Source organism: Gavia stellata, chromosome 2 (genome assembly GCF_030936135.1).
Source record: "Gavia stellata isolate bGavSte3 chromosome 2, bGavSte3.hap2, whole genome shotgun sequence".
Classification (NCBI taxonomy): domain Eukaryota; kingdom Metazoa; phylum Chordata; class Aves; order Gaviiformes; family Gaviidae; genus Gavia; species Gavia stellata.
In genome coordinates this window covers 34,351,119-34,927,834 of record NC_082595.1, presented here as the reverse complement: position 1 = coordinate 34,927,834, position 576,716 = coordinate 34,351,119, and the positions used below count along the sequence as shown (strand labels likewise).

Genomic DNA, 576,716 nt, shown 5'->3' with positions numbered 1-576,716 from the left:
TATTTGTGAGGCAAATACGTGTTAGTGCACATGATTTTCCAAAAACTTCACTCCTCAGCTACATTTGTGCATATTTCAGAATGCTTCTAACTAGGCGGTTAATAAAAGTCTTCTCACAACTATAGCTAAGTTTGCCATTAAAAAAATTAACTGAAAAACAGTAATTTAGTCAAGAACAACACCAAACTTCAGGTCCAAATATATCAGAACACTGAGAAATTTGGAATCTAGGTAAAAAAATCTTAAAACTTAGGTCTATCGAACTTAAAATAAAAAGATTAAAAGCAGTGAATCTGCTCTCAGAATTGCACACTCACCAGGTTTGTAAACTCTACATGAAGTCAATGATGCACTGTTCACTATAAAGTATAATGTGGATGCTCTAAGCAAAGCAGTGCAGACGATTTGTCTATAATTTACTTCACATCTCCTTTTTCTCTTCCTTGAGGATTAAGCATTTAAAGTAATTGAGTAGCTAAAAAGTCTGTCTTACAGCAAAAGGTCTAGGTTTACATGGAAGGGGGGGTGACAGGCGTCCACGTGGATGCTAGCCTGGCATGTGCGGAGGCATCATACTGGCTGTCGGGCAGGTCCGTGGCAGCCCCACCATCGTACAGGGGGGAGGCAGAAGAGGCGGCAGTGACCGGGTGTGGAAGGGCAGCGTAGTGCGCTGGAGAGCCACGTAAAAACTGGGAGCTCAGGCCGTTGGACATCCCACTCGACTGAGACACCGGTGTGATGGTGCTGTTACTCACAGACCATAAGTTAGGATACTGACTGAAAGAGAGAAAGTGATGAATAAAACGGGTTATTAGGGACTCTACTGCCCGCTGGCAGTTGCTCAGGTCACCACACAGCTCCCAAGCTGGGTTCGTTTGCTGGAGGCAGTGAATTTCTTTAGGAAGCTCCTAGGCACTGCAGGGTAGGAAGGACCCCCAGGCAGCAGTCACATTCATGGCACCCCACCAATAAATCTAACCTCTCTGTTTTCCAACAGCAGGTTCCAGCACTGGGTACACTAGCAAACTTTAAGCCAAGCTGAGGGATGAACAGGCTGGCCTGAAAAAATGCAGAGGTTTGAGAGCTAACGCCTGAGCCATGCCATATCCTTTCCTCCAGGGAGGTGGCTGGACACAGCAACATGGACCCAGATAGCTTCGAATCCATTGCCATGAGTCTGTCAGAGCCCTAATTGCCTTTGGGTGTCTCTGTAGCCAGAGAGGGACAGATGCCTCCAGGCAGCAGTTCAGCCCTCCTAGGACCTTGTTCATCATCTCATGTTAGATGGGGAAGAGCTAGCTCGATGGCTGCAGATTGCACAGATGCTACTGAAAGGTCTGCTTAAAAAGAAAAAAGCCTTATCAGGACACTACAGCCTCCACACTCTCTCCTCTGGGTAGGTATATACACCACACATGTATGAACACACACATGAATTAAAAGACACAAGGTGTTTCAAGACAAACACTATGAGAAAAAGTTCAGCCCTGCTGTCTAATACTACACAACACTTTCTACCTATTGATCCCAAGCAGTTTAACAAAAAAGATAAATATTATTCTTACTTTACAGATAGGGGTTTAGACAAAAGGGGTGGCAGAGATGCCTTCCTTAAGGATCCAACAGTTCCAGTTCTACTGGTTTTATCTACTGGACAACTCAGCACAGCAACTAAAATCCAGTGGACTTTGCAACTTTCCAAATATGTATCCTGGGGGTCAGACACAGAAAGAAGTGCTAGGAGGACCTGTTTACTTGATTAACATATGTTCAGGTCCAAAACTTATGTTCAATAATACAGTTATCATATATTGGGTAGTAGTACACACTCTGATTAACAGCTAAGTGTCCATGTGCATGGTTCAAATAAAAACGCTTTCCACAAACAGAGTGGTAGGTCTGAAATGCTGAGAAGGATGCCCAACCCTCATCCCTCTCTGGTTAATAGCAAAGATTTTACCACCTTATCTGTATTTCTTTGAATTTCCAAGTTTAGCTCCAAGGGACTGACTGTAAGCTAAATCTCTGCTAAAGGATCCAAAAGTTTAATTAAGACAATAAGTACAAAGAAGAGAAAAGATAAATTTATATGATCACAAAATGGCAAAGGTTTTCACCAAGTGTATAATCCCACGCTATGCTGGCTTCTGTGGCAACACTCAAGTAAAGAATTACTGCCCCAACTGCTTGCTCCTTCTCCACACTGCAGTTCACTGCCCCTTGATTTGTAGCAGAACAAGGGTTTGTGGAGGTGGATGGGAAAGCGGTGACTGGCTAAAATGGAACAGATCAAAAATAAACTTGTAAAATACCATTTTGCTTAAAAGATATGAAACTTAAAAGAGCATCCTCAAATTCAACAGATGTTTGTCTAAGTGATTTGCAATCCTTAATCCGTCAAATATCACTGTCACAAATATCTACATTTCCAAAACCAAAACATAAGAAAATAATTTTTATGTTTCTTCAATCTGTTTTCCTTATGACTAGTCCTTCTCAGTGCCTCCCCAGATAGCTCATGATTCACACCTGGCCATAAGGATTTCTAATTTGCTGGTGACTCTTCACCTCCTTTTTCAGCCTTCTCTTCCTAGACAGTATCAATACACCCATCTGAGGGATGGACTCCTACCTGGAGCTGGTAGCTGTGCCAGTGCTGTGACTCATGGGCAGCATCGTCGTGTGTGGGGGAACTCCTAGAGAAGACCAGTTGTCATGGGACTGCAGCATGGAAAGGCAGGCAGAGGAGTTATCGGCATAGGCTGCTGAGAAAACAAGCAAGCACTTAAACATGCTAGAATCAGAACAAATAACAATCTTGCGTTCAAATACAACGTATAGCTTTAAACTACCCTCCCCCATTACTGCCTTGCCAAAAACCAAACAAAATGACACACACACAGAAAAACAAAGTCAGCTACCAGTTGTGTCAACCTTCCACTTTCACTGGCATTGCCCCTCCTGATGTGTTGTTTTGCTCAACTTGCAACTGCAAAGTCTTGTTTCTGTGAAGGATCTATGGCCAAAAAGCTGTCTTCAAACCACCTGCTAATTCAGCCCATGCTTCCTTCTTCGGTCAGTGGGAAGAGGCGGACTCCTTACTTACGCTATCCCAGTCACTCTTCCAGGGCACCTTCTTTACCTCCATCATCTACATTGGCAGTAACAGTCTGACAAGCCTGGCTAACAAGCCTATCACTGGACCGCACATCCCAGTTTTGAGCCAACCATGCCACCACAGGCTCCAAAATCTGCCTTAGGCACCATCAGGAGTGATTGGACTGTGGCTTCAGCTACTCGGCTTGTGACCAAAACTGGCTGGCCAACACGGCTGAGGCACTAGGAAGCTACAAGGGGAATCCTGTACAGCCATCTGTAGTGATAAAGAAGTTGCTGCGGCAGCTGGCTAAGAGGAGGAGTAGACGTTCCTTGCTGATGACAGTGGAACAAGAAGGAATGCCAGAGGTGTTTTGTTCTTTTATGCTGTTTCAAGTCACAAAACTTGCGTAAAATTTCCAAGATGCAAGAGAAGCCCACAGAAAGCTAGTTTTCTGTTTTAAAATTAACTGCAAAGCTCCGTATAAGATTGACCAGGATGCCTGTGTATTACTTTACAATTGAAAATATTATTTTTTTTTTTTTAAAATGGGAACCTTCAATATCCATACAGGCTGAAGGGCAAAAATTGTTAACAGGCCTTTACCAGAAGAAAGAAAAAATTTTTTAAAAATCACTGTTAAAAATGCCCTTAAGTATCCATTCAGCTATTTCTGAGCACAACTTTTTAATAGCTCTGCAGTTTACTCAGCTCCATATTGTTTCTGTGTATCCAGTTGTGACATATTCATTGAGAACAACGTTAATGCTCTGCTGTTAGCTACAGCAACAGGCACATAAAACTGACAGAATCAGGCCCTCAATTATTATGTGTTAATAACAAGTGACACTAACAGAACCAGACATGTACTGCTTCATTTCATTGTATTCCCTATAACTAGTGATTAAAAGCCCCACTTTCAAACTTAACTTAAAAAAGTCAAAGTAAGTTTAAGCTGAGTGGTTACAAGAATCAAGAGCACAAGAGAAAGCCAGCACAATATAATCTAATAAATCAGCAGGAGACAGTTCTACACACCCTCAGTTTTTCCATCATAAAGAGACTGGGGACACGTACTCATCGTCCCTGTTTCTTTGCAAAGCTGATCCCAAGCCCTCCGTGCAAACCGAGCTAGACAGCAACCTCAATTTCCATGGCATCGCTCAAGATGCCCACCGCTCAGAACTCGCATCCCTCGGCCCATTCCCCATCTTTTTACAGAGCTGCAACATCAGACTTACTTGGCGAGTTGTTTCTATGGGTGTAGGGGTTGGGGTAGGGGGCAGGACGGTGGTTCCTCAGCGATGAGTACCTTTCACAGCTGTGAGCAGGGGAGAGCGACAGGGGGGCTCCGAACTGAGGGTGAGGATTGGCAGGTGGGCACAGAGTCCCAGTCCCGGGAATAAGCCAACTGCCTACTGTGGGGAAGCGAGAGGTTTGTAAGATGGGTACGTAATGCAGCCAGGCAGGGGAAGAATGACAGAGCAGTGAGATAAAGAATTGATCCGTGAGGAAATGCACACTTCCAGAAAGGAAAGAGATTTTCAACATGGCTGAAAAAATCTGGATCTTTACGACTTTCTTAAACAATCTTATGAAGGAAAATTAGACAACAGCTTAGAAAAGCCCTGTGTCAAGCTAACAATTTTTTTAATTACCATTTAATTAGAACCACAGTAAGGAAACACTGAAATGGTTAAACCCTCCCTTTACGTAGGCAGTGTGTGATCAGTAATTGTTAGTGTAACATTCAGTTTTAAATTGCTCTTTGGGGGTCTCAATCTATAGCTAAGCTCTGAGGTTTCTCACACTGCTAAGAAGAACTCTTAAAAACTAAGTATTTTCACTGAAACAAAATAATTCCCACTGCAACTCAACTTCCCCCCTTTACAAGCTACAGGCATTTTTTGGTAGTAATCTGTTAAACCAGAAATCATTAACACACGAATGCTTTTTAGTTATCTGAAAAAACTTTTTAAGAAAATGCCCCTAATTTTCTTGAAGTACTTAAAACATAAGTAACATTTCAATAATTTTCTGCTGTATTTTGAAATAAACTTTTGTCTCCATATCCATATGAATATTGCTGTCCTTGTGTACAAAGGCGGCTGTCTTTCTGGACATGAAGGTAACTGCAAGATTCTATTACAGGATTTTGAATGCTATACAGAAGCCTTAATCACACAGACACAGATCATAATGTTTATACAATCATAAACCTGCATGAACCACAATCATAAGGATTGGTAATATTATTCTCCCTATGAACTAACAAGCCAGCCAACAAACACCACTCTCGAAGTTTTGCTTGACCTAACAGATGAGATGGGAGAAATCAAAAAGTTATGTTCATGATGCAAAATGAAAGAAAACGTACACTGCGAATACCCAGACTGCTGGTTGTCTCCCACTTCCTCCATCATGTCTTTGTGATCACTTCTATAAAAGAAACCATGTCGTATTAGTTAAAAATATGCTTTTACAAATCTATGTGAAAAAACCACACTTCAGAATTGAGTAAAGAGCTCTCACCTTTCTTTTGCATCAAGAAATGCCTTTGCAAACGGATTGTATTTAATTTTTAAAGCTGTGATCTAAAAACAACAACAAATACCTTTATTTGCAAATATCACAATTCATTATCATACAGCTACTAGGATTTGAATTAGGACTATCCACTGAAGTTAGTGAAATCACAGATTTTTGAAGAAATAAGATTAGGCCCATAATACCAACCTACAGACATCAATTAAACAGCCCCAAAGGTCTGAAGTATTAGCAGAAGGCTAGGAATTAGTCCCTCTAAGAGACTGAATTGCCTGGGTTTATTGATCAGCTAAAGAAACAGCTAAGAAAGGTAGTACACTAAAGAGTTATAAAAAGCTTCACATTTCAAGCCAGAGCAGAATGGGCATAAAAAAAATCTCAGAAAGACTGGTAATTCATAGATTCATTAAATACAGACGTGCATTTTGGCTATGAGAGAAAGGCCAGTTTTGAAAAAGGCATGCCCGGATATCTCACTGCGTAGCTGAAAGTGACAACTGTATTTCTTACCATACTTGTTTGCCTCACAGAACCTTTTAAGAATTAGTCTCCTGCAATGAACTTGCAGTACATATTGAGACAAACAGTGATCAGGACTTCGTGCTATTATACATTCGTAGGGTTTTTACGTATATTAATTTCAATTTTTGTATTTAGCTTCAGACAAAGCACAGAAGGAACTGAAAAGCACAGAACGAATCCATTGTTTTGCTCCGTAACATGCACTTTGCCACTTGAAGCCTCCTGGTACTTGCATCCTTTCCTCCCTGCTGTGCCTACCTCCTCGTTCTGGTAGGCCGTCACGGCTATAAACTGGGTCTCTGGGAAGGAATGGCTAGTGATCATCCGCTGCGGGCCACCCACTCGCACTATATGAATCCTTGGCTCATACTTGTGCAGAGAGTTCAACATGATCTGTGAGCAAACAGACAGAGCAGGTAAGCAGTGACAGAGCAGCGGCAGATGCTGGCAGGCACAGAAAGCACTCAGGTTTTAAAGTTTCTAATGATCCATCCATCCCGCAGAGGAGAAAGAGGCAGCAGGTACGAATAAACCCCAAAACTGAAGCTGTGAGAGAAGGAAAGGAACGCTGCAGTCAGACACCCCAACTTTTCGCCTAGTTATCCTCATCCCTGTTACTTGACAGGGCAGCTTGCCTAGTCACCAACGCGTTGGTGACAAGTAGCCAGAAAGACGCATCTACTAAATTGTTGGCATTGTCAGATATTCAGACCAGAAAGACATTTAAAAAAAAGAACGTCAAAACATCCTCGGCAGAAAGACCAGCTCTACTGAAAGAATGCAACTGGGGGGGGAAGAAAGGGGGGAAGGCGCGAGCCACCCCACTCCAGCACGTTTGATACCAGCAGCATAAAAGCGAGGGGTAAGGAGGGCGGGAGCGGTGGCCCGGCGGGACCTCGCCGCCCCGCAGGGACGGGGTGGGAGGCGACGGGTCGGTGCCGGTGCCGGTGGCGGCGCCGGCGCTTACCTGCCCGCCGCCGTTGAGCTTGTTGGTGAGTTTGACTTTGCTGAAGGAGACGGGCGCCTTCATCCAGTGCGCGCCGAAGTTGGGCGAGTCGGGGTGGATGTAGACGCAGCTGGGCGCCTGCGGCTCCGGCTTCCCGCCCGGCACCCACTCCCCGTTCACGTACTTCCAGCGGTGCCCGTCGGCCGCCACGAAGTCCAGCAGGAAGGAGTACATGGCGTTGGGGTCCAGCCCCGACACGCTCACCTTCAGCACCGGGAACATCCTCCTGCGGGGCGACAGGGAGGCGCGAGGCACGGCGGGGCGCGGCCCCCGGCCCCCCGGGCTCAGCCGGGCGGCCGCCCCTCGCCCCGCGGGAGGCGCGCGTGGGCCGGGGCGGAGGCGGCGGGAGGGCGCGGGGCCGCGGCAGCCCTACCTGCCGTTTTTGGTGACGATCATCTCGTTGGTGAGCTCCTTGAAGCGCAGCCACAGGTCGCTGTCCTCCAGCGCCACCCGCAGCTCCCGCTCCGTGGGGTCGCCCTTCTCGCTGCCCGCCTGCAGCTCGCTCTCCACGGCGCTCAGCAGGTGGTCCACGCGGTACTGCAGGGGCTTGCCCGCGCCCTCCGTGCCGGGGGAGCTCATCCTGGCCCCGCGCCCGCCTGGCGGGGCAGGCGCCCTGGCAGAGCCCCGAGCGGCGGCGCCGGGGCCGGGGCCGGGGCCGGGGCTGACTCCACTTGACCTCGGCGGCCCCAGCGAGCGGCAGCGGAGAAGGGGCCGCTGTTATACCCCGTCATAAACACCCCCCCGGTGACATCACAATGCCGGCGGGGGGGGGGCCGCTGATTGGCGGACGGCCGCTTTGATCTCGCCGGCCGGCCTTTCCGATTGGCTGCCCGCGGCCATATCACAACGGTGCCCGGGGACGCCTGTGATGTTAATTGCAGCCCGCGGGATTAAACGCGGCTATTTTATGTAAATCTGCCCCCAAATGTTTGCACCTCTATCAAAGCCGCCGGGGCCGGGGCCGGGGCTCCGGCAGCCGCGGAGGAAATGGCCCATCGCGGCGACAGCCTCATAACCGGCGCGCGGCACCCTCCCGCCTCCCCGCAGCAGTCATTAACGGGGCCACCGACGCCCGCCACAGACGGGAGACACCCGGGCCGCGGATTCGCACCGAGGGAGGAAAACGGGAAAGTCCTTCTCCCCAGGCCCCCGCAGGCGGCCCGCCGCCCCCCGCGCCCGCCCCGCCGCTTCCCACGCTCCCTCGTCACAAGTCGGGGCAGGTGGCAACGACAGCCCCAGCTGGAAAGTTCAACCAAAAAGCTGAAACCACGCTGCCAGAGCAGCTGACCAGAAACCTGGCACAGCAAGCGCGCCCCCCGCCACCGTCTCCCCCTCTGCTGGGGACCACAAGGGCCCACCCGCGAGGAAAGGCGCAGAGATTGCCTCCCGCCGCCAGTACAGGCAGCGCCTTCGCAGCCGAGGTGCTCGACCACCGTGGTTTCGAGCCATCCTGCCTAAATAAAAAAAAGAATCCTAAAAATCAGATCCATGCTAACGAGCCATCCCACCTAAATACAGAAAAGTACTTCTGAAAAGCAGGGCGATAGCTAAAGGCTTCGTTCGCGTAACAAGGAGAAACCCCCGCGAGTTTCTGCGGGCGAGAGTGGAGCCTGAGCCTCGCGGGTGAAACTTCGCAACGGGCTGAATTTCTTCTGAAGTCGTTTGGCGCAAAAGCCAGAGACGGGGCGAGGGAGAGGAGGGCTGGCTTGAGACCCGCCCGCCCGCCCGCCGGTGTTGTAATAGTTTGCATTCTCCGGGGCTGCGGCGGTCCGTGGTGTGAGGGAAACAGTTTATTACCTTTCCGTGAGAATCCCTGGATAGAGGGCGAGGGGGGGAGAGGTGACAATGAGCAGGAAATAGTTCAATGGGCTCTCTTTAAACAATAACAAGTTCTTTAAACGGGAGCAAAGGAGAGGGAAAAGGAGCGGCGCGGTGTAAAAAGAAGGGTTTCTTTTAAAATCGGCATCTCCCCAACCACCGCGCATCACGGCTGCCGGGGTGTCTGAGATTTCGGGAGACAGCGCGCGGGGGGCACGGGCAAGCTGTCGGGGAGCAGAAGGAGCTGGAAGTCAGGGCTACCGGGGAGGGCAGGCTGAAGGGGTCCCTCTGGCAGGGTGCAGACGGCGGTTCAGTCCGGGCACCGGCTCGTTCTGCGGGCAGGCACCCCCTGCCTGCACCCCTGCCTGCACCCCCTGCCTGCACCCCTGCCTGCACCCCCTGCCTGCACCCCCTGCCTGCACCCCTGCCTGCACCCCTGCCTGCACCCCCTGCCTCTCCACGCTCCGCACGCAGGGGAGCAGCAGCCCCAGCGTGTCCGCCTTCATCCAACTTCAAATAAACCCGATGCTTCCGCTATTATTTTCGGTTTCTTTTTGGTTTAGGAGTTACGACTTACGGCTCTGTTTTCATTACACAGCACCATCGGCTCATACATCCTTCACTTGCTCAACTCGGCAGAGCTTTTTTTTCCCTTCAACCTGACATGTTAAATTCCGCACGCCAGCTCTCTTCAACCACTGTCCCAGAAAGACGCGAAAAAATGTTCTCCCTCCAGATTAATTCCTGCGTTACAGGTTCTTAAAGCTCTTTCTGCCTGAGCATCTACCGCCCGCTTTTTGTCCTCTTCGGAAGGCGAAAGCAGCATTTGCAAGGAAATTATGGGCGAGGCTTGCTAAATTGATACGCAGTCGCTGCTATAGACAGTGTGAGATGGTCTTTTCACTATCAGGTATTTCTTTCACTTAAGGCGCTCCGCTCAAAACAACCAACCACGTCCTGGCAAAAGCCATGAGCATTCAAACCCCGAAAGACCACGGCACGCTGCCCCTCGCTTGGTTGGCAGCACCACCTTGCTTTGGGTTTGTACTTTGAAGGAGCCATTTCAATCGTCTTAACCCTGAAAAAGCTGAGCACCGGGAGAAGTTAACCCCGGAGAAGGACTCGCACGGACAGTCACTCACTCCGTGCAGGTGAAGGGGAGAGGAGGGACTTTTTCCCCCTTGCAGAAGTCGCGTCCCTTTTCGGGTACCGTCCCCGGGGGGGAGGGCGAGAGTGGTGGTGGTGGTGATGGTGGTGGTGGTGGTGGGACCCGTGTAGGGCAAACTCGCCTCAGTTCTTCCCCAACTCCACCTCACCTGACGACGAACGCGTTTAAGAGCCGAAAGCAGCAGAACCAGTCGGAATTGAAAGCGACGGGGCCGTTTCGGTGGAGAATGAACGGTTCCGAAAATGAATAAATAAAATAAATAGAGCCGATCTAAACGTGTATTTAGGCGATCCGAGTTTGAAAGACACTAGTTAATTCTTCCGAATGGATGCTTCAGGGAAGAGCTAATTCTTAATACATATACATATGCGCACACAAGGAATGGGAAGCAACCTCAACTTCTTGGGCAGCAGACACTTATCTATACGGTTACTACTTTCTGCATCGATCGCTCTCTTCAGGCAAAGGGAGGAGAGTCGAACTTGAATTTAATTTTATATATTTCACGTTTTGCTTAATACTTAGCAAATGACCGCGCCGCTCACCCCAGACAAATAATGTATAGCTGGTTTTTCAAAAAGAAGTCTATCAGCTTTAAATTTTTAAATGACCATAAAAAAAAGTTTCCAGAAGTTGTATATAATCTTTGGAACGGGGGAAAAAAAGCCCGAACAAACCCTAAAGTTTTTCCTCGGCTTGGATTCCTGCCGTCTTTATTTTATTTCCTTCTCCCTCTTTCTGATCTTAATTGCACTTTGGTTCTCAGGAGAGAGGACTCCCCACTTTCATAGCCTTTTCACCGAGAGCTGCAGTGCATGACAGTTTACAGCCAAAAAACTTCCTCCAGCCGAACAGCTGTAAAGATTCCCGATTTATAGCAATACTTTCCTTCTCGCATGGGGCGAGTAGTAGCCTCCAGCTGTTACTTCGGGTTCATAAGACCTGTCCGTCATTCCCTACCTTTTTCCCCCGGGACAGCGCAAATCCCCAGACACCTTCCTGATGGGAACTAGCCCGTGTCCGCTCCCGCAACTCTCGGGCACCAGCCGACCCACATGCAGCTTTAATCGCCCGGGGATGCCATGCGAAAATAAGAGTGTGGTTAGGTATTGGAGGTATTTGTTTAATTATCTTTCAACTTGCAGTCCGGGGGGGGACACACGCAGTTAACACCGCCCTTGGTGCTGGACCAGCGTCCCCGCAGCCCCCGCCTCCCGCCGCCGCCCCGGGGAGCAGCGCCGAGCCGGACCGGCAGCCTCCGTACCAGGGGGTGAAACCCACCTTTCAAAGGCCAAAACGTCCCACCCCTAAAGAATAAACACCTACTTTCCCATGACCTGCTTTCCACACCACCCCCCCCCCTTTTTTTTTCCCCTTAAGAAAAATGAATACATTTAATGGGATGTATATGTAATAGTGGTATATATCTCTGTCGCTACTTGTCAGCTGCTTTTTCCTGGACACGGGAGGAATGTCCTACTGATACTACTGTTGAGGCATTGATCGAGGATGTAAATGCCATTTTCATAAGAAGCTTCTGGATTTCGTTTTAATCTGGCATATCGTTTTCCTTAGATACAAGGCTTAATCAAGAAAAAGCCCAAAGATCGTTCTGGAAGAGCTCTCTATAAGAACTCACCATTTTGTAACCTCAGCGTACTAACATATACCTACAGAGGAAACAACAACTTGTGAAAACATACAGTGGTTTTACCCATTTCAAGTTCATACATTGTGAGTGTTAAGCCTCTGGAATAATTATGTTTCAGGTTTTCTATTTTTAGTATTTAAGAAATAGGACTGATTTTCCCCAAAGGTTTTAAATGCATACACATTTTAAAAAGCGTTTGCTTTTCAAGTAGTCTGAACAGAGCACAACATGTTGATTTTGATTTGTTTTGCTTCCCCCCTTTAGCATTTGGGAGGGCAAGGCAAAGGCAGAGTGCCATCCTGCATTTTTTGAAGGTGGCAAAACTCCCGTTGACTTAGTCAGATCTTTGCTTGAGTACTGCTAAGTACCCTCTCCATCTCAAATGCTCAGATCCTGAGGCTTCCCTCATGAAAGTCAATGATCAAACCTCCAGTGACTTCAGCGCCTGCTGCACTAGACAGCACCAACTGGGGAAAAACAACAAAATAAACTGCAGCTCCCATGAAAGCCCTTAAGGGAGAGTCTGGCTCGAAGGTGGACGAAATCAGCAAGCTTGAGAGCAGAGTACTTTTGATTCAAACTCAAAGTTTTGAGCTAGAATATCCTTTTCAATATCTTAATGATACTGCTTAGAAGACTAGAGCTATTTAAACTGAGTTGTCATGAGTGAGCTAGTGGGAACAAGTAGGTGACACAAAAAAGAGCCATCCACCACTCTTAACAGGCCGTTTCTTTAAAAACTGCAAAGAGGGACAGGCACAATGCACCACTGGGGCTGCAAAGAGAAGTAGTAGAATAATAGATACTGTTTACTGCTTTATCCTGGCCTAAAGGATAATCTTAAAAAAACCAACCAAACAAAAAACAAAACAACAACAAAACAAAAAAAAAACCACACCGAAGACACATTCTGCTTCAAACAGGGACCATAGGAGCCTGATGACAGAAAGTACTTGCCTCATCATAAACATCCTAGCAGGAGTCCTGTAGAGAGACCCTGCCATAAACAACACCTTTTCTTATACTTCAACCCACACAGTTCTCAAAGGGCACTAACGTAAGTGCGACTTTTCTTGCCGAGATATGTCAGGGTAAGTTAAAAAGCTAATGTTCAAGTCTCAAATACAGAAGTCCTCAGATTTTCTGACATTATCATTAATAATCAAAACAATATGCTTTTACTGGGAATATTCATCTTTGCCCTGAGCATTATCTCTCTTTATAAAAGTTTGCAGTGCTAAGAATCAAACAGGCCATATTCCTTTTGCAGTTCTTTTAATATCAATAAAAGATTTAAGGCAGTTGGAAATCCGTAGTTTCTCCTCTCCCTCTCCTTTGAACATTTCATGGAGATTACTGGAAGGCTTAAGACAAACTGGGTGCTTCACAGCTAGATAATATTAACACATCTAAAAAAAAAAAGATACAAGTCCTAATTTGTAATTGCAGAATTTTTAAAAACAAAACAACTACTTTTCCATTGTTTTTTTCCTCCTCCTTTACTGGTTTAACACTTTTCTTCCTCCTCCTCACTGCTCCACAGGAAAGGTAAATAAACAGTGTTAATGAGTACTATTTTATATTTTATAAATAAGGGCAACTTTTTTAGTACTCACCTGGCAACTTGTGCCTAAATCTAGATTATCTCGTGTTTTGGAATTAGCAATTGCCTTGAATGTGGCCTCAGAGCTTAGAGCCTCCTCTGAGCCCTCTACTGCCAAGATTATTTCCTGATTTCTTGCTCTGGGTAACTCCCTCATCCATAGGAAATAAAAGCACTTGGACAGCTTTAGCAACAAGGGGTTACTGAAAGCAGATATTCTGCCTCTCATCAGCAAGGAAGCTATCTGACAGAAAACTGTTTTCTTCTTTGCCTGATTTGAGTTAATTTCCACTGACTGATAATAACAGCTTTGCATAACTCTCATGCAGTTTTTTCAACATCTTGATGCAGCTGGCTCATGGGAAAGAAATGGAACTTAACTCAATCTAGATATTATTTGAACTCACAGGTAGCGTACTTTTAAATCAACTGAGCCACTTGCTAGCCCCCTCCACCATCTCCTCTCTTGCACTGCTCTGAACCCAATTAACTTCCTTCTTTCAAACTGTATGTGACCTACCTACCTACCTCTACTCTATATACCCAACCCTTCGTCTTACCCACACTTGCTTCACCAACAAGGAATTCTCCACATCTGATATATATATTTTCATATTACTAGTTTTAAGAAAGTGAAAAACTGCCGAACTGATCAAGTCACCACCATATTTTCCTGTAAATCTTTTTGCTGTTATGTACACAACATGTGTGTTGTGCACCACCCTGGACAAGTCTGCTCAGAGGAAAATATGTGGTAGAAGGACCATGCAGAGCAGAAGAACAGGACTGTGATGCCAACAACTTTAAAACTGGACAAGGAATAAATAAGCAAGACAACATTCACTGGAAAGTGGCAACTGTAGAGAAAAGAGAAACTACTGTCACAACAGCTCTTTAAAGAAGTTCCAGTTGGTCTTCTCAGGGAGACAGTGGGAAAACTAATGCCAGCTTCTTCCTGTCATACAGGGCTCAGACCTGAAAGAGCAGCTTCTGGGATGTACAGGCATGCTTGTGGTCCTCTATTTCATGGCCAGGAGTGTAAAATGTGTTGCAAACTTCAGTCTTTCTGCGTTAAACGTACTCATCAAGCTCTGACAAACACAAATGTTTCCTACACTTTCCTATTTTGAATTCAGCAAAGGTTAATTGGGTCTTGGATACTTTTTTTCTACCTTATGCCACCTAATGAGTTTAGCTGTGAGAAGATGGTTGATTTAATGGACAGCACAAGAGCCTGGAATCCAGGAGGGCTGATTCCAAGCTCCACTGACTCACTGTCTCACTTTGGGCAAGCCTTCAGGATCTCCATTTTGGTAAGCTGCTCTACTTCATAGTGAAAATATTACACAGAAATTTTAATCAGCAATATCCCATCCTTATTCTCTCTGGAACCATTTGTAATGAAAGTAAGTATCTGCTAAGCTAATAATTTATCATGAAAAGTAATTACATGTCAAAACAAAAATTCACAATCTTTGTTCTGTGGTAATGCAAATCTGGTCTGATTCTCTAACAAGGGTGCATTTTTCCTGCTGGATGCTTTTTGAAGACTTGCATTTTTACCAAACTGCTCGTTTTAGTCCCACTTAGTTCCAGCATGCTGCAGACATTTGTTCATTTTGCACTTGCATTTTGTTTAAAAAAAAAAGTCCATATAGTAAAAAGGGACTATTTAAGCCTTATCTTTTTGTCTAGCAGTCCATGCTGTCACTACCACATGCAGATACACCAGAGATGATGAATGAGCAGCAAATGAATGTGTGGGAACCACATCATGTAATAACCACCAGTGCATGTGCCACAGGAGGCAGTGCCAGGAATGCCTAGGAGGCACTACAGACACCTGAGCCTCTCTTTGAAATCTCTGCACGTTAGACGCATTCCCAGGGCCAGAAAATATTTCTTGCCCTTGCTAAGAAAATGCCAGCTGTGACCTAGGACTAGTGGTCCATGTAGTTTGATGTTCTGTCTAACAGGGGTTAGTTGTTACATAGGAAGACGTGATCCTTCAGCCCTCATTAGGCAGATTATTTTGTAATGTTTCCGGTCAGAGAGGCATTGCCTTTGTGGTTCTATTGACTCACTTATTCCCCAAAGCATGAAGACTTATAGCTGTATTTTTTATAAGCCAATTTAACTTTAAATGTTTGTCTTATCCACCTTGAGTCTGACCTTTATGCTGCTTAAAATTGCTCATTCCTATGAAAGTACTTTTTATGTCTAGCTCAGATCAGTAGATGTTCACTGCATTCCTGAGTTTCCATAAATATTCTTGCAGGTTGCTAGGAAAAATTATAGCTCCCTTGCCTAGAAAATCTGCTCTGTCTTTTCATGTTAAACACCGGTGGCCTCAATTAGTGGTTAACTAGTTCGAAACACTCTATAGAGGCACAATTTTGATAATGTGGTGCACTAAGTCTCTTACTTTCGACGCTGATTCCAACAGCCTAACATCAAATTCTCAGGTAAGACCAGCTAAACAGCGGTGGATCTAACTGGGACAGCTATTCCTTTTTACGCCCTTGGACCTGAGAAAACATCTTCCCCAAGCTTCCTTTCATCATCTCATAACAACTTGTACATTCCCCTGTATATATAATTGAAGAAGGTGAATAATTTATTCTAAAAGTTAATGATAGAACAACAGGCTAATTCACCCAGATCTCTAAAAGACAAAATATGAATACAGGGATATCCAACTTTATTATTGCTAGGAATTTAGTTGTACAAAATAGTTCAATGATAAAATCTTTGCCCCCCCCCCTCAGCAAGCACAAACAAACTTACAATTTGTGACAGCTGGCTAGTCAATTTTGTGCTACACACTTGCACCAAGATAACTGTCTAGTGTGCTCACATCAGTATCCTTGCTGTAGACAGTGCTGAACCTTCAAGCCTTGTCCTGACCTTTCCTTTACAAATCTGTGTGCCTAACTTCTGTGTGGAAACAGAGAAAGAGGTTGATCCCAATCATGTCTATCTGCATTAGTACTTTTGATTGATAGCTCCTAATTCAAGGAGTATTTTGTCATTTGTCTTTCATGTTGCTCCACACCATGCTATGGAAATTTTCTCCTGGTGAGCACTGGAAACTTTTGACCCGATTGCAGTGGTATTCCGGAGTATCACATTCAGTATCCCAGATACATGAGTGAAAAAACAATAGCCATCATATAAGAGGTACAAAGCATTTTAAATCTGAATTACATTTCTGTTATTTCAGAGGTAGTCTGATACCTGACAATACCTGACAACTTCTCAAACCTGAAATCTGCTGATACTGCCAAATGTGCTCATTCAAGCTGGCAGGTTACTTTCAGTCACGGACTTCCCACTTGCATGCTTGTTAATCTAATACATTAATAGTCTTGCAGGCACATTGCAAGCATTTATTTGCCACCTTCAGCTTTTTTAAAAAAGTTGTTAATCTTCAGTTGAATTAAAACAAATCTCAACCATGTTATATTTATTGCTGTTTTATACTAGTAAAAACCACACAAACACCACCAATTAAAGCCTTCTCCAATTCTGTCCCTTGGACAGCTTATTATTTGTGTTTAACACTGGCTTTGTGAAAATTTTCTTTAAGAAGCCAGAGGGAAAATTTCAGTATTGTCCAAATCTGTAATTTAAGGTGCGTTTCACTTTCAGAATCTTGTGGCAGATGCCATGTATCCCCAGGAATTCACTCCTGATTCTGTCTGTCCAGATGTCAAGGACAGGGACAATCTGAGCAGTAGAAAAGTAACTGCTTTACCTGCAAGGCACTTTCCTTTAGGGAAAAAAACCTTCACTTCAAGCCCCAATGCCTTGACAGCTTTGATAAAAACAGAATTTAATACAAGACTTCATCTTCAGCAGATGTCTTGTCTCACACATTAAGTTGTGTACACTTACAGTAAATATGTTTCTATACAAGTAACAACTGCTGTGATGGACTGAAAAGTTTTCTCCCCATTTTACATCTCGAAATACAAGATTACAGTGTGCAAAACTGAAAAAATATTGAGTTAATAAGTCAGGTATACATTTCAGATCAAGAAATTAGAAAACCCACAAACTCGTTTTATTCATGAACTCTTATGCTAACAAAGCTCTTAAATATCAGCTAGATTCTGTAGATTTTACCTGGGAAAAATTTCTGTTGAAAGCCTAGGAAGCTTTTCCATGAGTAATCCATACAAGAATAAAACTGAATGAAGTATTAATGCCTCCATAATTCTCACAATTTTTGTTCTCAGAGGAACAACTGGCAGCTCAAACTCTTGTATTTGCAAGACTGGGTAATGACTTGTGCCTTATTTTCTTTTTATTTATATTTTTTTTAGTTTTTCAGATTTGCATCCGAATAATAGTGAAGACGAGGTGTAATGTGATAGAGTGTACACATTACAAGTCTTCCTTCCAGAAAAGAAAGGATTGAAATGAACCCAGTCTCCAAAATTATTTCTTTGGTCCTGACTTTTATTTAAAAACCCTCGTTTTGCCACAGGGAGGTTTTGGCAAAGCACTTTTGGGAAGGGGGGAGAAGGAAAAGCAGGGGAAGGAACCTAAAAATCTCCACCTTTTGGCTGTCTCAAATACTTGTCTGCCTGGAAGCTCAATATGATGCAATTAATGAACGGCAATCGTCCACCTTCAGTGCTTCCTTCCCTTTCTCGAGACAGATGTGCTGACAGCATGGCACCTTCTTTAAAGGAACTCAGTTTTATGGAAGCTGATCTCAGCAAAGCACAAGTGGCTACAAGCTTTTGGCTGCCCCGTGTATTTTCAAGCAAAATCACCGTGTTTCATGCCAAAAATCCAGAGACAGTATCAAATGGAGATGAAAACCGTTTCTCTGCAGGGTCCAGGAAAGGCCTCCTTTTATCCAGATCCCTTTCAAATGTCCATGCATGTTAAAATTTCTTTTGCTTGTCTTGGAAAACACTCTTATAGGGAAATGTATCTCACTTGCAAGCTTTTTTTCTCACATGGTGCACACATTTTACTCTGCTTAGCTTTTATCCTATTCCTCCTAGACATACCTTCATATGCAACCTCAAACCAGTCCCCTCCCTCTGTGCTTTACATCTTACAAGATATACAACACCATGCTCTCCTCACTTATATCCAAATTCCAGAAGCAAACCAACTCAAAACTCAACATTTCTGGGTGCATGAAGTTAAACACCTAAGTAAGTTACCCATTAATCAGTGGTGCTAAATACCCACAATTCCTACCAAAGTCAAGAACTTTTGAAAATTAGGATAGTTCAGCCCCTGCAACCTCTATTTCCCACCTGCCCCCAGATGCAGAGCTATGCATATTCTCAGTTTTAGTCACCCAACTAATTGTATTAGGCTCAATCGCACTGTATAAAGCAATTGCAGAAATTAAGTTATCAAATTTCATATGCCTAAATTTAGCCACAGAAGTTTGATACATTTTTTTGCTTAAAAATTAAAGAAAAAGAGAAGAAAAAGAAAGCAGAGAACAACTAGATAGCTAAACAGTATCCTGGTCTGTCTTCCAGCAGGAAGAAAAGTCCAAGAAAGCCTTGTGACTATTTGTCCCTGGTATCAACCAGCTGTCATGAGAGCTAGAGGTATGGCACAACTGTCTTCTCCAGGCTTTATGGTTCACATCACCTTGCAAAAGCCACCTGAAGGATGGAAACAGAAAAAAATCTTTCCCTTGCCACAGTACGTGACATTAGAGATGAAAAAGGTTTTAACTTAACCTTCTAACTCCTATGAAAACAGAGTATTACCATCCCTGCTAGGACTTCACCTTGCTCGGCTCCAGTTAACAACAGATTTTCTCCCCCTCCCTCTTAACTATGGAAATTTCTTGAGTGTACCGGCGAGTGCAGAACTGAACATTGGCTAATACGGATGGCTTTATAATTTACAGGAGTATGTTTGGGTTGCTACAAGGTCCCAAGACACTTATCAATTATATATCAAAAATCAGTAAAATTCATGCAATACAACAGTTTGTTTCCCTACCTATAGTTTCAGTTTAATACCAAGAGACATTAGACAGCTTACTTTTAAGTATAATACACAAATAAACCAGCAAAATCCTACTAAGTTGCAATGCAAAATAAAGGGGAAAGCCAAGAGAGTTTGATCATACTATAACGATGCCATTTGCAAAGTTAAGCACCTTTGCTATTCTAATCTACATTTTTAAAAGATAAATTTAATTACTAAATTACTAAGAGAAAGGTGAAATGTTACACTAAAATGTTTTGGAAAATACATTTCTGTAAGCAGTCATAGCACTTGTTTGGAACAAAAGCAGAACAAACCAAGTTCTGTTTTCTTGAGGGGTAATACAATGTTTTGTTTTTCAAATTCAACCGCTGAACAAGATGAATTTTTTATACTCCCCTCCAACACCCCCATCAATTTCATATCCTACTGTGGGTCAGATACACCCTAAACTTTCAAATTATATTCAGCCTTCTTGATTGTGGACATCTACACAATCTTCTCCTTTTAGATTCCCTTCTGCTCCTTTCCTCTCTACCCTGTATGTGAAATGCACATCAGCAGACAAGGGCAAATCATCATGCGGGACAAAAGTTTACGCAGTTTCGCTAATCACAAAGACTTTAGCAAAACTTCAGTTTCTCAATATTGCCAATGTCTTGACTCGGAGAAAGATCAGAGGAAAACAGTGATTCCCAGAATATTTTAAGTATTCACGGAAAGAATTGTTTGTCCCATAAAAATTTGGGTTAAGCTTCAATCATCATTCAAAACAAGATCTTTTTTTTTTAAATATTTTTCAAAAAAGACAAAATTTTCTACAAACTGTCTCAGAGTTAACACAGCAATACGAACTTCTACAAAAAACAAATTAGTTAGTTATAGAGGATACACTTTTTCTCGAATTAGTATTGAACTATGGAAAGTGAAGTTTCAACAGCTTTAGACCAACTAATATATCATTTGAACAGAAACACTGAACAGTAACTGAACAGTAACAGTAAAGGGTAGGAGGGTGTTTTCAATGGCTATATTTGAGATGCCTTAATTGAGAAACTGTGACACTGAATCCCCAGTATTTTAGTTATTTTTACTTCAATGTTTTGTTAGTAGGCTTCAAAGTAGAAAGGGTCGCGTATTTTTATTTTCAGTAACACCTTGTACAGAGTCAAATTTGGAGTAACAAGGTTTGCTGCCTGGCAGGGCTTCTAGAGAATGAGGATGAAGATACGTAGAAGATGAATATATGGTTGCATGAGTTCAGAAGTTAGTCTTACATTTGTAAGGAGGGTAGAGTTTTGGCTTCAATAACATTATTAATGAAATGCAACAATTACTACCCTAACAGCAATTAGCAACCAGATTTAGAAATCCTTCTGCACAAAATCAAATCATATATACACCAGATAAGTATTGTGTGTGTATTAAAAAAAAATATATTAAAATGATATGTATAGATAATGATATCTCACATATAGTGAGATATCACTCATTGTTTAACACAGTTGCTCTGGTTTACGCTAGTTGCAGGACAGTAAATCAACCTGTCCTTTTGCAAGTAGACTGGTATTAACTATTTACTCAGATATTTCCAGTCCTTTAGCATGCAAGCACACAGCAGTATCTCACAAACTAGGTTATCAATCGACATGTTCAACACCTAAACAGTGTAACACACTATCATGAGTAGGTGAAACTACAAGTCCTCTCAGGGGAAGCTTCTCAACCTGTGGTCACGAATGTAAGTAAGCGGGCTGTTGTTATACTTGCCTCTTTAGGGAAGATCCATCAAAAAAGACAAAACGGTAGATATTGCCCAAAACTTTAGCTAACAGAGTGTACTGTTGACTTTCATTTTTAAAATGTTCTTTTTTAAAACTCTAGCAACAGGCATTAGTAAAGTCTCTTAAGCAGTTGTCTCTGGAAGCTCTGTATGAAATGGTTGCATCTAGTAATGAGGTAAATTGAAAGTATATATACATATATGTTCAGAAGTAGCAGGACTATAAGTGAACTGTTTGCTGCATGACTGCAGTAAGGATCCTTTCTGGTCAGCAGCACTGTGTTCAACAGTTAATACATAAAACAGTCTCACAGAATTTCCAGTTATTTAAGCATCTCAGAGGAAGGATGCTAAGATTCAAATATCCAAGGTTTGAAGATTGCAGTGGTAATGACAAAGCGGGGATTGATTTGAGAGAGAGTAGACACAACCTGTGAGAGTTGTAAGAATTACAGTATTTCAAAAATCATCCCCAATTATGTACTGCTTGTTTTCTTTGTGATGCTTAATGGAGGTTGGCAATTTCTGTGTGTTGTGTTTTGAAACAAAATCTGAAATAATGATTCGGGTTTGGCATTTACTGATATACCAGCAAATAATAAGTTGTTAGAAACATCACAATCTTCCGAAGACAAGATTGATCCTTGAGGTATTTTTTTGGCCTTTACACTACCTGCCTGCTGCCTACATTTTAAATCACCTTTAATTATATGCAGATAATAAAAATATGCCTTTATTTGACTCTATTTAACCTACTGTTGACAGTCCAACAAAATCTTTTTACATTTGAGCAACTGCTTAGCAGGAAATCAGCCCAACAATGACTTAAAGGAAAAATACCTAATCCTTTCTTTAGGTCTTCTCTGCTTTGGGAAGTTTTCTCCGAAGTCCCTCAGTTCTTTCTCAAGTCCCTAATTATGTACTCCTTTTTTAATTGATGAAAACAACTGCTAGACTTGGGGCAGCCTAGATCTGAGGGACTGAGTTCCAGCACCTCCCAGGGAAAAGGTGCCCAGCAATTTAATTTGTCTTATACACAGGAAGAAAGCCCCTTTTGGGGGAGCAGTCCAAAGTACAGTTCAGCTGGAGTGAGTAATTTTGGGTTGCCCCTATAATAAAAACTCTTAAGCTCCTATTGCAGCCTAATGGGGCTGCTGGTGTGCTTTCACACAGTCTTACTGAAATGCCCTCCTCATTAAGTGGGTTATTCAGAAACCAAAGTCTGAACTGACTTTGGTTTCTGAATAACTTCAGATACAATGTCAGGGTCGAAATGTAGCTCCCGAATGGCTTCAGGATGGCAAGGTAACTGGTGATCATTAGGATTTGCTTAATATTGCAAGGGCAGGGAAATCAGAAGATGAAGCTCCAGTTATCTAGTCAGGTTTCTTCACAAAGCAAGGTCTCCTCCTGTTACACTGGTGTACTGTAAATTGCTAGGGAATTGTCGGCAAGGATGACAGCGTTTTGTCACAGTTGTGATTAAAAGACTGAATCCTTAGGGCCCCTTTAAATTGCCTCTCCTGTTGTCCTAATTCAAGTAGAATTTCATTGTTTTCAATGTGTGGGAGGAGGATTCAGGTGGAAACACTGGCAAATTTCTCTTCTGTCCCAGAGGGGTATGCAAACAAAGAGCAGAAGTGAACTTCTAGAGAAATTATTTTACTACCTATTAGTGTCTGCTAGCTTTCATAGGTTCATCAGGATGCATGAGAATTCTTCTATAAAGTAATTTATGTGCTGTGCTGCAGAGCAACACTTGACTCTTTTGATCTTTGATATTAGAGATAATGAATTCGTAGGCACCTTCAGCTTCCTCAGCATTGCCACGGAACCTCAGTGGACTACTGGACTGGTCTGACTGCTGCTTGTTCCATTTACTCGGTGATAAGTAACACATTGTGATTATCTCAAGCATAAACTGGAAGCAGCCAGGATTTTTAAAACTGTTAGTAGAACTTGATTAGAAAGCAAATGTGCTTCATTTGCAATCATACCTTTCTTAAATAAGGCAAATAGATAAGAGAGACATATCACTTCATAAGCATTTTTTCTTGGTTGCTTAAACTTGTTTTGGCAGTTAGTCTCTTAATCATAATATGGTGGTGATGAAACTTGTTTTTTATTGTTTTAATGAAAAATTTGGGATACATCCTTCCAAAGCTGGGAAAATGATAGTTGTGCTTTCTCTCTCTCTCTTTAAAGAGACTTCTCTTATCCAGACCACCACCACACTAGCAGGTTAATACTATGCACCTGAGGCTTTTCTGTGCTCTAGTACAGAAAGCTCGTTCCTTGCTAAATATCCTTATACAGATTTGAAAATACACTTACTAATTCTATGTGTAAAAGCTTTCTGAAAACCTTATGAGGCAACTTCAGCCCAAGTTGACTGTTTAGCTTAATTTCTCTTCACTTTCCTTCACAGCTGTAAATGTGCTTCTAAAAAATGTTGTTAAACGTGTTATGAAGGGAAGTCCTTAATTCTGTACAAATGACTTCAACAGCAATCTGTCATAATTGCATGCAAGTTGCATGCAGTCTTTCTTGGTACATGTGTATCTCTTTCTGAAGGAAAACACAGCTGGTTTTTATGATAGTATTTTCTTGTGGCATATGACAGTTCCTTCTTTTCTCTGCTATCTTCTTGTCTGCTGTCAATGGGTCTTCAAATGCTGCAGGTTTCCCCCCTGAGAAAAAGAAAAATGAAAAAAAAAGAGAGAGCTTGGCTCCTGCTGCACATCTCCAGAGCCCTGTGGGAACAAAGAGCCAGAAGTGCTGGGAGGGAGGATGGAAAACCAGTGGGAGCGGGCAGGAGACCAAGCAAGGCGGTGGGGGAAGGGGCTGTGGGGGGAATGGCAGCAGAAAGAAACCAGATCTGGTAAGCTGAGGAGAAGCCCGGTAGGAGAAACTTCTTTGTTTGGAGGAGAGAACAAAGGGGAAGGAGAGATGATGGAAGAAGCATAGCTGTCAGGTTAGAAGAAATTCGTTATTCCTATCCACTCTCAGTCTGCACCCACAAAGGGGAAAACATAAACACACAGAGGGAACTGATTAGCATGTGCAAAGAAACATGCCTCTTTTGCTCTAGTTGTGACAATTAACTATCTCTTTTTCTTTTTTTTTTCTTTTCTCTCTTCTTTTGGCACTTAATTCACTTTCAACAAAAACAATTAGATATGAAAATGTAAAGCTGAAAATGTAATATGGCAAGGCTACAGGTATTGACTTCATTGATCTTGACACATTGATCTAAATGTTTGTATTTTTAGCAGCTCAGAAGTACTGGTTTCTCTTAGGCAGGCCTGACTGCTGCAAAGAAAACTAACCTGGCCCACAGCTATTTGAGTTTCCTCTAAATCTAAAACTTACATTTGTGATGTATCCTGCTCCACTTCTGCTGGGGTACGAGAGATTTAGCAGGAAGAAGCTGGCATTAATGTCAAAGCTTTTGTAGTGTTTGTATATGTAAGTGCTTTGTTTCAGGTTAAAAACTCCTGGTGGAAAACATTTATTTGTGGAAAGCAGAAATGCCAGATCTTCACAGGAAATTAATATATATCTTCAGTCATCAAGCAGACCATCTAAAATATCAAAAACAGAGCAATACTTAGCTTTTCTAAGTTAACTAATATCAATTCTCTACTGTAGGACTGAAGGTTTTCCTCCTAGCAATATTACAGCAGAGTAGTCAGCATTTCAATGTAATCTGCACTACAATGCCCTATGTTAATGCAGACAGATACTTCAAAAACAGAACAACATGTTAATGGTCCCTCCCATATAACTCTTGGGCCTAACAATTAGTAGCCACTTTTATTAGCAGTTAAGCACAGAAATATACCATTTAAAAATCTTACAACCTTTGTTCTGGATTTTAGGTGACTTCAACAAAATGAGTCTTTACTAATCCCTTTTGTAGGCTTGCAAGTCTGTTGTAAATAGCATTTTTATCCCCTGTCTTGTTGCCTGGAGTTTAAGGCAAAGAACTAGGACACCTTATTTTGCTAAAACTGCTGGTTTCTTTTTAAAATTTATTTTAAGATATGAGTAAAGGTTGGTAAACTTTCTTTACTGGTCATGGATTATTTTTTTTCCCAGTTCTTTATCTGCTGTACTTGGAACTCTGAAATTGGTAGTTGGAAATGAAGCTGTTTATCTTGGCATGAATGGGGTTAAACTCTGAATCTTCAGTTATAAAACTGGAATAAACATCAATTTATTTTCAACCCTGACAAAATGGCTCAAAGGAGAGCACCATCAATTTCAGGAATATTCTTCCTGTGAATGTGAATTGTTTATCAGAGTAGCCATGCTCTTGCAAAGCAGGCTGGCCAGTCCCATTTTTGGTGTTTTGCAAAGTGTCATCACTGGCTTCAGCTTTCACACGTTTACCATTTCAGTTGCTTCTGTTTTAAGACATGTTGGTTGTGTTCTGTGCAAGATACACAAAACCAGCAGCCATTTCTGGATTCCTTTTTCTGCAATGAAGTTACACTGCCCTTACATATGCATCCCTGGCCCTGCTAGTAACTAGGGTGTTCAAGCCTGCAACCCAATCTCTTCTGTGTGGTTGCAGTGTGATAAATATCCTCCAAAGGCTTGCTTGCTTAGCAGTGGCCGCTAATACATGGTCTTGTAATACCTGCTGCAGGGCTTTTCTTCCAACAGTTGCGGGGGGAGTTGCTGACACTTTGACTTCATCTGTGTTTAAACAAACTGAAAGTTGGCCAGTCAGTTCTCAGGGACCAGGAGGGCAGTTTACGTACCTGGCTAAATTTGCCCTGCAATTTCCAGCTGTGACAGAAAAAACTGATTTGACTGTCCATTTCATGTTCTAAAGAGTGAGGGAACCAATTTTTATGTATACAAAAATTTGGGGGTTTTATCTATATGCAACTTCCTGGGGTTGCATATTTCCTTCTCCATCATAAATGATTATTAACTTTTTGGTTTTCTTGAAACTCCCAGCTCTCAGTCAACATTTCTACTTTAAAACAGTTATTGAGATCCATCTGTAAAGAGGTTTTTTCTTCTACACTGACCTTTTTAGATTCTTTTAAGTGTTCTCAACTCTCCCATTCCAAGAGTTGTGTTCTCTCATACAGCTGAGTGTCTTGTCTCTGCTGCAGGAGTCTGTGGTCTGTTTACTTCTATAAGCAATTATTGAGAGAGTGTAAGACAGCCCACTCATATGTGAAGTACAAAGTCTTTCATAAAATGAAACTGAAAACAGTTATCTTCAACATACCAAGAATATGAACGGACTTCTGAATTAAAATATGCTTATTATTCTGTTTCCTAGGGAGCTTAATTTATTGATTCATATTCAGTTTTGCTGCTTGTATGTAGTGGTACATAGAATATCTTACACACATAGAATATCTTACATTTGCCTCCAACTTAGTTGCAGCACAACATCGAAAAAATCTCTGGTACTGTGATTTTCAGTACTGTAAGTATATTAGCTCAAACTGAGAAATTAACATTTCATGATACCAGTATAAGCTTTCAGTTGCAGTAATACCAATCATTCTGAAAAATTACTTTGCAGATTTGTTACAGAAGAAGAAGATAAGAGAGCAGCAAAAATTCTTGTCTTCACGCAGGGCCAGGATGATCGTTAATACCGAGACTTCCAAGTATTTATGTATAGTCTGTACCTGATGTAGCTTTTTGAGAAATTATAAAAAGACAATTTCTAGCTTCTACATTTTAGTCATTCTTTTCCAGTTTAGGAGATTTCTTCTTTATTTGCATGATTAGTCCAATGAGTAAGTCTTGATTTAACTTCCTAAAGTTAAAAAACAAACAAAAGTTCACTATTGTATTGAAGAACTAAGACATGTACATTAACACTATCAGTCCTGAACAAGAGATTTATCATCATTGTGGTTATATTAGCTTCTTAAAAAAATACATTAGTACTTTGCTACTTAGGGAGGAAGAAAAATGCAGTATTTGCAGAAGTAAGCATTTTCAGAGAATGTGTACATTTTGAACTGGAAAAAATGGATAAAAAAAAAAAATCTGGTTTTAAGTCAAACCTGAGTCCAGATACTACTGTTTGTTAAACTGGTCTAAATGTTTACAGCCAAGTACAACACCTGCCTGCCTTTGAGCCAGATTCCATGTAAGGTTGTGGCTTATTTCCACACAGGCTCCCTTGACTGGACTGCATATCCTACATTTACATCTGGTGCAAGGATGTCTCCCGTCTGGTAACGCTCTGGAGGTTTCATGTATGACTGTAGCACAGGAGGCTGGTTTGATGTGGGAGTCTGGCAGAGGTAGTCTGTGCTTCTCTCTTCATGTGAGTTACAGCCTCCGTGAGTCAGAAGGACACAGCAAGAATACAGGTTAACACTGAGCTGACCCAGAGCACTTGGTGTCACTGCAACAAACCAAAATAACACAATCTGAGCCAAGAATATCAGTGTTGCAGTTGAGGGAGTTGTTTGGGTTTTCAAGTCAAAATGCAGCTTTCCTATTGCCAGACTGAGTCTTGAGATTTCTTCTTTGGGGAGGGACCAAAATATTTTACTTTTTTTGTTCAGGAAGGAGAAAATGTTTCAGAATTAATCCATTCTCATTTTTCATCAGATCAAATTCTAACCAGATCCCTAAAACCTGTACTTCTAAAGTTCCTAATACTATCTTTTAGGGAAAAGGCATTAATACCAATATGCACATGCCTATACACAGACTGCAGAGTTGGAGTCTCTGTGGGTTGCTGCGTTCAGACTTGAGTGCAAAGTCAAACTCAAATCTCTTTTCAAATAATCAGAAATTGGACGAAGCCTCCAAATTTGGTAAAACAGACTTACGGAACTGAACATGATGATGTAGAATAAATGAGTACCAACATACCAGCACCGGATGCTTCAGAGCCACCTCTTGAAGAGTCAGAGGCACAGGGTTTGTTTCTTGTGGAGCTAAGGCACTGGCACTGGATTTCCAATGCTCTAGACTGCAAGATACATCAAAAACTCCTCTGAAAAGGCTTACTATAAACAATTAATTTAACAGACCTAATTTAAATGTCTACAGCATAGTGCTATGTTTAAAAAATAATTATATTAGATATAATTTTTCTATTATAAGAAATTAATTTCTGTCTCTTCATTTATTTAGAACATCTCTTCTTTGGTAGTACAATATCAAACCTTCTCCACCTGAACTGAAAATAAACTATTAGTAAAGCATTACTCCAGAACACCAAAACAAATTTATCTAAAAATGAGCTGTGAAAATCGTATTTGCATGCATTTTTGCATTCAAGGAAACTCAAAATCAGTTTCTTTTAAGGGTACCAAAGTTGGCACAAATGGCACAAATCCCTGGAAGGTAAACATGTGCCTTGCTCTGTTTGAAGAAATCTGGCTTCAAAATAACAAAGTTATAGACTTTTCAAAACATGCATCCTGGTTTGCACAGCAGGTTTTTCTCAACATCAGAAGCAAACACCAGGATGTGATGTTCTGAATATTCACTTTCAGTATATTTGAAAGCTCACACCTACTCGTATTTGAATGTGTGATTACTTTAAGAACTGCATTGTTCTGAATCACAGTTACAAAAGGAAAAAGGCGTTGGAGACCTTATTGTTTATTATAAATCAGGTTTTTGCTTTCAGTCAGAGAATGAGAGAATATAGGCATTTTACTCACAGGAACTACTATTATTCCTGTAGAAATAAACTTTAGATAGAGCTTCCTGCAAGAACAACTGTGATCTAGGAAATACTCTGATTCAAATCATTATGTGGAGAAAATATACTCACATTTCTGTGACTCCATTATCTTCATTTCTCAATTCATCGAAAACTTTGCATGCTTTGGAAGATCTCTTGCAGTGCTGTCCCTGCTGCTTCTTTCTGGCCAAAACTGGCAATGTGTTTTCTCCATCTCTTTCTCAGTGGCACTTGGTGATTTATGTTCTCTTGGAAATAAATAATTCATCTTGGGATAGGAGAAACACAAAATGGTTTTGAGTAAGGAAAAGTAACTCTGTACCCTCACAGCGGAACACTGCACACAGCTAAAAGGCATAAAATATGGTAACAATCAATAACACGCTCAGAACTGAATGCATCTTTACCTCAAGCTTTGGGTAACATCTGTTGGTTACTAAAACCACCTTCGAGCCTCGGTAGTAGTTTTAGACTGAATTTTGGAATGAATAAGAAAGTGTATTTCTGCCAGTTAGCGTGGTGGGTGAGATTCAAGGCTAGCCCAATTCTGAGTTAGCCAGCCCTGATTCCTCTTGAGTGACAGAGAGTGGGTAGGTGAGATAGGCAGAAGGTTAGGCGTTTAAAGTAGGTGCCTAAAAACAGGTAAGATAAATGCTGTCAAAATTAACTACTGTTCTATGCGGGTTTGCTCTACCAGAGTAACACTTAGAATTAATACCTCTACACACATTGCTTCTTAAGTACACAGTATAAAGAAATAATTGGAGGAATCATGCAAGAGAAGCCTGTGAAAGAACAGTGTTTAAAGCTTTTGTTTCTTAAGAAGAGCCATACATCCCTGAATTCAGTAAGAATGTCCCACAATCTGAGACTACCATAACCCATTCATGGGCTTTGCTGGTTTTGGTACTTTTCAGCAAAATATTAGCTAAATGAGGAAAACATCTATTTATTACTTTATTTTATTTTATTTCTTGAAATAATGGTTCTTATTTTAGTCAAGCATCTGTCATTCATATTTCAAAAAAATCAGAAATTAATTTAAAACAAAATGAGTCTTTACTCTCAGATTTTCCCTTTGGCTTTCACATATCTTATTTGTAGTAAATATCCAGCATTACCTTTTATGGTGTACTATAAAAATAAGAGTTTACTCCTGCTCTTACTACAGTTCTGGACTCATACAGGCAAACTGGTGTTCTGTTAGGAACCTAAGCCTTACTTTTAGTTTATTATTTTTCAAAGGCACACAGCACCCACAGATCATTTTCTGCTACCTAGGATCCCAATATCATTTGTTTGAAAGGCTTATCTGTAGATACTAGATATCAGTAGATATTAAACCCCAGTTTTAAAGCCTAGAAGATAAGAAAAAAATTAGTTTGATTTTTTTCCTAGTTAATACTTGAGAATACAACATTTCTAACCTGTAGGGTAACAAAAACATGAAATTTACATCCAAGAATTACTTAAAATGTATTACTTTATGCTTGCAGTCAATTTATTTTCATTTAATTTATTCTAATTAAAATTCATGCAGAACAGGGAGAGGTTGAAAACAGAAGATGCAAACTCCACCCCTCCAGTCTTCTGGGCAGATTTACCATTGACTCTAGAGAAGCACAATTTTTAAAAAAATCTTTAAAATAAACATTTTGGTGAGTTTTAGCTCTCATGAGAACAAGAAGTCACAAGTGCTAAAGGGCATTCAGCCTACAGTCCTTGTCTGCCCACAAACTACCACTCAGTACTACCAGATTTCTGCTACCTCAGTCCTGAACTCAGCCTTACACCAGTTATACCAAACTGCAGAGTGGCTTCAAAGGTTTCCATGTGCAACTCCCTGCCTCTGGTACCTACCATCCATCTGTCTGCTACAAGCTTTCACTATGAAGCAACTAGTTTTAGTTTAGACCCACAAACACCCCCTACAGCAATGCTCTAGAAAGGTGCCTTCATCCTTACTTTGCCTTGCAAGATCTTCATTAAAAAAAACGAAGCGGAGAAGAAAGCTGTGATCATTTGATTGCTGAACAATCTGTGGATGCTGTGAGCATCTTCAAAAGCTGCAGGCTGGCTGTTTTGCTCCAGCCTCCTGCTCCAAGTAGCACCAAATAGAGAAACGCATTTTGAGGAAAGCAATAAAGTTCATCAGTCTTTGAATATATAGCAGATCTTATCATCACTGACCCTTGTGCAATACAGCATGCCTGGGATCTAACTGTGGAGCTACCCTGAAAAACTGTGCCTCTGCATACCTTGTCTGTAATGGTTCTCCCTCAGTGTTCCAAATGGTCTGCTGCTTTTCTGGAGGACTGAAGGTCTTTTGTCATAACAGCAAGTGCTTCATCAGAGCTCAAGTACGGAAACAGGTTTTCTCGCACACAGAAGAATACACGGATCAGGTGTAAATTTTAAATAACTTAGCTTCCTATCTAAGATGGAGCCTCACTGTGACTTTGTCCTTGAGAAAAACATTAAGAAGCGTGAGAGACCATCAGAACACTAAGGCTGCTCACCGTCTTAAGGTGAGCACAATATTACAGTCAGCAAAGCCATTTGTATTCCTAAGCGTTTCTGAGAAGCTTGAGCAAGATATTTGCAAGGAGGTCCATCAGCTTCCTAAACAAGACTGGGGTTCCACGAGGGGAGGACTTTTTTTTAACAACAAATGTGGGTTGCCACTCTGATCCTTCAGTTCACGTTCCTAGATCAAGATGCATTACATTTCTATTTTATTGCTCTGGTAGTTGCAAAAGGACTTTGAAATGGGAATACAGTGATCTGGTCTTAATGCAACTGGGATTTTCTTTAAGTGTTGATCTGATCCTCTGTCTCTAAGGCCTTCTGGTCCAACAGAAATGTATTCATTCATGCAACCCAGAGCATGAAACATAGCAGATTTGTAACCTTGCTTTGCCAAAATTTGGTGTTATACGTGGGGAAATAAATCTGAAGTTTAATCAGCTTTTCAGGTACATGCTGGCTGGTCTCTTTCTTTTTTTTTGAGCACATGGTTAACATGGCAGCAGTGGAGTAATCATATTTTAATGATTTTTAATGTTTGTGACATTTTTTTGCTTCATCATTTTGGTACTCATTGATTAACAATTGCGAATAAAACCCTGCCAACATTTTTGCAAATGGGGAAACAAAAAGAAATACTTGTAAACCAAACTTCAGTATAATAACACCTTCTAAAATTCAACAGAAATCAGTTAAACAGTGGAGCTATTTGCTAAAATGTCTTCATATAAGTTAAAATGAAATGTCTTCATATATAATAATGATCTTCATCCTGGACGATGCCACATTAAGAAAGACAAGATGATACATATGATGCAAGTAAAAAGAGCGTCTTTCATTTAGAAATATTTCCTACTCCTTTTAGAGGTTCTGTACTGTACGTACAAAAAATTAGAAACTGTGATTGTTATAAACTGTTATTATTATAAACATTATTATAAACTGTGAGCTTACTTAAAGGAATGTTCATATTTGGATCAACTAGGAGATAAACATTGTCTTTATAATCCCGTATAACACTTGATGTTTAACGACCTCCTGAAATTCCCATTCACTTAATTAATTTGATAAGGCCTTGAATTAGCCTCAGAAATACTATAACAAAAAACCCCACCCAAGTAAAAAAACTATGGTTAAATTACAGTTTTCTACTCTATTGGGATACCTCTAGAGAGATCTAATATTCCTTATAAAAATATAGTTTTTATATTATGCATATGAAAATATATAGTGTTTAACTTCCTCTGTTTTGCTGACTGGTCCAGCAAGCAAACATACGTTGTCACTAACACTCTCTGCCTTTCATTATTTCAATGTGTGACTATGTCACTCGTACAGGTAATGTTCTGCTTGTCATTTGCAACGAACAGATAAATTGTCATTAATGACTTTGAGTAGCAATTTTTAATTGCAGCAATCTTTAATTTTTATATGTGTATGCTAGCAAATTCATCGAGTTCTTAATTTTGCTTTTCTGTATGAATTCAGCAGCTTTCTTGCCTCCTGAAAGAAGAAAATCTGGTAAAAAATCAACACGGTATTTTATTTCTAATGAGAGTTATTTGATCTTTAAAATTCTTGAGTGACTTGAGGACCAACTGTAAGCTAAGGCTCTGGTGTTAGGCTTCAGAAGACTTCAGGAATCATTCTTAATGCAGGATCCACTTTTAATATATAAATTCCTGGTGTGGGCGACTCATTACACAACACCTTCAGCATTCTGTCTTCCACTAGCGTGAGGCTATTGCAACTGGTAGGACTGTACAGAAACAAGAGCAGGGCCATATGCTTGGTGGGCCGCTCAGCTATGCACTAAAAGCAACTGGCTATAGTAGTGTGTGGGTTAGCTCTTCTGTCCCGTATGTAACACTAGGCAAGAAGTTATGCTGAATAAAACTCTTGAAATAGCAAATGAAATCAGACACAATAGCATAGCCTGATGTCATCTTTGGAAATAATCTGTGGAACCAATAAGCTGGTATATCTAAACATTTAAGAAGAACAGGCATGACACCCCATGGCCCTGACCCTGTAATATGCCTGCGCCTCCATGGAGTCTTTGGGGCTTCAGGGACTTGTTTATGCAGAACTCCTTGCAGAGCCTGGTAAAAATAAATCCCTGCTATGAAGGACAAAAGAGAGGGAAACTGCAGCTTAACTTTCATTTGGAACTTCTGTCCTCAGGACTTTTGAAGTTGAATTTGGTAAGTCACATGTCATAACCACTTGTAGCACCTACAAATTTAAATACATGCAGCACTAGTTCTGTGAGTAATTGTGCAGACTTGGGTAAGACTGCTTATGTGCACTGTGTCTTTGGATGACCGGGATTTGAAGAGCAAATGCTCCCGTATCTGCTTACTGGAATATTTGTCCCTTTACCTTTGAATCCAAATGAATATTTTTTTTAAAGGGTCACCAAAATCCTCCCACAGTTAGCTAAATTATTTTGCTTTCTGCAGATACAGAGTGTGTCGACTGTTACTAGAAGCTCCTCTGCTTTTTCATGATTTTGTCCTTCAAGCATCTGAAAAACCACCAAGGTGGGGAGGATCAGGGCTCCTGGGAAATGCAGAGTTAAGGTAACCTAGGCTTGTTGCCATGAATAGGAAATAGCTTACCCCTGCAGTCAATTTGCCTAATTGATTAGAAGCTTGATTGCATCCCTGAAGGGCTAGATGCCCTGAGGGGATGTGCATGCACAGAGGCAGGGAGCTTACGTGGCAGCTTCACAGAAAGGGGATCTTCTTTGCTGCTGGAGCCTGGGCTGAGCAATCATTTTCCGCTGACCGCTTCTGGATCAGAGCTCACGCCCGTCTCCAGCATGCTCCCAAGCACAAAATCAGCACGTAGACTTGGAGAGAGGGGGCCAGCAAGAGAAATCTGAGCTTGTCTAAGGTTGCTGTCGGGCCCAGCTGGCACCAAAACCAGCCAGTATGTGAGGACACTCAGCCCCCCGCGGCGAGGCTCTCCAGCAGCAGGAATGCTGTTTTGCCCACCCAAACGCTCCCCACCCGTAAAAGTAAGCCGTTTGCTTCTTTAGTCTTTCCTGCTCCTTCACTTCTCAGGAGTGAGAAGCAGAAATGCCCGAAGGACAGAAGTCCCAGGGCTTGGCAAGCTCCCCCAAGGGCCAGAAAGAAGCGAGTGGCTCCCTGGTTCCCTAATCAGCTCAGGGAAGTTGCCTTGTGAAGCCCGGTGGCAGGAAGCAGTTTATAGTACAGTAACTCAGCCCATTGTCTGGGCTTCTTCAGCTTGGCTTCATTACTATTACCATGATAAAGACCAGCATTTTTTTCTACTTCCCTTTTGCCCCTTCAAGTCTCTACTTGCTCTTGACTTTTCTGAATTTCACTTTGATACTTTGACACTTCGGTTGTTCTCCCAGACAGATATAATTACGAGAGTTCAAATAAACCTTGTTTTTGTCGGGGCGGGGGGTGAGGGAATGAGGAGAAAGCATGGCTAGCAGAGAGATGCTGTGAAGATTTGCTGGGAGGACTCACCTCCTCCCCAGTTTGGAGCAGCTCTTCAGGTGTTTTCTGCAATTCTGAGGGCCCAGAAAGCTGCAACTGTGGGACATAATCCACCGTTCAGGTTTCACATAAAACAGAAATAGCAAAAAGTGAGCCCAACAGGATAAATAGGGATTGCAGGCTGCTGACTGTGTTTCAGTGTGCGATACTCCACCTTCTTCCAATAAGACCTCACCATTCTTACCTTGAGAAAGAATTTGACAACAGTTAGAATTTTAAAAAGATGAAATGTGAAGGCTCATTCAAAGCATCACACTACAAAACAGCATGGTGGCTTGCAGTCTGCTACAGCACTCATTCAGTGCTGATGTGAAGGAATCCATTCCCCCCCCCCCCCCCCCCCCCCCATATCTCCACCACTCGCTGGAATTCCTGGACAGTCCCCAAACCCAATACAACCTGCTCTCCTTAAGCGGTAGGACTTAGTGACCTCCATGTTGCTAGGGCTGCAGGGCACCAAAAGAGTAATAAATGTATTTCAGGGGCCCCTTATGAAAAGTAATCTCTCTGATCCAGGCATCACAGAACTCAGTTCTACTTTTCCTGAGAGTAGAAAATGAGTCACAACTTCAGTTATGGTTCATCTGGAAGTGGCTTACAGAGATTCTCCTTTGTGTCAGTACAAAAAAAGGCAGTCAGCTGCTGAGGGCAACACTGCCATCATCCAATCTCGAATGCAGTGTGAAAAGGAGAACCATGGCAGAGGTTAGACTTTTACTCTGGTGACATTCATAAACCACCTGGAACAAAGACACATGGGGAAAATTGAGCCTAGCCTCAACAGAAAAATTATTTCTCTTATCTCCAATTCAACATCCAGTACTGTCACTAGACGTGCTGCTACACTATTAGGAAGTGGGGCTGTATTTCTACAGGAAGGCAGATCTTGTTGCTTTTTATCCCATTACTTCCCAGATCCTTTTTTTCTAGGCCATAAGTCCTTGTACATCCACACACTTCACCATCGCAGCTCCTGATTTAGTATTCTGAGGACCACTGTTAGAACCACTAGACACAGCTTTAATCCTTTTGACAAAATATATTTATATTTCTCCTGTATTAATCTTAGAGTCCATAACAAATCATGCAGTGACCTGGATGACAGAGTAGTGAATGCATTTATTAAATCTGTGGATGACACCAAGTGGGAAGAGACTACCAGGAAGCTGGGCTTAGAATACAGAATGATTTTGACAAATTGGAAGTGTGGTCTGAAGAAGTGCCAGGCTACCCACCACAGACAAATGCAAGACAGTGTACACCGGCAAGAATAACCCGCTACATTAAGACAGACTGCAGAACAGCTGGTTAGAGAGTGAGCTCTACAGAGATGAAAGCTGAGGGGCTACTGAGGATTGTAAATTTGGGATTGTAAGCTTAGGATTGTGTGTGAGGCGCTTCAAGAAGGACACAGAACAGTTGAAGAGAACAATGAAGATGAACAGAGGTCTAGAAAATGCAATTAATTAAAATCATGTTAGCTTAAAAAGAAAAGACTGGAGACACTATGGCATGAAAGCCTGTGGAAAGGAAATTATATTTTTTTTCTATTTATTTAGTTATTCCATTGGCAAAAATGCAAAAAGGAATGGGCTTAAGTTGCAGGAAGAAGGTTAAGGTTCCAAGTTGAGAAATAATGGTAAGGAGAGGGGGGCTCTGGACCAAGTTTGACAGGGAGAGCAGGTCCCTGAGAAAAAGTTAGTTAAATGCCTGTCAGTGATAAGTGGGTATTATCTGAGGCTGCCCTGGGCACAGGAGTGGATGAGATTCTCTTTTCTTTAGAAGAAAAGAACCTTCCAGTTCTACAGTTCCAATAACCTATTAAGCCTAAAATATTTGCAGTTAATATAATTTTCCAAGATCCTCATCCCTTCAAAAATGCACAGGTTTTGACAAGGGTTTCATTAAAAAAACTGCAAAAAACTTGTGAGTTAAGCTATCGATTCACCTATATCCTACCATCCTCTACAAAAAGCTGTTACGTGTCCATAATATTTTATTGTAATATGATATGGTGAAACAATTTTTGTCTTATGCTTAACTAAGTAAACAGCGCAACCCATGTACACAAGTAAACCCATGAACACTAGACAGGCTTTTTTAAGGCCATTAGTCTATAGAAATTACTTCTGAAAACACTGTGAAGTCTATCTACAGTACCTGATCTTAAAAAATAAAATCAACACCCCTATACTGGGAGATGTATCACCTAGAGGGAACCATCTGTCTGCATGCTCTCTTGTATGCTTTTCTGTTAATTCTTATGTCCAGAGACAGAAAAACAAATGCTAAGGAACGACAGGCAGATTTATTACAATGGGGTATATACTAGAGTATTAAAAATAGATTCTGTAAAAATAAATAAAAAAAAATCTTAAACTAACTTACATAAATGTTTTTCTTTACCTATGATGAATTAAATTATGTATTTCAACTACAGTTTTTAAACATGAGTTTAAATATTTTTTTAAATTTTCTGTTTAAAAACATAGTATGAAAAATATCACAAGAAAAGAATGACTCCAAATTATTTTTTAAATTATACAAACCAGCTGTGTATAACACAATACACAGTTTGGTGCCTGCTTTTGCCCTTTTTTGAAACTTTTAAAACAGACTGGCACACTGGACCAGATTCAACTCCTGTGTAAAGCTGAAACATTTCTACCTCTATTCAGTGGATTTATACTAATATCCAGTGTTACTTTTTCTTTCTTTTTTTCTTTTCAGCAGAGAACAGACTCAGACCTATTGCAGTTACAAATCACAATGAAGTTTTACACCATTGATACTGCACCCTTGGACTTTACTGTAAGATCACTCTGCACTTTACAGCAGGACAGTAGATAATTTTGTTGATTTTTTTTCCCTTCCAATTTGAAGGATTTTTTGCATCACCAATAAATTCTCAAATTAATTTTCCCAGGCTTGAGCAATACCCACTGAATGTATTCAGGATTTTACTGTATTGTCCTTTAATCGCCTCATAGAAATTCTCAGCCTGGTAGATAGCTCATTCAGTTCCAAATTATTAGAGTGTTATATTTATTATTAAAATTATGTTAGGGCATATTTTGCATCTGCTTTCTTAGAGGATCTGTAGCACTTCAAAATATGTTTGGTTTCCTTTTTTCTTTCCAGTTGCAGTTTTCCATTTGGAGAATGCCTTTGCCAAACATGAGAAATGGAACATGTTTTGAGCATTTAGGTCTCTTAACACCTACCGTGAAGTATCACTATCATTGCATAAGCAAGAATATGCAAACAATTTGAATACCCCCTACAAGAAATACTTGTTTTAATGTCAACAATTATACATGCCTCTGTGGGCACAAATAGATTTCCTTATGCATAAAGCATGCTTAAGTGTAAGCCTTTTCAGTCACAAAAGTACGTCTTAGAAAAAACACTCTCATGTGTAAGGAGCTGACCCTAACATAGACCATTAACATCAACATCCTTACTCTTGATTTACAGACTTGTAAATTAAATGCGGGTAGCTCCTACGTGGATGACAACTACAGTTTGTATTTTCTCCCTGAACACACTTTAACGTGCATAGAGAGTACAAAGAACATACTAGTCTAAAATGACATTTTGGCCTCTTGAAGACACAGGGAAGTTTGGTTACTGCAGCGACTGCAATTCGTCTACAGGATCCCTCCAATTCAGCTTTCAGCTATGGTAAAGCAAATCAAAAGCAACCTCCTGGTGCTAGCATGCATATTGACCAAAAGTTAACACGATACACATTTATAAAAAAAATTCTACCTGTGTACCCCGGAGGTGTGTCCTGGTTGCTATGGGAACGGTAATCATGAATTTCCTGGCTAGAGCGTGATCAAAATCCTAACTTTCAACACTGCATTAATGTCGGTTTTCACACTTGCAAAATACAGATTCCGCTGTAGTTCAGGCATTCCCAAACGGAATAAGCTCTTTTCCCTGACATTGTGCTAGTTTGTTAAACTTAAAAAAATAAACCCCAACAAAAAAACTCAAAAACAAAAGGCTAAAAAATATGAGTCACATAGAGATGAAACCGTTACAGTATTACCTTCAGCATTTCCAACAAACCCCCACCAGTTTCCATTCAAACTGGTGGCTCAATGTACCTGAGACAGCTAATTAAAAAAGGAAGTGGTCAAAGTCATGCTTTTTTTTGTAAACTTCAAAGGTGATCCCTCTCCTTCCTCCTCTTTACATTTTACTGTCTGGCTTTCTGCCCATCCTGCAGCTGTTAGCTGAGCCTGTGTTTCATGGCGTCAAACCTGCCTCCTCACGGTCCATAAAGTTACAGCAGGGATCGTGATACGCAGGTGTGGAAAAGCCAGAAGTGCAAGATGGGCCCGTTAATGATTTTTCTGGCACCCCATGCTGAGCTGCTGAAAAAAGAGAGCAGCTCAGCAGAAGGCAAGTGACTCTTTGTTTGCAAAGGTATTCGAGATCGTATGACTTCTCCCACAGCAAAGGTGTTGGGTTTTCACTTTAAGGGCTGTTTACAGAAATTATTCACCTTTTACACAGCTTTTAAAAAATGCTTTGAGGCTTTAATTGGACACGGGATTTGCATCGCACCAGTATGAAAACTCTTACTTTTCATTTAACTCCCCATTACATCATTCAATGATTTTACTCAATGATAAGCAGCCAGCTCCCATTATGTGGACTTAACAGAGGAAACCAAAAATCAAATCATTAGGGGTTCATTTACGTCATAAGCTTTAATCTGGAATTTCTGCACCCATTTACATTTGGGCAATGAAGGCAATGAAGGCAGGGGACCAACTGCTGAAAAAAAACAGGAAAAAGCAAAACAGTTTGCTGTTGTTCTTGAAATAACCAAACAATGTAATAACTAATATCTAAAACTCCTAGCTTATAAAAATCACTTAAAAGTCTGCTTTATTTTAAACATTGCTCAAGCCGTGGTTTGAACTGTGCCCAAAGAACATCTTTAAGCAACTCCAGCTCAAGATTTTTAGCAATGGGTGCCTGAAACTAATGGCCTACAGGAACCATTTTCTAGAACACACAAGTGACACATGATATTCTCTGCCACTCAGAATCAATGGGACTTAAATCTGTAGATCATCCAAACACTGAGGCCTGGCCTAAATTTCACAAAATATTTCGTGCCCCACTTCAACTAATGTCCCTACCTCCACTAGGAGATAGAGCCTGAACACTTGCATTTGGGCTTTAAACTCCGTCCCCAAGCCCCTGGTTAGTTGTGGGACAGTAGCACTTCTGCAACCCCTAGGTCCCAGATCCCCTAGCACCCCAATCTTTAGGCATCTATATTTTAATTCTGGTCCTCTGCATCAGTGTTTTAAAGCTGGGCGGTATTTTGGTGCTAAGAAAGGATGAGCAGGTAAGGACTGAGAGAAGCAGCTAGTAAGGAACAAATTGTGAGGGGATGGGAGGTTTAAGAGGAGCTACTGTGGCAGAAAAGTGCCGGCTGCACTGCCAACTCTGCTGTTCATCCATACATCACCTACTTATATCAAAAGTTTATCAAAGTAGGGATTTGCCTACACATAATTCTGTAAAAGAGTTACATTTTCTGTTGCTGCAACTCCTAAAGATACAGTGCTGCTGGGCACTGCCCAAACCTCAAAGATGCAAGTTCAGTTCTGGAACTGCATATCCGTCTGGACCTACATGATGGATATGCCCCCTCTGGCAAGCAGCGGTAGATGAATTTCAGGCTCCTGACCTGCTCACATATTTTCTCCTACTAATTTGTTTCCTTGAACAACCATTTCTGATGCAATAGTTCCTAGAAAGTCAAACCAGGATTGGAAGCAATCACAAACCTGAAGAAAAGCAGTGCCAACCATAAATGAGCTGGAACCAGGAGCATTATGCTTCTGATACTGCTTCAGCATTTGGTTGTGTTACTGAGCGGCATCTGAAGTTGTGAGATAGCGGGACATCTCTTTAAGAAAGGTCACTGGGAACCAGAATGGACCTTACTATCTGCAACAGTAAAGAATGCAGTGCGGTTTTCTCCAATGCTTGCAGTTACAACTTGCTCAGAACTGGCATGGCATAGCTTTGCTAACAAACAAATGGGTCAGGTGCCCTTTCTAAGGACATTAGGGAATGATGTGCGTGTGTTTCATGCTGCTCCTAAGTCCAGTTGTGACAACAGAATTTCAAGGGAACTTGGTACATATAAGACACTGTCCCTCCTCTCTTCTAGTAACTGCTGTGGAAACTGTGCCAGTACCTTCAGCATGGAAATAAACACAAACTGCTCATCCCAGGACTCCACAAAGATGATCTGTATCCAAAAAAAGCAACGAAAGCTCAAAAACCTAACTCAGGAACAGAACTGTCAGAATATCCATGAACAGCAGGGAAATAGAGAAAGAGATATACAGAAGGTAACAACTCTATATTTTTGCTAGAAACTTAGTCTTCCTTCTGACAGCTGGGAAATAAGTGAGCTCATGAATAATTGCTTTTGCTGGTTCTCTTGACCACCAGACTAGTCTTTAGCTATCCATCCCGCAGCAGCCTATAATAACCTCCCCGTTTGTGTCAGCATATATGTTTTAACAGCAAAGTGCAAGGAACAAAATCTTCTTTTAAATTCAACAAATCTCAATAGCCTTTGTGCTGCATTCACAAGCCACCTAAATTAGATGAACTAGCCTGTCTCATTATCTTTGTGATGCCCAAAAATGTCTTCCCAACCGTATATTATATAGTTTATGAAAAACTGCTCTGCCATCAGCAGAAAGAAGAAAGAACCTCTGACCTTGCAGCTCTGGAGGGTGATGAGTCAGTCACTATTCTGTGCTCTCACAAGAAAATAAATTTTTAAAAAAGCATGTTAGCAACTGAAAAGCTAAGGGAGACTGGGAGTGGTGGATGGGTGTTGCAGAACGCTATGGTAAATTATTGGCTCTGCCATGGGACTCTTCAACAGCCACATGCATGCTATACAGTCTTTTTGCACCACAACTCCTTTCACTGGTGGCGACAGCAGCGCAACTCTTATCTCACAATGAGGGGTTGCAATGAAACAAGCAAGCAAACAATCTTAATCTCAAATAGCAAAACGATTGAGGCAATAGATTTATCTCAGACTGATTTTTAGGTTCTGCCTTTCTCTAGACTTCTGTAGGAATCTTTATTCTGAGATTCACAGAATCACTAAGGTTGGAAAAGACCTGTAAGATCATCAAGTCCAACCGTCAACCCAACACCACCATGCCCACTAAACCATGTCCCACAATGCCTCATCCACATGTTCCTTGAACACCTCCAGGGATGGGGACTCCACCACTTCCCTGGGCAGCTTATTCCAGTGTCTCACCACTCTCTCAGCAAAGACATTTTTCCTAATATCCAGCCTGAACCTCCCCTGGTGCAACTTGAGGCCATTTCCTCTTGTCCTGTCGCTAGTCACTTGTGAGAAGAGACCAACACCCACCTCTCTGCAACCTCGTTTCAGGTAATTGTAGAGAGCGATAAGGTCTCCCAAGCTGCTTTTTTATGGATACTTCCAGCAACAGTGAGTGCCATGAGCAGCATCCTCATTTTTGCTGCATTACAGTCCCTTTGAAATGCCTCAGATACAGTTTGGTAAAGCCAGCTATAAGCCTCAGGGAGTAAGCATCTCACCTCCAGGCGTACTCACCTGTTCTCCATGGCAATTAAGGACTTTATCTGGGTTCAGCTGCTGAACATCCTACTGGGACTGCGCTATGGGGTTTTCTCTGCCAGCCTCAGCTCTGCCCTCCCAGCGCAGCTGGGGCAGTGGCAAGTGCAGCTCCCAGACACACGCTACACTGAGATGACTTGTATGCCGCAAGTGACACGTACCACAGCAGGGCATCCCCTGCTTTACTAAATCCTATAGGCTACTTAGAACACGTAATGGTTATCAGCCTTGCACACTGGCAAACTAGTTTTTGCAGACCACTGTTGCCATCTCTCCTCTGTATCAGTGAACTTGTGGGATATATTTTTATTTAAACAAGCACATCAAGCTCTGATTTCTACCAGCTTATTTGTCCAGCATTTAATCACTTATGTTATTATGACATGTTCGTTCTTAGTTTGAAATCAAAGGCTTTAACCCTAAGGCTGAATGAAGCACAGCACAATGCAGAGCAAGGTTAAATCTCCTTTCTGAACCTGGATGGAGCACCAGCCAAGCAGTGCTATCCTGCTTCTTACAACCCTGCTAGCTTACTCAGAGAATAAGAAGTTTCTAGTACACCTTCATTTTCCCGAACTTGTTTGCAAACTTTTTCAATTAAAAATATTTGGGGTTTGCAATTTTTCTTGAATTCTGATTAACAACTGAAACAAGTATAAGCTATAGCCAAGTCTATGTGCTTTTATTTTTAAATTTAAACACTGTTTTCAAACTGTAACAATTTCAAAATTACCAAAATGCTGAAAGTGTGTGAAATTTAAACCCAATAAAACACATTTTGAAAATCAGTGGAGTTCAAACATATAAATATTTCCTGTTTCTTCATTTCTCCCTTTTTCAGTCAGTTCTAATCAAAGAAATGCTGAAGAACATTAAAACTTGATAAATCCATGATAATATGACAAGGGCTAAAATTTGTCTGATCTGGCAAGCGAGAGGAAGGTGGGAGGAATTCTGAGGGAGCAGCTGGAGTGAGAAGTGAAGCTGCAAGACCGTGAGATGGTGATCAAAGGGAACAAGGACTCCCAGGCACAGTGAGAAAAAGCGTTACTGTCCTGGAGAGATGAATGAAGAAAATCTGTAAAAAACAGGGTCCTTTTTGTGCTGCAATTCCCCCAACGCTGTTCAGAAGAGTTGAGTTTTAGCTGCTACATTAGCCCAATTCAGATAATTTCATCAGCTTCTTTAAATTCACCTTGTTATCTCAAATAATGTCGCAAGCTCTAGAGTGCATTTCACTATGCACTGGGTGCAAATACAACACCAGCTATGACCACATTCAAGGACTATCCACCCAACTGGATATCCAAAGGCTTAATGAGCTGATGTTTGAAAAGTGTTTCATCTAAGAATCTTGAAAGGCAAATAGTGCAGCACCACGTTAGCAAGAAACAAATCAACCAGCTGAGTTTTTCTTTTTATTGCTGTCGTCAACAACAACAGCCTCTAGACATCCTGCAAACAACTTTCAGACTCAGAAGATTGTTGTGTTTTAAAGTAATAATTAATGCTGTTCATTTTGCTCTTAGATAAAAAATGAACATTTCTTTACTGTAATGGTAAGGGGGTTTTTGGGGGGTATTTTCTACTCTAAGTTGGAGCATAAAGGTCCTTCAGGTATGGTATAGACAGATAACAAAGCAATGGGAGGGAAACCATGTAAATTAAAACACATACAAAAAAAAAACCCAAATAGCAGAACAGCGTGCTCCTTAATTCTGAAGTGCTGATACTGACCATTTTTTCAAGCTGGCCCACCTCAGTGCTGCCCCATAGCTCTCATTCATATAATTTTTTTTCTGGTGCTGAATGGAGCAGAGACACAATTTCTGAGCACATACAATATTTCAGGTGATAGAACAAGATCGTGGGGAATGGGGGAAGCAGTGTTTTTTAGTAAAGAATTAGAAGGCGTTTTGGAAGACTTCATCACTTCCCATTAGAGCTGAAATTTAAAATACTGTCTTAAGATTCTTTTCTGCTCCTGACTAAAGTTAGCCACCTGTTTCTATGAGTAGCATCTATGGTTTGTTTATAGTAGTTTCTATGTAGCAATAATTGGTTTTAAATGTTCAAGAAGGGGCTGTACCTCTCAAGTTGGTCAAGAGATGGACACACAGAAAAAAATGAGTGAAGGGAAAGAAAGAACTTATACGGGGCTTTGGGACCCGCTCCAATCAGGGCAGTGGGGTAGGCTATGAGGATGACCGGGTCCTGGGCACTCTGGATGAGCTCAGAGACCTTGTGCAATGCTTAGGCAGCAACATACAGGCAGCAGTGGAGAAGAAGAAAATAGCTGAGGGTATCAGGAAAGCAAGGCAATATGAGGTACTGCAACAGAGAAGAAAAGTTTTAAGGACCTTTGAAGACACGAAAAGATGGGGATTCAGTGAGAGATCCTGCCATGGGAGTGGCACAACTCAAGCAATAGGCCAAGAAATTATTTTAGCTCTTACGCTCTGAAGAATGGAAGTATCTGTCCTGGAGGAGGACGAGGGCTAAACATTATTGTATTATCAAGGTGGGACTAAATGTATGCCTGAACAACGGCCCAGTGCAACAAAGAGATGACACTCAGACAAAGTACTTCCAGTATCTACTGCCTGGAGGGGAAAAACAACTTTAAAATGTACTGTTTCATCCTCAGCAGCAAGGAAGAAGGAGGACAGCCACGCTTATTTAAAACCAGTATATGCATAACATGCAGAACTAGTGATACATAATATATTTTTTATTGAGAGCATTAGAACAGGGAATTTCATTGGAAAGCCTGGAGGAGGGGGAACAGTATAGTCACTGCTTGAAATCTCTCCCTATGTGCAAAGCACAGGCAAGACCTTCACAGCTCAAGTGATATATTAGCCTCGTATTGTACAAGGCTGGACTACTCCTCTTGCACCTTATGGACATATGAATTAAGTATGATTAAAGCCAAAAAATATGCCTTGAATGACTTGCTAAGGTTTTTTTATTATTATTATTTTAAAAAGACAGAGCGGTATTAAAATTAGAATTAAAAAAAAGGATGGTTATAACATAACTGCCTCTTCAACAGGTGGGGATTGACAAGTTACAAATATTTTCCTTTTTAGTTCAGATAACTTTTTACAGCAATGAAATCAGCTCTCAAGTGCTTTGAAGCCAAGTGTAACCAAACCACCCACTGACTTATGAGTAACTGTAGAAATGGATACCAAGTGCAACTCTGGTAAGGCCACTGGAAAAAACTGCCAACAAACATGGCCTTTATTTCGTACACTCAGCTTCGTAATTATAGAGGGAAATTCAGCTGAAAGGACCCAGGGATGACTGGGATTTTCACACTTACCTTAGGAAATATTTGCTCAGTTTCTTTTTGGGGCTTTGTGTGTTTATGACGATGAGGCGGACGTTGGCAGCATGCTGATCCCCACACTCTGGCTGGGCGCTGTGGGCAGAAGAAAGAAAACAGTCAGAAGGATGCGTTTTCTAAAAAAATGGGGTATTCAACTCATGGTGGTGTATTTGCCCCTTGATGTACCATCCTATACTACATCATCACTTGGAAAAAAGTAACTAACACAACAAGCAGGACTGTTTCAGAGATTGTATTTTCCTTATTCAAGCCAACCTCTATTTCTTTGAAAGAAAAAAGACTTCTGAACAGGACCACATTCTGTTTTTTCCCCACTTCACTCTCTTTTTATCCTACATATTTTCTTTCTATTGGGCTGTATTCTGCTCTCATTTACCTTCAGTGGAAGTAGAGAGCAAATGCTCTAGTGTCAGTGAAACAGGTCCAGTTTTACATGGGCATAGCTGAAGTAGCACTTCCATGCTGTCTCTCAGCCAAAACAAGTGGAAGTTACCCGCTAGAGGAGGTCTTGTCCCCTCCTTCTAGTATTTGTTCAGCTACATAGTAAGCCATATCAGGAAACCAGCTCAAAACTAACCTGAAGAAAAACTAGGGAGCGGAGTGGGGAGATGATTTTCCTCCAGGTCAGCACCAAGATCTGCCTCCCGACACAGGTGGCGTGAGTTCCAGCTGGAGCACAAGCAGGGAGGAGCTGGAGGCAACACCTTCGCTTTACACAGCACACTGACATCAATCCAAAATTATTGTGAAACTACAGTCCTGGCCTAGTTCACAAGTAGGGGAGGCGAATCAGTAGAAAGAGCAAAGAAACAGTAAAAAAAAAAAAAAAAAGGAGTATTTTTTACTTTTTGTTTGAGCTCTGTGAACTGGCTCACTGTGGTGTCAGACAAGCACCAGCAGAAGACCAAGGACAGGAAGGGGAGGGGAACAGGACTTGGCAGCAACAGCTATTGTATCAGCCTAGCTGTAGCACCAACACATCACTTACAGCATTTGTGGTAAGCTGATTGTTAACAGCAGCGAAACCTCAAAATTCTCAAAATGATTTTTTTTTTTTTTTTTCTTACTAGCTAGGAAATTACAGTGGTTCTTTCTGAGATCTTTCATAAAAGGCAGGTATACATGAAGATACAAGATCTGGCTCAGAGACCAAGAATTGAAACACTAGGGCTTGGAAACAGAGATTTAAAGCCTTGTTCAGGCCACCTTACCCCTCTTTCAGTAGAAAAAGGGGGGGGATGGAGAGGACCCAATTAACCTTTGCGCAAAGGCTGTTCTGATGAAACCTTAAACACTGTGATTTTACTCCAAGTGGTTATCACACTTCCATGAGACCTACAGTAGTGCAATTGCATCGGTTCACTGTTTGTTCCCATAGCTTCCTCCATCTGTCTCAAATCACTGTTGATCAAGTGGCTGCTACCTGCAGCTCTCAGGGGTGGCATAGGTGCAGCACTGCACTGGTGTTCCAGAAATGCCTGGATCTGGCTCTGTGGAAGCAGCATAAGAGTAAGGTATTTGCACATTTTCACTTCTAGGCATGAGCCAGAGGTGCAAAGCTTCACAACTGAGGCAACAAAGGAAACCTCAGCCACAAGGTAGGTTTGATTTGGATCAGCTGATGGCGAGTTTCATGCGAAAGTTTGTGTCAATGCCTCAAACAATTCACAAACCCTTACATGAAAGAATTTATTACAATGATTTACTGAATAAAAACATAATGAATGCAGACAGCATTTTTTTCACTATTTGACAAGTTAGGTTGGCAATAACAACTGTGTGGATGCAATACACTTTTGTAACGGACCTGATTTAAAACTTCCCTGTGAAATTCTGATTGAAATTGAAATTCTGCACTTGGCAGCAGGGAGATTCAGAATCAGTATGTCTAGACAGGCCAAGTTCAACTAGAAAAGATCCTGAGCAACCTGATCTAGATTTGAAGCTAGAGCAGAAGTTGAATGAGTAACCCTCAGAGGTTCCTTGTAACCAGTATCTTTTCAATGCTTCTAAGTGCACATAGCAGTAGATTTGATCCAGTCACTCTAACAAAGGCACCCTGCTTCACCTGAGTTATCTACCAAGAGCGCTTACAAATAGTAATGGCTGAGGTCATTATCAAACCCGAATGTCTCTCTGAACTACCTGCTTTGGCCAAACAAGTCACTGGCCTGTCTGTGTGACAGCTGGGTGAAATACAATGGATCCTTGAACAGGAGACAGGGTCAATAATCAGTTAGGCCCTCCTGGCCTTAAAACATGATGAATAAAGACAGGGTTAGATGAAGACATGTCAGGGAGAAAACACCCTTTGAAGTTTGGTTAGCATTTTTCAAACTACAGGATTATTAGTCTTAGCTTGGAGAAGAGTTTGTGTGCCTCAGAGACCATCTACATTTTCCAGCTGGTCTAATTAAAGAAACCTACGAACAATCTTGTCTGTGTCTTTCTGACCATACAGTACAACCAAGCTGCTACTGAGAGGGAAAGTAACTGCAAACATCCCAGATACAGCAGGCAGATTAGGCAGGAGGCCAGCTGAGCAAAGAGAGGAGGCAGCGGACCTGCCTCCTGGACCCGGTGCCAGCGGTTAGCTGTATATTGTACTCTGTAAACAACAAAGTCATCGTAACTCTCTTCCTGCAGAAACCCCGCACAGCCTGCAAACGGGAGCTCGAGCAAGGAAGGGGAGTTATTTCCAGCAACCTCCAAAAGTGTGTGCATCCCATAGTTCTTTGTCAGATGCACACTTGGCCTTAACTCTGAGACAGTCATTGCTTTAACTGGGCGCGTCCGTTTTGACAAAACAAAAGGTAAGGAAGGGTCAGTCTCAGAGCAAAGATATTCATTATAACTCCTTTAGTCTTTGTTAATGTATTAAACATAGGAGCTCTGCTTTAATTTCAGTCCTGTGAAAAAATAAAAAGCAAAACCTTGCCACAATGCATAACTATTATGCTCTAAAACCCAAAAATTGCTAAGTGCTTGTAAGACAAGTAACATTTGCATTTCCTGCATGCAGGAAACAAGGGGAAAAAGATGACATCCAAAGAGGGAAAGGATCAGACATTCTGTCTAGTCTCCTGAGAAAAAGGAGTATGAGTGAGAATTGATTTTTATGCTGCTTGCTGCATGGTCCTGTAAGTCAATGCAGATCCCCACTTCTTGCTTCAGATCTGTTTCAGGAGAGATTTTGCACTCAGCAGGCAAAGTGTGCCAGCACTGGAGTGAGCAGTGTTATCGGGTGTTAGCTGCAGCACCCTGATACGTCCTTGAGAACTAGCACATCATTAGGGATACTTTCACAATGGAATGTGTGGGTCTTAGGTCCATATGTCAGGCAAAACTGAGGATCCTTTTAAGGAGGAATTAAAAAACTTAACAACAAATGACTTTTAATAACTGTTCCTTTAAGAGCTCCTTTTGCATTTGATTTCAGCACTATTACTGAGATTTCAAAAAACAATTTTGATAAAGTGACTCTGTAGGCTCTTCTGTTAAAAAAAAATGCAAACAAGCAATCAAAAAACCTCAAACAACCAAAAAAACCCCACCACAAGATGTAGCTATTTGTTTGAAAAGTGCTCTGGGAGAGAAATTAACAGGGAACATATTTTGCAGTGCAATACTGGGTATTACAGATAAAAAGTCTGATTCTCTGGTCTCTGCACCTTGGGCAGTCATTGCCACCTCCCTGAATTAGCAGCAGTTTACACCTACTTGCACTGATATAAATGACAACACAAGACTAAGGTGATAGAAAACAGGTCTGCAATGTATAGCCTCAGCCAAACACACCTGCAACCCTTTTACAGAGCAAACTATATATTGCTCTATGTCTAACTCTCTGTATATGACAATAATACTAATAAGCTATATGGAACTACATACAACATAAATGACATATTTTATACACTGGACTTATAAGAGATTTGGTAATGACCAATGTATACACAAACAGTAAAACTTCCCTGTTCACCTGTTACATTCTAAGCACATTTTACAATAAATTAGGATTTGTTCTCTGGCACAGCTGAAGCAGGACCTGCTCCCCCAGCAGCCACCTTGATGAAGAAAACAGTGAGAGTTCACACCGATCAAGGACTTGGCAGCACAAGGCATCACAGTTCCTGGAGAGCACTTCCAATTCCCACAGGCAAGTACCTGTCCCAGTGACACAGCTCCAAGACCACACCACAGATGACTACAAGATTAAATGTGAAACTCCCTGACCATGCTGGCGTGTGACCTCACAGCAGTTACTATTTGTAAACTACATGGCTAAATAACCGCAGATTTTCTAAGAAAGAAGTGACACTATGGTTTGCTTTTTCACTGTGAGGTTGCTGAAGGCATGAAGACCTGTGGTGCTCTCCAGCCTTCTTTACTTATGCTCCTAAAAATGAACTGGCACAGTTCTCCTGTTCTCCACACCTCTATACACATCACTTACCTCTGCTGGGATGTCAAGAGACCACCAATATCATATCCAAGACTCCTCCACTCATGGAAACATTTGTGGTTAACAACTCTAGACTTTTTTCCTGATTATCAAGTTTCACTCCAGAGATAACTGGAAATACTTCATTTGGAATAACTTCATAAGGGCCTGTTTTACAGAATATCTATTCAGATTATTTCCCTGTATTAGTCCTGTGTAAAGAAGCTTATTCCTTAACATTGCCAAGTGTGTAAAAGGAAGCCCACTGCCAGAAGGGTCACCTGTGTATTCACAATATACCAGCTACTTTGCACCAACTTCCATGTGGATTGTTTTCCATCCATAATCCATCTGCTTCATAACCAGCAAGCCAGTACAGTGGGGTCTCCCTTGAGTACCTTTGCCAAGAGCACATTAAGCTCTTAGTGAAGAATAAAAATTAATTTCAAACTAAGGCCCAACCCATGCCCTGCCTCTGATATAGGACAAAAAAAAAAAACGAGAGTCTTTGCTGAAACACCATTTTACTTTAGGATGAACCACCTTAAATGTTCTAAATGAACAATGATTTTTCATTCTCAAATAATCCCCAAACTCCATTCTTATAGATCTACCCTATTATGCATGCTTCTGTTTCCCAGAAATTATGCACCATACCTGATTTTTATCCAGATTCTCTGGCATCTGCTGCTGCACATCTAACTACATTTGCTGCTAAGGTTAATGGTAACCTTAGACTGAAGTGACTATCAATACATACAACTTCAGATAACAGAATTTCATGTTAATCTTGGCTGCTGTGTCTAGAGTTAAAACAGGAGCGGCTGGTGTTCAGGAGGCTCTGGTTTGGGAGTTATTATAGGTGTGTGTGGAAGGTGGACTGTAAAGGGAAGGAAGCTTGTTTATACAACTGATGACAATTTCTTGGCTGTCAGTGGCTGCTTTTTGAGATTTCTATACCAAAAAGTGAAAGAGTATTTGTGTGGGGATGATAAGGCTGGTCCTCAGAAAACATGGTTCCTCAAAAGCTATTCCACATCAAGAGGGGCCTCTCCTCCTGCCCCTGTACCGAGGGGCCAGACCCCACCGTCCACAAACTGCCTCCACCTCCTAAGGCAGGCGCGTTTCAGTGATGCTTGAGAGGAGGAAAAGCCAGAGGCTTTTTCAGGACAAGAGGCACTGGACACATGCAAAGTGGAAAAGGAAGGCTGCCTGAAGCATGAAGTGGAGAAGTTTGGGGTTTTATTTTGTTGCGATTAGAAACAGGAGTGGGAGGGAAGAGAGAGGAGCCATACTCTTCACCTATTAACATTCAAGCACACTATAGCAGCCACCAGACGTGGACACAAACCCCCCACCGCCAGGTCCCAGGCCTTCCTTGCTATTTAAACTTCTGCCTCATCCCTCTGAAGCCTAATATCCCTGCTGACAATCAACGCCTCTTCCTTGACTCATCCTGGCTTCTTCCTTTTCACCTCTGTGGATCAGCTGTGCTGAACACCACATGCATCTCACTTTTCAGCCCTGTCCCAGCCTGCACTGTATTTCTCCTTCCTGACACCCACCCTTCCTTGTCACCCTTTTTCTCCTTTAAAGCCCACTTTGGCTTTGGCCCCCAGGTTTGAAGTTACGTCTATACTGTAAGGTAGAGATACCCAATTTATTTTTAACAGGCATGCTCAAAACACCAGTAAGTCTGATCTAGGCTGCATGGAGCAAGCCATGGGCACTTCTAATGCCCCCCAGTTCTAACAAAGCTCTCTCTGTGTTACATTGCAGCCCAGCACGTATATGGATTTCTCATCCCCCTCTAATGGCTCCTCATTCTCCTCTGTCTCTTGCCTCCTGTCTGCGAGAGCTCTTCAAAGCTCTATCCTGGGTCTCATCTTCTGTATCTTATCCTCGGGGAGCCTCCTCTCTTCACACTGATATAACTATTACCTTTAGGTAAATGGCTTGCAAATCTACATCTCAATACCAAACTGGTCTCCCTCAGTTTAGCCCTATACATCTAATAACACTGCTGCCCTGGAAGGATGACTCTTCGTCTAATGCTAAACTTTGCAGTTATTACCGAACAGCTTGTATTTTTCCTTTTATGTTATTTCCTTTTCTCCATTGCTGTTAGCAGCAACATCCTTCCCATTTCTAAAACTTCAATTTTTACTATGTCTACCTACCAATGCTGGAGTATTTACTGCCTTTCAGGTCCTCCTCCACAATAAAACAAATAAATCCACACAACATGCTTGTCCACATCTTAGTCATCTTGATCTACTATAAATACTTCCCTCTTCAGTTCTTCACTGCTCCTGTCATTCTGGACCTGCAACGAACTGAATGATGAATATGCATCACAATCCCAGATGCACTTAGATATAGCAAGGTAATCAGTCTGCAGCAACTTTAATTACATTAAAAATAAAATGCAGCAGCAATAACAAAAATAGTTGTTCCATATCCTCTGTGATTTCCCTTCCTTTACTGTTGAATTTCCATTTCCTCCCTGTTATCCATGAATTCTACATCAAGAGCTGGGCAAAAGGTCTCACTCGCTGGTTCCTTGCAGTGCCCATGCCGAACATGCCCTCAAAGTGACATTAAAAAAAATATACAAGCCAACTTGAACTTGCACTGAAATCTCTCCTTCAAATCTGTGCCTGACTCACACTCCTGTTCCTAGATACCAACTTTCACAAACCTTTTCAAAACCTTGAGGTGAAACTGGCTGGTGTGCTCAAAAGTGGGGGCAGAAAGAGGGGCAGACAGCAGAATTACAAACAAACCTCATTCCCTTAGGATTAGAGTGAAGAAATTATTTACTTACACATTTACATAATTTACTTACACATTTAGTTGCTCCTGTTTATTTTCAGTTAAAATAATTCCAGTGAAAGAGGCAACAATTATTGCATTTAAACTGTCATCTTTATATTTCAGATCTAACTATCTTTCAAGACGCATGAAATGAAGGGAGGAATGAAACGAAGGCTAGTGATTCAGGAGACCCTGCTGTTTCAGAAAGCCGGTGCACGCTGGTTTGCTCTCAGTGTTTTCACTGCTTTCTCCACAAACCAGACTACAAACCATTTTGGGGGGCTGCTGATGCTCTGCCAACACTAGTAAATCAAGCGTGCCAAGGGAAGCTTTCTAGCACAGAAGCTAAGCGGCATGAAGCAACCGGTACTTATGCTAGGAAACTCCCTTAGCCTTCAAACCAACGTGACTGCGCGCAAAGCTGCCGATCCGCAGCCGTCCCTGGAGCGCCTCAACCACCACTCCCCGCAGCAGGGCTACCTGGTGCTGGCCAGAGTGCATTAACGTTACAGCCAGTTTAACAGCACATTCCAGCCTCCATGAATGTTTAGATTAATGTAGGTGTCTTTACCTAAACAAAGATTACAGACTGCACTTCTATGCCCGAGATGGATTTTGTTAAAACTCCACCTTTCAACTGTTAAATACACGCAGTTCTGCTTAGACATAAACAATGTTCTAAGTGTAAGTAACAACTGAAAATGGGATCTATTTTCTTGCTATTCAGCTAAATGTCATTCACTCCCAAAGTTTATTATGTGTAGTGACATCATCCAAGAAAAAAACCAAAACACCTCCTTGCCTACATTTTAATTATTTTAATAGCTACAATTTGGGACAATTTTGCAAGAATGACAGTTTATTTGTAAAATATTTTGCATGCTGATTTTTTTTTTTTTTTTTGCATACTGTTAAGCGGTTGGACTAGATGATCATTGTAGGACCCTTCCAACTGACCTATTCTATTCTATTTTCTCTTCTATTTTAACACTCAGGAGAAGTATTAAAATGTTATAACTAAATTTTAAAAATAAATGACATGATGCATTAAATACTCTGGATCTGGTCCTCCTCTATTCTAGGGTTGTTCCCTGCAGCAAGACAATAAAAATGTTCCTTTCTCAGAGTAACAAGAAGCTGGCCTTGCTGTAAACAAGTCAGAGCTGGAGAACAAGAACTGCAGAGGAAAGTTGTTTTAAAGATTTTTTGTTTTTTAACTTCATGAGGCTGAGGATCTTCATTTAACGTACAGCTGAAGTGCACAGTTGAATCAAATGAAAACTGAAAGACGACTTGTGTGTGCTTGCATGATAGGAGCAGGGAATTTAAGGAAAGTGAAATGGCACTAACGTTTATACATGTTTGCACTGTGAACATAAGCACCTAAGAACACAAGCAAATCTTAATATGGGGGTTGAATATATATCTCTAACCCTGGTGGGCAGGAATACAAACCCAGGAAATGCTCTAGGTGATGTCTATGCAAAAACCTACATCAATTGCCGGTATCAGCTGAAAAACGCAGATACATTTAAATTACTGCCAGTTTGTGAGCAGGCAAGGCCTGTGATCGAAAGCCATTTGCATTTCATGGAGAAAAACAAAAAGGGCCCTGATTTCTGGGCCCGATTCTCCACAGACTTGCACAGGTATACTGTTACCACTACAGAATTGCTCAGTATTATAACTACTTGCAACTCCTTGTGTGACTAGAAATATATTCCTAAAATGCGAAATAGTAGGGGGAAAGAAAGCAAGCATCCAGAAGCCAATCTGCATACGTGCCATTTTGCCCTCTTGCTTTTCTTTCCCCACCGCACCCTTGGGAACACTGTTAAGCTGCCCCAAGCTGGGCACGCCAAAACGAGCCAACTCATTTCAAACAGCCCCTCTAAACTCCTGGCCTCAACTTTCTATTTTCCGTAGAGTACAATTCTTCCAAGAATACCTTGACTGCACTTCATTTCCTTTTCTTATCATTCTGCCAATATAACAGCCTGAAAAGCTTGGGGTTTTTCAAGTAATTTTCAAGCGGCCTTTTCCCCTTTTCGTGCATAAAAGGCTGCCCCTTCATTTCTCCGCTTTATTTTTCTCTCGCCTATTTGTGAACAATCACTTCTGCTTCAGTCAAGCATATAGAAACAAGCACTGAGCCAAGACGTATTTGCCTTGGGTCAGGCAAACAGGGCCCGTGCGGCCCACCCTTAGCCTGGGGCAAGATGAAAGGCCAACCAGGCCTCCTCACGGTTTGGTGACATCTGAGCTAATCCTCCCTTGGTTTGGGAACAATTACAGAAAGTCACCTGAAAGGGTCTACAAATAAACCTCTTTCCAAAAGCTAAGATAGGGTGCTGCTTCACTTCCAGCACTCAGACCCATTTTCTGCTGTCACCCACACCGGTGGGAACCCCGGGTGCTTTCACAGAGGGAGATCATTTAGGACTTTCTCTGGGCGCACGACTTGGCTTCCTTGTGGCTAATCCAGTCTAGACAGTAGTTCATGCGTGGTTTTTTTCCTTAAATAAAGAATGAGACAAATGATAATTGTGTGTTTTCACTTTTGCTCTGTTTATAGGGGTAAAATTCACCTTTCTTTCGTGCTGTTTTTTGCCAGCTCTACACACTGCATAACAGTTGATCTAAATCCTCCTAAAGGCCTCAGCTGGTGGCTAAATCCTTCGGAAAAGTAATTTTAAGAATAGACAAAACTGCAGTTTATAGAGGCAACATCTACCCAGGCAGTAAAGATGGAAATGAACATGGCCTCAAAGCTACTTTTAATGGCAATGAAATAAATCGCTTTTAGTCATATATGGCTGTCCAAGCAAGCCTTCCTGCCAGCCTACACAAAAGCATGAAGCAGGCCCTATCCCCACTGTTCTGCATAGCAGGTCCGCGCATAGGAGCAGTTCACTGTGAACTACTCCTGGGTTCAGCTTGGAGACTGTAGCTGTCAGATGTAAAAAGAGAAAGCAGAGCGCAATTTGCTTACCCAAGCCCTTTTCCAGCCTACAGCCAAAAGATACCATTTGGTATCATCCAGCGTACAGTCGGCCAAAGACAAGAAGTCTACATTTGAGTCAAAGCAAAGCTCCCACAAGCCCTGTGCTCCAATGCTAAATCCTACCCAGAGCTCAATTAATTCTTCATTTATTTATGTTCATTTATATAAAGTTCATTTATTGTTATCCAGGGCATGTTGTTGACCTCATGGGGCAAAGCCTGCAACAACCAGCTATTTTCCCATCTTATAGTGAGTTACAGTGCTACCCAGGAAAGGCAGAGATGATACTAGGGGAAAAGACAGATGGTCAGAAGTAACCGGGTCATTGCACTTTCCCTCATCTGCTGACACCCACTTTCCAACAACAGAGGCAGTGCTTTGCTCTGAAGTGCCCCCTTACCTCTGTGGTAGTGGCCGTGCAGGCAGCCAGCGTGGCATTGGGATGGCTGGGGGATCCTCCACGCGAGGAGATGCTATAGAGGAGATCCTGCTACAGGGGACTACAGCTGGGAGGGGGTGTAAGCAGCATCTTCAGTTTAACAGAGGCGACCTGCACAATTTCAGGTCTATCGAGGCTTCACTTGTACAGTCCACACACCACATTTTTCTCTGGTCTAATTGGGAGGAGAGAGGCTGGGTCTTAAGCTGGGCAAGAGGCTGAAGCCCTCTTTTGATCAAATTAAGAGCATTCTTCATATGAAATGAGTCAGCTCTTCCTCTCACATTAGAGGCCACCTTCAAGGCCCCAGCCTTGTAGTTTAAATCCCTTAACTAAAATCTAGCTTGTAACCTGCATCCTAGCCACAGGAAGAACACGCTGCCTTGACAATGAGAGCAGCTGCGAGAGACCCAGCAGAAGCTGTGCAAGTAAATAACTGGGCATTGGTAGGCCCATTCTTCACCACTGGAGATGAGGACATCAGACCAGCGTCAGGGCTCTGCAGGTCTGCCACCGCCCTGGGATGGGAGCATAACTTTGCAGCTTCTCTCTTCAGTCAAAACAGAAAGCAACCAACACTGCATGGGTGAGAAGTAGGGAGGAGAAAAGTCCTCTATACGAACACTATTACAATTACTGATGTTGTAACCATCACCTAGGTAACAGCGATGAATACATGACAAGTCTGGAGGTAGCGAAAAAGTTGTTCTGATGATCAGTAACTACAGTGTTTGGTTTTAGCTGTTCTGAGAAGAGAAAAAAAGCTGTATTGCATGACAACATCAAATGGGGTATCACTTAAGAACATCTACCTCATGTTAAGGAGACCCAGAAAAGTATTTTTAAATTAAACCAAAAGATGGTTAAAGTTCCATCTCAAAATATTCCCTAGCCTTTTTTTTGTTTTTCCCAAGCCAAATAACCTTATTTGAAAGAAAATTCACTTCTGCTTCCTGTTCCATCACAGGAATCAGGGAAAAAAAAAAAAAGGGGGGGGACGGGGACGGACGGGGACAAAAGGAGAGAAATAAGATCAAAATCTCATCTTCTCTTACTGCAAAATGGCCTCAGCAGACCAGATATACCACCCCTCAGTTTCCTCATTTACACAACTACTTCTTTACCTTGTAGTAACATTGCCAGAATTTGCCAACAGTGATTCCTTCCAAGTTGTTCAAAGGTTAGAAGTCGTGCAATACACTTTTTGTATTTACAAATAAAACTTTAAGCCATGTAGTCAAATACACAGGCTAAAACTCCTAATTTTCTATTCTAGAATTCTCAAACCAAAAGCATACATCTTCTCTTGTCTTTCAAACTGTTTCATTGGCTAGGTTATCATTTGGTAAATAGGCTCTATATTTATAAAACACCTTAAATAATAGAAAATTCTAGTATGGAACTGTGTACCTAATTTATGTTGCAAACATAGCAATTCATACAGCAAATTACATGCCCAAAACAGGTAAATCCAGACACAAAATGACCACATGTATATCTGTATGCAAAAAAAAATAAATAAATCTGGATTTAAGATTAGAATATTTAATTTGGCAGGAAGAGACTGAGGCTCACCACATTTTTCATTCCTCTAGAAACAGATGTTATTTTTGTCCCTTGCAATATAAACGAGTTTAGTGTGCCCAACATGTGAAATACCTTTTGGACAGAACTGACTTTATTAATTTAAAAGATAGATGGACAGAACCATCGAGTTCATAACCATACAACTGCTTTTGACTTCTTTCCAGAGCATGCAGTACTTAGGAAAAGAATGCAAACTGCAAATTAAACCCTCAGTTATCCTCAGCAACCTGACAGTCTGGCCCAAGAAATACTGCTAAGTCTGGCAGATTGGGAGAGCGATGTGTGCATTGCACAGAGGTGTGAGGAACGCGGCCCACCCTAGCTCATCTCGCAGGGCACAGCTGGTGAACTGTACACAAAGAGGGGAAACAAGCGGGTTTGATGGGAGGAGGTGAGAAGGGGCCTGAAGTAAAAATGGGAGATATTTTCTGCTTTCCTTCATATCCAGCTGCTGTTTCAGCCAAGCAGTTTTCATTGCCAGCTTATTTGAAAAGTGTTTTCTACCCAAAGAGTTTTTGGACAGCAGAATCAATCTCCCCAATTAATATAATTGGAACTGGGAGTGCTATTGAGTCTCTTCAAGCATTCTTCATCACTGTCCTTTAAACATGCCCTTTTTGCATTTTCAGTTTACAGCGCCTTCGCATAGGACACCTGGCAATAATGAGCTCGAAGGGAACATGTTCTACCTAGAAGACAGGGGCAAACACCAATAAACCCTCTTCTAAGCATTTGTACCCTCCCTATCTCTGTGTCACTCCTCTTCCACTTCTCTACCCTCACTCTCCCTGCTTCCATGCCATTTAGTTTTTGCGTGGAGCATCGAAAACTTGGATACCTTCACCAAGGCTCTTTTCTTTAGCTCTCTCATTTCCCCCTAACAGCAGCAGCAGGTCCCTGAATGTGACACAGAACTTCCCTAGTCTGAAAACATTGCCTGAGTAATATTTTTCTCCTCTAACTTCCTATAGTCCCTTCCCACCATATGGCACAGTGTTATTCCTGTGGTATTCAGGTGGACATGAGTTCACTCTCAACTCTACAGTAAAATGAAAGGATCATCCCAAGCCCTCCAAGAAAAAGACAAGGGTGTCAATTCTCATTCTTCACAACTGCGAAGTTACAAAGAACTGAAAAGCCCAATGAGCATGTTCCTAAAGCTAGGTCCACATTTTAAACTTTGCCAGGCAGCTGTATGACTTAAGAATACCGTGGGGAAGGCAGGGAGAAATTCCACCACCACGGGACACAACTACTCTAGAAAAACCACAGTGAAGACACAGCTTGACAGGCAAAAAATGCTGTTCTACTGGAAGAGCTTATTCTTTTCAGGGAACATCTACCAGCAAAATAATTATTTTGCCTGTATAAACATTTGAAGGATGGAGGCAGGTCCTTGACAAGGACTGAGGCAGTGGCTCTCCTGCCAGAGCAGACCAGCTCACAGTAGTTGCTTCCGCTATTCTCCCATACCAAGTACGGCTTAGACACAAGGAGAAATTACTTTGGATGACATAATTCGAGTCTGAGTAGTACTGTTTGAAAGCACAAGTGTTTTGTTTAACTATAATATAAATTGCTTACTCTTTTCAGCTGCCCACATCTTTGGCTTAGAGAAACAACGGCTGGCCGCTCCGTACTTGTTCTTCCAAAGGCACAGGAAGGCAAACTTTTGGAAGCAAACACTGTAAAGTCAAAGCAAAATCATGATCAGAATTTTACTGCTGGCTTGTGAAAGGAATAAAATGGTTCAATTCTAACAGCTTTTCAACACTCAGGTACTCAGTCTCTAGACTAGCATTTATCTCTATTATTTTTTTAATTTCTTAATGTCATAGTACTCATAGATTTGTGTAATACAAGATACTTTATACTATAAGCAGAGCGTAAGTGCAGAGTAATCTATGCTCCATATCTACTGATGGAGATTGAGACATCTCTATACAAATCGAGGGATCAGTTTTAATCAAGTAATCCTCTTTTCCCTTAATTCATAGATCTGGCAGTCTTGATTCAACAGGCAAGTTTAGATTAATGGAATAGCTGCAATGAAGCAAATACATATTTGCAGGATTATGGCAAAAATTAGGGAACAAAGCAGCATAAGGGCGTAAAATAAATAAGGAAACGTTAAGAGAGAAGCAAGGTAACAAAGACTGAGAACACAATCTGCATATTACTATGACTTTTTAGAGAATCAAAATGAGCAAGTGATATATAAATTGTCACAATCAAAAGTCAAGGTATTTCTCATCCTAACCCAAAGATTACTGTATGTGAATAATCAGTTTAATACTGTATTACAGTCTATCATGAAAACCACTTGTTGAAAAAACATGTTGGGCAAACTAATCAGACTTTCTACATACTCTGGTGTACAGACTTCTTTTTTATTAAAATAACTGAAAGAAGATTACCTTGGATTTTGGTGTTTCATATCTCTATCTGAAATGTACTTCAGTTTTCCTTTTTCTAGAGCCTGGGACATTTTTTGTTTAGCAAGCTTAAAAAAAAAGTGATTAACAAGAATTAACCTAAAGGGATAACACCATATTGCTGGGCTTGGTTCTCAGGTGACACAAATGAGCACAGCTGCATTGATTTTAGTGAGTTACACACTCCTACAGCACTTAAAGATCTGGCTTCTTTTCTTGCTGCCATTTTTTACAATCAGTTTAGGTGTGGGGCTTTTTTTTTTTTTTAATCTTAACTGCTTAAATATTCAGATATGACCAAGTGAGTAAGAAACCCAACTTTTTGATTTTACATCCTCAGTTTTTTCTTTGAACTGTGACAGCTCTGTGGAATCAACATCCAAAAGTCTTCACAGTCCTCTTGGTTCTTTAAGACTCCACACTTAATTATTTTATTCTGTAGTCCTCTAACCTGAGAGAGAGAGAACATAAAAACACTAGAGTATTTAATAACAACAACAACAAAACAAATAATAAAAAAATACCTTGGCTAAATGCTAGGAGATGTGTTAGAAACATACTTAGGAATGAGAATACCCTAAAATATACTAAGCTTCTCTTCGAAGATGGGGCAAGTCTGTTTACTCCTCCCTCCATTTTTTTGATCACCATCCTCCTACTCAGAGGTAAACAGCTTAGATGCCTCTTTTTTTCTTACAGATCACAACCCTTCAGAAATTACAGAAAAAGGCTCCCATGTTAGTTAGATGTGCTTTCCCTGAGATCAACCTGCAAAGTGGCAATCTGCCTGGCTGCCTGTCAGGAACAATTTTAGACCCATCTTCCTTCCCTCTCTCCACTACTCAGTTACATACAGATTAGGTATCTGGAATTCAATATCTAAATCCCAGTCTCCTACACTGGGTGAAATTTCCTTCAGCTCTTAGTAGCTTCTAGACTTGGTGCCTGATAAAGGAGATCTCCACATGGTGTTAGCTGGAGTGGTAACACAAAACAGCATGAGATAATACTCTGCGGACAGTGCATCTGCAAGGTGTACAAGCCAAGTGCACATGGAAGTGATACATATGTCAAATGGAGCCGACATGATCGTCAATGGTAATCAAGGAATTAGATTTATGTCCCCAGACAAAACGCTCCATAGTTCATTGAAACCTTCTCCCACATTGTCTGGTTTGCTTCTGAGGGCATCTCAAACACCAACGGAAATCTAACTTATTACTGCTATAGAAGTGGCTCTCAAACATAAACTCATCACTAACAAACTGATTCAGTTCTTTACAATTATATTATGTTTCCATATATCAAGCTGTATAACCCTGTGAACAGAAGGCAAATATCTAAAAGTTCTTCAAACAGAGGTACGCAGGGTAAGAATTAATTGCTAAATTGAGATATAGGTATTTTTTCTCAGAAGTCTGCGGTCCTCTCTAGGCTTACTGAAACTAAATCTCCCTCTACACCACCTAAAAAAACCCCAACCCCACAACCCAGTGTAGAAGATGTAGATGACTCAAGATTATGGGATTAGGATGTTTTCACTAGTTCTAATTCTTTCTTGATCAGTAATGTGTGTACACGGTTGTTCACCACAACCTATTCAGTGGCCTAGTTAAAAATAGCAGTTTCACTCCTTTTTCCCAGCAGGGAGGTGTTCACACCGTAGCTGGCACTAACAGGCCATCTTGTTAGGGAGACCAAGGACAGAGCAAGCAAAGGGTCTGAAACATTGACCTGGATAGTTTTTTTTTAAGTCTCTTTGGATTTGAACAGAAAAAAATACCAGTAAACCAGAGAGCAGCTGCGTCACATGCAGGTACTCTTTTGCAGGTAAGTTCTGAGCATGCAAAGTTTCATTCTTCCTCATCTTTCACAGACCACAAGTATCCCACAAAAATTGAGATTTATGGGAGAAATGGACATTTTAGGAAAACAGATGCTTAAAAATAGACTGGTATTATCTGAGGTGTTTTTTAAATGTCTAACCATGCAAAGCCTTGCAGCAGGCAAAGCCTTGCAGCAGACAAAGCCCCAGACATTTATATTGCATATTTTTCTCAGTTATATAATTAATATACTGTAATAAAACAGATAATTTTCCAAATTCAAAAACAATAGCCAAAGCAAAAGTAACATTTGAAGCATACCAGATAATTACAGGACTGAGGAATAGACTCGAGGTACTTACTGTCACGAGACAATTTGCAGCACAGCACTTGATGTCCAGGGATGTCCACTTAAAAGCAAAATAAAGTTTTGGTGAGTATTTTTTTTTTCCTTCCAGTAGCTGGGAAACAAAGCACAAAACAAATGACAAGTAAACATTCAGCCACAGGAAGCCATTAACAACAGTGGGCACCAATTAGGACCCAGCAGGTATCCTTTACACCGCCTGGTGCTCTAGCTCCTCCTCAAATACTTTGGCATAACACTCACAAACTCGGGCTTAGGAAACAACAGGCTGTTTCATTTACTCAGCAATTTGTAGCCACATATTCCTGCTGATAGGCCCATAAACCTGTTTGTAGTCGTCTTCTGTTTCCCTTCAAGTTTGTGCCATTAGAAACTACAATTACTGTCTGTCCAAAGAGAAGACTTTTCAGGAAAGAAAATAAAATTGAGATACTGTGATCCCTTCCCTCTTTGTCTCTCTCTCTCTCCTTTTCAACTTCTCTTTTGGAAGAGAATGCACAACACAACAGCAGATGTCAGGAAAATCAGCTCACGGAGAAAATATTTGTGAATTCTCAGATTTTGCAACAAGGACGTTATTTTTTCAAAGCACAACTTTTTTGGTAGAACAGAGTGAAAAAGATATTGTTCTTAAAATTAAGCCAAAGCCTTAAATAATTAATAAAGAACCACAGAAAAATATATTCTACTTCAGCCAAAAACATTCCACAAAATATATGCAATTTTGAGATGCTTATATCAACTCTAAGATATTTTGCATCTGCAGTCCAAAGAACCTTAATAAATTATCCAAGCCTTTTAAAGTCAGTCACATATTGTGTCTCACATTATTAGGGTAAAAATACAGAATTTTATTAAAATGCGACACAAACGAGATTCTTGTTTTTGCATCTTAAGACTGTAAAATAAAATAAAAAGCAGTTTGGAATCTCCCAAACCAAGATTTTGCCACTTTGCCACTGTTTGGCCAAAATGAAGAAGTACTTTTGCAGCATTATACCACTGCAAAAATCAGAGGCAAGCCAGAATCCAGCCCAGAGAACCGAGAGGTCTTTCCAGCGTGTGTCACGGTACAATGTGATATGGGTGGAACAATCCACTCTGCTCCACTTTTCAACCGCCAACAGCTGAGGTGCTCTCACATGCCACTTCTGCTTCCATCATTCCTGCTAGAGGAAAGTTAACCAAAACATCATCAGTTGACATTTGATCATTTCTTGACACTTTTGGCATTACAAGAAAATAAGGAAAGCAGACCCTGACTGTACCAATTCAGAGCTCTCCATGTCAGGTAAGACTCCCTGCCTTCAAGACATGTTTCTCTCTCTTTAATTTTCTTTCATTTTTAATAATTTTGTAATTTTTTCCCCCCTGTCTCTGCCATTTCAAAAAAATCAAAGCGAACATCAGCAGATGAGTGAGTTCGTTTCCAATAGCACTTTATGTTAAATCCCCGCTGCCTGTTGGCAAAGGTGTGCCCAGCTAGCTATCCTCTGGCTCCCTACACTGCCTCTGCCAACAGTTCTTACCAAAGCTCCCAACTCCGGCTTCTCGGACAGCCTGCAGAGCCGTTCATGTGCAGTCTCTGCATGCAGCAACCCACACAACCCACAACAGCAGGATAAACTCTGCAACAGAATTCCCCGGACATCTGTCTGATGAGTTTCAAAGAATAACCAGCTACATGCCTTAAGTCTGTGACATGCATCTCGGCACTGCCGTACAGTGCGGTACAGAGGTGTCCTTATGGTTCCCAGATATTGGTAGCCTAGAATTCAGAAAGATAGTTCAGAAAAACCCCACAGTCCCTGTGTGTATCCACAGCTCACCTGGCCAGTGCTCATGTCATGGGAAGTGGCTAGCAACCACCAACTACTGCGATGGCACTGAGTTCTCACTGCTGCTGCTTTGCAGCTCAGCACTTCAAGACCACGTAGCCACCAAGGTACAGAAACTCAGTACCTGGCCTGTTCCTCTTGGCTCAGTGGGGAACCAGCTGCTGAAGGGTCTGCATCACTGTTGCCTGGCATGCTGGAGGACAGCAGCGCTGCATAACTGAGGTTCCTCGGCAAGACAGAAAAAAGCTACACGTGGGGAAACCTAGGTGCAGCCAGCTTGCCCATTGCCACAGATCTAGACCTATCACAGAACTGAATCGAGCTGGGCTCTGCTGGCGTGCATATCCATGAATGCATGTGAGCTCAGACATCCTCCTTCATAGCCAAAGGGATGCAGCTATGGTGGACACTTACTGAAACTTCATAATGAGGATTATTTATTCCACTTGAGATTAGCATAGATTGGCCTTTCCCGTGTACCAAACTGGTGGGAGTTTCACTCATTACAGCGAGAGCTGCCCTGTTCCTCTGCAGGAAGGGAACTACTGTGTCTGCGTAACTGTATCTGCATACACACATTTCAGTTTTGTCTTACTACTCCTCAGAAAGAAGTTTGGGACACAAAATTATACAGTTAAGTACTAGTCACTTAAGCGTACACAAATCCATACACAAAACACCAACTAATAAGAAAGGCGGTATTATTTGTACAACTATGTGCATATATATATAAGCAATCCTTTCAGCACTAAGAAAACATCTTTGAAAACCACAACTTTGACACTACAAATCAGGCGGCTCGTCGAAGCCAGTCATCTAGGCTCCTTCTGTAGTCAAGCAAGAGAGATAAGTGCCTCCAGATTGCCATTTATCCCACTCTAGGATAGGTGAGTAAAACAGGTGAGATGAATCACCCTGGCATTGCTATCGGCCATATGGGGGAGGGGGTGTCTTAGATGACTAGCTTAGGAGGGAAACTTCATTTTTAGCAGCTAATGTTAAGAGGAATCCCATGCTGCGAGATTAGGGAGAATTACACAGGCTCACACACTTGTGAAAAATTCACATTATATTTGGGCTCACGAAGAAAGACAAACTTTAAATTCCCCAGGAAAAAAAATCATCATACAGTCTTCATCATTCAAGCTGTAGGTCATTGAATGTATTATAGTCAGAGGGTCTGGAGTTTTTTGCATGTTTTCCTGAAGAAATAAGGTTGGAACTGTTCTGTTTTCCCAAGAAAATGAGGTTCACATTCTGGGTGTTAAGAAATTATTTGTTGCAAACTTGTTAGCTCATTTCATTTAAATATGACAGAGATATATAAAATATCTGACACATTTTGTGGGAGCACATTACCAAGTAAAGGACAGATCTGTCAGTGCTGGCCAAAGGGGAAAGGTGAGAACATGGCATCACCCCAGAGACCAGCGATGAAGCCGTAAGAGCTGTCTTGAGGCACAAACCCAGAGGAGGAACTTGTTTGGCTCACCACTTCCCCCATTCATCCAACACCATGGTGTCAATTAGAGACAACAGTTTTTCACATCAGTTGTTCTTCAGCATGCAAGGTTTCTGTTTAGATTTAGCATAATATTCACATAAACAGTAAGAACAGCTTTTGTTAGTAGTAACTCTCAACGGTAGGTCTTGCACTACTAAAGCAGATAGCATTGTTTCTTTTTCTCCATGCTAAGTATATGCTGGCATTTACTCCTTATAAATCTAGGTAAGTCCACACAAACAAAAACCTCAGAACAAAAAACTACTCAGATCAACTGGACACTGATTTTCTTCTGCTTCTTTTAGTTTGCAAGTTGCTTTAAACCACTAATATTTACTTTAAATGGGGAAAAATACTTAATACTTTGAAGAGATTCGCACCTGGCATTCCTGCAAGGCTAGCTGTCAAAGGAATTGAAAAATTCAGGTAACATACATAACCTTCAGTCACCAGGTGCCCAGTTTCTCCCTGCGTGGGAAAGACAAATGTGCTACTTCACAAGCCCCAAATAAACTAAACCCAAAAACAAGTTGAGAAAGGGGCAGAGAGTGTATTTACTGGTTTTTGCTGTTCATTTCCTACCATCTTCCCCTTTAGGATTTTCCCTTCTCATTGTCAATTATTTGCAAAATGGGGAGAAAGCATAAAAATGTGATTAAGTGAGCACCTGATTGAAAGTGGCTATAAATTCTAGAAGTCAAAGCCTGGTCTCACAAAGCAAGTAAAATGTAGACATGAGATTTGCCTTTCACTGCATTGCTGTGGCCAGTTGAAAAGATTCACAGATACCTACCAGCACCATATTGATATTTAGGTGTTAATAAGTAACTGTCACGGTCACAACTGAAACATCAGCCTACACACAGTATTTCACATTTCATGTTCCTTTAAATACAGCTATAACCCTGTCATGCTAATAATCCTACGGAAGTCCAAAATGGTTGAGGAGAGGAGCTTTAATTTCCTTGTTGGTTTACAACCATTTCACCTGCCTTATCCCAGAGCTTGGCGCTGCATTCCAGTAATTCAAGCACTGAGAAGGCTAGAGAGATGTAAAAGGACCGTAAAACAGAAACACCGGGAGACACCACGGAGATCAACAGGTCACACACGACGTTTTTACAGCCCCAGTTTCCAATGATGGTAGCTCAGAGACAGTCAAAGCCTGGGCATCTGCAGGCAACGGGCAGAGCAAAGCAGCATCTAGGCTGTATACGCCCACTTGCTTCCACTCTCCATAATCTATTGGATATATACATTCCTACAGAGAGCAACTGCAAGATTTGGATTCAGAAAAGCAGGGAACTTGAAGCATTAAAGCATATGTTTAAATGCCTTGCTTCACAGCGAACATACTTTGTGGAGGTTTTCTCGTAATACCCATTGCATCCAGCAGAGAAACAGATATTAGCGGGTCCTCTGCTAGAGCAGAAGCCTGCTCTCAGTTCCCCTGCAGTCGGCTTTTCCCCCTTCCTCCTCAGTATTTTCCAAGATGTATTCTGAAGAAAGCACCTGAGGAAAAATTCCCAAATTGCCATCTTTTGCTCCTACAGACGTTTATTTTTTAACACAGACTGGCACAACCAGGCCTGCAGTCTGTAGGTTATTTTATTTGTCAAAAATAAATAGCTGTCAAAATTAAAAATGAGTTGTTATTTGCTCACGTATCAATCACGTAGCCGAGCCAAAGATTTTAAGTCCTAATACAGTTTTACAGAGTCCATCAGTACAAATGACTCAACAGGATCAAGAATTTCACACCTCCTAAGATGCATTGCAGACACTTTAAAAGCAATGAAATGAGCAGATTCTGGGTGCACATTTCTGGCCACGTCTACATTAGCAACCAGCGCAGCGGAAGCTGAACCTGCAGAACAAAAGTCAGTGCAGAGGACCCAACATCCAGTCCGGGATTTTTACTTTGTGCTACCTCTGATGTGGATCTATGGACTGAAACAGCTGCCAGCAGCTGGCACACATGAGACAAAGCACATCCTCCATCCATCTGTCTGTCCTCAACCCTGCTCCGTGGCGTGAGCCACCAAGTGCCAAGGGGGGACAACTGGAGGCTCACTTCAAAGTACGTTGCAGGTCTGAACTAATGAGCTCTAAAGACTTTCGCCACATAAATATAAGGGGTTTAGTGTATCTCAAGTATTTCCAGTTAAAACTGGTAGGGATAAAGGTGATTTAAAGTTTGTCAGCAACCATGGTCACTTATTTGAATACACTTATTTTCATCACCACTACTGTTTTCCTGCTCTATATCCAAAACACTCCGGGGCCCCCCATTTCCATGCAGACATGCCTGCCAAGGAACATGAGTGCAATTAGACACGTACAGGCCTTTACAACAAAAGAGCTGAGCTGACCTATTCATTTCAACAAATGTGGTCTGCTCCATAGAGAGATCTTGGGCGGGAAAAAAAATTGTGGGTATTTTTCATTTAATTTCCATATTAATCTGATTGGCTTTGTATCCATGTATACAACTCCCTGAAGAGATTATTCCCTTTAAACAAGCCTAAGGTACTTGAAGAGGAGAAAACTTGAGCTGGTGTTTCTTTTTAGACTTCAAGGCCCCCATGACACAGTTGACAAGGCTACAGAAGTTCAACCATCTTGTGTGTGCAGGCCCAGGCAGAGGAAGCCTATATTTTCTGGTCACACACGTTTTTATTTGACATTAACATACAATGGGAAACAACGATGTGGAAGCCCTGAGCAACAATGTGCGAGGAACTCTTGTAAAAAGAATCATTAGCATACTCTTACAAATCTGAATGACAACTTATTTAGTAATTGGAGAGGGACTTTTCCACACAGGTTTGCAGACCCATTGGCACACGAGTGTGGGAAGAGCTTGCCTGGAGGCTGCTCATGTTGGTTCTGCCCTGGAGCAGTTACCAGGAGGCACCAGGCTGCAGGCAGTTCAGGGGACACTTTCACTGGCTGCTACAAGTCAGGAAAATGAAGGGGGAAAACGTTTCTTAAAACAACAAGTACTGAACGTACAAACAAAAGTAGATTCGTGGAGGTTTGAACAACATAAAGCTATTGGAAACTATTTTTGAAATAGTAAATGAAATTTATTTAAAGGACATAAATAGGTGTTCTGATTTTAAAAGCACACACTTCAGCTTCCATTGCCAAATGGAATGGCATTTCTCAACCCTCAAGCCTTAATAAAATTCCCTAATATTTTTAAACAATTTCTAACAGTGCATGAGGCAGACTCGAGATTTTGCTAGGCACCAGACAGAACAGCATATTCAAGGGTCTATCCTATCCCCTCCCCATCTGCAACTCTCAGTTTGCTTTGCATAAATGCACCCTGAATACGATTCCCATTCTGGCAACAGTTACACCTTGTGCTTTGCATCCTTCCCCTGTGCACAGAGTGCCACCATTCCTGACAACTCATTTAAATGATTCTGGAATCCAGGCCAGGCTCTCAGGCATAACTTTTCAAACCAGCTTGCACCAAGAACAGTTAGGAAGTGCACTTTTCCTTAGCGAGTTGCCATTGGATTCCCATAACATCACAGATTAAAAAATAGTGATAATCAAGTGGTAGTCCGACTACTAGTGCAGGGAAAAATATTATGAGAGATGTGTATAAGCTGACAAAAACCTACTTACCACATTTCCAAAAGGTAGCGTGAATATAAAAGAATAAGTACTGTACTTGGGAAGCATTTTTTTCTTCTCTGCCTGACAAAACTAACAGGGAAACATTATCTACCTTGGAAAAGGATGGTGCTTAACTAGCATCAGACTTCAGTCTACATGACTTTACAACTAGAACAGTCTCTGTCTGAGCACCAAGTTGTGCTAGGAAACACTTGAACACTGAATTTTAAACTTGTACAAACCTCTTATTTCAGTTTAATAGTGACATATTAATTCAGCCTAAATCGACCGCTTACTAACGTAAGCTAAACAGAAGTAATTTTAAATTGCAATGAGTGTTAAATTGAAGGTTTTTCCACTGCATTATCTAAGTCAGTATTAAACCAATCTGAGTTTTAGAGGTAATTTTGCAGTATATAAAAAGCACTAAAGTACTCAGAAACAAGTATGCTACTGTTGTTGATATAAATAAAACAAAACTTGTAACCCAGTGCATCTTTTGCAGTCCGTCCTTTCTAAACGTTTGGTAAAATACAAGTGAACATCCTCTCTACTCAACATTTCCCTAACCTTTACCTATAAAGAAAAAAAGCCCTAGATGGTTCAATACTTTTAAAAACTATTAATATTTTACACAAGTCAAAATTAAGATTCCTATATCATGATTAAAGCTATTCTTTCTCAACAGTGACTGTGTCACTCCAAAAATAATTCAATGCAGTATTCCCCTGTTAAGTATGGAGAAAAGTGTTTCCTTTAGAAGAGGAAATTCTCTTAAGGAAGTTGTTTTAAGATAAATAAAAGTTCAGGATGAAGCCAGCAAAAGGTGTGAAGGATTTCTCTTTGATTTCCCAGCTTGTGTATTTGGGCTCAGACACAGACTACATTTTATGCACATATTAATAGGATGCTAATAAGCCTACAACTCTACTTTAACAGGGACCTGTAGAGACAACCTGATATGTGGCACCAGATATACTAGCCATTTTAAGCAGAAGATTTATTTCCCTCTCGTGCAGGGAGAGAATCAGACTATGTATTTTTAATTACAAGTTCAGACAAAAATGTCTTGCAAAGTTAGACTGTTATTTTTGTTGGAGTGTTTCTCAGTTAAAGTAACCTTCAAAAGATAAAGATAGAAGCCAAGGCTTTTAGAGTAACTAGGAGCAGCTTTTGCTCCTCACTGGTAATCTTATATGCAAAATAAGGCCACTTAGTTGCAATCCTGCTTAAATTACTAGGTCATGAAAACAATCCTGGTATCAAAATCACAGAGCACATAAATTGGCAGCACATATTTAAATAGATTGCTGCATCTCATGGAAAACTTTGAGAGAGATCCTATCTAATTGTAAACTTCAGAGATATTTCAAAGTTAAATCTTTTAGTTTTTTTAAACAACACCTGCAAAATTTATAAAACCAATACAAAGAGAAATAAAAAGTAGTAGGTAAGACTAATCTCAACCATATGTATATCCTAGTTCATAGTTGTCCTTAAAAAAAAAAAAATCCAGAAATTACATCTAGTAGCATCTTAGAATAGTAGAATTAATTTAACCACACATTCAAACAAGTCTTCCATACATCATCTCCCCCAAAACAACTTTGTTTTTCACCATTTCAACTTTCTTTTGCATATTTCTTGAACAACCAAAGTAGATTAGAACAACTTTGCTTTCATCAACAACCACTAAAAAAAGGTCTTTTGCTTAAAAATTACCCACAAAATGGAATTAAAAAAACCAAACAAACCACGAGTGATTTTCATTTGAATTTGAAATAAAAAACCTGGAAGATCAGCCTGTTGACACAGAAACTTCTCCCTTGTATTAACTGTTGTTATAATGCAACTTAAAAAAACATCATAACAAGGATTTTTGTTGTTGTTTAAGAAAATTCTATATGACTTAAGCATTTCACAACATATTTTTTTTCAATATATATTCATATTCCCAGCCTGATCAATTGGCCAGCATGTATGTGCCCAGCCACTGGTAAAACTATGATGTCAAATACCTTCTCCTATCCTGGGAAGGTTCTCAGCTTTAAACTTATTTCTGTCAGCTCAAGGCTGTACTGACAGTATTTGGTCCATTTGATCTCAGTGGTCAACGAAAAACTGGACAATTGTCAATCATCAGTTACACTTATTGCTCAGCTTGAAGAAAGGCTGGCAGGCTTTCTATTTCTAATGCAAAAGCCAATAAATGAGTACAGTTCTGAAATTACAACGCAGTTTATTAATTTGAATGTTGGCTAATGTGGGATTTCCCTCCCCTTCCCCGCCATTTCTACACGGCGAGTTTCATCTGTTCACTTAACCTTCTTCTCAAGAGAATGAAAAGAGCAGAAGCAAAGTGCCACCCAAAGTTGTCTCATAACTGGGTTGCAAATGATTCAAAATGCCCTTGTGTCCACGCAATTGACTTCAAATGACCCTCATCATAAAAGTAATCAAGCACATTCTGAAATGAGGCACCTTGCACTACTCCAAAGGTGCTGTTCCTCATATACATGACTGCAGCCATCATGACACAATGGTTTACACAAAGCTGGTCTTTTTTAAATCTCACCTGTTCACACGACCACTGTGCTGGAAAGAAGTCTCTCACCCTCCTCTCGCTGGAAGTCCACCTTTGAGAAGACACGTTCATACAGGTCCAGAGCTTCAGGCATTGGATTCTCTTGCCTTCTCCCCGGAGGAGGACAACTCTAGGGGACGGTCACAGTATCTTGAGGGCTGTGCTGCGATGCTTCTGTGACTGGTTACAGTTGCGTAAAAGAATAGCAACAAGTCAAGTAACCACTGGTACCTCCTGCAAATTACTTTGATTTCCTAGTTCTATGACCCAAAAAAACAGGGTGCAGGCTCAAGGAAGGAACATTTAAATCTTCAGAAAACGGGCAAACCATAAACTAGAGCTCAATCAACAATACAGGTTGCATGTAGAGATATATACATGCTGATGTAACATAAAAAATACATATGAACGCACTACTGGTTGCATTCTGTACTGCAGGCAGTGAGATGTGAAGAGTATGTGTGCCTGCAGCACTTAGACAGGTGTCCTCCATCACTTTGGGTGTCATTCAGACAATGCTCCATCTTGCTGTCCTGGTTCAAGCACTATCTTTTGAAACCAGCACAGTCTTTATTACGCTCTGCCTAACAGCATCCTTAACCTCATGAAGCTAGCCTACATGTGCCAAGTCAAGCCAGGTTTCTCCCTGGCTTGCCAACCATTCATCTCAACCTTGATGGGCTCAGTTCAAATTCTGACACATGGCAGCTGTTGAAGAGCACGTGGGAGGAACTGAATCCACTTAAGCAATGGCTGAATGCTTTGTGGGGAAGGGTCCTAGATATTTGAACTATTAGGAAATGCACATTATCTGTAGGTGATGCCAACCTGCAACCAAAGCTGAAATTACAGCACTTCTGGTTAAACACTAAGTTTGGTCTCTGCTGTTGGGGACCCCAATTATCAGAGCAGCTGCAGCAATTCCACCATTAGGGAAATTTGAGAAAGCTCCTCTGGGCCACAGCATGTATCTTACCATCACTAGCCCCAGCCTGGGTCCTGCCTGCTGCCTCTGACCAGGCCTGACATCCGGGCCAGCAGACAATCACCTTCCTCCATCAGCCCGCTCAGGGCTTGTTTGCAGTGCAGGCGATCTCTCTCAGCATAAACAACATACCGAGCCCACCCCAAGGTAATAACAAAGCATTACCTTTGGGAAGATGAGATGCGGATTTACCCTGAGGTGAACCTGCTGAAGTCAGCAAGGAAGCTAACCTTGGCAAATTCACTTCACAGCACCTCAGGACAACTCAAGTTTGCTAACTGCCCTGACACAAAACCACACCTTTCTCACCAGTGAAGACAAACTTTAGCATCCCACAAGAAGAGCCTTAAGGGTCTGGGAGCAGTACTGGCAACTGTATTGTTCTTCCCAGGACAAGGAAGGAAGGGAGGAAGGGAGGGAGGGAGGGAGGGAAGGGAGGAAGGGAGGGAGGGAAGGGAGGGAGGGAGGGAGGGAGGGAGGGAGGGAGGAAGGAAGGAAGGAAGGAAGGAAGGAAGGAAGGAAGGAAGGAAGGAAGGAAGGGGAAAATCCAAGTTACAATGGCTCAGCTTATTTGATCTGGGGCTATTTAGGTTCAGAATAATAAGCTTGCTTTCACTTGCATCATGAAAGTTCATTTTTCTCTCATCAGACTAGTGGATAACTGAAAACCACAAATGTCATTTCTTCTGTGAAAACAGTCCATATTTTAGAAGATAGATATCATCAGGGTATAAAAAGGTATTTTACGCAATGTCTAGATTTTAAAACCTGGAGAATAGAAGAGGAAGTGCTCTTCATTATTTACAAATTAAAGCACCTTCTGTTTGGAGACCACCTTCTTTCTCTGATTTTTCTTCAATTTTATTTTTCAAAGAGGTTTCAATCTAACATTCAAACAGAAAACCAAATCCCAACTTTTCAATCTGTTCATTTGTCTTACAGTGTCCCATACACATTAACCAAGCTTTATTGACCACTGTAAGGTTTGTCTGTGAGAGCTGATGCACTTCGTCTATCTTGACCTACATTGACTGTCATTCCTTTGATTTTTCAATTCTCTGTCAGGACTAGGCTTGTCTGAAGATAGGAACAGCAACAGACATCTTGTGAGCTGGGGGGCAAGCCCAAAGCCTAAGATGAGAAGAGCTGCTGGTCTTCATAGTCTTGAAACGAAAGACATAAAATTATTAGAACAGGAAATTGAAAATGAACGTTCACAGCTTCAATACCAATAACCTCACTTTCTAGGTTTATTTTTCTGATATTATATATTTTATATAAACAAAATATATAGCATCATTAAGAATGCAGCAAAACCAAAAACAATAGCAAAAATAATTAGCAGAGCCTGAATTAGGAATGCGCTACATGAAGAGCTCTATTTTATGCTGCATTTGAAATGCATGCTTAACCTGAGGTCTGCAAGTACCAAAGACTGCCCAGAGCAGGGATACCGACCCTCCCTGAGCTGAAGCCAGAATGATTACTCAGTTCTAGAACGGATGCACAGACAAATACTTCCACTTCTGTCAGCAAACGCTCTGTTGACCTCTCCATTATTTTAAAGAGTAAGCAACACATATCTGTTTTGGTTTACTTTTAATTTTTCTTCTTCAGAGTCCCCAGGTTGATTAATTATATTTGATGTTACAACAATTCACCTAAAATTTCAAAACAAAAGAAATGCTTGTTTTTGAAAAAGGTATGTATGATGCATGTAGGCTTAAAAATAAAGTTCAGTTGACACCTATGAGAAAATTTTAAGTGTTTGAAAGAACCTATACTTCAAATTAATGTCATTTACTGCATTAATTGGTTTTTTTTTTTATTTGCCATAATAATCAAGGTAGATATTTTGAACTTAAGTCTTATTTTCCTAATAAACTAATGTAAGAATATTACAGAATCTAAAACTTTTGGAATTTAAAATGTTTGCATTTGCCTCCTTCCAGAAGGCATCTTAAACCATGTTCTACCATTTGTAATTACACTCAAAGAAACAAATGACAGAGGGAAAAAATAAAAAAAGGAGAATATTACTCCTGATCTTTTGGGAACCATGTAATCATCTGTTTAAAACACTCCTAATCAATGAAACATAGCATGAAAGAAACACTCAGGTTCACACATTTTCCACCATGCTATGTGTTGCATACAATGCTGCAAATAACTGTAAGATTATCAAAGAAGAAAACTGAAAAAAATCTAAAATAACCCTGAAGCCCACAGGCTACACCCCAGCTGCCTTCAGAGTAAGCATGAGATGTTCTCAAGTGGCCTGTAACATTGAGGGAAATACCCACTTACGCTCTGCTTTAGTTTTTGGAAGCAAGCCTCCAAATTCTTTGATGTGGGGTTTGACTAGACTGGTAGTGCCAGAAAAATACTTCAGGCACCACGGGTGGGCTTTGCTGGAGCATGAATGGAGAGACAGGATGGCTTAATCAAAGAGTCGTCTGTGGAAGCTGTGAGCAACAGATGAGCCACCTGCACAAAACCATGTTAACAAGGTTAGAAGGACAGTAAATGACAAAGTCCTGTGAAGTAAGTGGCAGGTAAAAAAGGAACAAGGAAGATATTTATTGCACGCCGGTGTTCCAGCATCTGCGGTAGGAATAGAATATGGAAATGGAGTTCAGGACATACACGCCATCATATACAGCACTGTTTTGACTAAGGTATAAAAGCAGAATCAGAAACTATGTAGGCTTTGCATCGGTGAAACAGCACCTTTGAGATGTGCCAATACCCTTTCGCAGGTATACCTGCTTTGTCTGCCAGGTTACAAGTGCACAAAGGCTGTGCTTTTCTGAGGATCAGGTTGGCAGAGCTTTTGCCAGTGAAGCCAGCCCAGGGTCATTTTCTAGGACACAAGTATCATCACCCTGGGGCCTCTGGACAGGAGAGCCACCACCCTGAGGGACCCACCACCACAAAACACAAAAAACTTCACTACCTAATGAAGGTCCACATCATATTGTTACAAGGGGGGAACTCAGATTGCTGATCTTTCCATTGCAACCTGCCAAGGACCCGACAGACAAATAATGGTGCAGATTTACAAGCAATAGCGAAGCACCATACTTCCCAGCAGCGGGAATACCCCTTTCCTCCTCTACTAGGGTAGTTCAACTCTTACATGTTTCTTTACAGTGCTTAGGTGCCTGTGGACCCCCCAAAGGTTCAGTGCAAGATTATTCAGACAGAATAGCCCCCGATACAAAATATGAGCACCTCCCCACAATATTTCAAAGTGCTGTGGATGAAGCGCAGCTGTGCCATCAAAACACACACCCCACGCTGTGCGGGCTGTTACTCCAACCAGCCAGACTGCTGAAGGCTGCCTGCGGGACGAGCCACTCTTAAAGAGCCGCCCAACAAAGGCTGAAGAGTTTACCCTGAGGTAAAACACCATGATATGATCCATTAATAGATGATAAGCCATGGTACTACCTTCATGTTTCTTCTCCTCCCTCCCTAACTGACTTGCAAGGATTTATCAGGAGTTGGTCCTTTTTTTCATCTATGTTTCAGTATATTGCTTATATAGTTTAGGTACTGGAAAAAACTGTACTAGTTCTCTTAAAAAAAAAAAGTCTGCAATTCAAGTAACAGCACACAGCATGATTGATTAACTCACTATTCATCTATGGAGACTGTGGAGATGAACTGAATTTTCAGTTTAAGACAAAAAATGAGGTAGAATAAGAATAATAATTTACTGCATACTTTCAGTTATGTTACACTCTGTAAAGAAACATGTTTTAGCAGCTATTTATAGCAATTGCTTAGAATACCATATCCCATAGCCAAGTGAGAGCACATCTTGAAAGGGGAAGATGGAAGGTATGGAAAGAAAAGCCCTGATAGAAGCAGGTTAAAAAGTAACGGGTTTTTTTCCCATAATGAAGTTGAAAACAAACAAAACCCCAACATCCCTCCCACCAAACCAAATCAACCAACAATAATAAATACAATAAACCTCAAAACCAAATGCTTGGCTTGGCACAGGAGTGCTGAGTTTGGATGCTATAGTATCCATAGGCTTTGTGTGAGGCTGTTCAGCAAAGCCGCTGCTCACACTGCTCAAACTTTTTGTTACCGTTTTCCTTAAATGCTGTGACCAAAGTTTAAAAAAAAAAAAAAAGAAAAAAAAAAGGGTGTAATGGCTTCAGACACCTAGTTAAGCGGCCTGTTTCCCAAAAGTGCTGATGACCCAGGAGCTCCTATTCACTTCAAAGCGTAGGATTTGGGGATGTTTGTTGCTTTAAGATTTATGGTCTCCCTACATCCTAACCGAGAGATTCAAGAAATTACAACTAGTAGCTCATCTCCATTAAAATTAGAAAGAAGTGCTAGACTGATTTGTGGCATCTATTCCAGAGGCCAACGCGTTCATGTCTTCACAGACCCTGCCAGAGAAATAACTAGTGTGAAGAAATGAGGATACCCCAGAGAAAGCTTTGCCACGGGGAAACAGGGCACTTCATCGCAAAATCCACGAACTGACGGAAGCAGCAACAGCACATGGGAGAGAGGAGAGGACGAGAGCTGTTTCTGCCTGCAGGCTAGTACTAAACGAACAAAATATTATCCAGCTCAGTGCTCTGACTACATTCCTGTCAGCGAGCTTAACAAGATTTTGTGAAAACAGAATCACAAGCTGGACAATAGCAGTCCAAGGCAGCATGTTGAAATTCATAGCTAAACAAAATAATACCATCAGAAGCAAAAACCTTGATGCATGCAGGAGGGAGAATTCTTACCACGTAACAAAGCTGTTGTACAGCCAAGCTGACAGACCAAACCTACAAAACCTGTAGAAAAATGCTAACATTCAGATATTGATGTCCACTGGAATTTTGGGGACAGGCAAACACCCAAAATAAATGTGTTATTTCACTCAAAACAGGATTGTTCCCCAGTGCTTCCTGAAAATATGGCATGCTTCACCGTGAAAATTTTGGAGGGCTTTCTCCTCTTCTGAGGAAAAAAAAGTAGCAACTGCGAAGGAGTAAGAGTCCATAAAAGGATGCCAGCGTTAGCAACCTGAGTGACAGACAGGAAGGAGATTTCCACAATTGGCATTTGGTGAATTGCAAGCTATAAAAACTGTTTGGAGATTGCTGGGTTGTCTGCAGTTTCTAGGCACAGCCATTTAATTCTGTCTGTTACTAAAGGATCTTAGTTTATTTAAAAGATTTGTTTCAGAATTTCTTTGTATACTGTAGTAAAGCAAGAAAATGGAACAAATCACACTTCTTACTCTTAGTAGGTTACATTTTCAGTGACCGCATAACTAGACAAGTGGTTTTAATATCTCACATATCTTTGCATCTATCATTGGAAAAAATACTTACTGATGTAGTTACTGTTACGAACTGCGTTCCTTCCATTTTGCTTGATTAATTTTGCTTTTATTGTGCTTGATGTACAGTCATGTTTTCTGCTTTTAGATCTGCTTAGTCTTTATTATTATGCATAAATTGCTTAAACATGTATGCATCTATGCTGAAGTCGCACCTTAATAATCCCGGCCCTCAGTGCCGATTTGTCCATCTTAGCTGAACTGGACATCATAGAAAATCCTTTCCTGCACCAAAAAAGCCTTTCAGCGGAAAACACAAGTAAAGTCTTTCTGAAAACGAATTTCTCCTCCTAATTCAAAGAATTTCATACATCCGTTGCAGTGGAGGTAGGGAAGAGGTTTGCCCTTTCTCTTCATTCAGCACAAAGTCATATTGTAAGAATAGATGGAAATCTTGAGATACAAATGAATTTTTAAGGCTTAACATTTAGGCATTAGAAAACGGAGGGGGGAAGGGGGATCTGCTTTCTTTGTTGTTCTTCTGGAGCTGTTAAGCGACACAGCTCCACCTCCACCCTGCTAGGCAATCCTTCCGCCAGGCAATGCCCAGCCGTCCGAGTCGGACAAAGACTGCCGTAGTACAAGCGCCACTGCTCCCTTCTGTCGAAGGAAGCACCCTGTTTGACCACACCAGCTCTGCTTAACTACTAATGACTCTACAAAGGCAGGTTTTTGACATCTGCTTTCAAACTGTCTCTCTGAATGGGATTTCTCAGTCTTCTTGGCTATTTTGTTTCTTGTAACGAACTGGCTTTCCAACAGAGTTCCCTAACTGGAAAAATATGTATTCATTTCCAGTAATAGAAAACATGTGGATCCTCCCATGAACACACCAGTCTTATTAAAAGTAATAAATATTGGCTACACCTTTCCTGCTATGTTACCCCCTCTGCCCAACATCCTCATGCCCCTCAACTTCACACCTTTTTCGGTTTGTTGCTGTTCAAGATTTTGTTTGACCCTAAAATGAGATATTGGGATCTGAATCCTCTGCTTTTGAACGTCCCTCTTCAGCAAGCCCTGGTAGCACGCATACATAGCATTTCTCTGCCTGTAGAGATCCTTGTACAATTTAAGGTGGCACAGGGGGAAGTCTCATTAACTAATTTAAGTTTGGCAGATTTTTTTTGTTAAATAAATGTATTTTTCTTCTTTTATCAACATATATATATCCTGGATAGATGGAAGATAAAAGGAAAAGCTGGAGGAGATTGAGCTGTTCAGCAAGTTGAAACTGTTTAAATTTAAAAAGCCCTTTGAAAAGTCATTTCACATACTTGTTTTATTGTGTCTTTAAAAGGGAAGAGACAGACTGGTCTTTGATATATACCTAAGAAATTAACCTGCATTATATTGTTAAAAGAAACTAGCTAATGCAACAAAGAAGATGAGGCATAACTTTCCTTTTTCCATAGAGTTATGGGGCTCTTAGGAGCAGATACATACTAACACTTCCATTTGATGTAACAACTGGTTGGCTAAACTGGAAATCCAGATACTCTGAATGCTCTGGGCACAGAGCTAGTGGATACAAGCAAAAAGGCCTCATGCAGAATACTTTACCAAGAAACATACAGAAGAGTTACAGACCAGTAGTAACTGCTTGAAGGTAATGTCCATAGGGGTGATGTTTTTTTCCCTGGGGAAAGGGGAAGGCACCAGCAGGTTTGGCCCATGAACTCTGTTCCTTCCCCAATTTCTGGAAGCCTCTTTTCTGTTAACTCAACCAGAAAGAACTTGGGCAGGAGGCTTTTCTTTTTTAGGCGGTGATATACTGCTAGCTTGTACACGCTATTATCTGCATACTTTCAAACTCCGGACTATAAATGCCAGAAAGTCCTATTTTCCAGCTACACACAACTGGCAACTCCTGCAATTCCCCAGTAGATGGCAACGTTGATCTGACTTTCATTTAGTAACACCCGCTGCCCACCCACTACCCACGAAGAATTTACCCACAACAGAACTTCCCTCCTTTGAGTTCCAGATACCTGCATGCCTTGGAGCCCACTTTCACTCCATACACGTGTCTTTTGAGTTTACAGCTTGTTTCTATATGCTGCCTGAGTCTCCATGAGTTCGGGTTATTAACTGCCTTAATATATGTGTTCCTGTATGTCACATATCCCCAAAGATGATGATGCATAGAGGATTTCAGCTATCTAATACGCTAAATAGCAATGTATACTCAGAGATACAGTAAAAGAAGGAAAAGAAAAGCCATAGGACTTAGCTTTCTGAAAGAAAAGTACATTCAAACTTTTAACAGAATAAAAGGTGTCTTTTCAACCGTGTAAAATTACAATCTCTGGCACTACAAAATTAGAGCTGCCATATTGCTACATGCCACTGTCGTGCAAATGACGTGATGGTTCTTGAAGTAAAGGCAAATAAATCTCTTTTAGTTATCAGCAATGCTTGCGTTGAGACACAGGCATGTCAGCTCCTGACTTCCCACTGTTGGAGGAAATGCTAGAGGTGAGCATTAAGTAGAAGAAGATATTGAGAGTAAACCACAACACTGACTACAAAAGGGTTCAAAAAAAGTCTTCTGATATACCACATATTTGCATATGACATTATGCAAATAAATACTGATGCATACTATCCCTCTAATGTCTAGGTTAATCAAGGTCAGCTATCGTTTGATCCACAGGTGAATACTCTATATTGAAAATGGCCAAATAACTCCCTACCAGCCTCCCTCTGCAGACTCTCATCTGCTAGCGGTTGAAAACAATGAGTGCAGCAGCACAGTAACAGCAAAACACCACACCTAAAAAAATCTCTTTTCCCTTAGTATGTAGCTACAACAGGAGTTTTTGTGAAGACTGTCTTCAGCATTAGGCTATATAGTCCAATTTTTCTCTTGCCCACACGGACATAAACAAAAAATAAAAATAAACAAATTATTTAAAGACGCAGGTAGAATAACCACAACTGATATCAGAATCCATTCCCTTACCAGGTAAACCAGGGAATTACCTTGATGCTTCACCAATACAGAAACTCTCTTGGCACCTGGGTACTAAACAGGGAGTTCCAGTCCCTGGGCAGCTCAGCCATTTCACTGCTACTTGATCAGAAATCCTTAAATCCAGTAGTGTCAGTTATCGGACAATCTGCTATCATAGTATTACCTGAGCCATCGGGGCTTGTTTCATCACACCTTCCTCGTCTTCCTCACTAAACGCTGATTTGCTGTTTCTCCTCTTCTTTTTGCCATCTTTGACAGTCCCCTTCTGCTTGTGGTTACTCCGTACAAAGATAAATCAGTGTCAAAAAAGAGGGGCTGTGCAATTGTGGCAACGGATACCTGCTGGGATGCTTGTCTTTGCCAATACATAATTCAGACCCTGATAAAACACGTGTAATGATGCACCTATTTGAGCTGTAAGTTTTAATTCATAAATACTTTTCATTTTGCTACTATCAAGCAATAACACAGGCTAACAAACTATTTCAAAGTATAAAGAACTAGTGTGAGTGCTGTGTTTCTAAAGGTTTCAGTAAATAGACTCAACAGGCATGCCTGGGTTGCCCCTCCTAGGTATGAAATGGCTAACTTCAGCAGACAACCAGAATGAAGCTAGAATATAGCTGGCCTTAACCCACTTTCCCACACTACACATACTTCAAAAACCAAGAACCTGCTTCTGGTTTTCAGACATCTCCAGTAAACTGGAGCTGAAGTTGTGCATACTTACTGACAAGTTAACATACTCAGCAGACACTCTTCCGCTGTCCAGAACTGAATTGGACAGCCAGAATCCTGCAGGCTGCACCAGCAAACCATGAAGATGTCCTCCTACACAACCTATAAGTCCTGCTGCAATGCAAGGCTTCTTGTGTCATGTGTGATGCAATTAGTATATCAAGGGACATCCATACCAAGTAAGCAGGTGTGACTCAGGACCTGCAGGACACAGGCAACAGCTAGAAGTCTGGAGAGATGTCCTGTGGCAGTACAACAGCTCTGGTGGCTCACATGTAGGCAAGGCTTGCCCAAAGTTTTGATACAAACAAGAAGTAAACTGTGCTAGTTGGTTGAGTGTCTGTTGCACATTTTGAAAACCAGAATTTTACTGGGATATCAAGGAACCAAAGCGTCTTTTAGAGTACAGACACAAAAAAAATGCAAGCTTTTAAAAATGTTTCATTAATGTCTCACTAAAACTAGACTACTCTGGAAGAGCTGTACTACATGACTGAACAAGGTATCTGTCAGACCTTCTCTAAGCTTTAGAAAATGGCAAGCATTCCAGGCAAGCACAACATAGAGGTTCAGAATAAGCCCCTGATGTGCTCTCATTTTTGAGGTCTGGGTTGGAATGAGTTGTTTAATGGCAGAAGCGCAAAACAGGTCACCTCTTTGTCCTGCACTGACCTGTGATCTCAGCACTGGCTTGAGGAACTAAAGTACTCACGTACCAGATACAGGAAAATCTGATTTTATTTAGTGAATTCTGTCTGCGACATGTTGTTTTTTCTTGGTTTATTCTAAACTATCAACTGTTCAGCATCCAGCGCTGGCTGAGCCTGATGCTTTCCAGGGCTCACCAAATTTCTAAGTGTCATTCCAAGAAACAGACCCTTCAGAAAGCAATCCCCACATCCCAAATCATACAAGCCATAGCTTTTGTGGCAATGCTTCTTAGGTGGTCACACCACCAGTGGTCAAGAGGCAACACAAACCAGTTAAGAACATGTACACTCACTTACCCCTAGCAAGTGCTATTTGAGGTGAAGTCTAAACACATCTTTCTTGTTTACAGGAGACTGACATCTGCAAAGAAAATAGTCACCATCTCACAGAAATACCTGGCATTACTGAAAATATTCCTGTGCAACTTTGCTTCTCTCTCTCACTGGCACAATTTGTTGCTATGAAATCTCAAGAATGCCGTGACTGATTTTGAAAGTCAGTGACTACCTAATGTGTATCTAAGAAGCAGCAAAATGAGGCAGATGTGAAAACAAGTAAAAAGACAGTAAAATAAATATGACTGACATATGAAAAGAAACTTTGATTTGTTAAAAAAAAAAAAACAAACCACAAGCAAAAAGCACCACTACTTCTTCCTCCTGCTTATTTTGCAAAATCCATTTCTGGCTAAACACCAAAGCACTGCTCAACAGGCGCACTGCTCGCAGTGGGAAGAATCCCGTTTGCATTGTAAGTAATCCTTTGCTACCAAGGACACGAGCAAACATGCATAATCCTGGCGGTTCCCACCATGCAGAAAGGCCTGCAGGCACCCACTGTGTTGAGAAGAGTTGAAGGCAGCCTTGGCACCCACCTCGCAGCCCTCACCCTCCAAGTATGAGGCAGCAACAGTGCCCAGAGCAAAGAAACACACCAATGATACCTTATGGCACTGACAGTGTTTTGTAAGGTAGAGGAGAGGGCTAAAGAGAGAAACTTAAAACCAGTAGTGATAATTCCACCCATGCCTGTTCTCACATCCAAATCCAGCATTTGAAGGATCCTGAGCAGTGAAGTGAAGCAAACCTTTACACTCCTGTCAAAAGCAGCGAAGGCAATAAGCACTGATTACACTATGGATTCAGATAAACATAATCCCACACTGAGTTAACGCTGAATGACACAGGGATCTCCTGTCTCAAAGAGGACGAGGCTGACAGATGGAACACGTGCTCATGTTCTCCAGAGGCAAGATGATGCTACTGAGACACATGTGGACAGTAGAAGATTTATGAGAGAGAAATGGAACCATGCCATGGACTGAGGTATTTTGTTGTTGTGCCATGTCCCTAAGCTCCTACCTACTCTTCTTCATGTCAAGCCTATTTTTCTATTTATTTCCTCCATCTTGCAGAAGCTCCCTGGTGACATTCCGTTTGCCTCTTCCCACACAGAAGTTCCCAACAGCATCATTGTGAGACAATTCAGTAAGCTTCCTGGAGCTCAGTTCACATCTTTAGTGTACAGTGGATACTGACATATAGAACAGACATACAGATTAGCCTAGACAAAGAGAGGACTGTTTTGAGTCTGTGGCTATTCACCTATTCCCTACCAACACAGTTCTGAAGTTTAGTCCTGATTCAGCATCAAAGGGGCATGAAGATAGTGCAGCAAAAGTACTGAAAGCTAAACAAAGAAGCAATCAAACCAACACAAGAAAACTTTCTGGAACAAGACAGTCTAAGACTCCTTTTAAGCTCACGCAACTCAACTCTCCACCTGCAATGCTTAAGATTGTATGCAGTATATCTTTTACTGTAAGTTTCCACACCTCCTGCAGCACTAGACAAGAGCAATTCAGCCTCGAGACAGGTCAGCCACAAGTCAATGTTGTTTCCAACAAGTGGTTGTTGGAAGAAAAAGAAGTAACATAAGCCATACAAGGCTGGCATCACACAAAAGTGAGTTATATTGTACAGCATCCTGGCATGTACACCAGGAAAAACAGAAAAAGTATTCAGCAGATGAATAATCAAACACATATGTTAGCGTACCTGTCCTTCCTTTATGTGATCCAAATTTGGGCCCAAGTAAACACAACTGCTGAGAAGTCACCGTAAATGTGCTGTTAAATGCAAGTACAAATCTGCCCGTGTGTGTGCTAATATTCTTATCTGGTTAGTCATGTGTTGGATTATTTGCCGGCTGTACGTAAGACACTGTGTTGAACCCACACAAACCAACACTGCCTTGTGTCAACATTGCTTCGTTCTTCTCTGTTAGGTGATGCATTGTCTACCTTTTCTAAAGAATTTAAACAAAGCCCCATAGAAAGTACACGTTATAGTCCTAGTCTCAGTACTTTATCATTTTCCCACATACAAAAAGATTTTCGTTGCGCAAAACCACCTGAATCACAACGCACATAAATGAAGACAAGGGCCTGAATCCACAGCAGTCAAAAGAGGCATACAGTTGCAGTGAAGCAACACTTGGCATTGCCCCATCCAGTTTTCAGGCATTCAGCTCATGGACTGGTATTCAAGTCCAAGTCAGACACCAAAATGCACATCAATAGTGCTTGACAGAGCCTGGAGCTTAAGTGCTGAAGACTTGCCCGCTCACAGGTGCACTGACATTTTTCATACCCTGGCTGCAGAGGGGGAAAAAAATAATAAAAAACTTCCAAAAGTAACAAAGAAATACCCAAGAAGAATATTTCTGAAATCTACACTCAGATGTTTCTCTAAAAGTTATTGTAGTGAATTGACTATTGATTTAGCCGTCTGTAGGAGCCTGGGTTCCCTCATAAGCAGAAGCATTTCACTGTCATCTGTCCGATGGTGAAAACTGTCCTATAAAATGGCAGACTTTCAGTAACAAGCTAGTAGTAATCACTGCACTCACTTCCTCTGCACAAAGGAGTTCAAACCCACATCCCCCCACCTTCCAGGAGAGCAATGTAACAACCAGACTGTCATCTACACTGAGGATATTTTACTTCTCTTCTGAGCCTACTAGATGAGGAAAAGAGGATGCACATGAGGCTATACCTCTCCCCAAAGGGCACAAACCAGGTAGAGAGGAATCCTGCTCTTCATTTGCTTCTAAAACTACATGCTTTCTGTTTCAATTACAGCAATCTGACAAGAAATAGTAATCCACAAATTCTCTCTCTTCCAAAGCCCAGTCTTCTATCTCCACATGAACAAGCAGTTTCCCACACACACGAAGCTGCCCCTGAAAACCTAAGATCTGTTTTGGAAGCTGGAGCTCCGCAAGTCAGATCGGCCAGAGTTTCACAGGAAAAAAAGTATTGTTTACTACTCACAAACAAGCAATAAAAATACCCTTCGGGCAACTGTTCAAACTGTGAAAAGAGACCGAGTCACACGATCTTTATTTGTTCCCTTCCCACACACAAACTCCCCGGCAGATGAAACACAAGAAAGCCCCCATTAGTATGCTCAGGAGGTGCAAGCTCGGATTTGCCAGCCTTTTACCAGGCAACATGGTCAACGTCAACCAGAACATCTCAACATGCAGCCCAAGAGGCTGCATAATTAGGCAGGTTCTGGCATTTTCTAGCCACCGGTCCAGGGAGCTGTTGTAAAAACCATCATGGCAAGGCATAACAAACTCCTAGAAACACAACTGGGCTGCACGAGGAAGAGCAAATCCTAAGCAGTAAGTGATGCTGAGATCACTTAGAAAAAGCCTGTATGAGTACCTAAATAAAGGAGGATGTATGAATTACTTCATACTTAACTTTTGTGTGCTTGACCCCAGAACAGTGGTGTTCATGTGTGTGTGACATCCTAGGGCACTCTTTTCAAAGAGGAAAAAGTGAGTGCCAACCTTTCTCCTACCTTCTCAAAGAAATGGCACCGTGTGTGTCGTCCTGCCTGCCCCACCAGCTGCCAGCACGGGTGGGACCGTCGGGGTGCCAGTGCAGAGCTGAGCCAAGGAAGCAGGGCCGTCTGTAGAGCCAGTTTGTCACCTGCGACCTGAGTCAGCCACGCGAGAAGCTGGGACAGACCACTGACTTTGGTGTTTCACAGGGGTTTGCTCTCAGCTCAGTCCCCACTTCTGCCAGCGGAGTCTCTGGCTATTGCTCCTCCTGGCTGAGTCTTTCCATCCCATCAGCCTGGCTCTGACCTGAATCTCTGTTGTTTTCCCAGGCACCTGAGGACAGACCACTTTCCTCAGACCTGTTGCCTCCAGCTCTGTCCTTCTTGTCTTTGAACCCCAACCAGAGGCATGAGGAGCTGGCAGAGAGCACTGGTGGTCTAGGAAAAGCTGTTCCTGTGGCTGCTTCCTACCTCCTTGTCCCAGCACGCAGCCATGGCTGGTAGCAAAGTTCTGCTCTATGCTTCAAGCCTTCATTTTAAACACACTTCAGGCAGAAAAAGCCTTCAGAAAAAAACTAACTTTAAAATTAATGAAGCCTTTGAGAGTGTGTGCAAAGTAACAGGTTTTCTGTTTAATCCATCATTTTATCAAATACAGAAAACAAAAAAAAAAAGCTGTTATTGGACACAGAAATGCAACAAGTTAAATGTCAAATTCTTGCTGCAAAGCACAGAGAAGTTACAGTGGTAACAGCAAGTTACACTACTAACAGTGCACTGAAATGGGTGCACTTTTTTATCCTTCTCAAATTTTACTCTTGAGAATAATCAAACTATTTATTTTTTCACTGAAATTTCAAAGATACATATTTTTACCTGATGTACACACCTGGAATAGAATTTCATCCCCTCTGGAGGTGGTTTAGTGATTAAAACCTGTATCAGGATCTAGGAGACATCATGCAGTCCTAAATACACAAAATATTTTACCCACTTGTACTTCAATCCAGATTAGAGCATAGCCAGGCAATGCTGCAGTACAAATACTTTCCAATAGCCACAGCCAACTGTCATGCCAAAAATATATTAGGCAGACAAAAAAGAGAGCCCTGTTCATCTCATGTAAATTTAATGTCAGAATATATTATCTGTGACTGCACTTCACAACTCAGCATGGCTTTGTGTGGAAGATAAAACACTCTGATTTACAGCATTATAAATGTTTGCTAAATGCCTTAATTGCCCTCTCTTCTTTCACAGTGGCACTTCATTATTAGCTTAGAGTGGGCTATGTAAGGCAGATCATTTTTTCCTAATTCTTACTGACACCTTAAAAATCTGTATTTTTACTAATATTCCTTTGACTAAGAGTGTCTGCTTTACCTCGGCATCCAGTGATGAACAGCCGCGTTCAGCTCCTTGTTACTATGGCAATATTATGTGGGAGGTACAGAAACAGACTGATGCTTTTATCTTCTCCTTTTGTACTTAGAATATACTCTCTTCCCCCCCCCCCCTTTATTTTTGAACCAAACAGACACAAAGGGGGATGTGAATAATTGAGAGAATCAAAACAAATGTTATTTTATTAACTTTGTTGTTATATTAACTGAGGATAAATTGCAGGGCTATGAATGAGATATAAACACCGAAGACCTTAAGATGTGATCTCACAAACAAAGTATTTTCTTTCTTTTCATGAATAAAAAATAAAATTAAGCACCAATGACCCACTCTGCTTGCTTCTCAAGCAAAACTGAACCCCTTTGCTGTTTAGCAGTACCCAGGCAACGGTGAGAGCAAGGATCACTCACACAGCTTGCTGTTTCCCCTGGAAACAACTAAAACTGCCAACATAGGCACATTTGTGAGTGTCAGGTGGGATAAAATCCCACTTTTTAGGAGATCACATCCGAGAGGCAATGGAAATAGGCTGTTGCATGACTACTAACAACACCTCTTCTGTATTTGTTTGCTTCTAAATAGTAATGCTTTAAGGCCACCCAAAAAAGTGGGACGCAGAGTAAACTCTTCAGATGGTCACTGCAATACAAATAAAGTATTCAGTCCTGCTGGGTCCAATCAAGATTTATAGCAAAACAGCTCATTTGCATCTGTTGACTCAGCGGCTTGCAGAAGCTCTCCCTGGTTGTATCGGTCAAAGCAAATGAGATGAGCAAAGGTCTCCAGCCCAGGCCAGCCGAGCTCACTGGGTACGATTGCTTAAGGAGCAGGCATGTTAAGCAGCTCAGCCAGCTGAGCCAAGGAGGGAGCTTTGCCACAGCTGGGGATCAGCCAGCTGGTGGCACAGCTGTCTGCAGACCAGGTTTCCTGTGCTCCTCCTCTTCTGTTTACATTCTGTATTTATCCACCAGAGGTTAGTGATACAGTTATTGCCTGCAAATTTCTTTCCAGATTAATCATTCTGAAGTTTGGGAAGAGAAAAGACAAATAACAGGATTACACACCGCACACACCCTCCCCCCAAAAATAAATCAACTCTTGAAACTCAAGCAAGGTATGGTTTAGGATTTCTAACTTGATATACTACAAAAGAGTACTAGCACAACATTTCTTCAGTTGCTTATTCCGAAAAAAAAGCCATTTGGCAGATGACTTTTTGTAGTCCATGATTCTACTTCCACTTCAGTACTGCCCTAGACAACCCATTTTTCTTTCTCCTTTGCCCCATGAAGTCTTTAGTTTTGACAGCTACGCATTCTTAATGTACGTTCCTGTAGCTTTCAGCATTTTTTAAATAACTTGCCAGTGGAGGCAGAGATTCCTGACTACCAGGTTTAAGCCTATGTGCCATTGGCTTACTCTTCTTTCAGAAATTTCATTAAACCCTGAGAAGTAACCTGCAGATTCCAAGTAATCCTCAAATTGCAGGATTTTTAACTCCTGCTAGTTAACCAGAGTTTATTTTGCCATTTGCTGTAAGTAAATGCAGGAAAAAAAAACAGAAGGTGGTTAATCTTAACTTTGCAGCAAGGCATTTCCCATGGGCAGAGAGAAGCGCTGTAGAGACATATATTTCATCAGGACACCAGAAAAAGAAAACAAAAGACACCCCTCAACAGTAAACCATCAGTATGACCCATAACAAGGTTAGCAATAGGGATGTGAATGCCATACCTTGCACAATCAGCTTTCCCAAACATGCCAGGAATGGAAGACCAGTCCAAAAGGTATTGTAAGCATCAACAGGAAATCAGTATTTACTATTTCACAGTAATTCCCTCCTGCAATATTGCCAGTTTTAAATTAAAGATACCATGGTGATTACTAACAGCATCTGGGTCAGACTATTTCCCATTTTGACAGAAGCTTATTGTAAGCTCAGTGGGAAAAATTAGGAAGCCATGAGATTGCAAGTGGTAGATTAATATTTTTCTTCTATTTGTAATTGAAAGGAATCACTTTTACTAATGGCATCTTGTGTATTAACCCTCCAGGTACCTCTGCCAAGCCAAACTATTTCTGCTCTGAGACGACTCTGCGTAAAGTCCACACACATTGTCCTCAAAGTTAAAAGCAGCTCAGTGACTACCTATAAATTGAAAAAAAATCATTCTCTATAGAACAAATAGTTGAATATAGTGACCAGTACAAAGTACTTAACACCAGAGCATCATAGTGTACCTTTTTAATGATGTTTGTACAGAGCGTTTGTGCCTGTCCTGAGAAGAGGTTTCAGTCACGGCAAACTGATGAGGAGAAGGCATGTTAACGTGCAAGGCAGCCCACTTGGCTAGAGTCATGAAATCCACTCTCAAGATCTGTTCAGCACTTCACATGGTGGTAAAAAAAAATCAATCCTAATGACATATAGTCCCACACCACAGTCTCCCAGAAACATCTGTTTACTCTTTTTCTCTTTGCTTTGAAACTTTGTACTGCAGGGGTTGGGGGGAGAAAGGGGAGATGGGTTTGGCTCACAACCAGGAACTGTACGAGAGGTTGCAATAGTGGTTGCCACAGTAAAAAAAGGAGGAGAAGTGCATCATATGAGCAGCTATTAAAATGTTTGGATCTCTGTTAAGACCTTCAGATACTAGGCAGTAAGCAAATAAAAATGCTTTCGAAGAACATAACCATAATTACTACATGGATTGTGTTTTAACAACAACAAAGCAAAGCCGCAGCTTGTTACTGGGCGCTGTTACCTGGTCCCTGCGACGGAACTGGGAACCACCCGGGGCTGGAGGGCACGCGGGGCGGCTGCCAAACCCGCTGCCTTCCCCCCCGGCCCGGCGAGGGAAGGAGCGAGGACAGGCAAGGGCGCGCAAACAGGGGGCACCACCGCCCCGCCTCCCGGGGAGCCAACAGCCCAGCCGCAGGCCCGACCTCAGGCACGCGTTGAGGGGTTCCCGTCACCCCGCACCACCACGGCGCTGCATCTGCGCTGGGCTCTCGCCCACCGCTCCGCCCGCCGGCCCCGAGCAGCGGCCCGGCTTCCAGCGCTGCCACCGCGCCACGCTCCCGGGACGGGCCGCCGCAGGGGGAGCGGCAGCCCCGGGAGGAGAGGCCGCCGCTCCCCCCGGCCGCCAGCCCCGGCGCCGTGCCCGCGGCACGCGTGCTTCTGCCGCCCGCCGCAGCGGCGCCCCGCCCGCTGTTGGGCCTCCCCCGCCGCGGGCCGTAACCCGGCCGCTCGGCAGCGCCTCACGACCTTTTTTCCTGTTAATCGCCGTCAGGTGCTTTGAGGCACCCAGCGTGAATCTTGCTTTCACCTGCTCCTACTTCTCTTCCAGTCCTAAATTGCCTCTGATAGTTTTTAATGGAAAGCGTTGAGAGTTTTGTCGCGTAGCGTTGTTCCCACACGGGGTTTGCTATGCAGAAATGCCCTGGCAAAGAAAATGCTGCGAATCGCTTCCCATCCCCTCACTACGTGACTTACCCGATGGGCTGTTGGCACTACACTGAGGGGTGAAACTCAGTCAGCCAAATGAACGCCAAAAAACAATTGGAATACCAGAAATTACTACAATTCGCTCTCTTCTGTGCTAATTGCTGAGAAGCTAATAGCTTCCGTGCTAATTTATTTCTATGCTTAATTAGGCACTTTTTCTTCTTTTCATTCAAAGCTCAGCTTCTACCAGCACTCAGAAGTGTGATGACGGCGGGAAAGATGATGAAACTATTACAGTCTTTTAGTCAAAGTGCTGAAAGCTGAACATAAGTTGACCCTCACTCAACAGTTCATTTAACCACAATGTAAAACTAATTTGGGTGGTGGAAATCATTCTTAAAGGTTTTATACACCTAGCGCTGCCACCAAGGATATAAGCCCCTCACGGTAAAAATGACCTAAGGTCATTATCTCAAGACACCTTACTGCGAAGCACAGATTGGAACCAGTGATAACTTCTTCCCCTGGAAGAAGCTCCTCACCCACACCACTCCGTTTGCTGGCTTGCTCCTGAAGCTGGGTGCAGATCCAGGCCAGGGCCCACCAGCTGAGCAGCCCTGCTACAGGCATTCATCCAGTTAGTGTCCCAATGTTTTCCCCATACCCTCAGAAGCAGCAAGAGCATCTATGAATAACAAATTACCAGCACTGTTTCGAGAGACCATTGCTTCAGGTATTCCTCCCTGGGAAGGGAAAAGAAACATTCACGTCTTTCTCGGAGGCCAGGTACTGAGCTGCAGTAACTTTGGTGCTGCCTGAGCTGAGCAGAAAGGGTAGGTAGTCGGCATGGCTTCAGGCTCGCCGCGTTACACAGATGCCGGCTGGGACCTCGCCTGTTGCTGTAACTGGTCGTTGCAAAACGGCGATTTCTCTTTCAGGAAGTATCAAAGCCAAACCTTCTCAAAAGCTCTTCCCCTCTTTGCAAAACCACCGCTTCTGAGTGGCTTTTCTTAAGAGAGAAAACAGAATGTGCCTTTAAGTGCCTCACAAAAACAACCCACAAAAGCAAAAAAACCACCCCCCAACTGGAAGGCCAGTCGATGCTGAAGACAGACACTACCCTGCTCCTCCTCCCAAAGGCTGGTGCTGCCCCCCCCAGCTGTGCGTGGCTCCATCAGGCATGGCGGATGGGGGGGGGGGGGGGGGGGGGGATGGTCAACAGCTCATAGGGAATACCGCTTATCCAGGCTTTACCAATGCTCTGGTGGGGAACAGCATGCAAGAACGTAAAAAGCGGGACAGCAACATGCTCTCCTCTCAACCCTGAGAAGAAAGAAAGTGCTAATTGCGTCAGTGGGGTGAAGTCGAGATTCGTGCTGGAACCTGAGAGCAAACTCAGCTATGCACAGGGCTGGGGCTGTTCAGTTAGAAAAACATGGGCTTCACCTGTGTCTGGCTTCTCCAGGCTTGCTCAAAAACAGCAGGAAGGCCAACACCATTTATTACCTATCTTAAAAAAAAAAGAGAGACCCAGAATATGTCGTTATTTTTTTTTCTTTTTTCCACTGTAAATCATACTGATGTGTTTGGAGGAAGAAGGGAAGCTATTTACCCTGAAGCAAGTATCGATTATTTTAAGCATCCGTGGCACCAGCTGCTCATAACCCTCTTCCAGCAGCTAAAAGGTCTATGAGTGGGAAGGTTGGGCTGAGGCTGCTCGAGGATGGCTAATATACTGTAAAAAGCAAATGTAGTGACTTTCAGGCTGCTTGTTGGTTCTTATGGCAACAGCAGATCTATGCCACCTGAAAAGTATTCCTAAACACATCTAATCCGTTCATCACTACAGAAAACAGTTCTTAACGTACGTCAATACTTACACCAGGTCACGCTGGCAGCTCCACAGTCCGAGAACTGGGGGGGAGTCAGCAGCAGCCCTACCCACCCAGGGGAAGCTCCACTCGCCTTGGCTGAGCCCAGGCGCGGCAGAGGGACAGGAGAGATGCTGTTTCACAGCATCCCGCTTGCATTTTCCAGTCGTGCTAACGGCACCCTGTCCTGAACCCATGGCTCAGGCGGGGCAGGCAAAGGAAGGCTCAGTCTGACCGGGGACTGGTGGGATGGGGATGCAGTGGTGAGTTGGGGGTGCTGCGGTGGGAATTTTCAGTTCTCAGCACTTCAGAGGACTCTCGCTCTTTCAGCAAGAAAAGGAACCATAATTAGTTCGTGATGTGATGCCCATTGGCATATAATTAAATAATGGCTTTTAAACAGCAGTAGCAATGCTGCACAAAGACAAATACAATCTTACTTGAGAGTTTTCACCTCTGCCAGAATCGCCACATGCATTTTTGTCTTTTGAAGCCTGCCGCTGGGCTCAAACATCTATTATACCACATACTAATGAAGTAAATAAGCAGGTTTATTATGTTTATTTTACCTACAATTTCTGGATACTAGGATCCATCCGTTTTCTTTTTAATGGAAAAAATTCCGAGAGGTAAGCCACCTGAAAAATTAGCAGAAGTTACTGTTAATATGTGGGAAGTAACTTCCTCTGTGTTTTCTAATATCACGTGTTAAGATACATGGGCATTTCAGATGAAAGTATTCAGAACACTATGGGCATCACTCCAGAGAGCCCAGTGGCTCTTAACATCCAGCCCAAAATCAGGATTGCATATCCCGATCTCAGGATGAGCCCATCTCAGGCCCACTTCCAATTACCAAGCGTGATGAATTACCTAACACAAAAGATCTTAGCTGCTTCATCTCTGGGTAGCTTTGTTCAAATTAATTCCTTAGAAAAAAAATCTACCCGGTCACTTCCTGAGTGTTCAAATTCTTCCTAGCGTACTTTGAGCAGGTTCCTTCTTTGTCAAACTTGGCGGTCCCCTTCGTCCCCCCCGCCAAGTCATGCTGTATTTGCTGCTGTTGTGCATTCAAATTTATTGAATTTTCTGCCGCACTTCAGACTCTGAACAAAGCAGCTTTCAGTTTCACAAGTAAGCTTTATGATACTTCAGCCTTTAATGAGAGAATCACTTTTTGTTGCAACTGGAGATACTGATCATAATCTATATGAAAGCATGGAGCACTTTTAAGGAACAAGATTTGTGAGGGTCCAGGATGCTCCTTTATAAACTTACATACCCAAAAGAGACAGGAGAGGAAAACTCAGCTACAGCTCAACTACTACTACCGTTTTCCTCATTGTTAGAAGAGATTAAAAAAAAAAGTGGGTCTGACATCAATCCAGCATAAATTAAATTTGGCAGGAAATTTGCAATTGTTAAGGCAGATCTGCCTGAAGATGTTACTGAACATTGATAAATACGACAGAACTACATGCAAACTCAGTTAAAATGACATGAACACGCATGCGTTTCATAGCTAGCGCTACAAATGACTCTCTACATTTGCTTAAATGAAATAGAATTACTGTCCGTGCTTTTCTCTCTGGCCTTTGTGCACAGCTATTTCACACCTGTATTATATTGGTTCATTATTTTTTCAATGGCTGTATCAATGCATTTAATAAATAAATATTTTCTCAAAGCATCTCCTGTCATTCCTGAAGTTTCAGGGGAAAAAAATGGGGAAAAAAATGGAAAAAAATGTTTGATCAAACCTGGAGCAAAAGGGAATATTGTACAAAATGTGGCACATCACTATGTTACGCAACTAATCTATAGAAAGGTTTATCTCCCATGATTTCATGGAACAGTCAACACAGACACCATTTGGTGTAAACAACTGACATCTACACGAAATGTGCAATTGCCAATTTGTGGCACTAAACTGTGTTTTACTCTGCTAAGTAAATTCAACTTAACATGTTCCTACATGCTCAAACATTCATTTGCAAAATGTTTACCGTACAATAGTAAATATTTAGGTCTTACTTTCGTTCTACTTGGATAACAACAATACGAAAGCAGCAGTAAGCGGCCGAGACAACTGCAAGCCTGGTAAGACTCACCTTTTCCTTTCCACCAGCGATTTTTGTACACTTAACCTCTCCCGCCCCCTCCTCGCCTCTCCCCAACAGAGAGAGCTCTGATGAGCATCAAGTATGGCCCCAGCCTGGAGCGGGGGGAGGCTGCAGCGGGTCCCGGGGGTGGGAGGCCGGGGACCGCCGACAAAGGATGCTGCCGCTGCCGCTGCCGCTGCGCTGCGCTGCCTGCCGCCCTCCCTCCTCCACCCCGTACATCGGCAGCCGCTCGCAAGGTCGGATGCGTCTGAATTACGGCCTGGGAGGGGGGTGGAAGCAGGCAGTCCACGCACAGACCCAGCCTCTCCTCTCTCGTTCACCGGCGCAGACGCGGCCCCGGGGGGCGCAGGGGAGCGGAGCAGCTTCTGCCCACACCGCGGCTGCCCCCATCCTCCTACCGCCTGGGGCACTCCCCGGGAGGGTGCCCCCCGCCAGCACGGGGCGGCGGCCGGCTCCGCCGCCGTCTCCCCCTCGGCAGGGACCCGCCCGGGAGGGGCTCGCCCCCGGCCGCCCGCTGCCCTGCCCGCCGCCGCGGCTCGTCCGCTTGGCGGAACCCCCGCCGCTGCGCTTGCTCAAAGGGGCACCCAACGGCTCAGCGCTTTGTTCGGAGCCGCGGCGCCGGTGGGTGTATCGACAGCCATTCCAAGCGAGCAAGTCTCTGCAGCGCACACGCTCTCCGCAGGGTTCTCAGCCCGCCATCCTCACCGTGCGGGCACCGAGCCCGCCAATACACGCGCTGTGGCAGTCACAGCCAGATCCGGAGCAGCCCAGGGCGAAGCTAGTGAGGCGCTAAGGCTGCGGCAACACAAAAGTTGAGTCGTTTATTCAAATAAATAGAAATGAACTTTTATGTACAAATATACAAAATCATTACGCACATCTTAGAAAGTAGTCGGAAGTCTTAAAAAAAACGGGGGGCAAGGGAGGACGCCCACAGCCGGCTCCTCTCGCTCCCCGCACCCGGGCACCGGCGGGCGGAGGCCGGCGCCGCTCCTTTGTCCCTCGCCCCCGCGGCGGGGCCGCCCCGCGGACCGGCTCCGGGCCCTTGGCCCCGCCGCCCCGCCCTTACCGTCACCCGCCAGGTCTCCCCCGGCGCGGACGACACCACAAACACCACAACGTCTACGGGCCGCGGATGGCGCCGCCGCCCCCTCCCCGGGCCCCGCCGCCCGCTTCGGCGGCGGCAGCGCCCGCCGGGCCGCTCCCCCGAGCCCGCGGCGGGGCTCAGAGGGTGCCCAGGTGCGGCAGCGTCTCCAGCCTCTCGGGGCGGTCGCGGCCGGCCGCGCTCTCCACGCCGCGCAGCCACTCGGTACACTTCCGCACCAGCCCCTCGTCCACCGCGGCCCCCGCCTCCTCCTCCTCGTACTCCTCGTCGTCGTAGCGGTGCCTGTCGTTGAGCAGCGAAATCTTCAGCAGGGCGCGCAAGTCGCCGCCGCCCGCCCGGGCGCCGCGCCGCCCCGGGGCCGGGGCCGGGGCCGCTCTGCTGCCGGGGGAGGGGGCGGGCTGCCCCCGCTGCCGCTCCAGGCTGCGGCGCTGCAGCAGCCGGATGGCCTCCGGGGGCAGGCTCAGCGAGAAGCGCAGCGCCGTCTCCCCGGGCGCCCCGCCAAGGCTCTCGCAGGAGCGGCTGCCCGCCCCCGGCGCCGCCGGGCGGCCCCGCGGCGGCGGCGGGGCGGGCTGGGGCCGCGCCCCCCGCTCGGCCGGCGGCCTCCGCGGCGGCTGCCGCTGCAGGGAGGAGCAGGGCCAGGAGCTGGAGAGGGGGCCCGCCCGCTCCGGGGGCGCCCCCCGCGCCTTCCTCGCCGCCTTCTCCTCCGCGGGCCGAGGCGCTGCCTTCTTAGGGGCCGCCGCCACCGCCGGCTTCTTGGGCTGCGCCCGGGCGGCGACGGGGGAAGCGGCGGCGGCGGGGACCGGCAGGATGGGCGGCAGGGACGCGGTGCGGCCGGGAGCGCCCTCCGGCTCCTCGCTGCGGGGCCAGGCAGCCGCGCCGCGCGCTCCGGGCAGAGCGGCGCATCTCCCCGCGGGCGGGCAGGGTCCCGCTGCGCGCCGGGGCTGCAGCCCCATGGCCAGAGGCGGACGAGGAGTCCCCGGCCGGCGGCGGCAGCGCGGGGTGTGGGCTCCGCCTGCGCCGACAGCCGCTGCTTTTCCCCCTCGACAACCCGCCCCCCTACCCGCCCTTCGCCCGCCCCGGGAACACCCTTTCCCGGCGCGGGGTGGGCGTGCGGGCTGCGGCGGGGGTCCTCCCGGCGCCAGTCGTCCTTCCCGGACAAGCCGCCCTGGTGGGGCCCGGCCCGGGCGCTGCGCCGCTGCCGCCGCCCTTCCCCGCGCGTCTCCTGCCCGGCCCCAGGAAAGGTGCGGAGGGGCTCAAGGCGCGAGGGCAGGCGGGCAGGCTCTGAATCCCTCCCGAAGGCCTCAAGCGTCTACGTGTGAAAGGGCAGTCTTTTCATGTCCCGTTAAACTGGCACCCTCCCTCACGGAACCTTCAAAACATTGACGATATGTGGAGCTCCTTGACTGCTTGAATTACCGTGAAGAAGGGCTGGGGGACTGGACAAGGGTGCTGCCCGCCACACTCAGACCTAGAGGAGACTGGGCACCTACAAGACACTCTGAGGAAATGAGTGGCCTAGCCTGGCTTGGTAATGAAGAGCCTAGTCCGGAGAGATCCTTCTGCCTAGCCTCAATTCCTTCGGTGACTGAGGCAAAGCACATTGCCCAATGCTCCTGTGTTGTGGTTTGGGTGTTTGGTTTTTTTTTTTGAGGAAGAGGAAGGCAGTCATTTCCTACCTTTTAAAGTACCCTAAACAGTAACAGAGGTTTGGAGAGGTTTCATGTGGTAGTAGTAAATAAGCACATATTTCCTATGAATCCAAGATTACTACCACTCAAAAATTTTGCCTACAAAGTCATGGCATGTGATTTCTACAGATTTTAATTCAAAGCACTATTCTAATTAGGGTACCAGAATTTTATCAAAAGATGGGTAGGATGTACTCCATCCCCAGGGATAGAGCTCTCCACATCTATGGTTCCACACTGTCACAACAGGGTATCATACAATGAGGATGCACCAACTGTGAACTTTTGGAATATTCATACACAGCAAACAAAGATAGGATGCGAATGAGCAAAAGATGCTGACGAAAGAACACAGTGTGTGTGCTCTGTATACAGATGAAGAAAGTGAATCCTTAGATGTTCAGGAGAGAAAAACACATGAGAAAGCACATGATGTAACAGACCTAAGAGCATATAAAAGCATAACAGTACATGGAACTTTTGGACTTCAGTTCTTGAACCCATTCTGTTCTGGTCATCTAATACTAAGTGTTAACTGATGAGTATTAACTTTGTTATTTACCACAGCACATTTACCACAATAAAAAAAAAATCTGAATGACTAATACCATTCTAATTAAAGATTACAGTGAAGGTGATTGTGCACCAGAACTGGTGGTTGATGGGCAAAACCAACTCCAGAGCAAACGACTGCCCAGTCCTGAAGCACCAACTAGCGGGATGGGATCTCCCCGGTGCCAGTTATGGTCAGTAGCAGCAACTGGGGCAGGGGCAGCGACAGTCATTTCCAGGATGACATCCATCCCTACCTACACACATACGAGTTCATCTTCAATGCAAACTGAAAACCAAAAGGAACTAAAAAGTCACTCAAGGGTCCACCAGCACCCAAGTGCTGCAGATGGGCAGAGCTGGAGAGGCTGTCACTGCACCATGCAGTACTAACAAGCCCAAGAGCCTGCTGCAGGGTCGGGACTACCTGGTTCCCTATCACCAGCAGGAAGCATGCCTCACTGGCAATTTATCATTACTAATCAGTTAAAAGGTGTGGCTTGACTGGCAGTTTAGCTGAAAAATCGTGCTGTCATCCTTTATACAGCTTCCCCAAAAGATGTTGCTATTTTGTGCAACATACACTGAGATTTAGCAGGAACGTACTGCAATTCATCTCTTCAGCCTGAACCCTGAATACTGAGAGACAGGGGTTTTTCCCCTTCCTGACACTGCAGTTCACATCTTTTCAAATCCATTCCTTCTTCTATTTGCGAATTAGAGGAAAAAAGTAATCCAAAACAAGGCGGGGTTAGACCACAGGTAATCAAGCACATCCAACCTGTGCTAAGAAGAACCTCCTGTAATATAGTATCAGCCATCTAACATTAAGGATTTAACTTCGCTCCTGAACAACTGAATAGCTCTTAGTTGCAAAAAACTAAAATGAGAACATCTGACTGAAGCTAGGCAAAGTATTAAGAGTATTTCACTCCAATCCGTTACCAGTTTAAGTCAGAAAGAACAGTTTGTCTAAATACTAACACAAAGCAGCGTTAAAGTCACTTCTGCCAATCTAATAACCGAATTTGGATATACTCATACACATATCTGACTACTTAATATATTTTCATATTTATTCAAGTGTAATGCTGAAATTTTCAGCCCTCAATAAATAAAAAATAGTTTAGGCACTTTTAAAACTAATTTATTTCACAAATCTCATTTATACATTAGCCATAAATTCTTTTACTTAAAAAGTATTTGAGCATGAAAGTAAAAAAAAAATCATTTAAAATATAGCTTTTTAATAAAATCAAACAAGCTTTAAACAGACCTTTCACATATTCTCATTAAGCTTCTTCCATAAGGCACATGTATAGACATTTCAAAGGAGCACATAACTTACCAAATCTTTACAATGTTTATAAAACTCTGTCTTTGGAAATGCATACAATGAATACTACGTAAACATAAATGGCACATTGCAAATTTTAGACAGAACTATAAATGAAATCTTTATGCATACTACCCAGATCTTAGTGGCCTGCCTCCACTGAGGAATAAATTGTGTTAGTGGATGCAAGGTAGTTTTAAGACTACTCTGCACAAGGTATTTAAATGTACTTTTTTGTTAAAAACAGCCTAAAAGTTCCAGGGTAAACACAAACAGTTCACCCCATTTATTTTTGAAACTGTTTCTAGTAAAAATTATCTAACCCCCCAAATGCAAAAGGCAAGGAAAACACTAAATTGTTACTGGGTGGAAAAGTATAGTTTTCCAAGCAAAATTCACAGAGGAATAAAAGTTGGCTTTTAAAGCATACAGTGGTTCCTGGTTTCAATTCACCCTAGACAGGACGAGAAACATTTAATCACAGCATCCCTTTAAAAAGAAAAGAAAAGTCAGTTAAGATATTTGTTATTTTCTTTACATACATACCAACCATTATGTATTTAAAATTAAAAACATTACATAAACTAAAGACAAAAAAAATCAGTATTTTATCAAATGCAGGATCTTACCAGCCATCATTAACACTGAGTACATCTACAGCACCAGCTAAAGCAAAGGCTCACGCCCATTCTGAAGCTCAGGTCTGCCCCTATTGTCTAAGTCTCCCACACTGTTTGCACTCAAGCAGATGCCAAAATGCAGACACAGTGTTAAAACCTGTTTCACAGCACACTTGGTGGCTTAACAAATGTCACAGCCTTATTCTGCAAAGGCTGGACAGCAAGGGCAGGGCTGAGGAGCGTGCCGACTCCAGACAACCAGCAAAGCACAGGTGCTTTGAGTCCAAGCCACACTGGAGTTGGACGATCATGTTGCAGGAAAAAAAAGCCCAGGCTGAAGGGTTTAAAGTGCGTGTACCAGCAGTGCAGGATGAAGAACTGGCTCAGCCTTAAGGTTTGAAAGATCTGAAGGGGTCTATTTCTTTAACCGAAAATAAACAAACTGTTTTCTGAGTATTCTACTTAGATCACTCACTTTACTGTCCTTTATTTTTCATTTTCTCAAAAATGTAACAACTTGCTAAGGAGTGGAATTTGTATTCTGTAGTTAGACAATTTGAAAAACCAAGAAAAATACTATCATGACTCCTTATAGTCATTGTGTGTATGGTTTTTTGTTGTTGCTGCTGGTTTGGTTTTTTGTTTAGGGGGTGTTTTTTTTGTCATGCCAGCAGGAAAGCCACCATTAATTGAAAAGAAAAAAACCCCAAACAAACCATGAACAAGTAAATTGCTGTTAAAAGTAAACATTAACAGAGTTAAATCAAGTAATGACAATTTTGTTGAAATAAAAATAAATGCATTCTTTAAACAAATTACATAATACCGTTCACTGGCACTTAACATGGTTTAGATGACTATTCCATAAGAAAGGCAGCCTATACAAGAAATTTATGACAGCATTCCACGTAAGCAAATAACTCAATAATCCCCAAAGAAATCGCTGCACTACTAAAAGCAGCCTATGCAAAATTCAGTTCTTTGATTCATAAAATCTAATAGACAAATAAAACCAAAGAAATTAAGTGATGCATATAACCTAGTATTTTTCTGACCAGAACTTAAAAGTACTGTTGGTAGGGAAGAAAAGGCCAGTGACCAGTAGCTCAACTTGTTTTCTGTGCAGAGCAGAACATTAAAAAAAAAAAAAAAAAAAAAGCCCCTACTGAGACTGTCACATGAACTGTAAGAATTCAGAATACCACTTTTGACTGGGTTAGCTTGAGATGTCAGAAATAGTAAGATGACAATTTGAAGTCTTAAAGTCTGAGTTCAGTTAATGTATTTAAATCCATTGTAATTATCAACTACCATCTTTAAAAAAGAAATATATATATATATACAGCTTAATCCTCCCTAGATCAAATCTGAAGCTTTAAAAAAAAATTAAAAATCCATAGTACAGAGTTTTTGGAAAAGTTACAGAAACACTATAGGAAGGTATCAGATGAAAGGAATAGACAATACTTTGTATTCTTTATTTCCCCATTTTCACTACAGAAAACCTCATTAAGTAATATACTGACATAGAAGCACTTTATTTTTTAAAAATCACACTGCTGAAAGACCAAACTGCATTTTATGTGAAACACTATAAAAAAAATAGATTCTTCAGTTTACTTGCATGTGGTTTCACTATGTGTTTGGCTAGCTTTCGTTCTCTTCTTGTACACACAAGAGTGAAATGAAAGAGAGAAGCTTGCCAAAATGAAAATTAACACGAAGCATTGCCTTTGCCTCTCCTAAAAATGATGGAGGAATTAAGAAGTAGGCTTAGCAACTGAAACTATGCTTGTTTATTTGCTTTTAACTAAGACCTCAGATCCAGAAGTTATCTTTAATGTAACTATTGGAAAAGTCACTATTGCATCAAGGCATTTTTAAATCACTGGAGAATTTAAACAATAACTCCATTTATTTTCATGGATGAAAACTAGAATGAAATTTAACAAAGAGAATTACTATGCACTTTACTTGCATATAAAGCTTATATTAAGCAGTACTCTGAGTTCAGCTACTTTGTTTTCTAAAAATTAAAAGGAAAGGGAGGAGGTTATGTTTTTTCACATACTGAATTTAAGGATTTTTTCTCTCTCTCTAGCATAAAGACAACTGACTTTTGTTAAGATGGGAGTAATTACGCAGACTCACCTTGCAAAAGGAATATATGACAGACTATACCTGAAAAAAAGAGGAAAAAAGTATATTTGACAGTGTTCACGTCTCTCCTGGAACCCAATTATTTCACTTTAGTCCAGCATTAATAAAAGCAATCTGTTGTAACAACTTTAAACAAGATTGCCTACTCAATTTAATGCTGGAGAAAAGAAGACACGCTTGGACAAAAACTAAATATACTGCCAAGGATTTCCTGGTTTACTTTTTCCTTGTTTTTTTTAAATACAGTTTGTAACTTCTATTGCACATAAACTTAAAAACTCAGATTTACTATCACCAGTTTCAAAAGGAATGGAGATTTCTCAGAAAACTGTATTCTTCAAGATGATAGAGACAACTTTTTCCAGTTTAAAAGACAACATACATTACTATGCAAATATACATCTAATCATATTATTTATGTAACTCTAAATACAGATATATGATGTAGTATGAATAATACACCACAACTGTGACACTCAAACAGCTGATAATTCTATTATCCTCTGAAACTTGCTTCTTGCAAGCCTCCAGGCTGTTTTCTTCTCGTGCCCAGCCTGATCAAGCTCTAGGACACTTAACAAATGTGAAACTGTCTGCTGTAAATGTATAGAACATAATCTGAGTTAGCAATGTTCCCTCTGTCTAATATCAAGCATTCACCTGGACCCAGCACAATGCCCAACAGTCCCTATCCTGAACAAATGGCTATTTGTCCTCAGATCCAAGTTCAGTATAGACACTGAGCATTCAGGGCAAGTTCAAACAAGAACTGTGGTCACCTTGGACCGCCTAAGAGTTAGTACCAAGTAACTCACCTGGGACAAGGAGACCAAGTATGTTCAGTTGTATCTCCATGGAGAAAGCAGTAACTTCCAAAGCTTCTGCCAGGCTTGCAAGCATTCACCTAACTGTGCTCACACATTCCCAAGCCTAGCCCTTGAGCACATCTGGATGGTCATCATAGTACCTGCTGCGCTCAATTTACCCTCTCACATCCACCCACTCTTTACCAAGTGTTGCTGAATATTCTTGGGGCAGGACATACCCTATGAAAATGTTATTTAGTTTCTTCCGCTTCAAAAATGAAAATTTAGTCAGAACTCAAAAAAGAGGGAGAAAATAAAAAGCAGGGCATATGAATATACAATTCCTTTCACCACAGAGAAAAGGCATGAGATTTTTTTCGCATATATATTCCTTTCATAATGCCTCAAGTAAGTTCACACATTGCAGAATATGCTAAAAATTACCATTTTTGCAAGATGCTGAAGTTACACAGCCGAGCTTAGAAAAACAGATTAAGGCTAGCATTTTGGCACACTTACATTATGTGAAGCATATATATACACGTTTATAATCATGCGGGTGTAGGGGCAGGGAGAAGAAATTAATTTTAAATTTTAAGACTCTTACCAGGTCATTGCCAAGAACTGCAATATGCAGAATAACATCGCCAAACCTTTTTTGTTCCACTAAGTAAAAATAAAGCAAATATTGCAAGTTAGTTCATTTTGCACCAGTCTATAATGTAAACAAATGCAACAGCCTTGTTCAACCAAAAATTTAGTTAACTGACGATGCCTAAATTTCCTTGTCTTAACTTAATTTGCTACTCCTTTCTACTCTAACAACTTCCCATTCATTTTATCTGTCACTTCATTAGCATCATGCTATGAAAACCTTCTCTAGCTTTGAAAACACTTAACAACATTAATGCTAACACTCTCACTTTTATTCACAATACTGTACTTCTGCAAATATGGAAGTTCACTTCAGCTACTTATTTACTTCTATGGAACATAACTACAGCCAGTTTTTCAATCAAGACACCTGAAGGTACTTGTTCAATGTCTCTTCCTTTGTCTTAGTCGGTTTAATATTCTGTACCCGTGGTTTCTAAAGACCACTACATATTCTCTGATATCCTCTGACGTAAGTACACATCACTAAGATGAAAGTATATTTTAACCTGCTTTTCGTAGTTCTTATTCCAGAGGTCTGCAGACTGAACCTGATGCTCTACATTTTGTATTCTCATCTATATCACATGCAGGTGGAAGGGTGCATTTGCTTTATAGCCAGGAGGCTCATCACTCTACCTAAACTCAACCACAGTTGAAAATACAAATACCACACACACAAGCTCATCTTTCCTCTATAGCTGAACTGTATGTTAAAGCTGTAATACAATTAATAAACTAACCAAGCTAGATTGCTCTTTAGAGGAACAAAGTATTCTCACTTACCCAGAATACAGCACACAGAGTCAATACTAAGAAAAGCTGGGGGGAGATGAAAAGAGAGATAAAAAGAGAAAAGAATGAATACCTAAGTACACAACAAAGCAAATACAGTAACTGTTTTCATGTTTTCAGTGAGTAATCAGCATTTTCAGAATTGACTCATGAAACAAGCAGAGCCAAAGGCTGTCACACAGTGACTATATGCTGAACTCCACGTAAAGTGGTGTTTTCCAGAGCACAGTGTGATGTGCTCCATGGCCAGAAGGGCTGGGACAAATCTTAGAGGAAAGAGGAAGCAAGAACAGACTTCAGGAATCAGGAAGATTATAACCAGATCGATTATAACCAGGTCTGTGTAGCCTTATGCGTTAGGTCTGCTAAGGGGAGGGCTTAGATGATAAAAGCTTGCTTGAAAGCAACCAAGTAGTCTGGGAACTCCTATCCTATTATTTCAGTACATAGTTATCATTTTGGATCCAGTATTCGTAACATCAACATCTGACAAGAAAGGGATGTGCATCACTATGAACAACCCATTATTAAAAACACTCATTCACAATTACGGTATTTGGCAAACACAGGCTCTGCTTCTTCTGCCAGTGTTTTTTCATTTTCTGACAGTAATGAGGAGCCCACTAGGGAGCAGCTGCTTTGTACACAGTGGAAAAGCTCACATGAAGCTTTATTCAAGCTACTTATGCACCTTTGGTGGAACATTACAATGATATGGTTTACTATGCCAAATTAATCACACCATCTGTGCAAGTGCCACTTTGAACTTTTCCACTAAATCTCACCTGGCTCCCTCCATTTGTCATTACATATAGTAGAAAACAGAACAAAACTCTAAATTAATTTTCACTGAAAAAAATTTGTTGGCGTTTTATTGAAATAAATAAAACTAACAGACTGTCTTGAAATTTTCCAAACATATTTGTCACTCCTGAGTTGCCTACAATTCTAGCTTTGTGTTAGGATGGGAAGAAAACAGTCAAATACATCAGAAGTTGTCTAAACTTCAAAGTTTACCAGTTATTCTTTGCATTACTGAAATTTTCCATCCTAACAGTCTTAGCTCTCATCCAATGTTCCTGTTCCCTATTAGATGAAACCTTTCATTCTGTCTTTTCCTAACCTTGTTGGTAGCTTCTCTGCACAGGTAGGTAGGTAGGCAGGTAGGTCTGTGATGTTTTCTCTGCTCTCTGTTCTCTTTCCATTTCCCTGACGTGTCTTGTTTCTACAGCCTTCAAAGCCAGTTATTTTCTTTGTCACATTGTGTGAGCTCAATGGATGATAGGATAACAGAGCAAATAATTTTTGTGCTGGCTGTTTTAGTGTCTGGCTTAAGTCCTCAGCTTGACCAGAAAAAGCCCACAGCTCTAAAGCGTTGGGAGAATTCATGCTCAGAAAACAGAGACTCTAGAGAATTGGGGATATTTTTACCGCAGACCTATGAAACGTAACTACTCTAGAACTTGTAACTTGGTATGATTTGGAAGAGATGGCAAAAAGTCACCTCTTTAACAAAGCTCGGAGTCCAAGCAAGGATCAGGTCCCTTTTCCAAAAGATGTGGGCAAACGTCAGTTTCTCAAATGAGATTATAACTTCTTTTTTTCATGTGGGTGCGTGAGAGAAAGAATACACAACCCATATGACAGCCATCCAGAAAGAATTAATGAAGGTTTCTTAAACACATCAGCTGTAATCAACTAGGAAAAAAAGCTATATGATAGGGAGAATAGGACAGCCAACCACATTTAAAAAATAGAAGTTGAAACAAATCAGGCAGAACAAGAGAGAAAATAAGTACAAAACAGAGAAGCAGCAAGGGCAGAAACTTGTTTTTAACTACCTAGAGTTTTGGGACAGAAATTCTGAGATTGGGGACAGGTCTGTTTTTTCCATCCTCCTGGAAGAAGGAATGATGGTCATGGAAGCAAAGGAGCCAAGGATCTCACAATGGAGAAGTGTGAAGCTGAACATGAGGCTTTCTAGACTTTGGGGAGAGAAATTAATTTTCACTATTGCTTTGAAAGTCCTGAACCACTAAGCTATACAAACAGAACTGCAGCAACAAACAACTGTCAAGCTAGACTTGGTGACCACTGACTTTTCACAGTAGCTGAAAATTCTCTCTGCAGCCTGGTTCTTGAAGAAATTGTTTTAGAAAACAAATGAAAAATAACATAATATTAGCATTCATTAAGAAATATTTAGTAAAGAACATTTTACTCCAAATGATTAATTAAAAAAAAATCATAAGCAACAAAAACGCAAGCTCATAGAAAGGAGTTAGATAATCTTTATGATATACAGAGCTAATCACAGCTTAACTATTATTACTCAATACAAAGATGAGTTGGACTGAGAAATTGCCTCTCTTTAGTAAAGCCTCAGATTCAGCTTTGAAGCTAAAAGAAAACTTTTTAGCAGAAAGAAGTAAAGACGGTATATTTACCAACATCACAATTGTAGCTATTAATCTTTTTGGCTCAAACATTGCTTTCAATTGCTTCAGTGGCCCCATCAGGAAACATGTACTAATAGGAGGGAAAAAACAAAACGAATGGTAAATCACTTCCAAATAAAGCTTTGCAAAAGACAGTAAGTAATTAACCGGTTTTCCAACAGTTATATGAGTACAAAAGGTTTAAAAAAGGCATTTCAATGTTTAGCAACAGAGACCCACTAGAATCAAAGGTGAAATACTCCATGAACTTAGTCCTGGAAACAGCTTATGTGCCAAGTCACTCTTGGTCATGAAATTCTTTCCAAAACATTACCACTTACAGCAGAGGGTTGTTAAGTTGAAGTCTAGTGAATGTCATGTTGAGGCTGTTCTAAGAACTGACTTGCCAAAGAATGCAGAGAGTACAAAGACCAAAATTCTGTAGAAAATTTCTATTTAACAATAAACTTCTTATGCAGGCAGTGCACAAATAGCTACAATCAGTATTACAGGGAAGCTCTAACTCTTTACCCAAACTCAGCAAGCAAAAAAAGAAGGAAAAACTTCAGTAGTTTGTATTAAATCCTCTTGCTTTCTTCTACTCTGTAGTTAACTTGAATGGAGAATGAAAAACATCAGCAATGCTATGCTGTACCTGTTCTTGCAAAGAAATGTAATGTGAACCAAGAATTCACAACTGTAGGAGTAATTATCTGGCTTCAAATATTCTGAGATGAGTCTGTCCCTTCCCTGTCATTGAAGCCATTCTGCTTTGTAGAAAATATTTAGTGAGAATGCCTGTAACCTTGTGGTGGTCTGAATGCTTTATTACAGAGTAGGAAACCTAGTTTAAGTCCCTTTCTAATTAATATTTATTTATATGAAATGAAACAATCAGCAGCAGGGAAGAGTTTGGTAGAGCTCCCTCCTGAAACCAGTCATAAGCCTGGTGAAGCACGAATCTTCTAAGACAGAAGAAATATGGGACTCCATGTCCCAAGCAGTAAACTGAACCCATGATGTCAACACCCAGATGTTCCCCTACCAGCAACTTTGTGTATATAATCCCTTCTCTTCACTTTATTTTCCTTCTTTAAGTTGTGTAGACAGACCTCAAAAGTCCATATTAAATGGAAAAAAAAAAAATGTTTTCTCAATTCAAAAGAAGAAAAATGTTTTAAATTCACTGCAATCCAAACTAACTTTTTCTCAGTATTTTTTAATGAAAAAATTAATGAAATTAAGACACAAAGAAGAGACCTGAAGAACTAGAATAAAAAATTAGTTAGCTAGTGGAAGGATAGGGATGGTGAAAATATGGTGGTAAAAATGAGGGAAGTTCAGTCCCCATGAAATAGGCAGAAAAAAAATATAGAAAGCAAAATGCATGGATGCTAGCCTGATTAGCATTGAAGGACAGACATCACAAGGGCTTCTCCAGAGATATGAGAGAATCCATAGGGAGCAGAAAGGCCAGAAAAAATCTGAAGGGCCTCCACTTACACAGGGTATTTCTTATATACAACATATTCTCTAGAAGATACACCCATCATCCCAGAAAAGAATCAAATAAGTACCATTGTGTTTGTGGCTAGAAAATCATAGTAAAAACAGGCTAGACAGGACTATTTAGTAAGAGTGGTAACTGCATTTGTTTTAAATACAGACTTGCAAACAAGCCTGAAAAAATTCAAATCTCCTTGTCAATTTGGGACTTTATTGTAATTTTCTACCGTTCTTAGAACACAGTTGCCTGTTGTTTATATCTAAAAGGACTACTGAAAGGGAAGGGGGCCTCTTTTTACTTCTAATTTTAGCTGGAGTCTAGACTAAAGTTTTTCAGCATTCTCCTAAAAGAAATACCAGTCTGTAAAAGCTTTCCTCTTAGTTCACTGACAATTAGACTTGATTAGTACCAAGTTTCTAAAATGTTAATTTAATTTGAAGCAGTGAAAACACACCCAAAATACTAGGCAAGAAAATAAACAACCAAAAAACCAACATCAAAAAATAAGCTAAGGGAGAGAAAGGGAATTACTCAGTTTTGCCTACCTTCAGTATTAACTTTTTGTCTTGTTTTAGTATGAGATGGAAGAGTTACACACGAGACTCAATTCCAGTATAACGGTTTTTGTCCCCTAACAAATTTGTTGAGGAAAAGCAGCACACCATCACATTTCTTAAATGTTAACGTCACATTGCGGGAGTTTTAACAGATTAACAATGCCTTGACTCAAGAGCTAAGTGACTTGACTAAAGTCACAGAGTCCATGAAAGTCAGGACCAGACTCCATGGGTTCCGAGTCCCATGACCATGCTTCAACTATGCTAAGATCATAAGAGAAAGAGGACAAACAGAAAATGAAAATACTTTACTGACATTAAGTTGTTTCTCACATGTCTTTCAAACAGTGAAAGAAGAATCTTAGATCCTAGGAGATCCCTTCTGCAAATCTTTTAAGACTAACTGCTATGGGGAACACTGGAAAGAACCAAGCACAGAGTTTAAAAATACACTGTGAACAATTTTTAGATTCTGCCTGGCCTTACAGTCAAAATGAAGATTTCCTTTTTCAAAGAGTTCTCCTAGAAAGAGGATGATCTCTCTGTTAAAAACAAAAAGCTCCTTCCAGTAACAAAGCATCCGCACAGTGGGCAGACTACCAGTTTGCCCCTGAAACTGAGGTACCGCTGTACCTGGCAGAAGGACTTAAAAAATACAGAACATTCAGCCAGCAAGTTGTTATTCATACTTCAGATAGCAATTGTGATGTGTCCACAAAACAATCATGTAAGATATCACAATGGGGCAATAACAAGTGAATAACTGAGATTCACTAATTATGATAATCTTAAAACTGTAAGGCAAACAAGATTTTATGTTATTAGCATTTCGATGTGAAAATAATGTTTATACACAACATAAACAGACACAATTTTAGAGTAAAAGCAAATGGAAATGTAGATGAAAAGAAGCATACTTTTCTAATAACAATAATTAAGAAATCATACCTGGCTAACGCAGCAATATTTCCCAGGGTGTAAAACACTGCAAAAAGTTTGATCCCCTTTGGGAGCCATAGCAATGCTGTTCCCTATAAAAGATGGGTTATTTGTATGCTTGTAATTAGTTAATTCAACTTATTTAGATTTTATTGTCTATAAATATATTTTCAGACTATGAAGAGTGTCATTCTAACATACACCAGCAGAGTATACTGTTTGCAGATTTGCAGTAGTCAATATTCAGCATACTTCTATTGCCACCTACTGGCAAAATAATGTATTAGTTTATTTCACAGTATTTTTAAAACTTGGCAATGTTTATTTATATTGTTTATAACATTTATTTGTACTGTTTATATTCTATTTATGACACTTTCAGTTTTGTTACAATGCCCCACTATACATCATACACCTCTGCACACAGAGGAAAAAATGTCAGTACAAATATTCATGGAAAGCTGCAAGAGAAGAGTGTAATCGTATTCTACAAGGAAAGCCTATGGATGCTTTTGCAAAGACTAGACTAAAGAAGAATCACCACCTGCAATTTTGGCCAGCCAAGAACATAATAAATATACCAGGTTGCGGACATATGAGATCCAAAGATCAGGTACATGCCTGTAAGGGACAACTTGAGCACTTCTTTGAGGGCCTCTCTAATGCTGCAGCAAAAGGTCCATAATCTGAAGCAGAAGAAGCTGGAGTTGCCAGCTCTCAGCTTCATGTGGCAAAGCTTAGCTATGCAGTTGCCTCCAAACTCTCCAAGATACGAGGTCCACAAACACATGAGCAGAGTTTTGACTTATCTAACAAGCTCAAAATAACTCAAGGAAACTTTAGGAAACCAAGATCCTAAAGCCTTTTATTTGTTGTTTCATAGTTTCACACCATATGATACAGAACAGGCACAAAGATTAAACACTAAAAACACACAGCAGCAAAAAGAGCGATGTTAACCTGTCCAGAAATAGATATTAAAGCACAAATGTGGTGTGTACTAAAACTTGTGACTATATTGGTGAAATACTACTTGTGAAAAAAAATGGGAGGCAGGGAGGAAATCAACCAATAATGCTAAAGCAACCCTAAAAAAGGGATATTCCAACCCAATCTTCAGCTCTCTTCCTAGAACTTGCCCCTTCTCTAACACTGAGAGAGTGTTAGAGAGTTTGTGTCACTATACCCGGCACAGATATCAATATGAAGAATACCACTCTACAGTTCCTTTATTGAACTGATCACCACTTAATAAGACCTCTCATAGGAGAGACCAGCAATTGTTCTGGCTTACTTCTGCATCTCAGGGAGTCTAACAAACCTTAAGTTTTGATAAAGAATCAGCAGCTTCCATCTGCAGGAGAATCCAGTGAGTGGCTATTTATAAGTGAGTGCCTCAAACAATCAACAGGTTGCTCCTCCACAGCTGCTTCTTCCTGTCATTACATGTCTCCTTGGTTTAAAAATTTTTCACAGTAAATGGAAGAGCAGCAGCAGTCATTTAAATAATGGCAACACCAGAAACTAATGCACATGGGACAAGTTTCTCCATCCTACTACCTCAATGTGTTACGAGTCAAGGCAATCTGCCCTACAGTCTCCACAAAAACTGCAAATGCCATCCACACACATTAGCCAAAGACAGCTAACTAGCTTACATCAAAAGTAACATTCTACTTCATAATGAAAAGAAAAAAAAAAAAAGAAAGAAAAACCAAAACCAGCAGTCTAGATACTTCCCCAATGTTATTTCACCTGCTTCTGGGACTTTTCATGCAGATGAAGAACTGCTTTGTACTGCAAGTTATCTGTGTCACATTTTGATAGACCAAATCAATTAACAGATCTCAACTTCTAACTGCAGGGTTGAGTCTCCTGCTAACATCTCAAGTTCAAGAATGAACAAATTATTTGCTGACCATAAGATCAATACAGCAGGTTTCTGAAGTGTCAACATGCTACCAGAGTCATCACCTATTGATTTGTGAGTGTGACAGGTTATGCTTGTGGTTTCTTCAGCCTTGAAAAACCTTTCAAGCTTCCCCCTCCTTTTCCCCTTTTACTGGAGAGAGTAAAAATAAGATAGGTACACACCAAACAACAGCAAAAGCTCTTTCCTAATACACCACTCACAAATCTAAATTAAAAATACAGCATATTTTGTCAGTGTTCAAACCTTTTAGTAAGAAGTTTTATTACACTATGATAAAAATGCTCTCTGCTCTGAATGGAAGAAAGATGGTCAAAATCATAATTTATAGAACAACAGCCCCTACATGCTAATTATACATTTAATGTCCAGTTAAATTTATGGATACAAAATTTAGGATGTAGGATAAAGCAAACACAGAATCACATATGAAGTATGAATATGAATGAGGTTCTACTGTAGAACATTAATAAAGTACAGGGGAAAAAAACCCAACTTTACTTACAAGAATAGAACACACAATGCCAGCAACAAAACATATGGCAAACCATCTGACCCGAGTACCAAAGCTGAGTGTTGAGGCATCGAGGACCTTAATAGGAGAAGAGGAAAAGAAAAAGGGTATTACAAACCCAGTTTTGAACAATCTAAAGAATATCTTTTTCTTTACTATTGAAGTCCTTAATTTCAAACAAAATAATTTTTTAGCCAGAAGCAATTATTTTACGTTGCTTAACAGTTGCTTGCATATTAATTATATTATACTAATATAGTTTAAGAAACTATATTAGTAATCTGGAAACATATTTCCAAAACAAACAAAAGAAACAAAACCTGTGAAGGTATATCCTGGCACTCAAGCAATACTGCTCCACTTTCAAACAGACTTTCTTTTCACCATACAATTACAATTGAAAATTATCACAATTGTACCAAAGCAGAAGAATGAATGGACCTTCTAGCAACCTGCAAATGAACATACCTATTTGTGCAGCACTGTGTGTTCCTATAAGCATTACTACCTCTTCCTGTTACTAGACAGAATCCATTGTACATATTAGTACACACATCCACCGCAAGCAGCACGATTCCACTTCAATTACTGTTCCTTACAGGGTGAAGGTGTAGACAGATTAACACAGCTTGTCTCATCAGATAGCTAACTTGCTGAAAGGGGTCATTTTACTTCCTGCTTCTCCAGTGTGACTCCAGAACCTGCAAGACCCTTCAATGAGCTAAGCTAGCTGGCACAGCTCACGAAGCGGGAAGAGAACTAGTGTTCCTTCTATTCTGATGACTTAGTCCTATGCTAGACTAATGCGCCAAACCAGCTCAGCAAGATAAGCGGCGGGGCCGATATAAGGAAAGAGGCAGGGCCACATAGCTGGCAGAACAACAGCCTCTTTCAGCAGAAGTGACTGGTTAGATATGCTCAGCTCATCTTCTCCACCCATGCTGTAAGAACAATGTGTTTCAGCTTACTCGAGGTCACTAAAATTAAATATACTTTCTAGTCTAAACTGGTCTATTAAGTGAAGTGTTGCCTCAGTTTATGCAAGATGACTATAAAAAGCTAACTGTCCTATTCGTTCAGATGACAAGCAGATTTGCCCTCTTACTATCTAGTCTACAGATATTTTTAATCAAGTATTATTAACCAAATATACAAGTTAGGGCTTCCCCAACCAATGAGTTTGATGTTTCTCCTACTCTTTCGAAAAATTTCTCTTTCAGTTAGTGGTAAGTGAATGAATGAAATCTGGTTACTGCTTGGAATGATTTCACATCTGTACAAACGAAGAATCCATACCTAGTTTAATAAAAAAAGGGCAATGTACAAGTACACATTTATGTGCTGTGGTGAATGAGCATCTGAACATATGTCAACAAGGAATAGCTTAGACTACTTTCTACTTACAAAAAAAATTACTAACCTTATTTAATCAAATTAAATACTTTGAATACTTACTAAAGAAGGGGGATTAGAATACTAAAAATAATCTTTTACGCTTGCATACTGTCTGAGCAGACACGGAGCTGGCATACAATATTGTTCTGAATTTTCTTTCCCCTTCTCTGTGTTCAGCAGTTAAGACAGAACTTCCAAAGGTCAGAAGATGCAGCTTACCTTGTTAAGTCCAACTCTTTATCCTTACGTATGCATTAAAGAAATACACAAAAACAGCAACTGAAAAATGGTTTAGTATTTGAAATCATATTTGATAGTCATATTCCTGAATGCCTATACAGGTAAGAAGTGTAGGAAGAGCTGGTAGGACATAATTGAAGATACCCATTTGAATCATGCTTTTAGTTACACCTATTCATGCAACTAATCACACATATAAAAAAAAAAAAAAAGAAGAGAGTAAAAATCCTTTCCATCCCTGAGGTGTAGATGGGTCAATACTTTTAGTACACCCAACACACACATTTCGGATTGCCTAGAAAACAGGGAAAGGATGAAGGTAAATAATTTCTTTAGGTGTATCAGGCACATTGCTGCCACTTACTGCTATTCTATTTCTAGAATTAATATTTGACGGTGTTCCTGAAAAAATCAGCAGGAAATTTCATTTTTCATATATATTTGAAAATAGCTTTATCTTCATTTAAATCCCTAACAGTTATTAGGTGGAAAAAGCACCAACACCATAAATAAGTGAACCACAAAAAGGCATGGAACAAAAAATGCCACAAGATATAAAATATTATTTTAAAACTAGTTTAATACATTTTATGGATTTAATTCTTAAAAACTTAGATTGACAATACATGCACATGAACTGCAGGAAGACAAGCTGTGGCATGAGGGCTGACAGAGCACCACAACATAGAATTCTCTGTAATAATAAAACTAAATAAAACTAAATTGGCATTAAAATGAAGGCTGATCCTCCAACCATTCTTCATGCCACCACTATTTATGTTATCACGCTGAACTGAGTTAATGCAATGTTTGAAATCCTGGAACTGGAGATCTGGTAATGCATTTTCTTAGTCCCCGATACATAATACTTTTTAGGTTTCGTGGAAGCAATGGAACTGGTTAACTTTCCGAGATGTCTGTTTCACCCCTGTAGTGAAGCACCTCGCTGCACAAGTTGAGTAACAGGTACATAGTTCAACTACTTAAACCACAGACTTCAGCTTGTGCTAAAATGCCAGGCTACAATCTGTAAAAGTTGAGGACCTGACACAGTTCCTGGCTAGTCTGCTGTATGTGCTACAGGAGCAGTAATTTCTGCAAGAGGGGCTGCGAGACACCCTAAAGTAACAGCTTAGTTTCTTACACCTACACTCAGAAACTATGAACCACAACCCTAAGAAAAAGTTAGTAAGTCTAAGCTGCCTATGCAACAAAAGCAGGAAACAACATAAGGGTGATTAGGACTTTTTTTATTGTCTGACATAAGCCATACAGCTAATCTTAGATTTCAGATAAAAAGAGTTGGCATTACACTCTACAATACTTGCATTAGCAGAAGTTTTTACTTAGAAGACTGAAAAAATTGCCATGCAAATTCCACATCTGGGGAAAAATTCATATGGAGAACTGAGTGGTGGTGGCAAGGGAGTTCCTGTAAAACATACCCTTCTTGCTATAGTGTTTGCTTCTAAGCAATAAAAAGAGAAAAGAAACCGAAATCAACAAATAGAAACCTTAGTTTTCTATAGCTAAGCTTTAATGCCAAACTCCTGGGCAAGAAAAGATTTTCATTCATAGGATATTCCAAGAAAATATTACATCAAAGAAATTACTGAGACATCCAGAAATCAAGAGGAAACCCTAAGTGGAAACTGGAATCCAGAAGGCAGACTCCTGAAACATAAGGAACGGTCTTGCAATAGTCTAATACACAAATTGCAAGTGACAGACAACAGTGTCTTTACTGAATAGCTTGCTGTGGATGCCCAATAAATCATATGAATGATAATCTGCAAGGTTGCCTTTGTGCAAAAACATTTTTTGTGGTTTTGAACATCTACCTAGGCTCCCACCATATATTAATTATCTTATTTTCTATGTGGGCAAGCAAAAAAATAGAAGCACTTTCTTTTACAGGTTTTAAGAAAGATTATAGAAGTTAACAATTACATTTTTTCTTGATGGTAAATTTAAGAATATGCAAGTAATGGAAAAAAATCAATTTCAAAGAAATGTTGAGTACATTTGCAGAATTGAGTTCCTCGGCAATATTTCAGAAAATATTTATAGAGATATATTTTCATTTTTCCCTAACAGGCTCTCTTATATGTATTTCTATCAACACTTTAGAGTAAAATATGAGAAATTTAAATATCTGGTATATCCCTCCTTGCTAAAATCTTGTTGCATGCTTTAAGCAGTTGTCAACTGACAACTATTCATTAAACTACAGCCAGAAAACAAGCCAATGTGTCAAATGGACTGATTTTATATTAGTTTTGGTGTTGATAAAACTAAACAGCATAATGCCACCCTGACAACATCATTACACCAGTATATTGATAAAACTAAACAGCATAATGCTGCCCTGACAACATCATTACACCAGTATATTGATAAAACTAAACAGCATAATGCTGCCCTGACAACATCATTACACCGGTATATTTATAATTTATCACTGATTTTTTTTTTTAATAAATTCATTTAATTCCTTTTTTTATATATTTAGAATAATTGATCTAATCACAGCAAGAAGCAACAGCTGGTCATCTGAAAGGTTTAGCAAGTACAGAAAGACTTGATTAAATCATCACACAATTGTCTCACTATATACTTTTCTTCTACTTTACTTAACAGGAATTACTGCTCACTGCATGGTAATGGTTCTGCAAAAATTGAGAAGGAACAGAATACAGAGACGTCTATAAACATAAACCATATGATGGCTATTACACAGCTATCAGCTATTCCAAAGAGAGGGCCATTGTTTTTAACCAAACACATGACTCAGTTCCAGAAAGGTCATCTAAAAGAGTTGAAGATTTTACATACAAAATGCATAGCCTTGTATTTTGTTTCACAACCTTACCTCTTAAAAAGTGTCCTTCTCTGCATGGGTGCACATACTTTTTTGCTCTATTACACACACATTAAAAATAGTCAACACCATTCCGCTGTGAATCTATAGCTTTAGTAAATGTCACATATGAATTTGGTCACCAAAAAGAGGCTTGATTTCCGGTGTTTTAGAAATACATTGCTACTTTGAGAGAAACCTACAATAGAGACATTGTCTAACCTCAACACTTGAGTTTTTCTTCAGTGGGTATTTATTTAAAGATCTTTCTAGTTCATCTTCTTAGCATGAAGCTCCTTTGCACTACACCAAAGGCATATTTATATGTTTTCTTCTGTCATGTACTGGATAAGCTTTAACTATGGGCAGATTTTTCCTATTTAAAGTCTTCTCCAGCTATAACAACATCATTACACGCAATAAGCAAATCATATGTAGCTTAGTTACTGACATTTAACAAATTACACGTTCTTAGCTCAGTTCTCTCCTTAGGATATACAACTCAAGTATAAAATTATTAAATACTTAGGCATTTATCTATTGATTGCTGCCTTAAAACAAACATCACAGCATCAAGTAAAGGAGAACTCTATGTCACTATCACGTGCCTCATGTGAAATGTGCCTAGCGATGGCAGGTTAATTAATTCTCTTGAAATTGAACTAAGAGTAACAGAAACGTAAGTATTTCTTTGATAATCTTGAGATAATATCAGAAGGTGAAGCATCCCTCCCAAATGCTCGCAGCCAGCTCTGATGTGAAAGGGCAGTGATACTACACTGCTTTCAGAATCAAGTCAGGTGTGGATACAATTTAGCTGCTTTAGTGTGGCAAAGAGGCCACGTTCATAAACCTTGAAGACCAGCAGCCACTCAGAGACAAGTGAAGCATGTCAGCAGCAAGCTGCTGGAACTAATATTATGCCATAGACACCAACTATACTGAGGCTGTTCTGGTTCAGCAAGGTTTATTGGCTGCAGCTCAGATCCAGGCTGCTCTATGTTCCACCTTCCTCCACTGTCCGGCAGCATACATTATCAAGATTCCGTGATGTGGGGCACTTTGACCTGCAGTTTCAACAACTGAAAGGGAGCTGATGGTATAAATGCTTCTTTATAAGTATGCTCAGCTTAGTTTCAACACAGAAGTGAAGCCTCAGAAATATCTGGTGTTCAAACCCAGCAAAAAAAATAACTAACAATGAAGAAGACACTGGGGAGGAAACAGAAAAATTAAATTGTACTTGCGTACGGGGCAAAAAAAGGAACTTCAGCACAATATACACAAAACGATCTCTGCCTAGAGAAAGTCTTTCATAGCTTTTGCAAGTTCAGGTGCATAAGGAAACAGAGAAGCAATTCAGAAAGAAAAGCTATTGTTTAACTGATCGTCAAGTACCAAGGCCGTGTAGAAGGAAAAGTACACACAAGACAAGGAGATCCTGTTATCTTGACGCAGGACGTGGAAAATAGAACCAAAGGACCCCAAACTAGCAACACAACAAAGAGCTTCCCCGCACACCGAAAATTCGCCAAAACTCTTACTCCCGGGCAGGGCCTGGTGCCCACAAACCTCGTCCTTCGGCGCACGCAGCGAACTTTTGTCTCTCCTTTGCCTCCCCGTCTCCCCCGCTTACCGACACGGGCAGACACCGAGGAGTGTGCGTGCGCGCACAGGCCGGGGACGGGGGAACTGCGGGAACACGGCGGCGCCTGAGGCCGCGGCCACCGGTGCGGGCCTGGGGCAGGGAGGCTTCATCGAGCCCGCGTCACGACGCCAGCAACGCTCAGCCCGCTGTGTCCCCGGCGTGGGAGGGGGGCGCCGGCCCGCGACCCGCAGCTCGGCGGCCGTTAGCAGCGGCCACCAGTGCGGGTAGGGGGAAGAAGAAGGGGTCCCCGCCGGGCGGTACCTGCGCCGTCAGTCCCTGCTCCTCGTCGTCCTGCCCAGTCAGCACCCGCCGCAGCTTCTCCATGCCGTCGCTCGGGCACGGCAGGACCACACCGGGCCGGGCCGCGCCGCACTGCACCGGAGGGGACGGGACAGGACCGCACTCCCCTGCCGGGCCGCTGGCCCAACCGGAAGTCACGCGCACCCGCAGGCTTCACCCCCTGGCGGCGGGCAGAGCGTCGGTTGCGCGCGAGGCGGCGACGAGATCCCGCGCTTGCGCACTGGGGCGGTGGTTGGGCGGAGCGGCGGCTGTGTTGCGGCCGTGACAGGCGGCGGCGGCGCCTCTGGGGGCGCGTCCCGGCCGCTTCTCCGGGCAGCCCCTGTGGGGTGTCGCCGCCGCGCCGTGTCACGCAGGTGGGGGCGAGGTGGACGCCTGTGCCGGCCTCGCTGGAGGCGCTGGGGAGGAAGAAGGGCTTTTTCGGTGGTCCCCGGCTTCAGCGCTCGCTGCGGAATTGGCTTAGTTCGATACGCGCAGAAACGGTGATTTGCATGAGCTCAGTAGTGCGAATTGGTGGTTAAATAAAGCTTTTTGTGTAGGTGCAGAATGGTAACGCCGTGATTACGCGCGGCCCTGCTGGAACGGCGGTTGGGGCGTGATGGCGCTGCGGAGGGAAGGGCTCGGGGCAGCGGCCCGCTCGCCCGCCCTGGGGGAGGCTGCCTCACCCCCAGAACGCGAGTCTCTGAGCGGCCGGGCCTGTGCCGGCTTTTACCTTGGTCACTCCACAGACACGGTGCAGGTGGGCCGAGCATGTGGTCATCCAGCTACCAGGCAGCAGGCACGCTGGAAACACCGGTGCAAACACCCTCGGTGCTCCTTGAATTAGGGGTGCCTGTTGTGCCCTGCACACCACCTGTGAGCAAGCCAGGTGCTTTTCCAGCTAAGAGCGGGTGGGACCGAGGGAAACGGGATTAGCTGCAAAGGCCTTCTTCCATGAGTAAATGTAACACATATATTAATGCAGAGATTTCCAGTGTGGCTCTGTGTTGTCTGTTAACCTCTGCCCCTGGGAGAGGGGGTATGATGGAGGCTACAAGATGCTACCTTGTGTCTTGGCTGCTTTGCCTGCTTGTTCCCAGCAGCGCTCCAGCCACCATCCCCTCTGGACAAGCGAGGTTGTGCCGCATGAGTCTTCCCGGTCCTGCTCTGTTCAGGCTCTGACCCTATATATGCCCTTGGGAGCTGTTCCTGACTTTTGGCACATGGCTCCACTGCGTGACAGGCCCTCAGATAAGCACCACAGCTCTGGCCTGGGTGGTCTGCAGGGGGAACGAGGCTGTCGGCTGGCAGAAAAGGAGCCAGCGATGGTGGGGTGTGCCCTGCCTGCTGCTTGGCTGCAAAGTGACAGCAGCCAGCAGTGTGGAGTGGGGTGGGGGAGGAAGATGAGTGATAAGGGCTGTGTAAACTGCTGCTGTGTGAGTGCAACTTGATAAGAGCCAGGGTGGCAGAACTCCCAGTGAGGCCCTTCTGGGCAGAAACCTTCCCCTCCCTCTCTCCCCTCTGTGAGAGGAGAACTCCCACTCTGTTCCCCATCCCACTCACACTTCCCTGAGGAAGAGTTTCCCATGTGCCTTGTACATCGGCTTTTGGGTGAAACACTTGGACACAGACCGTGGCTTTCCAGCCTGATGATAGGCCATCAGCATCTTAGCTTTAGGTCAAGGCCAAAATTCAGAATGGGAGAAACACCTGCAGACATGGCTGTGTGAAAGCAGTCAAACAGCAACAAAATGTCACCCCCTGAGCCAACCAGCATGGCCCATACCTTGCAAGGACCTGAGCAGGGAGGAGAGTGTGTATAAGGGAGCAGCATGACCATGACTCTCCAAACAAGGGAGGAGAAATGAGAAAAGCGATGGGGGATGGATGGGGCAGTGGGGAGAGCCACAAAATCATCCTCCTGGTACCTGACATGGCCAGTGGCTCCGTGCCCTGCCCTGAGTTCTGCCTCTGAGGAACCGGGGAAGTGAAGCTCTGAAGGGTTCGACCCACCAGGGCCTGGCAGGCTACATCCATGCAGCTCGAATCCCAGGAAGCTCTCTCTCCATTATGGCCTGTTGACTTCTGCAGTAGCAGAATAGCTAGAAGCAGAAAGCATTTTGATATGGGAGGTGGGGAGCAGAGCTGGCGTTAGCTGGGGGGAGCGGAAAGTAGCTTTATTGGTTTTGCACTGAATGGAGAGGGAGAGGGAACCTCCTGATGCTTCAGGTGCCCCTGGAGGTGGCTGGTGAGGCTTTTAAGTACAGCATCCAGTGTGCTGCATCACGGCTGCATGATGCAAAGAGGGTTTTTTTGCATCACTGCTATTCACTTGGGCAGAGGGATGGCAAAATTACCAACAATTTACTTTTACTCATTCCTCTGTTCCACAGAAATGTTGTGGGCTCATACTGCCACTGGAAATGGTGGCATGACAGCAAATGTGTCAAAGCATTGCAGTCTCCCCCCCACCTCCTCCCAAGCAGCACACAACCCGCAGCTGAAATCTTTGGGCTCCCCACTAAAACCAAACTTGTGCAAGCACTTCTGGACCTCCATAGCCTTCCCACACAGCCCTGACCCATGTGACTGCTCAAGATGCCGTATTTGACCTTCAGGGCAGTGGTGCATGGCCAGGGGAAGCCTCAGGGGCAGGACCACCTTCCCCTCCTGCTGACCAACGTGGCTGAGGGAGAGCTATCATCATGCGCCTTTTCACGTGTGGTGGCATGTGAAGATGAGACAGGGAGCAGGACTTACTGGTGGCTTCCAGAGTATTTTTATGTGCAATACCTTTGCCACGCCATCAGCCCTAACCCACTGCGTTTGGGAAGGGGAGAGGGCTGTGCAGCGGAAGCTCCATGCAGAGGCCGTGGGAGGCTGTGCATAAGATGTGCAGTTAAGAAGGTGCTGGAACCCTTGTCCCTCATATGAGGCAGGCTCTGGGTCTGTGCTGTCTGCCTATGCTAGCTGCTACACACCATGATTCCCCAGGGAACTGTTTTTTAAAGACCTAACAGTCTTTGAGGTAGTACCAGTGATGTATGTCACTTCTATAGCTCTGAGACCAATGCCACAAGCCTCACACACCTCTTCTTCCCCAGCTCGTCCCCCCATGCATCTATAGAAAGGCAGTACCTTTTTGTTCAAGTTGGACACTGAAGTGCTGATACCAGGAATTACTGAGGTAGGCTGTGGTGGGGAGCAGGACAGAGAGGTGTTGCTGGTTGTGCCTTCACAAAAGTCCTCTGCAGGGACCAGGCAGGGGGATCTGGCATGATGCCAGAGAGCAGGTTCTCCTCTAGACTTGTCCTCATGGCAATCCCAGGTCTCAAAGATGTCCAAGCAGGCATTAGATTCCCACCTGATGATCTGTTCAAGACCTTTGCAACAGGGCCACATCTCCTGTGCTACCTACAGCAAGCAGTTGTTGTCATGGGTTTTCAAAATCCCAGCCTCCTTCTTCAAGGCTTTAATTTTAATTTCCTTTGTTAAATTTAACTTGATGCAGCCAAAAAACTAAACCTAAAATTTAGAGCAATCTTCTGGATTGCTACAGTCCATAGAGAGAGGGTGGCACTTTCAAGGGGCAGTTCTTCTCATCTAACGCAGTTATTTTAGTAGGGGAGAGGTTGCCTTCTGCTCTCCGGTGACTGTAGAGGAAGCATGGATGACTAGGTCAGACCAGACACCTAAGTTTCGGTCTGATGAATTAGGGTGATGAACCTCACCATTACCTCTTCTAATTTAAATATAGGCAGGACCAGCCTTGATATGTAATTTCTATTCACTTTTACAAAAAAACCCTATATATAGTGAGTATGCTAGGACTGCTACTTTAAGCAATAGAAAGATAGGAGGTTAGGTCCAAAATGCCCAGAAGTAGCCCACAGAATTGATGGCATTGAAGTATTGCCAATGATTTGTTACAAACACATCTTAATTCCAAAGCATATCTGATAGCAAAATATAAAAAAAAAAAAAAACAAGGAAAAAAGTGCTCTTTGCTTTTTTTTCTTTCCTCCCATTTTATAGATGGATGCAGATAGATACAGACAATTTAAATCAGAGTCTACCCTTCCGGTCTGCATGACTTTATGCAGGAGTGTTTGGCTCTGCCTTGGATTACTGGTGGCTTTCTTTTTGTACAGGGAATCCAGGCACGTAAGCACCTGGCAGAGAGCAAGCTGAAGCTGTGCTTGTGTTTCTATGTGACCAAGCACACAGTCTCGCTGCTGTAAAGCAGAGAAGAGCAGTGCAAACCTGGGCTGCCTGAGCCCTGAGCGGTGTGGGGCACTGGCTTGCATCCTACTGCTGCCCCTCCTTCCAGCTGGCTGCTGCCTGGGCTGCACTGCCCGGCTGGCACCCACAGCTGTTTCACTCTGGAATGAGGCAAATGGTTTTGTTTGCTTCCCTGCTGTTTTCTTGAGCAGAAGGTTGGCATAGTCACCCCAAATTTATTTTTCCAAGTTTCTCTGCTTGACAGAAATTCTTAATTCTCTGCAGTATGATGAAATACTGTGAGACGGTCATTGCCTTGCCGTGAAAAACAGGCAAGTCAGAAAAGGCTTATATTGTTCAGTATTTCTGTGCTGATGAATTTTGGCTGATAAGGCAGTAGGATCAACAAATTGTTTTGCTTTTCTAGGAAGCTCAAATTCCTTTTCCGAACACAAGTCAAAATAGCTGGTACAAAATATCATTTTGCCTTTAGCTGACAAACATATCACATTTGGAGCTAATTTCTGGTTTCATGATGAGGGCATTATGGATTTGCAAGCCCCAGTTTATTTCTCTATTCCTAAGGTATGGTGTGGCCTGCTTAAAAATTTCATTGATTCTTCACCTGACTAGTTTGCATGTATCCACATCTAAATTTGAAGCTAGCTAGAAAATCTGCTAAGTAATGTCTTCCTGAAAAATGCATGAACTCAGCCAACTTGCTGAATTGATGCAGTCAGTGGCATAGTTTTAATGAACGTACATAGAGCAGTGTCTGTACCCTTCAGTCTTGTAGCTGTAAACAGCTGTAAAAAAAACAGCTGTAAACCTGTAAACCCTTATTCTGTAAAAATAAAGAGTTCCGTGATTGCTCTGGTCACATTTTAGGGCTCTAATGTCCCATATCCCTCATCACCTTTGTATTCTTCACCTTTGCAAGTGGGATGTTTGAATGAGTATCACTGAAAGGTGAAAGCCAGGGGTTACAAGGAATGCTAAGTAAAACAGAGTAAAGGATCTCTTACAAAGACCCATTGGGAGCATGGTAGAAAACAGAAAACATAGAGCTGCTTTGGGGACTTGCCCATTCTACTTGATAAGACCCCACCTCAATCCTGCTGTTTGGTGCAAACATCTCACATCAAAGAAAGCAGCAGCTTCTGAAGCCCACTGAAAGAAAAGGAGCTTACCAGTGGGGATGAATGCCCCCCGTGTCTTTTGAAAAGGTCCTGTGCTCCTGACAATGCAATTATGAACCTACTCCAACAAGCGTGCATCACTGACAGTGACAGGTAGTCATGATCTAAAAACAAGGAGCAAGGAAGCAAAAGCTGGCAAATGCATCTCCTTTCTTATGCCTCAGTTCAGGAAACCCATCACTTCTAATTTGTCTGATGCTTCCTGCACATCACCCAGAGTCATGGGCCTGTCCAGCAGAGCACACTGTGGCTCCAATACAGCTTCATGGTAATTGTTTCTGTTGTGACTCAAACCTTTCCAGATCCAGTCATCGCTTCTTTAGCGTCAAAACTGATCTCACTCATAGGTCTCTGATGTGGGGAGCTGAGGCATACAAAAAACAACTGCAGATACAAGAGCTGTTCCCCAGAGTGCTTGGCAGGCACCTAGTAGCTGGGTGTGTTTGTGGTTCACAGTTAACACTGTGAGCTACTGCAAAGCTTTGGAAGGAAAGGTAATAGCCTTTATCGGCTCATCATGGCTAACACAATAAATGCAAGGAAGTAACAAACAGCCTTGTGAGCTCACCTTTCTGTGGCATCATACACTCAGCTCAGGTATCACAGAGGCTTGGTTAACTGATACACTATTGAGCATCTTGCCAAATCTCTGAACCTTTGAATCCTTTCCTGTTCCTAACAATAATTTGGCTGAGAGCTGATGCTGACGCTTACCAATTTACAGCATAAGAAACACGGAGTATTAGAGAGGTTACCGATCACGCTGCTGGCTTTGTGCTTTGCTCCCAGGTGACCCATAACATCAAATGTGTACAAAAGTACCTTGTAACTGTTGCTTCACATGGCTTCCCCACGAACAAATACAGTAATTGTCTTCGTATTTTAAGAGATCCCAGAGGCAAGGAGACATCGTCTATCCAAACGTGTGAGAGAGGAATGTTTGAGACAGTCTCACTATTCCCTTGGCATTGCTACAAGTTAAAACCTGGAGCTCTTTCTCTGTTTAAGCCATGATCTCAGATCCAGGCAGACTGCAGAGTGACAGGTTAAAGGAGGTTAATATCTTGTCCTGCCAGGAGACAGCTTTAAGACTTCACAACACCACATGTCCTCTTCAAAGAATGAGAGAGGCTACTAGTCTCATTTACATCACTCAATACCACTCTGAGAAGGCATCCCTTCAGTTAATACATACCCTAGGACAACAAGCATGAGATGAGACTATTCCCACCATCCTATAAATCAACACCAATTAAAGCAAGTTACAGCATGGTTCTCCCCTGGGTAAGTTATGGGTTAAATGCTTTCAGAATTATTAAATACTTTCAAAATTATAAGTGGCTTGCTTTGTACCTTTACATATTTCTACATAGTGGACCAAATACAGCCATCACATAAGTACTTGCAAGTGCTGCTGTAATTGGCGCTGCCCCATACAATAGTTTCACTTAATGAGAAGGACATGACCCAGATTTCAGACTAAATGAATAAGCTGAGAATTCCCAGGCTTGTTGCTGTAGTTACTTGAAACCTACTGTTAAAAAAGGTGAGAAGGAAGAGAGGGAGGAGGAGAAAAAGTAGGAAAAGAAGAGAGCAATATCATGGTCAGGGTTAGGCCATGTGATAGAGAGGCGGTGATCTTGAAGGAGCAGGACCTCAGTGATAACACTCAGAGCAGGTTATCCAGGAAGCCAACATTTCTGCCTTCTGGTTGCTATTGGGTTGATTCTATGGACATTGGTTATTTACAAGTGGTTACCACAGTGACTAAATGCAATGCACTGGCAGCTATTAGATCAGCAAAAGCAGAAAGGGATTGGGTGGGGAGAGACAGACTTCTCCACAGTTTACTTAATAAAGAAATTGCCTCAGTTTAGAACACCAGACTGCTTGCTTTTCCACTTTACAAAGACAGTGAAACTTGCAGTAATGTCTTACTCAATCAGAATAAACTTTTTAGCCTCTGCATAAGATGGCAGCAGAAGTACTCCAGCTCTATAGAAGCAAAACTGCAGACGTATTACATTAGGTAGCTAGCACTGTTGTTCCCCAAATGCAGACAGGATCCAAGTATCCTGTGAGGCACGGGCTGAAAACCTAAGAGAGCTGGTAACTGTGCTTGTGAATCTTTCATATATTACCATTTTATATTGTTGGTAGGCTGTCACGTTAGCATGAAGAAACAGGTCTTATTCATAAATGGCTTTGTGCTAGGCCCACCAGTGAATATTATCACAGTAGTAGGTTTTTTAAATTATTATTCTCTATCTCATCTTTTTATTCCTGCTCTTCTTTACTTCCTTCCTTTTCTTGTAACTGGCATGTAAAGCAGTAACATGTGTCTGCACCTGTGCCAGTATAATACAGGTTCATGTATACTGGAAACACACACAGTTGAAGTAAATACATGTAAACGCTCTACGTATTAGATGTAGAGTGCAGTTAGTATCTGCATTCATGGAGAGAGCTTAGGGAAGGCACTGGAGTAGTTGGAAGACTGCTCTGTCCTAATCCAGGATTGCATTTTCTAAACACTTTACTTCTATGTCAAAACCTGTCTTGGCCCCAAGGAGCGAACTCTCCCTTTCTTGCTGCCTTCTCTCAGTCTGTAACCTTACTGAGACTTTTGTCCCTCCCCCCACTCCCCGCAAGTCCTCTACATTGCTGTTGTTGCTCAGATGGCACCATTGTGCTTTGTATGGAAAACAAAACATAACCCACAATGCTATGGAAAACTACGTTTTACTAGGAATGTGCTTTCTCTGAGAGCTGGCAGGCTGTATTTGCAGTACCGTGGCTAAAGGGAGTTTTCTGCTGGTTTTACAGTAGGGAGAACTCACACCTTCATACAGAAGTCAAAGCAAAATGAAAAAAAAGAATACACCATACACAGCAGCATTAGCTGATATGATTATATAGCATGAGACAGTTATGGGAGGTTGAACAAAATTCACTATAGGTAGTTGTTATTACCCTCGTTAAAGAAGCCTTGCAAGTGATTTCTTCCATTCTGACCCCACCATTATGGTTATTGCTTTTTTGCCATTTATTACTGTGCTATCAAATGACCTCCACATTTGAATCATAAATCACCAAGCTTCCAGATCAAGGACAATTAATCTTGCAACAGCAGAAGAGACTGTGAGCTATTTTAATGCCATAGTAAGTTACAGTCTAAGTCTCCCCTTGAAGAAGTGGGTCAAGAGCTCTCAAGCTCAAACTGGGGGAAGATGGGGAAAAACAGACGGACTGAGAGCTTAGCTGGTACTGTCTCCCACTTGAATTCCCGAGGGTGCCACATTCCTTACCAGCAGTCTAGCAACACTTGCTCAGAAAGGTGACAAATTCTTTTCTGTCTGAAAAGATGGAAGGAGGCAGCAGCAGCCACTGCAGCAGCAGCCACTGCAGCAAGACAGGAAAGGCCATGCGGTTCCCAGTCTTACTGTGGTGGAACAGGAGCAGTACAGGACAGTGCATGGGATCAGAGCAGCACAGGTTTCTAGTGGCAGGACATATCCTACAGTTGAAAAGTTATTAGGATTAAAGCAAGCTGTGAATGTAAAACCAAATAGCTATTCTAGAATAACAGCATGTAGAGACAAGCCCTATAATCTTATAAGTCAAATGCAAATACTGAGCTCTAACTTCAGATTACTATTAATCAGCTAAGCTGGCATAGTCCCATTCTTTTATCCAATGCTACCTGAGTTTAAAAAAAAAAAAAAAAGCTATTAGCTCCATTAAGGTATTCAGACTCAAGAATATAAAGATCTCCAGAGTCTCTTTAAAATGAGAAAACCTGAAAGGAGGTTGTAGAGAGGTGGGTGCTGGTCTCTTCTCCCAAGTGACAAGGAATAGGACAAGAAGAAATGGCCTCGAGTTGTGCCAGGGGAGATTTAGATTGGATATTAGGAGAAACTTCTTCACTGAAAGAGTTGTCAGACACTGGAACAGGCTGCCCAGGGAACTGGTTGAATCACCATCCCTGGAAGTATTTAAAAGATGTGTGGATGAGGCGCTTAGGGTCATGGTGTAGTGGTGGACTTAGCCAGGTTTGGTTTATGGTTGGACTTTATGATCTTAAAGGTCTTTTCCAACCTAAATGATTCTATGTTGCCCCAGACAGCACCATCCCAAAATGGCCATATGCCAAGGTATCTCAGTATTTTGTGCTAGAGGAACCAGGTGCAGACTAACTATACAATTATTTATTGCAGTAAATGCTCATTTCTCCTCTTTAAGGTTTGGGGGTTTTTTTCCCTTTTCATTTGTTTTTTTCCCCAAGCACCATTATTTGAACAGGGAAATGGTATGTAAATGGCTTGATAAATAATGCTCTGAAGGACACAGGTCACACAAGCCCCTTGGTGGCACTCTGCCAATATAATCTTTTTTGTCACTAGGGAGACTGACAGGCTGTGACATATCCAGCCTAGCCCCAAGTTCCCCATCCCAGACTGGGCCCTGTCCCTACGAATCCCATGAAAGATGCCTTCCCCTTTTTGTAGAAGCCCGTATAGACTGCAGGAAGCATCACTGGTTTCAAGTCTAATCAAAGCAAGTTAAAGTCCACTTTCCACCTGCAATTTGCCCTTGCACTACTCCAGTATGAAAGAACTTGAGCCTTGTCACAGTGAATGGATGGGGGGGAGAAAGCAAAGAGAAAGGTAGAAGGAAATACATGAGAAAATATGGTGCAGGCAGCTACCAGAAAAATGAGAGTAGATAAACTGGTGTAAATTGTATTCCCTAGGTAGGGAAGTTAAGACAACCAGCAGCTAATGAACAGTGATCAAAGCCTCAGCTAGAGTATTCCATCTATTGCAAGCTTTACCCAAGAGCAGTCCAAAACACTACATTTCACACCAATGAAGTTCAAACTCACCTGTAAGTTATTTTCTCTCCAGAAATAAGATAACAAACTGTAAGGTGCTAAGATAATGAGTTATCCTCACCTGCTTGTATCTCACTACTCATTTATACAAAAGTCTAATGCTTCTTCTAGTCCAGGAGATAGGGAGGGAGAGAGATGACTACTTTTGTGACAAGACAGCAGTACCGAAGGGACAGCTTTAAGCACTAACTTTTCTAAAGCAACAAGTAGCAGTCAGTACTAGTTTTACCCCTCCAGCAGGGTATGCCCTATAAGCCTCTTTCTTGTATGCCTGTTACATAATTTGGCCTTCATGCAATTAGAAATACAGTACCAACCTAGGATTAAAGCAAGTCTTTTCATTGACCATCTTATAATTGCTAGAAGACAATATGTAATATTTACTTAGCTGCATAGTGAGAGCCCTGACTTCAACCCTGCCTATCACGGCAGGAATGCTCAGTCAAGTACCCACACCCCTTTTTCCTTGGGGTGGGGGGCTGAGAAGTGGTAGGTATTAGGATCCAGAGGACGCCTGCCTAAAATCAGTACATACAAAGGATAATACCATTTACTTTTCCAGCTTGTTTTTTGCTTCATGCTGTTACAGTAATAAAATGACACTCCATACTAAAATTTCACCTCAGGAACCGGTATCACAATATGATAAACAAAACTTTTCAAAATGTTGAAGAGATTTATTGCCATTTGGAACATGTTTATTGTTCAAAACCACTGCACTGAGATAAAATCCATCACATACACTGATGTAAAGATATAGATAACAAAGAATGTAACTTTCAGGCAGGTCATGCAGGAAAACCACTCTCCCAATGAAGTCAAAAACACTACCAAAAGGCACCTTGTGTCCTTCAGATCTTAGACTCCAAACAAGTTAAGTTTTTGCCTGTATAAGAATTACATACATCTAGAACAACTCAAAACAGTCGGAAGAAAATAAAATCCATTTAGAACTTCTCGAAGAACAGTATCAGACTTTGTTGCTTTCCTTCATTCAGTGCGATGCTTTTGCTTTTCTGAGTCTTGTTTAAATAACGTGTGACTTAAAAATGTATGTTAATGAAGTCTCTTTACTGAGACAAGGCATGCAATAAGGGAAGAGGGAAAGCTGGTCACTTCCAGGCTGCCTATCTACACATTTGTTCTTGTAGATTAGCAAGCCACTGCTTAAGTTAAAAAAAAAAAAAAAGAGACAGAATAGGAATGAATGCACCCCAGTTAAATGGCTTTTAAGAATATGTTAATACATAGAATAATGATACCACCTACAGTTCTGTTCACTGACCTCTGTTCATGTTGATTTGAAAACAAGTTTTGTTGAACCATCATGGGCCACTTTTGTAGATTGTTAGATAAAAAAGTTGGTTTTCAAATATTGCTTGTTATTTGGATAACTAACTCTTTATTAAAAGGGTAGTTATTAAGGACCTGTAAGGCAGCAAGACTTTAAATGCAATGGTTTACATTGCAGAGTAGTACTTTTTAAAAGGCAAGATAAAAAATTAGTAGAAGCATTCTTAGTGGGGTCATATTCATAATAGGTGTTTCTGTTTTATCCCCATTGTAATTGTCACAGCAACTGTAGATGGCAAGTCTTCCTTGGTTGTAATTCCGGATGAACACATTCCCTGGCTTATTTCAAGTTAGATATTTAGTTCTTTTTCTCCATCCTGCCAAGAGAAGAACAGGTTTTGTAAGAGTGAGTATTGCACTGCAATTGCTATAAAAAATCTGGACTTACAGTAGAACTTTAGGAATGAAGGACATTTGGCCAGTTGTTTATGCAAAGGCAGGTCCACTTGGAGTTTTGCTCAGTCTCATTTTTTAATTTCTAGTTCAGGAGGCTTCATCCTCCCATTGCTCCACACAGATTTCTTAGAGCAGAGGAAAGAAGAGCCATAAACCTGACTCACCAGGATTGCTTGGGGCAGTGTCTGCACTACTTGCTACACAATGAGGGTGTGAGACTGCTTGCAGTCTGCTCCCCAGTCACAGTCAGTTGGATTTATCCCATATATAGAACAGTCAGCTTAGAGAGGTTTTGCTTGATTCCTCTTTCAGACGTACAACCCCTTTGCAGTTTTATGGATGTTTTCATCTCAGCAATTAGTTACCAAGATGGACACACATGGACTAATCAACACAATACATGAAACAAACCCCAAAATAGCCAGCAGCTGCTGAAAGCCCTGTCCACATCCATGACCGTAAGGGTTTTCAGCCTTTTCTGTGTGCACCCCTCAGAAGCTTCAAAGGAGGTGCAATGCAACAAGTCACAGTTCAGCCTACTGACAAGAAGCTTGTTAATAGGTTTGCAAAAGGGAATGAAGTTAAACAAGTTCAGAAACCATGCACGGGTTTCCACCACAGTTAAAAGCCACTAAAAGAGTATTCCAAGAGCCATCAGTTTATGACTTCCCTTTTTTAAAGTGTAACTTGCCTGTATTTGATCAGTCGTCCTCCTTGAATAAGTTGTGCAACTTCATTAGTCAAGTGGCATGCAAAAAGAAGCCAGTTCCTTGGCTGCACTTTGTAGGCAAATCTCATGAAAGTCAAGGAGTAACAACACAGTGCTGCAAAACATCATAGATATCATTAGTAGATTATTTTTAGTATCTGCATTTTGTTGAGGCATAATTTTCATATAGTGGAATGTAATGACAAATAGAATGCTTTTCACGGCTTTTGAGTTTTCCAATAGTCCTAAACTTGTCCACTTTGAGGATCCAATGCAGGAAAACACACAACAGCGCTCATTTTTGCTACACAAGAAAATCTACAGGGCTGCAGCTTTCCACAAAAACTCATTTTCCTCATACGCTTTCCTGTGATAAAACTGAAGCCTTTTTAGTTTATTACCTAAACTGTCTCAGCCAGAGAATAGCCAGAGTTAATCCCAATGAGACATGGCCTGTCCTGTACAATTATTCTGAGAATTTCTAGGCAGAGTATTTTTAAAAATACTAATTACTTAAATACAGTTCTTGCTGTGAACATTCTAAAATGGACTTTAAAAGAAGGCGGTTTCCATCCCTAGGAAACCATGAACATTCAGAAGCATAAAGCTTTGTTACCTGCTTTCCAGGAATATGAGAAACAATTTTAATCCACTGTCCTACCATAACTGCATTTAAATACAGGAAATTACAACCCAGGAAGTCTCTAGTTTTGCAAAGTCTGACAGGCTTGAAGAAAAAAAAAAGAATCAGGAAACTAATTGTTCAAGGAAAACTGTCTTCTTTTAAGTACAGAACTTAGAAGATGGAAGAAAAATATTCGTACACACACCACCCTATATATACTTGTAAAAATTAAAAAAGTGTCTCAGCTTTGCTGAGCTGGGTAGCTACTACCAAACACTATTTGCAAAACAGTTTCACTATACCAGAGACTATTTGAACTAGTCTTCCATCTTGAGGAAGCTGATCAAAAGACTGAGTTACTCTAAGCAGAACCTAGTGAACATGAAGCTATAAATTTCCTTAACCCAAAGGTATTTTGCTTCAGGGAGAAGAATTACTCAGAATTAAGTTATTAACTGAGTGAAAGAAGAGACATAATGCCAAAATTAAGCTAATAAATTAAAGCTATCAGATTTATGATCCTAGAGAAGTATTTGAAAAATAAAATACACAGAGACAGTCATCTAGGCAAAAGCAATACATGTTCCAAAAAAGGTGGAAAAAGTATTGCTTGTACAATTAAAAAGAAAATCTCACACTATTCTATTAAGAGTCATGCTAGCCTCTCGCAGGCAACTGCTTTGCAAGGAGTTAACCTCCCTCAGCTGCTTTTTGCATCCTGCAGGCCAAGCATTACCATTTCTTAATTTTGTCATTGTTGATATGCGAGTCTCACACTAACCACAAGGCATCGTTGTTCTTGATACAAAGAATAAAGTTGGGTGAAGAGATGCATTCTGAACCAGGGCATGCAGTAGTGTAAGATACCAAAAGAATTATACTTCAGGAGTAAGTCTCCTGCTAAGACTCAAGACCCGCCTTCCTCCCCCCAAATTACTGGAAAGCGCTCTGAAAGAGAGCTCTGCAACTTTTCAGTACCTCAATTTTTAAGTGGCCTCTGAAGTTATATAACAAGATACTTGATATCTGTATCTGCTTTGATCACAAGTTTGCAAGCAACTAATAATATATCACTGCTTGAAGGACAGAACCTGTGTCCTGTTGTCAGTTTACTGACAAGAAGTTTGTCTCAGGTCTTACCAAATGTCATTCGGCCACTAATAATTTCTGGAGATTTCTTCATGTCATTAATAGCAGCAACAGGAAGTCCCCAGTTGGCAACTGGCCCCCAAAAGTGCTGTAAAAAGGGAAAAGGAAAATAAAGTTACACAGAAACAGACCTCCTGCAGTATTCTTGTAGTTTTCCTTAGCCACACAAATCTTAATTCAGAGGACAGGGTTATGAGTAAAATTTCAAGTTTTGACAGGGACTACTTTTGATGTAAGGGAGAAAAACTAAACCCTTCTTTTAGCAGGATCTAATCTTCAGGAAGGAAGGAAGAGGAACCCACTCTGAACCTTCTTGCAGACTGGAGAAGAACTACTGTAAGGCCATTGAAATGCAGTTTTGTGCAATTATACCTCAGCCATCATTAAGCACTCTGATTGGTATAATCATGTGTGATGTAACAACCTCAGATTTACAGCTCACTTGTGTGCAGAGAATTAGCATTCATCTCTTTCAAATAAGGCTCCTCAAAAATGTAATGAAAACACAAGGACTTGCTGAAGTGAAGAACTGGAACTTTTTTCATGTTATGCTGAGAATGAAGAAATGCTCAGCAAGCATCTTCTAAGTGCTTACATCATCTCTGTGAAAGAGCAGGGCCATGCAACTAAACCAAATTGTTAACCTAGAGCTTCATCTGCAATTGCTGTAACAACTTAGTGACTACCTAAAGCTCAGTGATTAGACAGATGTAAGAGTAGAGCAGCTAGCTACAGGTGTGTACATAGATAGAGAAATAGAGACAAGAAGTGGAAAGAATCAAGTCAGAAAAACTGACGAGCTCAATTTGATGGGTGTTGTCTAAAAGACTCCAAATGAGAAAAATAGTGTCGTAAGTCCAATTTCCACTACTGTTACAAGTAACAAGGCTTCAGTAGAGTTCTTTCCACAGATGATGCATGCAGTACTTGCATCAGCTTCTCCTAATGAGAAACTAAGGATGCTTGAAAAGTAACTTGGCTAGATACAACAAAAGATACTCACCTTGCAAGAAAAAGGCTTTGCAGATACCAACTATACCCATTCTTTTGGCACTTCCCCTAAATGTGACACTGCAGATACTACAATGATTTGGAATTGTCAGGGGATATTTAAGTTTCTTGCAATTTTAATTCCAAGCTACTCTTCCCAGTAGCTGGTAACACTACAGTAAGATTAAAAGCCACACTTGCTTCCTGTAGATTTGGGTTGCAATACAAGAAGCTTAATAAAAAATTGAGTTTAAGTTGTACACACTGTTTTGATAGTTTAACCATAGTGCAATATGCAAAACACTGTAGTATTTCTGCATGTGTCTACAGAATGTGCATTTGGCCAAACTCAGATTTATAGTAAGAGTATTTTGAAGAGTGCAATAAATGCATTTGTTTACTGTATTCCTACTGATAGGGAAATTGACATTTGTAATGGCTGTCTCTCAAGCACATCAGAGATAACATGGTATAACTGAGAAGAGTTGCATGGCTACATGGTATTTACACTGTACAGCTATGGTTAGATAGTGTAAAGAAATGTACCTATAATACCACTTACAAGACATGTTGCAACAGAACAAGAATATTCACAGAAACTGAAGTCAGCAGCACACAGGATATTGTTTTAGAGGCTTTAATGTAGCTATTTAAATAGTTCTAAAGGACAGTAAGAGGACCAGATACAAACATCTAGTCACATAACGATGATTATGTGCACAGTAAGACAGCAAGACAACTTGTGTTAGCAAGACCACGCTAAAGCAGACTGCAAGAGGTAACTGGTGAGGCAGTGCATGTACTTGGTGAGGTTTTTTACAGTCATTTCAGAAGTCTGATTTAAACAATTGCAGTTTCAGAAAAATAAGTCTTTAAGGCTCTAAACTTGTTTATTTTTTGAATCTATGAAACAATTACAGTTTTGAGAGTCTTAGTGGTGTCTTCTGTTTTGAAAGGTAAGTCAAGTCAACTTGGCCTTTTTACCTCATTTAGCTGCCGTTAGATCATAAACAAATAATACACTATAGACTATGGACCACTTCAAGCTCAGGCTGCACAAGCGGAAGAATCATCAGTTCATACCCCAGCACTGCTGCAGCAGTAACTTTCCTCTGTCGACCAGGGAGGTAGATCTGGAACCTTCCCACTTGAGATGGTTATCCAGTTTTAAGTGCCTCCAGGCAGGCAGCCCTTTGAAGTTTCCGCACACAAGAATTAACTACACCTATACAGTTTGTCTTTGGTCTATGTTGAAGAGCAAGTCTTCCATAACATTATGATTCACAGTATAACAGGCATAAAATACCCACTCCCAGTTTCAGGAGTAAACAAAGGCTGAAGGAAAGAAAAGTCTGCAGTGAGAGTTATATGGTACCATTTATTGTCTGAAGTAAAGCTAGTTAAAAGTAAGGCAGGTAGTTCAGTTAGGTACCAGTATTGTTGCTAGGCAGAAAAATGGCTCCAGACTGATCTGACCTCCTTAGAAAAAAGTATGGGGGAAAAAAGTAAAGCCCCTTTCATTTTGTAGTGATTACTTTAGGAGACATTCTGAAGGAGCTAATGTTTGGTCACCTTAACCTCAGACTTTGAGTAAATATTACTAGTGCATCATTCCTGGAAGTTCACAGTATGCTTTTCAGATGCAGGCAAGGTCATTATCAGTCCTGAGGCAAAAAGACTGCAAGTTACTGAAGTTAGGGAGAAAGTGAAAACAGAAGTCCCCTCCTTTTTCTTACCGTACTGTTCAAGAGCGCCATCATTGTTTTCCATTCAAAAAGCACATGGAAAAAAAAAGAAAAAAGTTAATTTCTTTCATAATTGACAAAAAGAAGTGTACCACAAACAGAAGATAGGTAGAAGTCAGGAAATTGCCATGACATTAACCTTGATTAATTTAACAGTATTAAAAATCCTGTTTCCCTCAAGAGCTGTCATTGTGACAAGTGTTTGCTGCTCAAGTACCTTTTTCCTAGCAAGATAAAATCCTATTATGGTTTGTGGAAAACATTCATCCCCTGTAGACTTCAAAGCATCCAAGATCCCACCCCAGCTAGTTTAAAAGGATGCCAAAACAGGTGGACAACAGGATGACCATCAGCCAGCAATGTGCCCTTGTAGCCAAGAAGGCCAATGGCATCCTGGGGTGCATCAAGAAGAGTTTGGCAAGCAGGTTGAGGGAGGTTATCCTCCCCCTCTACTCTGCCCTGGTGAGGCCACATCTGGAGTACTGTGTCCAGTTCTGGGCTCCCCGGTTCAAGAAGGACAGGGAGCTGCTGGAGGGGGTACAGCAAAGGGCTGCAAAGATGATTAGGGGACTGGGACATCTTTCTTATGAGGAAAGGCTGAGGGACTTGGGTCTTTTTAGTCTGGAGAAGAGAAGGCTGAGGGGGGATCGTATCAATGCTTATAAATACTTCAGGGGTGGGTGCCAGGAGGACAGAGACAGTCTTTTTTTAGTGGTGCCCAGTGACAGGGCAAGAGGTAATGGGCACAAACTTGGTCATAGGAAGTTCCATCTAAACATGGGGAGGAACTTCTTTCCTTTGAGGGTGGCAGAGCACTGGAACAAGCTGCCCAGAGAGGTTGTGGAGTCTCCTTCTCTGGAGATATTCAAAACTCGCCTGGACACATTCCTGTGCAATCTGCTGTAGGTGAACCTGCTCTGTTGGGGGGGGTTGGGGGGGGTGGGTGTTGGACTAGATGATCTTCACAGGTCCCTTCCAACCCCTATCATTCTGTGAAGAGCAGTCACAGTTTGCCCATGACAAAGCTAAACAGCTACAGTTCCTCTGTGGAGGCTTTGAAGAAGTCACTTGGAATTCTTTGTACGCCCCCATAAGTAGGTCAAACCAAACGCTGCCAGAGATCTTGCTGTCACTAAGCTCAGGCCAACTGTGGCTGTACCAAACACGAGCTATCCCACGTTTTCAGTGATCTAACATGCAATTACACTCTAGTCATGTATGGGGTTCATTTAAGTGATCATATAGGTACCAATTTATTTATGTAGTAACTTAGTGATCTATGCATGAAAGCTAGACTACAGCATATATTTAAGATTGTTTGCTACTATACCTTTTAAAAGGCCTCAGAACTTTTAAACATTCTCTTTCTAGCAAAGATACTTATAGAACTCAGTTCTGAATTATAAGAAATCAGCTACTAATAGAAAGCCTACTGCTGACTGCTGCTTACCTACCACTGCCCCAAGCTGCAGAACAGTTCCCTGACGCTGATTTCCATCTTCTTAGAGCACTGTTTTCCAAAGAGCTATGGTTAGGGAACAGCCAGGTCTACTTAGGAAATCACACTGGACGTGCATTTCAGCGAGTCTTTGTTAGAAGCCACAGGCTGGTCCAAGGTACTTTGCTAGGGTGTCCTTGACTAGTCTAACCACTTGTTTTTTGTTTTCTTATTAACTGAATTGCAGCAATAATTAATTGAAGTTCACAAGACAAATGCACACTTCAATTTTTCCATAAAACCTTAACTAAACAAGTTCAAATGTGTCTCTTGGCACAATGTTTTTGTGCCAGCAGAAGTCAGCCTTCATTTTTAAAGTAGAAGGTTTTTTTTCAGGCAAGTGAAAGCCTAAAATAGAATCAAACTCCTGCTATTTTAACAGAGTAGGCAACTCTGCCTAAGGTCTTGCAAGGTTGTCCTCACATCCACGTGAGACTGGTACAGTTATTGTACTCCCAGAACAGGGCAGATCAAGGTCATATACTCTTCCAGAAGCAGGCATCCAGCCCCAAAGCTCTGCAGCCAATACAACTGCAACAAATGCACCATATCTAGTAACAAGGACACCGCAGCAAGTGCATGTGTCTATTCCTGAAGTGACACCATTCCAAATTAGTAGTTTCCAAGAACTACATTCAATATCTTGACAAAGGGAACACGTTGTAATAAAGTTTCCAGAACTGTGGACACTCACTCAATTTCTGTGTAAGTATCTAGATATCACAAGATCAATACCTTATGTTTTACTACAATCCACTGCAAAAAGGCTGTATTTAGGAAGATTCATTTTTCCAAAATTTTTACATGTATGTTCCTCATACTGGCAATGAGGATATTAATAGGCCAGAGACCATTCTGCAAGTATAGGTGAACTGCCACTACTTGTTTCCCCTACACTGCCATCCCCTAAGTGGAAAGAGTATTACCCTTCTGCAAGAGATGGATGGTTCAATTCTCAGAGCATGCAAGACAACAACAGCAGGGACTCTGTCCTTTAATTTCTCACACAGACCAGTAGAGGACTTTACATTCTTACGTCCTTGTGTTTAAAGATTTACTAATGAGGAGAACTGAAGATCAGCTAATTCTAGTTATACTACTGATGCTACCTCTTTTAAAGTTCATTTTGATTAAAAGAAAGGTCTTAGACAGCTTATATCAACATAAGTGCTCAAGCTTTACAAGGAATGAACTATCTATTTCAAAGCCATCTACATCAACAGAGTCAATACATTTGCATTACTGCCGAGTCATCAAGAGGAGATAGTTCAGAAGTGCCCCAAAAAGAAAAATAAGCATGGAGGCTGCAATCTATTACCAGAAGATTTGGGGTCTCCTTGGGAGTCATTATATGACTAAAGTAATTTAGGCTTCTACCACAAGAAGATGCCAGCTTGTCTAGAGTAGCCTGTAGGTTTTCTCTCTCAAGAAAAGAGGAAAGCTGTTCTACTGGATGTTTTTCAGAAAATACTGTTTTAAATCTTTAGGATAGTAAGTAAGAGGACTCAGTTGCCTACTGTTAGTGGCTTAGATAAGACAAGTTTCGTTGTAGATGACATTTTTAGGATCTACAGCAAAAATGCAACTTCAAGCTCACAATGTATAGAGATACTAAGCTTTCATATGCTAATCAGCTAGTTGTAAAATGCATCAGTAACGTTAATTTAAAAGAAGCAGGAAAAATCTACCTACAGCTTACATTCTTACTATGCTTACTTTAAAACATTAAGACATGGTTAGGGTAAATCTATACTTACATGATTTACAGTTATTCAGATCCCTGTTAATCACCACTTGAGAGGCCAGATGTGAAACTGGGAGAACATTTCATTATTAATGACAGTTTTAAAAGTAATTTACTTTGTTCCTTTATGCAAGATCCAAAAGCTAACCCATGATGCAATGCAATTCTAATGCCAGGTACATCCACCTGAGAAAAGCAGCATGCATTTGTCACACTTGCTTTCATGTTTTCAAGTTATGAAGCTGAAACCTAAGCTCCTTATTCCGGTAGATGTCTGCAAGTTCAATTGCCTCAAGCCATAATAGTGGAACACTCAATTCCACCGCTTTGGGTAACTTCAGTTGTTCTATTTAGGGTCAAGCAATTTAAAACACAACACTGATATCACAATCAATATCTCAATTCATTGTTTCCCACAAACAAGTTTCACATTTATAAAGCCTTGCTTCACTGCAGTGATTAGATGCTGATTTCTAGAACAGATATCATAGTCTCAGAGCTTTGAGGAAACTCTTGCTCTATGAGCAAGGCAAGAAAGGAATCTTCTTCAGCATAGACTCCTGCATTCTGGGGAGGCAAGAACCTTCAAGAAGGAATGTCAAGAGATATGGCTCTAAAGCATACACACTCCATTACTCCTATGGAGAAGACAGACTACAGTCTTTTGTTGACTGTTAATCTAATTTTTAAACTCAACACAAAGCCAACAACTTAGACACTTGTCTCCTAGTAAGCAAGAAACAACGCTGAAAGGCCAAACCAGATGGAGCAACTGACTTCAGCCCTTCATGACACACCCAGTAACACAAGTATAAATAAGCAGGTATCTTTGTACATAAGAAGGCACAACCCATCCCACAAAGGTAGAATCTGTGGAATGCTCTTTCTAGACGACTTATTTCAAGACTAGAATTAGGATGAAATACAGCTGAAAAGGCTTATTTCAGCTACCTTTTCAGTCTTTGGTAAGGAAAGAGATGCTTCCAGCAAGTAACTTGCAGTGTTAGGAAGCAGCTGTTATGTCTTTCGTATTTTTCTTTATTTTTCTAATTAAGAAGCAGACTGCTGTTTTACAGGCCATCTACATGCTTCACATGAATTCTAGTACAATTAACTAAACGTTAACATTAAAATGCATCTATCAAGCTTACATAATGCTTCAGAACTTTCAAAAGGAATCCACATAGAAGCCTGCTCTTCATTTTGCTTCAAGGATGTTCTCTTCCTTCTCATATTTTACTTATCTTTTTGTCCTACCATTTCTGTGGAACTTGATTTTGCAAATGCCAAACAAACCCTTCTGCTTACTGAGCCTTTATATTACAATCCCTCTTCCATGCAGGCTTACACCATCTCCTGCTACTTAAACTAAGTTTCTCAGATAAACAGATGTCCTCCTACATGCTTGCTCAACATCAAACATCAGTTGCAATAGATATAGGTAAAACAGCAAGCAACAGCTACAGCAAAAAGTTGCTCAACCATCTTTATTAGAAGAGCCCATTTTTATTTGTTTAGTTTTGTCAAACTGCTTGTCAGCCAAGAAAGCTTCAAACCTACTTGAGGCAGTTCCTATATAGCAGTCCAACCAGATTTAAGCAGGTGTGCTGCAATTGTATCTTTAAGGCATTCTTGTGATTTCAGTTCAAGGTGCCATACCCCTTACCACAGCACACAAACTGAAGCTTGACAAAAGCACTGAGCTGTCTGGGAGGTGACTTAAGCCACATGCCCATGCAAATGGGGCTTTCACAAGCCTCTGAAAAAAGGTACCTATGTAAATCTCTGAGGACGTGTAAGTAAGTGGTCTTGAGCCTGCATCTGTAACCAAGCTCGCTTCCGCCCACAACTGAGCAAAGCTCTTTCTGCCCTTGTTGCAGGCAGCGGTCAGAGCGTCCATGCTCTGTGCCGGCTCCTGTGCCTGCTGCCACCTCTGCCCCCTCGGCGAGCAGCTGCCTGCCGAGGGGCAGCACCCCGCGCTGGCAGAAGCCGCTGGGTTTCACAGCCGGGAGAAGAAAGGTCACAGAGATGCGCAGCTGCCGCGGCAGTTTCAAACCGCGTCGCTTCGCTTCAAGGTCAAGCCCGGTCTCCCCGGGGTGGGGCGGGCGGGAGGCTGACAGCCCTCGCCAGCCGAGGTGACGACAGACGCGCATCGGCGCCGCGACGGCACGGCGGGCCCCGTGCCCTCGCCACCCCCCGCGACCACCCCCGTGGCACCTCCGGGCTGGCTTCGCCCTCGCCCGACGGGCGCCCGCTCCTCCCGGGCCCCTCGCTCCCTCCTACTCCCACCCAACCGTCAGCGAGGGCGAGCCCGGCAGAGGTCAGACGCCGCCGCCCGGCCGCCGCCGCCCCAGGTGCCCCGAGGCTGAGGAGGACGGACGGGGAAGGGGCGCCGGTCCCTGCCGCCTCCCCGGCCGGCGCGGCGGGAGCGACCGCCCGAGGCAGAGGCGGCGGTCGGCGACGACTCCCGCCCTGCGCTCACCTCATCAGGTAGTCCCTGAACTCCTTGCTGCGCACATAGTCCACAGCCTTGCGGCCCAGCGCCCCCGCCATGGCGGCCCTCGGCGGCAGGGAGCGCCCAGCCCGCCCGCCTCGCGCACTGCCGCCACCGGCGCCGGTGACAACTCCCCCACACCGCCCCCCGGCGCCCGCTTTACGGCAGCACCCGCGCCACCGCCCCCTCCGTCACCATGGCGCTGTCGGCGCCTATTGGCCGCGGCGGCCCCGCCTCCCTCCGCCCGGGCTCCGAAACCGGGGAGGTGGTGATGGGGAGGGGGAAAGGCAGGGTGCCGTAAAGCAAGGCGTCGGGAGGAGGGGGAAATTGTCGCAAAGCGCGACGAGGAGGGTCGCCATCGGCTGAGCTGCCGGCATTCCTCTGCAGCCAGCGGGGAAGAGCCCTGCGGCGGCTTTCCGAGCCGCTATTGGCTGCAGGGCGGCGGCTGGTGGCTTCCCATTGGCTGTCGAGGGGCACGTCCCGCCCCCCGCGGTGTCTCGCTCCGCCCCCCTCGGTGGTGGGTGTCAGGGGCGCCGGTGGGGCTGGGCCGGCAACGGCAGCCGCTGCGCTGCGGGCGGGGGGTCTGAGGGGTGTGGGGGTGCGCGGGTGCGCGGCCGCGCAGCCGCAGCCCCGTGACACGCGGTGCCTGTGTGTGTTCGCTCAGGCGCCCATTGCCCCCCCGTCTTCGTCGGGCCGGCCCCGGGTAGGGCCCGCGCCCGCTCAGGGCCGGTGCCGGGCAGCGCCGACCTCGGCAGTTGCATCCGTGAGGGCGGGGCGAGAGGGGGTCGGCGGGGGGGAGGTGCCCGTGCCAGCTCCTGTCCCTCCGGCGGCGGGCTCGCCCTATATGCCGTGCGGTTTGCCTTCAGCCGGAGCCCTCAGGGGAATGGGCGAGTCTCTGCTTCCTCTCCAACAAACGGTGTTTTCCCTCTCACCACGGTGGCTGAGATGACCGAAGACGCAAAACTAATATATTGCAATGGCGCATAAAACAGGGTACAAAAAAGAGGACCTATAATTGCTTCAGTGATGTTTTTTAAAAGATAATCCTGTGGGGTTTTTAAGAGCCCAATTTATGGATTTGGAACTTGCGAAGCTGGGAGTGCAGGGCTATGACAGAGCACTGGAACAGTTCAGCCTTTTCCTCTGTACCTGGAATGGTCTAAGATCCCATCTCTCACCAGCACTTTCTATTTCATACCTGAGCAGAGGTTACTTATTTAGAAGGGAAGATAAACTCTAGCCCTGCTAATACCATCTCCATAAAATTTGGGCCATACAAACAAATACCTATATGTGAATTACTTCTTTTATCTTTGCTCAGTGCACTAGAGATAGTGAAAATGGATGTTTATCTCTTCTGCTTTCCAAAGACTTGCAGCCTCAGTTTTTACAGTCTAGAACCGGGCTGAGAGTGCAGCCTGGGACATAGTTAGGCTCTGCTAGAAGCCCTGGAGGCCATGACTGCTTTGTTTCCTCCTGCTTCCCCCCTCTTCCCTGCAGGATCTCAGGAAAAAAAAGAAAAAGAGGAAGAGTTCTGCACCCTTCTCCCCTGACTGCTTCCTCAGAGAGCAGCAGGTTTGAGGAAAAGCATCGTGTGTACACATCCTCTCCTTTTTCTATATCCGTAGCATATGATACGACACCCCTCAACCACCCCTGGCTTTGCAGTGTGGGAGAGTTTTAACCCCCTTGGTATACTGCGTTATGAAAAGCCAAACCATATTTCTGTGGACTATTTAGACTCCTCATTTAAAAGCAGCAATGTGAATCTGAACGAGGTCTTAATCATTTATTCTAGTTGATTCAACCTGGGCCCACAGAAGGAAGGTCTATGGAAATCAGTTCTATATGTTCAAACAAAAATCTTTTGTAGTGGGATTCCACATATCCTATATGACCAGGCTCAGTCATTAATATTACAGCTACAGTTTTACCTAAAAATGTAGCCTTATTCTCCTTTACTGAAAATTCATTAATTTTTTTCTTTATGTATCGAGAAAAAAACAACTTCTGTCTGCATTGGAAGGTGTTCTTCTTCAGTCTTTCTTCCTGGAGTAAACAAGTTCTTTCGGCCTTTTCTCACAGGCCGTGCCTTTTAAATCTTTTAATCTTTTGCTTACTCCATTTTTGTTTACAGCTTTCTTAAGGCATAGCCCCAACAAAGGTCATCATGTCTCAGTCAAAACCTTACCAGCAGTGCAGTACCCTTCTCTAATTTTGAGAGTACCCACTTTGTTTTCAAAGTAGTTAATGGAAAAATCATTAACTAGTAATGGGCCCAGAAGAAACCAGTCCCACATGACAGGCTCTACCAGTTACACAACAAAAGCAGCTAGCAAGGATTTGAAGTTTGCTTTTGCTGCAGTTCTGTATGTATTTATAGTGGTTTTATTTGCATACTATTTTTTAGGTTTCTTATAAGGATATCAAATGCCATACAAAAGACCCCCTTAATTTATCCCATTCGTGGCTTCCCTTTTACCCCCTTAGCCTGTTCACTAGAGAGATTGGATTTGACATGAGTTGCTTTTGATGAGTCCGTGTTAGGCATGCTTTTAAGCATGTTGTTCCCTGAGTGAACATTAACTGATTGTTTAATAAATTATTCTAGCAGGTTTTTTTGATATCAGAATTAGGCCATTTGACTTATAATTTGCTGGGTTGATGTTAATCCCTTCTCTTCAGACACATGCTCTTCTCCAGTGCTGCACTGTCCTGCCCTCTCCATGAGCTGGAGGATAATCACTGATCATAGAATACCAGGTTGGAAGGGACTTCAAGGATCACCTGGTCCAACCCTTCTTGGCAAAAGCACGGTCTAGACAAGATGGCCCAGTACCCTGTCCAGCCGAATCTTAAAAGTGTCCAAAGTTGGGGAATCCACCATTTCCCTGGGAAGATTATTCTAATGGCTGATTGTTGTCATTGTGAAAATTTTTCATCTTGTGTCCAATCGGAATCTCCCCAGAAGTAACTTGTACCCATTACCCCTCATCCTTTCCATGTGACTCCTTGTAAAAAAGGAGTCTCCATCTTCTTTGTAGCTACCCTTTAAATACTGGAACATGGTGATAAGGTCTTCCCTAAGCCTTCTTTTCTCAAGGCTGAACAAACCCAGTTCTCTCAGCCTTTCCTTATATGGCAGGCTTCTCAGTCCTTTGATCATCTTTGTGGCCCTTCTCTGGACCCTCTCCAGCCTGTCCACATCTTTTTTGCATAGGAGGGACCAAAACTGAACACAGTATTCCAGGTGTGGCCTGACAAGCGCTGAGTAGAGTGGGATAATGACTTCTTTATCTCTGCTGCTGATGCCCTTGTTGATGCAACCCAGCATCTGTTGGCTTTCTTTGCCGCAGCAACACACCGTTCACGCATATTGGGCTTGTTGTCCACCAGGACCTTCAGGTCCCTTTCCACAGAGCTGCCTCCCAGGCAGGTAGATCCCAGCTTGTGCTGCACTCCTGTATTATGTTTTCCCAGGTGCAAGACCTTACATTTGTCCTTGGTGAACTTCATAATGTTCTTGTTAGTCCACTCTTTCAGCCTATCCAGGTCTTCCTGCAGGGTGGCTCTCCCTTCTGAAGTGTCCACTTCCACTCAGTTTGGTATCATCAGCAAACTTCATCAGGGTGCACTTGATCCCATCATCCAGATCACTTATGAAGATATTAAACAGCATTGGGCCCAATATTGATCCCTGGGGGACTTCACTTGTGACAAGTTGCCAGTTTGAAAAGGAGCTATTTACCACTACCCTCTGGGTGCAGCTTGTCAGCCAGTTCCCCACCCACAGCACGGACCACTTGTCTAGACCATAACGCATCAGTTTCTCTAGGAGGAGGCTGTGGGAAACCGTGTTGAAAGCCTTGGAGAAATACAGGTAGACAATGTCCACTGCTTGCCCCTGCATCAACCGAGCAGGTTACTTTCTCACAGAAGGTGATCAGGTTTGCCAGATCAGCCCTTGGTGAATCCATGCTGGCTTTTCCCAGTCATGTGCTTCATTTAACTTGTGATAGCCACCGGAGGATTCATTCCATAACTTTCCCAGGGACTGAAGTAAGACTGATGGGCCTCTAATTTCCTGGATCCTCCTTTAAGCCCTTCCTATAGATAGGGGTGACATTATCCTTCTTCCAGTCTTCTGGGATGCCCCCCGATCTCCGTGACTTCTCAAAGATTATGAAGAGCGGCCTCACAACGACATCAGCCAGCTCTCTTAACACCCTTGGGTGGATAATGTCAGGGGCCATCGATTTGTAGGGGTCAAGCTCCTGTAATATCACATATCAACTCTTCCTTCACTGACAGCAGGTCTGTGTTTGCATCAATCTGGATTTTTGTTCCCCAGGCCTGGGGCCCAACAGTGCTGGTAAAGACAGAGGTGAAGAAAGTGTTGAGAACCTCTGCCTTTTCAGTGTTGTTGGTGACTAATTCACTTCTCCTGTTTAACAGTGGGCCACTATTTTCCTTCTGTCTCTGCTTGTTGTTTACGTACCTGAAGAACCCATTCTTGTAGTTTTTGACATCTCTGGCCACTTTCAATTCGAGCAGAGCATTTGCTTTTCTAACCGCATCTCTTAATGCCCTGACAATGCCCTTGTAGTTTTCAGTGGGTGTTTGTCCGCTTTGCCATCTCTGATATGCTTCTCTTTTGGTTTTGAGCAGACTCAGAAGCTCGCAGTTAAGCCAAGGGGGTCTCTTGCTCCACCTACTTCCCTTACCTTTAAAGGAGATGAACTTTTTTTGTGCTTCCAGGAGAGGGTTCTTGAAAAACTCCCAGCACTCACTGGCTCCTTTATCCTCCACGGAAGCTTCCCACGGAAGCCCTCCTAGCTGAGCTCTGAGTAAGCTGAAGTTTGCTCTTCTAAAACCTAAAACCTTTGTCTTATTACTATCCTTCAGTGTGCTCAGCAGGATCCCAAACTCCCCAACATTGTGATCACTGCAGCCAAGGCTATCACTAATCGAGATACTATAAAGCAGGTTTTCTTGGTTTGTGAGTAGCAAGTCCAGCAGTGCCTCATTCCTGGTTGGCACATCTAACATTTGTATGAGGAAGCAGTCCTCTACGCATTCCAGGAACTTGATGGTGACATGTGAGCTGCTGTATTCTTCTTCCAACAAATGTCTGGGTAGTTGAAGTCACCCATAAGAACCAGGTTCTGTTGACCTGAAGCTTGCTTAAGTGATCTAAATATTGCTTCATTGGCCTTGTCATCTTGGTCGGAGCAGATGCCTGCTCTAAGATTCCCCTTGGAGATGACCCCTCTGATCTTGACCCAGAGGCATTCAATAGGTCTTCCACAATTGCCGTAGTTGACTTCTATACATTCAAGGTTCTCCTTAACATAGAGCGTGACTCCTCCTCCTCTTCTTCCCTGCCTGTCTTTACAAAACAGCCTATAGCCATCCATTGTGATGCTCTAGTCATGTGAGTTGTCCCACCATGTTTCAGTTATTCCTGTGATATCATAACTTTCTGACTGGGTGTGGAGGTCCAGTTCCTCCTGTTTGTTCCCCAGGCTGCATGTGTTGGTATGCACACACTTGAGGTGGTTGGTCTTTTGGTTCTCATCTTGGGAGGCAGCTAAGGAACATTTGTCGCTGCTGTGGTTGGCCTGGCTTATTCGCCAGTTCGTTGCAATGCCGTGAGCGTTGCCACTTTAGACTCTGTCCCTTGAGTCCTTCAGTTTAAAGCCCACCTCACCAAGTTGGCCAGCCTGCTACCAAAGATTCCCTTCCCTCTTCTAGAGAGGTGGATCCCATCCCTCCCTATCAGGCTATAGTTATTGAAAAATGTCCCATTGTCATAAAAGCCAAAACCTTCATGATGATGCCAATCACGAAGCCAGAAGTTGATTTGCATTATGTATCTATTTCTGGTTGCACCCTTTCCTCTGACTGGAAAAATGGAAGAAAAGATAACTTGGGCACCAGTCCTTTTCACTTGGACCCCCTGGGCTGTGTATTCTTCCTTGATTCTGCCCAGGTTCCAGCTTGCGGTGTCATTCGTGCCCACATGAAAGAGTAGCGATGGATAGTAGTCTGTGCTCTTGACAAGTTGTGGCACTCTCTCAGCAACATCTCGGACCTTAGCTCCAGGAAGGCAGCGTACCTCTCATGACTTCCTGTCAGGCTGGCAGATGGGTCCCTCAGTGCACCTTAATTTGATGATCTCAGATTGCTTCTGCTAGGGCCTGGTGGACCTCAGAGCAAGTTTCATTAGGTCCCGCTACACATTTTTTCTAAAATATATTTCACCTGTTCTTTTCCTGGCCTGAACTATGCTTCTATCCATTTTTCACACTGAATTTAGACCTATTTTGAGTTATTATTACCGTACTTCTGCCTTTACCTGTCACGGGCTCTTTCTGCATTATTTAATGTCTGCAATTTCTTTTGTCTTATTTTAATTTCTAATGCTTTTATCAAACTTATTTAGTTGTCTTTTATGTCCCATGATAGTTGAAACTGATTTCATGCCTTAACCTTTCTGATTCTGTTATCTGCAGGCTAACACCATTTCTTTATTTTCATCTATTCATACGTCCTTTTGTCTATTTACTGTATGTTCCCTTTTGATTTTTAGGTCATTAGGTGCTTGTGAATAAGCCAAGCCACGTATGTCTGAGGATGTCTCCTATGTTTCTTCTAATCAGAACAGGTAATTGTAGCTGGTTTGGTTTTCAAACAGACAGATACCCTGCAGTCTTTTATCCCTTAGATTATCTTCACAAAATCCCTACCTGCCATTTCCTGGAATTTCTTGTTGGAATTCTCGTTGCTTTCATTTGTTTCTTGTTAGCCTTGTACTTCTGACCTCTCTGACGAGATACCTCTGAAGTTTATTAGGCTGACCAGTTATTCTCCTTGTTTTCCCTCAGCCTTGGCCAGGTCACTACTTTTTTAACTAACTCACTTACTGACTTTTGTTACCGGCTGTCTTTACTTTAAACTCTTGCTCACCAGATTAGCAAGCTTCTGCACTTCAATTCCCTTCCTTGTTCTTAGCAGGTAGACTCTTGGGTTGTCCAGCAGTTACTCTACGTGGGACACTCTCTAGTAATAGAGGCTTTCTGTAGATACCATTTCTGTTATCTACAGCATCCCTTGCTGCCAGCACACATCTGCACTCTCCTGAACTGCTGCCTGCAGCTGCGGGGATGGAAGGGAGCATCCCTGGCTCCTTCAGTGTTGGTTCCACAAATCTTCAGTGCTAGCACACCTAGTGCTGGTGTTTGTGCCCACAGGACACATACATAAAGTATCCAGGGCTGGGTGAGCCTTAGTAATTTTTCACAGTATCTTGGGTTTTGTCTCTGTGAGGAGGTGAGCTGTTGGATGATGGGTCTGTTTAGCAAATGACTACTGTGGCTCCCTGAGAAGAGAGTCTCCATATCCCACATTCCCCATTTCTGTGTCCAGCTGCAGGGGACGTATGGCCCTTCTAGTTCTCCTCATCCCAGAACTGCAGCTCAGGAACCAGCACTTCTTGACCTCAACAGATGCAGATCCAGCTGCTGAGTAAAGCAGGCTGCAATTTTTCTCCTTTTAGGGCATCTCTTTCTTCCTCTTGACATGCCTTTGCAGGCACATGCATGGTGGCATGTCCGTGTCAGGGAGAGAGGAAGGTACTACCTGTCTGGCAATAAAACCACTGAAGAAAAATGTGTTATGGACATTGCAGAACAATCTACTAGTGCTATGCAGTAGTTATGCTTATGGCATAAGACATGAAGTCAGTCCTAAAGGTTGTATCTGATATAACTGTTAACAAACATCTGCAGGGAAAAATGATGATGCCTTTTTCCAGCTGTGAAAGGAATCCCAGGAAAACATCATTTGGAGTGTTGCATGACAGACAAGGGAACAACAATTAAACAAGCTGTTCAAGAAACTGTGACTTCAAGACTGAAGTAGTTATCATTTCCCTGCTGTGGTAGCTCCAAAGTTGCAGAAAAATATAAAGAGAAGATGTATTGCTATGACAGTCGTCTTAGAACTTTTAATGAAATACCTGTTCATTAAAGTGGACACAAATCATCTGGTAGGAAGATGAGAAGATTGACTAAAGCCATTGACTATGACATTTAATCAGCCTGCAATATCAAATGGAGCCAAGCACGAGCACAGCTTGATGTGACACTTACATTTATCTTTCATTACAGATACATTATCCCTAGGTGCTGACATGATGTTTGAGGAGTTTTATTCCACGTGGAGCCTACAGCAGTAACTAAGTAGATTGAACACCTGAGAATACTAACTCGGGAGGCTGCCTTATATGAATAATGAACAATCTCTGTAAACTACATGGTCAGCCCTGACACGTTTGCAGAGACATCCTAGTAGAAATACAAATTTAGTATTAGTCTAAAGAAAACTGAAATAAATGCATCACAACTAAGTCACTCTGGAAGGAGCTATACCTCATTTTTGAAGACATTTTCCAAAATGCAGAAATACTTTTCTCAGTGCTGAAAAATATAGCAGCTAGTAGGTAAGAGTTCTCACACTGACCGTGGAGCTGGCACACTATCGCACAAGATCAGCATATATCATTTGCGAGATTAATAGTTTCTATGTAAAATCTGATCAATTAGGATAAATTATTACATTATGGAGCTAGAGGCATAGCAGCCTCATAGCACGTGCAGCTCTCAGTATGATCTGGAGTAGGATCAAGCATCAAAATAAAAACATGTATTTCCAGCTGAGGACCTGCAAATAAGACAATAACATTTATAAAACCACAAGAAGAAGACAGACTCTCCTCTATTAATAGCCAAAGGAACACTATGATGTAGGAATTATAATGGACAAAGTCAAGAAGGGAATTGTAAAATAGCTGTAAAATGGATCTGGAAAAAAAATTTGGATTGCTGAGACATAAATACTGGCAAATTAGCAACTACTGTGATTAACAATCATCGTTGGCAAGCCAAGAAACAGCTGGGCAGCAGGAACTGAAGCAAGAGGTGCTACTTATAACAAAGGAAAAAGAAGGTAGTATGTCAGCGTAGAAGACAAGCATTCCAGGCAGTTGTTGCAATTATCACTGCTTTTCTCTGCCTCACATGCAAAAGGACCTGTCTGTCATGTTTAGATTACGGTTGGGAAGGTCTGAACACTTGAAGCTTTTATTAGTGTAGTTATTCGTGTTATTCTAAACTATATCTGTAGGAATCGTGCAAGCTCTGTCTCTATCACAGTCTATATCGTATGTGTGTAGAAAACAGCTAGTCCTGTTGTATAGACAAGGGGAAACAGAGTAAAACACTCTGGCAGAGCGGCAGCTGGATTTGCGGTGAGGCTGCACAGGTGCTTTGTCTCCAGGCCCGGGAAGCAGCCTGGATGAGCTGAAGGCCACTGCTCAAGGGTGGGAGCAGCACCCTACTGCTGAGGTGACTGCCAGCTTCAGACCCTGTTTGAGCGATGAGAATAAACCAAAACCAACCCAAAGCAAAAATAAACCTTGCCTCAAAACAATATCTTCCCCTACTTAAGCTTACAGTACAACTATTCTTAAGGGCAAATTTTCTCCTGGGAATTTTTTTCCTAAAAGCCAAAGGGCTGTAGATGAAGGATTCACCCTGCACGATTAGCACCTCATGTGTGTGGTGCAGCAGAGCCTGGGGGCAGCGGGAGGATGTGGCTTTTCTGTGATGAGGCTGCTCTGAGTCCTCAGTTAGTCACACATGATAAAACAGACAGCCGAAACTGCAGCTGAAATTACTTAAGCCAACTTCATGCTGAAATACGTGTAGCGGTAATGGCTATATCCATCTGTGTTTTTACTGTCATGAAGACAGAATTGATTTTAAGTGTTTTAAGATCTTTTTCTGGGCTGAAGCTCACCTCTACAGTTTACTTATTTAATAATGCTTCAAATAAGATAATTTTAGATTCTATTTTTAAATATAAAACTATATTGCTAGGGCTGTTTAGAATAAATGAGTTTTTACATCATGGGGAAAAAAATCCGATTAATGGGTTTATTCACAGGTTACTTATACTTCCAGTTGGTAATATAGATACAGGTGCTGAGCTACAAGGGTATAGTGATTACTATTTAAAAATGGACCTTTATAACAGTATTTGGTTTTTAACTTACAAAACTCTCTTTTCCTAAGTAAACAAATTATGACAATAAATGGTCATTTTTTAAAGTAAAGAAATTATGACAATAAATGGTCATTTTCTTAAAATCATTCCCCCACATCCATATGAGAAGAAGAACCGAACTGCTGTTTCTAATATCGCACCACTGCATTTCTGGTATCCTTGAAGCAATTGTTGATGATTATCTTGTGCTTGGGAAGGAAGGGATGAGGGCTGCTTGTTCAGTCAGGTGCACTCTGTACTTTATATTGCTAAGTGGGGTCAGCTGGGGTAAGAGAGCCTCTTGTAACACCGCCTTGCAAAATTCTCCTCCTTCGCTCTGTTAGGGAAATCTTCTTTTACAGTTAAATGACATATAATCACTTCATCACTGTAATTGTCATCTCCAGAGGAGCAGAGCAGGAGGGCTGGTAGTGCTCACTTGGCAGGCTGCAACTCCTAGCAGGCATTGAACTGGGCTGCAAAGCAGAGTTGGTTTCCTCATTATGGAAAACCTGCCGTGGCAATGAATCCAACAGGATAAAAAAAACGTAGAAATAGTTTTCTATTCTATTTTTAACAAATACTTCCTTTTTCTGAGGAAGATCAATGATGTGTCATGAACATCTTAAGTAAGGTTGTGAGGAGGTTTACTTCTTTCATTACTGCCTTGCAGTGTCTGCTGAAACACTTGTATTTCATGAGGCGAACTAGTCATGGGTTTTCTCCCAAGCTTTCTGTGTCCTTCTTAAAGTGTTTTATCCAATAAAAATGTCCCACAGGTTGTAAGAAGGAGCCTAAAATGGGGGTTCTAACTGATGGAAGAAAGTGAAGGGGTTAAAGTTGAGACACTGTTAATTAATGACAGTCATTTTAGCTATGTAATCCTTTCCTCAGGTCTCATGGGTCTTTATTGACCTGAATGAATATAAATTTAGTAGAACATGATAAGAATATAGGCTCCTGGTATGTTTCACTACTAATAAATCCACTTACCATATTTAAATATGCTGTTTCCCGGTACCTTGGCTCTCCCCAGCCTCAATAACTCAGCTTAGGCTGGAGGATGGCCAGGAGGGGGAGATCATTCCTGGTAGAAAACTACAGTTCTGTGCTTCTCTCCTCTTCCACCCCTTCCCCTGTTAAAGAACAACTACCCAAACTACTGCCACTGGAAAAACTTGAACATAAATATTGGTAGGCTTGATTTAGGGAAAAAAGCAGATTAGCACGCTTGAGCCAGAAAGGCTTAATTACACTAGGGCTCACTTTGGTCTAATTACAGTATTCTCGGTGGTGTTAAATCCACTTAAGTTAGGGTCAATTTTTCACTTGATGGACTGAGATTCCTCCCACTCACTGGAGAACTGTGAACTGTGAGAGCAAGTCGGTATCTAGGATGCCCCTGACTTATTAGAGGAAGCCAAAGGTTGTCTTTGATCGAATTGGTGATGCATATCCAGATAGGGACCCTGAAACCACCTTTGGCCTATTTCTTTAACTAAAAGAAAGGGGGGAAATTTCAGTAGACTACAGTGGATAAACAAACCATGGGTATACAAGATGAGTAACTTGAAGGTAAACATGCCAAAGTCCTTTCCAAAGCTACTGGGATCAAAGTGAAATAAACAATAGGTCCTAGTGGACTTCTACAAGGCCATTCAGGACTCAACAGGGAGTCATTTAGGTTTATACAAGGTCTAAGAGAAAAAAAAAGTACTGATTCAAGTGCGTATACTTTTAAAAAAATAGATGCTTCTTACTAATGTCCTCAAATGTGCATGTGCAAAAGTGAGATAGGTGGCTATAGGCAACCTCCAAACTCTGTAGTGAGGGTCCTTTTCTTATCAGAAAGATTTGAAATACTGTGTTCCACAAACATCTGAGGCCATCTTTTATATGGGTATTGATCTTTCCAATAAACATTAATATTAGGTGGTGATGCTTCAGTTCACAAGGACCATCTTGTTTTTTACAAGAGGTATCTTGTTTTTCACAATGAGAGCCTTATAAATTAAATACAAGAGCCTACATCCAGAAGCCGTGCAATACCCAGCTACTGATCCTTGGCACCTGGAGCAGACTGCAGCATCTGCCCTGCACACCTAGCTTCACTGTGTGGGCGAGAAGGGGAGGGTTAACCCTGCCAGAGTGGAAGCCAAACCTTTCACACTGAGCAGGAAGCTCAATGAAACCTAACCAAGAGGAATTTTGGAATAGAGGCATGCCCTTAGCGTGACGCTACCCTGTGACTTTGGTGCTTTTCTGCTCAGGGTGTCCCTCCTGAAGGTTGTGCAGAAGTATGTTTTTACAATCTGCTGAGAGCAGCTCCTTCTTTTCTGTGGAAACCTCAGGAGGAGGCAGTGTGAGCATCGTCTCTGCATCACATGAAAACCCTGTGGTTCCAGTACTTGCCAAGGGTGCTACAGATCAGAGCAGGGAATCCCATCAGCTCCTTCCTCAGGCTGGTGTTGGCCAGACCCACCCTCCCTCCTGGGAGGGTGACGCAAGCTTCCAACTGTGTAGGCTTATTTAAGGCTCTTTGGGCTAAAAAGAGGGACCGTCACTTTGCAGCAGGGCACCCCGATGGGTGTAGCTATGCAGCGCTTCCATACTGAGTGGCTGCTCTGCACAAATCTCTGCCACATCATACACGAAGGAGGCTGCTCCAGCGTTTGTCACAGAGGTGGAACAACTCTCACCAAATGTGATATTTAGTGTTCAGGATTTACCAAAAATAGTTCTTATGGGAATTGCTAACATTGACAATCTTGAAGCTGAGGTGGGGAGTGGGGTAGTGTTTTCCCTGGAGAAGCACCTTCTTTCACTGTCACTATGCATTATTAGGAACAGCATTTGCATTTGTTATTGATAATTTACTTCCCTTCTTCCTTCTTTTTTTTTTTTTTTCAATACCCAGGATATTGTGATTAGGATCTTGCAGCCTCTCTATCTCTCTGTCTTGGGGTACATCTTATGGATGTGCAGAAGCTGCATAAAGTAATCACTCAGCTCCAGGCCTTCACGAGTCATCACTCAGTTCCAGGTCTTGGGAATGTAAGAATTCAAGGTTTTGTGGTCTTAACTTTCACTCTCTTTTAAACAGCTTAATTCTAATTGGAGAGCTTATTGAAGATTAAAGCCTTCTTTATCTCTTTGTACTGGAAGGTTTCACTCATATGTTTGACATCTATTTGTTTAAGGCCCTCCTATGATTCACAGGATTAGTGCACTACTAATGCAATTGTAACTTATTTTGGTTTTAAGGCAGTGTGTTTTTTACTTTTTCGGGGTAACACCATTTACCCAGTCGTGCTAGAGGTTTCAACCATATTGCACCAATGGTGTGAAACAGGGTGTTCTAAATTAACATTATAGATAGTTGTAAACATCACAAAATTTCAGAAAGATATTCTATATTGTCAAAGACAGCAAAGATTCTTCACATGTACCACAGTAAAGATACAGATCTAAACAGAGAAAGTTGATTATTCCAGTTATTTGTGGCCTAACAATCTTTGAATTAATCTTTGGAGTTCATCCATCAATCCTATGCAAACCTGATCTGTTCACTTGGTGCTGACTACTTGTTGTAGGGTGGTATGAACACATATCATATTTGAGGCCAAAAGAGACCATACACAGAATCACACAGAATCACTAAGGTTGGAAAAGACCTGTAAGATCATCAAGTCCAACCATAAAAAAAAAAAAAAAAACACAAAACCACAAAACACCCACAAACCACAAAACACACCACAACCCACACCAAAACAACCCACCCACACCACACAGCACCATGCCCATCAAGCCACATCCCACAATGCCACATCCACACGCTCCTTGAATACCTCCAGGGAGGGTGACTCTACCACCTCCCTGGGCAGCCTGTTCCAATGTTTCACCACTCTCTCAGTAAAGAACTTTTTCCTAATATCCAGCCTAAACCTCCCCTGGTGCAACTTGAGGCCATTTCCTCTGGTCCTGTCACTCGTCACTTGGGAGAAGAGACCAACACCCACCTCTCTGCAACCCCCTTTCAGGTAGTTGTAGAGAGCGATAAGGTCTCCCCTCAGCCTCCTCTTCTCCAGGCTAAACAACCCCAGCTCCCTCAGCCGCTCCTCATAAGACTTGTGCTCCAGACCCCTCACCAGCTTCGTCGCCCTTCTCTGGACACACTCCAGCACCTCAACGTCCTTCTTGTAGTGAGGGGCCCAAAACTGAACACAGTATTCGAGGTGCGGCCTCACCAGTGCCGAGTACAGGGGCACGATCACCTCCCTGCTCCTGCTGGCCACACTGTTTCTGATACAGGCCAGGATGCCGTTGGCCTTCTTGGCCACCTGGGCACACTGCCGGCTCATATTCAGCCGGCTGTCAATCAACACCCCCAGGTCCTTTTCTGCGGGGCAGCTTTCCAGCCACTCGTCCCCAAGCCTGTAGTGTTGTCTGGGGTTGTTGTGGCCAAAGTGTAGGACCCGGCACTTGGCCTTGTTGAACCACATACAGTTGGCCTCGGCCCATCCATCCAGCCTGTCCAGATCCCTCTGCAGAGCCTTCCGACCCTCAAGCAGATCGACACTCCCGCCCAACTTGGTGTCATCTGCGACATCACAGCATTTAAACTGATTTCCAGATTATGCAGACTGTTGAAGTCATCCATTTGCTTCCATACTAACCTTTTGTCTGCTAAGGCATAGCTACTGAATGCAATGTACTAATATATAACTTACCCTCGTTCAAATGCCAGCACTGTATTTTTCCTCAGAGTATCTGATGGTAGAAGAACATGGGGCCACTTGGAGACTTCCTGGAACTGGGGATTGTGCAAGTTGTGTGAATGTGCGTGTTGGATATCTGACATGCGCTTCGGAGAAGGTTGCTGTCATTCCTGGGCTTGGGAGAGTAATAACAAATTTGCACCTGAATTGCAGAATAAATAATCCTCACCTTTGCTCCACTGAACGTGCACTTTTTTTTTTGGCTGGGCCAAAAGCATGCCTACATCTCAGCTGTGTATTCCACTTTATTCCTGCCCATCTAAGCACACATCAAGGAGCAAGTTGCTTATTCCTGGACAGAGTCTTTACCTGCGTGTATTAGTCCACAGACCCAATAGGAAGACCGCAGCCCTGTAGTTGATGTGCAGCTCTACTCAGAGTGTAACAGATGGCAGCAGACTGGTGGTTGAAATGAGACCACAGGTCCAAATAGAAAAAGATCAGCAGTGTCAAGAGTGTTTAAAAGCTGACAGGTCACTCTTGTCACTTCTCTGAAGTGAAATGCAGGTTATTTCTGTTCTGTGTGTTTAAGGCTCCATTCTAACAGCTAATGTTCCTAAAGGCTAAATTGTTCTAGTACCAACAGGTGAAATAAATGTAGACCTCTAGGAAAAGTCTCATATGCTTAAATCCAATAATGTTCTTTTCTCAGTACACTGGCTCTGACTTCAAGGGGACATGGTTACTGACATTAGGGGATGACCTCCCCACTGTGTCCGACTCAGCTGAGGTCACTGTAGATAATAGCAGTTAGTGGAGATTCACATCTGAAATCCACCCACTTGTGCAAGTCAAATGCTAAGGTAAAACACACCTTCACACTTCACACTGACTACCCCGTTGGAGAGGCAGCTAGCCTGAATGGATAAGTAAAGCAAATAACTGATTATAACAGAGTTTACAATAGAGAGAAGAGCCTACACAATAATGCAACAATTGGAAAGTCTGGGTAAATGAAGTGGAAATCACTGACTCTTTGTTTGCATGCCTTAGCAAGGAGACTGTCATTAAAATGGAAGCCTGCTTTCTGCAGTAGGGAAAGCGTGAGGCTTTGTGACTGTGGCTATTTTTACCAGTGACTGCAGAACCTGAAGGATGGGAAGAATCAATTAGGCAGGAGCGTGCCAAGCCAAAAACCAACGTGCAGCCTCACCACAGACGGTGAGTCACCAGCCTTTTTATAAACTAATTTCCTCAACAAAGAATGGATTTGAGCTCAGGCCAGCTTTGGTTGTTTAGAAAACAGCCAGAGCACCACAAATAGCTCTCTAGTCCATCTAGATGAATGGACAGAGATCCCCTTCTTCCATCTTGCATCCAGACAGCGAGAGTAGGGTGCATCTTCACCAGCCAGTGCACCACGAAGTTATCTATAGTTAACCTGAATAGCTAGGCATAGCCTAAAATCCTTGTCTTCAGCTCTTCTTCATAGCCTTTAATGCAAAATCTCTGCTTCTTGTGATCTTTAGACATTAGCTGTTATTGTTACTGCCCATTATTTGCCTTGCTGTAGTGCCTGAGGTGCTCAGCCAGCAGTTACGCTGCCCTTGAACAAGATGGTATTCAGACATATAACAAGATTTTCTGAGCCTCGGGACAATTCTCATGGTACACAGAAAGTGGGACACAAAAAGGGGATGAAGCAGCCAAAGGTGACCTTTGGAAGTCCACAGACGTGAACGCCAGTGTAACGGTGTGCAGGCTCAAATGTGGTACCGCCAGGGAAGCAGAACCAATCCCTCAAAGTAGGAGAGATTGATTTTGCTTTTGTGGTTACTAGTAAGTTCAGCAAGCAGAAAAGGCTATGCAGGCTACTTGCCAGCGACCAGCAGTTTCCAGAAGAACCATACCTCAGAAGATCTCTAAAGGGCAAGGGAAATCCATGCCAGGCAGCTTGCGTGAAAGCAGTCATTTTTCTGGCAGTGAAATCCTAAATTTGTGTGGTGGGTGAACTGTCTGACTGATGAGGGGTTAAAGGCTTACCTGTTGCTTCCCAAAGTGGAGCTTTGAGTATTTAGGCTGCACAGAGGTAACAGCTCCAGGTATAATTTGAAAAGGTAACTGTGTGCTTTTACTGTGACCAACACATGGCATTCAAATATGGCCAGTGCTTGGGGACTGGAAAGGAATTATGCAAAACGAGCAGGATCCTTTTTTTTTTTTTTTTTTTTTTTTTATTTCTTTATAAAGAGAGGAAAGGATGGGCATGCCAAGCCAAAACGGCGTAGTATAGACAAAGGTGAGCACTGAGGCTTCTCCTCGGGGGCCACCACAGTAAACTCTTGCCCTGGCAGAGTAGAGCTCCCCATCCCTCCTGCCGGGAGGGACCCAGCATGCAGCCAGCCCTTCAGCACAATCACAGCTCTTTGAAGTCAGTTTGCACAGTTTCACAATACCGTCAGCCCACGTCGCAGCGGGGCAGCAGCAGCTGAGGCCAGCAACAGTAGCAGCAGCAACACCGGATACAGTGCACAGAAAAAAGGGAGCAAAGAGCTTATTTGCAAACGGTTGTATGTAACAATATAGAAAGTCCAAAGATCATCATTCTTCTATAAAAATATTACACTTCATAAAACAATGTACTATAAAAAAAACTATTCAGAAACGCTGGTAAGCATAATAAATATCTGTACACTGGCTGCCCTTTTCATACAGGAAACATAAAAAGCATGAGCCTCAGAAATCATCATTTGTAAACATGAATATGGAGCCTGTAAACAAAGTGCTAGATCATGTTTTGTCAAATTCATTGAATACTACCCAAGTTAATCCCTCACACACATCATCACCTAATTGCCAGACTCCACCACCACGACAGGAGAGAGGACCCTGCTCTGAGCTGTCCCCCTCGTTTCAGTGAAGGTGCATAAGGATCAAGGAACTAATACAACAAGAGTGAGGGAGGCAGGATTTGGCTCTGAGTAGCAAATCAGAAACAATCTTTTAGCAACTGTTTTTCATTTTCTGCACTTCAAAATGCTTATTTCCAGCCTCTCCTTTCAAAATTCTCCTTTATCAAAGAGGGCATGAATTTTCCTCATTTGCCTTTCAGGCTATGGCGTCTCTGAAAACTCTGACCATCATCACATCCATTTAGGAGACATGATGGAGCACAAATTGAATCGGTAACTATGTATACCTAAGCAAGAAGTAGTGGTTGTACAGTTCAACACCGAACATCATGGTTTACACAACACAGGCTGATGCAAAGGGCCAAATTCTTAATTTCAGACTCTAAACTTTGGGCTACAAAACACTTCCATGTGCAAGCCTGTACTGACATGCATGATCAGATGCCTGGTTAGCTGGCTGACTTGCATATGTTGTCACTCACTTGCACATGGAAATGCAAGGTCTAGGCTCACAAAACATGAATAGATTTTGGCTAAAATTTGGCTCTAAGAACTACTGTGACTTTATTTGATCTGAAACATTCTTCTTCTGCACAGGCTTCTACCTACCCTTCACCTAAATACCGAGAATTTTAGTTCTGTACACAGTGAGAACCTTACTTTTAACCTCGCTGTATCTTCTGAGTTTAAACACTCAAATTTTTGCCAACTTTCAGAATATGAGAGGATGCACAATTGTTGCTTGTGCCTGTTGTGAGCAGACATGGAGGGGGGAGTGTGAGTCTGTGTTCACACAGGAACTGAGCTACCAGAAGCAGCTTAGCTGCCGTGTTTCGGGGCAATGCAGAGTTGTAAGAGTGGAGTTGGCTAGGAACTATGACTACATACTTCTATAGGATTATGATGTATACTTCAAAAGAGAAAAAGAAAACAGGCTTGCACATTTTCCTTTTTTTATGAACTATATTAAAGCATCTTATTAACATTATTTTAGGCCTTTTTATTTTAATGTAAGGAATACCTGAGGTGGTTGGCCCAGTTGTGCTGCTTGTCTGTCCTTTAGGATTCAGATATGTGACCCTGGAGATCGCTTGGCTCTTGTTTAACAGGTGCCATCTGCAGATGTTCAACAAGAGAACTTTGCTACTAAATATTTGCTTTGGCGTTTTTGTTACACATACCTTAAGATACAGCTTCAAAACACATGAATGAAAATAACTTTCTGGTGAAAGCTAAGACACCTCCTTTTCTGCTATAGTAATCTGCTTTACCTTCCATGTTTGTCTTCCTTACTCCTACTAGGTAGGGACCTAGAAAGCTGTAGCACTCTTCAAAATCAGGAATTTCCTCTGTAAAAATAGGCAATTTAAAAACAAACCCCAGGATTTTTTCTATCCTCTTTACAAAGTCAATGGTGGCAAAAATACACACAGTCAACTTTATTTCCCCATGGCATGTCATCTGCAGCCCTACACCTCCTGGTTACTGGGAGTTTATATGAACTTGTGTTGAATTTTCAGAAGCCTGGACTTGTCCTTCCCCCTCTGTGCGCACAGCCTGGCACTGGTAACCTGCTGCTGTACAAACATCCCATCATTTATCGCCCTGGCTCTGAGCCACACCTGAGCTCAGCTCAGCATAACACAGAAACAGAGGGAAAGAGGCGACACCGAAGTTGTAGCCACACCAATGTGTTGACAGCACTGCTGGCAAAAAAGACGGTGTTGCCTTCCTGCTGTCCCCAGCCACTTGTTCCGACGCACAAACATTTGCTTTGCCCCATGCTGACCTGGATAAGGGAGGTGCAAAAGGACAGATGAGCAGCTGAGGTCAAGAGAAAGTGACTGCCTGCCTTTTTTAGCATCAGCACTCACATATGCTGGCATAAGCTCTATGGACCGGTGGCACAAGAAACCCTTGTGGCACTCATGGCTTAGGGGATGATCCAAGCCCTGGCATAATTCATATTATAGACACACAGCAATTGCCATACTTGACCAAAGTCCGAATGTATTCGGATGTACCAGAGCTGGGTACAAATTGTTAGAAAGAGCACTGCACTACGCAGGCAAAACCAGCCTGTCCCTTAAAGATTTGCATACTGATTTCTAATAGAGTCTGATCTGCCCTGTAAGCCAACAGATTTATTGTCCCTTTCAAATTCAGTCCAAAACCTATTCAACCATAGATCTGGCTGAGAAGAGTCCCAGTATTACGTCCAGGGTTAGGTGAAGCGCAGGGACACACAATCTGTGCTTTGTAAGAGCATGACATGCAACGTTGTGTCACAAAGTCATGTCACCCAACATGTCCTTCTCCCAGCCCCCTCTGCTTGGGTTATCCCCAGTATCCAGGGGCAGTCTCGGGGAGCTGCTCAAAATGATCTGAAATCTGTTGTCAGGTAGCCATTTTTTTCAGATGTAGAGATTGATTACAAAGTGTCTGTGAGGGTCACTTGTGGTTTGCTGAAGAAGTCAAGCTTTATAAATGCTATCTGCTGTTAAAACTGGCTTGAAAAAATTAAACACACTTTAAACAAGTAAAAATTAATGGGTGACAAGGGTCAGGAGTCAGCTCTTCTTGTGAGCAGCACTTCCCACAATTTTGCCATATACACAAGCTGTGGTGCTGTGCAGGAACTGGGGCAACTCTTCCCATTGCATCAGAACCATTTGGCTTCTTCAAAGTCCTGGAGCTGCAGAGGTCCAGCTCTGCAAAGCGTGGGGAGATACCTCCTCCTTGCTGGGCAGACTCCTCTCTAGTGAGCTGAACAACAGCTTTTGAAGTGGCTCTCCAGATGAGCTATGTCAGTGACAGATACACGTTAGCATCCCTTGGATGGTCATTGCTTTGCATACCTTGATGGTTCAGAAATGTAACTATACTATTTGTAACAGCCTAAGGCACTAGGTCACTTTGTGGACTAATAACCTTCAAGATGGTATGATCTAATTCAAACTGATTTTTAGACTTTCAGGAGTTAAACGTAACATTTAGTAGAAATATCAAGACAGAGAGAGAGAGAAAGAGAGACGCTAAGCCTTTTTCAGTTAAGGTTTCTCCTAGAAAGAATAAATGCTTATTGCTGAGCTATACTGTAGCAAGGAGTCTGGAAAGGAGATGCTGGTATAAAAGCAGCCGTAGCAGTAATTAGGCCATGTCCATGCGTCTTCGCCTGGATCCAGCTGGGCTAGGGGAAGCGACGGGTGCTATCAGTTGGAAATAATGAGCGCCAATGGTGTGTTCCTCCCCCTCTGCCAGGAGCGACCGTCCCTGGATTTGCTAATGGCGGCTCTTGTATTTCAGTCCAAGTGAGCTGGATCAGCAAGACTGACAGTGGAAATGGTTTAATTGGGTTCATCTTGACTGAAACAGGTCAGCAAACCCTCAGAAGAGCCATGGCAAGCCTAGGGAGGGGGCACTGATCTGCCTTGGGGGTGCGTGGGGATGCACAGCTGGGACAGAGGGGAGGCTGGATGGGACAGCTTCTTCCACTGATGGACACAGCCGCCTACCCACACCCAGAGTAACCACTACTGTTTTTAATGACAGATTTTCAAGAACACTGCAGACAAAACTCTTCTGAGTATCACCTCAAGCACTGACTACACTTCTATCCTCATTTGGACAAGCTGGGACAACGCGTTTTCTGTGTATCTATTTACATATACACACACATGTGCATACATCTGGATGCACTGGCAACAAAATCTTAATAAGCAAACCCTATTATATGTAATTTATAGGTTTATAAAGTAATTAAGGAGCATCAACATGTATCATTCTGTATGTGGCCCAAACCTTGTATGGTTAATAGGGTGATAGCTGGTGGCTTAGAAAGAGCTAAATCAGGAAAAGATTCAAACCATTAAACTTCGGGAAGAGCAACATCCTGTAAGCTTGGCCTACAATAATATTCAGATGAAAAAAATGCTCAAAGAATTAAGACCATGTATATCAAGAGGGAATTAGACTATTTCCAGTGGCTGTGAAGAGAAAGCAAACTGAAGCAATGAAAGATGACCAGGAAATCTCAGGGGGAGAAAAAAACTGTACATAATATTTACAAGACTCTTTCTGCCCATATACACTACAATTACACTGACCATTAAAAATATATTTTGTTGAAACAGCACAAATCAGCAGGGACCCCAGAAAATCCAGCCCTCCTTCCAGGCTGCCCTTAGCATCCTTGTGCCCACCTTGCCTTCTTCCAGGATAGAAGTCACTTGCAGGGAAACAAGGCCTGGCCAGAGCGTTTCTGTATCAGCCAGGATATCCCCTGCCTGTGGACTCGCCTCACAGCGTGCTGCTAGCAGAAATACACGAGACTTAACCTTTAACAAGAGCAAAAGTGTAAAGGCAGCAAAAAGCTGATACTGAGCACAGCTTAGCTGGAGGAGAGAATGAGGGCTGCTGCGTCCATAACCATAGACACACACCTGCGCATGTTTGCACACATCAGTCCAAGCCAATTCAGCCACTGTGTGAAGTTTCACAGCATTGTTTATTCTAGAAAAGAGAAGGGCTTCAAGGAGAGCTGCTTTGCAGCAGTCCTCTGTGCACAGCACATAAACCTGAACATTAAATACCGGTTTAAATTATTAAGAATAAATTTAAATTTAAAAATAGACTAATGCAAACAAACAAATTTCAGTCAACATTGGAACAGAGCTAGTTTTAGGAAGCATATTGCTCTGGCAAATGCAACTCCTTGTTCCCTTGCACACTCTGAGGCAATGATCTGGTAATTCCAGTTCAATACCGAAATGCTCATACTACCCAGCAAGGAAAAATTTCCATCTCTAGCATATGAAGCTCCATGTTCACATTTTTCTTCTTTTCCCATCACAACAGAAAAAAAGCCAACATAGCACATTAGTTTTTCCCACAAAGCATCGGAGGTGACAACATTTACTTGGAAAACAAAAATTAACAAAAGCAGTACAAAGAAGAATCCCGGTCAGCTTGTGACCACCATAAGCCAAGATGGGTAAGAAAGAGTAAAAAAATAGTTCACATCCGGCACCACAAACCTTGCTCATTTTCTTTGAAATCAGGGAATGAGAAAAAAGGTCCATCTTGCTGAGATGGTTTCAACAAAGTTTTCTTTCCCTGAACCTGGAAAATCCAGGTATTAGGGTACAGAACTTTTGTTTTATATGTATATAAATACACATGTACATATTTATATAAATATAAAAGCAGAGCATCCTCCCATTTCTCCTCATAATTTATTATTATTAAAGCTTGTAACAGTGTTAGCTGGACTCTTCAAAAGTGGGTACTCTCTGCGCACACACGGCACAGGGAGTTTAGCTCTGCTAGAGCAGAACAGCCAGGCAGGGACATGAAACGCTGGGTGACCGAGGCGGATTCGGGTGAGCAGCCAGGGAAGGGCAGGGAGCAATGCCTGGAAATGGCGTCGCTTGCTCCAGGGTGGCACTCTGGCCCGCCAGAGCCAGTCTCCGTGAGCAGACTTGGTAACGGAGTGGGAGGACGGCTGCACCGACCCACTCAGCCCCTCGGCAGCCCAGTTGCCCACCCACCCTCTTCTGTACCGGCTGCTGAAGAGGGACTGTCCCTCGCTTTTAAAGGGAGTCCCAGTTTGCCCCCTAAGCACGTGTATGCTAGGTCCCTTTGGCAGTACTCCCTATCACACTGCCATGGGTCTTTTGCCTGCTGTCCTCAAAGTCACCCGCACTGTTCCCTGCCTCTGCTTGGCTCCCCAGCCCCCTCACCGAGTCCTCCCAGACCTCCTGCTTGCTGGCCGAGACCAGACACCTTTTTCTCCCCTGGTCCACAGGCTCCTACTCACACTGTTTTACATGAATGCACAGTCTCATAAGAATCTCCTCAGAGGACCGAGTTTCTCAGAGGTTTTCTGCTCTTGGAGACCTTCGAGTAAGTCAGGGCTGGTGGCACATGCTCCTCGAGCAGTGCTGACTTCATTCTAGAGGGGGCAGGGGCAAAGTGCAAAAGATTTCTTGAAATCAGAAGGTATTTCTACCACTGACAGCTCTCTGTCCTTCATGTTATATAGCACTTGTTTCAAGTAAGGTATTATTCATGTGTCTCTGCAGCCTTCACTCTTCCTGGGGTGAGTGGAGATCAGTAGATGTCTACTGGTGATCAGCCGAGCCACTTCATCATAATGCATCCTGGAACAGCTGAAAACATTCAAACCCGACTGCGTTCTTCATACAAAAAGTGCTTTTCTTGAGAAACAAAATGAAAAGAGTGTTCCCATGGAACATCCTAAGGACTCAAAAATAGTATTTCCTAGGGTGAGAAGGATGGAGCACACCTACTTTGTTTGGCTTTATCTCAGTAAGGAAACAGAGCTACTGGCAAAATTGGCACATCTTTGTGAAGCTGTTAAACTCGGGACCCTGGCTGGAATGTAAAAGAAATGATGGAGCAAAGGAGAACTTTGCCTTACACTGGGCTTCTGCTAGTTCTGGTGATTTCATGTGCAGGTTATCCAAAAAAGTTCTGCTAGCCGAGTAAAGATGAATCTCTCAAATAATAAACTGTGGGTTTTCAAAGAGGCCTTTTGGGGGTACTGCTACAACCTGGTAGAGGTAAGTCTTTTCATGCCTCGCCGCTGAGCCAGACTGGAGGACAATACAGGCTCCAGCCTTGGTGCCTGAGGTGCTCGGTTTAAAGCAAAGTAAGTGGCTGCCATTGCACCCTGTAAAATAGAGAAAGAGAAAAGAGAATTTTTTTTCTCAGAAAGAGAAAATGCTGGGCTGAAATGCAGTTCTTTGATGCTTTTCCCCTCCCTTTCCCTGTTCAGTCCCCTGAAAAAATGGACGTGCATGGATGATTTCCATGAAATGTTTAGGCGGGCTGGCATATAGCTGGGGTGTCCCTGATTCAAACAAGTGGGTAGCACTATGCGCACAGAGTCCCACCGGGTCATTACAATGCAGATGGAAGTTAAAAATATTGAGCAGGTGGCAAATAATCTTCCCAATTCCTCTATCACTTTCCAGAATATTTACACAAATGACAGCTCATTCTGCAAGGGAGGAAGAGGCAGGGGGGTAGGATGTACCTTCACCAGGTGAACATCCTGTCTGCTGAGTTGGTTTTGAGACAGATACTCCCTGTTCACTATCCATGGATGTCTTAGGACTTGGACTGCCGTGAGGCGCTGATGAGGGTCTACGTGAAGCATCTTTGACACAATGTCCTGTGTTTAAAAGGAAGAAAAAAGTAAAAGGGAAAAAGTAATTAACAGCAGTGTAGGTTTTACTAAGATATTCCGGGTGGCAGTGTCATCACCAGCATGTCCAATTGAGAGAGGGAGGCACTTTAGATATGCTTTATATTTTTTAAGTGTAAAGTCTGATCTTCAAAATTTTCAAGTGTAATGTTCAACTCTCAGCTGATAATCCAGTCAAAAGATAATGTGGAAAGTATTCAGCTTATTGAGTGAGTGCTAATTACTGGTGACCTTGCCATCTGGAGGCATCTCCTCACTGAGTCCAAAGTATGCTTACAAGAGAAGCTTAGAACATTCAGGCGGCTAAAATTCAATGAGATCAGTTCTACCACATCTGAACATTTTAATTTCAAAACTGGACATCTGATAAAAAATTCATTGTGAGGCTCATAGGTGTTGGTAGCAAGATTGCTTGCAGTTTTGTGGTGGGATATATCAATGTTCTTCCATTGGATACTACCAGTTGCTAAAACTGAAATCTCTTGCAGCAATCTCTAAATCCTGCCAAAGTTTCTGATTAATGCCGGGCAACTGGAAGTTTGCAAGCTTTCCTGTCTACCTGTCTCATAGACCAGTGCACAGCTTCATGTCCAAAGTCGCAGCACCAGATGAATTTTATCTCCCAGGGTTTCCATGCTTTGTGACAGATGGGCAGCCTAAACTGTGAACTGTACAGGAATTAAAAACGCTAGTTTGTAAACTGCCTGCTCCTGGTTAACTTTGAGGACCAAAAAGGTGATTCACATATAGACCATGAATTTGTGGCACTGACTACCCTAAACTTCTTATGAAAGTTCAGTTGCACCAAAAGAGTTCTGCGCTATTTTAGTGCTAAGAAGATTCACAACTGATGGTGCTATATTATGCCTTAGTTTAATAAAATAAACTACCAAAATTCCTAACACGCGCACACACACTCCTGCAGAGTAGTGGAAACATAAAGAAGCAAGCTTTTATTTCATAAGTGACTGCGAAATAACCCTCTGACTATCTCCCTCTTAAGTTTGTTACAATTGCAGACTGCAAGCCCGTTTCAGAGAACAAGAAAAAAAATTGAGAAAGTGTTCGCTGACCTTTGCAGTATCAGATACTGAATCCCAGTTTCCTCCTGTGAGTGCATATTTGCCACTGCCAATCCTGGCCAGAATCTCCTCTGGTGTGTCATCTGGTCCATTTGCAAAAGGAGTGAACCTATTTAAAAAAGGAGAAAAAAATATAGTGTAATTTGCAAATATATTATTTCTAGGATCTAGTGCTAACTGCCACTGATTACAACAGAAATTTAATTCCAGAATGGACTACAGATATCGCTGCTTCACTTCTACTCAAACTATACAGTCTGGTGGCTCCTCGTACTAAGTTGTTCCACAGAGGAAAAGACTGATTCCTTAATTGTTGGGGTTTTTTTAATTTTTGTTCTGTTCTCATTTTTTAGAAAAGAAATATTATTTTTAAAAAGTAGACAGGTTTTTACCTCTTTAATTGTTTTAATTCTGCTTTATTGCCAACAGAAGTACCTTGATAATGGCAAGAAAGGATAAAAATAATAAAGGAGAAAAATGAGGATCTGAAACAGAAAAAAGGAAAAGAAAAAAGAACCCTTTAGAATCTATTTTGCAATGCTTTGTTAACTGTAATGTGCAAGTCTGTTGGGCAAAACAAAGGATCTGCAATAGGTTACTTCCTGATCCAGCCAGTCAGAAGTTACTAGTAACACGCGCCCAGCTTTACAAAGTTCGTGTCACATGCAGAGGGAACACTTTTTGTCTTCATAAAGTGACAAGCGATAAGATTTTTGCAGCTAACTAAAATCTACCAGGCCAAATTTTACTCTGCGATCTTGAACAGCTGTGTAGGTTTAGAAGAAGGGGGTATTTGGGATTTTTCTACTTTTCCTTCCATCTGTCTTTTCTCTTCTGAAAACTTGCCAGAGTGGTTTTTAGATCGTTAAACGGTTGGTTTGGCCACAGCTTCCTATCACACCTGGTTTCTAATAGCACATTCAATTCTGCACACTGTTATTTTCTAATTTTCAAAAACGTGTCAGATTTCACAGAAGTTCAGCTGAAGGAGATACATAATATTATTGCAATCTATAACTATCAAGAGGAGTGCACTAAGAGTTAAGGACTGGCTCAAACTCCAAAGTCTGTCACTACCTGCATTAACAGGATCCCAGGCTTGTGCTCTAGTCGTGGGTGTCTGAGCCCTCTCTGCTCATAGTGATGATGGGAGGAGAATAGAATCCTGGTTGCAAATAATAGTCAGTTCCTACTAACTCTCCTCTGGTGAGGAAGAACAAGACCATCCCTAAATGCAGTAGCGGCACCTAACAAGTCAGCAATTCTCAGCTGTTTACTCTTATTTTCTCTTGTAAGTGCAGAAAAAAGTGAGATACAAGTTAATAGCACCTGTCAGCAGATTTAATATCCACTAAATTGTGTAATCTGTATTTCAGATTCAAATATATTTGGATTTTTTTTTCACATTTAAAAAAGAAGCATTTTGAATATAATCAGCTAAACAAATGTGACTGTGGGTAATGCGTTGATTTTATTTTACTGATTTTGGTTGTGTATCACTGCAAATCTATGGCATTAGCCAAACAGAAACAGGTTTTTGGAGATCCCAGGAGACTGGGAGACTGCCCCAAAAAGTCATAATATATTTCAGCTAATGGTGAACACATTTGTCCTCAGGAACAAAATAGATGGGATGGAAACTCCTGGCACCTTTTCTATAATCCATGAGGCAAGAGACATGTATGACAGAAAGGCAGGGTCCAACTCTTTGTTTTCTGTATAAATCTAGGAATGAATCCAAGCTTCTTGCCACAGCTGAATAATCATGAAGCAGATTAAAGAGCTGTGAGAGGTCACTGAAAAGTTTCAAGCTGCACTTAGGTACAATAAGTGTGCACATACCATACCCTGAGAAATTAAATTCAGGGGCCTGATAATTCTGGATTGGGTTTGCACACTGTGTTTCCCATTCACCCCAGCACATCTTAGTCCTGTCCTTCACTGCTTATTTCATCTGTCGCTTTCTCTGGGTCTTCTTGTGTCAATATTTCACTTTAGCCAACACACTGGTAGGGGTATTTTTGCCAAATACCCTCCAAAAGTTCCTACTGCCTGTTACTGTTCTTGCTGGTCTGTTCATTCACTTTCTGTCCTTTCTGCAGCATATTTTTCAAATAGCATTTGAAAACTACATTTGGTTTTTTTTTTTTTAGCCTCTAACGGTGCTCAAATACATCGATAACAACAGTAGAAGAAGAATGAAGCTGAAAAGAATACATGTATTAATAGAAATGAATGAACATCCTCTTATGGATAAGGTGAACGTGATATGGCTCTTTATACTCCTGTGCTCCTTTCCTAGTGCAAAACTTCCATGCTGCTTAAGTGGTGAGTGAGCCTCTTAGGAGTCTAGGTCTCAGTGCATACTTATGGGCACAGGCTGTTAAAAACCTAAACAACTTGTAAAGTGCCAAAGATATTTATGCGTTCTGGAAAATCTTCTTCTAATTCTAGGTCTTGGCATCTATTTTCTTGCCTCATACAACTCAGCACATTTCTCAAAGAAGGCCAGACACTTTGCTGTCTCTATCTGTGACTCCTTTCTGGCTTAACCAGTGCTGAGCCCACTGGAGGCTGCTGCTCTAGGAAAACCTCTTCACTCACCCTGCCAACATGGTATACAGTAGGATCCCCAAGCTCCAGATGTCACAGGCTGCATCGTAACCCTGGCGTTTAAGGACCTATGTGAAGGAAAGAGTGAGACAAAAATAGGTTAATCTGCATTCCTGAATTTTTAGCTTCTGATATTCAAAAAGCACCAATTAGTGGTTGTATCTGCTGACATTTCCAGGGCTTAACTGCATATCTGGCTTGAACAGGTAGCTGCCTCAGGATCAAAATGTTCAGTAGTGCTGTGGAGCAAGGTGAAACCCAGGCTGGAATGAGCTGGTTAGTGTTCAAGCCCAGCACATCTGTCACCTCCACAGTGACAGAGATGAGTGCAGTTTTTTGGAGGCTCTGGGAGCCTCCCTGACCATCTAACACACAGCAAAGCAGAACAGCATTTCAGTGTTTTAAAATGTTTCGTAAAAAAAGCTCATTAAAACTTTGAAATGTAACCTCCTAACATAAAGGTTACCAAGAATACTGTGGATACAACAAGCGTAGGGCTGAGTGACAGTGATAAGCATGTCTGACCTCAGTTTGGATTTGATACAACAAATAGATGCACACTAACACATATCTAATGTCAGACTAGTAAAGATGCGTGACAACTGCAAAGAAAGCTAAAAGGCTAATTCTTATCTTACTTCTGTATTAAGAAAAGTGGCCACATTTAGACTGGACTTAACAGATAACAGGCTAAAACTTGATCCCTTTTTCCTATGGGGAAAACAAGACCAGTGGTACTCAGCAGAGATCTGACCAGTAGGTTCAATATTGGTACAGGATGATGAGTTATTGCAGTAAGGGTAAAATTTAGATTTCATTTATACAAGTGCATACTACGATAAATGCCTATTTGAGTCAGTGCAGATTCAAGTGAAAGTGAAGTCACCAACTGAGGCAGCATTGCTGAGATGAGGGGAAGAACTTTGTTTCTGTTTGGCCCAGAAAAGCTCAGGGACCACCTGCAGATCTTCCACTTGCTTGTAAAAGCAAACCACTTCTGTTTATTCAGTTCTGACACACAAGGAGAGTTTTGTCTCCTTCTGATAGATCAGTAGATACATTAATTTTTTGCAAAGCACATGAAAAAGGATTGTACAAATTCAGCAAGTCTTTCTCTGACCTGCAGCCTTATTACCCAGCAGTGATTTCAGCTATCTGAAGTCTATCACAGAAAAGACCAAGCACTGCTAGGAAAAAACAGTTTCAGAAAATGTTGCCTCAACAGATTTTACAAATGATGAGTGGTAAAGCAACCATCTGCCAGGTATGCTGCTGAGCGAATATTTGCTACCTGGGAAAAAAATGGAGAAAAAGCCGCATCTCCTCCTGTTGATAAAGCTGGTAAAATCCTGCTTCTGCCTCTCTCTCCTGCACATCATATATATGCTCTGTGGCCGTTTTATTTGTTTCTATTTCTTTAGTTCTTGCATTCATTCCCCCTCTATTAATGTTAGTTTTATGGGAAAAACTTCTTTGCTATTTGACAAATTCAGTTGCTTCTTGCTTCACCTGTGAGACTGAATACGCAACATTTATCTTTTGACGTGGCCATTCTCATTGGTTCTTGAACAGTTACATTTTCATTGCCATCACTGTCTCCCTCCAATAACCAAGGACAATAAAGTCTAAGGCAAATGACAGAAAAATGGGGCAGTGATGATATTTAGTGGAGCAGGGTAGTAAGCAAGTGGTTACACAGCCCCAAAATGATGGGCAGGTGTCGCTGTGTGCTTTCATTCAGTTTGTAAGAACACTGCTAGATAACAGGGACATTCACTCTGTGCCAGTGTCTAGGGAAAGCTTTGCTGGCAATTACTTTTTATTGACAGCAACTTCACCCCATGGATAACAACAGGATCTAGTGAGAGTTATCAGTTAGTGTCGCTGCTATTTGAAAATGTCTCCAGCAGGTCTGTGCAACTGTGGTTAAAGCGAGAACACTAGGCTGGCAGGAGCAAGTGTGGGAAACCTTGGCCAAAAAGGTCAGTGTTTGATCTAGGGGCAAACCAAACAGTATCAAACAGTAACAGACATGTGTCTTAGAAATAAATGAGTCAGGGAAAGAGCTTTACAAAAGATGCAGTGGTGTCCTGCTGTAATGGATGCTGAAGAATTTACTACCCATGAGGTCACCTCAAGAATTTGGTGGGATCTGAAATATGAGCATGGGCTGGTTCTTAGCGCCACACATGGCAGGGCATTGTGGTGATAAGGAACAAACTTCCCCTGGGTTCATCCAATTCCGAGAATGTCTCAGATACTTATCCAACCCCCTTTTATTTCTATCGGCTTTGATTTATTGGATGAACAATGTTAGGAATACAGGCTTTTCTTAGTTGTGACACAAGCAGGGATGCGTATGGGTGTGAAAGCTAATAAACAATCTCCTAGCTTCAAATGCCAAAACAGTAGTTCTTCACGGATTTTGGAGGGAAACTGCAGAATGAAGTATTTTTACTTTATCCAAAAGGCCCCTACTGCATCAGCAGGGAAACAGGCGGCTGCGTTCTCCCTCCTGACCCAACCTCGCTCTTCGCTCCCTGCACAGCATGGCCCGCACTAGGTGGCAGCGTGCGTCTTTCTCTCGGGTAGCCTTCATCTTCGCTCCTGTTCTCATCTAAACCCCAAATTAAATGTTTCCAAAATAAAGGGAGATCCAAGTGGGCAAACATGTCCTCCTTCCTCTGCCACTGTCCTCTTGTGTCATCAGCTCAGCTGACTTTCTGCCGCCTTGTTTAGTTTCATGGGCGTATGGCAGATGACGCAGTGGGGCTCAGACAGGGAATGTGAAAGTCAAGTCTAGGCTGGAGGGCAGCATTATATCACAGGTAAAATGTAAAAGCACTTAAGGCTTTACGTAAGCTCTCTGCCAGTTCTGGTAATGTTTCAATTAATCTCCACCGTTTCCTGCATTAGCAGGACCTGTCTTACTCATCACAAACCTCTGGGAGCATGATCTCTGCTTTCAGTTCGAATCAGAAGAGTCCGATCTGAAACTGCATTGGGCTGGCAATGTTTGTGATTACGGACACTATACAAAATAGCCCATCATGAAAAATAGCTACAGCTATTTTAAGCACATTGTATCTTGGAGAAAATCTGCGTACTTTACATCTTGCAAACATTATTATTTTTTGGTTTAGAAATTGAACTGCTGTGGTGCCACAGAACTTTTTTTACGTATTTTGATAAATTTTAAACAGCTCATTCCAGTTTCTAAAATGAAACCCAACAAACAGCAATAAAATAACAAACCAATCTGTCTTGGCAATGGAAGATTTTTTGCTGAAAAAAATCTGCTTTGAATTTACACTGCCCCGCGAATGGTCTCAATTTAAGAAATTCTCCTTCTCATGCTGGAAGGCTGTGATTCCTGTAACTTTTGGTATCATGAAAGGACCTTGTATAGAAAGATCATCCCATTTTTATCTTCCCAGTTACATGCCACGCAGATGAACATTGGATGGAGGAGAGTTATGGGGAAGAAAAGGTTGCTGAATGATACCAACTGAGAGACAGTGGTATTTGACAGTAGAGGACAGATGAAGTATTGAAAGGCAATAGTTTTGTATTTTTCTTATAAGGACCAAAACAAGCAGAGGAAGACACACATTTGAAGTTGTGTATTGCAAACACTAAAATTGCTGATAAGCATCACTCCAAGAAATGGACAATTACCCAGGAAATTAACCTCTTGCTCCTTCATTGAAAGGAAGCAGCTATGAATGTCTCAAGGGTCAAATAGAGCAAACAGCCCAAACCGTTCAAACAGCTGTGGGACCCAAACCCACTCCTGTGGGGCTGCGTGAAAGGAACAGCACTCGACAGCGATGCAGAGCCACCTCTCCCCATGCTTGGGGCAAGCTGTTTGGTCTTCCTCCATTTCCCCATCTGTAAAAATGGGGAAGCAGCCCTTTCCTACATCCCCCATAACAGAGGGGATCAGTACTATGAAAGCCCAAGAGGACAGATTTCTCTTTAGCTCAATGAAGTCAACAATAAAGCTTCCACTGACTTCAGCGTGGTAAGGATTTCATGCATGGATTTTTCTTTTGAGCGTTATTCCTGACATCAAGATTTCCCTCTTAAGCCTTATCCCATTCTGGCGCAGTGCACTAGAGGGGAAGCAGCTAGAGAAAAAAAGGTATTTATTCTAGTAATGAACCAAAGCATTGTGTACGTCAGTCCAAGACAGACACCAGCTTCTGTCAGGAGGAAAACAACTGCCCTGACAAGATGAGGAATAGGAAAGTTATGGTAATAGAGGCTGTGCAAGTGCCGGTAGCCTGGTTTCTGCCTTGCTCCTCTTGTAAGGCAGTGAGGAAAAGGGAGAGGGGGAGGAAGGACTGCTTCCTAGGACATGCTCATTACTCATGGCTTTGAAATGTGATCCTACCTCAGGGGCGACAAAGTTGGCCGTGTAGCAGGGAGTCATGAGCAGCCCGTTCTCCGCTCTCAGTTGCTTGGCAAACCCAAAGTCACAGATCCTGATGGAGTCTGGGTTTCCTGACTCATCCATGTAGAGGATATTACTTGGCTTGAGATCACGGTGCACCACCTTAACAAGAAAGCAGTGAGTAACAAGTGAGGAGAGGAGGTCAGGGAGCAGCCAGGCTTGGCTGCCATTTCTGGGCTGCTGGTTGAGGTAGGTCAAGATCTCATGCTGAAAATATTTAAGTTTTGGAGAAAAGTTGCTTAAAAGCCTTGGGCAAATGAAGGGAAAAAAAAGGTTAAAGTCTGTTAAAATCAGAAAGAACATGACAGCCTCTGCTGGTGTATTAAGATGGAGGCTGCTGCTCTAAGGGGGGACAGCTTTCCTGAGGGTGGTCAGAGGGGGCTCCTGTACAAACACCTCAGTGTCAGAGTCTGCTGGAACCTGATGGCCCTAAATATTCAGCTGAAAGGCAAAGAAATCCTGTCATAGGAGAAAAGTGTGTAAGGGTCTTCTTGCGACTGTCCATGTGAGTGGCTCACACCTGAAGGGAGGGATTATTTTTTTTCCTCATTTCAAAATGTATTCATAAAAAATCTTTCTGTAGGCACACAGCTTCAAGTGGCTGTATATTTTACCAGAGATGCTGCATTTCAGTGGTGGGAAAACAGCCTTTATTTGTTACAGCAAGACTGAAAAACTATAATGAAAACATAAAAGCCCAAGCACAAAATGCACTTGTTTTAACCATGAAAGCAGCAAATATTTGACTAGTCATCCAAACTGCTTGTCCCTGAAAAGTGGAAGAGGAGAGATTTTCAAACTGCCATGTATAGAGAGCTTAGGTTTTAAAAGCCAGCTCTTTAACAGCATGTCAGAAGCCTTGCCCATCAGCTGCTCAAACTGACACTTCATTTGGAAAGCTGAGCGTTTGATTTTCTACCTATCTGCTGATTCAGCTGTCCTGTTTGAAATTCTGTTAAAAGATCAGGTACTGCAATAATGACTGTGATAAAAAGTAAAAAAGTACTAGCTCAACAAGGTACATGAACTTGAAAATCAGTGTAGTTTGGAAATGAAAATACCACTTCAACATACTGCAGTTCAGTTGGGAAATGGCTAAAAAGCCTATGACCCTATTTCACAAACCAAATGTAATTATAAATATGGAGAAAGAGTTTTTTTGGGGAAAAAAGATATTTACATTTCAGAGAAGCAAAATCATAGCTATTTGCTTTTTCTAACAGGCAGATTTTAAGAAGGTTGATGTGGATAGCCAAAAAAGCAATGCTTACGCCCTGAGAGTGCAGGTAGTCCACAGTCCTGGTGATAGTGCACAGCACAGCGCTGGCCTCCCGCTCTGAGAAACACTTCTGCCGAAGAATGCGGTCCAGGAGCTCACCTCCCCGCATCAGCTCCATCACCAGGTACACGTATTTCCCATCATCATAGACCTGGAAGAGCAATAGATTAAATATGTGGTTTGGACCCATTAACTTGGTAAAGGTTGGTCCTTTAATCACAGTGTTGGCTTGCTTGTGTGAGATGTTGCAAGAAGAAAATGTCAGCTAACGTGTGGGAAATGTGCATATTATGCTTAACAACAGAAAAGGCAACTTTTAAAAATGACTTAATCATCACTTTTTTCTCATGTCTGTAGCAACTTGCTGATTTGTCCACACAGAAATGTAGCTTTCCTGATCTGCTATCGTGTCAGCAGAGTAGACCAAGCTGCTAAAAGCAGCACCACTTCACACAGCCTGAAATGTCTGCTGGCTCTCACCCAAGCCTCCTTCTCAGTAGTGTTCTCTCTTTCCACTTCTACAGGGTAACACTTGCCATTTCAAATATCAATATTTCCCTTTGACTCATGATCAGCTAAATGAACTGTATTATATTGTTGGCCAAGACCTACTTCCAATGATACATAGTTTGTATTTGCAATTCCGGTGAATACATTGACATCAGCTGCAAGATGTATTTACCTTCAATGTCAATTGCGAGGGGTAAAAGACATTTTTTGTTTAAATTGGAAGACAGCCATTTTCATGTCATAATCCTTTATCTGGACTGCAATAATAGGCGGTGTTATAGTCATCAGTGCTAAATGGTTTTGGAAAGGAACATGGAACCTTTTTTTGCACAGATTTTTAAGATACTCTTCAACACTTAGGAATTAGGTGAGACTTTCCTGAGGGCATGTGATTAGAAATTTTTTATATACTTCTCTAAGCTCTGAACTATAACATACTGGCCACTGACACCAGCAGGATTTTGTTCTGTAAACTCTGAATCTGACACAGTGTGGACAATCCTAGGTGAGGCTGCAGGCAGTGCAAGTAAAACATCTCTGACTAAATGTCATTACTGCGTGTAAGCATAGTGAAGGCTAGTCTTCCTATGAAATGCTGAAGAAAGATACCTTCAGGTCTTCTCAGGCTGCTTGAGTAGAAGGTAAATACTCCCTGGCATTAAAACACTATTGGGGGAAACCCTAGCGACTTTGTGAGCTCCCCTCTTCCCAACAAAGCAGACACCACCGGCTGCATGGGAATGGCTGCTGCTCATGAAAGAGCATCCCCTGCCCAGCAGCACCACTATGTGTGCTCAGCAACTTGCTCCAAAACACCCAACTAGGGAGATCTCACTTCTGAAAGGTGCTGCAAAACCAAACACATTTTGTTGTTCTGCAGCTCTGTGCTGCTTTGGTTTTACTTACAGATGGTTAGACAGTAACTGGAGAATGTATAACCTGACCAGTCTTTCCAACTGCTATCCAGTAATTTGTTAAGTCACCTTTTTTTCCCTTGATTTCAATGGGTCTGGTTTTAGCTTTGACCTTCAGATGAAGAATTTCCCAGACAGGGACCAGTAGGTGAGCCTGACCATAAGGTGAAAATTATTTAACGCTGAAGCGCTCAAAGACTACTCACATCTTTAAGAGTAATGATGTTTGGATGCTGTCCATATCTCAAGAGGATCTCAATTTCTTCAGAGGGGTCTCTCTTGCTCTTATCAATTATCTGGAATAAATGAAGCATAGTGTAGTAAGATACCGGCTAGCAGCACTAAGCACAAACCAAGCAATTTCTACAGTTTAAACAAATCAATATTTAAAATTCTTCCATTAATCATTATTCTAGGAGAGGACAGCTCAAACCCTGTGCAAATGAGAGCCATGCTGACTATATGCCAAAGCCAGATGGAGCAATAATTAGTTTAGATTCTGAAGGCGTAGGCCCTCTTTTTGATGCCTATAGTTTTGTTTGCCTGTACATAATGGCAGTTACAAGAAGCGTCATTTAGAAATCAAACAACCTGGAGAGTTTTAAAAGAATAGTTTTAAAATTACCTCTTTGACACAAAAAATGGATACATGCATAATATTGGCATATGCTTGTATATCTGCTGATAAATTAATAGAAATTACTTGTCAGGTGGGTTTGTCAGAAACAAAAATGTATCAACATTTATTGTCAGGGGAGATCTGAGTTGAAGCTATTGGTAATCACTTGGCTTTTTGGACCATGCTGTTGTAATGAACAAGAGAGTGGCCAGAGATTGCATTTGGCCATGTAACCAAACTCCGCCCATTCCTAAGCTAGAAAGAAATCTGCTCTATACATTACTTTTCTGTATTCTGCATCTTTTGCCCTATCAGAGAGTATGGTGAGACATGAAAACTTTTTAGTTTTATAGCAGCAGCTCTCAGAAAATGATGACACCAGCAGCTTAGAGAGCATCACTGCATGGAAAGCCTGCTGTTAGGATGGCAAAGACTTCTTGTCAACGCTCCTGTTACCTATATTTGGGATGTCAATCAAAGAGCTTCAATCACCTGCCCAGTTGAGAGCACTAATTAATGTTTCTCACTTTGCAGATTTAAATGATAAACGTGAAACAAAAAATAGCTATAAAATAATCCAAGGGAGATCTCTGTATTTTGGCATCTCAAATGCAACTGCACAGGGAATGGCGAAAGACTCATTCTACTAGAAACTCATTAGTAGTACAGTATTTTGGCACAATTTCTTATTGCTAGAAAACATAAGCAGTACTTTTGAATAACAGGTTTACTGAAGAGGAATGGGTGGCATTTTCAGAAAATCATAATTCCATTATTGGCTTGGATTTCAAGGCTTCCAACCTTAAACGTGGTTAGTTCTCTCTACGAACTAGGCACAGAGCACAGATTTAAAACAATGGTGTTTGCCAGGAAACAATTTTTTAAAAATCTCTTTTGTTAATGAGGATAAATGCCTGGCTGCTTGAGCTTGCATTTTTTATGACTTAATTATGGTGATACACATTTAAGTACATGTCTAGAATTTTATGCATCAGTTATAGTAATGCATACTTGAATATATATCAGAGGTTTCGTAGTCATCGTGACTGGCATGCATTTGAAGTGATAATGATGGTCAGCAGTTGTCCATGGTTGCGGTATGCATTTGAAACCGTATCAGTGATTTGATTCTGAATTAATAGCAGTGCGACAAGTGAAAGTGCAACAGGGAGCTGATGCAGGTAGATGGCTGTTGTCCACATTTGAATAAATTAAGGGAAAACTTCAAAAACAGGTGAGTGGAAAAAATTCTACTAGCAATTTCTCCTTAGAATAATGTTGTTCTCTCAGTTTAGTTGAGACATTCTCAAAAAGCCAATGAAATGCTGATCGAATGACTCCTCATAAACACAACCACAGTGACTGAATGTGTCCCACTCAACCAATAACTCTAACATATAAAAAGATCCTCAGGGCCACTTCCTTGGCTAAACTAATATAGCTCTTGTCAAGATAATGGAGTTACACACATGTTCACCTGTTAGGATGTGCCTGCCTTGTACAAACCAGCAGAATTTACTGCAGCAAGTATTACTACCACTGTGTGAAGCAGTACTATCACTATGGTACTGTGGCAAGTAATATATTCCAGATTCCTTTTCTGTTGTCTTTTCCTGTGAAAGGAAATATCCAGAGCTGTGGAAAATTTTAAGCAACTATTAATAATGCAGGACTATAAATGTATATATATGGCCTAAAAAACATCCAAACCAAAAATAGTCTCAGCTATTGACACAAAACTCAAAATAACATAACCTGAAACAGTCTGCTACTGATTTAGTAGCAACAGCAGCAGATGATCTGTAATATTTCTAATTCACAATATGCTATATAAATATAAATCACAAGACAGTCACGCTAAATACACATGCTTTTTGCTTTAATGTGTGCACAAGCTGCGATACAGTGATTAAAAGGACAAGCTGCCCCAAACCACACAACAAATCATTGTCAGAGCTGTGAAGGGACCTGCCAAATTCCCCTCAGCCCCTGGGCAGCCCGCTTGGACAGACCAGAACAATTTTTTTCCTCCACAGCAAGAGATTGTCCCTCTGACGGTGCCTCTCTTCAGCGTGCCTGTGACTTACACTTGGCCAGCAAAGGAGGTGGCTGCTGCAACTTTAGCAGAAATCTCTCTTCAGTCCAGACTGGCTGCAGTATGTGCAGTTTCTTTATTTACGTGCTGCAACAGCCGCAGCAGCTTCTTAAATATGCTCCATAGCTCCACTGTGAGACACGATTCCCCTGGTCTTCCTCTTCAGAAAATCTTTCGGTGTGTTGTTAAACCCACGCCAGACTTCCAAAGAGGGATGTTGCCATGTCAGGGTGGTTCGGCCAGTGTTTGCTGCCTCCTTTTGCACCCAGAGGTGTCTGCATCACAACATGAGGTGCTGCATCCCCAGAACATCTGCAAGTCTTGCCCCAGCTTAGTGCCAAAATGAGCTGTGGTAAAATGCAGGCCCAGTGCTCCTTATGGCCAGCCGGCCGCTGGGCTGTTTGGCCTCCCGGAAAAAGCACGTGGCTTCTGCTGTACTTGTGCAGTAACCACTTTCTTCTCCAGACAGCAACACGCAGGCTGCTGGGCACAGAGTCCAAAATCACCGTGAACACCTCATCCACAATCCTACATGCTTATCTACACACACATCCCCCTTCCTGGAGTGGGTCAGTGCCAAGATATATGAAGCAGCCTCGGCTGTAATTTGAAAAGTCTTCACTAAGGCAGACTTAGCGATTGCCAGAGGAGGTGAGGGAGGCATTACAAAGTCTAACCGTGGTTGTACTCTGCCTCCTGGAAACGAACCAAGGCACTCTTCTTGCTAGTCCTTTCCAGGGGGGACCTGGCGAGCATCTGCTGGCTCCTTGGGGCTGCGCTCCCACTGCGCTGAGCTCTGGTGCCCCCCGGGCTCTCCCATGGTGTGGACATGGACCTTCTTTCCAGTGGGCTTTGATCAGCAGTGAACCACTGCCAGAGCAGACACTCATACCAGGCACTGGGCTTTCCATTTCTGTGTTACGGTTTCTTCCTCCTGCTCCTGCTTTGGAGTTTAATTATCTCTAATTTTTAAAGATCAGCTCTACTGTCAGACCACCTCTGCGTATGGAGAGGTTTTAGCTTTGTCCACTGAATTCAGCCAGTGCAGATTGTGTAGACCAGGCAACAGCATATGTGGCACTTCACACCCAACCAATGTAGCAGTTACGTATGGTCCTCAAATTAATTTTAATATAACATCTCTCAGAGGTATGCTTTCAGGCTGCCCAGAGGCGCCCCACAAGGATAGCCTGTTGTTGGCTACCCTGCTCCAATGAGGACCAAAGGCTCTGGATTGTTTCCTACCTAGACAATGGAAGCTGCAATGCTAGAAGGAAAAAAAGCATTTAATGTTACAGATATGGCTACAGGAACTGCCATACTCTGATCAGACTTCCTACATGACACCTCACATGGCCACAGCATGTGACACAGCATCTGCTCTTGTTCAGAATTAATATTATTATTAATCAGTTAATTTTTTTGCTATCTAGTAGCTTTCAAGCTCTACTATTGGATGCTGGCGAGCTAAATATGCCTGTCTGAATCTTAGATAGGCAGTGACATTCTTAAACCCCAATTAAAAGCTGAGCAAAACTATGTAACTTCTAAATATTTCTTGTGGTAACAAAGAGCATTTGCCACCCTGACCACTCTGTTTCCTCTGAGACACTGTGTTTTGCATGAAGACAGACTCTTCTCTATTTCTCTCTGTGACAGCCCATGAACCTCCTGCAGCTCTTCCTGTGCAAGGAGTGATGTCTTTTCTTGAGGAAATTCATTCTGATTTGAACTCAACTAAAATGTATACATAAACACCCTCTGTTAGAGAATTAAGGGAAGATTTTCTTTGCTGCTAGTCCTGAGGTTTTGAGTAATATGTAATGGTGCTGCTTTTCTATTTCTCTCTGTAGATGTGTGGTGAAGAACACTAACTCAGAAAGCCATCATAATGTATAAATAACTTAACCAAAAATGTAACAAGAGCTCTGCTGTACTTTGGCAGAGAAGAGCTACAAAGCACAGGGGTCTTCTATCGTCCTTCAGAAAAATAAGAAACTGAGCCATACAACAAATAGACTTTTCTCTATGTATTGGACACCCATGGACTGCTTAGAAACTTATCTGTATTAAACAGTGGATGAAACAATTCCAGAGTAAAATGGGCTCAGTACATGCAATAGTGCCCTTTGCTTTAATAGGGGACTTGTTTGTTCTTCAACTATCACATCCTTTGTGTATTTCACTGACTAGCTGAAAGAAAAGGTTCATTTTCTTCATCGGAATTTAGGTAAGAACCTCATGACATTTTAAAATTAGTTGAGCTCCATCAAAGGACAATACTGAACTCTATCAAGGAAGAAAGGCTCAGGAGAGAATATTTTCAAAATCCTAATTAATGCATCTGGCCAGTTTTTACAAGTCCTTCTACAAGTCTTTTGCATGGAAAAAAATCACATGATTCTCCCTTACTAATGGGTTTTCAATGTCTTCAGCCTTGCCAGAGTGGACTGATGAGTATAAAAGAGAGTATTAATACAGTTCTGTGTGGGTAAAGCGTTGCTGAAATTGGTATAGCAACTATATAGACAGTATGTATTTATATTTGCTTGTTGCAGTTTTGTGAAGGTATTTGCATGCCTCCAACTGTGGCGTTCCTGCAATTTCTTCTTCTGGATCTAGTTATGCTATTAGCAGATGTTACAGTCCTCAGCTGTTAGATACCACCCACCAGGTGGGACTTACAGCCTTCACAGCCCTGCCAAAGAAACGGTATGTGTGAGCACTCCCTAATCCACTTTGGGCAGAATTAGCCCTGTTAATACAAATTGCCTTTTCAAACAGCTGTAATTAACCTGGGTGACCCTGCACAAGGAGTATGGCTGTGTTTCTCACATGGAGTTCTCCATCACTACAGTTGTGAGATTGGAAAAAAGCAAGAGGTAGGAGGTGACAATTTAACTGTCTCTGCTGTCTGGAAAATGAACAGCCTAAAAGAAAGGGTGAGAGAAAAGCAACAGAGTAAAAAAGAAGACAAAAAAGAAACATGAGATGCACTGATGTGAAGAGCGGTGATATGGGCCTGGGGAGAATGGATGGGGCTCTCCAGGCTAAGTTGCAGCTAGCAGCGAGGAAACTGCTGTCTGTTGTTGGGCCTTCCTGTGCCGGGGAGAAAGGACTTTGCGCATCTTTAATGAAAAAACAAGACTGCATTAAAATATTTGCTTGGCTCTGATTTGATTTTTCCCCTTAAGTGAAACAGGATGCAAAAGCTCTGTCTAATCACGTCAATTGAAATGGGCAACGGTAGCGATCTCCCTTCCTGGGAAAGCTAAATGTACCTAATACTGGCACTGTGGTTTGTGCCACTACCATGGACTGCAGCAAAAGTTCTCCATTTCATTTTAGTGGATTTATTCTACAACAAGAACCACATTGGGAAGCATTAAAGGTACACGCTGCAGCACAGGCATGGACAAAAAGTAGGTCGTGGGACTTTGAAGAGCTTTAGTGGGTCATGCTGCAGGGACATAAGGCATAGCTCTTTTTGCCCTCAGTCTCGAATGGGACCAGTGTCTGCCTTGTCTTCAACTGCCCCAAGTGACCTTTCCTGGCAGCTGAAACTGAGATACAAGAGTGTGAACTGGGGCAGCTGAGTCACTGGTACAGTCCTCATCTGCTGCTCTGGCTACAGCAAGGGGAAGTCCAACAGAAGGTCAGGGCAGACACCTGGGCACTGCAATACCTTAAACAGCCACAGCTGAGGCTGCCAGTGTGTTTCGGCAGCGGGACCACATAAAGCTCCTTTTCACCAGCACCAGGGAACTTATGATGGTTTTGAGGAAAAAGTACAGAGGAGGAAGAGAGCTTTATACACTTTTTAAAGCTGCTTTATTTCCCATTACATACTTTGAAGTTTTTTCTAAAGCCTGTCTGGAGTGTAAGCATGGGTTAATCCCATTTAAGAAGAGATTCATATAATACAGTGTGATGTGATACTCCCTGTAGAAATCCTTTCCTTTTCTGAGAGGGGAGAATTAATTTTGTGTCCGTTTGCACATTGTCTACACCATATCTATGATATATTCGAAAATTCCGGGCACCACTGGTGGATCTGAGTATAGGTGGGATTTGCATCTCTTCTGAAGAAAGGAGGTGCCAACAGCATGCAGAGATTTTAACCTGACAGTTTCATCTACAATATTAATTCCAATTAAAGTGTCACGGAGATAGAGTTCTGCAGTTCTGTGCTGCTGGAAAATGTACAGGTTTCCATTTCAGTAATATTTCCTTCTAAAAATAAGCCCTATTCATGCCAAGCATCTGTTTTAATTTGATTCTTTTTTTTGATGTCAAATTACTCAAGATGGATGAAAATCACTGCAGAAAGGCTAACATTATTTAAAAGGACATGGTATAATTTTACATTTAAGATGTCTCCAAGGAGAACTATTCCAAGCCTAATAGTTTCTGAGGGATGATTTGCTGTGCTATTAGTTTTGATTAGCTCCAGAAATTCATTCCCCCCATCCATGCTTAAATCTTTCAGAAAAATAGTGAAATGAATATTAAGAGAAACAGGCCTAATTAGCAATACTTTTCTGAAATAAGCACTGTCCATCAGATCAAGCTGTGCGGGTGAGACATTAAACCTTCTGCACACAGAGCATGCCCACTCCCTGCCACTGTTTGCTGACTTAGCACTCCTAAGTTGTTAACTGGAAGTGGAGTACTTATTAATTAGCATGTATACAGTAGCACACATTTTCTAAGCAACACAGAAACATTAACAAATTTGTTCCAATAGCAACTGTGAAACAGAAAAGCTCATTTTAGTGAGAACTGCAGTTTTGGAGGCAGAATAGCTTGGTGGGAAAGGCTCTGCACTGTGTTTTAGTCTGCTCTGCTCAGTTCTAGCACACATCCTTGGATCAGACTGATGAGTTTTCAGACTGTAAAATGACTGCAGTGCTACTCCCACCTTCTTTTACAAAAAGCTTCACGGATGGAAACCAGTATATCATATTCAGATCTTATAAAAGGGGAAAATTATTACATCAATATGGAAGACAAATACAAGAAACATGGTTTAAATGGCCCCAAAAGAGAAACAGAGCCACAAAGGACCAAATTCTGTCCAAAATACTTAGGTATTTGGCAAGCAAGCTAGAGAAGAGAAACATGATATTACTAAGCTGTAGGAAAACTGCTGCTTGATCCTTGGTCTCAGAAAAGATGGAGTTAGCAGTGAGAAATACCATCATCTCAAATTCTTCAGAGGCTCAGCCATGCCAAGGAGAGAGGCACTGTGATTTTTGTAACCAAACGGGAAGGAGGCTGCAGGAATCCTTACGCCAGCGGGGATGTACAACCACTGCACATCTAAGATATGCTCTGAAGCTGAGTTTAAGAGTGGTCTACACACATTTCTGTATTTCTGCTTCCTCCTCTGTTTATTTTGCTAAGACTTAAGCAACACCTTGATCCCATTTACCCAAAAAGTCACCAGCCAGCAATGGCTCTCGCTGCTACAAACAAGCTTGCTGCTTGTAGAAGTGCTCAAGGCACTCCTGGCTCTCTGCCCTGCCTTCTCCTCCCAAGTCCTTCAAGCAGAACCCAGCACTTTGTGCTGGCCCATCCTTTCTGAAGTTGTAGCTGCAGGGTCCTGCCTATTCAAGCAGTGCCTCCTTGGAGAACTGACTTATTTCTATGGGGAGAATATCTGGCAGAAATCTGAACACACTCAAACCAAAACAATGGAAAAGTGAGACTTATTGACGTTCTGCAGGTATTTGACTAAACCCAAGTCTTAAAAAGTGAGGACAGCATATAAAAGATGCTATGTATGCCACTTCCTGCTGTGGTGAGTGAAATTGTGCCCAGCAGCCCTGGTCCAGCATGGAAGTCAGGCTCTTTGATGAAGTTGTTTGAGATGGGAAAACCAAGAAAACCTTCAAAGATACTCTCACAGATCAGACATAAGATCCTCATAGACAACTTTCTCCACCACTCCTTTGCTACTTCACCCATTTTACTGCAAGTAATTTTCTCTTTCCATCATATCTAGAGAACACCCATCCATGCTGTTTGTCATCATTCTTACTGTATCCACCATGGATCCCAGTTGTAGTCTAGGGCTCTTCATGCTGGTTTCTTTGCAGCATGCTCTGTAAAACATCCCTCCCTATGCAAATTCAAAGAAGCACAGAGATTTGTGCCTAAATCTGCTCTGAAACCTGTATCTCCTACGTGGCACCCTATAGCCCACTGAATCTGGTGCCACACTACCAGCTTAAGTATCCTTCAGACAGTGAAAAACATGTTTTACTGAAGTATCTGGACAACAGGATTTCCTGAGTCCCAGCTTTATAAACCGAATTTCATGGGAGAACATGGTAAGTGTTCTCTGTAGTTTATCAAGGTAAGAAGGGGTCTTATACCTCTGACCCTGCATTTTGTAAGGCTACATTTCCACTAATATGACAGATTCAACTTCTTTGCGTGTGAGAGGGAGGACATCTTGGTCATCTCCTTGAACAGTCTGTTTTACCAACTGCTGTCACCATCAGACATTTTTTTCTGAAACTCCCTTTTTTAGCTTCAAGACATTCTGTCCTGTCTTGCTGTCTTTAGCAGCCAAATGGTTGTCATCCATCATTTATATCACCTTAGAGATATTTATAGATTTTGATCACAACCCACTGGACTCTTCTCTGTCTTACATCATATCTATTTGTAGCTCACTTGATAGAGCTTGCTTTGTAATTCTTGCATATTTTCTGCTACAGATTTTCTCTAATTTGTTTATATGCTATCTTAAACCATGGATACCAAAATAGCATGTGGTCCCACTGGGTTTAGTAGTCCTACCCAGGTACTACTGACAAAACTCACTTACTTCTATGCAAGTATGCTAGTAAGACAGAAATCTATAGATTTGTTTTTTCAGTTTTATTAATAAAACTTTAGCTGCACTAGCAACACATTTATGCAACACTTGTCTGATGCTGGTATTCAGATCTTTGTATTTCCATTGTATGAATTAGTCAAGTATATTGAGCAGATTCATTACATATCATTCAGGGAATGAAAGCAAATAGGAATGAAAATTTTTGTGGAGACTGCAGTCAGAGATATTTTCTCAATAAAATATTGGAAAGTATCTTTCAGAATCATCAGTATGATCTTGCAGAGGCAAGAGATATGCTCTTCATAGATAATTTGATAAGCAGTCTCGGGGAAGAGCAAGGACAGTTACAGGCTTATGGAAGCACAGTTATCACTCCCATTTCCCTTCAGTTAGGTAACAGATTTTTTAATGAAGTCTTTTTACATCACATTATATTCTTCCTGATGCCATTTTTGCCCCCGAATGTGAGATGTGATAGAGCCATACTCTCATCCATACCAACCTTGCTGTGACAGCCACCCAGCAAAGTCAAGAGGAGTTTGCATGACTAGGGATCAAATGAGAACTGAGACAGGACCTCAGCATCTGATCCATAGAATCATAGAATCATTTAGGTTGGAAAAGACCCTTAAGATCATTGAGTCCAACTGTTAACCTAACACTGCCCAGTCCACCACTAAACCACGTCCCTCAGCGCCTCATCCACACGTCTTTTAAATACCTCCAGGGCTGGTGACTCCACCACCTCCCTGGGCAGCCTGTTCCAATGCTTCACCACTCTCTCAGGAAAGACATTTTTCCTAATATCCAGTCTAAACCTCCCCTGGTGCAACTTGAGGCTGTTTCCTCTTGTCCTATCACTTGTCACTTGGGAGAAGAGACCAAGACCCACCTCCCCCATTGAGCCCATCCTCTCCCTTGCAGAGTCCTGTTACTGCTCTGCTCTGGCAGCAGGTAACTTCTGCTAAATTTCAAAGCTAAATTTAAAGGGGATGCATTTACCAGTGGCTCTGACCTGGAGATCTCTGCACATACCCGGGGGTCTGACACCTGCACCATGTTCTGGCACAGGCAGAGAAAGGAAAGGTCGGACGAGCAGTGGACGGGTACCCGCTGGTGTTGACAAGCTGGCTGGCTCAGGGCCAAGAAATCTGAGGTTATCCAGCAAACTTTCCACCGACTTGCCTATTAAAATACTCATATATTTATCCATGTTCCACCAGACACTAGGTATCTCCCAGACAGACGAAAATAGACACAAACCCTCCCCTGAAAATTTCACAGTCTGTTTCACTTTAGAGCAAAGTCACTTTAGTGAATTTCTATGGTTAAGGAAAAACAAATCTAAGCAAATCTCTCTAGATCTACAGACACCTTCACTGTCAAGGAGATTTGATGACCTTTGGACTGATTTTTTTCCTTCTTTTTTTTCCTTTTCCTGTTTCAATAAATAAAGCTACATGTGTTCAGGATTCCTATTTGCTTTAAAAGAATTGCAGAAGAGTGCACCACGCTGCAGTCAATCTTAGAAGACTACCTTTTTTTTTTGTTATTTACACTTTCTACATTTAGCAGTAAACTCCTGACATAACCATAATATAGGTTATGGAGAAAATGTAAAGCCAACTATATACCACTGTGTAACCTCCTGCCTTCAGATTAGCAGGCTATTGTATCTACTTACACCAACCACCTAAAAACAATCAAACCAAGACTATGAACATCAATGGAAGAGGAAAATGGAGTTCAAAAAAATTATGCAACAACTCTGGAATTCACACAGCTTTTGGTGACTGTGTCTCTCGCTGTTATTAGCAAATAAATAGAGGTATATAGCAAGTCTGATTACACAAGCCTGCTAAAAACAGCTCTCATGAGTTACTGACTTCTATTTATCGATAGCATGTTGACAGCACTTCTCCACTGGTATTGCATTTTTATGGCTAATTAAAATGCACCTTCTCCCTAGTCTGCACATACCAAAACGTGCCGAGATGGATGTACTTTCAGTGCTTCATAATTACCAGAATTATATATGAAGTGTAGGATTTACTAGGACTCTAGCATAAACTAACCTGTATCCCAGAGGCAGACATAGACTGCAAAATTTGGCTTTGCTCACAGCTGTGGAACATTTCGAGCCAAATAGTTGGTTAGTACATTACAGAGATAGGAAAAAGTCATGAAATGCGCATGTGTTTTGAGATCCAAATTCCACTGTAATATCGGCATCTGCAAAATTGGACTTGTCATTTGGGACTATTTGTACTGTGTATTTTTCTTCTTCAAGGGAGGGAGAAATGTATACCCTGTCCTTTTACCCAGTTCGCCCTGGCTCTAACAGCATGCAACGACTGAAAATCCATAAGACTTAACCAGTTAGATATTCTTTTGACCAGGAGAAGAAAACAGTTGGCATCAAGCTGTTGAAGCTGGCACCTATGCCACCTGCCTCTGCAAGGTTTGGGGCAGCTACCGTATTGGGGGCAGAATAGGCCATAGCAGCAGCTGTTTCTACTTGGCTACTATACACCAGTAATCTCTCCTGGGGCTAAGGACTCAATCTAAATAAAGAAATCTTTAGGTAAAGGGGGATGCAACCAGATCCTTTGCAAACTCACTTAATCTGACATCAGTAAGAAGCACACCTGAAAATCCAGCTTGAAAGCTTCACTACAAGTAGGGATCCAAACTTGAAAACAGTGCAATGGTTTTAAGTAATGAAAAACTTTTGGAATATGCTAATTGCATCAAATCTCTGGCAGGTTTTGAAAAATCTGATTCACCAAGAACTCTGGACTGTAGCATTTCCTTTGTTTTCCAAAAGAGAGCTCTTGATCTTTTTAGGCTTCCATTGTAGACTTTCTTCCATCCACAGAAACCCCTCCCATCTGCTATAGCATCATTCTTTTATGTAATTGACTTATTTTCTCTAGATACTGATGTGACTGAAATAGTTTGATCCGATTTTCCTTTGCTTCTGACCTCACTGTTACAGTTGTACCCATGTGAAGCTTCTAACTGTGATCAACAATGCCAGTTTCTTTTGCTATGAAAAATCATTATGCTGTAGTCAGGATGATCAATATTCTAGCAGAAGAATCTGAAACACCTTAGAGGTCTGTCAGAGGAGAAACACTTTTTTCCCCAGATCCCTTCTTTATACCAGAGTCTTATAAAGCATTCAGAAGAATGAACAATACACTTACTTGTATGTCATAACTTTATACCTTTTTTCACTTGGGCACGAGATGGAAAAAAGCCTAAGAGTAACATTTAAAAAGTACCTCAGATCACGTACATGCAGTAGAATATGGCATGAAGATTTGCTAAACCAACATCTACCTGCACTGACCCAGGTAGGTTGCTACTAGTTTCAGGGTAGACTCAAGTTTTTGGAAAATCTGGCTGTCTACAAAGTTTTCTGTTGCATGGTATTGAAATGCTCTCAGCAATGGAGACGTAAGTCTGAATTCTTAAATATTGCATTTAGGAGTCTGAGGACATGTCTAAAACAGATTTAGAGTTTATTATTAACATTTTAATTTTACAGATGACATGGAAGAAGAGGAAAAGGTTGCAAGAAAACTCTCTTCTTCTGCAGGTTCGGTGATTGGCTTTACAAAGGTATTTAAGTGCCTAAAGGTGCGGAGAGGAGTCTAAGGGGACTTCCAAGAGCATCTCAGTGAGTGACGTGCCTAGTCTCACTGAACTCTGAACCGAGTTTAATCCCAGATCTGTTCAAGTGCTTTTACAACACCAGCAAAGAACTTCTTTGCACTGCGAGACATATAATTATCTCTGTAAGATAGCACCCAATTAGTTGCAGATGGCCAGCAAAAGGAAAAGGGATGAAATGTTTTGCATTTTAACAAACATGTTCTGCTTTTTGGGCTAGGAAAGGTTTCGTTTTTCTGACTGGATTTTCAGGCTGGAGCTCTGACTCAGGTTACTCTGGCTCGGTACTCTGCTGTCTCAGTATGGCACTACACAGCGACAGTAAATAAGGCCCGGTGAGTGGCAGTCTCCATGGAGGGATTATTTACCCAGTGACATGATGTGTGTTTTCCCGTGGTGATGCCACCACGTCATTTCCTTACCTCCTTCACTATCACCAGCTTCCCCTGGGGAGATGGGATGATGCTCTCTGACGTGTCAGCAGTTCATCTTAAAGAGGCAGCTTTTAATGAGGTGGTGCCAGGCAAATGGGGCTGCTGCCTATCATACAAACTATCACTGCAGATATTTTTTCCTGAGAATGTTATGTATTAGGGAGCACTGAGAAAATTATACTTACTGGAAGAAATCAAGAGAGTCTAATTACAGTGATTTTTATAGAGAGAGTTAAAGGATGCATGTCAAAAGGGACTGATATATAATTATGATAATACCAGTTGCAACTCCTGTGCTATCTAATTACTTGAAATGGGTGGCATTTTGCAATCTTTATGAAAGCGAGCTACTTTGATAACAAAATGATATAATCTTAATACGAAATAAAAATAAAATTGAAAGGAAAGTAAAATGAATATATTGGTAGGAATAATAATCAAAGAGGCAGCACTCAATGTGCTGGAAAGACAGTACAAACAGAAACTCACCAGCCGTCTCCAACCCCAAATCTGTGCTACACATTTGACTCATACTGTGTCAGAAACTGAGATGCTGTTTGTAAACTGGCAGTCAAAATCAAGACATATCGGCATGACAAGAAAAGAGTTGTAATAAGAGGAGGAAGAAAGGAATAAAAAGAGGGAAGGTTAATAAAAACGGGAAAGAGCATAAACATAGCAATCAAAGTGTTAAACTCTTCTGGAGTTTTGAGTGTCTCCAGGTGTTGCATTTGCTCTGGATCCTCTGAGTTACTCCAGACCCCCAGCTGCTGAGTAGGTGCTGGACTGTCTTGGATTCAGGCACTCAGACATCTTTGGGGACCAAGGTCTTTCTATTTTGGTTTCATGCTGGCTGCATTACACTGATAAAACTGTCAGCAATACTTGATATAAATAAAATATTGAAGTTATTACTTTAATTTAATATACATTTTGTTCCATCACAGATGTCATTTAATTACACAGAACCCATACCTACTATAACATAATGCCATATGTTGACAAATGACCTGGACACTGGAAAAAGTTAATTTTTCCATTCAGTAGGAATGAAAATCCTAGCATGTTCATGTGCAAGCCCACGGACCTGCTGGTAGGTCCATGCTCCTAACTATGATGTAGCCTAGAAAAAGCAACTTTTATTTGACCAGTGACATCAACAGATTGTCAGTTATTAGTGGTTTCCAGATTTTTGTGGCCACCACAGGGAGACACCAAAACTTTCATGGACTTTCATGGATACTGCATTATCATCAGTCCTGTAACAGAAAATAAAACTGAATAAAAGGTTTAATATTATTCTATTAACTACCTGAAGCTTATTTATCTCACGGACTTCAGTTTGGATCACTTCTTTAAGCTCTCATCATCTCATTTAATAGCAAAGACACAATCTCATTTATAAGCTGAGTTCACATACCTTTTCTAAAATTTTAAATTAAGAAAAGTAGAGTGGCAATTGGCTAGAATCCCTCATTTACTGCAAGTTTGGTAAATACATTTCTCTATGTACTGATTTCAGGGAGCTACTTTTTGTCTTTTGCTCACTTAAGCAATCTGTTCCCATGAGATCATACAGACTGAAAGGATGTGACTTTACTGTCTGTGTCTTTTCAAATTCATTATACTAATTCCTCATTTAATTCAATCTTGTCTTTTTTTGGTACAAGAAAAAAACCATTAAATACTTTTCTAACATATGAGTGTTTTAATTGCTACACTGTTTTCTTAAAGAATGCTGAATGTTTGGAACTCTTCCTCTGAGCTGTAACCTCTCAACCACTTGCCACATACACTGGTCTGTTCTGCCCTCTGTAATAGCTGCATACTGTTTATTCAGTAGCGTTTAATAGAGATTGTGACTCAGTCCTCTGAGCACGACCTTCCAAAACAGTTCTACTGACGTTCTTCCCTATCAGAAAAGATTCCCTCATACCTACATCCTAGCAGCTTCCTGGTCACTGCGGCTACCGTGACTCTGTTTTATGTAGTGTTGCTTGACCAAGTCTGAAGTTCACTAACTTGTCTTTAATATCCAGCTAAATTCCACTGACCTACTATTTTACACCTCTGCTGAAGACTGCCTTTTGCTCCTTTGTGTAGCATGTTGCTGTTGAATGTCAAGGGGACAAAAGGAAATCTAAGTTTTTGAAGGTGATCATGGTTTTCACTGACAAATCTGTCGAATTACAATAATAAATGTCAGAACTAAAAAGCTTGAGAAAGAAGAACTTTGCAATCATTTTATATGTTATTTTGTTTACTTATGATGATTTCATGTAGGATCTGTTAAAAATTTTATCTAGTTTCCAAGGAGCACGGCTGAAATGATTAGCAGGATTTCCATGCATGATTGTAAAGGTTTTTTCTATCCAGGAATTTAACCTGATGAGATTAAGGTGTGAGAAATAATATAAGGCTTATCATGAAACCTGTCATCTTCCAAAAGAAGAAAAAAAATACAAGCAACACCTGCCAACAAGAAATAAGCCAACAAAATATCCACTGAGTGCACTGCTGCCCAGACTAGCAGAGCAGTCTCAACCACATTTCTGGCATCTACCAGAAGGCTTTCTTACCTTCACGGCAAACTCTGTTTCTGTAGCTTTATGAACACACCTCTTGCACACCGAGTAAGAGCCGATTCCTATGTCCTCCTTGATCTCGTATCCATCTGTGAAGTGAATGTTGTTCCCATGTAACTGCTACAGGGAAAGACAAAAGAAACAAGGTAATCAGGACATGGGTATGTAACAGCAAGGACTAGCCTCATCTTAATAAAGGAAGTGCTTGATCTCATCTCCTTCACAGAGCTTTCTTGTCCTTAGCAGTTTTCCAAGTCCAGTTAAAAAACTCTGAAGCTCTTTACTTAAACAAGTGCGTCCCCTCCCTTTTTACCTTTTTCCAGTCTGTAAGATGGAGTTGTCCATGTAGAAGTGATGGCAAAAAAGCAGTGATTTTCTAAACTATTTATGGAATGCAGTTACCTCCTATTAGAAATTCACAGCAAACTGTGGGCCCAAATCCCCTGACAAACCCACATATCTTGACAATATAAACTTATTTCTAATTACTGAGGGGCCAGATAACTTATAAACGACTAATAACTTCACAGGCTTCAAAACAGATACCCCACACATGGGGTGTGCCTCCAGACCACTGGAGGTCTTGTCCAGGATACGTTTAATTATGATTTCTGTGTGAGGGTAAAGTTACTATTTTAAGCCATCCTAATTTAAGAAAATACATTGCTAGTGAAAATAGTAGGAAAATACTTTAAAGTTTCTGATTTTATTTATTGAAGGGTATAGAATGAACTATGGCATCATTAGGTCATATGCCCTTTGGAAAATGTCTGGGCAGGTGGATTGGTTAGATGGTGAAACCCAAGTCTGAGGCCTTGCTGCAAATTCCATCCCAGGACTCAAGAAATGACAAGCAGCTCTAAAAATCCTCTAGGATCCTCTGTCTAAAAATGTAACCTCATTAGCAAAGTCCACACAGAACCTTCTAAATTATAAGACATGCATGTGTTAATATTCAATACATTTTTACAAAGCAAACCACAGGAATATATATAAAATTTCTGGAATGTAATTGCTTGGGCAACATTTCACTTACTGTTGCATAAGGGAAATCTTTAAGAATATGACATATTCCACTGTAAATTGTTAAAATGGGGATGAAAACAATGAAAACCTATGAAAACCACAGGCAGAGGCGCTCCTCTTGAGGCATGTATACCTCTGGCTGTGGGTAGGAGAGGAACTTTTTCCTTGTGGAAAAAGTTGCTGCATCTTTTAGCAGCCCAGTTCTTTCTCCCGATTCACTGTTCCTCTGATGTATTGAGCCATTTGTAGCAATTTATTTCTGGTTTAAATTACAATCACTGGAGAGCATGTTGTAGGGGAATGGCAGCAAAGAACCAAGTGTCTGGCAAGCGTCCTTCCCCCCGTCAAGCCGCTCTGGGTTATGTGAGTACACCACCCAGGCTCTCGTGGAATAGCAACAGGAACATGGTGGCCTCTTACACCCAGGAGCTTGGGCTCCGTGTCTGTGGGAGCCTTCAGCAGTAGTTCATTAAGCCCCTTTGCCAACACAGACTATATCATATAATCCAAGACCAAACTGTTGAGAATGACATGCATTCACTGAAAAAACAACACTTCATTACCTGCCCAGCATGGACAACTGGAATAGTGTTTCAGGCATTCAGAAGTACTTTCATTTCAGTTGTGATACAGTGCAATTCCTATTTCCTTTGTAAAGGCTGTGGAGAACATGAACTTATAGATGAAAGCCTTTGGGGAAAAAAAATCTCATTTTCTACCTCCTACATGCTGCATGTAAACACCTCCTACCTACACTGGGTAGCTGTGAAATACCAGTGAGGACACTGAGGCAGTTTAAATACACTACGCACATATGTATCTGCCCATCAAATGTGAAGTGTAATATCAGCATCAGTACCTGCACAATTGGATGGACGGTGATTTTGTGCACGTCTTGCTGTGCAGGCTCCTGCACCAAGTTAGAGGCAACAAAGCTGAACCCTCTGAAAAGGTGATGAGCATTGGCACTTGGAGGAACACCTGGGGAATCTGTAGGAGAAGGAAGAAAATGGCCTCATGAACTGCACAAAAGATCAGAAAGTAATAGCACAGCACCTGCAACAAAGTCACCCCTGCCAGTCAACAGCAGATCCTGCTAAACTGGCAGACACATGTGAATATGATTCACCTCCATATCAAGGCTGTGCTAGGAGTCCGCAGAGAGAAAGAAGGCACAGGATGACGAGGGTAGGAGAAAGACAGACAGCTCAACGCAGGGCACCCCTTTGGCTTAGCACAGGTTCGCCAGGGAGCAGAAAAAAGCTGCAAGCTGCTATATCTGTCCTTTGCAGCAAACCTCGACTACCGAAATTACAAAGGCTAAAGTGCTTTCTGGGTAATGCTGTATGTTGTGTGGGTCACAGAATCACAGAATCATTAAGGTTGGAAAAGACCTGTAAGATCATCAAGTCCAACCATCAACCCAACACCACCATGCCCACTAAAACATGTCCCGCAATGCCATGTCCATACGTTCCTTGAACACCTCCAGTGATGGTGACTCCACCACCTCCCTGGGCAGCCTGTTCCAATGCTTCACCACTCTCTCCATAAAGAAATTTTTCCTAATATCCAGCCTAAACCTCCCCTGACGCAACTCAAGGCCATTTCCTCTTGTCCTGTCGCTCGTCACTTCGGAGAAGAGACCAATACCCACCTCTCTGCAACCCCCTTTCAGGTAATTGTAGAGAGTGATGAGGTCTCCCCTCAGCAGAATGTAGGGAAGACAGGACCTGAAGCAAGCATAAAAGTGTGATGCTCCAGTAGTGGTGGTTTGTGGCCTCATAAGGATCTTTCTGGAGCAACTTTAGGAGCTGTGACTTACTCCAGGGAAGATGCTGGTTGACTTGTCCTCAGGTGAACAAAATGACTAGGAGTGTTTTAACTAACCTTCATGGACTTTTTCTCCCCACTCCTTCCCCTGACAGGGCAAATCCAGGGGAGCAGTGGCCGGAGATCAAAGATCCCTGAATTATTCTACCTTTGGAATGAAAAAACTAGAGAGCCACTGCTCAGTGAGAGAAACAGCCTGCCAAACTGAGAAGAGTTGCACTTCACTTAAAATTCTGAAAAGCTTTAGAGAGATCTTTCTCCCCAGCGTATGTTTTGTCCTAGGTATTTTCATAAGCAAGAAAGAGTCACATTGCAAACCATTCCTTGGTAGCTGGGTAGGCTGGCTGGGTATTATAAAACCTATAGTACTAAAATTTGCTCACCTTTTATTTGGTCTTTTTTTGGGGTTGTTTTTTTTCTCCCTCCCCCTTCACATTTCCTCCAGTTCAACATGTGTTTTACCACGGCAAAGCTACAGAGCTAAACTTCCTTCAGAAAGCAATCTCCTTGTAGGAAGCGTGTAAATACCCACTTTCACTGGACCTTGTATCTGACTCACCTGCCTACACCACCAGCACCACCTATTAGTGTCTGGGGCAGTGGCGTGGAAGACTGAGTATTACTTGAGGTCCTGAAAATATCTGAGAATGTATTTCCTTGTGTGGACATTCCCTGTATAAATCTACTGATCAAACGAACAAAGGATCTGAAGCCAGAATGCAGTAAAAACAAATGATCTGCTCGGAAATAAACAGAACCGAGACTGCAGCTAATTCTATGTCTCATTACAAAGCTACCTCAGCTTTGACAGGAGTCAGAAATAAGTACAGCAAGTCACACCTCACTGCAGAGTACATGGAGTAGCTTGCCTTTTGGTAAAATGACGTGGGCTATTTGTTTATCTCAGTGTATTGATGGGCGCTCTCCTTGCAAATACATGGATGAATCACACCAGACTTCTTGCATCCCTGGGTACTTCTTACAATGGCATATATACAACAGTGATTTTCCAAGAGACATTAATTAAGAGGAAAGGATGTTTGTTTTAAAAAAGGAATGACAATAATTCAAATCTGAACACTCCTGAACTTCAGAAAAGCTGTGATCCGGCTCTAAAATGTAAGTGCTAGGTCATCTCTATTTAAAAATAACTGTTCCTTCATTATTCACTGCCAATCTCTTTAACAAACACTATAGAAGAACTACTGATTATTTGGTGTTCAATATTGAATAATCATCACCACCAACTGATATACCCATCAAATGAATTGTTTAAACACCTGTGTTAAGTGCAAAATTATGTTTAAATCATGTTAATTAACTGATAGCTATGAAACCTAAATAATTTTCCTAGTCTTGATAAATCCAGAATCATTTAATATGCCTGAATTAGACCCACTTGCAAACACCAATCTTGTATAATGGTTATCTTTCTCCCTGTGAAAGTCATAATGCTTTGCCCCACTACAGCATCTAACTTTACAGGATTTTCAAAGGCTTCATAAATCTTAAGTAATTTACTTCAGTATGCTTCACTGGGGTTAGCAAACATTATTATCTTATTTGCAGAGGAGGAAATTTAGACATTTCAGGTGCAATTTTACATATTTTTTCTCAGCAGTAAAGCCAGCTGAAGACATCCCTGCCAGTTACAGCACACTGCCCCATCACTTACAACAGTACAAACATTTGTGGACTGAAATCTAAGTTGGATCACCATAATGATCTTGGTTTGATCTTTGTTCAAATCGCGATTTATAACCTGAATTGTTTCAGTCTCTGGTTCCCTGTGAGGAGCTGAGTAAGCACAAATAAGATGTGTGTCCACAGTGGTGGACTTAAGAAGCAAGCGGCCAGAAAAAGCGACTCCAACTCAGACGAATCCCTGAGAAAAAGTAATGTGAAACTATATCCATGGAGATGAATTGTCAATGTCAGAAACCACATCTTTAGTGCACTCAGAGCTGAGGTTAGGAATACACAGAAAGCTGTTTCAACCTCCAGGCTAAAGGAACTTTCTGAGATACAGGAAATCACGGGACTGGCAAGTTACTGATCCAAAACTTTGACATAAACCAATTTCCAGGCAGGAGAACTCATTCATAAAGACAGAGTGCAAAATGACTGTACGTATCTGTGCCCCCTCCTTGGTAATATCTTTCTGACAGCTTCATCAAAACACAATGACTGCATTATCATTGTGAAACGGGAATTATTACAGTGCTTTCTGTCTGGGTATGTTCTCAGTAACAGGGTAGGTTTGTATGGGGCCTATGTCATGACAGAAAAAAACCCCAAAACCAAAAAAGGTTCCTGTTTGATTCCACTGGCAATATGAGCCAGTATTAAACACTCTTGTTATGCTCTCCCCTTCTGGTTGACCCAACCAGTCAACAGCCAGGGGCTGCAAAAGATGCTGCCAGTCTGCAAGGGCTTTTCTATCCCTCTGGAAGTGTAAAGGGATTCACACTTCCAGTTACACCTATTTTGAAATGACAGGGTTTGATTCTCAGGCCACTTTCCATAATAGCATGAAGCAGAACTGAGGCAGGCCATCTCCCCACCCCAGCCACCACCCCAAAACAAACCTTCCAAGTCAGTGCCTTGCATGAGATATCAGATTGAATTAGGCAACAGTAGCAACATGTAGAGTGTAAAATATAACCCTGGGCATCAGCACATGCATGAAGTACACAGGTTTTCATGCCAGTACAACCAATGAAGTGTGAACTTCCAAAGCAATCCAAACTCTCAATGCTTCTCTCAGACTTTCCAGGGCAGCACCAGCCTGCACTTCTCTCAAGATCAGACTAATTTGCAGTCTCCAATATTTCAGAGAAATTAATTCCTCTGAAATCTGAATTCAAGCTAAAATCAAAGGCATGAAATGTCTGGTATCCAAAGATCAGCTGATTTCATGCAGTGGGCTAGGAATCAGAACATGACTAATATATACTGGAGGCAGGTGGATGTTCCAGTTGGACTCAGATAACCAGAATGTAGTATTTTTATAGCTTGTGAAAGTCATCACATCCTTGCCAAAAAAACCTAGGAACTAAGCCTGATAAAAGATTTTGAGTAGATACCACTATTTCATACCCCATGAAAGGAGGTTTGAGCCAGGCTTTGAGTAGAGGTTTGGGCTAGTTTTAAGAAAAAGGCTGAAGGTCATGATGAGCCTGAACGAAAACTACAGGAAATCTCAGCTCTGATTCATGTGCTATAATGCAGGGGTTTTTGTAATGAAAGCTCAGATCTTTTACTCTCACTGCAACAGTTCTGGGGCAATTTGACAGTTGAAGCTTGAGACCTTATACTTGGTTATTACAATGATACTATGGTATTTACAGCGTTTACATCTTCAAAGTGTTTTACAAACAACAGCTAATTTAATGTTTACATTTTAGAATGTATAAATAGGTACTACTTTACATAGGAATATCACAGGAAGAAACATAACGTAGCTTATCCATGTTTAGCAAGAGGCAACATTATAACTGGGCTTACCACTCTGAGGTTACTGATATTCTTGCTTTCAACTAAAAGAGTGGAAAGATGGTGTTTTGGGCAACAATCGCCTTCATGTATATAGTGCACAAAGTGTGATATTCCTGTCAGGAAATAGAAATTATAGGAACAACATTCTCATTACAAGGATTTTCTAAATATTGTGGGCCAGATTTCCTGTTGGCATAACCCCACTGATCTGAGAACTTGATGATTCTTCATTGCGGTTAACCATGTATTAACTTCCAACAGTCCACAGCCTATGGGATTTCATAATTAAAGAAAACATCTATGGAATATATAATTATATATTAACTTGCAGAGATGCAAAGTTCTTTGAAGGTGAGGTAATTTAAAATAGTTAAATTCAGCTAATATAAGCGATAATATAATAGCAATTATATAAATAAAATAGCAAATCAATAGTTAGTTTTCCTATTAAAAATGTGAAATCTGTCCTTCCTGAAGACAAATTAATGTGAAGTTGGTGAAATGCTTATGAGCTGCTTTTTTTTTGCAAATGCAAAACAGTCTGCTTCCTGCTGGATATTGCAAAACCCAGTAATCCCACAGGTGATCAGACTTTTAGACCCTGTTGGAAATGGGATGGGAAGGAAGAATGAATTTACTCACTGAAAAGATGCATTACCCATGTGCCACCTTACTAACCTGTGGGGGTCCGAGATGTGAACTCTGGATCAAAATGAAAGGTGTCTTCTGGCCGTCCCACTGCGGGCTTGAAAGGTGGCTTGATTTCTTTCCTGTATAGTTTCTACAAGGAGAAGAACAGATCACTATCAACAACAATCTGTACACCTTCAGCATCTGCAGATAGGTTTCCCTGCTTTGTTTAGGGTGTCCTCTCTCAGCTCTGTGCCATCCTTGCAGGACAGACAAAATCCGTAACTCTGGCTCCTGCTTGACTGGTGGGCTTAAAACCTGTGCCCTGGGTGGTCCCTGCACTTTTTAGTTACCAGAATCCGGAATATAAACACAGATGTTTCTGGTAAAAATTTAGCCTGTGGACTGGCACAATATGCCAGCTGAGGCACCTGGAAGTTCACTGGTCTGAATGGCAGGACCGGAACGTGCAATGGTAACACCAGGAAACTGTGCATGGGTGACTTCAGCAGTGCAGCAATGGCAACGAGCACGAGGAACCGCCAGGAAGCGGTGGCTGTTTTAGCATTCTTTCTTTCTTGAGAACTAGCAATGTGTTTGACACTCTGCCAGACTGAGCTGAGCAACAGGCCCGGCTGCCTGGTGCTCACAGCCTAAACATGAGACTTGTTCTTTTGGCATATCTGGTAAAAGGGAAGGGGCTCACAGCTGAGGATTAGATGAAATTCCCATCAGAGGACATTAGGAAGAAAGCACTGCGGATGGGTGGGGAACCATGTTGAAGGCCTAAATGTGGCTTGAGCAGAGGAGCAAAACCAAGGAAGAACATAACAAGCGAGGAAGGTATATAACAGGTAAGCACTGCTAGGTGTGTGAGTTTGTTCTGGAGCGTGAGGGGACACATAGGAGATCACATAAGTATCAGTCACCATAAATGCATACTAATACACTGCCTTTATTACCAGGGACTTGGCAGCCTCTTTACTCATGTTTAGCGATCTTTAAGAAATTGCTCCGCTGTGCTCCTTTGCAAGCATTCATACACACGCATGCACACACACTCTGGGAGATGAACAAACTGAGGTGCAGCATGGATGGCTCTGACCCAAAGCCTACAGAGGTTAATGTAAAGAGTCCTATTGATTTCGGCGACCTTTGCATCACCTCTGCTTGGACTGGCCAAAACCAAACACCATACCGATGGCGGCATGGAGAACAGAGCTCCAGTTTGACTCCCTGCCCCACGTTTCAGTCCCTAGACTGCACTCCCTTTCTAGCAATGCTTTTGTTCTCAGGTTTCAAAGGGTTGCATTAGTTGCCACAGAAAGCGCCCAATAATCAACATGGCTGAGCATAAATATAACATTTCATTCAAACTTTCAAGTCATGATAAGACCTGGAGAGTTCAATTTTACGACTGTTTTTACTGTAATATGTATTTTCAGGTTAGCTCCTAAAACAACTTCATAATGAGCTGATTTTTCAAAATATTTAATGGAGATTAATACATGCTTCTCCAGCTCTTTGAATGCAGGAAGATTCTTTTTAACTGTGGGTTTTGTGGTGAATTAACTTTTGTAATACAAAGCATGTGGTCAAACGTAAGATATATATACACATCATCATAATTTGAACTTGATTTTGCATAGATAAATAAAGGTTCTTGAAGCAGGACATCTTGTATCAGCATTAGCATAAAGCATATGTTTGTGGTTGAATTATGATTCCTTGGAAAAGTGGAATGGTGAGGCTGGAAATGACTCTGCAATAATTAACGTCCATTTCACCATAAAAAAGTTTCTGCTTGCATAAAACTGCTCCGTATCTTCTGAGAGAAAGAGAGATGAATAATTGCTGTGAGCCACAATGGAAAGCCAGTCTTCCAAATAATTAAAAGCCAGGAAGTGTCACTCATCAACTGAAAAGTATCAACCTAGTAATTAACATACATTTTTTTCTGTCTGCATAGAACTTTAAAAGAGAATTCAGCACCTACTGAAGGTGTTTCTGTAGCTAGGATTTCACCTTGAGAAAGCTATTTGCTTCCAGCTTCCCTTTATTTGTCTTAATTCACAACTGCAGTCTTTCTACTGCAGAAAGCAACATGGTCACACACATGCTTCCTCCTTGAATTAAATGCACCCCTCATCCTGTGAGGTCCAAAAATTGGAACACATTTTAGAGTTGTACATCATTTGGAAACTGCACTCTCTTGATTATCGTAACCATATTCTCCCTGGCCTCTTAATTTCTCCCCCCATCTGTAGTTTCTTAAGTGCTGTTGGAGCTACATTTGTATTTTGAATCCCTAACCCACATCCTCCACTGCTAGCGACGGATTTAAGATTCATCATGAGTCACACGCCACCTAAAGATGTGTAATCACAACTCCACTTGCTGGGAGGGGATGGAAACAAAGAAGTTGCTTGTGCGAGTGAAAGGCACCTCCTCTGAGCGCAACCCGGATGACTCCCTTTTCCATTTCATTTTCCGCTTGTGATAAAAATTATTTCTGGTGTTTCTGGCGAGACAACTAGCAATAGCAAAAGGTAAACTGCCTAAAACACTTTTTCTTCCCCAAGCTCTTGAATTGGGTAACTAAATGAAATCTTTGAGGAACAAGAACAAGCAGAGTAGTGTCATCTGTGAGCTTTCCCATCCCACACTGGCTCCAGTTCTCCGAGTGAGCCACTGCAACCAAAGCCAATTCACTGAAGCAAACTAAACCACAGGGCAGCCCAACACAGTTAAATATGAAGACTTGCTGCAGGCAGAATGCTTCTTCCTTAAAAAACCCGCATCCTGTAGACTGCAGAACACAACGTGACACAAGCTGATCTAATAAAACAGTAAGAATCACAGCCATTGTTTTCTATACACACAGAGAACAAATCTCTTCCTGGAGGATTTGAGATACTTCTGAATTTTCCAAGAATATTTCAAATTTTAGGTGAAATGTATTAACCTATTATCTCTTACCATGGTCCAAAAATTATTTGGGGCTGATGGATTGCCTTGATCTCTTCCAACAGAAATCAACCAGAGTGGCAAATGACATAGCAAGTTAAGTTTCAAATCTTGTCTTTGACCATTTCTATCAGGGTGTCACATAACTTCTGGTAAAGTTTAAACAGTTATCTACATCCCAAGTCATGGTAATCCTGGCTCTGTATGCAGAAGTCACTGGGAGTTCCACCACCTATTTTAATGGGAACAGGGTCCCAGTTGTCCCAGTTTAAATCCCAGTTTTCATATCCAAATTATTATTTTGGGGCATTTTATCAGGCATTCAAAAGAAACTTTGGATATGTTAGTGCTAACGAGTATTTAAATTTCAGGTTGGGTGCTTAAGATATGTGTGTTATTTTGCATGGGTATAAGAAGCTGAAGACTTTTTTTTGCTTCCATATTCCTTCCACATCCGTAAAGGAGACATGTATTCCTTAGCCCTTAACATTTCATTGAGAATGAAATTTCCCTCTCTTTCCCAGTAAAGAATAACCCCCCCACATCCCACCTCCATTTTTTTAAACTGGCCACAGCATTGAGAAAAATGTGACTGTCAGGTATCAGGAAGCCCTGTGCATTATGCATGGCTGTTGTATCCAGAGGCTGTGTGGAGGGAATGCATAATCCACAGAATGAGGGCAATGAACTCCAAGGTGTGAAAGTGTTGATTTAGATATTCGCACCTGGATACATATCCATGCTTCTGTCTACTTATCAATCCCTCAGTTCCTTCTGAGACTTTGCTAATCAGTACCTTCAGATTAATAAGTACCTATGAATTAACTAGAACACAGTTCAACAGCAGTTTGAGAAACTATGAGCTTCTATCAACTTCCTTTCTGATTTGGGACAACCCCCTTTTTTTTGAAATAACTGATTTTCTCCCAGGTCCCAATGACCTTTTCTTAATATTTGTTGCCAGATCCCTGATATGAGCTTCATCTGAACACCTCCTCAGCTGGGACTCAAGTAATATACCAGGGAGACTAGTAACAAAATGCTGTGACATGCAGCTGTCTCTTGTTATTTGTAAGAAGTTAGCTTTTAATCTTTAAAAAAATGTACATGTGCCTGGCAAATAACAAGAAAAAGAAAATGGTTTAATTTAATTAAAAAACATTTAGCAATTTCCTCAACTGAGTTTCTTTGATGAAGAATTGAATTATTTCTTAGACACCTTCTAGAAATAGAAAGATGCTACCCTCCACAGTGATGTACTTGTAGTGTGAGAATAAACTCCCTTGATACATATACCTGTCATGGAAAATTCAATAAGTAGACAAAAGGATGAACTACCTTCCAAAATGTTTGTCCTCTCCTAGATTAATGGCTGAACGTTATTGCCTGCAAATGATAAAAAAGCTAGCAGAATTCAGACCTTGGGATCAATTTTTGCTGTTGGTAAAATCTGCAATTAAATAATTCAGATGTTCAGTTTAGTTTGATCTCTGATTAATATTGAAGGAAATAGAACTTGAGCCCACTTTCTTCCCACTCCTTCCCTCAGCTGTATTTGACAGTTCATTTTCCAGCATGTCATTTGCTGTAGTTCCAATTTAGCCTGTCATCGAAACAAAAACTACTGTTTATAGCCCACTCCTCCGACTGCAGTCTGCAAAAAGGGATTTCATTTTTCATTTTCAATGAAAAGCCAGAAATTTTTTATGCATGACCTGGAAAGAAGAAACAGTAGTAAAAATATCAGGAACCAGACTGTGCTTTCTCAGAGCCACTGACTGAAATTATCTGAGGTCAACTCGGTTTAGGTCTGCTTGTCTTAGGGAGAAAAGGGGGTGCAAGGGTAGTAGGTAGGTAAAACTCAGAAGGAGCTCGACATCCAATCTCCTTCCTGTGAATCCCAACCTTGATCATGAAAGACAGTCCATTCATTTAACAAAGGATCTATTGAGTTTGTGTCACAGTGCCTATTAAATGCCTTAGAGCATTAAGACTGTTATTTGCAGAAACCGTCTATTTTTCACGCTGGGAAGTGGGAATTTAGGGTTTTGTTACTCGGTGACACTAGCTGTAAAGATGAGACTCATACAGAGATTAGCTCATGCCACAATTTAAGTTTGGGCATAAAAACTTTGTGTCAGATTGTCCACAGTTCATTTAGTGCTACTTACACACCAAAAGTTCAACTTAGGGTGGCTGGAGATTTGTACCGAAGAATGGCACCCTGGAACATGGGAATGACATAAAGCAGCAGTGGGAAAGGACGGGAGGAGGACTGTCATTCTCTAGCCACACTCATGTTTTCCAGGATTGCACCTATTGCAGTGGTCATATGCTATCAGCACTGCTGTGCTTGGCATCAGCATCTGCAGCATCATAACAAGGGGCTTTTTTACACTGCGTATGTTGTTTCCACTGTGTTCACCGCCTTCATCCAAACCAGACACTGTCTGATTGTGTCTGTTTGAAGACAGTGAAAGATGGGAAACAAGTGGGAAATGGCTGCTCCAACAGGTAAACACTTCAGTGATAGAAACAATAACCAAGCCCCAATCCAAACCCAAAGGGAACAGCTCTGACAGTACTCTGACGTGAGGATCCGCTTTATACATTCCTATCTGCAATTCTAATGATTTCATCACTGTGATATCTGGACTTGACACACAACTTGGAAGGAAGCAGCTAACTCTCATTTCTGCTTTGAATCTCTTTTAAACTGCGATGAAGCAACTTGGCGGTTTGTTCTTGGTTATCACGTCACTCTTGTAGGAAAAAACTTGCTTAAAAAAAGACCTGTTTCGCACTGGGTTTCTAGAAGACACTAACCCATTCTGACCCTTCGTGATAAGGGGGCTCTTGGTGGAGGAACATTTTCCTACAGTTGCTGAAAGTTTCTGTGCTGTCAGTTGCAGCAGTCCTGTCTATCATAGCTGCCAAGGTAGTTCAGAAGCTCTCCAAGAGAGCTTGCCTCTTGCTGTCCAAGGTCTTTATATTACCAAGGTATAAAATAAATCAACATTCATGTCCTGCCCCTACAATGTTTTTTGCTGACTGCCTGCAAATTGATATGAGAGATTCTATATATGTGATGGAAGAACAAAATGAGGGCATCAGGGACTCTTTTTCCTGCAGTACAGAGATCAGCACTAAACATCTGGGCCTGATCCATTTCTGTTCTCTGACCCTGCTCTGTTTCTGTCCATGGAGAACATGTTAACAGTTGGTTGGATGATCATTGTAAGGCAAGGTCCTGGCTTCAGTTCAGGGCCAGGCTGGCTCACACCACTCTGAAATGCATACAATACTGCTGCTGTAACTAGATAAGCCTCCCAAGATCTCCATAAGTGATAGTAAAATTAGGATTCAGTGAGAAAATATATTACAAAGATGATGGCTGATAAGTGTAATAATGATCCATCTGTCTCCAAGAGAGTACAATAAACACTAATTATGTTGTATTAAAACGGGTCTTTACAGCTACATTTTAAAGCAAAGTTAGAGGGCTAGATAAGACATCAAAGGGTAATTAAATCCACCTTCCTCTCTAGCTCCAAGTCATGTTCAAGCATACCTAGCCTCTTCGTGGTAGATATTTCCTTAACCCGTCCATAAGAACTTTTTCAAATGATGGAGAACTGTACAATTTCCTTAGGACAGGCATCAAATTGTTCCTGAAAGAACTGAGCTTGAAACAATCATCAAATATCATGAGAGAAGGTGGTCTTGAGGAGTCTCACACTCTGGAACTGACTTTGCTGAATACTTTTCCCAGATGCAGAGCCTTATTTCTCTGTGATGTTACTGAGCTGTTCCACTAGCAAACAGAAGAAGGAGAAACCCTCTTACTGCTCCAGTACGCCTTATCACGTTAATATGTATGTACCTGACCTGTATTTTGATTGCAAAGCTGAGGACTGTGGAAATATCAAAGGAAAATGGAAAATAATAATAATAAAGAACCCAACTCTTCAGGAGTCTCTATTTTTTCTTTTCACTTACAATGTTTCACTTCACAATGTCTTCATAAATGTAAAGTCTTTAGACAGAATCTCATGATTAGTAAGAAGCAGAAGAGGAAACAGAATCTAGACTCCAGAACATGTGTAATGGGACTAAAAGTCAGCTGGGCCATAAAGGAAAATCTCAAACTCCACTTTCATTGATCATCTCTTAACATGCTTATGAGTCATGCCAACCCTTCAACATGCAATTCAAGTTAGATTAATGAGTTTTTCCAAAATAAATGATTCTGTGGGCCTTTCAAAGGCCACCTGGTCACCACAAAATGTACTTTCACAGAGGAATTAGCTTTACTGTAAAGCCCTGGGCAGCGGTTTGAGAATGGCTGTGTCACACACATTCACGCTGTTTTACCAGAATTTATAGTGAGAACTACATCAATGTGACCTGTTACACTAGCATTCATGAGTGAATTCAGATCAAATATTAAAAAGACATAACAATACCACAACACAGGTCAGATAAAATTAAACTAGAAAATTCTAGAGGATGTGGCAAACAGGAGCTTTTATGCACTGGCAGATGTCCAGATCAAGAATGAAAAGTGTTTGCCTCCAGGTTTGTCTAAAAATAAGTCGATTTGAACAAATATGACGCTGAAAATGTGAGAAGGTTTAACCTGTTGCCAGTCTAAATGGAATACTTAGCTAATCTCTATCGCCAGCTTTATGAGCTGTAGCTGATAGCAATAAAATAAATCCTTGTTTACCATTCTGTTAATCATGTCCGACGTCTTATTTCAGCCGTGTTACATTTGATCAAATGTTTGCTGTTCCAATTTTGAGTGCTGATGTTAAATTAATGACTCACCTCACTAAAACATCAACCACTTGTAAGAGGAGTTGCTGTTTCCTGTTCTGGCTGGTTGACTTGTATACTCAGTGATGTAAAATCACTCTTCTGAAAATCTATCTATGTTGTGCTTTTCTGTAGCCCCCATCCCAATGTAATGGAAGGGCCAGATCCTGTCCTATGGTCACTTAGGCCAAAAGTGACAAGAAGGAGTTAAAAAAGCTATCCTGTTGGAAGAGTTATGATTCCCCCAGCATAAAGTCACAACCTGCTGTACAGCCTGCTGTACCAGCTCTACGGATACCCAGACAGTCCCAGTAGCACCACGCTGTGTTTGGGAAAAGGGTGCACCTGGAGGTCTTGGAGATGTCGGCAGATGTGTAAGAGCAGACCTGGGGCTGCTCTGAATAATTCCAAGGGAGAAAAGGATTCCTGAATGTCCCTGATATCAGAAAGAATAAAACTAGCATTTAGTCCAGCTTGCCTGACCCAAAAGAAGGGACAAGTGAGAAGGGACAAGTATTTCAATACGGAACATAAAAGCAGAAAGATGTAGGGACCTAGAGTATCAGACCACTTCCCTCTGGATTATCTATTTCAAGCTCAGTACTTTGGCTCTGTTTTCTTTTGCAATTGAAATATTACAGGAATTCTTTCGCTCATTTTCACTCCAGTCCAGCTCCCACAATCAATGCATCATGTTTATTAGAGCTGAATGTGGAAATTACTCTGCAGAACACTGCAAATAGCCTCAGGTAGTACTGTGATAAGCCAGACCATCCGACAAAACAGAGACAAGCAGTTAAAGAAAACTGGCAATGCTGAAAGCAGCTTTCTATTTCTTTCATTTGTAGGTATGTGAACAAATGTATATACATAATCCTAGAATCACAGAATCATTTAGGTTGGAAAAGACTTTTAAGATCATCGAGTCCAACCGTAAACCTAACACTGCCAAATATGTATGCAAAAGACATAGGCACCCACTTAAAAGGCTCTAGCTCCTGGGTTCTTTATGTTAGAGTTCACTTAATCTTTTTTCTAAGCATGGCAGTTTGTCTTCAAAAGTTTAGCTGAGAAAAATAACAAAAAAAAAAAAAAAAAAAAAAAAAAATGCTGCTCCACTTACGTTCCAGTCTATAGTAACAAAGAAAGGGTGACGTTTAATTTCTTCCACTCCATCGAATCCAGCACCTGACAAGAGAATGAAAGAATCAAAATGAAGTCCTGCTTATAAGAGTGCTGCATGACATCTCTTCTCCAGCCTTCCTCCCCATCCCCTCTTTTCTTCTGACAAAGTCAGAGTCACCATCTAGACATTTCTTCCAGTCAAGAACCCCTGAACACTACAACTGCCATAAAAGTATAAACTACCATAAATACAGACAAGGGCACTTCATTAATGAAAATCTGATGGCTGAGGGTTTTTTACTTTTCTGTAATTGAGGCTGTTGCCAAGACTGAATAGCTGTTCTCTTTGGGCTTCAGGCAAGATGTGGGATTTCAGCCGCAGCAGAGCGCACGCACCAGCGAGGCCAGGAGAGGCCCCAAGATGTCCTGATACTATGGCAAGGCTACTGCTGCTCCCTGCCACCAGCAGCAGCTATTCTATCCGCACCAACTTTCAACTCTTGTCTAATTACCCCTTCTCCATGGGCAGGGAAAGCTGCAGTACAAATAAGTTCTGACTCAAAATACCAAAAGGCTCCAAATGATTCGAGGTAAGCCAGGGTTTCAGGATCCCCCTTTTCAAATTTGCAATCTTCAAATTTGCATGAGTACCAAAATCATTACTCTCAGTGGTATGTTTCCTTCACTGTTAAATTTCTGTTACATTACTCTATAGGAAATTTAGGGAAACTCTTCTGAGATCTGTTAATGAATCTAATTCCTTCATTACTTTTGCCTTATGCCTTCACTGAAGACTGCCTTTTTTATTCCTTTAGTTGAATTTATTTGCTTCAGTGCCATTGCAAAAACCAACAGGTGCTCAGTAATAATTAAGCAACTGTCAGAGATGATTTATAGCATGCCATTTTTGGGGTTCATTTGACTTTATTAATAACACCTTTCATTTTCCAGTAAGAGAAATAACATCTGGAAGCAAAGGCTATGCATTGCAATTTTGGAATCAGTTCCTGAACGGTACCCAGCACTTCTTTACAAGGATGCTGAGCATCCTTAATTCCCAAAAGGACTTGGGATTCATCAGCACCTTGCAAAAGGCACTCAGCACCTCAGAGGACTCTGCTTTTTATATGCGGTATTTGTACTTTCTGAAGATCAACATTACAAACAGCTTTAGAAAGGTTTTGTAAAATGTGACATCTGCTCTCCTTATGTACAAGACATTATTGATGTTTGCCAAAACGCACTGATCAGGAACGGCTTCCTACAGCCTGCTTAACATTCACTGATGAATGGATACAAAAAGCAAACACTTTGTGAACATAACAGGCAGGATTGTCTGTCAGGCCTGCTGGATAGTAACACAAGAGGATTGTTCTTCTGATTACTTCCCCATCCTGGTAATCTTACAATATAGACAAATGTAAGTGACACACATGAGGATAAACAATCCTAGCCCGCCATACAAAATTATGTTCTTGGAGGTGATCATCCCCCCTCAGGAGTGAGGTCTTTGAGTCGTGACAGACAGTTCTAGGGAAACACAACATGAAACCAAATCTTAAAAAGAGAAAAGAGGACAAAAGGGAGAACATCATCATGCCCCTCTCTAAGTCTGCTGCATACCTACAACTTGTGTGTGGAATGTAGTTGACACCCTCACCTATAAAAGGGTATATTTATTGAATGTAGGAAAAATCAAAGAAGGGCAACAAGGAATGGTATGGAATTATTGACTTTTCAACCTGGAAACAGATGACTGAGGGAGTATATGATAGAGATCTAAAAAGTCATGATTATTTGGAATGAGGGGCTAGGGATTAACTCTTCCACATCCTTTCCAGAACAAGAATATAGGTCATTAAATGATGCTAGCAGGAATCAGATTCAGAAAAACCTGGAGATGTTTCCTCAGGCAAAAGATAGTTGTGTGACATGGAATTCCTTGGAAAAAATTATGTGGATGCAAAATATTTATATGGGTTCAGGGTGGACCAGAAAAGTATGTTGAAATTAAATCTATTGAAGATTACTTCATCAACAAACCACAAGAGGTTCAGGAAACCCCTTGCTTGAGCTTAAAGCAGGTGTAGACTGGAAGAGAATTTGGGTGAAGTGTCACATATGCTTACCCTGTTTTTACTCTTCCCTAGGCAGTTGTTTATGGCCCCTGGGTACTGAACAAGGAAATACTAAGACTTAGATAGTAATAAGACCTGTTCTATGTTTTCCTCAGCATTATTTTTCAATGCACAGTCTAAAGTCTGCACTAGATACCTTTGGCAGATTCATTCTGATTTTAGCAATGCCAACAGAAACATGAAACCAACACAGTTACTCTGAAGAGAATTACATTAAGCAACCCTTCAGAGAAGAAATATCTGTGAAAAATGTCTTGCATTCAGTGGTGGTGACTGGAAACTTTGTAATGTGCAGTAGTTGCTCTTTACTACATAAGGATGACACCCAAGTGCCAAACTGATTTCAAAGGACTAGTATAAATGCTACAGACATTGTAAGCTACTGGTAGCATTCCCTAGACTGGGGATAACTGCTGATGCATTCAATCTTCTCTGCTCTGTTCTTTCCCCACTGTTTCCTTTTTCCCTCTTTTGTAGGCTTATGGATACATCATTGTGTGATGGGAATGACCTGCCTTTTTCAGATGAGCCATTTGAAAGCCAAACTTTTTGCTACTGTTGTTGTTCTTTTTTACACAAAACCACAGAAATCGAAACCAAGGAAAAAGCCCACCCATAGCTACTTCTATCAGTGGAGCACTGCAGTGTGCAGTAAGGAATGCAGCATGCAGTTGACACAGGCATTTGTTTGAAAAACTACCATTTCCCACTTGGAGCCACTTCAGAGCTCTGGCACAAAGAGAATACGTTGTTAGGAGTGCCAGGGCTTGAATCCATCTCTGGTTAGTTTAACGTATTAAAAAGATTTAGGACAGTAATAGCCTAATTTTGCAAAGAGTGAAGGACTTCCAATTCCCAGCAGCTGATTTTACACCATGAAGAAAGTTCAGCGCTTCCCGCCGTTTTTATTCCCTGATCTTCCCTGCCATAAGTCCTGACGGTGTAGCCCACGGCTCCCTCTCAGGCTGTGTGCTGTGGCCGCAGGCAGCGGCATGTGGCCTGGTCCTCTCCTCAACTGGGGACAGCTCTGGGAGCCTGGAGGGGCAACCCTGACCCCTCTGCGGAAGTCCATGGGAGAGGTTAGGCACCGGTGCTTATGGTGGAGTCTTTCTGGATTTGCTCCGCACATTTCAGCCATTCATCTGCCATCTGCAAATCTATAGCGGTACTGGAAAGAGATGTGCTTTCATGAAGAAAAGAGAAGCACAGGAGTAACTGGAAAGTTCTGTTTCATGGGCATGGACATTTCTTGGCATAGAGATGGCTGTTTAGCAGACTGCTGAAGTGCAGCACATGATGGCACAGCACATGACTGCAAACTGTTCACCTTCCTCTAGGTTTCTGGATGTTTTTTTAACTTCATTTCAACTGCAATGTAGTAATCAAACCTATCTGTAAAGAATAATCAGCACAATCAAACATACTGCCTGCAAATATTCCTACACGCCATCCAGTCCCATGAGGGTCTGAGAAGATAAATAATGTTTTCAGATCGAATTGCCAGTTTAAACACATTATAGAGTGCAAGGTTTTATATAAAAGCAGCCTTATGTTAATAAGCGAGAACTTGATTATCTAAGATTGTTTTATGCTTGTAATAAAAGTGTCTGCAAGCAGTAAGAGTAGAGTGTTTTATCTGTAATTGGTTTTGATTGTTGAATTATGATGGATAATGTGAGCCTTGAAATATATTAAGGAGAAAAAGGGAGACCTATGAAATTTGAAAGTTGATTATTTGGATATTCAAAACGAGCAGAAAGAGTTTCCAGATTTTTAGTTTCAGATAGCAAAATTTTAGTGTCTCCACACCTTCAGAATCTTTTTAGTGGGTTAGATTTTTTGAAATGCATTCCTAAGTTTTACAAGAAAGATGTACAATCACTCTGACAAAGGTGAAACTTGTGTTTTAAAACTCATCATCTTATAAAACTGAAAACCAAAGTTTCCTATGTGCCAAAGCAGAATGTGTCTTCTCTGAGAACATGGGATTAAGGAAATAATAACAATTTCTTTGGCTTTGACTTTGAATCTACTGGTGTATGCTTTTGCTCTATACTTTCTTGGTCAAGCTTCTTAGTTATAAAGACTCTGGAACCTTTATACTGCTCAGCAATGTAGGGAATTCCTGAAATGCTCTTTACATTAATTTACCTACCTGAGTAGATCCAGGCCTTAGGGCGAGTAAGAATTAATCACTTGCCTAAATTCCTGGCAATGTAATGAACTAACACCTTTATCGTACAATTTCCTTTCCAAGGTGCTTACTACTTGTTTGCCTAGATATTCCAGTTAGTTTAAGAATTGAAAATTATACTCGTCCATAATCTGAAATTTGTTGTACTTAATCAGAGCAATACTACCAAAGCAGTGCTATGCAGACAATTTGTACAGCAGAGTGTATAGAGTCAGCAAAGGACAGTGCCCATAACAGGGGATGCCAAAGGAAGGAAGACTTTCCATTCCTTAAAAATTTCTTCTAAAGAATTAATGCGGGCACCAGACTTAAAAATAGAATCAGGTAAACTGGATTACTAAATTCCTTCTCTGCCTTGTCTGAGTATCTCCCCTCAACTCTAATATTTTTTCCATTAATAATCCAAAGCTTCAAAACAAAGCTTCAAAGCAAAATTTTAGAATACATCATTAATCTCTACTTCCATTTGTTAAGATATCAAAACCAAATGGCAAAACACAAGACAGTAGTCAGAATAAAATTATTTTCGAAGCTCACCATCTTTCATCTTGCCAACGTTAAAAACCAAATACAAACACTTTCCAGTTTTGCAAACTTCTGAAACAATGGCTGAAAACAAGTGTTTGATCCATAATACGGTTCATTTATTTTAGCACGTTTCATTAATTTTCCTAAGATTTTTCAAACCAGGATGTCTAAGCCTACTTTTCTTTTAACTTCAGACTATTATTCCTTTCCTAGAAAAAGCTAAAATCCACAAAGTTGAAGCAGTCCTTTTGTCTACTGACTTCTGTTCAATATTTAGGCCAACCATTTAAGTATTCTTCCTTTCATTACCAAGAAGTCTGTTTTCATCGTCTCTCATGCTGATTCTCAATCATTTAAAACAGAGAGAGCCTTCAGAAGCTTTCCACCGCTAGCCCTGAAATGTTAAGACCTATTTTTCTGTTACTCTTTTAGATTTTATTTCCATGGATGTTTGTGTTATAAATAATCTCTTCCTTTCTCCCAGCCTTCCCAGTATTTCAGTAAACCTCAGGTTTGAAACCTTGACCCTTAGATCAATTCCCCGTTATTAAAAGGGAGACGATATGGGGGCTAGAACTGTCATGGCTAAAACTAAGCAACTTTGCTTATTTTAGTGAGCAGCTTTTTATTTAAGGATCAGTATTCAGAAACTCCCACTGACTGCACTGAAGCCTCATTTTGGATGGATAGCAGCTTGTGGGAAGCCACAAAATGGGCAGAGCAGAACAAAACCAAGAGACGGAGACAGGGAGGAAACAGCAGAAAGGAACAGAGTGGTGGAGTGGGGAAAAGTTTATATTTGCTGCAGCATCTTATTTTTCTGAATGTAGATTAAACGTAGAAATCCCAAGACTCTAATTTTCTCTAATGTCAAACAAATTGCTTGAGAGCAGTTGAAACCTGCTGAGAAAATGTGTTTTTCCACTATCATCTCTCTGGTGTATCAGACTACAAGAGCTACCATTTAGGTCAAGAGGTAAAACTTATGGGAGGGCATTCCCTCCGCGGGTTGTGTGGGTGTCCTCCCAGGAGGAGAGGGGCCACAGCAGCGTGCTGCGGGACTGGCCCCCCATTCCCACCCAGCCCTGCAGGAGGTTGGGCTGTTGCCTGGTCCCTGTGTGGAGCAAGGGCTCTCGGTTCCTGCTCTTCCCAGCCGTCACAGCAAGAGGCAGCCTGCTCTATACTGTCCTTGTCCGCAGGAGCTAGGCTCTCTTGGAAAATAGCTGAGCCACTGTGTCTGACCTCTGCGTGAGGTGGGGGCTCCAGCTGAGTTGCTGCAGCCAGGCAGAAAGCATCCATTCACCTAAAATGTGATGGTCTGATGGTGCTCAGTATAAAGCAGAGGGCTGGAGTAGCCCACATGCTGCCCCACCTGAAGCAAGAGACAGAGCTACCAGAGCAAGAAAAGGTCAAGCAGAAGTTCAAGAGCACAGAGCAGAGCGTCCATCTTCCACACGTGTGCGTGCACACCCATGTGTGCCTATTAGAAACTGCAGGAGCCATCACTCAGGCAGATGGTGATGGAAGTATGCTGTCAAACGTTTTGCACTCTGCCGCCTGTCTGGCCGCTAATGCTGTGACCAAAAAGCACTGTGCAGCAGACCTTCAGCGGCACCACCTCCAGCATTTGAGAAGTGAGTGTGGGTACTGCAAGACGGAAAGGAAGAAACCTCTCTTGCACCTCTTGCTCTTTCCACATCTCAGAACAAGCCATTTCCTAATTTAGCTTTTTGTTTCTAACTTTACGTTTCCAATCTGAAATAATCTTCTAAGCGTAAACAGCTGCAAGACAGAACAGCAAATCGCTTTTCACAAGTCTCAGTGTTTAACCAGTCTATGCCATTCTGTAAAAGACACGTCATTTATTAGCTGCCAAACTCCCATGGATGGCAATGACAGTCAACCACATATTTAAATATGACCCATTACCTCTCTTCTTGTGATAGAGTTTACAGAATTGAAGCATTAAATTCCTGCTCCTAAGGTAAATTCCTGCTCCTAAGGTCAAAAAAACCCAACAGAGATATGAAGGAAAGGTTTGTCCCTTTCCTTTAGAAGAAAATTCTTCCATTGTTCACCCAAAATGCAGAATATGAGAGCTGTGGGGAAAAAAGAATTTTTAACAGAACTAGATATGAGTTTTAAATGAAAACCAATAGTGCTATTATCTTCATATCGCTTGATATGACTGTCCTTATTTTTCCACATGAAAACCAAAGACCAAATTTGCAATGAAAATCATGCACCAGGCATTGTCCATGACCTTGCCAAATGCAATGAATTTCGTAATAAAACTCCCAAACAAAGGTACAGATGGCGTAAGATACATGATGCAATACATCCTTCTAGTTTATCATAATTTAAATAGGATTATTAGCAAAGGGTGAAAACACATTAGTAAGAAAGGAGATAATACATTTAGGGTAATAAAGAAGAAACCCTACTGTGAAAATGTTTCCAGCAAACACAACGAGACAGCATCGAAACATACTTGAGAATGGGAGAGACAAAATCTACTCCCTTTTGCTCCCCACCTCAGATTTGCAGCTAAGTTATACAGAATTAAAGATACCTGTTTCTTGGTTCCCTATATTATGATATGCAGCAGTTATCTTAAATCCTTCATAAATGCTGGTGGTTTACTCTCCATCTTCACCAAAAAAAAAATAAAATACAAGCTAATATAATGTTTTAGATTCCAGTGGTTTGCCTGTGCTCTTTGCAAATTTCTCTAGTAACGCTCAAGGTTCACTATGCTCTGGGAAGGGATGCAAAATGCCGCATAATGAAGAGGATAACTATCAGGGAAAATGCACTGAGAGAAACGATCACCATCTGACAAGGCAGAGCGCACGTAACAAATGCCCCGATAAAATGCACGCACGTACCTAATCTGTTGGAGGGGTTCCTTTTGAAGAGGGCTCGCAGCAGGCTCTGGGCTTCTGTGCTCAAGAACTGTGGCATTCCCAGCTTGGCTCTGAAAGAACACAACACTTGAAAAGAAAATAGATTTTTCAAAAATTTTCTCCATCCCACTGTGGTTTAAAAAGTGAAATTGTAGTAGTCAGGATGGGCAGACACAGGAATTTGGTGACCAAAGGCTACCTAAGCATAATACAATACAGAGTGAGGACCTGATGTTGTTCTGTTGAAGTTAAAGAATGTTTTACCACTGGCTTTGCTAGAGGCCGAGTAGATCTAATGAATCTTATAACACCTTTTGCAACCTAAATAAGTCATTTTCCTACAGATTTTTTTTCACTTTTTTAGCTTGCTGGAATAAATTTGGGAATCAAGAGGAATTTAAACAAACGAACAAAACTTCATCAAAATAATTATACTAAACCACATATTGATTAAATAGAATAAAACTTCCCTTGGCAATTCACTGCTACAGAGAAAAAATTTTATATTGAGAAAAGATAAGCTTCAAATCCTTATGTCTGCACTTTACATTAAATGAATGGGAAATTTGCAAAGGAAAAGATTTGGAACTTGGCAACAACAAAACCTAAGCTGTGCTGCAGAAATTTGACTGTTCCTACTTTTGCGTAGATAATGATATTCTTTATTACAGAAAGTAAGGTACATTTCTTTCGCAAGGCCCTCTCAGTAATTCAATTCCTACTATTTATTCTGAAGGCAATTTTAGAGCCACATGCAGGCATCAGCTGTGCGCGCCTTACCAAATTCATGCCTCACATAGCTTTGAAAAATGCATTATGCACATTATAATTCTCTACCCTTCATATACTTAGGTCCTATAGGCTGCCCATAGGGTACAGTTAACTCATAGTTAGAGGAACGAAAGCAGTTTCGGTACTCACTTGAGAATGAGTGCCATTGTCTCCTTTCTGTCTTTTCCCTGGAAGGGTAATGATCCTGTCAGCATCTCAAACTGTGGAGTAGCAACAAAATGGTAAATCAAATGAGTGTCGAGACAGTCTGCACAGCCAACAGACACCACACCCACCTTCTATTTCCAAGACAGCTGAAAATGTGAGGAAACGAAATGGTCCAACAAGTTGTACTTCAGAAAAAAACGACACAGCAAGTCTGGATTATGCAGAACATGAAGGACCAACGTAACTGTTTTTGTTCGAGTCTTGTTACAAACTGTTTACACTGATACCTGGGGTCAAGTTTTAGTACGTTTGAGAAGAAGCTGTTTCCTCCAGCACCCGTTTTATGGCCAGTGCTGGAGATGAGATATTTGGCTGGAGGAACCCTTAGTCTGAATGACTATGGCTGTTCCTAGGTTTTGGCATGGGCTGTGGTACAAGGAAAATGGGCTCAACATGCCACTCCACGTTTTTTTAGCTTGAGTCGAACCACCTTTTTGACTTTATATTTGCACCACCGTAGAGATGCCACTGCAGGAGAAACATGCACAAACCCCACATTCTCAAGGCATTTGAGTGTGCTTTTTTCTCTCCTGCTTTTCTTCCCCTGGCTGTATTCAGTGATGAATTTTGCAAGTGTCACATTTAACTGAATCCAAATCTCAAAGAAACCTCAGCAATCAATTATTTGCCTAACTCACACATGAAAACATCAGTTATGGTTCCTTTGAAACAGATTAGTGTTTTCAGTAAATTTGAAGCTTGCCTAATACAGATTCAATACCAGATCTTTCACGCAGCTCTTGCCACAGTGTTTCATGGAGGTATGAGTGGCAGCTGGTTCCTCTGACTAAAGGATGATGAAGGTCATGCATCACCAAACACAAAGACACCAAGAACGTAATTCAGCCCGGGCACAAAGGAGGACAATGTCCATTGAGGTTAAGGAGAACTGTTACTTGCTTATGTCTGTGACTCAGGCTTTGGATCTCTTCTGCTATAGTAAGTACCTACTAATTAATAGTCATTGCTATCATTAAATACCTGTTAAGGCAGGACAGAGTCTGCAACCCTTAGGTAGTTTTTGTACCTTCTCAACCAAGTAGCTTCACTGCTCTTAGGAAGCACATTTGTGCAAAAAAGGATCCTTTCATTACTAAAACCTGTGTCAAGACTGCCCTGCAGCCTGACTCTTCCCATTTCCCAGATTAAATACAGCCATACCATAAGAAAAAATATAAGAAAACATAAGAAAACTGTAACCATGAAACTGTTATGCTAGTTTTGGGAGGAGGGCAGAGGAGAGGTTTAGAAGCCAGATAACTAATTGACTATAATTAATTGAAGGATTGATCTGCATTAGTAACAAATTACCTCAAGGCAGTAAAACACATAGCAGAAACAAGGAAAAAACAGTTTTAAAAAGTGTGTATGGCTGACAAATATAAACCAGATTTGGAAAACATGAATGTGTTAACTCCTGCTTGGTCTAGGAGAGTCAAGAGAAGAGCTGCCGGGTAACGCTGAAGGAAGGCAGCTCATCTTTAAGAGAGAAATATGATGGGGGAGAAGTTTTAAAACTGCCCAAATGACACTGGAGCTCAGGCATTTTCAAAGTAATTCTGACCTATTAGAGCCTTAGTCCTGATAAAAGTGTTCAGATATACCGGGGATGAAGGGCAGAGAACATTGCTTCCCAGGGCAGCAGTAGAAGTGGCACATACTGTACCAAACCCTCCTCACAATTTCTAAAGAGTTTAGGCGTTCAGGGTAAGTACCTAATGTTCACTTACACTTGCTCGTGTTACTCTGTTGTTATAATAAATCTAATTTAATAGCACTAACAATGACTGCTACAGCCCAGAAACGGGCTTGACACTGCTGATGCAGATGACACAGATATAAGCAACTGCTTGGTCAGTGACTACGTGGGAAGAAGACGACTGTAGCTACCACCCACCACGATACCACAGAAAGATCTGCAAATGCACCGTGGGTGCAAGGGGCCAAGAAACCTGGAGTCAAGAAATTCAGATGCAGTGTCCAAGAGGGGAGGAAGGAAGGAAAAAGAAATTTAAGTTGCAGTAGAGAGCAGGGGAAATGACTGTCCTGGAGGCTGCAGGGAATATTTACTGCTCTGCACTAATGGCTAGCACTTTGTTACCACATGCCTCCAATTACACAGGTCTAATGTTGAGGTTAATTCAGATTCAGAAGAAATGCACTTAACATCAATATTTAAAGTGAAAGGCAGCTACAATGAGTTAAATGTACCAGAGCTTTTTACTTCAATGAACTCAACTGAGCAGCAGCTGGAAGAAAGCACTGGATTCTCAACTGCAGTCCTGATTACATATATTGAAGGTTAAATATTAAATAACAAGAATGAAAAAAAGATAAAATGAAATAGTTCCTCTCATCAGTTAAAGCTACCGCTTTACTGCACAACAACCTGTTTTTCTGTTTATTTTTTCAAAAAATCAAGCATCTTGCTAAACCTAAAAATGCAAACAGAAGTGAGCACTTGCTGCTAACATCCTTCCACATAAATACAGAGTTGTATGGGTTACAACAGGTTGACAAGGAGCTGAGCTATGAAGAAACTCTGTAGCATTTTTGGCTATTAAAGCAGACCCTATAGTTTTCCCAGGAGACTCAGTTTTCACTCTCCCCACTTCCCCATCTGTATAAATCATCTCTTTGCTCCTTGCCTCCCAATGGTTTGCTTCTTGGGTATTCTGGAAGGCCACCTTCTGTTAGCCAGTACTTCAGAAGGCTTTGCCTCCCTCCAACCTTGACTTCCTTTCTGTACCAATATTCAGCAAGAAAGGCAAATATTCCCTGTTCCAGTTCCACTGCCTATTTAGAGAACCACAGAACTAAAGCTCGATGGGAAGGGGCCTCTGGAGTCACCTAATCCATCCCCTGCTTAGGTCTCGACGTACTCTGCAGTGCTTCCTTTCTCTAGTTTTCAGGGCAATCACCAACTTCAGTAGGCATAACACCAGCACTGGAGACCCCAGAAGATACACATGTGGGAAGACCTTGGGAAAGAGGGACGCATTTCCTGAGCGGATGGATTCAAGAAGCGACCCTGGTAGGTCATTGAGGAAGGTAATGAACGAGAAAAAATCCACAGCCTGGGGTAACTGCCAGATAAATCTTCCTAGCAGATGCAAGGAGAGCAGATTGTACAAATTACTTCAGCCAAAGTTTCCTGCTAAAGTACTGTGAGCCTAGGATAAAATTCAGGGTTACAGAGAAACTTGATACTACTCAGTTTGGGAGAGCAGAGAGAGATGCTCTTGTCAGGACAGCCACGTTCCCCTCTCAACATTTCCGGTCGTTTTCCAGGTAGCTGGAAGTCTGTCAGCCACTCAGATTTACCATCTGTAAAATGGTTAAGTATTTTTCATTATTAGTCAGGTGTGAAGCATAATGAGTTAATGCTTGCAAAGGGTTTGAATACCTTCACATAGCAGCTAGCATAAACATTCAAAATACTGTTCATGAAGACCATCCCTTGCATTGGGAATAAAACAAGTGTTATGATGGGATTTTGTAAAAGAAGATCGTATTGCTTTGATATCTCGTATTGATTATTCCAATGCCACAGTACAGTTACTACAAAATTACTGCAGAGCTGACTACTTTGTCTGGATACCAAAAGGATGTTTTCTTTTCTTGTGAAGAATTCACTACTTACCCAGTCACTACATTGCTGACAAATATAAACACATTTCTTTTTATTTGGGACTGCCTACTGAGTCATCACACCCCTTCTTTCTCTAATTATATTCCCCTCTCTGCTCACATGACTCTCAAAGATGTCAAGTGCTTTTTTCCTGAACTGAAACAGATACAACTTTCATGAAGTCTGTGGCCTTGTAAATCAGCTGGTATGGTGAACTACAAAACTACTGCTTTCAGAGGCCTTCCAAGAGACTTGTGCATGTTACAGCGTGCAGACCAGTTTATGCAGGCTTCAGAAATGGCAGTGTGGGCATCAAGGCTCTTGCAGCACAGCTGAAAGGGTATTAGTCATACACACATCTCTTTTAACAATTTAAGTCAATCACTTGTTAATGCAGATCTCTTGATGCAAAGCTTTTTGTAGAATATGTCCTATCCAAAACCTCCAATGCAATGAGTAAGATGCAGGAAGGCAGAAAATGAAATCTGTCCAGTCATGATAAACCACACAAATTCACCAGCACAAACTTTTAATTGAGTCCCAACAGTCATCATCACATACTAAATGAGAGGCAGGTACTGTCCTCTGGAATACCTGGAAAGGGTGAGTTTCAAGATTTGTATAACTATACCTGTTGACACATACTAAGCTACCATAAAACAATTCAAACAAACTGAGCAGCAAACGAACAGAGCAGATAACAGTTTTAGTTTTGTGGCCTGTGTGAAAGACTTAGCTGGTGGTAAATGAAGTTCTACTGTTGTTGATAGTAAAACTCCCATTAAGTAATAATTAATAACATAACTAATAACATAATTAATAATTAATTACTAAGACAAGACCAGAATTTAGTCTTTTTCAGATAAGTTTGTTTTGATATTAATAATCACAACATGCCACATTTAATGTCACCTTCAAGGATCATTCAGTTTGATTCTAGCCTGTGCCCTAGTCAATGCAGGTGGGCAAGGAGCTGCTAGCACAACCCGACTCTTCATACTGTAGCATTAATCCCTCTTCACAGAATAAAACAGGCAAGAGAGTGTTTGGTTGCTCTTCTGGCTAGGTTATAGGCCATTGTATCGCTGTCTGCCTCATATGTTCCCTTTGTTGATCAAAATTTTAGGTATGAAAATTACACTGTCACATTCACATCCTTTCAGAATGTGCATATGCCACCAACTGGTATATTTTCTTTGTATATTTTGTACCATACTGCAAATTACTTAGAGAGAAATGCTAATAAATCATTTGTCTACCATTTCATTCTCTTCAGTTTTGAGACTGGTAGAAAAACAGCTTTCCTAACAGAATATAAAAGTGACAGAGCAAGGAAAACCAGGAGAGATGAGCAGAGCAAAAGCACCAGAAAATCCTCCTGCACAAATTTTAGTGTCCGGAAATACCCTTTTTCTGCCCCAACCAGTTAGTCATTAAAAAGGAAAAAAGATTGAACTGATTAAAGCTATTTTTCTCTAAGATGTCTGGTAGCACCCAAAAGCTTAAAGCATTAGCTTACAGTTAAAATGATTTTACTCTCTTTAACTCATCTCCTTTTATATGGATTCTTATATTTTCTAATTCTAATACACTGAATCCCTGGGGGAGGGGATGAAAAGAGAGATGGAGGGGGGAAAAAAAAAAAAAGCCTAGCAAAAAACAGGTGGGAAGGAGCCAAGTTTATTAGCAGGTGAAAGAAAAACAATCTATGCACCAAATACACCATCATGTCTTTTTAACTGGAGACAGACAGTGAGAAGGCACAGCTATCCTCCAAAACTAAACATATAATAAAAAAATTTAAAGGGTTGGGATATGTTTATTATGTGAGCCATAACCTATTGGTTTTCCTGTATAAACATATGTGGTTCAGAAGTGCTGAGCATCCACAAATGGATTTGTAGCCATAGAAGATAAGGATGTTCCACTCCTTTTTAAATTCAGGTAATAAATTACATTATTTACTTACATTAACTGCTGTCAACCAGCTAGATCAGTGATGTAGGCCCTCCCCACACCAAATTTTCAATAGCTTTCACATTGCTTCCTATCCTTACTTCCTTTAGTGACACCAGTTGTCTACTTAGGGTAAACAACATTTTAACAAACTCTAAGGATTGTGGGCTATAATGTAACATATAGCTACCTAAAATAGCTTCTGTACCACAGGAAATGGAGCTGTATTAGCAAAGCAGGTTGCGACATTAATTGCTTCTGCCCTGGTTCTGCAGGGGAGCTGTGATAACCATGGTGAGGTGCAATGTGAGCCACAGCTGCAGTGCTGTTCTGCGTTGCATTGCCTGTTGGTGGCCATCCACTGAGCACTTGGGTAGACCTGCAGCCTGCATGCTTCAGGAAAGAGCAGCATCCCCTTTGTTATCTGAATGGATCCCTGTGAGAGTAATAAATGCTCAAGGGACAGCATTGTGCTTGATAAAGTGACGCTAGGAATAACAGCTTCAAAAAGACTATAGCGTTCATATAGCTTTTAAAAAATCACAGCATCACAAAACAACTTCTCCTTGATCTTCCCTTCATCCTCCTCAGCAGCAATAGCACCACAGACTGAAGAGGCTGGATGGGTGCAGGAGGGAGCAGGTTAGCACCTGAAGACCTAATTTTAGATGGCTGGCATGAGGAGGGTTCAATACCTCTCTGAAAAACTTTCCTGACATGGGATCCCAGTGTCAAATACTGCAGCACTCAGAAGGATGTTATTAGATCCTTCTCATAAGCCAAGCAGCTCCACTGGAGTTACTAGATATTCCTTGCAGAGCTCTTCTTGGAAAGTGTTTTCCAGGGCCTTCTTAAGCAGTGGGGAGCTTTCTTCTACTTTCCAGGCTAACTATATTTCACAATGAGTTTATTCCTATCTGCTCTTGGGGAAACATTACTCTTTAGCTTAAATAGCTCCTTTCTCTCTGTGGTGTTTTGCCCGGGGATATTTTCATAGATGGTATAGGTACTATACCATCTTTGGACCATTACTGGACTAATAAGCATCTACAATTAATGAATTTCCCCTGCAACACTGTATCAAATACTTTATTATAATGCAAGCACATGAGATCCAGTTCATTTACTTTGTTTAGAAAAAGATGGCTATCTCATCAAGTAAAATACCAGATTAATCTAGCACAACTGATTTTTGGTAAATTCATGTTGCGTTTTAACTAACTTTCCATTGATTTCCATGTATAAAATTAGATTAGCACAGTTTCAAATATTGATTCCATTTAAACTACCTCCAGAATAGCTTATAGGACTCTTAAAAGTTAAGCAACAGTGAGGAAAAATTGCTACTTTTGTACAGTGTTGGGGAATGGGCCTTCTTGCCCTCCATGACAGATATTTCTTGGTCACAAATTACTACTGCTGAGCAGTTACAATCAGAATTTCCCCTTCAATAGTTAATCCAATTGAAAGACATGTACAAAAAAGATGAATTCCTAACTATTCCTGTGTGCCAATTGATAGATTTGTGTCTGTTTCTGGTGATTTCCTCCCTGTGAAGAGAAGTAATTTTAAAACTGTTTCCTATATGTTTGAAACCAGCTTCAGCATGCACTCAGGACAAAGCAAACATCCCAAACTAGTCATAATCAAGACACAGCAAAATGGTACAGAAGAAGAAAGGAGGATGACATGGTGCCTGTATGTATTTGTTTTCTTTTCCCACCAGGAGAAAATAGAGGTTCTTGGGTGACAGTCTCCCACCAGCTAATAAGACTGGCTAGAAATCTACAGCCAGATTGTCCAAGAACTACCTGATTCTCATTAGTGGAACAAGAGTCAGCGATGTTGATGTGAAGACGACAGATGAATGGTAAAAGAACCACTGAGGTCCTCTGAAACATTCAGAGTGCCCTCTAAAATATGTCCTTTTTAATCTATATTTTGCAGAAAGAAAGAGTAAACTTCTGAGTTTCTCTAAGAGGATATCCCTAATCTCTAAAAATTGCTGCCTGGGGAATTGTTTCCTAACAAGAACCACGTTAGTAGCTAGGCAGATGTTTCTTCTGAAATGCTTGAGCTCTTCTGAGCTTGCCCTGCCCTGTTTCTGTGGAACGGAAATATTCATGGCTCACAGTAACAAAACGAGACAGCAAAGCACTGTGAGAAGTTAGAGAGAGAATATGGGGCCAAATGCTACCTCATATACTGCCAGGAGCAGCTGGTTCCCTATTGCTGATGCAATGAAAACGATCAAGCAATCATTAAACATCTACTTTCCTATCAACCCTTAACTGCAGAAAAAGGCACCTTTTATCTGAGGGGTGTGATCACTCCTACAGCCACCCCTCCAACAAACAAACACAACGTTTCCATTACCATGAGTACGCCAAAAGACCACCAGTCGGCACTCTGCGTGTGTCCCCGGCGGTTGACCACCTCTGGGGCCATATACTCTATTGTCCCACAGAACGAATACGCTCTCTTGTCATGGTCGATGGCTTCTTTACTCAGACCAAAATCTAAATAAATTGAAACAAAAAAGACTTGTCAGATCTTATTTACATTTTTGGTCACTTAAACTGTTCAAACAAAACACACCCACCAGCCGATGAAGCACCCTTCTGTCTGTGTGCAGGAAGGCCGCAGGCACGTGTGCACTGAAGCCCTGCCTACGTGGAGTGCCTGGTCGGCATTTGTTAATATGTCCTGAAAGCAGGTGTATAATTTTCTCTGTTCAGAATGAGGTTCTGGCCCAAAGCAGAAAAGAGAGTTTAAATAGACAGAAATACATAGTTCAGATTTGGTGAAGACAATGCTGGAAAGGCTTCTTGCTCAGATAACCAAAGCATTAGGAATAATAATCCCAGATGGACAACAGTGAAAAGGATGGCCAGGACAGCTCCTCCGGAGTGGCAAAGGGAAGTCTTTCCAGGTGTCCTCTGCACAGCCATAATTCAGAGAATTTAATCTAGAGTGAGCAGTCATACTGGAAGCACCCTTCCATCCATAGTGGTAAGCAGACAAGCCTGCATGCCTCACATCAGTCAGGAGTACAATTTTACCAAGAAAATGCTATGTTCTCTGTCTGCTGTGCAGCACGGGTGCTTGACGAATTGCCAGAGAAGAGGACCCCAACACTCAGACTCTTCTGGCTTCTGAGTTTTTGTAAGTGAACTCTTTCCATGCAAAGATCAAGATGCATGGAATGTACTGCAGAAAAAACATCAAGTTTTCCATTCCTCACATACCTGTTATCTTAATGTGGCCCTCTTCATCAAGAAGAATGCTGTAAAGCAAAAAAGCAAACATTCATTCATTAGGCAGGCACAGAGTGCAGTTAACAAACATGAATAAAACATGTTTAAGACAGGTAAGGAGATATGCAAGACTCAAATACATGTGCAAACAAACCCCCAGTGGATTATATGCCTCCAGAAAGAAAAATGATCCTCAAAGGTCTGTCTAATCTCATGTCTGAAGCACGCACAGCCTGTGGCAGTTGCCCAGGGAGCCTTCTCCCTACTCCATAGCATGCTCAGGGTGGACATGCAAACTGAGCTCAGAAAGAACGGGGTGTTCAAAGCCAACAACCGCAGAGTATCTGCTTCCAGCAGGAGAAGGAGCTACAGGTTTTCTGCTCTTCTTATAATAAGAAAGGCAAGCACACAAATAATCAGAGCTTGGACTCACTGGACCTAAAATTAACTCCAAAGGTAGATACGTTCATGCTGAAATAATAAAAGTGACTGTAGAGCATAATGACTAGCCACAGCCTAACTGCATGGATTTCCGCCCCTGATAATTTATTCTGTCCGGAAGCATAAATGAAAATTCAGCCTGGAAGCCAAGTTCAAGTGTTCTCATGTTTGCCACCTGCCAACATATTTTATTCTCACAAAGGCACTCCAACATTTCTGTGAGAAAAATGACTGTAGTTCACATTGCTAGTTTTTATGGAAGCAAGAAGGAACACTGAGACTGAAAAACAATTATTTTTGGTAACTTTTCTGCCTATAAATACTGAAACAGTAATGAGGGTGGTGTTTCTTCAGTTCTAGTTAGATTTAGTATATTTCTCTTTTCAAGATGGTCTAGTGAGGTGTCAGCTATTTTTATATTCCCCTTCTCTTAGAGAGTCACTTTAACCCAATTTTTCAGGAAGAAAATAAGACAGAAGTGAAACAAATACATTGGGCTATACTTTTGTGAAAGGTTGTCTCTGTACTGAAACATAATTGAAAGGAGATGATCTTCTGCCATTCATTTGTGTGTTTAGAACAGACTGTTGTGGTGTAATTCATCAAACAAAGGCCAGCAGCTGAGTCACTACTATGTGTTCAATAATTAAAGCTTTTTCTTCTCGATAAAAGCATCTTCACCTCTTTTCTGTCTTCCCAGATTTCTTGAAGAGGCATAATTTTTAAGTACTAGCCTTTAACAGGCATTTTTAAATGTATTTTTGTGACTCCAATCCCTAAACGAGAGGCTTGTGCTTCAGAAGAGAACCTGCCAGTGTGGAAGTGAATGTGAGTGTATGAACTCCACGGACCTGGCTCTGGAAAAACGGCAAGGGGGAGTACAGCTCACAGAAGTCACCCAAAATTTTGCCCCACATTCAGGAAGCCCCTGTGAACAACAATGCAATTCAAAGGTTGTGGGATTTTCCCCAGAAACATCGATTTTATGTTTCATGTATTTCCTATTGAAAATCCACGCTGCTTTTCCATGTATACAATATATCTTTTTCATACCGCTGCCCTCATTAGAGGGTTCATACCTTACCCTCACTAAAGGGATGGAGGCAATACCAACGCAGCTATCAGACTGATAATACTTAGGTTAAGTGAGCCAGAAGCATACAACAGACTTTTTCACATTGAATGCTTGCATGAGCAGCAAAATGAACGGATCCTGGTTTCCTAGGGATGTGTATCCTATATGCCCTAAAATTTGACCTACAGTTCCCTCCTCTGTCTCATGTTCCCTCATCACCCTTATAACAGTGCCCTCAGCTGCCTGCAGCTTCCCCTGTGGCCCCTGGCAGCACCCTTTGGACAGCTGGGTGTTTCCATATTTGCCATCTGCCAACACATGCAATGCTGTGGTTATGAGCTGAAAATTACATTTGATGTAAAAAGAAAATAATATGCCAACAGTGAGAAAAAGATAACTCTTGCACTGAATTAGCTCAGAGTGACATTAAGAAGCAGAGAACAATCTACCTGCTTCTAAGCATCTGAATTACAACAAATGGTTTTCCTTTGACTGTAGAAGCAAACTTACTCTCTGATCATACTTTCTGTCTTCTCTTTTTACCTTTATCACTTTACAGTTCTTTTTTATCCCACATTGTCAGTAGTAGAAAATCTGTTGTGACAATCACAATTACTTTAGCTATGGTTTGCAGGATCAGCTAATCTGAAATAAGCTAGTATCATTTTGCAGAAGAGAAAAAAGAATCAGAAATTGTTAATATTATCCAGACTAGAGAAAAATCTTTCTTCTAAATCAATGTGTTGAAATGATGAAGAAACAAAAGTAGACTACTTTAAAATGTTTAACTAGACTACAATCCCATTGACTGATAACCTTTCACTAGGAGATTTTTCCTTTTTATTTGTTCAGTTTAAGGTTTGAGTGTGTTTACAGGATACTGTCATTGTCAACCTCTTCTTTATTTCAAAACAATAACAACATTTTAGCCTCAGGATGGTCTCACAAACATTCAAACTGCTTTCACCGACCTCAGTTTAAAAGTACGCCTTGAGAAAATAAAGGCTGAAAACCTCTATGTTAGAGGCTGGGCAGCTAAGCTAGTAGCAGGGGAATGACGTACTCCAAGTTACAGACGAAGCTCATAGTAGAGCTAGGACTGCAACCTCCTTAGTAGGTTCTTTTCTGCAACTTTACCACAGGGATAAAGAGTCTTTGTTACTAGTTGTTGAGATTACTTTACAGTGACCCTTAAATGAAGGCCCTAGCAATTCTTTCCTGTTTCTGTCTCTCTTTCTCTTTATTTTTAATTTCAGTCATGTCTTTTAGGCTTCACTTTGAACTCCAATATACCCAAATCATCGTGAAGTTCTGCCAAATCTATTAAAGCTGGAACTCTGGGGTTTTTTTTTTTTATGATTTAAGTTTCTTTCCAAGTCAGCTCAGTTGTGCAGAAAATTCAACCCACGCTTTATGTTTTACAGGAATTGTAGCCAAAATTTCAGGTTGGAAAGAAAACCTGAAACTTCATAAAGGGTATTTAATTTGATTGCAGGCTTTGTTATGAAAGTACCAGATAGAGTGAAGTATTCAAATATCTCCCAACGAGATGAAGATTCTCACAAACTGTCCACCTTTTGTGACATTTCAGTGTTTGCATGACCCTGTAATATCTCACCATGCTGAACAGTCTTATGCCAAACTCATCTCTGCTGTAGCTTCATTGACATCATCAAGTCCCAAAAAGGGACAGCTTACTTCGATGGAAGATGCTGATTATTTTCCACCAAGTCTTTGTCCTTTACTGATTCTCAGATCTTCCCTCTCTAGAGAGGGCAGCTACATTCATGAATGAATTGCCATGGTTTACAACATGGTGCATTAAGTGGTTTGGGGTTTTTTGATATAGTTCAACAATTCGGGAGTTGTTATATGAGCAGTTGTATGACCTGTCCCTTGTACGGACAGCTGAAGGCACTACAGTCTAAACCACTCCTTGTTAAAGCCTCTACAACAGAACTGTATCAAGGTGCATCTGGGCACCTGGAGTTAGCAAAGGCAAAAATAAATGTAAAAATCTGTACATTCTCAAAAGGTAGAGTTACTTTTAAGTCACTCATACCCTTAAACCACAACATAAGAAATAACATATGCATCATATACTACTTGATAATAAGTTCCCATTTTTCTAGTTCCATATAGCCATTATTTAATAGCTTGATCCTGCAGTTTTTAAACAGAAACATGCCGCACCATGTAAGTAACACCACCGGTTTCAGTGTGACTGAACAGTACCTTGTTCCACAAGGGATGCCACTGAAACCATCAATACAACTCAAGGAGAAGAATTTGGCTGCAACATTTTAAGGGAAAAAGCATCTGCTTGTTCTAAACAAGACTTTAACCAGAAAACTCAATTGCTTGCCTTTTTGAAATAAGTACAGCTAACTTTATAACAACTCCCAGAGTATATATTCTGCTTGCACTTAAAATTAATTCATAGCTTTGAACAGTTAATATGGATTTTTGCTAGGGAATCTTAAAAAAATGCCGAACCTTGAATTTTAACGTACTGAGGGTTCTTTCAAGTGGTCTGAACAGTGCTATTTTCTAACTAGTCTTCTCTGACATAAACGATTCTGATGAACTTCCTTTTAGGATACTTAACAGAACTGACTGATGCAATCTGAAACCTATTAGCAGTTACTTTTGGGAGCTTCTGGAGGACAGCAAAAGCACTGAACAATGAAAGAAGGTCAAATGCAGTGACTATCTTTTAACAAAGGGGAAGAGAGAGAATTGCAAAATTACAAACTAATTAATTTATCTCCGGTTCTGCAAATCTGACAGAGTAAACCTTGTGCTCTAATCAGACTGGTAATGCTTCTCCCGAAGACGAGGGTGTAATTCTGTACACTCAAAGGAGATATGGATCAAGAGAAACCAAAGGGGAGGAATGAGAATGACTGAACACCCAGAAAGACTGACTGGTGAAGAAGAGTTTGGTAGCTGGACTGTTTAGGGTACAGAAGAGAGGTATGAGGACACGGACATGCTTGCAATCCCCTGAGGCTGATGCTGAGAGCAGAACGAGCTGGCTGGGGAGTCTAGGAGGACAGGCCAAGGAGCAAAGGCCTGCAACTGCAGCAAAGAAATTTCAAATTAGGTATTGGGAGCAACATTCTAGATGTACAACTGGTGGAGCACTGCCAAGAGGCCTCCTCTGGAGACCGTGGAGTCTCCACCAGCTATTTTAAGAATAAGTTAGCAACACATCTGTAATGACCTTGATGTATTTGACCCTTCTCAGAGGCAAGGGGAGGATGAGACTATCCTGGGACGGTCCTAAATTTCTTTTATCGTCTTATTTAGAGAGCTATCCTTTCCCAGATGTAACTTAAAAATATAGCACTTTTTACCTTCAGAATGAATTTTTTTTTCTGCTGTACCTGTTTTTTTACTCTAAACCTAAAGTTCCAGTGAAATCATAGGCTGTCTTGCTCTGCTGTCCTAGGCATGTCTACACATAGGCTTTGCACTTACAAAGTTGTTTTTAAAGGATATGGTTTTCAATCAAACCGACACCTTGATTTATCCCCAGGTATGAACTTCAGTTATACCAGTCTGGGTCATTCCCTTTCCTGTACAACAGTAGTTATATTCATGTAAAGTAATTTTATACTATGACAGTTGTATCCAGATTCAACAGTACCACTGGTATCTATTTAACTATACATCAAAGAACATAAACCATACATTCAAAAGTTAGGAAATACCAGAATGAGGGCTGCCACCTTAACTTTACACAGTGATCTCACTGTATAAAGGTCTTTAATTACATGATGATGCTTTTTGTTTTCATCCAGAGAACTCTTGCCTCAGTTGGCAGAACAGATAATATACTCAGGGATTTTAGCAGAGTGGTACAGTGAAGGGGACAGCTGGCTGGTCTCAGCTCAGATGAAAATGCACAGGGAACTGGGCTCCATCTTTGCCTTTTTGACATGTTTCTGTGTGACAATGGCAAATCAGTGACACCTTCCTTTCTTTGGTGAGCTCTGGTTTCTCAATTCACTGATCCCTGATTTAAGACACTGCAGTTTGGTCTGCAGAAATTTTAAGTGCTCTCACTTGCAACTGAAGCCAGTGAGGGATGTGCTTTGAAACGCAAAGTGACACATAATGCTGAGAACTCTGAAAAATCAGGCTCTCAGTATCTCAAATACAGTGAATAGTTTTGACATGCACTTAATTTTCCTCTTGGTTTCTAACTTCTCCTAAAGCAAAAAATTACGGCTTGTGCCTATAAATGTAACAGCACCATGACTTGCATTTGAATATACAGGGTCGTATTTGGATACCTTCTAATAGCAGCTTCATATATCATGTGTTAGCTTGAAAAACGGCTTCATCTAACACCAGAAAGAAAAGTAGTGCGTGATTCATACTAATGCTCACTAGAAACAAAGTTTAAAACTGAAAACCTGTAATTGGAGTTATTCTATTAAGTATACGTTTGTTGATGCTGAATGAATAAAATAGCAATTGAGAACGAAGTTGAAACTGAAGAGCTACCGGCAGACGATGCAACAGCACGTGGCAGTGGCAGCTATGGTGTGACCACTGCCTACCTGTATATCATACCGTGTAACAAACTGGTACCTTTACCCCTCCAGTGGTTTAATTTGGAGGATGACTTCCTGTATTTGCCAAAGACTCTGTTTTTCAGTTTTGATTGCATAAGCAGGCAAGACTGGAAATTTTGGTCACCTGCAAAAGGGTCTCTAGCCCAAAGGACTGAGAGCGCTGGTTACGTAGATCTGTATGAATTCATACAGTACCACTGCTATTACTGCTGTAACCAAAACATAAAATTGAATTTAAAGTTTAAATCACGTAGTACTGTGTTGTAGATAAACAGTCTCCTCCCCTTCAACTTCTCACCTACAAAATTCACCTTCCATTACTCTTGATTGGTTTCTTATTTTGGTTTCTTATTTTGGTTTCTTATTTTGTCCATGAGCATGAAAGCAATAGCACTCCATTTTCAAGAAAGAGCTGCATGTTTTTGAACTTCATGTCACAGAGCTGCTCTGCTGTTATACTTTGGGACTGTAAACAACAGCCAAACAGACTGCTGTCAGTGGTCATCTTTTTTAAATGACAGTGACCATTACATTAAAAAGGCTGGTAACTTTGAAATGTTGCAGCCTGTTTTATTGGAGCCGGCACAGAAGATGCAGGCAAAGCACCAGGCAAGTGGCACGGAATAAAAACAATATCACATCACTCCCAGTGATGGCACTGAGGGTGTAATTTAGTCTATTGACGTACTGCAAAGAAAAAAGAGAAAGGAAAAACCTCCATAGCAGCACATAACAATAGAAAATAGCTGCAAATGTAAGTGGGAATAATTCTTGGGAAAATATTTTGGATCATAAATAAAAGTATTTGTAAAATCCTGATTATCATGTCTCTCGTGAGCTAATATCCACGCTAGTTTTCAGAGATGCTAATTTTAATTTAAACAATGGCTACAATAAAACTGAACGGTGCCACAACATATTTTGTATGAGCTGGAAGTGGAGTTGCTTTGAGCAGTTTATACCACACCAAGGGGAAGGCCAGATTAAATGCTGCAAATGGACAACAGTACTACTGAAGTCAAACGCACAGACAACTGAATCCCATGCTGAGAGCATTCACTAAATTGAAGGCCAGGCACACAGGGGCCACATCATACTGGAACAGAGTCAAAGTATTTGGCCTCGTGCTAAAATCATACAATAGGAAGACCCTACTCCTGATGGTGAGGGTCTCATGTATGGAGTCTCACATACAAGAAGGAAGGCAGAGCCTCTGGCACTTTTTGATTTACTAGCATGACAAGGAGCAGAAACAATCTAAAAGCTCATATATTTATGTTTTGGTTCACTCTTTCTCATTAACTTACTTTTCTGGTTTTAGATCCCTGTAAATAATTCCAAGACCGTGGAGGTGGTCTAACGCCAAGGCCAGCTCAGCTAAGTAGAACTTGACATCCTCTTCTGTAAACATCACCTAGAGAGAAAAACACATCTATTTACTGGACAGTGGTGGGCTGGTTTGCGTTAAACAGACATGGGGAAGGAATTGCCTAACCCGGGAATGCTGGAAGGACCATCATATCAGGTTAAATTTTCCATAATTTGTCTGAGCTGACATTAACGATCCTTACCAGATTCTCCTCATAAAAGAAAACTTGATCTCTCCAGTACTTCTGTTCCTTAAGACATGCTGCTTTCATTTGTCTGTTTGATCTGTTTAGATGACATCATGTCACAATAACATGAATAAGGTTCTAATTCGTTAGCCTTTGGAAATGAATGGCAAAATTCAATGTGTTCAGTGCAGCCCTTATTGCTTTCATATCTCTTAATTTGCTAGAATCTTGGCATTTCGTTACCAAATTCCCACAAAATAATAACGGGTAACCTCTTTGGGGAAGTGAAATGCTTCTTATTTTAGAAACCAAAACACATTTAGTTGTCAAACATGAGCAGAATACACAGCATGAAGAGACTCAGAGATGGCTTTAAACCCCTGTGCATCGAGAGTTCAAGGAATCTCAGTACAAATGCCCTAAGTAATGATGTGCTGTCTAACATCCAGGGCCTGATGAGGTCTAAACTGAGGGCAGTTGTTTCCTTTCTATAGGTGATATGGCTACTCCTCACACTGAAAGCTCTGTTTTAGGTGGCAAGAAACTCCTTCAACTGAAAAAACATTAAACTCAGAAAAATTGAGCTAAGATGATAAGAAACCTCTTTGGTTCAACTTTCATTGTATCCCAGATGATATTAACTTCTCTTTAATTAAATTTCAATATGTACAGCAATAATAATGCAGAAAGAGAGGCTGATATATTGCATAGGCAATTGTGAATACTATGTATGACAGAAGTAAAATGAGTCAGCTCAATAAAAATTTACATGTGATATGTAAATGTAAATATCTACGGTAAAAGTTGCCGAGCTTATTTTTAAAATTAAGTCTCTGCTCTTGGAAAGGGGCAGCCACAATACTTGAGCACTCTGAGAAGCTGTGGAAGGCTGAGAGCAAAAAGAGGATTCACAGAACAGATGTCACATAATCTAATTAAGAGTATCACTGAAAAGGCTAGAAAGAAAAAGGATACATAAATAAAAACTCTGACTAAAAATTTAATTGGTCTGAACATAAAAATTGCATTAATTATCAAAATAAATTTAAATTATTTATAAGGTTTAAAATAAATAATGTAGGCAAGCGATGAAATCAATAGAATCAGAGAAAATCTAATCTACACAGATACACCCAGCTAAAGTCAGACATCTCAGAAAGACAGAGCAAGAGAGAGACAAGCTTTGCATGCACACATGCTATAGTATACAGGATCTGACTGAAAGTCCACTGAAATTAGTACCCTTGGACCAAGCCCGTAATTAACAAATTGCACGCAAGTTCTCCCATAGGTCTTCCTTTGCCATACCTTGCTACTACTAAACAGCTGCAAAGTGTAAGTAGACAAGATGAGCTGCAAACACTGAAAAAAGCAGTATGTATAAAAGGACTCTCACGTTAAGAGGACTCATTCTTGATGGTATAGAGCAGAGAAATCAGCAGATTGCATTGGAAAAGCTTTGGGGAAAATGTGGCGTTTTAAAGGAGTACAAAATCTGAGCTGTTCTCCTTCACTTTTGAGTTCCCTAACTGTGCAGAACGTATAGCTGCCCTCTGTAGGCAAGAATCGCTTTTTCTCTGTTCTCCCATGAAACTGGAGAGGCCCTTGCTAAGACAGCACACTGCGTCACTAACAAAGCCTGATTTCACGACAAACAGCAGAAGGATATTTTTATTTTCTTTAATCTTTTTCCTTATATTAAAAACAACTGCTGCCATGTACTAAGTACTTATACGAGTATCAGTACTCGGCAGTGTAACCTGTTGGCTCATGTCTTCTCGCATTAGCAAACAAGCCTTGAAAGCAAATACTTGGGCTCATGCGCATGCTTGGGCAGCATGCAGCATGTCACTGAACCAGGAATCAGGTGGGAACAAAAAAAGCTAGAGAACGTTTGAATGAAAGTACTGTTTTCACAGCTTTTTTTAGTCCGTCAGTAACTCCCCAAATCAAGAAGAGCAAACAGGGCTTCCTCTCAAGGTGCCATTTCAAAGGTCCCTATTTCATCTTTAGAGATTGTGTGGTAGGTGGTTTCTGGCACCCCTGTCCCCACAGCCTGGAAAGAGACCAAGGGCTGGGGTCATCATGCTGGTGACAGAGAATGCCAGGGCGCAGACAAGCCCCCGGGGGTGGCAGGGCTGCCTCGCCGGAGCCTCCCGTACCGCCTGCAGGACTCTCTGAGGCTAAATGCAGGAGGATGCGCTGCTTCAAGCGGGCTTGAAGAGGCACTTGGAGACGCAGGGAAGCGCTAAATGAACCTAGAAAACCTGCCGCTGCCGCTCTCTAAGGGCATTAGCGAGACTCGAGTTTGGACCGTTTCCTGGCTGCCTTTTTCTCCAACAGTGGGGCAGGAGCTGCGGAGGGCAGGGAAGGGATGGGAGCCCAGGGAGGTGATGGAAGCAGCAGCTGCCCCCAGGCAGGCAGGAGGAGAGCTGGTGAGGGGTCTGACAGCCAACCTCCAAGCCCTGGGGCAGCGTGCGGCCTCTGACCTGCTCCCAGCAGCTGCTGCAGGAGAGGCTCTTTGCCCGCTCCCCGGCTGACGCCCCGCTGCCTGCACGCTTGCTGCAGGGCTCGGCCCCTGACCTACGGCCATCTCTTCTGTCTGCTGGCAGCGGTTGTGATTTTCCAGCAGTTCTCTGCCCATGTCCTGGGCAAAACGTATTGAGGATTGATTTCTCAGACTGTTTCTCATCACGTCCAAGATATATTTTGTGAGCAATGAGTCTGGGGCTGTTTTGCTATGGGAATGGCTTAGTAGTGGTGCAGTTTTCTCCAACAGTGATGCTTACATGCTATCTGCTGCAATACCTATATGGCATAATTCAAATACAATTATTAAGAACACACTTAAAGATGCAAGATGATACAGCTCTTTTACATATATATAGCAGGACTATTCCCAAGGCCATTTTTCATTCCCACTAATTTAATCCAAGTTCCAGAAATCAGGACAGTCTTCCATTTCTAAAGTTAAAATCTGTCAGCTTACCTCTTTGGAGAGTCTTGTGAAAAGGTCCCCTCCCCGCAGGAAATCTAGTATTAGATACAACTTTCCCTCTGTTTGAAATGCTGCATTAGAAAAGGATGGAGATGTTGGAAGTTTGATCAAGATAAAGTCTCCAAAGAATTAATCGTGTTGACTAGCAGTGTATCATTCATGCTATTAGCCTCCCCGTCTTTCAGCACTTTGAGAAGAGAATAATTTAATTTCTTTATAGAACTAAGCAATTGAGCTTAGACTATGGGAAAAAATGGCATCAGCTGAGAGACAATGATGTATTACTAATACATTCTTTTCTATGCTAAGCACCTATGAATTAATATTGCTTTCCATTGCACAAGATACCAGGAGTCACTGAGGGCTGGGCATAGAGAGAAGATCCCCAGTTTGTGTGAGGGGAGAGCCCACACTATCGAAAATGTCCTCAGAAGACCCTTTATGGTAATAACAGGGCTTCTCACGGAGCTGGTGAGGCAGAGGAAGGCAACTCCAGCAAGATACCACATTCATATACACACATATACAAATTTGGACTGGTGCTGATTATTAAAAATAGTTTTTATTTAGATTCTTTGGTTTTCTAAATGATACCTGATAGCAGGTAAGGGGTTTGGCAGATATACACTCACCAGCTACCCCACCACCACAATCTATCACGTTAGACTTTATGATGGAGGAATGGCTAAAACCGACTTATACTGAAATCCTCCTTTGGCATAAATGAAGAATTTCACACAGGTAGCCTCTATGATTTTGTTAGAGACAGAGTCGTAAGTAGGCAGGGGGTATCTGTATGAAATTATAACACGTCTAGCTACAATTCCCCAACCAATTTAAGAACAAACATGAATTATATTTTATTATAGTTACCATAATGAAGCTTGACTATGAAAGGATGATTCACTTCTGCCAAAATATCTCTCTCCATTTTTGATCGTACCCGATCCCGAACTATAAAGAAAGAACAATAAGATCAGCCACATGTTAAGAGGCAGCATGGTCACTGGATACAGCACTGGAATGAGGTTCAGGTGATTTGGATTCTGCTTCTCACTCTTCTGATGGCTTGTGGTGTGACCTTTGGCATATCACACCACTCTGGTGTCCCCTTTTTCTGCCTGTCTTGTCTATGCAAAGAGTAAGATCTTCAGGAAGGCACCCTGTCTTCCTCTGTAGAGAACTGCCCTAACTGAAAGGACTACAGTATTACAAACAACAGGAATGTGATTATGCTTTGCAAAAGAGAATGTTAATGTGAAAATTAAAACTATAGAAAATTAGTAACTCTGACTCATTTAAGATTAAACAGAATGTACCAGTCCCAGAGCTTGTTGGGTTAACCTTGTGCAAATTAACTTCTTGTATTGTGTTGATGCTAGCAGTGTTTATGAGATATCACTGAATAGCACTCTCTGGAAGTAAGTTATATAAAGTATTTTTAGGTTCCAATAAACCACCCAAACAATCTGTAATAAAGAAAAAGGGCTGATCAAAAATAGTAAAAAACTATTTTTATGTGTAGAGGTAAATGATTGTGTGACAGCAGTGAGAAAAACACTTCTTGCGGTTGAGACAAATAGAGTAAGAGAAAAAATAGTTATAGAGGTGAGCGGGGTTCAAACTAATCAAAACTGACACTGAAGATTTCATAGCAAAAACATTTAGCAGAATGTTCAGACACTGAGGAGTATTCAAGTCCCCACGTTATCAGCTCTTGACCTTACAGATTAATTTTTCAGTCAATCAAAATTTTACTAATTCCATAATGAAAGCATTGAAATTTTCTTCTTTCTCTGCGTTACACAATGCCAATATGCTTTTCAGCTGAAATCATCTACAAGGAATGTTATGAGGCTATTTTAGGTGGTAAAGCCTAAGATCTCAGTGAGATTCTGTCATCACCTGCATGTGTCGTAGATCTGCTGAGAAGCTGAGTACTCTCAACACCCAAGTAATGAACATGCCATAATGAAACCACATATTCTGTTGCTGTACTTCAAAAATTGGTGAACAGAACTAGGTCCAAAATAGCTGATCTGAAAACCTTAAATAAGAGTGGAAGGACACTTGGATTTCTTGCTATTTTGATGCTTTACTTAGGTCAATAGTGATGTAAGCTTTACTAGCTCACTCAACCTTATGGCTAAAAATCAAAACAAAGGGAATCTCAGAATCTTAATCTTATGAGTAAAAATCACACATCATACACTCACAAAATGCTTAGCCTATATGAAGGCAGAGTATTTCTCATGCTGTATATCAGCGATGCTCCCTGGCAGGAATTCTTGTTGGACAGGTGGGCATTGCTGAACACTCTACGTGGGATATTTCCCTTTAATTTCCCATTAAGCTTGGTTAGATAGCCTAATAAAGTGCTTCTCTGCACTCACACTGCACAGGCGTGAGAACAGGCTGGCAGAACGGCAGTGCACCCTCCTGTCCCCATCGTTTCAACTCCTGAACGGGTGAAGGCAGAGCTGTGCAGCCAGGCACTTTGCCGAAGCCCCCTGCGCTGCGCCCTGCTCACTGCTGTGGAGGCACTGCTCTGGTGGTTACAGGCTGTGGACCTGTCAGGCTGCCACCCTGTCACCCTCCTCCCCGCATGTATACAGCATGCCTAGAGGCACACAGACATTAAAGAAAAGGCTACGCCACCACAGAGAACACCTCAATCTCTGGAGCCGTGGCCCTGTAACCGCTCTGAACCTAGTCTCCTCCACAGCTGCTCTAATCACCACCTTCACAGTGGCTGCCAAAAAAGAAAACTGGAACCTGTAATCAGGATTACAGCCTGGCACATGAGTTGGTGACCGGCCCTGCCCATCTTTCAGCATCAAATACGGCCTGATTTAAATGCTCTGAAGGCAGGAGGTACATAGGCCCAGATTTTTATGCAGCCCTACCACCAAAGAACCTATTAATCATGTTCTCTAGAAAGGCAAATCCACTTGGTTTCTCCCACTTTTATTTTTCTTACCCTATTACTTCCATATGCCTGGGCTGTGCCTGATTTTAATAGGTATGTGCATAGGTAGTGCCCCTAGAGGTATCTACCTGCTTGCACCAGCTTATGTACCACAGGGCACTGTCAGTTAGTTATTGTACCGTATGCTGCACATCCGTTGTCATGATATTTAATAAATATGCAAGGTTAAATTCCTTCTCCTTTGTGGTGTATTATTCATTCTGTCATAGCAGGAGGGAAGATTTATTTTCTTTTATTCCAGATACACCTAGAAATTCCCCTGCTCTTCTGTGCTCTTGTATTTTTGGGACTGGGGCAACGTGGGTCTGATATGCCTAAGGAAGGGTTTTAAGAAGAGATGGCACTTTGACATAACATTTCAACAGCATGAGGCTCTGGGTCTGTCTGACTCCTCCGTCATCTTCCAGGTATGGTGAGTGGGAAATTGCTTCTCTTCTGCTCTTTGGAGATTTTTTCCAGTATTCAGTGGTCCCAGTCTGCTCTCCTGAGGGAGTCTCCCTTCTAGTTCTTACATCCTGGCAGTCAGATAATTAGATTAATTTGCTCAAGCATGATCTGAATTAGTCCTGGCTGCTTATTCAGCCTGCTAGAGCCTGGCTATGGATGGACTCCTCCAGCAGCATGGGAAGAGATGGACACGGTCTGAATAGCTGCTGCAGTGCCAGGGATGATGAGGCCTGAACATTACAGATATTTTATTATACGCAGATGACCAAGCAAACACGTGTGTCTTTGCTTAGTCTCATTTGGGGATCAGTGAACGTGTACCACCATGAATTCCTCCACTCATTTCCAAAATAACGGGATCTCTGACAAGGACCTATTTCTATGGATTCCTTTCTGACTGAATCGCTTTTCTCTGATGGTCTTACCAAAGAGCTGCAAAACCAGCACTGGAGCTCAGTAGCCTCAGGGAAGACGACTGAGCGGCTCAGCTCAGCACCGCTCAGCACAGGGCTGGGCTTTCCCGGCACAGGTACCTGCCTGGTGCTGTGGAACAGCCTCTCCTTCTGCCCACCCCTTGGTAATGCCAAGGGGCATACATCAAAGGCACAGAGGAAAGTGCAAATAACTCAGCTCCCCCATCCTCGTTTTGACCACTTGCAGGGGTCTCAGTGCAGCACAGAGTGGGGAGCACAGGCAGCTTGGGCAAGTAACACTTACGCCAGATGTCTACCTCTATCATTAAAATGCTCAATGGAAACAGTGCTCATCTGCTAAACTCTTGCCCTTTCTACCCAGTACTGAATTCTGTTTGAAAGATGGGGTTTGCCATTTATCTTTAAATTATACCTCAGACAGAGGCAGAGGATGTGACCTGGAGCAATGAGCACAAAGTCATGAAGATTGTTTGCATAATCTTGGACAAATTAGCTATGCCTGAAATAACGCCTGGTGTCATGAGACAGAAGAGAACAGACTGGTGGAGTCTGTAACAGCGGAGGAAGCATCTGCTACCCTGAAATAAAAACAGTTCCCATTTCCAGGTATTAATGTGGTATGAAAGAGAAGTGGACGCAACTGAGGATACATGCAAATAAATAGAGCTTATCCACTTCTGTCTGTCTAGCTCTGAACATCAAAGAGGAGGATGTTACTGCTTACTTTATTTAACACTGAATGCTTAAGGAGAGGGTTTTATTTAAGTTATGAATTTTTACTTCTTGGGCTGTTTTAATTTTAATAAGCATGAAGTACAGAAGGGAAAGGGCAAAAGGGAAAAGTATATTCAGAGCATCTTCCAAGGAGAGAAAAAAAGTTCCTTCTCAATAATAGACTAGCTGAATAAGAAAATAAAACTGTAATCTTGCTTCCCTCTCTGAAGCTCTCATGATATCAACTTTGGTTGAGATTTAAATATGGAAATACAAATTAAATTTCAGCTAATGAACTTTCTTTTCCATATGTCTCACTTAAAAACTAAGAGTCAGTGCATCTCCGAGCTATGTACATTGTCAAGTAATGATGATCTAGGGACATCCCTTGATGTACATGCAATGACATCGTATCAGTTCAGCAGGATGTCAAGCCAACCCAATTCACTGTAATACTAATTAAAATTTATAGCTAATTCACCATAAGGGGAAAGTAACTTGTCATATATCTAGTGACTGGATAGCTGAGCTGAAGTCACAGCTCTGTGAAGGTAAACACCGTTCAGCCACTGGTTTCAGTGGAGCCAGAGTATTGCTTCTGGGATCTCTTTAGCCAAAGAATAGCTTCCAAACACTTTTATTTAATAGTATCCTTCTCACTGCTGCCCAAAGTAATTCTTATTTCTACAAGAAGAAAATTATCCTGAAGTTATCTTCTAAATTTGTGTGTAATACGTTGCTCGTCTTTTCTCTGTCTTTACCTGGAGTAAAAGTTGATGTTTCTACTTCAAGAGAAACAATTTTCAATTTAACTTGCAGTGCAGTTTTGTTTTTTGCATACAGATTTGGTGTTACAAGGCATGTGGATTTTACCTACAGCCTTGTTCAAGCTAACACAGGCATCAAATTTAAATTTCTATTAATTAAATTTTCAACTACCAAATAAAAATGAAATAGCTTTTCCTTCTGCCCTCCTCCCTGGGCTGAAACCCCCCTGGTGCCCTGCATGTGTCCCACAACACGCTTCCCTTGGTGCCAGCTGGATCCTGTCAGGGCACAGACACTTCAACTTAGCACTCCCGTGACTGATACCATTTTCCACTTACGGCTTTCCTCTTTAAAAGGCTTTTGTAGAGAAAGATGCAGCAAGGGAGCGTGTATTACAGACATCTTAATGGACTGCCTTAGCTAAGGGCACCGAGCTGCAAATCAGACCTGATAAAGAGCAAAATCCTCAATGCAGTGAAACCCATCTCAGGCTCACCCACGGGAGGAACCATGGGGTGGTGCCTCAGGGTTAAGAGACAGGAGCCAAGATGTACGTCTACGAGGAAGACCAGTGTGGAGCACAGGAATACGTCTGCTTCCATCCTGCCTGTTCTGGGGATCAGCAACAGCGCAGGGAGCTGGGCTGTGGCTGCCCCTGCAGATGGCATGCAGACCTATGCAATATATTCCAACTTCCTCCATAGGTGCCGAACTTGGGTGTTGCTCTCACCTCTGTCGGTCAGCAACACAGGGAGTCAGAGTCTCATGGGTGAATGTCCTGGTTTTGGCTGGAATGGAGTTAATTTTCTTCCTAGTAGCTGGTACAGTACTGTGTTTCGGATTTAGGAGGAGAATAATGTTGATAACACACTAATGTTTTAGTTGTTGCTGAGCAGTGCTTACACTAAGTCAAGGACTCTTCAGCTTCTCACACTGCCCTACCAGGTGCACAAGAAGCTGGGAGGGGACACAGCCAGGACAGCTGACCCACACTGGCCAGAGGGATATTCTATCCCATATGACGTCATGCTGAACAAAAATGGGGGGCATGGCCACTGCTCGGGAATGGGCTGGGCATCAGTCAGCAGGTGGGGAGCAACTGCACTGTGCATCACTTGTCCTGTATATTCTTTTAGCATTATTATTATTATTTTCTTCCTTTTCTGTCCTATTAAACTGTTTTTATCTCAACACATAAGTTTTACTTTTTCTCCAATTCTCTCCCACATCCCACTGCCGGCAGGGGAGAGTGAGCGAGGAGGGGAGAGAGAGTGAGCACCTGTGTGGTGCTTAATTGCTGTCTGGGGTTAAACCATTACAGTGAAATATTTTCTGTACACATTAGCTGAGGTCCAGCACAATTCTGCTTTGCTTGTGACCACAGTCGTTTGCCTGTTTACGTGCTGTGAACGTCTCTGATTTACTGATGCAACCTCGCAAATGCAAGCAAAGCACTTGGATGCTCCAATACACTTCTAGAAATAATCAAATGACTTCCAGTCTAAATCCTGTTTTAAAAAGGGGATGGAGACAGATTTTGTGAGCTCTGCAAGGCATCTAAAGCTGAAGATGCTTCTATCACTCTTCAATAGCACCTGGTGCTCTGGTTGCCTCTCTGAGTGGGCCAGTCTCTCTTCCCTGATTTTGGAGGCAACCTTCTTGGTGTCCCCAGGCTGAAATTGGCATTTGAAAGCTTAATATTTTTTTTGGAACTAGGAACGGGTTGTCAGACGATGGGTTTGGTGCCTCTGTGACTTGTCCTTATGGCCTTTTGTCCTTTTTGACAACTTTACCTGAAGTGCTGCTTAATCCCCCAGACCTGCAACACCACGGAAAGAAACCCTGCTGCGTGTCTGACACCAGCAACTACCCCTTACAGAAAGCTGTTCCTGGAGGAAGATACACACAGAAAATACATGAATAATGTCAAAGGTTTCACAATCTGCTCAGAGATGTTTGGCAAAAAGCATTATTGATTATAAATGATCTGCCTGTCCCTACCTTTCAAAATGACCTTTCGGTAAGAAAAGTCCCTACTCAGCCAGGAGTGGAGCACTCATTAATTAACAAAGCAAGAACAGAGGGAATTAGGAACTATGTTAACTTAATTAAATCACCATCGAAAAATATTGGTAGCAGGAGAAATAAATCAGTGAATAAAAGGATGGATTTAAATTTCATCCATTACCCTCCTCACTTCCCTAAAACTCGGCACCATGCCTCGAGTGGAACAAAAGCAAAATATAACTCAGACTCAGGAACACACAACTCAATTTCAAATTCTTCACATAGCACTGGAACATACAACTGATATAGAAAGTGGAATATATACATAAAACTATGTGTAATATCCTTTTCAACTCTATTTCTGTTATTTTCATCTGTTTTTAATGCGGACTATTGTAGACAAAAGCAGAGAGCTAGATTCTAATTTCAAATCCACACTGTGTACATCTGGAAGACAAAGTACTTGTGTGGTGACTAATTACCCGAGATATGGAGAAATACAGGCTCTCCAAAAAAGATCATAATCTAGCTTCAGTGGCTCTGCTTGGAAATACTATTTGAATTACTGTGTTTCTGCTCCACAAAGTATTATACTCAAATCTTCTAAAGAGCAGCCTTTCATGTGGTACCTTATCAGCAGAGCATTATTACAACACAAAGAAAAACAGAAAAGTGTCCTGTTGACACCTGAATGTAGAAGTATACCAATAATGTCATGTAGGGATTTTATGCGCATTTGCTTTGAAATGCATATAATTTCATGAAGGTTACTTTTCTGGAAGAAAGATCCTCTGTGCCCCCAAATATGGAAACTTTTAGAGATGGAGAAAGAGCCATTAAAAACAGAGCTTTACCACTCAGCCCTAGCGCTGCTGTGGCAACGGAAAAGACCAGATTTACAGAGCAGGATACACTCCTTTGTAGAAAGGCACTCTGAAAAATCAATATGACCGCAGACTGCTTTTTAGGACCCAGGATCTGGAGGAGGTCATTTTATCTCCCCCTCCCCTCCTTTTTTTTCCCCTTTTACATGAAACAACACATTTGGCTTTCCTTTGGTTTGTTGGTTTTTTTTTTTTTAAAGTAGCTTGGATGCTTCAGTGTTGAGATTTGGAATGACAGTTGTCTCTAAATTAATCCTAAACTTTTAATATTGAGCTTCCATTATATTATTTATCACCTATTCACTATTCTCTCAAAATGTTTGGAAAAGTTAATTAAATCTCACAATATGGCTCTGAAGTACCTCTGTTCAATTTTCCAGGAAGGAGAATGAAAGGACATATTGATGAAGTCTAATGCTACAAAAAAAAAAAAAAATCATATGGGAGTTGTCAGGAGCAAACACAGGTTTCTAGGACTTACTAAGTCTGCTGAAAACAAATCCTCAGAGTGGTAACCTGAGGTCTCCCCACGTTTTCCTGACACCCGTGCCCAGCAAGGAGCAGCCTGCAGAGGCTGCATGGGTCTGAGCTCTGTGGGTGCTGCTCAGTGGGCTCCCTCCTGCCCGGTAGAGCCTTGGGCAGCTGTGACCTCCCACTTTTTCCCCACGGGGACACCAACTTGGATCTCTCACCCCGGCCAAAATATCCCACAGATGCTGCAGGAGCTTAACTGCATTTTAGATTTTTGGCTGAAATTAGCCAGTGGGTTCAACCCCATCATTAGAGAAGTATTGACTGACAGACCAGTGGGATGATCATATAAACCTCATGTCCTTACGCAGAGGTGAAACTTCAATTTTTGTGTATTTTTAAACAGAACTGGACCAACTGAATATAAACAGATGCACTTGTGCACAGCTCCCAGGTGAAGCCATTCCCCCCACCAAGGTCTGTGAGCTGCAGATGTGCAATGACATCCAATAAGCCAAATCCTGTGGTGATGTACAACACCAAGAAAGTCAGAATTACACCCCTTACAATGGCATAGAACAGTTCTAACTAACATTGTTAAAAACAAACTGGATAAACGGCTTGATGAAGTGCAGAGAAAGCTGCCATTTGCTAGCATGGACCTTCCTCCAAAAAGCCAAAACCTGCAGCTGGAAATACAGCTGTCCATGACTTGTGCAAAACTGAAAGCCTTCAACATCTCTGCATAGCTGCACCTGGGTCATCTTTTTTTTTTTTGATGTAAAGCAGATGTTTTATTTAAATTTATTTACCTTAGTGGATGTGGTATCCTGTCAAATGATCCATGAAGTGATATATTTATTTCTTGAATTCTACTGTAACATACTCCTATTTTTTATTACTTTTGCTTCAGCTGAACAGATGTATAATTATTATTACTATTGCAGGCAATAGCAACAATTTCAATATTAACTCTTACTGACAGGCAATAATTAACTATGCTCTAGGAATAGGCATAATTTCATAAACACCATTCATCAGTAGCTCTGGAAATTACAGTGACCTGAAGGGAGAAACTGGTAGCTGTTTCATACAGTTTTGCAATAAAGAAAAGTTGCTTAAAACAGTTATGAGACAGCGGGCGTTTTTTCCCCTCAGTTCCAACCTACAAGAATCCAAGAGAGAAAAGATATACAGGTACATATAGTCCCCGGTCCCACTCCTAAATACAGTTCACAGAGAGTTGAATTTTCTCCACCAAACTTCTCTGGTATCTGCTGTCAGACTAATTCCCTTGTAGCTACTGCCCTGCTGCAGCGCTGGCTAACTCGCGTGCAGCTGCACAGGAGAGGCGGCACCAAGCCTAATGTTTCCTACCCGTGGGGCACTTCAGTATTAAATGAGCGTTCGCCTTGTGTTTGCTATTGCGATGTTGCTAAGTCAACAGGCGCAACGAAGAAATTGTTTTTCTCTTGTCCTCCTTGAGATGGAGAAGGTCCAGACGTCCAGGAACTGCTGGGTCTCTCAGGGTAAGGAGTTTCACCACTTGCCTTTTAAGCTTGAAGACCAGCGTGGTTTAATCAACTGTTGCTGCTCTTTGCTCTTAAAACACACCTGTTTTGTGGGTTTTACAGGCAGGGCTGAATAAAGTTTGCGGATTGCTTTACTCTGGAAGTGTGAAAACTGTCTGTGCTTTGGTATTCACCACAAATATGTTCTGCAGCATACCATCAAAGGCAAAAACACAGCTTTTATGATTGAAAAGTATTGGGAGTGACCACTGGCTCAGCGGTGAAAATGCAAAGACATTCCCTCTTATGCCAGTCTCGTACAGAAAAAATATCGCTCCCTTTATTTAATCTCTCAGGGCCTAAAAAGCCAGTTGTACTAAAAGGGAAGTTTCTTCTGCTTCAGGATCTTTGAGCAACTACTAATTCACTTGCAAAGCCTTGCAGAGCTGGAAGGGGGTGAGGGTGGTGCTGCAGCTCCCCCGGGAGCTCCTTGGGACGCTAACTCAGGGCAAAGTGCCCCTGCGTGAGAGTGATTTAAAGCCTGCCCGAGTCTCTTCTATTTTGTTATATGAGCCCCTACTGTTTTGTTTAATGGCACGGTATGGAACCTTCTGCCTGGTCCAGCTGGGGTGTTTATGGACAAGACTGACAATCTTTTATATAATATTAAGTGAGAATTCCTGGAAGGAGCGGAAATGTGGTGTTATCTCTCTATGGAGAATCTATGTACTGGGATGGTGTCATTTGCCACCAGGGCAGTTTTGTTCATAGGCTGAACAAATCCTGGTAAATGTTTTCTGTAAAGCTGCTTGAAACTTGTAATTTTGGACATTTTCAAAGATGTTTTTGCTGTGGCTTTTGTTCCGAATTGGAACAAAAAGCCTAACTTCAGCAAGTTTTGCCAAAACTAAATTGTGAAAAATGGTTTTGGGTGCATCAAAGTATGGTTTTGTTACAGGTTTTAATTTATTTTTGATCTACTATTTCTTAAACACTAATTAAAACGTACAACTATACAATAATTTTTAAAAAGATATACTATCAATGTTTCTTCAAGTGAAATTTCACTCAGCAGTCCTGCTCCTGTGGATAGACACTCTACCAGAAAAGGTACGCTGAATCTTTTCTTTATCAATTGTAATGCACATTCAGAAGAAGATGGAATAATAAAAAAGAGGATTTATGGGTGCTTCAGGAAAAATATGTTCACCCAGCCCACCAGGAATTTTGAAACAAAAAAACCCAACCCCATGTCTTTCAAATGTAGGGGTAATCATACAAAATTATGAACTAATGTTTTTGTGATTGGCCTAATTGGAGAGCAGTTTGACAGCTTAGTTCTCATACAGTTAATGCAAGACTGTGGCTAGACAGTGAGATGAGCATCTCTCAGAAGGGAGGGTTTGGATGGATCAGTCATGGAGCATGAGGCAAATGTTAACATTCATCCCAAGCTACGCAGCAGCCCTGGCCACGACTACACTAGACTGACTTCTCACTCTAAACACTTCTTCCATTAGGCTGCTTGAACATGGTAAACACGGAGCCAATCCAATCTGACTTGGTCTAACAAAATGTTTTGGATGAGCATTTTAGTTACTAAATTCCAAATATTTTGGTTTGTATAATGAGTAAGAAGTATATTTAAGGCATCACTGAGGAAGCTGGGATAGTAGCTTATCATCCAAAACTGAGGACACCCAGTTGATTTAGGAGATATGAAGCCCTGAGACAACTTCTATTTGTAAACCTCATCCTGCATGGTTTATCAGGTTGCCTGCAACCCAGCCCTCTGAGCTACTTGCACATAAAATAGACGGGAATTTAGAACTCATACATTTCACGAAAATTGTGGTGTTTAATGTCAATATTCAGGCAGACGAAACCTTTGCTTTGCCCAGGCCCTGACATGCTACACAGACGTGCTTAATACAGCTCCGTTGATATGTTTGCTTCATAGAAATAAATGAGCATCTGCGAAACGGCTGTCTGTCACTGAAGAAGCCTCCAGTCCCATCAGCAAGTAGGGTGTGAAGTCAAGGCAAGGTTATTTCCTAAATCAGAGCATAAGGAAAAGCCTGGTCTCGTGTTGTTACGGACACACTGACTAAAGCTTTGCAACCAGCAAGCCTTGGCCACACAAACACCAAGAAAAAAAGGCTGATCTAGTGTTTTCTCCTGTGATGAGAGAAACACAGTGCTCAAACAATTGCAAATTATTTTTCAGCCTGGACTCCACTACCATATAGGGAGCCTCATGGAAGATATGACTAAGTTCAGAGAGTCTCTGGGTGAAATCATGGCCCTAAAACAGTCAGTAGAGTAAAACTGCTGTTGGCATTAATAGAATCTCACCATCTAAATCTCAGTCCCTGTATACAATTCTGAAAATATACGTAGCTGCTTGAACTCTAAAAGAATACCTAAATGAAGAGGAAATCTTCCTTTTTCCTATGTCACTGAGTAACTGCCAAGAGCTAAACATAAACTGTACTAAGCAATGACTAAAGGGAGACTGGAGGAGAGCAGATAAATATTTAAAGGATATAAACATGAAGGACAGAGAAGAATTATTTATCAAAGTAAAAGGAAAGAAAGGAATATAAATAGGAGGAGGTAAGTGAAACAGAAAGAGAGAAAATGTAGGCTGTCGGGCAAACTGTAACTGGATTAACCCCTATGGAGTAGAGTGAAGGGTTGGGATTAGAGCCTCATCACTTAACACGTTTTAAAAAAAAACTGAACAGAAGAAGTTAAATAATGGTTTAGTAAGAAACCAGCCTGCCCTTGCTGCAGGGGAATGAGACCGCATCTTTCACTATGTGCTACTGTGCTGCAGTGACTCCACCTCAATAAAGCACACTTTTTAAAAAAAACTTCTAGATTTCACTACTGTGCACAAGTGTTTGGAAGACTGACTTAAACAAAGCAGTCATTTGTACCAGGATTAATGTCTATAACATTATGTTAGAATATTCCAGCAATGTGAAAAAAAAATCAGAAACTAAAAATTTGTGTTGGGAAGGGATTTGAAAACCCTGTGAAGAGTAACAGAATCACAGAATCATTAAGGTTGGAAAAGACCTGTAAGGTCATCAAGTCCAACCATCAACCCAACACCACCATGCCCATTAAAACATGTCCCACAATGCCTCGTCCACACGTTCCTTGAACACCTCCAGGGATGGTGACTCCACCACCTCCCTGGGCAGCCTGTCCCAATGCTTCACCACTCTCTCCATAAAGAAATTTTTCCTAATATCCAGCCTAAACCTCCCCTGGCGCAACTTGAGGCCATTTCCTCTTGTCCTGTCACTAGTCACTTGGGAGAAGAGACCAACACCCACCTCTCTGCAGCACCCTTTCAGGTAGGTAATTGTAGAGAGCGATAAGGTCTCCCCTCAGCCTCCTCTTCTCCAGACTGAACAACCCCAGTTCCCTCAGCCGCTCCTCATAAGCCTTGTGCTCCAGACCCCTCACCAGCTTCCTTGCCCTTCTCTGGACACGCTCCAGCACCTGAACGTCCTTCTTGTAGTGAGCAGTTTAGCTTCCACACAGTGCTTTTAATTCTGAGATCTCAAATAGCCTTTCCAAGAGCCTTTCCACTACGGCTGTTACCCTGTAGGTGATAGCTGGAGGTCAGAGGGGTAATGCAGCTTCTTCAGGGCCACCCAGCACTGTGGCCACCAGCCCTGTGGCAGCCCTTCCAGTGACTGCTCAGCAAATCATACTCCTCCTACGCAGAGTGCAAACTTTCAGGCTTCCTCAAAGCTTTGCTTGGAAGTTGCTTGCTTTGTTCTGCTTGTGAAAAAGTGCTCTCAAACCCTCTCATGTGATAAACTTTCCATAGCAAACTAAAAAACCCAGCGTGTCATAACAGCACGGCAGGATTACTGCATATTTCTAATGAAGATGGATGTAAGGAGTCCTCTAACACTGGCCAATCTCATGCAGCGAAGTCAGGTCTTACACCTCATGAATGCCTCCTTTTTGCTCCGTCAGTCTCACATACGGCTACCCTTCAAAACCCTTCCATCCCCACCCCGGCAGCAGGGCTGAACAGCCTTGCTCCTGCTGTTACCCGTTTCTTCCAAGGGAAGCCACTGAGCACCCACTCTGCCAGCGCTGGAGCTGAGCAGCCCTCTTCCCTCGCAGCCCCCTCTCGGGTCCAAAGCAGAAAGGGGTGGGAGGAGGGGGGATGCTCTGGAGAAGCTGGCAGTCAGCTATTGCCTCCTTCCCAAAGTTGCAGAGAAGACTAACTCTGGCTCTGTCTCACTCCTGCCGCAAATCTCAGTCTTCCCCTTGAAATGATACCTAGAGCAAGTGCTGCCCATGGTCCATGACCCTCTCTCTTCCTGGCCCTCCACTTCTCCACTTACAGTTTTGGCCTTCCTATTGCTTTTCTCTCAGCTCTGCACACCAGATCACATTTCCAAGCCCACCACTACCCCCGATGCTTGGCTCAGGGCATCGTAGCTTCCCGCTGCCCCCAAAAGCTGCCCTCGGCAATCTGGAGGGCACCAGCTCCCCTGGGGACAGCTGAGGGGCTTCTGGAAAATGGGGGTGTCAGGATTTCAGTAGGTTGGAAAGTCAGCTAAATGAAGGCTGTGCATTTAGTGTGACGGTCTAGGAAGAGCCTCTTGGCTTTCTTGGTATTGAGGTCCAAGTGTGCTTTTTAAGAAGCCATCTTCTGTGTAAAAGTCTGCCCCTGGGGGCTTGCTGGAGCTGCAGAGCAAAGCCGCTGGCTGTTTTCCTAACAAAGCAAGAGAGAAGGGGCACAAGCTATAGAGGTCCATCCTTTCCCCTTTACAGGGAAGTATTCTAGGAGACAGAGGTAGGTGGTAAAGGTGACCCAAATGTGGGGAACACCATGTAAAATCAAATACAAAACAGTCTTTCTAAACATACATTTGAAAATATTTCTTTTTTATGATAACAGGCAAGGATCAAGTTAGTACCTGCATCTATTTACATCCTACCTAGATGTATGACATTAATATTTTACATTGTATAGCTCATTGTAGCCATAATGAAAACAAAATTGAATTGATCAACATTGACAAAAGCTATATGGCAGTACAATCCCATAAACATGAAGCTCCCTCTGAACAGGAAAGGCAACTCTGACTTAACAGTGTTGATGATGACAATTGCCCACTAAATGGCAACCATGTCATAGCACAAACGAAGTCTGAAAGATGGCCAGAGACACAGCGCAAATATCTGAGCAATTCAGGCTTTGCCCAAATTTACAAAAATAATCTACCGCTGCTGAGAAAATGCCAGTTAAATTACTGCACCATGGAAACCTCTCGAGTGTGTCAACCACAGTCGCATTCAGATGGAAAATGCTGTGGACAAAATAGAAAGGAGAGGCTGTTGTTGACGCTGATTGCTGGTCTCTCTTTGCACATCGTCAAAACCTTCAACTTGGAGCAAATGCCACAGCCATGAGGAAGCCGTAACTGACACGTGTAACCCACATGAAGAGTATAAAAACACGGAATAATTTTGTTTCCGTTGAAACAGATCCCAGATGGTAGTCTCCCACACTGTGCCATCTAACTTTTATGGACAGCCAGCTGAGTGCTAGCACACCTCCAACAGCAGTTGTGAACAGAACGCCTGGCCAGCTGTTTGGTGAAGGTTTACAAGCAATCCAACTGCAATGCTGTGAGGCAAACCGTTGCCAGTGCAACTGACCCCCTAGCCTCTGCCGTCACTCTGACTTAAAATGGCATCAAGTGGCACTGTTGACCTCTCTGTTAATCTGTCCTCGTGCTTGAAAGGAAATAACATTTTTCAGTTGTATTATGGGATCCAGTAAAAGCAGTGGGATGCAACTCCCAGAGGATGCTTACGAATTTCGTTTCCAACCAACTATAAATGCACTGCAGTTGCAGGCAGCTGAAATTGGTTAAATGGCAATTATGTTGGATGTTCCAACTGGTGCAACTTATTCAGTGAATATAACAAACAAATGCTTTTCATATAGATAATGGATTTGTACCACAGCCAAAGACTTGCAGAGTCCATCAGGGAGGTTAAAAATCCCAGGCACATTTAGCTATTGTACTTCCAGTTTAGCTTTCCACTACAGCTACAAATTTATGCAAAAGTACAGTTGATTCATAGCTCTGATTATTTCAAATAGTCAATGCTTTATACAGAAGAGACATTTCTGAACAATTTCTCAGTTTGGATTCTTTAGCCATTAAATTCCATAATGCAGCAGATGGCACTTAAGTGGGGAGGAGTGTTAATAACATCTCCATTAATATCAGACTATTACTTTTCATAAGGACATTGAGCACTGTGAAGAGAATGCTGGCAAAATTAGGTTAACATTACAGATGTGGAGATTGAGAAGAGGAGCAGCAGTAATAGTAGCTGGTTTATGTTCATGCAGCAGGCTGGCAGCAGAGATGTGAGCAGAGCCGAAGTCTTCTAACTCCTAAACTGAGGTACCAGCTCCTATACCAAACACAGCCTGCCATGAAGGAACAGACTACATGACATAAATTCAGAGCTGAAAACAAAAAGCATTTGAGCCTGTATTTGCCAAAAGAGTAGTTTTTCTCTTCCTGTAATTCATGCAGCCTCGTGGTACCAACAGCAAGCTCTTGGACGTTGGGCAGGATTAAAAGGCTCCCAGTGGTTTGTTCCCGTGCTGTGCAGCTGACTCAGTGGGTCGCCAGCAATAGCTTCTCTTTTTCAGCAGTGGGTTTCTTAAAATTAGAAGCATTACAAGCAAACGAAAAGCTTAAAAAGCTCCTTAAAGACAGTGCAAGATAAACAAGACACAAAAGAAATCCAAGCCCCAAGACCAAGCCAAAAGAAAACATGAAATGCAGACTTTGACTTGAAGATTCCCATTTGGCCTACAGGACACCAGCTAGAAAGGCAAAAGAAGGGCAGCAGGCAAAATAAAACAGTGACCAGTGTTATTGTTAACACTGGTAAAGCCACACTGGGCTGGGTACGTCCTGCCCACTGACGTTCTGCTTAATTCTGAAGCTAAACACGTGAGAGAAGGGGAATGGAGGTTGACAGCTGCGGGCAACCATGAGAAACTGAAAACTCCCTCCAGAAACGCTGCTGTCTCAAGCAGCAATGCAAAGAAGAGCCATATTACAGATCCTTCTACCCGAGGGCTGGCTTTTCCTAGGAACTTTCTCTGAATGGGAGTCCCCAAAGGAACAAACATTCAATATCTTAAAAATATGACCACTCCGCTGTCTTTGTGGCAGGACATTTTTATCTGTTCAATTAAAAAAACCTGAATTTTCAAGAACCTACTTGGTAAAGCAGGGCCATTGCTACTACTTAATAATAAAGCATTCACAGAGGACCTGAGCTCTGGAGCGTACAGCCAGAGCAGATCACGCTTTGTTTAACAGTCACCTCCGACTTACCTAGTGCTAGCAAAACTAAATCTTCTTTTAACCCAGACATCTAGAAGAAATGAACCCTGAAGAAGGAAGGGAAGATGAAAGATTCTCAGCCTACAGAAGATGGAGGCTAAACATGATAACAGTCCTCAGGATGTGGAAGAAAACTGCAGAGAAGAAACTGTTCTCAGTGGAGAGGATGTGAACTAATGGCCTCAGCTGGCAAGGCAGATACCAGACAGATGTTAGGAAGCATTTTGTAATAGCAGGGATAGAGACAGTCTAAGAATAAGTCAGGCAAACATTTGTCAGGAAGGACAAAAGCATAGCTGTGCCACCCTCCATCAGAGATGGGCTGCAGGACTTCTCCAGGTGCCTTCCAGCTGATGCTTTAGTAGCAGTGCAAGGCAGGGAATGCCCTCCAAGAGTCCCACGCCGGTGGGTTTACCTGGCTTAGACCTGGGCAGGAACATGAGTTAGGCTCCCAGAGCAAAACCACTGAGCCCCTGCAGTTGTCCCAGGGATCGGCAAGTCCTCGCTCCCAGGTACTTGGCCCAGGCAGAGCAATGTACACAGCCAGCAGTGCCTGTCTCACTCCGGACTCGTTCATTCAGCTGGAGCTTCTCATCACTCTTCATAGACCTGTTCCAATTAAACTAAGCTGTGCTTTTCTCAACTCTCTGTGCTTTCCAGCTATTGCTGGTGAGGGGTATGAGGGCTGACAAAGGCCATTGCACCTCCCAGTCCTCTCCTGGTAAAAGTGGGTTTTCTACAGATAAAATGAAATTGCACCACATTTGTCAAACAGGATGAACATTTCACCCGTGGCTTCAGGACAACTGTCTGGGTAGTCTCTCAATTCCTGAAACTACACCAAAAGCAACTAACAGCAATCTGCTTCTTGACAATAAGAAATATCAAAAGTGGTCTTTTCCTTAAAGCGACAACCAATTTGGGAATAACTGCAAACAGCTGTCATTAGATACACAGTGCGATGAATTCGACAAAAAGAATAATCCAGGTGAAAACAAGCAGTAGTGAAAGCCCTTGATGAAGTCTACTGCGCGGACTCTGAAGAATGAGTTTGGGTCTGAAAGCCTTTTACTGATGGCCCCTACAGCAGCTGCAGTTTCAAGTGTCTCCGTTGCTACTTATTCACTGTGTCAAGCACAGCAGGATCAACTGAAACTTAAAGAGGTAGATGGCAAATTGACTGAAAATTACGAGTTGATTTGGAAAATTGCTTTTTACTATCAAAAATGAAATGGGTATGACGGACTACGCATTCCTGAAAAAAAACAGCCACCATTCCTTGACTGGCTGGAGTATCTGGGGGACACATTCAAATGCAACCTGCAAGAGATGCTGCTTTTTTAGAAACTTTAAATAAGTCATTCTTTCCATATTTCATTGACAGAAGAGTGTGACTCAACAAATGTTTAGAACAAACTTGTATAATTTGATCACATACCCTTTCTGCCAAAGAAATCAGCAGATTTTTCAGTACTTTCTTCCCCTGACTTCAGATTTGAATCTCCTTTGTGCTCTCTAGGGAATCATCATATGAATACCTGAATAACTCAACACTTTCAGCTGCTGCTAATGGGGCCCATGGAACTGCCTAAGGATTAGAAGCTAAGGGCGTGGGCATGTTAACTTAGCAAAGAGATGGAAAAAATTAAGACAGTTCTGTGCTGTACCTAGTGAAAAATGCAAACACAGGTGTATTCAATGTCTTCATAGCAACAGCTATAGCAACATATATAGCAACATCTCCATAGCAACATCTGGAACCCCAGCCAGCACGGGTTCATGAAAGGCAGGTCCTGCTTGACCAACCTGATCTCCTTCTATGACCAGGTGACCCGCCCAGTGGATGAGGGAAAGGCTATTGATGTTGTCTACCTGGACTTTAGTAAAGCCTTGGACACTGTCTCCCACAGTATTCTCCTGGAGAAGCTGGTGACTCGTGGCTTAGACAGGTGCACTCTTCGCTGGGTAAAAAACTGGCTGGACGGCCGAGCCCAGAGAGTTGCAGTGAATGGGGTCTTATGAGGAGGGGCTGAGGGAACTGGGGTTGTTGAGTCTGGAGAAGAGGAGGCTGAGGGGAGACCTTATCGCTCTCTACAATTACCTGAAAGGGGGTTGCAGAGAGGTGGGTGTTGGTCTCTTCTCCCAAGTGACTAGTGACAGGACAAGAGGAAATAGCCTCAAGTTGCGCCAGGGAAGGTTTAGGCTGGATATTAGGAAAAATTTCTTTATGGAGAGAGTGGTGAAGCATTGGAACAGGCTGCCCAGGGAGGTGGTGGAGTCACCCTCACTGGAGGTGTTCAAGGAACGTGTGGACGAGGCATTGTGGGACATGGTTTAATGGGCATGGTGGTGTTGGGTTGATGGTTGGACTTGATGACCTTACAGGTCTTTTCCAACCTTAGTGATTCTGTGATCTGAAACTTTGGCTTAAACCTATGACTACACTAGCAAGCAGTGTGGTGCAGCCAGCAATCTATGGAAAGTAACAGTAGGTGCTGGGACCTGAGGTCTCCCTGCACTATACGCATTCTGTTGGGTTGATGTCACCCTTTGGTCCCATGGCCTGAATGCCCACAAGAGGCTGGAGGGCACTGGATGTGCTCCTGGTTTACTGTCATCAGGAGGGAACCCAGCTTGTGTGCTCTGAAACTGCTGTGCCCGGCAAACCAAGGCACAGCGAATCGGGATGACTGGAAGAATTTCTTCAAAAGCCTGGTCCGAGCCAAAGCACCAATGCTGTTGGATGCTAGGACTCCCATCACAGTTTCTGCTACAGCACTGAACTTCTCATGGAGAAAGCTGGGGTTTGCTTGTGAGTCCTGTCCTCTCTTTGGGGAGAATAAAATGAAGCTATTTCAGTAAGCAACATACTACTGAAGCTGCGTTCCAAATGAACATACAACAATGCAGTGAGATATATTTTGCTATTACTATAATAGCAGAGTTGTACTGGAACAAATGTGTGGACAGGAAAGGACTGGGCAATATCGCTGCATTTACCTACAGCGTGTATGACAAGTGCAGAAGTGTATGCTCGTGTGCAATCAGTCTGGCTGAATGACAGGCAGAAAGATAGGGAGATTGATTATAATTTGTACCTGTATTTAGGCAAAGATTTAATAATTCTGTCCTCAGGAAAACAGGAAATACTTGCTATCTAGCAACCTGAGCAGCACCTTCAACAAGGTGACCCTATAAAGAACTCAACAGTCAAAATTTTCATGAAGAGAAAGCTGAATTTTCTTTGGTACTTAGGAAAAGCTCCATGAGGAGCAACAGGTTTTTGTGTAAAAACAAACTAGCCAAAGTACTCCCTAGCTACAAAGCAGAGAGCATTTTTAATGTCCAGAGTTCATTTCTTAAATGTCTTAATGGTGGGAAATTTTACCTGATAACAGGATCTTCATGATGCACTTGGCATTGTGAAGAGGCTACAATTTAATCAGGACTTCATACAATGACAAGTCCCACATGGCTTGAATAGAAACAGATAATAAAATCTTTAAGTGATACATGCTCAGTCTATATCTATAGGCGGAAGTTTTCCCCTCTCATCCAAACCTGAATCCAAATGCTGGACAGAATCACTAAAGAATATTAAGTATCTAACCCAGAAGCTACAATCTCAATGAGCACAAGTCAATGCTCTTTAGCAAACGTTACAAAAATAAACTTCCAGCAATGCTCTTTGTCATTTTTGACCTGCCCAGTCTGATGTATATTCAGGCTGGAATGCTCTATAATATTTGCTGACACACAATGAGCTAGTTTCCTAACCACAGTTCCTTTTCCTTATAATATACGAACACATTATTCTCCACAGTCCATTAGAAACAACCTAAATGAGCTCTCTCAAATGTACTGTACCCTTTCCTCCTTCAGAAAGCAAACCCTAGATAAGGTGACTTTTTAGTGGAGGAAGAAAGAGGCGGTCTGATGCAAGAAGCCTTTCAAAGGCACAGTAAAGCCACAGCCCGATGGTGACCCCTAACCACTGAGAGCTGAAGATCTTCCAGGTTTCATTTTCAAAACTCCCACGGGATGAAAGAAACTTCTGCTTCCTTGGATGACAGCTATTAATTCCAGCTTGCTCCTAAGTTGTGATGGGCAAGGTTGGCACATTCTACAGCTCAGCACAAAGCTGGAGATCTTCTCCTTGAGTCCTGGCCCTCAAAGCTTGCATGTGAATGGGCAAGGTCCAGATGGTGACTTAAGAGCATTGCTGTGTGGCTGAGCACGTACCAACTAGGCTGATCTTTACATTTTAGAGCTGCTTGTGAAATATAGAGGAATCAAATGTCATTGTGTTTGTGCACACCGAAGTTGTTATTTCCTTCACAGATTTTCCTCTCCCCATTGAAAATTTAGTGTATGGCTATTTGTGGAGAGGGGTAAGTCTCTGTCTCAGCTGGATCTTTAAAAGCACTTCCAGGTCCAGAAATGGTTTTTTTGAGCTCAGAGCCCTAACATTTGGACAGTTACAATTCTCAGAGTAAAGAAGCCATATGAAGGCAGCAGTTCCTGAGGTTGCAGAGTATGTAGCCTTTCCTCTGAACAGGAGGGCAAGGGAACTTCTGCTGCGGGGTCTGAGACTTGGAGGAAACTGGCTGTGTGGTCAGGACTTTCCTGGTGAATTGTTTAGAAGAGGGTAATAAGAGGCCCAGGAGGATATTAAAAAGGTTGAAGAACACTTTAAGAAAAGGTAACAAACCAAAAACTAAGGGGTGAACCTGGGTGAATAACAGGGCCTCTCACCAAACACAGGGGCTGAAAGAAATAGGACAAGACACCTTGAAAACCTGGGCACCAAAGACCTAAGTTTACCTGACGTGAAGGCTCTTTCTAAGTCCTGCCTTATAAAGTTAAATTGTCCTTAGATTTTTGTTTTGTTTCTGTTCTGTTCCCTTCAGACTGGAGGGAAACCAGTGGAGTTCAACATCTTATATCTAAGTACCACAGTCATCGCAGGGAAACCGAGTCACATACAGGGGAAAACTGAAGAAGCCGCCTCAGTTGGTGTTCAAACCAGGAAGCCACTATTACAATTTTATCAATGGTTAATCTAAGTTAGGTGTTCAGTTTATAATTAATTATAATGAATATCATCAATCTAACATTCCCAAGAACACCACAAGCTCTCTGTGAGTCAGTAAAGCTGCTCTCACTGCTTACTGCATCTATAACCATCACACATACTCAGCACAACTGTAAACCCATAAGCCTAGTGGCTTAGACTGAGGGGATCATAAACTGCAAAGCACTTCAGAGCTTTTGACAAAACAGATTATCATTTCTAAACCCCATAAGCAGAAACAGGTAGACTCTCTCTGTTTTCAGGGTCAAATAGCTGCCAGTGCCGAGATTTACACAGCCCATTACCAACACGATGGGTAGATGCAAACTACTTCGTCGTGACCCATCACATAACCGTTGCTAGACCATCACTGTAGTATTTACAAAGTTCATAAGCATTATATCAGTGAATTATGGCTTCATGCCACTTTCCCTAAGATTGCATGTCTCCTGGAGGGACGGGTCTTTGATTTTCAAGCTCCAGAGGTAGCGCTTACACACCAGCACAGCAACCTGTTGGGGATTTATGGGCACTTCATGGGTGTTTAATGAGGCTTACATGGTAAGCTATCTAAACAGCTCTTGTTCACGGAATCCTGAAGCACATCCAGTAAAGCCGATGGAGCCTGAGACACCTTGAGAGAAATACTGAGTGAATCAAAATAATCAGCCTGCCCTCTCCCTCTGTTCCAGCTTTGCTGGTGAATACAAGGCATACATATACATAGAATAAACAGTCCTTGTTTTCTTCCTGTTTTCTCAGTCTCACAGTGCATTCAGGCCAGGCAGTCAGGAGTCACTGATATGTATCTGTAAGTTTTTAAACATATAGGTGAACTTTATTATCTTCCAATTTTTTATCTAAAAAACTGATTTTCAAGGAAAAAAAAAAAAGTAGAGTGTAATGAAGACATGAAAGCAACATTTAAAGATGCTATTTAACAGTATTATCTAATGACATTCTGAAAGGCAGAAGTATCACTCTTGGGAGGTATTTAAATGCCTAAATGTCTTTGAGCACCTGGACCCACAAAAAGGGTTTATATTTGCAAAGGTAGCTATTAGGGTATTGTAATTTAATAACTAGTGTTTCAAAGTCAGATGAGTTGGAGTTATACATACATACAGCCTTGAATCTGATGTATTTGACATCTGGCACCTAACAGACATAATAGTCTCAAAAGTTTTGGACAAGGTTTTCCTAAAATTAATAGTTAGAATTAAATGGTTATGTAGTTTCTTCAGGAAGTTCTCTGCTTTAAAAGCCAGATACCCACAAGCTCCTGCAAAAAGAAATGAGGCATGAAGGAAAGAAACTTGTGTGTGATGCTCTCATTTACAACTGAGAGGAGCAGTGGCTTTCTCACTTTCAAGGATCCATGCTGTAATAGGTGCTTATTCAGATATACTCTACATTTAATATATATCTTAATGAGGTAAAGATTAATTTCATTTTCAAAAATGTTTGTGTGTACAGCATGTGCCTCTGCAAACTTTTACAATCTAAACCAGAGTATTTTGGAGTCTAATCCTCCCTTCACAGCAGAAGTGGTTCTGCTGTTCAGCAGATCTTTTTTCAAGCTTAAATCTACAAATGCAATTGATCTACAAAGCGTCTTTTGTATCAAACAACTTTCCTAAGCTGTAAATGCTTGAAGACTGCTGCTGCTGATTGCTGTACCCTTCTCATATTGCCCTTTGCTGTTGGTGAAGTTGGGATCATGCTAGCAAGGGACAACTACCCAGGAAACATGCAGGAGGCAGCAGACTCACCGGAGAAAGCACCGTTTTGTACTTCTGCTTCTTCCTAAACATTACGAGCCAGCCACGGCCAGAGTCAGGCTCCTAGGATAGGAAACCCTTCGGCAGGATCCACTATGCTTGTTCTTTAGAGCAAGGTACAAAGCTAGTTTTAGGTCACCATCCCTGAAGGCATTTAACTTCCTCACCTTCTTATTTATCCGGGTTTTAATTCTTCAGACTAATCCAGAAAAGAAAAAACAGTTTTGCTACCCCCTCCTCTTTTCTTTTCTTTCTTATTTCTCCATTTTATGTGTTTTGCAAATTTGTTTTGCTAGAGAAAATAACTACTATGATATTTAGGACTGTGTGGTCATGTCAATGGCACTAGCACCAAGAGCTTTGACTTTCCTGCTCCATGCTGTACTGTGCAGTACAGGTTAGGAAGCAAAATCATTCAGAAATTTGTCTCGTAGCATGCCTTTTGTCAGTAAATACGGAACGCAGTGCTAACAAGTACTTATGGCTTCGATCCCATTACTTGACGTGGTTATAAATACTTCACATTGGAGTGACTTCCAGCCTTTTTGAGCGTAGGTAGGCAGCAACAATTCAGCACTCTCACTTAGAGGATGAAATTAAGCTGTCAGAAATATTATCTCTGTGCCAAAAGTTACATGGAAGCTCGCTGACAGAAATCCTCATTGTGTCTCTTCTCACTTGCCCTGTGCCAAGGGGGTTTTGCCTTCATTTTTGTACTTCGAGGTAAATAGCTGTCAAGTTTAACTTATTTGTAGAAACTAATGTGGACAAATTAGTTCCTAGCTATGTGCTACTTACGTTGAGATTAATGGGAAATCCAGAGCTACCAGTCAGAGGGGTAAGTAGTCTGAATGGGAGAGAAATGCAATCCAGGAAAATCACAAAGCAGCCTCAACTTTTGGATCTTGTGACCCATGCTTGAGAAAACAATAAATAGCCTGCTGCAATGGCCAAGACAGGAGAGAAGCAGTGGTTCTGTGGTATAATGAACCGAGGAACAGTAAACACAAAGGTGCTGGTTCTTGATAGAATAGAGATGGTGATTAAAATCACCATCTAAATTCTGAGATTTCCTATAATACTGCCACAATACAGATTTTTTTTCTCCCAGTGGAATCTAACATTACAGATTTAGCTATCAAATATCAAATAGTAAGTAACAATCATGTTTGGGCATGCAGAAGAAACTGTCCCCCTCTCCAAAGCTCTTTCTGCTCAGCACACCTCAGAGTTATACAGAAAAATAGGGAATACCCAAATTTCACCTTGGGTGAAAAGTTCTGGGTTGTCAAAAGAAACAGAAATAAGTCTCTGGTACGTGTTGGCATCAGAGGGGTCACACAGTCCTTCCTCAGATGTTGTGCCCAGCAGGAGACAGCTTCCCCCAGTGGGAAAGGCTCTGAGAGTTGGGGTCAGCTCAGTTTGGGCACTTCACGGTCCTGCTCTTGGTTGAGAAGTCGAGAATCACTCTATTATATGCGTTGTGTACACAGGCCTGACCTTTTACTTTTTATGTGTTACGCCCAGTACTATTTAAGTGATTATTTACACCATGCTGTCCTGCCAGAACAAACTTTCCCATCTACATTCCAAACAAAAAGATCAGCACGCCAGCATCGCTTCAAACCAACGTTTCTTTGAAAAGGCTTTCTTAGGGGAAAGGGCTGTGTAAATACCTGGTTTGCGCCTTCCCCATTTTGACTAGTACTCAGAAGAGGTGCTGTGTCTGCCTGCCACCACCTGCCATAACACTACCTTGCAACTACCAGTAGCTTCATTCTTCTTCTGGTTCCCCAAATTGAAGCATGCTAAAGCAGTTTGGATTTTTAAGTCACCAGAACTATCTCAAAATGATCTCTCTTCACATTAGGATAGAAATTTAGGCACTATACTGCATTGTGCAAACCCACATTGTCCAAGAAACAGCGAAAGAACTGTTCCAGGCAAAATGAACGCTCTTCACCTTATCTGCATAAAGCGTCAGGCTTTTGAGGGGAAAAAACAGAGTACAGAGCTAGGTCAGGGAAACAAGACAATGACTAGATGTTCCTAACTCTGTGGAGGAACAAACAGTAAAGATTTCAGCTGAGACCGAACTTACTCTGTTGGCTTTTCAGTCCTGTGCTTTACTAGAAATTTCTTTTTGGTCTGAGTGAGGATGTAGCAGCCAATGGCCCCAGAAAAGGCTGACCAGCTTAAACATCAGCCATTTGACCCCAGCCTACTGGAGACCATGTGCTGACTGGTCCTGAGCTGGGAAACAGCATGATCTCAACAACCTCAGAACGACTCGTTGCACTTGAAAAAAGGCTCCCATAAATTTTCAGGTATATAGTGAGAAGCACCAGCTGGAAGGCCTTTCTGCCCAGTAGGAGTCATGTATTACTTCAGCAATATCCTTACTTAAAAATACTTAATTCAGTTTATTTCAGCAGACAGATACTGCCACTGCGATACAAATTAATATATACCCAATAGAAGTCCTATAAATAACACCAAGAAAGTGAAGAAAGCATGCAGCTAGAAAACTCCAAAGCCCTGTTTTCCTGCTCCCACACTGTATATAGGTAGCATTTTTTGTGTACGCTTTTTTAGAACGTTCATTACAGCGAGGCAGAATTTTGGAGGGTGGCAGACACATATTTGCGTACTCTTATATACCGTAAGACAGCAGCAATGCAAAAAATGACAAGACAAGTAAATAACAAATTAGCACAGAAACAGAGACTGCACCATTGTCCCAATCCTTACCTTTCAGAGTTGCCTTCTTAAGTACCTTCATGGCATAAAGCTGACCCGCATCAGATCCTTTGATCTTCCTCACTAGAAATACCTGTAAAAAGCACACGCCTTGTGTAGATGAATACTGAACTTCCAGTTACAAGCCTTGCTGCATTTGATAGAGAAATATATTCAGGAATTCTAATGAAAACTATTAGCTGAAAGTACTTCGTATCTATTTCACCTGCAATCGGTTGAGCTAGCTCTGGAAAGGTTCATTTTTAAGCCTTTACTCCCTCACAGAGAAAATAGGTTCAACAGTATTGATTAACTTACACGTTCAATTAAAGATGGGTGAATAGTCATAATCAGTGTGTGCACATCTCTTCATATTCTGACCAGCTTTACATGAAAAAAAGTTATGTCTCGTTTCTGCTTAGCAATGTGCAGTGTCTTAAAATTATTGCCAACAATTAAATTAAGCAGAAAAAACTATTTGGTTTCATTAACGCTGTAAGTCATGAACGCTGACTAACCTAAGAAGTAACTGAAGCAAAAAGTTCATACAGATGAAAATCTGGTTGTGCATACTTAAAAAAAGTAGGACTATTTTGATTAAGAAATAGGTTGTTATAATAAAGACAGTTTTCCCTGCTATAGTTACCTATGTAACTTTCGATGGTGTAAATTTGTCATTGAAACAAAATAAAATTGTAGCTAAAATTCTGATCATTTTTGTTTTACTCCATGTCACTATTTCTTATCTACCCCTGAGTGCATCTGAGCACTGGAGGGGTAGTGAACAAAGGAATCAGTAATTTAGTTTGGTCTTTATAAGACTTTCACTGTTTTAATAACTGAAAATAAAATAAAGAAATCTTTTAGCTGATTCCTGGGACTCACTGTGTCTGCTGAGGTCAGAAATACCAGACAACAGTGTCTCTCTTTTATTTCAGCACTTTTGTTACTGGACAGAAGCAGACAGCAAAGCCAAATGCAAAAAGAAATAGAAGGCCACATACACAGCATATACTTATAACAATATAAATTATCAAAGGCTAGCTGAAATTACATAACTAATGAATGTCTAGTAGGATTACAAAAATCTGTGGCAATAATTTTATTCCTTGCCTGTTCAGGAACCATGCAGCTTTCTTAACTGCCTCCACCCAAAATATAAAAAGACAAAAAATGAATGGAGGAAGTCTGTTTCTACCACATTATTTGCAAGTTGAAAGACTCTTCCTCCTGCAAAAAATTGTGTCTGTAAACAGATTGTGGTTTTCTGAAACACCCTTTGAGGAAAGGTTTGCAGGGAGAAAGAACAACTTTTGACAAGTTAGAGAAGCTGAAAAAAAAAAAAGACTAAATGCTCTCTGAGCACCTTAACCAGGGCTCTTACATCTGTACAGCATCACAGCTACAACACTTCTGCAATGCAATCTGATATGTTTTTGGTGAGACTTTCCTCCTCAAGATGTTTCCTGTGCGTATGAGATATGCACAGTTCCTCAGCTGAGCTGCCTTAACTAGCTGAGCTTCGACACATGTTGCTTGTTCCCATCTCCTGTTTCCTAGTTCGATGAACATACGAATACCTCTCGTACTCACAACTGTAGGAATAAATGATGAAATCTGGATGCAACAGGAACACATAAGACTTTCTGAAGTGTTTTTCATTAACATCCGTGATAAATTAAGCTCAGCTGCTCCAGCATTAACAGGAAGTCAATTAATTTACAAGTTTGGCTAGATGGAGAACTGTTGGGATATTTTTCTAGCCAGCCCAAGTAAAAGATTTAATTTTTGCATTACATTGAAAGGGAGAAGAAAGTCAAAAGCAAGCTTGCCCAAACACTAGATTTTCAGCTGTATTATTATTCTGTAAAAATGGTTATGGAATCTTTATCCAAAAAAACAAACCCCCAAGCCCTTAAGATAATGATTTTAAGCTGTACTGCACATAGAACAGCACAGCATGCTGCATCTACAGAAATTTTAGGCTGCAGTTCTAGAAATATCTTATCTGCCATGTAATCTTGCAAAGCTTGTAATACCCATATTGCCATAATAAGCAAAATTACCAATTTACGTTACTAGTCACTAGACAGCTGTTCCCTGCAGCATGGGATAGGGCATTTGTCTGCATTCCCTCCAAAACAGATGAGTCAAGAACACTGTGTGCTGTTTCAGAGGACATCAAAATAACCATCAAACCAAAAAGGAAACAGAACAAATGAAAATTCATTGTATTGCAAAATGATGTCGTCCTGATTATTCTTAAAGGTAAAGTTGCATTGTCCTTGAAACCACCAAGTGGTCCTGGAATGCTTACTTGACTGGTTGTATTAGCTAGTTTGCCAGAATAGCACAGGAATGTGGCTGAGCATGCCTTTCAATTCTCTAGTTTGATATGCATACAAACACCTCAAGTTGTTAATACCTGAACCAGAAAAACTCCCTTAGCTGGAGCAATGGGTGTTATCACCCAAATCCCAACCTAGAAAGCTAAGCAAGTGCTGTGACTTTCAAGAGTGTTGAGAGCACTCCTTCTGACACCAAAGGCATCTTCTCTAATCCTGCAAGAAATTATTTAGGCCTCAGGTGAGCAAATTGAAAACCAACCAGTCTGCATCCCCTGAGACTTATGGATTTGAACCATTAGCTCAAATACCAAGGTGATGAAAATGTAGGTGATTGGGGACTGCATAAGAAACACAGAGCAGACTTCCCTCCCCTGTGTCTTTGCTGCTCTGGGGAGTTTACTGACCTGTTTCACATAAGATACAGAAAGTGATTTGTAATCACACACAGCTCCAAACAGGTATGATGTCCACACTCACACTCTGATCCCCCAGTAAACTGGGTGGAGCACGTCCTAGAAATCAGATCTCCTTTTGGGAAGTGGTGGCAGAGACTAGGCATTTTACAAGTAAAGCTAGAAGGCCAACTCAGACAGTTAATAATGAAATACATCAGTACAATCTAAGATAGCCAGTGAACCATTTCTAAACTCTTTACTGCCTGAATCTGAAAACTGGCCATTCTGCCTCTGTTACTTTTGCAAGAGATTTTCTTCTCCTTCTTGTATTGAGTCATACAGCAAATCTAATTTTGAGTTGTTTGACTTTTCACATTTCATTAATATTTAAAGGTCAAATATCATTACTGTGCTCTCAAGAAATTATCTAGATCAAAACTTGGTAGTGAATGCTAAGTTTCCTGATATCTCTCATCTCAGGGAACTTCTAACAGACTTGCTTATCAATATAATTCTGGAACAGTCAGGAAGTTGATAAATGCTCCCAATATAGCTTCTTTCAGGAAAAAAACTAAAGGCCCTGATTCATCATAAGGGTGCTCAGCTTTATGCTGGGTACCTCAGCAACTTGTAGGTATGTCAGTTCTTCACATTAGCCAGAATGATCCACCATTGAATTGAAGGCTGGGAAATATTTTTTTAAAACTCCACAAAATAATATACTTACAATGATAAGGACTTTCATGCCTGGTTTAAATTAGGCCCACTATTTCACAGGTTTCAAAACCTTATTTATTTAAACCATGGAGAGAATTTAAGACTGAATTGACTCCTCCCTCTTTCTCTCCATCTTTCCTTCCTATTCCCATTTCCAACTGACACATCCTGCTGAAGAAGAATTGTCTTCGGGATTAAGAAAAGCCTTGGACTTAAGATAAAAATGTTGTTTCTCCACAAATTAGCTTGTGACCATACAGGTAGGGTTTTTTTCCCCCCATGGTCTCACTACAGCGATTGCTCTCTTCAGCACTGGGGTTTGACTCCATGATCCTCTCAGCAAAACGTATGGGCCTCTGCGTGTGAGCTAAAGACAGTCTGTGACTTTGAAATGTGCTTGAGATCCCATTTGCCCTCAGTGGGAATTGGGCAGCTAACTTCTTTAAGCCTTTGAATGTTCCTGTTTACGACCTCCAAAGAAGCAGCAGAAAGGGGGGGTGTGTCAAATTTTATAAACAGTGATGCTCACTAATGTTCACCTGTGCTTGTTAGTCCAGGTTCAGAGCCATAAGCACTGTTTCCTAAACTGTTTTATGCACAGGAATCCAGCTAAAAGACAAAAGTGTTATTAAAATGAAGATAGAAGGGGTTTGGGCTTGCTTATCTGCCTTTACAATATAATTTATATATGGACAATGTTACCAGTGTAAATGAACTCAGAGAAAGGACGTGACATTTTCAGTGTTGCTCTAGGTGATTAGATGGCATTAAAAATTACCTTTCCATATGAACCTTGTCCTAATACTTTCAGCAGCTCAAACTGAGAAGGATCTGCTTTTTCAAAACCTTCCTTCACATGATGACTGATGTCTATTTCCTTCACGATACCTTCTTCCTGCAAAGGAAACAACAAAACACAAAATCCCCAAATCAGAGCTGTTATCCTAAGGAACCATATTGTTTATTAATGTCTCATCTTCTGTCATGCTACAATCATGTATGAAATTTTGAAAATAGAAACAAATGCTTGTCCAAATATTCCACGTGCCCGTTATGGCTGGGGAGGGTAATGTCAGGACATCCAGGCTGCTGCTTCTGTTTATTGAGCCTCAAGATATGACTAGGTAAAGATAGAATATGCAAGCTGAAACACAGAAATACACTGCAGAGCTTGGTGTGCCCATCACAGACCTTGCTAGCAGAGTGGCACATACTCAGATCTGTACTACAGAGGCTCCAGCACACTTCCTTCCACATACTTGCTCATTCTCCCTCAAAGCATCATTTAAATCCATCTTAAAAAGCTCCCTTAATCTTAAGCAGCAATTCTTCTTATGAGTAGGTAACAAAGAAAAAGCATTGCTAAAAGTGGGCCTCCCTATTTAACTTGAAGAATGAAAAGTTACTTCCAGTAACCTTCTAAATACAAAACACATTAATGATTTAGATGTGAAAATGGGGTGGTGGTGGAAGGAAGAATGACATACACTTCTTTGCTTGCAGGAATTAGCTTTAAACACTTTTCATTTTCCAGGTTCTTTTGTTAAAATATTTCCACTGCACATTCTTCAAAGACAGCAGCTGAACTAGGACTTTTATCTTGCAAGCTGCGACATATGGCATTTGCTTTAGTTGTTTGTTTTATGTTATTAAGGCATGTTCCTCTAAAAAGAGAGCGACTGGGTCATGTGAGACCCAGAGGGACTATGTGGAGTTTGCAGCAACCCAGAAAGTCATTGGGCTGAAAAGAAACCTGGAAGAAAGGACCTGCTCTTCAAGGACATGGCGGTGAGGGAAGATAATATTTACACACCTTTTTATTTCTGTAGGTTTTTGTACACTTAAATTTGAGCTTTTTTTTCTATTCAAACTACTTGTTCTAACTTCTGTACAATTAAAATGCGGATTTTGAGTACAAAACCTTTTTGTTTCATCTCCCAGGACTAAGGGAATTGCTTACTTAGGAATAGATTTGAGTATTTTTGCACCAAACAGAAATAATTGGAATCTCGTAAACATTATTTTTAAATGGAATTTTGCTGCACTTGTCCTTTTTCCCCAAAAAATTATCTTGATAAAACCTGGGAGTATAATATTTGTTTCCCATTCTTAAAAATTAATGTGAGGAAAACAGAAATAACATCCTAAAATGAAAATTCATTCACAGAAACATTTGGCCAAACCACATTCATTTACTAAACAAGAATAAACTTGACTCCTTTCTCCTCCAGAAAAATTGCTATCACTTTCTACCAGCTGTAATTCATCTGATGCATGGCTAGCATTACCCGGATTGCTCCATACTGTAGCTCCATCCCTCCTCTTCCCTACCCTGCCTCTTTACGCTCACGTGCTTTGGAACAGGGACTATATCCTCTTCTTGGTTTGGAAATCTTCCTCTACTTTGTGCATGCTACCAGAACCATGGAAAATAATCATCATCTGACAGCAACTCATTTTTCTGATCCTAATTCCTCTAGTTTAAGGTTTGCCTGAAAGGAAATGCTTAAAACCAATGACCAGTTTTCACAGAGAGATTTGATTTTCTAAGTACATACTGCCAGGATCTCTCCCTTGTTTTTCTGGCTTTAATTGCTGTGGGAGACAAAGTATCTTTCAGATATTAAAAACATTAATTTTTTCATTTTTTTCTATGGGACAAAAACAATAGCAAACTGATACAAATTCGATACACTTGATTCGATACATTTGATACATTCGATTCGGTTTCCTTTCCTAAGGAAACCAGGAATAACCTACATGCTGTTATCAAAGGCTCCACCAAGTTCTGAAGTGATGAGCTTTCATGCTGAGGGACACGCATCTTTATGTAAACTGCCAGCAGCTGAGAGACTTGCACACCGGTAGGAACATTATTTTGAGCTTATCCTGCCCTGCCACGTTACAGCTTAGGTGAAGTATCCAAACTGCAGGGCTCACCACCCGTCTTGTTCAGCAGTTACTCACTAAGGCTAAAAGTGACTCCCCATGGGGTCAGGCTCCTGCCCTGAATCACCCCTTACTCTCTACGCCAGAGCCTGTATGCTTGGCAGTCTGCTCTCCATTGAGCACAGGCAGGGTTTGGGAGGATCGGCTTCCGCAGGCCAGTCTCTGTGTGTGGATGCCCCCCTGACAACTATCATGTGGTGAAAAAACTGCATGAGGTTTTCTCAAGCCAGTGCAGCTTGAGGGCACCTGCCACTGTTTCACGATTTTGCCCATCTCTGTTTTGCACAGAAGCACGGCACAGCAAGGACCATCCACTGGAACCAGGTGAAGCTGGAGGTGGATCCAAATTTTGTAATATATTCAGAAGACAAAGCTCTGCAAAAAAGAAACTAACTCCAATTTTACGTACAGCAGATATCTTCCCCAGATTTACTTCTCCTTTGAGCTGACACTTCAATCTCAAAAACTGTGGATGAGATCGACCACCTTAAGGGAACAGCAAAACCCTTTTTAATTCAGTTAGACTGTATTTCAGCCTGAACCATGGAGTCATTTCAGCTGCATTTGCAAGTTTCAATGACGAGTGAGTTTCAATTTATCCATTCATATTAGTCATCAAAGTCACAGGCCTACAACCTTAAGCATATTTCTCATTGTATTTTTAAATTTAATATAACCTCTTTAGGTTCATGAAATGTGTTCAGCTACAGGAATATATTGGAAGTATTACGGTGATGGTAATTCAGCTTGCTGGAAGAATGCTTAAAAAATTCCAAGAGAACAGCATTCCCAGGGAATAGCACAATTAATTCATAACTTGCGATAAAAACAACACTTTAATTACATGCATATTTAATTAAAATCTCAGAAAAAGATTATGTAAAAAGAACAGGACCAAATACAAGGCCTAGCAGTGTTTATCAGAGAAGCACAGATTTTAGAGATGGAAAAAACCTGTTAGATTATGTGACTTCATAGAAATATTAAAAAGTTGGTTAGAAGGGGCTTCTGGGGGTCATCCAGTCCAACACTCCTGCCCAAAGTATCATCGACACTTGATCAGGCCAGCTGGTTTTTGTCCACTGCGGTTCTCAGTGTCTCAAACAATGAGGCTTGAGCCACTTCCTATGAAAGACTATTCTCTTTTGACTTGCCTAGCTCAGAAATGCCCACAATCATGTCGAGCTGCCTGCTCCACAGGTCCTTAGGAGGAAGCAGGATATTTTTCTAGGAAGGTAGGATTTCCTGTGGATTTCCTGTGGTCTCCTCACTAGAAAGGGGCAGCAAAGCAGCACTGAAGAAAAGCATGCCTGACAGCTCTTTTTTCACTGATAGTCACTACAGTGGTGTTACTTGTGAGCTGTCCAAGAGGTAGATAGTATTTTAGCTGTTATGACAAATCTACTACCCAGTGGAGCAAAAAGCCAAACTGTCAGTACTTGAGACTGAAGATGGACACAGCCCTTTAAAGGAAATATACGCTGATGTGTTTGCACACATGCATCCATTTGTCTTGCATGTATTTCTATATTCTTATTACTTATTTAGCTGCATGAATTCTGGAATGGCTTCTGATCGTTTACTTTACCTTATTAGGAAAAAAAAACCTCAACAGCTTTATGGTTCCCTTTTAATATTCTTTCTTACTTAGGATTTCCCCTTATCGTTTATGTACGTCTTTTGAAGTCTTCCTGTATAAAACTAATGTGGAATGTGGCATAATTTTTCTCAGATACTGATGATCAGAGTGAAACCCAAACTATCAGAGCACAAGCACTGTGGGCAGATCTCCCAATTATTTTTGCTCTGAGTTGCATCTTAGGGACTCCTCTAACATGGATTTTTTTCACTGGTACAGCAAGTGCAGCATATCTGCATTAGGAATTAACATAACAATAATAAAACTGAGGCAAGAGATTCACAATACAGATGAAGCCTGCACACTGAAGAAGCTGTTTTGACAGAGAAGATTTCACTCTGAAAAAAACCTCGAGCCAACTTCCAAAATGGTTTTGATCAGCAAAGTTGGTGGAGTCAAAAATTAACGTTCCACAGTTTGGTCTTGCAACAGCTGTGCACAGCAGCCCAGGCCTTTGCTCCCTACTGACTTGTCCCGACACTGAGTTAGCAGGAATGCTTGACCTGATGAAGCTTAATCTTTTGTAAACTTATCTAAATATTTATGTTTGCACAAAAAGCATCATCCTGTGACAGAAGTGAGATGGATGTTCTTGGTGGCTTGGAAAAAGGACATGGTCGAGCAGCACAGACTAGGGGAGGGAGGGCAATGGGCTGGAATACATGATGAAAGAGGAATGGAGAGTGCTTCTCTGTGCTAATACAAGACAGACTTATTCAGGGCCTGATTCCATATTGCATTATTCACTTAAAGGCTACCTCCCAAGCCCCCCAAGTTGGCAGAAGTTTTGGACACACAAGTAACCCGGTATTTGAATGGAAAGGCCGTTTTGATCTCCTTTCCTTTGGGACATAGGAGAAGAGAGCCTCTGTTCTTGCCCTGTGACTGTGGATGGCACAGACGCATCTGTTTTGGTGCTTCCCGGAGGCAGCTACTCCCCGTAGCACTGATCTCAGCTCACTTCCAAGATGTGATTTCCTCATGCAGGCCTTGGAGAAAGAGAAGCACTAATGCTCAGTGGCTGCCAGAGAGCAACCACAGAAAACCCTTCCAACTGCAACAATACTCTGCGACTCATTGTCATGTGTCTGAGTAGGATCGGGAAGCGTAGGGGTATAGACTTCGGAATGGGGTACAAAAAGTCATGCAAAAGGGCAGGCCTTCCTGGACAGTAGCTCTTTTCTCTTCAGCTGTACAGCCTCTTACCTTACCTGTTCCACAGCCTCTCAGCAAACATTATGGAAAGAATACCTCCTAGAAAACTGAGAGGTTTAATCGCTTTTGGAGTCTTGTCTGGCTCCTTCCCAACAGGTTTCTGAAGGAGCAGAGCTAAGGTCATCCTCAAATCCAGAGACCACCTTAATCGTGCCCAATATATTTCAACCACATGCAAAAACTTTCCTCACCAAGACTTCCTGAAATGGTCTGAAACATCTGGAGAGGGAGTCATTCCAGAATCAGCTACTTTTAGCAATGGACAATTTTATGCAACTGTATCACATGGGAAAAAGTTATGGTGCTAATGTAAGCTTACTGTTTTGCAAAATCAGTAAGACAGGATTCTTATTTTTATTCCTTGCCTGGCCATCTCCCCAGTTGCACAGGATCAAGACTGCCATGCAGGTATGGCCGTAAAGGTAAGCTTCATTTTCCAATAAAAATATGTGCAGTTTTGATGTGCAAGTTCTCCAGTCTTCAGATCTGTTGGGCTTGCATGCTTTGGGGCCTGAGGCCAATGAAGAAATGAATTAAAATGTGGCAAGAGGAAATAAGAAATAATGGTAACTCTAAAGAGAATTTATTGTTGTTTGAGAGAATCGTTATTCATCTATAGCATATACTCAAGATACACACTTTATTTTGTTACCAGTCTTGCCATTTGGCAGGTTACCACCCAATATAAACCCAAATCACAACCATTTAACTTCCAAGTATCACAGGCAACACAACAGTCCAAAATAATACGGTTCATTAAGAAAGCATGTCTAAAACTCTGATATGGGAATAGACAGGATATGTCTGATAAAGACGAGGCCAGGTTTCCACCTCTGTTTCACAGGTTCTAATCTGGCTCAACCCATAGGAGAGTAATTTTTGTCAAGACATAATAGGCTATTCAAATGCTGCCTAGTGCAGGAAATGAATTGCTGGCCCGTGTTCAGTTCTTTGAGGACAAGCATCCACATTAAAAAAAATGTATAGGAGCTTTTTCATTAGCCTCTTCCCAAGCCACTCTCCAGCAGCTGCAGTAAAATTTGAAAAAGAAGTCTTCCATTTTAAATGGTTTGTAATCCAAGTTCTGGCTTCTCTTGTGGTCTGGATAGATGTAAACTGAGCAATAATACCGTAAATGGGTCTGGTTGTTTTGTCCTCTACTGTCAAATTAACATTTGCTTTAGCAACAATGAACTGGACTTATTGAGGCCTTAGAGAAGCATGTGGAACTCACAGTGAATTCACTGGATGTTGTGCCAGGTCTGTATTTGGCTTTCAAGCATAAGGTCATCTACCTTCTCAGAAGTTCATACAGAGTTAAATAACACATGAGACTTTTTAGAGAGGTTGGGATTTCTTTCCCAGACCTTTCACAAATGTGAATAGAAAGTGTTATCTTGCATATAGTACTCCACCAAGCAGGTTAAAACTTAGTGGAAAGTAAAAACATCACAGCAGTTTCTGTGGAGTGCAACACTATCAGTCCCTGTTAAATTCAGCAGATCTTTTTCCAAAGAGAACACCCACTACACTCTCGTTAACACTTCTCTCCAGCTCTAACTTTTTATCCTACATTTTTTTCTTTCTTCTCCCTAATGCATGTCTCTACAGTTGAGGTTCAGCTGAAATCAAACAAACTACATGTGAAGAGAGGAATCACAGAAAGAAAAGGCAGCGAATAGAAACTGCTGGATAGATTGGTGAAGTCTGTGTGTTGGAGGTGTGAGTATTTGGGAGATTTGGGTTCAATCTCTTGTGCTACCAGGCTTCCTATGTATCTTCAATGAATCACTTAGGGTTAGATTCAGCTAAATAAATTCAAGTATTTATAGTACAGGAGACAATGTTTTGAACTAATTGTCTAGCCTTACTTTGCAGTCAGTAGAGAGAAGCAGGCGCTTCATGATTAGAAGAGATCAGATGAAGTCACATCCTAAAAGTGCACATTTCTCTCTGCTGACTATGAATAAAGCCTAAGATAACTTGCTGAGATGGGGACTTCTGCAGTTAAGTGAGATGAATTCAGGTTTACTGTAAAATTTTTAAAAACACTTAAATAGAGTAGTATTTTGGCCAGATTTTTAATGGCATTACAAGAGACCTGTTCGCAGATACATGCCATAGAAATTTTAAAAGAACTTCTACTGAAATTAAATATTTTTCAAAAGAACTTAGACACTGGAAACAACCAAGCACTTAAAAAAATACTCTAAGGTGTTGGGAGCAATCCAGTTATCAAGATTTTGCAGCTCTGGTAAATTAGGCATTATTTCTACTTCCTCCCCAACCTGAAAAAGAGAGATGGTTGCTTTTTGCTATCTCGTGGGAATACTGTGAGAATTAACACAGAAAAAAATGTGAAATTATCTCATATTGCAGTAATGGATAGACAAATAATCTGAAATGTGTCCAGTAATACGTGATATCAGGTGTCCTACAACCAGATTCTCCTTTAGCTCAGATTGAGACATCTTGGTCTTGAAGACTGGTGCACTTTACGTGATGACTATAGTGTCCTTACAGACTCAGTTCCTGACTAGGACAAATACATACAACACAATGACTGTGAAGATGCATGAGGAGAACCATTTTCCTATTCAAAGTGCAGATATACATGAATTACAGGGAGATGCCAATTCTTGATCTAACTTTCAACTCTGGACTCAAATTGTTAGCCAGGGTAACTCTGATTTTTATGTTAATTCTGGTGAAAACTGCATTAGTTTATGTGAAGTGATGAGTAGAAAGAGCTCATAAAAAAACTATGGAAACAAGGGGTTAAAAAAAGCAGAACAAAAGCAAAACCATCTGGTCACAAAAAAATACAAACAGTTGGCCAGCCTTACTCATACAGCAGCACTCTACAAATACTCAAATACATTTGTGAACTTCAACAGAAACAGTCTCAAAATGAGTCACACCATTAAAGGACAAAGAACTCGGCTATATTGCTCTAAGCTACAATAAAAAAGAGCAGGAACGTTTTCATCAACATCCTACTTGGCAGGGTTCACAGGTCTGCCTTTGGCCTTTACATGTCAGAAGAGCTGTAAGGTCCACTACTGATTATTTCTGCTGGTGAACAGGCAAAAGAAGAACACTTGCTGCTCATTCACCAAGGAAGGTGAATCAAATGGGAATCAAGTAGGTCTGGATACAGTGCCTAGAAGAAATTGTTGTTACTCCTAGAAGGATAAGTATTCTTGTTTCCTTAGGATGATGCTATGTCACCACTAACAGGGTTGTGAAGACTACACGCAATGGTAGCGGACAGTATACATCACCACATTTAAAAAAAATTAAAAATCACTTTATACAGAAGGCTTTCATATTTTACTCTCCACTACAGCTCAAGTCCTGCTCCCAGGTCAGTAATGTGCTCTGTGTGCTCTGGTCTGAATCACCTGCAAACTCTCCGTGAGTGCCTTGGGTGGGTCCCGCTGGAGACCCTCCCAGGGCTGCCACCGCCTCCCACCACTGCAGCCTGCTCCCAGAGCTGCCTGGCAGCTACTGCAGCGTGCCAGCCCTCATGGGGAAGCCCTAATGTAACAGCCCTAATGTGATGGCAACCCATCGTTCATGCACTTCCATTAAAGGGTATGGATAGCCCCCATATGCCTTTGTCCCCCAGCTTTCCAACTGTAAAATACAAGTGTGGCCATCTTCCTTTTTCATGGGGTTGCTGGAGTATAAGGGCACTGGGAAGACTATGAGATGCTCACCTAGTATGATATTAGGCTCAGATAAGAAGGAAGGCAGACAAAAAGGTCTACCTGTTCAGGATACTATTCAAGAAACAGAAAAACTTACTAAAGGGCTCCAGTTCCCTTATTGCTGTATTCGGCTGCTTCACAGACTAGAAAAAAATGTGCCTAATGTTTTACTAGTGCATTTGAGTGTGAAATAAAAACTCCAGCTGCACTAGGAAGATAAACTGCTTAAGCAAAACATATTTGCAACCATTTCCTCACCGTTTCTCAAGTGATCCAAATAAAACACTGCTCACCATAGCAGTGTAAATAGCACCACAGCACAGTAAGTAGAAAATACTGTAACAAAGCTGTGGTGCATTTGCATGGTGATTTTAAAAAAAGAATCATTTTTAATATGCATATTAAAAGAAAAATATCAGATTTCATCTTGAACTATGAAGTGGGGTGGACAAAAGGACATAATAAGAAATAATCACGTTACTGAAGTGTTGGATTAGTCAGTTTAGGAAAAATACCAGTCCACTGTTTAAAAATTACTTGTAGGGTTTGGTAATTATAATTTTCTCTCCGAGAGGAATACTAGCCTGCTAGCGCATTTTGCGTCCTCCCATTAATTAAATTAAGCATCAGCTAAGGGTTCAACCAGCTTGTACTTCACAAACTGGAATACTACTGCTATTATGTTAGGAAAAAATGTGTTGTAATGAGGTTCGTTATCTCTGTGGCATTTTACAGGCAGAGTATTAACAGGGAAACAGACTAATATGAGGTCATTATGGAATCAAGGCAAATACAAATTAGTTTTAATGCTACTGTTCACAGCTTGGAGCATCAGTGAAGGCACTGAAGGAAAGAGGGTGATGGACCTGAATCAAGTAGAGAGAAGATGGCAAAAGGGAAATTCTACAGAGAAAACATGGCAAGACTTAGCAACAACATGGAGAGAGGAGTAAGACACGGAGGGCAGAGAGAAAAGGGGGTACCAAAAAGGACACCGGACTTACAGGACAAGGTCGACAGTGGTTTGCGCCTGTGCCAACAGAGAAGTAAACTGAGAGAAGACAGGGAGAAAATAGTTTTGGCTTTGCAAACTATCATAACCGTAATATTAAACATCTTGAAATGCAACTTGTGCCCCTTTTATGCAGCAGCTTAATTCCTTTTAAATACCTAGCCATCTACCTGGGCTGAGGAGAGAGAGTGCAGGCATGCATGTACCTAGTGGAGCGATCCCCATGAGAGCTATGACTTTGCTGATGGGGAAGCTGGTAAGCAGCCCTGGTACACTCAGAACTGCTCCCAAAAGAAAGGGTGAGAGCATGATAGGGACCAGGCTTCGCTGCACAGCTAGCTAAGGGCCCTGGGAGTCCAGCCTTACCCAGTAACTCAACTGGGCTGCCAAAACACCAACGACTGCTGTGTATCCAGGCTCTGCTTATTTATGTAGACTCAGGCTTTTATTCAACAACTTATACAAAAAGCACACAGATAAAATTTAAAAAAGTTACACAAAGTATCTGAGACTACCTCATCTCATGCTGGGCTCCAGTTTCATGGACAAATATTTGACAAGGGATACTAGAACTGCATATTTATCTCTTCAGCTGTGTACTTTTATTACGCCCATGGCTGAGACCCAGGTCATTATTCGCAGAAGTACGTATTTCAGTGCCTAAGGACCGTTACCACACGCAAGTACCTGTCTAAACAGATTTTCATCAGTCTACTGGAAATCTGGCCCGGGAAAAGGCACATTACATTTTGCGGTTTTGTGAACTACTAAGAAGCCTCTAGTTTAGTTCATGTCCCTCAAAGACTCACACAGTGGATCTCCAAGGAACAGGCTGCTAACTGATTATCACACATCCTCTTTTCTGTGAAGGCAAAAATTGTTTATGGCCTATGTTATACAGTACTAAACAGAAGCATACATTATGTATATACACCACACTGAAAAGGTGTGTTTTAGGAATAAGAATAAACAAAACACAGAAAATCCATCTGGACACAAAGAAACACCTTTGCAACAGTGTTTGGAAGCCTGTCATTTCAAAGAGGTCAAACTGCTGCACTAGTCTTGCCCTTTTACAGAGATTTCCAACGTACAGTGTGTTTTTGTACAACAAAAGTGCATGTGTGGGAAGTTTGATGGGTCTCCGCTGATTGTGATCTTGATGAGCTTATCATTACAGCTTCACAGCTGCAAAAATCAAAAGCCTTGCACGTAACGTCGTAATGCCAAATTTCTAAATACCACCAGACAAAAATATTTTTAAAATTTTAATTGTTACTTATAAAGCAACTATATATATAACTGTGGAAAAGAGCCATTAAATGAATATGCTCAAATACAGAAATGGATCAACAACAGTTCAGCCAAAGCTGATCGACAGTCTACTGAAGTCTGGAAGGATTTCCAGAGTAGGATTCATCCAAACATATGTCTCTGTCTGAGGTAGCTGTCTAAACTTCTGTACAGCTGACAAAGAAATGGGTGCTTTTAGGCTTTGATTTGTATCAGACAAAAGCAGGCCTCTAAAACAGCACTTAGTAAATATGCCCCTTTCTCTCTGCTGACTGTAAGGGAAGGCTATGCTGATTAGTTCAGATACAGATTAATTCTCCCTTCTCAAGGCCCTCAATGACTCCTTTAGCATCAGATGGAGCACATGTGCTTTTCAAAAGATGTATACCGCATTATACTGGATGTTTCCAGGCCAGTCTTTGATTTGACTCACCTTTTTCACTATGGATTTTCTACAGTCTCCAACAGACAATGTGAGATGCTCCCATCATTTCATCTTCCTGGCCTAATGTATACCTGTACCTGCTATTACAACAACATTCTGCAGGGACGTTCTTACCCTGTCTGGCTACTGCCATGATCTGCCACCACAAGTCAGTGAAATCAAGGCTCTTCTTGGACATGAAACTGGAAGCAAAACCACAATGTTGTGTCAGATATCATGTCAAACTTTCAATCTGGGGGAAGCTTTAACAATTATGAATAAACACCAGTTTCTTCAGTCTCTTACTTCAAAATACATTTTTCTCTTTAGCACAGTCCTTGCAGTATTTGGCCCATTAGATCCCCTGACACTAGTTAGAAGACTGACAAGACAACTTAAAACTGAGCCCAATCGCAGTGCTCACCACCACGTGCCTACTTCGAGACATGGTTTTCAGCTGCCCTGCAGCTTTTTTACTCTGCTGCAGCCATGTAAAAGGACATTTACATCAAGGGCTCTTGGTTGTTGTATTCAGCCACTTTATTCACAAAAGTTGTACTGAAAGCAAAGGTACATGATGATGAAGTCAGGCAGTGTTAAAGCAGGTCTTTTTGTTTAATCCATTTCTGTGCAGAACCCTCCAGGGTTTTATAACATTGAGGATACCAGTTTTAGACCAAATCCACTGCTCTAGCCTCCGTTCTACAAGTATTTTTTTTTACATATATGCAAACATGCAGAAGGTCAAACCGAGATTACCAAGTTCCTGCCAGGTATTTTTTATTGACCTGTGGATATTTCAACATTTTCCTGTTCTGGCTGAAAACTGTTATGACAAACCCACATAGCGTCTTAACAAGGAGAGGGTTTTTTAAAAAATAAAAGGTGATCCAAATGGCTTTACTGAAAATTATGATTGGCCTAGACTCATACACATTTTCCTGACCACGTGCAGCACATCTTCAGGGTGTAATCATGACACAAAGATTTACCATGAAACTCAATGGTTCCATGTTGTAAGCAACAAACCCAGAGCCCTGATCCGTTCAGGCCTGCCAGCCTCGGCAGGTATGTGGGATAGTCTCCTTCTGGCCCACTAAGGCAACCCAATCCCAAAAGATAAACAGACTTTGCAGTCCCCTTTGCTGCACATTGTAGAGTAAATGGAAAGGGTGGAGAAAGAAGACCAACCCATATCTATCGTCCTACCGAAAAGTCAGATTTACTTTTAAGTGATTACAAAACTACACCTACAAAAAGACCAGAGCACAGATAAAGATCTTTATTTTCTTTGAGCCATCAACAGAAAGGTGCATAGTGCAGCTTCATGACCTCTCCCGTAAGTGCCTCCGCAACCAGCTAGAGGAATTAAAGGCTGCAGTACAGCAGACCGTGCAAGATCGTTCCTATGCTCAGAGCAGCCACAAAGCCTTTTGGGACTCCCGACCAGGCTATCCTTCCATTCAGAGAAAACTGAATGGGCACAGACTAAAGGAGTTCTTCCTATTCTACTTTTAATTTTCATTTAAAATATAGCTTCAGTTAGTAACTTGAACAAAGACAAATAAACAGCAAAATACAATGACACACTCCACACAAGCATAATCTAATTTTTAAAAATCAAGCTAATAAAGGAAAAATGCTTTTTGATGCTCTGTACGGTGAACCCTATCACATTGATAGTCAAAATCACCAGCTGACTCCACCGGGCTGTGATGCCAGTGAAAGTTTTAATGGCGCTGGGAGACAAAATTCTGAAGAAGAAACTGATGCAACATTATAATCACTGAGCTTTTTTTTTCCCACAAAAAATCAGAAGCCCACTTGAACTCAGTAATCCTGTACGAAACACGTGATGCCAAGCAACAGCTATTCCTGTTCCTTTATAGATAAGGCATTTATTGTACTCCTCAGTGAATCCTAGACAATTATGTCTGCAGTAGATTATAGTCTGTATACTGAGTCTTATTTTATAACCCTAGCCAACTAACCATATCTGCACCACTTGTTACTAAATTAATGTTTTATAAATAATAGCATAAAGACAACTGAATGGTAAGTGAAGCAGTTCAATCAATCAGTAACAACAGGAAGCTAAAATTAATATTATGAACAAAGGAAAACCAGACAACACAATCAGAAGAGGACAAGTGAAAGCCAAAGAGGAAAGCCGAAGCCACACAAAAGTATACTTCAAAGAAGTGTTTAATCAAACACACAAGTCCAGTGCTCATTTGTTTTCCCCATTTGCCCTGTCATAAACAATGAGCAATGCCACAGTTTTTCCAAGAAGCCATGGGATGTAAAGTTTCTGTAATTGAAGCCAATACTGTAAGGAAAAATATCTTTAATGTAAAACACAGTGAAAAGCTGATCACGAATTTGCCACTAATTTTGCATTGCTTGTATTCTTATATACATTTAAAACTGTTCTTTTTCATTGCCGACTATACAGCTGCGTTCCACTGTGCCAAAGCAGAGTTCCAGTTTGCTTTGTTAAATGCTCAATTTTCTCAAAAACATTATTTTTGGACCGTGGTTTTTCTGATTGGTTTTCGATGTTCGAACTGTTTCTTTACCCACAAAGGCTAAGTAAACTGACATCTGCTATCCTTGAACTTTATCCAGACCTTATAACTGAAACTTTTTGTACAGGGCAATATCAAAATCTTTAGTCCTCATAAAACTCCTTATGCTTGTGAAGAGACACATGGATGTCATCAGTGAGTTTGTATTAAGCTATGTTAGTAGATCCATCTGAAAAATAAAGTAACATAAGAATTACAGCCCTGCACAGTTGCAATATCTAATCTTCCAGCTATATGAAATAGTAACTAAAGCTGGGTGACATAAAACACTGCTGTGTAAATAGTCTTTACTTAGAGGTGAGTGTACAGAGAAGTAAAAATTCACATCAGCTTCTCATTTCTGTATCTACTTTTATGCCAACAAGCTGTAACTTTTAAGGACACTGAAGGTTGATTAGGTGCATTTATAACGAAGAGTCCTGGAACTGCAGAGAGCAGAAGAGCACTCTAAGCCATTTTTCTGACAGTTAAGGGTACTGAAAATAGAGCTAGCCTTTTGTCCCAGGGCAACATGTACCAAACATGGTAAGTATTGCAGGAAACACACAACATTATTTCCAATTATTAACAAGAAAAAATATATGATATATGTATACATGGGTTTTATCTGGAGCAAAATCAGAATAAAATTATTTTTACTTTTTATAAAAGTTCATCTAAAGACCTAAGGAGTCTATCACACACTAAACAGTGCCTATCAGCCAAGTTAGCTAACATACACCTCTCCGTCAGTAGTCACCAATGAAAGGCACATATTCCCTTGCAGTATTTTCTTCACCAACAAACAAGCAAACCAGTTTCCTCCTTGCCCTACCTGAAAACTCCCTGCCTTCCTTCCAGTCATCCCATCTCAAAAATTTGGGTTGAAAGCTGAGTCTGGGAGAGTGCTGAGAGGAGCAGCAGGTCTGGGCTGGGTGGCAGCCAGGCTGGGATGCAGCTGCAGGTCCCCTGGAGCCACGCCGCCATCACGAAGGGCACAACGGAGAGATGAGCAGAGAAGCCCGCCCTTGGCCCGTTGGCAGCTCCCCGACCCCGGAGAGGCATTGCCTCAAAAAGCCCTCCAGCTGCTCCGTGCTTGGGAAGTTTTAACCAGTCTCTTAAATTCCGACTTGAAATCAAGCCTCAGGTGAGTGAAGTCGCAGCTCATGTAACGTATACCACCCCAGAGAAGCGGCATTAATGAAAGGAGTGAGGACGTGTGGTAATTGCGGTCAGCTCTGGGACAGACGTAAGGCAAAAGACGAGCCACGTTCCAGCAGTGCGACCTCAAAGCGGTGACGGAAGGGTTTGGGTTGTGAAGAGTCATGCTTAAATGAAGCTGACATAATCTGCCAGCCTGCTGCAACTGCTCAACAACTGTTCAACACTGCAGGATAATCCCTCGGCTATTATAAATGCCACAGAAATCCTGAGCGAAGGCAACAAATAGGCGTGAAGACTGCAGACAGGTACCAGGAAAGTTCTCAGACTTGGTCTCACAAGCACCTCCCAGCCCACTCTGGGACATCGGGGAAACCAGCAACACTGTTGGTCTACACTGGGGGCGTTCCCCACCTTCTAATCTGTGCATGGAAACCGCAAGCCCTAAACCAAGCCTGTTATAATGTCTACCTACACTAATAAGCTGATTACGCGAGACTGAAGACATGTGCACCAAATCTACATTATATTATGGATAAAGTCAGGAGCAATAAACCTAACCACAGCATGAAATATTCAGGTTAGACATCAGGAAAATCCCTCCCTGGCAAGGGCAGAGAAACACTAAAGCAGATACCACTTAAACAACTTTTAACCAGCTTGTATCCTACCTCCCTTCAACTGCCTCTTTTTTGTTTTATCCTGCCTGATATTGCACTCTTTTTTGTGTGTGCACATGGCTGCAAATATAATAAATACTATTAACAAATAGTGGCTATTACAAGATTTATAGCAGATATTGAGGATCGACCTTACGAATATAGGGCCTAGATCTAAAAAACCCTCACTTTATTAATAGGCATAATGCTTACTTATACTTTTAGCATTACCAGCAACATAAGTAGATGCTTGAGAAGAGACTGCTCTTGTAATAGTTTGCAGGATCAGGCCCTAAAAAAAGGAGGATACAGATGGTGAACACAAGATGCACATTGAGTGAAAACAACTCTCGCTTTCCATGGTGGCAGAACGCCAGTTAGTTAGAGCCTGCTGATGATGGTACGAGAAGAGAAGAAACCGTCATGCATATGTGCCAAATTTACTCATTTAAAAAGTGAATTGGGCATCACTGTCTGTTGCAGCTAATCAACAAAATGAGATAAGTGGGGCAACAAATTATACCCCTTTTAATCAACTAGCACTATCATCTCCTTTGTAAACATGGAGAGTTTCTAAATTTGTTTTTGGTAAGTTTGAAGCAGTAAAAGAAGATAGAAACAGCCTCTTAACAAATTACTGGCTCAATTCAAAGACCATCAAAGGACTTTCCACAGATTTTAGATCAGGATCAAAATGCATAAATAGCACCACTCCATGAAGGAAAGTCAAGGATGAAAAGCAGATTCATCACTTAGGTTTTTAAAAGTTATTTGTGAAAAGAATAAATAATTAGATCCTGATTGTGGATTTCCAACAGTGTGACTACACTGTATTGATGAAGGCATAAAAGTTTGAAGAATTAGCCCTTTATTTTACTTGCTGCTTGGCTGCGTCAGTCTAGACAAGAACCAGGCAATGTTGTATTATTTCACATCTTGTAAAAGGGAGTAGAAGAAAAACCCAGAATTCCAGCAGCTTATTTCCTTTCAGAATGCAAGTCCTCTCCGAAAAAGCTAAATGCCACCGACTCATTTTGTATTCAGAAGGCGGCACCTGGACCACGTAATCCTGATGTGAACATCTGCAGGGGGAAATTCGCAGTGCTCCTGATACACCATCCCAGCCAGAAGGGCCCCAGTGCCGTACCCATTTATATTTTAGCACTCCTCAGTGCAAAAGAGCTCAGTTCCAGAATGTAACACTACACAAAGAGCAACCATAAACAAACTGGATTAAAAATTATCCCTGGAAATGGCCTACGTATTTAAAGAAACTTTTCCTAAAGCGATACAGGTCTGAACGCTTGATAAATTAAACAAAAAACCCCTAGATATGTAGAAAATGGCTATTAAAATCTAGGTATTCATCCAGATTTGAAAGCTCCTTGCACAAAATGCCAGCACATGTTGCAGTCTCTACAAAAATCTTTCTATAATATAGAGCTTTATCAAATCCAGCAATTCAAAACTACTTCAACTGAAAGCCAGGTAAGAAGCTGCAAAGTTCACCTGGTTTACTAAAGACTCAGAACCTTTAGTAATCCAGTTAAAATGATTTGCCAAACAAAACTACTTGACTACAGAAAGTGAATACGCAACCTTTGCTTATAAATGGATAAGGTAACTGCCTGAGGAACAGCCCAGCATTGCATTAGTACCACAATATCCCTTCATTTTTGCTTTCCCTCTCTGTGAGGCAGAAATTAAATTTTCTTCAGAGTTTCTGCTGCCATTGGAAAACATTTCAACAATCCAAATACAGGATTTACTCCACTGACCACTAATGCCAAAGGACCCAAACCCACTTACTCTGAAAGAAGATGAGTTTTGCAATTCGTAGCTGCATCTATAAAGCAATGAAAAATGTATGGTTTCCTTTTGACTGCCGTAGAAAGGGCTGCTTTGTACATTTCTTTCCTCGGGGAATCCATTGCTATAATTTTCCATTGGAGAGTTTCTGTATTGCTGCATTGCTAAAGTGACTACAGTGCTGACCTGATTCGGGTCATCAAAAACCTAGGATTAGTTGCATGTCTAAAAACAAACAAACAAATTATTTGCTACACAAATTTACTTGCTTAATTATCTGTAACTATTTCTGCCGAATACTATGCAGCGCTCTTCAAAATGTTAAAAAACACACAGGCTGTAACTTTTGCATTTCTGTATCTGTAACAAATATAAAAGAGTAATCTGTATTGTTATCAACAGCATATACACTGTGGACATCATCCACAGGATGTCAAAGTAACAACAGAAATATTAATCTAGTCTCAGAAAACCCTGCAAGTTGGGTATTAACCTCGGATGCTGTGAGGTTAAGCCGCTTGCCTATGGTCACACAGTGAATTTGACAGGACCAGGAATAAAGCCCAAATTTCCTGACTCCCCAGCCCTATCACAACACTACACTGATGTAATTGCTAAGTTTTAATTTAATGGTCTGTACCACTCATATTTCTAAACCTCCAGAGTTTGTAACAGCAGGTATTAATGTTTTACTTCAGGTTCAAAAGTATGAAGTACACTAAAAGCTGTTTTTAATTTAATGGAAACGAAATGGCCCATCTCAAAACAACATGCTGTTTAGAGCATGCTAATGCTTAAAGAACCATATGGAAATGTTAGGTACACAGCTCTTGGGTTCCATTACTCATGTCATCAGAGCTGGCAATCCAGTGCTCGGTTCAGCTTGCACAGGGCTGCCTGGGACGTTTCCATACAGCTCCTCTTTATGTAAGGCAGGCATAACCTTGACCCTGACCTCGCAGGCACAGCTCCCTTGACATGCCACAATGAGCGGTCAGTCCCATTAGATTTTACACATCTTCAGCATATGCTCACTAGGTGGGGTAAGTACCCCACGCGTGTTGGCAGGGCGTTATATGCCCTGCACTCGAAGGATGTTCTGGTTTCCAAAAGATCAAACAGCAGTTTGTTAGAGGAACTGTTAGAGGATTCAACTGCCTGTTCCCCAGCCCCATTTCTGCTGATACAAGTGTGTGCCCAACACATCTCTCTGGAGGAATCCCAAATTATCTTTTTTCAGAGGTCCCAAGAGTGGCCAAACGTGGAGGGCCAAGATGAGCTGCAGGTACCCAGCCTCTGGCTACAGGTCACAGAAGCAGCATGGAGAAGCACACATGCTTTAGACCACCATATGGGTAGACAATCCTTTCTGTGTCCAGAAACTACAAGCAGTACTCACCCAAAACCAAAGTCTGCCATTCCAAAAAGTTTTGCACATGCAAAATACAATTTCAAAATTCATTTTTAGCTTCACTGTCTCCATTGTGCCTGCATCTCTCTTGCTAACTGACTGTCCCTTCCCCACCTTCTTATTAAAACTTTTACCCTGACTTGCATGCTTTATTGGTCTTTCAGATCTTACTGGTCCTAGCCATTCTGTGGGTTAAGCAACATCTGCTTGGATAGTTAGAAGAGAAGAGATTAACACGTCAGAGAACAATCATTACCTGCAGACATTCTGAAAACAGCCATCTCCACAAATCCAATAGACAGAGCCACCAATCACAGTAATCCTAGAGGTAGATGGTTTTTGCATAGAAAGAGTATTTTAATCTCATAAGTGGAACTCACATTGAAATAGGTTTCTCTATTTCCAAAAATGTCAATTCCAGTATTTCAGGAAATAAACAGTGAAAATGGTGCTTGCAATGTCACTAAATGTAGATTGTGTCATGCTTCTAGTAATTAACCAATCCTAGACTAAGGGACTACTTAGCACGAGGGAAAGAAAACCAAAAACATTTAGCCAGTAACAGCTTCAGCTCTCACAGACAATCGCCTCTTCATGAACTTCTGGGACTACTTACATGCACAATGGCATACATGTGTTTAATATAGGAGCCAGAGGCGTCCGGTTATCCCAGTTACTTGGATAACGCTAAAATAAAGACATGCTTTCTTGAAGAACTTCAACTCAATTGTAATGTAAGAACACTTTTTAACCTCTAGTAGACTTGATATTGTTTTGTTTTTAATTTGAAGAATCTACTTGTTGGAAAGAATATTGTACTCAACTAAGAATCTGTTGGAAATTTTACTTAACTATCTTAGATTTTATTACAAAGTTCACTTGATATGTATATAGAAAATTAGAACTAGATTTTTTTTTTAATCGAGCATATTTTCAGAACAGTTTTTGAGCTGGGGTTTTAATAATAGATCTTTACAAGATGCTGTAAAAACTCATTTTCCCTCATTTTTTAAAATTCTATTTTCATCTTAGTTTGAAGGTAAGTTTAAAAAAATTAAGACATTGCTTTTCAAGAACATCCCAAGGCAAAAATTGAAAAATTATGTACAAAAAGGATGATACAGTTTTCAAGCAAAAGTTCTGGGGATGTGTTTATAAAATTAAACCAACTTTTGAAATGAGCAGGTCTTGAAAATTCTTGAATTTTGTAGGAGATAATGTCTTGTCACAGGTATGCAGTGAGCCAACTAGGAAAGATGCCCTCCTAGACTTGCTATTTGTGAATAGAGAAGGACTCGTGGGGACTGTGATGGTAGGTGGCTGTCTTGGCCACAGTGATCATGAAACAGTTGAGTTTAAAACTTTCAGTCTAATGAGAAAAAAGGCAGCAGAGTTGCTACCCTGGACTTCAGGAGAGCAAACTTGAAGATGTTTAGGGAGCTATTTAGCAGAGTACCCTGGGAATCTGCTTCTGAGGGCTTAGAAGTCCGTGAGTGCTGGTCAGTCTTTAAGAACCACCTTTTAGAAACACAGGAGCAGGCAATTCCACTCTGTCGTAAGTCAAGCAAGTGGGGCAGAAGACCAGCTTGGCTGAACAGGGAACTCCAAAGCTCAATTACAACTGAAACTGGCCAGTGTTGTTTCAGATAACAAGAAGAGCTTTTTAAAGTCAGTTAATAGCAAGAGGAGGTCTAAAGAACACATTGGACTGATACTTGCTGAAGATGGTCATCTGACTAACAGGGATGAAAAAAAAGTGGAGGCATTCAATGCGGGTTTTGCCTTAGTCTTTAATAATACTGATAGACCTTGGGCTGCCTGGTCCCCTGAGTTGGAGGACCACGAGTGTGGGAACAGTAACTTTCTGTTTGTGGACACTGAAATTGCAAGGGACCAGCTGTATCAGCTGAATGTTCACAAGACCATGGGGCCTGATGGGATTCATCCCAGAGTACTGAGGGAGCTAGCAGATGCTATGGCAGGACCTCTCTCTATCATGTACCAAAGGTCTTGGGAGTCTGGGGAGGTCCCTGCTGACAAACCTAGCCAGTTATTCCAATTTACAAAAGGGGTGTTAGGAAAGACTCAGGGAACTACAGACCTGTTAGTCTAACCTGAATTCGCAGAAAGATTATGGAGAAGATTATACTGGGTACTATTCAAAGGCATTTAAAGAACAATGCATTCATCAGGCACAGCCAACATGGGTTCACAGAAGGAAAGTCCTGTTTAATATCCTTAATATCCTGTTGATATCCTTCTGTGATAAGGTCCACCTGCCTAGTGAATGAAGGGAAGGTGGTGGATGTAGGTTTTTTTGATTTTTGTAAGGCTTTTGATACCATCCCTCACAGCATCCTTCTGGACAAGTTGTCCAACTGTGGGATGAGCAGGTTCATGGTGCGCTGGGCGAAGAACTGGCTGAACAGCAGGACTCAAAGGGTTGTAGTGAATGGGGTTACATCTGGCTGGCGACCGGTCACCAGTGATGCTCCTCAGGGTTCAACTCTAGGGCCAGTCCTGTTCAGTATGTTTAGCAACGATCTTGAATGCACCATTAGTAAGCTTGCTGATGATACCAAACTGGGAGGTGCTGTTGACTCTCTTGAGGGACAAGAGGCCTTACAGAGGGATCTAGATAGATTGGAGCATTGGGCTATGATTAATGGGATAAAATTTAACATGTCCAAATGCCAGATCGTGCACCTAGGATGGAGTCACACCAGGCACAAGTATAATTTGGGAGAGGAGCGGCTGGAGAGCAGACCTGCAGAAAGGGATCTGGGGGTGCTGGTCAACAGCAGGCTCAACACGAGTCAGCAGTGTGCCCTGGCAGCCAAGAGGGCAAACTGCATCCTGGGGTGCATCAAACACAGCATAACCAGCCAGTCAAAAGAGGTGATTATCCTGCTGTATTGGTGCAGCCTCACCTTGAGTACTGTCTGCAGTTCTCGGCCCCACAATTTAAGAAGGATGTGAAGGTCCTTGAGTGTGACCAGAGGAGGGCAAGAAAGCTAGTGACAGGGCTGGAAGCAATGTCCTATGAGGAGTGGCTAAGGACTTTGGGCTTGTCCAGTTTGGAGAAAAGGAGGCTGAGGAGCAACCTCATTGCTCATTACAGCTTCTTGATGAGGGGAAGCAGAGAGGGAGATGCTGATCTCTTCTCCCTGGTATCCAGTGACAGGACACGTGGGAATGGTTCAAGGGGGGGCTAAGGGGAGGTTTAGACTGAACATTAGGAAGCATTTCTTTACTGAGAGCATGGTCAAACACTAGAAAAGGCTTCCTAGAGAGGCAGTCGATGCCCCAAGCCTGTCGGTGTTTAAGAGGTATTTGGACAATGCCATTAATAACATGCTTTAACTTTTGGTCAGCCCTGAATTGGTTAGGCAGTTGGACTAGATGATCGTTGTACATCCCTTCCAACTGAAATAGTCTATTCTATTCTAAAACTGTTATAAATGTTACGACTTGGTGACTTCAAAAAAACCCCCTAATTAAATAAAAAATGTCTGCGTGGAAAATCATCTTGGCTAGGTAGCTGAAACTTAAATTAGGTATTGTAGCAATAAACATACCAGAGTAACAGGAGGAAATGTGGGTAAGGCTGAGGTGGAAGGCACACACACACATGCACAAAATCTGCCAGGCCTGTTGTTACCTCAAATGACATCATTTCATACCACCTCTCTCTAAATGGGGAACAGCACAGGACAGGCCAATTAATTCCCAAATTAGAAAAAAGCCTGGACCAAACCACTTGCCCTGCCAGAGAGCAGATCAGCCATGCTGCTGGAGACACCTGAGGTCTCACAGTATCATCTGGATCACGTTGGTGACTGAATGCTTGTCCTGGGAAAGAGGGATTTCTCTGTGCAACCCTGTATGCAGCCACCTACCAGCTGAAGAAAGCCCTACAGTCAGGGAGACAGGTACCTTGTATGGACTTTAAAAGGGGAAATCTTAAAGACCTCAGTAAATTTCAAATTTTTGGAAAATTTTGTGACAGCAGCCTGGACATGCCAATGCGCCTATTTAAAATAAATGAAATACACTGACCACAATGTGACACACTTCTTTCAAGAGTTGCTGCACTCATAAACTCATATACAGGGATTTTCCCACAGAACTGATGTGGGGTCAATAGCCATTGCAGAAAGTACAGGCGCTCTTCTTTCTCCCCAGGACTGAACGGGAGAGCGTGGAGCAGATTTGGAGCCTCCTCATCCCCAGCTGAACGATCTGTTTGGAGCTGTGGGCTGACTGCCAGGGATGGAGGGACCATGCTCTGCTCCCTTGTCTTCGGTCAAGCAAAACATCCCTTTTGAGCTGTTTGCTCCCTCTTGGACAGGGGAAAGCCCTGCTAGCACAGCAAAGAGGCAGAGTGCTGGTCAAGAAAAGGTAAGTGAGCTGTAAAGGGCAAATACATACAAGGGGTGCCATCTGACAACAACATAAGGGAAAAAAGCATTAAGTGGCTTATATAAACCAGTGCTATAAAACCCTTGTATAAAGGCAGCTAAGGGCACTATCGCTCTGAGGTGCTGCTGGCTGAGCACTGCAAAAAGAACAAAATCAAGGTTACACAATGCCTTGCATTAGGCTCAAAAGAAATAAAGTCAGGACTTGCATTTTGACAGCAACGTGAACCAAACAAAGCTTGTGCCGCTGGGTAAAACCCCTGAGCTCCTTGCCATTGTCATGGTGAGCTAGGATGGGTGGGAAGATGAGCAGGGGCTGCCTCTCCCGCAGGAGCCCCAGGCCATGCTGGGACACACATGGACCTCCCACCCCCTGTCCCCTCTAGCCAGGCCTCAAGAGGTAGGTCCTCCATGGTCCAGCTTACGGCGTAGGCTCACCACAATAAGAAAAGCCCAGCACTATTGGAGAATTAAGGCCTGAACCAAAGCCATCTGAAGTCAATCAATGACTTCAACGCATTTTCAGTCAGACCATTGTAGCACTCTCTGCAGGGGTTAAAATCTCTGTGTCTCTGACCACCACCACCTTCCTCTGGTTCCTCAGCTGGAGGTAAACCTACACTGTCCCTGACTTTTAAGGACTATAGAAACCAAAGATGAACACATTCATTCCTTTCACACACCCAGTGTCTTCCAAACAATCCTGAAGACTGAGGAAATGGCAAGCAGACGTTCTGCTGCTTATGCTCACCACAAAATCCAGTGACCACAGTTATCCTGTTGACTTGTAACGTACAGCTGCTCAGCCTTAGTAACGGTGCCATTTACTGCCCCGAGGGTTGTGTGCTACAGGCCTCCAACCATGGAGGAAAGTACCGAAGAAGCTCACAGATGTGGATGTGCTTTGAAAAAAAGGTTTATGCAGGAAGTAATTCACAGAATTTACCAACCCTTGAAACCCACCAAACTAAATTCCTTCTAAACACACTTCTTTCATCTTCTTTTGCTTATTCTTGTTTAATTTTCCCCTTCAAGTAAGTTGGTTAGCCATGTGCAGCCTCTGTTATTGTTACGGCAGCCTGTGCTGGGGAGCCTGTGGTCCAGCCTAGTTCAGCGGCTGTTGTTGCCTTGGTACTACAGCACCTTCCACATCAGCAACCAAACCTCCATTCCTGTTACAGTTTGCCATGAAGAAGAGCTTTCAACTCCCAAAGCGCTGTCATTCCCCCCCTCCCTTGACCCAGGATAACTCCACTTCCAGATAATTAAGCTATCAATCAGCACAGCTCATCAGTGGGAATACTGCCATTTTCAGAACCACCCACAATGGCTTTCTCAGGGAAAACTCTATCTTCCAAAACTGATGTCAAGGCCAGCACCAAGCATATGCATGGCACATTCCCCAGTGCAAGTCTTCAGCTCTCAGTCACAGTCAACGTGCAGTTCAGATCCCTCTAAGAAAAGGGGAAAGTTAGGCAACTTTGGTATAGGAAAGAATCTGGCACACCAGTTTCTATGCAGTAGAGCTCCTGAAGTATTAATTGAGCTTTTTATTTTTCTTATGAGTAATATAATGTGCAGAAAATAATACACAAGCAGATAGCAAGGCATAACACACATCTGAAGAATATTATTTTCTACATTTTGCTGCAAGTATAGTTATACAAAGTTCATAATGTTGCAATACCTTGGGTTTATCTGTTGTAGTCAATCACTAGCAAACTGATCCATCTTTAGTCTTAGCAGAATTAAAGATTTTGGTAACTTTTCAGTAAGGTAACATTTAAATAACACACAAATGCCAACTTCATTTTAGCTTTCTCTACAAGGAATTGAATTTAAGACCAAAAGAAAAAAAAAAGGCTAAGTAAAAAAACTTCTACTGAGTTTAAAAAGCTCTAAGCAGTTACTTCAGATGATTGCTCATAAATTCAGTAAAACCCTAAAGATTACTCACGTCTAGCAGCGTTATCATCAAGGGCAAAGTAACTTTCTTTCTCCTCGTACAGAGAAAATGGACTTTTATTATACTGCTAATCACACCTACACACTGAGTACCCATCAGTGTTAGAAGCTGAAAGCTATGAGCAAGTTTTATTCCTCATTTTTAGAAGACGATAATCTTTTTGGATTGCTCCCTCAGACTTTAGAACTGGGGCTACAATTTTCTTAACAATATCTATTAGTTCAATATTAAGTGCCTTTAAGATCTTCTAAAGTACCTTTTTATTTAAAATTACACCCAGTCTCAAATATATATATTGAATAAGAATTTCTAATTGCAACTGAAATTTCTGAAATGGAATCTGACATATAAAATCCACAGTATTGTATTTGGGGATCATTCATATGGATCACTATCATTTCTAACATGAAGTTAAATTCACTGCTGGGAATTTCCACTGCACTTTCCAGAAACATATCGAAGAAACGAGAAGATCTATTAAATTCGTCATTGCATAAGAATAAAAAAGTTAACATTTGAACCTGCAATTTTCATCATGGATAAAATTAAGAGGAAGGTAACTCTTTGCTTTTTAGATGTGCCTCTTAATGATTTACAATCATTGGCCTCATTTTTCACCCACAAATGTTGGCATAAAACACTCCACAGCAGGCAGTTACCCTTCCCAGAGGAAATTCCTCAAATATCCCCAAAATTTGTTCTTAATATTTACTACCAACATTCCTTACATGCTGTCATAAATGCTGGGTGTCTTTCAAAAGTTGCCAAGACTGAAAGAACATCACTTGCAAAGCAGAACAGCCCTCAAGCTCTTCTGCAACTGTGGCAGCCCTCCATAGCATCACACACAGCCTTAACATGTCGAGCAATATTCAAGCAAGCCACTGATGAGAACAGTGTTAGGATGCAGAGGGTGCAAATAAAAACATTTGTTTCCCTATTCTTGACCATCTACCCTTTCCTGAGAAAACCACCCGAACATGCCGCATGTCCTTTTTACTGAGGTTTAATCTTCTTACTCATTCTCTTAAGGTCAAGTATGCAAGTTTTCCCCACATCCGGTCTCATATTTTCATTTTTGTGTCATGTGCATTGTGTTCTGGGAAAGTGTCAAGATTTAGTTAGTACAAACTGACACAGTACTGGACAGGATTAACATTTCACTAGTAAAAAATAAGAATATCAAACACCTACTTTACGGAAGAAAAAAAAGGAAAGGAAAACAAAACTGTCCATCGTTAGGGCTACTGTCTGCTGAGCACATTGCTTTTTAGGTTGCCCAGTTTTATCTCCTTGTTTCCTTGTACTCCCCTGTCTGCCACTGTGTCTGCCTTGTCTTGTTTTCCACCATCTTGCACGTGCCTGGCAAGATCCCTGGGCAGGGCCATCTTTTGTCCCCTGTGGAGCGCCAGAGTGGAGGGCCATGGCTCCCAGCCAAGGATGCTGTTCGTTACGGCGATACATACAATAAGCAATAACTGGAAATACTGGAAAATTCCACTCACATTTGATGTAACTCGTGACTATTAGATTACTGTGTTTATATTAGTCTTCTGTCCCTAGGCAAAAATCCTGCCCAAACTCCACAGTGCTACCCTTCAAAGTGCAGCTGAGGAGAGCAGAGAAAGAAGAAGGTCCCCTACAAGGAACCTGGGAGGTTGGAGAACTTCTTGGTTATTCCCATCAAACGTCCTGGGCAACCCATTGGTGTTTTGCCAGGCCCCCGGTCATAGGAATTTGACCCCACCGTTGCGCTGAATGATTTAGCTTGCTTTGGAGTTCACTGGGAGCTGCAAATCTGTCTATCATGCCCTATCTAAAACTGGAAAATGGTCACGCACATTTTAAAAATAGGCTGCTTATCACACCATATATATTGATTATCTCTTGGAAACACTCCAAGAGACATAATTTTTCAAGTCAATCTAAAATAAATATGACCTGAATTTATCCAGAACAGGTTGGATGAAGCGTTGTTACTAGGCACCTAGCTTTTTTATTTTCCTATCCCAGACTGAACACATTTAAACAATATATAACTGTCTACATATTAATATCACAGCCTCCTGGCAATTATGAATCATTAAACAGCATTTTCATGTGGCTTATTTCACATGTGTGCATTGATATTTGGAAAAGTTCAGTTCCCATTCTCTGAGTACTGAAATCTCTTTCAAAATCCTAAAGTTGTATCACTAAAGTGGCCTGGAACATGCACTGAACTAACCCCAGCCATCTACCTGTGACCTGCCAGAAAGACAAACAAACGCTGTCAGGCAGTAATAAACAGACTGCAGAAAGTTGAAGCATAAACAAAAGCATGATTGAAAACACCGTGAAAGAGAAGATGCAGACCTGCAGCCCTGCTGCTAATACAGCTCTGTCACTCACAGAATCACAGAATCACTACGGTTGGAAAAGACCTGTAAGATCATCAAGTCCAACCATAAAAAAAAAAAAAAAAAAAACAAACAAAACCCAAAACCAAAACCACCCACAAACCACACCACAACCCACACCAAAACAACCCACCCACACCACACAGCACCATGCCCATCAAGCCACATCCCACAATGCCATATCTACACGCTCCTTGAATACCTCCAGAGAGGGTGACTCCACTACCTCCCTGGGCAGCCTGTTCCAGTGTTTCACTACTCTCTCAGTAAAGAACTTTTTCCTAATATCTAGCCTGAACCTCCCCTGGCGCAACTTGAGGCCATTTCCTCTTGTCCTGTCACTCATCACTTGGGAGAAGAGACCAACACCCACCTCTCTGCAACCCCCTTTCAGGTAGTTGTAGAGAGCGATGAGGTCTCCCCTCAGCCTCCTCTTCTCCAGACTCAACAACCCCAGCTCCCTCAGCCGCTCCTCATAAGACTTGTGCTCCAGACCCCTCACCAGCTTCATCACCCTTCTCTGGACACACTCCAGCACCTCAATGTCCTTCTTGTAGTGAGGGGCCCCAAACTGAACACAGTATTCGAGGTGCGGCCTCACCAGCGCCGAGTACAGGGGCACGATCACCTCCCTGCTCCTGCTGGCCACACCATTTCTGATACAGGCCAGGATGCCGTTGGCCTTCTTGGCCACCTGGGCACACTGCTGGCTCATATTCAGCCGGCTGTCAACCAGCACCCCCAGGTCCTTTTCTGCAGGGGAGCTTTCCAGCCACTCATCCCCAAGCCTGTAGCGTTGCATGGGGTTGTTGCGGCCAAAGTGTAGAACCCGGCACTTGGCCTTATTGAACCTCATCCAATTGGCCTCGGCCCATCCATCCAGCCTGTCCAGATCCCTCTGCAGAGCCTTCCTACCCTCAAGCAGATCAACACTCCCGCCCAACTTGGTGTCATCTGCAAACTTGCTGAGGGTGCACTCTATCCCCTCATCCAGATCATCAATAAAGATATTAAACAAGACCGGTCCCAAAACTGAGCCCTGGGGGACTCCGCTTGTGACCAGCCGCCAGCTGGATTTCACCCCATTCACCACAACTCTCTGGGCTTGGCCATCCAGCCAGTTTTTAACCCAGCGAAGAGTGTACCTGTCTAATCCACGAGCCGCCAGCTTCTCCAGGAGAATACTGTGGGGAACAGTGTCAAAGGCTTTGCTGAAGTCCAGGTAGACAACATCAACAGCCTTCCCCTCATCCACTAGGCGGGTCACCTGGTCATAGAAGGAGATCAGGTTGGTCAAGCAGGACCTGCCCTTCATGAACCGTGCTGGCTGGGCCTGATCCCTTGGGTGTCCTGCACGTGTCCCGTGAGCACCCTCAAGATGAACCTCTCCATAATCTTCCCCGGCACCGAGGTCAGGCTGACAGGCCTGTAGTTCCCCGGATCCTCCTTCCGGCCCTTCTTGTAGATGGGCGTCACGTTGGCAATCTTCCAGTCATCCAGGACCTGCCCCGTTAACCAGGAGTGTTGATAAATGATGGAGAGCGGCTTAGCAAGCTCCTCCGCCAGCTCCCTCAGCACCCTTGGGTGGATGCCATCAGGTCCCCTAGACTTATGAGTGTCCAGGTGGCATAGCAGGTCGTTAACTGCTTCCTCCTGGATCATGGGGAGCCTATTTTGCTCTCCATCCCTGTCTTCCAGCTCAGGGAGATGGATACCCTGAGGATGGATACCTGGTCTGACTATTAAAGACTGAGGCAAAGAAGACATCAAGTACCTCAGCCTTTTCCTCATCCTTCATGACAATGTTCCCCGCCGCATCCAGTAAAGGATGGAGATTCTCCTTGACTCTTTTTTTGTTGTTAATGTATTTATAGAAGCTTTTTTTGTTGTCCCTCACGACCGTGGCCAGGTTGAGCTCTAGTTGGGCTTTTGCCTTCCTAATTCCCTCTCTGCATGACCTAACGAGGTCCTTGTATTCTTCTTCACTTGCCTGCCCCTTCTTCCAGAGGTGGTAAATTCTCTTTTTTTTTCCCCGAGCCTCAGCAAAAGCTCAGTGTCTGACAGTGCAACCACTACAGCAAATTTTACCTGCCTGAAGCTAGGACATGGAAGATGCAGTTGGCTTTGGAACAAAGTTTCAGATCACTCACTGCTTGAGAAAGGCTATCAACCTTTGATTTCCATATAAAGGCAAATGATTGCTAATATTGCTTCTCAGACTTGCTTGCTGCCACTGTTTACTGCTACCATCTGAAGAAGTCAGGTTCTTGTGTTTAATATTTCAACATACAGCCTCCAGAAGCAGAGAGAACAGGTTTCATTTTCAGCAGTCTACCTCAATACCTCTGTCCTCACTGGATATGAACTATGGATATTATCATCAGATATTTCTTGTGCAAACAGAATTACATTATACACCTGCTTCATTAATGCTCCTTATGAATAAGGATGAAATGTCAGGCAGAGAAGGGTGGATACTCTCTGAGAGGGGAAGGGAATATAACTCTGGAATAACTGGTTTCTGCAATAAATAATTTACAACATTCTGCAATAAATAATTTATAAATTACTATAGGACACACATTTTATAGAACATAAAACTAGTAGCATTAAGTAATGTTACCTTATGGCAACTTAAGGTCAAAAAGCTGTTCTCAATTCCCTCTTTGCTGCCCAGAGCTCAGACTCCATGGATAACCCAGCTCTCTGGACCTTCCTAAAGGACATCTGAAGTGTGGGGCATTATGCTGAGAAAGAGGCATGGCTCTGTCTCAATTCTGCTTTGACTTCCCTCTTGCTCCACAAAAGTGACAAAGATAAGGGTGTCATCTGTTTTATTCACTAGATCCAGGTATCAATACTATGCTGCCAAGAGAGTAGGAGGACATCGTTGTGATGTGAGAAGCCCTAATGCAGCTGTATTGGCAGGTGCAGCTCCACCATCATTACAGCAAAGGGCTATGAAGATGATCAGGGGACTGGAACATCTTTCTTATGAGGAAAGGCTGAGGGACTTGGGTCTTTTTAGTCTGGAGAAGAGAAGACTGAGGGGGGATCTTATCAATGCGTATAAATACTTCAGGGGTGGGTGCCAGGAGGATGGGGCCAGTCTTTTTTCAGTGGTGCCCAGTGACAGGACGAGAGGTAATGGGCACAAACTTGGTCATAGGAAGTTCCGTCTAAACATGAGGAGGAACTTCTTTACTTCGAGGGTGGCAGAGCACTGGAACAAGCTGCCCAGAGAGGTTGTGGAGTCTCCTTCTCTGGAGATACTCAAAACTCGCCTGGACACATTCCTGTGCAATCTGCTCCAGGTGAACCTGCTCTGGCAGGGGGGTTGGACTAGATGATCTCAAGAGGTCCCTTCCAACCTCTATCATTCTGTGATTCTGTGATCTCTGCCTGCTGCCTTACGGTTAGAAAACATTCAACCCTTTTAAAATATCTCACAGGTAACACCGCATTCAGTTGTCCTTTGCCCAAGCTGTACACTGACACAGCAAGCAACAGACTCAGAAGCAGAAAGGCTTGTTTGCGTCTTCCTGAGCTGTAAGCACCATTTTTGGCAAAAATGAGAGCAGCTCCAGCAGAGGAACAATATCCTCCCCTTCCACCACATATTCTGCCTCACCTTCTATTCCAGGAGGGGGAAAGAAGGGGATACACTGTAGAAGAGACCACTACATAAATGGAAATGACCCTAGCAAGGAAGAGTTTTCCATGAGGATTTCTACTTGCCTTCCATATTCACTACATACCATGTTGTATCAAGCAAAAAAACTTGCTGGAGTGGAGTATCCAGCCCACTATATTTAAAAAGTGTGGGTAAATTGAAAATGGATCATGCCGCTTCTCTCTGCTCCCTCCTCCTCCTGTCCCCCCACACACCATGAATATATTTTGGAGAAAAGAATACACCCACTACTTGAGCAGATTCTAAGTATTTCACAGACTATGCATGTAAGGAGGAAATATTAATATATCATTTCAGCAAACCTGCAGTGCTCCATGCCTAAAGAAAAACTGCAAGAATTTTAGCAATACAAACACTTGGACTGGAGGTAACCTTCCCCTGTGAAGCAGGGACCAAAGTGCAGCAATGGCTGAGACCTTCTGTGAATAATTAATGACATTTTTTCAGGCAGTGACTTATGCCTGGATTCCTAAAGGAAATAGTCTACTTAACCTGGTTTATTAAAGCTGTATCCCAAGGAAAATCCAGACTCTGTTTAATGAAGCAATCTGAACAATTTGTGATGCATTTACCCTCCCTAGTTCTTCGTGTACTATTCATACCCATCCAGCACCTAATTAAATCAAGGATGGCTAAAATATCTCACTTGCTAAATTACTATACATTTGCCTAATTAGCAATTACAACCCACTGTTGCCACAGACATTTGCTGAGTAATATCTCTGTTCCACTGTAGGCTTGAGCACAACTACGGAACATAATAGCACACCAAAAATGCTATAGTTAGGTGCTTAACAAGCGCTATGGATAAATCAAAAAGAGGGTCACAACTTCGAAGGAACCAGACCTTTAATTTACAGTGCAGAGATTAGCAATATAATTAATGAGAATTATAACAAAGTGAAGGAGAGAAATCACTGAAATCCTCTAACCTTGCAGCTTTGGGACACGCAAGCAAATAAACCCCAAACCAAAGCTGAATGCTGTCTATAACACTTTATTGGTGCACTGTGCTTCTGATCTGTGATCCACCCCCTTCCCTCCCTGCCAGCCTCCTGTTAAAACGAAAGAAGGATTTCACACCAATTCCACACTTCAGAACAAGATTTCAGGGAGCTTTTCTTCTCCTAAGAAGTAGGGAACAAGCAATGATAGGATCAGATAAAAGCACATAATGAGATTAAGTCTCATTAAAAAACTCCTCTTGTGCTTCAAAGGCACTTAACTCTATTGGAGGTAAGACTGAGAACAGTACGCACACCTACAAACACAACACAGCCACGCATGCAAAAGAGACCCTACACTGCAGAAACTGCATTTCTTGCCACAAAGCAAACAGTCACATCAAATGGCAAAACACTTTTCTGAAATGCATGGCTTTTACGTGATGAGACAAGGCGATATCAGACAGGGTACTTGATGTGCCTTGCATTGAAAGGGTTTCTGAACAGCCAAGTGGGAAACATCTCTGCATTCAAAGGATGCACCTGTAACACTCAATGTAAGTAATTGCTTTTTTGCGATGAGCACCTGGTATGGCAGCAGCTCAGAGCACTCACTTGCCACAAACTGCTTCTCTAATAACTTGTCTCCCGGCGTAGCCACATGTTACAGATAGTGGATTTCAGTCTCAGAGGCGTAGCAGAGAAGGCTGCAGACCCGTTGCTGCCCTTGAGCACACGTGCAATGCTCACAGCCGCTTCCTACATCCCACCTGTCTGCTGAGACTGATGCACCTGCCTCTGTGGCAGACAAGTCTCAAGTGTTTCGTAGGGACTTCAACTTCTGGCTTTCAAATGCAGAAACTAAAGGAATGTAATGCCAGACTTTTAAGCGAAGACAGAGAAAACCGCCTGCAAAACTTGCAGGAAACATGAGTTCAATTCTATAAAATTTGACTTCTAAAAAGAAAGAGAAATACAGATATTTAAATTTAAATTCAGGTCATTACAGGAATTACTGGGAATTCAAAGATTAAATAATTACTCTGAAACAAATCAGCTAAGTATTATTGAAAATTAGATGCAAGCCTGAATAAAATTATATTAACATACCTTTAACAGTAGCACTGACAAGTTAAGAAATTCAACAAACTCAGTGATGTATAGCATACCCAAATAAATCATATGAACCTATTTTCAACAAAAAAGTTCTTATTCATTTGCTAAATCTATTACATTAGTCATACCTTTATAAATATCTTTATAGACAGGTACGCAAAGCTATAAAAATAATCACACTTCATATCAACTTGTCAATAATAAATCTATTTTTTTTCTTTGTGAAGGATATAATTACTGCTTTTATCAGAAAAATTCTTAAATTTCCATAGGAATATATGATGCATAAAACATACTTTAATTTTTGTTTCAAAGGTTTTATTACAAAATTCTTTAGCTAAAATAATAAATTAATCCTCTAATGGACAATGTTCATCCTGATACTGTGAGGATGATTGATAAAATTATTTATTAGCAATAAATCCTTAAGTGTTCAGTGCTATCCAGGTCAAATTTAGCTAGAGACTGACCCTAATCCTAAATCAGATTTTCTAACTAGCCTCTATTCTGCCAGCCAAGAAAAGCTACATGTGGCAGAATGGACAAACTCAACAATATCAAATAGGAACATTCATTTTTAAAAACAAATTAAAAATAAATTTTGCATACAGATTTATGACTACATTTGCTGTTAGGCAGAATAAATACAAAATAAGACAAAACAAAAAGCTGCCTGGTGCGGAATATTGCTGAAAATATAGTGTTTCCACTGAAGCCAGCTCTGAGACAGGAACTGGGATGATGTTGAGGGCAATGCTGCAGGCAAGGGGACTTCTTTCATGAATTCTGCTCTCTCTTTCCCAGTGTCAGCTTCTCAACTCCTCTACTACATTCAATGCCATTTTTGCTGGCATTTTTTTTTTCCTCCCTCAGGGATCTGAGTATAAATGAAAATCAATGTCTACAAGGATGTTTCTATTTCGCAGTTAATACTATTCCACCGCTTCCTTCATGTCACTCTGGAAATGTAAAAAGGCCTTGTAGCAGGAATATATTACATATATTCTCAGTATGGGTCCCTTCAAACTGTAACAGCAACAAACACAGGAGTCAAGACCCACCGTCTTATCCACACCAATTTCCATACAATAACCTCTTACCTATTTGTAAGAGTATTTTGTTCTTAACATCTGTCTTCACAACTTCATACATTATTTACAGGGTATAGGAGCACAGCATAAAAAACATCACCTCTCATCCTAAAATTAACATAACGTTCCCATAGATTATGCAACAGTACTTAAATCCAGGCAGATTTTTTTCAGAGCTGTGTTTGCAAGCAGCAATCCATGGATTTATCAATGCCATTATTTTAAGAGAAGTTTAATTCACAGTCAGTGCTTATTTCATGATTCATTTTTATACTGCTAAACGTCGTATTTTTATTTCACCTACTTGAAAAGGTCTGCCATCAAAACTTTCTATAATGACAAAGAAATAGTCCAGATGGAAATGCTGTGGTCACCAGGTGTCACAAGAAGATGCAGCCATGCTGCACAGGCAGACTCCAAAAAGGTCCCCAGAACCTTTTTCCACCAAACCCTGGGGCACCAGTTACCAACCAACACAGCAATAAAGCTAAATTCTTTCAGCAACAGACCAAAAGACAAAGCCTGTTTCAGTGCCACCTTTCTCCAAAATATCCACCCTTTCACCCATCTATTCCACAAACAACATGTTGGGGAAACCTTCTGAATTTTTACCAAAGCTCTGCCTCCTTTTGAGGGCTTGACTCCAGCCATGTAGCACACAAAAGTCTGCCCAAAAAGCTGTAATTAGTGTATCTCATCACACTAAAGTGCCACTGCCTGGATGTAAAAGCCTCAGTTTACAGAAAATATTTTCAGCATATTTGTGGAGATTGGTAGCAAGGCTTTTCCAGCACAACTTGGCCATCAGAATTTATAACCAGGAAAATGCTTGATCCAACTTCATACAATGGCCATTTATTTTAATAGCATAGCACGTAGAAAATATATCACCAGTACTAATGTACTTGCAAATGCTAAGTTAGCTGCTTCTCAGAGTATAGTAGTAATTCACACTACAACAGAATTAAAATCTGTTCAGCTATAAAAATGAGGCAATAACACATCTCTCTCTTCACCCACTTAGGAAAGCCTCTTTCCCTGACAAGACTTCCATGAATGGTTTTCCAGTTTCTCTGCCTCAAGGGCTGGTCAGTCAGACCACCAAAAATACCCTCAGAACTATATATATATATATAAAAATACTCATGGACAGATCTATTATGATTTTTGTGAGCCTAGCAGCCTGACACCGGAGAAGGCAATGCAATCCATTCCTAAGCACTGGGAGAAGCAAATTTATTTAGTTCCTGTTGGAGAACAGGAACTGCTTGCAATGGCGCAGTATTTTTTGCCACATCTGGGGGCATTTTCTGCTAAAACCAGCTGAGAGTAAAGCCCAGAAAACTATGACATTTATAGTCATACTCAGAAAAGGCAAACCCTTCTGTGTCTGTGCTCCAGTGCAGAACAACTGCTGTTTTCACTATTGGCGTGAAGAACTGCTAGGCAAAGTTGGCTCTGAGAGTCCTTTTCTCAAGGGAAAGAAAAAGCCCTTCAGTTAGGAAGGCTCTCTTCATTTTAAGACAAGAGGACTGTATGGCTATTATCCTGTCGCAGGGGTGGCTTTGCCCAGTGGACAGGCAGACTAAAGCTGAAGTAGAAGACCTCAGGCTACATGGAACACCCACAAATCGGAGAGCCTGAGGAGAGACAATGGTCTAAGATGAGACATTGTGTCATGAGGACCAGCAGCTTAGGTGCAGGGTCCCAGTATCCAGCAGCAAAATAGATACAGATTAAACCTGGGATGACTGTAGAGCCTCAAGAATTGAACCATCCATTCCAAGGTGACAACTGGCCTACCAGACAAGCTTCTCTGAGGTGGACAATGAACACGGAGCAGAGCAAATGGAAAGAGAAGCAAGCCTCTGAGTCTTCTGCCTTCTGTCCTGTATGATTTTGGTGGGTGCAGTTGGCACTTGGGCTTTTTACAGCCTCACAGCAGGGGACAAGCGTTTTCTGCCAAAGGAAGAGCCCACAATGGAGGTGGCCTCGAGAGAGTTCACAGTGGGGTGAGGTCTGACGTACAGGGCAGCAGCAGTGGCCACCAAAAAGGCAGTAGCAAAGAAGCAGAGGGGTAAGATGGGTGTAGAACCCCAGGCACCCAGAGTGAGGTTGGAAAAGAATGCCAAGAGGAAGTTTGGCATTGGGAATATGGTGCAGGTCAGGAGGGATTTGGGACTGGGAGAGAAAGTAGGGAGTAGAAATACCTAGGAGGCATCTACAACTGATGAGGTTAGTGGTGCATGTGGCTCAAGTGGAAGGGTATTTGGGGCAGATTAAGGACTACGAATAGGTTTGTGCTAGGATCAATGGGGAACTCCAGAATGGGTGGAAGTGTTGAGAGGCTCTGGGGCTGGTGTGGGGACCTTTGAACTGTGTATGGGAGCTGGGCAGGGAGAGGGACAAAAAGGACTCCAGGAGAAGACGTTTAGCAATCTCATCTGAGCTTAACTGCAGCCCATACCTCTTTCTGCTACTCCGCCTTGGGGGCAAGAGTGCACCCAGGACTACTTTACTCCTCTGCAGAACTGTCCTTTTTGTGTTTCGGTTTTGTGGAGGGCTGATGCAATAGGCTCTGGGTCTGTGACCAAGGCTGTCTGGCAGAAGTGAGAGATTTTTTTATTGACGAAGTCCAGACAGGTGATTCAGACACCACTGTCATGCCCGCATCAACACACCCTTCAGCATTACCCTGTAATTAATACAATGCAGCTGCGCTGGGGATTGTACAAAGTTAAGTTGCAGGCCTTAAGAAGATTTTATTGCAGAGTCTGCAGGCTCTCATCTTCCCACCCCTACTCTATGGAAGCACAAGTAATGAATAACACCGGGTGCCCACACCAAAACACCTGGGAATGACTTTCTGAGATGCTGAACTTATGGATCCTGTTCAGTCTGAGTTGTGACTGTGCTCTGAAAATTTACACCCCTCCTGAAGCGTACTCCTAAACAGGGACTTTTGAAAACATTAGCTCCACATCAACCTTCCAAAACTGACAGAGGGACTGTGGCCAGATGATATCAATCAATCTGAGCTAAATTATGATTAGGACTATTGTATGATAGAATAAGATTTAGAGAGAAAGCACATTCTTCAGGCATCAGTTAAAAAAAAAAAACACTTAAATAATGTGCTTTTTGCTGCATGCAACAAAACATAATTCATCCTGCAACCTTAGCAGCTTGTGTTAAACTGAAGCAGCCACAGCTGACCTTCCTCAGTCACTGTGACAAGTCTATATTAGTTGTCCTCATTACATAAAGTCAATCAATCAGAAATTGGAGAACAATGGCCTTATGAGGGTTCATAAAAATTGAATGCAAATCCTCCATGCCACTCAGTCAGGGACAAGTTATTCCCAGAGCTACAGACATATGTCTGCGCCAAAGTCAACATAATTTTTTTTTCTGAGTAGGGACTGGGCCCAAGAAGGGAGCTTGCTGATGCCTCAGGAGGGACAACCACCAGAAACCTACTCAGATTTCCCTGTTCAGTGCGACTCCTTCATCCTCTCTCATTAGTGTAGCACAGAACAGGCAAAGTATTTATACAAGTAGCTGCTGTAAATTTTGCTTTTTTTTTTAGTTTTCTGGTATTACTCTGATGTACAAGCTCTATGCCAACAAATTTAGCTTATTTATACACAAATTCCATTCCAACAAGTTCCTCATTACTAACTGGGATTATCAGAGACAGAGTCGGAGCAAGGACCCCTTCCTTCACTTTCTGTCCTCCAGAACCTCCTCCTGTATGACAGGCCAGGCTGGCTCCACATCACTCATTTCTAATGCAGAGCGTACAGAGTACCACTGTCACACATGATTGAAACAAGCTAATATCTTCAATTTTCAAGGGAGATATGGAGCAGAAAAACAATTATCAAGGAAGAAATGAGATCCTGGGTGCTTAAGTCATACAGGTCTGCTAGAGGTCACCAGAATTGCAGTTTCTCATATATCTTCAGGAGAAGAAATATGAGGTCTTGTTCAAAATAGCAATGGGCCGCTGCATATCATGTTTGGAACTCCAGATGCCTGTTAGAAAAGTCGATAGCTAATAGTCAGGGATGCTGTTTGGTATACATGAAAAGCAGCTGTTCCTAATATACTTAGTTAACCCGACACCATCAAGCTTATTTTCGGTCATTGCTGGGTCAACTACCATTTCTTCCTCCTCCCACAACCCTACACACCCCCTTTCCCAAATAAAAACCTCATGGTCAAAAACCCAAATGGCCTTCATCAAACTTTACATTACTTAAATATAATTTTATTGTTGGTTTTTTGTTTTCTCCCAATCCCACGTACAGATTTAAATCAAGATCCAAGCGTTCCTTTTGGTCCCTACTTAATGGGACAAAACCTCAACATCTGAATAGCAAACCAGTGTGATCCTGCATCTCCTTTAATAGGATTTTCTCCTCTAGCTGTATTTTAAAGGTGCAAGTAGTTTTTGGGGGCTAAACCACTACAAACTAAAATTTTCCAGTGATTAACAAAACTTAAAATAGTCCTTATTCTTCTACAGTTCTTTCTATTGAGCTGATCTTCACCTGAAACATTAAAAAAGGTAGACTGCATTTGGCAGTTTTGTCTGCTTGGGCCATACAGCTTAACCAAAGTCCTTCACTAGGTACTCCTGGAATCCATCTAAGCAATTCAAATACCACACACAAAGCAATCCCAAACTTTTGACACTGCACCTGTTAGCTTCTAAATCCTCCTCCACAATCACAGATAAATATACTTGCACATCAGTGCTTCACATTTCTCCAAGGTAATCCAGAAGCAAGTGCAATCAGTTGATGAAACATTAATCTTGTTTTCACTCCCAAATGATGATAAAGAAGTTAACACAGAAATAAGTTTGCATGTATAAACATATTTTCTGTTTGACGATAAAGTCAGTGAGTCTCTAAGTTTCAAATTGTCATCCAGCCAACAGCCTTCGCCCCATTACTGTCAAATAATGTCAGAGTCAGGAGCCTACTGTAGGTAGCGTGGGCAAAACTCTGTTGTCTCTGCTTTGATAAATAAGATATGCCCTATGACATTTAAGAAACAGTATCCAAATAAAGCATTACATCTCACTGTAAGGAAAAAAAAAAACCACCTCTCAGAACCTTGAAGACATTGGAAGTCTCCCGTGTGTGCTCCTTTCAGCTTCCATGGAAGACGCATACTGCTGACCCGCTAAATTCTGCCCGAATTCTCTGTTGTAAAGCAATCCCAAAGTACACTAACAAAACGTCATCTGTATCGGGGGGCCATACAGAGCTCTTGAATTCAGGAGCTCCAACAGTTAACGCTGGCTTGGTTCCAGGCCTCCACCTTGAACTGGAAAATTATGCCTCATACAGTGCTCTCAGGCAACTTTCATTTACACACTGTAGCTCCAAATATAATAATAACGTAGAGTGAATAAACTACAGAGGTGTATGGTATCCACAGACACATTTCTACAGAGTCAAAGAAAAGACAGTAACATTATCCAGAGCTAACGGTTCCTCAGCAAGGAGAGATATATATATATATATATACACACACACTTCCTGCCCCGTGCACTTGGAAGCAAAGGTGAGTAGGGTCACGTCAGCAAGCCAGTTTTAATTACTAATGAGAGGTACACAGTCGCAAACGCATTTGACAAATCAATCCATAAAATGACCCAGTATTTTGATTATAAAGATCTCAAATACTTCATTTTGTGAAGTAGCAGCTTCATCCTCTAAGCAAAATCTTTTCACAGAAATGTCATACATGTTCGCAGTCTCATAGATAACTTAGCTCACCACTTTCATGAGTGTGGGGAGGTGGGGAAAGAGGAAGCAATATGGTGTGCAATGCAGTACCTGTAGCCAAGCAAATATAAAAAACATTTGACAACTAACTACATGGAGATACTGCTGCTACTGTCAAATTTATCTTTAAACATGTGCCTAAGTAAGGGATTTAGAGTCTGTTTCAAACGCTTACTGAATTCCATGGGACACTCTATTATTACTTCCTAAGAGCACTCAAGTTCATACACAAGAAATAGAAGCAGGTACATTACACTGAATTACAATACACCACTATAAACTGGTCCTTAGCACATACCTGCTCACTACCCCAGCATTTTTCTCAGGAGAGATGCAAATCACAGCAAAGCCTTACAGTACGGATGATGCACAAACACATTCTCATAGTCTTTTTCAATAGGTCCGATGGACAGTGTAGCCTAGGGCACAGTTTAAGCCTTGAATTTCATGACTTCCACGGTTCAACTGTTTTTAAATAACATGTGCCTTCTGTAATGTTGAAATTACTCATTGTATCTCAAAATGTGGCCAGGTGGAAATCTGCGGCTGGAAAGGTAAAAAAAAAGGCAGGGGGGAAGGTTTTGGAATTGTGGCTTCAGAGGTGATGTTTAAACTAATACCTAGATTTCTGCTGCACTGAAGATTTTCAGAAGGCTGTACGTACTTTAATCCAGCAGAAATAATGCTGTTTAAAAAACCATAGAAAACTATAGCGCATGCTTTAAATATAGCCATGCATTTGAGTTCAAAGCAGAGATTTTTTGACAGTTTCTACATCTTAGAGAAAGTGGGAAAAGAATAGCAGTTCTAGGTTTTGATATATTTTAAGACTTTTGGTCTCAAAGACTGTAGCCATTTTAATTCAATGTTGGAAAGATAGCCTTTGAAAGTAGTTTCACAGCAGGAATAGAACTATTTTAAGTAACAGTAGGTAACTTTCCCTAAACTCCACTTGAGCTTTTAAACTTGAAGACAAACAAAAGGCCAACCCCCCAACTCCAAGTTTGCACACTAGGTAGTTTTCTCTAAGCTTTATGCAGCAGCTGGCCATCTGCTTAACTCCCCTCATTTAGCTGAAACTAATTTCTAATCTGGGTTTTCCTTCTCCATAAAGATTTCATTTAAAAAAATTTAAAAATTCCTGAAAGTACTTCCAAGTAAAGTCTGAACATGATAATAAAACATAAAAATTATACACACTGGTAGACATACGTGTTGTATTTCATGATTTAAAACCTCCAAGATTTAAATAGAGTTAGAGCCTATAGTGATTTTTATCCGTGCCTTCCCTGCTCCAGCTGAAGAATGATAGTTTTCTTCCATTCCGATTTGAACAACTGAGCATTAAATGCATCAGCCAAAGGGGTGTGAGAGAGCGCGGCATGTAATTTGGATGGATTTTGGAGAGAAACTACTTTGGTTGCAAGGATAATTCTGCGCTCTCTGATCACATCCCCTCTGCAAACCAGGTTTTGTGCTTTCAGAGGGACAAATCTGATTCTTCAACTCCTTGGCTGCCTCCTGGACTGTGTGCTCCTGTGGGCTGCAGCAGCAGGTCCACCTGGGTCATCGGCTCTTTCCTGTAAGAGACTGCGATCAGTACGGAAAGGAGTGGAGAAACAGCCTTCCTGAAACCGAGCTGTTACTTCATCTTAACAGCAAGAATACAAACCAACAAGCAACTTACGCATATATCTCTCTCATCCTGAAGTGGAACGCTGGAAAGATACATGAACCTGGTGACTATACGATATGAATATAGAGTGATATATGAACAGGTGATCAATCACCTGAAGAACTTGAAGCCCTTAGAGAAGAGTCATACGTAGGTTAGACTCAAAACTGACATTTTTTATTAAAAGGTTGTGCTCCCAAGAGCTTTTTAAGAAAACACAGAAAGAGATCAGAAAATGAGGCAGGACAGGAGGAGTTAGACAAAATATTTTTTTGATAACTGATAATATGAAAAGCTCTTGAAATATGTAGGGAAGAGGCATGGATCTGCATGCAGTTTTTGTTACTTTTTCCATTCTGCATGTTCTTTCATGGCTCTTTCTGACTGCACAATACACTACATGCTCAGCGTCCCTCATGGCTGAGCTCCCCTCCAACAGCATAAGGATAGGTGTCCTGGCAATGATACCCACAAAGCAGTCTCTGTAGTTGTAACCCTCCTCAGGACAGCTAGACCATTTTAGCTGCTTTACTACAAGGCTAATTTTACTGGCCTATGTTCTGCTACAGTCCTCACCAACAGTCTACCAAAAAGGAAAAAAAAAAAATCCTGCATCTTCTACTCTAACAAATATTGAAAATATTTATTCCTGTCTAAGAGGAGTAAAGTGTGAATGGTAAATAGAAGTTTTAAGAAGATACTGTGAAGGAAATTTAAGTTGCTAGTATAAAATAGGGGGGAAAAAAAAAAAAAGTTTTTTTTATCCTTTTGTCTTCCCTTGTCCCCTACATGAGTAGAACTCACTCACTGGATAGCTGATTCTGGAAATAGTTTTCCTGTTGATACTGGACTGATACTGGAAACAGTTTTCATTCCTGTAACTTCTCTGCCCTTGTTGGCTTCCTCTTTCTCTCTCCTACTGCCTCTGCTGTCTTCCAAAGTTCATTAGAGTACAGCAGAATTTGGACATGTCCTTCAGCAGTATTTTGATAAAGGCGAATCAGAAACCAGCCTAAGTCCTCTCTCTTTTTTCTGGCCTCACATTCTTTCTTTAGATGGACTGATACCAGAAATAAATATTGATTAATTTGCCTGCCATTCTGCTATTGGTTAAATACTTTATTTTAATTTTTTTTAAATACTGAAACAGACATTTTTTTCTATGTGTGTTTTATCCAGGAGACAGAACTTTTACTGCTCCCTGCAGTCAGCCACAGATCTGCTCTCTTCTGTAGACCCATCTGTTTATTTACATCTTTCCCCCAACCCAACATTGTCATTATCACCCTGCAGTCCTGTAGGAAAAAATGTATGTGATGTATTGTCTTTACTGAATTACCAGATGAACTATTTTAAGAAAGATGAGTCACAGAAGACACACTGGAAAAAAAAATCAGATATAGAGTACAATAGCTTATATAAATACAATGGCCAGGATTTTCAATAGAGTTAGCTGATTCCTGTGGGTCCTCTGTAAATTCCAGGCAACATGTCTACTTACTGTAACTCATACTTCTATTGCTTCAAATCTGCTGGTTTCCATTATTTTTCATATCTTTGAAAAATGCTTTGTAGGAAAATAAACCACGCTATCCACTTCCTCTATTGAAAACCTAATAACTAAAATCAAATATATTTTACAAATATTTGCCTGCCCATCAACCCACAAATGAAATTTAGAGAGCGTTTTACACATACATATTTGATTCAAACCATGAGGTAAGTGAATCCCCATAATCACTTCCAATATAAAGGCTTAAACTATATTAAGTTCCTCAATTTAATGCAGTATGATGAAAAACCGATAGGTTTATTTAATAATATACCTGTTGACCCCCTTCATACAAGGAACGGCTAATATTTATGACCGCTTTTACTGGAAGAAGAGAGTTGATGGATTTAGCTATTTACTTTATGCAATCCTATCTACAAAGCAAGGGCAGCCATAGAACAGGAGAAACTACCTTTGATCCCAGGCGCGAGGTCCTGGCCAGCAAGTACTCTCTACCAAGGCATTCTCCTGCGGCCACGCAGAAAGCGCAAGCCAGCTTCCGAGGTGCCTCCTCTGTGGGTCTCCTTGTTGTTTGCCTCTTCGCATGCACAGTTCCATTAAGCTTTATTTCTTCCCTTGAGTTTAGGCAAACCACCTCAGACTGCTTTGCAGATAGCCTGTAGTTATGTTAGTGGTCCTTACTGTTTTACCTACGAGCTCTGTGAAGGACCCACTTCACTTGCCTTTACCATAAATGAATGGTAGGTGTCAAACCAGTCCCAGAAACATTTTACCCAAGCCTTCACTGAGCACACGAAATCTTCATGGTTTGGCTCCACTGCCATATAGCACTGGGCACCACTACATTGCCAATTCACGTTTTGACATGTTATGAAAAGTTAAGGACAACTGAAAGCTAACGCAAACCCTCAGCCAAACCCCCAAATCTCCAGCCAAATTTTGCTCACTTACTAAAAAAGAACTGAAATTTTTGCACTGCTGAGATCATATAATGTTTCAATGAAAATTTGCTGTTTTGAGGTAAGGTGGTGTTTGGTTCAGTTAGAGAGGTTAACCCTATGCATTCTGAAGGAATAGCTGCAATTTACTTGCCTGGGGAAGGGGCAATAAAGTCCGTCTGTCTCGTGTTACAGTTGACGAAGCATTTGCACACTGGACATCAGCTCTTTGGGAGACTGAGTCCTAGTATGTCCCTGGTTGAGCAGTTTGGTAAGAAACTGTTAATATCTGCTTGCACTGTGCTTTAGCTCCAATGTGAGCAGAGCAGGAATTTCACATATTTGAAATGTTCCAAACTGAACATTTTGAAGCAATTTGCAATGATTTGAAATTCAAGGGGACAACTCATTGGCATAAAGTTTCTGAAGTATTTGCAAGTATTGAGGGCTTTTGTTTTAGAAGTCAGAAAGTATATACTCTATACCGTTCTTACTTGAAATGCATTCGAATTCTGACTTCGATCACAGTTATTTTACTGGATAATTCTGGTATCTCCACTACTTATTTAGAACTATACAACGTTCATTGCCCTGTCCTAGTTCCCTGGCTACTGTGACAAATCTGAACAGAATTTTTGCACTACAAGCAGATTTTTCAAGAAGCTATAAAGAAAAGGTATTAAAATTTTGTAATATGTGAATTGACAAAAGACAACAATTTAGAAGTTCCTCTTCCCTTTAAAAATAGAAAATGAAGCACTATTCATGTAAACATTTATGCACATGATTAAATATAAGCAAGCCTACCCATCTGCTACATCTGCACAAGTGTCTGCAGGATATGGGCCTAATTCCCAGTTTTCTTTCAATTCACTCATATTTCCAATCCATACTTTGGAACAAAAATAAATAACTCCAGTCACTCACAGCACACCACACTTCCAAATCACTCTGTGAACAATTATATGACAATTAGGGACGTAAGTACCTCACATAACATGGAGCTAAACAGAGACTCCAGCTTGGGACCTGAAAAGCATGAACCACATTATTGCAAACACTTTGCCAGAGTCGTTAATCCTGTCTCTATACAGGATTGTGCAGCCCTGTGCTGATGATTTATAGTGTTCTTGAGACTCCAGCTAGTATATGAACATGGCAACACACTGTGCTTTCTCCTACACATGCCTGAAAATATTTATCACAGTCTTGCAGTAAAATGCCTAACTCCCAACTCCTCATCCACAGCCCTAAAAGGAGAGCAAAAAATTGTAAAATTTGCATTTTTGTTGCAGCAAAACAAAGCCCTTGGATTTAGTAAAAGACATGTTCAGAGGTACCCTGTGTTATTTCACCAAAAGCCTTTTTTCTCTTCCTCTGAAGCAAAAATGGGTTATCTTTTAAATGTTATTTTCATGTGTATCCAAGTTAATTTTCCAGCCTCACTGCAGAAAGCAATCAATTGCAAAGCAAATGGTGGAAAAGAGTATGATAGTATATTGTCCCATAAAAGGAAATGGTAGGTACAGTCTTGCAGCAAGATTTTAAAATACAAGTTTGATAAATGGAAAGAAAATGTACTGAAGAAACAGTTCCACAGTTCTGACTAATTTCTTATATTTGAGGACCAGAAATGCTCAGCGCACCAAAATCTCACGAGGACCGAGTGGGCGAGGCACAGCTCAGCAATTCTGACAAAGAATAACCCTAGTCCCTCTAAGTAAACTGTTAAAAATCACTACTAAAACCAACATTTTAAAAAATTAAGTAAATACAATGAGTCAAATTCTGTCATCAGTTCCAAGGGGGCACCTCCCATTAATCATTCTCATCTATGGAACAGACCAGCAGAGAGCTGAGATACTTTTTTTCCATGACCTTTTACTATTTTTCAGTGCCATGAAGCAGATAAAGAATTCCAGTGACGCAAGAGGAAACTGAAGGCACTTCTCTCTCCACTTTTATGAATGTGCTTGTCCAGTGGTTCACAGTTGGCTTTTGTTGTTTCATCTTACTGCTCTTGCCCACATGAAAGATCTGCATTTCCACACTTTTTTTTTTTTTTTTCCCCCCAATAATTTGGCTCCTGACGCTGAAGATAACAATCTTATTCATCGTCTGGAACCTCTCTTGACCATTTCATTAAAGAGCCACTAACAAAGATTACAAAACAAGTCCAGATTTTGCACTCTGGCTACTGTCGCTCTGTGATTGTGAGCAATTTCTGGTACCTTAGATACACTGCTAGCAATGCAGTACAAACCTTCAATGGCCTTATTTCATTTGTGAGCCCAGAGAGCAGTCACAAAGAACAAAAGTGTTATGACAGAGGTCACCATCAGCATACGACACGCCTTCAAAAGAGGACTGTTAGTGAGATGCTATCTGTCCTGGACGCTCTGAAATAAAATTGCAATATCTGTGAGCTCTCAGGAAGGTTAAAAAAAAAAGAAGAAAAATTAAAAAGAAAAACCCCAGATGTTTATGGGCAGCTGCCTCAAGGTGTGAAGTGTTCTGTTTGTAGTTTTCGCACAGCTTACCATAAGCAGCTGTTTTTTCACTAGACCATGGTGAAGGGGACAGTAACAACACGCAAGAAGGGAAACAGAAGAAAATGAGAAATCAGGAAAATAACTCTGAAACAGTTTTAATGCCTGCAAGAGAATTATTTGTGCTGCAGCTGCAGACTATTTGTGAAGGCTCAAAACAAACCCCACCTTTCTGAATACAGAAATGGTGTCATTTAGGGGGAAAAGCAAGACTGAAACCTGAAGAGGTCAAGGATACAAAATTGTCTGGTGAGATATTAGTTTTGTCATTCACTAAAATGCTTCCAGGTTGTAGTTATCAGCAGCAAACTAAGTTGTAGAAATTACTTTTATGCTTTGCAATGAATTCCGTGTGTGTGTGTGTGTGTTAGTTATGAAAACTACTACCACGTGGCATATGATCGGCAGAAATACGACCGGGTATAAAAACTGAATTACTATCTTGTCTTGTTTCTATCAGACTGAAGTGCATTGGTAAAGTAGCAAAGGGATGCTTGATTCTGCTGTTCATAAACAAAAGGACTTGTTGGTTTCCAAAGCTGTGAACCCATCAGTTTTGCTCCCTGCACAAATTCCTACAAGAATTGAAGGAAATGGTTGCTGTTGATAAGGCTTGGGTAAACCTCTGGGAACAGCTGATGTGAGCTAAGGCAACTTGCAGCAATTGAACATCCTCCTTCTCCTGTGCTGGACACTCAAGTCAATTCAAAACATTCTGACATTCACCCATCACTGCCAGAAATTTGGGACAGCTCAAGTGGCAGTTCAACCTCACTGCTGCAGCTGGCACAGTTCTTCAGTGCCCTTCACATGCCAAACATTTTGCAAGGCAGAGAAAAGCCCCTAACACAAAAGAAGCTTGTTTTCTAAAGTGCACATATACCTGCATATTAGAACAGCTCCTGTGTAAGTAATCTATTGACTTGCACAAACTTTAACAGGCAAGACACAGGCTGCCTCCGCTCCATTTTTCACTTGGCCATCCTGGTTTTTTGGTTAGCGCACAAGATTCAGCCTGTTAACCTGGGCACATGCAAGTCAGTTTGCACATTTGTACTAGGTGTCCTGCATCCTGGATTCACTAAGATGCTGCTTTTGTGGGTCCAATATCTGCACACAGCAACTGTTTGAGGTCACCTTTTTTTTTTTTTAACAGATAGATCACAAGTCCAGCTGTAAAAGGCATTACAAAGATGGGAGTGAGAGAATACACCAAAACAGGGATGAAGAATGGAAAGGAAATTGCAAGAGTAGGAATACCCTGCACTTTCCCACATACTGTAATAGCTACATTCCCACCCCACTCCTTCAAAGAACAATAGGCATGGTTGTCTAAAGGTTATTCTTTCTTTGAAAACCAAAGTTCTTTGATTGCCTGCTCCACAGACTGCTGCCCTTTTCACACTTCCCCAGTGATGTATTAAAATATGTCATTCCATCACGGCAGTTTTGGACTGTGCTACTACTCATATGTCTACTGGAACCAATATGCTGGGAGGCAGCCAGATGTGACATGTCACTCAGAAAATTCAATAAAAAAATATTTCTTCTTGCTTGCAGTTCTTCAAAAAAGGACAAGAGGAAAAAAGAAAAAAACAACACAGCGGAAAACAATGGGCCGCCTTATTGATGAAAAGATTATAAATGCATATTTGCCAAGCCAATCCCTGTATTCAATGAATAATGAAAATTATTACTGAGGAAAGATCTATTTCTAGTAAGACGAGGAAGAAAGTAGAGGCTTGCAGGTAGTGTCTGATCATTTACAGAACTCAGATGTTCCCACACATATTTTTAAAGTTAGTTCATCTGATTTTTAATACTTACAGTCACATATACATCTTTAAGGTAAGTGAAGAATCATTTAATCTCCCAAAGGAACCTATCAATAGGAATTACTGTCATTGTTTTCAGTACAATTTTTGCCACTTGATCTAGGAATTGATTACTTTGTCTTAGGGTGGAAGGCATGAAGTAGCCCACGAGCTGCATTCCTTCCTTATGATCGTCTAGGGGAACTCCACCGTTGCAAGTCGGTGAAGAGATCACAGCAAAGCACATGAGAACCAGAGGTAAAATATTCCTGAATGAAAAGCCCGAGCTGTAAAAGACATTGCCAGAGGGGATGAGGTCAAGTGGAATGAGTCCATCTCTAAAGCACACTATAAGACTCTCTCAGGCAGTTTTTTCATCACAATTTGTACCTGCTCCCCAGAAATGCCTCTCTACCTAAGCATAGCAGAAGAGCGGAAGGCTCCAGGCCCACTTCATGAAGGCATAATTCACCAGCCAAGTGCTTAGAGGCACGCTTTTCACATGCTTCAAAAACCCCTTGAAAAACTAGAGAAGGAGAGGAGAAAGAACACTGGAATCCAACATCAAGATGTAAATCCCTGCTGTCAATCTTACTTTTTTTAGCAGCTTCCAAAATTCAATCTCATTTACATTCAGATTACTGTTTTATTGCCAAAATAAACTCTTCAGCTCTAGTTTTCTGCTTCCTTGCCCAGAAAGAAATCTCAGGAGGTTTAAGGCCAGCCTGTCTGCTTATTGAAACCTGGGATGCATTGATCAAGGAGAGCTCTGGAAATTTCCTGTCATCTATCGTTCCTCAGTTGCATGACATGATATCAATCTGTGCATAGTCACGGCTAGGAACAGGCTTTGGGGCAGAGAGAGAGACAGGTAGTGCACTGTATCTCTTCAGCCTCATGACATAAATCAATTTGGGAGTAGAATTGATGAGGGGAGGCTGCTGCCTTGCGCCTGCTTGTGTCCCTACAACAACTTCTCAAATATCTTTCATCCTCCCTTGCCCCACCTCACTGGCAGTCATGGTATGGATGATAAGAAGCTTGCACGTCACATAGGCAGCCTCCTTGGTTTAACACTATGTGCCTCCATGCAAGAGGGACCTAATAGAAAGAGAAGAATCAACAGTGGTGAATGCACAGGGGACCATGCAGAAGGTAGCGGGGGAAGGAGACAAAGCAGAGAAGACAGCCTGAGGTCAACAAAAAAAATCGTGATGAAGCAGTGGGTGGTGGTGAGAAGTACGAGCTACAGGATGTGCAGACCAACAATCTTTTTCCTTCTGAGAGCCAGCAAGCATTATTTAAGAGGAAGCTCCTTCACTTTCCTGAAATAGTCAAAGTTTTTGCAAAGAGCCAGTCACAACTAAAACACATAGTGCTGTATTATTCGCAAGCATTTTAGCAGTTTCTGTCTGGACTTGCCAAGTGATTGTGATTTGTACGACAAATACAGCAGTGTAACATCTTCATTTTTTTCCTAGTATGCAATAAGCTATACCATTAATAATAAGCATGTAAATAGCACTACAAGGTCACACATTGCTTTTCATAGTAAAACATATTTCCTATCTCCCACCCACCCACCAAAGAGCATAAATACAGTTCAGATGATAAATCCCAACATAGGTTATATCAAGTTCTATAATATGATGTGGAAATAAACTGTTTTGCCTTTCTCATAAATTGCTCAATGAGTTGCATTTGGCCCGTGGCCATGGTTCCACACCTTCACTGCCCTGCTTGGACTCCTCAAATCCTTCCAGCAGGTCTAGGGGAAACTGAGCTTCAGCTCTCGTGTGCCCCCCAGAGCAAACAGTTTCCCTTGTACACTCCTTAAGAATGGCCTGTCACAACACACCCGTGGACCTGCGGCGGCGGGAAGAGTCCAAAGACCCTGCTGGAGACATTGGCATAAAGGTTGCGAGCCTTAACCATGCTTAGCGCAAGAAGGAAAAATACAAGTGGCATTAGCATAAATTGCTTCAACAGAGACCAGTGCAGGAAACATATTTAAGAAGGCAGAATCTCACTCTCTGCCTTAAGATGAGTACAGATATTCATTTCCACCTTGCTCCGTTTTAGAAGATGAACCAGGGCCACTCCCCTATTCCTAAGATAAACTTATTAACTTATTCATACCCATTAAGACTTACAGAATTTTAATCAGGCACCATAACTGGAAACAGCCATATTTGTCCCAAGCATAACATGAAATTCCACTAATTTCTGCATGCTGGAGCTCAGTTATCCTTCAGGTTTGCTAGATAAATTTCTGAGCTGTGTACAGATTACTATGGAAATTTAAAACAAACTGCTCTACTCCTCAAAGGAAACGTATACTTCTACCCTATCCCAACTAGTCTCTGAAAACAAAATGAGGAAGAAATAATATTCTAACCTCAGGAGAGATTTTTACTAAGCTAAAATTTACTCAAACTAGTTTTGCCTCCTGCTGCTGCTTAGTATTAATAAATAGTTCAGAGGCACCACCCCCCTCCCAAAGTCATATTGGTAGTTTCATTGTTTAGATATCTATAGGCTAGAGGTTATTTTTACTACATCCTGTCAACAGTAAGGGGACAAAACTGCCAGGAAGAGGATGCGTTAGGTTTTTACATTAACTGGTGGTAAAACTAGCGCCCAAGATAGCTTAAGAGCTGGATGTTCACTTGCTGACACAAGTGTGCTGTGTATTACTGATTTGCTTTTTCACATTCACGCTTAGTTCACGTGACACTGTAGATCCCACAATCTTACAGACTTAGAGCTCAAAGGAAGAGAATCACAGTTTGCTAAAAGTACTGGGGAAGGTTTAGAAAAACCCAGCCCATGCTGCTAATAACGGCGGTCTCCCACGCCAGCAGCCCTGAATCACTTGCCTGGGCAGCCCAGTGAACAACTGCACTGTAACATGTAATCCCAACAGAAAATTGATTGTCTGCGTACACCTCATGCTCATAGAAAATGACTCATTCTTCTGACTCGTAATTGGAAATGTTACTCAGTACCATAGTCAAATTTACTATCAGATGCTTACTGACTTGCATCCAACTGGAAATGTACACTCATCATAAGCGCGGGACTGGGAGCATGCATTTGTAGGTTGCTATTGCTGCTTTATACAGTTTGCAGTACTACACAGACACAACAGCAAGAAAAAAGTTCCCTTCAGATGAAAACTTGATCTAAGAGACCATCACATTGGTTCAAACCTCAGTCAAGGCCTCAGAGTGAGTTATAATATCTAAGCCTTAAGCTTTAGCTTTCATCGTACTCTAAAGTATTACTTTCACATTCCATGTTAAATGGAGCCCTGTCTCAGCCAGTAACGTTGGCTTACGTCCTGAAAACGTATGTTATAGTTTCAAATTCAAGACCTAAATTTTATGTTGAAGGCCTTACTTAAACATACCATCAAATGAAGTGATATTAAAACATATTTTTAAAGTCAATAGAACTGATTTTGAAAGGAATAGCTTTTCAGAGCTATGGTGGTAATTTTAGAAAATGAAATAATTATTGAAGGGACCTTTTTCTTGTACACATCTTTAACACTTTGTAGCAATAGAGCCACACAAATGTTTTTCTCTCTAGTCCCATATACTCTACAGAAATCAACACAGCATGTTTTGAAAAGCTGGCATGGGCATTTTTTCGCAATAGCTAGTGACCTTGACAAATGAACATTTAAGTTCCTGGGCCCATTTTTTCTAATAAAATTAACACAGTGGACTCTGAGTGTAGAGAAAAAACAACAACAAAACAAAACGAAATCTGTTGGCTTAGATTCATTGTCCAAGCTCAGGGGAATGCAAAGTACATGAACCACGTAAAAAGTAAAGTGCAAGTAAGGTTTTAAGAATTATTAGCATTTTTATATTACAGAATAATAACAACATGATCTAGAAAAAAAAAATATGGATAATAACCTAGTAATATCATGCTAGTGATATTTTCCAGATCATGACTGTAGCCCCATGCACACACAGTGGATGTTGTAAAGGGCAGGTTCTTCTCTTAGTAAAGCACTTAAACAAAATCTTAAATGGCAGATTGCCAGCGATGCTCTACTGAATGTGCTAAAAAACAGCAAAATCTAACTTGGAAAAGATGTTATTGCAAACGGGAAATTAACTTTGCTAGGCTTATGTCACTAGTGTTTTAGGTTTGATCTACAGCATCAAGCTTTTGTGGGCTTAGCTTTGTTATTTGTGAACATGAAAAAGAAATGTTGCCTGGTACACAGATGTAACTTTGACCAGCCACAGCCCTTCTGTTGGGTTTGCTTCCATCTTTCAGGAAGATGTTTTATTGCATTCCCCTGTAATACCACGGGTGCAAGCTGCATGTTCTTTGCTGGACTTTGTTATGCTAGAAAAAGCGGGAGCCTGTAGATTATCTACCACTCACAGGATTTCCAGCCAAAAACTGGAAACACCAGAGGATACTAGCTTTCCTCAGTTCAAACTCTGCATCTAACAGCAGGAGGAGTTACCAGCTGTGATTCACCACAGTGCACCTCAGGGAGGGTGGAGGACAGGATTTGCAGAGTACAAAACCAGCTGGCAGGAACAGCTGCTGAAACAGTCAAACGAGGTTTTTTTTTTCCAGACATTCAGCACTCTCTATGCTTCTGACAAGAGTTTCTCAGTCTTGTGTTGATCGCTTGCTCACTCCAACCCTCTCCACATCCTTGTTTCTCTGCCTTTTACTTCACTGTGCCTCCTTTCCTCCTCTCTGCTGTGTTCCTCTCTCCTCCCTTTTCTCTCGTTTTAGACTTAGTTCTAAGTGAGCCTTCCTCTCTTCCAGAAGCAGTGCATCTTCATCCGTCCGAGTTCTGCTGAACTTCCTCTCTGCTACAGCCCCTCACATCCAGCCCCCCCATCACATCCCCTACTGACAAAGTCCTCAGGGCATTTCCTATCTCCACAGCCAAAGCACCTAGCACAGCCATGTCCTGTTCGACTTAGTTGGTGGGTACCAACACAGAATAGCCATAATCATAGTAATGGCTCCCCAGCTGAATTGAAAGCTCACCGCTCCTCTTACATCTCTGGTGTGGCAAAACACCTTAAGAAGAAAAGTATTTGTAATCCCTCATTCCTCCCTCACACCCCAACCTCTTCTCAGGCATGCCCAAAGCTCAGGGCATGGATGAAAGGAGTCAGGCTGTGGCGGCTGCTGGTCCCCAGGTGGGGACAGGCTTGAAAGTCTGTGAAATGAGCTGTCCGGAGCACGGACAAGGTAGGAGAGGCAGATGTGTGTATGCCTGTGTGCATGAACTTGTGTGCACGCGCCTCTATGCATGCAGGGACTGCAGCAAGACTGCTGATGGCATCAGGAGCCAGAACTGGGGAAAGCAGGCAGGGGCCACGGAAAATCTTCAGGGCTGTATGTGTGTATGTTCAGTAAAGAAACTGAAGGCTTAAACTCATCATTACCCGATTGTCTGTTTAGATTACAACCTCACATAAATACATAACGTTTAAAGTTGCATAAGATATTATACGCTTTTCGAGTAAGAGCTAAGAAGTAGAGTTCCAAAAACGCAGAGCTCCATTAGCAATACATGACAACAAACTTTATTTGGCATATAGAAACCAGATCCTTGACCATTTACCTTATTGTTAATTCATGGTTACTTGTCTAACACAGATTAGACACATGTAACAAGCACTGCTGTTAAAGACCTTCAATATCAGAAATAATGCCAATTAATACCATGTTTGAAAATAATCCAAATTCTATCTTAGATAACCTCCTTGATAAAAAAAGTCACGGAACGATTTGGAGTCTGCGGCAGGCCCTCAGCTCTAAAGGACCAGAGGTGTATTTCTGATTGACACTGGATGGATACAGCACTCTGCAGCCTTCCATGTACTGGTCCTCTCTTACCAGGGGCACACTTTGGTGTTACTGGGGTGAGAAGGGGTAAGGTTTGTGGTCTTTTATTACTGTGTTCTAATCAGTCTAAATCTTTTCAGACAGGAAAGTATCTGCTCTGACAGTCTGAAATCAGGAAAAAGAAATAAACCCAAAACCTTGCAGGTATGCCCATAGATTTTACCACTGAGGAAAATATGGAGTGGAGCCAGTCTACAGTATTTTGAAGACTACTGAACACACAGTGTACATTGCCTTTACTCCCTATAATTTTCTACTGTAATATAAATGCAATTACTGGTTCTTCCTCAACATTAAGCAGTATTTCTGGACAGTCAGATCAGAAAAAGTAAACTCAATCCAAAATATCTGACTACGCATCTTTGATTTTAAAGCTTGAGTAATAACAAGAGCAAAAGAATGTTTCAGACTTCAGGTTATATTAACAGTGATCTTTATAAATGTTTCTGCCATCAAAGAACTTAATTTTATCAACTTCTGTATCCTTCTGTATGGATTGTGGCAATGTTAAAATATTCTGAGACTGAAACCTCACAAAATACAAAATTAATAAATTCCTTATGATCACTTCCTGAAAAACTGAACCTTAAGGTACTTTGGTGAAACAGTTAAAAAGTACAAAGACGCTTGCTTCAATCCTGCAAAGACTTGTGCATACAACATATAGTCTCATCAGAGATGACACGCCTTTCCACAATCAGATGAATATCAGACTTAGCTGTCCTGTGCTTTAAATCCATCAATACTCATAAAGATATGTCTGGTTTATAGAAAGTAAGTTAGCTGTGAAATAATATTCTTCTAAACAAGTTGGTGATTTTTTTTTTACAAAACCCAAAATAATAACAACTGAATTATTCCTCATTTTAGCGCAGAAGATGTAAATGCTTATTATAAAATGTTATTACCTGCGCTGCTTGCCTAATTTCCAGAAAACTATGCATCTTAAAGCTTTTCTATAAGGATATTATTTGTTCTCATGCTTGCTCAAATGAGAAAAATTTCCCTCAGATGAACATGTCTCACTTCAAGAATAAAAGACAGGGTGAAGAATGTTTCTAAACATTAAATGGGACCTAGGATGGCTATTTTCTGTTGCTATATTTTTTTTTTCCAAATGTGTTTCTAAACAAGAAATATGAGTAATTGCAGACTTAAACATAGAAGAGAAAGCAAAAGAGTATGAAATTGCTTGGCAATATAGAAAGCCCCATGTAATCATCACAGTTCCAAAAAGAGGTCATCAGCAACTAAGAGTTTAGCCTGTGCAGATTTGTTGGAAGGATGCTAGGGAAGAGAAAGCCAGACAGCACACACTTGTTCAGAAGCTGCTTGAGCACAGAAAGAAGCAGCAAAAGGTTTTTAATCCAGTCCTAATTTACCCAGATCCCTGGGTGTCCTCCTACAAATGACCTGAGGCTCCAACCATCAGGGTTTGGCAGATTTAGCAATGGCAATCAAAGATGTTTTTGCTTCCCACCATTTGCTCGATCCCCCTTGGAGATTACTGTCCCTGCATTAGAGGCAGCAGAACAGCTAGTGTATCTGTCCCATCGCTGCCCTAGCTCGCAGCCTGGCGCCTTAATGCCAGCCCTGCTCCGTCCATGATTTGAGTTAGCACACCAACCAGGTGTCTGCAGGCTGCTGAAGCACGGCCACCCATTCCCTCCTGCTGCCATTGCTGCAAGGCAGACAACCCACCGCAGGAGCACTTAATCTTCCCAGTTTGCAGAGGCACTCGTAGCAACGCACGCCTGCTGAGGGTTGCAGTGGGCGGTTACTGGGAATACAGCCGGGTCCTGGTGCGTGCATGCAAGCACACAGCAATGTGCCACGTCTGCATCCTACCTGGCTTGGGCAGGAAGGATAAGAGCTGGGTGAGGGCTGCAGTGAGGAGAAGGAGAGATGTAAGGCCCCTCTTCCTCCTCTAAGCCCGTCTGTCACTGGAGTCTGTTAGACTGCTCTGGGTCAGCAACTTGTGTTAACACATAAGAGAATAAAACTAAAATCAGTAAAAGACCAAGGCAGGAAGATGTCTGGAATACCACCTCGCTAAATCTCTCATGGTTTGCTATTCCATTAAATAATGTTTATGTTCTGTTTAATACAGAGACTAACCTCCCCTGCTCTCTGTTCCACCAAAGCAGACTGCCCAGGAGGAGGTGGCTGCGGTACCCGGGACTGTTCTGCTGACCAGCTTGTGAGCAGGGCAGCAGAACTCGCAAAGTAAACAAGGTTTCAAGTCTGGTTTGGCCCCCGTTCTCCAGTCATGCTAACCCAGTTCATCACAGGCTTCTCCGGGGAACAGAGGGATGTTTTGTCCCCCTCCTTTTTCCCATAGACTAGTTATGCCACAGGTAAATCTCTTTTTTTTGTTTGTTTTATTCATCTCTGTTGTTCGTTCTCAAGCCTCCTTCCCTCTCCCTCCAGATTTCCTCTAGGCCCTACACCATCTGTCCAAGCACTCCTTCTCTTTATGCACACTGTTGCATTCTATTCCTTCTCTGTGATCTATATTTAGTTGTTTTCCTGTTTATACACCCCTCCAGAGAGGGGTATTGTTGAATGTGACTAGTCAGGAAGAGAAACAATGCGGTTACAGCACAAATCCTTTCAGAACAGTAATTGGGATGAGAAGCCATACAGGATTGGGTAGGATATAAAACTTTTTCCCAAGATTAATCAGAAACAGAAATCTGAATATAAATCCATAAAACCCCTTAGAGCAGCCTGATCAAAGCCAAGGAACACCTATATAGGGGAAGAAACAAAGGCAAGGAAACACATGCAAACTTTTTTCTTTTTTTGACACTGTGGTTTTTGGCGGGTTGTTTTTTCGTACGTAAGATAAAACAGTTCGGGTTTGGAAATCTTAAAGTATCTGCGTCCCTTTGCTCAAACTACCAGGAGCCCCGAATGTGAATCCAGAGCGCATATGTGATGAAAGCTCTGGGAAAAGCGTACTTGAAGACTACTGGGGAGTTGAGTATTGGTTGGTCCAAAGGCACTTAAAGAGTTTTCAGTGTAGGAGCAGTAAGCATAAAGCTGGTTCTCAAGAAGCTGGCTGCAGCACAAGTGAAATCAGGGCAGATGACCGTGCATGGGCACACCATGGTGGGACAGCAGCAACAGCAATCCAGTGCCCACACCACCAGGAGTGCCCCTCTGGGGTGAGACACTCGCACAGCAAATAAACACAGCGTTTCCCATCTTCAAGTTTCTTCCAATAAGAAGTAGCTTGTGAACAGAGGGTGGAGGTAGGGATTGGTTGTGAAATACAACACACACACACGCACACAAATACTGGGGAAGCTTGATAGTGTGGGTATTCTCAGTAAGTAAGAGCTATTTATCATTGTGAAATGGAGCCCTGCAGTGGGGGACACAGAAATCTATGATTTGGATCAAAAGAAATGTCAGAAATTCTGCTGTGGAGTTTTACCATTATAATAGTGCAAACAGTTTTGATTATTGTACAGAATCAATAACTCTGATAGTCTTTGACGTTATGCTAGTAAATGCATTGGCAGCTAAGGGGGAGCATTGGGTGCATGTCGTTGGTTTCCCTGGCATCACTAACTATGAAAGCAAAAGATGGAGGACTTTGCAAAACATCACAGATCTTTGAAAAACTCCACAAAGGTATGCAACTAGCGATTTCACATTTAATGTTGCTGGGTGAAAACCTCTGTGCACTAGTAGATGGATGCACCTGAAGAAACTGGGAAGAAGATGATTTCATTAGCAACACGTTTCAGGGACCGGCAGAGCCCCTTAAAGACCAAAAGGGAAAAGCCTACACCTGTGGGGACAGGAGATGATCTAGAAAAGCAGCTCGATCACAAGAACAAAAGGAAAGGAACAAGGTCAGAAATTGTTTGGTCATGCCCTGAAAATCTCTTTAAGAGAAGCAAAGATCCTGAAAGGCAGAAACAATTTTAAAAGTAAGTTACACAGTACTGTTTTTGAGAAGAGATGTGCATGAATAAAATAAAAGAGTGAATTTTGTAGTAATTTTCAGCCCAGAAGGAACGTCAGCAGCAAAACCCCAAGCTGCTAATCTGTTTGGTGTCCAGCAGAACTAAACAAACCTCCACTCTGAGTCAATGAGAGGTTGCGTATGGCATTATGAGATCAAACTCTAATCCTCTTAGTAGCATTTTCTATAGAAAAACTGCCGTACTCTATGTATTTACACTGTTACATGCATTATTCACATAAATGCTACATACATACACACAAAATCTGGCTGTAATTACAACATATTCCTTATACATTTTATAAACTGAACCCTGTTCAGAAACTGTCCTAAAAAGGAGGAAAATACCACTAGGCATTATTTGCTAATGTTCCCTTTATTAGGAACAACAGAACAGACTAACAAAAAGATGTGTATAATCTGGTTAGCGTAAAGCATTTGTTATATGTGCCCACATAAGTCCCCGTCTCTCCTGTATGCATTAATGTCTTATTTGTAATTCAGAGATGAAGCGTAAGGAGGTTGTACAAAACAGGTCAGTTTTAATTCTAGTTTGTGGGGCACAGGTATATATAGCCAGGGCTTGGCTAAGAAATTTAGCAGTTCCACAGGGTGACCATGCAGAAATCTTGCTTTGCTATTTACACATCCTGCAATCATCAGAAAATGTCAAAATTTTGTATATTAACCTGCTTGGCCATTCAGCATGCAAATATGAGACATCAAACTATCTAAGTAGTTTGATACAGTGTAAATATAGTCCTATCCAACAGCATTTTGTAGTTGTTATTATAATGCATTATTTCAAGGAACGCACAAGTGAAAAACAGTATTATTCCCAGACTTGTTTGCTCCAAAGATTCCTGCCTGAGGACTCCTCATTGCACACTCCAAAGCCTCTCTTACTAGGCAGTCTAAATATCCACTTTTATGCAGAGAAATTAATTATTCATGTCAGCAAAGCCAGTATCAGCTAGCAAGACAGGATGTTTCAAGCAAACACTGATGCTCTGTACTTCTGCAACTAGCATTCTAAAACCTCGTGAGTTATTGTACTATGATAATTTTTCTGATTAATTCTTACTTTGGCAGTCTTTCTATTAACATCTATAGGATTGTTAAAATAATTCTACTGATAAATCAGTCATTTGATGTTAAGTTCTGTAAGGTTTTTCTCCATAAATTATAGTACAATGCCTCTTTTTCACCCTCAGTACACCATATTGTAAGTAGCTCCAAACAAACATCTTTAATATCGCAACATAAAGATGATCACTGGATTCCAAAGAGAAAAACAGCCAGCATCATGCTACGTTGCCTCCCCCTTATATCAAAAGCATCTCAGTAACCTTGACAAAATACTGCGGTTAGTTACTGCTTCTGCCTCACCCATTAGATTAGAAGTAGGAATTGCTAAAACAAAAGAACTAGCTTAACTCATATTATAGGAAAAACATCAGTAAAAGACTACGCTATTATGGTAAATAATCTTAATAGTGGAGACTAGAATATTTCAAAGCCCAAATATTTATACAGGTAAATAGACTGATCCACTTGTTTTCGCAGCAAATCCAAATACACTCCTCACAAAATAAATCCTAGTTTGCTTCCTGCCATTGAAGTATAGAAACTGTTCTGTAAACTGCAATGATGAATCCCAGTTTCTTATCACGCTGCCCCCCGCTTTCCTGCCATCTCCCTCTGCTTGGCTTCTTTAGTAGCTAAGGGCCATGCTTCCACTCTCATTCCCCCTGTTCCTTCATTTTGTGGTACTAGTGGGATCTCTTTCTCTAGCCCCCTATTTTCATGAATCTTACACAAACATTATGTTTTTAAGAACGGTATTCTTCTATCTCTGTTGAATTTGACAATGGTTTCAAAGCAAATGGCTAGTAAGGGGGGAGGGAAATGTACAAAACCTCCTTTCTTTAGGAAACTAGGCTAAACACGAATCCAAATCAACAATTCAGTTTTTCAGTAATTTCCTCTGTTCACACACAGACAATCCCCTTCAGACGACTGTGCTACAGACACACGGCACACCGACAGATCACAGTTTCAGAGAAGTAAATGACAAACAATGTAAGACCCTGACATTTTGGGCTGCGTACAAGGGAACCAGCCTCTGCTGGGGTAAAAGAACACCTCAGCTGTCTGCTGCTGGTTGGGAACACCAGCAGCTCAAAATTCACTTATTTGGGTTTTATTTAATGAAAATAGATAGATAGATAACAGACAAACAGATAGAGAAAATTTTTCTATTAATTTCCACTCTTGGTGCACACACATATACCAAAGTGCCTGCTGCCTACAACCTGACTGTTTCTTCCTCTTATGCCTTGAAGATTTTTCAATTTAGGAGGAAAGAACAAGGCATTGTCTAAGATCCAATTAGGCAACAGTTAAAATTACACTGTGAAAAAAGGGAGAGTCCAGATTTAACAATCTGAATATGATTTGAGAGGCCAAATGTATAGAACATTGTGATTTCAGGTCCAGATGTGTTACCATCCTACCCTTTAACCTCCAGCTCAAACAAATGTAGCCTGCCGGGTTCACAGGCTTGGCCAGGGGATAGCTCTGCTTTACGTGTCCAGTTATGAGGGCAACAGTTTTGCGCTGGCCCAAGAGTTGGTGATAATTTAAGATGCACTTAAATAGAAGGCAACATTTGTTTGGTGTAGACCTTGTTGCCACCTTGAGGCCACCAACTAGGAGACAGACAGAAGCCAAGGAGGTTTACCTAGAGTAGGTTGTTAATGCATTCTGTTACATCTCGCGTTTTGGCAGGGAGGAAGGAATACTGCTACATCAACAACAACAATGCCAGTCTGGTAATATCTTAAGTGTCACAACAAAAGCAGTACAAGTTTGCTTCTGATTCAGATCTGATTACAATTCCAGGCGGGGAAAAAAGAGCAATTTGATTTGCTTTTCCTTTTGCTTTGAATTGCGTAGGTTTGCACTGGTGTAGGCTTTATAACATTGTAAATTTAAAAGGAGAAGTAGCCCTTAACTATCAGGGTAAGGTGCTTTGAATGGAAGAGCTTTTTATCATAAATACCTAAATTAATGCAGGCTAGTTTGAAATTTGTCATGAAAATCCCAAGATGAAAAACTACAAAAGTTTACTCCTTTCAGGAAGTTGAAATGGATGATGACCAAGCAGAAACCATGAAAAGCCATCAGGCTTTGCGTGACTTCATGTATCTGAAATGACAACAGACCAAAGTTGGCAGCTGATTTTCACTTTGAGGTTTTTTGTTCAAAAGAAAACCCAGAGAGTGAAAACACACAGGCAAAACAGGAACAAAAGTTGTCATGCAAAGCAAAATGGTAACACGGGTAGCTTTATTTCACTGTTTTCCAAGATACTGTAGGTGCCATAGTAACCATGCTTTAAAAACAGAGAACAGTGCTGTGAAAATGGTACTATACGGAGCTAAAATCCCAGACAGACATTCATGCTCAGTTGGAAGCGGAGTTGAGTCATAGGTATGAAACCCCCAATGATACATTTGGGAGCCTGTGATGCAAGGGCACTCTCTAGGAGTATTTTCCCCTTCTGCTTTCCCTGAAAGAGAAATGATCACTAGGCAGTTGAACTATGGGAAGCCAGAATGCAGAGCCATTGGAAGAGAACGAGGTAAGTACTTTGGTATATGAGGGGGACATTTCTGAGATATGTAGTAAGCTCTGTATTTGGGATTTGCTTTGGAGCTGTCTGACCATTGCCCAGCCTTGGAGCTGAGCGTCTCCTCTGAATCAGCACTGCCTCAAATAAAGCTTTGTTTTTAGTGATGACTCTTGAGTTACCTCAGTAAACTGAGGGTGGAAAGTACCAAAACAGAGGCAGCACAAGAAAAGCACAGACACGTGATTCCCATTGTCTGAGTCTAAAGCATAAATTAAAAAAGCTGAATCAGATGAATGATAGGGCAAGAGAGAAGGAGAAAGCAGAACTCTTACCTTAGAAGGGAAACACCTGAGAGGACACAGTGAGATTTTCAGTAGACACCAGGACCCAAGAGCCTGGTCTCAGGGGCACAGTTTCCATGTATGCGGAGCTCAGCATTTCCGTGGTCCAGCCATTCACACACCAGCACACAGCCATTCAAATCCTCAACCTTTATTTACGAGAGGGAAGACAAATCTGAAGACAAGAGTAAAGAATCATATCCCAGGAGGGCAGAAAAACTTAGTTTCTTCTCCTCAGTAACTGGAAAATGGGGAGTTGATGTGCCTCCCTGAAGAGATGATACAAAATCCCAGAGAGCGACAGCTTTCTGATGACCAGAAAGATAAATGACTGCTTGCAGACCATAGTGGTACTCCATGGAAAGAGCTCTATTCTTATTTCTGTCTCAGTCCCGTGAATGTCGCACCAGCAAAAGGATTTAAAAAGCACAGAGAAAAGGGCAAACTTTCTCTTGGCTGTGGTGCGTACAGTATGTTAAATGGTTCACAAGTCCCCACTTCCCCTGGGATAGGTTATAATCGCCACAGTTGTGCATGTGGAAAACAAGGGGGAGGAACAGAAAAGAAGAGGCAGAGAAAAAACCTAAGCTGATCAATAAAAAAACAAGTGGTCAAGAGGGGAAGCAAAGGACTGATCTATTTTTCATTGTATTGGGTTTGTGTGGCGAGGTTTTGGTAGCGGAGCGGGGGGGCGGGGGGGGGGCTACAGGGGTGGCTTCTGTGAGAAGCAGCTAGAAGCTTCCCCCACGTCTGACAGAGCCAATGCCAGCTGGATCCAAGTCGGACCCACCCCTGGCCATGGCTGAGCCCATCAGCAATGGTGGCAGCGCCTCTGTGATAGAGTATTTAAGAACAGGGAGAAAAAACGGCACTACTGCAGCTGAAGAGACGTGTGAGAATGTGTGAGAGAAACAACCCTGCACACACCAAGGTCCGTGAAGAAGGAGGAGGAGGAGGTGCTCCAGGCGCCGGAGCAGAGATTTCCTCAAAGCCCGTGGTGAGGACCACGGTGAGGCAGGCTGTCCTCCTGCAGCCCATGGAGGTCCACGGTGAAGCAGATATCCACCTGCAGCCCATGGAGGACCCCATGCTGGAGCAGGTGGATGCCCAAAGGAGGCTGTGACCTTGTGGGAAGCCCACACTGGAGCAGGCTTCTGGCAGGACCTGTGGACCCGTGGAGAGAGGAGCCCACGCTGGAGCAGGTTTGCTGGCAGGACTTGTGACCCCGCGGGGGACCCATGCTGGAGCAGTCTGCTCCTGAAGGACTGCACCCTGTGGAAGTGACCCATGCTGGAGCAGTTCGTGAAGAACTGTAGCCCATGGGAAGGACCCATATTGGAGAAGTTCGTGGAGAACTGTCTCCTGTGGGAGGGACCCCACACTGGAGCAGGGGAAGAGTGTGAGGAGGAAGAAGTGGCAGAAACAACATGGGATAAAGTGACCGCAACCCCCATTCCCCGTCCCCCTGCGCCACTGGGAGGAGGAGGTAGAGAAAATTGGGAGTGAAGTTGAGCCCATGAAGAAGGGAGGGGTGGGGGGAAGGTGTTTTTAAGATTTGGTTTAATTTCTCATTATCCTACTCTGATTTGATTGGTAATAGATTAAACCGTTTTCCCCAACCTGAGTCTGTTTCATCTGTGACAGTAGTGGCGAGTGATGTCCCTGTCCTTATCTCGACCCACGAGCCTTTCGTTATATCTTCTTTCCCCCGTCCAGCTGAGGAGGGGGAGTGACAGAGAGGCTTTGGTGGGCACCTGGCATCCAGCCCGGGTTGACCCACCACATTCACAAATAAGGCTCTTCAAAAAGCTCTAGTTTTGAAATGACCCAGTTTGTCTGCATTAGAAAAGATTACATTTTTAATCCACTCATTTGGTATGCATTATGAGAAAGATGGAAATATTAAATCAAAAACTTAAGACTTTCCTTACCACACCAGGGAAAAACTTCCATACAGAGAAAGATATCCAAGAACAACTCCTCCCATAACATCACACATGTCTGCCTGTTATACCATTTCTTTCAATACAAACATTACTCAAATTTTATGGCTTCTTTTATAAGCCCATTACAGAAGGAAAAAACACTTTTAAACCAAGCTGGGAAAGAACAGGTAGTTGGCACCATTCACATGATCGTCTTTTCCTAAGCAAACAATATGATTATAGGTAACTTACACCCTTTCATAGAGGAATACCACTTTTCAAAAAATAAATTGGCATGTAAAATTTATTCTGATATTTGGAGAGAATACTTTCAAAGAGACAATTGGGATAAAGTTAGTATCTTTTGGCAGATAATCACTGTAGGTAGTGTATGCTTTGGAAGTGACAGTCTTCAGAAACTTTAATGGTATTCCTTCTAAGGCCCCAGATGGGTTTTACTGCCTGGGAAAAATGAGAGAAATTTGTTTGCTAGAATACAAAATCCCTGTTGTTGAGAAGGCTTTTAGAAATTCATTTCACATCATCAGGCAAAAGATGACATTAGACCTTTTTGTCCAGCATATAGCCTTTCAGAAAAAAGTAAATAGAGATTGAATTTCTCTGCTGTGCAAGAAGCGATGCTATAGCATCGATGGCATTAAGAGCCATAGGAAGGGAAAAGAACATCTAGATGCTGCCATATTTGCACTAGTGGAACAGGGGGAAGTAGGCAAGTAAATATTATCTACACTTATTCTGCAGGCATAGTACGTTCTGCTGCTCACCATCCTTACCAGCATTGCCGCTCAATATATTACGATGTGACATTAACTTTTTCACAAAAATGTGGAAAAAAAAAATGCAGGCGTGTTTGAAGTATGCTTTTAGTAAGGATTCTTCAATTCTGCAAATGCAAAAAAAAAAAAAAAAAAATTGAAATCAAAGGGAAAAATATCCTCAGATGGGAAACTGTGGTTTCTCTCCAGCTCTGGTAACAGTGGCGATTTTTTTTTTCTTGTATCAGTTTGCAGTTAACATGATACATGCAACTGTCTTTTTTTCAGACCTGAGCTAATGCCCATCCTTGTGACATAAAGGCTTGAGTCAGCCACCAAACTAAGAATAATGTACTTAAAAAGTTTTTGAAGGAGAAAGCAAAGTCTCCCCTCATGCCCTCTCAGCTTAGTTTGACCCAACTTCTGCCTTAGCAGCTTTACTTATTTTCTGCTTTACAATTGCTAAAACTTCTCCATGGACAAAGGAGGCTTCAGTAATTAAAATGAAGCAGTTTTATTACCTCAGACTGGTAGGCATCATAAACCGAGACAACTTTGCAATGCTGGAGAGACTGAGAGGAATTAGCTGATGCCTACTTCAGTGGGGGCTTTCCTGCCTTTACACCTCACGGTGCCTTTTCTGTGTGGATTCACATAACACACTTCCACCCACTTCTCAAGTGAGCCTAAACACACAGTCCTCCTCTGGAAGAAGGAGTTGAAGAGAAGTTGACAGAATGCAGAAGTAAGAGCTAAGATTAACTCCTTTTGTGCCTATTTCACTGGTTGCCACATACAAAGGAGAAGGTAACTCCCAAAGGTACGAGAGTCTGGAAAACAAGGACAGATGCATCGTCTTCTCCAGAGAGGCATATATTCTTTCAAATTAAGGCTCTGCAACATGTGTGAGATCAGCTGTAAAATGCCAACACTTCAAAAATCCTTTGTATTGCCACTACATGAAAACCATTCACATTTTGAAAACGTCTTGGTTTAGCTATCTCAATAGTACTGATTTAATGAAATGTTAAGGAGCTCATTTCAGAAGAAAAATTAGCAATTTTACTTGCCAGGAAAAAGCTTCAAGTCTTTTCAACATAATGAAATGTTATTAAAAAACGTTTGAAGTATGTACTATTTAACATCTGCGTGCATGTAGTAATCAAAAATTTAAATTCAGTGATATGAAATGGTCTTGAACTGTGTCATGGAAATAATCTAACATAAAGCCTTGCTTTTAGGTTATATTTTAGTAATAATTGCAATGCATAATCATACAGGAATAAAGTAGATACTGTGCAGACTAGCAGCAGATCCAGCACGGTTTAAGATATTTAGACAGATGACTTTAAACTGTATACAATTACAATACTTAATTGCTGTCCCAGGCATCTTCTAGTCACAGAGGGAGATTGTCTCATGCAGGAAAGACTGGCAGGGAGATGTGCTGATGCAGAAGTTAATGGCAAAGGTATCTGCCAGAGTCACAGCACCTGTCCACTAGTTGCCCTCAACGTGGAAGTGGAGAAGACAAAGTTGAACTGCTGCAGGGTTTTCTTACACACTAGCAAAACAACAGAAATTTCCACTAAAAGAAAAAACTCTCTCCCCCTGACCAAATAACCAAATATCTGCCCAAGCCTTTTACTTACTTGTCAGGAAAATTGCCTGTATAAGCATATATTATGGAGGTTTTCTTTCGTACCATTTATCAGTGCTTGCCACTTTGCATATAAATTACATAGCACAGTTAGTCCTTCGTCCAAATGCAGGACCAAAGTACGGACTTGTGGGACAGTCAGGCTTGACAAATGCCAAGAACACACCCGATTTCTCCAGAGCTTTACGACCCCAAAAAAGGCTCAATCCCAAAGCACGTTCTACAATACACAGATCTTTCAAACTAATAGGTTTGAACTTTTTCAAACTTTTTTGAGCATTTTTCAACAGTTCTCGCCACCACCTAGTTCATTTACTCTTTATGGCATACAACAGCCTGTGCCACATTGCTGACTGATATAATGACTAGATTCCTTCTCTCCCAAAAGGAAAGACAGATTGTTGTTATTTTTACACCGATAATGAAAAAGAGGGGTAAAAAAAAAAAACCAAACTAGGGACACGGTAAAGCTTTGAGTCTGGAATACACCTTTGCATTAATTTGTATATGAAGATGTCTAAGGCTTGGTCTTACTCACAAATTCAGCACAGAGTAAGTTTTCTTTGTAGTTTTTAAGGCCAACCTCTAATGTTCCTCTGGAACAGAAATGTTATTTTTTGACTATGCTTTACATATTATTTCATTATTTGTAGTAGAAACAGCAGCCTGTATTAAATTCTGTAATTTTTAAACTAAATTTCCATACAAACTTTAAAAAAAAGTCTAATCATACCAGTTTTCTCCTTGTTGAGTTCTACAGAACTTAAAAAAAATGCACAACATAAAATTCCAGACCCTGAACATATATACATGAGCATAAAACATATTCCACATGTTTACACAAAATGAGAGAGAAAAAAAAAAATCTCTTCCTGCTTGCCATCACTCCCAGCTCACCATTACTCTTTACACACAATGTATAGCAGGAACCGACACTCTAACCACCCAGCACTCAGATATTCCTAAAGAAGCCCCATGTTGCAGCACTGAGCTGACATTTTCCTGTTGGACATCACAAGAGTGTACCACAAACTTCTCTGGAGGGTTGTACTTCTGAGAACAAGTAGGACTGGGTAGCCTCTGTTGTGTAACAACAGGTAAAGGTGAATTTTATAGATAAAACCACACACTCAGTTTCCCCCTTTATAAAGCCTTCATTTAATCATAATGGCTCTTGAACAGAATCATTTACTGCCTTGTGCCAGTCATGCGTAAGTCCAGATTTGGCTTTGCAGTTAAGAGGCATGACACCCTTTAATTACACATGGAGTTTATATGAGCTCATTTATTTAGGTTTTGTAAGGTATCTGGCATTTAGCTGATTATTATCATTACCTATCATCTGAAAGCACACTAGCAGCCTATATCTCCCCTTCTTGCCTGCGCACTGCTACACAATGCCTAATAATATCACTGCAGTCCGAGAAAAAAGTTTTCCTCATTGGAAACATCACAATTTTGTCTTCTGCGCTCTCAATGGTTTGCACTACCAGTATCCTCAAAGTCCTGGCACTCAGCTAGAAGAGGCTCTCCTGCATCCCACAGAAAAAGCAGCTCTGCTGAAGTACTGATACCAGCAGCACATTTCAAAGGAGTGAGAGAGATTTCACAGCTAAAGGATGGCTGCTCCCTTCAAAGTCTTCCAAAGCCATGCTGTGGCCACCCTGTCCCCATGCATGCACCCACCGAGGGAACCTGCATCCCAAACTGTATGCCTGGAAGGCACTTCCCAGTGTGCGGACGGCAGCTGTGCTGCAAGGACCTTGAACAGAGGTATTGCTTGCTTCCTCACACATCCTCAGTCAGGAAGCTATTTTCAAGGCAGATTCAGTGGTTCACTCATTCTTTCCCATTTCCTGAGACTTTGTCCTCCAGGAAACAAACCTGTGCCCTGCAAGAGCTGATGGCATCACACACACGGACCGATATAGTGAGAGGGTGCCCGGAGTGCAGAACTAACTGCTGCTTCCCTGCAGTACTTTGAGTCTTTCTTAACAGCAAACACTTTTACCGAATCACTGCAGAACTGGGACTTATAAGTCTTGTTAAGGGAACAACAGGAAACTGACTAGCAAATATTTAGATGAGAAGTATTTCTACTTGAGTAACTGATAAATAAACACAGGGAGGTTTTTTGTTCCAATTTCTGTCTTTAGAAATACTGCCAGCTATGAGAACAGAAATGCAAAAAGCACACACAAAAGGAGTCCTCTCCTGAGACTAGCAGAAAAATGGGCAAATTGAATGCTGCTGATAACAAAAATAGGTGCAGGAGAGCTCAGCCCTCTGAGAACAGACTTTTTGTGCCACAGGGTCAGATAGGCCATAACGTTATGAGCTAAAACCTAAAATAAAATTACACATTTTTCACTTGGATAAAACCAAGTTACTCCGAATTACTGCTAGGCAGGGGCCCAGCTGCCCATAGGTTCCAACCAGTCCACCAGGTTCAGCTCTCCCACACGCAGATACTCCAGGCCATTACTTGGCCCACAGACACCTCTCTGTTTCATTCATTTCATCATTTGTTCGTGATCATGACCAAATGTGTTCACCATACCACCGTGTCACCACCAGTCACATAAGGTATGCACGTGCATGTCCTATCAACTGATCGGACAGGACCCATCCCACAACCAAATGAAGACCTCTTCTGTTATGTGAGAATATCAGGTCCCTACTCTGTGCCCAAAAGTACATATGCCCCAGCTATGTGGTAAGAATCTGTGTGTAATTGTGTGATATGTGTCAGAATTGATCTGACATCAGAGCCCATGGATAGGGTCCTGTCAGCTCTGGACTAGATGCCAAATACCATTGGAACAAGGCATCAAGTAGGCATTTAGATGGTGGAAATGGAGCATAAAATAACAATTTGGATTGGTCTTTGACAGTCCTTTGAAATAAATGATTTTTACAACAGACCATTAGCATCCAAAAGAAAGGAAGAGCTTCTCCCTAACAACGTTGCTGTGACTGGCACAGGGTCACGCTCCTGAGTCCCTAACTTTCAGAAAGGAGAAAAATAATTTTTCCCACCCTACAGCAAAGACTGAGAAAGGGGACCCAAAAAGCTTTCAAATGCACAAAAATCCTGCGGCAAAAAAAAAGAAACAATCTGTTTTTCACAGTTACAATGAGCAGGATGAGAAGACACGGGCTTAAATTGCCGTAAGAAAAACTTGTGTTAGGCATCAGAAAAGCTCTCAGACACTAAGGATAATGTTGTAAAACATACCTCCTAGGGAGGTTATGGGCATTTACCATTGGAGGTCTTTAAGAAGAGGTTAGAAAAACATCTTTGGTGGACTAGTTTAGACATAGCTGATGCTCCTGACAAGGAAGAGGGGGAGTCCAGGTTAAGATCCCTCCCTGCCCCATTTTTTTTTTTTAATTATTTTTCTGTGGACAAGTTATCCCTACATCTACCTGCTTAATTTTCCCTTTCTGTAGCTCAGCAATTAATTTGAGGCTTGTGGGAAAAAGCAGATAGCAGGCCTGTGGCGCAAGAGGCTGTTCTTTTGCGATAAAGCCAGAAGTATTTGGGGAGTTGGGGAGCAACTTCTTTATTATGAATGTATATGCATGTCAGTAAGCTCTCTTACCACCAAACCCAATGTAAATAGGTAGAATTGTATCAAAGGACTTGAAAAATTATCATGATTTTAATTTTACAAATGGGGAATGCAGGGCACAGAGGTCTGAACCATCTGTAATGACACAGCAAGTTATAAAAACGAGCCTGAAAATTGGATTTCCTGGCTCCTCAAGTGACCTATCTGATGGACTACATGCTCCTCCTGCTCTCCCTCCCCTGCCCTGCCTCCCTTTTCCCCAGCAAGCCATGCAAGACTACAAGAATTGCAGCATTTCCTCATAAAAGTCTTGCCTGCAGCTGAGGGAAGTCAGACTACAATAGCATCGGTAACTTCTGCTATTAACAAGAACACACACCACAAAGATGTTCATTACCAAGGGGGAAAAAAAAAAACCCTAAGGCTGCCTCAGGACTTGCACCTTGCAGAGCTGATCTTGAGCTGCCAATCCCCATCTCCATTCTTTAACTTGCCTCTTTCTGTCTAACCTTTGACAGAAAGAATACGTTCTTCTACAACATGATTATCTATAAATACAAAAAAGAGAAGACAGAATAAAGGACACACTACTGATAAAGAACAGAATTGTTCTTTATACAAGTCCAGAAGAGTTCACAAGCATTTGCAAGTGAAGCATTGCCCCAGTGCACTGTGCAAAAGGAGCAGTCCAGCTCAGCGTTTGCTGGCCACTTTCCTAAGGCTGCTGTAACTTAAGCCTGTAGAAAATCAGAATCAGAGCTGAAGATTATTATGAGGGATTTTCAGTTCTGAAGTATTATAAAGGCAGTGCCAGTCCTTCTGCACTATTCCTTACCAGACTGCATAGGCTTGCTTCCATTTCCTACGTGCCAGTGCTGGAACCCAAGGAGGACCCACACTTGAATCACCCGCAGGAGGTCCTGCCTCTCACAGCTGACTATGCCGAGACACGCCAGGCTCCAAATTAATTTTGAATTAATTTGCAAGAACTCTGGTAGGCTCCAAGCCCCATACATAGACCAAACAGAGTTTGGATTCACCACTATCAATAAGACAAAACAAGAATTAAAAAAAATTAAAGAACAAGAATAACAAGTTAAAAATACATCAGGAATGCAAAAGTCTGAAACATCTCCCAAAAGAATCAATGGCAATGTTTTAATTGGTCATAATCTCAAAAAAAACCAAGAAAGGCTTCTGCGTCACTGGAATAAACATAACCAAATTATTTGCACACTTAGGTCCTTCCTAGCTTATTCAAATGGCATATTTAACTTTTGATTTATAAATCAAGGGATATTGCTCACTGCCATAAGATGCATTCCACTGAGGCTCAAAGTCCTTAGCAGATCCACAGTGTGCATACTTTCTCCTGATGGTTTCACATTCATGTTCATCAACACTCAGCAAGAACCATAAACAAAGCCCTTCTCTCAGATGCACACATGCAGTTCCCATTGACTTTGCTGGATTTTCAGCTGACTTCAATAAGAACTCAGTGTGCCTGCAGAAGGGCAAAACTTGGCTCTGCACATTTAATAAAATTACATCACTAGATGCCTTATAAATGAAGGGCAATACAGGCCATACTGAAAAATAATATAAACTGAAAACCAAAAAGCGTAGCCAAGTAAGTTCAAATTTCAGCCAGGTTTTCCCAGAATAATAAAAAGGGCACACATTTTAGGCAAGATGAAACAAAACCCCTGTAATAGCTCATTTGCAAAGTGTGCTCTGCCTCCTTTAGCAGGACAAAGTGTGAAACCTAGCTATCTACATAAGGCAATGATCTTCTTGTCTCAGATATAGCAATGATATTGGCATATGAAATGATTAAGTAAAGGTCAAGTTACAAGCTGTGATTTACTAAGTAATTTTCTGCATCTATATTCCTGCTCTGTAAGTTATGAAGCTCATTGCAAATGAATGAATTTAAAGCATAGCAGAATACCGCAGTAGAAAAAGTAATTAAACATATTATATTAATAACTTAAATTATATTATTTTGAATCTATTCTAATAGCGGTATTTTAAAGATATCAAAGGCTTGAATCCAGTACTATCTATCTTAAACCCTTCAACCCTTTTTCCCACCTGGCTGAAAGAACACCACAACAAAAATCCCATACCACCTAGGAACAGCAATCACCTTCCCAATTTCAGATGACATCTAGCAACCCATAACTTCTGCCAGGTACATTAGCTGACACACACTAAGCAAAGCAATGCCACATGTGTTTTCTCCAAATTTCTTCGCTTTATTTCACTTTTATTCATTCCATGATGTAGTAACTTGTGCCTTTTTACTGCCTCTTTAAAAATATCTACTTATTAGAAAGAAGAATATTCTGACTTCTAAAAATCCAACTACCAACAGGCTTCCTTGCACTTTCTGTTTGGCTGACAAGCGCTCATTAGCTTGCAATTACAAATTTATACACAGAAATACTCAGAGATCGAAATCACAGAGGGGGCTTGATGTTCGTATGTTTGGTTTTTCCCCTCTAAGCAGGAATATCTCTGATGATTTTCACACTTAAACAGCAGAACAGATTTTATGAATCATTTTTCCTTCCTGGTTGGAACAACCCCTATTCCCTGTTGCATTATAATACTGAGTCACTTTGCATAAAGTTGGTCATTACCGCCAAGTCAAGGGAGAGAGTAGGGAAGTGGACAAAATGCTCTAAACACGCATGTGCGATAGGATACATATCAGGCTGCTTCTTGAAGCAAATTATTTAAAATCAGAAAAAAAATTATATTACAAGACAGGTCACGTAAGGGAAAACTATTTCATACATATTGAAAAAATCCAGTAAATCTAATGTAATACTGATGATCAAAGGGATTGTAGAGACTTTTTTTTTTTTAAAGGAAGCAAGGATCTGGTCTGTTATAAATGCTGAGTGGCACTGGTCATTCATGCTAGATGTCCTAGTAAGTTAAAGAATTAGCATAGTGAAATCTGTTTCTCCCAAACTATGGCACTGCCAAATGAATAGTTATGAGGTCTGGTGGAGCCCTGCTGTCTCAACATCACCTCCCCTTCTAACATTGTGCCCTGACACTGGCAGCCTGCGAAGATGCTCGTCTCTCTCAGAACTCCTTCATGTAACTCAGTGACTCCAGGTCTACTTTCTGTTGGCTCTGGTGGAGCACAAGCTTAGTGAATTTACAGTATTACAAGAAACATCTATTTCAGATTAGCCTTTGCAATTCTAGGTTCACAACAGGGAAAGGAAGGGTTCCCCCATCTCCCCTCAATCCTAGAGGAACAGGGCTGGTACAAGGAGGAAGCTTTAACAACTTTCATTTATTAGTTTGTTTTAAATGCATAGCATGACTATTTGGAGACTGAAATAAAATTACGTACCTTACATGATCATTTTTCAAGAAAGCTGATTTTAAAGAGTTAAGAAAGAAAAAACCCAACAAAAGACACCAGCCAAAACCTCTGCTTTTCTGCGTGTCCTGTTTAAGCAATGACACATGAAGAACTTTATGTTCAAACAATTACCTGGTACTTTAAATAGGACACTAAGGGAATAACGTATTAAAATGTATTCACACAGCATGAGACTAATCCTCCTTCTGGGGATACCGGTGCAAATCAGAGTAACTCCTCAGAGGACAATTGAAGTACACCAGCATAAAACAAATGTGAGGCAGAGGGGAATCAGGCCCCATCTACCTCTATTTTATTGCAGAGGTTACAGATCATCTGCAATGATAAAGTGAACAACATAAATATAACTGACATCTATTCAATTGATCTCACATCCTGCTGACTATTCACAGCTCCAAATATAGGGCTGAAGAACAATGGTTTGAGGAAGGGAGGCAGAAATCCTGGTTCTACCCCATTCACACATTCCTATGTGTTAATACCTCTGACTTGAACTGCCTTCGTCTCCCCACACTGCTAAATCGTTGTAGGTTTAATTTGACATTGTCCCCCTGCTCCTGAAGAACAACTTCTCCTTACACAAAAAATAAATTGAAAAAACCCCAGGATGCATGGGAGAGAAGACAAATGCAAAAATCTGTGCAAGCATGAGAACCCACAGACAAACAAGCAAGAAAATCCCTACCTAACATACCAGATATATAAAAGGCACTAGCAAATTGATTAATTATTTGGAAATCTGGCACTGAGAAGGAATGGTATGTGCGCAGGGGAGGAAGACTGAAAAACGAGGCTATTGCGAAGTATGGTGCCATTTGTGCTAATTTAAGTGGATCTGTAATTATTTCCTACAACTTCATGATGTCCTGAACCAGCTTCCTCCTCCCCTGCCTGGCTGATAAAAGGATCCTTAGCAACACACTAAATGTATTATGCAATATATTGAATACTACCGAGAAGCAGCACTGAATTACACTGAAACAAAGAACATCAGGTGCGAACATCACCACCTCCAGAGAAAGATCACCTTTAGCCACCTATCACACCAGTAAGCGCAGGCATTCCCTTGTATCTCTTCGTACCGGCGCCTAACGGTACTTCCTACATTTAACAAAGTTAAGGCAAATTTTACCTCAAATCTGCTTAGGCTGGAGCTCTTTGACCGAGACTTCTTGCGGAGATAGACTGAGAAGAACCGACGCACTGTGAACTTCTTCATGCTCATGTCCATTGCCCCGTCCCAGCTGCGGCGCAGAGCACGAAGGAGCTGCGGCGCCGGCGGAGAAAGCTAGCGCATCCCGATTGCCCCCTGTTTATGTCCACAGGCAGGAGACCTTCCCAAGTCTCCGCTTCTCTTCATCAAGCCGGGCACAGCTAGACCTGCAAGAGGTACACTGCCGGAGCCATAGGAGCCTGCTGCTTGCAGTTCGGAGCATAAAGGCGTTATACTCCCTCCCGCTTTCCAGTGTTTACATTTCGGGGCGGCGAGCCGAACTCTCTCCGCTCCCTCTCCCCCTCGCCTTAGGTCCTACTACGTCCAATCAGGCTCTGCTTTGGCTGCATGCATAATCAGCTCCGGCAGAAGACAGCTCCCGAGTCCCAGGCGTAGCAGGTTTGAGATAAATATTAGATGTCTCTGTTGCTCTGCTCTCCCTCTCCCCTCAGTCAGGCTCTTTCAATTTCCTGCTTTCCGAATCACATGGGGAATAGGCACATGCTGCACTTCTGTTTTTAGCTCGGAATTTCAATGCTGCTATAATTACTGAGGGCTAGGGTGGTCAGAGCCGAGAAGAAACCAGCTCCGGCATGAGAGTCTCTCCTGGAAGGAGGCTGAAAGACGCCATGACCCCACTGCCAGAGCAGAAGGGTCTGAGCCTCCTTTTATTCTGGGGAGTATGCAAAATTACACTGCCACACCCCCCCACGCCCCCCCTCCCCCAGAAATCAAAAAGCTTAAAATCCTGCTCACAGATTACCCGCCCGCTTTACATTAATACACCTAACGCTGGCACAGCTCTGAAAATAGAAAGCACAATCTATATGGTAAGTATTACTATTCTTATTGTACTACAGCAGGAAGCTACAGCCCTTCTAAGAGGTTAAATATGTACATCTATTTACAGGCTGTAATCTTGAGCTGCTCGCTATACTGCAAGCATGCAGACCTACAGCTGCACCCCCACCTCCCCACCATAATAACATTTTTAGCTTTTCTTCAAAAACTGATGAATCTCAGTGTGAACCAGAGACTGAAGAGCTTTCTCTGCCTGCCGCACACAGCTCGGGCTCCTTGTCCTTGGCAGCCTTTCCTTTCTGACTACCAAGGAGCACCCAGATATGCCTTTCTCCCTTAACCTCACATGAAAAGTGAATGACTCTGATGACTTATTAATGACTCAGATAAATAAGCCCAGAGAGAACTGACACCACTACAGTCCGAGAAGACTCTCGGAGGTTAAATGACAATACCACTCCAGTCAATCTGCTCTAAAAGAGAGGGACGCATTTCGCTTTAATTTCTTGTCTGGATTCTGCTGTGAACTATGTTGGCAAGTCACGCCTGTCACTACCTGCTTTGTTCACAGGTTCTCTGTCCCTCTCTTCTGTCTAAAGGTCACCACAGTCTGTATGTACCTGGAAAAGAAAAAAAAAAAGAAAAAAGAAAAAAATATTTTGGCATTTATGGTTTCATTAAGAAGGAGGTCAGATTGGAATGGCTACCGTCAGTGTTGGGCTCTATAATATCCTACAGCCTCTGACTCTTCTGTGCCTAGATCACTGTGTCTCCCCCAGACTAACGTAACTGTAGCACAGTAGCAAATCTGCTTTATCCCTTCCTCTTCTCAGTGCCTACTTCTGATCACTTCTCTAATTCTCTTGGTTTGCAACGAAAGCGTATCTTCTGAGGTTGCTTTCAAGGTGCTGCCCCGGCATAAGCCATGGCAAGCCTAGGAGCCCTTTCACACTGCAGTTGTGTTGGTTCTGGCAAAAGATGCCAGAACAGAGGCAACTGTCCCAGCAAAAACCGAGCTATCTATAGGTAAACCAGAGCCCTCTTCACAAGCAAAACAATAAACAGGTAAAAAAGCAATTTGGTTGGTATAACTGTCAAACTGCTTCTTCCTGTGCCCTGCCCTCTGTCTGGCAAAGAGGTGTCCTGGCACCAGGTTAGCTTGGTGTCATGCTGACAAAGGCTTTTGGCAGCCACACACATTCTTACCTTTGTAAGCCACTTGAGCTTTAAATAGCAATCAGACAAGATCAGGGTAACTCCCTGAACCCTTCCCATCACAGACAGAACACAGTCCCACCTGGACACTGACATCTTTATTTACGCAGAGGAGATGGTAATTTCCCAGCTTTGAATATGCAGGGTACTATTGCACTCTATGTAATAACCAGTATGTGACAGGCTGTTACTACTTACACTAGTAGATTTATCACAGCCTTCTCATTCCATTATGCATGTAGTACTTTAACATACAAGGACACACAGTCACCATTAAATGTACCTGCTCTGTAATAAGTTTCCAAGAAGATTACATGGGCTATGACTTAATACCTATCAGGTACACTTATTACATTCAGAATTTTGTTCTTTACCACAAAAGAAGAAACAAAGTCAGTTAGAATGTATTGGCAATTTATTGTGAACATCAGAGCAAAAGCTAGCCTTTGATGCGAAAGGTTACGCTGTAACACAAACAGCATGTCCAGGCTGGGAGGTAAGTGTCTTCTTAACATCCCTGCCAAGACACAGGCATGGAAATAGGCATGATCTCCTTGCTTTCTTACTCCCCTTTCAACTAGATGGATTAAATACAGAAGAACAAACAAGCACCAGTGCCAGGACATTGCCCTTCAACTTACAGGCCAGCAGAGCAACAGAGATATTGCAGAGTGTATCCCCCAACTATAAAAAGCAAAAGCAACCTAGTTGCAAAAACATACAGAAAAAAGTACGGATACAAAAATAAAAAACCATACGTAAGCATGTAAAACTAAAGCATAGGGATAGATACCTGAAGAGCAGATTTTACTACAGTTGCATTTGCATGGTATGCTTCAAGACATGGATCTTAACTTTGCCTCAGAAAAACACAGGAGAAGAGGCTTCAAAAACATTAACTCAAACTTTCATCTAGTCAGACAATATCCAGTTTTCCCAATAACTCTAATAAAAAGGTGCAAGCAAAAAAATAAATCACAGATTCACAGAATCACTAAGGTTGGAAAAGACCTGTAAGATCATCAAGTCCAACCATAAAGAAAAAGAAAAAAAAAACAAAACAAAACACACACCACCCACAAACCACACCACAACCCACACCAAAACAACCCACCCACACCATACAGCACCATGCCCATCAAGCCACATCCCACAATGCCATATCTACACGCTCCTTGAATACCTCCAGAGAGGGTGACTCCACTACCTCCCTGGGCAGCCTGTTCCAGTGTTTCACCACTCTCTCAGTAAAGAGCTTTTTCCTAATACCCAGCCTGAACCTCCCCTGGCCCAACTTGAGGCCATTTCCTCTAGTCCTGTCACTAGTCACTTGGGAGAAGAGACCAACACCCACCTCTCTGCAACCCCCTTTCAGGTAGTTGTAGAGAGCGATAAGGTCTCCCCTCAGCCTCTTCTTCTCCAGACTCAACAACCCCAGCTCCCTCAGCCGCTCCTCATAAGCCTTGTGCTCCAGACCCCTCACCAGCTTTGTTGCCCTTCTCTGGACACACTCCAGCACCTCAATGTCCTTCTTGTAGTGAGGGGCCCAAAACTGAACACAGTATTCGAGGTGCGGCCCCACCAGCACCGAGTACAGGGGCACGATCACCTCCCTGCTCCTGCTGGCCACACTATTTCTGATACAGGCCAGGATGCCATTGGCCTTCTTGGCCACCTGGGCACACTGCTGGCTCATATTCAGCCGGCTGTCAATCAACACCCCCAGGTCCTTTTCTGCGGGGGAGCTTTCCAGCCACTCGTCCCCAAGCCTGTAGCACTGCATGGGGTTGTTGTGACCCAAGTGCAGGACCCGGCACTTGGCCTTGTTAAACCTCATCCAATTGGCCTCGGCCCATCCATCCAGCCTGTCCAGATCCCTCTGCAGAGCCTTCCTACCCTCAAGCAGGTCAACACTCCCGCCCAACTTGGTGTCATCTGCAAACTTGCTGAGGGTGCACTCTATCCCCTCAACCAGATCATCAATAAAGATATTAAACAAGACCGGCCCCAAAACTGAGCCCTGGGGGACTCCGCTTGTGACCGGCCGCCAGCTGGATTTCACCCCATTCACCACAACTCTCTGGGCTCGGCTGTCCAGCCAGTTTTTTATCCAGCAAAGAGTGTACCTGTCTAAGCCACGAGTTGCCAGCTTCTCCAGGAGAATACTGTGGGAGACAGTGTCAAAGGCTTTGCTGAAGTCCAGGTAGACAACATCAACAGCCTTCCCCTCACCCACTAGGCGGGTCACCTGGTCATAGAAGGAGATCAGGTTGGTCAAGCAGGACCTGCCCTTCATGAACCCGTGCTGGCTGGGCCTGATCCCTTGGGTGTCCTGCACATGTCCCGTGAGCGCCTTCAAGATGAACCTCTCCATAATCTTCCCCAGCACCGAGGTCAGGCTGACAGGTCTGTAGTTCCCCGGATCCTCCTTCCGGCCCTTCTTGTAGATGGGTGTCACATTGGCAATCCTCCAGTCGTCCGGGACCTCCCCCGTTAACCAGGACTGTTGATAAATGATGGAGAGCGGCTTGGCAAGCTCCTCCGCCAGCTCCCTCAGCACCCTTGGGTGGATGCCATCAGGCCCCATAGACTTATGAGTGTCCAGGTGGCATAGCAGGTCGTTAACTGCTTCCTCCTGGATCATGGGGAGCCTATTTTGCTCTCCATCCCTGTCTTCCAATCAGATTAAATTGGAACATTCATCATTATATTTATAAACATACAACGGTCAGATCAACCCACAATGTGAAAAATTCCCTGCACTTAGAAATTCATGGCTGTAAATTATTTATTAGCTCCTCTCTAAGCAATTTTAACTGCTGAGGTACTTGATGGAAAAAGAAATCCAAGTATCTCTGTTTAAGACAAGAATAAACAACAAAACTGGTGGAGGGGGCATATGACACATTGGCATCAACAAGTAATACTCTGTATTCTGAATTATACTTTTTAGAACTAGAGTCATATTTGCTGTAACACAAAATAAATAAATACAAGACCATGGCTGTGCCTGCTCCCAGTGAAGACAATAGCAAAATAAAGTTTACTTCAACTGGAAAACAGCTTAAAAAACCAAGCAAACAAAAAAAGCCCAAAACCAGCATTCAAGACAAACTCTCCAGCAGAAACCACTTGAAATTAAATATTACACAGCCCAGGTTCCAATTTTGAAAAGATAAATGGAGAATTCCCAATTAATGTCCAAAGAAAGCCAAAGGCCCTTCTCTCACATGTACAGTTGGACCATACCAAGAGCAGTAACAGACTGAAGGACCCAAGTGAGAAGGATGCCAGTGGCCGATGCCAGATGAATCAAAATAACTTGAGCTAATTGTTTGCATGAAAGGTTATGCTGTTTGTTACCACGTTTGATGGTTGGACTTGATGATCTTACAGGTCTTTTCCAACCTTAGTGATTCTGTGATTCCGATTCTGTGATAGAACGCACAAGTCCAAGATATCTACCACAAACCACAGGCTGGACAATAAAATTACTGAGAGAAATTTTGTATTACTGTATTACAGAGCACATCAGGCCCTATTTCCAAAGTGGACCTTCTAACTTTTATGTGTGAATCAACAATGTATGAGCAAAACCAGAATGACTCTGCTACCTGAGCAAATTTAGAGATCACTGTAAAAGTAAAAACATCTTCCTTGCAAATGCAATCAATATTACCTATCTTTCCTCAGGAAATTCATCAGAAAACCAGGAAAAAAATCTAGAGAGAAGAAAGCATCAGAGGCACAGACACCATAGACAGAACAAATAAGATTAGCAGAACATGGCATGCAGAGAAAGGGAAAATGAGACTCCCACAATAGAGGCCCAAGAGACGATGCTACAGAAAAGGTGAATTACACAGTACCATTTATGCTCTCATTAAAGAAAATCAGGAGCAAGAGCAGATGTTTCCAAGAGACACCAACGAGCAGAATAAGAAACAACACTTTGCCCCAGGTGATAAGATGGTACATGACTCTTTCAGTGATTGCTGATTGCTGTTTCCTGATCTTGAATGCTGGACAAATTTCCATATGGCTTTTGTTTCCTCAGTGAACAAGTAAAGTGGTTATTTTGCTTATTGATGTTTCTTTGAAAAAACATGATGGGCTTTGCTCAAAGAAATGCCTGGGCTTTGATCTCATTAGATCAGCATACCAATGGGGGTCCCAGCCTTTCCAGCTGCCATACCTAGTCCAGTTTAGCATGCCACTTACTTGACTGGAGTTTTCTCTCTCAAAAAAAAGGATACACTGCCCTGCCAGCACTGTGAAATACATGCAGCAGCTTGCCATCTCAAACATGCTTCTCACCAGCAGTGATAAGTGATCAGCAATGTTGGCTGGATAGGGATGTAAGGGAATAGGCAGGAAAGAAAGAGAATGACGAAGACCAGCTTTGCTCAATATGGTGATATTCTGATTAGTGGAGTCCATTCAACAGCTTCAAGTGTTCTTAAAACTGGGCATCAAAATAAGTTCTTGGTAGACTTGAAACCAGTATTTTGCAACTAAGCAAGTAGCTTAGATGGAAAGTTTTATGTACATTTCTCTCTAATGGACTACTTCAGCAGAGGAGATTAAAAAAAAGTTATTTAGTGGCACTGAGAGGCCGAACCATCTCTGTATGTGTCATGCTAGTGCAGAAGAGGTCTCCTTCCTACAGCTGCCTAAAAATCTACTTCCTCCATTGCTCCTGAACACCCACTAGTTACATGATGATAGAGTAGTGTTACTTCCAGAGATATCAAACGGGGAACGCTATGAAGACATATGGCTTGTTCTTATTTGTGCAGGGAGAACTGGGACTACTGCAGAAATAATAGTTCCAGGACAAGATAACAAGATTTGATTGAGTTTTCAGCAGATGACAGACGTTTTAACTCTCACAAAAGCATCTTGTGTTAGTGCTTGAGCATCAGATTGGCAAGTGCCACAACTGCTGTATTGACTGCTCCCATATGTGCTTTGCTACTTGTAGGCTCACACGAATGTGCAACAGCATCACTGGCCACATACGTGTGTTGGCTGTAGACTACTTCTAGAATGGAGATCAGGTCATCTAGCAGTCTGCATTGAAAACAGGCCAGGAAGTGTCAGATTAATTTTTCTTTTTTTCTTTTTATTGATGTCACTAGGAGTTTTACTTTCTTGGCTGTTACTATACACTGGTTTTGCTGGATTTTGGTGGTTTAGAGAGAAGTATAAGGCAAAGATCCCCAAAACCCAATCTCCTTTATATTATGTAAGCTTCTGCTCCAACACAGTTGAAGGAGTTTGCTGAAAATACAATTCTGCTTTCTTGCCTTTGGATAATAAGCAGAAAAATCACACTGTTCTCCTATAATGGACTAGAAGTTTTCCAGAAAGAAGGATGCTACTTGGTAACTGAAGTATGAACAGTCTTATCACATGAATATTTATGAATATCCACACTGATTAAACATTATACAATACAAAATTGGATGGAAGAATTTCGTTATGCACAGAATATGTTTACTGTTTATTCAGACTAGCCATAAACAATACTAAAAAGGAATGCATTCATTAGAAATCTGCTAATAGGCAAATTTACCTCGATGGGCTCTTAAAGATATCATACACCTAACAGGAGAAATAACATGTGGAACATTTATTGAAACCCTCGTTATTACTTTTAATAGTCATTGACAGACCAAACGGACACTGCACTAAGCAGAAAAGCCAGACTACCGTTGGCCCTTGAAATCCGGAGAGACAGACAAGAGTAGAATGGGGCTTGCGAACTTTTATTCAGGAACATATCAATTTCAGGCAAAATTTTTCCCTTCTATTAGCTAACAAAACTACACACCAAGGTACAAAAGCAAACTAGGTAGTCAAAAAGCATCATATTTAGTTGAGCTGAGTAACCTGAATTAATATCCTCCTTCTATATCTGAGACTATTTTGTATGACCTTGAAGAACCTTAAACTCTCTGGCTATACCTAGCTCCAGGGCATGTACAAAACCCAGCCACATCCTGATCCTCCATTAGAATGGGGGCACCAATTGCACTGTTTTTCTCTTATTCTTTCCTACTGCCACCTCATGTCTCCACTAAAGAAAATCCAGGTATTTTTATCCAGAAAGGAGCCAGGGTGCAGTCTGGTGAGGTTCCCGATTTTGACAAGTGCGTGTGTAAACTCAGGACCCTAAAAGTTTGCACCTGCACTGCAGTTTAGTCACATCTCTGTTTCAAATCTCCTTTTACAAAATGGGGCTGGAGCTCTCCGCCACTGCATAAGAGCTCTTTCAGAGTAAACACAATCATTATTATTATGTACTTATAGCCAAAATTTCAGTTTAAGCCTGGCACATATTTACTAGTTTTGTTGACAAAAACAGATTAACTGTGAGTAATGTCAAAAAATAATAAACAGATGAGATGTGCAAATTTACCTTGGTAGGCATTCGATCTAGCAGGGCAAATGACATATGGGACAGTTTCAAAATACACCTAACACTCACTGAAAATCAGGCTTAAGGTTGTATGAACACCTACTCCATGTTAGACACCACAAAAGTGAGATTCATAAATAAAAGAATCAGTAGTCACTTTTGAAATCTTGAGCATTAGCTTCCTTCTTTGTTGGACTTGTTTTAATTCTTTTTGGACAAATTTTGAAGGACTGCTTTAAATTACTGTAATAACAGTACTTAACTCCAGATTACAGGCAGAGCTCTCCCTGCCTATTTTTGAAATAGAAGCTGAAGAAACAGCCAGAGGAAAAAAAAAAGTCTGAAGTGTTGTGATACACCCCCTCTTTCTGTCTCTAGTACAGCTACATAGGAAGTGTGAAACTGAAAAAAGTAATGCAAAATCATTTTAACCTTCAAAAAAGTTAGTTAGGTTCCATCTGATATTTATAAAACCACAAAATTATTTCTTAATTCACCTAGAACAATTTAGCCCAATGTCCCATTTTACTGCCAACAAACTGAAACCAGTATTAAACTCTGCTTCCATCCATTTTATATAGTAAAGCTAAAGAAATTTGCATCAGGATTTCATAACACCAGAAAGTGAGAAGGATGTGGGAACAGTAAAAGCAAAATTACTATGCTAGCATCTACTCTAAGATTTGATGACATCGTGAAGCAATAAAACCTGAGTTTTTAAAGCTACTTTGAGAACAGCCACATGCCCTGGGCTCCACATGTATAACCTCACAACAGCACTCGATTGTAGAAGTGTACGCACAGGCAGTTCACTTGGGATCAAAGCAAAGTGACTTCCATCCAATAGCTGTCGAAAGACACAGGGATGAACAACTGGGCTCCACTTACCACAAGGACTATGTGGGTCCAGAAACAGGTGTTGTGGTTCAGTGAAAGCATCTTCGGGTAAAGGCAAGAAAGACAAACCATACAAAATGTCTCCTCCTCAGGTTTAGGACTGATTGCTGTTACCAGGCTGGAGCCCACTATAATTTGGGATTTTCAGTATGTTAGATGATCTTTTCCTTATTTGAATTCAGCTACACAAAGTGTCACCTTCTCTTAACTGTAGTGCCGCTTCTCTCACCTAAGCCACCAGGCAGCAGGAAGCATGTGATGCTCTTTCTGCATAACTGTTCCTGCCCCCACTAGAGATGAGTAGTCTTGACTGATGCTTCAACAAATATCTGGAAGAAATTTCAACATCTTGTATATGTCTTCCTATTCATCCAACAAGTGTGTGAAATTAGTTATAAAGAGCATATGCAGAAAATACAACATCCAAATATTTGATTAACCTAATGACAACCAAGCGGACAAAGAAATACCAACTCATCATATTAAGCCAATTAAAGCTTTTGACATCTTTCAGTAAATATAGTATATCCTTTCAAATCCTGAAATAACCCTATAATTCAACATGGGGTATAGATCGAAATAAGCAACACTGATTATATGTAACACAAACACATACGAAACAAGAATCTATTTCCCGTATGTACAATGCCAAATTAGCAGTTTGTTTTGTCTGTTTTTCATCAACTAGAGATTAAAATGTACAATTAATTCTACCATAAAGTAAGCAATACCATTTAATAGAAGTTCAAATGCTTATTCATACCCTTAGACGTATTGATTAAAATCCTAAAGAACTTCTGCTGTCTTCCTTAGTACGCTATGTAGCACAATGTACACTTGTGGCCAAGACATTATAAAACTCTTTCCAAGTGTCTACAGTGACTGGTATTCAAACAAAATGAAACATGCCTTAACACAATAACACAAATCTTACATTTATTACTTCACCAGCAATCTGATGTTTAACATTTTTTGAACCAGTGAAAACTTCTATAGGAACCACCCGTCTCTGAACAGTAAACTTACGTTAACATCACAAAACAGCCATCTCAAATTCATAAATCATGCAGCATATAGTGCGTGATTCACACATGATACATTCACTGAAATGTGATACCTTAGTCCTAATACATTACTGGAATCTGGTTTTGTATTCGGATATCTCCTTTGATGTCCGATACACAATCTTATCATGCAAAGTGATGTGAGACAGAACATCTACCCATTAGGAGACAGGCAAAGACTGAGACTGTTCTTTTGCTTCAACTCCCAAAGGAGAAAACAGATGCATACCTCAAATATGAGAAACAAATAATGCAATTATTACACAAACTTGTAACAAGGTTCCCTCTCCTTCTATTACAGTCAATAGAGACTTTTTTCAACTTTCAAAGAGCGTTTCAAGCGCAGCTTGCTCTGGTTGGGTTGCCTAGAAAAAAGACACAAGCAAGGCCATCAAGGAGTATTTCAAAAGGCACGGCAGAGTCTTGCAGCTGTACATCTTAGGGACTCAAAACTGCCTTATTTATCACTGTGATTTTACTATGTTCTTAACATCTACAGTATCTACTTTTCTCTCTTCTTTCACTCCCTAGTTCTCCCCTCATCTCCTCTCTCACTTCCTGTTCCTCAGATCTTCTCTTCAAATGTGTGACTCACTTCTTACCCTCATCCCTCTTGTCTTGGAAAGAAAGCTGAAATAATAATAAAAAACCCCAAAACTTTAAAGGAAGGAGGATTGCATTTGATACTTAATTTTTAGGGACTATTTTATGGTACATCTCTGGAATTTAGAAAGTCCAAAGACATACAAGAAGAAATATAAGGGAGAAGGAATCAGAGAATGACATTCAGGGGGCTATACCTGTCATGTAGCAACATTTAGGCTGGTAACAGAAAGACAGAGAAATCCTTTTAGCAGCATGACTGATTTTTGCAGTATTATATTCTGGAGTCATGGCAATATATGAGAAACATCAGATTTCACTGAAGAAAACATAACTGGTTGCCCTGGGCCAATTAACGTGCTACAAGATGGTTGCAGCTATAGGGGATGCTGGAAAACAGGAATTGAAACAAGTTCTTCATGGGAGTTCCCCTCTTCGTGGGAAGGAGGAGTGGAGCTAATGCCACCCACTTCTGATCTTCTGACAGAGCTAATTATGGGTTTGGAGGCTGTATGGAGGTTTGTTGCATCTTAGACAACAAGATCTTGGCTAGTAAGAGGGATATCATTAGTCCTGGCATAAGCCATCACTTGTGTCCTCACTCTGCCATCTCCAGGCCACCATTTCCTTCCTTCTCTCTGTTGGCACAAGTATTCACACAGTCACAGGATGAACCAAACTGGAGAATTGGTCCAAGTTAAAATTGGGCCAAAAACCACCTCAGAATATTAATGTTAAACCAGCTCAGTTCCCTGATCTGATTCACTATACAAATATCTGTGCCTATTCTGTATTTTCTCCTGCAGTGGAGGCAGGAATGTGTGCTTGCGAGGTCGCTCTGCCTCCTCCATTGGCATGGATGGGTCATGCCAACATAAACTGCCCACTTCCCAGATATGAAAGTGGCATGCTGCTGCTGCCTGGCCCAGCAGAGCTGGAATCACTGAGTAGGCCACATCAAACTACTCCTTAGATTGTAGCAAAGGTTAAGGTAATAGCTCTGGTATAGAAAGAGCATTTTAAAATGTCCTAAAGTATTTTTCTCTACGATAAAACTAGCAGAAGTGAATTGGCTAAAAACATACAAAAACTGGAATCATGCATTACCATTATATGCTTTCCAAAAAGTTGAATCTATAAAAGTTTCTCGACTTGTTTAAAAAGAAAAGTCTCCCAAAGGGCAAGAGAGAGTAACCTATAGCTGTGCTGAAGAAATTCAGGAGGATACACTGCTGTTTAACCGACTCAGAGGTGTCAAGTCCACCCACTGGGAAAGCCAAGAACCCTACTGGGATTGTCTGGGCTCCCCTTTAGCGCAGAAGCTCAACCACTGGGAGTAGAGTGCAGAACTAAGACTGCAAATTACAGGGGTGTTAACTGGCACCACACTAATTGATTTTCTGAATAATATTTTCTGGCATTTGTCTGATCTAATCTTCTGTGGCTGCTAGTACTTTCCCTGTCAGGCTATTCCATATTCTGTAACACCTGTATAACTGCATGCACAACCACGCACCTCTTACAATCTCTGTACGTAACTAGCATTTATGCTAGTACATGCAGAACTTGAGTACAGGTTAGATGCTACTGGTCTGAGACATCAGTGTGAATGCAAATGGCATGACCTGAGCTCTACAGTTTGGATGTGTTTGATGCACATGGCTCAGTGAATTTGAGAACCACTATCAAAAGCAACATGGATGTAACCACAGGCAGCCAAGCAACATACAAATTGCTTGAACACTAATAAGCTTTGTTTAATGCCAACGAAGTCATCATACAGTTAGTTACGTTTCCAGTACTTGCTGCTCCCCTTCAGAGGCTGTCTAGAAACTCACCTTTCTATTCACTCTAGTGCCTAGCCTAGATGACCATAGCCAAGTTAAAATCCTTTGCTCCTATACCAGCACCTTTCTTTAATTTAAGTACTTCCTTTCCCTACTTATAAGCACATTTTGGTTTTTAAAGGGTAACCATATCTCCTCCTAGTCTTGATTTGGCTGTGCTAAATAACAGTGGGCTCTTTTTACCTTCCCCTCACTCAACCATCTCTCCACGCTTGTGTCCTAATAGACAGCCCTCTCCTAGGCTTGTTCGTGTCTATATTCCTTTTCCTTGTAGATGCCATGAACAGAAGAGGTTTTATTGAAGCCTCAGCAGTAATATTAATTAGAAAGTTCTTAATCACAAGAAGTATTTCAGGGTTTTCCTCAATTTTTCCATGACTATTTCAGATTTGTGGTTCACTGGTGCCCTGTAACTGAGCAGGAGACAAAGCCAGTCTTCCTTGGTGGTGTACTCTAACTGGGATTTCTACACCCATTGTGTACTCAACGGAGAGGGACAGAAAGCTCTCCGATCCCCTCTTTGGATCCTCTGAGGTGCACAGCGTAAGAGGGATTATTTATCTTCTGGCATACCTTTACACAGAATCACACAGAATCATTAAGGTTTGAAAAGACCTGTAAGACCATCAAGTCCAACACCACTAAACCATGTCCACACGTTCCTTGAATGCCTCCAGGGATGGTGACTCCATCACCTCCCTAGGCAGCCTGTTCCAATGCTTCACCACTCTCTCAGTAAAGAACTTTTTCCTAATATCCAGTCTAAACCTCGCCTGGCGCAACTTGAGGCCATTTCCTCTAGTCCTGTCACTAGTCACTTGGGAGAAGAGACCAACACCCACCTCTCTGCAACCTCCTTTGAGGTAATTGTAGAGAGCGATAAGGTCTCCCCTCAGCCTCTTCTTCTCCAGGCTGAACAACCCCAGCTCCCTCAGCCACTCCTCATAAGACTTGAGCTCCAGACCCCTCACCAGCTTTGTTGCCCTTCTCTGGACACACTCCAGCACCTCAATGTCCTTCTTGTAGTGAGGGGCCCAAAACTGAACGCAGTATTCGAGGTGCGGCCTCACCAGAGCCGAGTACAGGGGCACGATCCCCTCCCTGCTCCTGCTGGCCACACTGTTTCTGATACAGGCCAGGATGCCATTGGCCTTCTTGGCCACCTGGGCACACTGCTGGCTCATATTCAGCCGGCTGTCAATCAACACCCCCAGGTCCTTTTCCACTGGGCAGCTTTCCAGCCACTCGTCCCCAAGCCTGTAGCATTGCATGGGGTTGTTGTGACCAAAGCGCAGGACCCGGCACTTGGCCTTGTTAAACCTCATACAACTGGCCTCGGCCCATCCATCCAGCCTGTCCAGATCCCTCTGCAGAGCCTTCCTACCCTCAAGCAGGTCAACACTCCCGCCCAACTTGGTGTCATCTGCAAACTTGCTGAGGGAGCACTCAATCCCCTCATCCAGATCATCAATAAAGATATTGAACAACACCGGTCCCAAAACTGAGCCCTGGGGGACTCTGCTTGTGACCAGCCACCAACTGGATTTGACTCCATTCACCGCGATTCTCTGGGCTTGGCCGTCCAGCCAGTTTTTTACCCAGCGAAGAGTGTACCTGTCTAAGCCACAAGTCGCCAGCTTCTCCAGGAGAATACTGTGGGGAACCGTGTCAAAGGCTTTGCTGAAGTCCAGGTAGACAACATCAACAGCCATTCCCTCACCCACTAGGCAGGTCACCTGGTCATAGAAGGAGATCAGATCAGTTAAGCAGGACCTGCCCTTCATGAACCCGTGCTGGCTGGGCCTGATCCCTTGGGTGTCCTGCACGTGCCGCCCTGTGAGCGCCTTCAAGATGAACCTCTCCATAATCTTCCCCAGCACCGAGGTCAGGCTGACAGGTCTGTAGTTCCCCGGATCCTCCTTCCGGCCCTTCTTGTAGATGGGTGTCACGTTGGCAATCCTCCAGTTGTCCGGGACCTCCCCTGTTAACCAGGACTGTTGATAAATGATGGAGAGCGGCTTGTCAGGCGCCTCTGCCAGCTCCCTCAGCACCCTTGGGTGGATGCCATCAGGCCCCATAGACTTGTGAGAGTCCAAGTGGCATAGCAGGTTGTTAACTGCTTCCTCCTGGATCATGGGGAGTTTATTTTGCTCTCCCTCCTTGTCTTCCCGCTCAGGGAGCTGAATACTCTGAGGATACCTGGTGTAGCTATTAAAGACTGAGGCAAAGAAGAATTAAGTACCTCAGCCTTTTCCTCATCCTTGGTGACAATGTTCCCCCCCCCCCCCCCCAATAAAGGATGGAGATTCTCCTTGGCTCTCTTTTTTTTCTTAACATATTTGTAAAAACATTTTTTGTTATCCCTTATGACCATGGCTAGGTTGAGCTCTAGTTGGGCTTTTGCCTTTCCAATTCCCTCTCTGCATGACCTAATGAGATCTTTGTACTCTTCTTCAGTTGCCTGCCCCTTCTTCCAGAGGTGATAAACTCTCCTTTTTTCCCCGAGTCTCAGCAAAAGCTCCCCATTCAGCCAGGCCGGTCGTCTTCCCTGCCGGCTCTTCTTATGGCACATGGGGACTGCCTGCTCCTGCACCTTCAAGATTTCCTTCTTGAAGAAGGTCCAGCCTTCCTGGGCCCCTTTGCCCTTTAGGACCGTCTCCCAAGGGACCCTCTCGACCAGTGTCCTGAACAGGCCCAAGTCTGCCCTCTGGAAGTCCATGGTAGTGGTTTTGCTGACCCCCCTCCTTACTTGGCCAAGAATTGAGAACTCTGTCATTTCATGGTCGCTAAGCCCAAGACGGCCTCTGACCTTCACTTCTCCCACCAGACCCTCTCTGTTTGTAAACAGCAGGTCAAGCGGGGCACCTCCCCTGGTGGGCTCCCTTACCAGCTGTGTCAGGAAGTTATCTTCCACACACTCCAGGAACCTCCGGGACTGTTTCCTCTCAGCCGTGTTATATTTCCAGCAGACGTCTGCTAAGTTGAAGTTGCCCACAAGAACAAGGTCTTGCGATTGCAAGACTTCTGCCAATTCTCTATATTGTTCGCACTTCCTAATTTTATGCTATCAGCAAATGTCACCTTCTTTTTCTTAGCTTTAGTTTTGATGCTATTTATAAAAGTATTAAACCAGAACAGTCTCAAGATCACTCCTTCGGGACCTCTCACAGCAATGCCTTTCTGATGCCAAAGATGTTCCTCTGGGCAGTGTATGTTGTCTTCCCCTTTCATTTCACAAAATTTGTATTCTTTCAGTTGGAGGGGGACACAAAGGCTGAAGATTGCATGCCATACAAAATAAAGGTTGAAAAGTATTTAAACTCACCCAAAATGTAACTTTTTTTAATAGCATCATTTTAAAAGACAGTCTTAAGATTTTTGGATTTTGTCAAAATCTTTAACACATTTGGAGCTAGAAATACCACTATAACCAAAGTGTTATTAGTAATTTGCTGTGTTAATGGCATACATCTAGCTTGTAGTTGGACCTAAGGCTCCTTCCTTTGCTTCATACACGCTGGGAGGTGTTCTGCTGGACCTACAAAGACTTTTTACAACTCTAAGGCAACATTTCTTGCTATGAATTATTTCATACGCTGACCTGGCTTGGGACTGAGGATGTTAATTTCTCAGGCTACTTTAAGTACACAGTGTGAACACACATCTGCTTTTTTTAATGCTCATTCAACAGGCAAAAATGTCAAGCAGTAGTTAGAAAATAAGAGGTAGGAGGATGAGACCAACTTGTGGAAAAAGGATTGACAGAATAAAAGCAAATCAGGCACTCATCAACCTTTTTGTCTATAGACCTTTCACATCCTTCTCTCTCAATTCCATTTATCAGAGAGTTCAAAATAATAACCTGCCTTCTCAGACACATGGGAGATAAGCAGTGGAGGACAAAGAAAAGTTTGTTATGCTGCCAATTTAGAAAGCACATTAAGAAAAATTATGTTGCTTAATAATGCTAGTTCTTGTTCTGAGGAGTCACTCGCCCTAACCATACAGCATTAAACCAATTTTATCTAGCCATGGATCCTCCACAGAGTGGGTTAGAAAGGGAAGGATTTCAAGGGACAGGGAGGAGAAAGACAGAAACAAGGGACTCTCTCAAATAAATTCAGAAAACAAGCATTACAGTAGATAAGCCATCTCCCTTTTTTTCCTTTGTGGCTCCCTCAAGACAGGAACCCACTTTATAATCCTGCACTGAAGTCATTAGTTAGCTGTATTACCACACCAGCGGAGTGTTCTGATCTTTTCTGTACAACTGAATTCGTCTCTCAGGTCTTGAATTTTATGGAGCATTAAGAAATTGTGGGTTTTTTAAAATGGACTTTTTCATATTTTTCTGCCTCTTGGAATCATCAGGTCAAAATTCACCTTGGTCATATGCCCCTACAGTGCATTTCTTCCCTTAATAAATGTTTCTTTTAAGCATACCATTAACTAGAAATGTATTAATGCTTGTTTTGGTGACAACTTCAACATCGCTGTGAGAAATTTCCCCCTCTGAACCACTAATGCATAATCTGAATTTTACCCTAACCTTGAGATTTCAGTTTTGTTTGGATACTCCTTGAGGATTCTTATTTGAAAAAGAATGAAGCTAAGCAATCACAGGATAAATATGACCATCTAATATTTATTAGATAAATGTACGGTTCTTAAATCACTTTTAAAACTTGGAAGTTCTAAAGCCTGTAGCTCAGTAGAGCACTCTGATTTCGAGATGGTTAAAACTCAGTATTTCCAAAAAAAATGCACAACTTGGCAGACAAAAAAAAGACATTCTCTAAATTTCCTGTGAAGTTTCAGAAAAACTCTGAGAACATTTCTTATATGGCTTGCACATTCTTTCCTACCATGCAATATTTTGAATTATTTCATCGTAGCAGAATATAAGAGAAAGCATGTAAATGGAAAGGGACCTCTGCAGGTCCCTGGCCCAGTCTCTTGCTCAAAGCAGGGCTACCGTCAGAACTAGATCAAGTCAGCTATGACTTTTTCTAGCTAAGTCTTGAACATCCACAGGTGAAGACTCCACAGTCTGGCTAGGTGACGTACTCCAGTGCTACTCTACCGTCTAGGTGAAGTTTTTTCTGATCTCCAACCTGAGCCTTCCTTGCTGGCACTTGTAGCCACTGACCACAACTGATTTGTCTAGTGTTATCAAGAAGAGTTTGGCACCTTCATCTTCTGACCATGCTTCATGTAGATACAGATTGCTCTTACATCACAACTTAGCATCATCTTTACTGAAGTATGCAAACCCAGATCCCTCAACGTCTTGTACATAACATGCTCTAGGACCTGGCCATCTTAGTAGCCCTTTCCAGTTTTTCAACAACCCTCTTGACTTAGATCTCCCCAAAATATATACATTTGTTAGTAAGAAGCAACCATGACCCACAATTATTCTTCAATTAAAAAAATATATATATTTTCACAACACTTGTCAACAGCAGGGATGCATGTGTTGTGACTAGTATAATGAAATAACAAAATGTCATTATTTATATTTTAATGAGAATTGCTTTAATATATACAAACATCAAAAGTTTAAATTATATTTAAATTCAAAATTTCAAAGTGAAGTCATTGCATGTTTTTCTCTGCAAGAACTGTCATCAAAATTGAAGTAAAAAAGTTCAGATTTAAATTACTTCAGCATTTCTCATTTAAAAGCACATAAGCCCATTTATTTTACAAAGGCATTTAACTAGTTGTATCTATTATTTTCATTTGAACATGCACTTTTCACCAGATTGCTTGATTCTTGTAGAAGTGAAGCAGCCCAAATCTTTATCTCCAAGTAACTCAGCATCAAAACTGAAACATACACTACTGTGACTACTAGCAACAGCAGCATCGCTTTCTCCATGCAACTTTGCTATCTCGAAGCAGAAGAAAAAAGCAACTGCCCCACAACCAGAAATTATTGTTGCTAACCTTTATGCATTCATGATAAGCAATAAGTTGTGGAAATGTTACCTGAATCATTTAAAGTAGTCTTCAAGGCTACATAGGATTTCTTGTACTAATCAAAGTTCCTTACAACTCAGTAAGAAATATCTTTAATTGACCAATAATTAAAGTTTAAAAAAGAAAAAAAGACGACAAGACACAATTCACCTAGCCACTTCCATAATAGCGACTGCACATGATGGCATGTATTCCTGAAAATTGTGTGCATTCATTTATATCCTGAGGGATAATATGAGATTACCTTTGGTTTGGTTGTACAACTTGAAAACAGTTCTGAAATAAATTGCCCTTCCCTCCATAATTTCTCAACACAATGGGTGCTTGCTGCTAACCTCTTCTGACAGTAAGCTCGCTGTGTTTCCTTGAATTAGATCTGAATTTAGTGTCCTTTAATGAGGGTTTTCCTACAGTTATGTGACTGTACCAATGATATGGTTAGATAGTTGTTTTATGTGTTGTGATTTTGAAGACACTAGTGTTCAAGTTGGATAATGCCAATCTCTTAACTAATCCTGGCATGTCTCTAGACGTTTGCATTACTCTCTTCTAGACTTGTCTTATTTCCTCTGTGATTCTGTTTTCAGATAATTTACATGGGATATTAGGCGCTTCTCATACTACAGAGGCAGTACTGTGCGATTTCTTCATCTTCCTACAACCCCTTCCCAAACACCTTACCTTTTCAACCGTTGGCCTGTACAGAGCAGATATAGCCATTGTGTCACTCATAGTTTCTCAGTTCCTATTCTTAAGCACATACCAGGCCTCCCATCAGCAAAATGACGTGTTTCAAACTGGTTAACAGGAGAATATGAAATTTATGGAATGCTCCTATTTCAGTTTTCCTGTTTGTAAACATCCTTTTTTGGTTTATTTTGTTTTGAATTAAGATACCACATTAACATTGTTCTAATTACCTTCATCACCCAAAATACATTTTCTAAACTACTGGCACTTAATCTCTCAAATCTCAGTGAAGTAACAATAATAACTTCTGCTAATCGTATTGCCCCCCCTTTCCAGTGGAAACAAAACCAGCCTCATCTTCACTGTCTTCTCAGCCTGACTTATCTTCTGTAGCCATGGGAACATATCAGCAAACAATAATCCCTTTAAGAGACACAAGGAGGGAAAAGGAAGCAAAGGCATCTGAAAAATTCACATGTCCCCGGAAAGAGGAAGAAACACCTGTGAACTACAGCATGGAGATTTAGCAAATACAGGTTGGAAAATACAAGAGCAATATATGTACACATATCTGATGCTGGCAGCTACCAAATGGGTCACACTGGGTATGCAGCTGCCCTAAGCCTTCAATGACCAAAGGATCATTACCTAACCAGGTCAGACCCTTTATGCCTAATGAGAAACACATTCCTCACGAACACTTCCATAAGTATCCTTTCCACTGTATTATATCTAAATCAGCAGGCACACAATACATCGTTTTCATATATATTAAGTGCTGACTGTTGAATTCATATCCAGATGGGTTGTAGTTCTTCAAATGCCCTGAGAGAGTTGACTGCTGAAGCTAATATGCACTGGCTATGTAGACAACCTGATATTAGCAGCTCAAATTTACTGTTTACAATTTCTAGGTGTGGAAAATACATATTTTTCTTTTCTCCCTCGCCTAATATCAGACTCAGTAACTTATGTTTTAGGGACATCATGAAGCCACATTGAATATCTCCCAATCACTGACATGCTGCAAATCTTTCATCTCAACTTAGGCATAGATGATTTGGCCCTCTTCATTGCTTTTACTTGCCTCTCAAACCTAGTACATTTTCTGATGTTGTCTTGGCTGAAAACAAACAGTGGGTCTAAAGCTCATTCAAGCAGATTGCACAGAAACTCCATGTCAACTCTGATTTCCAGATATTTCAGGGAATCTGCATATTCTTCTTGGGGAGTTTGAAGGCAAACTCTACGCGCTTATTCTCCAATGGCAACTTTGCTTTTTGGAGTTCTTCGGCAGGCAAAACCCACAAACAGCTTTTCCATTAACATTAAAAATAATTGAGATAATGAAAAGCTAATAGACTTTAGCTTAGAGGGTTGCAAAGAATAGCCTGTCATTGTTCAGACAGCCCTGTAATAGAGCACCTTGTTAATTAGAGATGATTCACAGATGACTTGCAATAGATTCTGGTAGTTCTGAATAGCAATGATATTTTCATATTGAGCTCTTATCTACTCAGAAGTAATGAAGCTTTAACTTTTAATTAAAAGGAAGCTCCTTTTTTTAAGCCTGTAGGTCCAAGCAACACTGAAGTACAGAAAATTAGCATATCTTTTACTGATTTTCTGTATTTAGAGTTCTGCACTTCATGGTTTTGCTTTCATAACGTTCCCTACCAGAGAACATCTAAGCACCTAAATAGCAACTGTCAATGAGAAGGCAATATTATTGCCACTTTAAAATGGAGAAACAGGCAATGAGGTGGGAAACTGTTTGCTCAAGGCCTCTCAGCAAGTCTGTGACAGAGTTAAGAATAGAACTGGGTCCATCTCAAATACAGGGTCATTCCCTTACAACTCCATGCCTCATCACATAACACCGTCTGTTTCACTTGATGGGCATCCACTGCTTTAGTTCATGATCGTTACAGTGGTACGGTTTGACATTATAACACCCCATTGCTACTGATAGAGAGGTTCCCATGCTCTGTCACCTTCCCCTCTTCCTTTCCCTTAACACTTTCTCTTGCCTTTTCCTGGGGAGCTATCATAACCTGACTATTCTGAGGGGTCACACATTGGTTAAGGTTCAGGCTGCTGCAGAGACAGATCCAAGTATCGGGCCCCACACCCAGACTCCTTGGCTGCCTTACTTCTACCCAACTCTCTAAAATAGGTGTATGTGCAATATCAAACCAGTGCCCACAAAATGACGTTTGAGAATAAGAGATAAAAGTGTCCACCGGGCCCCCAGAGAAAGAAAAGTAAACCAATCAAATATACAGTGTGTTCATACTGGAGCTCAGATCACTTGGATAATTCGCTGTGAGTGCGCTGTGGTGACACGCACACAGCAACAGCAAGCTCTTTTTTATCCATTTTGTTACCATATCTCTACCCATGAGCCAAGCTTTGAAACATGACATGAAGTGGCATTAATTACTGCATTCAAAACACTTGACGAGACGCTATTAATTTACTGATACAGGCAATGACACAACACCTCCTCCCCTCTTTTTGAAAAGAGGGAACGAAGAAGGACAACCTGCATCCAACAATAGCATTATATCTTCTGGAAGTTCACCATAAAATTCCCTAAGATTTCTTGCCATTAAATAGATTTGCAGAATTCAATATTGTGAATTAGTAGGAAAACAGTAATACTGTAGCTGATTAAAAAACCCAAACAAACCTCCAAACCAAATCCCTCTCAGTCTCCACATCCAGTAGATAGAGAATGCAAAAAAAAAACCAAAAAAAAAAAACCACCCACACTTGCAGATTTACATCTCCAACTAGATTAAGCAGACAGAAAAGAGAATACATATAATACAAATACAAACATTTAGCCTTTTTACTTCTCATTTAGGACTCATAGCATGTATATACAAGCATGTTTCTGTTTAATTCAATAGAGGAAAATATACACAAGCAGTATTTTGGTCAGGAAGGGATTACTCACCTGCAAAAAGCTACCTGCATCATTCAGTGTTCTCAGGATAAAGAACTTTTTTACAGACAGATCTTCAGAGAAAACATGTGTTCCCTATATAAGTATTAAGCACATACTAGGTACCTGACTAATACAAAGTAACAGTGCAAAAATCAATAATTACTGCATCTTAATTTGAGGAACTGAAACATTTTATAAAATACAGAAACAGCTAATCAAAGACCATGCAGAAAAGCACAGATAAAGAAATCAGAACCTTTATTTCAAAAACAGAATCATAAATCAGAACCTTTAATTATTTCAAATATAGGAAAACAGTAACATTATTTAATAACTACGTGCTCCCACAATTTGCATTTTATATAGCTGGCTTCATTGTATGTTTAATAATATGATGTTAAATATAACAGCGTAAACTTATTTTTTTTCACTCACCAGAATAACTGTTGATTATGCTTTCAAATGCTTTTTTGTCTTATTCATTGATCTGAGTTTTACCAGATCCCAAATTAAAAAAAAAAATCTCTCTTTAAGATAAGTTTACAGCCATAAGATAACGACAGCATGCTTGTTGGAATGTAAGCTGTATTTGGCTTTCAAGCACACCTGATGCTCAATGAACAGCAAAATCATCACTGTATTTCTCCTTTATCAAGGAAAGATTTTGTTATACTTTCAACTTAAGATTTTCCTTTTTCAGGGAAAAGTTCAGGTGGCCAAAAAAAAAAAAAACCAAACCCAAACCCCACAAATCACTATGTCTTTATGCACTGTCCTTTAAAAAGCATTTTTTCCAACAGATGCTTCCACAAAGAAGTTGATAATATAACATTCAACTAACAATTCAGCTTCATTACAAACCTTCCCCCAAAAGCACTCAATTTGTTTTAGATGCAATAAGCTTGCATGTTAGAAAATAAGTAGCAGTAAGTATCCTCATATAAGTCTATAAAAATCTTGAGTAGAGATGAAGTTCTAAAATATTACTTTTTCTCCCCAAATCTCTTTGTGCGACAAAAAGAATGAAGAATAATAACACTACCGTAAGAGTCTTATTATACATAAATATTTCTATTGGCCGATACGGTACTTAGGATTTCCTATGTCACTACTTCTGTCAGCTCACACAGGTTTGTCAGGGCACACTGAAGAGACTCTAATATAAATTCCTGAAATAATTATTTTTTGCAGGACTTTTCTTTTTCTTGTCTTTTTAGCATATAACACTTCCTCACATAGCGCGTACATGCACCTGACCTCCATCATATCTGAGAAGATGCAGTGTCACTCCAGCTTACGTGCCAGCCTCATGCCATCCCAGTGTTCAGCTTGTGACAGTTCCTAGGGAACTTTCTTAACAATCCAGGCCCTAAAGGTTGAGCATTCAGAAGGGTTTAGGTTTGAAAAAGGTCAAAGGCTTTTGTCTTGCTTTTTGTAAGTTCTACATAGTATCTCACGTCTGAAAAATTAGGTGAAATGTTAACACTTAATTTTAAAGCTTATTTTGATTAGCATTTTGTTTAAAATTCCTTTTTGAGAAACCCTATCCTACTTTTATCCATATTGTCTGTTCCATAATATTTCCCAAGTCTAGGCAGGATGCCGCTCACATACTTTGTAATGTCTTCCCACAGCAATCATAAAACAACAGACAACATGACATACAACAACTCATTACTTTCTGTGCTTCTAAGCACAAATTTTCGCAAGCCATCAGCACCCTCCTTTCCCCGTGCATAATTGTGCTTTTCTAAAGGGAAAGCTAGATTTCAATGGGGCCTTCATTCTCTACCATGTGAAAGACCTTACTGCTATTGTCTCCACGGAAGTCTCTGTTTTGTTGTAAAGGATCCATGATATTACTCTCCCCTTTAGCAGGAACTTCTGCCCAGTGATCTAAGTGTGGCAGATACTGAGTATGTGCAACCACATGTGGTCCAACAGCTAAATGTCTAAAACAAACATGTCCAAATTAAACAAAGAGGAAATAAATCAGAATCCAGAATAAAGAAAGGTTACTTTGTAATTTCAGCCCAGATGACTGCTAAGAACATAATTAAAGGAAGATTTAGTCATTAAGATGTGTGCACTTTTGGTGTTTTGTTTTTACATACCTGGTCTGAAAAACTTAATTAGACCAGCATACAGCTGCCACACTTGCTATTTGGGTGATACTGTTAAGTGTTAGCATAATGTCAAGAATTTTTCAAAGATGAATTCCCAAGTGCCACTGCTTTCATTTTTCACTAACACTAATTGGCGCTATAAAGAAATCAGAACGCTACTGAAATCTGTGAGGCTGAATGAATCAAAAGCATGCACGAGCAGAATTAGCCCTATATTCTGTGCTCCAAGTACACTGCCAGCCAGGCAGAATTATGCTAAGTAGATAACTTTGAGAACAGTCCACTTGAAATCAAAATTGGCCAGTGCAGGAGAGGGCCATTCACTGAACGTGAATCAGCATACCAGTAAGGGGAGCAGGGGAGCAGTAATGCTACTCATTTTGTTTCTGAACGATCAACACATTTATGTTAATGTTATCGTTGCTACGTAGAAAGCCATGCACTATATGCCTCTTTCCCCTGCAATCTCAAAAGGTCCGCTGCATCTAGAATTTGAGTTAAAGCAATGCGACTTCTGTTTCAGGTTTTCACTGTTCGCAACCTAAATCAGACTTTGAGTTCAAGCAATGCTCTAATTCTGTGCCAACAGCAGTCTCCTCTACAAATTCCCTCCACTAGAATGACAATTCCTATTTGGAGTATTTTTCCCTCTCCCCTATAAACCAGAGAAGTCTGTCATATGTTAATCACTGGACTTAGCCTTGACAAATGACCATGAGGGAAGGCATTAACATATTCCCAGGTCAGAAAACAGGGCATAAACTTGCAGGGACAGAAGAGGTACAGGGTGCAGGGTAAGTTACACTTATGTTCAGAAGCAAAAGTGTCCTTCTGGAAGCTAATGAAGCCAGCAAGTCTCTGTGCAAAAGCTCTACCTTCCTTGCAGTTTTAAGTATTTCCATGAAAAAAAAATTATCAAAACAGATCACAGAAAGCAAACAGCATAAGGTTTTTCTCCATGATTTACGTACTTCTCATCAACAGGGTAATAAGCAGTTCAGCCATCCTCAAATATTTATCAGTATCATTTTATTAGATTGCTAATCCCAGCAAGGATTAGCACCCACTCAGTAGGGTCAAACTGATTTCTTCTCAATGCCACAGCTTTCAGGAACTACCCAGCAGCTCAGTCACTTGGCCTTTCTGCTAAAGAAGCATTCAGGAGAGCAGATTTTGTATTAGTCATTGATAAAGCGTTGCAGTTTATTTTCATTATTGATTTTATTCTCCTGTTTTGCTTCAGGCATCTCGGGGAGGAAAACAGGAGAACAGCAAAGAGTAGGAAAGGTTGCAGAGAGAGGAAGAATTAACTGGAGGAGCACCTAACTTCAGGGTCATTAAAATTTGCGCCACTAATTTCTGCTCCAGAATGAAACTGAAGATTTTAATTTTCATCTTAAAAAATATTAAAACAGAAATTAAAAAAGAGTGAGGAGTATGAAGGTGTTCACACAGAATGTCAGAATGTAATACGTTGTCCTGTCTTTTTTAGAAACAAAACCTGAGAACTGGTTACTAAGTATATTTCTTATCATACTCTTCACTATTGTTCCTGCAATAATTTCCTAGTAAGGAAAACAAATGTAAATTTTGTTCCTACAGAACGACATAGATGACCTCAGAACACTTATGAAAGACAGCAAAGTGTTCCACATAAACCTTTGCAGGACTGAGTCCTGTAACGCTGTAATTTATTTCTAATTCCCTAAACCAGTATGCAGATGACATAGCAGAATTATACACACGTCATCCAAAATGACAGCTGATGCTATTATAGAGACATTCAGAATCAAAACAGGGTTAGTACTCTGTCTCCTTTCATATATCACAGATTTTTTGTTCCTCCCTCCTTGCAGATTTAGGAGATGATCCTGAATTGCACTTATTCCCCTTGCACCTCAATTTTCATGCAGAAGAAATTTGCATGGAAAGTCAATGAGCTGTGTGATGTTCAGGAAAGTTGGTCTGCAAGTGCCTTTATAAAATTCACTTGCCACATACATCACAGAATGCTTTTTAGCACCTCCCAAGTTTAGCCCCTTCCCTAATCAAAGTTGCTTTACAAGTATTAGCCATGGTTATTCTTCAAGGAAAGGTAATAGATGACATCACCTACAGCTGAGCAAATTCACACTCCCATCTGAAGTCTCTCCTCATTAAAATAACATAGGGCAGAACATCATAATTAACAGAATCATTATCATTTAACTACAACCTCCCTTGACCCGCCTTGTCAGCAGAAAGAGACCTAAAAATGAACAAAACTATAGTATGCACCAACTTCTACCTCCTCCTCCATATCACCAGAAGGAAAGAAAGGGGCCACAATGCAAATAGATGTAGTCCCAGCACTTACACAAATGAAGACGTTTCTCTTTTCTACTTGACTCCTAGAAATGAGAACTGACCCATTTATAATAGCTGATCAGTTTTCTTGCTACATTATTAATTCCCACAGCTGTGACAGAACATTTGGTCCTGTGTTGGCCAAGAAAGATTGAACTGCTTAGCTACCATCTGTGCCTTTGAAAATGCCATGCAGTGTCTTTATCCCAGATACTTTTGTATGTATGCATATGAACACATACTGTTTTGAAATGCAACAACTGGTTAATAACAACAGCAAGGGGTTACAATTTTAAAAGACAATTTATCTTTGAAAAATTTCTTAATTTTAATATCTTCCCTAATTATTCAGAAATGTAATGGAGAATCCTCTGAGGAGTGCAAGAGACTGTATAATATGCTTCTCAAAAGTTTCATCATATCAAAGAAAGGGGAAGTATAAAAAAATGCAAGAACCAAAACCTAAGTTAATGATTAATTTCAGACATTTAAAAGAGTAAAGAGATGTGTGGGTACGATGGATCAATAGATTCAAATCTAAAGCAGGCACATCATAAAGGCTACATTTTGATTTTGAACACAACAGTTTGGAGATATCCCCTGTTCAGATAAAGAATACTGGTAAAGACTGATAGCATCTCTAACACACTACAGTTGCTTTATATATTCATCCAACGTATGTTTAAAAACCTGTATATATAAATTCATTATGGTTTTACTAGCTGACCCTTGCCCTTTTTTTTTAAACCCCAGATGACAGAGATTTTGTGACCTTGAAAAAATTATGTGAAATGAAATTCCCACCACTGAATGAGATTTGTCACTTTGGGCTATGTTCTACATTGTGCCCAGTATCTATCCAAGTTAAAGTAATATAAAATGAGTGTAACTTATTTTACATATTACTAGGTTTTATTCATAGCAGTATGACATCGTAATTGTTTCATAGTAATGAAAACTCTTAAAACAAGGAAATAATGTAATACAGATGTATTATAATTTGTGTAGGGAATGCATGATCATTTACTCTTATCTTCATCTTAAATAATATATTAGTCACAACTGGTGTTAATATGAGCTGTTAATAATGCACTTTGTATTCAAACAGGCTCACAGGCAAAACCAAACCAAAGAGAGAAAAAAAAGAATACTTTAACCAGCTGCATGAGAATTAGACTGAGGTCAGACTTCCAGAAACACTGAGTTTTGGGCTAAGGCAAAGCACAGAAAGGTTTGGCCTCACCAAAGGCTTTGGCACAAAATCAACAGCAACTGGAAAAAAAAGAGTTTGGTGGAACAACATCTGGATTTGCCTGTGCGCATGCTCGCTTATCTTGTTGAGTTGCAGATGACGAGATGTAAAGTCCAGACCCCAGCAGAGGTACCAACACATGGAAGCTGGTTCTCTGTTTTTAAACCCTGCTAACAGCTGCCCAGGCTCCTGAAAGACCCCCCCCAGCTGCTGCTTCCAGGTCCCATTTTTGGTGACAATAAACTCCAGCAAATTGTGTCGAAGCAAAGAGTGCCTCAGAGTACGTGAAATGGAGAAAAAAGGCTCAGATCACACTTCTGCCATTACGACAACATATATGCATCGCCTCAACCTCATCAAAAAGCATGCTGCACAGCTTAGTTCCCCCTTCTGAAGGGCTACGAGGGCAGGGAGCAGCAAATACACAGGGCAAAGAGAAAGTACCACAACAGCCACGGTCCCCCCCGCAGAGCAACGGGTCCCACGTGAGCTCTATTCCCAGCTGTCAGCTCCAGGCAGAAGGATCGGCCCCTCCTTACCCTGAAAATGCCATGTGCTGTAATTTGGTACCACGTAAGACCAAAGCAAAATTTAATCAGAGCTGATTTTCTCCCAAAGATGGATACAGATTAATCTTCTCCGATGGCAGGAAATAAATTGCTGGTACTCCAGAAATATTTTATTATTTGGAGCCTTGTCATTTAATGGCTGAATCAGAGGTGACATGGCTAGGAGAACAAGGAGCTTGTTAACATCCATCAACACGTGGTATACAGTGTGCTAACTTGAAATTTGTCATTTGAACCCCAGCCCAGTCATGCTTCTTTAGTACTAATCAGCTAATAAAAAGTACAGCAGTTTGGATATTTTGACAGAGAAAGAAATGAAGCAGTCAATTAAATTGGCAGTGGCAGCAATGCAGAGCCACTGAGTAAGGAGGAAGAGGAGGAGGAAAGAGATTGTGCTGCCCCACCCAGTAACGACAGTTAGAGGTGAATATAAGCTTGCCCAAATGCCAGCACTGGTTGGAAGCACTCATGATTTCATGAGGATGACAGCAGCGACCCTCTCTGCAAACCAGGAGGTAGGACCTGAAACTGCAGGAACTGCTTCAGTTTGCTCACTGTCGCCTTTTCTCTTCAACGCAACTTAAAGAGAATAATACTCTCCTAACTTTAGAACATAGAAGTTTCTACTGAAAAGAAACTGTTGTTCCAGAACTTAGCTGGCAATATACACGCAATCAGGCAATATATATGACCTAATAACTTGTACAAGAAATCTTCAGGCAGCCAAAGTCCAGACAACACCTATCACATACCCGGCAGAACTCCAGGAATATTTTGCAGGACAGAGATGCTGGGCTCCTTGGGACTCAACAACCTCACTGGAGATAAGACTAGCTACAGCATGTAACAAGTCCCAGGGAACTGGAGCTTTTGACATTACATATTTTGGGTCATTTCTTCCCACTGTGTGGGATTCAGCTTGCTCAGCAAACCCAGCACAGCCCCAGTGCTGGCCAGCTGACCTTACACTGTTATTAGAAATATTTTCAATCTGTTTGGAGCAGTTCAAGGGCCAAAGACTACAAAGCAAGAGTAGACTGTGTAACGTAACCAGGACCTATACTAAAGTGCAATACATACTATATGAGAATGTAATACGCAGCCAGAACCTACAATGAAATTTTTTTAGCTGCTCAAAATGGAAAAAGTATGATGCTAGCGGACAACACCTGACATCTTTATATTTCATTCTGAGGCATAATCAAACCAGCTCTTCTCCACAGCAAGAGGAAATTCAAGGACAAGCTACAATTTGAGAATTTTAAGCCTGTCCACTCCTTATTATTTCTAATGCAATGAAAATAATAGCTTAAACCAAAATTTGCCTCAAGGACTCTGATCTCTTAAAAAAAAAAAATATCAAACTATGAAGGAAATAAATCTTAAGTCCTATTAAGTACATACTGAAAAAGCATTTTCAAATCACTGCCTGGAGAGTTTCAAGTGACTTCCATATTGTGCATTATGGCATGAAGTGATTTTTTCCATGTATTTACTTCCTCTGACACAGAGTCAAATTAAAAAACATAAAAAGTCAGTCTAGAGGGCTCGGGTTGTGAACGACATTGTGCATTGCTGTCAAAATGAAGATTTGCTGCTTGGGAAGTGGGAAGAATAATTTTCTATCTGGGTCACGTAGTGGTTCACAGCAATCGCCCTATCCATAGCGACCTGCAGATGATTGCCCAGCGTGCATTAGAACAAGCACTAATGAAAGCGGCCGACCCGGCTGAGACTAACGAGAGCTGACTGGTCCGGCGCATTGCAATTGACTGGCAGAGTCCCAGAACAATTTATGGAGCTTAGAAGTAAATACACAGTGTTGTGTCTTGATACTTAATACAAAAGAAAAAGCGGTGCCTGCATTATGAATACAGACCTCTCCCTCTGCCAACTACTTTATTCATGAAACTGTAAATGAAAACAGGCACTAATACCGTAAACATGCTACTAGATATGTGTTATTTATGAAAGTAATAGCATTTAGAGTAGAATTAAGACTTACCTTTAAAAATGTGGTTCTAGAAAGCTAAAAAGTTACTTTGACAAAAGCACTTTTAGAATTTTTGCCACTGAACAATTATTGTTTTTTTCAGAGTGAAAGAGATTAAATGAAATATTTTCTGAAACTTGCTTTACAATTTTCAACAGTGCAAAATGCATCTGGCATAGCTGGTAGTCTAGGCACACACTGGGCTGAAACATACATACATTTTGCTATCATCCCTCTAACCCCAATGTACATACACAAAATCAATTTATAAATCCACTGTGCAGATTAAATTCATGTTAAATAGTTCTTCCTGGGTTTATTTGGAAAACTGATTTTCAAGAACTTATATTCTAAATTGCCATATGAGAACAAGAGTCATAATTTTCAGAACTAAACACTAAGACATTCATAAAGAAAAGGCATGTTACAGTCAAGCTCCCATTCTTCAGTTGACTGAGGTCTGCCAAGTAGGAGGCGGGAATTTTGACAATTTTCAGGAGAAAATATTTTTCTTCAAAAGAAACAAAGATAACACAGAAAATCCCACCCCAAACTAGCAAACCTTTGATTCCTTGGAGTCCCTCCACCCCATCAAAACATGTATTTTCCTCCTGAAATATTTGCTATTCAGTTATGCATCTTTCCACTAAAAAATAATTTGAATAGATAACTCTAGCAAGCCCAACAATTAAAGCTTCTAGTATTCATTTAAGTAGAAAAAATCCCAACTAGAAAGTTATGGAACTGAAAACTAATCAATCTCCTAGATCAACGCAAGACTTAAAAATTATGGACAAGCCATCATTTATTTCAGGTAGAATTTTGCTTGAGTAAACGTGCATTTGTGGCTACAAGCTTTATTCAAATACGAATGTTTAAACTTCATTTATAAATTGCTGTTCATTTCTAAGCAAGAAAGGAAACCTCTAAGAATGGCAAATGGAAATTTACACACTGCAAATACCAACTTGTTGGATTGTCCTGCCCTTAAACTGACACAGAAGGAAACAAAGCTCTCCAGGTGTCCCCTTATTCTATGGCATGTGCTTCCTAGAGGCTGGGTCAACGTAAGGTAGAAAGCAGCTCTACTGTGGCCATTGCTACTTTTCTCCAGCGTAGATGAGCATGAAAAGGACCAGAGCTGGCTGAAACAGAGTAGAAGGCTTGAAATATTTTCCATACTTTTCACAGAAAGGAAGAAACTTTTCTGGGAGCCTACCTACCTTGTGCAAAAGAGAAAGATACACTTTGAATGGAGATCAATATTACAACTCCCTTGGCTACTTCTGAAGGTGCAAGCTGCCTTTTCACGTAACTAAAATGAGAATTTTCTAATCTAACCCCTGGCATACATCTGTTGAGTGCAACATCTGAGAAAGTACGGGCTTTCTCATTTCCTGAGGCTGCAGCCTCCCCCAGCACACCCTGTGCAACACTCCTGGCACCTGTGGAAAAGCAACAAGAATACACATGATGGAAGTCTCCTGGCTATCAGGGTGCAATCTCTAGACCAGCTAGCTACAGCAGAGACCACCGCCAAACTCATATACACCACGTCTGGTGGTACTGAGGAAAGCTAGAGAGGTGCCCTAGGAAGGAGACTGGAGGTAGTGGATGCCCATGTATGTACAAGACCATTTCAATAGGGGAAGGCGGATATTGTTTTCTTGTTGGCTTTCTAAAATCATTAAGACAACTTGTCTTTATGACCAGTCTGCAAAAAAGCCCAAGCAAAAACCACAGAGTGCTATTCATTGAGCGGTGTCCCTTCCACAATAATTCTGAAACTACATTCCCGAAAGAAAACAGAAGCTGAACAGTCTCCGCCGGTTTGTCTTTCCAAGTTGCTGCTCTTTTCTGCTCATCTTAATTACCTGCTTCAAGCACAGGGCTTAGGTCAGGTGAACCTGTGATGTCACCAGGAATCAGGTGACAGCTGATGTAATTAGGTGAACCCAATCAACACAGGAGGAACAGGGATCTGGGTCACAGTCTTGGCAGATTAATGAATATGCATCCCCACAAGGTCATTTGCCAGAAACTGAATCTCAGCAGCTTGTTGCAATTTTACTGCTGTTCTGCTTTGCTCTGGAGCAGGAAAGCGAAAACATGCAATGTGCTAAGTGTCTAACTGGATGACTCAATTTGCTGATACATTTGAATATTTATGATGTTTAATGGACTTCTTGGAAAATGAAACTGATGTTCAAGTCCCATTTGGTAGATTAAGACAGAAACCTAATGTGTCTCTAAAGATGTTCTTAGGACATGGCATGATGCCTTTAAAACATAGCATTCTTCTAAGCAAGTATCCATTATGATATTTTCTTATACCACCGGTGGGATAAGATAGCATGCCAGTTCAGCTTATATTTTTACATTTTAGAAATAAAATAGAAAATTGTTTGCATTTATACTTCAGCTTTTGCTGCTATCAACTCTTCACCTCCTTCACTTTCTCAGGTTAGAAAAGCAAATGACCTGATTAGGAATGTAGTAATTTTTCAACTTTATATAGACTACACTAGCTTGAGAAGTCTCAAAACTGCACTGCTGTACCCAAGAGCTACTATGTGTCCTGGGAAAGGATATGCTGAAAACTGCTGGGGAGTCAAGGCTGCCATCACTGCTGGGGGCATAAGACACCAAGAGCACAGACAGCTGCAATCTGTGGAGATGCAGCAGGAGCAGCTTAATCACAGAGGTGCAGGAGGGAAAGACCCAAACATAATAGTCTGAAGAGCATCCACAAAAGGGAGACAAAAGCTAAGTGTTTTCAGGCAACGCTTCAGAACCAGATTGGCAAGAGAGGCACAGAGAGTGTGGTCCAGCTAAGCAGATGGTGCTCTCCCAGCACAGCCTGCGCGGAGAGCCTTCCATCTGCTAGCACGTTCAAAACAGACTAAGATAGGAATTACAGGACTTTTATTATAAACAACATTTTTAATACTGTCTGAAAAATATTTATTTGATTCTACGTTAACATTGATGAACTCAGGCTACATAGCCCCAGAAATACACAGGAGAGGCTGAAAGGATTAGCAGGAGCAGCAGATTGCTTCTTTTGGTGTGCAAAGTCACAGCTATCACACAAGCTGCAGAAGGAATTTCAGCTGTTAACAAGAGAGAATCATTCTGTTGCTGCTGTTTTCTTTAAAAGAAATGCTAGGTACCTAGATACACGTATTTACCAGATATCTAGCTAATATGCATTTTTAAATACTTTTTTTTGTTCTAATAAGGGAGGTTTCTGCAGTTAGAATCTTATCACAGATAGCTGGTTCTTTCATAGTATCTCCTGATTATTGCTTCCTCAGAAGCAAAATGATTAATAAAGTTTTACACAGGGATGGAGCCACAGACATAGCTAGCACAATCTGTGACATTGGTTCAGCATGGGATGTCTATAATGCCTTTTTTTTTTTTTTAACTGCAATTATTATTCTATGCTTCTGGCTAACAAAATTGTTTTTAAAAAATATCCAAGCCCCAATAAACAGTACTATATATTTCAGTACATTTTCTGCGACATTGTTATGATTCATGATGACATAGTAAAATCATGCAATCTAAGGAGGGCTGGATCATCACCTCTTGGAGAGCAGCTGAAAGTGTTAGTGGAAACACAGCTGAGCAGCCACCAGGCAACATCTGAGGAGAAGAGCATGTGTCACCCTCTCCAAAGTCCTTGAAAAAGCATCTCTAACTAAAACACAAGCTGCTGCGGGTTAAGTTCTCAGGGAAGTGCTATAAAACTTCCTCATTTCTGACCGTCCTGACTGCTGCTAACCCATCAAAACTGCCACAGCACTCAAGGCAGCACAGCTGTCCTCTCTCCAGCCTTGCTGCTGCCAAGAAGCCCCAGGGGAATGCGTAGGGCAGCAAGACCATGCACACACCTTCCCTCCCGGCCAGGGCAACACTCACCTGCTATTCCAAGAGCAAAGGGCAGCACACAGAATCAAATGAGATGAAAGCAATTTTACTTCACTTTTCTATTTATTGGTAGAGAACTAAGAAATACCTAAAAGAGGAATTAATTAAAATGTACAAAAGCAAGGAGAAACTAATTGGGATAATAATAAGGGAATATTACGAAGGATCATATGTATCAGAACCGGAGGCAATGTGACAAAATTAACAGGAAATATTTAGGCTGTATATCAGAACAAACTTTTCAACAGGAAGACTGGCAAAATCTTTTTAAATTATGTTAATAACAAGGGTTTGGAATATTATCCATCAAATTATACCTGCTTGGATCATTAAAATGTTTAGAAAATCCTGCTTTGACAAAGATACAAATTATGGAAACAAGAGGCGTTTTTAATTTCCAGTTCCTATGTATTTGTTTTTCTGGGTGGGGCAGCACTTAATGCTGCTGGAAAGCCATTAAGGAACAGTAGTCATTTCCTAAGCCACCTGCTTTACACTAACACTGTTTCCAAAATAATAACTTAAGGGACTCTTTAAATTTGCATCTCAGAGTCGATGTAATATTCATGAACTGCAGTATTTGTTTATGGCTCTTCCTGTAGTTAATTCTGTCATTCCACTATCTCCAGTATTCAAGAATGGGAAAACTTAAATCAGAATAAAAAAAGATGTTGGGGAAGTCATTCATATTTATACAAGTGGTTTGTAAGTTGAAGACTTTTCATAAAACATAGAAATAGAGTACTTAACCTTATGAATACATTAAGTTACAGCTCAAAACAAGTAACAGTTCAACATTTTTTCCTGCACTGCCTTAGAGTCTGCAATACATAACACGAGGAAGCAGATGAAACACCTGCTATGTGGGGGGAAAAAGAAAATTAGAAAAAAGATACTCAATGGTGAGAAAAAGCCACCTGAGGAACAACAGCACTGAAACAGAAGCAGTCCTCACTAATGTCTGGATATCCATTCAAACAAGAGCAGCAGAGAACTATCTTAACAGTAACCCTGGAGTCAGTTCAGAATTTCACTTAAAACACCTGAAAGCATGGACCATCTACATAATTTTCAGGCCTAGATAGCATCACCCTAAATATAAAGATGCATGGCATCTTTAACCACACCCAATTCTACTGAAACATGGATTATTCATTGTACAGAGAAGCAGTTAACAGAAAAGGAGAAATGGGAGGGCCAAGGGAGAGAGAGAATCAGGTTTACAGTAACCTAAGGCTCATGAAGCCCTTTTTTCAAATCTCCAAACCAGCTCATTTTTCCCCCTCACTAACAGAGGGAAATTATCGACAAGGGGGAAAAAATGTGAGTGCAGTGACCCAAAATGTTTTTGCACTTAACTAGTCTTGTTAGCACCAAATGGCGATGTCTCAGCTATGGATTAGTAACTACAATGGAGGAAAATTAATACTTCACACTCCCAGAGAAAAGGAAAAGAACCAGCCCAAATCAGTTTTACAGAACAGATAGTAATTGCCATAAAATGTCAGCAATCACGAAGTGGTATCATACAAATTTGTACACTTGCTCCCATTTTAAGAAATCAGAAATAATTTGGTACCTCAGACTGTAACTGTCAGCAGTGCATAAGTTATCAAAGCTGACAAATGACTATAACATAAGCATTTGTCTCCCTGTGAAGGCTGAGGAGCTCAGCTTACACTCGATCCAGTATATGCACTACTTTTCTTCTTTGTCTTCAGATTTGTACAGGCTGAGTACAAGGCATCACGGGAAAGGCAGTAGAAATCACTGGGAACTATGAAAAACATTCTGGTAAATAATAAGCATGCACAGTTACATATGATAAAGCTTCTGTGAGCTATTGTCAAAGTCTGAAACTCAGGACAAAGCTCACTGAAGTCACAGTGTTGTTCTCTCACTATATGGCAAATTCAGAGGGGAAGTTACTTTCTGATGGAAATTGTGCTAACAGATGGTTTGTTTCAAGAGCCTAGTGATAAAATTGTACGAATGTCCTAACACTCACACAACTTTAAATGAATTAGGTTGGGCAATTTCTTCTGCATAGAAAATTACCAACAACTATAACTTAGAACTAAGGCACTTCTATTTCAAACAAGTTTATAGACAACATATGAATTCCCCTGAACTTTAACCACAGATGTTTGATTGTTTTTGCATAATAAACTAATAGTTAAAAGATTAAGTCACGCCTAAACAAAAGGAAAGTGTATTAAAACTAGGCAAAATCTTCCCAGCTGCTTTTTTCTTTTGCTTAGCCTCAGGGGACACATCTGAAAGAGTGCACCAGCCAGGACAGATGGCAGCCAACACATTCCTTGAGTCATACATCTTTGCTTATACTAGGTTGTGATGAGGGCCTCAAGGCAGTGAATGTGAATTACCAGCAAGTCATGTAAAATGTGCCCAGAAGGTACCATCCAACATTCATTCCGTATAAATTAACCTGCCAAAAGGAATGCGAGTGCCTTACTCTTTTATTCTATATAGCCAACGGTTCCAAAGGGGAACCATACAAACCTAACCAAACTTGCTCGGTGGCAGACCGAGTGGTCCCAGTACTACATTTGGCAAAAAACTATGGTTAAGGGTCAGCACTTACACACTCCAGGCTTCTAGAGAACAGCCTGAAGAATACTGGCACAAGGTGCTAAAGCTTAGAGGTAATATTAGTGACTTGTTTAAGGCAGCTCATCAATGGAGATGTAGGTTATCATAAACACTGCATGGCACAAAGGAATCTCATTTATTCTCTTCCCATCAGGCACTGGATGTTCCCCATGCACCTTCTGTGCTCATTACTCTAAATCATGAAATCTGCCTCTGCAGACTACAAGGACTCAGATGCCAACGTTTCCTTCTCAGCATCATATTTTGTAGCAATAAGGGCCTTGTTACTACCATTGCATAGTATATTAAGTGAATGTTCACTCATCTTACCTAGACTTCAAAGGGCATCTCTTGAGAGATAGAGGAGTAACAGTCTGTATCTAAAAAGCTGCAGATGCAAGCAGACAAATAACTCAAACGTCTGTGCAAAAGAATGAAATGCAGTTTGCCCCAAAACCAGATCACTATCAGCTGCTACTGCTTGTAATAAATGTTTATCCCTTATAAACAAAAAGCAAGAGGTCCAGCCCATCAGTATCTCAGGTGCATGAATGAATCAATGTAAGACCAGAACAAATTGCAGAGGTAGGGAAGTGCCATATATGTCAACAATAGAGGAGAATAAAGCAGAGAAAAATAGCTTTAGACAAAACGGAAGTACAGCTTAATATCCTAGTACATCTTAGGTTGGTGATTAAAGACAAGGTAAAAATAAAAACTGATTTCCCATTGTCACTTATTAATCTTTACACTTAACATATTTTTATATATACACGTGCTAATGTAGAAAGACATTTTGCTATGAAGACAACAAAACCTACTAAAAATGCTGCAACTGTAACAACGTCAGAGGTAAGCATCAGTAATTCCACCTGACAGACAATAGCCCCTGAATACAGCAGACTGCAGACTTGCCATGATGACCATTGCCTGGTATGAATTGGATCTGTCTGGAAGCAGACAAATTACAAGTCTAATGAAGAGCAATGACAAAGGTTTTAGAAGTAAAAGCCCTTTCCCATTCTTGTAACTGTGCAAACTAAAGCAAATATGACTTTCTGAAAAAAAGGAAATTAATTAATTGACAATTAGCAAAAATCTCTGTGGAACCTACTCTTCTCCTCAAGGCCAGGGGATGAAGGATAAAAGCAGAATAGTGTCAAAAAAAAAAAACAAACCCACAAATTAAATTTTGTGTTTAATAAGCTGTTACTGCAATTCTTTTACTCTTTTCTGTATAAGACATTCCAAAAAGATTTAAACTTCAATGGTTAACTTATCTTTCATTTTTTTGTTAAAACATTTTGTTCTTTTTGGTGTTTGTCCTCTGCTGTTTCACCTTGATTTTTAACTTGAAAATATGCCCATATTTTCTCTCACATAATAGTAATTGAGCTAATAATACAGTGACACATAGCAGTATATTTCCTCCCTGAAGGTTTCACTATGCACTGCGTGTCAAGAGAGAAAATATTTTAATGGATTGCCACACAATTCAAAATGAAGGTACTTTCAGGTAACACAAGACAACAGCTGAACAACAAAATAGAAGGTAGAAAGACTTGAAATGCAATAGGCAGAATACAGTCATCTATTGAAATGAAAGTCAGAGAAAAACTTATGTAGACAAGCATGTAATCACCCAGGTTGAAATTTGGCCAGGATACTGAGTCAACACAGCTTTACCCTTGCAGAAACAAATGGGTCAGATCCTGAGTTAATATTTGCATGCAAAAAGCAGGGGGTTCAGCAGCAATGCAGTGGGTCACTGGTGAAGCACAGATTGGGGAAAGAATAAAGACCAGCATGCTATTTTAAGTAATTTTCCACTCCAACTGTACTCTGCCTGATCAGGCTTAGAAATACCCTAAGCAAAACTGACAACAGTACAAAAAGGAAGGAAGAGAAAAAAAGGAACAGCATTACACCATAGAGAAGTTGTTGTGAAGTGTTTACAGTTTTGAGACTGGATGTAGATGAGTAAGATGGGGAAAGGTTTTCCAGGGAAAAGCTCTGCGAAGTTTCCACATAAACAAAAGTAAATATTTTGGGCATGATCCTGTTCTCCTTCCTGCAAATCAGGAGTAACTCCACCAAAGACAACCTTGTGAAACTTGTTCAAGAAGGTCCATTGTGAGCCAAGACGAATGATCATGAATGCACTAAAGAAAGGTGATTACCTGCTATGAGATTACATTTTTGCAGCTCTTATGTGCTGTAAGATAACAGCTCTTCTCAGACAAGTGCTGCAAAATACCAAATCCCCTGCTTTAATCAATACCAATAGATTTTTAGTGGTAACATTAACTGGATTCAGATAGTTGCTTCAGGTATTACCTGTCACAAGGAATATGACATCAGTCTCCAGAGAGAACAACCTGGACGATTGTGCAACAGATCATGTACTCCCAAGTCAGGGCTTTCATCTGCAGGTACAGTATGTGTCAATAACTTAACTACATATTGCAAAACTGTGGAAAATTTGATGGGCCAGAATTAGCAAACTAGAAAAATGTTCTCTTTCCCTCCTTGACCTGTAAACCCTGCTGTTTTTCTCTTTTGACTAGACTTCCTACCTAGCCTATACTTCAAATAGTATGCTCAGATTTTCACAGTGAAAAGAAACAGTAAATGGAATAGTTACCATAAAGTAACTCTGAACAGTACTTAACTGCATGGCAGGCACAGGTGGCAGTGTAACTACCCAGCTTACCTTTCTGCCCTTTATTAGGATGCAGATTACTGAGCATCCCAAACTCCTGGAGACTAGAGGTGGCTGAACATTTTCTGATGAAATGAAGTTTTGTCAGAAGACATCCATTTGTTGGCTCCTAATACTTTCTCAGAAACATCTTAGGTTTCCTAAGCTTTAGTTGCAGCCAAAATAGGAATCCTTGGTAATCCATCCTATGATGCCAAGTATTAAATGTCCCTGGTAAATGTATAGATCTAGAAATCCATCAGAAGTCTCGGAGAGGTCTACTACATCTAGAGCAAGGGACACTGAAGATGGAAACACGGGATTTATCAGCCTTGGAACAAAGCACACTAGCTCAGAGCAAAGGCCCATAGAGAGACCAGTATTTTCTCTCCAATGGCAGTCTGTAGCAGTTGCCCAAAAAAGAAGAGGAGCACATGGCACGAACGTACTGATATTTCCTGAATATCCTCCCGGGCACTGGGCCATGGCTCAGGGAATTCCCAAGGCAAAAGTAGTCTTTACGCTCAGTAGCCACTGACAGTTTCTTATGCCACTAGTTTGTCCAGCCCCATTTGAACCCATATACACTATTAGCATCTAGTAGCAAGGAGTTCCACAGTGTAATTACACAGACCATAAGGCAGTAGCTCATTTCATTACTTTAAAGAAGGTCCTCACTAGTTTCATCTGGTAGCCCCATGCTCTTACACTAGGAGAGAAGTTGGCCAGCCTCTGCTCACCACCTCCAAGTACCACAATTCTGTAGGTTTCATGACATTTCCCTCAGCTGTCTCCTTTTCAAGCTAAAAGTTCTTGATTATCTAGTTGTTCCTCATAGGGAAACTCTTCCTTAGGGTAGAAACTTAGGGTAATCTTTGGTTACCCTAATTGCTCTTCTTTGTACTGTTCTCATTTCTGTACCGTCCTTTTCTGAAACGCAGGAGGACCAGAGATGCACACAGTATTCAAGACACAGGTGCACCATAAAATTCTACAATGGTATAAAGACACTCATTTTGTTCTCTGCTTTTCTCTAATAATTCGTAGCAGTCTGTTGTGTTTTACATAGCTACCAAGCACTGTGCTGACATTTTCATAGAACTGTAATAACCCCAGCATTTTTTTTTTTTCCTGAGTGGCAGTAGTCAACTAAAGGCCAATCATTGTGCATATAAAACTAGGATTATTTTTTCCCCACATACATCAGTTCACATTTATCTGTACTGAATGTCATCTGTCATTTTATTGCACATACAGTGTTGCAAAGTCCTGCCATTTATTCATAGCCAGCCTTTCTCTTTAACTGTGCTGGGTGACACAGTACCACTAAACTCATTCTTTCCCTTGTCTCTCCCTTTCCAGATTATTTATAAATAGCACAGGTCCTGGTAGTAACTTTCCTACACTGAGAAAGCTTACTACCATTTAATTCACTGCTTTTTCTCATTTTTTAAACATTTCTTCTTCAATGAGAGGATCCTCTTATTGCTACTATGGCTACTGAGCTTTCTTAGGAGTGTTTGACAGAGATATCATATAGGTGTCCCAGATTTCAGGCTATAACAATCAATTCCTAAGTCCTAAGAACTGTCTGTGGCTCTTCTCTTATCCATACAGTAACCCAAATAAGATTCTTCCACTGCAGAAGCTTCACCAAACACACAATTTTAAACCATTACCCTCTCAAGGGACAACCTCTAGTCATACTGTGTCTGAAATATTAAGAGTGATTTGCAAGATTTTCACATCATTTATCCCTGAAGGGGTAATTGCATTAGCTTTGTATCTATTAATATGTATTCTAATTCATGCTGTTAAAAGGAGAAAAAAAATAATAATCCTGCTAACTGAAGAAAAAAAAATGAACAAATGGATCTTAGAATCAACAGTCCATTTAATTTCTCAGTTGTTCCCAGTATCTTGTTTCATCAGAGGTTTTTCCTCCTTTTAGCCATCAACTAATCACCAGCTGAACTGGATTAGCACTAACTTCCAACATGGAAAGGAAAGCTGTTATCTGTACAGTTGGGATTTAACCTTGCTTGAAACTGGGACGTTCTTAACTGTTTGTATTACATATCACCTGAGAGTCCTACCCACTGATCAAGATTTTACTGTGCTGTCTGCTGTACAGCACAAGAGAACCAGCTTTGCTGATCTAAACTAGGTCAAGGAGAGTTCAATCCAGTGTTCTGCATGAGGCTCTCCCCAAACTTCACAGTGCCTGGACCTGAGTGTGTGACATCAGAGCAATACCAACAGCACGCATGCTCGACTGGAGAAACTGTAGGATGACAGTGCTCATGGGAGAGAGGCAGCAGAGAGACGAGCCATCTAAGAAACACTGCCTCTCTAGAAAGAAACACTCATTACCAATACAGTGCACAGTTTGGCTTGGAGAACTCAGCTGCGTTACTGTAACATTTGCCATTCACCTAATGTGAAGTGTAGGAAATGCTGCAGATACTAATGTTGTCATACCCTTTACTGAATTCAAACCCCAGACGTTTCAATTGGCCATGCTAGCTGGCACACAGGACACTCGTTAGGGAGTTTCTATAGAAAAAAAAAAATCAAAATGGAAATCTAACTCCCCCCTTCTATAATGGGCTTTTAGATAAACCAGGTTTCTGAATCCCCTTATGGATAATTTTAATAGCAGCAAACTGGAGAAATCCTTAAGTGCCTTTTTTTCTGTGAACAAACTGAATCTTAACCTTGCTGCATTATAACAATATTCACCCACAGATAAGGGGAAAGCTTTCCTGTCACCTGGCAGCTCCAGTTTGCCTCCAATGGAGAAATTCTTGTAATACGAGTACCAACAGTATCAGGAAGCTTTCAAAAGGCCAAAAGGGACATAACTGCTGGAATATGCTGTACTACTATGGCCATTTGCTGACCATTTGCATTCACCACACTGCGGACACATACATAATGGGAAAACACAAAAAAGTTAAATGGGCTAAGGATAATGTGATTAGGGCTAATAATAATAAAACATACAGTAAGACAGTGAACATGCATGATTTTCAATTGGCTTCCTTCTGTGTGTGTACTAAATCTGTGTTGTGATCACCTGAGCAATCTGGATAGATAAAACCTGTACCAAAATGTTTATCATCAAATTTTCTGCTTGTTCTTTTTTTTTTTTTAATTGCTCACAGTGCCGCTAAGTAAGCGTGTTTTCTATAAACAGTATGCAAACACCACAATGTTGTACTGACATGGATTTTTGCTTGCCAGTAGGATGGAAGAAGGTACAGTTTGCTTCTGTACTGAAAAAATCTCCTTCACAGAAAATGCCAAGACAAACATTTTTAATGACAGTTTTCTTTGCAAAAATGAGATTATTTTGCCCTTAAGGTAGCTGAAGGGCAAATTTAAAGCCCTCAGTCTTAATTGGATTCTGAGTATTCAAAATTGACCCACATACAGCCTTATCTGTACAAAGACATTCTCGCTGCAGCTAACAGCAGCTCAGCACTGTATTGTATCCAGACTGTCAGGACCAGCAGTCAAGGTTTGTTAGCTCTGGCAGCTGTTTTCAAAAACCAGTGAATTGCTCTGAGCTGGCTTAAGCTGATTTATCACTGCAAGTGGCTGCAGAAACTTGCTGTGCATGCTCATCATCCCACCGTCACCACCACTGCGGATGCACTACTAGTGCCACTGGTGTGCCTTTTGTACAAAAAAAAAAAAAAATTTTTTTAAAATTGTAATGCAGGCAAGACTCAGGCATGGTGGAGAGGCAGGTAGGAAAGGGACAAACTACTACATTTTTCAGTAGAGAGACAGTGTTAATTTTTACTATTTTTTCTCTCAGGCAGTGAACTAGAGGGAGCATTGGTAGGTTGGTGAGTTGAGGTGACATCAGTTAATTGATTTCCAAAATAGGTGTGTCTCTAAAATAACTAAGCATCCTTGCACGAACTTTAATGGGTGCTGGAGCATAAGAATGCTCTGACCTTGCCTTGTTGCCAAAACAGGGATATCTATCCTTGCAAATCCCTTGCAGAGAAATTGAATACTGGGTATCAGGGAGGCACAGAAGTCAGTTGCCTTAATGTGATATTAAGCATCTTAAATCATTGGTAATGTTGCCAGGAAAAGCAAAGAACTAGCTGAATTTTTTAATCACATATGAGAACTACAGTATGAACACACACCCTGGCACAACAGTTTAAACTAACATTCAGTTACATGGCATGGACAAAATCTTTCCAGCACACCACTGAAGAAACAGATTGTTTCCAAATGCTTATCAGTGGGATATTTAAGGAATTCACTTAATAAAACAGTTGAAATGCATTTAACCGTCACCAACACATGAAGTCTATTTACCCCATGACGATAGAGCTAGTACCTCCAAGGTGGTACAGATATTCTAAGTTCGAGCTGCCTTTAATTTGGGTATCAGAATATTTTTCTCACAGAAAACTATGTGGTTTCCACAAGTCTATCCCTATTACTTTCTATTTTCCTACAAGAAAATATTGTAATTAATGTACAACTTTATATATAAATGACTTCATTTAAAATAAATTTTACAGTTTTTCAGCAAATATTTACACAAATAAACAAGAAAAATATAGGATACAACATTGACTTTTATCTGGCTAAAATGAAAATAAAAGATGAGAATCTCAAAAAAATGGCTTCAAGTTAACGGTTCATAACTGAAAGCCTGAAAGGTAAAAAACTACCTTGAAGACCTAAGCATCTTGTGATAACTACAATTATTCCATAGTACAGCTAGAAAAGTAGAAAGACTTTTCCAAACAGAATTAAATGAAACACTAAGGAAAAAATTTCTACTGTTACTTTGGTGGCAGAGAGTAAAAGACTGGATAAGAAGCTAGGAGAAAAAACAAGTGACAAAAAGTCTAGAGAGATATAGATTGAAAGGCCAAAATTAGTCCAAAAGAGACTAAATAGCCAATGAATGTTTTTTAAAGCAGTATCAGCCGTCCTGCCCAACATGCAAGCAGAAAGATTCTCAGTAAAGGACAAGCACAAAGAAAGAGCGAACTTTGAGACATGCCTGCATTGTCTTAAACAGATCAAGCCTAAAAGATGGACAAGATTTGGTGATAAAGATCTGACAGTCTGACATTGATTTAAAAAGCTTCAAAGTTTCAGACATGACAAAAGTGAGTAAATACAAAAAGAGAAAATTGGTTGGAGAGCATTTGTTAAACAAGCAGCAAATACTTCATCAGTCTTCTCTCATGCTTTTGAAAAGAATACAGAAAGTACAAAAGACACCAATGCAACTGAAGAAAGACTCGGAGCAGGCATTTCAAATGATGGTAGCATTGCCAACCTCAACGTCTAACAAAAACCTGTATTATTCTCAATACTGCGGAGGGGGAGGGAATAAAAATCAAGAGCAATTTCCTTCTGCAACCTGTCAAGAAGCAAGTAGGTTTCCGGACCAGAAAGCACCAAGCAGATTTTAAACCATGAGTGTCAAGTGGCTGTTCTCATTTTATAGAACTAACATGAAGTGACAAGCACTATTCATGAAAAATACTAGAGATTTCCAAAAAGCTTTTGGTAGCAATTGTGCTGTCACAAAGTCCAGTTGTTTATAATGATAACTGGAATAAGACCAGAATGTGTAATATTCCTGTTATTGTTGATACTGGTCATGACTGGGGTGCAACAAAATTAGCTGCAGTGATCAACTGACAATTTTCATGGAGAAATGGTACCTTTGGATGATTTTCAGTTTCCTTTTCCAAGTGGAAGAAATGGACCAGTTATTAGCACACAGCAAAACATATTAGTCACTTTACTGACAGGGAAGGCAAAAACCATGGCTATTAATTATTCCAAACCAACTCCACAGCAGACAGAAGAATATGAATAAATTTATATTATTTTACCTTTTTAGGAAGTGGAATATATGATGATGATTAAACCGTCCTAGAATTCAAGCAATGAAAACCAAGGCAGGAAGTGGCTTTTATAAACTTGCACAGTCACAGAACTCCACAACAGCATTTGATAAAAGACATCGACTCATTTAAAAGCCCTCACGGGAGACCTCCAGAATCCCTTCAACAGAAATACAGTATCATAGGCTGAGTGTGCAAACATAAAATTTTAAAGCCTGACAAGGAGGAAGCGACAAACATCGTTAGCACAGGCTTCAAGAATGCTGCTGCTGCTTTACCCTAATATCAGGTGATAACCTGAAGACTGAAGGAAAGGAAAAAGGAGAGCTAGAATAGTAACACAGAATGAGAGAAGCATCTCCAGTTAATTGAGATAGACAAAATTATGGGCCATGATATTAGAGAAACTGTGTGGTCCCCTGACTGGCCCAAAGGTGCAGGAGTAGAAACAACTGCCATCCAAAACTTCAGAACATCTCAAATGAGGATGTTGACACACAGGGCACCAGACGGCTTGGAGTTAGAATAAAAATAATAATTTACCTTACCATTGAATATCAATGTACCTGTGGTAGTAGATCTAGGCTTCACTTTAGTGCTTCAATTACTGAACATCAGATAGAGCAGTTAAGCCGAACAAAGCTTCTTCAGTAACATTTGTCTCTGAATGCCAAAAAGAACTGCCAAAAAGACTAAAAAGGGGTTGCCGCAGAAGGAGCCGTCTACTGTTTCTCTACTGTAGTGAGAGGACTGCTCCAGTCAAGTCTGGCACAGCGTCACAGGCTTGCTTAGGTGAGAGAAACAGAGCCTATTTTAGGATAATTCACTGGCACCAGGCAAGACAATGGACTTTTCATTAAAAAAACAGAGGCTCCAGAGCTGAGAGAGTTTACAGTTAAGGACAGCAACCATTTTGATTTGCAGAATCAATATGCAACACATTGTGACAGAAATGTAACTGCCTCAGTATGCCAGTTCCCTCATACAAGTTATGGAGCAAAACTACTTGCAGACAACCAAAGCAAGTAGCGGAACAGATTAAATTGCTGAATCTGTCTACAAAGTTTAAGTAAGTATTGGACAGCTAAAGCACAATTTTGCGTGAGTAGGGTTATATAATCTACTAAATGCCAAAGCCAGCAATTACTGCAGGAGCACTCGCACTCTTATTTTCTGAGGCATGACACAGATTATTTGGTTGTACACAAACAGCGAGCCTTTAGAGAGGACAAAAAGGTTTTCTGTGAAGTCGTGTTCTGCTCAAAATACTGTAAGGGGTTAATACAATTTGGAGTTCAGGTTGTTACTGAGCATGCTGTACACAGTCCCATCGCATTTTGGAGAGAAGCTCTCCGTTCATTCCAAGGAACAAATACAGTCAAGAATTTGGGCAGCACAAGCTACTCCCCACAATGTCTTGCCAATATTCTTCACCAATCTGTCCTGGTGGGTAGAGAACATCTGGAAGGGAACAGCCCGTATCAGAAGTGTCTGGGACCTGTCTGCGGAGAGTGCCAGCAGGCATGCAGGCAGACACCACGTACTGTGCAAGGAGGAAGCTTGTCATATCCTATTAAAGGCAGATAGGTTGCAACATTTCCTCGATATTTGAGTTTTGTTTTCCCAAAGGAGCTGCTGTTAAGTATGCAGAATCTATTACAAACACAGTGCTAAGGCTTTTCCATAATCTTGATGTCAGGAGAAAGAAAAATGTGTAAACACTTGGAGAAATCAAGACACAAACACAGGCCAGTGCAAACATCATGTTTCCCATTGTCTACTTTTCCTATCAGCAACAGGAGTGACTTTTATTGTGTATTATCGTAAATCATAATATTAACAAAGTAATGATTTCAGGAGTCATTTATTAATTTACTGGTAAATACATTTTTTTGTTTTTGTTTTTAAGCTCTTGAATTTCTTGTGCAGTTATCCTTAATAGAGCTATGCAAGAGGAAACTTCTGCTACAAAAAGTTTTAAGGATTTCTTTTTCTCTTGTTCTTCATCCAGAGAAACCCCAAACCACCTAAAAATTCTTACGAAAAATCTAGACAAGCTTTCTCTGAAACAATCCATGATCTGACCAGGCACAGCCTCACTGGAGATCTGAGATGCCATAATTCAAATCCCAGCTCAGGCTAATTCATACCAGGGATGAGTGGATCTCCTCCAGCCTAGGTAAGTGCACTAATTACAAGCCTCCCTGCTATTCTCAGGTGAGCTGCTCTCAATTATTCTACTGGAGTAACCTCATCTTGTATAACTAATTACACATTCACAGGGCTAACAAGGCTGTTTTTCTAAGCCCACTGGTTATGGGACTCATCTCAAGTTGTGAAAGATCCAGATTCAATTAGTATTTTAATTACTTACATAAAGCAAAACTGTTTTCACAAGAGAGACTGAAATCGTAACACCCCAGAAATTGCCTCAAGGTTAAGACATTCATATAGGACATGAGTGACAATTCCAAGCTCTCAAGCTGAACTACATTCATAGGACTTAAATATGTGACATTGTGTGTGTGCTCTGCCAGGGTAGGTGCTCCCATCTGGATGCCAGCAACTTCCTCTGTTGAGAAGTAATAAATTTTGACGTTGGGAGACTGTCCTGAATATAGCTATAACTATAGAAATATACATATGCACACATATATGTATATACCTATGAACAGTAACATTCCCTACATTCTTTTTTAGTGTGGAATAAAAAGTAAGAAAAATATTCTTTTTAACAGAAACAATAGAAACAAATATCCCAATAAAGTGCCTGATAATTATTTTAGGCACAAAGGGCTCATCTACAGCGGATATTTTGCAACTTGGATTATGTAGGCCATGAAGACCATTCTTTCTATAAGGTATTGGAGAAGTACTCTGGAACTCCTATTCCTTCAGAACCTTGGTTTCTCAGTAAATACTTGGTGTGTAGAGATGTAAATTAATTTACCTAATATATATGCACATATGTATATAAAGTATGTCTATGAGTATTAAATTAATATATGCACACTATATACAGTGTTCTCAACCTGTTAAAGTCTGTTACACTATATGGTTATTCACAGTTTATATGGCTCACTCCACGTATACTATATAATAAAGATAGTTCAAGGTACCCCAGAGTCTTTTGATCAATAACCAGCTTATGCCATATAGATGAAATAACTGGAACTGAGCAACATTTCAGCCTGGAAATTTTCAGAATGGGAATCTAATTCAATTTGCTCTTAATATTTTGGAATTTTCTCTTTGGAAAATAAGAATCAAACATTTTGTTTCAAGAAGTTTGTACTTCAAAACATCGATATTCTTTTAAAGCATAATATTCCATTTTTAATGTCTTATATGAACATTTCTGATAGCTTGAACATTCTGGGGACAAAAGTAATTATCAAAGCTTTGGAACTTCCCCAGAGGATGGGAGCTGCATTTGGCAACCACTTCAGCAGTTTCTCAAAGAGGAATTACTCTGGACACCTCAGGTTGATAGAATCAGTTCTATGGAGCTCAACATTTTTAGCCCAAACCTTCTTAAAAAAAATTGCCACTCAATAGCATGTATAGCTGCCTCTGTTCCTAAAGAATCTATAAATGGAAGTGGCATTAGTACTCATGACTCATACGTTGGCAGCACTGTGTGGGCAATTCAGCACAGCATGTTCCCACCCCAAGACTGATCTACCTGGCTGGAACCTGTTTTCACCTTCACTTATCTTCTCAATAAAATTAATATTTGCGTCCTGCCTCTTAACAAAATAGAGACATGAAAGTAACAAGATTCAGATAACATAGATTTGATATTTACATATTATCAACAATTTATCTTTACTGAAGCTCTATAAACAGAATAATAAAGAATGTCTCCCTGACTCAGAGTCCATGAAGTTTTATGAGTTATCTGGTGTGGTCATGACTTTGCTGGATCTGATAGCCATAACATTCATTCAGAAACTATTTGTCTGATCCTTTCAACAGCTCAAAGCTTTACCCATTCCTCTAATGTTTTTTCAAATACTATTTTAATAAATGTTATATGTAGTAGAATTTTATGTCCTTCTTTTTAATTTAGTGTCCAGTTCTCCACTTCACCCTCCCTTTCCTAGTAACACATCAAGCAAGCAACTTCATCAAGTTTTCCTATCCTGCATTACCTGTCCCTTATTCAGTGGCAAGTAATCCTGGGCAAGTAAGACTCACATTACAGAAGACCTCAGAAGGGAAGATAGCCGTTTTGAATTGCTTTTACCTGGCATGCATTTTTTATTGTTTGTCTGAGTAGTTCCTCATTCTGCAGCTGGAGCTATAGGTGTCCATATTTATCCCAGAGCAAGAAAAAGAAACAAACATTATTTGGGTTTCTGTGATAAGCAGTTCTCAGACTTTTAACAGGTCCCTCCTTCCTCCCAAGTTCTCTCACCAGTCACAAGGTAATTCCCATTCCTGCCTCTGCTCCTCTGTTGTCACAGATTTGCTGTCATTTGCAATCAAACTATTTCTGCTCAGCTCCTACATCCCTGTGAAGGACCACAAGGCAAATGGCTTTACTTGGGCATCAGCAGAACCTTTGCAAAAGACTCTTCAGGGGAGGAAGTTGAAGAGCTCTGCAAGGAAAACCCTTAAATACAGTCTGCAAATTAAAACATCTATTCCCTAGCACACAGACATAGACAAGTGGGTGAGTACAGAAGAGGGATCTGAGACTAACTTTTGAACAAGATGAGCAGACACTACCCACCTTCAAGAGCTTGGATTGGGGTGGGTGATGAACAAGGGACTCCACACTATGTCCATTTTTTTTTTTTTTGCTAAATAATTACAAAATGCTCAAAAAAGCAACCTAGTCTAGTCAAAATTTGCTAGATTAAAGATCAATTGATAAGACAAGACCAAAATATAAGCAATAAATCAGTATTTTCTGTAGAACAGGAAAAGCCTAACAAGAACAGTGAAAAGAACACAAATCCACACTGTGCTATTGAAGATTGCTGAGATGAGATACAAAAACAGGAGACAAAAATACTTGCCTTGCAGAAGGGATTTTGGCTAAGCACAGTTCCTTGCCTGGAGCCTCTTTTTCTGACAATTTTGTACTCTCCCTTTTCTGAGTAGAGGAAATCCAAGAGATCACAGGGGTAACCTTTGGTGCTAACTAAGAAAACAGGTGTGGGAATCTTCCCATCTTCCATGTTATTGCATTCTGGGTTTTTTTCCCCTCCTCTTTCCTCTCCATTGCAATCTCAGTCATTGAATGAACTGGAATACAGGTAATTTGCAATGATTTAAAAACAACCACCCTTCCAGCCCTGGAAAATCCTTATCCAGATACCCACAAACAAGTTGTTAACACAGTCAAATTCCACTAGGAATACAGATAATGACAAAGAAAGGAAGAAAGAAAAAACCCTGAAGAAATGGTAACAAGTACAAGAAAAATCACCTTTCAGCAGTCACAGGAAATTGAAAAAGAGAGGGGCTGAGGTTTAATTGAGAAGATAGAGCTCTCAGGCATATGGGTCTCTGGAGAAATAAGAGGCATCCTATTGAATGAATTTCCAACTGTTCCAGGAAAGCGAGTTGATATTCATTTCCAACTCTGAAGACCCAGGCCCATCTTCAACCTCAAGGGAGCAAAGCTGGTGAAACTGAAGTTCATTGTGAGCAAAAGACAGCACCTGATCTAGCAGGCTGCTTGCTCTGTCCAATTCTACAGAGCCATGATACATGCTAGAAGGAAGCTTTAGTTGTCAAAGTAAGTGGTTGAGACCGATAAGCTGGCTAAAGACAGGCTAAATGGTATATTCACATATATATATACCAGGTGGGAAAGACTGCCAAAGTTTGTTGATCCTGCTGCTTAATGCTTCCCCAGTCTTTCCAGCTATCCTGTATTCTCTTGTACTAACAGCTGCTAAACAATGGTCTCTCATATTCCTTTCTGCTTTCTCATCAAATCCACAGAAAGGCTGCATGAAGAAACAATTCATAAATATTTGTGCCAAAAAGGAAGAATGACCATTAACTAGTACCTTCTTTAAATAGAGGAAAAATAGGTTATTAAATAGGAACTAGAGTTTCAAGGGGTTTGAAACTCCTTGCCGTTTCATCAATGATTTGCAAACATGGTCTAATACATGCTGACCAACAGCAAAAAAATTTACCTTTGCTCTCATACACACTCTGGGTTCCAAGGACAACTTATCTCATGTCTTTTGTTATACTGAAGCCTTTCAGTAAGAGACTGAATAGGAGCAGATGGGGTGAGGGAAGAGGAAAGGAAGGCAAGAAATATCTTTCAGCTCCAGACTAAACTGCGATAAAGATTTCCATCTACAGTACGACAATATTTGCCTCGAGAAAGCAGTTTATTCAGCTGCTCAGGAAAGAGACTCGAATACTTTCTGATAATGCTTTTTCCTAATGATGCTGGTGAGTCAGAAGCAGCGCATGCCATAGAGCCACCAAATGCTTAAAGAGATTCTGTTGGGGGGGAGCCTCTAATTTTTAGCATTTCTCTACTACTGACAATCAAAAATAAATACCTAGGAGGAAGTCTCCTCCAGCTCCACAGATTAGTCTGAGGAAAAACAGGCTGTTTCTACAGACAGGACTGTAGCCTATTTCTCAGAAAACCCAAGTTCAACTCGCTGCTCTGCCACAGGGTCCTCTGTAAACCATCAGGAAATCATTTAGGCATGCCTACGTGGGATAATTCACCCAGCTTACACCCTTCTCCCTACAGACCCTAACAAAACAAATCACTGCAAGTCTTTGTAAATCAGGAGAGAATGATCTGCAGTCCTAATAATTTGCCCAAGGAGGGCTTGGCTGTGGCATCACTGTAAGCAGCCCCCATTCTTGTGGGGAGAACTTAAGCATTTATTCTTGAGCTTTGCTGTGCAAAACCCCTTAACAATAACACCTCCATCAATACCTAGAAGTATTCTGGGACATGGGACAACACTAAGGTATCTTATTCAGTACCGCCCCTCTTGCATTTCTTAGGAGGGGTTAGTCTGCATTTAAGTGATGAGATCAAAGACCAAGTGGTATCTGCTTAGACCCTTCATCTCACCAGCATAAAAGACTAAAAACGTTAAAGATTTTGATGTAATTGCTAGGACTAGTTTAGCTTTTGTGCTTATTGCATGTTTAATTCAGCCAATAGAATGAATAGATTCTCGGTATCCCCACTCTTCAGATCTGAAAAAGCATAAAAAGCATCACAGCAACAGGTCTGATGTGATTTGAGACAAAATACAACGGATATTGCAAACAGCATAGCATAACCATGCAATCAGCTTATGTTCCATCCTCATGTTAAAAGCTTAGTACAACACAGCATACAATACCAATCACTCACCAGACCTCTATTGTACAGATATGCTATTAAAGAGGGCCAGAAACTGTCTCCTCTTCTCTGTGTATTACGTAAGTTGACATATATTATGAGTCATCTCCGCCATACCCCCACATTGTTAAATATTTCTTTTTTTTCTGAAATACAATTCCTATGTTAGTTTAGCTTCTTTCTCAGACAAAATATACAGATAAAATTGTTAGGGAAGAAAATGCTGAATGAAATATGGTGTATGTTAAAAGTATAACAGCAGCAGACCTGCTTTTTGGTAAGGCAGGACTACAGCACTGTTTAATATTATGAATGATGCTTCCTTTACGTGACCTTATTTTCAGCCACTTTTAACTTTAGCAAACACTGCCATCAGAAGTTTCCCTCCAATCAGTCCCTTTCCTGCTGCAAGACTTTTGTAGGGAAATTTCAATTAAAACAGTTCAGCTCATTTATGGTTTTTTTTTTTTTTCAGAATACTTTCATTATCCTATCTAAACCATAGTTTCCCCATCTTCAGGCTGCAAAACTGCCCCATTTATCTCATAACGGTGTTTTTGCTAAAGCACTCCGGATTGTAACAACGCACAGTACATAAAAGCACCTGAAGGAAATGAACAACGTGGTTTTCAGAGCAGGTAACAGTAACATGCAGTAAGTTCAACCCTTCAACCGTGTGTTGAAAGATGACAAAAGAAAAGTCAACATACACTAATTAACTGAACACTATCAATTTTGTTCAATAATTGAGGCACTTCCAAAAAAGTGTTTATGTGACTGTGTAATTAAACGCAGCATCAGACCACATAGTCACAAGTATTAAAAGAATCACAAGTTTGTCTTTTTAACCCTAATCTTTCAAATGTTTTGCCTTAGAACAATAAAATTACTTCCTTCTGGTGTCTTTTTGTAATTCAAATTTAATTTAACAATTTTTTAAATTGTGTTTTATTATTGCTGAGCTCATCTGAAGTTAATCTCACTCTGCAGTTTGAAAGCAGGGGCAGAGTGTCTTCAGTCTTCTAAGCACAATTTGCTGGGACCATTTCATTTTGTGGGCAATTTTCCCCACTACTGCTTTTGTAAAGCAAATTCTTCCAGAATAGGTCAAAGGCTATGACTCTTACCTGGACCGTGGGAGGAGCCAGGTTCTTGCTTGATGCTTGGTCTGCATCAAGGGCTTCTCCATCCAAGTGCTTTTGATGAACATCTATGTACGCGTCTGCCTCTTTCCGTTGTAGGTCAAAACAAAATGTCAAAATCTGCCTGAATGTATGAGCAGAATACTTGTTTTCTGGTCAGACCCACTGCAAAAGCCTGTCTCTGCCTGCACTTCCAGAGTACTACCAGGTGTCCTAACATAGGTGAGGCTATAGCATGCATGAGCTCTTTTTATACACTGCAAATTACATCTGCTCAGGGCAGACCTACTCAAGGCTTCCGTAGCCTTGTTCTCACTAAGTCTCTCAATGTTGCTTTAACCCTTTATCATTTAATTAAATCACCAATAATTGAATTTTTTATGTGAAGCTGAACAAAAATTACTATCAAAGGCCAAAGCTAAAAGATACTGAAGATGTATTTCACAAACTGGGAGCCTGGCAATTAAAGTCTGTCAACTCTTCCTTACTACAGCAGACTTCTGTGAAGAAATACGCTACAAATGGCTTTTGGCTGCCAGCTGAAGCCTCAGTCATTCTGACATTCATACAGCAAGATGACTGCTGACTCAGTATCAATATAACATATCCATGATTTTCCAAGTCACTCTTAAGCACCAAGGTTATTGGCCAGACAGTTGTCTTTCTTACCCTATATACCTTTTCAGTTTACTTTCAGTAGGTAAGTTCAGGACAACAAAAGCCCTTCAAGAGAAGGGTTCAGTGGGGAAGCTACTCAGTGGGATGAAAACTCTCACCTGCCCTTTTTTCCTCTACTCTTCTCAACAACCAGACACCAACTGTGTCCCTGACATGAGGCATTTACTGAGCATTCACGAGAAGTTCACATTACCCAGATGCACTGCACTAGCTGTAACTCAGGTGGGGTACACAAATTCTGCCTGTCTCTATGGTTGGGCACCTGAAACAACACTGAGATGTTATATGAGCTTCCCTCACCACAGCTGCTGTACACTTCATGGGAATCAACTTCAAGATGCTGGAAACAATTAACTGGTTAACCACTTGCTGATTTACATACTTAAAAGGAACAAAATATACTAAGATGTTGCAGAAATAATCCATAAAAAGCATTTTTTTTCTGCATCTCTTTAATTGCAGATCCTCTTAATTCATATCTGGAACAGCAGTTACCACTTCGAGATAATGATTAAAGTTCCCAGATCTTAAAACCCAGGGGGAAAAAAAAAAATCCATCTTTGTTTTGACCAGGTATACTGATCACTCAAAAGGTTGTGATGACACTTGCCTGATTCATAAGGATGCTGCATAGCTTAATTATGGCTTTTGAAGCTCTTTGTGCCTTCAGAGAAATCACAGAAAGCATAATTATCATTAGCACAAATACCACTGTACAAAAGAATAGAACAAAAAACAGAAGACAAGACAAAATGGATACACTTAAAATCGAGATTATATTACAACTCAGGTTCATTTGAAACAAAAATATAAATACATGTGACATATCAGATCTGTGGGAATTTGTTTTACATTGCACTAGAAGGATTAAAACAAATTAAAATTTAGGAACCAATTTATTCCTAAGTGTAAGTCTATCAACTGCAATGGAGCTACACCAAGGACAGATTTGGCCCAGAACATTAATTGAAGCATTCAAAGGTTGAGATTGCTCAGAAATTTAAAATAAGTTTGAATGTAATTCAAATTGAATAAATTTTCAAGTCTTCCTGTGTAAGTCTTTCTGGGGAGTGGGGAGAACGTCATGGGTTTCATTCTGATCCCTCCGAAATAATTTTATTCTACATTGTTTCACTGATGTAAACACCACTATTTCTTGTTTCTCCTCACGTAAACAAGACCAGAATCAGGCTCCAAGTGTCTTGCCATCTAGTCTGAGACACCTCCCCCCCGCCCCATCACTCAGTTGTTGCTCCCTGAAAAAAAAATAAAATAGAGGCAGTAAAAGGCTACTGGCATGCCAGTTTGTGAACTGAAACAGACTGCAATGAGAATCCTGAACTGAAACAAACAATAGCTAACAAGGCATTGTTATCTGCATCTTATACGGCTTTGCTTCATCAAATACTTGTGTACTCAGGACAGATATTTATTCAGGACTTAAAAAAACTTCACTTCCTTCAGCTATGCAAGCTGAAACAGCTGATTTTTTTTCCTCCATAAGATGCACCGAGTTACACTTCAGCTTATACAATCACATCAGTTAAATCATAATCAGAATGTTGTGAAAGTCCTCACTTACACACACAAGATATACGTATTTCCATACTTTTCAATCATTCACTTACAGTACAGTATATTGGTAAATGGCCATAATCAGAAAAATAGTATAAAATTAAAAATCCCATATCTTGCCATAGATATCTTTTCAATAGGACAACAACATATGTTAAGATAATCTGTGACTGAATTCCTCCAAACTACGATAGGAGATGCAAGATTAATAAATCTTCAAAGACAGTTGTATTCCATCTCCTCTTTTTAGGGAAAAACATTGTATTTCAAGTCTCTTTTCCTGAAAAGCACTTCAGTCAGCTACCTAACTCTTACTCATGGCAATCACAACTGACTTGTACACCCTCAGCACTGATTTTTCAGCTGACTAGCTACCTCATTTTCTCTGCTGCACACCAGAAAGGTGATATATTCGCTCAGTCTTGTCAGGTAAGGACTCATTTATCAGCCCTCAGAAAAGCACACAGATAGAAAAGATATTGAACTCTCAAATGAAAATATTTCACAAGCGCTCTCCCTTTTACTTGAAATCTTGTCCTGGTAAATAGGAATTGTTTAGGATGTCCTCCCCCAGCCAAACAGGGTCATTCAGTGATCTATAGTTTAAGCTACCATTTTACTAGACTTACTGTGGAAAGTGAGAGACACAACACCAAACCCTCACCAACCCAACAGAATTACAGGTAAGGATTTATCAGGCAGGGAGACCTCCCTTCTCCATTAGCACTCCACAGCATGTGCCCAGCAGGCTAAAGAGCAAGACGGCAGCTATTCATCCAGATCCAGACTGCTTCTCCTTGCCACCATCCACACCCAGCTGGTTGCAGCATCTAGCCCTAGCACTCTGCAATTATTACATAATCTATCCTTGTAAAAGCACCTCAGAGGCAAGAGGAACAGAAGTGTCAAAGATATAAATAGAAGTACACTGAAAGAAACAACTTATTCCCCTGAAAGAAATAAAAACCCTTATGGATTTTGAAAAAAAAAATAAATAGTTTTTCCAAATCCTGTCTTCTCTTTCTGCCATCACATTCACACTGTATTGTACATAGCACCAGGTACACTGTCAGGACTTAAAAGAAAACAATGAATGCAAGAAACCACACAGTTAAACTGCAGTTTGTTTCCTAGAGTGAAGGTCTCTGTTTCGTTTTGCTTGTTTTGAAGAAAAACCAAATAGCACGACCAATAGCACTTTTCTTGGGAGATAATCGCAGAAGTTACTAGGCACCACTGTTACAGAACTATCAATGTTTATTTTCATATTTTCTTAGCTTAATTTGCATTTTCCTTCCTTGGAAAACCTGGGCTGCACTTCCTTCCTTTCCCACATGCTAGGAAGGAGCCTGACAGGTGCCTCACATTTTAAGGCACAAACACATTACCTCTAAAACTAGTTAAGGGGGTTAATTTGAGGGGTTTTAACTAAGACCTAATAAAAGTTTGAAAAACATTATTATATTGTTCTAGAACTAGGAGGAAAACCACTGCCTAGAATAATGCTTAAACACACATACAGTTAATGAATCAATACTTTTATTGATAATAAAAGCATTGAATAACTTCACTTAGAGCATTCAAAGGTTGTGTCATTAGTAGATTTACAAGCGAGTTGAGACATCAGGCCACAGCTAATGTTTGGAACAGGTAGGAAAACTGAAATGGTGTTCAGGGTGTGTTATTTTTCTACTAATTTCAGTATCTCTCAGACTACAGTATATTTAATGGGTATAACCAATGAAAGAAAAAGCTTATTACTTTCTTGGTAAAGAGGTTTCATTAGGTAAAATAGAAAATAGCAAAGACAATGATTTTTTTGTGTAGGTGCTTTATTTCCTTCTAGTCCTCATGAATCTATAGCAAGTTTGAAGAGAGGACACTCATCTGCTCCTGAGATGTATGTGTGATCATGAACACAGAACTGATCACCCTGGAAGTGTTCCAGCACAAGTAGTTTGCCTGTGATTCTTCAAAGTGTTTTGAATGTTTAAGACTAAGTCTTAGTAGGAACTAGCACAATATACTGTTGTAACAGATGCTCTAGAAGCACCTCAGTCATGCTGATAAGCTAACTAAATCCATCTAAATATTAAGATCCCATAATTCCTGCAAAGAGTTTGTTAGATTTGTTCCTGTCTGTGTAGCACAGTTGGCTATACACCCAAATTTCATCCAATGGTAAACCTGTTCCACTTCATATGCATTATTTAACAAAAATATCGTAAGATCTTTTGACAAATCTTTGTCTGCTGGAAGTATAACACAGCCGAGAGGAAACAGTCCCGGAGGTTCCTGGCGGGTGTGGAAGATAACTTCCTGACGCAGCTGGTAAAGCGAGCCTACCAGGGAAGGTGCCCCGCTTGACCTGCTGTTTACAAACAGAGAGGGTCTGGTGGGAGATGTGAAGGTCGGAGGCCATCTTGGGCTTAGCGACCATGAAACAACAGAGTTCTCAATTCTTGGCCAAGTAAGGAGGGGGGTCAGCAAAACCACTACCATGGACTTCCGGAAATATTGGACTTGGGCCTGTTCAGGACACTGGTCGAGAGGGTCCCTTGGGAGACGGTCCTAAAGGGCAAAGGGGCCCAGGAAGGCTGGATATTCTTCAAGAAGGAAATCTTGAAGGTGCAGGAGCAGGCAGTCCCCATGTGCCATAAGAAGAGCCGGCAGGGAAGACGACCGGCCTGGCTGAACAAGGAGCTTTTGCTGAGGCTCGGGGAAAAAAAAAGAGAATTTACCACCTCTGGAAGAAGGGGCAGGCAAGTGAAGAAGAATACAAGGACCTTGTTAGGTCATGCAGAGAGGGAATTAGGAAGGCAAAAGCCCAACTAGAGCTCAACCTGGCCACAGTCGTGAGGGACAACAAAAAGTGTTTCTATAAATACATTAACAACAAAAAAAGAGTCAAGGAGAATCTCCATCCTTTACTGGATGCGGTGGGGAACATCGTCATGAAGGATGAGGAAAAGGCTGAGGTACTTAATGCTTTCTTTGCCTCAGTCTTTAATAGCCAGACCAGGTATCCTCAGGGTATCCATCTCCCTGAGCTGGAAGACAGGGATGGAGAGCAAAATAAACTCCCCATGATCCAGGAGGAAGCAGTTAACAACCTGCTATGCCACCTGGACACTCATAAGTCTATGGGGCCTGATGGCATCCACCCAAGGGTGCTGAGGGAGCTGGCAGAGGCGCCTGACAAGCCGCTCTTCATCATTTATCAACACTCCTGGTTAACAGGGGAGGTCCTGGATGACTGGAGGCTTGCCAACGTGACACCCATCTACAAGAAGGGCCGGAAGGAGGATCCGGGGAACTACAGGCCTGTCAGCCTGACCTCGGTGCCAGGGAAGATTATGGAGAGGTTCATCTTGAAGGCGCTCACAGGGCATGTGCAGGACAACCAAGGGATCAGGCCCAGCCAGCACGGGTTCATGAAAGGCAGGTCCTGCTTGACCGACCTGATCTCCTTCTATGACCAGGTGACCCGCCTAGTGGATGAGGGAAAGGCTGTTGATGTTGTCTGCCTGGACTTCAGCAAAGCCTTTGACACTGTCTCCCACAGTATTCTCCTGGAGAAGCTGGCGGCTCGTGGCTTAGACAGGTACGCTCTTCACTCGGTTAAAAACTGGCTGGATGGCCGAGCCCAGAGAGTTGTGGTGAATGGAGTGAAATCCAGTTGGTGGCCGGTCACCAGCGGAGTCCCCCAGGGCTCAGTTTTGGGGCCGGTCTTGTTTAATATCTTTATTGATGATCTGGATGAGGGGATAGAGTGCACCCTCAGCAAGTTTGCAGATGACACCAACTTGGGCAGGAGTGTTGATCTGCTTGAGGGTCGCAAGGCTCTGCAGAAGGATCTAGACAGGCTGGATGGATGGGCCGAGGCCAATTGGATGAGGTTCAACAAGGCCAAGTGCCGGGTCCTGCACTTTGGCCACAACAGCACCATGCAATGCTACAGGCTTGGGGACGAGTGGCTGGAAAGCTCCCCTGCAGAAAAGGGGAATACTCGAATACTGTGTTCAGTTTTGGGCCCCTCACTACAAGAAGGACATTGAGGTGCTGGAGCGTGTCCAGAGAAGGGTGATGAAGCTGGTGAGGGGTCTGGAACACAAGTCTTATGAGGAGCGGCTGAGGGAGCTGGGGTTGTTCAGTCTGGAGAAGAGGAGGCTGAGGGGAGACCTCATTGCTCTCTACAACTACCTGAAAGGGGGTTGCAGAGAGGTGGGTATTGGTCTCTTCTCCCAAGTGACGAGTGACAGGACTAGAGGAAATGGCCTCAAGTTGCACCAGGGGAGGTTCAGGCTGGATATTAGGAAAAAGTTCTTTACTAAGAGAGTGGTGAAACACTGGAACAGGCTGCCCAGTGAAGTGGTGGAGTCACCCTCCCTGGAGGTATTCAAGGAGCGTGTGGATGTGGCATTGTGGGATGTGGCTTGATGGGCATGGTGCTGTGTGGTGTGGGTGGGTTGTTTTGGTGTGGGTTGTGGTGTGTTTTGTGGTTTGTGGGTGGGGGGTTTTTTTGGTGGTTTTTTTTTTTTGTTGGACTTGATGACCTTACAAGTCTTTTCCAACCTTAGTGATCCTATGACAAGCACATTTAAAACCCTATAACATTAAAAAACTTTGTACCTGGCAAGCAGGTGAAAGGGGAGATAATCCCTGCATCTTCCTCCTGACTTATTTCTAACCAGTTACAGACAAGCATCTTCAGCCTGCAGAGCACTTTCTTCTCCTCAGCAAGCACAGTTCTCTGCTAAAGGACGACGCTATAATTTAGTTCTTGAGGACTAGATCAGCAAAAGGACAGCTAGCTATGAAATGCTGACCACCTTTCTCTGCACCTTAGCCACACATTTCAGTCCTAAACAGGGGAAGGAATGCTCCTAAATCATCCAATCATTAATATATAGAAAAAAGGAAAAAACCCAATGAAACAGACATCCTTGTTCTTTTCCTGTGATTCAGCATATGATATTGGTCAAGCTACCTATGCTCTCCCAGCTATGCTATCTTTTGGAACATGGAAACAGCGTAATTTTCCAAACCTAGACAAACAGACAGGCAGTAGTACAGTGTAATTGCATTTCTCACTCTGGCCTCCAAATATCCTAGAAGTACGCTGATGCTTAAATATATTTATACCCATAAACCTTTCAAAAATTCTTGGGTGACTATAGCCAGGAAAGTGCAAAGAAGAGTTATTATAAAAAGGCAATAGGAACATACTGCAAGAATTCACTTCCCTCAGTAAATAACTGCTTTTATTTATATACACAGGGTTAAATCCAAACAACAATAAACAAAAAAGGCTCTGCTCTTATGAACTTGTAAGTGATCAGACCAATAGGATGGGGCAGAGCAGCTGCAGGCTTGCTTCATTCCTTGTACCCAAATCTCTCTGGGGCTTGTTCCAGTACTTGGCACACGCCACACGTGGTACCAGCTTGCAGGGAGGTGCCTCAGGGTGACCCTTCCTAGCGACACAAGAAGCAATACCCAACACAGAGGATAATCTTGGCATAAGGAAAAGGAAAAAGTGACAGCCAGAACAAAAAGGGAACTGGGCCAAAGTCTAGACATCTGAATCACCTGCTTGGGCATCAGTTCCACCGCACAAGCCACAGGCAACGGCACACAGCTCACGCAGAGAGGCTGGCTACAGGCAGGCAAGGCTGACTACAAATCTTAAAAAAACCAAACCTTTGCTAGAAGGAAAATACGATACAGGAAGTAATTAACTTCTTTAAGTACAACCACTCTATTACCTGGGTACTCTAGTCTTTGCTCTTGGACAGAACTAATGAAGCAACTTCTGGTCTCAGTCATGCAAGTGTAGGTCTGGAATAAATCAGCATCTTTCAGTGGGGTTATGATTTACACTAGTGTGAATGAAAGCAAAATCTTACATTTTGTTACAACAAAGATTAAGATCTCTGAACCAATACGGTTCTCTGTACTGGTGCCAAGTCCCAAATGTCTGATTTTTTTCATGTGTTTAAATCTAATATCTGCAAAGCTTTTTGTGCTGCTTAAAAAAAAAATCCCGCTTGAAGTAAAAGCAATAGGAATTCTACATGTTGACAGACTCCAAACTCTTCCAAATCCTCACTCTTTGTTCTGCAATAGTAGATTTATCTCAAATATTCTTAGGGAAAGAATTAAGGAAAAGGGGCTACATAAACATTACTCAACTGCCCCCAACATGCCTTGAAAAGGCCCAGCTCTGCTTAGCAACAGAAATTATACCAAGAGCCAGGACTCAAAGATTTTATAAACTGCCCAGCACTAGAGAAGGGCTGAACCCTGAACCCCTCTGAACTTTACACAAATAGAACAACTCTACCCTGTCTCTCTAGTCCTGGCAGAATATATTAAATTTGCTGAAGACTCTCCCTACACAGCAGGAAGAAAGGCAACAGTTCAGGCTTCAAGAAGCCTGTATTCAATTCCCTCCCAGTCACCAACTCCCTGTGCAACACTGAGAAACCACCACTTACCTGTGCCTTGCTGGTCTGTAAAACTAGGGTAACGTTCCCTTCCTCATCTCAAAAGGGTGTATAACTACCTAAATAACAGGGAATGAGAGCATCTAAAATAATACAGAAGTATATAGCCTAATTCCATGATTATCACAGCCAATTTATTAAGTAATTTTCTGTACCTTCTCAGTATAAAAATATTTTTTTAAACATTTGGCAGGGAAGAGGCATATACTTCAACATGGCACTGAAAGTGTTTAATTTTAAGCTTTCATGAATTTATTCTTTTGATAAATTTGAAACGTAGCACAGGTAAAGCTAGAAACTTTACAGTGAATTAAGTGTCTTTTTTCTCACCCCATGATCACATCTAAAGTGCCTCAAAAATACAAAAATGTATCTCCTGGCAAGCTCAGGTATATGATTTTTGCCAGTGAGCTGCTTATTGCAAGGACTGTGAAACAGGAGGCATCAAAATTAAGCTTATTACAATCTTAACTTCTGTCACAGTTATGACTTGCTCCATAAATTACCAAATTGAAAATGCATACAAGTATGTCTTATTAGAGAATCAAAATAATTTTTAATGGATCAGAAGACCTACAGGGAGAATTGCTCTACACATCTTTAGTTCAGCGGTATTACTCATACAACACTGAGTACTAAATACTCTGTACAAGTCTTATTTCGGCAATGGTTTTAAACAGCATATTCTATCCAAAGTCTCCTGCATAATGAGTGGGGTAGATAAATAGCAGCTGTTGTATAAATCATCCAAAAGAAAGAAATTACCTAACTGCTGAAACTTCTGCCAGCTCAGCAGCAACAGGTAGCACAAGCAGCCTCTCCGCATTTATGTTTTGCTGAAACAGGGCAGGCAGGGAAGTACCCCCTGCACATACACCTTCGTAAGTTCTGAGATGCCAGTGAGAGCCACACACACCTTAGCAGCTGGTTAGCTTTTTCCGTCTTCTAAAAAGGCTCATTTAAAAAAAAAGTGTAGAAATTCAAATTTGTTCCTTCATTCTTTGCTTTATCATCTTTCTTTTCATATTCTAGCTAGAAATTTTGCCTCTTGAGACCTGATGAAGGAGTGTTTTCTAAAGGCTGCAATGCCCTGCAGTGGGAGAACACATTATTTCCAGGGAGAGATTTTCAAAAACAGATGCTCTTTACCAACAGCAGGTGCAGAGAAACACTTTATCAAGAAAACAACAAGCTGTATTCACCAGTGACAACCTTCAAAAGGACTATATAGTACTTGAGCTCACAGATTCTGGTCCACTCTTGGGACAAATGATATCAGGCTGCTTTTTTTTTTTCCTTCTTTCTTTTTTCTTTTTCCAACAAAACACCAGCACCCCACAATAAAACAACAGAACACTGCTCTAGGACAGCAATAGCTCCCTGTCCTTTCACCTCACCAGACTTGTGGGGGGGGATTGTACATTTGGAAGACAACCCAGAGCAGGGCGAGAGTTTTATTTCCCACTCAGTCTCCGATTCCTGCAGATCTTTGACTGTATATACCACACTTTCCTGTTTCTCTGGTAGATTACCCCACGTCTCAGTAGGGAATAAGTATACTTTGTAAATCACTCCAGTATGGTATAAAATAATTATCATCCTTCAAAGCCCACGCCCTACAAAGTGGACACTTCTGTCATACCTCTGTGGGATCACGGCCCAGGTCACTAACCTATTGCCTACTGGAGGCCACCAGGGCTCCTAGTTCCTTTCACAGCTTAAGCCTGTTCAAAGAAATCTCTTGACTGTAATTAACACGGGTGCTAGATTGCTGGTTAACTCCCCCCGCTTGAGATTCCTCCTCCCACAGTCATCTTTCTCCACCTTTGTTTGGTGCCTAACACAACACCTCCACAGCTCTGACTGAAGCTTCTGGGCATTGCCACAGAACAAACAATGTTTTGGTAGGTTAATTTATTTCATTTTAAGGATTGCAACATGACATTTGCTTCCCTACAACATGTTCTTTCTCCAGGAAACACTTACTGTAGATTTTGTTACAGAGACAGGGAACAAGAAAGTTGTCATCTTGTTAATGTAAAGGGCAAATACAAAAAAAAAACCACCCCACTTTTAGAGAAATATTATCCTTTTATTTGATGATAAACAAACACTCATATCCTAGACCAAATTCTATGTTATCAAGCACTGTCAAACAGATAAAGAACCATCCTGCTGTGGTAGTCACTCCTTAATCTGTATTTTCAAGTGTTTGCAACCTAGATAGATTAGAATAATGAAAGCCTTAAATGAACTGCAGCAACAGAAAATCTTACCCAGTAGTTGTACCTGCTGAAGTACCCTCCTATGCACTTTACACACATGATCACTTCCACGACCATGGAAATTCTACCATTGTTACCCATGGACTGGGGTCAAATTCAGTTGTGAATTATTTAAAAAAAGAAAAACTTTATCTAAGGATGAATGTTTTGCTAGCAGCATTAGCACTTACTGTCACTGTTGCAACCAACAATGCAGATTCTTTAATACAAAGAACTGCACACATAAGAAAAATAGGGTAGAATACAAACTACAGGTACTTTGCTGTGAAATAAAATCAGGCACACCGCTGTGTCTAGAAACCATTACAAACATATGTGCTGCAGACGCTGCTTCTCAGCAATATCCATCAGTGGCAAACCAAGACAGCCTTCACATAGAAATGATATATTACTAGAAGTCATAAACTTTCCCCTAAAATTTGTTAGACAAGTCAGAAAACCAGGACACATGTAATGCTATGCTAAACTATAAGGGCAATTAGCAAGCCTGTTCTGTGCCCAGGGAACTGAAGAAGTCCATTCTACACATGCGTATCTTCTACTGCTACAACCTTTTCCCTGCAACTCCCATTCAACACAGGTTTAACTAAACAAGTTCCCACACCACACACTGGCCCTACACCCTGCAATACCCACCCCCGTCTCTCCTTAGCTCCTTTCCCTGCCTCCCAAGAGCTGGCAGGCTCAGCCCTGATCAAAAGGGACAGGCAACCACTGCAAGCACACATACAGCCTCTCCCTCTCTGCCAGGGCCCTGGTTTGGGTGCCACCATATGCACCTGCTCTGGCATCCACACACCCCAAAAACACTTCCTTACCTCGACCTGAGAAAAGCTTTCTTGACAAAATGTTTGGGTGAAAAATTTTGGTTTGAGGAGTCAACATTTTTCACTGAAACCAACCAAAATAGAGATATTTCCCCCACCCCATCCAGCATGAGGAGTTGGAAATTTGATAACAAACTCAACTCCACTAGTAACTGTTATTCTAAGACTCAATAATAAATGTGAACTATGTTTTAAGCAGAGTGAGTCATGCCTTTTATCAACATTTAACAATTTTATTTAGGGGTTTTTTGTTTGGAATAATTTTCTTTTTTTATTAATTACTTCATAGTTTGTTCTTCAAGCAACAAAATAATCCACACAGAACAGCTCAATAATGTCCGAAGTTTAAATAATGGAAAAGAATTATTTCTAATCTGTTATTGGCAGAAATAAGCATATACAGGAGCTATTCTCACAGAATTTCAAAGACCTACAAAACCATTGTCTAAAACATCTCAATACCCTTCTGAAGCAGATATGTATGTGCTCATAAATAAACTGAAGCCTTAAGACAACAAACAGCCCAGATCCATTTATAAAAATCAGTATTACTCTCCAAACCAAAGTCCTGACCCCTGTTTCCCTACTGTGCCCTACTGCACATCATCTGTCCATGATAAAGGGCTTTCAGACTTGAAACAAGCAGATTACATTTGATTAGGTATTTAAGTAAAAGCTGGGAGCTGATCAGTTTAGGATTAAATGTTAATGAAAAACCTTTCAAGGTGCTTAATAATTGCTGGATGAGGAAAAAAAAAAAGACTCAAGTTACTACAAATGCATCTCAGGCAGGAAACAAGCAGCTCTGGGTCTTCTGTGGAGAAGTTCAGGAGGAAATTTAGAGAATGAATGGTACAAAAATGAAGTGGATAGAGGGTACTACGACAACAGATTACACAAAGAATAGGCACCGCTGTATAGAGAAACATTGTGACTCAGAAGATTTAGATGGGAAATTCAGAAACCCATATTCTTACTACTGCTCTACAGTGACAATTTGACCTCAGCAAATAAGACTGGTCCAGGTCCAATGTCCACATCAGTACTATATATAGGGCTGCAGCTGGATACATGCTCACTAGGTAAGAGTGTGGAACGGTCAGAGAAGTCACAAGAATTGTGAAACGACAGCTAGAGAACATCCTAACAGACATGTTCTTTCCCTTTTTGATAATCTCAATAGAACAAGTTCTTCAAGGAGGTATCACGACTATAGGACATATTAGATCCTCCAACACACTTTTACCTGTGCTGAGGAGGACAGAATCAAGAAACAATAGCAGAAGCCGGAGCCTACCACTTCCATATTTTCAGTAAGACAAAAAAGTTTTTGAGCAAGAGTTACTAGCCACAGGAACAAACTGCTAGAGATGCAAGGAATGTATCTGTCCCCCGAAGTCTTTCAGTGAAGGCTGGCTGCATTCTGGATGCTGTCTTGCAAGTACAAATTGCAGGCTCTGTGCAGGATAACCAGATGGCCAGCACGACACACAGTGCACAAATTCATTCTAAGCCTCCACTCTGTGCATATGTAAAGTAGAAAAATCAGAATAACTTGGAGAAAAGGGCCAATTCTCAGAATCGCTAAATCACAGGAAATATCATTTGGGATAATTTGCTGAGTGACCGTCACTAGTGTCAAGTGGGGAATTCAAGAGAGTTTTGTGGTTTTTCTACTCTCTATTGGTGACGTACTTGCTGCTCCTGGAAGTTTATATGGTTTTCAGAGACATTCAGTGGTCAAACAATATACTGCAACTCAATGTTTTTTAAAAAAAGTGGAAGTGTAACCATGTCAGATACCTCTTAGCATAGTAAAAGCTAAGATGTGTAAACATGACATAAACAAAGCACTAAGAAAATATTCTGTTTTCTAACATGAGATTTTGTTTAGCAATACACTGCAGTTAGCAAAAAATATTTCAGAAGAGTGAATACCATCTCTCCTGCAAGTAAAGATACACGTTTGTTCAACTGTTGCAAAATAAAGACTTTGTTATCAATAGCTTTAGAACAACATAGGCTGCCAGCAGTACCTGGAAACCCCAGCCTCGGACCAACATATTCTGTTGTGCCAAAGATTTTACAATTATGGCAACTACCCAATTTGCAATAATGCCACTTCATATTACCGAATCAGAGAAAGAGGTCCCTCCCAAAACTACCTCTTCCTAGCATTCCGCTTGTACACGTACAGAAATTCCCACCTTGCAATTTAACACCAGGGGCTTAGAGGAGACTCATCCATAAGGAGCTGGGCACCTTTTAGGATTTCTCAACAGCTTAGAAGAATTTTAGCATGAAGTTTTATTAAGTTTGTAAAGCAGCGCTGCTTACATGCCTTCAAAGCAATATTAATATTGTGTTACCTTATTCATTATCTGCATTCTGTGATTTATAGTCTCAATAAATTTCTTTTAAAAGCGGGGCGGGGGTTGATTGATCATTTGGTTTTGGATTTCATTAGGCCTCCTTCCCTGCGCTCCGCAGCTTGCGAGGGCTGAGCAGCAGGGACTGGGGTGCGGCTCCCCGGGCTCCCGCAGAGGGTGCAGGCGGGAGGATGGGAGGCTGCTGCTGCGGCGGCAGCGGGCGGGACCGCGCCCGGGAGCCGCCCCGCGCCCGCCCCGGCGGCAGCGCGTGCCGGCCGGCGGAGGCAGTGCCGGGCCGGGCCCTCGTGCCGCTGGAGGGGAGGAGGCGACCGCCCGCTGCCAGCGGCAGCCCGGGCGCCTCGTAGGGACGCGGCAGAGCCCCGTCCAGCCCCAGCCCCCCCCCACCCCGCCCCGGGCCTTTAGCCTGATCAGCCGCCCGGCGCAAAAGCTCAAAAGGGGCGGCTGTGCTCGCCGGAGTGGCGCGGCTCGCCCAAAAACAACAACGAGGGCTTCTGGAACAGATTAATATTGAGCTCTTTTTATTTGTCTTCCAGCTTTTCAGACTATACACACCACACCTGACTCACACTTTCAAGGCTTCTCCTAGAAGGACAAGTAGACATTTTGCTTTAAAGAGATAAATTAAAGCCCCATTTCTAGCAGCTGATGTTTTAAAGATAATGCTAGAAAACATGTCCATGAACAATAAATACTGAGGGTAAAGAGCTAAATTCCTCTGTTCCAAATCAAAACTGTAAATCGTTTTCCTCCACCATCTTTGGAAGCTGTACAGTACAAGTGCGTTTGTGAGCTCTGAACACCTGCCTGGCAAACCTGGGTAAGGTAAGATTTAGAATAATGGTTCCTAGCACTAACAAGCAAACATCACTCCACTTAAAACCACCCTGTTAAGTGTTTAACAGCAATGGTGTTATCTGACAGGAACACCACTTTAATGAAGATAACGAACTCATTTCCTTAGACAGCTTGTAATAAGAAAGCGACAAACAAAAGGCTAGAAAGAGGGAAGAAACAACACGGGGAGAAAATACACCAAATTCACATAGCAAATTACAGGCACAAGATGGTTTGCTTTTGTTTTAAACTCTGTTGAGAGATTTCAGAAACCCAGATGGGTGTATCTGGGTTTCTGAAATCTCTCAGAGTTGATGGGTGTATCTAGAATCACACTGGCTTCGGTGCGTCCATTAGACAAAGTGTTGGCAACTGCAAAAGTGAACCCATGAGAGTGCTGATGACCAGACAAATGAGACAAGACGCAATTCTCCTGACTATCGTACCTCGAAAAGATCTAATTCTGCAGGTATGTAAACTGAGAAAAAACTTATGGGCTTTAGTTGTTTGTTAACACAAAATAAACACTGGCAAATCATATGCTACATTTCTAAGTTTGCCCGTGTGCATGTACAACAGTCGTGCTCAATACAGATGGCTTTTGTGTATGTGCAGGCTGTAGCACGACACAGAATCATTTCAGGGAGATAAACTGGTAGAAAACTGTTTGATTTTACTTTTGTGATTTTTTTTTCTGGTTTACCATCCCGAATCAGACCACACAGGCATCTGGCAAGTACCAAAAGCTGTAGAATACCAAAACTAAAGAGATTATAGGAGCACCCTGGCAGGGCAGTGAGGAATGAGGCAACCTCCATCTCTCTGGCAGCTACCCAACAGACTGACTATGGGGCAGGGGGGAAATCAGTCTCCTTCCTAAGAAAGCCTGACATTGACATGAACATATCCATGAACAAGATATGAGACCTATCCTGAAACGGTCTCTATATTTCTCAAGCCCTTCAAACAATGGACCAAACCCAGCCTCGTGTTAAGAATTGAAACTTGCCTCTAGTTACGAATGTATCTTCCTCCTCTTCTTACTGTTGCTGTGTGATCAGGCAGAAACATGATTTAAAGGTAAAGTTGGACAAGTAGGTGAGAAACAAGTATTTTTTTTCCCTTTATTTAAATTTTTAAACCAACTTTGTTTGCTTTCTTCTACTTCACTGAAAAAAAAATAGTAGAGAATATATAAAGTCACAGCTGTATTCTTCACAATAGCAGTGTTTTAATCAGTACTTAAAAGGCACCAAATCACTCTGTGGATGGGTGCCAGGTAAGCACACACAATTTTGCAGAAGGGTCATGTTTGTCACTTGTAAGCATGACAGCTTATAGTAGGAGCAGAAAAATTACTCTGAAATAAAACTACTGGGTTGCCAGTAAGGCTAAGTCACAAGGATTTAGGTAGCCTGCTCTGGAGTCATGCAGAAGAACTGTACTAGATTCAAGTAAGTGCCAAGTTGTACCAGGAACAACGCTTGAACCTCATAGTGACGGATGTGATGGCACAGAACAGTGGATTTGTGAACTAAAAGGTAACTTTTGAAGAAGCCAGCGTCTCTTGAATTACAGACATAAGAAAGCTGGAGAAAGATTAAAAGGTGAAAAACAATACATCAAACTGGAAGTGCATGTTAGTTGGAAAACGAAGCTGCATGTTTTGCACACATGCATTTTTCTATCTTTAAAGCCTGTAAGTTGAGAATAAGCCTTCTTTCTAAACAAATATGCTCTGGTTTAATCAAAAATTTTTGGTCCTTGTATAGAGTTGCTCAGATAAACTCTATAGCCTCAGGTACACAGGCAGGTACTAATTTCCATTTGTTCCTAGAATTTATGAACCATTCCCCTCTGTTTATTTCAATTGCTTTGAGTGTAGAATTAGTACCTGAGGTTGTAAGTATTTACAATACACTGATTACAATATGGTACTATTGGTTTCAGGAGGTATTTTTTTATGGTAAATTCTCATCTGATCACCCTTCAAATCTCTACTGAGTTTTTAAAATTGCACCTCTTCCCATTTAGCAAGCAGTCAGCATTAGCATACGTTTATCTAAGAGATGCTGAATAAACACCAGATGCTTGGCTGCCTGTTTGGACACGTATTATGAACTTCCAGTGATCCCATCCCTCTCGCTCCTCACACTGTCACCTGCTCACACTGCAGAGTCCCTGCTCCTACTGCACACAGTTGGCAATACATGATTCGCAATGCAAGTCAGCTGCATGTCATCCTGCAGAAGTCTGGAAATATCAGCTCACATTTTTGATTTCCCAGGGACCCAAACAGATCAGGCAGCTACTGACATACTTCACTACAGAGTTTTAATGATCTGACAGAAGAATGAATGAGACAGGAAAATTCAGTACAGCAAGAAATAATAGTGGAGCTTTATTGTTACCCATTTTCCTTCCTCTGGCCAAAGGCACTCTATGTGAGGCTGCCACATTGCCCCTCATACCAACAGGTATGAAAAACAAGGCTGGAGAAAACCTTAAGCCAATTTAAAAGAAACACAAGCCAGTTTTTCACAACTACAAAATAAGCAAGCTTATTCACCAGTTACAGTTCAGCATACAGGAAGAAGCTTGGATGCCTATTGTATAAACAGCTGATACGCAAATTTAAGGTCATCTCACCCCACTCCTCACAAGACCTTCATCCAGAATAAACAGTTCTTGGGCACCTGCAGGCAGGTTTACACAAGATAAACTGCTTCCAAAAGAAGAGCCCCTTTGACCCAGGTCCTAAACATACAGCTATTAAAGCTGCATTAAATTACAGTGCCTGCAAGCCTCAAGCAGTGTCCTCATGTATGTCAAACCTGCCTCCCTCAGAGCTGGATGGGGTATTCACCAGGGAAAACGCTAGCTGCATGCAGACCCAGCAGCAGACCCACCTCCCTGCAGACCACTCTGAACAGCGAGGACCACAGCACTCAGGCAGCCAGCACCCCAGAGACACAGACCATTGGTAGGAGGCTTCCCAGGAGGATAAAGGCACTGCGCTACAAGGGCAGGTGGATGTATGGGTGATCTCCGCATGGGCTGAGGGCACGCTGCTCACGTGGGTGATGGGCTTGCAGGTGATGTTCTGGAATATGCCAGCAGTCCCACAAGTGCTTTGGTGGGTGCAGTGAGAACACAGGCAAGAGGCCTCTCACAGCAAAAACTTCCTGCTGCTGAACATGGAACTTCAACTTACATTTTAAATCAAAACAGTGAAATAGGAGCATGACTTCTACTGTCAGACATCGTATAAAATTGCAGGAGTAATAGGGCAGAAAGATTTATTTTTTGTTTTCTGAAGGAAACTCCTTGCATGTGTTGACAGATTGCTTGACTCAGTCCAAACAATTCAGATGGTGATAACACAAAACAATTTGAAAAATTTCTGGTACAGAATAGCCTATTGACCAACACCATAGATTCACAATGGGCAAGCAGAACAAATGATGAAAACTGACCTTTTTCCTTTTTTCCATGGCATCCTCAGGCAGAAATGCTTTAAAATAGCTTGCCTGAAATAAAGTATCAAACAACATATGGCATAAATGTCAATTACTTCTGAGTCGAACTTGCAAATGCTGCCAATCTTAATATGTGGATCAATACTAGCCTGAAAGGCAGCTATTACAGAGCAAATGGAAGGATTACAGTAATAGCAAGAAGGAATTAATTTCTAGTTATCTTACAGCAAATAATACTAAAACAAAACTCATAATGGATACGATTTTACAACTAAAGAGTCTTCCTCCTTGAGGACTCTGGGATACAGATAGCTATGGTTTTCAACACAGCTACAAAAAAGACAAAAAAAGTCTCCGTAATTGTTACTTTTGAAAATAGGGGATGTAAACCCCTTGTGTGGGTGCATTTCTACCACAGAAGCGGAAGTCTCATGCTATTTTGAATCAGAACAAAACCACATGAAGATGAGGAAAAACGGGGAGGAGGGAAGAAAGAACTTTTTGGCCCTTGAGGGTAGAGTCAACTCTGAAGCAACAGATCACTACAGTACACCTCGAACAGAAGCCGTGCCCAACAGCAATGAACTTAACTTGCAACAGCAGTGACCTTAATGAAAAGCTATTAAGAAAGGCTCCATCAGTTCTGTCTCCCTCAGGCTTGTATTTAAAACTATCCCACTGAGTCAGGAGAGCCTCATGTGATTATCAAATATGATGGAGGCGCAAGAGCAAGAGGATATCCTGGGTCAGACCAGCTAGGCCAGCATCTGCCTCAGAGGTGCTAGTACAATGTGCTTGGGGAGGCAGCACAACAGACAGGACACATACATAAAGATTTCTCTCTTTCTGCCTTTCTCCCCCAGCCTCTGCAGAACTTCCAAGCTTCTAGTAACAAGTGGTTAACTGATCTCCCAAACCAGCAGTAGCTTTGGCAGACACTAATTTACTGAGGGTATTGCTAAATGTTCCTATAGATGTACTTGAGTACATTCCTTTTAGGGCCTTTCAGAGCGTCCCATGTCACAGAACATATACACAGCTCTCCTAGTGGAGAAGTCAGTGAAACCTGGAATCTTTCAACACCAGGTGTGCGTGCTGATGTCAAAAGTAAGAGACCTGTGAAGAGGGAGGCTGTAAAAAGCACCCACGAGACTAGATACAGCAGTGTTCGACAGCTGTCAACCACGTCATGAACTTCAGGTAGGTGTTGGGCAGTTGCTGCGTCTCTACCTTTGAAAACCTCACATTCATAGAAGACCATTCATCATCATAGGTGTGTATCACTACTGCCACTCAGTTTAAAAACACTTATCACCACCGATGGGAAAATGGATTTAAAAGTTCAACACTATCAGATTTGCATTTCATAAATTTAAAATAAATACTGTTAGCAAGTGAGAAATACATATTACACCAAAGTAAATAACCATAGCAAAATTTTTAAAGAACATTATCCTCAACAGTTACCACAGACACTCTTCAGCTTGTCAGGTACACCAGCTAATACAAAATTATTGTAGTGGATATTTGTCGTAACTTTTTGATAGTTCTGCCTCACAGTTATTATTTGAAAAGCCTGAGAAAAAACTCACTAGGAAAAAACATTGAGTTAAACTGGGTTTTAAACAGGAAATTTAACTTGGAAAAACAAATAACCAAAGATTATCTGCAAACAGGGAAAAATTTTTTCTTTTTATTAATGTTTTATTCTATTCCACTTCTGTTTTTCCACAGTGCTATCAGCAGTATAAATATTTAAACTTCTCTGTACTTCTAAGACAACATGAGAAGAAATGATCACTGACATTTGATTTGGAAGCTATATCAACTCCCTCTGAAAGGTGGATAATGATATCCATAACAAAGACCTAAGTTCCCATTGTAGCCAAGACCTTTTTTCATATACTGTTCAAATATAGTGAAAGGAAACAATTTTTTTAAAAATTAATTTACAACCTACTTTTAAGTGTTCTACATAACACAATATAGGAGAGAAGGGCAAACCTTTTCCCCCACACTTCATGGTTGTTTTACATTTGGGGGTTGGTTTTTTGGGGGGGTTTTGTTTGTTTTTTAAACAATTTCTATTTGTTTTTAAGTATTTCAGTGCTAATTCTTCTGGATGGTACAAAGTATTCCTGGATTAAGGCAGTCCCATTCTTAGCAAAAGCACGTGATGTTGAATAGCAGAGCATACAAAGATATTAAGAGTATGAAGCGAAACATTAGCAAGGGGAAACTATCACTGATTCTTGGCATAACCACTATAAATGACAAGTAAACAAGAAATAAAAAACAGTTTATCCAAAACACTGAAAAGTGCTGCTTTCCTGCCAAGAAATACAGTGTTCAGGACTTCCATGCCAAAATGATATAACGATAAGTGAAACTACACCAGGACATTGTAGAGTTCCACAGCATTCAGTTCTACAGGAGACAATCTGCATCCCCACCCCACCTGGCACCAGACTTCCCCCTGTTAATGCCACTCTAATTCCTAAGTTTTTTTATTTTGGCAATTTCTATTCAAAGTCTTATTTGGCCCATAGGAAATCAGTATCATCTAAGATTATTATCCCATATCTGCAGGAGGAGCAGCAGCTGAGAACCAATTAGTTTCAAGCAAGTTGGGAAGTTTTAATATACTCCATTTCTAAGGCAGCTCCTCTGACCTGGCAAGTAAGGGAGGAGGAAGATAAAAAAACCAATGCATTTCACTGTTTTAAAAACCTGCTTTGGCTTTTTTAGTCCACATTCAGTTGTCAGACATTTGTTTCATGTCATCAAGCTTGGGGAGAGAACAGTTTTCTTTCTTCAGTGCCTATTAGCATTTGGTAAAGCAAAATTCCAAACCTGACTGAGGCTATCAGATGAGCCTCTACTCATCCCATATGTGATGATCTACACAAGAGAAACAGGGACATGCCCTTCAGTCTTGTCCGTGGAGTCTCTCACCCTGGCCAAGTGGGCTCAAACTACAGCCCAATCAGAAAATACTGACCTGCACTGAGGTTGTCAGCTCCAAAAGGTACAAGGCCAAGCAGAACCTGGCCTGTGATCACCTTTGCCTCCTATACTGGAAGAATTATCTTGTTGTCCTCTGGATGAAAGCAGATGCATGAATGCAAGTTGTTATGCACAGTATGCATTCAAACTCTCTACAGCACTACAGAGCTGGCAAGGATCTTTACCTGATCATGCCCTCTGAAACCCATAGGTCCTCTCTAGGTTTCCCCGAATATTCTTATGATTGTGGATAATACTGAATGAAAATCCCTCTGACAATATATAAATTACTTGACTCTTTACACACATTCCAACAAAGATATGAAAGTCTGTACTTCAGTAGTTAAAGCACACAGAAGGAACATTTTAATAGCTTACTGTATAAATTCAAATAGCAATGTTAAAACAGCCTTAGAAGAATAAGACATTAGCTTTGTTCAACAACCTCTTCCTCAAAAAATTTTCAAGTACTTGAATAATTAAAGTGTTCCATGAAACCGTTCAAAAAAAAAGCATTGCCACACAAGTAATTTACCAGGTTAACATTACAGTACTCCATCCTTCTATTGAGTTCCTCTCTTAGAAATCTACTGATGTGTTGAATAGATGTATGTTAATTATAAAGCATATGATATGGGCAACCTGTATGAAAATGTTTTGGCTTACAGAAAATAAGGATTAGGTGAAGGTTTGTGATTAAGAAAGTCTGCAACAACAATGAAGTTCCTCAGAATGGTTAAATATTTAAGCTAGGACTTTTCTCTCTGTTTATTTATGAAGCAGTAATAAAATGGATGTACTGTAATTGAAGAAAAGAGATGACAAAATTAACAATTAAATGCTGACGTCCAAAGAACCTGTTAATTGTATTAGATATGCTGTTGGTACCTCAAAAGTGTCAGTATGTTATGCATCGTGATGGAAGCTTAAAAGACACATATTCCCAAACAAGTATTACACTGTTTCAAGGAAATATCAATAAAAGCAGAGTATCCGTAGAGTTCACAACAGTATTTAAGAAAATTATCTAAGAGAATCTCAAATTGGGGCAAATTTCCAAGGAGAAAAGAGGGGATATAAACACAACCTGATTGCAATTTTCTGTGTTCTCACTCATAACCTTTTGCTTATTAATGAAGTAAAAACAATGTAGTTCTGTGACATTATGCAGTCCCTATTTTGGCAGCTGTATCAAAAAAAATATATCATTCTAGGACAACAGAATAGTAATTCATATTTGCTATTTTAAATCATTAAAAATGTGGAATAAAAGTTTTGAAAAGGGTGGTGATGGTTAATAAGTCTACTACATTCTGAGCATCTACGGTAATACAAGAAAGTTAGTTCAAATCGTTCATCTATAAACGAGTTAACAATGCCTCAGCACTTTGCAGTAAAGAACTTCTTCCACTCATCAGGGAAGAGCTGCTTCTCCTGGCAGCTGAACAGTTAAGTGAACTGATGCAGCACATTTCAAAAGAATGAGGTAGAAGAGAATTTAATCATTTATATATTTTGTCTCTTCAAAGATATTTGAAAGGTTTAGTTAGCACAGAGCATTAGACTGAAAGGTACAAGGTAAAAGAGGAAATCATAGCAGAAAAATTCTCTGTGTATAGGTGTTTGGTTTATTTTAAATAAGTGTATGGATATTCGTTATCATGCATGCTAATTCCAGTAGCACAAATCTGAAAAAGAAGAAATATTTACCTTTTTCCTTGACTCTCTCTACTGTTGGCACTTCAATCCACTTTTTTCTCTTCTCAGCTGAAATACCTGTGTTAGCCAAATATCATATTCCTTAGTGTTTACTCAGCACTCTGCTAGCATAAAACTTTTCAAGGAGATTGTTCCCTGAGAAAGAGTGTTTTTCAAAATAAGTAACAAAAGCATCACTGGTTTATTCTAGGTGCATCCTAAGTAACTAGAGACATAAAAGTGAAAATCCCACCACATACTCTGCTGACAGAGATTGATGGACTCTTAGAAGAGGAGCATGGAAAACAAATATGAAAGTCAGACATGGAGGCTGTCATTTCCCAACCGCAACACACTAGGCTCTGAAGCACTTTTTCCTTGCAAAAGAAGAGTATAGCAATTCCAGAAATAAGAGCTCGCTCTGCAAACAAAGAAAATTAGGGCAAAAAAAGGGAAGACCATGCAAAGCTCTCAGCTAGTACTCGCTCTTCTAAAACTGGCAAGAGAAACAGTTTTGCTGGGACTTCCCTCATCACCTTGCAGGGCTTGGCTTTGCTATGGGAAGTGAGATCAAGTCCATGGAGCTTGGAAGCAGAATTAAGCAGCTTATGAAACCCCAAAAAAATTCAACAGAAAGAAAGAGCATCTCAAGAGAGAACATTTCCTTTTACATTAAAAGCAAAAACCCCACAACTTACACTTTGTATTGGCTGGCTACTATCTCTGTTTAGAAAATGGTCTACCTAAGCAATACTTCCAGCTTTGCATAGTTGTAGTATTATGCATTTTTTCCATAAATAACAGCTTTTACACAAATGAATCTTATAGCACACTTCAATCAGATTTTATTTATTGTACATTACCTCTCTGATTGCCTAGATCCCCAGCTGCAATACATCAGTGTCACCCTTTTGATTTATGCAAACTGAAGATTGTATGTATGTGAACATTTTCACTCCAGCTGCTGCACTGCCATTTCTGAAGTGGAAAACTGTAGACTGTTCAGTTGTCTCCTGAAACACTCAGGATCAGCAACTGAAAAAATGTTATATTAAAATGAGTCCATAAAGAGAATTCAGGGAATAAACAACTCAATCCACATTATGTGCATGAACAATCTAGACACGAATCCAGATGCTAAATTTGCACAATACAAATTAGCTGCTAAGAAAGGGGGACAGGTCTGCCCAAATTAGCTTGTGGAAAACAAACTATTATCTTATTGCTAAGAAAGGTAGGGATGCACTAATTACAGCATAATATTCATTCCCTGAGATTAGAAAACACTGATTCATCTGCTCCCATTGCTATGCCTGAAGTACTGTTTTATTTAAGAGCAGTAATAGGATTATGTAGCAAATCCTCCCATATCCACACTAATTTACGTTGGTTCAGATCACCTAGCAATTTTGGTGCATGTATACCTTATTCCTTCAGAGGAAAGGAAACTGTAATCTCTTCTCCAGCCATACACAAAATATGTTGCAATCCAAAAAGAGAACATAAACATTTGAAGTGTCTAGTTCTTTGGACCACGCTGAAACTACTAATTTCCTTTGATATTTGTCTTAAACTGCATAAAAAGACATATAAAGCCAAAAGAGCCACCACTGCAAAATTTTGAATACAGTTTCTTTCAAAGATTTAGTGTTAATAATAGATTATTACAGCTATCTGAGAAAGTGGCTAGGAATATTAATCAGGTAGGAGGACAGAGTCTTTTACAAGAGCGTTAAGCCCAAAACTAAGAGCTGTTAAATAGTGCAACATCCACAAGACCATTTTTCATGGCCATCCTCTTAAACTAATATGAATAAGGCCTCCTTGCACTCATTTTATCTGCTATCTGTAATAGCCAATTGGATTCTTGGAAGTTTACTCAGCAAATATTTAATGTTATTGGTCATCATCAAATAGATCAAACAGTTACATTAACCTTGTACATCAGGTCAGCAACATGCTTGGAAAGCTTGTCATCAGCTCTGATCGTTAATACCTCAAACCATTAACAGCTTCTCTGTACATCACAAGCCCAGGGTCAGGGAGTTAAGAACCTGTATTATCAGCATTCTCAACCATGCAATTGAGAGAGAAGAAAAGTATACTAATGGAGAGTGATGGAGAAAGCTGCTGTTCTAATAAATGAAATTAAGGGTGAAGCAGACTATGGGAGAATCACAGAAGTTATTTAAGTGCATCAGAACTATAATTGCTGAGATCTGTAACAGATTTTATGCATGTGAACCCTCAATAACCAAAGAAAACAGGTTAGTTGGAGGTATGGGGAAGTGGGTGGCAAAGTAATCTTTGTAGTAGGTTGAAAAGCTGCAATCATATGTGTTTGGAGACATATTCTAAACCTCTTATTTTACCAGCAGCTATTACATAGAACACGAAATTCTAAATTCATAGGAATAACTGGTCATATTTTTTCTGCTTCTGTGGCTCATATTCTGTAATAGGACCTCTGTAGGCCCTCCTGTATTTTTGATATGGCACTGTGTTTGATCATCCAGTTTTTAAAGTCCTCCATCCTGCCTCCCCATTTAAGGTATTAAGTGATCATGGAAATGTGGTAGGAATTTTTCCATGAAAAGTGTAAGTTTTATTCATTCAATAAAACAAAGTAAGAAAAACTAAGAGCTTTCCACTGTCTTTTCCCTACATCATGCCACTTGCTTTCAATCTTTTTTTCCCCCCCACACATTGCCATACATCAATAGGTCCCCAAAAATGGCTTAGCTCAAAATGAATCATGAAACTTGAGCCTCCTACAAACAAAAAAAGAGTATGGACTGCCTCCATTATAAATAAAAAGAAAAAGCAGTTCTGAGAGCAACCAGACAGAAATAACCGATACACATGTAGATGCAAGAAGCAAATTCATACTTAGTTTTTGAAAGAATAAAACAATACAGACTTAAAAGCTCCTCTACATTTGATATTAAATCCTGTACGTCTGCACAACTTGGTGTCTTGAGTTTGGCTTGGATCAAAACCGCTGTATGTATTTCCATGTGCTGCTCACCACTGCTAACAAAACTTGCAGCAGGTCTGGTTACTTCCCAGGTAAATATCAACAATCACATACAGAAGGGGAAAATCATGAACTAAGCAAGACTCATCAAAAGTGTAAAATTAACTTGGTAAGACTAGATAGACTAATACTTTGGGTTCTGTTTTTTTCTTCTTCATTTGTATGTTTGATTTAAGCTCTCTTGACAAGTCTAGAAAGGACAGTGATTCATAGCCATGGCCTTTTCTGATAGATTAGTTGTTACCAGAAACAAAGTCCTTCAGTCAGGTGACTTGGCAACCTGCATAAGCCATTACAAATTATTCATACATACAAGATCAATGCTTTTTTTTTTTTAAATGGTGGTCTTAACTTTCCCAATAAGACATCTTTTACAATTTATATCATATTTAGATAGCAATTCCTTCCAATCGAATAAAAGCCTTTAGTTATCTTTAAGTACAAGGTTTGTTTTCATCTAGTGTAATATATTAAAGCTCAAATAGTTAAAAGTCCAGAATGAGACCATGAGAACAACAGTGAAGTGAAAGAACCATCTAATTAAAAAAAAAAAAAAAAAATCTAGGCAAGGCTTTCAGTAGTTCCCATTACCACTCGTCAGGTCTGTCATGAACAATGCCGCATAGATTCGTTTTAGTATTAATGCTGGGTTTTTTCCGCCCCCCCTAAAACCAGCTAAACCATTCATGCCTACTGTCACTGTTGATGAGGCAGTCAGGTGGATTTAGTAGCACACCATCTGTCTATCTGAACAAGTTGTTCAGATGCTGCTAAAGCTTAGAAGGAGGTATTTGCACAGAAATCAGGGCTGCAAAGAGTAAATAAAAGCTTATGAAGCTAAACTGTAAACAAAGCTGATTTTCAATTAAATTGTGTTGCTAATGAAGCATGTGATATTTCAACTATAAGGACACTTTCCGCATATCTATACCTCTTCATTTTCCAGTGTCACAGATTCAAGACTGCTTTGAAGTACATCTCCATCTTTTGAAAACAAAACTCACTATTAAACCTGCAGATCAGTGAAGGAAGAATGACATGTGCATGTAACAAGAAAGATCAACTTGTCTAAGCATAACTGAGACATCTTTTAATTCCTTGCTCTAAGCTGAGGGTTTGGATTTTTCAGCTTGTTTGTCTTGAAAAATACTTCTAAGTGGCAGAGGTGGAAAAGAAAAGGAATGGAATGAGAGGAAAGCATGATAGGTCAAATGGTCTTTTAAGAAGAGAGAGCATTATTAACCTTTGGTAGTTTTGGTGAAGAACATTAAGCCTCAAGTAAACAGCCCCAGCACGTGACTTGTAAAGAAAGATTATGAACATGCAGGTGTTAATTTGCTTTTTCCCCAGCAAGTCAGGAACTTTTCCTGTTTTCAATGTCTCCAGTCTTGACTAAACACAACCTAAATAAACCTGTGTCTTTAGATCATTTGGAAAAAAAACGTTTGTGTTCTTTGCACCATCCAATTTAAGTTTCTTAAGGAAACCTAAGGCAAAGGACAAGGAAGAGGATAATGGGGGCACTTCTAAATTTGAAGACAATTATGTTTTGGTCAAAGAGAAGAAAATTATGTGCAACGCAGTTTCTGAATAGCTTCAGTGGGCTACAAGCAATGCTGCAAGCCTGAACATCATGCTTATGACTACAATCTGCGTACCAATTTTGGTGCCATCCCAAAGGATCATCCACAATCACAGATTAGTGGGGGCTTAAAGGGAATTAACGGATTTTATATGTTTTTGTACTTATCCTTCGTTCAATTCGGTTAATGTGAAACGTTATCCCATTGCTGACCTCCAACTAACTGTCTACAGCTATGGGTCGGTTTCAGTTTGTATTTTAGTTATTTGCAAAGGTATATAAAGTTTAGGTATTTTTCACTAGTAATAAAAGGTCCAAATCTGCTTCATTTGGAGAGTCTTCTCAAACAGGCAGTCTCAGCTATTTTATCATACATCAATTTACTATAATACAGTTTACACAAAATAAACCATGCCAAAATTATGTGGTATTTCAAATGCTAGTCTCAATCTAACAGCACCTTGAAGACTATAAACTTCATCACAAGCACTTTTCTTGCATCTAATGCTACTTTATCTTGAGTTACATGACACAGTATCTTTTTTCCCTCCACAAGCCTTTTACTAAGAACATAAGAAGGAAATTTAAAAAGTCACTCATCTGTAAATACTCGTTCTCAAATTGGCTTGTAGGATTCCAGACTAAACTTAATTAAAAATATATGTATACAGAGCCTTCGAGAGTGATGAAGGTTGGGAGCACTTGTAAAGCAGTAGCAAGCAAAAGCATTAGCTTCCCTTCTTCATTTGCATCCTATCTGGGCACCTGCCCCTGAGAAAGGAGAGCTCAAGGTCATAAGGCTACATAAACAGCCACCACCTGAGCCAGCTCCTTACAACAGCTTACAGATGCTCCCTCCCCTACCTTCCTTTTCACTTTCCCCAAGATAAATATCCATCCCCTCTCAAGTCACCCTGCTTTCTTTTACCAGCTCAGTCCTCTGAAGACCATTGCTGAGATCTCTCCTTTCCACCTTTTCCTCCCACTCCCATGCCCTTTTGAACAGACACTTAGCATCAGTCACGTATGTCTCTGATGGCTCTTCTGCCTTGTTCCACTGGCTTCTCCTACCTGACAGCCTTTAAATTAATTTCTATAAACTCTGGCTGTTTCTGTGAGAGGCACTGCTGCCCAGTGAGCCTGGGTGGGGAGGTACCTCCCTCTCACTCCCTTGGCAAGCATGCAAGAGAGTTATTAGCCAGGTTTGAGGCAGCCAGTTTGCTCAGCTGCATCAGACCACAGTGCCCCATGCTGCCACAGAAACGATGGCCAAAACCAGGACTTGAGCATATTTTATTCAGCAGTCTGTTTGTGTTTTACACCTTTTCTGTCCATGAGGCTGGTTACTAATGCAACCTTGCTGCTTCAGAGCTGTCCGAGAAGAACAACTGTTATGCTCTTTCAATCTCTCTCCTGAAGATAGGCACCGAACTGCAGAGCAACTTTCGTATTCACATACATGCACACGCAGAGCATACTGAGTAACTACTATTCATTACTGCTAATATTAAATAAGCAGTTGGATCAGATGTTAACAAATGAATGAGATTTTTCACCAGCATATCAAAACCAGCATGCCGCTTCAGACCAAAGAACTGCATCTACCCTGACCAGAAGCAGAAACCGGCATGCTGAAGTCTAATGGAAGAGCTGGTGAAATACTCATGACAGGTTGCTGCTGAGTTGCATTGGAGAGCTTATATAGTCATAGTCCCTGATGGAAACTTGACACATTTGCTTTCTTCTTTTCTCTGTGATAGCTCTAGGTTGAGATTTTATTACCACACTGAATCTATGTTCTCCTGCCAAAAAAATACTAGGAGCATAAAAATTGGATGTTTACAACAATTTTCTGAAAACTCTAACATTCAACAACTTCCTAACATCTTTTCTCACTTTTTATTTCCCTAGTATCTGATTGAAGTGTCTTTTTGTCATGATCATGCAGAATTTTGATTAATATTGTGAGTAAAAAGCTTTAAGTTTTGAATGCTAGCATGAAACATTGGAAAGACTTCACTTCCTATTTCTTCCTAACAAAGTTGTGTACATAGTGGACTGAGGAGGAGGAAATTCTAGAAATACTTTATTAATTTAACAATGTTTTTTGTTCAAGGTCCACCAATACAGACTGGTGTTAGTCAATTCAGGAGCCAGCTCTACAGGCAAACTCTTCCCCAAAATAGTTTAAAGGAGAGAGAAAAAAGTACTAGAAGAGTCTTACCTTCTTTTCTTTACTTCCTTTTACATTAAGTAACTACATAGCCTTAATAACGTAGGTTTGTTCCCTTTCTTTAACCTCTGTCCTATATTGTCACCTCTTCCACTGCAACTTGCCAAAAATTAAATTCTAAGCTTGACAAACACCAGCTGCACCTGTTGTGCACTGAAATAATAAAAGCCATTAGCAAACAGTTATTGTCATCAAGTTTTTAGTGGAACACTTATACATGAGGACTGAGACACACAACCAACTTGGTTACCCAACTTTATCATCTGCAACAGTTGACTAATTGCCCCCTCAGAAATGTTTGGTACTGGGAGGACATTGACAGCAAGGGAAAAATCATAGGCTTTGTTAGCCTGGATTTACTTAAGTGGGCAACAAACACAGCTGCATAACCATCTGGAGAAGCAGGGCTTTCTTTGAATCAAGCAGGTTGCTTTCTGCACTTGAATTTGCCTTTCTCACCACAATCAGACACTAAATTGGAGAGTTTAGCTGCAACTTTTAATAGGACAAGTTCTTTAATATGCTCTTTTGATGTAAAATTAAATGTGATAAACCAGAAGGCCATTCAAGGTGAAAAAGAGTTAAACCTGCACTCTATTCCAACATCAAACATGAAGGCAAAGACCAAAACAAAGAAAACAACTTCCTTAGGTTTACTACTGTTTCTTCTGCAATTTCTTTGTAATCAACAGGTCTCTTACTAGCATCTTCAGCTATCTTACAGAGGGTTTGTGTAATTCAATGAATAATGCAGCTTATTATTATCACAAAAGCTGAAATACTGAAGTGATAGCTTTTGTCAAAAACTGAGGCACTAAAAAAAATTGTTGGACTTCCAGGGAAAATAAAGGAAGTTCTAAGATTTGTTGGGTTTGTTTGTTTGATTTTCCTTCCCCCCACCCCCCTTACTGCTGCTATATGTTTTCTTCATCTATGGAGAGAAGGTTGCTTTCATAACTAGATATTGTCCCCCAGGTGCACTTGAGTTGCTAATTCTCTCCCAAATGAGGATTATTTGCAGTTCCATCCTGTAAAGCAATTCAGATGAATCAATACTCAAGGTTCAATTCTCAGTGCACAATTTACCTACTCACAATATTGCTTATTAATGTGTACATACATAGGTACACAAGGCCATGGGAATCCACAGCTCTTCAAACTTTTATGCACTTGTACTTCTTAATGCTTTCATGAATAGCTCATTTTTCCCTGCACAATCACACATTTTCTATCTTGTGTTAAACAAAACCAACTGCTATTCCCTGAAGCAGTAAGAGTCAAAAATTATTTTTAGGCATTTCTAGTCAGTTTTCCTTCTGGATTACAATAGTTAGTCTTGTACTAAGATTACTCTGTCTCCCACCAAACTCAGAATGTGAGACACAGTGGATGCCTTCCCATGTTAACTATCTGTTCTTCAGAGAGAAGGCAACAAAAAGGGCTCCCATGGCTGCAATATCTCCTTGATGTTCAGAGCTGAACAATGCATTCTGTTAAAGCTTCCAGAGATAATCCCCTTGAGATGAAATTTAAGTAAGCATTTGTTTTCCTTTTTATTAAAAAGCTTAAGAAAAAGCCAGTGTCTGTAGCAGTTGCCTTGGCCGTTTCAGTCTAAGTAAATGCACCTTTATTTTCCAGACTTACAGGTTGCTTGTATTTGAGCAAGCAGCTGAGAAGGCTTTTTTTAAAGAAGGCTTTCTTTTATCCTTGAGGGAGGAGAAAAACAGTATGAATATCAAGAAGGCAGGATAGGAAGGGGAGAACAAAAGGGAATGAGATCCTATCAACATCCTGTCAAAGAAACAGAATTATTTTCTTGCTGCATCAGCCTTCCACAGAAATACAGTACCAACACCTTGCAGCTAATGTCTAGGAACTACACCAAATGGGTAAGCTCATAGAGCTTTTTATTTAAAAAAAAAAAACAACCTAGATTCACTTCCCATTTCTGTGGCTTGAATGAGTCACAGCAATGAATTTATATAGTTATAATGCAGAGAACATCCAACAGAATTTTAAACCAGTTTGGGATGAGAATAACTGTAATAGACTTATATAAAAAAAGTGTCTTCTCTATCACTGGCTTGTAGAGGCTCATTTCAAACAACACGAAGCAATGGATTAAGAGCAGAAAAATGATCACTTAAGAAATATATGTTAAGATGTCTGTAGGTTTTTTAGCATGGCAGTATTTCAGAAGTGAGAAGAGTAGTGCGTGCAGCATAATGGGGAAGGGAATAAATAGTCTAGCACAGAAAAAATACACCAAGCAAGTCCAAATACCAAAGACAAGTAAAAAGCCACAATAAATTCCATTCATAGTTCCTCCGTTATTTAACTACAACAGTCAGAAAAGTGAGGGGGAAAAATTGTAGTGTATAATCATATGGCTCCTGCTACCGTTTACTTCTATGAAAGCAGAGATGAGGAATACCTGAATCCCAAGAGCTGTAAGCAAAGCAAGAAACTTGAATATAAAATTCTATGGTAAAAGAGAAAGCTAACCACAATTCAAGCTAAAGACATGTATTTTATTTCTTTGATAACATTTCCACATGTCTATTGGATTCTAGTATTGTAACGTAGAAAAGCACTGGCAATCCATTTTAAGACTCACTTCCCTTGGGAGATGGCCATTAAAGACATACTAAGATTTGCTTTTTCCTCAATGCTGCGTACTTCCCTTTAAGTTTTCAAGATTGCATAAACATCCCTGATTTCAATACAATAACGAAAAAATTAAGACACTTGTAACCTTCTGTCCCATAATTCTAATGTGCACCCCAGCCCAGACTTTTTGGAGATCTTGTTGAGTGTGACCTGATACCTACATGAAAGGGGCTTCACTATTTGCTCTGGGAATGGTACCACTCTCACCAACCTGTGAACAAGAGCTGAGGGGAAATAATTGCCTGTGGAAAAGAATTCAGATTCCGATTGTCCAGAAAGCTGTTTTTCTTTTAAGGACATGTCACAGTGGGCTGACTTCACTCTAGTCAAAGGCTGAAACAATGTAATTAAAACCAAAATTTATTAAGGGGAGAGGGCGGAAATCAGGTTAAACAAAATATATCGTCTGTGCTGCAAATCTCATTTAACTATCAGCAGGAATTCAGATGAAAAGGGTGCATCCTGGATTAGAACTAGTAAAACAACAGTCTTGCATGTCTTTTACACCCTCCACCCCAGCCCTGGCCTTCAGGGACTGTTTGCCTGACAAAGGTCTTCCTAAGGAACTTACTGTTTGCAGTTGGGCCAAAGAACAATCCCATGACTTCCATACAGAGCATCACTTGAGATCTGATGTGGACCTCACAGCCACATCTTATCATTCCTCACCGCTGAGGATATCTTTTGGAAACTAGTCCAGTCTTAGAAATATAGCACACAGCACTTTCTAAGAAAGTACTAGATCTTATTTTATATGCTAGGTTACAAATGCACTGTCAGTAACAATTTCTAGTGTTTTTGATGGAATATTAGTCTGCTTGGTACAAGAAACCAGCTAGAAATGAAATGCAGACATGCTTATTGGGGAGCTGAAAATCATGAACTATCTCAAGAGTTACTTTTTCAGGTTAAATTAGGCAACGCTGAGCTGATACAACTGTAGTAAGAAATAGGTAAGGTATCCCCACACCCACACAACTAGAGTGGGGATTTATTGCTCTCAAGGAAACATGGTGTACATGCTTATATTTCCTCCAAGACTCACCCAGTTTGGTAGCCTGCATCAAGTTTAAAACAGGTGAGAAAAACCCCAAGCAAAGGAAGAGAGAGTTATGCCTGCACAGTATCTGGAAATATACAGGAAGGTACCTTCTCTGCATGACTCATACCTTCCTTTATATAGTAGCACCAGAAGTCATTGAGAAAAGATTTGTGTCAGGCTTGCAGTTTTTACGTCCTGAGAGTTTAAGAACTGGATACTTGCATGTTTCTCCCTTTTAAAAATAATTTCTGAAGGTCAGCAGTGACTGCTGGAAGAAGATGCTGCATCACCCTGGAAAACTACAAAAGAGATGGAACATGTCAGTGCTAACACCTACTGGACTCAGTATGACAAGCAAAAAAATACAGCTGCATGTGCAGAAATATATATGGGATATACCTGCTACACAGACACTTGATACCCATATACAAAGGGGTGCGATTAAAGAAATGGAAGACACCATGAAATCAAGTGAGAAGACAAAAGACAGATCACGCTGGCAAAAGAGGGACAAAAATTAACTTGGCCTAAGTAACATTCAGAATACTGGAATAGCTACTAACAGGAAGGATGACTTGTGCCTGCAGCAGAAGGTGCACAGCATGCATACTTTGCTGTTAGCTACAGTGCTGAATCTTGGATACAGACAAGACAAATGGGAAATCACTTGAAAACAAGGCAAAGAATGCGGGGATGATGCCAGAGGACAGGAGACAACATGAGTATTTAGCAAAGAAAGAGGTTGAAGTCATTTAGGTGAAGAAAAAAGAGAGTTCCATTTTTCAAAACTACATCCTTTGGATGTAATGCAAGGAGAAGGCGCAACAGCCTTGACAGAAAAAATCTCCATGCTCAGCCACTAGCTTTTCCTTAAGGCGAAACACATTAAAAAATTGGTAGTTTAAGATACCTTAGATTCAGCAGGGGAGTGAAGTTTCTCCTTAAAGCCCAGAGAAAAAAAATTTTCCAAAATAGTCAACATGTTAAGACAAGCAAAAGGTAGTTAAGGAGTCATGTTTCACCTGCCTTTGTAAGAAAGGCTTTAGTACTGAATGATGTCAAGAGAAAGTTGTTTGGACTTTGACAAACACTTTGCCAAAGCAGGAATCCTACAACATCTCTGTGTTCACTGCATACCAAAAGAGTATCAATTCAGCAACAGCAACACATAGCAAGACAGAACCTTACAACATTCAGAGGACCTAACTTGGAACACATTTTGGAGGATGCCACTTACATTGTGTTCCCAAATTTCACCTAGGGAAGAGACATGAAAAAGTAAATAGGGAGTAGAGGGGAAAACTTTAAAACAACAAGAACTATTCTTTGACAGTTTTGCCCGTAAGTCTCATTTAAGAAAAGTACAACCACCACAAGCTAAAAGCTAGGGATGTTAGGATGCAGAAACATTTAACCAAAATAACAGAACAAAGCTAGCAACAGCATCCACATGTTCTTGCTTGCAGCCCACTATCCTAATCCTTGCCTCTCATTTGGGTTTCCACAAGCCTTATAAAAAAAATAAGTGAACTTAACACTGCTTTACTACAAGACCAGCAACTACTCTACTGTTTGAGCATCTCAATTTCTGGGCAAGCACAAAGGCATCAATGGTATTTAAGGGTCTGAACTTCAGGCTTGTTGCCAACTACTCTGAGTAGACATAGTTACTGTTTGAAATTTCAACAGTTACACTGGACTTGCAGTGTGGTAGAAATAGCCATCCCGCTGCACCACAGTTACAGATAGTACTCATTTGTATCTATTATATGTGATATCATTTAAGCCTGCATGGTTTATTTTTTAATTTCTGTATGTTCACATTCTTCTTCAAACTTTATTTAGCTTACATCTAGTAATGTGTATACTTAAAATTTAAGTGCAGTTGTGCAAGATAACTATGATTAAATAGCTTGCAGTAATTCAAGTTCCTTCTCTTCTTCCTTCCCCAGTTTGCCCCAGTTTATTCAAAAAGTCCTGTGAATATCAGTATAGATTATGGTACAAATTTAGGTCCATTTCTGATGGATGTACAGAACTACATATAACTAAAGAGATAGCTAAAAAAAATACATGAACGTTAAGAATAGAAAGAAAAAAAGTTGAAGCCTCTATAAGAATAGTTCTGTGGCTTGTAGAGTCTACTCTTCTCAAGTCCAACATTAGGAGGCTAAAGTATTGAAATGCTCACATACATTGTATCAAGTACCATCAAATCCACGAAGGACTTTCTGGCATCCCAGTAAAAGGATCAGGAAAGAATCTGGGCTGTTAAATCATAGCCAGTGACAAGTCTGGTATTGCAGCTCTGAAGCTTTTAGGTCACAAAAGTTGTTGTACACAACCACTGTTGAATTAGAATAGAGACACTAATCCTAAAGTTAAAAAAGAAAACTAGCAGAGGATGCAGCATAAGTAAGAGGGCTCAAAGACAATTAAGAACATTTATACTGTCCTGGCATTAATAAACCTATAAGTTTATTTTCATGTGAATTCATAATTCACTGAACTATGCTATTAGCAGTTTATTGCTTTCTAAAACTGAAGATTATTTGCTAAAGATGATCAAGATAAGGAAAGAGAGATTGAGTATAACACACCAAACCTTTGAAAGAAATATGCCTGAAAGTCAGCCAGGAAATGGAACAGCAATACATTAAAGAAAAAAGCACACTACTAAAACTGCTATTCAAGATACCTGCAAAGGAAATGGTGGTGCTGGAAGGAAATCAACTTGCTCACACAAGATATTCATGAATTGTTTCTGAAGCTGATAACTCATTCGCCTCTCTAAAATACATCATGAGCTTTGCAGTTCAGTAAAGGATAAATAATCTGTATGACAACAGCACATGAAGCACTTACAGGTACATTCCTGACAGACAGATTTCCATGCAGGGAAAAGCACCTGTTTGGAACTACTGAGCATCAAGCTATCTGGGAGAAAGCTCTGATTTTCATAACAAGAAACTGGTATTTATCATCACATGGTCCAGTTAAAACAAAAGATCAAGCATACTACCTGTGCTGAAAATAAGAACTGACTAAAGCCAACACTACAAACACATAGTGCTGCCAGAACTCATGAAGTATGTACTCCCTTGAAGGCACGAGCACAACTAGGCAAAAAACTGCCTCAAGAAAAATCACTCAGTGGATCAGAAAGCTAAATACCCTTAAAAACCCCATTCATCATCTTTGAATCAAAAAAACTCCTATATTTCTTTAAAAGCTACAGCTTTAGAGAGCAGAGTATATATTTCAAGCATCTTTCACATAAACATCACTTTCTGCCTCAGACTCCTCTGCCAGGGCTGCAGATTTCCCAGTCAAAGATGACTTTCCTACTAAGAGTTTCCAAACCGTAATACATTTTGCTTTAAGAGGCAATACCAATGTAGTACATGAATTAAGCTCAGATAACAGGCTACAGAAAGAAAAATTAAGTGCAGGATAAGTGGGAAGAATGTACATCAGTTATTTCATGCTGGCTTTGTCCCCACAAAGGCTGCTGAGCTACTAACTCTTTGCAGACAAACTCTACTCCCCTGTGTCATGTTTCCACAGCAAGAACAGAAGTCTCACCGAATATGGGGATGACTCCGGTCTGACTGTTTCCTGAATGCCAAGCCTGAGCATTTCCCAATGCTAAGTTCTGCTCATTCACCATACTCCATTTAACTGCATCCTCATCATGAGTCCCCACCAGCTCTCAGTGAAGTTTTATGGGAGTGGACAGCATGGGACTGCTCAGCAAAGACAGAATCCAGGGGTGCATCAAGCTAGGGCATGTACAATGCACAGGCAAGCTACAGGAACAGCAATCCTTAACCGCATATGGATTTCCATTACCTCTGGCCTTCGTATCTATGGGAGCCACAGAGGAAGATAGCCCTTCATGCTGCAGGGCTATTCTAAAAGGGCCACGACAGATGCAGAATTAGGCCCAATACACTGCAGGCATATCACCTATACCAAATTCTGTGCAGCACCTTCTGCAATAAATCAGGTCTCCAGTGTTACGTAGCTATGTTATCAGCTAGAGTGTGATGCAAAAGCTGCAATAACTTGACCTGAAGATCACCACAATTAAGAGTCATTAACAGAAACAAAGCAAAAAAGCTTCTCTTTACAGAAAGCCACATATCCTCTTCACAAGAAAAAACCCCAACAACTGTAGAAAGGTATGGAGAAAGTAGACTCGATATGAAAGCAACATCAGCTGCCTTCCAGAGATACATCCAGCAACTACAGTACGATTACACTTGACAAGTGTACTGCATCCCAGGCACTAAGAAATCCCGTTTTCCCATTGTTCTAACATACCAAAACCAAGTAAACTGGAAGAAAACCAGTTCTTATGCAATAGTTTCCTGAGCCCTGTACTTTCATCTGGTATCACACACAGGTATTTGGAAGATCCTTTCAGAAGACAATTACATGCCCACAGACTCAGGGATTATTTCCTTCAATTGTGCAGCTGAGCAGACAAAGCACATTAGCCCTTTTCAGACTGCCAATTCCTCAGCTCTTGCACATTTCTCTTATTTGAGATTCAAGGCATATTCATAGCAGTAAGCCTCAAACAGCATCAATTTTGCTTTAAAAAGCAAATACACATCCATCTTCCTGCAGCTTTGCTAGTAAAAGTTAACTAGCTGGTGCCCTTAGGGACATGCAGCAGGCAGTAGAGTAGGGCCAGGAGTCAGCTGCTCAGAGAGCTCCTTTCCAAAACTCAGAAGAGATTTGTTATTTAAAGGGTTTACAACACTCTAGCATTTGCCCCAACACACAGAATATAGAGACATATTTGAAGCCCCGAGGTATTTCCCAAATGTCAGTGGCAAGATCCTGGAGAACAAAGGAACAGCACTTGCCTCCAGCCAAAAGAAAAAGATATTTCAGGTGAGGAGTTTCATGAACTAACAGTGGATTAGTCACACAATCTCTTTAAGAGACACTGCACAATGTCAAGCAATGTGTTAATAAAGGAGAGAAATGTGTCAGAAAAGAAGATAGAGATAAAGCTGTGATACACCATACCCCTCCCTCTGAATTTTAATTTTTGTTTGACTGCACATTTCAAGAAATCACTGTACAGTACAAAGACCTGCACAACACTAGAAAGCCTCATGTGAGAGCGAAGCCTTGCACTTTCTGCACACTCAGCATCAGGCTCTCAGGCAGTAGTTGTTATAGCAACTAGTCCTCAAAGATCTTACTGCTGTCCTGCGCTCCAGGGAAGATGTGACCCCTATGCAAGAAGGATTTGAGGAGAACATTTCATATTATTCTAACACACATCTACGGAAGACAAAGGTTAGCGTATATAAGTGTGTGGCACCACACACAATTGTTTTCTGTTGATTTTCTTTTGTTTATCTTACAATGGTGTTTCAGGTAGCCTTCTTCTTCACCTACCAATTCCTTAAACAAGATAATAAATTACAAGACATACTTAGACATACTAAGCTAGCAATAGCAAGGAAGTTAACATCAATTTTATAAAGGTTAGTGTCAAAATCCACATTCTTTTCCTCAGTTCCTCTCAGTGTTTCTTCCCATCTTGGAGCCCCAGCCGACATTCCTCAGTCAGGCCCTAATCCACAGCCTTCCCAGTCTTACCAAAATGAGAGCCTGTTGGTGAAACACTGTAGACACATAGGCTTCAGGAGACAGATCAAGTAGTCCTTCATCCTCAGCTGGGGAGGCAAAAGCACTGCTCCTGAGAGCACACCCACATCCCCACACAGGAACGTCCCGCTTTCCCCAGCATCTCCCCCAGCACTCCTGGGAAGGCGATGGTGGGTCATGGCCAGGAGAGATGACTGCGGAGTGGGGCAAGGCAGGTGACAGGCCAGCGGCACAGCCTGAGCCATGCTGCAAGCAAGGAACCCAGAGCGGTTGCAGCAGGCTGAAAGCAGATATTTCCTGGTAGTGGTTACAGTCCCCAGGATGTTTTCTTGGCCAAAACAATTAACTTGCCCAAAGTGCTACTAAGGTCTGTCTCACACTTGATCAACAGCTTACTGAAGCATTAAGACACTATTAGGCTCCACATAAGCAATTTTATAGGTGGTCAACAAGTACATCTACAAGGTGGGAATTTGCTGTCACTTCCACAGGTCCTCCAGCATCACTGTCAGGCTTTGGGGTTTTGTTGTGGTTTGTTGGTTTTTTTCTATTTGTTTCTCTGTGTTGTGTTTTTTTTTTTTTTTGTAAACAGGGGAAAGGAAGCCTGACAGTAAAATTCCAGTAGAGAACCATAGATCAGCCCCATCCAGCACTTGGGCTCAGGAAAATACAGCTACTATTTTACTCCTTAATTCATACCAGAAATTCAGGGAGTTTTCATATTACATGTAAGTCTGTTACACATAACTACTGCTATTCCATCCAAAGCTCTCATTAGGGGCATCATGACAGTTTAAAAGCAACCCATTTTTCCTCCACTGGAATAAAAAGTTTCCTGTCCATATGCATACCTATTGTTTCTAGACCTTGAAATGATTGCCATAACATGCGTAGCAAATGACATTGCAACACAACTCCACCCAGGCTGCATTGATGCACATTCATCACATACAACAAATTCTCAGACTGGGCTTAATCTTCATTTGCATCACATCTCCAATCCAGTTACACAACCCATGGATAGCAGAAGCTGTCCCACTGATGTAGCAGAGGTGTGTGTAAGTAGACATTTTTAAGTTGTGCTCACAGAATTGGACATGGCATTGCTCAAGATACTCAAGTTGGGGGAAGGGGGGGGTGGTGGTGAAGACAGTCCCCAACAGCTGAATTGTGTTCTCCCTCAGTATTGTGGCTCCCATACCACTTCCACAAACACCACCTCCTGTTGAATTTGCTGACACATCCCCATCACAGAATTATACTTCAGTTGCTCCTATTTCTGCCAAATCAAGTCTATTTAGACTGAAGTTTTCCATGCCAGAAGACTGCCTCAGGCTTAATTCTTTTGCAAACTTTCAAGCTTTACTGGTTCAACAATTTCTGAGAATAAGGTGAGAAGAAAAATACATATGTTGCTTAGCTCAAAAACAAACCGTTTCCCCAAATAAAACACTCCTTTGCAACCCCAACACCAATACAGAGAGCAGAAATACGTACAAGTCTTGTTGCATGGGGAAAAACCAGAATATAATCCTTTGAGCGTAAAGATTAGCTCCCAGTGTAATTCTGAAAGTGATCAAGCAATTTAAAGTTCACGAGTGCTTTATATGCAACAAGCTGCCGAGGTACCTCAGAACACAATAGACAACAAGCATGCGTATGACAAAGAAACCTAATCTTAGACACCTGTATTAAATATATTGCTTTACATAAAATGAAAAAAACACTAGAAACATCGTAAAGATCACAAAATACCTTGCCCATACGTATGACTCTCATATGTGCAAACGTACAGAAAGACATTTAAGAGGTCTGCACTGTCAGATTCCTTTGGTGCTATGTATCTTTTTATTCTGCTCTCCTTTATATATCAGTGACTCAGTCATACATTCCCTAAGGACAGAAACGTCTATTGGTGGTGGTGGGGAAAAGGCAGAAACATTTATCACAAGCTGTAACGGAGCAATATTCTGCCGATGCTGCAGTCATCACCAAATAGTTTTTCACAATACTGAAAAAAATTAAAGGTCCTCCCTTTTAACGCTACAAAGAACATACGCATTTCCGTAAGTCATACAATCAGCATTTACAGCACCAGATCCCTATAAAAGAGTGCATCAGCTGAAGTCTTAATTTGTTTTGCTTAAGTGCTTTTCTCCTATTAGAGAGATTACATCCTGCTTTTAAACAGTGAAGCACTAAATTATCCATTTTTAATAAAACTTATTTTTCTCTGCCAGAATGCCATTCAAATCAAAATGTTTTCCACTAGCTTTTTATTTTCCTGCTGACTCAATTACTGTTTACTACAAGCAATGATTTTCATATCTATTCCTTAAATCAAACAGCTTATGTGACATTGAATTTTCTACACATACTGATTTCATAAAGCATCCTAATTCAATGTTATTACACTATAAGAGGAACACCTCTCTCTGCCTTTGCATGATTGTTTCAGACAAAGTGTTCCGAAGAAACTGAGTTGCACAGATAAGTTTACATGGAAGGACACTCGCACATGTTAAGCGTCTGTCCTTTCTTTGGAAAGATAACAGTCCTTTCAAAGTTCAGTAGGCAACAAGGTTGTTAAATGTACTGTTACCAACTAATTTTTGGTGATCCTGAAAAAAAGTTCTTTCAGGAGCCACTGAGTAAAATTGTGAGCTTGAAACACAACATGCCAGTTTTCAGTCACTCTCCAGGGCAAAGTCATGTTTTCAACACGGCCATTAAAGGCTTAACTTTGAAACCACCCCTCCCTCACATACATAAAAAGCATCATTCACTTAGGTCTAAGAGCTGCTGGTGCCTACACAAAGAGCGAGTAACATCTGATAAGATGTTCAACTGCCGCCTCAGTACATAATATTGAAGAGTAAGCTCTGAAGGAGACATTCAATGCAGTAATCAAATTTGATGTCATTCTTCAGTAGAGACTTTTTCCTGGAAAATACAGGACCATCCTAAGGTCTGATCTGCTCACTTATTTTAAGGAACTTGTTAATTTGGGGCATTCTTCCATACACAAAATTACAAGCATGTTCTTTTAGCTACTTAATTGCACCAACATCCGAGCAATATTCAGGTAGGCTAGCCATCAGGTAGACTGTTATAAAGTTATATTCACAAAATAAGAAGGGAGCTATGGGTCCTTTTCAAAACTTGCTTCATAAAGATATTGCTGTGACAGTGACCACATAAGTAAAGGAAGAAATCATTAGCTGAACTCCATATCTGACTATCACAGCAAAAAAACCCAGAAAATATCCATTAATTCTTTCCAGCCACCAGTGAAAGACATAGTTCACCTAATTCATCGTCCAGTTATTGGAGACAGCTTTTTTCTTTTTTTTTTTTTAACCACAACACTGCTTACTTGCATGCAACAGTCATTAAGAAGGAAGAGAAAATTATCAACACTAACTAGCTATGGTATAGTCAGGTAATCTGGGATCACATACACTATTGATTCCTGTGACTTAAAATCAAAGCACAAGCCCAGCCTGAGTCAAGTTTCTGTCCTAATATGTTCACACACTCACTTGAGTCCAAGGTACACACGCATAGCAGAGGGCAGGATCTAGCCACTTGTTTTGTGGTGCCTCCCTTTCATAGCATTTAGAAAAAGGCCTCTACAAACTGAACCAGCATATAACTCTTAGAAGAATTGCAGATGTTTTCACCAATTTCATTTCACACATTACCACAAATAGAAACATAGTTTGTTGAAAATACCCCATCCACCTCCAGAGAAATAACATGAACCATCAACACAGGCAAGTATGTGAATCCTGTTTGATATCTCTGTTGTATGGCACCAGACAGACACATCTTTTTATGAAACACCAAGTTGCTATGGGAGTCTCAAGACTATCAATGACCTACTGCTATTTGCATGTTAAATTATGCTCATCACACCTTCTTAGTTGCACCCACCTTCAGTTAATCACTTCAAACTAGTAGCTCAAATACATTTTCAGCAACTACATTCACAGCAAATCTAGCATAATTCATCTTTCTCTTGCACTTTAACCCACATTAATCAATCTGGTGCTTTCAGTTTTATATGCAAGAGTATAATAGAAAATCCACAGTTGTTACTATATCCCAGTGGAATTGTGACCATTTGATCAGATATTGCCAGCAGCAAGGAGTATATACTCCAGCAAAAGGGAAAATTCTTTTCAGTCAACATAAGAAACCCCAAAAGGACAGTTCAACAGCATAACTGTGATGTCAACATTTAAATGCTGGAAATCTACTCTTGAATAAGAGGTACAACTAACCATCTGCATCTGTGAAGGTGCCAAAAATCAGTGACCTACATGCCAGATTCTAACTCAAACCAAAATGCGACTGTCTTCTCTGGCACCCCTTTAAAATCATTTTAGTTAGAATACAAGCAAGTTGAAGACTTTATTTTGAAACAGCGTATTACAGATAACCATATGAAATCCCATACATGTGAAATTAGACTGCATGATGAAAATCCATTAAGTCCGATTGACTACAACTGAGAGAGTGCCCCACACTAAAACTGAGATGCTCTACAGAATAACAGACTGTGCTTCTGATCAGCCATTAAAACTGTGTGTATGAGTAGCCAAGATGAGAAGGAGGGAGAGGGGAAAAAACAACATATATATTTTCATGACCTACAGGATAAATGTTTATATGTTGCCAAAAGAGGATCCATAGATAATGCAGACACTAAAGGATGCTATTTCAGATAGCTAATTACCACAGCACTCAATACCTAGCTAGGTATAGTGCTTAATAGAAAAATACAACCTAGGGGTAGTTTTAAATTAAAACCCAGGTAGTTTTAAATAGACTTCTACCTGAAAGTATAATATGTTTTCTATTAGGTGTATCTGAGTTACGTGTGTATATTTGAAAACAATACAAATATACAGCCTACATGTAATATATGCACATCATCCTTTAATATCAACTTCTTATTTAAATGAGCACCAGCCAACGAGCAGCATTCCCTCTCTTACACTGCAAAAAAACTTAGAGCGCCCTAAAACTGCGTGACAGATTCAGACTATACGGTGCCACTGAGTCAAGGAGCAAGGTTAAAAGGCAGCGTAACGCAACAGGGTGACAGAACCTGTGAACTGGAGCTGTAATCAAACTAACCATGTAGCATGCCACTTAAGTATGGTTTTGATGATTTTCATCATGTCTCAAACCACAAGCCAAGAATAACACTACATTAAGAGAACAGTTTCAGGCATCTCAGCACAAAGAAATCACAAGACTGTACAAAAATAATGTAATTGTCAAACTTTATCAACCTAATTAAAGCAAGCAAAGCAGCAAGCAAAAAAGCATTTTACCTTTTTAAGGAAAAATTTCTGTAATTTCTTGTGAGGCAGCTTTATCATTTTTTTTTTTTTCAGCATTCAGGATACGGGTCAGACACCGCAAGTACTTGAGCCATTCTGCAGGGGTTTGACACTTTTCGTCTTCTCTATTAACTCGCAGCAGCCAGCTCAGCTCAACACGTCACCAGATGCCAGCCCAGCCCAGCAACAGATTAAAAGGCAAGAGCTAGGCTGGAGCTCATCTTTGACTCAAACGAGGAAGCTATATACAGACACTCCAGCTCCAGCCAAAGCCTATAGCTGTGTTGTCAGCATGAGGAGGAAGAGAACAGGTATGAGGTCTGCATCTCTCCCTAGAAAACCTGCAAAGTTAAAGGTGCTTATCCAGAGGCAAGAATTTACAGAATGAAAGATGTACTGAGATGCTCAGTATCTCACTGATTCTCTCAAACCCCATGCTACAGAAGAAACTCATTCAACATCCAGGACTCTGAAACCTACCCAGCATTGCCTGCTGAGTGCAGTTTGCCACCGTGCACCTGTTAATTGTGCACATTGTACGTGACTCAGCCGAGCACAGAAAAGAGCCTGTCATTTATGTTTTCTTTAAATCACTTGGAGATGATTTCCTTTGAATAGTTTTTAGAAAAATCTCTATGAAGAAAGAGATTACACACAAAGATGCTATATACAGATACACACGGAGATACTTATAGAGCGTACCAATGCTGAGTTTGATTCAATGCCATAGGAACTAGAGATCATGGGCATTGATGCCTTCCCTTTGGGAGTCTGCAAGCAAAGTTCAGCTCCAGATTTGGAAGGACAGGGCTCAGCAGCACACCAGCGACGCTGCATCTCCTGGGCCACTGGTGTCCTAAACCAGCAAGGTGCTGCAGGACAACCTGATCAAAACACAGTGTGCACTTCCAGTTATGCCAATGGGATAATCCCTGTATTTAAGAATGGAGCACACACTGAAGCGGCTAGTTGAATCAGTTTAAAAATCGCTTCATGATCAAGCCACCTCCCTGACTGGTACTGTAGTGCTTGAAGGGTCAGTGTGTGTGAGGAGACACACAAGTGTATCACGAGGGGAATTTCTTCAAAACACTGTCAGACACTCCCAAATCTCCATCTCTTGTTTTTATACCATAAATATTATTTCACACAAGCTGCAGCTGAAAAAGAAAAATCCTCAGATCTGTAATAGTCCATCTCTACCTGTAACATATTTCTGCCATTTGCATCATTGCTTTACCACAAGAGCTACGTTTGTTCCTCTGCCCTTTTGCTATCCCATTCTTCAGCAGCTTAAGTACCACAAACACTCTCAAATGTCACTGCAAAGTTCCACTCCTACAGAGGCACAGGTACTTAACCTCCAGCAAGTGGCAAGGTCTAGGGTGAGCCAAGGAAACTAGAGGTTTGAAGTTAGGTACACGCTTAGCTGCAGAGGTTTGTATTTAAGGGAGGGCCAAATATGACAGGTAAATCACAGCTGCAGCAAAACACAGAATCAAATTCTGAGAACCAATGTCACTATACACCAATGAGAAAGTCCAAGTCCTACCGAAAAGACACACTGACAATGCCACAGAATGGAAGTGCAAGCTGTGTCAAAGTATTAGTCATGAGAAAAATACAGAACCAGGACAGCCACTGAGATAAACCAACAGCTGAAGGTAAGTAGTACAGCTGGTGAAAGCATTTAGAAGATATTCTGGCCTTCAGGTGTTCAGCTCGATGGTGGAGAAGTGCAGACAAATTTTCTGAGAAGCATCCTGCACCAGGAAGATATCTATCCAGAGAACGCCAAGACAACAATTCCAAGTCCCATTTCAAGAAATAGTTGGCAACTGGGAAATCCAAACAGTGAGACAGGGGCTATTTCTTTGGTGTGTTATATGCTTGAAGCCTTTGGGTGCAATTTTGATAAAAGACAAAAAGAACATTTCTTAGAGAAGTCTCACTGTGCACTATGTAAGGTGGAGAAAAATCCAAGATACCTGTAAAAACAGGATGGTGAAAACACTGTAAGAACCACCTGCATGCATACAGCAGGAATATAAACTGCAACCCTAGTATCTTTCTCAATAGTTTCTGCTATAGAAGGGCAAGCTTGGTTTTGCAGCTTGGGAGCCCTTCAAGTTACACAGTTAAACCCTGCAATTTTGGGGTATGCATTACCAGGAAGCATATTACCTAAATTTAAAAATCTCACAATTCTTACTCCAGTTGACCAGGATTTGCACTATTTCTTAGTATCTCAGCTTCCACATAGGCGCTTACCAGAGTCAAACAACATTGACTTAGAGTTTCAGTTCTTTGTACTGTAATTACTTGGCTGTATTTTTATTTCTGCACTCACATCCATAAAGGATGCAAGGTTTTCCTCTATATACACCAATTAAAATACTTTGAACAGACTCTTAAAGAAATTTTAAAAAGACTTCCATCCTTTGAGATAACACGTCATCATCCCAGCCTCTAGATTCACCTAGTTCTTTAAAGTGTAGCTTAAACTAAACAATTAGATTTAAGCTGGAAGTACCATAAAGACTTTTTTTTATGCCTTCTAATACATAAGCAGTTTTTGGAAACTAGCTGCATTACAGAAAAGTTAGAAGTAGACTTTCAGCTATAATTCTGAATTTCTGATTTAATAAAAGAAAAACATGGAGGACTGAAGACATACCTTAGCATTATTTTTAGGTATTTATGTATGTCTGAATACATTCTGAATTCTGTCATGGTTACTATGGTAGATAATTGCTTTTTATTAAATGTGACAGTCAACAGTTCTAACACATAGTCTTTGCTTATTCACAATCCTTTCAGCAAAAAGGAACATTTAACAAACAAGTCCTCCAGACTCCATGTGCATAACATCTTTACATCCCGGCACTGCTACTTGCCCCTTGTTTTATGCTATACAGGCTTCGCTTGGGCAGTTTAAATGAAAGATGCTTCATTCATTGATGAATGCTTACCTCATCTTTCTGACCTAACCAAAAGAAGAAACACTGCATTTTTTTAATGATATATTTATTTTTGTTTATGAACTACATAGTTCTTAGCAGGCCTGCTCCCATCTACTACTAACTCTCATGGGAAAGATGGCATTAGCATCCCAAGAGAAGCTAGTCAGCCATAAGCAAAGTTTGCAAGACTGAAGGAAGAATAAAGTACTCTGTGGCTGTATTTAGTTTTGCATATATAGCATCTCTTACAGTATTTTATAATTAAAGACAAATATAGCTCAGATTTTTAAGTATAGCGTTACTCTTCACTGGAACCAATATTGAGGAGTTCCATACAAAGGTAGGTAGTATTACTGATATCCTTTTCTATGCCTAAGTTACCTTCCTACTTTCCTTGGTACCTCAAATTTGAAAAAGATAAAACACCTTCCTGCTTTAACACACATGTGTAAAAAAGGCAGTGTAAGAGGAAGCACAATTTGAAAAAATAATGTTAAACTATTTTATCAGTAATTCTAACCAAATGTCAGTCCCTGTAGCTGACAGTTTCCATTTTACCTCCTGTTTTGATTTACAAATTCACAAACTTACAAAATGCCAGAATTACTTAATACAAGCCAGTTTCTTCCCTCATTAGCTTCCCTTGCAAAAATTAGTCAATAAATTAGTAATCATTGGATCAAATCCAGCAGTATTTATTTGTGCTTAGAAATGGGACCCTCTGAAATAATTTCTCAAGATTAAGTTGGACACCCTAAACAATAAGTATTACCTTTAAGAGCCGCCGCTTCTAACACGCAACTCCTGGTAACCCTACCGCTGCACATCTATACTGGGAACATAGACTCAGGCCCCGATTCTCAAAGGGAAGGTCCAGCAGCTCCACTGTCAGTCACAAACTTCCCAGCCAACACACAGAAGCCCAGTTCCTGACACAAGGTCCTTATGAGCAGGAAGAGCAATTTTCCCCAACATCTGGCCACTAGACCAAGCATTGACGGTGACAACAAAAATTGCTGCTTTATGACTCAAGTTCCATTTCTTACAGTCCTACCAGCAAACCTATAGCAAAGGCAGCATGGTAGCTACTGACACATGCACACTGCCATTGGGATCCAAAGGTCTTTGTTCATGGGGCTATTGATCTGCATACTCAAAAAACCAAAACCGAAGTTTTTGCCAAGTTTTCTCCCCCTCAATTATTTGAGGCCAATACACAGAGGAGCGAATTCTTTCCTTTACGGTGCAAAAAGGATTTTTTACACTCCAGACAACTAGCTAGTGCAAATCTATCCAAGATAGTGGGGGCTACACAGCAAAGAAACCGATACTGCTCTCTTACAGATCATCAATAACTTCAATCGAGAAAGACTCCAGCATGACTATCTGTTCTCCGGCTATTTTTTGGAACAGATATTTAAAAAAATAAAAGATGCAAACTGAGTATATTTGATCAGGAAGCTTGGATTGCAGAAAAATTTTTCTTCCCTCCCCTCCCACTCTTCAAAAGGCCAGAAGTAGGAGACATCTTTTTGTTCTCCTTTTCCATCCTGATACACCAATTCCAGCTCCTCAAGAGTCACCTTGAGGGAGAAGCAAGGAAGCAGAATACAGGTGATATTACCCGTTTTCTGGATAGTACTAAATACATGGTAGCAAATCAAAAGCATTGACCTTGGAAAACAGACCTCCACTCCCCTTCCAAAATAACCAATGCCAAAATCCACACCAGTTTGGGCTTGGAAGCGCCAACTACAGACAGCAGCATTTGCATGTGATTTTTCCCTCCTGTTTTAATTAGTGAACATCACTGCTGGGGGGACCCTGCTCAAGCTCTTAAAAAAACCTCTCATGTAAACCCCCCACCTCACACCTTCCCAAACACCAACACAAAGGCAGTTTCCTGGGGGACTGATACCAAGGACTACTGCGATAAAAGAATGGAAATAAGCTTTTCTACAGCACCTGCTTTGTATCCCTACTGCCCTAAGGACCCCAGAGTTACCCTTTGAGACACCCTCAAGTAAGAAATGACTGCATCACCTTTATACCAGCAACACAAAAAATTACCTCTACAATTAAAAAGAGAAAAAGAAACATGGCTACAGCACAGTTAGAAAACTTCTATATCTACTGCGTCCTGTAAAGGGAAATGAGAACAACTTTAAGAAGAGAGAAGCCTTTTTTATTTCTTGAAACTTGTTATACCCCAAAGCTTAAGGAGTCTTAGAGCCAAGGTTTCAAGGTATTCACTCCATGTTCTGTTGTGAATTTGGACACTGTGATCAATGTTTGATGCAGACTTTTGTTTCCCCTTTTTATTACAGTTTTGAAGGCAAAACAGCTCCATGCAGTTTCTCTAAATCTGTATTACAAACACAAGCCACCTTCAAGTTTATTTCTATTTACAAGCCTTTTTAAGCAACATCAGTACACAGCAGCTATTGAAAGAAGATGCTTAGTTCAGCCATTTGCAAATTTTTCCAACAGCCAAGAGCTTTTTCAAGAGATTTCACACAAACTCAGAATAATTCATGCTCTTTTTTCCCCTCAGAATACAAAAATCAGGTTGTCCAAGAGGTGCATTATGATTCTTGGCCCTGCTGAAATTTTGGCCTTTTAACTAAGCTTGAGTTATTTAGGACTTTACACTATGCATACTGATTGCAAAGCTCACATTAGTTAAAACATGAGATGACCCTGCCTTATTCCTAAGTATAAGCCTTGACTATATTAAGTTTGGAAGAAGACAAAGAGGGGCATCTCTGCGTACATGCCAACATAGGTGACAGGGTTAAAGAGTGCAGGGAGCGGGACTACCCATGTCCATAAATTTTCCCTGTTCTGCTGCATGCAGCTCTGCACCATTTCTCATGGTCTCCCTATAGCTTCACACACATACTACTAGAAACATCCCTTGCAGGAAGCAGGGGAAAGGAATGGAAGTTATGAACAGAGCAAAAGGATAACAAGAGGCTGCAGGCTATAAATACATCCTTCACACCATACTTCTCTACATACGTGCGTAGCTTATCTGATTACCAAAAGCCAAATACACATTTGAAGATGATCACAAGATGATTCCCAATCAAATTTTACTCTGCACTTTCTACTGCATTCATTAGTAAAAACAAAAGGAAATAAAGTCTGACAGTATCCGCAGTATATTCTAATATAGTAATTGGCTCTTGTTTAAGAAATACCACTACTAATTAACTAAGGTTTGTAACACTATACACAAGAGTGGAAATGACTTACATTTGGAAATTTAACTCGGTGCCCTGAAAAAGTGTTGTTCTCTTTAAAGAGTTCTCTTGTAGAATAGTTAGAGTCAGGTATTTATTCCTCTAAATGAAGCTCTATGCTTTCAAAACTGATCAAACCTCTTTGGTTTTGGCATAAAGTGTGATCATACCATAGCTCAAGAAGCTCTAATGTGATTTAGGCAGGACTTCTTTATGGTACATAACATAACTTAGAGACGTACTGGAAATATACTATGTCAGTAAATTATTGGCCTACAAACTACCACTTCCAACAGCTGGGGAAGGTCAGATTTTGAACACATTCTTAGCTTCTCCAGACCTTTACAAGAGGCAAAGTAAATCCAAATAAATAATCCAGGTGGTTAAGTTGGTATGAGAATGGATAAGCTTTTATACCATATACTGTTCTTGTTACAACGATCACTGTAAAGATGAATTCACATTGTGGGTAATTCCTTAGCACAGTGAACCAGGAAAGTCTATTACCCAAAGTAAATGCCTCAGATTCAGACTTACATCTCCAACATATATTTAGAGTGCTCTAATAAGTGTGTGTGTCTTTCTGTTTTTTTTTTTTTTTGGACAGTTTAATTATTCTAAGATTACAGATGATCTAAAATCATACATTTTCAGAGTTACAAAACCAATTTATTATTATATCATTGACCCTTATGCCTTGCTAATAGCTATAGAGGATATAGAAAAAAAAGTAATACATAGCTTCAGCCAGAGACTTCAGAGAAAAACAGAGTTTTTCCTCTTAAATTGGTTGATCTTCACTTCTCTACACAAAACCAAAACACAAACTAAAAATCCATCTCATTTGTTTCACCTTTAACTGAAGTTTAATATTCTTCCCATCGCCTCATAAATTTCTCTCCATGCCTCTAATCATTTTCCACCAACTATTTGGTCTCAACAACCATGTTTCAGTACGCTTTTTCAAAGGTGAAATGACTGGAACTGAACGCAGGGTTCCAAATGAGAAAAAACAGCACAGTGGCACAGCTCTGCTGATACAGCCTTCCTCCTGCCTGCAGTACCTCCTGCATGCTTCACAAGCAGAAAGAGGGTTGATGCTCCAAAGCCTGTATTCTGCACCTCCCACAGGCACATACAGGGGCACAGTACTTAACACAACAAGGCTGACCTGCCTACTTTAAGCATTTTGAAAGAGATGTCTAGAAATATCTATGCTACTGATGGGGGGTTTTTTAAAATCTTTTTCTATTCACCTTCAGTGCTTTTTCATCTCGTCATTAAAGATGCCATTATTCTTCTATTATGACATTATGTGGATGTACCAAAAATGTGAATGCAGACTATAATGTCACAATGACAACAGACAAGTTTTGCTCATAGATAAAAACCTTCCCATCGCCCTTGTTATCATCTCATTATCTCATGTAAGGTAGCGTGATTATACTCTTTGTTATAATTCCAGTAACTTCAGCAGTAAATCATAACCTACAGTACAACAAACCCTACCAAATAAACAGTCACCTGAAAACAATGTGCAAGGGGATTAATGTTTGGAAAGTTCATAGCTTCTCCTAGGTGTTTCATCTTTCAGCGGTGGCAGGGGATCCAGAATTTTAAAAGCAACAAGGCAGCAGAAACACTATCAATACTAGATGATTCTGAAGTTGTATTTACAGTTAAACCAAAATTAGGAAGAGAGCATTAAATTAAGCTGCAGTTTGATTTAGGTAACTAATGTGTTTGATTAAGGATTAGGTAATGCAGGACTGTATTCAAACTGAACAGCAAAAAACAGTAACCTTCAGCTAAATTTGATATATTTTCAGATGTCCAATTAATTTGTACAGAATTTTCCACTGTGTTTATCTTTCAAAACTTCTGTATAGACAAGCATCCGAAGAACTACCATTACAGAGCAAATTTGCTAAGTCTTAACTTGAGAGACCAGTTCATCTACGGCCATGACATTACAGAAGAAATTTTGCCTCTCACAAATGCTTATGGGCAAAAGTGAGGAGAAATTTAGAAACAGGATTTTTAAATCTATATTGATTAATAGCAAACATGCATTAAGTTTGGATGGCAGGAACAAGAGAACCATCTGTACATTGTGTAGTTAGCCAAGTTGTAGGATGCTTTACTTGCAAGATGATTAGCAGGAACTATCATAGTTTTGACTCATAAATGGCAGATTCTGTTCAGGCTGAGGTCACTCAAGTTGAACAAAACCAAAAATAAGCTTCCAATAGCTCAATGCAATATAGCATCACACCTTAAAAGTGTCCTCATATCAGGACAATACAACCAAGGGATTAAAGGAGGAAAGATCACATACTTTAATAGATAATGATGTCAGAACTAGAAGAGGTTTGAGTCTTAAGGAACACAGAAAACCCACACTGGAGACCTGTGCTTTTTAGGGGCTTGTGAAACAATTTCTAACCTGTACAGAGTCCCTCTATTCATAGACCTAACAGATAATTAGATATTGAGAATAGAGCTGATTTGCCTTGAAAGATAAAAATTCTGGCAGAAACATTGTAATTAACATTACATTAGAAGAAACAATATGATCATCTACTGTAACAATTCCTGCCTGATATTAGCCATGTACTTTCATCCATTTGCGCCTATCTGAAGCCAAATAACTTGGGTTTGGCTAAAGCCTATTTTCTAGAAAGGAATTCAGTTCTGACTTGAAAGCTTCAAGAGAAAGACAAGCTCACTTCCCAGCTGTGGTTTGTCCCAGTGATTAGCCATCCACACTTCTGAAAATCTGGCAGTGGTTTCTAGCTTTGTTCTCAGCTACCAGGGCTGGGGAGGGGGTACAGGCTTACGCTTCCAGTTATGGCTTCTCACACTAGCTCTATGACTGCCAGCATTTCCCAGCTACTAGCAAGTGTGATTCACTGAACTGCATGCAGCACTTTCAGACCAGCTCTTATAATTAAAAAAATTAAATTGGTATTCAAAGAAACAAAAAGAAAACCCCACCCTAAAATGACTGAAGAGCTACTCAAGTTCTCCCGTAATGATTCATTCCTAACTGATAAAAATCCTTTTTCCAAACAAGACAGACCTCTACCGTTGGACAAAGTTACTGCAAGCCTAACAAGCTTACTCATTACCCCAGAATAATTCCATTGCTCTAGTTATAGGTTATAGCTAGGCACTGCAATTCAAGGCTCTTGTTGCAGCATAGTGACATTATACTTCTGAGGTGGCTTGGTAGCAGAGGGAGCCATGCACAAGGAGATGAGGTGAAGAGTCCCTCCCCACTAATGCATTTCTTCCCAAGGGGCCATCTGATGGAAACAAACATCATCAGAACCTCATGATGAGCTATCCTTCATGGCACTGCTGTTGTTGCTTCAAATAAAGTACTGTAGATCTAAGCAAAAGGCTTAAAAGATGGAATAGCTGAAACTAAGAAATTTGAAAAAAGCGTAAGATGAATGCATATGCCACAAATATTAGAATGCCTCATTGCAGCCCTGCTTTAGATTAACCTGAACTGAGCTCTAAGACACTGGGACTAATGACATGTCACCCAGTCAACTACAGCATCCCAAATAGCATTCCAACCCTGCCAAAGTTCAACTGACAACTGTACCCAAGGTTACCTAGAACCAGTCTCCCTGTCAGATCCCTATGCTGCACTGCAGTTACTGTGGTCTGCAACACTGCTATATCCCTGTGACAATGTTCCCAACACTGTGCAAGAGTTGACAATATGGTTATTCATTTGGTTAAGAAACAACTAGCGCTTCCCTTGCACCTTCCATTCAAGTGGCAGACTATGATTTAAGAATAACACAGAATGAATCCTTCCTTACTCTTTACAGCCAGAACAAAGGGAAAACAGAAGCTAAAAATCCTGATTCTTAGAATCATTAGGCTGGAAGCAACCTCTAGAGGTCATCTAGACCAACCTCATGCTCAAAGCAGAAGCTGCTCCCAGGTTAGATTGGACTCAGACTCTGTAGCAGAAGTGGGATAATTATGGGTTGAGGTTTGTTTTGGGGGCAGGATTTGGGGCAAGAGGGAGCAGTTTCTTTTCATACTTGGCTGGGGTATGAATGTGCAGAGATTTAAGATAAAGTTATGCTGCAATAAAGTAAATAATTACTGCAGTGATACTTTTTCCTCTAAGATGCACCTCAGTGTTATCATTAGCAACAGGCTTAGACCACATCCAGTTTATTAGGGTATAAGGATACAAGACACAAAGTAGTTTAAAACACAGATACACAAAATTCATCTGGAAGCTCTGCAATAGCCTGACTCCAAGACTAGAAATACTTAGTTGCCACGGTTAAGTTTCACCCCGCTTTTTGGGTTTGTTTCAACTCTAAGACCTGCTCTTTTCCCTTCAAGGACAGAAGTCACTCAACAGTTACCACTAATTAAAAAGGCACAGTATTGCATTAGTCTCAGTAGTACAAGCATCATTACCAATGCCCAAGGTCTGACAGTATCATGACTGAGGCAGTTCCATCTGTAGAAAATAGGGTGAATGTCTGCCTTATATGATGTGGAAATACATCTTCGATGGCCTAAACTCAAGCCAGCTGGGGACCTGGTAACAAGGGACCACACTTCCCAAAATACCAGGCTCCCAAGATTGCCCCACTCACTACGGCAACAGTTCTACTAGCAGCTAGAAAGATAAGCGAGGCATACAAGTGAGTTACCTGATGTCTGAACCGATAAACTTGTTAAACATCAAAAGCTTTGCTACATCTTAAGTTTAAAGTAAGTTTTCCCGAACTTTGCGGGAGCTTCATGAGCCGACTGTTCCGTTCCACCGAACCCGCAGTAGATGTCAGCACTGCCCGCGGTACGGCAGGGCTCGCCCAGCCCAGGCACACACAGAACACGGGCGTTTCTGGAGCGCTGCGCTGGGCTTTCCACCTAGACAAAGAGGGTTCACATCCGCATAGCACTCGATTAACAAGAATAAAAACTGCTTTTTCTTCTCATGGACAAAAATTTTAAAGCAACATCTTTTGTCTTTAAGATGTATTCTCTCTCAAAGCTGAGCTAGTCTTGTAACCAGATCAAAGAAAGCTTAAAAAACAGGTCAACACATAGCTGCATTAAGTGCAATCTGGTTTCTGTAGGGAAACAAAGAAGCTGACAGACTTCTATACTTATTTTTGGGAACATAAAATTTCCCAGAAAGAAGGGTAAGTCAAAGTTGTGCTGCAAGAAGCAGAACTAACAGAGTTGTTTCTCAGATTTATGGCTTTTGTCCCTTAGACTCCTTTATTCTCCTATACTCTTGCCTTTTTGGACAGGGACATAGCATACAAGTTTCCTAGCCTGCTTATCTCATTGAATAGTATATTCTGGCTTGTGGCCAAGTACAGTTCTGCTTTTTTTTCCCTCGGTAGGACATTGCTTTGAGTCTCCCATCTCTGCTCATCCGTCAGCTTTCACAAAACCTTTGAGCATAGAGGTCGGTCCAAGTGCATACCCCTCTTTCAAGTCTGACTGAAGCTGGCATAGTATTCAAAATTTACTATTGGGATGTACTATCAGTGCAATTGTAAGTGTTGCCTCCCTAGGAACAGGCTAAAGATGTAATCAAGTCTATCAACCTTGGCATTCTTCAACAACAAACTGCTGCATAATTGCTTGCTTACAGGTCATGCAGTCTCAGAGTATGGAAGTTTTCAGTAAATGCTTTAAAACAAGACTTATCTTTGTCCCCATGGCAACAGACTGTGGGCATGTCCACACTGCAGTTAGAAGATGTGACTGCAGTTTATTTGCTAGCTTCAGTCTCACTAGTTCAAGAAAATATGACAATACATGCAGAGTAGTATGGGTTACCATCTTCAGACATTAAGTACATACATTAGCTAATGCTCATGCTGCCATCCCTTAGCTACTCCTGGTACAGAACCTTTCTATCCCACAGCTGCAGAAAGACCACAACCAGCCACAGAGCAGCACCTGGTAAGAAATATACATCATGTTTTCTGAAATTATTTCAGTGTACATTCTACAAGTGTAATGTATTCAAGTAACTTTAAAAGACACAAGGTGTACATTGTGTGTTTGTCCTCCCCCCAGAAAAACCCTAAACAGTCACTTAAGATGTTTGTGACTAATATAGACACAGGACAGGAGAATACCAATACTCCATTACATGATCTTACTTTTCCTTTGCTTTTACAGAGAGATAAAAACAATTACCAGTGCAAGTAAGTGACCATAAAATCCAGTGACCAAGAGCAGTATGTTTGGACATTGCACAATGCCCATGTATAACTGCAAAAGAAATAAAAGCTAAGTGAAACAGTGCAGGAAGAGCTACCCCACTTTTTCCAAGACATTTCACTGCCACACCTTGCCACAGGTTGCAGAGGGCATGATCTGGCAGCAAATAAATGGTAGCACAGAATTTCAGAGGGCTTCTCTGTCCACTGTATGAAAAGAAAGACTAAGCCCAAGTTCCCTCTGTCAGCTGCAGACAGAAATTCAGACATTAATCACCATGCAGCTGCCACAGGGGAGGCATCCAGCATGTGTATTCTCTGCTGCAACCAAGTGAACAGGACTTGCAGGTGCTCCCCATCCTCCATAAGGTCTTTTATTACTATGAAAAGAACACCCTAATCCAAGTTAGAGTTCCTTTTCAAAATGTCACAGTCATTATATCCAGACAGCTAGGGACAACAGTCCTACACTGCTTCTCCTGCAGTCAGCATCTGCCTTGTATAGTGCTTATGGTGTCATTAAACACTTCCCCCAGCTGGCAGCCAGGGATACAGAGCTGCTGCATCCCATAGAAAGAAACTCTTCCAACAGTTCACACAGGGTGCATCTACATTAGTTAAAGAATGAAAAAAGCATGAGCTAAGCAAAGCAGTATTTTAATGGTCCATTTCTCTCCCAGGGCCTGGGACTGATCTCATCCCAGCTGTACAGCTGAGATACTGTACCTCTGCTCAATAGGAAGAATCAGAAGCTCTGCTCAACTTAGCCTACATAAGCACATTGGAAACATTCTGTCTGCACATACACATTTCTTGCTGGACTGTCTGACATAAGTAAGTGTATAGCTGGCTTTCTACCAATAAAGCTGAAGGCTAAGACCTTCAGCAAGGGCAAGGACTACTACGCCAGGAATAAATTATCAGATTTAAGAGGAAGCTCTGTAGATTGACATAGGACAACAAGCTCTCTCCTTTAATATCTACAGCAAAGAAAAAAGTTAACTTGGCTAATCCAGAAGGACCTTTACCTCACATTCATAACTGAGTCAAAGCAAAGTCAGTTGGAAAGAAGGCTCACAAGTATTCATTCATACTCAGTTGTTTAAGTCACCAGATGGTAACATTTGTTTTGTCCACTTGTCCGTAAGTATGCTTGCAATGCACTTTTAAAGTCCACCAACATACTAACATAAATACAATGAAGTAGCTATAATGCCTTGCAGGCAAAGACAATTATGTAAGAATATTTAGAGAACAGGTACCATATATAGGCCACTACAAAAAACCTGTATTGTGTTTGCATGGCAAGGTTTTGGTAGCGTGGGGGCTACATGGGTGGCTTCTGTGAGAAGCTGCTAGAAGCTTCCCCCATGTCCAACAGAGCCAATGCCAGCTGGCTCCAAGATGGACCCATTGCTAGCCAAGCCCATCGGCAATGGTGGTAGCACCTCTCTGATAATATTTAAGAAGGGGAAAAAACAACTGCATAACAGCAGCCAGAGAAGAGAGGAGTGAGAACATGTGATAAACAACTCTGCAGACACCAAGGTCAGTGAAGGAAGGGGAGGAGGTGCTTCAGGTGCTGAAGCAGATATTCCCCCACAGCCCATGGAGGTCCACAGTGGAGCAGATATCCACCTGCAGCCCATGGAGGACCCCACACCAGAGCCGGAGGAGATTGTGACCCTGTGGGAAGCCCACACTGGAGCAAGCTCCTGGCAGGACCTGTGGAGAAAGGAACCCACACTGGAGCAGGTTTTCTGGCAGGACTTGTGACACTGCAGGGGACCCACACTGGAGCAGTCTGTTCCTGAAGGACCACACCCCACAGAGAGGACCCATGCTGGAGCAGTTTGTGGAGAAAACTGTCTCTGCTGCTCCTTCTTCCTCAGGGGGAGGACTCCTCACACTCTTCCCTTGCTCCAGGGTGGGGTCCCTCCCATGTGAGATAATGTGTGATGAACTGACCACAACCCCCAATCCCCATGACCCTGCACAGCTCAGGGGGAAGAGGCAGAGAAAACTCAGGAGTGAAGTTGAACCCAGGAAGAAGGGAGGAGTGGGGGAAAGGTGTTTTTAAGATTTGGTTTTATTTCTCATTATCCTACTCTGATTAGATTGGGGGAAATTAACTTAATTTATTACAAGTCTAGTCTGTTTTGCTCATGATGGTAATTTTGGTGAGTGATGTCCCTATCCTTATCTTGACCCACAAGGCTTTCATTATATTTTCTCTCCCCTGTCCAGCTGATGAGGGGGAGTGATAGAGAAGCTTTGGTGAGTACCTGGTGTCTAGCCAGGGTCAACCCACCACAAAACCACAATAGCATAGAACTAATTATTAGTTATTAGTAGTTATTACAGAACTAAAGAGTTAGAGAAGTTAAAGTGAGGATCCAGGAGTCACATTGTCAGAGAGACTCCTAGGTGACCTCCTGCTGTGCTTGAGAGCTCCTGCTCACCTGTCTGAAAGGAAGGTAAGTTTTCAAATCCAGGGAATTTGCATGGTTCCAGGGACAGAAGCTGGATTCTGCCTAGCTTCCTCATCAATCAGATTGTATAGGCTTTTATGTCTAGGTGAAGCTTCTGGGGTTTTACAATCCTATGATGAGCATGAAGCAAATAAAAGCACATGTTTTTCATTTGCACACTAAGTATACACCCATTAGTCTTGGGCATTTTTAAATTGTTAATATTCTTTTTACACAATTACTTCAAGGCTGACAGCATGTACACCAAATATCCCACACACACTCCCTGCCCAAAGCCAATGATTTATTCAAAGCTGGCTCTGAGAATCAAAAAGGTGTGTAAGTCTGCCAGCTACATGCAGCATGCCAAACCATATTTCAGGAAAATGACTCAGTAAGTTCAAAGTGTTTTACACATTTAATTAAGCCATACACTAACTCCAGTTGGCAAGCAGGAGTATGAATCATGGAAGCTAGATCACAGGAGCAAACTCAAAGCAACTCAAAAACTTAAGTGCTTACTCCTGGAGCTGAATAGTTACTTACTACAGCAGGAACCCCGGAGGAAGCATCCTGCTTCATAGGCAAATATACCATGGATAGGAAGCATAAAAAAAAAACGAAAAAGAACTGCCATAACTTGAAACACAGATGCTACACTGACCAGTACTAGCAGAAGCATTGCCACCAAACCCTCTTCTAATCCTCAGTATGTCATCAACTGACACTGCAACACTTACCTACTGCTCTCCTTTTAGTGTCTTCTACAAAGCTACCTCCAAGAAAGGATGGCACATCAGGGCCAAAGCCTACCAGGAAGAGGTAATGGTAGCATCATTAGCACGAAGTTTTGTGTCATCATTGTGCACATCACTGCATTTACTCAGTGGTTATCATTATTTGTGACCCTCTTTTACATACCATAAGACACTACAGTATCCTGAGCTTCTTTACCTAAGAAGAATATATCTTAAGGTGCAATACTGAGCTAAACTACTAGTAAAAGAGATCAAACTTGCACAACATAATCCTGGTGCTAAAATATTACGCACATATGTACATTATCCTGTTGTTCATTGGTTGCCCACTGCTGGTGACAATCAGCTGAAGTAAATAAGAATACAGGGAAGAGACCTCTAACATCTGAGGTCTCACAAGACCACAGAAAAATGTGCAACAAATGTTTAGTTTAGAAGGATCCACAGAACATCCATAACGTGCTGAGCTAGAAATCACGTGCTGAGCTATAAATCACTTCTCATCATGCCCTAGAAAATTTGAGAGCGATAGCAGGCTAAAACACATGTATATGCACGACTGGTTTGTTGCAAGGAAACAGAATTAAAGTACAGTCATTGTCCTTTGCTCTCTCACACAGTTTGAAGTGTCTGAAGTAGTTTGCAATGAAATAAGTTCCTCCATGCTTGCAGTCCTATTGGTGTATCCTCTGTCATCATTGTGCTGATCAGCAGGGTGACTAGCTTTCCACATTGACAAGGGGGCCCTGAGTTCAGGGGCACTATCAAACATCAAAAGATGCAAACTGAAATACCTCCACTTGCTACTTGCACCCACACTCAGGTTACAAGGTTGGCACAGTAAAGGCAATGTTCACACCTGTCATTAGTGTAGAGCACTAACATTTCTCACATTGTTCCTATTTCTTTTCCATTGCACTGCCAGTAAGACTGCTATCACAAAGAAAGGTTAAATACAGTGATGGAAGTGACAGGAAGGCTACAACATAGCACTGCATCTTTCTTCCCAATATAACAACAAAATGGCGATTGGGAAAGTGGCAAGTAGCTCTACATACTTTGCCCTTAGCCAGCAAGCCTTACATATTTCTGCACATGAGCAAAAATTGTCAAAGTCTCTTATAACACCAGCGAATGATGGAGTACATTGCCACTAGTGCTGAACAGTCACTTTAAGAGGCTGTTGTCTTCTTTCAGGATCTTGGATAACAGCAGCTCAAACTCGGTGTGCTCAAGTCCTGCCACTGACACCACCAGCCTCTACATTGTTTACATGGTGTCCAATCGTGGCTCCAGCATCTTCTCACTGTGTCTGTTTCCACCACTCAACTGGCATTGCAGCTCCATTTCACACAGCTGTCCCGAAGATAGAATTACAACCCTCCTCCCCTGTCACCACAGCACAGACAGCAGCTTTGTTTACTCCAGAGACCAGCAATTTTTTTAGCTACTGATGACAGCCTCCAGAGCAAAGGCTTTTCTCCTTCTCTCTCTTAAAACACACACCACAAACATGACCTTTGCAGAAGAGTCAGGATCACTGATGTCATTTCAACTAGCGCAAAGTTGTACAACTGAGGGCTTACGTCCCACATGAAGACAAGAGAATGTGAGAGGTCCCCCTTACAGCACTGGATTAGGCCTTTCACAGGCATGCTTGGAGTTGCTTCTTTTGTCAACTTGAAGACATTATGAAACATGCCAGCAGATGCAGTTACTGTCCTCCCCTAGTCAAAGAGCACTAGCATTAAACATGTGGCTCAGAAGAGAGACATTTGTGGCAGAGGCTATACTGACTTTCAAGACCTCTCCCCACTAATGCACTTCAAGCTTCAGGCAGCCACACCTGCTCTATAGAAGAAAAGATTAGTCCTTCAACCATTCCCACACTACAAATCTGAACGATGCCAAACTCTTCAAGCACAGCTATTGGCACTGAGCTATCAGAATGCAAAATTTTTCATGCAACCTAAAAACAAGACTGATTCAAACCAGTAACTAAGAGAAAGTCTGTCACCTTGTCCTACTTTTCCATTCACCTATACATCCACAACAAGATCTTGCACAATATATGTATCAGGCCTGGATATCAAGTCATATTTATTTGGCATTGTGCTTTACTGCTTAAGTATTTGTTGGCTACTGAATACAGATGTTTAAAGGATTTGATCACTTATCTTAGTTTTCCTCTGTAAACAGCCAACCAGAGAGTGCAAACTGACAAACATTGTTCAGATCTCTAATCCATGTTAATCTCCTCCCATTCGCTCAAAAAGACTATCACCCACAGAAACATGTCAATATCTGCAACAAGATAGCTTCTCATACACTATTTCCAAAAGAAGACATCTCTCCCTGTGAAACTAGAGGCATGCTGTGGAGTTTCAGGGTCACTTTCCCCCTTCAGTGCGATAAAACCACATGCCAGGCTAGGAAAACTGACACCAGGAAATTCAAGAGGATAAAGTAATTAGATGTAGAAGTAAACCCAGCCACACACCACATTCTGCTGCCCTGAAAGATCTTCTGACTCCATTCTCTGGGTCAGATGTGCTCTGTGCATCTAGTGCAAGACTACAGCAACCCTACCAAACTTAAAGGAAATGGGTACTCCTCCGGTTTTCCCCTACAAGTTAACAGCATTATACATATCAGGCCTAAGTATTCAGCTTTGACATGATCTTCTCCAGGTATTTGGTTGCTAACAGTGCAAGAGATCATTTAGGCATTTGTGGAGAACCTAGACAGTTGTTTGAGAAGCAACCCCCAAGCACACCTCTGCGTGAATCAAACTACCTAGCTCCCAGCCCTGCTGGGATGGAGCTCTGACTTTGCTTGGCACCCCCAGGGCCAAGGAACCAAGGCTACTTCTGGATCGCGCCGCATGCTGACAAGCAGGACAGACCAAAGGAGGCTGCCCTAGGAAAACTTCTCTCTGGATAGGTGCTATCATCCTCACCTCTGCAACTGGTTCCTCTGCAGTGCTGCTGCAGGACAGGCTTTAGACAGACCTCACCTCAGAGGCCTGTTGTCAGGTGCAGTCAGGAATACTGCAGTTAGGCAGCTGGGGAGCACCAAGCATCACCTTGTTCTAGCTTTGATTTTAGGAACAGAGGTTCACCAACCTTCTGTTACTCTCCCCCTTCTAAAGAGCCTCCCAAAATGACTTGAAAGGAGAAGAGACCAAGCATTTCAAAGACATCCTTTTTAGCTAAGAGCACAAATAATTTGTGTATATACAAACACACACATACCCCACCCTTACCATTCCCTCCCTATTCAGCTGGGCAGAGTGCTCAGAGTAGCTCTTGAGACCATGGCTGCAGCATTTCAAGCAGAGTGCTTTGCACCTTTAGCTACCAGTGCTACAGCCTGTAACACGGCCCTCAGGCACACTATGGGATGTGGAAATTCACAAGTACACTTCTCTGTAAGTCAGAAACAGCTTTCAGATGACAGACACTAAGAGAAGGCTCACTGATGTAACCAAGACACTACTTTTGCAGTTTAATTCCTTTATATCAGCTCCCTTTAAAGGTTGTGAGTCACCCTTCCTATAGTCTCCATAAAAACTAGATTAATAAAGCAAATTGCGTAAAGCTGCTGTAATATATACTGTAGAAGAAGTCTCTCTCAAGACTGTTTATCGTAATACAAGACTTTCTTATAAGAAAGTGCAGGAGATTATGTAAATTAGACATGCATGTTTATTAGCACGTACCAGGAAGCAATCCTCTCACCTAAATAACAGTCTTATGCACAAGAGTATCAGCTTTTTAGCAGTACTGCTATTGCTCATTGTTCTGTCAGGAATATTTTCTTCCATAAGAGCTATTACTAAATATATTAGGATTATTTCTAACCACAGTTGGAAATTGAGAATTGGACTAAAAAGGTAAAAAAGTTTTAGATTTGTAAACATTGAGAACCCACCAGTTCCTGATTACTAGAGGCAAGAATTGTGGTTGCTACAGTGTACAAAAGGATCAAGCGCCTAAATATGAATAAATATGCTTATACACTACACAAAAGTCAGGGCACCATGAATAACACAACACATGAATGAAAGGGATAGACTGTACTTCAATCATCCATCATACACGTGATCACCAATTAGCACACACTATGCCTTCCCTCACCTTTTCTTTTTGAAGTTTGGTAACAGAAAGAAGATCCTAGACCAGACTAAAAGAACCTAGTAATCACTCTACCAACTTCACACAAACATAGCCATTAAAAAAGGAGATAAAACAGCTACAAAATAAAAACAAAAATAGCAACCAGGAAATCCAACCCCATTTTGGATGAGATGGATCTAAACAGAGTCAGAATTTGTCATTTACTAAGCTCCTCACTCACATCCAAAATAAAAATGTTTAGAAGACTTAAGGTTTTAATATCATAATTATGAAGAGGTCATTTGATCATGATAATTGCACTTCAAACAACTTAGATATGCAAGAAATTCTATATAGATGCTGGATCAAAGTTTTGAACACCTGGGAACTTGCTGTTAGCTTCACATAGGCAATACTGTACAAATACCCACCTGCAACCCTAGACATCAGATCTTATATACAACCCCACACTTTTTTGGTGTTGATGCAGCCCTCTGTCTTCCATAGAGGTGTTTACACAACATGAATTTCCTTGGCCACCTATCAGAAATAACTGGCCAAATGAGACAAAACATCCGAAGTTTTTAAGCATCCAAGTGCTTAAGCAGAGGTAATTGGCCTTCCTCCGTAACTGCCAAAACATATGTAGTATGCTTTTTTGTTGCTGCTCTAAGTATTTTGCACACCATTGTAAATTTCAACATAATTTTGCTTAAACCCTGAGTCTAATAAACATGCACATGTATGGATCAGATGGCCTATAAACTTGCAGAAGTTCTGGGTTTGACTCATTTGTTCAAATGCAGCCAGACTAATTTATTACCCTTCTTAGTCAACAGAAAAAACTAGTTAGGTCTTGGATAAAATAAATTGCACCCTGAAGCATGTAACTACTTAGAAACAAAAGCTTAATTCTTGACATTGACAGAATGATAGTTCTTCTATGTGTAACCACATCCATTTGAGAACATATTTTTTTTATTTTTGTCACAGATGGTATAGCTACTTTCTGCTTTTTCCCATCAAATCTTTGGAAGAAAGCAGTCAGAGGAAGGCTTCTTCCAGAACAGCAGCAGTACTTGTCTTGCTTCTTTGCCACATAGCTTTTTCTTTGGGGAAGTTTTTATAAACTTTGGAAGTAGCAGGAAAGGGGAGAAGGGGATTCAAAGGAAGAATTCTTATTTCAACACAAAACACCATGCTCTTAGGAGAGAAACCATAGAGCAAGCAAGAAAACTAGAGTAAGCTAGGAAAAAAGGGAAAACAATTGACTTTCAGCTCACTGTAATGAAGAAAAATGGATTTTCTCACCCTAGAGTTGTAATTATCTATGTGTAAATTGTCATTTGTTTCCACTTTAAGAACTACAGCTCTCTAGGAGGCACCATACTCATCACAGAAACAATTTATCCTTGACTCTAGGGTCTGCCAAGTGACTCATCTCTCCTGATGACACAATTAGCTCAGAGCCAGCACACTCTCTGGGCACCAGCTGCCATTATGGAACAAGTTACTTTTCATGAGGGAACAGTTTTCCACAGATGAACTTTCATTTGTCTTAAGTAATAACCCTTGTTGAAAATCAAGCAGCCTAATTCTGTGAAGTTTTACATCTCGCAATACTTTATCAGAACTTCTTTTTCCCCGCTCAGCATGACATTTTCTCAGTAGTGACTGCTACAGTCCAGTCTGCAAAGTTTATTTTAAAAGCTTCTGAACACATATTGTTATGCATCTAAGTACCTGCCTGATTTACTCAGAGCTGGCCATTTTGGTATCCACTTAGGAAAAAATTTGGTTGGGTAGCTGTTTTGTTCAATAGCTAAATGCTGCAAGCTTAAAATCCAAATCACACAACCAAAAAACACGCACACCCACCACCCCCTCACGCACTCTCCCCGAACTCTGCAAGCTGCACCATTCCACTGCATCAGTACTTTTTGAAGTATCAGGAACAGAGGTGAGATGACCACCACAACAAAATCCTGATTCAATAAAGGCTCAAGAAGATCACAGCCAATGCATGCAAGAGTCACACTTCAGTTGGAGCAAGCATCAGCTGTTATTTCAGGTAAGAAAAGCTCTGCCACCAATTATAATTATCAGCTACCTTCTCTATCAGCTAAAAATCCATCATCTTGTCATCTAGGGTCTCAATAGATACTGAAACCAAGTTCATTTTTGGTTCTTAAAGACCAAGGTTTCTCAGAATCAGGATCTGTCACCCTTTGGCCATAGAGAGAATAGTTTCAGTGCAGGTTGCCACTCATCATAGATCATCAGCACCTCAGCAATGACTGCAGAAAGCCAGAGAGATTGAGAAACGCTGAACAAGGTTCACAGACATTTTTCAGAATTTTTTAAGTGCTATTATCTTCTCTGATGCATCTGAGCCACAACAGCACACTGTCTGAAAGCAGTAAGAGTAATTAAAAAAGTAGCAGAGACTGTGCAATAGAAATAGCTAGAAACCAAAAGTTTAACATTAAGTTAAAGTTTAATGATATCCCATTAAAATGTCACAGTTCTTTCAGTTTGTGCAGTAACTTTTTCTGCACACTACTTTGCCCAAAACATTTGAAGTTTTTATGTCTCTCTATTTGCTGTATGAATTGTATAAGGGGGAGGAGAAGGAAAAAGATCAAAGTGAAAAATCAATTTTCAGGATTTTTTTATACCAATATGTCCCTGATGCCTGTCCTGATTCAGTTGGTGAGGACAGCAACAAGTCAATTTATAAATAATTAGAAGTAACAAAATTCTCTTTCAAAGAGGGCAGCATGGCTGTTGTCCTGTCATCTTTCCCTCCAGTGCTGGGATTCTGAACACAGGCTCTGGGGTGGAATAGGGGAAGGAGACACTGCTTTTATTTCGTGACCCCAGCTGTCCCTATCACATTTTATCCACACAAAGTCGATGATGGAATAACCCTTCACCTCCATGAAGGACACACTTTTATACACTCTATTTTGCACGAGGTTAAACAGGAGTCAATATTCTGTTTGTTGCCTGATCAATTTCATTCCAAAACAAACTGTAGTTATTTACTTCAAAAAAAAAGAGAAAGTAGAAGATAAGCACTGTGGATGAATTCCCCAAATATAAAAAATCCAATTTCTAAAAATCAATTTACAAAGTTATTACCTACTAAATCCTTGAGATTTTAAAGAATTTTAAAATTTTTCTTACGCTGTTTTACCTTACACTGTATGACATTCTCAAAGAATTGTGGTAAAGAGAAAATACCCATCATTTTTTTCTTAATTACATCACCAGTGTAATTTTGTAAGGATCTATGCAAGGTCATCATTTTCCAGTAATCAGATAAGGGCCTGCATTTGAGCTCACTCAATATCTACTTTTATAGAAAGAAACAAGTCATTCTGGAGAGACTTGCATGCATCTGTTTTAGAGAGGTGCGTAGCATAATACCTGGACTCACAGTTACTTATTTACTGTGATAACACATTGCTTGATAAGAAAACAATTTTTCATTAGTTTGAATTTAAAAAAAAAGGTTCCTTAATTCTGAAGGTTTGATTTTTTAATGGAGGAAGAAAAAAGCAGCATGTTAAATAATGTTTTCATCATTAGTAACTTTAACTAGGCTTCCCTCCTCAAGAGTTTCTACATCATATTATATAATTATACTTCTTTGCACTGCACCATACCACTCATTTGATCAGCCTCCTATTTGTTTTTCCCTGAAAGAACAGTCTGTTTCTACAACCCAGGTTTTTTTAACAAGGTACAGTCTTTACGTGTGTATATACATATACACCGATAAAAACAACCAAGAAACTTCAGTTATTCTCTTTAATAACCTCCTGCCCCAGGACAAGCTTGTGTTCTGTGATCATTCCTAACAACCAAAAAACACAAAGCATGAAGCAGCAGAGAAATTCACAGTTATTCTCTTTAATAGATCCTCAATACAGATATTAACCTGTGACCTGCAAGCTCAGAGATGTGGGTTTTTTTTTGCTTTGCTAAGCAGTCATTATGATCACTATTAAAAGTCATCCACAACATACATTTAGTTTTCACAATGGGTTGAACAGTCCATACTAGGTGCATTGAGACCTTCAATCAACTGAAGCGGGAGACGCAAGGGAAAGTTCACCAGATACTACTTAAAAAAACAACAACCACCTCTCCAATTTTGCAACAAAAACAACTTTTTGAATGGCAAACCAGAAAGTTTTGATGTGCTTTAAGTTAGCTTTTTTCCCCTCAGAGAAACAAATGATATACCAGCAATTCCAGTACTTGTGCATACTGGTTAAGCTGTTTTGAGAAAATCCTAGTGACGATCACAACAAACAGCCTGGAAACATTCTCCATTGTCTCTGTTGTTGAATACTGCCCTAGCACCTTTGAAAGGGAGGCTGTTACTGGCAGTTCAGCGTTACACTAGCACAGATGAGCCTTGATGCTGTGGTAGGTACCTACCACACACAACCTGACTAGTAAGAAGTAGAGGCCTTCTTCACGTAACTGGAAGAAGCCTTACATGTGCAGGCCCTGATCCTCAAAGGGTCCACTTTATCCACCCAGGTATCCTCTGAAAGCGCACAAGCAATCCATGAGACTTCTTCATTGATAAATACACTTCCTGACACAGGTGATCAAGGAGCCGATAAGGGAAATTGTTCTGCTGGGCCCAATCCTTATAAACAAGGAAGTACTGGTCAGGAATAAAGTTCAAGGGCATCCTTGGTTACAGTTACCATAAGAAGGAGGAGCTCAAGATCTTAAGAGGAAAGAACGAAGCAAAAAACAGGATCACAACCCTGGACTTCAGTACTTGGTCCTCTTCAGGAACCTGCTTGGATGAATTCCATGGAAGATGACTCTGGAAGGAAGAGGGATCCAGGAGAGTTGGTTAAATTTCAAGGATCACCTCCTCCAACCTCAAAATTTGGCCACCATGACCTACATGAAATCATGCAAAGGCAGCAGGAGGTCTGCATGGATGAACAAGGAGCCTCTGGCAAAACTCAGACATGGAAGTGAAGTATATGAGAGGAGGAACCACAGAGAGGTGACCGGGAGAAATATGGAGCCTATCCAAGCATGTAGTGATGGTGTCAGGAAAGCCAAAGCCCATCTGCAGTTATGTGTGGTGAGGGACACAGAAAGCAACAAGAAGGGCTGCTACAGGTGTATCAGCAGCAAAAGGAATGCCTTTGGTCCCACTGATGACTGAGGAAAGGGAGAGGGTGACAAAGGCTACAAGAAGGCCAAGGTACCCAGTGCCACCTTTGCCTTGGTCTTTACTGGTAATACCAGGCCTTTAGGAATCACAAGCCCCTGAGACAGGTGGGAAAGACAGACTTGTCCTTAGTGGAGTAGGGTCAGGGAACAAACTGGACATACAAAATAATCTATGGGACCTGATGAAATATATCCATGACTGCTGAGGGAGCTAGCTGGTATCATTGTGAGACCACTCTCAATACTCTGAAGACTCAAGGCAATTAGGAGAGCTTCTTCAGAGCTGAAAAAAAAAGCAAAATTTAACTCCTACCTTCAAGAAGGAGGTTCCAAGGAATTGCAAGCCAGTCAGCCTCACCTTGATCCCTGGAAAGGTGATGAAGCAAATCCTCTGGAAAGAATTCCCAAACATATGAATGACAAGGAGACGATTTGGAGTAGTCAGCATAGATTTGTGAGGAGGACAGTTGTGCTTAAACAACCTGGCAGCCTTCTATGAAGAGATGACTGTTTTGGTGGATGAGGGCAGAGCAGTGAGTGTTTTCTGTCTTGATTAAGTAAGGCTTTTGACATTGTCTCCCATATCATCATCTCAGACAAACTGATGAAGTATTGACTAGATAAGTGGACAGTGAGATGGATTGAAAACTGAATGCCATACTCAAAGGGTTGTGATCAGCACAAAGTCCAGCTGGAGGCCAGTCACTAGTGGCATACCCCAGGGGTCAATACTGGGTCCAGTATTGTTTAACATCTTCATTAATGACTTGGATGATTGGACAGAGTACACACTCTGCAAGTTTGTAGACGTTACAGAACAGGGAGGAGTAGGTGATACACCAGACTGTTGTGCTACTGTCCAGAGGGACCTTTACTGACTGGAGAAATTGGCCAATAGGATTATCCTGAAGTTCAGCAAAGGAAAACACAAGGTCCTGCACCTAGGGAAGAATAACCCTATGCACTGCTACAGGCTAGGAGCCAAACAGCTGGAACTCATCTTTGCAGAAAAGGAGCTGGTTGGGGGGGAGGGGGTGGGGACAGGGCTGGTGGACAAGTTGAACATGAGCCAGCAAGACACCCTTTTGGCAAAGAAACTTGACAACCCCCTTGGCTGTATTAGAAAAGGTGTTGCAAGCAGGTCAAGGGAGGTGATCCTTCCCTTCCCAGCACTGCCAAGACATCTAGAGTGGTGTCCTATTCTGGGCTTCCCAGCTCACAAGAGACATGAACATATTAGAGCAAACCCAGTGAAGGTGGAGCACCTCAAAAAATGATTAAGAGGTGAGAGGATCTGACCTAAAAGGGAAGTCAGAGAAAGCTGGACCTGTTCTCTCTGGAGAAGACAATGCAAGGGGCAGGGAAGGAATGGAGCTGACCCTGCTCTGAGCAAGGTAGGGAGGGTTGAACTAGAGGGTCTCCAGAGGTGCCCTCCAACACCAGCTTTTATGATGCTATGAGCATTTATCATTGCCTTGATAAAAGTAGCACTAGAGCAACAAGTAAAGTTTTCACTGCTATGGGGGGGGGTTGTGCGTTCCTCACTGTGATCATTCAACTTAGTCTTTCTTCAGCTCCTAAATGCTGCCACATTAGCTGTTACTGCCATTAGTTATAAAAGCTTGATCTTTCATTGAAGATCCAATAAATTCTTATCCTCTATGGACAGTGGTAGAGCCTGCAATGCTGTCGCGTTAAAGGGCTAAGCAATTTAGCAGCAAATAAACCCCCTTGCGTTCCAGCTTGTCCTCAGATATCAGAGGGGCTAGATTCTGAGTGATGCCCAATTTCCTGTATTACAAGTCCGATCATGTTCAACATATATACACATATATATAAAATCCTAACAATTACAGATGCACTTGTAACCCCATACACTTTCAGTCCAGCCGTGTTGCATGAACTATCACAGCCACCCTTAAGGAATTTAGTCATGTTCAATGAGAACTCTTACAGCTAGATTAATGAATAGTGTAGTTTATTAAAGCGACAGATGCACAAGTTCTTTTGGATTGCCAGTGATAGAACTACTGCCCACAAAGATGGTACAAATATCAAGATGATACAAATAGTAAGTATATGAATAATATAGCCTGGCTATAAGCATGCTAGATCACAGAACAACTCTATAGAGGTTTCTAAATCTCCCAGGGAAACACTTCGTTATACCAAGTGTTAATATGAGGAAATATAGCCGGCTACAAGCACATTAAATCACAAAGCAACCCTATAGAGGTTGCTAAATCTCCTGGGGGGACACTTGGTATAGCCAAATGTCCAAATCTTACCCAAAGACATCCCTGTTGGGGGGGAAGAGAGGTTCAGCCCATCGACCGATCCCAGATATCAGAGCAGGTCTGCGATGGTATCTTCCCTAACACCCCTTCTCTCTTAAGCCTTTTTATACTATTTTTACTTTACAGGTGGAGCTTAAGTGACTCTCGTCCTATATTTCTTTGTTGTAATTGGTGTAAAGGTTTCTCGCTTTGCTTTTAAAGGTATAGACCAAGAAAAATTCAGAGCGCAGGCTCAGTGAGGGGTAGTCGCACCATGGAGGTGGGTAGCTTTGGGATGGAGGTGTGTTTTTTTGGTATTAAAATGAGATTATGAGTACTCCACTACACACACTAAAAAGGTTATTGTATCTTTGTACAATAGCATTGTCTTTGACCAGGTATGTATCCTAATTATCAGGATGAGTCTCCATCTCATTGTTCCATAGCACCTTCCAGTTCCCACCTTATCACAGAGCCTGGCTGTGGTGTCTCCACTCCGCTCCACCCTCCGTACAGTTTCTCTTGGAGTCAGCACACCAAGCTCCCCTGGCATTGCCAACACCTAAGGTTGCCTAGGGAACTTTTGTGGGATGGAACTCTTGCATGACCACCACACTCCACCCTGAAAGTTTCTTCAATGCTGTACCTTTCCTAAAAATGCAAATATAGGTTTAATTTCTAAGTCACCTCCAGCAATAATTCCACAAATGCATGCTTGTCATGAGACTACGCACAGAGCAACCACCTTTGCTCCCTCCAATTCAACTTTTCATATTTGCACAAGAGTACACAGTATCAGCAGAAGTTGTATGTGTCTTTGGAAACTTTGTACAGGAGTTAACAGCAAGCCTAGGTACCGCCATTTTCAGTTTTGTTGTGCAATTTTCATAGAGCAAAACGTAAGAGGATTTACCCAGTTCTGGCTGGATATCAGCACTTCCACTGCATCTCTCCTCTACTTTTTTTTTTTTTTTTGAGAGCCCCATGCAAGCTTTCAATTAGAGCATACAAATTCCCTTGAAAGGGTAAAACTGCTCAAAGCAATGTTACAATCTAGCTTCTAAATGCTGTAATTTCAAAGTGCTGTGAGCTGTATTGAACATATGCTCACTATTTTGGAAAGATGTGACAAAGAATTTTGCTGTCAGCTGCACCTTCAAGGAGGATTTAGATAGAATGTCAATGCTTAACTTGGACCTAGACCAGACCACAAGACACATCACCCTTGTTTAAGTATGTTTGGGCCTCTAATGTTCACATATGGTCAAACTTATCATTCCCTATCAAAAAAAGGCCAGTTTGCCAAAAAGAATCACTTTATGGAAAAACTGCATCCCACAAGTCTAAGCAAGGACTGCTGCAGGAGTTTGAATTTCTCTCTTAAGGAAATTCCCATCAGCTACCCTGCTTGCCTTTGTGGCAGGAAGAACAGGGTCCATGGCTTTGGGGGGGAACTCCTGGGGAACACCCTGATGATAGCAACCCTGAGTAATCTAGGTGACACAGCTCTAGAGCAGAGCTGACACACAATGCTCTAGGACCAAGATGTGCCTCAGAAAGGCTTGCTGTATCCAACAATCCCTTTAATTTATGTCCCCCAAGACATTTAAAGAACTTGTCTATCAACAAGCAAGATCAGACCTCAAAAAAAAAAACACCACAAGAAGTGCAGTTTTTATAATGCATTTTGCCACTATCTCATTTGTCCATATTATACACAGGATAGGAGAAACAGCAGGAGACCAACATAGCCTAAAGCAGGTTATTTACAAGAACATCCTGTGAGCAAATGTGATCCATTGCATTACATGATTTAAATTCAGCCCTTAAGTCATAATTCAATGTTTCCTGAAAAAATTGGCTTTGGGCTTGGGTGCAGCACAGCTATCAGTAAAAAAGTCACCAGAACAGTAGACTGTTCTTTCCTACAATACCACGACAGCAAGATACAAGCTTCATCGAAATAAAACAGGCTTACATACTAAGCCAGTAAAAGGCTGAAATAACATGACAGCAGCAGAGTAAGGGTGAAAAAGTCATATTTTTTCCTTATTGTATTTTTCCTGTGGTACTGTGTAATGAAGGCACATGGATGAAAATTAAGTGAAGGGTGAGGGTACTTCTACATTAGACAGTGATATTTCGCTGCTAATGATTTGTTAGTGGTCACGACGTACATGTTTTATAATGGACAAGTGCAGCAGGTTTTTCAGCCAGACATCAGTACATCCTCCCAGTTGGCATACAGACACCACAGTTGCCTTGCTGAGGCAGGAGTAGACACACAGAAAGCTAAATGCAATTACAAATACCAAATTGCAAATTGTAATACTTACAGCAGTAAACACATCAGAAAATGAGCACACAGGACTGAGGTTTCCGTAGAAGTAGTCACTGCATGCAATTTTTTTCTGCCAAATTTAAAACTCCAGAATTATAAGATGCATCCCTAATGAAAATTAACGAGGTTTAAATTCATTTAGGAAATGAAGGCTATCTTCACAACAAGAGTCCTCCTAAAACCCAAACCCACAAACCAGAAATTTAATCTTCAGCAGTATCCTCAAAGATAATGTGATGAGCCCAGTCACCTGCACTTATTTCAGACCCACGCTTTTTGAAGAGTAATTTAGCATTGTCTTTTTAAGAAATGGAAAAGGAGGGGGAAATACTACATTTGGAAGTTGCATCCATTTCACAGAGCTCAAAACTAAGACTTCTTCCTCCTTTCTATCATTTCCTTTCTATCTATTCCTTTAACACAGCGGAAAGTAACAAAAACTTACCCCTTGCACTGAAAACTGAACATTACAAAGCTAAGTTTGAAATTTCAAGGAGTAAGAGATACTGGGAAGCTTAGCATGTTCAAAGGTGGCTATTTAGACAAGTGTCTTTGCAGCCTCCCTTCACAATTTAAGGGATTCAGTCTCCTTCACTTTTTGACATCAGGAGATGCCTAACAATCTTTCAAGCACACCTTGGTTTACTCTACAAAAAACAGCAGCACCTTGTACTGACACCTGGGACCAGCAACAGCCAGTTTTACAGTCAACCTTTGCCCTCAGCTTATCATAATAGTGAATGTTGACTTGTTCTCATCTGCTTTGTGTCTTCATATCGCCTTTTATCTTTTCTATTTGGCATTTGAACACTTTGAGGCAAGTATCATGTTTTTCTGGAGGTTTGGGGGTTTTTTAAAATTAACATAATAGTACAATGCTACAATAATACAAACAATAATTAACTTGAAGGAAATAGCTCAATCTTGCTCTGGATGAAGAACCAGCCTAGCAGACAAACAGCAATGAAGGATTAATTCATCAGGCAAAATTCGTAATACACAAGCACTATTATGATGACAGCTATTCTCTTTGAGGTCATTAAAAAATCTTCTCTGCAGGAAATCCATACGCCTCAAGAAGTTGTGTTCTTTCTTGGAAAACCAACAAAAGAATAATATCTGTAAAATAAAATTCCCCAGCCTCTAGTTGAACAAGTCTATTCTCCTTTTTTTTCCACTTGACTATGTAATAAGAGACCAAAACAATGGTTTTTGCATCTTCAGAGCTAGAAGCATGTGGAGAAGTAGTACCAGAGACGTTTTGTTTCCATGGAGGCAGAAGATTACATTATAATCATTTCCTAACATTTGTGTGATCCACGAATAAACAGAATTACCTCTTTTACAGGTTCTTCATTCAGGGCAGCATCTTCCACCACAGCCTAGTGAACAGGGAAGAGAAAAGAGGAGAAAAAGTCTTGTAAATATATGTTACTGAGAAAGACACAATTCTAAGCCAAGTTCTAACACAGAATACAGTCAGTTTACTTTTAGTCAGTTATGTCCCTCCAAATTTATACTGCTGTAGCAGGCATATTCAATTCTTCACACTTTGCACAGTTAAATTAACCTTTGAATCCATGAGGACCTGCTTTCTCCAAGATACATAAAATGCTAAGAGATACAGGAGAAAGCAAGAGCACACTGGCAGTATTAAAGTTACCAATGAATAGTCAAAACGAGGTTAGTCGTAGAAATTGCACAAGAATGAATGAATAACTAAACATGAATAAACTAAACTAGGGAATGGAACAGTATTTATGCTGCAAAGAGAGAATATATGTATACATAGAACCAAATTTTCTAAAAATTCAACTCCCATTTAAATATTGCTATTTAATAGGTGCTCACCTGAAATCTATTAAGTGATGAACCTTTTGGAAAATAGGCAGAAAGATTACACAGAGCTTGATCATGCAGCCCTTCCTCAGGAAAACATTCCCAAAGCTGTAACTTACAACCCCATCCATCCAGCTTGAGAAGGATCAATAACTTTGCTGGGTCTAGAATTTCTTTGCAGGTAGGCAAATATCCCAATTTTCTTGCTTACTTGTCAGACACAATTAATGACCTCTTGAGTCAACAGGTGAAAGAAGCTGGATTTTGCTCCAATCTTCCTTTATATAAACATAATATAGAAGATGCCCTCAATGCACTCTTCTTTATCAAGTGATTGATTTACTATAAATGCTGTCTTTAATATCTGCAAGTCATTCACCTGAGTCATTCGCAGGCACTCATAAATGCCTCTATTTTAAAAGGGGTTTTGGCATTAAGGGGAGGAGAAAGAGGTCCATATGCATCAAAGAATGAAACTGTCTCCCTCCTTGTCTACTAACTGTGAAAAGCTTTGTGAAAAAGAACAACTTGCAGACAATCATGAAAACATTTCATCCCACACAGATTCAAAGCCCGTGACAGCTCCCTTGAAGCAGTCCAATTACTAGTGTTTAAGCTGCATTCAGCTCATTAAAGACCAAATGTCATCACTGTTTGAAAAGACGACTGGTCTTCAAGGACCATAGCCCACAAGAGATGAAATTAATTTCTATGTATTTTAACCAGATTCGAGCAAACCATACTTTAGGAATTCTATCTACAGCATAATTTAAAAGGGTTTAAGCTATAGCATGCCTTTAATGTGCTTAGAGAGATCAATATGACAATAAATAGTGCTCTCTGTTGTTCTCATCTGAACTGCAGAAGTTTATGCCTGTAATTCCTTAACCCTCCATGAACTTTTTGTAAGTGAGATATTAGCAAGAGTGGCAGAACGGTGTAGCTCATAGTTATGGTATTCCTCAAAGCAGGAAATGCAAAAAAAAACCCCACAAACTAGAACACCAAACATCTGATTAGCTTTGTCAGTTACACTTGGTAAGGAGACACACATGGTTTCTTCTGGAAGAAAGAAAACTGTTCACTGTAAGTATAGTTATACAAGTCTTCTCACTGGGAAAGTGACTTAAGGTGTCAGCTGACTACTTGAACAAAATCGGAACAATACACTGTTTCCCAGATATAACCTGTTTGTTAGCGCTCAGATTCCTTTCATCACACAAAGTGGCAGCACTCAGAAGTGAATCACAAAACACAAACCTCTGCAAGCCCCCCAAACTCATTCTTCACCTGGTTGGTTAAGTTACACTCCCCTCTATCCCTTTCCCCAAAACCCTGCTACAGTACTCTGATCAAAGAACCCCAGGGGGGGAAGAGGGAGGGAGTGTTACAAAATAAACACAAACCCCCCACACCTGGAAAGTTTCACTCATCTATTTCTATCACCTATTACTAATACGTACCCTGTGCTGGAAACAGTTGACAGAAATACTTCGGGTTTATTTCACTACTCAAGAGCCCCAGCAATACTCAGGAACCCACTCTGCCCATTACTGCACAAAGAGATGATACCTTTCTTGACACAAGACAACCTTAAGAGTTCACATAACTGAAAACTCTACAAGACAAATAGTAAGCATATATAACACAGCAGCCAGCCAGTTATCACAGCGTTGTGTTTTAATATGATCCTGAAAGTGCAGTCTTGTGCTTAGGGGTAATGCGCAAGGGTCTGACTTAAATTTTGTGCTGATGCCGAAACAAACGCAAGGAAGCTCAGAAATCCAAACAGAAGTGAGAACCACAGACCTATACTAGCCTCAAATTAGAGATCACGTACTTGATGTTTAAGTGTAAGCCTAAGTCCTACCCTGCCTGCTTTGCAGGTTTCTATGTGTTTTACACGCTCCTTCCCCTACAGCCGCCCCAAATCCCCGCAATACGCTTCCGACCCAAACTCGGTGCAGGAGGGCAGCCGCACAGGCACGGGGCGCCGGACACCCCTGCTCCAAACCACTGCGGGCGTGGGGCAACAGGTTGCCGAGCCTCTCTCCCCGCTCCTAGTAGCGAGCGGAGGGGGCGAGGGACCCTCATCGCACCCCGTTTCGCGAGGTTTGGGGCAGCACCGAGGTGATGCCCCCGCCGGGAAAGGGGGGGTGGCAGCACCGCTGCGGCCGCCCGCCCGCATCCCCCGCCGCCGCTCACCTCCGTCTCCATGGGCTCCACCTCTATCCCTTTCCATAGCTCCAGTAAGTGGGCGATCGGCATTGCCGGGCGACGCTTGCCAGAAGCCGGGATCAAGCAGAAGGAAAGCGCGGCGGCCGCCGAGGAAAGCGGGAGAGGAGGGGAAGGTGTCAGTCGGCGCTGGGACAGCCAGCGCAGCCCGGCCTGGGACCCTCCGCCCGCTCGGCAATATGGCTCCCCGCCTGCCCGCGACCGCCGCGCCCCGGGGGAGCCCGCAGGCGGGGAGCGGGCGCGGCCGCCTCGCAGGCGCGGAAGCAGGGCAAGGCGACGGCGGCCGCTCCGCAGCCGAGACCCCCCGTCCCGTCCCCCCGGCCGCCGCCTTGGCTCGCTTTTAAGCGAGAGGCGAAAGTTGATCCCGAGGATGCTGTGGCGGCGGCGGGCGCTGCTATGGCAACGGCAGCGCGCCCCCCCCACACACACACACACCGGGGCCCGGCTCCGCCGGGGGCGCCTGCCGGCGGGGAGGGGGCCGCTGCGCCCCGCCCGGCCGTCCCGCAGCGCCCCGAGGAACCCCGGTGTGTGCCTGGGAGGGGAGAAGCGGGGCACGGCTGGGGGTGGAGGAGGGAAATAAAAGAATTAAACTGGCGATTTTTTCCCCCTGATTCAAAACGTTGGTATATTGACAGGGAGCACAGCTAACAGCAGGATATCTAAAGTTTACCAAGCCCAATATGAATAAAGCAAGTGATAACTAAGATTGTAAAGAAATAAAACAAAATATTCCAATGAAGCCTGTAGTAAAGCCTATCTATTCAGATGCCATTTCCTCCTCCTTTAGCTCTCACAGCGTATTACAACCTTACTATAACATGCATGACGCATCGCACCAGATACCCAGCTGCAGAGACGATGATTTATGCAGATGTTGATTTGGATTCTCCTCAAGCTGAGGTTAAAACATGCACATTACTTGTTCAGGCAACTTCATCATCATGTTCTGAAAGGCATTACTGCTAAGTCAGTCACTGCTCTTCAAGAACCATTTCAGAACAAATAATCAATGTGCAAAGCGCATTTTTCTTCCATTCCATACTCACGAAGCCACAGTTTATTTCCATAGCAGCAGTGCTTTACAAATTCAGAGCAAGTTTTAATGAACAACAAAAACTCTTCTACCAGTCTACAAAGGAATAGTCAAGCAGCATTCTTCCTCTGGTCCTGTCTCAGCTCCCTCAAACTCTATTTAACATGAATAAGCTGCCCTGTAAGTCTAAATGCCAAGCAGGGTTAGGAGAGAGAGTCAAATTCACTGACCATAATAAAGAAAAAAAAGGAAAAAAGTCAGACCTCAGAGCCACAAATAGAGCCATGCATTCAGATACTGCTGCAAAAACTTGGTCTTTTACTTCTGTGGTAGAATAGGAACACTTTTCTTGACATCTGTGCCAACACTGAACTAACAACTTGTAACACCAATTATGCAGCTTCATCTGCTTTACAGATGGAGCAATTAAATATCTAGATTACTGGCTTTACTCACTGCTCACATAAAAATGTAGTGGGAGTGATGTCAATCACATAACAGACCTGTACCTGAAATCAGAAGTTGGAGTCTGGCTGCTACATACTCCTTGGCTCTTGTGTTCTGCCCCTGTAGCACGCAGCAGAGGCAGACATACTTGCTACTTTTAACTTGACATACAGGCTCTCCCAAACAGCCTTGTAGTGCCAACAGCTGTGAGGCCAGAGCCAAGATCAAGTGCAACAAATTCAGAGCACAAACCACACTCACTTTACAAAACCCAGATACCTTCAAACAGACATATGTTCCCAGAAAAGATACGAGAAGATGGTGCAAGATACTATCTTGATTTTTAAAAACTCTGTTTAGCTCTGATTTACAGGATTGCATTTTAGCCTTTGGGACACAAAGCTTCGATGCCACAGGCTGAGAGTAATAGCAAAGTGCCTGTAACAGCAGGGAACTGGGGAAGTGGGACATGCCCAGGTAACCCTAGGGGAAGCAAATTAAGGTAGTAAGTTTGGGATCATTGCATCTGCAGTCAAGTTAAAAACATGTGCATGCAGATCTAATGTTTTTATATCTTTTCCAAGAACTTCACTTAATTCTTGAGACATGCAGTTACATGCTTCCTTAAGTATTGATCTATTACCAAACTGGGATATCAAAACCCCCCCAATATATTTCCAGACCCATTTAGTCAGTCTAAACGTGTGTGAGAGAAAACAAAGAGAAAACCAAACAATGAGATCTTGTTATTGCTTTAGGATATATACTTTTGTTGTAAGCATAATGCATGTATCCTGCAGTAGACTCACTGCACTTTCAGCACCAAGATACAAATTGGACCTAAACTAAGTGTTTAAGTTTATTGGACTAAGCAAAGCATGCATTTCATGTTCTATCCCTTATCGCCTCCTAAAGGGAAGTAGAATTATTTTAATTTCTTTTTAGCTGAGGTTGAAAAATGTGGTTTTCAGTCATTTCTTTCCCTTTGTTTTTCTGCATTTACTCAGAGTAATCCCACTGAACTCTCCAGAACTATTTTTGGCTAGAGATTTTGCAAGAACAGGGTCTCCTTCGTTAATAATAATACTGATTTTCTTAGTGATTTAAGCATTCTGCCTGAATCTTCATTCATGAGAATGGGCATATTTGATGTAATTAAGAAGAATTTGAAATAAAAGTTTAATCGTGTAGTGCTAGAAATAACTGTGTCACTACAAAGTGATCAGTCATTTTCATTACAGTAACATTTAATGGACAGCCAGGACTGACTGACATTATTTTGTATGAATTGAATAGCAGACAAATCCATGCTTCCCTCCCCAAATCTCCCTATGATCTACTTAAAAACACTGGGTCAGAAAAGGGACTGAATATCACAAAATTTGGAATAGTCCACTTCCAAAAATACCACATTAGGAGTGGGATAAAGAAATAGAAGGGAAGGGAGGCATGGCATGCATGGAACATAGCAGAGGCTGAAGACACACAAGGGAGCAGATGGAAGTTCAAAGCAATTGGTCTCTGAGGACATACAAGAAATCTGGTCAGAGCAAGAAATAGTTACAGATTTTTTCCTAAGGAAAGATTAGTTAACCACGTTCACAATTCAGCAGAAGTAATATTTGCAGATATGTTAACTAGGCCAAGAATTGCAAGATTAGTTCAACTTGGTTCAAGAGTATAAAAACATTTTTTATCTCCTGTGCAACAAAGCACTGGACTACTTACATGGTGATTCTTAATCTATTTTTACCTGTCTCCTGAGTACTAGCTAATGGCTGCTGCTAGGTGCAGAGTGAGGGATTAGACACATCAATATTCTGCTGTGTTATTGTAACTCCTACACTGGCAGGAGATACATAAGTACAGAAGAAAATTTCTTAAGAGCGTTGTCTACAAATTGTATTAAGATACTCTAATAACTTACACCTCCACTGCTTTATGAAAAAGGAAAGTATATTTCCCATTTTATGCACAGAAGGGAACAGATGCAGAGAAATATTATTTTCTGTCAGTAGCTCCAACATGCTTCTAGGTTCATGACTTCTGTGTTAGGTTTAATGTAATCACCTCACACATTCATCTGCACACACATCTTCACTCAAAGCTTGAGCTAGATAACCTTTTCTGCCAGACTATCTGTACCTAGAACATGGCCAAAATATGTACTACTGACCTAGAAGCCAGCAAAAAATCCTTTCCTTCAAGGGCATTCCCAAGGTCCCTCTCTGCATTTAAATGCCTCTTTCTGCTTGCCACAGTGTAAACATCACCTATTACTAGGCTGGCCACACCAGCATCCACCATCTGCTTTACTTTTTTTTCCTTTTTTAAATTTCAATTAAGTCTTCACCCAAGTGAAGCCTCCTTTGCTGCACATAGCTTTTTGGGTCAAGGCTGACACTTACCTGTCTCTTTAGGTGCAGCACCATGCCAGCAAAACTTGAACTTCATATTCAGTATCTTCTAGGCACACAACAGCTACAGGGAGCATTTTCTTAAATGATGGATTACCCCAAGCACCAGCACTGAGAAAAGGTCAGGTGTCTAAAGTGTCAATAGCATTGAGAAGGGAGGAGAAAAAAAATTGCTAGGGGCAAAGAAGTAACACTCCCCTGCCCCTTCCAGATGTTGTGCTAGAGAACATCCAGCCATTTGAGTGCATCACCTGTCTGACACCACTTTTGGCTGCCAAAGGGCTCCTGGAAAGCCTTGAATGATCAGCTACAAGAGGCCCAACCACTAATCATCCCCTTAATCTCCAAAGCAATCAGATTGCACAATGAAATTGTGCTGAAGTTTCCCCAAAGGTTGCTTAAGAGAAGAACATAATAGGAGCAGAGCATTAGCAACATTTCCTGCAGATTACTTCAGTCTCCTGAGGCATGAAAAAAGAGTTTCTTTGGTCCTTTCCAGTGATGCCTGCTACATACTGCAGTCAAAAAGGATGGACCTCCTGGGACAGAAAGAACTCTGCCCTGCAGCACATACACACCCAACTTTTAGCCTCCTTATTCTGTAGGACATTTGTACCTATGGAATATGCACATGCATTGTCCTCTTCAACATACAGGCACAGTTGCAGGAGGAACACAGAAGGACCAAGGCACACTTAAAGAACACTTCAAAATACATCAGTGGACAGTAAACAGTTGGCAAGAACTGGCAGAAAACAACATAGAAGACCTGCTGATGGAGACCCTTCAGCTAAAGGATTAGCCACCCCCTGTGATGACTGCAACACTGCTGTCAGTGCACAGCAGCAGAAGGCAATACATACACAGACCATGCACAAGCAGAATCTCAACAGCAAGTGAAGATGTCTGAGCACATCCCAGTGATTCTGTTAGATTCACGCAGCCCACTATCACATGTAGATCCATCAGCAGCCTCTCTAGTTTACCATAAAAATGCAGCCTTCTAATAGGGAAGTAGAAAGCAAGGCTCTAGTCCCATATTAGCCTCAATCTGTCACTACACCATCCCAGGTATGAAAGAAACATACTGTGCATGACTAGTTTCCTATAATCTGTGCACTCAAGCCTGTATTAGATGGATGAAATCTGTAGTGAATAGGTAAATATCAAATGCTAGAAGTAAACTAGTAGAAGTAGGGCAGGTTTTAAACTGCACAGGAACCATGTGTCATTCTTTGGTGGAGGGAAGTCTCAGTTGCCTATGCTTTTTTGGTTTCATACTGAAGTCATCAAAAACTACTCTTCATGACTGAAAGCAAGCAAGCAAACAAAATCCCTCACACTACTTTTTCCTCCCTGAGAGCAGATGTTGAAGTGCTTTAAGCTCATTACTAAAACAAAATGACTACATTTCCTCACCAAAAGCTGTCTTTGTTCAGTACCTCAGCATTAACTACTTCAAGTTCAGCACTTGGGTAGAACATAGAGAAGCACAAAACACCACCTACATGTCGCTAAGTGTGCAAGGCATAGGTGGAACACTACTTACTTCAACATAAGAAGTGTCCCTAGTGCCGCTAAAACGATTTACTATTTAGTGATGAAGCACATGCCTGAGAAACACAAAAGGAAACAGTGGCAGATAAAATAAGGCATTCGGTATCAAAGTAGCACGCATCTTTCCCCTGCGAAGCTCATAGCTAAACATTTTAAAATTAATGTCTGCTCTGTCTCCTGAAATACAAGATGCTCAACACCAGAGAGAAGGTCAGCTTAATTCTTAACCTTTGCAATGCTCTGGTTTCCCCATCTGTACTTAATGAGAAGGTCTAGGCTTAATATTAAAATCAATGCTTGGAGAGCAACAATGGTCATCAGGCTCCTTCAGTTTAAAGGGTGCAACAGACAGGTATTACCAACCCATCTGATGCCTCTGCAGAACAGGGATGAAGGCTGCTAGGGGCTGTAGAAAAAGCTACACTTTTCACATTACTCGTGTTAATTATCTGCATTAAGGCTGCAGGTACTCGACACATCCTATATTAATCAGTTCTTAATATTACTGAATAGTTAAATACTGGAAGAATTACCTTGGAAAAAGAAAACCTAGGTCAGATATTTGGAGTAGACCAACCTCCTTCAGTACAGACATGGCTTAGCTGATGTCCTCAATAGACCCAACTGGGTAGCACAGCAGGAGCTCCACTGTGTTCCTGCACCATGCCATCAGTTTAGTCGAGGTACAATGTTGGGCCTGGCCTCATAGTCTGTGCACCCTGGGGCTTGTGAGCCAGTGCAGAAGACTACAAGCAGCACCCAGTAGCATCACATGGCATCAGCCAAGGTCTGTCTCAGCTGTACACTCCACTTGAGTGCTACCTACACTGAACTAAGTGGTCACTGGTTTCTCCACAAGTGATTTGGATATCTGCATCATGCTTGCACTGGTGGGCCCACACAGCTGGAAAGCCTGAGCTGATCTACTGCCAGTTTGCCCAACATCCAGAACTTGTTAGCCTCCTTGCCATGTGAGACTTAAACCACTTGCAGAGCTGAGCTGCCAAACACAGGACAGTCTTATCTGCTACTGCCTGCACCTAACAAGAAATTAAGGGACTCTAGTGGCAAAGATGCTGACTTCCAGCAGCATTTGGTCAAGTAATCTCTTACACAGCAATCCCCAGTGCAAGCTTCTGGGATATTCCCCATTACACTAAAAAACACCAGTTAAACAAGTTCAATAAGAGTTAGCTGTAGTGAAAGCTTTCCTTCTGCACAAGGCTACAGTAAGTTTTGCTATTTCATGTTTTCATCTCACAAACACAGAAGATACTACGTTTTCCCCCAAATATATTGTGTAATTCTTCAAGGAGCAGCTTAGTGCAGTAGGGCAGAGATACTAAGGACATATTCCTATCTCTGCCCAGTTACTATTGAAGCCGTAACACCTTGGCTCAGAAAAAGGGCTTCTGTTCATTTGCTGTACACAGCCACTTCTGTCAGAGGTTGGAGAGCTGAACACAACAGCTCAAGTCAGGCTGGATCAAGGCTTCTCAGCAGCTGAAGCACAGCTTGAACATTTCCTGCAGGTAAAATGAGGGGGTGAGAAGGGAAAAGGAGGACAGTTGCATTGCCCTGAATTTGGGGTCCGGAAGACTGTTGTGGAGTTAGAGCAATTCAGTTGGTGGGGGGAGAATATTTGAGCCAGGGGCTCCCTTCACTTACCCTGCTTTCTAGGCTCACTGCATCCAGAGACACCAGCACCCCAAAATACCCTCTTTCTCTCCCCAAGAACCGAGGGAACCCTCAGGCCTGTCCCCTCAATGCCATAGTAGTGGGGCACATTGCAAAGCCCACAGGGCACAAGGGAGAGAGACAGTAGCTGCAACCTACCCCCTCCACCTGCTCAAACTCTTCCTTACTGAAGAGGAGCGGGAACAGCTTTGCTACCTCAAATCAGACCACGCAGAAAGGAAGCAGAGATCAGTTTTGGGCAGAAACATCAAAAAAGATAAGGCAACAAGTCTGCATCTCACCAGCGTGGACGTGGCTGCACTGAAACAGGGTAAGAGCATCTATCCCATTCCAGCATACAGAGGGAATTGTGCCCAAGAAATAAATCTAGGTCTTCATTAACCTTCACTGATGGAACAGACTACTCTTGCACAGGCCGCTGTCTCTGTCAGTAGCTATGTTTAGAAGTACAAGCAAATCAAGATGCTTTCCTCAACCTAATTTAATGATGAAGTTACTATTTCAGATACAGAACAACATTATTCTGGTGACAGAATGCTCAGGAACTAAATTTTCCATATAAACTTTCAAAATTCAAAAGAAATTGAATTGACAACTAAAAACTTACAGTACAGAAAGAAAACTGAGGAAGTAGCCTAGGAAACATTGTTGTAGCAGAGAAGGTAAGATTGCCTAGAAATATATAAAGAAATATCAGGAGACTGCAAGCAATGCTTCAAGCATAAATCAACAAGGCTAATGTTAACGCGACAGAAGATTACACACTGAGTCATAGAAATCCACACAGTAATTCATGTAATAACGGTGACGCAGACATTTTAGGTGACTGAGGACAAGAGTACCAGTTCACTTTTGGGCACACTTTCATTTAGATCCTACTAAAGATGCACTCTGCTTATATGCATCAAGATAAAATAATAACTGTAGATTATAATGTTCCTAAAAATTATCCATTTTTCAATCAACATTAGGGAAAGTAGCAAAGTGTCAAGAAAAAGGACTTTAAGTGACATTTAAATAGAGCACGTTATATTCACTAACTGCCCACTTTCCTTTTAGTATGTCTACTCAGATAAAAGAAACTCTTCCAACCTTTGACACACACACACTTTTCAGCAACTGCAGTGATATTTACAGGAACAGTGGAGAAGCAAAAAACACCCATTCAAAAGATTGATGCAGAGCCCTTCTGGCTTTAGCAGAGTTGAGGAAGCTGCTCCCTTAAGCAGAGGGAAGGACCAGAACATCAGAGGATTTCGTTCTTGATTTACTTCAGAGGCTAGTGCATGCTAGTTGGTTTTCACTCAGTAAATCATGGTCTCACCCACTCAGAACAGGAGGAAATGCAGCACCAGCTGAAGTCATAGTGACATCAGCTTCACAAATTCCTGTTCAAGGGATCTAATCTATAGTCAGAAAACTAATAAAGTCTATTCAAAGTAAACAGCACCACTCCTCTATTATTACAGAAGCTTTGCAACATCAAGTGTCCATAATTTCAAAAGAAATTATTACCTCACAGAACATTCAAATCAATAAAGACTGCAGAAAGCATACATACAAAATAAATGGGAAATCAAGAATTTCTATCCCAAAAATGAATATGCAGTATGATTTCTTCCCCTTCAACCAGTTAGCATTTTCATCTTTTTAAAGACGGCCTTAGCTTGAAGACGAGAAAGCAAAATAGAGTTACTAAACATTGCAGGTGTTATGTATCAATTCTGAAGAAAAAAGAACAAAACCCCCTACTAAGTACAGCTTTTTTTTTTTTTAGTTAATTTCTGCAGTGGCTTGAATTTTAAACACACAGAAATAACAGTTTTTGTGATTTGTTTTTTTTAGATGTGTCACATGCTGTATTTTGATTACTTTTTCCAAATGAATACCACAGTAGCTGCTTATTTTTACAGACAAGTATGGGAGATGGCTGAGGTACAGCCTTGAACAACTGAACTCAAGAAATGAAGTATATTATGGATGACGATTGAAAGCTTTTTAGATTGCAGCCCAACCCGCACCTACAGACTGTGCAATTCTGGGAAGAATTCCCCCTCATCTCTGCAGTTGCTATTATCAAAGGCAAGAGCAGGGGGGGAGAGCTGGGGACAGAAAGCCATAGACCAGAGCTACAATCCTGCCACAAAGTGAGAGTGAACAAAAAGCCAGGCTACATGCCACAGCTGTGTACCACCCCCACATAACTCACATCTCATATTTCTTTAGGGAAAAAGAAAAAAAAGGCAAAAAATCCCAGCTTAATGGGCAAGTTAGAACCACACTACACAAGGGACCAAACCATCTATCGTTTGCACTACCCACTAGCAGAGAGACACCAGCTGCAATATAACATCCTCTTTCCAAAAGAGACATTATAGGTCAAGCAAGTGCTTCCCACAGCAACATCACCGAAGAGAGTTATATGCCCAAACCAGAATTCTTACCTACTGGCAAGATAGGAACACACAAGGCTGGAAGAGGGGTACCCACAGGTGAACCAGTCATGCTACACAGCCAGCCAGCCTCCCTCCCCCCAGCACCACAGCAGGATAACCCAGATAGAAGCAGCAAGCCTGCTTGCCCAGGGCACACATTTCCACACCAGTTACCGCTTTTTCAAGATGAGTAAGCCAGGCTGGTAGCACATACCTTCCTACCTCTAGGTGCCCTTCTCTCCCCACCTGAGAAGCAGTGAGGAAATGAGGCTGCTTAAAGCCTCTTTCTTACCTTCACATATCAAGGCCCAGCAGCTCCAGGAGCCCACACTGATAGCACACTTCAATATCCACCATACAGGCAGTTTTGCCACCCCAAAGTACCACCTCTGTGCACAAAAGCAGCACAAGCCATAAAAGAAACAACAGCCAGAAGAGCAGAGAAACTTTCTACCTTCCCAGCCTGCTCTAATTTATAGCTCTTCATTAGTGTAGCAAGGGCCACCTGGGTGAGGGCCACCTTGACGAGGGCCACCTGCTCCTAGGCTCCAGAGGGAAAGCAAAGTACTCCTGGTGTTAGTGCTGGGAGCATTTTCTGGGCTGGAGTTTTCCAGGAACGAAGTTTCCTCGTGTGCTGGTTTTGGCTGGGATAGAGTTAATTTTCTTCATAGCAGCTAATATGGGGCTGTGTTTTGGATTTGTGCTGGAAGCAGTGTTGATACACAGGGATGTTTTAGTTACTGCTGAGCAGTGCTTACACAGAGTCAAGGACTTTTCTGCTTCTCACACCCCCCCCACCAGCGAGTAGGCTGGGGGTGCACAGGAAGTTGTGAGGGGACACAGCTGGGACAGCTGATCCCAACTGACCAAAGGGATATTCCATACCATATGATGTCATGCTCAGCATATAAAGCTGGGGGAAGAAGAAGGAAGGGGGGACGTTTGGAGTAATGGCGTTTGTCTTCCCAAGTAACCGTTACGCGTGATGGAGCTCTGCTTTCCTGGAGATGGCTGAACACCTGCCTGCCCATGGGAAGTGGTGAATGAATTCCTTGTTTTGCTTTGCTTGCCTGCGCAGCTTTTGCTTCACCTATTGGACTGTCTTTGTCTTGGCCCACGAGTTTTCTCACTTTTACTTTTCTGATTCTCTCCCCCATCCCACCTGGGGGTAGTGAGCAAGTGGCTGTGTGGTGCTTAGTTGCCAGCTGGGGTTAAACCACGACACCTGGGAAGGTTGGGGCAGTTGCTTCCCTGCTGTGTCAGCAGCACTCAAGCTCTCATGGTTCTACTTGCTGCAGGCTGGCCACACGTCCTCCCCCAGAACAAGGGCAGAGAGCATTTGTAGGGGGAGAAACACAAGAGTGCAGGCACTCACATAGTCTCAAATCTGGCCCATGGGGGTGTCAGTCAGATGTGCACTAGCTCACTGCTATTTTGATTCAGATGAGTGTTAAATTATAGTAATAGTAACTTATAGTGCTGTTTTGTTGCTAACAATAATTATTGAGAGAAAGAGGGTATAATAGAATAAATCCCAGCTAGTAAAACAATCTGGTGTTCTGAGTTACTGATTTCCTGGGTTTTCTTTTATCACCCATTTGCTATCTTGCTATCTATAGAGTTTGAAAAGCTCTGGTACAAGTATAGATTAATACCTTTGTTCCAATATTCATCTGTTTTTCTTGACTGTAAACAAAATTTAAGCCTTAGAGTTTTATATTTGGCTTATATTTGATGCCCCCTTATAAATTATGATTTCCATGTTCTGCTTCAAGAACCGTTATCTGTCACTAGCTTGCTTTTGTATTTCTCAAAAAAATAACCCAAAGCACAATTTGTGAAGCAAGGCATGAAAAGCAAAAGCCTGCCAAAGTTGCTGTATGAGTACTGATCGATAAAAGCTTACTTGTATTAGAAAAGAAACATAGTTGTTCTGCAACAAAAGCAGAATTTATTATCATAAATTACTTTTAAGGCCACTTCCAAGAAAATTTCAAGGCCTTATGGAGAGGAGACCAAATGAACCTGACCAGCAGCTGGCCAAAGCCATAACAAAACCAGACAAAAATTAGACCAGAGTTGCAGCATTTCCATAGCAGTACTCAACCAGAGACTGCAGAGTGATGGTGACCAGAGGCAAAGCAAAGGTCTTAGCTCTGACTGTACAAATGAGGCACGATTTTCCTTGCAAAGAGCAGGACTCTGCAAGAGCAGTCATGCTTCTAGATTTCAAAACAAAGCTCCCTTGGTCTCATTAGAGCCATTCAAACAGACACACAAGGTACAGTGCAGGCTCTGAGCTGCTGTTACCCACTAGACCTGCAATTTGCTTTTCAAGGTTTAGCAAGCTTGTATAAAACCAAGGTCATAGCAGAACGAATAAGAACAAAAAGTTCAAGTTTAGCGGGATTGTACAGGCTCTCAGCCAATTAAAATTTAGAACAGTTTGTTAAAAGTCCCTCACAGTGTTCCCATCTATCCTCAATAAGCAGTAAAACAAAATGCAAGGGATAATTCCTCCCTCATTCCCCAACTTCATTTAACATAGTCACACTCATGCATTCTCTCACAGGTCTGATATTTCCCACTCTAGCTTCATTATGCCTATCTGGGTCTTCAGGGTTTAATTAACTCTTACACAGAAGGATTGCCTTCAGCTGATTTTTTGAGGCTAAAGTTGGGAATTAACCCTAAATGTTCAACTGTTCAGCTAACCTGGACCATCCATGTGAATGCCACTGATAAGGACTTTAGGGCCTTTATAACACTGACAGAAGTCCTGTGCACCTTATCGCAGGAACTCCACATTCAATCAACTCTTCTCCACAGGGAATATCCCCTTGGCCTTCTCCAGTAGCAGGCTGCACCAATCCCTTTTGCATACAGCCTTTGACCCAAGTAAGTTCCTGATTTCCACCTCTACAGGCCGTGCACATTGAACTGGCATTTTAAAGGACACTGCATGAACCTGCTCTCACCTTCATGCTTCCCAGGTGGCTGCCAGGCATGGGCTGTCTGATACCTTCTGTGGCAAGTATGCAATCCCAAGGCCATGGAGCCTATTGCTGTGAAGTTTTGCGGTTAAGAGATGCATTGAGACTCTTTCCATCCTTCCAACTACAAAGCATTTTTAAGTTTTCTAGAGGCAGGTATCAAGTTCAGTGAAGGGGAACTTGATTCTAAATTATTTGCATCACAGAGTGACATCCCTTATAAAATTTAAAAAAAAAAATACAAAGGAAGAGAGAAAAAATAATGTTCACCGATCACAAAATAATTATGAAATAATGAGTCCAGATTAGCTGGCATGTACCAGTTACTGTATCTACAGTGCTTACTCCCAGCACTTTTTTTACCCTGTACCTCATTCTTTTATAAGAAAATGTTTTCTAGGAAAAAAACCCAAAAGAAGTGCATTGCAGGAATTGCCTTTCCTTTTCAGAATTGCAGATCTGCTGCTGCCTCTTTGCACTGGAGATGCTCACACTTAACCCGTGCTTCCGACTCTCCATACCCTGGTGAGTGTCCTTAATTGTTATTCTCTGAGTGAAGAAACACATCAGTCTTGCTGAAAAAGCTGCTTAACCTTTTATAAAACATCTGAAAATCCACTGAGAAGTAGAGAAGAGGGAATTCATGACTGTATTTAGTGTCTCAGACATTCAACAGATGGACAGGAGTCCTGAGACCCAGTCCTGTCAGCAAAGACTGTTGATGTTGTGCAAAGGGAAACAGCAATGCAAACAGCTGAAGCAATCCAAACCAGGCTGCTCTGCTGCTCTCACAAATGGTGGGAAATGTGGATCCTCTTGGGCGAAAAAGGGAGCTAAAGGAAGGATTCCTACATCCCAAGAGAGTGTTTAGCCCCTTAACTAAAACAAAATGTCACCTCATAGGGGATTTCTTACTATTCATGCTGCTTTTTTATGTATCATTTCCTTATGTCCATCTTTATAAGGGTATTTTTACTTTTTGAAGTCATTGGGATCTCATCCTTCCACTCGGCATTAAACAAAGTATTTTTCCACTTCTGTACATCAGAAGTATTGCTTTGTCTCGCACATCCTCAGACTTCCTACCAAAGTTGTTGCAATTTAAGCCTTTGTTTAACTTTCCTAAGTAGTCTTCAGGCAATCACACAACATTACTTTATGGTAAAAGTAGGATTAGATCCTACCTATGTTGGCCTTGCAAATGAACTTCAAGACCAAGTAAGATCATAGGATCAGAGCATATTACAGCTAGAAGGTTGCAAAACTAGGTTAACTGCACAGAAGGTAAGGAAGAATTTCTGTGAAGAAGTACTCTTAAACCCACTGTTCAACCACAATCAAGTGAAATTGCTATGTAAGTCATCTTCATTCAAGCTGAACTCAGCCTCAATGTTCTTAGAGTTTGGGCTGGTATTACACATGTACAACCTTTCCTAGACCTTTCCTTGTAGCACTAAGGTACAACAAAGGAAAATGATGCTTAGAGATCCTCAAAATATTTTAAATTTAATGACTTGCCTGAAGACTATACAAACAGGACTTGAAAATAAGGGTCAGAAGTTCCTTTATCAGCATCAGCCAGAAATGCAGCAAGGAAAATGCAGTTAGTTTCAATGACTTGCTTGACTTCATACAAACCTTAACATCACTGCAATCACAAAACTATTTATAAATTTTTTTCCTATGTAAACAAGCCTGTATCTTGCATAGATTCCCTCAAATGCTGCAAGATATTATTATAAATATTTTGTATCATTACAAAAAAAATCAATGTGTTAATAAGTCTTTCTACATTCTAGAAGTTTTCAAAATAGGAACAGGGACTCATGTGCTGGAGGGACTGTTCTGATGTATGAATCATTACTTCTAGAAATCCATTTAGGTATAGATTCATATTGTCTTAAAGATAATTTTTGATAATTAAATTTTGTCTTGAAAAAGAAGTGCTACTAACGCCATGAGAAACTCATGCTCTACTTCCCTCCTATTGTACCTCATACTCTGTGCCAACCACTGAAAAAGTAGGAAGCCCTGTGTCCTTGCTGAGATGCTTCAAGTTTTATACTTTTGCCAAGATACTCATTAGCCCTTCTGAATAACCTCCTGCATATGATGGCCTCATGATGAATACAAGTGACCTCAGGTGTCACCTGTACAGCCTGGACCATCTGAGCTACTTTCACTCCTCACATTTAAGAGTGGAGAAAGAGAAGTCAAAGCTCTCTGGTAAACCAGTCTTGTGTAGTGAACAAAGAATTGTAGCTTTGCAGCTGAACAGAACTGGTCAAAGAAATAATGTTTTAGCAGTTTATGCACTTCTATAAAACCAAATCTGGAATTACATTGACAAATACTTCATGCTAGCAACTAATATCTGCTACATATATCATCTCTACCCATAAACCTATAGGAGAAGACAGTATCAGAGGGACCAGAATTACACTGCAGATGGCATAAACCCGATTATAAAATTACTGGACGCATTCTGCTCTGCTACAATTGCATAGATACAATGGAGAGTGAAATCCAGCCCTTTTCCTTTTCCAAACAAAGGCACAAACAGTTCTTCAGAAACTGCTTTTGTCTTATTACCCCAGAGCTCCTTAAAAAGCATTTCACTTAATGCTTTGGGGTTTTTTTATTTTGATTGGGGATGGTCATTTGGGATATAGGAGGATGGAAATTAGGCAAAGAATGAGAATTAAAAGGAGTTCAATATTAGCTACAGTCACCAGAAGTCTGGAACCTACTTTGTGCTGAATATTCTTATCTTTATGTCTCTTCTCCTCCCTTTATGATTGCTATTTTGACAGTTGACCTTCAGGTAATTATATGCAAATGTTATTTTGCAATGGTTTCCACAAGAATTCTGCAATGCTTAGTATTTAGATATGTGTTCTTAGGCACTTTGTTCAACAAATTTGATACACAGGTGGTTATTAAGTATCTCTAATTTATCTCTGATTTTAATACCATAATGATGGCTGACCTGTGTATTATCTAATGTGGAATAAGTTGTATTTGCTTCAGCTACTTTAATAGTGAATTTGCATAATTTCAGCTTTTAAATTGTTTGGAAAAAGTAGTTTTATCTTAGAATTTGCTGTTTTCCAAACCCCTAGGTTTCTACCTCACATTTAAAACATTAGTGTTTCAAATACTTTTTTTTACTGCTTCTGCTAAAAGTATTCTTAAACATGCTTCCAGTGCTTAAATGGCTAAAGTATCCGCTGGCTTAAATGTTCTAGAAATAATTATACACCTATCATTTCTATAGGTCACCAATAATAAGTCCTGTATGTATCTCTGAATCTTCATTCAGCTCAGCTAATTGGGGTTTGGAAAATGTTATTTTCTCATGTCAGGATATTCTGACTTGAGTAATTACTGGTACAATTTCCACTCTAATATCACCAACCTCATTATAAGCAATAATAAAGCCTCACAGTGGCCTGTTGAAAGAAAAAAAATTATGCTTGTTGAGTAGCATATGAGAAGAAGGCATATGAGACATAGTATTAATTTCAAACAGTGTCTTAATCACCTGTCTGTTATCACTGGCTAGGCAAAGGCTTACCTGAATAATTATAATATCTCTGTATCATTAAAACCAGACAAATGATGTTTAAGACATCCTAAATCATTTGCAGAACATTTTTACAAGTTTTGCTGCAATTTGCCTTGAGACACTACTGTGACATGGTTGACTAGAAGTTTCTTACATAAAGCAATTTAAACCATTTCTGTGACTGTATTATCCTGCAATATAACATGACCAAGTAGCTAAAAGTCACGTAGCAGAAAAAAAACCCCAGGCAAACAGCTGCCCTGGCTTAGATGTATATCTAATTAGTAGACCTCTCAGACAGTGCCCTCCGAACAGTTTTACCAGACACAGTTTTCCTCCTTTGGCTCCTGCTCTGCTTGGTTCCAGCCAGAGAAATCTGTTCCTGATCAAAACATGCGAAGTCCACCATAGATCACCAGTGGAGTCAAGTAACAGCACTTGTCTGTCCAGGCCTCCGGCTGCAGGGAGTGCCTGAGCCTGTGGCTCGTGCCCGAGGCCAGGGGAGACAACACCTGCGTGGGGTGGGCCCGGGTGAAGGATCTGCTCAGCACGGTGGCCCAGCTGAAAGGGGAAGTGGAGAGGCTGAGGAGCATCAGGGCCTGCGAGAGGGAGACAGACCGGTGGAGCCACACCCTACCGTCCCTGAGGCAAAGGCAGCAGATGAGGCTCCGCCAGAAGCAGAGGATCCCTTACCCTCTTGCCGCCGGGCAGGAGGAGGGGACCTAAGAGACGAAGGGGAATGGAAACAGGTCCCTGCTCGGGCAGCAGGCGAATCCCCTCCCGGCCTCCCTCACCTTCCCAGCTGCTCCTACACAACAGATATGGGGCTCTGGAACTTGAGGGCCAGGCTGAGGGTATAGACGGAAGTCCATCCAGGGGGTTGCCGAGGGTGTCAGTCAGCCCCACGCATTACCACTACCTCTATTAAGACAAAAAGGAGGGTCATTGTCATAGGCAGTTCCCTTCTGAGGGGAACAGAGGGCCCAATATGCCGACCAGACCCAACCCACGGGGAAGTCTGCTGCCTCCCTGGGGCACGGGTGAGAGATGTCACTAGGAAACTCCCTGGTCTGGTATGGCCCACTGATTACTACCCGCTGTGGGTTATGCAGGTTGGCAGCGACGAGGTTGCGCAAAGGAGTCTAAAAGGAATTGAAAGGGACTTCAGAGCACTGGGGTGACTGGTTGAAGGAGCAGGAGCACAGGTAGTGTTTTCCTCAATCCCTTCAGTGGTGGGGAGGAACACTGAAAGGAACAGGAAAACACACCTGGTTAACATGTGCCTCAGAGGCTGGTGCCATCAGTGGAATTTTGGTTTTTTTGACCACAGGGTGGTTTACATGGCACCGGGCCTGCTGGCAGCAGATGGAGTTCAACTATCCCCAAGGAGGAAAAGGATTCTTGCTTATGAGTTGTCCAGCCTCACCGAGAGGGCTTTAAACTAGGTTTGAAGGGGGAAGGTGATGAAACCAGGCTCCCTAGAGATGAGCCTAGGGGTGGCATGCTGATGTCGGGGGTGAAATTGATAGCCCAGCTCAAGCGCATCTACTCCAATCCACGCAGCATGGGCAGCAAACAGGACGAGCTGGAAGCCATTGTGCAGCAGGACAGCTATGATGTCGTCGCCGTCACAGAAACATGGTGGGACGACTCACAAGACTGGAGTGCTGCAATGGATGTCTGTAAGCTCTTCAGGTGGGATAGGCAAAGAAGGAGAGACGATGGGGTGGCTTTCTATGTTAGGGAGTGTTCTGATTTTATAGAGCTCAACGACTGTGAAGACAAGTGAAACCACACCTTGAATACTGTGTTCATTTTTGGGCCCCTCACTACAAGAAGGACATTGAGGTGCTGGAGCGTGTCCAGAGAAGGGCGACAAAGCTGGTGAGGGGTCTGGAGCACAAGGCTTATGAGGAGCGGCTGAGAGAGCTGGGGTTGTTCAGTGTGGAGAAGAGGAGGCTGAGGGGAGACCTCATTGCTCTCTACAACTACCTGAAAGGGGGTTGCAGAGAGGTGGGTGTTGGTCTCTTCTCCCAGGTGACAAGTGATAGGACAAGAGGAAATGGCCTTGAGTTGTGCCAGGGGAGGTTTAGGCTGGATATTAGGAAAAATTTCTTTATGGAGAGAGTGGTGAAGCATTGGGACAGGCTGCCCAGGGAGATGGTGGAGTCACCATCACTGGGGGTGTTCAAAAAACGTGTAGATGTGGCACTTCGGGCATGGTTTAGTGGGCATGGTGGTGTTGGGTTGATGGTTGGACTTGATAATCTTACAGGTCTTTTCCAACCTTAATGATTCTGTGAAGTACTTTAGGTTTGGCCCAGCCTATTCACTGCTCTCATGCATATTTCACAAAATGAGCAAATAGCTATTAAAAAGTTCTTCAGTTCATTTACTTTTTTTCCCAGGGTCTAATTGACTGGGTTAATCCCTATGAATCTGCTACCTGTTTTCAAACCTCTGACACTCAAATACCTAGAATCAGAAGTAAAATATTCACCAGTAAGACCAGCTCTTTGTGCATACTGACCCTACCCTCCCAGTTGCAAAGCACTCTCCTGCATCACAGTAGCTCTCAAGGTGCAGAATTTATTTCAAAGAAAACCTCAAACCTCTTGCAAATGTCTAGGGAAAATGGCCCACACATGCATCAGGCATTGCAGCCTCTAGGTAGGATCTCACTTTTTGGGAAAGCCTGATAGAAGAGCTTATTCTACTTGCTAAGAAGGAAAGCTTTTCACTCCTGAATAACCCAAATAGAGCAGAACTGAAATTTGCAGCAGTGTCTCCCACAGTGCAGCACCCTTTGTGAAGTTTAGGAAAACTTTCTGAGGGGCCAGTATTCTTAGTTGGTGGGTACTTCACAGACTGACGGCACAACTTTCCACCTGCTCCAGTTTACAAGGTTTTCAAGGACAGCAAAAATTCATCTCCACATGGGCAACACACATTGGCTGGGGGAAAGTCTTCTTGGAAGTGTTTCAGAATGCATGCTGACTTGCCTTAATTTTATAAATTAGTAGATTTTGAACTCAGATATGTGGCACTTCATTTTCAGACTGTATTTCTCCTGCAGTCATTTTATTTGTATTGCAGCACCTGCAGGAACAAAACATTATTATTTATAACTCAGATCTCTGTCACATAAACCAACCTTCTGCCAAATCCCTTACAATAATATGCAACAAAACAGGGCAACTAATGCTGCAAATCTAATTTTACCTAATACATGCAGCACTAAATGAGGTTGTGGTCTTGGCTGGTTTTATCTCTCTGTGTGAGCTGCAGCAAGTCACTTGGTCCTTGTTTCTTCCCCTCTTTTGTAGAAACCAGCATAAGAAGGCTAAGGTAAATGGGGCAGAAGTTCAGATTAGATGTACAAGTAGCCTCAGAATTTCAGAACTGAATTGTCTGAAATGCTGATGCTCTGAGCCAACTACAGAATAAAGCACAGCCCCACATTGCAATACTCTTGGAACTGCACGTGTCTTGGCTGCATTAGGAATGCTTTCTGGTGGTTGCTGAAGTCTAGAAAAGGCTCACTGGGAAATAAAATTCTGACTTACAGAAAATACTTGGCTTGGAAAGTGGTTCTTCCAGGACAGAAATGAAAGTGTAGCCAATGACCACAGTGTGAGCAACTGAGATTCAGAAATGTTCTGGATGAGTTTGTTTGTCCAACCTGGACACAGTCGGCATGTCAGCTTGTTTGGTGGTCGCCTCTTCTGACCAAATCCCACTTTTCACCTGACAAACTGGAAAAGGTTTCTTAAAACTAAAATGTTTCCCAAAAACTCACAAGTAACAGAATCTAGAACTACTTATTGCCTCATATAAATGACACTGACTATGCAATTTTCTCTATTTTATAAACTACCCTGAAATGCTTCTGAGAGCAGGTCACATGCTAGTTAATTCCAGTAAATATATAAACTCCAGAATAAAATTTGGTAATAAACTGACTGGTGCAGTCAGGCTGCATTAAGGCATGGTCACTATCTCAGAGTCTTTATATGTAATTCTCTGTGTGGAATAAAGAAAATTAAGACCAAACTTCTCCTTTCTTCCTATGGAAATGTAACTACTTTTCTAAGGCAAAACTACTTAATTAACATGCTTTTCTCTGCAAATCTTTCTGCTCTGTTACTTGAATACAAATCCCAGTTGTCTTGGAATACCAATGTCTCTTAATGAAACTGAAGTTGACTGTGACATTTCAGGGAATATCTTCTCAAAGAGTGAGTACAAAACACAATCTCTTGGTCTGAATGTGAATAATGCCAAATAACCTAGAAGAGAAACATGCTATTACTGAAAGCAGGGAGTTAAAACAGGGGCTTTACTGTAAGTCATTTGTGATGCAAAATATTGATTAGCAGAGTCTGACTGTGATTTGTTCAACCGATAATAAAACTTTATACTAAAGCAAAAGGAGCCCCTAGTGCTACAGCTGGAGCCAATAGCATTGGGGTCCTGTGCTGTAAAGACTTTCAGGGAAAAAATTGTTAAGCAAGTTTCTGAAAAGCAGCCTCAGCCTCATTTTCTTTCTCTAAATCAAGTCATGATGCTACTAAATATTTCACTCTGAAATCCTTGGCTAAATGGAAATAATTTTATTCCAGTTCCTCTGCTACAATGTATTAGTATTACCCCAGTATTGGTAATTGGCTTTTGGCAGCCCTATTACAGCTTAGGCAATCTCGTAAAAAAGATAAATATAGTACAAAACTTAGAGAGATGGGTGGAATTCAAATAATTAAAAATTGCAATCATAAAAAATTGAATCTGTGTGTATTTAACTAAGTGTACTTTGTATTACTTATGTCACTGAGCTCTAAATGACTGGAAAACACCCAACATTTTCCACATTAAGCAAACATGACAAACTAAGTATATCAAATATGACTTTTTCTTGCTGTTTTTTTTTCTTTTTTTCTGGCCAGTGTACTGGAAGTCACTGGCTGTTGAATCATTTCCTATTGCATTATCTAAAGTAAAGCTTTCTCTCATTCTAGTCATCACAAAGGCAAAAACTTAAAATAGATTGCTAAGAAATTCCAGTATAAAACATATTTGTCACACTCACTATCTAATTTCACAATGACCTATGATAACATAGTGCAGTCAGGTTACCATAAAACATTAGGATTGGAAAAAGATCTCATTAGAAGTTCTTTATAAAGAAGGCAGTACTTTTACAGAATAACAAAGCAGCGGCTTTTTCTTCCAAAATAGCTAGTAAAATATTCTTTTGAGAAACTGTGATAAATACCTGCAATTTAGGTTCATGTAATTCCTCCCTGATTGACTGTAATGAGTCTTCATTTGTCTTGTAAACTGAATACTTAATCACTGTGTTCAAAATGACATCAGGTTATTACAGTGTATGTCTAAAATAAAAAGCTATTAACTGGCTGATTTGCAAGCCTGAAGGGACTTCAGAATCTGTATTAAATAATACATTATTTATATTTCAGGATTATGGAATTGGCTCCATCTGACTCTCTGTGGCTTATAAAACAAGCTGACAGTAATTAAAATTTCCACCACTGACCACTGGTGTCTTCCAAGAGAATTCAACTGGAGAAGGTGAAATGCGCAGAAACTCTACTTATCAAATTTTAAGAGATGGATGTGAAAAAGTCTGTGTGCTTCTTGTGAGATTTGGGGGAATTGAGGCATGCAAATCATAAAATCTGATCTTGGGAAACTCTGGTTCACCTGGCACCTAGTCCTGCGAGGTCCTCACTCTCACTATTTTATTCTGACGTTCCCCAGGCACTTGGAGATGTGCTGCTGAGGATGGTCCATCTGGGTAAGGAGGAGGAGTTCAGCACCCTACGCACTCCTGCCTGGCCAGGTTATTCCTTCACCTACTAGTCCTTGGGGCAGCTTCTTAATAGCCCATGTCACTTATACCGACAGAATGAAGTTCCTTGCAAAAGGCAACAGCCATTGTGTTTAACACAGAGTTGAAAGTGCCGGTGCTGGCTGTTTGTAGGACCCACTGGTAACTGAAACAGTGATCCCAGCCACAGGAGAGGAGATCCCTTGTACTCACCCCTTGCCAGGGTGAAATGGGGACAAAGACTTCTTTTTCCCCATTGAGCATTCAAACCACCAGACTGGGGGCTGTTTTGCACAGGGCCTCCTCCAAGTCTCTCCTTGTGAAGCTGTGAAGAAAACTGGCTGCAATTGCTTAAAGTGGGGAGAAACCCTGGATTCTCATCTCTGCTACAAAACCTGCTTGTACATTTTCTCCAGAGACCATTTGTAGCAGCAGAAACCTAGCCTGGGTGACTGGAGGAGCGTGACTGTGCCATGTGATTCAGCAGTGTGTATTTACACTAACCAGTGCTATCTGGGCTCCTGCCTGGAATGCCACACCTGGTCTACCCCAAAAGGCTTAGGGAGGGCTGCCCCAGAGCAACCTGGCATGCCCCCTTGCCACCCTAGGAAGACGCCGGATTTAAGACTCAGTCCAACTATTGCATTAGTTACCCCTCTACAGCGCCACATAGTTCCCACGATGTAAGCACAAGGAGCTCAGCTGCTTAAACCAGGCTTTTGATTCCACGGTAGGGACCAGATGTTCTAATTGCCTCCAAAAGCCATGATATTTTTAAGCATTTGGACTTTAATTACTTGTCCAGGGCTAGGGAGGATGAAATGCCCTGCTGCAAACAGCAAGTGCATGGAAGTCTTACTTAATTTGTGTGGGACTTAAAATTGTCATCAGATTTCATGTTGAATTTCCTTCACAAGGGGACAGTGGCAGAGCTAAGTAAGAAAACAGATACTCCAATTTCCCTGTTCTCCCACCTGCCCAGACAGACCAGGCTATCCACACAGTATTTCTGTTTTAAGTAATGTGCTGGTTTTGGCTGGGGTAGAGTTAACTTTCTTCATAGCAGCTAGTATGGGGCTGTGTTTTGGATTTGTGCTGGAAACAGTGTTGATAAAGCAGGGATGTTTTAGTTACTGCTGAGCAGTGCTTACACAGAGTCAAGGCCTTTTCTGCTTCTCACCACCAGTGAGTGGGCTGGGGGTGCACAAGAAGTTGGGAGGGGACACAGCCGGGACAGCTGACCCCAACTGACCAAAGGGATATTCCATACCATATGACGTCATGCTCAGCATATAAAGCTGGGGGAAGAAGAAGGAAGGGGGGGACATTTGGAGTAATGGCGTTTGTCTTCCCAAGTAACCGTTACGCGTGATGGAGCCCTGCTTTCCTGGAGATGGCTGAACACCTGCCTGCCGATGGGAAGTGGTGAATGAATTCCTTGTTTTGCTTTGCTTGCGTGTGCGGCTTTTGCTTTACCTATTAAACTGTCTTTATCTCAACCCACGAGCTTTCTCACTTTTACTCTTCCGATTCTCTCCCCCATCCCACCTGGGGGGAGTGAGCGAGCGGCTGTGTGGTGCTTGGTTGCCAGATGGGCTTAAACCACGACAAGTAATTATGGAGGCCCCAGACTGTTAACTGATTTAATGAATACCCAATTTTGCCATCTTTTTTAATTAATTTTTGAGACATTGCTCTTGGTCAGGTGTGGGTGTAACTGCAAGCCTGTTAATCAGTCAGATATGCCAAAAAAAAGGTGCCAAAGGGATAACAAATAAAGGATTAAAAGCTATCCATCAATATGCCTGCCTTCCTCCAAGCCTCCAGTGATCCTTGCAGTCAGAATCTCTCAAAACAATAATAGAGGGGGAGAAAAAAGGGGGAAAAAATTGTGTTTAAGTGTATTTTGTCTATGAGATTTAAGAGATTTTTCTCTGCACAATATTCTTTTGAACACAAATCCAGAACAGCTGGCACTGGGAACTGATAGCGCAAGTCATCCGGACACGCGCAGCCTTCTCGAGCATAACTTAACCTATGAAATCTTGGTAAGTGAGATGTATCTGTGGAAGGCTGATGGGCTAAAATGAGAGCACTTGAGTGATGTGACAGCTCTTCCAGCCTCTGCTGGAAGTATGCACAGCTTCTCTACCCTCAGCTGAGCACTTCGGAAAGACAGAAGCCTCTCTCCAAAGCTGACAGCAGCATGTTTTACTCAACAATGTAAGCAGAAGTGAGTGATCTAACAGCAGGTACCTGCTGGGATGCATTACACTTGTTTATAGAGATTGTAATTATTACAGAGTAACTGCTGTGCTTTTAGTTCTTGCTAATTTTGTTTTGGCTTCTCTTTTCTGATTTACATGCAGAGCACGGGTCTCTAACGCAAACAATTGTGTGAGTTATAGAAAAATCTTAAGTGAACGGCCTGTTTTCTGGTAAGTGAGGCTGTACTTGGAAAAGTATTTCTTACAGACAGCACGATGGTATTCTTCAGCTTGCTTAAGAATTTTCTATCACCTGCTTAAGAATTTTCTTGTCAAATATGGTCATTTTTGCTTCTTTTTTATAAAAGATTACTGAAACATCAGTTCTTCAAACTGAGCACTGTGTCTGAATGTCAGCACTGTGATTTTCATGCTGAATATATTGATAGGATTCATACCACCAATCTGTGGGCATGGTTGGACTTGGCTGCTCTTGAGGTCTATCTAATCCGCGCCCAATCTGTGACACTCCAGTATACTTTGGGGTAAGGAATAATGAAGACCACAGCACACAAACGTAAAATAATCTGCCCATCTCTCACATCAGGTCTCACTTAGCCTGTATACTAAAGCTTTTATTCTCAAAGCACAAGAAATTGAAATCCCTTCTAAAATGAACCACTTATATCAACTCTGGGTGATCTATGGCAACTTTGTGGAGCAGGGAATACTTACAGACAGGAAGCGAAGGTGTGCAGTGAACAGGAAGTGAAGGTGTGCAGTGAGCCTTCTGAAGGAAGCTGCCTGAGAAGCAAGACAGTCTGAATTTATGATAAATACAACATTCCTCAGCACCGTTAACCTTCTATGGCCTTGGCTTAATAGTGCTCGGAGCCGGATCCAAACAGAGCACAGCTGCCTGAAGCTCAACCACACTAGAATTGAGGTGCCCAAATTCAAGAACCCATCCTTGTGAAAATCCCCCTTCCCCATTGCAAAAGACAGTACCTGCTGCTTTGCTGCTGTAGATACCTAGGCTGTCCATGTTTGTGGGACTTGACTTGCAGGGTATTTATGTGCTGCATGGGCACTGCAGTCCTGTCACCAGTTTTTCCTTCTGATGGGCAGCAGCTAGGACCAGCAGCACAGCCCAGAGCTCGCCAGCCACTGAGGGTGCAGAGTGGGGACACAACAAGAGGCCTGTGCCACCTCCATTGCAGAGGTAGCTTTGCCTACTCGCTAGGAAACAGCAACCGGTCGCTGCCCCCACTAAGAACAGGAGCGATGGGGAGAAGTCCCCTCTGTTTCTCTCGTCTCCTGTTCCTGTTGGCACTGGCAGATCAGCTGGCTGCAGGTAGGGAGAAACAGATGTGGCCTTAAGCACAATATACATGTGCATGGGTAGCTACCTAAAGAAACTGAGTAGAAACTGATTTTTCCAATCTCATATTTCCCCCCCACCATAAACTTGGCTGAAGCTGGGCTCCTGTGCAGCCAAGAAAGGCTCAGTGCAGGCCAGGAAGAAAGCAAGAGAACAAGAGAGAGAATAGAACCTGCCCATGGTCTAGGAAGAGGGGCTGTCCTTGGAAAGGGGACAGAGCTCGTGCTCTAACCTACATGCCAAGGGATGCTTATGCATTTTGCATGAGAGCGCACATGGACAAAGGATATAAACAACCTAAGTCCCTTTGTGGAGTTGATGAGTGTTTTAAAGCACCAAGACTGCACATACAACCCCCGCTGGGATTTAGTTATTTTATTTAATGATGCAGAAAATAATATAGCCCCCATCCTCCCCTGGCTGTGTTAAAATCTATCAGCCTTGAAGATTCATTTTGTTTAAGGAAGTGACACCTTTCAGAATGGAACCTATGTTTAAGGCTCCCAACATACCTTTGTTTACCTCTTGAATTTAAATTGTGTTAATCCAGCTCTTGAAATTATATACATTCTGATGGAAAGCAATTGCCAAGGCTGGTAACTGGCTGTGAGCCATTGCTAGAGAGAACATAAAGAGCTGGACATGATCTTTGGTCTGAACCAGTGCTGCCATTCATTCATCTGCTCTCCTGGTTGCCGACATCCAGACATTAAAGCATCCCTTAAATGTACCACGTAAAGTTTTAAGTGTCTTGGCACATCTCTGCATGAAAGTCAGTCAGTATCTTTTAAAAGACATTTGTATCTTCCTAGAACTTAGGCAGGTGGGATTGTCAAAAACCAAGCAACGGTAGTCATATATAATGTTTTATTGCTATTACTAATAAATAAATCATAGCAAATTAAAGTATTTAATGTGTAATCATGTTGGCAAAATAAAAAGAATGTGGTTGTGGTTTTGTTAAAGCAAATGCAGTACCTCAGGTATGTCCCTTTAAACAGGGCTTCAGAGTCTGTGAGGTTATTTTTAGCCAATCTTGACTTAACATTCATCAGTCACTTTTTACTCAGTTGTAGGTTGTTGTTTAGCATGCTGTTGGCTTTGCTGTCTCCTTCCATTCCTCTCTCTCATTTCAGATTATGCTAGTTTCTCCTCAAAGTTTTAAAGTTTATCAGCTCCCTCACATTTCTTGCATTTGAAAATGAGGCTGAAAAAATGCATGGAAGCCATACTATCTCCTCTACTGCAGAGGTTGGTCATTTCTGACTTGTCTGTATCCACTGACTCTATTTGGCAAGAGTCAGCTTTATTTTTGAGCCTCACACTGTGAACGCTGTTACTGTCTGTGTCACTTCCTTGTAAAGTACATATCTGCAGTTGTTGGCTTTGCTTAAATTAATGCATTACACGTGAACTGCAGCAAATTCATACTGTATATCTTGTCTCCCTAAGCATTATTTGGCATTATAAAAGAAAATACAATTTATACTGTAATTAAAAAAAATAATAATCAGGCTATTGATTTGCACTTCCATTAAGCATATGTCTGTGCAAGAACCAATGCTACCATTGCTTCCAAGTTTGAGCTTTTCTTCTGTGAAGAGGACCAAGGAATTAAAACAACTGCAGAAAAACAGCCAAACCCAACAATTGCTCATTTGGCAGTACAGCATGTTGCTGTAGATTTCATGGGATTTTTTATATTGCACCTGCTCATCCAAGGTGGCAATATTTATACTGAAATTTTGAGAAGTCCATCGTTTTAATTAAGGACTGTGTTCATAACCGAACTGGTAACTGAAAAGCACTGAGCAAGATGTTCATGACGTGGTCTGATGGTAGTTACCAACCTCTGTTTCCACTTCCCTCGCTGCTGATTAGCTTAACAAGCAAGGATATAGCACTGCACTCTAAGAACTTTGAAAGCAAAAAGGAGAACAAGGGACTTCAAAGGACAAAAAAAATCCAAACCATTAGAAAAATAGCACAATTTTGAGGAATAGTTCAGTCTTGCTTCTTTAAAAAAAAAAAACCACCAAACTTATGATGTGAATTGTAAATTAATGTTCATTCTAAGTTGTCTGCACCCTATGTACTCCACCCAAAACCTATGCACCATCTAAGTACTATTTGAAAGAGCTGGAGAACAAGTTTAAAAAAGTACATGAGCCATGGGCTGCTCCTTTGCAGAGGAAGGCATTTTTCCCAACAAGTATTTGTTTTCTTTAGGGTAAGATAATTTTTGTAATTAGAAGAAAAAATACTAGGGATCTCAAAATGATTCCACAAAAAACAAGAACATTCTAGCCTTTTCAAGCATTTTAGTTCAGTCTCCCTACTTTTTCTTCCTTAGAAGAAGATGGCAGAAATGGGGGAATAAAGAATTGTCATTCTGGTCATTTTCAACATGAACTGAACATACCATGGCTATTATAAAAACACTAGATCCGATTACCATTAGTATACTAATATAGTATTAGTATACATTAGTATATTCCCCCTGTCAGGAAGAAAGGCAAATTTGGAAAGAGAAGCCCTTGCTCTACTGAAATGGAGACACAACAGAGTGAAGATCATACTCATCTCTGTTAAAATAAATAAATATCTGCATTTCTAAAGAAAGGACTAAAAAACTGACAGCATTCTGGAAGGACAAGTTGACAGAGCCTTAAATAAAAGGTGGTAGAAAAACAGGGACAGTCAAAAATAAGGGTAAATGTGAATGGTTTGTAAACCCCAAAAGACATAACAAATTTGCTCTTAATACTGCATTTCATGTTTTCACAGTAATATTTTTCTAACAGATGGTTCCTTGAGCCATAATTGTCTTTCTTTGAAAGACAATTGTAGACACTTACATCAACACAGCACTGTGTAGAAGATGTCATCCAAATTTGGTCCCCTTTGGAAACATCCAACTTTGTGACATGTTATTAATTATTATGGGACAGAGATACGCTATTGCTAACATTTGTATTTTTCACTGAAAATCCTGTAGCATTTACTGTTTTCACAAGCTGTTCCTTGGAACAAAGCGATTATGTGACAATCTCGTTTTTAAATAAAAGTGCAGGCACTCACACTTGTATGGTAATGCTAAATGCTCAAATACAACAAAAAATTAATAACATTTTTAGGGCCTAACATTTTCCTATACTAGCAAGTAAATTCTAAGATTGGTTGTTCTTCAAGACTGTATGGAGCTACTGTAGCAAAATCAATCAAAGAATAGGTAAAGCTACATATATAGTCCTCCTGGGGTCCTTTAGACAGCAGTGTCAAAACCTGGTGAACGTTATTTCATTCACTAAGAAGTTATGCAAAAGTTGTCAAACTCGGTCGGCCACAATCTCTGAATGAGGAAAGGTTTAAAGCCTCAGAGGACACAGCCTCTGTTCAGCACTTCTGGAGAGCAAACTTACACAAGGCAGTGGGTATTATGTTTGGAAAAGGACCTTCAGACAGGTCTCTAAGTTCTTTCTGTTTACAGTATTTTCTTCTCAAGAAATTGTCATCTCATCTCAGAGGGAGAAGTATCCTTTCAAAACAAAGAATGACTTAATTTCCCTGACTCGCGACAAAATCCAGAAGTGGCTGAAGTGGCAGACTTAATTGCAAGTAAAACTAAGAAGTCACAGTTCTCTTTTAAACATTGATTCAAACCATAAACAATCTGAAAAGTCCAGGCAAAGCTGTAAGTCAGATTCTGATTCCATCAATATCAGAGCCACAATTCAATACTTAAGCCTGTGTAACTGATACTACAATGTGGACCATTCTCCTTTAATGGCAAAAGAAGCATGTTTTCCAGCAGAAATCTTCACAGCATGCCTGTGATATGGACCAGGCTTTGTAATATTGCTAAGTCAAGAGTGCTTTCCGAGGTATAATGTTTAAGGGTTTGGTTTTTGTTGTTTTTTAAAAAGTTTTTCAAACTTATGGCTTCCTTTGTGTTCTTAGACCTGTGAAGGATAATAGGTTGGGAGAGTATCACTGCAGACAGACAACTCCTCAGTTCCAAGCTTCAAGTCAGCCTGCATTGGGTCGGATTCACCCTCCAGCGCCGTGCAGTTTCTCAGCTGCAGTTCTTTGGTGAAGCAGAATTCAATCTGACCAATTGTTTGTGCTTTTTCACCCTAGAAACACGAGGGATGAGATCAGCTTGATGGGCAGAAGAAAATAAATCAATTCTTCAGATATATTGCCTTATATATAGAATACAGTAGTGCTTATTTGTACATTTGCCCCTTGAAAAATGTGAAGGAGACAGGTACCAGAGGCATCCGCTCTGAACAGCTTATAGTACATGTCCTTAAGGATCAAACAGACAAGGAAACATATTCCAACAACATAATTCAGTAATGATCTGGGGAACCTGTCTAACTAGTAAGTCTTATTATGAAATGCTGTGACACAGATTATCTTAACATTTACCAAATCTGCACAGTACACAGAAGCCATTCACCTTAATGATGAGCTCTGGCTGAATTCTGTGAGTATTAAAGGGTATGTGTGACCTGAAAGCCACCTTTCACCAACTATTTTGTAACAGGATGGGAATTGAGGCAAAGAAAATTCTCCAAACGGGAGAAAAAAACCTTGGTTTTATAATAGCTTTTACTGAAAAGAACACAGAAGTAAGCTGCCAAAAGTAGCAGAAATGTCATTTTTGGACTACAGAACAGACTAGGAAGAAAAACATCAGCCATGAATAAGGTAGGCAGGTATGGAAGCCTTCCATGTGGGGAAGAAGATTATACGAAAATCCCCCAAAATGCTCAGGTGCGACAAAGTGCACGTGGAAAAAAATTGGTTTTGAAACCACTAAGCAGGACAAAAATACATGTACAAGACAAAGGTAACTGTGGTGGGTTTTTTTTGGTGTTGCTGTGGTTTGGTTTTGGAGGTTCTTTTGGTTGTTTTTGTTTGGTTTGGGGTGGGTTTTTTTGTTTTTTTTGTTTTGGTTTTTTATTTGGTTTTTTTTAAGAAACTTAAGAACACAGCAAGTGTGTAATATGTTTTAAACATCAAAGTACCTCCATAATGCACTTCAGGCATCAACAAGGCTGGAACTCTGAAAACGGCTATCTTTAAATAACTGGGGTTTACTTTTTCCTTTCTATTACCCATTAGCTTCAGCTGTTAAGCACAGGAGACTCAAGCTGTAAATTACTCTCACATAATTTGAGCAGTATCCCAATTGTACCAAAAGCAATGGTAGAACTACAGTGAACAGTGCTAGAAACTGGGGTTTGTGTTCGTGCTGTATTTCTTCAACATCAAGAGGTGGGTGAATGTGCAACCCACATTCAACTCATACTCCTTTGTTGCTTAAAGTAACTTAAAATACATTTTAAAAATACTGTAACCTAGAATTCTTTTTCATGTGAAGAAACATCTGAGTATAAAAACCTCAGAGCACTACTAAAGCAAATGAGCTGACAACACGCAAGCTATTAAACTCCAACAGCAACTGTATCTTGGCAAGTTTTCATAAAATTGTTATCTGTGTATGGCCAATAACTCTGCCAAGTGTTTTGTAGTACACCACTTTTATCAAGCTGAGATAATAAGAAACCACTTCTAAGAGGGAAAGCTATCTTGTGAGTTTGGTTTTTTGTTTTCTTTTTGAATAAAAGCAGAGTAACCTAGCTGAAAAAGGAAACAGCTATGCAGCCTACCCATGTAATTGTTCAGAATACTATTTTGTTCCTTCAAAAGCATTTTTGTTTCAGATATGGTGACCTGTATTTTATGCTACAGTACACTGTCTCTGTGTACCACATTCTCTACTGCATTGTGATTCACAGTACAATTGTTGGCAAGGAAAAGTAGAAAGAAATGGAAATTTTAGACACCGTTGGCTTGAAAGGAAAGACTATAGTCATCCTGAACCACAGTGAAGCTCAAAATGCCTTTTTGTATCTCTTTAGGTATGGACTTTTGAGAACAACCTCAGAGACAAGCCTGAGATGCTTTATTTCTGAAGGATTCTGTCCATTAAGTAATTTCTTCATGCAGAACACATGAGCCATGCCCAGTGAAGGGAAGACTGCTGTTGACAGGCAGTACCCTTGTCAAGGTTGACAGTCGCTGGCTCCATTCAGCTCACTCTTACTGGTTCTAGTAATCTGCTATATGGCAATTAAGCTTTAGCAGGAGGAGTGGAAAGTACTCAGCTACAGCAATACCTCTAGCATGGTGGTTACACCATTCATGCAAGAGATGCAGGTTCAAATTTTTTAAGACAAAGAGACATTTAAAAGCCAGTGCTCCCAATTGCTGGGTAAGTATATTAACAGCAAAGTTATTAGGTAAAGAATGGACACTTCCTCCACTAACAATATTTCTGCATTAAGAAAAGGCTGTGGCAACGGTAACATAAGCTGAACTCAGTGGTGCCAGTACATAAGCAATGTTTTTATGAACTCAACTCCAAGAATCGAGCAATATCTAATCTGCAAAGAGCTGCATACACAAGGAACACCCAGACCTAAGTTTTACCATGCTGAAGATTTTTAACTCTATTTTTGCTTTTGCTTTTCAATAAAAAGTGCTCTTCTTAACAAAAACCCAAAAAAGTTGTTGTTTTTTTGTTTGGCTGTTTTTTTTACTTTTTTTTTCAGGTTTGGGTAGTGTTTGTTTGTTTGGGGTTTTTACCTCTTCCGGAGGAAGACACTGAATCTTTGGTGTTACACCATAAAATCTTGTAAGAGCTTCCTTTATGGCAGTCATCTGAAAAATTAAAAAGCTCATATCACTTAATAAGTCACTAGCACATCTTCCAACAGCTCCCACACTTAGGTTCACAAAAACTTTTAGATAAAGCACAACCTTAAAGGACTATACAATTAAAAAAGATCACTTATTCTCTAGAAATTACTTGACTCCTAATAAAAAAAGTACATGCACATGATTTTGTTTTATAAAAGACTGCCTTTTACCTGGTAATATGAACTGCTTGGCTTTATCCCAGCTTTCAGGAGGCAACTGAAACAAAGAGAAAACATTTTTCCATGGTTCCTGTATGCAAACATAACTTCATAATCATTAAGTAAACAGATAATCTTAGTGAGAACTTGGCAAGCATTACAGCAATGGGGAGCAAGGGAAACTTGTCTTCCATCCTCTGTCAGGCCTAGGAAAGGTTCCCCTTTTCTGAAAGGCCGCTTCCCATCCAACTCAGCAGGGTCAGGAAGAACTCTCTCCTCCACCTTAATCTGAGGAGCTGGGAGAGTCGACCCTTCAGACACAGCTAGGGGAAAGGGCAATATCACTGTTATTTGCTGGACCTTCAGAATGCTCTGTTGAGTGTCAGGTAGGGCATGCAGTTTAATTGCCTCCTTTCCCCTGCCTTGAGCCATACCCCTGTGCTCTGGCCACTGGGAGGGGATGGAGGCAGACTTGTGAGGCTGCTTTAGGCACCCTCATGTTCTAACACAGGGTGGGCAGCACACCGCACACTGGGAGAGGGACATGGTGTGTGGATCTGGATCAACATCAATGTCAGGGCAGAAACGTTTCCTAATGAATGTTTTTGAAGAGGAAAGGTTGTTCGCATAAGAGAAACAAGAACCTCTAGCCTATATACCCCTTCCTTTAGATTCAGTCCTGAGGGAAGTCCACACTTCCAAGATGACAAGACTCAGGACCCAATAGGTGCTGAGTCTCTAAGTCCCAGCTTCTTCCATAAGGAGTGGGAATGTTCAGCATCTCTCAGGATTTAATCCATGAGTGCTGATAATGCTTAACCCTTCCAAGGTCAGGTTCTGCACAGGGGAGATTTAAGCCAGCTGCCTAAAGGTCTAGCTGTTTGTCATAGCCATTTGACACTGGATACATGGAGACCAATAAAATAAATGATGTTCTGTTATTCTTACAGGAGCCTGCACTATGTCCTCTTTTTAATAATTTCCCTTTTGGAAACAATCTTTTAATTATTAGCAGTACTTTTTCTCTTTCAAGTATAAATGAAGTACAATGAGAATATTAGCAGTCTTTATTCTTTTCAGTAAAGATTAAATTAATGATGTTCATTCTTACAAAGGAGAATATGCTCTGAGCAATTAATTTCAACATGCCTCAGTCTATTTTTTTTGGTGTTACACATGCTGATATAGTCACATAATCGGTCACTGTGCCATCTGTAAAATGTTTTAGTCACACCGTCACAGCTAGTTAGAAAATCGAATTATCAGACATTATTAATTTTAACACTACATATGACATGCTCTTAAGCACTGTGTCTAGAAAAATCTGATTAAGTTTTACAAGACACCTACAAAAATAGGAGGGGGGGTGGGAGAAAGACACATTTCCTTTGTGTATGTGCAAAGTGAATGAGACTTTGTTGGGAGATTACTTGGACAAGATTGACAGAACATGAACAGGATTTTTTTTTTTAAATTTTTTTTTTAAGATATGTTTCTAGATACAAAAGAACTTATTTCCTCTCTCAGGTACTGTTGTCTTATATAGAGAGACAATTCAGGGTCAACAAATCCAAGTCAAACATTCTCCCACCCATACCAAGCACTGATCAGGAAAGGACTCTGGCCTTCTGGCATTCACCTGCAGCCAGAATGTGTACATATGGTGCTTGGACAAGCCACAACATTCCCATCATGATTTTCTATCTGGAATGGCCAGTGCTTTGTAACCATGAGGAAGAATCAGCCCCTAGGACAAAGCAAGAGTGTCACATCAGGGTTGTCTGAAAGGACAGCAGAGGGCTGCCTGCAGTGACTGACACTGCCCTTCAGGACATCCTCTCTTGCTGTTACCTCTCAGCCTTTTCCCAGGATGTTCTGCAGGATTTTGCCTCCAGCTTGTCCTTTCCTCTGAGCAGAGCACTGTCTTTTTAGAAAAGAAGTGTTTGGGCCTCAGTATGACTCAGAAGCTTGGGGGGTTTTGTCACTTGATTTAGAAGTTTACAGGTACCATAGCTTTTGGTAGTGTGATACAACCGATACAGCTTCTCACAATTTACTGGTTCACACTTCTAAAATGATGCTGTGAAGAATGCTGCTGGCTTACCAGACTCTGAAGTAACGAAAAACATGCTTCTCAGAGTAGACAACCCCTCCTCTGAACTCCAGAACTAAAAATAATTTATGCTAATACTCATTTCTGCTCTGCCATCAGATTTTTAGACTGTTTTTTTAGGCTAGATTTGAAACTTTTAGAAACCGTTTGACATAAAAGGCAGACTATCACGTTCATTTATGTACCTGTTAAGATCAACGTGCTGGTAGAGTTCTAGGGCTTTACCAAAGTATTTCTTCTGAGAATTAAGGACCTGAAGCGTGGCTGCACAAGTGCCGTGTTTCTCCCACTCATGTTTCCTTTCAGAAAAAAGCAAAATTTAAGTTTTAGAAAACATTATTTACAGATATATGTGCTGCACAAGCTAGCCAATATATTTAAATCAAGTATATTTCAGATACTTAAATCTAGTATCTGAAAGACTACATGTGTGAAGTATGACACTGCACTCAAGAAATATGCATGTATGAAAAGCAAAACCAAGAAAGATCACTCCCACCATTCCACTTACAGCAACATCTATATACTTTTTTAGTAGAATCATTTACCAAGAGATTTTCAGGAGAGTAAGGAAGAAGCCCAAGAAGTCCCTCATTATGGTTTGTAACATCAGACTAAGTTAAAATTCTTTCAGACATAAAGTTGTGCTAAAAATATATAAATGAGTTGGCCCTAACACTGGCAGCTGCAAGACAGACACTTTTGAAGTTAATGTAAGAGCTGTAGAAAATAAAGGAGAGGATGGTCTAATGGTTTGGATATTAGTATGGACCTGGGACATTCAGAATCAGTATTCTGTTTTCCTATACAAATTATGCATATGAATTTGTGCAAAAAGTCATTTATAGTTCAGCCCTTCACCTTTTATCCCACCAAAAGGATAACACTCTTCTCCTCTCCCCCCCAGCCATCAGCTATCTTTTTAAGATTGGACATTGCAAGGTGAGGAGGTAAGACAGATACCGATGCGGAATAAACCATTACTTCATTCCAAAACTGACTAAGAAAACTTAATGTCACAAGAGTCTGCCAAAACTTTATCAAGCCAAAAGCTCCATTCGGGTGTTTTTTTACATTAAGTTAGCCCAAACAATTTGGGTGTTTGGTTTTTTTAGCTGTCTCCTTTGAATCAGATTGTTTTTGAAATAATTAAATGAAAGAAATTACGAAGTATGTATCATGCTCTTATGATACAAAGGTCTCTCAGTGTATGACAAAGAGATGTTTGGACATCGGAATGGTAAGAATTTGCCTAGAAAATTAGTATTTCTAAACTTTGTATAAGTTTTAGTGGAGTCTTTTATGTTAAATGTACTTTCAAAGCACTAAAATTTTTTCAAAACTGAAGAGACTAGCCCTTAATTTGGGTGGAACAGTTAAACTGCACAAGCTGCTAAGACAAGGCTGTTGCCTCAACTTTTACTCTGGCCTGTGGCAGTATCTTCATAGGCCTGCTCTCAAGTCTTGCTTCTCTTCCAGCATCAAGTCTTCTAATACCATGGAAGAGAGTGCAAAAGAAAGCAATTCTTGCAATTTTATTGCAGACGAACTCAAACAGGACAAAAAAAAAAATGAAGCAAAGCTCAAAATATATTTCTATCAATTCTAAAGTCTAAACAGTATAATCTTTAATAAGACCACATGAAGATTTGGGGGGCGGAGTGTCTTTTTTTTTTTTCTTCTTCTTTCTTTTCAAATTTTCATGAGCCACTTGTATTAAATAGGTATCAATTCAGCAGATGTACACAAAGAGTTATCTAATCACAAATTCCTGCCACTACCACAGCATTCCCTGACCTTATGATGCCTTAAGTACCTCATGGAAAAGCAGAGAAGCACAAGGACAACTATTATTCACCTGAAAGCCTGCCTTTGAATCGTCCATTCATATTAAGAATTTCAGATTTTTCTCAAGGAATTAAAACACTTTAAAAGACGTTATGTTTGTTATCTAGAGAAAGTCATACAATGCTTCTGAACAAAGAATGAATAAAGCAACTGTGGCGTCAAGAAATTTAAGGCAGGAGAGAAGATGCATTACTAAAACATTTTCACTATACGTTCCCAAATTTAGCCTTGTAGAGAGTTCTCAACCCAACTGCATGTCAAGTGATTTGTTTACTGCCTGGAGGAGTTCACTTTAGATGGGCAAAAAAAGCAGATTTCCCAGCAAAAGATGTGAAATTACTGATAAGAAAAGAGACCACAGTTTTAAAGAAAATGGAAGCTTTTTTAGGGGTAAATTTAGCAAGAGATACTGAGCAGTTAGCTTGGACCAGAAGCAGACAATAGTCAAATCCAAAGGCCTATTGGAACAGCCATAAGCTGGAGGCAAGGCTTTGCATGTCAGATGACAATTTCTCTTCAGAGAATATACGCATGCACGTGTGTAAAACTAATGGTAAAGTGTTGTGCCTGTCTTTTGAAGGCTTTCAGTAGTACTTGTATTTAAGTGCCCTGCTGTTTCCAGAAAGAAGGCAGAAACAGAGGGCCAAAGACCTGACAGTGCTCAATAAGCATATTATTGCTAACATGGAACTGCTATTAGAGTGGTTTGGTCCAGTTTGCACTGATCACAGAGCCCAGGCAATGGGGCTGTGGCGATCCAAGTGAAAATACACAGAGCTACGCACAGACAGTGCCCACGCATCATCAGCTGCAGCAAGCCAAGAATACCCCTGGCCCAAGTTTTTTTAAACAGTCCTGTGAGCTTCCATAGAATGGAGAGCTACGTTAGAGTCACTACAGAACAACTGCTGAAACTTTAAGATTACACCCTTGACAGTGTTACTTTATATTGCAGCACAGCCATGTGAAAAAAAATAAAGATGCAGATACAGCTAATTCTGAGCATTCAGCACAGGCATATGAAATTTCACCTTCACCTCTTCCATTTAAATGCAATCGGAAGAAGTTAGGAAATGAAGAAGCTGCAGGTACCAGGGAATAACATAAAATAATTTGTTTAGAAGTCAAAAGAATTAATGTCTCAATGTTATTCACTGAGCTACATTATCCTTCACCTAGACCGCAATAAGACAAGGTAATTCTACTTGAGCATCAGTTCACAGCTGGGTGGCATGTGAATACAAAACACAGCTGCCTGTATTCATGAAGGCCACACATCCTTCTGTACCTCTCGTACCCATGAGCTACGCAGTAACACAGAGCACACATGCTAGCTGTCAAGAACTCTGCTGAACATTTTTTGCTCCTTGTAGGACACAAGTACTTTGGCAAGCACACAGGAGTGGGGCTTACAGCACTAAATTGGGTTCCACTATATAACATCCTTTTCTCTACGGTGCTGCTAATAATAAATGCTACACTTGCTTACCTCAAAGCTAAGTCCTACAAACGAAGTCTTAGAGGGCTGCAGAAATGCAAAGGAATGAAATTGGTACAACTCAGCAGTGTGGAAAGGAGGCTGAACCTCAAAGAGATTTTGCTTCCTGTTACGTACAACAAGGACAGAATTCCCCCAAGCACAAAGTCATGCAGATGTGACAGACAAAGTCAGGAGCATACCAGGTGGGTCCAAGGATTATAGAAACCACCCAGCTCAAAGACTGTCTCATTATTAGGGTAGGAACAAAGGTCTGTAAAGCACAGCTGCAAATGCTACCCACAAAATGTAGAAGATGAGGGACACCCAGCTGTCCCATAGGCTAAACAATGATTCCTTCTGTATCATATGTGTAAACTTATCCTGGAGGGAATTCTTTTGGTCTAGAAATTTTTATTCGGTCCAAAAAATTATTAACTACTATAAAAGGGATGGTTTTAGTTAATACATTTTGAGATACAAAGCACACATAACCCTTTGTCCTGTATTAAGGCATTCTATCCTGTCCAATTCAAACTTTTGGGTGGCAATTGTTCGTAAGTTAACAAGGTGAACAGAGGTGTGCAATTATCTTTACAGAAGCACCCACAGCCATCCTAAAATTGCCAGGAAGATTCCTTATCTCCCCTTTTAAGGCAGGGCTACAGTTAGAGGTAATGCCAGGAAGAAACATACTACACAATTACAGCAGTCTTGGAAAAACCCTGATGCAATATGCTAAGATATTCAATATCCATTTTGCTTGTCGCTGCTCATGCTCTTTACCCAATTAAGATGCCTTTAGTCTACAACAATGAAAATTGTGAATAGTCAGTTTTACTTTCAGATTCACATTTCTGCTATATCAGAATTTTTACATTATAGAGGTTTTGGTTGGTTTGTGGGGTTTTTTTTTTAAATTTTGAAGTAAATACAGTATTTTAACTGAAGGGAGACGTACAATGGGATCTTACTGGCTTTCAGTTGGCTTAAAAGCTTGCATTTACAAAATTCGCAACTAAAGCTATCAATTACAGTGCACTTGTCACCTTACTGAAAGGGAGTGAATTTCTCTGTCAATCAAAATATTAGTTACAGTGCTATAACCTGCCTTCTGTATTGCTTTTATGATATTGCTAATTATATTTCCAGGTATTGAAGTAAGTACTGTTCGCTAGCCTTGAATTAAAAGGGAAAAGGTTTTGATTCTATCTGTTCATACCTGCTGCCTACCAAAATATATCTGTTAGTAAAATAAGGACTGGTATGCACCTGTTTTTATGAACAGGTAGGTGGTTAGGGCATGGAAGGTACTAGATTTAAGATATATTTTTCTTATTCTAATTCCAGGAACAGTTTAAGGTAGCATAAACTTGTTCTACCACAGAAAGAAGCAGTCATGCTCTCCCTGGCACAGTGCAAGAACAGAGGAATGGGGGGAGGAAAAAGTAACACCACCACTTTTGACAGTTTCAAGTTTAGGTTGCCCTAAGACACTTCTGGAGTCAGTTTAAGACTCTGAGGACAAGTGTCTTCTGTAGAGCAAGGACGGGACTAAAACAGATGCACATTCCCTTCAAAGCTTTTCCCTAGTGACACAGGGAGGAAACAGTCATCCAATCCAAAGGAAAACTTATGGGCACTTATAGTTGACATGGTTTTAAATGCTACTGCCTCTAGCTGTGTGCTCTGCTTCTTATCTGATGTTACCACTTTCACTGTAGATCTGGAAGAACAAATTGCATATCCATACCTTGGCCAATGCAGCTCACGGCTCAGCAAATTAAACTAAAATCAGTGGCCATTCAAGTTAAAATAATGCACTTGAACTGAAGCCTGTGCAAACTCAAATACCACCCATACTGCTCTTTGGTCCAAATGTCTTGATTATTCAGAAGCAAACAGAAACATGAAGAAGGAAAACACTACTGTTGTCAGGAGAGATCAAAATCTCCTTTCCCCTTTCCGTAAGCCAAGCAGGTTGATATCTAAATAAATTCCCAGATCTGATTTTAGGCTGCTAGGAAAGTAAGTAAAAAGACAGAATTCTGTAGAGAAGTGGCTAGGATGATCCAATGCATCCTATTTTTCCATTTCCTCCTCAGTGAGAAAGCCCAAAAGCAAAGGTCTCTCAAAGCCAGCAACACAGTGAAACTAGCTAGGAAAAGAGGCCTGGAAGCTGCTCTTGCAGCTAGCTGTGACATCCCAGGAGTGCTACTGCTATTCAGATATAATGTGTCAACAGCAGCTGCTTCTCTCCTCCCTGGGGGCAAAGGGAGGAAACACATGCTGTTCCCTCTCTCTCTCTCTCTTTCACTAAGTTTCATTTCTCCAAAACCTCTGCCATAGCCCTCTCTTCAACAGCTGTATTTTGCAGGTGCTCTAACAAGACAACAGATTTATTCTGTAAATGAGACTGACAAGACACATTGCTTTCAGTAGCCTCCTGGACACTGCTTCTCATGCACATCATCTCACCTGAAGAATTATTAACTCAGATGGATTTTTTTAATAAAATAATATCCAAAATACTTCTTAGGTTTTTTTGTACTCACCAGAACTGGGTGCGATTCAGAGACGAATGAAGCACATCAGGCCAATAGTGTCTCATGTCTGACATAAGATCCTAAAAATACAACGATTAATAAATGCACTTACAGTGTTGAAAAGCTATTTCTTATACAAGCTACACACATTGATACATTTTCTAAAACTGAAGCCTCATCTCTCAACAGCCACAACTGAAACATTTACTCGCAGATAAAGGTCTTTTTCCCCAATATTCTGAAAATGCTGTTGTTGGAGGTAACAGGTAGGTGCAACTACCTAAATATCTGAATGTACTAATACCGACACACTGCCTCCAAGTAAGATTTTCCTTCAACTGTCCCTACAGAAGTTGTTCAATCATGCAGCTTTTCACATTTGTCAGCTCAAGCCTCCTATCCCTGTTCACAACACATTTGAATGAAATAGGGAACATTTTGATTTAAAAAAGAATTAAAAAGGACTAATGCCCTGGGAGAAAACACACAGAAAAATGTACTCAACTTTTTAATTTTTTGTGTTCTGGCTTTGCAGTAGAAAATGGAAGAGAGAACATGGACTAACTGTAACCTCTTTTTCACAGGTACTTTTTGCCACTGCAGATCCACCGCCTATGTTCTCTAGATTTTTTTAAGGAGGATGTGGCTGAACAAGTCAAACCTCTTGTCTACAAAATCAAGTAGGAACAGCTCCTAATGATCACAAGCACTGCAACTTCAAGTAGTACCAGAAGCACCTAATAATTTTGTGGAGTCCTTAAAAGAACATACCTCTCAGCAAACATTGAGTGATACATTATAAGCTACAGATTTTGCATATAGGATGTGCAAAAGTAATTGCATTGAGCTCTGCTTGGTACAAGTGTTTTTGTTTCAAATAAATACCTTAATCTCGGTGACATTGAAATGCCATGTCCTATTACACTCTTCAGTTTTGTCAGGCCTAGGGAAGCAAAATAAAAGTGAAAAGAGATGTCTCCTAACTTACTAATTGTAACTAACAGCATTCTATTCTGTATCACTAGCCTGAATTTTAAATATGCAAAATTATAGCTAGAGATTTTATTTTAAAATGCAAGTAACCCATCAGCATCTACAGTGTTTTAGAAGTAAAAACTCAAGACATTAATTATGGCCAAAACATTTTCCATGCAGAGGTTCTTCATTAGGTCCATCAGTCCCTCTCACTCTGTGTAAAAGACATATAAGGAGAGTAAATGATACGGAAGGGTCTGGCACATGATGTCACTAATGACACTGACCTCTTCAACCACTTCACCAAGTGATGATTCTGCAATTATCACCAAGACACTCACTGGAAATCTAGACATAATGCTGTTCACCTTTCCAGGACGCATAGCTTAAACTCCTGTACTAAGTTTCTCCCTGTATTTGTCAGAAAAACCTTTGAATTGCTGCCATGGGCACCAGTTACAGTGAACTGATTCCTCTGAAGCAAATTAATTTTTCCTGTAGTTTTGCACTATTTGTGCTGAGTGAAAATGCTTAAAGTCACAAGCAGTCACAAGACATTAACAAGTTCTGTGTACTCAGGGAGAGAAAAAAAAAAGAGGGGAAATTATACTTCCCTTTCTGTTTGACAACATTACTGATCCTATAAGGAGATGTATAAATAAAATGCTCATGTGACAAGAGGATTTCAGGAGCTCAGAGAGTCATGAGATACAGGAGTGCATTTCAGTTTTATATCAAACCATAGGGTTTTGATTTCCAACAAAATGAAGGCTTTTTTTTCAAGGAATCATAAAACCAGATAGATTAAGCCCTCAAAAAAAGCATTAAACATCCTGGTACCAAACTCGATTTTTCCTTTTCAGGCTGAAATAAAAACACTCTATGATCATACCACAGTCCATGGATTGTCCAGTACTCTGGAGGGTCTTGACAATCATTAGCACTCATCTGTGGAAACAAAAATACGGAGTATTTGTCATGTGTGTCCAGGGATAATGGTTTAGAGGAAAAAATAAAAGTTCATTCACTGGTGGTCCAAGGCTCTAGTGAGACATGAGAGCTTGTGCTTGCCCAAATCAGGAACTGGTGAACTCCAGTTACTTGAAGCTGTCATGGATCACGTGCCACTTAGCAGAGACCAACTGGCATTAAAATTTTGAAGCAGATCAAGTGAATATCAGGGGGCATCCTGAACAGGAAGTGTAAAAAGAAGACAAAGGATAGGTTCTGCGGTAATAGAAAGTAGCCTGATCCATGCTAAATGAATGGAGCTAAATCTGCATTTATGATATTCCAGGTGGCAGCTCTCTATTTTTCTCATCATCAGATCTTTTTAAGGAGTGAAGAGCCATTAAAATAAAAAACATCAACATGAACTATAATATTAGACAAGCCTACAACCATCTTCAAGCATCCAGGAGTAGTTCTGTTGTTGCATTAAAAGGGAAAAATACAAAGAAGAGATGAAATAGGTTGCTTATTCCAAGTAAAATGGTTAGAAGGTATTTTTTAAATATTTTGACTTAAGGTACAAGGGAATGGAGAGAAGAGGAAAGACTACATACATTCCTACAAAAAAAAGCCCCCAGTCAAAACTTTTGATAATGCAGGAGAAATAGTCTACACATTAATTATTGTTTATAGCAGAGTACATATTCCTGAACAAAACAAAAAAAATTCATGTTCACACATCACAGCGTACCATTACTGTATTCTCCTTGATTATTCTGCTTAGTAATTATGGCTCTTTTTAGTAAACACTTTTTGCCATTAAATAACAACCTCCTCAGACTTTCTTCCCCCATAATAATAGCTTTCCTTTTCGGCTCTGCATCCTGTCTTAATTATGCCACAATACCTCTTATGTAATGCTGGAGCAAGAGCAGAGTTCAGAGAAGAGCAGAGAGAGGCCTGCAATCTCACTAATTGCCTTCTACATGCCACAGGCCAGTGGCAGCAAAACTGCAAGCTCTGCAAGACCTTCTTGTTCTGTGCCCATTTCCTTCCTCTCCTCTCTTGCCACCAATAACAGAAGCAATCAAACCCAGAAACAGCTTTTTTCCTGAAAGGAGTATTGTCAACAAACACACACTGCAAATGCCTAAACAATATTGCTCCTGTCATGACACAAGCTTTGTGGAGCTGAAAGAGTTCAGCTATCCAGCCCAAAATACAGCAAATTAATAGCCAGCAGCTAATGCATCATCCCCTGAAAAACAACCTGACAGCTAACCAGCTTGCTCAACCAAGAGTGGTAACAAGAACAGTGCAATTGTGCTCCTTATCCAATCTTTAACTGCAGTTCTCAGACATGCTAAAGGAAAACCCAGAGTATTTTAGATTTGGAATCAGCTCTCCCCTACCATGGCCCTAACCTTATTAGCAGTTTCTTCTACTCATTTCATCAGGCTGTTGGTGTTACATTGTGTGCTGGCAGAACTGTGAGGTCAGTGCAACCTACAATGCATTAGTTCACACTCTGCGTGCTTTGGCCAGCTTCATTCATCCTCCTTTTTAATTCTAGCCATAGTATTTTTCCAATGTTCATTTTAAATCCGTATCATAAAATGAGCAAACACTAGTCTGAGAAGCTGGGTACTCCTGCCACTTCTGCAAAAACACTTCTTGTCAGCCTTCCTCTTTATCATGTACTGATTGCTGAAGGATTGATTCAACCTCAGGCAACCCTTGACTTGAAACAGAGTTACAAATGTGTATTTTCAAGTAGGCATTGGACCCCAGAAAGCCTTCTATATCTAAATTAATTTAAAAAAGGAACATCGCTTTCTCTTATTTTAAATCAATCTGATAATCAAACTAATCCAAATTAACCATACATGATCTATAACACTGAGAAAAGTACCAGAGAGCCTTTACAGTGCCCACCGTGCTGAGAGGGAATGCTGCAGCAGAGATTAGCCTATTTGTAACAGCAAGACATTGGACAAACAGCAGCTGCTACAAGTGTGGGAGCTCCTGAGTCCCTTCAGCTCTGACAAGCTGAAAAGTGAAACACCATCAAACTGTCACAGAAGTGTTACCTGTAGAGCTGCCCAAGTTACAAATCCCTTGGTATAGCAGCTTGTACATAGGAGAGAGTAGTGCTACTGGATCACATACAGGTACCCCAAGTTTAAATAAAAAGTCAGCTTCTGGGAAGTGAAATATTTAATCCTGCTCTCCCCTTCAACCACCCTGTTTAAGTAGGCCATCTGTTTAATTAAGATCAATTTTAAGTGTTATTTTGTAATGAAACATCACAACTGCCACGAAAAATCTTTGCTTTTGAAACTGTGGAGAGCGTTCACCTCTTCGATTTCTCTCCCCCAAACAGTCTGTAATTATTCCCCTTCCTCCTTCCTCCCACCCACTGGGGTAAAACCAATCAATGAATCAGCAAATTTAGAAGGTTGCTGAAAAAATTTGGGACGGAAATAAAACAGATTTACTTGTTGAAACACCTCTCTAGCATGAGCAGATAAGCTAAAACCTTTCATGTGTTTATTCTTAGAGAAGATAAAGACCCACAAAAACATCTAAACCAGACCTTATTCACAGAGAAGTTGAAGGCATAGATTAAGAGTTACCTTATGAGTTACATGGGCATTTAGGAAAAAAATTTTCTTTTGTTCCAAAACAGTATATGTCAAGAGCCCAATTCACTTTGACACACCTGGCTTAATATACAAAGAAATAAAGGTATCCCTTTAATCTAAGGAACTTTTTGATCTAATGCTAGATCACAATAGTGTACTGCCCTCACCTTAGTCACTTTAATTCTTTCCATATTATGTGACTATTTCTAACAAAAAAAAAAAGAAGAAAAAAATAGTGTTTCTATTCTTCCTTTAAGTCTTTGCTACAAAATTATTGCCAAAGCCTGAAATCAGGAAAATCTTTTCTCTCATAAAAAAAAATTAATTTCATCTGCTGCTTAACACTACATTCAAACTTGAATTCACTCTGTTCTGTTCACCAGCCTATTCTGTTGTCCTTTCTTTGATTCCTTCATTTGATCAGCACATATGTGCAATGAAAGGCAGATCACAGCAGGGTTTAGTACCCATTTCTTTATAATCCTTCCCATTATCAACAGAGAAGGAACTGAATAGTCTACAAACTTGCATGGGATTTTCCCCATTTGACAAGGAGATTGCAAAAAGACAGTGTCTTCCGTGGGTATTTCCAAGATGCAAAAGCTGCAATAATATTTCTCTTCTTAAGTTCTTAATTTAAAGATCTTCATAACTCCATAAAAAGGGAGCGGGGAAAGTCCCTCTTCTTGCCCTTGAGTTGCTGCTATTTCTACCTAACAGGATTCACATTAATTTCTGACCAGAAACTTTAAGTGTGACATGAATTAGCTACATGAAGTTAAATTATGCCTGTGGTGCAATTTATTGATTAAGTGAACACTAAATTCATAATTACTTGAGGTCTGTGAATTTAGCTTGGTTATCTTTGTAGAATACATACTTGCTTTAGGTCAATTATACGGTGCTAGAATTTCTAATCACATGTTGAGAAAGAACATCTCTTCCTCCTTCACCCTTTCACTGCAGCAGTCAGTAGTTAAGTCCTGGGGTTATTATTACTTCCATGATACTCACTACTTTTTTTAATAGGTTAGTTTAGAAGATATGATTACAAAACACTTACTTTCCAGTTTAATTGTGCTGATCACACTCAGTATTAAAAAGCACCAGCTGAACACATACAGTTTAAAGCACAGGAAGAGCTGGGAAATATGTATTCTCAAACTTCTGGCATGCTGAACTGTGCCCACTAAATTTTAAAAAAGGTCTTTCAGGCCTTCAAAAGCCTGAAAACTTTTTGAACACAGATAGGCAAAATGGGTAGGAATTAAGACGTAAGTCATCCACACACGTATCCAGAACACAGTATGTAGCAAAGTAGTCTATAATCAGGTTCCTTCATATAGGAAGCATAAACTAGTACTTGTACAAAGTAGTGTCTCAAAGATTTTTTTATATAAGTGATATAATGAGTTTTGCAGGTTTCTTCATCCAGCTATTTTTTCCTTTCAACATCATGTCTACTGAAGAATTACATTAAAAATATTTCCTCCTTGAAATAACATAGCAATCATATATAAATACACTGAACATGCAGAAGAATCTACATATTTAAAAAAAAGCCCACAGCTGAATTTGGGAACTCCTCTTACGTTAACATTAGCAAAAAGAAAGCTGTTAAGGGAGTACAGTTGAGATTCTGGTTTTTTCATATGACTCAGTGATGTGAAACTGGGTAAAAAGTCACTTAATATGATTTTAGTTTCACTTTTTCTTCACTCCTTTGGAATGTTCTGTCCACCTCTTACTACAGAAGATCATAAGGAAGCAACAAAGTGTAGGCAAGCCTACATTTTCTGATGCTTAATATCTTCAATCATTCATTACAATTTCACTGTAAGTTTATAAGGGTTATTTGTCAATTTACTAATAGCGCTGCCCTGGAATTAAAAGTAGTATCCAGCATGAATATACAGTGGGAAAACTGGTTGGTAGTGTTTTTTTGTTTGGTTGGTTTGTGGGGATTTTTTGTTTGCGGGTTTTTTTAAATTTTTTTTTAATTGTTTGCATCTCCTTTGTGTAAGCAAGGGTTCACACCGCTACTGACTCTGAATGCCCACTTGTGCCAGGCACTACAAACTCCTGAACACCAACATCTCTACTTGAAGTCAGTAACAGTGGTGTTTACTCAACAGAAAATCAGAAACAAATTGCAGGCACACAAACAAAAACCAAAATAGCAGCCACTCCTTGGTCTCAGTTAGTCATGCACATCTGAATTTTGTTATTGATACTTCCCCTCCACATTTAACTAATGTAAAGGACATCTACTTTTCCTCAGAAATTTAGGCAGTATGTGACTTTTGCTGCTACTGCTTTTATATGTATTTCCAGAAATAAGAATGAGAAATAGAAGAGTACCTAACGCACAAAAAATAAGACTCTAATACTGTAATAAGCAAACTGAAGTCTCCCAGAATCGGGACCTTTTTGGCTCCAGAGACATTTGCCCGAAACTGAAGCTTCTCTATTATCCACAGGGGGGTTCATCCTTGTGTTAGTAAATCTGATCACATCTTTCATTTTGAAGTATAGCATATTTTTAACTTAGCTGTATGAGAACAGGCCTTCGAGTATTTTCAGCATAGGAAAAATGTTCTGCTTATCAGATGGTACTAGGTATTTAATAGCAAAAGGGACATAAGCAGTACACCTCTTAGCTGTGCTTTTGACAGACATATGTTGGAAGGTTGAGTTCATTTTTGGTTCCCACCCCTCAAATACAGAAATGCTCAGAGACACCTGCCGTAATAGCTTTATAGCTCTCTTTTTCCTAACTGAATCCATATTTGATTACTCATCATTAAAATGCTGGAGCCAACATTACAAAGCTAAAATTTGTTGTGCAGCAAACAGTTCAAGTACTAATCTGCTCTCTTCAGTCAGACAAGGCAGGCAAGTCTCCTTACAGAATCTGGTTAAAGTCTAGGATTAAGTTTACAACTAACAAGACATCACAAAATATGCAACAAGCAATTAAGGCTTAGTGTACAGTACGTCCTACGTTGACTACTGTATCTGTAGCACATCACAATCCTGTCTTGTTTACTGCTACTCTGGAGTGCAGGGGAAGTAGCAAAATTTGCACCAAGATCAGCAAATCCCTTTAGAAAGATATAAGGGCATAAACAAGATTAAATGCTTGATGGGCTTCGTTGATTCTGTTTTCAAACATTTATTGTCCAAGGCTACCTTTGTCAGGATGAAAGAGAACAAAATACAAATATCTCACCTTACATACAGTCACTGGCCAATGATGAGCAAGATACAGCTTTTTCCAGGTATGAGGGTGGTTGTCACTGGAGAAAGACAAACAAACCTATTTTTCCTTAAGCATTTTAAAAAGAGCAGCACCTTCAGCCAGCAGCACAATGTTTACAACACACTGGTTTTAGAACTGGTTATTGTTTATAGCTTCTATAGCAATATTTGAGAACTCCAAACACAGCAGGACCAAACTAACTAATCACATAGAAACAAAGTATTTAGAAATCTACTAATACCCCCCCATTGTTAAACAAATTCCACTCCTGGCATCCTATCTCCATATGCTTTCCATTTCTTAAATATTGAAGAAACATGTTGTTCTGTTTAAATTTAGGAGAGTGCTTACTGGCAAGCTTTTAAAACAATGATAAAAAAAAGAAAAAAAGATATCTTTGTTTAGGATGTAAGAATCTTCTAATTCCTCTTGATGGGTGTATTAGCTGAAAAGAAAGTATACAACATTCTTGGAACTGTAATTACTCGTCTAAAAAATAAAGACTATAGACAACCACAAGCAACGTAGTTGACACTGCATATGCAATTTGATCTTGCAAGTGTCTCCAACCTTTCAAATCCTCCCCCAAAAAAACCTTATAATAAAAAGTAAAAACCATGAATCTCAAAAATGCTGACTTCATAATTTTATAGACATTTAATTCAAACACTACATTTTTAAAATGCTTACTATAAATTAAGTAATTTTAAAACATTTAATAAATAATCAAATTGTGACACAGTCTTAAGGTTACCTAAGAAAGAACTAAAGAAGGAATATCCCGTGTTTTACAAAAGCACTTGTGTTTCAAAGCCTCTTAGAATTAAGAGATCTATAACTCACAGAGGAATCAGTACTATCTCATTCCTATGCAGAGCAAAACCAAAAAAAAGCTTAAAAATTTTGTACCAAAAGTGTTGGAAGCCTGTATCATGTCTTTGCCACTTCTACAGAGGCATCTTCCAACAGTTTGGAGCAAACCTATTCCGGATAAACCAGAAGTAGATTAAAAACCTGTTGCTTCAGACACTACAACAGATACATTTAGCTATTAAGCAACCACACTAAGTGATTAAATAGAACAGCAAGTGGGAAAATCAACAGAAACAGAACGGTAAATTGTTCAAACTGACAATGCTATGTGTAGTGCTGTCAAAATAAATTGTTATTCTCTGGAAGCTAATAGCCACATATCCTTCATTAGCGCTTGCCAGAGGTTATATAAAAAGATATATGAGAAAGCTTACTCTTCTCAACCTGAGGAAGTAGGGATGCTCCCACGTTACATCACTTCTCAATTTTTTCCTCTAGTTTTGCCAGTTTGCAATGGCCACATTGTCTCTTGAGCATTCACGTGTGTCTATGTTTTTTAAATAGTTTATCAGAATAGCTCTGGAACAAATCAGGCATAGCCACAATGAAAACTATTAAAACTTCTAACTGGTCTTTACTGCTGCTGTGGAAACCTGAATAGAAAAATTCCCTAATATTGTAGAGCAGTTAGTCTCCTTGCTTTAAAAAATTCCTTAGAAAAATGCCCTCTTTCATCTGTATTTGAAATAGCAGCTGAATTTCTGCAATGACAATCATGCCAAAGCAAGTTCTCCTAGAACACACCTTTTGGCTAAGGACAGCTCAGAAAAATTTGGTTATTAAATAGAGTGAGTTTTAGAAACTTAAGCTCAGAACCGGAATCCAAGGAAAGCCATTTTCAATACCTACCCAGCTTCAGGGATATCTCCCCGTTTTCTGACCCACGTTATCCAGCCCTGTGCTGTGCATTTCAGCACCATGCCTCTAGAGCTGCCCCTGCTGCCAAGATGGCCAAGCCATAGCCCAAGTCCTGGGGATTCAAGAAACCTCAGCATAGTGTCTAAGCTACAAACCAGCTGCAGTGTAGCCATTATATGAAGTCCAGCACTGAACTGAGCACCCTTAACCATTCTCTTGCCAAAACATTGAAAGGAAGGAGAAAATTCTATTTCCTAATATAATGCCATAGGAGCTTTTACCACAGAAGGGTGTGATTTGGGGTGTGGGTTTCCCCATGGACCCTGGGTATTCAAGCTCAGATTTTGCCAACTGCAACAACCACCAAAAGGCTGCACAGCACTAATACAGCCCCAGCTGGGATGTTGTATGAAAAGGAACTTAAAATTATTGGAGCTAAGAAACAGCAAGGAAAAAAAAAAGTATACAGTGTAACACTTGGCACAATTCATGCCACAGGGACGACTCCAGTTTTTTGTTATAGGTTCCAAAATTATTTTTTGTTTTTGTCATTACTATATCACAAGTCTAAATGATTAATTTTAAGCAAGATCGCAAAGTTTTAAGTGCAATGAATGTAATTTAAGTTTCCCTCATTTTTCATGCTGACACATTAATAAATGTAAAGCTTTTCTTAGACATGACCCCCACTCCTGCAGTTAATGTAGATGCCTCATTTTACCAGTCACCTAAGGGAAGAATAACACATCAAAACCAGCACATAATAAAATAAGAAAATTTATACTCATTACAAGTAAACTATTCTGCTCTGCACTTAAGAAAGAGCTCTTAGAGATTTTTTTTTAAAGCATAACTTACCTTTGAGTGAATTTATCTGAAGTACACCAACAACATAATGCCATAGAAAACCAACCCAGAATCCAATAGTGCAGCTTTGCAGGCTTCATTTTGTTAATTAAATAGCTGTAAAAATGTGTTAAAAGAAGAAATCTGTTACTTATCCAATGCACTAAATTGCAAGTGTTAAAACGCAGAAAACCACAACTATCTCAGAAACAGCAGGTAATATCAACTCTAGACTAGATTTACAACCACAGGTAAAATGAGGATCTCTTTCAAGGCTGTGTCTGATTCCCCAGCTTGTGTGCTAATTTTCATAAACTAATAGCATCAAGGATGAGATCCATGGTTTCCTTTTTTTTTCCTTTACTTGCACATAGTCCCAATAGAACCACTTTCCAATAAATAGAAATACATGTCTTCTAAGCAGCCATACCTTAGGTAACGTAAGATTCTACTTGTGGTCAGCTCAAATACCCAAAGTGATTCATTAAAGAAACTTTGAATTTAACATTGAATATTCATGTTGGATTGCCCAAGGTTCGTATTAGAAACTCACTGGAAGTAAAGTATGATGTCCAAGGATGAAATTCTCTCTCAATGCTAGTCGACTGCTAAACTGATGTTAAAAAAAATTGCTGCTAAAACCAGATTAGTTTCTGTTCTTGTTATAAACCTGAGACAGGCTCTACAAAACCATGCACACTCTGCCTACTACCTCATGAACCCTAGAAATCAGGCGAGAAAAACCCAAATCAGAGTAACTTTCACCAACAGGAGGACTTTCACTTGTCACAGGTCAAAAAAAAACCCAGCTGCCTCCTGCATCTGTCAGCCATTTCACAGCACTTAAAATGCTACCTCCTAGATGTCAGAAATAGATGTACATACATGTATTTACATGCAGTTATTAATGCCTCACCAAACCTACTTTCCAACTTCCTCATTTTGAGAGTCCTAAAAAAAGCGCAAGACACTGCGTATAACCCATGTGCCGCTTCCAAGATCACTCACTACACAAGTCATATCCTTTTTCCTATAAAGGTTTTAGAATTAATCCTTTCTTCTAATAGTCAAATAAAGCCTGCTTTGACACCAGTAAAGACACTGCTGATTCACCATCAAGGCTAACTTTAGGAAATTCAATGTAATTCTGATCCACGGCTCATTATAAACAAGAGTCCACTTTCCCACTATTACTGCATGGCTCTGGACCCAGCCTGCAAGGCCCTGCAGAAGCCCTACCCCGCAGTTCTGCCAATGCCGTGGCAAAGCTGACGTAGGCAGGAGGCAGTATCCCAGCTCGCAAAATGTGTCTAGGTTTCAAAACTGGTGAAGGGTTTGGGGAACAGCTGTAACAGTTGACCAGTCAGATTTATTACAAGGTTTTGCTAAATTGTGAAGCAACTACAGCCTTTAAGCTATTCATCTACTTCATACGTTAATGTCTGTCTTAATTTGCAATGGACATATCAAGGTAAACAGCTTGGCCGAACAGAAGATATTACTAGATAAATCTTAGCTGGCAGGTGTTAATTTTCTGATCTAGTTTCTTAAAAAAGGCCTGAATGATTTTCACTCACCAGGCAAGATGAGCATAAAAAATTAGAAATTATTCGGAGTGTGCTACTTGTATACCAAAGCAATTGATAATGTAGAAATAATCTTTATCAAAAGCTAGCTAAAGCAAGATGTACATCTTGTATTAAAGAAACTTACATATTCACATAATGTACAAAAAAATCGCAAATAAGTAATTAACTGTCAGGTACTCAGTTTCCCCGAGAGTTCTGCATTTAAAGTGATCTCAAGTCTCATCACTTGAACAGTAGGAATTAATGATGTGGATTCAATCTTATAGCCCTGTTTATGATTTCATCTACTGTTATTTTCAACTGATAACCAACCACATAAGACTTTATTTTTCTGCATGATAAACTACCTACCCAAGATAAATCATAGAGAGATGTAAGGAGTCTTCAGGTAAGATTCTGCCCTACCTATAAAAAGGATATTTCTTCAGAGAGCAGAAAGTACCACTTAAAAGACAATAATGTCACACCCCATCACCAAAAAGAGCTGCACTGTACAACGGTCTGGAAAAAATGTTTTAAGGAGGTAGATTATGGAAGAAAAATAAGCCAGCAAACATTATAGCATTTCTTTTGCAAAGTGGTATGAATTAAGATGGCAGGCACAAAGAAACATTTCTTTTTCCAGTGATTAAGTTACAAAAAAACATAAAGGCAATTATCTCCCTTTCCCATTGGACTTTTAAGTTTGATCAAATAATGACCAGAAACAGAGGGGGGGCTTCTGCTATCAGAGCAGTAGAATGTACTGGTTTATTCTGCATACTGCTCTGCACCCTGGAACTGGAACGTAGGGACAACAGAGACAGTCAGCAGCTCTGAAAGGCACCCATCTGTAACTTTTACATACCAAATTACATTTTTTCCACTAATAAACAATATATAAACTCTCTCTAAGGTTTTAGCTTGGAAGCCAATATTGCAGCTATCATGACACTATAATGACAGACTGAGTGATTTACTCAAGCTGACCTTTTATTCGCTGTGACATTACTGGTGGGATATGAAAAGTGTGTCAGTCTCACCTGAAAAGCACCCAAATGATGCACATTTGAGGCAATACACATCCAATTTAAAACTGTATTAACAACTTAGATGTAGGAAGCACATGCAATTTTAATAAAAATTGCTTTTGCTTACTAAAAATTGCACGGATTACTAATTCCACAAATACAAGAAAGAAGAGATTAGCAAATCTTACACCAATTCTACTGTAGTAAGAAAAACTAGGGATTTCATATTATGAAAGTTAGTTATAAAAAAGTCATAATGTTCCAAAAGACTTTGTAATGAAGAAAATTTACAACTTCAAAATGAAACATGCACAGGTATATAAAATCATTATTTGAAACTAGGCTATTGACTCATTTTCACTATAGATAAGATTCCAAAGAATAAGAATAGCTTTGGGATGACTCTTGGTTTACTATACCAGGATATGAACACACAACACTTTTGTGTGTGTTAATAACTGAGTTGGGACAAGGTCACTTTCAGCTATGTTAGCATTGCTCAATGCTGGTATCAAAATTACCTGCCCAAGCTTATCAAGGACTATCACAGAATCACAGAATCACTACGGTTGGAAAAGACCTGTAAGATCATCAAGTCCAACCATCAACCAACACCACCATGCCCACTAAACCATATCCCACAATGCCTCGTCCACACGTTCCTTGAACACCTCCAGGGATGGTGACTCCACCACTTCCCTGGGCAGCCTGTTCCAGTGTTTCACCACTCTCTCAGTAAAGACATTTTTCCTAATATCCAGTTTAAACCTCCCCTGGTGCAACTTGAGGCCATTTCCTCTTGTCCTGTCACTAGTCACTTGGGAGAAGAGACCAACACCCACCTCTCTGCAACCCCCTTTCAGGTAATTGTAGAGAGCGATGAGGTCTCCCCTCAGCCTCCTCTTCTCCAGACTCAACAACCCCAGCTCTCTCAGCCGCTCCTCATAAGACTTGTGCTCCAGACCCCTCACCAGCTTCGTCGCCCTTCTCTGGACACACTCCAGCACCTCAATGTCCTTCTTGTAGTGAGGGGCCCAAAACTGAACACAGTATTTGAGGTGCGGCCTCAGCAGTGCCAACTACAGGGGCACGATCACCTCCCTACTCCTGCTGGCCACACTGTTTCTGATACAGGCCAGGATGCCCTTGGCCTTCTTGGCCACCTGGGCACACTGCTGGCTCATATTCAGCCGGCTGTCAATCAACACCCCCAGGTCCTTTTCTGCAGGGCAGCTTTCCAGCCACTCGTCCCCAAGCCTGTAGCGTTGTCTGGGGTTGTTGTGACCCAAGCGCAGGACCCGGCACTTGGCCTTGTTAAACCTCATACAATTGGCCTCGGCCCATCGATCCAGCCTGTCCAGATCCCTCTGCAGAGCCTTCCTACCCTCGAGCAGATCAACACTCCTGCCCAACTTGGTGTCATCTGCAAACTTGCTGAGGGAGCACTCAATCCCCTCATCCAGATCATCAATAAAGATATTAAACAATACCGGCCCCAAAACTGAGCCCTGGGGGACTCCGCTTGTGACCGGCCACCAAATGGATTTCACTCCATTCACTACAACTCTCTGGGCTCGGCCATCCAGCCATCTTTTAACCCAGCGAAGAGTGCATCTGTCTAAGCCATGAGCCACCAGCTTCTCCAGGAGAATACTGTGGGGAACAGTGTCAAAGGCTTTACTAAAGTCCAGGTAAACAACATCGACAGCCATTCCCTCACCCACTAGGCGGGTCACCTGGTCATAGAAGGAGATCAGGTTGGTCAAGCAGGACCTGCCTTTCATGAACCCGTGCTGGCTGGGCCTGATCCCTTGGGTGTCCTGCACGTGCCCTGTGAGCGCCCTCGAGATGATCCTCTCCATAATCTTCCCCGGCACCGAGGTCAGGCTGACAGGTCTGTAGTTCCCCGGATCCTCCTTCCAGCCCTTCTTGTAGATGGGCGTCACGTTGGCAATCCTCCAGTCATCCGGGACCTGCCCTGTTAACCAGGACTGTTGATAAATGATGGAGAGCAGCTTGGCAAGCTCCTCCGCCAGCTCCCTCAGCACCCTTGGGTGGATGCCATCAGGCCCCATAGACCTGTGAGAGTCCAGGTGGCATAGGGAGAACTTGTAATAAAATCTTTCTTTAACATGTTTGCTAATGTTTGAATTCTAATATACCATCTTGAGGGTGCTGCCGATACAGCATATGCTTCTTTTGGACACTAGCAATGAGTTACCTGTATTCTAGCCCCTTATTTTCTTTTTTGCTTTTAACAACCAGCTTGACTAACAAACCCCACATTTATATAAAATTTCCTGGTTTACACTTTAGTTCAGGAATATAGACTTAGAGAACAGAGAAGAGGCTGCAGAAGAGCACTTAAGCATTTGCGAGAGGACTCCCACAGCTAACAGTATAGCAGGCACGCAGGAAAGTGTCGGCAACAACGGCCAGAGATGAGAATCAGGGCAGCTAGCCTGGCATCGAAAAGCACAAAAATGAGCACCTAAGCTTTTGGTGCCATCTCAGACAAGGCAGCACTCACTACCTCTGCCACAACAAGTTAGACAGCCGCGTTACAAAACCATGCACCAGAAGCATTAATTTAATTTATACCAATGCTCTTAACTCTGGAAACTTTTACCTCCACAGCCTACTCCCAGCTAACCATTCTTCCCAAGCCTGAGTGCTGTTTAACTACAAAAAGCACTTTAAAGATTTTCAGATGCAATACTCACGTCCACTGAGACAGCAAGTTTTTTAGCAGACCTTTCTCACTACTTCTCTCAGAAAGTACAATCTGAAGCAGAACTTGCGCAGCAGTGGTTTTAGGGCGAGCCTGGCAGGAGCTCGGTGCCGTGCTCCGAGCTGCCCTTCCCCTGCCTTCCTGGGGAAGTCTTGAGCAAGGCGGCACCTTGCTTTCCTCACACACAACCACACTGCTCTACTTCTAGCACAGTGTTGTAAGATTTAACTTCCTGACACCATAAAGTGCTTGCTCCAGATAAACAATCGTCACGTTTTATTACAAGGGTATTTTTATAAATCGCCAAGAATTTAAGGCATAAGAAATGAAACCTGATATGATTTGAGCCCTTGCCAGTCCTGCAAATCCCACCTAACTTCGTGCAAGTCAGTAATCTCACTGTGGGCAACAGGCAAAAAAGCTTACACAGAAGTACCTCGGGCAGGCCGAACGCTGCCTTCCTCCTGCGCGACCGCTGCCACCGCAGCGCGGCCACACGAGGGGCAAGAGGCGGGAAGAAGGAGCAGCAGGGACGCCGGGCCAGAGAGGCCTTCAAACCTGACCTCCGTCGCCTCGCACCCGAGACCTCACCTCACCTCACCTCACCCCAGCCTGCACTGCTTGGCCCTGCCCGCGACCCACGTTACCTTCCGCCCGCTCCTCCGGCCCTGACTCTGCAGGAGCTCCCCGGCGGCCCGGGCCTCTCTTCAGGGCCAGGCGCAGCACCACGCACGGACGCGCTCCCAGCAGGGCTGACCTCGCGCAGCCCCCGCCTACACAGAAGGCTGCGGGAGGGAGGGAGGGAGGGACGGAGCACCCCCGTGACCCACCCACCGCCCCGCGGGACAGGACCGCCCTCCCCGGCCGCCCCACAAGGTCGCACGGGGCCCGCCCCGCCTCCTGCCGACAACCGGCCGTGTCCCGCGGTCCGCCCGGCGTCTCGCTGCCGCTCCGGACCCCCTGCCCCGGGGGCGATGGCGCTCCTCGGCGTCCCCTCGGCGTCCCCTCGGCGTCCCCCCGGCCAGGCGCCGCTGGAGCCCGGCGCCCCGGGGAGCAGGCCCGTGTGTGCGGGCGCACGGCAGAAACACCGTGTGGCCGCGGAGGAAACCATTTATATGCATGGTTTTGCTCATCCTGATGCTTTGGTTCGTTCTGCTTTAGCATATTCTAGATTTTAATAATTTCGATTTCCTACTGAAAATTTGTGCAGCACAGAGGTCTTCAGGAATGCAGTAGGACACTCTGTATTTTAATTTTTAAGTGATCAACTCAAATAGCAAATAGAAGATTGTTGACCAAGGCAAGCCCAGAAAGGTGAAGAAAGGAATGCTGACACATGCGTCTGTGGTGTACTTCTCCAAAATAAAGAGGAAAGTTTGAAATGGTAACACTCGTGTTTGGAAACAACAGGATGTTTCTGAGGAAGAAACAACCCAAAGGGATGAGTCACGAGTATCCCAGGCAGGACTTAGTCCACATTTTCTCAGTGCTGTGGTAAACCATGAGACATATTCCAACCCCTCTTTCTCTGTTGATGCGTGAATCACAAATACAAAGCGTGATTACTAGTTACTATTGCATAGTTTTGAACTAGGGGGGATATGTCACAACCATCCTCCTTCAACGCACTTGAGAAATACGTGGGCAGATCTACTTCCACAAGCAAAACAACATTTGTTTTGAACGGATTAATTACAGTCTATGTAATAAGGTCTTTGTTCAAAGTTACAGTATTATTCACTGGCAAGATTTTTTTTTTGTTACGTTTACACATTTACATGGTAAGAAGGAGGATGAGACAAAACTAACTTCTTAGCCCGCCTTCTTGTGGAAACACAAAAATGTCATGCTGGATGAAACAAGTGATCCATCTGCTGTTGTCTCTGACAGTGTCTGAGAGGTATCAAAAGTTTCAGAGATTTTGTTCAAGAGTTAAAAATAGTGAAGTTCTCCAGATCCCTGTATTCAGTGCTGCTCCTCCTCTTCCTGCTGCTGAGGGCATCACCCCTCCATCTGGCACTGAAGTCCTTGTCACTGTCCATGAGGAGTCAGTAGACATGGACCCGGAATTATTCTCTCAGCCTCGGATTTTATCTTTGTCTGCAGGCTAGGAATGAAAAGAGTGGGCTGCACTGCATGTACAATAGAGCTTGCAAGGTCTTGTGCTCCAATGTTAGTCTTGTTTTGAGGTGCAATAGGGATTTACACTCTTAGGCTCCCAAATTAACACTTAGCGCTCTGTGAAAACTAAGCCCAAAGACAAGTTTCCCATTAAGGTGGTTTTAAAGAGAGAATCCAAGCTGATCTAAAATCATATAGGCTCGTAAGGTATCAGGACAAGGAAACCATATTTTAATGCCATTATATCATTAGAAAACAGTGCATGTTAATGGAGGCTATTATTAAAGAGAATGTGTTTGAGGAATATGAGAAAGGTAGACAATGGACAGCTACTTTGGATAACTATCTCCTTAAGACTTTTCATTTAATATTTATCTATGTACTGGAAACAAGAGAATTGTTGATAAATCAATAATTTAAAATCAAACATTGTATCAGATGTGGATGCTCACACCTATAATGAGAAAGAAAGCCAAGTTCTACTTTCACTGTTTTCAACCTTTTTATATTAAGATTAGGAAATGTTCTGCTCTTAAGAAGTTCGTTACCTCAGTAATGCAAACAGCTGTTGTTGCAATCTGCTTGAGGACTAAAAACAATCATAATAAGACTGCTTTCTCAAATAATCATTTGTGAAACAAAACCACATTCTTCTTTCATCTTGGCAGACAGGCCATCTTAAATCAACTCAGAATACTGGGGATTGTGGACAAGCATATGTAAATATCCAGGTTTATAAGATGTAAAGTGGTGCCAAGACATCATTTAATAATTATGGCCTGGAATTTAGTTCTGACACTTGGTTATATTAAAAGAAAGATTTAGGGACTTTGGTCATTTTGAACTGTACTTTATGCCACTGATAGCCTCCACTGACTTTGGCAGAATTATGCACAACATAAGAGACTGTTCATTAGGAGCAAGGCAGAAAGAATTTACCACGTAAGTCATAATGAAAGGACAAGGAACTAATATGCATGAATAACTGCATAGAGGCCGTGGAAGCTGTTGGGACCTTTGACTTTTCCTAAAGTGTGGCAACATCCTCACTCAGATACGAGACCTGCTATAGCCGTTCCCCCAGTGAACAGGCTGGCCATCCAATTTGGAACTCAGTACCTGACCCATATCTGTGTCCCGCATTATGGTCATGCGGCTCCACAGATTTACACATGCTCAAATCCTAGGGCACGAGCACATACCAACAAGCTTAGAATACTCTTCTGAATTGGGATAAAACTAAAAAGTACTGATGTGCTTTCCTGAACCAGAACCTCAATCACCAACTTATAGTTAAACTGTATTTTTAATACTCTATATAATTAATTCTGGGAACAGGTTGGACTCCTAAATCTAAGAAGCATTGTATTGAAAAATAATAGACCTCGTTTTGGGAACTTCTCATTAAAATGACTATGATCTTTTATTTCAGTATTGACTTTTCTCTCCTGATTGCTCCCTATTAACACTCACGATGCTATGACTAGAAACTGGCGGAAAACTGAGGGAATGTCCAAACATTTGACAAGTTTCTTTTAAATTTTTCATGAAAATAATTTTCCTCAAAAATCTCTGAACAAATGTAGTTGTATCTTAGATTTTTATATGTTTATATGCTGAAATGTGTTGTCTGAAAAAAAACCAACCCAAAACGAGGTTGGCATGATTCATCTTCTTTAAAGATTCTATATGAAACACTTCAGAAGAATACATTTTTCCGTCTTCCAGCAGTTTACATTCAGATTGGGATTTAAGAGTCATGATAGAGACTTTCAAATTTCGTCTCCCTAACACAATGCGTTGTTTTGCTTTGATTATTCCCATTGCACAAATAGATCAAACAAATCTAGCTAGACTTCATTCTTAATTCTGTGTTAACACAACATTTACAATACTCTGAGCAGATGCACAAGTTTTGGAATGTGTGTATTCCCATGTCCTAATTTTAAGTCAATAGACTTGGACCATGCATGATTTTGAAAGCCTAAATTTGATTTAAATTGTGTTAAGAGCCTGTAGCAATGCTACCACAGCATTTTGATTTTTTAATAAGACAGTATTAATTTTACAGGATCTTTTTAAAGCTATATTGGTTTTCCCATGAAAAACACTTTTTCTTCTTTCTGTGGTAACATGTTATTCACATTTACATTGCTGTACAAACAGTAAAAATAATTTTGTTTATCTTTTGCAATGAGTTTCAATGATTTCCATTTGGGAATTACATACATTCAAAATGGCAACATTTCCTTCAAACATGAGACGGTTTGAGACGGTGCATTGTGTGCTGGATGGGAAGTTGGACTATTAGAATGCTTTGCTGCCCTCTAGGTGATGAATATTTAGCTAAATAATATTGTGGTATTTTGCAGAGCTCAAAAAGGGTTATCTGTAGACTGGATTCAAAATATTCTACACATATTTGAGAGCAGGAAGCGAGTGTTACTGAAATGCTGAAATGAATTTTACAACAATAAACTTTTTTCTGAGTCTACTGATGTTTTCCTTTGCTTTGCAACCTCTTTCAAGTATTTTGTCAAGTAGGTTTTGTCTTTCCATTACATTTGGAGATTTGGTGGGCTAATAAAAATGGTAAGCGTAATACCAGCCATTAAGTTTTTGCATTTATGATTTGCTTCTGATAGGGTTTTGAAAATTAGGTTGAAACTCTTACTGTCTTGCTTAAGAAGTGCAGCGTTGTGGGTTTACTTTAACACAATTTTGTACTGAAGTGAAAGACTGCTAACGTTTCCCAACTTCAGGAGTTCAAAACGCAGTGCTGTATTCTTCGAGAGACTCAGACATCCAGCAGTACCTCCCGTGGGTTCAACAGAAGCAGGGCGGTATGAATGACACCTGCCCTCCCAGGCTCGACGGATGGTCTTTAGGGCATCACTGAAGAATCAGTGCCACCTACTGCGTGTTTTTGAAAATCAGCTTCCAGCAAGGCCTTACACCACCCCCACCCCCCGCCGCGGGAGACCTACTTGCTCACTTTGAATATTCGTCGCCTCTGAAATTCTTTATTGTACATTTTATTTCTCTTCAAGAAAAATCGTGGACAGTTCAGCGTGAAAAAAGGCCTGAAAGAAACACGCAGTGCTGCAAATTAAGTATTACAACTTACAAAGCTTCATATCTTTTTTTTAAGGCACAATAACGTCGGAGCCTCCCATACGTACGACACCGCCCTACCCTTTCAACATAACGAACATGCTTATTTACGTTTTATAAACCAGGGACTCTAGGAGCCCTTTATAACCCGACTCTGCGACGCTGGGTCCCTCGTGCGCGGCAGAGCGGGTAGGTGCAGTAGCAGAGGCCTTGCCAGGGCCCGCCGCCACCCTGAGGAGGTTGCCCTCCCTCAGAGGCCAGGGACTGCGTTTTCCTCGCCGCGGGGGTGAGCTCAGCTCTGGAGGTTGTTTGCTCCTTAAACCCATCTCTGTGCCCCTCCCCTCCCGCTTTAGGGTGAGAGCACGAAGAGAGAGCAGCTGCAGCCGCCGGGCGCGGGAGAGGGCGGGTTTAGTTTAGTGTTCGTTGGGTTCGAGTGTGGCGGGAAGCACTGAGGGGGAGGGAGAGAGGAAAGAAGGAAGTGACTGAGGGGCAGCTTACGGGGGCGAGCGGGTCGCGGTGGCGCCGGCGCCAAAGGTGAACGGCCGCGCAATTCAGCCGTTAACGCTGCTCCCCGCTTTAAACTCCCCGCCCGCCGTTCGCGGCGCCGGCGGTCGCGCTGCCTATTCGCCACCGCAGTTTCCAGGCGCCGCGGACGGCAGAGGCGCTGGGCGGCTGCGGCCTCGCTACGTGCCCCTTCGGGCCGCCACTGAGGGTGGCCACCGGCCCGCCGCGCCTCGTTTCCTCGGGTCCGCCGCTGGTTTGGTGCCTCCCCCGGTGGCGGAGGCGAATCTGCCGGCCTTGACCTATCACTAGCACAGTTTGGGCGGTTGTCAGGGAGAAAGAAGATGGCGGCCGCAGCGACCGAGGAGGACACAGAGCTGCGGGACCTGCTGGTCCAGACGCTGGAGAGCAGCGGGGTGCTCAATAAGATTAAGGTGGGGTGAAGGAGAGTCTCTCGTCCGCGCACACCTCGCGCAACGGGGAGGGGGGAGCGCTGGCTGGCGCCGTCAGCGGTTAACAGCCGTGCGGAGCGCGGGAGGGGGCTGGGTCTTCACGGGCTTCGTCCCCTCTCTATGCCGCTTCCAGCCGATGTTCACGGCTGGGGCCCTCTCTCGGCGTCACGGCCTGGCGGTGGCGCCTGCTTTTCCCGTGGTGCTCCCCGGCTGCTCGGCCTGGGGCTCGGCGAGGAGCCGGGTCCAGCGCCTGCCTTGCGTCTTAGAGCTGGTACGTGCTCGACGCGGAGCGAGGGCCCGAGGCCTGACCGCCGCATGAGGTCTACCCGGCGGCCGCAGGAGTTGCAAGATCGCCCAGGCCGGGAGAGGGAGGGGAGCTCTCGGCCACCGCAGGGACGCCGGCGCCCGGCTGTGCGGTTTCCCTCTCGTAGATGCCGTGTGGCCGCAAGAGCTCTCTTGCTGTTGCCAAACCCGCTGGTAACATTCAGTTGCCGGGTGGTGTGGGACAGGGTGAATAGAGTTTCTCTCTGCTTCGATGCGAAAAGCCCCTATTGAAAATTTCAAGCAGGAGTCTTGAGGGTCGCTGTTTAAACATAATTCTTTTTGAGTGTGGGTTGCTTGAGCTGCGTCTTGGAGGCTTGCTAAACCTGGAAACTCTGGGAATGCTGCCTGCCTACAGGGAACAAATAATGCTATGTTAAGAAAATGTATGGAAGATAGTGTTGTAGTGGAGCGTACACTACTTCTGGTGTAGCCTGAGCTTGTGTCAGAAAGGATATGAAAATTGATTCTATGGATTCTTGTTCAGGTTAGAAGCTTCCAGCAATAACTATTGTGTATAGTAGAGAGCCATACAGGTATGGAAGCATAAGAACTGCTGGATTCCCTTCCAAGCTAGAGGAGTAATGAAGTTTGGATTTTAGATCAAGGATGGTGGCGTTTATCCACAGTGTTCTATTTTAAGCATTCAAGAGGTGGATGATCATTGCTGATACTTCAGGAACAGTTCAACAACTGAAGTGGCTAAGGGATGTGAGAGCATCTTTGTGCGGGTACTTTGACAATGAGCCCAAAATACAGCGGATTTCAAACTTCTCAACAAAATAGTATTGTTAAAACTGTGTTGTTCTTGCATTTCAAATGGATAATCCTTATTTAAATTCCATAAGTAGGTGAAGATTTTAGCTCCTGTAACTGTATTCTGAGTAGGGAGACCTTTTTCTAGTTAACTGTCAAATAGGCCTTTTGGGACACCTGTTAACCACTCACATGGTTAAAAGAGTATGGTTAAAAGTATGGTGATAATAAAATGATAATTAAAAGAAATCACAAGTCAATTAGGTCATATTGAGCATGTGAGCTGTAGTTTCTTAATTCCTGCCTTTGTGTACTACGCAAGTTTTTGTACTATGGTTGCCACTTGAGTTTTGTGTAAATATATTTATTGTAAATTTCGCTATTCTGTAATGCTAAAAGTGTGTAGTATCCAATATGGCTTAAGGTATCCTTAAGGCAAACTAGCAAATGACTTGCAAAAATACAAATGGCATCCCACTTACTGGGTTATGTCTCTTTAATACTAGGAGTTACTGTTTACTAATTGGTATGCTTATGGCTACAGCTTCTCATTTGAGCAATTCGTGGTGTTTTCTTCTTGGCTCTAAACCTTAATTGGCACATGACTTTGGCTGGGTGTTAATTGATAATATTAATGACTTACAGAATTTGTTCTGCTAGTACCTGACAAAAACCCTTTTGTCTTCCAGAAGAATTAAGGTTGAGTAAGTTGTCTTAAATCATCAGCTTTTAATTGAAATCAGATTCCACCATGCATTAAAAAAAAAATTGCCATACTTTCATTAAAATAAATTAAACATAGTTGTGATCAATAGTGTTTCTTATCTATTGTGTGTCAGTATCTTTTTATTATGTGGTAAAACTGAATGAATATTTACATATTATCAAAACAGTTGTTTATTTTATACTTCAGAATGAGTACTGACCATTTTTTCAAGACGGATGAGGCTAGAAAACTAACTATAATAATGTATTTGAGATTTATTGAAGTAGATACAGTAAAGCAAATTATGTGGTCAATGTATAGCTGAATTGGTATGAAGCACTGCAGGTAAAGACAGCTCTGGAAGGGTTAGAATTCAAGTGGAATTCTTTCAGTGGATAGAATGTATCAGGCTGTCAGCTAATACATTTTGTAACATAATGACTGAGTAATTTCTAGAAAGAAACTTATGGTAATGCCTTTGTTCTCTAGTACATGATTTTATAATGGGTTGCAGTTTATTAGTTTATTCTTATTTTGAGAATTAATTTCTTGGATGCTTTGGTGTTGATGTAAATTATTTAGCTGAAAAAATGTTACTTGTATGACATTTAAAAAATCTGTTCATGATTTTTCTGTTTACCTTAGACTTCGAACACTGGAGTATTTAATGAAGTCATATTGTGAAAACTGGAAGATGTGTAAATATACTTGCCACTTGCAGTTGAGAAATTCCTGTCTTTAAGCTGCTCTGTGTGTGTGTATATAATTCCAATGTTTAACAAATTAAATATAATCTGATGGATAAGACTGCTTCCTAATGAATTTATATATATAGTTATAAAGAATATAATTGTGGATATTTGTACTTTAGTGAAAATTATCACTGATATTGTGTGATGCATGCTGTACAAATTGAGATGTTCTTCTGTCTTGAAGAGAATGTGATCTTTCTTTCTCCTAGGGAAGCTGTCATTGTCAGAGCAAGAAGAGCCATTATGCTTCTTACTGTGTTCCTTTGTTGTCTTATTTTGGTTTGGTTTGTATCTTTTAATCTCTTTTGTTCTGGAAAAATAAGTTTATGCCACCTGAATTTTAAAGCTTGTCTGTAACTTGCTGCTGCTACTAATATGAGGGAGGTTAGCATCACTAATATCATATGACTAGTAATGCTTTTGTCCAGCTGATACTGTTCTTGCTAATTGCTTGCTTTGTTCAAAACCTAGACAGCTGAGGTACTGGCAAATAATGTGTTGTTAGACTGAATAAAAATACTATTTTTAAAATGGGCTGTTAACTGCATATGCATACATCAGTTAAAATTGTCCTATTTGCTTTTTCATCTTCATTCCATATACTATAATGAACAATGCTTTTAAATGTCTTTGAATTATTAACTGTCATGATGAATATGCTGCACACTACAGTGTAATCTGTTTTCTGGATGTTGTGGTTTCTGTTTGTATGGTTTTTTTAAAGCAGTTCATATCAGAAAGTCAACTAATTTCTTGGAATTGAGGGGAATTTATTTTTTTTTAAAGTAACATCTATTTCTTCTTATTTTTCTAAGTTAAGTGAAATATAGCCATTTATAATTATTTCAAATTAACTAACTGAAATTCAACATTTAAATGCCAGTGTGGTCCCCTTAACACTGTGGATGTATCCTACCTTTAGGAATATGAGAATGAGAACTACATGTGACATGCAGAGTAAGCACATGATAGCTGCAGGTATTTAGAGTTTATGACTTTTAGGTGTTTACTACTTCCTTTGTGGCATGGAGTCTTCCTATTTCTTTTCCCAGCATTCTTCATATTTTAAATTATGCTGCCAATTAAGGCTGCTAAGTTGAAGAGTTTTCCACTGAAGTGGGCAAAAATTGGTCATGCAAGTTACTGGTCCTGCTCAAGGATGAGAACCTTGCAGACTTCAGAGATGGAGGGTGGTGGGGAGGGTATGGCATGACATTGGTAGTGAAGTTGCTGTTTATGGTTTGGCACTAGGTTTGGATTTGTGATGCATTTAAACTGGTACAGGCTTTTAGCCTGATGCACACAGGGTTTTAGCCTGGGGTGATCACTAGCGGTTAGACTGCTTAATGCTATGCCAGTCTTGCTCTGTACCTACCGAGGCATAAGATGGTCATGTTAAAGTTAGGAAGTGGAGACACTGAAAGTTGTGCAGGAAGGTGCCCGTGTGCTGCTAAATTTTACTTATACAAAAGATTGTTTATGCTTGTGCATGCATGGGGTTGTTTCATAGCACTGGAGCAGATGGAAGTTATACATGCTGAGATAAACAGTTTATCTCAGCAGCAATGCATGCTTTTACCCTGCAAAAACTTCTGCATTACTTTGATCATTTCACTGCCCTAAACATACATTTAAATTTAACCACACCATCCACCGATGCACGTGTTAGTGAATGCAAGCTTGCAGCCAAGTTTTGCACCTCCAGCTGACCTGTTGCAGATTTCTGAAGTGAATGCCTTCCTTATTGACACCTGCTGAACTTTACCCGTTGTTTCTTAGGAAATGCATGAAGTTCCCTGTATGCGGCTTCAAAAACTGCATGTGTTCAGCTGCTTAAGCAGGTTGAGAAGGGTGGTAGCATGTGCATTTGGCAAGCTGAAATTTATATGGTGCTCTCTGCTAATGGGTCTTTGGAAAAAAAAAAAAATCCTAGTACTTCCTCTGCAAAAGCTGCAGTACTCTGACGGTTTGTAGAAATGGTGTTGAGAGATGAAACAGCAAGGCTTTGTCAACTAGCAGACAATGTCATACTCAACTGTACTATGTGTACAAAGCATTTTATGAAATTAAAGTGACCACTTTTTGATCTAGTATTCCACGGCTTATCAATATCAGTGTTATGAAGCCATTGCTTGTTTATCTAAGATATTGCCTCAGGAGTAGAAAGTATGAATAAAGTTCGATAGGAAAAAAAATAAGTTTGCTGAGATCTCTTTGGAAGGTGTTGGGATATCAGGATGTTTGCAAGTGAATTGTGTAGCTATGCAAAGGAGACCAGTGTGCAATGAATTAGCCATATCCACAGTTTGTGCTTAGTGCCTATTATAAGTCATCTTGGTCACTGATGTGCCTACATGCTTTGAGGCATAGAAATGAGTTTGAAGTCCCCAAGGGCTTTCCTATTGGAAAACAAACAACATCTCGTTTTTGTCCTAGGACAGTAAGCTTTCTTGTTTAAGTGCTGGACAAATGCATTCTAGCACAATAAAAGACCAATGCCACAAAAGAAGACTCCAGGGGCATCACGTATGTATTGGAGTCTGCAAGTGGGAGGTAGGTATAGGCTACAGGTCATCCTTCAATCCTAGACAGTCTCTATCTTATCCTTTTACTTTTCATCCAGCATCTGGATGAAAGCTGCTGTGGATGGCTTTTACAAGCGTGCTGAATCAAATTAATAACCTTGTTAAGGTAGTTGCTTGTTATCTTACTAGTAAGAGAATATTGCCAAATCAGATTGGCATTTTTGAGATGCCACCTAAAAAATGTGTATGAGGAGCTCTTGAGATAGTAAGAACTGTTTTGCCCTTTCCCAGGGAACTGCAGACTGAGGGAGCTATTTTCCTGTACAATACTTCAGATACATGCAAAAGGCTCTGTATTTAGGGCAGGATAAACTTTTCTAGGTTCTGGAGAGGGATACTGCAGCCCAGTGCAGAAAAAGATGCTTTCATGGACTACAAGCTTCTGATTTACAGTGCAACAGCAATCGGCAGAAGTCAGTGTTGTCTGAGCTGTAAATGTCTGCGAGGAAAAGGGGACACCTACTTTTGTTTCAAAACACTGACCCATACCTTTCCCCACTGAGTACAGACAGCAGTTGTAATATACAATAATAGCCTTACTCATTTTAGTTAAATTCAGTGAAATCAAATTACTGTCTCATTGGTATGAGCTCTTGCCTGATAAAACTTCTTAGGGATAGAAGGGAATATGTGCCTTCCACAGGATGAGAAAGAAGCCTGTGGGTTTGGTGGATGCAAGAGTGATAGATACACACTGTCACCTTACTCGTCAACACCTGGCTCTATTGGCATAACCCTGTGTTATTGAAGGCTTAGGAAGGGTATGGGTGGGGAAGTTGAATATCAAGCCTTGGTCTGCTTTACTGCTAGACTGTGAATAAAATTCTTCAAAATGTGTTTGGATTATGTTGAAAACTGCTAGCAGAATGGGGCAGTGTGGAATAGGAGGATGGCAAGAGCAGTTTGTAACAGTGTATGGAACACAGATTAGGATGGTGCCAAAGGGTACTAGGGCAAAGACAAAAAAAGGGGGGGGGGGGGGATGTGCAGGGAGAAGAACACTGTGTAAATGGATTAATCTATGCAGTTATATAAGCCTCTGTATCTGCTGGTGGGAGCAAATTGCTCTGACCATACCTGATGATGGTGGTCTCAGTCTCTGGTGTTCAAATTCACTGTAACTTGTCTCCCGGTCCTGAAAAGCCTATATGATGTTGTCCATCCTACTGTGTAGTATGATTCATCTCCTTGTATTGGGGTGTTTTTTCCTTTGATCTCAGCTTTGTTATTGTTACTTTTTTACCTTCTTCCTCATGAACTTGAAAATTACTGCTCTAACCTCACACAGATTCAAGTGTATGGTTCCATGTCTAAATTTATTGAGATGATATTTTGAGAATATCTTGCTATGATCTGAGCAGTACTCACCTCAAAGGGTGAAGGTCAGTGTGTTGGAATAGTGTAAACCTTCCTTGTGGAGATAGTACAGGAGTGCTTAACTTCAAATTTATTGTGATGCTCGCAGGATTGAGGGACCAATTGTAGGTTTCCTTTCTGTGGAAAGGCTGTAGGGTGGTATTCTAGATGATGCAGGTAAGCCAAAGGGAGATGTAGTAAATACTAGTAGCATTATTTTCTGGTGATGAGGTCCTGACCTTAAGGATATTAATTGGGCACTAATGGAAATATAAGGTGAACCTGTTATTAATGTCGAGTGGCAACATCTGGGAGAAGTTGACATTGTGTTATTGAATAGATGAGAAGAGGAAGAAAAGCACACCAGTCAGTATTTAAAAGTCACTGGGTTAGACCTAGAGGAGTGGAGCAGACAAATAATCACAGTTATGTGAAAAGGAGTGTCAGTTGTGATATTGTTCCAAAATCTCAAACAGGTCAGACTCTGGATCAGCTGATGTAATGGCACCTACTTTCAGACAACTTTGTTCTATAGTCTCATGATCCAGACCCTTACATGTAATGGCTGGTGTCTTTTATTTTGGACAGTTGTAATAGCCAGTCTGTTTTACAAATGCTTTGTTATTCTTCTTGTCCTTTTATGTAAGTATACTTCGTTTCTGTGGCATCAGTGAAAAAGAAAGTCAGTCTTGCAACCATTTGAAGTTTTTCATAGTGACATAAGACTAAATAAACAAATTGTTAGTTGTTGGTTGGAAAGTTAAATGTCAGCTGTTTTTGTAAGAATAATATTTAAATTAATGGGTTGTAAGAGGATTTGCTGATTGAATGCTGTACCCCAGCACCTGAAAAAAAGTAAATGCAGTGTCAGTATGACCATTGCATACAATTGTGGTAAGCTTTTTACACTTCTTTTGATGGGAAATCTTTTTAACTTCTTTGCATTACTTTTTGTCCTTTAAAAAGGTGTCCAAAGAGGGATATGCTTAAAAAGGAAGTGTTTATTTTTTTTTTCCCATGAAAGGAATTTCTTTGGTGGGAGGGACAGTTACAGGGTAATGCATGTCTAGTTAACTTCCGTAATATACATAAGATAATCCAGACACTCTTTATATTGTTCTTATTCTTAGTTATGGAAATCACTCTTTCTTTAAAAGCTTGCTTGCTTCTTTGCTCTTGAGAAAACTGGCATACAGAGCAGCACTGTCTTTTATAGTTTATTACTGCAGTGTTATCTATTGGCTACTTCAAAATGTCAGATTAAGAGTTGATTAAAGTGGCAAACTCCTTCAACAAATGTAATGTATGTTGTCCATTTGATACATTCAATGAAAGAAGTAGAGCAACTGTAGTGTTTAAAAAACTTTAAAAAGTAAGCAGGACGTAAGCTTAAATATTCAAAATGGTCCTTAGAAGAATTCTGATTCTTGATATTAAGACGATTAAAATCAGTTAGGTGAAATCTCAATATAGGAATATTTGAATGACTGGAATTAGGCTCTCTTTTCCTTGAGAAATTCTGTTTCTTTGAGAGAGATCTGACAAGAAATCATAGGAATTTGTATATCTTAACATCAACTTTTAAAAATGTATTATCATAAGCTAGTTGTTCATGTTTCCTGAACAAATTGTAAATGATGAGTAGGTGTTTCAAAGCTGCCTGAAAGAGCTGACTTTTTACCTCTCAGAAGAAACGAATAGGAGATAAATGTAGGTAATTTGGAATCTTTTTGTGCATGAAGAAATAATGTAGGAAGCCTTGTATCAAATCCTCCACTGCCTTGTTGTTCTCAGACTGAAAACTCTTCTTTCTCAGCCTCAAGTCACATTGTCTGTAATCTTAAGTGTCTTTATTGCACTGATGTAGACTACAGTCGATGCCAAGTTGCTTGAGGAGGAACAAATAGCTGTTAAGCTACTTGCTGGCTCTCTGCATTCTATTTGCATAGGGAAAACACTGCTTGTAGAAATGCTGGGTTTTTTTTTTATTTGGCAGGCAGAGTTGCGAGCAGCTGTTTTTTTGGCATTAGAAGAACAAGAGAAAGTAGAGGTAAGACAACCTTAAAAAAAAAAATTAAAGAAAACAGCATCCTGATAGTTCTTCATGTAGAATTAAATATAATAGCTTTGTTACATTTCACAAATAGAAAGTATTAAGAGAAAATTATATATTACTGCATAAGAGCATGATGCTTAAAGAACAAAAAACAGGACTACCAGGATGTTTCCTGATGTTTAGAAATAGGAATTTTTACATAGCCTTTTGAAACCATAGCTTTAACTGTCTCTGCTGGTTTTATATTGCTTCTGTCCAATTGACCAGAATAACTAAATAACTTTTCCATTAAATACTTCTTTAAAAAAAAAAACTAGTTGACTGATCAAGATTTTACCAAATGGGAATAACGTCTTTTGAAATGTAAAATATTATAGTGAGTTTTTTGTCAAGCGTGTTGTGAAAGCAATTTAATGCAGTAACTTGCTAAGTATGCTAATGCTTTTGGTATTTCTCATAAGGGTGTTGTATACTTACTTCAGGATAATTTGCTTATATTTAAGGAAGAATTCTGAATTAAATGATAGACTATGTACTGATACCTTGACAATATAATAATATTAAGGATATGTGGTACTAGTATGGTTAAGTACCAATACTGCTGTGGTATGCAGACACTAGTTTTATGACCCCTTCTGCTGCTGGCATTGCCTCATTTCCTGTGTCTTTTCTTTTTCTAGAACTAGAGAGGAGAGAGGGTCCTGTATGTCCAGGCAATCTGTTTCAAAAGAGAGGAATGGAAAACTGTCCTATTCCTCCACTAGTTAAATGGTTGTGCTCTTTCTGGAAAATTGTGCAACTGAAACATACATTATTGTAACATTAGTAAGGAGGGGAAGCAGTTATTCTAGGGTATGATATTCTGTATTCCAGGAATCTAACATAAGATTGCTGAAGAAGAAATAATGGAAAAGTGATATAACAGAACAGTGCCATCTCTTATGGGAAGCTTCAGCATACTGTAGAGTACCCAGAGAACAACCTCCCAGACTATCTGAAGAGTAACAGATACTTATCACTACTCTTTAATTCCTTAATATTAAGCAAGATATATTTCTTTTTTCATGCAGCGCTTCATTGTGTGTCAGCATTTACGACTATAGGGATAAATACCTATAACAGACCCTTTTCTTTGAGTTAGGTTCTTACCCAGGATATTTTGATATGTTAGGAATGGCAGTTAGAATTTGGTTTGAAAAATCCCTGAACGATTTTGACAAACCCAAACATAACACATTGATTTATGTCTGTTTAAAAATCAAAGTTAGAGGGCAAATCTAACAAGGGAGAAAAAACATTCTTGTAATATCTTTGAAGGTCTTTTAATATAAGATTAGTATTGATTTGTGAGCCACTAATTAGCACAGTCCACCATTTGTCTAGATGACTTGTAAGTTCCCATTTTTTTAAAAAGTGGAATTGAATTTCCTTAAACAAACTTAGCATGATATTAGAGGAACAATTTGGGAAGTTAACTGCTTAACTTACCTTTTTAATCATTAAGTAAATAAAAATCAGTATGCTGTTAAGAATTTTGGAGAAATTAGCTCTGTAGCTTTTGTAATAGAAATACTGAGACAATTTTAATTTGCCTAAGTAAATGTACGGGTCTGCAGCTTTACTTGTAGGTAGTAGAATTAATACAAGGGTAGATTTTTGAAGAAGTGAATTACATGTGCTGACATCATTGTGGAGCAGCATACACCAAAACACCAACTTGCTATTGTTTTCAATGTCTTGCTAGTACAAGGATGATATTAATTACTGTTTGGTTTTGCTTTTTGACAGAACAAAACACCTCTGGTAAATGAAAGCTTGAAAAGTTTTTTAGGTACAAAAGATGGTAAGTTCTTTGTTTAGTATACTTCTCAAAATAATAAAACTAGGGAACAAAGGATTAAATCTTTGAATCTTTTATTAACAGTACAGTCTTCATGACATAAAGGATGCTTTTGTTCCTGTCAGATGTCATAATTACTATTCATTCAGAAAAGAATTCAATCTATAATTTTTGAAGTTAATATTGCTGAAGTTGTATTTTTAACTGAGGTGACTAATGCATTTAAATTAGTATTTCATGATGAGTTATGATTATGCTAATTCAGAGCCATTCCAGACCAATAGAAACAGAAACCAGTGAAAACTCACTGTAGAGGTACAGTAGTGAATGCACATGTAGGAGAAATGCCAAAATGATGGCTTTAAAACAGCTGAATAGTTTTAAAAAAATAATCTTACACCTGAATTTTGTAAGCAATCTCTATTTATGCTGCTGCAGTGTTGCTGACTTAAATAATTTTGATATGATGGATAGTTAGAGATTAGGGAATTGGTATACAAATTAGCTATGTGGTGGTAGTTTGCTGAATGTCTAAATGATGTTTGTAGGAGTGTTGAATCAATACAGGTGTTCATACTGAAGCCATGTTAATGTTAAATCTTTGAAGTAAGAATTGTTTCTGTCTGGTGTATTTTTACTCTTCTCATTTCCTTTTTAGGTCGCTTGGTAGCAGGCCTTGTTGCAGAATTTCTACGGTTTTTCAATCTTGATTTTACATTGGCTGTTTTTCAGCCTGAATCAAGCACAGTAAGATATACTGATTTTATTTGAATGCTATGCTGATTGTTTGGAGTGCATGGCAATGAATACAGAAGCTATAGTAGATTTGTTTAAGCCGCTTGCTTGTGTTTATTCTAAATAATTTTTCATATTTAGTCTGTAAAAGGTACTTATTGACATAAAGACACATAATCCAGCAAAGTGTGCTAACATGAGTGAGTATTCCCTTTATCAAAAATCAATGCTTGATAATATGTTAATTTTGAATTAGCAAATTAAAAAATTTTGTGAAATCGTGTAACAATATATATAACAGAATACTCCTGCAACATTTTTTGCCTATAATTTTACTGTGTCATGATATTAAGTTAGTATTGTTACATGAAAATTAATGTCAGTAATCTGAGAGAAATTTCAGTGAAACAAAGGACTTTGTGCAGATGCACATGACAAAAAGTGATTGAATAGAATAGTTCAGTGGGAAGGGACCTACAATGATCATATAGCCCAACTGATTGCTTTGAGGCTTTTGATATTGAGTCAGAGGTTTTTCATTGTGTTTTTATGACATAAAGGTTTTAATAATAAATTTGGGTTTAAAACACTTCCATTTAACTGAAGAATTTCTCTTTATGTTTCCAATACTAATTTTTATTCTTAATGTCAGTTTAAATAGTTAATTTATTAAAAATCCAACTTTGTTAAATCAATTAATTGACTTCTGTTTCTCAGAAGTTCATGTTTCTTTTTAGGGACTTAATCAAAGAAAGTCCCGTAACACCTTTGTCCTTTGCCAAATATCCTTAGGTGCATTTATTGCACTTACGACACATCTGTACAAAGATTCATGTTCATGCTACCAAATAGAAACAATCATGCTTTCTGTCATGTTGCCACTCACTCTTGGGAGCAGTGCTTCGTTCGTGTTGTAAAGGCATCTCATGCCTCTTGAAACGCCCCCTTCTTTTTCCCAGTAAAGCGTCTTTTTCACCTATTGCAGTGCATATGTGAAATTTGGCCAAAGTTAAGCAAGTTGGCCAAGACTGCTGTGTATAGTGCTGAAGGATTTTACTTTGTCTTCCTCTACTAGCCCCTGTCTCTGGGCAGTCTGTGGTATTGTCTTTTTATCCTCCGTGTTTCAGTGTGCTTGACTGGTGGTGGCTGGCTTCAGTATTTGCTTGACCAGTGTTTTGCTAGGAAGTGTCACTAAATGATCGTAAGAGTTCAAGATGAACTGGTGCCCTTTGCAGTATTGCCATTCTGAGGTTATGCCAACCAACCTGGGTTTGCTGCAGCATTCTGCTTCTGCTATAATGTGAAGTTCAGTCTTAAAAAGTGTATTTTTTTTTTTATTTTTTCCCATCAATTTTTTTTTGTCTGATATTGAATTACTTTCGTCCCTGTGTCTTTTCAAACCCATGTTTTTTTTTTTTTAAAGTGAAACAGAGACTGCAAGTAAGTGTTGGCCTGTGCTGGTGTAACTTCTATATCCACAGGAATGGGGACTCTCCATCATCTATGAGTTTGCTGGAACCACTGGCTAGGTGTCCTACAATCCACTTTTGAATGTGACAGGCTAAAGTAACTTGACCATATAAATCCTTAAATCCTGAAGCATGCTGATGATGAATACTTGCATATTTAAAACAACTTTGGATGGTCTGTGATAAGTTTAGGTACAGTTCAGAAGTAAATGATGCAATGGGCTATCATCACTTTAGTCCACATGCAACAGGGAGTCTTAAATAATCACTGTTTAGTCAAAAGTTTGCTGTCTTAAATAAGATCAAAAAGCTTTAGGCGTTATCTTACAAAATATATATTGTGTTTTCTGACAGCTATTTCTGTGTTGTCATTTATTTTATTTATTTTTTTAATGTTGGGTTGTGGTTTTTTCCCCCAGCTAAATGGCCTTGATGGTCGAGAAAACTTAGCCCGAGATTTGGGAATTACAGAAGCAGAAGGTACTGTGGGTGGTCCCCTGTTGTTGGAGGTTGTTAGAAAATGTCAGCAGAAAAAGATTTCGGGCAGTGGAGAAGTAAGTAGTGTTAACATGTAATTTCTTCCTTTTTTTCTTCGTAATTCTTTATTCATTTTCATTTCAATGATGAAAAATAAACTGAAATTAAGAACACTTGGCTACTGTTGTAGTATTATACTGTTTCAAGTCTTTATTATAGTTGGTATAATAGGAAATGCCTTCAACATAACTTACCAGAAAACAATGCTGAAAGATTATGACTATTGTATTACTTTTAATGCCACCCTAGTACTCTTTAATATTCTGCTACAACATAGTAACACAGAGTGAGCCCAGATAAATGGCACAAAACCCTGTGTCATTTATTTTCTAATTTCTAGTGTGGTTTGGTAACACTTTTAGCTGTACCTGTTGTCTTTTGGCATACTTCTAATTTTAATATGACCCAAAAAGCCTAGAATAGGTTTTGTTAAAAGCTTTAAAGTTGTTCTGAAAACACATGTATTTAAATATATGAAAGTTTTTAACTACTTGAAGGCAATGACAGTAATACTTTAATAGAATATATAATTAAGTTGTTAATTAAATGAGTGAAATCCAACTGATAGTATTTGATTAGTCTCTGTCATGATTGTGGCTCGAAAGAAAATTCTCTGCACCCAAGATGCATTCAGTACCCCAATGAAAGCTTAAATTCAGAAGTAGTTGTCATAGACTTCCTAACATAGCATCACAGTGTCACAGTTTGCATACTGTGTGAGTGAGGATGGTAGCCTTGTTTCTTGTTTGATGGTATGACAAAATTCAATATATTTTTAATAAGTGTTTATGTGAAACTTCTTAGGTGGCTCCAGTTCTAAGTGATAGCCTGTGCCTCACATCAAAATCATCTGATGGAAGATCAAGAACACACCCTGTACCAAATAAGGTAGGATTGTTTATATACAAAGAAAAAGCTGCATAACATACACGAGATAAGTAAAAGAGAGAACTCCTGTGAAACTGCGGATACGATGGCATTCACTTAAATGATCTGCAAAAGTCCTGTACCTTTCCGACTGGGTAGGTGACAGCGCATACGCAGAGTCTCTGTGAGTCACAGACAGGTTGGAGCTAACTTGTCTGTTTATTGGGCATCTGGCTGATTGCTGCTTGGGACTGATAAGGTGTCTTTGTGTTGGGGCTTGTAGCTTTCTTTTCTCTGTTACTTCCTGTTAGCAAAATCTGTATTAACTAACGTCTTCCAGGTCTCTAATACTCCTTTACATTTGACTGGAGCTGATCAACAGGTTGAGAATTATGGGAAAGCGTATGGCACAGGAAGGGGCATGATCACTTAAGCCTCTTTTCCACAAGAAACCAGCCACCCACTGCACCCGGTAAAAAAACCCAAAACAACAAAAAAACCCCAAAAAACCCCAAAGTGAAACAACCCTGATTCAAGTACTAAAGTTCGTTCAAATTATTGACGTAATTTGATCACATAAAAAGTTTTAATAGCTTTTTTCAAGATTACTGTAAATAACTTAGAAGCTTTTCAACTCACTAATGAAAGCTGAGAAATATAACATTGTATGGATTTTGTTGTTAGTTTATTTATTTGGGAAAGGGAATGATAAGAATAAAAGAAAATCAAATGGCAGCTCAGTTTGATCTGCTTCATTTTATTCCAGTTCTTTACTTTTTTGCCATGCAAAACGAGAAAACTATACAATTTGAAAAGCAAGCTTCATTTCAAGATTAAGTTACTTTATTAATTGCTGTGCTTGTTGATAGTATCTTAAAAGCTAGTATTTCTGTAACTGACCTTTGAACGGACATTCTAATAATTTCACACCTGCTTTAGGAGAGAGAATTCTTGCTTGGGACCAGTTTTTAAACCTAAGCAAATCCACTAAAAAGATCTGAATGCTGATCACTGTATCACTGTTGCTAATACTGTTGTTTCATACCTGAGCCCCTACTTTTGTCTTTGGGTGCTTCTAGGTTAGTGAAGAAGAACTACTGATGATGAGTTAGAAGTCATAAATATTCCGTTCTCCCTTGCATATACCACCTTTCATCTTCAGGTTTAAATTACTTTATTTGAAATAAGTAGGTCAGAAAGAGAAGAGCTTAGTGTTTGTTATATGTCTTTTCCTTAGGAAAAGAATAGTTGTCTAGAGGAGAAAAAAAGTAGTTCCAGTAGCTTGTAAATTGAACCAGGTTTCACACGGGGTTTTTTTTCTGGGTGTGCATGCACGTGTCTCAAGGCTGGTTCAACTTCTGTCTGGTATGAATCTTACTCCTTTATGTCTGTTCTTGACGGAGCTTTTTTGCGATGCAGTTCTGCAGGTTTTTGGGTTTGGGGTTTTTTTTTTGCAATTTCTACCCTTTTTGCAGTGGTTGAACTTAGTCAGCTAGTCCAAAATACATTACTTAGGGGAAGACAGAGAGACACAAGCACAGAGGAGTATAATATCTTAAGACTTATTTGATTAGGAAACTACATTGATAAGAATGAGTTTTAAGTTATGCCTGGAATATCTGCTTTAGAGAAGGTATCATGGAGTAGTAACAGTCATTCCTGTTTAAGATTATAACAAGAATAAATGACAGTCTTAGTTCTTTTATCACAATTGTTTGAGCCTGTACAAAACAGGAACTCCTGTAGCCAGCTCAAATAGTGCTGCCTAAACTGCATAGAAATTAAATATAAACCATGTCTGAAAGATTTCCAAACATTAGTGCTGTTTTCCAGAAGTGAAACTGTATTGCGGTTCATTGTATTCTTCTCTGCGTTGAGGTTGTCGGAATTCTTTTTCAGCCTGCTATCGACTATTTAGATGTACTATTCCGTAAATCCAAAAACTTCTCCTATTGACTGACTTCAGCTTAATGATAGTGATTGTGACTAGTCCGGTCAATAGTGGCATTTTTTTAAGGTGTGTATACTTAATCCCCGCTAAGCATATGGACACAAGAAAGTGATTCTAAGGTTTATTCTTAGACCTAAGTTTTAGAGAAACTACCAGATAGGGGTATTTAATTCTGAGCAAGAAGTATTAAAATGTGGTAGAAGATCATTCATTGAACCATGTTTCCTTTTTTTAAGGAGAGTTTTGTGCATTGTTGGAAAACCACAGTTGAGAGTTGAATACTTATGGCATGCAGCAGCAGCCGAGGTGGTGATAAGAACACTTTCATTTACATGCTCTTCCTGATGTGATGAGGTTGCAAGTAGAGTATAACTTCCAACAAGTTGGAATTTATGATCAGACTTTTTATATTCTTTATACCCATCTTCTATGGAAAGTATATCATAATTCCATTGCAGTGGGAGATAGATGAACATGTTCTGGAAATGCTTTTCATAATATATTGCTGAATCCTCCATGAAAATATACTTATCTCAGAAATGGGAGAAAATTGGTTTCTCTGTGGATGTTTCCTCATAGAAACAGCAGTAGCTGTTGGTTGGACTACATACTCCTCTGAGAGTAAGTAGTGGATATCTTCACGGGACTACAGTTCTTAGATGATTTTTTTTTTTTCCCCTTTATTCTCTCTCTCCTTGGCAAAGGCAGGGTGGGAGAATATTTTGCCCATGCAACACACTTGGAGTAAAAATAACGGAGAAGGTGGAAATTTTTTCCAGTCCCGGCTGGAACAAGATGGAAGTTACCTGAACAGTCTAGACTTCCCGATTGAAACTTGAGATTCTCTGGTGATTTTTCAGCAAACCTGTGAGCTGAACTGGCTCTGACAGTGACTTGACAACCAATAGACGTAATGTAGAAGGGAATGTGCTAGGAGAGACCAAGACCACAGCTCTTGGCAGCAGCCAAGAATTATGTTTGTTTAAGTGCAAGTGTGAAACCACACTCTGACTTATCTTAGCACCATTAGTCTGAAATCCAGGCTAGGCATGTTGCTCTTTGAACCCTTAGCCATGGTTAACCTATCACTACAATTTGAAATTATTTATTTCACTTTAGCAAAACTTTACAATATAAGAATTCAAGCAAAGGCCAACTATTGTGCTTCTAGTTTCTCAGACAAGATAGCAGCAGCTCCCTCCCTCAGGGCCCAGAGCAGAAAAGTAGCTGTAATTTCTTTTTTACTTAAGCTCTTAATTTTCAATAACAAATCTGTTCCTCTAGGATAGGAAATTAAATATTTTTTCTTGCCCTAGAAGAACTGAGCTGCTGCTAGCAATTGAATGTGGTTCTGTGACTGAGATAAAATGACCTTGGTAGGCTTTTTTCAACTTTCACGGCCTACAGTTTGAAAATTTTACTTCAGCCTTCTGAATGAAAGTTAATGACTGAAAGAAATAGTTGGGACAGTGCAACCTACATATTGGTTATATGGATTAAACAATACTGTTGATTGTTTCAAAGCTGTTCCTATTAGTGTACAGGAAGGAAGTTAGTGAAATAGATCTTTTCACTGACTTCATTTTAATAAGTCTAGGGAAAGATAAAAATTGTAGTACTGCTTGCTAGATAGCAAAATGCTATTGTTTAAAAATAAAAATCCTTTTTTTCACAACAGCTTGATTGTCTAGGTAAATTTGAATATTGTTCTTTGGGCCGTGAAGTTTTGCAAAGATACAGCTTGAGCTGTATTACTTGACCTTGAAGTTAGCATATAGAATAGTCCTTACAAGTTTAAGTACCTGTAGGACTGAGCCATAAGCACGATACAAAGACTGAAGGTTATGTACTTTTTAAAGTATCTTGTTTGTGTCATTTTTCTCATTAACTGCAGTTGTCTTATGGTTGCCAATTTAAAACCTGACATTATATTGCAGAGATTACCATTTAATATGGAAGTTTACATGGGTTTAAATTGATTTATTTTGAAGATAATGGCTGTAACTAACAACATTTGTTTATAGATGAGTTGAAAAATAATACTAATAAAGCATCATGTAACTTTCAGGCTGTAAAATGAACAACTCCCCTATATTCAAAGCTAGGAGGTAAGAATCAGTCTGTATGTAGATTTCTTTATTTGATGACCAACATCTTTTAAAATTGGTTGCTTTTATAATAGAGGTGATCTAGATAGCAAAGCAATGCAGAGGATAGAACAAAATTTCTTAATGGCAGCAACAATAAAGAACGCTTCTTTTCTAAAGTGATAAACCAACTTTTTTCTCTTGTGTGATTCCTCGTAATACTAATAAATTCCTGAGAAGTACTAATAAATTTGAGCTAACTTTTTAAAAAGTGATGGTAGGTGTATATTATATGTTGTGTGTTTATATTACCATTTCCAGTATTATAAGACATAAATACAGTTTATATGTGTTTTCTTCAAGAGAAATTATTATTCCTTTCAGTGAGGGCTTTTTTCTTTATCTTTCAAGGCAGCTGAAACCACTCAAAGTGATACAAGTGTCTCATCAGGGGAAGCAAGCAAAAGAAGCATTCATTTTCTGCCTAATGAAACAAAACTAGATCCTCAACTAGAAATCAAAGACTTAAATACCAAAGAAAAAAGTGAACCAGGTGTGGATGAAGATGATGTAGAGGGAGATTCTTTTTTTGATGATCCTGTACCCAAACCAGAAAGAACTTATGGCTGGTAAGTAACATGGATGTTCTCCTTAATACAGGTTTCTTTTGTCCTCAGTATGCTTGCAGGCCTTTGAGAACTAGCTGATGTTTGATTATTTGCACTTTGTAAATGCATGTGTTTAGAGTTGTTGTGGAATATTTTGTTTCTGAAATGTGCATTTCTATGATTCTATTCTTTGAAATGCACAGTGTCATCTGGGATCTCTTGGATGTACCATGAGTGGAAAAACCTGTATCACTTTAAGGTGCATCAGTTAGACTATATAATGTCCCCAGCCTATTTCTTTGGTGAAATGAACATGTGTGAGACACAGACATCAGTGTCTCTTTATGTAGCAGAGCTGCAGTGGTGATCAGTACTAAAGGAAGTGGACAATAACAGGGACAGTGCTTTAGATATTTGTATGTCTTTGTAAGGAGTATAAAAAAAAAAAATCTGGTGAGTGTGTAAACTGGCTCCATAAACTGTGAGAATAAGGAAAGTTTTCTCACACTGAGTGTTTCCTCTTCACATTGCAGCACCTTTTGTGTGCAGTTCTATGTTTTCAGTGAAGTGTTGTTATTTCTGCATATGTCAATTTTGCAGACACTTCTGAAGGGCATTTTTTATTGTTCATCTGTGGAGTCTGATGACTGAAAAATACCATTTGAAACAAGAACTAGTGACTGAACTATACAACAGCTTTGTTATAAAACTGAAAACCCCATCTTTGTGTTACGTTGTGTTACCTTCAAGCTTAGTTTAAATATCTCTATTGAGAAAAGCTGCAAGATCATCTGATGGTGTTCTTTTGCTGTGCTCGAGTAATAGGAGAATTGCTCTAGCTTAGTAGAGGTTACCAGAAGAGATTGCAGAACCATTTGCAAGTCAGTTTGACAGTAGCTCCCCTCATGTTGGCTTTCCCCCAACTGCATTGATAGTGGGTAGAACAGTATAAACTCTTTTGTATTATCGCTACAGTAGATGCTTACTCTTGGAATGGGATCATTCTCGTACAGCACAAAGCAATCATGTCAGGTAAACTAGGTCTTTTTCTAGTAAATTAGTGGACTCTTTGAGAAAGCTTATTTACAGTACAGCTTTAGTTGGACGTACATAAAGAACAGATTTTTCCTCAGATTTTTTTCTCTGGAAAATATTGTGTGTTACAAATAACCCTAATATGGTGTTTCTTGTCTCTTTTGCACACTGGAAATATCAAGATTAAAACTGCATCTGAGTGCATTTACTCCTTACTCAAGAGCTCATTTAACTAACCTTTGACCAAAGCCTAACCATCATAGCAAGTGGTTGTGTAGCCATAAAGTAGGCTTAAATGATAAGTTGGGAAAAGTAGAAAAGGCTGGAAAAACTTCTGGATAATAATAATTTACTAATTTCTTATTGTTCAAGCATTTTCATATGACAGAAGGGAAATTAACTTTGAAACTGGGTAAACTGGATTTCTTTAAAAAGACCATAAAAAAAAAAAGACTCTTAATTATTCAGTAAAATAAGGATTTTTTTCCTCATGGAGAAACTCCCTACAGAAGAAAAATATTTTCAAAGTATGTGTGACTGTAGTAGAGTCACAGTCCACCAAGTAGTAATTTGTACCTCATAATGTTATTGTGATGTAGATATTACAGTAATGTTCCATAATAGGGTTTGCTGGATATTTTAATAAATGAGCTAGCAACTAATTGTAACTGAGCTGTCTCTGCTGAGTCTTTCACTTCTACCCTTCTGGCAGCTCCTCTAGAGGAGAAAAAAGAACATATTCTTCAAGTGAGATCCTTTTGTGGTATGTTGTGCTGGTGTGCCTGAGTCCCAAGGGATGAGTAAGTAGGAGAGGTGCCAGCATCGCTTGATTTGCAAAAAGGTAAATTCCTTATGGGAGCTTTGCCCTTTCCTGTAAGAAGGGTGCCTTAGAGAGGAAGAGAGCAATCAGTTACTAAGGATGGAGTAAGAGATGATCCAAGCTCTCATTGCCCCTAGGTCTTTGACCTGTTGTTCAAAATTTTGAATTGTTTTAATACATGATTGTATACGTGATATTTTGGCGATATAGAGACAATGAATGATTCAAATGTTGTCCCTTACTAATTGGAATAGAATCACAGTAACAAGCAGTTCTGGTAATGCTAAATGTGAAAATCTTGATCTCTTTTTAATAGTGTTTCTTCATCCTTTACTTGAAAGTAGTATTTGAACTCGCCACTTTAAATATATGAATGGAATAGGGAGTAGCCAAGGGAACTCTAACATGTAATGATGAGATCTGTCTTGCTACAGGTTTTCATTCTGTGAATTGACCGCTCTTAGCGTTAATAGTTTTGTCAGACATAATCTCTTTTAGTTGTAAACTAAACTAATTTAAATACTGATTTATATCTGAATCTTCTTTTGGCTCCGTTTACATGTGGGGATAATGAAAGGCCCCTTGATAAAAATAGTGATGCTGAGGGAGGTGCAGGAGCTTTGTCTGGGAAAGAAAGCAGGCAGACGTCTTTGCATAGGTGAGAAAGTGACTTTCTTACTGAATGTCTTGACATTTGTGCCAGTAAACTACCTACTAAGATTGCAGAATGAATAGTCCTTTCCCCTTGCTCTTTTTGCTGTAAATACTGCTGGTCTAGTTTTATGACAATTTAGTAAATAACAGAAAAGAAAGTCACTATGCATGTTTTACAGTTCAGTGGAGTACTTACTTATTTGGTTTGTTTTAGGAAAACTGAAGCTAATAAAGCAGGAGGTCTAGTATCCCTTTCTGATGCACCACCTCTGAACAGTGGTTTAAGCTCCCTGACTGGTGCACCTTCGCTAAAGGAGTCTGCTGGTAAGTTTTCACATGTTTTTGTGTTTTGATTAATGTAGGAGATATTTCCTGTAATGTAATGAATGATCTACACGTTCGGATGCAAATGTCATTAAGTAGCCTGTATGTGTCCCCATTCTGGTTGTAACGTCCTTCGCAGTAATGCTTTTTTCACTGAGTGATCGCATACCAGTCTTGATATATAAGATGCCCCTATGGTAGCATAATATGTTTTGGAGCATGAAATACTTACCTACACTCCTTTTTTTTTTTTTTGTGTATATAAAGTAGTTTTCAGGAGTACAAAATTCTACTGCTCAGTTTTTGACTGAAATTAACTTACTCCTTTTTATTGTTATCTTACATTACTTGCACAAGTTCTTTAGGGATATTTTCTTTCATGTTGTAAAACCTGATCCTGAATACTGGGAGATTGTCCCTGTTTGCTACTCACGTTTTTAAATGTTAGCAGAGTTCAGACCTGGAAATTGGTTATAATACATAATTTTATTGTATGGTAATAAGGTTATTATAAAAGAACACTTGTTATACATAGTTGATGGGTATGTTTAAGTGGGATCTTATCAAAGAGTCACAAATTAAAATTCTGATGTAAATGCTTTTGTTTTTGTTACAGATTTGAATAGAAACTCTGTTTTGAAAGACCTGCGGTTGGTCAATACAAAACTGGGATCACTAGAATTAGGCAAGTAACTGCTAAACATGAGTAAGCTCTGATATTTTTAACTGTAGGTTCTGGCCCAGCTTCTTAGAGGAATCTGAGAAACTGAAATGCACATGTTGAACTAAAATCTTCAGCTTTTACTTCTGTCACTCCATTTAACACCATTGTGAAACTTACTGGAGTTAAGAGCAAGATCTGCTCTAAAGGAATACAGAAGAGTGAAAACTGATGTCTTGCGTGTGGATTTGTATTTCACACATGCAGCAAAAATTTGATTCATTCCGTGCATGTGTCTGCTAATATCAAGTGATAAATTTTGTTGTCTACGTTCTTAAGAAAAAAGGGATTTATATTTGCAGAAAAAGATAGCCAGACAAGTCTTACTGTTTTCCAGGGGCATGTTTACTTCCCCTCTACGTTTTTGAAAGTTGCCTTGTAAGCTTTAGGAGCAATATGAAGATGATGTGATATAAGAAGTATCAACTCTCTCTAAAAATAGAGCTGCCAAGTGTTTAAATTTTGTCTTCAGCAATGTAGTCAACATCCTGAAAATGTATGTTTGATTTCAAAACAGTTTGTGTGAATGAGATTGAGATTAATTAATGACAAATGTGAACTCAGCTTCGCTTTCTAAATCTGCACAAGTAATTTAATCTGCTCCCACTTTTGCTGGCCATCAAACCATGTATTTTGGTGCAGGAATAGATTCTTTTTTGCACTTCCTGAAGAGAAAATGTGTTTGATTAATACCTTTTAAAAATTATTTAGGAAATGGAGATGATGATGAATATGCTGATGACTTCAACAGGTAAGAGAAAGATGATATTGCAGTAGCATAGTATTTCATGCATTATAAGCATGTCCACTGGCATATTTGAATTATTTCATAATATTTCAGCTACTCACTATTTCTGGAGCCTGTCAGTATCTCTGAACTCCTTTAAACTTCACTTTGCTATTTTAATACATATGGTTACAAATTTAAAAAAGCATCCCATTTTTGTAGGGTGTGATGAGTTCCTTAAAAACATGGTGCTAAATTTAAGATGATGATAAGTTGTTACTTTTTTGTGGAAGGTGTGTTGTGGGTTTTTTTTTCCCCCGAACCATGTACTTTGCAATGTTTTAACACTTTAATTAATGCTATTAAACAATGAATATGGTGTATGCTGAAATAGTCATTTGAAAAATAAAGCATCACGAGTAGTCAGTAATAAATATTTAACAGCCTCATCCTTATGATGTGAAGGTATTGGTGTTGTAAACTGTAGGATTGAGGCCTAAGTATTTATCAGTATTTATAATGGCTTCATCTAAGTAGAAAGCCTTTAGTTGTTATGGGTGTTTAAGTAACTTCATATTTAACTTGCTAGGAAGTGAAATCCAAATTAAATGTCAGGTATAAAGTGAAAGTAATACCTGGATGCTTGAAAAGAACGTCTTACGTCTATGTTGATGCTTTTCTTTCTCTTTAGTACTAGTCATCGCTCAGAAAAAAGTGATATCAGTATTGGTGAAGAAATAGATGAAATTTCTGTGGAAACAGAAGAGTCGAATGCCAGTGATAAAGTATGATTATTTTAAAATTGTTCTTCTTGACATTCTTCTGATCATGTCTTGATTTTATTTTAACCTCTCACGAAGGAATGTGCCATTATCATAGGTTCCTAGGATACATGTTAAAGCTGTATTTGTTATGCTCTGTATTTTTACACCTAATATTCCTGCCAAGTTAGATAGTATACTGATGAAAAAACAAAACAAAAACCCCGCAACAATTGTTCAGTAGCACAATTTCATGTCTGTTTCTAGGCATGTAAAATGTACTTGAGACTGGTTTAGTATCCAGCATAGGAATGTCTTATCTCTATACCTCAAGATCTGTCTGAGCACCTCCTAAAGGAGTTGAAATCTCGCTGAAAGAGCTTGAGGCCAAAAGGATGGGATGCTGTATGAAGGACTACAAGAAATAATACTTACTGTTTCTATGATTTCTGAGTTTGTAATTTCATTTATTTTCTAGCTTGAAGGCATCACGCAAGACCTTACCATTTCTCAGTTAAGTGATGTTGCAGATTATCTAGAAGACGTGGCATAGAATTGGACATCAAAAATGTTTCATTGTGCTGTACCAGAAGACTGCTGTGGACTGTTAATTTCAGACAATCACTTCTTGCTGGAATGTCCATTCTCTATTTGTGCCTTGTATTTCAAAAAGACTGTAGGTGGAGAAGGCTTTTAAATTTTCTTAACAAGAACTAAATGAAATAGTGCGTTCCCATTTGAGTCTGATATCAGAATTATTTTTGTCATTTGGTTCAGCCAGACCTTTTACAGCAGGAGGTGGATTTTCCAAGCAGAATGTCCATTGCTGGCAGTGGGCATAATAAAAACCAATCGATAAGAGAACATCTACAGAGAGGCATGTGGCTTTATAATGAACTTGCACTGTTATTGTAACAGTCCGAATTTTTTTTAAAGATAACCAAAGCAAGAACCTTCAGAGGTAGTGGTTCAACTCGCACTTCTTTTAACACAATTTTGTCAAGTCAGCATGTAGTACATATTTATGGTAACTCTAGCCACAATACCTAATTGCTCCAGACTTACTTGAAACTGCTGTTTTTCAGACTCTTCTGAAAGTTGGACTTTTTTTTTAAAGGCATATCAAGTTGAGAGTATCTAAACTCTCAAATCTACATTTAGCTAAATTTAGAGTTAAATTTAGCACTAGTCTTAACTCTGAATATTCTTGTTTAAATATGTTAATCAGACTGTTGATGTTAAGACCTAAGCCTTTTTTACATATGATAATTTCATCGATGCTATCTGTTGTTAAATCACAAAAAGTAATTTTGTAAGGATCCACAAATCATTAATTAAATCTTATTGGGTTCTGTTAATTTTTTAACAGTGTGGTAATAGTTTGTGGAGCTTTTTTATTGAGGGCTGTTCATGTGCTGTAAGATCACTTTCATTCTTTTGAAAATCCTTGTTACGTAAAAATAAGCGCCAAAAAGTGAAACCACTAACCTTCTGTTTTTCAGATTCTGACTGCTGTACAGAATTAAATCCAAATATTTAAAAATACCATGCTGAAGATGTTATGGACACTAAGTTCTAGCTAAGAGCAAATTCTCGTCTTTTCATTATACTCTTGCAAAACAGGGTCAGTAATGAAAACATTGACGGTTCTTTAATGATACTGTTGCACATGGCGCTGCTATAATACATAGGTCATGGACATTTGTAATACTGAAACAAGACTTCAAAATGTGCACTTTCTGAACATTGTGAACACGTTTGGAAAATATACATGTAAGTGAATATAAATAAATTTTTTTTATGCTTTGTAATTTTTTTTCAGGAACACTGTTGGCCTGTCATCAATGGTCACCACAGTGGAAGTAGCATGCTAAACTAAAGCCATTGGTTAAGCATATAGAGCTGCTACTAGCATTGGATGCTGACTTAAAATCTTTTTTTGCACTGGGCCAGCAGGCATGGAGCAGTGCTGGGAAGTTAGGCTTGTACAGTACATAAATGATTTGAGAGGAGAGAGGAAAAGTGTGCCTTTTTATTTATGTGCACCCCAAAATAGCCAGCAAAAAAGCATCAGAATATTTAGTTGTGGTGTTAACTTCTAACTTTGTGCCATATTGTAGCAGCTGAACACAGAGGAGAATTTTTTTCACCCCAAAAAATCAATGTGCCATAGACTTCAAAGAGCAACAATGTTGTAACATATGATACACCCTATGTAAAAATTCCTTTAAGTATGGGGGAACCTGTGCCTCGGGATACTATGTATGAAAAGTTTGTTTTGGGCTTTTTTCTTTTTTTTTTTTCCCCTTTTTGAAGAAGAGCAACAGCATGTCTGAAGGAAATAAAATTCCACTCGAATACCTGGGAACAATTGATTTCTGGCATTCATTTAAGATGTATGGAATAATGTAGAGACAGTGTTGTTTGCTTTTTTACATGTCTTGGGAAAACATGATGTTCCGTTATCTGTTAGCTGTAGGATATGTGGCAATTTATCATACCAAAAGAAGCAAAAACTTTGTTAAATAATTTCTAATTGCATTTGAAGATGTGGCCTTTTAAATAGCTGATTAGATATTTTAAGTGTTAACATGACTTTTGTTAACAGCAAAGTGTTATTCTCTTACCTTGGGGGTTAATTGGAGACCTTGCACTTTGGCTCTAATTTAAGGAAATGCCAAAAACTGCGAAGTCTCCATGCTGTTCCTCCTGTGGGCTTTTACCGAATTGTATATAATAATTCAAATTGCAAAATAAAGCTATTGTGCTGGCTACATTGTATTTTTGAGACTTCTTGAATCAAAAACCTTACATTTAGGAAATTCAGGAAGCCGTGTGTGTTTAGGGTTTTTTTTCTTGGAATTTTTTTTTTCCCAGAGTTAGTCCAGTCTGCAATTGAGAATGTGTGCATGCTCAGGTTTTTTCTAAGCCCAAAGGATCTTGCAATTCCTGATGGTGAATCCTAAAGTTTGATTAAGACCAGATTGGATAGGGTTACTGGGTATCACTCTGAGCTGTCAGATGGTTTATGATTCAACAGGCAAAGGGGAAAAAAAAATCCAATTTTGTCTTGTTTACCATTGTTAGTTTGAGTCACTTAAACATAACTGGCAAGCTAAGCTCTATTGAGTGCTTGGTTTGAAATGTACAGCAAAGCATATTGTTTGGTATTTTACATTGGGCTTCTCCCTAAAGAACCTAATGCAATTGAATACCCAACCTCTTCTGTCTGTTAGAATTAACAACCTCTTCTGTCTGTTAGAATTAACAACCTCTTCTGTCTGTTAGAATTAACAACCTCTTCTGTCTGTTAGAATTAACAACCTCTTCTGTCTGTTAGAATTAACAACCTCTTCTGTCTGTTAGAATTAACAACTAGAGCCCTGTCTTAAAAGGTGGGAATGTTCCTGTCTAAGTTCTTCTGTATTGGTTCTTCCTTTTCCCAGGCACCTCTGTGAACAGAGAAGGAAGTGTCTGAGAGGGGCACTTACAACTGCTTTGTGCAGTTCTGTAGCAATTAGGTCTGGTTAGAAACATGCTTTTTTGTTAAACACTCATAGACTCTGTAATTTGTTTAACAAATCCTGTGATTTCCAGAAACAAGAAATTAAGGACTAAGCTATGTCTGACGGTTCCATACCACTAATATGGTTGTGGTAATGAGGATGGATTATAAAAACTATACCTGTCTTTTTTTTTTTTGTAGTGAAGTTACTGTATTCCACTCTTCTTTTTCTCTTTTTTTAACCAAAGTGAGAAACCATGGCTCATCTGATCAAATATTTCCTCATAAGTGATGTTTTCCTCAACAGTAATAAAAACACTCTCAGCTTTGGACTGTTTTGACAATGTAGTCCTTATTTAGACAATATATCTAGCTCTTGAGATAACTTAAACACTTCTGTAACTGACAGGGTGATTGGGTGATGATGATAAAGAAGGGTTTTACTACCTTGTTTGTTTTTTAGCACAGTAACTTTCACTGATGAAATATTTTCTACAAAGCCCAGCCTCCTCTTCAGGAAAGAATGCATCCGTGGCTATTTCAGTTCAGTTGTAGATAAAAGCTAACAAACTTCTAGATTTAGCATTGCCTAGGCAGCAGGAATTAAATCTCATCAAGATTACTATAGTGCTTCATGTTCATTTTGGGGAAATGGCAGATGCATCTTTTTTGGTAGGTCTTTTTGGATTGATGTTTTCCTTGTAAAGTAGAGCCAAGAAAGAGGTTGAACTGAATTGTAAGAGATACAGTTTTGGTAGGCTTGTAAGTGATCTCATTCATCTTGAAGTTAAATCCTCCACAGGCTAGCTATAATGAATGCAATATTGCAAAAACATAACTTGCAACATACGACTGTCTTGATTCCTACAAAAAAAGGAGCTGGGCTATTCAAGGTCATTGAGTTACCCAAAGATTGAACCTCTGACAGAACTGCAATAAACATCAGAAAGTGTCCTTTTTTTATATATCATGAACAGTACTAAATTCTATTAAAATGAGGCGGGAGGGGAAAGCCCGGTGACCTCTAGTGTACAATTTCTGGTTTTGGGCTGCTGGGGTATTAAAATCTGTTGCTGCTGTGAATTTTTTTTATTTTATTTCATTTTTTTTCAATACAGAGTAACAGGAAAAACGCATTTACCTCTCCTTGTATGTACAATATGTCACTTCTTTGGAATATGTCTATAATGTCTTAGTCAATCACAGTTCAAAACTTCTTGTGTAACTTTTTCCAAATCATTTATTCTTTTTAATATTTGAGAAGGGAAAATATAAGTATATAACTCTCTGTTCAAAGAAGTGCCACAAACTATTCTGTCCCAGGCCTCAAAATGAATTGCCTTAGTCAGCTAAGTCCATTGTACCTTTTGGGGAAAAATGGTCAATGAATGGATAGTGAACCTTTAAGTACAGAAAGAGGATGGAACTTCATTCTTTTTACTAGTAGAGTCTTCAAGCATTGTTTAGGAACAGTAGCAAGATCACATCAAAGTTGACCATATAATTAAAAGGTTATTTTGGGGAACACTTGCTTTGTTCAATGAACTGAATGTTTGCTTTTAGTGTTGAGGTTTTTTTGCCTGTGTCATTCAAGCTAGGGGAACAGCATGCTTTGTAAGCTCCTTGAAAAAGCTTTTTAAAGCTTTGTAAACCCAGTGCAGTAGAAAAAATGCAGACCTGATGTTTGTGCTGAGTGAACTGCAGCTGGGAACAAAAAGCTGTATCAGGAGTTGCACGCTGAGCAGGAAATCTGATGGGAACGAAGCAGGTGTGTGTCAGGCTCCTGTGTTCTGGTCAGCATGTGGTCTGTGAGGAAGCAGCCTGCCTGAGGGGAGCCGTTGTTCACAAGGTGGGAGAAATGCAGCTAAGAGCTGAGAAGCTGCCTGCTGAGTATGGGGGAGCAGAGCAGGCTTGTGTTCATCTTCTTTCTTAACACCTAAGGACCACTGTGACCAGCTTGTGCAAACAGGAACGAGTTAGTGGAAGAGAGTAAACAGTCACGCCATAGATGGTCCTTGAGACCAGGAGAAGACACAGCGATAATGGTGACAAGTCACAAGACACAGTCCTTGGCACTAGCTGGAGCAACTACCACAGCATAGTGGAGACCTCCACCCAGACACCACCCTGAGGAGGATGTGGCTGTCCAGATGCAGGCTGCAGGGAGTGCCTGGAGCTTCTTGGATGTTGGGGGTGACAGCAGCCTCACCTGCAGCAGCTGTGTTCTAGTCAACAGTCAAATTGCAACAAGAGAGATTCCAGCTGCATACATGAAATAAAATTTTTAAAAATCACCATGAGAATGGTGAGAGCAGGTGTCCAGAGCCATTGTGAATTCTCCACCACTGAAAAATTTCAAAACTCAAATGGCAAGGCCCAGAGCAACCTGATCTACCTTTGAAGTTAGGTCTGCTTTGAACAGGACCCTGGACTTCCAGAGAGCCCTTTCAACCTAAATTATTCCATGATTCTGCCAAAACGGACTTTTGTGTTTATGGGGAAACCAGTTTTCCTACAGTTTATTGATGCAGATGTTCACATACATACATACAAACTGTCATAGAATCATTCAGGTCGGGAAAGACCTTTAAGATCATCAAGTCCACTGCTAAACCATGTCCTTAAGCGCCTCATCCACAGGCCTTTTAAATACCGCCAGGGATGGTGACTCAACCACCTCCCTGGGCAGCCTGTTCCAGTGTCTGACAACCCTTTCAGCGAAGAAGCTTTTCCTAATATCCAATCTAAACCTTCCCTGGTGCAACTTGAGGCCATTTCCTCTTGTTCTGTCGCTAGTCACTTGGGAGAAGAGACCAACACCCACCTCTCTGCAACCCCCTTTCAGGTAGTTGTAGAGGGCGATAAGGTCTCCCTTCAGCCTCCTCTTCTCCAGACTCAACAACCCCAGTTCCCTCAGCCACTCCTCATAAGACTTGTGCTCCAGACCCCTCACCAGCTTCGTCACTGGACATGCTCAGAATCACAGAATCACTACGGTTGGAAAAGACCTGTAAGATCATCAAGTCCAACCTGAAAAAAAAAAAAAAAACCAAAAAACAAAAAACAAACAACCCATGCAAGCCAACCACCACACAACAACAACAAGGCACAACACACCAAAAACCAACCCACCCAACACCACATAGCACCATGTACATCAAGCTACATCCCACAATGCCACATCCACACGCTCCTTGAATACCTCCAGGGAGGGTGACTCTACCACCTCCCTGGGCAGCCTGTTCCAATGTTTCACTACTCTCTCGGTAAAGAACTTTTTCCTAATATCCAGCCTGAACCTCCCCTGGTGCAACTTGAGGCCATTTCCTCTAGTCCTGTCACTCGTCACTTGGGAGAAGAGACCAACACCCACCTCTCTGCAACCCCCTTTCAGGTAGTTGTAGAGAGTGATAAGGTCTCCCCTCAGCCTCCTCTTCTCCAGACTGAACAACCCCAGTTCCCTCAGCCGCTCCTCATAAGACTTGTGCTCCAGACCCCTCACCAGCTTCGTCGCCCTTCTCTGGACACACTCCAGCACCTCAATGTCCTTCTTGTAGTGAGGGGCCCAAAACTGAACACAGTATTTGAGGTGCGGCCTCACCAGCGCCGAGTACAGGAGCACGATCACCTCCCTGCTCCTGCTAGCCACACTGTTTCTGATACAGGCCAGGATGCCCTTGGCCTTCTTGGCCACCTGGGCACACTGCTGGCTCATATTCAGCCGGCTGTCGTGGGGCAGCTTTCCAGCCACTCGTCCCCAAGCCTGTAGTGTTGCATGGGGTTGTTGTGACCCAAGTGCAGGACCCGGCACTTGGCCTTGTTGAACCTCATACAATTGGCCTGGGCCCATCGATCCAGCCTGTCCAGATCCCTCTGCAGAGCCTTCCGACCCTCGAGCAGATCAACACTCCTGCCCAACTTGGTGTCATCTGCAAACTTGCTGAGGGAGCATTCAATCCCCTCATCCACATCATCGATAAAGATATTAAAAAGAACTTGCCCCAAAACTGAGCCCTGGGGGACTCCGCTTGTGACAGGCCACCAACTGGATTGAACTCCATTCACCACAACCCTTTGGGCTCGGCCATCCAGCCAGATATTTACCCAGCGAAGGGTACACCCGTCCAAGCCATGAGCAGTCAGTCCCACAGAGAAAGGCCAGTATTTGGAAATATAGTAGTTTAACATTGACTCTGCTATAAGGTTTTAAACCTTATGTCCTTGAAGGAATCTCCTAGCAAACATGAACTTAGAACACAGTTGTATAGTGCACTGTGCGAGTAACTACAGCTGATCCTGACGCTTGGATCTATGTTTAAAAACAAGACATAAGGTTTCTGAAAGTTGTTTTTCAGTTTCTTAGCAGCTTTAATTGTTTTGTTTCAATTGCTCTATGCTATGTGGAAACCACAACAGCTACAAGGTAGTAAAATCAGGTCATTTGCACAGTTTCCCTGTAAAGGTATCACATGCATCTTCATAGCAAGAAAGGTGGTTCAGTTTTTTGTGCTCCAAAATGGATAAACTTCCACCTCATGCTCACAACATGGTCTATTTTGGCTGACAGATGTCCTTCAGGACATGCTGCATGGGGCACTATTGGGAAAGGGATGGCGTGTGGCAGAGCAGTGTTTCCAGTTACATTTTTGGCTTAGGTGTTCGTGGCAGTATTGCTTTTAAACTGATGTTTGCGTTATGTTTTAGGCATATAATTCTGGTGGTTTGTGTTAGGCGATGTGATGAAAAGCTCATCTCCACAAATGGAAAGGAGGACAGAGGAACAAGGTAACTGCTGTAGGTCCAGCTGCCACTACCGTGGGCTACTCTGATCCTGCAGCTCCCTTCCTGAGGCGTGGGGCTGTGAGGCTCAGCACACCGCAACCACATAGACTGGCAAGCCCCTCAGAAGGTACCCTGCAGCAGCACCAAGTCTCCTGTTCGGGGAGCGCAGCCCTCCCAGGAGCTGAAACATGGCTGGGAAATGCCGTGCTAGGAGAGGGGATGGTGCAGTCCACCTACTTTTATGTAGGTGAATGTTAGGTTATGGGATTAAGGCTCAACTCTTACCAGCACAGAGGAGCAAGGCTGGGGGGGCCCGATACCGAACTGGAGCCCCTGAAGCCCTCTGCCCTGACTCTTCCCTGGGGAGTCCCAGGAGAGGTGCCAGCCCGTGGTCCCCCAGACAAGCCCTCAGGTCACCTCACAGGCTGAGGGACCTACAGAGGAATGGGCAGAGGTGGGATGCCGGGGAGGACCATTTGGGGAGTGCACAAGTCCTGTTACAGGCTATTTAGGGCAAGGACCTAAAAGGGGAAAAGGGAGGAATCATGGTGGTTTGGGGCAACAAGTGTGGGCAAACAGAGGGAAAAGGGGATAAAAGGGGCTGCTTGTGTGCAAACAGGCTGCTGGTCAGCAGCTTGCCCTGCCCCTGCGCAGTGCCGTCTGTTCTGTCTCCTCCCTTAGCACCATTTCGAACCCCTTCTAAACATGAAAAAAGATGCTTAAAACAGTCTAAATAGTTCTGGCTTATGGACGAATTAGGGATGAACTTAGGCAAAATCTCAACACATTTGTTTCCTTGAAATCAGTGTGGTATTTTCCTACCTAAGAAATGTTTTACAGCGGCTGGATTTTACAAAATTATTCTGGCAATCTTTGTGAGAAAAGGCACCTTTATAGTGTTAAGTGGCTCAAATGAGTGACTGACATGTTGACCGATGTTTTTTTAATCTCCTGTCAACTGCAAAGTAGGAGGGCTGTGCTCCGTTCATTAAAAGGAAACTGATAAAATTGAAAGATAGGTAGATCAAAAAATTCCAAGCAAACCAAGAGGGAATTACAAAATGTTAGTTCTGTTTTCAGACACTAAAGGAATCCTGGAGACTAGAATTATGTATGCTTAAACTTCATCATTTAATACACATTAATGAGAGAAATATGAAATTTAGAAAAATTCTTTAAGGAATAAATTGTAGATTTAAGTAACAGGTGCTGCCATAACAAAGCAAGCCCTGCCCCCTGCCCCAGCTATTGTTGAAGTGTAGCATGACAAAACTGGTGTTCCTCAGTTACACTCAGTCAGCAGGCTAAGTTAATTAAGCCTTAAGTGAAATTTTAAATTAGGTACCTGAATCAGAAACTGTTAAACAAAACTATGAGAAAGTTTGAATTTTGAGCAGGTTTTTGCACTGCAGGTCCCTTTAAGGTGTGGTTATAGATGTGGGAAGGTGCTGACATTAGAAATCTGATGTTCCTGGAGAGAAATAAGAGAAATTCTCACGGACTTCTTCCATGAAAGAGAAAATTAAAATTCATGAATACCTTCTCTTCCCCTAGTTTCTCATTTTAATAAGTGTGTGCTAATTCGATGGTGCTTAATTTGAAGGAGTTGAAAGTCCCAGTCAAGAAAATGAATGCATTGGGGCCATAGGTCTCATCTAACCTGAGAAGCTAAGGTAGAATAAACCAGTGTGATGTTAATGCACAGTAGCTCTTTGCACTGATTCCTTGCATGTATGTTCATTTTACATTAAATAGCAAAATGAATTAAGCTAAACTGTGGAAAGATGCAATAGAGTCCAGAGAGGTACTAAAACTGTGGGCAGAAATGAGTGCCAAGTACCACTTTGAAAGAACCCAAGCTACTCCAGTTCATACGAAGAAAAAGAAATCAAGCACATACCCATGAGTTGAGACTAGCCCAATGAACAGTGAAGCTGAGAAGGCAATGGGTGGTAGCAGAGAGCAAGTTATGTAAAACTAATTCAAACAGTAAGAGTGCCTGCAGCCAGCAAGAGAGCCATGGCTTGGTGCAGGCAACTCCCTTTGCGTTGCTGAAGGGACGGCTGAAGCTGTGCTCCCTTCCCTGGGGTGTGCGGCCCTGTTCTTGATAGTGAAGCAGATACCGACTTGGGCAATTTAGAGCAGGGAGCAGCAGATGTGGGGATTGAAAAAGTTGTTTGAAGTCTGAAGAAGTAACAGCAGCACATTAGAAATCAACTGCGAGGAGCACTCTGGTTTTGAAACAGTCAGAATCCCGTTTGTGAACAAAAATTTGGAAGGTGGACTTTGGTTTTGGCTGTAGCCTGGTGTTGCAGGGGACATGCTAGAAAATATGTTCGTTGGGAAAAGATGAAGAATTGCATGCCTGTAGCTGCTCAAACGGACCATATGATCTCATAGCTCTGGCCCACTGTTTTTTGTGTAACAGAAGTACCTTGTAACCAAACAGCTCTAGGAGTGCACAAAGCAGGCATGGCTTATTTGCAGTGCAAACCATGTAAAGAGCTGTTCTGCCTGTGAAGCACACAATTTTTAGGGGCAGCTCCATAAATGTCACTTACTCCCCTCTCCCCCATTAACGGTGGGAGCAGAACCGCAGAGGTCCTCTTCCTGCGCCGCAGCATGTTCACCACCACAGCCGGCAACAGACAGCCCCACCCCACCTTGGGCTTTGGCTCTACCGAGCAGCTCAGGTGTGGGTGCAATTCAGAAAGAGGTGCCTGAGAGAGGAGGCTGTTTGTCTCTTTCTATGTGGTCCTTTGTCCCTTTGCTGAAGCATTTAATGTTCGGTTCAGGCTTAGGGCCACGTGGAAATTAGAAAGCATGCAAGTTAGAGAGCCATGCACCTTTCAGGACTCACTCTGTACCCAGCATTGACCATTCCCACTCTTTCACAGCGTGGGCTTTGTACCAAAGGGTCAAATCTCTGCAGTACAGCTACAAACCTGAAAGAAAAATGGGGTCACAAATATAGGCCAATTACCCATGCATGACGGAACAGGAAATTTTGCAGAACAACCTTTTTCTTTTTCGTTTGCTCATCTCCCAATGTGGTTTGCTCTTGTGGTCTTTGAGTTTAAAAAAAAGGATGCATCCTGACTCATACTGTTGTATAACAATGTTCTTACTGATCAACAAGGATCTGTTGGTCATGGGAAGCAAACTGAAGATTGTCCAGTTGCGTGGTCTTTCGCAATAAATAGCATCTATACATTTTCTTGTCACTACTGTGCTTTTGCTCAGATCAACTGCTTGTTTTTCTGCACAGTAGAGCCAAATTCTGCTAATGAATAATTTTATTGT

The 576,716-nt window shown here is 41.2% G+C and overlaps 7 protein-coding genes across 11 annotated transcripts; 1 reads left to right on the top strand and 6 right to left on the bottom strand.

Moving 5' to 3' along the window:
- Positions 1-509: 509 nt before the first annotated feature.
- On the bottom strand, positions 510-7,751 carry TBXT (T-box transcription factor T). Of its 3 annotated transcripts, none has more exons than XM_059835516.1 (8): positions 7,546-7,751; positions 7,134-7,398; positions 6,425-6,559; positions 5,630-5,691; positions 5,475-5,536; positions 4,339-4,515; positions 2,633-2,762; positions 510-777 (listed from the first exon to the last, which is right to left on the bottom strand). In XM_059835516.1, exons 1-8 carry the CDS (start codon positions 7,749-7,751, stop codon positions 510-512), a joined length of 1,305 nt encoding a protein of 434 aa, XP_059691499.1. The 3 variants fall into 3 exon arrangements, with proteins under 3 accessions (XP_059691499.1, XP_059691500.1, XP_059691501.1); XM_059835517.1 differs by having other exon boundaries at positions 4,339-4,512; XM_059835518.1 differs by lacking the exon at positions 4,339-4,515.
- An 89,386-nt stretch (positions 7,752-97,137) lies between these two features.
- PRR18 (proline rich 18) lies at positions 97,138-98,119 on the bottom strand. Its single transcript, XM_059827611.1, has one exon. It carries the CDS (start codon positions 97,969-97,971, stop codon positions 97,138-97,140), a length of 834 nt encoding a protein of 277 aa, XP_059683594.1. The 5' UTR covers positions 97,972-98,119.
- A 2,280-nt stretch (positions 98,120-100,399) lies between these two features.
- On the bottom strand, positions 100,400-120,009 carry SFT2D1 (SFT2 domain containing 1). The gene is made up of 8 exons (XM_059835556.1): positions 119,919-120,009; positions 113,506-113,592; positions 111,080-111,162; positions 108,077-108,158; positions 105,621-105,656; positions 104,788-104,846; positions 103,366-103,395; positions 100,400-101,083 (listed from the first exon to the last, which is right to left on the bottom strand). Exons 1-8 carry the CDS (start codon positions 119,979-119,981, stop codon positions 101,044-101,046), a joined length of 480 nt encoding a protein of 159 aa, XP_059691539.1. The 5' UTR covers positions 119,982-120,009; the 3' UTR covers positions 100,400-101,043.
- A 10,905-nt stretch (positions 120,010-130,914) lies between these two features.
- Positions 130,915-143,034, bottom strand: MPC1 (mitochondrial pyruvate carrier 1). Of its 2 annotated transcripts, XM_059830256.1 has the most exons (5): positions 142,939-143,034; positions 137,206-137,209; positions 134,471-134,567; positions 132,688-132,820; positions 130,915-131,917 (listed from the first exon to the last, which is right to left on the bottom strand). In XM_059830256.1, the coding sequence occupies exons 1-5, from the start codon at positions 143,007-143,009 to the stop codon at positions 131,899-131,901; spliced, it is 324 nt and encodes a 107-aa protein (XP_059686239.1). In that variant the 5' UTR covers positions 143,010-143,034; the 3' UTR covers positions 130,915-131,898. The 2 variants fall into 2 exon arrangements, with proteins under 2 accessions (XP_059686239.1, XP_059686247.1); XM_059830264.1 differs by lacking the exon at positions 130,915-131,917 and having other exon boundaries at positions 132,700-132,770.
- Positions 143,035-166,539: 23,505 nt separating this feature from the next.
- On the bottom strand, positions 166,540-479,063 carry RPS6KA2 (ribosomal protein S6 kinase A2). Of its 2 annotated transcripts, XM_059835897.1 has the most exons (22): positions 479,001-479,063; positions 476,294-476,338; positions 270,677-270,793; positions 266,451-266,532; positions 240,069-240,149; positions 239,187-239,266; positions 235,949-236,055; positions 228,531-228,568; positions 227,659-227,801; positions 219,618-219,688; positions 218,679-218,767; positions 210,929-210,993; positions 202,069-202,171; positions 196,919-197,049; positions 195,028-195,153; positions 178,979-179,068; positions 177,341-177,499; positions 176,010-176,171; positions 171,605-171,681; positions 168,992-169,109; positions 167,748-167,885; positions 166,540-167,381 (listed from the first exon to the last, which is right to left on the bottom strand). In XM_059835897.1, the coding sequence occupies exons 1-22, from the start codon at positions 479,061-479,063 to the stop codon at positions 167,256-167,258; spliced, it is 2,211 nt and encodes a 736-aa protein (XP_059691880.1). In that variant the 3' UTR covers positions 166,540-167,255. The 2 variants fall into 2 exon arrangements, with proteins under 2 accessions (XP_059691880.1, XP_059691879.1); XM_059835896.1 differs by lacking the exons at positions 476,294-476,338; positions 479,001-479,063 and adding an exon at positions 346,013-346,230.
- Positions 479,064-507,196: 28,133 nt separating this feature from the next.
- Positions 507,197-535,981, bottom strand: RNASET2 (ribonuclease T2). The gene is made up of 10 exons (XM_059833351.1): positions 535,918-535,981; positions 529,953-530,057; positions 527,334-527,400; positions 521,398-521,453; positions 520,416-520,473; positions 519,540-519,610; positions 513,845-513,958; positions 511,559-511,604; positions 511,275-511,349; positions 507,197-508,750 (listed from the first exon to the last, which is right to left on the bottom strand). Exons 2-10 carry the CDS (start codon positions 530,039-530,041, stop codon positions 508,571-508,573), a joined length of 756 nt encoding a protein of 251 aa, XP_059689334.1. The 5' UTR covers positions 530,042-530,057; positions 535,918-535,981; the 3' UTR covers positions 507,197-508,570.
- Positions 535,982-541,350: 5,369 nt separating this feature from the next.
- CEP43 (centrosomal protein 43) lies at positions 541,351-567,902 on the top strand. Its single transcript, XM_059832557.1, has 12 exons — positions 541,351-541,440; positions 549,931-549,984; positions 551,779-551,833; positions 552,489-552,577; positions 554,454-554,588; positions 555,376-555,459; positions 559,888-560,105; positions 562,808-562,917; positions 563,534-563,602; positions 564,350-564,389; positions 565,057-565,150; positions 565,605-567,902. The coding sequence occupies exons 1-12, from the start codon at positions 541,351-541,353 to the stop codon at positions 565,677-565,679; spliced, it is 1,113 nt and encodes a 370-aa protein (XP_059688540.1). The 3' UTR covers positions 565,680-567,902.
- Positions 567,903-576,716: the final 8,814 nt, after the last annotated feature.

What these genes read in the sequence shown, in the direction of transcription:
- TBXT (XM_059835516.1), bottom strand. Translation starts at nt 7,751, where the DNA reads ATGAGCTCCCCCGGCACGGAGGGCGCGGGCAAGCCCCTGCAGTACCGC. An exon ending in TTTCTTGATGCAAAAGAAAG is followed by an intron (nt 5,537 to 5,629) that starts GTGAGAGCTCTT and finishes TTTCTTTTATAG; the next exon opens with AAGTGATCACAAAGACATGA. An exon ending in GGCACAGCTACCAGCTCCAG is followed by an intron (nt 778 to 2,632) that starts GTAGGAGTCCAT and finishes TCTCTCTTTCAG; the next exon opens with TCAGTATCCTAACTTATGGT.
- PRR18 (XM_059827611.1), bottom strand. Translation starts at nt 97,971, where the DNA reads ATGGGGCTGCAGCCCCGGCGCGCAGCGGGACCCTGCCCGCCCGCGGGG.
- SFT2D1 (XM_059835556.1), bottom strand. Translation starts at nt 119,981, where the DNA reads ATGGAGAAGCTGCGGCGGGTGCTGACTGGGCAGGACGACGAGGAGCAG. An exon ending in GCATTGTGTGTTCTATTCTT is followed by an intron (nt 111,163 to 113,505) that starts GTAAGTAAAGTT and finishes CATCTTTTATAG; the next exon opens with GGAACAGCATTGCTATGGCT. An exon ending in TCATATATTCCTTTTGCAAG is followed by an intron (nt 101,084 to 103,365) that starts GTGAGTCTGCGT and finishes TTCTTTTTAAAG; the next exon opens with GGATGCTGTGATTAAATGTT.
- MPC1 (XM_059830256.1), bottom strand. Translation starts at nt 143,009, where the DNA reads ATGGCGGGGGCGCTGGGCCGCAAGGCTGTGGACTATGTGCGCAGCAAG. An exon ending in TAGTGGCCGAATGACATTTG is followed by an intron (nt 132,821 to 134,470) that starts GTAAGACCTGAG and finishes GATGTTTTGCAG; the next exon opens with CACTGTGTTGTTACTCCTTG.
- RPS6KA2 (XM_059835897.1), bottom strand. Translation starts at nt 479,063, where the DNA reads ATGCCGATCGCCCACTTACTGGAGCTATGGAAAGGGATAGAGGTGGAG. An exon ending in TCACAAGACTCTCCAAAGAG is followed by an intron (nt 236,056 to 239,186) that starts GTAAGCTGACAG and finishes TTTTCTCTCTAG; the next exon opens with GTGATGTTTACAGAAGAGGA. An exon ending in TTGTTACTATAGACTGGAAC is followed by an intron (nt 202,172 to 210,928) that starts GTAAGTGGAGCA and finishes TTCTCCTTGTAG; the next exon opens with AAACTATACAGGAAAGAAAT.
- RNASET2 (XM_059833351.1), bottom strand. Translation starts at nt 530,041, where the DNA reads ATGAAGCCTGCAAAGCTGCACTATTGGATTCTGGGTTGGTTTTCTATG. An exon ending in CAAGCAGTTCATATTACCAG is followed by an intron (nt 511,350 to 511,558) that starts GTAAAAGGCAGT and finishes TTAATTTTTCAG; the next exon opens with ATGACTGCCATAAAGGAAGC. An exon ending in AGTGTCTTCCTCCGGAAGAG is followed by an intron (nt 508,751 to 511,274) that starts GTAAAAACCCCA and finishes TCGTGTTTCTAG; the next exon opens with GGTGAAAAAGCACAAACAAT.
- CEP43 (XM_059832557.1), top strand. Translation starts at nt 541,351, where the DNA reads ATGGCGGCCGCAGCGACCGAGGAGGACACAGAGCTGCGGGACCTGCTG. An exon ending in CACACCCTGTACCAAATAAG is followed by an intron (nt 555,460 to 559,887) that starts GTAGGATTGTTT and finishes TTATCTTTCAAG; the next exon opens with GCAGCTGAAACCACTCAAAG. An exon ending in TTCGCTAAAGGAGTCTGCTG is followed by an intron (nt 562,918 to 563,533) that starts GTAAGTTTTCAC and finishes TTTTTGTTACAG; the next exon opens with ATTTGAATAGAAACTCTGTT.